At 36.6% G+C, this 527,416-nt stretch overlaps 8 protein-coding genes, 1 long non-coding RNA gene and 1 pseudogene across 24 annotated transcripts in view; 2 read left to right on the top strand and 8 right to left on the bottom strand.

The window, feature by feature from the left end:
* Positions 1–15,675: 15,675 nt before the first annotated feature.
* Positions 15,676–17,783, bottom strand: LOC308643462 (large ribosomal subunit protein P1-like; annotated as a pseudogene). Its single transcript has 2 exons — positions 17,751–17,783; positions 15,676–15,962 (listed from the first exon to the last, which is right to left on the bottom strand). The product of its transcript is annotated as a large ribosomal subunit protein P1-like (transcript).
* An 8,748-nt stretch (positions 17,784–26,531) lies between these two features.
* Positions 26,532–26,864, bottom strand: LOC308645874 (large ribosomal subunit protein eL33-like; the record flags this gene model as incomplete). The annotated part of the gene is made up of 1 exon (XM_081288299.1): positions 26,532–26,864. One exon carries the CDS (start codon positions 26,862–26,864, stop codon positions 26,532–26,534), a length of 333 nt encoding a protein of 110 aa, XP_081144425.1.
* A 28,031-nt stretch (positions 26,865–54,895) lies between these two features.
* Positions 54,896–90,169, top strand: NAPEPLD (N-acyl phosphatidylethanolamine phospholipase D). 3 transcript variants are annotated; one of them, XM_081284637.1, is made up of 5 exons: positions 54,896–55,697; positions 69,008–69,083; positions 77,944–78,590; positions 81,478–81,592; positions 86,233–90,169. In XM_081284637.1, exons 1-5 carry the CDS (start codon positions 55,504–55,506, stop codon positions 86,377–86,379), a joined length of 1,179 nt encoding a protein of 392 aa, XP_081140763.1. In that variant the 5' UTR covers positions 54,896–55,503; the 3' UTR covers positions 86,380–90,169. The 3 variants fall into 3 exon arrangements, with proteins under 3 accessions (XP_081140763.1, XP_081140761.1, XP_081140762.1); XM_081284635.1 differs by having other exon boundaries at positions 54,898–55,697; positions 69,008–69,308; positions 86,233–90,166; XM_081284636.1 differs by lacking the exon at positions 54,896–55,697 and adding an exon at positions 55,729–56,116 and having other exon boundaries at positions 69,008–69,308.
* A 708-nt stretch (positions 90,170–90,877) lies between these two features.
* On the bottom strand, positions 90,878–109,114 carry ARMC10 (armadillo repeat containing 10). 2 transcript variants are annotated; one of them, XM_081284639.1, is made up of 6 exons: positions 108,748–109,114; positions 104,136–104,281; positions 100,228–100,362; positions 97,396–97,572; positions 93,146–93,217; positions 90,878–91,955 (listed from the first exon to the last, which is right to left on the bottom strand). In XM_081284639.1, the coding sequence occupies exons 1-6, from the start codon at positions 108,884–108,886 to the stop codon at positions 91,701–91,703; spliced, it is 924 nt and encodes a 307-aa protein (XP_081140765.1). In that variant the 5' UTR covers positions 108,887–109,114; the 3' UTR covers positions 90,878–91,700. The 2 variants fall into 2 exon arrangements, with proteins under 2 accessions (XP_081140765.1, XP_081140764.1); XM_081284638.1 differs by having other exon boundaries at positions 104,136–104,284; positions 108,748–109,110.
* A 260-nt stretch (positions 109,115–109,374) lies between these two features.
* Positions 109,375–330,691, top strand: FBXL13 (F-box and leucine rich repeat protein 13; the record flags this gene model as incomplete). Its single annotated transcript, XM_081283294.1, has 20 exons — positions 109,375–109,449; positions 123,252–123,355; positions 124,451–124,541; positions 135,398–135,465; positions 139,973–140,036; positions 142,371–142,532; positions 190,069–190,164; positions 195,327–195,459; positions 221,485–221,537; positions 226,082–226,182; positions 242,731–242,860; positions 262,929–263,027; positions 263,597–263,714; positions 263,809–263,971; positions 273,448–273,567; positions 274,317–274,443; positions 289,604–289,687; positions 313,771–313,905; positions 321,653–321,816; positions 330,483–330,691. The coding sequence occupies 20 exons, from the start codon at positions 109,375–109,377 to the stop codon at positions 330,667–330,669; spliced, it is 2,274 nt and encodes a 757-aa protein (XP_081139420.1). The 3' UTR covers positions 330,670–330,691.
* Positions 199,737–201,524, bottom strand: LOC308645281. The gene is made up of 2 exons (XR_014021174.1): positions 199,980–201,524; positions 199,737–199,780 (listed from the first exon to the last, which is right to left on the bottom strand). It is a non-coding gene; the product is annotated as an uncharacterized lncRNA (long non-coding RNA).
* On the bottom strand, positions 202,585–242,989 carry LRRC17 (leucine rich repeat containing 17). The gene is made up of 4 exons (XM_081286823.1): positions 242,801–242,989; positions 218,199–219,106; positions 209,818–209,973; positions 202,585–205,922 (listed from the first exon to the last, which is right to left on the bottom strand). Exons 2-4 carry the CDS (start codon positions 218,968–218,970, stop codon positions 205,525–205,527), a joined length of 1,326 nt encoding a protein of 441 aa, XP_081142949.1. The 5' UTR covers positions 218,971–219,106; positions 242,801–242,989; the 3' UTR covers positions 202,585–205,524.
* A 373-nt stretch (positions 330,692–331,064) lies between the features above and the next one.
* On the bottom strand, positions 331,065–384,608 carry FAM185A (family with sequence similarity 185 member A). 4 transcript variants are annotated; one of them, XM_081282809.1, is made up of 8 exons: positions 383,924–384,608; positions 380,931–381,040; positions 374,467–374,559; positions 368,960–369,098; positions 358,908–358,949; positions 351,433–351,528; positions 347,366–347,500; positions 331,065–335,321 (listed from the first exon to the last, which is right to left on the bottom strand). In XM_081282809.1, the coding sequence occupies exons 1-8, from the start codon at positions 384,366–384,368 to the stop codon at positions 335,209–335,211; spliced, it is 1,173 nt and encodes a 390-aa protein (XP_081138935.1). In that variant the 5' UTR covers positions 384,369–384,608; the 3' UTR covers positions 331,065–335,208. The 4 variants fall into 4 exon arrangements, with proteins under 4 accessions (XP_081138935.1, XP_081138937.1, XP_081138938.1 ...); XM_081282810.1 differs by lacking the exon at positions 331,065–335,321 and adding an exon at positions 335,342–336,901; XM_081282811.1 differs by lacking the exon at positions 380,931–381,040 and having other exon boundaries at positions 383,946–384,608.
* A 58,886-nt stretch (positions 384,609–443,494) lies between these two features.
* Positions 443,495–449,102, bottom strand: FGL2 (fibrinogen like 2). The gene is made up of 2 exons (XM_081282808.1): positions 448,425–449,102; positions 443,495–446,283 (listed from the first exon to the last, which is right to left on the bottom strand). Exons 1-2 carry the CDS (start codon positions 449,035–449,037, stop codon positions 445,577–445,579), a joined length of 1,320 nt encoding a protein of 439 aa, XP_081138934.1. The 5' UTR covers positions 449,038–449,102; the 3' UTR covers positions 443,495–445,576.
* A 23,736-nt stretch (positions 449,103–472,838) lies between these two features.
* Positions 472,839–527,416, bottom strand: part of GSAP (gamma-secretase activating protein) — a 167,679-nt gene continuing 113,101 nt past the window's right edge. For 6 of the 9 annotated variants that reach the window (XM_081282796.1, XM_081282792.1, XM_081282800.1 and 3 more), the window contains one exon: positions 502,248–507,212. In XM_081282796.1, the coding sequence (XP_081138922.1) occupies positions 506,971–507,212 (242 nt within the window). In that variant the 3' untranslated portion in view covers positions 502,248–506,970. Of the gene's footprint in view, positions 472,988–502,247; positions 507,213–527,416 lie in introns of those variants that run through there. The other 3 variants (XM_081282798.1, XM_081282794.1, XM_081282797.1) reach the window with 3 other exon arrangements.

Here is a 527,416-nt window from a genome sequence, read left to right as displayed (position 1 = left end):
GTTTATAAATTTCAGTTTGGGATTAAGATGGAGTCCCAGAATTAAAATGGACTTATTAATGTCTAGGGACCTAACAGTAACTGGGAGGGGAAGGATGCACTTTCCAACACAAGCAATCACTCCCTGGGTGGCTCCTTTCCCACCTTTCGGTCACTTTAGGCAAGATAAGAGGAGGAGGGGGTATGAGAAGAAAGGACACCTAAAATCTATAAAGGGGCACCAGTTCTGGACCCTCTTCTGTACAGAAGAGTCTCTCTCTCTCTCTCTCTCTCTCTCTCTCTCTCTCTCTCTCTCTCTCTCTCTCTCTCTCTCTCTCCTGTGACTTAAATAAAACTTGTTTTCTTTCTTCAGTGTTTCTTGGATGTTTAATCTTCAACATAGGAGATTGGGGATGAGGACCTAATCCTGATTTTCAAGACTAGTATCACTATGAAATGTATTAAGGAATTTAAGGAACTCTGTGTTCAATCGTTAGCTAATAAGCTAATGAGCAGAGACTTCTATAGCTACACATGATAAAGAATACAGACTTTAAGGAATTTATTCAGAAAAGTCCCTACACAAGCAAACGGCAAAAACAAGCCCCAGGAAATAATCCCGTAACCACAATTGATATTTAATTGTCAGGTCAGCAGCTTCCCCTTCCCTTCCACTTTCATGGTAGCTGTGGGTGGGGACTTTCCACCTGGCTGAGGAGACCTGAAATGGCCAATCAAAAGCTGACCCCAACCACAATGGGTGCCCCCTATCCCAAGCAATCACCCTGTCATTTCACATCAGATCTGACCAACCTGCGGCAGACATGATCCCCCTAAACTGAGCTCAGCCAACTGCTGTCTATAGCTGCAATTTAGATGGCCTAGGCCCTCCTACCTCTAGCTTCCCTTATTAGCATTGTCCTTGCCTTTCCCGCCCGTGACTTCCCCAGCTCTTAACCTTCCTCTACTAGGAGTGCCCCCCAATAAACCTTTTGGTGCCTCATTCTTGTTCTGTGGTTCCTGATCTCAGGAGCCCCTTTCTGCTTTACAATTATATTAATTGAAGTGTCCAATTCTCAAAAGAAAAAAAATGTATGTATAAGACATGCAAAGAAGTAAGAAATACAGTCATACACAGGAAAACATGCACATACACACACACACAGTCCCCATACACACAATCAATAGAAAATGTCCCCGAGGAAGCCTAGCTGTTGGACTTATTAAATAAATCTTTAAATAAGCTCTTTTAATTTTTTTTTTTAAGAAATAAAGGACACTGTATTAAAAACTAAGCCAAAAAAGATTCAAGATGGTGACTAAGAGGAAGGCTACATCCTTAGTCACTCCTGATTCAAGCAGCAGGAGTACTGCTTCTCTGTGAGGTGGGTGAAAAGGGGATTTCACTAAGACTCCATATTGGACAGTCAGAGTGTCTCAGAGACTCAGAAATTTGGGTACATTGAACAAAGAAGAAAGAGTACATTGGAACGAAGCCAATGTAAGCAGAGGCAGCAGTGACAACACTGTTTCAGCAGAGGGAGGAAGAACACAGAGAAACACAACAGACAGATTTAGTATGGAAAATCCTGAAATCAGAAAAGTAGCCTGCCCTTAGCAGATCCAGAGGCTGCACTGTACATTGGTGAATGAAATGTGCCCAGTGTTTTCCAACTGGCCATGGAGAGCTGAGGTGGAGCCATCTCTGGGCAAACACAGCTACCATGTGGCATAGGGTGTAGCTCGCTGACCCAGAGCAAAACAGGCACAGAGAATATTTTAATCAAGGGGATTCAAGTGCAGGGGAGCCCAACTTGGTTTTCTCTTGAGTCTGGTGTCTCATGTGGTTAGCTGAAGCAGGTCGGGTATCTGAACAGTGGGTGTGAATATACTCAATGACTAAGCTCGAGAAGCCTGGAAAGGCTGTGTTCTTGTGCAGCAAAGGGGGTAAAGTATTGGCTCCCCCACTCCACACATGAATAGAATCCTAGGGAGACTCGTGAGTTTCAGACTCTCAGCAGAAATAGGCAATTACCAGGCCCCAAGAGTGTGTTAATCTAATCTCTCCTGAGCAGCCACCACTCAACAAAGTCCCTGAGGCCTGATGAGACCCAAGACCCACCAGCAGGAACTCCAATCCTAGACTCTGCAGCGTGGTCATCCTAGGAGTGAGTGCATCTATCTGGTCTGTGCAGACAAAACTCCAGCTGATAGTACTTCCCCCACCTCCCCAATTTATCTCATACTGGTGAGAAGTGAAACAGAATTTTTGAACTCAAACTGGCAGCTAGTTGAGCATCACAAAAAGAGGAAATGTTTAACAAACGCAGCCCTTGCTCTCCCACTCAGTACATAGCTCAAGAAGAAACAGAAAGACAGTCAGGCATAAACAGTGACCATCATCTATTCTTATTGACTATTTTGATCATCTCAGTGGAAACAATTCCTCAATTTTTAATTAAGAATCCTTTTTTTTTTTCTTTTTGGGAGTGTTTGCTGTACTGATTGATTCATGAACAAATCTACACATACATATTTGTTTCTATTTTTCACATTTGTAGTAGTTTTTTAAATGTAATTATTTCTTCTTATCTTGTTTTTGGAAGATAGAGTTTTTGATTAGTATATTTTGGTTTGGTTTTGTATAGTTTTCATTTGTCTGTTTCTCTTTCTCTCTTTTCTTCTGTTAGCCAAATTCTATCGTTCTTTCACCCTTCCTTTGTTACTTCTATTTTTTCTCCTCCTTCCTTATAACCATCACATCTTACATCTCTTCTATATTCTCTATGTTCACTTTTTGAGGTTTTAAACTCTTTTCTACCTGCCTTTCACATTTTCTTTTGTCTTAAAAAACTATTCTTACCATCTTTTAAATTAATGGTTTATATAACTCCTGCCCACACCATTAGTGCTGTCTCAATTATTACTGCTGTGGATGCCATAGTTAACACCTGTTGTTTGCTTTAATGTCAGATACAGTTCATGGTTACATATTGTTTTTGCTAATGGCAATTGCTGACCCTACCATTTCTGTTTTTTGTGGCAATTAACTTTGTAGATTTCATAGTAGGAACCAAGTATTTAGTTTAATGCTATGTATTGTTTGCATTGGTTGTTGCTATTTTTTGTTTCCTATGAATACGGGAACCTACAGGGACACTACAATTTCACAGCATAGAAACTCTCCTGTTGAACTAAAACCAACCAGAAGATAGCACACCTTGTTCCACACTGAGATATACTTTAATACAAAGAATAGAAGAGACAAAAACCAAAACTAATGACCAGGCCCCAAATAGAGACAGCTAGGGGTAGGCCCCCAAGTGCCACCTATGGAAATTTATTTCTACAGCAAAAATAGAGAGAAATAATACAAAGGCTGTGGACATTGCACCTACAAGGAGATCTCCATCCAGACCATTCTAGGATCTTTAGCAACTTAAGACCGTACCCTAAAAAGGCCCACACATAAAAGTGGAAGAGAAATCCCTTTGAACAGATGCATAAGCCCCAAAATTAATACAAGAAATATGAAAAAGCAAGCTAGCACAATACCTCCTAAAGGTCATAATTCACCAGCAAATAACCCCCAAAATATTGAAGTGGATGCAATATCAGATAAGGAATTCAAAATAATTATTATAAAATTGATCAATAAATTCTGAGAGAACACAGGAAAATAACTGAATGAATTAAGGAAGTCAGTACAGGATATGAATGAGAAATTCAATAAGGAGATAGAAATATTGGAAAAGAACCTAATAGAAATATTGGAAATTGCTAGTGTTGTGGCTCAGTGGTAGAACACTCACCTAGCACATGTGAGTGCTGGATTCAATCCTCAGCACCACATAAAAATAAATAAATAAAATAGATATTTTTTAAAAAAGAAATATTGGAAATGAAAGACACAATAAATCAAAATGTTTTCAAAAGTCTCTAATACAGTAGATTGTGCTGAAGATAGAATCTCAGAGCTGAAAGACAAAGTGGCCAACCTTTTACATTCAGATTGTATTTTTAAAAAATGAATAAACATGATCAGAATAGACAAGAATTCTGGGACGATATGATGAGACCAAATTTAAGAATCATTGAAATTGAGGGTTGTGAGATGCAGACTAATGAAATGAATAAACTCTTCAGGGAAATAATAATAAAAAAAAATTCCAGCTGTCAGAATGAGATGGACATTCAGATATAGGAGACATTCAGAGCCCCAAATAGACAAGATCAAAAAAAGAAGCTCTCCATGACACATTTTATAATTAAAAGGCCTAAATACAAAACAAGGATAGAATTTTATTTATTTATTTATTTATTTATTTATTTATTTATTGGTATCAGGCATTTAACCCAGGAGTGCTTAACCAGTGAGTCATATCCACAACCCTTTTTATCTTTTAGTTTCAGACAGGGTCTCACTAAGTTGTTTAGGGGCTTGCTAAATTGCTGAGGCTGGCTTTGAACTTGTGGTCCTCCTGCTTCTGCTTCCTGAGTCACTGGAATTACAGGCATGCACCCTGCTCTAGTCAAGGATAAAATTTTAAAAGCCTCAAGAGAAAATTCACATCCAGAGGCAAGCCAGTCAGAATCACGGTTGATTTCTCAGCACAAACTCTACAAGCCAACAATGTGTTTCATGTTCTAGGAAAAACAAACAAACAAACAAAAAAAACTGTCAACCAAGACTGCTATAACCAGCAAAGCTATCATTCAAATTGGAGATGAAATAAAAACCTTCCAAGATAAGCAGAAACTAAAAGAATTCTTCACCACTAAACTGACACTACAGAATTTACTTAAAGAAATACTACACATAGAAGAAATAAAAAACAAATCTCAGAGCTTGCAAGAGAACAAATCTCATTTGAAGAGTAGCTAAGTAAATGAGAAACAGGACCAAATTAAACATGATAAATAAAAATGGCAGGAATTAATAACATCTCTCTATATAACATTGAATGTAAATGGTCTCAATTTTTCAATTAAAAGACATATACTGACAGATTGGATTTAAAAAACAAGACTTAACTATTATGTTGTTTGCAAGAGATGCACCTTACAGGGAAAGACATCCATAGGCTGAAAGTGAAAGGGTGGAAATTTATATTCCATACAAATGAAGCTCAAAAACAAGCAGCAGTATCTACTCACATATCTGAAAGAGCAGATTTCATACCAAAATTAATCAGATGAGACAAAGAAGGTCATTGCATATTGATAAAGGGAACAATCCAAGAAGAAGATATAACAATAATAAATAGTTATACCCCAAATGCAGGTGCAACTAATTACATAAAAAAGACACTACAGAAATTAAATGCCCAGATAGACACCAGTTCGATAATACTGGGTGACTTCAATACACCTCTCTCACCATTAGATAGGTCATCCAGATATAAACTCAGTAAAGACTTTGTACATAAAAAAATATTATAAATCAGGTAGACCTAACAGATATATATATATATATATATATATATATATATATATATATATATATATATATATAGTATTTCATCCAAAAACAGCTGAATACACTTTTTTTTCCTCAGTGGCTCATGGAACCTTCTCCAAAATTTTATGTGGTGCTGAGGATCAAACCCAGTGCCCCATGCATGCCAAGCGAGTGCTCTATCACTTGAGCTATATTGTGTTGAAATATGTATATGTATGAAAACATAACAGCAAATCCCATCAATATGTATAATTATAATGCACCAATAAAAAATTGTGAAAAAATTTTATTTAGGAACCCACCCCTCCAAAATTTGTGAAGTGCTACAAGAATGCAGGATGCTTCTGTCTGTGGGATGAGAGGCTTATGAAAAGCTTCTGAAAAGAGCTAATTTTGAGTCAGAAAACTAAACAAAAATATATGAGTGATATCTCACTAACTGCAGGATATCAATAAAGAGATAGAAATCATTACAAAGAAGCAAATCAAAATTCTGGCATAACTAAAGCAACACATTCACTAAAGGTACTCAATGACAAATATTAACAAGTGGAAGAAAGAATCAGAGAATTTGAAGACAAATCCAATTATGAAGATTATCCAATATGAAGAATTAAAATAAAAAAATGATAATTAAGAGTCAGAATCCTGTGGGACACTCTCATGTGTACCAACACACATGTGATAAAAGTATCAGGAACAAACAAAGGAGCAGAGAGAATCTTTAAAGAAATAATGACAAAAAACGACTGAAATTTGATGAAAGACATATGTATATGCCAAATAGCTCAACAAATTCCAAGTAAAATAAGCTCAAAGAGATCCACATCTAAACACATCATAATCAAACTATAGAAAGCCAAAGACAAAATGATGAAAGCAACAAGAGTAAAATAATTCTTTATATATACTTGATTCAATAAGATCAATACCTGATTTCTCACTGGAAACCAGGGAGGCTGAGTGGGAGAGCAGACTCAAAGTGCTGAAAGCAAATGATTGTCAATTAAGAATTCTGTGTATGGAGGCTGGAGTTGTGGCTCAGCTGTGGAGCTCTTGCCTTGCACATGTGAGGCACTAGGTTTGATCCTCAGCACCACATAAAAATAAATAAACAAAATAAAGGTATTATGTCCATTTACAACTATATGTGTGTGTGTGTGTATCTAGCAAAATGATCCTGCAAAAATTAAGTAGAACAACCTGAATATGAAATTGAGAAAATAATTCCACATACAGTAGATGGGGGATATAGCTCAGTTGGTAGAGTGCTTACCTCACATGCACAAGGTCCTTGGTTCAATCCTCAGCACCACACACAAAAAAATATGTATTTAGGAATAAATTTAACAAAAGAAGTGCAAACTTGCACTTTCAACTACTAAGTTTTTTCTTTTTCCTATTTTTTTAATTTTTTATTTTTAGTTATAGGAGGACACAATCTCTTTATTTTATTTTATGTGGTACTGAGGATTGAACCTAGTGTCTCACACATGCTAGGCAAGCACTCTACCTCTGAGCCACAACCCCAGCCCTCCTACTTTTTTTTTTTTTTTTTGTGGGAGGAGAACTGGGGGTTAAACCTAGAGGCATTTAACCACTGTTACTGTCCCAGTACTTTTATTTTTTATTTTGAAACAGGGTCTCACTAAGTTGCCCAGGCTGACCTTGAATTTGCCTTCCTTCTGCCTCCGTCTCTCAAGTCACTGGGATTACAGGCAAGTGCCACTGCACTTGACAACTACAAAACATTATTGAAAGAAACTAAAGAAGATCTAAATAAATGGAAAGCATGCCATATTCATGTATCAGATGACTTAATGTTGTTAAGTAGCAATATTCCACAGATCAACGTACAGATTCAAACCAATTCCTATCAGAATTTCAATTGGTTTCTTTATATAACCCTTGTGGAACAAGCTGATACTCAAATGCATATGGAAATGCAATAGACCCAGAATAGCCAAAATAATTTTGAGATATAGGAACAAAGTTAGAGAACTCACACATCTCAGTTTCAAAACACACTACAAGGGTAATCAAGCAGGGCAGTATTGGCATAAGAATAGACAGATACAAATAGAATAGAATGGACAATCCAGTGGATCTAGAGACTATCATGCTAAGTGAAATAAGCCAATCCCCCAAAAACATAGGTCAAATGTTCTCTCAGATATGTGGATGCTAACACACAACAAGGGGAAAAAGAATAGAAATTCAGTGGATTAGACAAAGGGGTATAAAAGGAAGGTGGGGGATAGGAATAGGAAAGACAGTAGAAGAAATTGGACATAACTTTCCTATGTTTGTTTATGGATACACAACTAGCAAAAGTCTACATCATGTACAACCACAAGAATGGGATCCTAAGTAGAATAAGTTATACTCCATATATGTATAATATGCCAAAATACACTCTACTGTCATGTATATCTAAAAAGAACAAATAAAAAATGAGTTAAAAAAAGAATTGACAATCCAAAACACAGCCATCACACTTATAGGCAATTGATTTTTGACAAAGGTGTCAAAAAAATTCAATAGGGAAAGAATGATCTTTTCAATGTGAATGCTGAGACAATTAGATATCCACATGCAAAAGAATAAAATTGGACCCTAACCTCATAACACATGGAAAAAATAACTCAAGATGGATCAAAGATATGAATGTAAGTGCCAAAACCATAAGACTCTTGGAAGAAAATATATGTGTAACACTTCATAATCATGGATTAGGTGATTTTTTAGAAAGAAACTAAAGAAGATGGAAATAAATGGAAAGACATCCTAAAGCCCAAGCAATGAAAGAGAAAATAAATTGAACTTCATCAAAAATTTCAAATTTGGTGCTTAAAAGAAATCTGTCAAGAAAGTGAAAAGACAACCCACATAATGGGAGAAAATATCTGAAAATCATATCTGATAAGGGATTTTATCTATATTATATGAAGAACTTTTGCAACTCAAAAATAAAAGGTCAACTAAGCCAAAATTTACAACTCACAAAGGAGGGCTGGGAATGTAAGTCAGTGGTAGGGTACTTGTCTAGCATATGTGAGGCCCTGAGTTCAATCTCCAGTACCACCAAAATACATATAATATTTTATATTATATAATATATGCATAATATATATATATATATATATATATATATATATATATATATATATATATTATATAGTTATTATTAAAGGCATGCACCACTTACACCTGGCCAAATATTGGCCAGATGTGGTGGTGCAGGCTGTAATCCTGAGGCAGGAGGATCAGAAGTTCAAGGCCAGCCTCAGCAATTTAGCAAGCCACCATCTCAAGATACAAGAACTGAAGATATGGCTGGGGATATGGCTCAGTGGTTAAGTGCCCTGGGGTTCAATCCCTGATTTTGAAAAAAAAAAACTGACAAAGGAGGTTTATAAATGGCCAATAAGTGTATGAAAATTTATCATTATCATTAGTCATGAGGGAAAATCCAAATTAAAACCACAATAGATAGCACTTCATACTCATGAGATGTCTTTAATTTAGAGAGAGAGAGAGAGAGAGAGAAAGTAGTGGTGAGGATGTGGAAAAATTGGAACTCTCATTCACTGCACTCTCGCTTCTTCTCTCTTCCAAGTGGATTTTCCAGAAGCCTTGGGTCTCAGACTAGTGTAGTACCCTTGATCCTTCTTGTTCTTGGCCTTCAGCCTCTTGAACATCACAGGTACTGGTTCCTCCAGCTCTCCAGCCTGCAGACTGCCTTTGTGGACTATCCTGCTTCTGGTTGTGTAAGCCAACATAAAAAGTCACCCTTTTATTATTATACTTCCTGTTGATTCTGTTCCTCTAGAGAACCCTGATTAATAAAAGCTTCCTAAAAGCTACTGGTTAAGAGATCTAAAGTTATGTTCGTTGAAATGTGTATTTTTTTTAAAGCTCTCTCTTAGAGATTTTTAAACATGTGTTTCAGTTTGAACAATAGTTCTTGAGTCTTGTTTTTTGATTAACATAAAAGCTTTGTGTCTGCATATTCAAGTTGGGTCATTTAAGGAGGGCTTAATAAAGGGATTATTTACTGATGCAGGTTTAGAGAAAACAACAAGGGGGATTATGGTGTTCAGAACTAGCACCAACAGAGATCTGACTCAACTTAAACCCAAAGAGAAAGAAAATAAATGGCCACCAGACCTCAGAGAAGATAGCTGTATGAAGTTTGGGTCTTTGGTAGACCAATGCATTGACCCTCAGGAAGGATGCTCAGGGAATTAAAACGTCTATTTCACCTCACCAGGATTTTGTTGCTTTCATTAGCTAAACCCACTTGTAAACCTGAAGAAAAAAGCAGTTTGTGCTGGTCACTCCCCTAGAACACAGAGAAGAAAAAGGTAAAGAATGAATCTGGAGAAATACAAGGAATATATCCAGGCATTTTTAAAAAAGTAAAGTAGCTCTTATTATTGAAAGATAAAGACTTTTAAAATCTCACCTTTCCTTTGATCTCATTTCTCCACCTCTTGATTTTTGTTAGTTATTATTTGCCTTGCTCAAATTAATTCTATTCATACTGTTGAATTCAATTATTTGGTATTGGTAATAATATTTAAATGAATCAATGTTTATCCTCAATTCTTTTTTTTTTTTTAAAGCGAAAGTGAGAGAGGAGAGAGTTAGAGAGGAGAGAGAGAGAGAATTTTTAATATTTATTTTTTAGTTCTCGGCGGACACAACATCTTTGTTGGTATATGGTGCTGAGGATCGAACCCGGGCCGCCCGCATGCCAGGTGAGCGCGCTACCGCTTGAGCCACATCCCCAGCCCTATCCTCAATTCTTTAAAAATTTTTTTTTTTTTTGTAGATGGACACAATACCTTTATTTTATATTTATGTGGTGCTGAGGACCAAACCCAGTGCCTCACATGTGCAAGGAGAGTGCTCCACCACTGAGCTACAACCCCAGCCCCATATCCTCAATTATTTTATGTGATTTTTCTATTCCTAAATTCTTTATATATTTTTAATATAAATGTTGGCAATTGTTTATTTATTTATTTTTTTATGTGGTGCTGAGGAGCAAACCTGGTGCCTCACATGTGCTAGACAAGTGCTCTACCACTAAACTACAACCCCAACCCCTAAATTCTTTATTTTGATTGATCTATAAACTGACAATTTCATTATCAAACAGTTGTTGCTATTTCTGTTGTTTTGATTTTTCAACAGATGTTGCTGTTTTAATAGATACATAACATACTCCTCTAAATGAACCTCACTCCCCATGTGAAAATTGAAATGAATCAGGGGGGCTAGTATGTAGCTCAGTGGCAAAGTGATTGCCCCTCATTTGCAAAGCCCTGGGTTCAACCCCCAGATACCCTCCACCCCCCAAAAAGAATCCCACCAAAATGGATCGTGGACTTAAATGTAAAATGTAAAACTATGGAATTTACCAGAATATATATTCTGGTAAATTCCATAGTTTTACATTTATATACACACACACACACACACACACACACACACACACATATATATATATATATATATATATATATATATATAAAATATGATAAATATATATATGAGATATATGATTTAGGATATTAGAGATAAGCAATGAATCTTTAGACATGGAGGGATACAAGGAATATATCCAGGCTTTTTAAACACTAAAAGTATAATCCAGAAAAGAAAAAAATTGATAAATTGGACCACATCAAAATTAAAATTTTTGATTCTGTGAAAGATGCTGTTAAGAAGATGAGAAGATCAGCTACAGACTGGGAGGAACTGTTTGCAAACTATTCAGCAAAAAACTTGTGTCTAAATACATGGAGAACTTTCAAAACAGAAAAACAAATGAATAAAATAATGCAGTGAGAAAATGGGCAAAAGACGAGAACAGACAGTTCACTGAAGAAGAAATACAGGTGGATCGAGGGGCATTATGCTGAGAAAACATTATTTTGAGAGATGTTCCATGTTGTATGTCTGATATTAAATGCTACAACTTGATGACAAATATATGTTTAATTTCAAAAGCTAAAAAAAATAAGTACATGAAAAGATGCTCAATGTATTAGAGAAATGCAAAGTAAAATAATGAGTTATTACTACACATATAGTAGAATGGTCAAATAAAAACCTGCAATAATACCATATGCTGACAAGTATACAGAGAAACAAGATTGTGGGAAGCCATTCTAACACGTGATTGGGTGACTCCCGTTAAGGGCCTGAGGCGCTTTGGCTCTGTCGAAGCTTTCCCGACCCTTTCCTGATGAGAGAGCCCATCCGTGTGGGGGTGTGCCTGACCACTGACCCCGGGGTTCCAATCACTGACCCTGACCTTGGAGTGCAGCCCCCCCTCAACCTTCATTGGATGGAATTCTCCCCTGAATCTCTTGTTCCCCAATAAAAGGCTACTCCCCGGCGTGTTCACTCTCTCTCTCTCCTGCTAGCCCTGAGTAATCCTCGCTGCCCTGCTGGGCGGCTAGAGGTGGGAACCAGAGAGGTGAGCCATCTCGGACCTAGCAATATAAATAAGGTAACTGGTCTGTGTGTTTTATTTCGATCTCTTCTAACTAACTTTATGCCTAGAACCTCATTAATGAAACCATTGCGCAGGCCGCGTGGTAGACAAGATCACTCATGCATTTTTTTTTTTTAATGGGAATGTAAAATTCCAGAGTGGTATGGCCACTTACTAAACAACCTTGTGTAGTCTTAGGCATTTATCCCAGAGAGATGAAAGTTTATGATCACGGGAAAAACATACACATGAATATCCATTGCAACTTTATTTATGATAACCTCAAAACTGGGAATAACCCAAATGTCTTTCAAAAGGTGAATGATTAAACAAACTGTGGTATACCCAGACAACAGAATACTACTCAACATAAAAAGGAATGGCTATTGATAAATGCAACAACTTGAATGGACTTCAGGAGCATCATGCCAATCTCAAAAGATTGTAAACTATACAATTCATTTACATAACATTCTTGAAAAACAAAATTATGAAGATAGAAAACAGATTAGTGGTTTCCAGGGGTTGGGATGAGGAGAGGTGGAGGACAAGGACAAGAAGGAGATGAGCAGGAGAAGTCCTTGAGACAATGAAACTATTTGACCAACCATTCTCTATCTTCATGTGTGGTTACATGAATACACACAAGTGATAACATTGTATATCTTTGAACACACACAAATGAATGCATGTGAAATTGGTGAGCTATGAATAAAACCAGTGGATTGTCTCACCATAAATTTCTCAGTTTATGATATGATATTATAGTTACACAAGATATTACCATTAGGGTAACCTGAAAATAAAAAATACATGCGATCTCTCTGTATGACTTCTTACAACTTCAGGTAAACCTAGAATTATCTAAAAAAAATTTTTTTAAATGTTTAATTAAAAGAAAAAAATAAGGTTACATTTTTAAAAATATTTTTTATGGGAGGGGAATAGCAGGAAAAGAATACTGCCTTGTTTCTTCTGACCATGATCTATCATGGCCATGCATTCAAATACTCTGATGTGTCTGTCAGTCTGTCTCTATCTATCCCTTACACACACACACACACACACACACACACCAATCGCAGGGGTTTTTACACAAATTGAAATAGGAAGGGAATTTCAGAATTGTTCATCTGGCCATAACTAATAAGGTAATAAAGAGAACTGCAAATGAATTGGAGCAAAAAATCTGTGCATGTTTCATAAAGCTTTCCTGATCCAGCCTTTTCTACAGTGGCCCCCTGGTGATGGGTAACGATTAGTGTGCTATGAGATGTGTAATGTGACAGTTTGAGTAGCTGCCTCTGTCTAGCGGTGGTGCTGACAGCCTTTGTGCAGTCTGGACTCACTGAAGTGCTTCGGCTTTATTCCTTTTGTATCTTGCTTCTTAATGGAGGTTGTATTGAGTAGGAAGGAGGCCCTGAGCTGAATATATAATCACCATGGGAACTGAGGCTACAATCAATCCCTGGGAATGTGGCCTAAGGCCCCCACATGTCTATTGTCAAAGTCTTTCTTGTGCATTTTTCTGTATTCTGAATGGTTCTGAATTTGAGTGAGTGCATACATCTGCCCAGTGTGTGTACATGTTTATAGGTTAGTTGATTTGTCCTTGAGGACAGAAGCAGAAGAAAATGTGGGACACTGATACAAACAATTTCACATCCTTTCTGGCTTGTGCCTGTCAACTAGGAATCAACTATAATCAAGTACAGTACAAGAAAAATAGTATCTGAAAAACTCTTCCCTCACCCCATGCAAGCCACCATGTCTTCCAGAATAAACTAAGTCCAGTATTTGTTATACTAGTAAAATCTGATTTTCTGTCTTCTACATCTTCATTTTCCCCAGTCTGGATGGCCCCAAATTGTGAATGTATGTGCCCTAGTCTTACAGGGTACATGAATCTCAAATTGCTTCCCCATTTTGTTTTCCATTTAGTGCTTCTTGATTGACACTGGATTGATGTATACTGAAATCTTCTGCCTCTAGTTTCCAGTTACTCCATAACCCTCCTGGAGATTCTATCTGCAGTGGTGACCAGCAGGGCCTTCCTTCTAGATAGAATCTCTGTTCTAGATGTCCCCAGTAGTACCTGTAGCAAGAAGCCTGGTAAAGAAGAACAAGGATGGGGCCGTGATCTGAATGTGGGTAGCATCCTCCAAAGGTCCCTATGTTAAAGACTTAGTCTCCAGGCTGGTACTCCTGGGAGGTGCTGTGAACATTTAGGAGATTAGGCCTAGTGGAAGGGCCTTAAGTCATTTCAGGTATGTCCCTGAAGAGGACTGTAGGATGCTGACCTGTCCCTTATCTCTCTGTTTCCTGGTTCCTATTTGTTCTACCACATGCTTCTGCCTTAATGGGCCACCATCACCAGAGGCCCAAACAATGGGGCCAACCAATCTTGAACTTGAATTTCCAGAACCAGGAACCAAAATAAATTTCTTTTCACTTCATAAGTAGACTGTGTCAGGTATTTTCTTATAGTGATATGCCACTGACTAATACAGATGGAGACAGAGTTCAGATTTTACCTTAATGTGGGAAAACTTCAATAAATATCTTAAATGTAAATGTTTCAAATCACTTGGGTTCCAAGATGCTTTTCTTAATAAATGGTCATGTTCTTACAGTAGATTGAACATACTTATAATATCTGCTCATTTTTTTTTTGTTATCTGAGAAAAGAATAGGAGATTCAGAATTGTCTGAAGATATTCCAGAAATTAGAGCATTGTTTTAGTGTCAATTTCTAGGGAGAAAAGTTAGTCAAATCAGTTTGATTACCTATCTGCTTGCACCCTTCCCCCCCCCCCCCCCCGTTGTTGATAGACTTTTATTTTATTTATTTATACACGGTGCTGAGAATTGAACCCAGTGCCTCACACATGCCAGGCAAGTGCACTATGGCTGAGCCCCAGCCCCAGCCCCTTTTTGTCCCTTGCTAATTTCATAAAATTTGGATACAGAGATTTAATCCTAAAGTATAATTTTAAAGTTATTTTTTAAAAACTTCTTAACCATAAGATGAAAACTAAAACTATAAGATGGCATGACCTTCTTCTATTATTGATCTTTTAGTTTCAGTTTGTAATACGCAGATTTCTAACATGAACCCCTGTGACCCATGCCCTTGTAATTCCCTCCCCATAAAATCCCATTCTTGTGATTAAGTTACATGATAAGGCAAAGGTGAAGGGATTTTTCGGATGGTGTCAAAACCCCCTAATTGGTTGAGTGTAAGCTAATTTAATAGGAGATTATCCTGGGTGGACTTTAATTAGATGAGCCATTGAATAGAATGTCTAGAACTAAAGAGTCTTCTGGCCTTGTAGAGGAAAGCCTCCAAGAACTCTACAGTAGCAAGGAAATGAATCATCCAGCAATCATGCACACTTGGGAGAAGACTCCAGCTTCAGATGAGATACCAATTCAGTCAACACATTGATTGCTGCTTTATGAACCCCTGAGCAAACTCCTGACCTACAGAAACCGTGAGATAATATATTGTTTTATTTTTTATTTTTTTTTCTTATTAGCAAAGTTCAGCTTTTTTAAAAAAAATTATTTATTTTAGTTGTAGGTGGGCACAATATATTTATTTCATTTTTATGTGGCACTGAGGATTGAACCCAGTGCCTCACGCGTGCTAGGTGAGCGCTCTACCATTGAGCCACAACCCCAGCCCCCAAAGTTCAGCTTTTCATTAAACATGTTACAAGAATTTAGTCAAAAAGACTAAAGCCTATGTCATCATCAGACTCCTCAGATTCTTCTTTCTTTGCTTCCACTTTCTTCTCAGCTAGGGCTGCTGTGGTGGAGGACCTCTTGCTGGTGTTACAGCCCCTACAAATGAGGCTCCCAATGTTGACATTGGCCAGGGCCTTTGCAAACAAACCAGGCCAAAAAGTTCAACACTTACACTAGCTGCTTTAATGAGGGTATTGATCTTATCCTCCTTGATGGTCACCTTGTCATCTTGCAGGACGAGGGCAGAGTATATGCAGGCCAGCTAGGATAAAGGACACGGTGCTGATTGCAGGCTCACTGCTAGTTGTGGTGAAGTGAAGGCCTCACCCCAACACAGCCTTAGCTTCCTGGTGAGGACCAAGCACCTTGGCAGCAGCTGAGGAAAGCAACCTATTGTTTTAAGCTAGTTGGTTTGCATTAGTTTGTGATGCAGCAATAAAAAAAAAACCAAAAGTTTAATTTCTAGAAGTTTTGATACCAAAAGCTCAGTCCTTGTCCCCAATGCCAATCTAATAATGATGACAGTTTTGAGAAAAAGGGAAAAGAAGTTTCATTGCTTTGCTAACAAAGAAAAGCAACCCTCACACCACAGAGGCTGCCCTTTTGACAGGGAAAACAGAGGGCTTTAAAAAGGGGGGGGAAAGGGGGCTGTTTTCCAAATCTCGTTATCAGTAGATCGAATTAATGTTTAACTGCTATCCTTGAAAGAGCTGTTGTTCCCGTCTCTAGGTCTGGAGTTTCTTTATTCTTGTGGACAGTGAATGGAAGTGCAGATAAGTCGGCTTAGGGCAAGAAAAATGTTAATCTTGTTTCCCCAGTAGTTGGGAAGGGGAAGAGGAAGAAGAGGGGGAAAAAGAAAACCACATCAGTTTTAAAAATAAGCCACCAGTGGTCCAGCAGCAAGGTTTATATTCAAAGCATGATGTGGACTCATATTACATGAAAGGGTCCCCTGTTACAGTTTGGCTGGCTGTTGCAGAATGGCTGTTTTACCTTTCTTTATTGTTAGTCTCTTTCAATATGTCCTACAACTAACAGGGATACACAGGGAAATAAACACTCCTAACACCAGGCTCTGAGCCTGTGTTGTGCATATGATAGACAAGGTGGGGGAGGAAATAGTAGAGATATACACTCTTACTTTGATCTCCCATACCCTGCCCAAAATATAAATTTTCCCCATCACAGATTATTCTTTACCAAATTCTGTTAACTCTACTTCCAAAACATATCTTGAGTCAAAAATTCAATGCCCATTCCACCTTAAACAACTGTTCCTTATTGCCTACATAACTATGAGCCAGATTCTTGTTTTTCCAGCATCTTTTTTTCCCTCTTGTCTTTCCTGACCAGTCCACAGTGATATTACAATACTGAGAGGAGGTTTATGTCACTTTTCTGTTTAAAATCCTTCAATGGTTTCCCATTGTCCTTAAGATAATTTTCAGAATAATCTGGGCCTTCTCCAAAGTAATCTTGACCCGGTTTCCTCTATTTCACAATTTTCTACTGCTGCTGATATTCTTTTTGTTTTTCTTTGCTTGGAGGCCTTTATACATGTTCATTACCTGAAACTGGAATTTCTTTGCCTTATTATTATTATTATTATTATTATTATTATTATTTTGTGGTACTGGGGATTGAACCCAGTGGCACTCTACCATTGAGTCACATCCTCAGGCCTTTTTATTTTTATTTTGAGACAGGTTCTCACTAAGTTGCCCAGGCTGGCCTTGAATTTGTGATCTTCCTCAATCTCCCAAATTGCTGGGTTCTTTGCCTAATTCTTACTCAACTGTCAAGTCTTAATCAGAATCACTTCTAAGGGAAGCCTTCACAGATGCTCTGGCAGATACTATTGATGGCCCATCTGTCATCTATACCCAGCTAATGCTTCCATCCTTACACTGCAGGCGTGGCCACTGCTAACTGCTCACACATGTACCTTTCTTCAGAGCTTTGGCTTTGGCTGAGGGAAAATGCCTTGTTGCAAAATGCCTGGAATTTTACTCTGAGAGGGCGACTTGAGAGGGCGACTTGAACCACTTACCAACTGATAAGGGGGAAATGCTTCATCCTCCATGCCCAAGTGGAACAAATTCCAATCTGCCATTCATGCTCCAGAGCTGTGAGATCAGGCTGAGCTGAGAGCTCTTTTGAAATCATATTCAGAATTCTCCCCTGCCTGAACCTGCTATTTTTACTCCCTTACACATTTCCTCTGTGAGTACTCCCTTAATGAACCACTTGCACAAGCATCTCCATCTCAGTCTGAGCTTCAAGAGGACCTTCCCATAGACATCCCCAGTATAAATGATGCTCCCCATTATTGTCTCATACACCTTCATTTTCTTCATTGCTCTTCTCAAAATTGCAATTTTATATCTGCTTGTGGATTCATTCATTTTCTATATCCTATTAGCCGTGAGACTGATGAGCTGTGAGCTCTGTGAGGGTGGAAACATACCTGTTTCACCTACCACTGTGTCCTCACCAATAAGGCCAGGCCCAGTACCATGGGGAAGCTCACAGGTTGTTGAATGGATGAACCAATGTGCAAATTTGTTGTCTTTCTTCAGGATAAGAATTGCTGGCAGTGGATGCAAGGTCTTAAGTTTTTTTCTTGGACCATGATTTGTATGAAACCCAGATGGTTCTCAAAGCCCTACTTGGATTTAGTCTTTTGGTGGTACACCCTAACCAACTGAAGTGCCTCTCCACTGGCACCAAGGTAGATGTCTCTTCCTCCAGAGAGTACAAAATACCTTCTACACTAACAATAATATCTTCTGTGATTCAAATAAATTACTTTAAGTCTATGTTCTTATAGAGATTTTATAATAATATGAGCCCTTTCAGTTCTTTGTTCATTGATATGTAAGATATTATTTAGCTTTTACTAGGAACAGGCACTCTTTTGGTTATTGTAGCTATAGCACCCAACAGCAGCTACCTACTCTTATGAAGCTTCCAGTTTACTGGGGAAAGAGAGTCAATTGATAAAAAAACAAGCGTGACAAGCAGTGATGAGTGCTCGGAGAAGTAAAGAAGGACAAGAGGTAGAGAGAGACTCTGTTCAACAGAGTAGGCAGGGAAAGCCTCTCCAGGCCTAATTGCATAATTATAACCCAATAAAGAGTCATATAATAATATTACAATAATGGTACTTCTTTATGTGTTTCTAACTGGAAGCACTTAGAAAACAAGGATTTATTAACTTAGATTCTTCTTTCCCATGAAGAACCAGGAGGAGGAGGAAAATAACAAATAATTATGAAAAAAATGTGATATTTTATTATTTGCCTTATAGTGATGAGAAAACCCAGATTTGGGGACATAAGACCTTTGCCCAAGGCACAAAATAAATAAGTGTGAATTCCCACTCCTGGAATCAGTCTGAACAGTGACCCTAATTGAGGGCCTTTTGTTTCTTTTCTCCCATTATATTTTATTCTCTCTTTCTCTCTAAGCTACTAATCTGACTCAATTATCTTGGATTGAATATTTATAAGTAGAATTTTTATACATAAACTTCTGTGCTTAAAAAGTCTCATAACCAGATACAAACCTTAAAAATATTTTAATCTTATGAGCCACCATTAGTCAGTCAATGGTATTGTTGAACATTTATAATGTATTAAACATTGATCTCACCTTGAATAAAGAAAATTAACGGAAACTATTTTCTTTTGCTTGTGCATTTGTTGTTTTTTTGTTTTGTTTTGTTTTGTTTTAAAGAGTGAGGGAGAGAGAGAGAGAAATTTTTTAATGTTTTTTTTTTTTTTTTTTTTTTTTTTTAGTTTTCAGCGGACATAACATCTTTGTTTGTATGTGGTGCTGAGGATCGAACCCGGGCTGCACACATGCCACGTGAGCGAGCTACCACTTGAGCCACATCCCCAGCCCCTGTTGTTTGTTTTTTATTGTTAACTGATGACCTAATGAATCAGGACTCATGAACTTGACAGTCTGTTTTATATCTGGGACAGAATCATTATAGATATTTATTTATTTTTAATAAGAATGACAAATTTGTTTCATGCTCTATTGTTCCTAAAACACATTCACATACATTATCTCAGTTTCCTCTTGCCATATAGCTGTGTATTTGTGAGACAGATGAAACATCTTAATAGAGGTGTGGAAATCGGGGCCCTGACTGATAGCCCAAGCTTATAGCATTGGTATGGGAAAACTCCAAGACAAAAAACTGAAGTCATAACTTTAAACACAGTGATCTTTCACTATCTGCTCTCAGTGAGAGGAGAAAAGGTGAAGAACCGGAGGTGTGTCTGAGACCAGATGGGTCCATTCTCTAATATCTGCTGAGTCAAAGTCAGGGTTGACAGCATAGAAGACGTGGGTTGGACAGATCTGTGGATCTCACACTGTGCCCCTCAAAAGGGTGATGCTGTGTGAGTACCTGCCTTTGGAATCAGAACCAGTATCTTTCCTAATCTTAATATTAAGCTAATTGAGAAAAGGTTTCTCTAGGAACTCTCTTCTGAAACATGTCAAAATGAATGAGACAATACTAAGCAAACCTTAGTAGATTCATAACTTAAATTATTAACCAATGTGATTAGGAAACCATCCTTTGTTTGCTATTAACTTGTATCAAACAATTGGATTTCCTGATGGCCCAATTGTTCTAGGTATGTGGCATGCAGTTCTGTATGCTGCCTGGATCCTTCCTGATATAGGGTCCCTTCTGAACCAGAGATTCTACCATTCGAAGTCTTGGTAAAGAGAGAGTTTCCAAAATGCATTTTGAAATATGACAAAAGTTGGCTACATAGGCAGTCAAACCATAATGGATCCCCAAAGCTTTACAACAATAATAAAAAAAAAGTTTGAAAAGACAAATAACCTAAAAATCCCCCTTGTTGTACTGTGACTGTTTTGCCAGCATCAGCCTCTGTGATTTGGCATGGAATGTTTAATAAAAATGCAATGCAGGGCTTAAGAGTGCTTCAATAGCCCTGCCTAGAGGTTCTTTTCACTCAATGAAACAGCAGATAGGAACTGAAAAGATAGAGCACATAAATAAGACCAAAAAGGTTTTATGTGAATTAAGCAGTATTCAGCTTTATACATTCTTTTAATATATATATAAATAGTGTTCTCAGTGTGTGCTTTTCTTGCATAGCTGTTCATTAGTGGCCATGAATTGCAGTTTTTATGTTTATAGGTTGCCCTCCAACCAATTAAATGGAAAATGGGGGATTTTCCTCCCCCATGATTAATTGCTGAGCAATAGCCTGAAGAGTCTTCAGGGTATTGAGATTGATTTTTTGTACTTTTGGGTTGTAAGAAAAACTGGTTTAAGTACAGCATAATGGCTGCAGATTGCAATGTTGCTCATTAACAGAGCTCATGCTTTTGAAATTGGTGCTTAGGATTTTCCTTCAGGGGGAATCAGGCTGTAATGTCTATGTAGTTTTTGCTACTAGACATTAGCTACCGAGGATATTAAAAGACAAGCAAAAAGTAGGCCTGTCAGTTTGTCTCAAATCATTCAGCTTCTAAGATAAGCAGAACTTCCTCAGGCATAAAAAGAGAGTTTGAATGATTCATGAAATCCTTTCTCCACATTAAAAATGAAGGAATGGGATGGAGTTTTAGCTCAGTGGAAGAGCACTTGCTTAACATGTGTGAGGCACTGAGTTCAACTCTCAGCACCACATATAAATAAACAAAATAAAGTCCATCAACAACTAAAAAGTATTTTTTAAAAAATGAAGGAATGAAGGAAATGACAAGCAAAATGATTCATTTATTCGCAGCACATAAATGAAACTTCTTTGGGAAAATATATGCTATACACGTGTACATATATGTATGTATACATGCACACATATACCTGCATGCATATATACAGAGAATTCAAATGCTTTCTCATATATAACTATCTAGAGACTTTAAAACCAGTCTCTACATTATGTGTAATGTAGGATTTTTTTTTTTTTTTTGAGAAAAAGGAAAAAGGTTTATTCTTTGCTAGCAAAGGAGAAACACAGAGGACTCCTGTCCCAAAGGCTGTGATTCTGCCCATCATTAGGAACAGGGGCCTTTGACAGAGGTGATTAAAGGCTACATTCCACATGTTCTCTGTCGAAGTTGTAATTCACTTGTTAATTTAAGAGATAGTAATTTCTGAGATCTTCTGGTATCATCCCCAAAGTCTGGATTACTTTGTTCCTATTGTGGGTGTATGCTCAAGGACAAATAACTCTGCCTAGCTGGGGAGAGAAAGTTAATCCTGTTTCCTCTGAAATAGTGCAGGATTAAATTTAATGACACATTTGATTTTTAGACAATTTGTGCTTATTTTACATTAAATATTATATATGTATTTTTCTTTATAAATATTTCATTTGGTTTAGCATTGACATAACAATAATATAACATGATACCTTTGATTTTTAAACAGGTAGGGACATTGCATTCATGAATTACATGGCTCCTTTCTGGGTGATTAGAGAGAGGATGTTATCTTTAGTAATGTGTCAATGTTATGATTTTAAATGTCAAAATGATAATTTGGTGATCTTTTACATTTGTGTTTTGGTTCCTACAATGCTTTAATGTTGGGTTTTATCAAGGTCAAAATACCAATTTATATACCTACAGGTAGGTTAGTATGACTATGTTTCTATGGAGAATTAGGCACATATTTTTATCATCATTATTGTATGTAAAACTAATAGTTTATATATAGCTAATAATCTGTCTTAATTTGAGTTGCTATACAAAAATTACCATAGATTGGGTGGCTTAAACAACATTTATTTCTCACTGGTCTGGAGGCTGAGAAATCAAAGGTCAAGGTGCTGGCAGATCCAGTTTTGGTGAAGGGCTACATCCTGGTTTGTAGACAACCAGCTGCCTTCTTGTATCCACATAAGACTAAGAATAGAGAGGAAGCTAGCTCTCTTCTACCTATGTCTTATTTAAAGTCTACTAGTCTTATTTAAAGTCTACTAAGGTCACAAGGACCTTACCCTCATGATCTCATCTAAACTTAATTACCTCCTAAAGGTTCCATCTCCCAAACCAGCACTGTTGAAATTAGGACTTCAACTTGTGAATTTTAGAGGGATACAAATATTCAGTTCATAAAGAAACTGCTCAATTTACTTACTAGTTTACAGTTTTCCATGAAACCTTTCTCTCTCAGTCCTTACAATATAGCTTAGTGATATATCAAGCTATCACAAGTTAAGCATCACTAATCCCCAAACCCTAAACCTGAAATGCTCCAAAATCTGAAACTATGAGCACCAACATTACATCACAAGTGAAAAATTCCACACCTGACCTCATGTGACAAATGAATCAAGATGCAATCATACTAAAATATTGCATAAAATTGTTTTCAGGCTATGTGCATAAGGAATGTATGAAACATAAAAGAATTTCATGTTTAGAATTGAGACACCCCCCAAAAAATATCTCCTTGTGTACATGCAAATATTCCAAAATTCAAAACAATCTGAAATCCGAAGCTCTTTTGGTCCTAAACATTTTGAATAAGGGACACTCAACGCGTATTATTATTACTCTCCTATAGATGAGGAAATGGAGGCTCTGAGAAGTTAAGAAATTTTCCTAATAACACATCTCTTATAAAAAAATCAAGGTGAGATGCTAAAATTGCTCAGAGCTATGACTTCATTGTGTACTTTATTGGACTCTACTCTCCTAAAGCTCCCAAGATGACTGCCTAAGGAATATTTTGAGAAAAATTGGCCTTCAAATTTATAATACTGAAGGCCCAAGTTCATTTAACATAATAAAGAAAAACTCATTCAGGGAGATTCTCCAAATCATCCCTATTTTGCTTAAGAAGATCAATAAAGAAATGGGTAGTCTTTATAGGCATACTGGTCTGCAAATAGAATTTTATCATTTAAACCACTAATATCATTTTCAACAATATCTAAGTGGTCCTTATTAAGCATCTGTACACTTATTATTTTCCTTTATTGGATTATCTTTTAAAAAATATTTTTTAGTTATAGTTGGACACAATATCTTAATTTGTTTATTTATTTTTATGTGATGCTGAGGATCAGACCCAGTGCTTCACACCTGAAAGGCAAGCGCTCTACCACTGAGCTACTACCCCAGCCCTTATTGAATTATATTAATAATGCTCATATGAATCCTTTGAGGATGTTATTATTTACCAGCCCCATCTTAGAGATGAATATAAATCATTGTTTTAACTAGGCAAAAATAAAAAAGCATAGTCTCTATGGATGAATCCTCAAAGTAACAACATGCAGAATTCTCAGCTTTAGAGGGTTAAAGAAATTTTAAGATAGCAAGCAGTAAAGACTCTGAAAGAAAAGGACAGGGACTTTAAAAAAACAGTGTTTTTCTCAGAATACTATTAATAACCAGCAAAAAAGCATTTTTATAGCGAAAGAGTCACAGTCTGCAGCCTGACTCAACATACTGTCTGGATTCAACCAATCAGGACACCACTTCACTACGGAGCATTTGTGGATTTAGTTTTAAAATGCTATATTTCCTCTATTCCCTGAGGCTTCATTCCAGGGTTGAACCCCTCCCTGTTCTGTGTTGGGTAGTAAAATCAGCTTAGTGCTCACTCAGTCTCAGAGACTATTTTGCCTTCATGTTGTTATTACCACACCATTCATACAGTAATTCAAATGGGCAACTTATTTTTTAAAAAATGGCAGCTAGTGGGCTAGGGGTGTAGCTCAGGAGTAGAGTACTTGCCTAGTGTGAGGTGCTAGGTTCAACCCCTAGTACCATTAAAGTTAAAATAGTAAAAATAAAATAGCAACCAGAAAACATTTAAGTAAAGATGTATTTAGTCATTCATTTACTCATTTTTTGAGTCCCTACCCTGTGCCAAGCTGCCATGCTAAAACCTTGAATTTCTAGCCTGGTGACATGAAGCCTATTCTCATGGGGTGCATAATCTAGTCATCAAGACAGATACCAAATAAGCAGTCAAACACATAAATATAAAGCTGAGATTGTGACTTGTGCTAAGAAGGAAAGGTGCCCAGTGCTGTAAATTGGCAAGTGGGAATTTGGCCTATTCAGGGAGGTTGGCGAAGGCTCCTCTGAGGAAAACATCCTCCAAGCCAAAAAAGGAGAGAAAGCATTATGGGAAGGGAATCAGGCAGAGGGCTTGGCAGAGGCTGTCTGGAGGGAGGAAGGGGAAGAAGACCCCATGGAGGCCAGTGTGTGCAGCTGGGAATGGCAGGGTCTGGTGGGTCAGGTGGTCTTCATTCTAAGAAGTGGAAGGCCTAAATTTGTGTTTCACAAGGCAACTATGACTGCTGTATGTAATTCTGCAACTTGTATTTGGGGTAAAAAAGGGGGGTTCATAACCCACTTGAATCAAATGTATGGAAGATGATATGTCACGAGCTTTGTAATGTTTTGAACAACCAATAAAAAAAAAATGGGTTGAAGGATGTCAGAGTGAATGCTGTCAGAGTGACCGGTGAGGTCACTGTTACTATAGTCCATGGAAGACTAATCTACTTCAGAAAATGCAATATTTATTTATTTATTTATTTATTTGTATTTTGTTTAGAGACAGGGTCTCACTGAGTTACTTAGTGCCTCACTATTCCTGAGGCTGGCTTTGAACTTGTGATCATCCCGTCTCAGCTTCCTGAGCCGCTGGAATTACAGGCGAGGGCTACCAAGCCCTGCTCAAAAGATGCAAATATTAATGTATGCAGTTAGAAAGTATCTCAGAGACACATGTATGACTGCCCGTATGGTGCAACCCTACTTCATGTACAACCAGAGAAATGAAAAGTTGTGCTGCAATTTTGCACAATGAATCAAATGCATTCTGCTGTCATATATACCTAATTAAAATACATAAATTAATTAATAATTAAAATAAAAGAAAGTATCACAGATGTGTTCTCAACCCAGCTTATCATGTGCTGTTCTCTCTTTTCTTTATTTCCCTGATGTTCAGATTTTCTCCTTTAGTCCCTGATGTGCAGTATCATTTATAATGAGGCCAGCTATTAAAATAGGTTGAATGCATCAAGGGATAAAGGGATAGGCAAAGAGTTATTTATTATACTGTCATGCTGTTTGTGAGAGAAAAATGTTAAACTTTGGAGCAGTGCCATATGCAAAAACTAATAAATATTTTTTTCTGTCCATGCACTGTTTTATTCTGAAGTAGAATGATGCAGCATTAGGTTGACATTTTCAGCTTGCATTACACCACCAATCAAGTAATATACACTTACTTGTCCAGTCACAAATCCCAAGAATAGTTATCCCAGCCCATCAGAAGGCACTAACAAATATCATCTATTTAATTTCCACTGAAATTATTTCCAATTCTATTTTCACTCATAAGCTTCCCAATCCATAATGAACTAGTACAATCCATTACAAAGCTTTTTTTTTTTTTTTTTTTTTGTAATGCTAGGGATGAAATACAGTCTCACGCTTTTATGCACTCTTACCACTGAGCTATGTCCCCAACCCTTTTGAGAGATAATTTTATGCTTCTTTCACTTAATCTAATGATAAGCCACCTTTCCACTTTCCCCAAAGCATATTTATTTCCTCCAAAATGCCTATCTATTAAGATACTCACATTAACCTGTTGCTTTCTAAATCTCTGTAGCTGCCCCATACTGTCCGTTACATATAACCCTCCGACTTCCCTGTATTTTCAAGATGCTGGGCAACCTCCACCTTTTTAAGCATATAGCAAATCAACAGAAGACGGTTAAGTTTTTGAGTCTCCAAACAATAGCAACATCAAAAATACAACAGCACAAATCCATCTTTATTTTCCATTAGTTTAAATTCTTGAGGGGCACAGCATCCCATGGATTCTGTGTCTAATGGCCTTAGTAGGAAGAAGGTTGCTTTGGAATTTGGCCCAAACCATGTCACTGTTTCCATGGACACAAGTTACCTTTCCCCAGATTACTCTAGTTTTGTGTGGTTTGCCACTAAGAGTCACAGTGTTGGTTTTTGCATTGTACACATAAACACATCTCTTGCCCAAGTAGAACTTGGTTTCTACTCTGGCATAAACACCTTCAATTTTTAGAACTGTGTGCTCCCTTTGGTTCCGGAAACCCCACTTATAGCCAGCAAAAATAGCTTTGCACCACAGCCTTCCAGACATATTTGCCTTTTAGAAGTCCTGTTCCCAGCAGGCCTCCTCAGGCTCCAAGGTGGCAGGAAGAGCTAAATGTTTTAATAAATGTTTAATGTACATGAATAAATGACTAATACATGTTTTTAATAACAACACATTGTGCTTAATATCTCCTGCTTCTTGTACCGTGTATACATTTTCTGATGTTACTGAAATAATTTTCTTGAAAAGTGACATGTTGAAGTGGTTCTATGAGTCATAACTTTAAATGTCCTCAATTTCTGCTTTCCTAGTATGTTGGGTAAGGGCCTAGACAGGCTGCTGGTTTGAGTCACTTTTGCTTATCTCACTAGCTTTCCTGACAGGGATATTGGGAGAAATAGGTTTTGTTGTTGTTGTTGTTTGTTTGTTTTTTCCTTGGCAAGCAGATGAAGGCTTATTTTATTTCAGTGATACTGAGGCTTCTATATACAGACAAGAGAAGGGGGACTTTATTTTGAGATTCCTTCCTACTTTGATGGTCCTGATAATTTCCTTCTTCTTGGCGTAGAGGCCCTGCTCACCAAGCTTGCTTACTTCCTGGCTCTGGAGCTGCTGGCCTCAACCTTGTCTGCTTTCAGCTTATAGATGTGTTCTCACAGTCCTCTTGTTTTTGAACACAATGCCTTTTACCTTCAGTGAAGATTAATGATTAGTGGTATCATAGCAGCCTGGGCAGAAACCCCATCCTCCTCAGTCTGGTGACCTTCTCTGGCATTCGAGTATTGGCTGTACTCCACTTGCTTACCTATGCCCATATGCCTGCTCTTCCTGCAGGCCAATGTGTTTTTCCATCATTTAGTCAGGGAACAGTCACAGGCTTAAGGATAACCAGCCTGTCCTTGATCGACTTCTGGATCTGCTGACAGGAACTGACATTGTGATTTCATTGGGTCCTTAAAAAGACCTTCTTTTTGCCATAGTGGAGGACCCTGGAGGCCAACTTCTTCTGAAGCCTGAGCATACTTGTGACTGTGGTCATGGCCAATTAAATAGATTAATACACATTAAAGCACTTAGTGTGTTGCCTGGCACATAATAAATGTTCGATAAATGATGGTTTTTGCTTTTATTATTACTTTCCCCCCATTTTTTTCTAATAAATGTCTTGTTATATGCACAGTTGTTTTTAGACTAAAAGTATAATCAGCATACAATATTAGCAAACTTATCTCTGGATGCTGGGATGATGATTTTATCTGCTTCTTTATACTTCAATGTATTTTTCTGTTTTAAGAATAAACATGCACTGTTTTACCACAGGAAGTGTTCTTTTAAATTGTCTTGGGACTGAGGATATAGCTCAGTGGTAGAGCACTTGTCTAGCATGTATAAGGCTCTGGGTTTGATTCCCAGCACCACACACACACACACACACACACACACACACACACACACACAAACATTGTCTTCTTCCCAACTTAGATTATTGCCATCAGGCATCAGGCAGGTCAAATTAGAAAAACAACACCTCATCATGCTCTAAGTTTCCCAGATACTTTATAAGGAAGAAAGGATTACTGAGCCCAGTGGCTTTTTGGGTCTGAGTTGGACTTACTTTTGGGACAATGTTGACAAAACAGTACCAGCTATGGCTGCTTTTATTACTCTTTAGTTCCCAAACAGAGTCAATAACAAACAACAGCTGTGTTTTTTGAGAATTGACTATATATTGTGACGCTACTGTACAATCTAAACTGAAACTATGCCTTCAGTGAACTGTTTAATGGTAATGGCAGCTGCAGTATCCTGCGCTTTAATAGACCAACATTCCAGATTAATTTAAAGCTCTACAAAAGAAGCTACTCCTCTACAACTCCAGAGTACTTTAATTGCATTGGCACCATTAATTACTGTTTACAAAGCCAACAGATCTACACCTCAATGTGACTCTCAATTAAAAAATGTGAATTTGGTATTTTTACTCTCCTCATACTTCTACCAACATGGATTAGGCAAGAAGAATAAACAGCATCCCAGGGCTGGGACTGTAGATCAGTGGCAGAGGACTTGCCTGGCGTGCATGAGGCATTGGGTTCAATCCTCAGCACCACATAAAAATAAACAAATAAAATAAAGGAATTCTGTCCATCTACAACTACAATTTTTTTAAAAAAGAATAAACAGCATTCCAGAATTAGACCAGATAACTGAGTTGGGTTAGGTAGGTATTCAGAATAGGTTCTGGGAGAAAGGTGCAGTCAGGGAGGCTGGACACTGTCTCAGCCAAGTGAGAGAAGATCTAACTTCAATTAACTGAGCTATCCCAACCTTGGAGGGACAAGGCCTGGAAGTCCAGAACAGGTGATACTTGGAAATCCAGGCGGTGGACTCAGGAAGGCTTGTTAGCTGATGGCAGGTCTGCAATCCTTGACTGACCCCATGAGCAAGACAGTTATCCTTGATCCTCCCTGAGGGTACTGGGTCACAAAGAGAAAAGTCTGGTTCTGCATGGAGCATCAAAGACTAAGGCCATGGGAACAGGGCAGAGGTCTAATTCTCAAGGCAGAAGCCAGTGAGCAGGAACACCAGCAGCCTGGATGGGTTGATATGGAGGTCAGGAATAGCCTAAATACTGACTCAGAGTTGAGCCACCTGGTGGGGAGTGGAGCCTGGAGTGGATATAAAGTGGCATTGGACTTGTGGAGGGAGAAGGAATTAAGTAATTAATATTTTTGTTAGTTGACATCAATAAAAATAGCAACTGCTTGCTAAACACCTACTTATATATCAGACACTATTCCAGCATTTTGAATACATGACCACTAACCTCACAACACCCCTGCAAGGTGGGTATTATTATTATTATTTCCAGTTTATGAATGAAGAAACTGGGGCTCAGATAGGATAATAACCCAAGGCCACAGAGTTAAAAAGAGGTGAGCTGAAGTCCCCATTCCCGGACTTTACACCTATGGTGTCTCTGCTACTCCATGAACATATTTACTACTTGTTATATCTGAGCACAACACATTCCAAAGTTTTATTTCTTCCTTTCCTTCCTTCCTTCCCTTCCTTCTGTCTTTCTATCTTTCTTTCCTCTCAGGGGCAACATCATGCAAACTACCTATAATTAATGCTTAAAAATAGTAAACATTTTTTAAAAAATATTTATTTTTTAGTTGTAGTTGGACACAATACCTTTATTTCACTTATTTATTTTTATGTGGTGCTGAGGATCGAACCCAGAGTCTCTCACGTACAAGGCAAGTGCTCTACCGCTGAGCCACAACCCCACCCCCCAAAAATAGTAAACATTTTTTTTAATTTTTTTAATATTTATTTTTTAGTTATTGGCGGACACAACATCTTTGTATGTGGTGCTGAGAATTGAACCCGGGCCGCACGCATGCCAGGCGAGCGCGCTACCGCTTGAGCCACATCCCCAGCCCCAGTAAACATTTTTATTCATGGAAAAGTAAGCTCAAGCTCCAAGCTGAGAGGATGGGTTGTGGTTCGGTGGTAGACTGCTTGCCTAGCATGTGTGAGGCCCTGGGTTCAAACACCAGCATGACATAAAAATAAATGAATAAAATAAAACTATTTTTTAAAAAAAGCTCCAAGCTGATAGTATCAATAACATATATTTGTATTTTTGTGCTGTAGGTAGCAGAAAGTCTGTAATTACCTTAGGAATGTATAAACATTCCTGGAATGATAGAAACTGGTAGTTGTTTTAATACTCCTGCTAGCCATTTTGCTAACACTGTGGAGGCCCTACAAATTAATATCAGTTAGTAGCCAGTGGAGTCATTATTTAAAAAAAAACTTAGAGTAGTTTAAAAAAGAGATTAAACATCATATATTGAGACAGATTATCAATAGGAACAAGAATCATGGTGTGAAAATTTGATGTTGTGGATTTCTGAGAAGTACATTGAGACCCAACTCCACCCTTCCCTTAGAAAACTAGTAATATCACCACTTACTCCTCTAACAGAACAGCAAAAAGCAGAAATATAAGAAGGAATGTAACTTCACTATTTACAGTCCTGAGTTTCAGTAGATTGGTTTTAAAATGGTCTCACTACCTCACCATGACCATATTTCAGGTCCATGAGGGGAAATGACACAGGGAGAAGACAGGCTGAGACTGATGGTTTAAGACTTTCAGGCATGCATCTGTGGTCTGACAAAATCAGATTTACTGTCCCCACAAAACAAGGGAGAGTATCCCTACATAAGGAGGGAAGCATCTCTGGTGAGGACTGAGTTCCCTCTGAAGGATTTTGTGGATGGTATTGGGGAGGCAGATATCAATTCCATGTGGGTTGCTGTTTCTACAGGGGGCTCAATAGGCATGAACCAAGGGTTGGGTGCTATCATGAGGTTAGGGTGATTTAGAATTAGGATTCTCCCATAAGTGGTGAGAATCATAAAATGGGTCAAAGACATCACTAGAAAGAAATAGTTATTCAAAGAAAGGGTTGCTTTGGCATTTTACAGTCACCATATGCTCCCTTTCCAAACATGCTCCCTATTGACTTTGCAGCCAGCTTTATCTCTTTTTTTTTTTAAGGTGGGGAATACTTTATTTTTTTTAATTGGTTGTTCAAAACATTACATAGTTCTTGATATATCATATTTCACACTTTGATTCAAGTGGGTTATGAACTTCCATTTTTACCCTGTATACAGATTGCAGAGTCACATCAGTTACACTTCCACTGATTTACATATTGACATACTCATGTCTGTTGTATTCTGCTGCCTTTCCTATCCTCTACTATCCCCCCTCCCCTCCCCTCCCCTCCCCTCTTCTCTCTCTACCCCCTCTACTGTAATTCATTTCTCCCCCTTGTATTATTTTTCCCTTTCCCCTCACTTCCTCTTGTATGTAATTTTGTATAACCCTAAGGGTCTCCTTCCATTTCCAAGCAATTTCCCTTCTCTCTCCCTGTCCCTCCCACCTCTCATCCCTGTTTAAAGTTAGTCATCTTCTCATGCTCTTCTTCCCTACTCTGTTCTTAGTTACTCTCCTTATATCAAAGAAGACATTTGGCATTTGTTTTTTAGGGATTGGCTAGCTTCACTTAGCATAATCTGCTCTAATGCCATCCATTTCCCTCCAAATTCTATAATTTTGTCATTTTTTAATGCAGAGTAATACTCCATTGTGTATAAATGCCACATTTTTTTTATCCATTCGTCTATTGAAGGGCATCTAGGTTGCTTCCACAGTCTTGCTATTGTGAATTGTACTGCTATGAATATCGATGTAGCAGTGTCCCTGTAGCATGCTGTTTTTAGGTCTTTAGGGAATAGACTCAGAAGGGGAATAGCTGGATCAAATGGTGGTTCCATTCCCAGCTTTTCAAGAAATCTCCATACTGCTTTCCAAATTGGTTGCACCAATTTGCAGTCCCACCAACAATGTACAAGTGTACCCTTTTCCCCACATCCTCGCCAGCACTTGTTGTTGTTTGACTTCATAATGGCTGCCAATCTTACTGGAGTGAGATGATATCTTAGGGTGGTTTTGATTTGCATTTCTCTGACTGCTAGAGATGGTGAGCATTTTTTCATGTACTTGTTGATTAATTGTATGTCCTCCTCTGAGAAGTGTCTGTTTAGGTCCTTGGCCCATTTGTTGATTGGGTTATTTGTTATTTTATTGTCTAATTTTTTGAGTTCTTTATATACTCTGGATATTAGGGCTCTATCTGAAGTGTGAGGAGTAAGTAAAGATTTGTTCCCATGATTTACCTCTCTTATTGTTTCTTTCGCTGAGAAAAAACTTTTTAGTTTGAGCAAGTCCCATTTGTTGATTCTAGATATTAATTCTTGTGCTATGGGTGTCCTATTGAGGAATTTGGAGCCCGACCCCACAGTGTGTAGGTCGTAGCCAACTTTTTCTTCTATCAGATGCCTTGTCTCTGGTTTGATATCAAGCTCCTTGATCCATTTTGAGTTAACTTTTGTGCATGGTGAGAGAAAGGGATTCAGTTTCATTTTGTTGCATATGGATTTCCAGTTTTCCCAGCACCATTTGTTGAAGATGCTATCCTTCCTCCATTGCATGCTTTTAGCCCCTTTATCAAATATAAGAAAGTTGTAGTTTTGTGGGTTGGTTTCTGTGTCCTCTATTCTGTACCATTGGTCCACCCACCTGTTTTGGTACCAATACCATGCTGTTTTTGTTACTGTTGCTCTGTAGTATAGTTTGAAGTCTGGTATCGCTATACCACCTGATTCACACTTCCTGCTTAGCATTGTTTTTGCTATTCTGGGTCTTTTATTTTTCCATATGAATTTCATGATTGCTTTCTCTATTTCTACAAGAAATGCCATTGGGATTTTGATTGGCATTGCATTAAACCTATAGAGAACTTTTGGTAATATCACCATTTTGATGATGTTAGTTCTGCCTATCCATGAACAGGGTATATTTTTCCATCTTCTAAGATCTTCTTCAATTTCTCTCTTTAGGGTTCTGTAGTTTTCATTGTATAAGTCTTTTACCTCTTTTGTTAGGTTGATTCCCAAGTATTTTATTTTTTTTGAGGATATTGTGAATGGAGTGGTTGTCCTCATTTCCATTTCAGAGGGTTTGTCGCTGATATACAGGAATGCCTTTGATTTATGCATGTTGATTTTATATCCTGCCACTTTGCTGAATTCATTTATTATCTCTAATAGTTTCTTTGTAGACCCTTTTGGGTCTTCTAGGTATAGAATCATGTCATCTGCAAATAGTGATAATTTAAGTTCTTCTTTTCCTATTTTTATGCCTTTAATTTCTTTCGTCTGTCTAATTGCTCTGGCCAGTGTTTCGAGAACTATGTTGAACAGAAGTGGTGAGAGAGGGCATCCCTGTCTTGTTCCAGATTTTAGAGGGAATGCCTTCAATTTTTCTCCATTCAGAATGATGCTAGCCTGGGGCTTAGCGTAGATTGATTTTACAATGTTGAGGTATGTTCCTGTTATCCCTATTTTTTCGAGAGTTTTGAACAGAAAGGGATGCTGTACTTTGTCGAATGCTTTTTCCGCATCTATCGAGATGATCATATGGTTCTTATTTTTAAGTCTATTGATGTGGTGAATAACATTTATTGATTTCCGTATATTGAACCAGCCTTGCATCCCAGGGATGAATCCTACTTGATCATGGTGTACAATTTTTTTGATATGATTTTGTATCCGATTCGCCAGAATTTTATTGAGGATTTTTGCGTGTAGGTTCATTAGAGATATAGGTCTGTAGTTTTCTTTCTTTGAAGTGTCTTTGTCTGGTTTAGGAATCAGGGTGATGTCGGCCTCGTAGAATGAATTTGGAAGTTCTCCCTCTTTTTCTATTTCCTGAAATAGCTTGAAAAGTATTGATATTAGTTCCTCTTTAAAGGTTTTGTAAAACTCTGCTGTATACCCATCCGGTCCTGGGCTTTTCTTAGTTGGTAATCTTTTGATGGTTTCTTCTATTTCCTCAATTGATATTGGTCTGTTTAGGTTGTCTATATCCTCCTGTCTCAATCTGGGCAGATCATATGACTTAAGAAATTTATCGATGCCTTCACTATCTTCTATTTTATTGGAGTATAAGGATTCAAAATAATTTCTGATTATCTTCTGTATTTCTGAAGTGTATGTTGTGATATTGCCTTTTTCATCCTGTATGCTAGTAATTTGAGTTCTCTCTCTTCTTCTCTTCATTAGCATGGCTAAGGGTCTGTCGATCTTATTTATTTTTTCAAAGAACCAACTTTTAGTTTTATCAATTTTTTCAATTGTTTCTTTTGTTTTGATTTCATTAATTTCAGCTCTGATTTTAATTATTTCTTGCCTTCTACTTCTTTTGCTGTTATTTTGCTCTTCTTTTTCTAGGATTTTGAGATGAAGTATGAGATCATTTATTTGTTGGTTTTTTCTTTTTTTAAGGAATGAACTCCATGCAATGAATTTTCCTCTTAGAACTGCTTTCAATGTGTCCCATAGATTCCGATATGTTTTGTCTGTGTTTTCATTTATCTCTAAGAATTTTTTAATTTCCTCCTTAATGTCTTCTATAACCCATTGATCATTCAGTAACCTATTGTTCATTCTCCAAGTGATGCATGATTTTTCCTTCCTTCTTTTATCGTTGATTTTCAGTTTCATTCCATTATGGTCAGATAAGATGCATGGTATTATCTCTACTCCTTTATATTGTCTAAGAGTTGCCCTGTGACATAATATATGATCTATTTTTGAGAAGGATCCATGTGCTGCTGAGAAAAAAGTGTAACTGCTTGATGTTGGGTGGTATATTCTATATATGTCAATTAAGTCTAGGTTGTTAATTGTGTTATTGAAGTAAAGGAATAGGTTTCCTTATTCAACTTTTGTTTGGAAGATCTGTCCAGTGGTGAGAGAGGTGTGTTGAAGTCTCCCATGATTATTGTATGGTGGTCTATTAGACTCTTGAACTTGAGAAGAGTTTGTTTGATGAACATAGCTGCACCATTGTTTGGGGCATATATATTTATGATTGTTATGTCTTGTTGGTGTATGGTTCCCTTGAGCAGTATGTAGTGTCCCTCTTTATCCCTTTTGATTAACTTTGGCTTGAAATCTATTTTATTTGATATGAGTATGGACACTCCTGCTTGTTTCCGAAGTCCATATGAGTGATATGATTTTTCCCAACCTTTCACCTTCAGTCTATGTATGTCTTTTTCTATCAAATGCGTCTCCTGTAGGCAGCATATTGTTGGGTCATGTTTTGTGATCCATTCTACTAGCCTGTGTCTCTTAATTGGTGAGTTTAAGCCATTAACATTTAGGGTTATTATTGAGATATGGGTTATCCTTCCAGCCATATTTGTTTATTTATGTTACTGAATATGGTTTGTTTTCCTCTTTGATTATTTTCCCCCCTTTACTGTCCTACCTCCCACTGTTGGTTTTCATTGTTATTTTCCATTTCCTCTTCCTGTAATGTTTTGCTAAGGATTTTTTGGAGAGATGGTTTTCTAGCTGCAAATTCTTTTAACTTTTGTTTATCGTGGAAGGTTTTAATTTCATCTTCCATCTTGAAGCTTAATTTTGCTGGATACACAATTCTTGGTTGGAACCCATTTTCTTTCAGTGTTTGAAATATGTTATTCCAGGATCTTCTAGCTTTCAAAGTCTGTGTTGAGAGATCAGCTGTTATCCTGATTGGTTTACCCCTAAATGTAATCTGCTTCCTTTCTCTTGTAGCTTTTAAAATTCTCTCCTTATTCTGTATGTTGGGCATCTTCATTATAATGTGTCTAGGTGTGGATCTCTTATGATTATGCACATTCGGCGTCCTGTAGGCTTCTAGGATTTGGGATTCTGTCTCGTTCTTTAAGTCTGGGAAGTTTTCTCGAATTATTGAATAGATTGCTCATTCCTTTGGTTTGGAGCTCTGTGCCTTCCTGTATCCCAATGACTCTTAAATTTGGTCTTTTAATGTTATCCCATATTTCTTGGATGTTCTGCTCATGGTTTCTTAGCAGTCTTGCTGAGCTGTCTATGTTCTTTTCAAGTTGAAATACTTTGTCTTCATTGTCTGATGTTCTATCTTCTAAGTGTTCTACTCTGCTGGTAGTATTCTCAATTGAGTTTTTAAGTTGGTTTATTGCTTCCTGCCTTTCTAGGATTTCTGTTTGTTTGTTTTTTATAACCTCTGTCTCCCTGTATAGTTGATCTATTGCTTCCTGAATTTGTTTATGTATTTCATTGTTGAAGAGATCTTTCATTGTCTGATTTTGCTGTCTCATGTCTTCCTTGAGACTCCAGATCATCTGAAGCATGTATCTCCTGAATTCTTTATCTGACATTCCATCTGCTGCAGATATTACCTCTTCTAACGTTGAGTTGACCTGCATTGCTTGTGGTCCTTTCTTTCCTTGTCTCTTCATACTGTTCGCATTTCTTTCTGCTTACTGAGACTGTTGTGTTATTTAATTTTCCCCCTATATATTTGCATTACTCTTGTATAGTTGCAAAGTCTCCCGCGCAGGCACAGGCAGGGACTCTGCTCCTCCTCCAATTTGGGCACTGTGCCTACCACATCGGCAGGCTGCTGGGCCTGTTCTGCTGGTTGGTAGCAGGTGCGCCTACCTTGAAGGCGCGTGGGGCGGCTCTGCCACTCCCAGGTTGCTGGGCCTGACCTGCTGGTGGGTTGCAGGTCCGGCTATCTTGCAGGCGCGGGGGGAGGGCGCACACCTATTTGTATTTAGACAGTTACGCGAAATGGAGGACGTAATGCTTGGGATGAAAGTTGGGGGGAAGGGGAAGGTAGGTGCTCTTGAAAAGAAAGGAGAGGGAGATAGATAGCATAGAGGAGAATGGGAAGAGCAGTAAAACTTGGAAGGGGAGAGAGAGAGGGAAAAGGGAGAGAAAAAATTAAAATGAAATAGGAAATAAAATTAGGTCTTAGAGATCCATTTTCTTCTCTTCCCGTAGACAAAGCTGTGCCCTCCGGGCTGAGTTTTGCCCTCAATGTGTCAACAGCAATCCCTGTAAGGCAGTTCCTGGGAGTCTTTCAATCCTGTTGGTCCAGAGCCGTTTCACTTCTATGGCCCCTCCTCCCCTTCCTCCTGCCAGCCATCCAGGTCCTGCTCACCGGAGGCAGTTCCCCAAGGATTTGGTTACACTTTCAGCTCCACCGAGTGCTCTATTTCCCTAACTACTGAGCACTCTCACTGTCATTCATCTAAACCCCAGTGCTGTGGAGCTGTGGTCTGGGAGTCAATTGTTTAATTTTTCCGGACCCCTTTGGTGGTCACACCTTCGGAATCTGGCAGCTAAGACCATTGGTGTCGCCGCTGGTGATAATAGGAGTTGGGGGTTGAGGATCCCCTCTACTTCCCTCAGCTCCTACAGTCACAACCACACTGCTGGCGGTAGGAGGAGTTGGGGGTCTGGAGTGTCCTCTGTTTCCCTCCGCCCCTACCGTCACACCCTCTCAGTTCGCGGTTGGGGGATTTGGGGGTGGGGAGTCTTCTCTGCTTCCCTCTGCCCCTACAGTCACGCCCTCGTCACTGGCAGTAGGGGGAGTTGGGGGTTGAGAGTCCTTTGGCCCTTACGGTCACGCCCACGGAGAGATTTTGAAGTTTCCCAGTTGTTTGTATCTGGTGTGGGTGGGAGTCACACTCCTGCTAAAGTAGATTCCGCTGGGAAGGAATCTCTTTGGCCGAACCTTGGTGACTTCCCCTCTCTGCTATGGCGGGGCCCCTGGCTCCTTGCCGGAGTGTCCGAAGGGAGGGGTGGAACTGGCTTGTCTCTGGTCGGACACAATCTCTGGTTTTAGTTCCCAGTTCGCTATTTCGTAAAGGGTTGGTTAGATTCCCTTCACGCTGTCTGGAGGGGGGGGGAGCCGTTCGCCAGGTGGGCGGGGCTGTTAGTAGAGCCCGGAGGGCACGGGCTGTCTGCTGGGCCAGGCGGGGACACTTCTCGCTGCGCCGGGCCGCTGGGGGCTGCCTGTAGAGCCGGGCAGCTGAGGCCGCGTGGCTAAGATCCGAGCGGGCGGGGTGGCCGTTCACTGAGCTAGAGCGGGGCCTCCCTGGACGGCAGAATGGCGGGTGCCATCTGCGGGTTCGGGCGGGCCGCGCCGCTCGGGGCTGCCGGCCGCTTTCTGAAGCGGCTGGTGGCCGCGGGATTGTACCTCTGCACCCGCCGGGGGGCCGCCTGTAGAGCCGGGCAGCTGCGGCCGCGTGGCTACGAGCCTGGCAGGCGTGGTGGCCATTCGCAGAGCGAGAGCAGGGCCTCCCTGGGACGGCGGGATGGCGGGTGCCGTCTGCGGGTTCGGGCGGGCCGTGCCGCTCTGGGCCGCCGGCCGCTTGCAGAAGTGGCTGGTGGCTGCGGGACTGGACCTCCGCTCCCGCGTGGCCGGCCAAGATCCACTTGTCTGGGACAAACTGACACTTCTAATAAACCTACCAATTCCCGGCAGGTCCCCTCTTAATGGAATTTTGCTAGAAGTTCCTCAGTAGGTAGACTGCCGCTGTTCCAATGGGTCTTTCTGATCCCGTTAATGTGGAGACATTGGAATCGCTGCTTCCTCGCTGGTGGCCATGTTGGATCCCCAGATTTATCTCCTTTCATCCTCTTTCTCAATGAATCTACTTTTTCTTTCATTGTCAATTGAAGCTGAGTTTTCATCTTTCAGTTCTGGAACAAGAAGCAGTGGGGTCATTTGGGGAGGGAAGTTGGGAAATTCCCTCTGTCATTCAGCTGACTCTTCTTCAAACTCTGCAATATCTAGACCTTGGTTTTAGATCCTCCCATCCTCATTGGTGACTTTGACCTTCATACCCATCCTCTGAGGCAATATTTCTATCATAACTTTTGAGAATACTGAAAGCATGCTTATAAAGTCATAAACTTGCTTTTGAAAGCATGCTTATAAAGTTATAAATTGTCTAATCCAGTCATCCATAAAGTCCTGCCCCTCCACAAGACTTTCTAGATGATTGGATTGAACAAGTTATGAAAACTAAATGCCTGCCAGGCCCAAATGCCTTAAATAACGCAGCTCAGCCAGTTCTTTCTGATGTTACCATACTATGATCTTTGCTATAACCAGATTGTGTCTCTCTCCCGATATACACCTTCCATATTTAAAGCACTTGAGTGGCTTTTTAAAGTACTTAAAATAAAACACAGATATCCTAATGATGTGGGCCCTAACTCTCCAAATCTCATCTGCCACTCCCCACAGCTCACCACACTGGCCTTTTCCTATTCTTAATATCAGCCTTGTTTCTGCACCCAGGCCTTTGCTACAATGTGCTTGGATGCTTTTAGAGAGATCACAACCAGGATAACTCCTTTTCTCATCATTCAAGTCTTAGCTTAAAATTTATCTTTTCAAAGAGGTCTTCCTTGTCAATCCTACTTAATACCTATCTCCAGCTCAGTCTCTCTATCTCATTACCTTGTTTTAAAATCTAATTTATCACTAAAATAATTTTTTGTTTACTTATTGTATGTCTTTGTTTCCCATTAATGTGAGTGCTCCTTGCAGGCAGAATCTTAATCTGTACCACCAGCACCTATGACAACATCTGGCCCACAAGAGGTGCTCAATGAATATCTCTTGAATGAATGAATGGATGGATGTTTGGACACATTTTTGTCAAGTGACACCCTTATGTTGGCTACATCTGAAGGGAACAGAAATATTGTCTGTTAGGCTTGTCATGGCAGAACAGTGACCTATGAGTGATCTGCATGAAAAATCTGCCCAACAGTGTGCTACAGATGGCATGTAACTATCAGATCCAATCAGATTTACATTAAAGCTATTTTGAATCCAAAATGTAGGGAGAAGGCAATATAAATATGTAATAGCAAAAGAAACAAAGTTAACAGAAAAGCAGATAGCAAGGAAAATAGACACATTTCTTCCATAATTCAAGATGAGAACACTGAAAGGATGCTCATAAAATAATTTTTGAGTGGACTCAAAAATGCCAATGTTACTAGCATTTGAATTAACTCTGGGTCGCTAAAGATATTTAGAATGTCAGCTGAATCCTAAATGATAAACATTTGTCCGGGTTTTCTTTGTTGCTGTATCTTTCATTAAAAATTGATTGTTTTGTTTGTTTGTTTTGTCACATGACAGAATGTTTGATAGAGACCAAATTGTAGAGATGTAAAAGCCCTCAAAAAGCTAAGGTGATGGGCCTAATATAATATATTAAGATTTCATAAGAACAAGCATAAAACCTCGACCTTTATGTCCAAAAAACTGGCTGAATGAACATGAGATCAATGGAAGATAGGACTAAATAGCAATCTAAGAGCATTTTCTTTTGCAACTCCAAATTGAATGTACTAAATAAATCAATAGTATGATGACTAAAAAGAAGTGATTCCTTCTAAGGTGATTTTTATAAAACTATAGTGTTCTATGCTGAAGAAGAGATTCTCAGCCTCCATCTTGCACATCTAGCTGCACCTGGAATATGGTTGTCAGCTCTGGGTACACACTTTAGGAGAAGTTCCATGTGAGAAGGCTCCAGGCTGAGCCTATTTGTCTCACCTTTGCCGGCCAGATAGGCTGGCTGATCACAGAACAAATGAGCCTCTGGGGAGAAAACACAAACAGAAAGAAGAGCTAGGCAGCTAAAGTTGGGCAGTTACAGAGCCTCAGAGGGAAAGAGTGATCTGGCAAAAGTTTTGTTTGACACCTGAATTTATGTCTTGATTCAGGAAACCTCACTCCCCCTAGGCCTGCTGTAGTTTTTTTTTTTTTTTTTTTTTTTACTTCGATATATATTTACTTTTATTTTTATTTTTTTTCTTTTCTTTCTTTTTATTGGTTGTTCAAAACATTACAAAGCTCTTGACATATCATATTTCACACTTTGATTCAAGTGGGCTATGAACTCCCATTTTTCCCCCGTATACAGATTGCAGAATCACATCGGTTACACATCCATGTTTTTACATACTGCCATACTAGTGACTGTTGTATTCTGCTACCTTTCCTATCCTCTACTATCCCCCCTCCCCTCCCCTCCCATCTTCTCTCTTTACCCCATCTACTGTAATTCATTTCTCTCCCTTGATTTTTTTCCCTTTCCCTCACATCCTCTTATATGTAATTTTGTATAACAATGAGGGTCTCCTTCCATTTCCATGCAATTTCCCTTCTCTCTCCCTCTCCCTCCCACCTCTCGTCCCTGTTTAATGTTAATCTTTTTCTCATGCTCTTCCTCCCTGCTCTGTTTTTAGTTGCTCTCCTTATATCAAAGAAGACATTTGGCATTTGTTTTTTTAGGGATTGGCTAGCTTCACTTAGCATAATCTGCTCTAATGCCATCCATTTCCCTGCAAATTCCATGATTTTGTCATTTTTTAGTGCTGAGTAATACTCCATTGTGTATAAATGCCACATTTTTAATCCATTCATTCTCTTGTTTCTCTATTGTTTCTCCTGCTGTAGTTTTAATGTAGTTTTCCCTATTGGATTTTGACTTAATTAGAACCCCTTTCTTCTTGCTTATTTCTCCCTTTTGGAATAGGACTATTTATTCTATGCTTGTCCCACCATTGTATTTTGGAAGTAGATGATATGTTTTGATTTTACAGGTGCACCATTGGAGGGAATTTTCTTTAGTAGGAATTGTGCATTGAAGCCTCACCCATGTTTGATTAAGATGAGACTCTGGAATTTGGACTTTCAAGTTGATACTGGAATGAGTTAAGACTTTGGGGACTATTGGGATGAAATGAATGCATTTTGCATTGTGAGAAGGACATGGATTTTTAGGGGCCAGGGACAGAGTGCTATGGGTTGAGTGAGCACCCCCTCCCCCGAAGTTCATGTGTTGGAACTTCATCCTCAGTGTGGCAGTGTTGAGAGGTGTGGACTAATGGGAGGTGTTTGTGTTTAGGTCATGAGGGCTCCATCCTCATGAATAGATTAATTCCATTATCTTGGAAGTGGGTTATTTATCTTGAGAATGGGCTTGTTATAAGAGTGACCCCTCCTCCCTCTTGTGTATACTTCATTGCCCATCTATCATCTTATCATGAAGTACAGAGGCCCTTTCCAGATGTTAGCATCATGCCCTCGGACTTTATGGCTTCCAGAACTGTAATCCAACTAAACTCCTTTCTTTATAAATTACCCAGTCTATGGTTTTATTAAATGGGTTAAGACATACCCACTATTCTACCCCAAATTCACACCTGAATCCAACAGAGAGAGAATGGAAGACCATTAAAACAGCAGTTTCACCAAAACTCAACAAACTTTTTTTCACCAAAAAGATTTTTTTTTGGGGGGGGGAGCTGGGGCTGTAGCTCAGTGGCTGAGATCTCGCTTCACATGCGCGAGGCACTGGGTTCGATCCTCAGCACCACATAAAAAATAAATAAATAAAACAAAGATTAAAAAAAAAAAAAGATTCTGGGGCCTTGGAGAGATAGCCAACACGTCCTTGGTACCTACCAAAAACAATCAGCCACATGGAAAGAAAGGCAGTCTTCTAGTTTTGTCACAGAACTCTGACCTTCTTGGGCTCTGGTACACCATGATGACACCTGGAAGTAGCTGAAGTATCTGATACAGGCTGTAAAGCCACAGAAAGAGGTAGCACCAGCGGAGCTGGAGCATCGGACCAGGAAGCACAAATAAGATTCCCTTGGGGAATAGAAGAAGCACCAAAATGCCTCTCAAAGGAAGTAGAATGGTGATGAACTGTGACATATTCCAAAATATGATAAAGGGTCTGGAGACACCAATGAATGAATAATAATTGAAAGAAATTTTACCTGGAAAAAGAGGAAAATATGTTAGATGACTTTAGCTGTTTGGAAACAATTGGGAAGTATAAAGAAAAAGGATCATTGGTAAAGTACCTACTCTTCCTTTGTTCAACACTATGCCAAATGCTTCCACATTTCTTCTCATGTGATTTCCAAAGCTGTTCTTCCTTCCAGTTTTACAAATGAGAATACTGAAGCTTGGATAGTTTAAAGAATGTGCCTGATGCAATGTAGCCAATAGGTAGCTGATTATGCCACAAATGTAGTGGCATGCTGGTAAGTGTTTAGAAAAAAACCCTGGTTTGTAGTGTTTGCTGATTTCTATGGTGTTAATACTTCTATTGAGGGGGATTTCAAGCCCCCAACATGACATCACTAAGTACAAGCCTGGGAAGAGATATACACAAATTCTTCCAAGCCAGGATGATCTAGTTCCAGGATATCACCTTATTTATTTCCAGGTCCTCACTCTTTCCATCCTATTGTGTTTCTTCCCAGGACCAGACTTTTGTTTCCACAAAGCAGAGATGAAATAGCAAGTAACTGGGATTAAAAAAAAAAAAAAAAAAGCTGTCGTGAGGTGGTCAATTTCCAACCCTAGCTCAGACTGCTCAGACTGTTAAAGACAAGGAGATTCATGCATCAGATGAGGGTTGTTGGGGTTTCCAGCCTCATTACACATGGGACTTGCCTAGGAAACTTGTTACAACACAGATATGGGGAGCACAGTGTGGAGTTAAAAGGGCGAACTCTGAAATCAGGCAGTTTATGTCTAAATCTGGCTTTTCCCTTAACCTGCACGTTACCTTACCCTATTGTGCCAGTTTTCTCATTGATAGATGGCAATAATAATAATATTTACTTCACAGGATTGTTTAGTAGGTTACGTGAGTAAATGTTTGTAAAGTACTTAGAATAATCTTTGGCACATAGGCAGCACCACATAAGTATTAGCGGTTGTTATTAGTGGTGTTGTTGTCACTGAGACTTCTGTGAGGTCTATCAGTCTGTATTTTCAGTAAACATCTCCAGCGATCTTTATCCAAGCAACTGGGTTTATACACAGCCATTTAGGGAAGCCACTGAAATCTGAATTTTGCTCTTTGGGGAGTTGGGTAGCATTTTATAGGAACCAAAATCAATCAAAGAATGACTCTCAGAACTGTCCTCAAGAATTTGGGACATTCACTGTTTTTCTTGGAAAACTTAGAAGTTCTTATCCTTCCATTGAAAACCTAGGCTATAGGATACCATATACTTCTTGTAAAACACAATAAGGAATAAATGAAACCTAATCTACAAAGTTTCATCATAATTAATGATATTAGAGAACATGAACAGATGTCAAAGGCTAATCTGAATTTCTATATAGCATAATTTTTTCCTCAATATACATTTATGTATACTTTTAGGCCTATCTCTTTCATTTTCTTTTTTCTTTTTTTCTTGTGCTGGGGATTTAACCCAGGGCCTCATGCTTGCTAGGCAAATGCTCTAGCACTGAGCTACATCCTCAGCCCAAGGCCTATACTTATTTTTTGACCCAGATTAATATAAAAAGTCCTGAGGGCTCTAGCTTTGCTCTAACTTCAAAAACCGAAACAGACAGTAGTTTATATTACAAGTGGGTTAACTACCAGCTGTTAAAGCTGAGGAAACTGAGAACAGGTGGTCCCCAGCCCTCCCTATCATGGTGGTAAACAAGTATAGATAGACTGATGGCAGTGCCATTGTATATTAGTCGGTTCAAGCTGCCACAACAAAATACTCCAGCTTCATAGCTTAAGCCACATAAATTTATTTTCTCACAGTTCTAGAGACAATGGTGCCAATATGGATGGTTTCTGGTGGTGAGTGTCTTCCCGGCTTGGCCACTGGCTGCCTTCTCTGTCTTCATAGGCCAACAGGGAGGGTTGTGGGTACAGCCCTCTCTTCCTAGAACTTCTTTATTTGATAAGACCACAACTCTGTGGGGGTTAAGGCCTGACAATTATAACCTATTTTAATCTTACTTCCTAAAGACTCTATTTCCAAATATGTTGGGGGTTGGAGCTTTACTATATGAATTTTGAGGGACAAAACATTTTGTTTTTAATAGAAATTGTGGAAGTTTTAATTTTGGAAATATAGTTACATTTTTCCATTTTCCCCCCCTGCAAGCTATTGTTAATTGCTGAATGATATTTCTTAAATGATATAATATCACACAAGAATTGTGGAAAACAAGGAAAAAGAGAATCTACTTATAGACCTCTCCATTCCATAGGTGTGGCCCCAAACCTTCTCTCCACAATTAATAGCCTGCTATCCTTAGTAAACTTAATTAGCCTCTCTAAATCTCAGCTTCCTCATCTATGAAAAGTGTGTAGTAACGCTCAGTGCTTGAAGTTGTTATGAGGAGGAAGTGAGAATTGTAAATGAAGCACTTAGCAAAGTGTCTGACTTGGAAAATATTCAATAAGTGGAGCCTTAAAACAATAATCTGGGTCTTAGACATAAAATTCTAAACCAACACAGGTATGTAGTATAAAATGTTAAAGGAACACACAGAGCTAACTGTGTCATGAGGAGTGATGTGTGATCAAAGATACATTACAAATTAACATCAACCTCTATACTGTGAAAAGTGTGATATCATAGGTTTTCTAGGCGTGTGAAGTTGACAATCTCATTTTTACTAAAATGACATTTTCAGAGTAGGTTTTTCTTTTGTCTTTTTGTATAAAGAAAAAGGACATACTAGGCATTGTGGTGCACACTTGTAATCCCAGCTACTCAGAAGGCTGAGGCAAGATAATCAAAAGCTAGGGGGCAGTCTGGGAAACTTATTGAGACCCTATCTCAAAATAAAAAATAAAAATATCTGTGGGTGTAAATTAGTGGTGAAGTGCCCCTGGGTTCAATCCCCAGTACCACCAAAAACGAAAAGGAGGATATGTCTGGAATACTCAAGGAGGGTATTTTTTATGCCTAAGAAGGAAAACAGAATGTACATAGTTTTATGAGTTATTACTCAGAAAGATCTATAGGGAGAGTTTTTAACTAGGTACTATAAAATTCTGAAGTTGCCAGCCTCTGCTTAGAGCCACGCAGGGATGCAGAACTGACAAATCATGTATGGCTGCCTGCCATCCACCCCAGTTAAGAGCTTCTAATCAGCAGATTGCTGCATGAGGTAGTGCATATTGTTAACTCCACTTAGAAACTGACTTTGAAGCAAGGTCAAGAGAGATGCTAAATTGCGTGTACAATGAGTATCTGAGGATAGCCTTGAATTAAATCAGTACGCAAATCAACTTTGTCTTTTTCTCCAGGGCTCTGGATATCTTGTTGAACCATGAATTTCCTATCTCCTTGTCCTTTACCTTCAACCCTCTTCACTTCCCACCCTTGCCCACCCCCAAGTATTCAGGGAATAGCCATTCATGTGTTTATTCAATCCACAGACATGATATGAGTGTCTGTGTCAAGCACAGAAGTAGGTGCTAGAGGTATAAATATGGATCAGAGTATTTGCAAACCAGTAGTCCACATTCTGGTTTGAGAAACAGAAATGGAGATAGTCACTTTAGAATTTGATGACTGATTTAAAAGATCTGTGACTGGACCAAGATTGAGATGACCATTCTGTTTTTGGGAAGATGGGAGAGTCTCTCAGAAGCAATGATTTTTGACTTGAGTGTTGAGGAGAAAAAGTGACAAAATTCTGGGCAGCAGACACAATGTATACACAGCTTGGATATGCATGTGGTTGACATATAAGTTTCATGGTAGACAGGGAGACTGGAGAGAGATTATAATAGAGAGCTAGTGATAACAGAGGATATGAAATACAAAGGTAAAATACTTTGTTACAGATATGAATTTTAAAACTAGGAAGAATCTTGGAACTCATATGGATAAACATCATTTTATAAGATAGACTGAAGCTTGGGCTGAGGATACAACACAGATGGAGTGCTTGCCTAGCATGTGCAAGGCCCTGAGTTTAATCCTTTTTAAAAAATGCCTTAAACAAATAAACAAACACAAACAGTCAGTTAATGACTTATTCAGGATAGGAGCAGAGGCAATCTCTCCCAATTCTAAGTCTTCTGCTCCAATCTCTGTGGCCTCTAACCACATCTCCTATTACCCACCTGGAAGATTGGTCCTATGAAGCCCGGAAACATAGAAGCCACTGTATGGAGTTTTAATCTATAGTGCTACATGTTGTGTTAATCTGATTTACTTACTTACCTTATTTATTTATTTATGTTGGTTCTGGGGATGAAACTCAGGGCTTTGCACATGCTAGGCAAGTGCTATACCACTGAGCTATGTACCCTCCTTCCCAAATTAGACATATATTTTATATGTATTGTTACCAGACTTAAAATATATTAGTTTTCTCTTGCTGCTTAAACAAACACCATAAACTTGGAGACTTAACAGATCTGGAAGCCAAATATGAAATCAGTTTATCCAGGCTACAGTCAAGGTGTAGGAAGGATTGGCTCCTTCTAGAACCTCTAGGGGAAAATTCCTTCCTTGCCTGTTCCAGTTGCTAGAGGCTGCCCACATTCCTGGGATGTGATTTTTATTGTTTTGACCTTTGCTGTGGTCACATTTCCTCCCCACTTACCTTCTCATCTCCCGGTCATGAGGAGCCTCATGATTACACTTTAGGTCTCCTTCATAAGATCTTTAAACACTCTGAGAAGTGTCTTGTGATATAAGGTAAAATTCACAGATTCCACAGATCAGGAAATGCATATCTTATTGGGGGTTGGGTTATTCAGTTTACTCTAGAGAACAGTATTCTTTCTCTCAAATTGGAAGCAGACAAACATATATACATGATTGTGGCTGGAGACTTAGGAATTCAAGGGTAGGGGGTAAAGGCTGAGGCAAGTAGTCTTCCTTAATATAGCTGTGGAGAATCAGATATACCTGAGTGGCTTGGTCTGATTTTTGCAGGGAAGAAGGCAATAGTTTCCCTCTGTTCTTAGTAAATACCGTTCTAGTTGAATTAAAATTGGGCTGGAAATGTGTTTGGCAGTTTTAAAAGGATTGAGGGAGTCTGAAATTAGTGTTGGCTGGTCACTAATAACAGAACCCCATGATTAACTATGCATTGAGAGTTAAAAAAAAATTTTTTTTAAAGTACCGATACAGGAGTTCATAGTTTCTGACTCTGAATTGGTTGCCTGTAAGATTCAGAATATGCTAAAGTTTCAGAGCAGAACTGCCCTGAAAAGAGAGGCCCTTGATCTGGACCTGGCACTTGAGAACACATTCTACCCTCCTTTGGCTGTGTCTATTCCTAAGTGTGCCAAGGAGACATGTCCATTTGGAGCCTAAGCTCCTTCCACAACTATTCTCTAGGTACCCAGGAATTTGGGGTCCTGTCCAAGTAGTTCCAAGTCTACTTCTAGGACCTACATAGGTCTTTTGTCCAGCAGCACTGATGTCAATCTGCACCACTGCTGTGTGTTCCCCTAGGCCCAGGGGTGGTCAAAGTGCAGCTCTTTGTTGGGGATGTCTGTGTCTCCCAGATTCATAAACTGAAATCCTAACCCAACAGGTTATGGTGTTAAGGGGTAAGGGCTTTGGAAGATGATTAGTGATTAATGCGCTTATACAAGCAGTTCCCTCAACAAACAATGCTCCCTTATCCCTTCTACCATGTGAAGTTACAGTGAGAACCAGAAAGTAGGCCTTCACCAGATACTGACTCTGTCAGTGTTAGTGCTTTGATCTTGAACTTCCTAGCTTCTAGAGCTGTAAGAAATAAGTTATTTTTGTAAGCTACCTAATTTATGGCAAATACTTAGCACCCTTTTTTTTTTTTTTTTTTTTGATACTGGGGATTGAACCCTGGGCCTCTTAACCAGTGAGCCACACACCCCAGCCCTTTTAAAAAAATTTTTTTTAGCTGTTAATGAACCTTTATTTTATTCATTTATTTATATGTGGTGCTGAGAATCGAGCCCAGTGCCTCACACATGCTAGGCAAGCGCTCTACCACTGAGCCTCAACCCCTGTGCCATCCCCAGGCCTCTTTATTTTTTATTTTGAGATAGTATCTGGCTAAGTTGCAGAGGCTAGCTTTGAACTTTTGATCCTCCTGCCTTAACCTCCCAAATTGCTGGGATCACAAGCATGTGACACCATGCCCAGCTAGCACCATTCATAAAAACCAAGAGTTGGAGATAACCCAAATGTCCATTTATGAATGCATTGGTAAACAAAATGTGGTGTATACATACAATGAAATATTATTCTGCCCTGAAAAACAGAAAGTCCTGTCACATGATATGGTAAATGTTGAGGGCATTATGTTAAATGAAATAAACAAATTACACAAAGGTAAATATTACAGAATTCCACTTACATGAGGCATATGCAATAGTCAAATTCACAGAAACATCAAGTTGAATGGTGGTTACCACAGGCCAGGGGTGGAAGAAAAAGAGGAATTGTTTAATGGGTACAAATTTCAGATTTGCAAGATGAATACAGTCTAGAGATTAGTTATTCAATAATATGACTGTATTCAACACTACTATATACTTAAAAGTGGTGGTTAAGATAGTAAATCTTGTGGACCTTGGGATATAGCTCAGTTGGTAGATGGTTCCTTTGCATGCACAAGGCCCTGGGTTTAATCCCCAGAACCATACAAAGATGGTAAACCATGTTTTTTTTTTTTTAACAATTAAAAAAATATTGCTTTAATCTGTTGACAAACAAACTAGTAGATGATCAACTTTGGCCCTCATAGTTTGTTGATTTATGGTCTAACACAATCTAACACCCCTGAAATCAGAACTTGCCTGCATTTACTTTTCTTCAAAATTGTGTGTGTGTGTGTGTGTGTGTGTGTATGTGTGTGTGTGTGTGTGTGTGAGAGAGAGAGAGAGAGAGAGAGAGAGAGAGAGAGAAAGAGATAGGCATCCCCCACACACCACACACACGGGATTAAACCCAGGGCTTCATGCTTCTAGGCAAGTAACTCTACCACTGAGTTATATCCCCAGCCTCTCCCATTGTTTAATTTTTATTTTGAGACAGGCTCTTGTTTGAGCCCAGGCTGGCCTCAAATTTTCAATCCTGCTTCAGCCTCTGAAGTAGCTGGGATTACAGATGTGAGCAACCACACTTAGCTCCCAAAACCATTCTATGGTTTCCCATTCTTGTGGTTGTACATGAGGTGCTGTTACACTGATTGTGTATTCATATATGAACATAGGAAAGTTATGTCCAATTCATTCTACTGTCTTTCCCCCTTCCCTTCATTCCTTTGTCTAATCCAATGAACTTCTATTCTACCCACTCACCCCTCCTTTGGGTTTTTGGGATTGGCTTATTTAGCATGATAGTCTCCATATACTGGCAAATGCCATAATTGCATTCTTCTTTATGGCTGAGTATTATTCCATTGTGTACATATACCACATTTTCTTTATCAATTCATATGTGGAAGGGTACCTAGGTTGATTCCATAGCTTAGCTATTGTGAATTGAGCTGCTATAAACATTGATGTGGCTGCATCACTATAGTATGCTGATTTTAAGTCCTTTGGGCATATACTGAGGAGTGGGATAACTGGGTCAAATGGTGCTTCCATTCCAAGTTTTCTGAGCAATTTCTATACTGTTTTCCACGGTGGTTGCACCATTCTATGGAGTAATGTAGACTGAGTCACTTGGGGGTGGGAGGACACAGTGGTGGGGCTGGGGGTGGGGTGGGAGAGAAGTAAGGGGTCCGGGGATGTGGAAGGGTATTCTCTGAAGTCAAAGGGGTAGTTATTGACAGAGCAGTGATTAAAATTTAGCAGCCCAAGATCCTTCCTGCTGCTTTTTGGAGTTATTTATAGATGCTTAGCGATTAGGAAAACAATATTTTATTTGACTGGGTATAGACACAGTATTTAATTTAATTCTATTTTTAGAGAATTGTGAAAAGTTGCTCCTCTTCTTTACAGGGGTAATTAACATTTTAAAATTAAGTAACCCCTTAGAAGATAAATATTTATTGTGTGCTGAGTGCTTGACTACCTATAGGTGACACGAAAGGAAAAGACAAATAAAGCCCAGTTTAGCATGAGTAAAAGGCTTAGGATGCAATGTGCTTCTCCTTTTGTACTGTAAAGCAAGGCAAGCTAGAGGTTCTTTCACTGTTTAGGAAAAAACCCAACCAAACCAATATGATCCATAAAACTTAAGTAGTATTTCATGAGTTACAAAAGCATAAGCATTACTTAATACAGCTTTAATCCTAATGTCAATGTAGTGTTAGATTATTCATTCCTCCTAAGCTTTCCTGGTATACACAAAATAGTGCTTATCTAAATAAAGTACCTGCTCTCAATGAAAAATGCCCTCTGAATATTGTCTTTTCATGACAGCTGTATGATGTTGTCAAAAAAAGTTGACTACATATTGTGACCTTTGGTCTCCAACTTGTGCTGAGGTGACCACTTGCTGACATGCCAAAAGAAAGTTTTTTTGCTGAGAAGGAGCACTCTAAGGATTATATAGACTAATTCCTTCCTAGAACAATGGTATGGTCTAAGCTGTTCTATACTAGACCAATGACCTATAGAAGTGGATTTATTCTCGAATTGTAATTCTTGACAAAAAACTTATGTAACTCACTTAAACTTCATCTTTGTCACCCTTGAAAAGACCCTTTAAACTTCTCTGTTAGTTCTAAATATTACTAAAATGTGAACTTCCCAAATTACATTTCTAAGACCACAATCATCTGTGCCTTTTTGGACAACAATGTGTATAGAAAACAGCAAGAGAACATTAAAATTGCTGCTGCTGTTTCCCTCTCTTCCTTTCCATCCCTTCCCTTCCCTCTCCCTCCCCTCCCCCCTCCCCTCCCCCTTCCTCCCTCCCCTCCCCCCCCTTCTTTCTTATTGGTGACTGAATCCAGAGGCACTTTACCATTGAGTTACATCCCCAGCCTTTTAAAAAATTTTTATTTTCTTTTTAGAACAAACAGGAGAGTTTATTTTGACATATTATACATACATGGAGTATGACTTCCCATTCTTGTGGTTGTACATGAGGTGCTGTTACACTGATTGTGTATTCATATATGAACATAGGAAAGTTATGTCCAATTCATTCTACTGTCTTTCCCCCTTCCCTTCATTCCTTTGTCTAATCCAATGAACTTCTATTCTACCCACTCACCCCTCCTTTGGGTTTTTGGGATTGGCTTATTTAGCATGATAGTCTCCATATACTGGCAAATGCCATAATTGCATTCTTCTTTATGGCTGAGTATTATTCCATTGTGTACATATACCACATTTTCTTTATCAATTCATATGTGGAAGGGTACCTAGGTTGATTCCATAGCTTAGCTATTGTGAATTGAGCTGCTATAAACATTGATGTGGCTGCATCACTATAGTATGCTGATTTTAAGTCCTTTGGGCATATACTGAGGAGTGGGATAACTGGGTCAAATGGTGCTTCCATTCCAAGTTTTTTGAGCAATTTCTATACTGTTTTCCACGGTGGTTGCACCAATTTGCAGTCCTACCATCAATGTATGAGCATGCCTTTTCCTCACATTCTTACCAACATTTATTGTTGCTTGTATTCTTGATAAATTACCATTCTTACTGGAGTGAGATGCAATCTCAGTGTAGTTTTCATTTGCATTTCTCTAACTGCTAGAAATGTTGAACATTTTTCCATATATTTGTTTGCTGATCATATCTTCATTTTGAGACAGGGTTTCTATAAGCCTTGTGAAATTGCTGAGGTTAGTCTTGAACTTGCAATCCTCCTGCCTTAGCTTCCTGAGTCTCTGGGATAACAGATATACACCACCACACCTGCTTAAATTGCTTCTTATTTATATATAATAAGCAAATGCACTAATGAGCCTAGATTGTATCCTAATTATGGGAAACAGAAAAAACAGCATATAAGACATTATGAGTACAATCATGGAAACTTGACTAGGAACTGAATATTAAGTCATCTGAGAGAACTGCTTTCTCAATTGAGAATGATATTGTGGTTATGAAGCAAGTATCTTAATGCTTAAGTATTTTGGTATCTCCAACTTATTCAAATGGCTTTACCAAAAAAAGCCTATCTGCTAGCTGTGGTGGGTCCCATTTGTAATCCCAGTTACTGGGGAGGCTGAGGTGGGAGGATCACAAGTTCAAGGTTAGTCTGTGCAATGTAGCAATACTGTCTAAAAATAAGAAATAAAAAAGGTCCGGCTGTAGCTGAGTGATAAGAGTGCCCCTGGGTTCAATCGCTAGTACTGCCAAAAACCAAACAAAATCCCACAAACACCCCCAAAACACTTATCTTTTTTTTTTTTTAAATTTGAGAGTTTTTCATAAATAAAGGACGTGAATGAGGGGAAGAAATGGTATCTTATAAAAGCTCCTTAGCTAAGAGCAGTAACTTCTGATTGTTAACTTCAGTCTTCCTTTTGGGTTTATAGAACTGTTACTTTTCTTCAAAATTTTGATGTTGCACACAAAATTATTCAGCTTAGCAGTCTCAACCCCACCCAAGTGCAAGCAGTTTTTTTTTTACTTTGCTAAACTTTTTAAATTGATTTTTAAAAATGACAGAAGGCATTACAATTCTTATTACACATATATGCCACAATTTTCATATCTGTTTTTATATAAAGTATGTTGACACCCAATTTGTGTCTTCATACATGTACTTTGGATAATGATGTCTATTTTATTCCACCATCCTTGCTAATCCCCTGCCCTATCTCTTTCCCTCCCACCCCTCTTCCCTATCTAGAATTCATTTATTCCCCCATGCTCCCCCTCCCTACCCCACTATGAGTCAGCCTCCTTATATCAGAGAAAACATTTGGCATTTGTTTCTTTGGGATTGGCTAACTTCACTTCACCAATGCCATCCATTTACCTGCAAATGCCATGATTTTATTCTTTTTTATTGCTGAGTAAAATTCCATTGTGTATATATGCCACATTTTTTTTTATCCACTCATCCACTGAAGGGCATCTAGGTTGGCTGCACAGTTTAGCTATTGTGAATTGTGCTGCTATAAACATTTTTTAAAAAAAATTGTTCTAATTAGCTGTACATGACAGTAGAATGCATTTTGACACATGATACATAGATGGAGTATAATTTCTCAGTCTTCTGGTGGTACATGATGTAGAACACACAAAAATATGGAATGATTCACGAATTTGTGTGTCATCCTTGAGCAGGGGCCATGCCAATCTTCTTATAATTCCAATTTTAGTACATGTGCTGCTAATCAAGCACATGCAAGTAGTTTTTAATCACACTTAAATTAATAATATGTAGCAACAACTTCAAGTTGGCCCCAGAAGACAAAAATCCAGTCACATAAAGTTCTTTACACTCCTACAGTATTACACCGGTGCACATTCACTTTCAAATGGCAGAATAGTTTTTCATTTCCCCCCAGTTCTATCTGCATTAGGGCTGGTGTTTATTTCTTTTTTACTAATATAACCCCAGACGCATTTTCTTCTGGCCCATTGTACACAACTTTAGGACTTTCAGAGGATTCTTTTTGCCCAACCACCTATCATTGAATTCTATTTCAAATGTAAATATATATATTTTTCCATGCTGGGGATCAAACCCAGGGCCTCAGGTATGCCAGGAGAGCATTCTACCACTGAGCCACATCCTTAGCCCTGTAAATATTTCTTGAAATTACTAATTTCAACCTGCAATTTAAAAAGCAAACCCAGTAAGAAACTCAGAATCACATTTTAATGCTCTTTCGTCATTACTCTGGGATGTAAAAATGATGCAGGTTCAGAAGAGAACTGTGTGTACCAGGAAGCTCTGACATCATTTTAAAGTGAGCACACCATGACAAGGCAGAGTTGTCGTTAATATTCAATATCCACCATACACACATTAAATGAGTTTAGTTTCTTTGCTACCAGGTTCTTGGAACGAGGCAGTAAAGTATGTCAATACTTCTCTATGATCCGGCAGTCTCAGAGGCTCCTAGGGTCAAAGGGATTTCATTTATTTTTAGCAATTGTTGTCTGGTGTCCAGGAATGTGCTCATGTGATCTGAACGTTAACTGCTGGCTCGGGACAGGCGACCCAACTGTCTTCAGAAGAACGCCCGCAAAGGCGAGGGAGAGGGGGCCCGATCCGCGTGCCTCCCTTATCAAGATGGCTACGGGGCTCGACCCGCCGGGCAGCCATCTTGGTGAAGGCGGGGGCAGCGGTGGCCGCGGGACAACGTTGGCCGGGGCGCCAGCTTCGAAGGTCACAATGAGAAAGTCACCAGGCCAGGGGGAGCGGAACCTTGCTGCAAGCCGGGCCCTTCTCGGCCCCGGGGCTCCCGGGGCGCTGCGCGCAGCCCCGGTGACGGGTCACTCCACGTATGGCGAGGCGGCCAGCGCTCCGGCGCTGCCTACAGCTGCTGGCACCCTCAGCGGAGTCGGCGCGGCGGGGCCGGGGGCGGAGGAACCCGGGCGCCCGCCACCGCGGCCCCCCCCGCGGCGCTCGGGCGGTGTGGCTCGCAGCCCAGGAGGAGCAGCGCCAGCGACGCGCGCGCCCGACTGCCGCCGGCGCAAGGTGAGCCCCCGCCCTCACCCCGCCCCCGCCGCTGCGCGCCCGCCGCAGGGAGCCAGAGAGCCTAGGAGCCCCTACGCTCCGGGACTTGGCGGGAGGCGGTTTCGTCCCCGCCGCGCTTCTCTCTGGCATCAGTGCTGCTTCTTCCCGGGTCTCTGTGTGGAGCAGTCCGCACTCCCTAGCCTAGGGCTGTCGGAGCGGAGCGTGCTGCTATCGCGTATCCTAGTCCCCAAGCCCTGCCTCCTGGAGATGCTGCACTTGTGAGTGGCAGGGCTTCATTTGAATTTCCGCACCTCGAGAGTTGCGGAGCCTGCTTCTCTGACGCTGACTGAGTGAAGAACTACAGTCTTCTTTCTGCCCCTTTTGGGAGAGTAGCTGTCTGTGCAAATTACCAGGTTGCATCTTCACTGATCGGAATACAAGTGGGTGTATCTTCTTTTGGTTTATATGTAGGAATGGGTCTACAACTTCCTCAGAGCAACTTATTTATGCTTCATCTATAGTATGTACGTCTAAAAATCCATTCCAACAGGGTTCTCCCCTTTTATCTTGAATAAGTGTAATTATTGAATCAGAATAGGAATGAGGAGGGGCAAGGGAAGGGGTGGTGGGAGGTAGTACTGTCTTGAGTTTTATGTTCAGTGGTTGTTGGCTTCTTAAATTGGGTGTTACTGCAGGCTTTTCAGAACACGAATTCAGATAGTCCCCCCCTCCCCAATGGAACTAGACATGGCCCTGATAGTTGCGTTTGCACGGGGGGCCCCCATGGTCTGCTGTATTATACCTCAGTTGAACCTGGAAAATATTAAGAGTGAGAAAAGTTAACAACAGCCTTTTAAAGTCATTTAGTTCTTGCCTTTCCCTTTACTGTAGGTTCTGTATATGTTATAATATGACTTGCCCCATTGGCTTTGGCTTAGCATGAAGTGTTTGCTATTGATAATTCTGTTTAATTTATTCAGAAAGTCCCTCCTGAGATAGTTTACTGCAAATTAAGAAGTAATTTTCCATCGTTGTTAACAGATGGAAGTGTAACAGTTCCATTTCTATTTTGTTACATTGGCTATGATTTAGTAATACCAGCTTCGTTTAGAAGGAAGTTATATAATCTTTAAAAAGAAAGATTACCCATGTCTCACAGTAGTCTGGTTTTGTTGCACGAAAATATTAGATCTATTAAAGAAGGAATTTACAACAGGTATACTTATTTAAGATAAGAATCTAAGAAAGAGATTGGGGGATTAAAATGGGTTATGTCAACTGAAAATACAGCCATGATTTTCAAGGATTTTATTTTGTTAATAGTCTGCAGGACTTCCTGCAGCAAGAATTATGGTAAGTCTCCAAGAGAGGAAAGAGGAAAATACTGAGTGTATTTCTCACACCCCTATTTTCCCTCACAATTCCAGATTATATTGGACAGATTCTACATTGTAAGCTTGAATGCTTAAATTAGTACAGTTATGACTATATAAAGACATTTTAACATAGGCATTTCACCATAGAGTTTTGTTTATACTTTGATACAGTCATCCTCATGTGCTTGTTTGTAAGGAGAATTATGTTATTTGGGTATTTGTGAGTTCAGAAAACTGAGAGGATTTTTTTATGAACATTCCATTTGAGTTTGGAAAAGTAGTATTTTTCTTTTAATTTTGTTGTTTGATTTTGATTTCTCTTTGTAATGGTGGATAGCTCTGAATACTGTGGGTTTTTCCATTCATTTTCTACTCTGTGACTATGGGTATGTGTATATGCAGGGTTGTGTTGATCTGGGCATTTTAGTTTTAGTACATAGAAGTGAAAGTCTTTTCATTGAAGTGTCATTAGGGAAATGAACTTTGCACATAAGTAATCATTAAGGAATATTTTTATTCTGAAGGTCTGTGTGCTTACTTTTATTTTTATGCATAAAACTGGCATAAAAATTCACTCATGTGATTTCCAGCATAAGGTTCAAGTACTATTTCATTCTACCTTCTTTAATCCTGAAGAATTATACACTCTTGTGGTTTATAGTGCATGGCTCAGTTTGTCTTTTGAATTTGATACCCATTTATTGTGTATTTATATTACTAACAGTGTTTCACAACAGATAATATATAATCAGATATCCTCAGGGCAGTTCTATGTCATAGATACAGTCTTCTTCCAACTTATCTGGTTAAATAATGTATTATAACTTTATCATTTACAAAGCTCTTTCACATATTTTTATATACTTACTTTTAGTTGACTTTATAGATTTAAGAATATGGGATTATTAACCCTATGCCAGGAAGAGGAAAACAGGAATCTGAGACCATGGGGGATTTTAATGGTTTGGACAAGGTTCTTTAGCTCAGCAGCCCCCATTCTTTGTTAGACAAGGGAACCGAAAAAGCTAAGGATGAGTAGTGTGCATCACTAATACATCTGGAGATGCATCCTAAACCTAGGTTGTGGACTATCTGTACCATTGGTGACTGAGGCTAGGGCTGGCATATAGATGGATGGATCAGCATAATTAAAAAGCCTGGTTAAAAAACAACTCTAACCCCTGTCTGGAACAATCTGTCTTTCCTCTTGAAGGGAACAGATTTTTGTGTTTATCTAATTTGGGGACCTTCCCAGATTAACAGACAATAACATATTGACCAAACAATGAATGCTTGCAAAGTTCTTTGTGTTTTTGTAGTTGCTTTGTTAAAAGAATAAAGTTATTGGGATAAAGAAAGTCCAAGCTCTCTCATTGTCATTAGCACCCCTTAAACTGGGCACATACTTCTTGTTTTCCTTATGAGACAATTATGCCAGGAAAATTGAAAGACAGCAATAATTTGTTTTTTAAAGGGTTTTCTTATTTTGAAGTTCCTTCAAATTGAGAAGATATTTATTTCCTTTCAAGTTTCTGTGTTCATTCCTTTGTTTTGTTTAGAGAGCTCATAAAAAAACTAAGCTGCCTCCTGAATATATGGTTAAATAACTAGATAAAGCTTCAAGAATTTCTGAACTCAATTTCCTTTTAAACTTGAGGCTTTAAGTAAAATACTCCACATGAGGTGAAATGTGTCATTTATCTTCTTATGCCGACTGTATGCTCTTTGGGAAATTTTCCTAAGCATAATTAAGATGAGAGTATGGCTAATAGAGAGTCTAGGCTCCATCACCAGCCAGAGAGACCCTTGGGGTGGCAGGTAACTCTCTAGACAGACTTGCTTTACCTGTAAAGAGTCATACAAATGATAACTTTTGTCTTGGAATATTCAGGTTGGAAGGGACCTTGAAGGGTATGTGCTTACCTCAGGTTTTAACTTGTAGATTGCCTATTTCTACCCTCATCAGAGTTTTAGCCTGTCATGATGCCTTGAAACTGCAGTGTCAAATCTATTTTTTCCTCAACATTTCACAGAGATGATATAAAGTTCTTGAGTAAATTGATTCCTTTCTCAGTCTTGCCTCATACAGTGTCTCAGTTTTCTCTGTAAGTGCACGTAATGAATATCATTACAATGAAGAATTTTACCTAAAACTTTTGATATTCTCAGCAACATTGTCTTGGTTAAGTATGGTTATGTAGAAGTTTGTAATTGCTTTTTTTTACAGCCAACCAAATATTTTGAAACCATACTTAATAATAATGCTTCATATCTCTCTCTGTCTGCCTCCCACCACTCAGTGTGTGTGTGTGTGGGGGATTGGACCCAGAGGTGCTTTATTACTGAGCTACATACATCCCCAGCCCTTTTTATTTTTTTTGAGACAGGATCTCTTGAAGTTGCTTAGGGCCCTGTTAAATTGCTGAGATTGACTTGAATTTTCAATCCTCCTGAGATGCAGGGATTAGAGGTGTGCACCACCATGCCTGGCTAATGCTTCATCTCAAATTTAGTATAAACTGCCCACAATTTTGTAAGTTTTCTTGAAGACATACGCACATTTTTATGGTACCCTAATGCATAGAACAACCAGCCTTCTAGGTTTTTGTAGGACTGAGGGGGCTCCCAGGATGCAGAACTTTCAATGTGAACACTAGAATATCTCCAGGAACCAGATGCTTTGGTCTCCCTACCAGAAGTTGTCTTATTTATTTATTTATTTATTTATGAGTACTGGGGATTGATCTCTTTTTGGGGCTTGACTAACAATTCTTCACAATTAGAAGGATAAAATGCCAGGTCATTATTAGATGCTGGCTGAATGCAGACACCTTTTCAAATCAAGAGGAGTATGTTCAAGGTACCAGGTATATTTTTTGTTTCTATGACTGAAATATATAATCAATTTATTATTTGTTGATGATTCTTTTTAATTTTAAATTAGAACAATTGAGTTATTAATTAAAATAGCTAAATCACTTGAAGTTGTCTGCATGTAAAATTAAAAGGATTATTTTTATGAGGAAAGTGCTATTTATTGTCTACTAAGAGCTTTTTACTTTGAAAAGAGAAAAAAATTCTTAAAAGCAAAAAATGCTAGCCTTCTTAGTGAGACCACAACCATGAAATAAATGATACCAACTTTAGAATGTAGTTAACTGCTCAGGATACATTTATTGAATTTTATTTGTAGATCCAACATGTACATGGAAAGAGCATGGGCTTGGCATCTGATCAACTTGGGTTGCTAGATTTTTGACTTAATGCAAGCTACTAAACTCTGTGAACCTCTGTTACATCATTTGTATGTAATTTGAGGATAATGATATCTACCTTGTAGAAATATTGTGAAGATTAATGAGATTGTATGCTCACACATATACATAATATATAAAGTGCTTGGCACATAGTAAATGCTTAATAATTGATAAAGGGTACAATTATGTGTGTTACTCAGTGTACCCATGGTTTGAATTAGGAAGGCTATGTTTTGGGAGATTATTACCTTTAGGGTTTTGTGTGTGTGTGTGTTACTGGGGATGGAACCCAGGCCCTCACACGTGCTAGGAAAGCCATCTACCCCTTAGCAGCAGTCCAGCTCAAACTTTTAGTGTCTTTATAGCTCCCCTAAACTTCCCAGTTATGGTAGATGTATCAGTTAAGATTAGTTTGAGGCAGGTTGAAATATTGCTCAAATATGTTTTCTCCTCTGAAGAGAAGTGCGGAGTTAGTGCAGGCTTAGTCTGGTGGACCCTCAAGTCCTTCCATGTCTCCTCTATGCCATTGCAAGAATGTGGCTAAAGATGGCTACCAGTAGCAAGATCTGGAGGAATCAGGAGTTCCTGCCTTTTCTTTAAGGAAACTCCTGGAAGTGCTATATATGACTTGTGCTGGGAACACACTGGTCAGTGTCACCAACATGGCCATCCCTCACTGGAAGGCTGGGGAGTGTAGTCACTGTCCCTGAGGAGAAAGAGGAGACTAGATTTTTTTTTTTTATATATTTATTTTTTAGTTCTCGGCGGACACAACATCTTTGTTGGTATGTGGTGCTGAGGATCGAACCCGGGCCGCACGCATGCCAGGCGAGCGTGCTACCGCTTGAGCCACATCCCCAGCCCAAGACTAGATTTTTTATGATAGGCACCTTCTAGTCTTTGCTACTCTATTACCACGTCACCACCACGGAATCCACTCACTCAGCTCTGACTTTTAGTGAGTGGGGGTGCTCTTTGTTGACTTTTGTGCCTCTGACCTTCAGTTACTTTTGCTTCTCCTATTATTTGATTCCCTACAGGTGATTAAAAAAAAAAGAAAGAACTATACCTTCATGAAGAGCGATAGGGAGTTTGAACTCCTGTTCTTCATTTGTTCATTCTGTGAATATTTGTTGAACACTTGTGCACAGGTTGTGATGGGTTGTTATATACAGTTGTATTCCCTCCCTTCTGCCCTCCTTTCCTCTCTCCCTTCCTTCTTGGCTTCCTGGGAGCACAGAGTAGAATTGACTCTGATGGATTGGGTACAAATCTGTGACCTGTCACTTTGTATATAGCAAGGTAGTCTTCCTAGTCCTAGTGCTGTGTAGCAATCTCAGTATGCTACCTCTCTAGATTTGAGTGTGGGACAGGTAGGAAGAGTAGCTTTATGGTGGGCGGCTGGCAGACTAGCATGAATTGTAGGGTACCAGAAAGTCTCTTTGGCTTTCCTACTTTGTGCTGATGACTTAAAAACACTGTAATGGTTTGTATTTCTGCCTGTATGTCAGAATCTTCCATAGAACTTTTAAAAACTCCCTGAGGATCACCTCACACCCCAGCCCCGCCACATTTTCATTCAGTAGACTCAGGTGTAGTCTAAAGAGCTCTACAGATAATTTTGATGTACAGCCAGCATCAAGAGTCACAGGCTTAAGACTCTGTATCTAGTTGGCTAAGAAATATTCTTCTATAGGGAGGAATATTAGTCACATATGGAGATCAGGTCCTTCCCTGACAAGCAGTTTTCACTGCAGAGAGGAGGTGGGAGGAGCTCTGAGGTTAGTATCTATGGCTTGGGTAGGAAGGGTAAGACACTGAAATGCCTTTAATTTAGTTACATATGATTTATCTGGAGCTGATCTTTCTGACCTTTTTATCTCTTCTTATTGGGGAAAATTTTTCTTTTGAGTAAAAGAACTACGTGAACTGGGGCTTTAAGCACTGGAGAAAGTGCTGGGTACTTGTGGTCAGCATTAGTATTTCCTTTGCAATTTTTGCTCCTGAGGGCAGTGAGGGGAGATGAAGAGAGGTGGGGTAGAGTGGATGATTATTTTCAGAAACAGAAGACTATCAGTGATTATGAGAGTCTCCTGGTGAACCAGGAGGGCTGGTGAGGCCACAAGGAGCTATGGGGTTGGTTAGGAATCTCATGGAATTGTTCATTTCTATTTGTTTTAAGATTTGTGTAAGTTTCAGGAAGACCAGGCCTTCTCTTATTCAAATATAAGAACAAAAAACACATTCCACAGTTTGTTCCATTGCTTTTATCCCATATACCTCATTAGTGTAGAAATTTTAAATGGTATACATATCCCATTAACATTTATTAAATAGTGTTTGTAGTGTGGTAAAACAATGGTTTTATAATTATTGAGGACTTGTATGCACCAGATACTGAGCTAAGATATATGAAACTAGGGCTTAGAAGGGAAGACAAGGGGAAAAGTTAGAAATATTTATTTTAAAAAGTTTTTAATCCCTATGCCCTTTTCCTGGTAATGTGTTTTTTCTTGATAATTGAGTCAAGCACATTTTAATTATGTTCATTTTTAATATGCTTTTATAATTTAATACATACTTCCTGCTGTTCTTAAATGGAGGATACTGAATTGAACTCAGGGGTCACAAAGTCCTTTGAACCTCAGGATTCCATTAGTTGACCTTTGGGGCTGCCTCCAGGCCTACTCTGTGCTAAGGAGGCAGGAGATGGTAAGCTGGGTATGGCCCCAGGGAGGACCCCAGGCCATGTTTCCTTGTAAAAGCCCCCACTATCCGCTTTGTTTTCTCTCATTTACCCTTTGCTCACAAAGGATGGGCCAGGCATGACATCTAGAGCAGAATAACAAGTTTGCCCTTTTGGCAATTCATTCAGGCTCAAGTAACCTCTCTAGTTACTTTTTCTTTCCGTCTTCCTCTCTGTTGACATCAGGGGCTTACTTTTTCTTTCAGTCTTCCCTCTGTTGACATCAGGGGCCCTTTAACTTGTTGACCACATTCAAAAGATTATGTGCCTCTTCAGTGTCACTGACACTGTGGATCACAGAACTGACTATGTCAGGGCAAACCACTCAGCACAGGAGGAGGAGGGTTTCTGGCTGTTCTGAGGATTTGGGCCAGTGGGCTTTGAAAAAAATGTCTTATTCTAGCATTGTGACTTATTATGCCATTTTTTTATTATTCAGAGCCAACCCTTCTAGAAATATGATAATAAGCCACAATCTGTGAGGTTGCTTATGATTTTTCCCCCTACAGGACTTTGAATCCCTGGAGGTCAAAGGCTCCATATTCTCCACAGCACCCCAAGAGCTAGAACTTAAATAAAGTAGACAGTTGAACAATGTTTGTTAAACATGACTTTACAATGATTTTAAGTAGGGGCGCTCACAAATTGTCAGATTCTTATGTATACAGTTGAAAGTGTACTGGATGTTTGTATCAAATATCATTTCATGCCCTGAATAACCTCCTGGTCTACCTGATACACCCGTGAAATGACACTTTTTTTTTTTTTTTCCAGTAGATAACGTTGCTGTTCTTAGGTGAAAATACTTTGCTTATCCCTTGCCAGTTCAGTGTGGGGCAAGTGGCAGGACCTGAGCTACTGTCACAGGAACTTCCTTTGAGGGAGTGGAAACTGGAGGGGACAGGTGTTTCGTGGCCTAAGGTGTCTGCCTCCCTCAGCAAGTTCTCCCTTTCATTGTTCAGTGTGTTTCCCATGCTTGGACATACCTGTCTCCCACCAGTTCTTTCAGTGTCTGTGGGGTCTCACATGGTGTCTGGTGGAAAGTGAGAGATGGGAAGAGTTCCATTTTACTCTACTGAAGCCCTCAGCAGACATTTCAGTGAACTGCAGTGGTTTTGTTAGCTATGTTATCTCACAGTGTGGTCAAAGGACCCTTTTCTAGCTGAGTGCGGTGGTGCATGCCTGTAGTGCCAGCTATTTGGGAGGTTGATGTGGGAGGATCACTTTGAGCTCAGGAGTTTGAGGTCAAACTGGGTGACATAGTAAGAGCTTGTCTCAAAACAAAAACAAAAAAAGGAAACTTCTCTTCGATAAAAATAAGGAAAGAAAATACAGAATTCTAAATTTAATATTATTCTATCAGATATCTGAAAATACAGTTCTGAATACTTCTCAAATTTAATGTCAGTGTCTTGATTGTTCTGTAAATGGATGGTCACTCAATTAGGATTTATTGAATGTCTATTCTAGGAATGCTGATTTGCTATTTTATAATTTATGGATATGTTGAAATCCCAAACATGTTGTACTGTTATGATTTTTTAAAAAATTTTTTCATTAACTTTTAAATGATAAAGCAGTACATTCAATTCTAGGGAGTTGGCAAGTCTTAAATGTCAAAGAAAGAAAGCATGAAACATTTGCTTTTTTAATAGAGAATTCTTGTTTTTGGAAAGCATTTTGCCCATGTGTGCAGTTATTGAAGTAAAATATTTGTACTTGGCTGACTTCTCTTCACCAAATGTCACAGTCTAGACCCCTTTTTGGTTAAAGACCCAGGGGTTGAGTCCTTATGCAATTAAATAGGCAACTAATATTCAAAGAAATGTAGAGAATGTGCTTGATAATTACTGGATGGAATTTATGTTGTTCTTTTTATAATAAGTTGTCCTTTTTATAATAAAGTTGGTTAGTTACTATCAGGAGCATACACACAACTCATTCTTCTACTAGTTTTTATGTCATCTTACCTTTGGTGTTTATAGGTGGTGTTTCAGATGGTGAGGGTGTTGATCTGTCCACTAACAGAGTGACCACAAGACTGATGTTGGTGAGCAGACCTCTATGACCTGGCTCTCAGGTTCCCTATGTCTCTGTTGGCGGAAGCTCAGTTCGTTACTGAGGCACATGTTGGCAGAGCTTGTCCTTCTGCACATTCACTGAATGGACTTCTTCTGGCAGAACCAGTCCAGATTGTCAGGGTTCAGGGTTCTATGTGCTTCTGCTCCTTCCATTATTTCACTTACGAAGCATGGTATGAAATGGTGCTTTGTGGTATCATATTTTGTGTTGCCTGACATGTGTCTTAGTAATACATAATCTTTGAATATCCATTTTTACACACTCCCTCTTCCTGTCCTACTGATATTAAAAAATCATATGCAAAGGCCCCATGATGGCATTTGGTGTCCCTAAGGGAGGAGCACTATGCATCTGAGAAAGTAAGATCACGGCTGTGTGTTTAGAGCAGAGGTGGGGAGGGCAGGGCCAGAAATCCAGACCCTTGTGAGCCATCTTGCTGACCTTTGTTTGCCAAGCAGAAGGGACCCTTTGGACATTTTTCCTTTTGGGTTTGTTGTTTGTATCAGATTTGTTTTTGTAAAGTCGTCCCTGAAGACGATTTTGTGTGGATTTGTGCAGGGAGGATGGGAAGGTGGTGAGAGAGGATAGTCATTTGGTATGGGGACCTGTTTCCATGGAATGGATGGGATGTAAGAAAATGGAAGTAGCAGGAATAAACAGTTTTGAAAAACCATGTTATTTGGGGAAAAAACAGATCACTGAAGCCATGTTGCTCTCCTGTTTTACTCTCCAGGCTTTCAAGCAGGCTCCCTATGTCTCTGGGCTGTTCTCAATTCACTACCCCCAAAGCAGATTGGCTCCTAGAGTTATCTATGTCTGCTGGGCGGGTCAGGGAGTAACATTCTTTTGGATTTTTTTCCCCTCCTGCCTTAGCCTTCCAAGTCACTGGGCTTACAGGTATGTGCCACCACACCTGGCCATCCTCTTGGATTCTTGCATCCCTATGATCTGAAAGTGACTGGGTCAAAAATCCAACTTGATCAGTGAGGCTGCCATTTCTGACCCCTCCCACTCTATAATGCACCCCCACCACCTGCTCTACAAAGAGTCCAAAAATTCATGACCATCTGAATACTCCGAAGATTTACTGACTCAACCTCTTGATTCTTGCATTTATTCTGTTTTTTTTTCTTCTTCCTGTCACTACCTTGTTGTCTTTCAACTAGGCTATTTACTTCTGAGTGCTTCAATTAAAGAAATGGGGATTATAATATCTACCTTGAGGGTTCGGACTTAATTATAACCCAAGAAAAGGGATTCTGTGGGAGCTGAGATACCTCACTCAGATCCCTTTAAAATTCTCACAGTAATTAAAGAATTTAGATGTCTGGCCAGTTAACAGGGTTAGAGAAAAAGGAATTGGCATTGTATGTGCCAAACACTTTATGTACATTATATCATTTAATCCTTTGAAACCTCCACAAACAGGCAGGCATTTTACAGGTGAGAAAATGGAGAATTAGAAAGGTTAAGTTATTTGTCCAAGATATATAGCTTGTTAGGCTCTTGCTCAGATGTTAGGCATTCCTGCAGGCAGCAGTGAGTGCTTTAGCTTTTGTTTGCTGTGGTTTCTTTTCTTCATGGTGATTATTCCCCAGGCTATAGACTATTTACTCTAAAGTTTGGGAAAAAAAAAAATTTGGTTTAGCATACGTGGACTTTCTGGGGTTTGTGTTCTTTCCCTTTCTCTGCTGGGCAGTATTTCTATTTAATCCTCATTGAAGCCACAAAAATAATTATTGACTTTCTGTTATTGTGCTTATTTTCTTAGGGTTATAAAGTGTGTTATATGTTTGTATTATATGTAAATCAACTAAGCAGAAAGCAAATGTTTGTTTAACAGAAGAGGAAAGAAATGATATTCATGGCAGATTAAATTCATACTCTTAATACATTATTTGTCACTGTGTGATATATCTGCAGTCCTGAATAGTTCACATTCAAGGATTTCAACGCCTTGAGTGAAGCAGTCAGTAGTGGTAGATGTAGTAGCCGTAAGGACAAAGTCATTGACAACAGTCAACATTGAGCTGTTGCCAAGTGTATGTGTCACTCTGTCTCCAAATGTTTTACTTGTTTTACCTGCTCAGTAACCCTGAGGGCAGGTAACATTTTAATCCCTATTTTACAGTTGAGGAAATAAAGGAACAGAGAGATAGAAAACTTGTCCATAGTCACGTAGTTAGAATACATACTACACCAAGTTGGCAGTTCTGAGTCTGAATTAATTCAGATTTATATTGTTAAACAGTTAAATACATTATTGAAATATCTGTCAATGTGTTATCTCCTTTCCTGGGACTTGAACTCACTGGACTTTCCAGGGGTATTGGTATCAGGTTATTTCAGCGTAAAAATTCCTAGGCCAAGTGGGGTTATGTGTGTTATGGTGTAGATATGAGGTGACCCCCAAAAGCTATGGTTTAGACAATGCAAGAAAGTTTAGAATTGAATTGATTGCAATAGCTAAATTATGGAACCAACCTAGAAGCTCTTCAGTAGATGAATGGATAGGGAAACTTTGGTATATATACACAATGGAATATTACTGAGAATTAAAAGAGAATAAAATCATGGCATTTGTAGGTAAATGGATGAAGTTGGAGAATATAATGCTAAGTGAAGCAAGCCAATCCCCAAAAAACAAAGGCTGAAAGTTTTCTTTGGTATGAGGGTGCAGCCTCATAAAAGCAGACTGGGGGTGGAGCATGGGAGGAATGGAGGAACTTTAGATAGGGCAAAGGGGAGGGAGGGGAAAGGAAGGTGCTAGGGGGTAGAAATAATGGTGGAATGAGTTAGACTTCATTACCCTAAGTACATGTATAAGACATGAATGGTGTGAAATTACTTTGTGTACAACCAGTATCTTGAAAAATTGTGCTAAATATGAAATGAATCGCATTCTGCCATCATGTATAACAAATCAGAATTAAATTAAAAAAAAAAGATCTGAAGTGGTTGGGTTACTAGAGCCTTAACCTAATCAGTCCATCAATTCACTTGAATGGATTAAGGGATTGGTAACCATAGGTAGGTAGGGTATGGCTGGAGGAGGTAGGTTGTGGTGGGTGTGCCTTTGGGGTTAATATTTTGTCCCTGGTGAGCTGAGAACTTTCTCTGCTTCTTGGTGGCCATGTTCTGAACTGCTTTCCACAGTCACATACTTTCACCGTAACTTTCTGCCTTACCTCAGGCTCAGAGGAATGGAGTTGGCCATCTGTGGACTGAAACCTCTGAAACTGTGAGCCCCAAATAAACTTTTCCTCCTTTATAATGGTTCTTATCAGGTCTTTTGATCATAGCAGCAAAAAAGCTGACTCAGACAGTTAATCACTTTAATTACTGAGGTGTCCTAAAGCAATCCTTACTTTGCATTATTAAAAACAATATTTTAAAAATTTAGACATGAAAACATTATAGACTCATGAAGGTTCTTTAATTTAATCAAAAGAATGTCATTGAAATGGAAGATTTCATATATTTAAAAGCTGGCTAGGGAGATATGTTGTGTTTAGATTCTAGCAGAGAAGGGATTTTTGAAAGGTTTGTTAGGTTAATAGGTAAGGTGAACATCTTTTCTATTTGGCAAGCAGAAATATTGGATTCTAAAACCATTTCACAGGAAGAAAGTGTGAGTTAATAGCAACATAATATTTTTATAATTTTGGGACTTTTTTTTTTTTTTTTTTTTGGTGGTGCTGGGGATTGAACCCAGGACTTTGTGTATGCGCGAGGCAAGCACTCTATCAACTGAGCTATATCCCCAGCCCAGTTTGGGAAATTTTTATTGACTAAGAATAATACTGTGTAATAATGTGTTTTAATGCTTTTATGTTAAACTTCTCCCCTCCTTTTTTTTTTTTCCTTAAGTTCTTCACCAAAGGACATGGATGAAAGTGAAAGCAGCCAGTCCCTGATGACAAGCAGCCAGTATCCTAAAGAAGCAGTAAGAAAACGCCAAAATTCAGCTCCGAATTCTGGAGGAAGTAATTTTTCTAGGAAAAGCTTCAAGCTGGATTACAGACTAGAGGAAGATGTAACTAAGTCAAAAAAAGGAAAAGATGGTAGATTTGTTAACCCTTGGCCAACATGGAAAAACCTCTCTATTTCAAATGTTCTCAGATGGCTGATAATGGAGAAGGATCACAGCAGTGTTCCATGTTCCAAAGAGGTAGCACTTGTCTTTTCAAAGTCCTTTGTACTCTTAATTCATATATTACTAAGCTTTGCTATGAGTGGTACACTCAAGTTAGTTAATTGCTCTATCCTATGATAAGGTAGAGTGCTAGGTTTTGAGCGAACAAAGTAAATAGCATAACCTGTGCTCACAGGTTCCTAGTTCAGCAGGAGAGTACACATGGATAATCACCTCTGATCTGGAGTGCTTTAGAGGTATAGCAAAGAAAGTGATTAATTTTGGCTTAGTGGGGTTAGATAGGACTTCACTGAAGAGGTGTCTGTTTGCACTGGGCCTAAATAGGTAAGAAGTCTTTTGACAGTGGTTTTCCAGGTAGAGGGTGGCAAGAACAAGATCATGAAGGTGAGAAAGTGTATGATGTATTCTAGAAAGTAGTTACCTGGCAAGTTTGGAATGTGGATTATGAGCAGTAAGTAAGGCATGGCATAGAGTGGATGACTTTTAATCCTTGAATAAGTCTTCCAGAACTGAAAAAGAAATCTTCAGATGATGTTTCCAGACCTTTGAAACTTGACTGTAGACTACTGGTCTTTAAATACACTAGCCTTACTTAGGATGAAATTTATTAACATTTAGCATAGAGATTATTAGATGAGTAGGATATACTTTATTCATAAAGTATGAATGGCAGCAGTTGGTGGTTCTCAGGTATAGGAGTATATTTTTCTCCTTTCTCCTTGCTTAAGTTATCTGCATGCCTCCCATCAGCCTCCTCCCCGCATATCTATATCTATCTATCTCTATTCCATTCCTGTGTTGCTAGGAATGGAACCCAGAGACTTTAAAAGCCATGCAAGTGCTGTGCCACTGAACTATATGTCCCCAGCCTAAAAATATTGTGTTTTAGCACCTTATTAGAATTAGGCATGAAAGCTCATTTTCTGCTTTGAGGTTGGGAAAAAGGGACAAGTAAGATTTTTCTCCCCCCAGGTGAACCCTATCTAAAAGAGAACATGAAATCAAGCTGTGAAGAAGATTAGGGCAGAGGGTCAGGACATATAAGCTATGCATTGGGGTAATTTTTCCTGGCTTTTGAGCCACAGCTTCTAATAATAGTACTTTCAGTTTTGTTTTATTTCTAAGAGCAAATGACCTCATGAAGGTGAAATCTCTCTCTCTATTCTAATGATTTAAGAGGTATTTGAGAAACTTGGTTGAATCTTGAGGACTCACCAAGCCAGTGGTTCTTGAGCTCTTTTGGATGCTGGCTTTTTTTGAGAAGCCGATGAAAGCCGTGGACCATCTTCTTAGAAAAATAAACACATGTACATTATTAGCACATTGCCTGTTTGTGTAATTTTACAGTTTTTATGGGTCTTGTCAAGCCCATTCATTCTCTCATTTATTTAGCTAGCATTACTGAGCAGCAGCTATGTGCTGGGTACCTTGTTTTATGTGTTAGAAACAGAGCCACAGACAAAGCAGAAAGATATGCTGGCCTTCTTGGACCTTAAGTTTAGTGAAATAGACAATAAATAAAATATATAAGTAAATTGTGTGGTATATTGAAACATGGTAAGTGCAATGGAGAATAATAAAACAGAAGGAAGTTAGAGTTGTATTCTTTAATGATGTAAAAGGTTTATTTTTTGGTCTTTAAGTCAGGATATTTAAAAAAAAAATGCCAAAGGAGACTTCATGTCTCTAAGTGTGCATCTTAAAAACAAATTCGGCATCATATAAGAGAGAAAAGACACTTTTGCACTATTTAAACTTATTTTTTATTTCTGATCTCTTTTATTTCTGTCTTGTTTCCTCCTTGTTTTCAAAGCCCAGAACTAGGTCAAATGCATGTTGACCTCTCATATTTCTGGAATAACCATAACTCTTTGTTTAAACTGTTTAAATAAATTGCTGAAATGATTAACTTTTGCTGGCCCCCAAATGTGAGAGAGCTCTGTGTTTTCCAGAAAATACACATGAAGAAGTGTGTGCAGAAGACCTGCTTCATATGGTTGGGTAAACTCAGAATTCAGATTTCTGGATTTTTTTTGTTAGAAATTTGGAAGCTAGCATTTAGTAAGTAAACCATAACTGATTTTTTTTTTTTTTTTGGAAAGAGACAGTATAATATGATATATATGGGGTAATTATATACCATGCGATTTTATCATCCTCTATTATTTATTTATTTAGTTATATTAATAAGAAAATGTTTTGGGAGAAGCATATAATTAAAGTATATCTTAATTGATAGGTCTAAATAAAATGAAAGTGGGTCATAAGCGTAATTTAGTTGCCTGGTCAGAAGCAGGGTCTCTTTCCTTGGGCTGTTCCTGATATTTGTCTCTGCTGGTAGTTTAGCACAGCATGCCAGTTCACAGCTGGACACTGTTCAGATGCTATCATTGCTTTGTGCTATTGTTGGCTCAGAGACCTTGTCTGATTTTTATTGTTGATCACAGTCACTGATAGTCTGGGGAAATGAGACTATTGGAGAATTTCAAAGTGGGAGGGAGACAGGCACTTCCTGGGTTTCATTAGTTGAAGGAAGCTGGCCTAATTGGTTACTACTACAGAAGTAAACACAGGACATCTGATTGGAGTCTGAGAAATCCAGAACAGGGTGCCACAGCATCAGGAGTTCAGGAACTGGGGTTAGGTTTAGGAGTCTTACTGACTGTGTGACCTTATTTATATCACAGTCCCTCAAGGAATTCTGTGATAGTTTGGCTCTTAAATGTCTCTCCAAGTCCCACATATTAAAGACTTCGTCTCCAGCTTGGCACTATTGAGGGGTGGTGGATCCAACATTTTGTTGTTGTTGCAGTACTGGAGATTGAATCCAAGGCCTGGTGCAGAGGAAGCACTCTACCTCTGAGCTACATCACTAGCCCTTTAAAAAATCTTATTTTGAGGGGCTAGGGTCACGGCTCAGTGGTAGAGCACTTGCCTAGCATGCATGAGGTGCTGGGTTTGATCCTCAGCACCACATAAAAAATAAATAAACAAAACAAAGGTATTGTGTCCAACTACAACTAAAAAAAAATATATTAAAAAAAATCTTATTTTGAGATAGGTTCTTCATAGTTGCTCATGCTAGCATTGCATGTGCAATCATCCTACCTCAGCCTCCTGGGTAGCTGGGATTACAGATGTGCTCCACCATGCTTAGCAGTAGTGGAATCTTTAAGAGGTGGAGCCTAGCACAATGGGGTCCAGTCATTGGGAGCATGCTCACAAAGGGGGTTGTGGGACCCTGGTCTCTTCTTCCTTTTTTTTCTCTTCCCAGCCAGGAGGTGAGGGATTTTGTGGAGTAGTCCCTACCATGGTGTGTTGCCTTGCCACAGGCCCATAAAAAATTGGGTTATTAAATCATGGACTGAAAATCCCAAACTACGAGCCAAAATAAATTATTTTCTTTATAAGTTGATTTAGCTCAGATATTTGTTATAGTAATGGAAAGCTGACCTACACAAACTTCATCTTTTTTTCCTATAAAGTGATAATAAACTAGAGTGGGTCACTAGTCTTGTTTTGAGGTTCACATGATACATGAAATTATTTTGAAAATATAGTGAATTCTTAGATATATGACATTGAGGAATAGGATGCCCTTTGAAAAAAAGGCAATATTCAAATTATACCATAGGTATACATGTACAGATGCTTTTTAATTTTTAGCAAGAAAAAAAAGTATGTATAGTTTTTAAAAAGGCATAGTACTGAAAGGCTTATTAGGAAAATGTCAGTCCTCTAACTAGCCCCTGCCACCAGTTCTGCTCCTCAAAGGCAACAGTTTTCAGTGCTTTTAAATTATTTCCTCTGGAGTTTACCTTCTTGCTTCAAATGAAAAAGAATATATGCCTTTTCTAATACTGACTTCTACCCTGGATTATCAGAGTAACTCCATCTCTTCTGCTACAGTAGATATATTCTACTTTTTTTTTTTTTTTTTAAGATGAGATCTTGCCATATTGCCTAGGCTTGCCTCAAACTCCTGAGCTCAAGCGATCCTTTTGCTTCAGCCTCTTGACTATTTGGGACTTTAGGCCTGACTCTATTTTTTTGTTTTTGATAGATAATGCTTGTTCATCTTTATAGAATACAGTGTGATGTTTCAGAATATTTAGGTTATCCATCCAAGCAAACATTTATCAATTCTTTGTGATGAAAACATTCAAAATCCTCCTCTCTAGTTATTTTGATTTCTACAATATAACATCATTAACTGTGATTATCTTTCTGATTTCACTGGTAACATTTTTGTCATGTATTGATATTTTTCATTGATGAAAATAATGCAAACTTTGGCCATGTCTCCTTTCTTATATGCTTTTTTTCCACGCTGATATTAGTTATACCTTTTTTTTTCAACTGCTTGACTTCCTGAGTATTTGTGATTACTATTTTATTGCTTTCTGTGACTTCCCAATGTAGTTTTCCTGAGGAAAAGACCCTCGGTGGTCTTCCAGCACCCTTTCTACAACCCAATCCCTTTTCCACATGCTTTTTCAAACTCTAGTGATTAGGGTAGAAAGTAAAAGATGATATTTTTTTTTCCTTTGGAATCTCAACATAGATTCCATGTCTTTGAGTCTTATGGGATAGTAGTGCTAGAGAGAAAGTTCTTAAAAATAAGTTACTCTTGTGTGATGAGAATGGAAACTACACACCATGAAGGAAGGAACATGAAGAAAAGCGTGCCTGTTAGTTCAGCTCTCCTGTCGCCCCTTTACCTCCTTTTGAAATAGTTTTGTTGGGATATAACTCACATACCATGTAATCAACCCATTTAAAATCCACAATTCAGTGGTTTTTAGTATATTCACAGAGTTGTGCAATAATCACCATAATTTTTATTTATCTCCCGAAGAAACCTATTGTCAACCCTAAAAGAAACCCATGCCCTGAGTCATCCCTGTCCAGTTCCCTTACCCTCCCTTGTGCCCTGGGAACAACTGATCTATTTGTCTCTCTGGACTTGCCTGTTCTGGATATGTCACATACATGGAATCATCCAGCATGTGGGCCTTTGTGACTGGCTTTATTTAGCATTTTATCTTTTAATACTTTTTAAAATAACTTTAATACCTTTAGGCAGTAATTCAAAGCTACCAGCTTTGCTCTATTGAAGCTTTGTATCCTCCTGAATAGTCAGATGATGCCAAATATTAAACTTCAGATGGCTTTTAAACTTAGAGCAGAAAAACCCCCCCAGTTTTCAGGGTATTTTGTTATAGGAGATTTTAATGTACTGTTTAAAGTATTTTGTTATAGGAGATTTTAATGTACTGTTTAAAGATAGTGTTACTTAAAACATTTTAAATAGTTTTATTAACATAATCTGGGCTGCACATATTTAAAATGTATAATTTGATCAGTTTTGACATACATATGTGTGTGTGCTTATGTATGTATTTATGTACACACACATACACAAATACCTAGAGCACTTAGGGATGAGGGATCACCACAATTAAGATAAGGAACATATCTATTATCCCCAAGTGTTTTCTTTTGATCTTTTGTACTCCATCTCCACTTATTCTCCCCACTTGATCCCTTAGCTGTTACTTTTAAAATAAACAAACAAAAATAGACTGTGTTAAGTGAGATCAAGTGTGAAAGTATGGTGGAGGGAGGCAGTAAACATGGAGACCAGCAGGGAGATCTTGTGCAAGTGCTGTTAACTAGTTGTTCTTCTTTTCTGTGAAAATGGAGATGTTTCAGTTGGCTGTGATGGTGCAGGCCTGTAATCCCAGTGGCTCAGGAGGCTGAGGCAGGAGGATCACAAACTGAAGGCCAGCTTCAGTGTCTTAGTAAGGCCCTAAGCAACTTAGCAAGACTCTGTCTCAAGAGTAAAAAATTTAAAAAGGGCTGGAGATGAGGCTCAGTTGTTGAGCACCCCTGGGTTTAATCCCTGGTACCGGGAAAGAAAAAAGGAGACAGTTCACAATATTTACTTCTAGTGTTTTGTCTTGGTCAGTATTAAATTAAAAAAAAAAATTATGAAGCAAATACTATAGTATTGAGCACATAGAAACTCCCTAAATGGTAGCTGCTGTTAATGTTATTTTATACTAATGTATTTGATATATTAGATACTTCATCCTCATCATCGTTCCAGGACTGGTATGATGCCTTACTTTTGGTAGGCCCTCAACTTTTATTCATTTCTCCATCTCCTCAGTTCTTGATAAATATGGCATTTGTTATTCTCTTTACCAGATTTGAAAACTGATTGAAAAATTGACATTCATTCATCCAACAAATTTTATTGAGTACATGCTATGTGGAAATCGCCAAACAGGCACTGTGAATGATTTCAAGCTGCATAAGAGATGGGATGAATCTTGTCTCCATATAAAGAAAACATCCAGAGAAAATGTGTGGACAGAGAGGCATGGATGTTGAGAGGCAGGAATGAGTGCCTCCAGGATCTGAGACCCAGAAATGGTCTCACAAAGGATGTGCAATTTGATTATGATTTCAAAGGGATGAGAGGGGAAGAAAACTTAACCAGAGAAATGGAATCAGTACCACACAGGGTTCTTAAACTCAGTCCAAGAGTGGTGAGTGGTTCTGTGTAGGTGGGACACAATATATGCAGAAGAATAGTGTGGATCAGCTGGTGACCTGGCCTGGGCACTGCTGGGCTCAGGAGGTGGGATGGGCTTTGTCAGGTGGAGAGCCAGGGAAGATGTTTTGGCGGTGGAAGGATTGTGCCTTGAGTAGACTGTTTTTTGAGGACTGTTTGGCTCTTGTGTGTGGACTGAGTGCATAGGAAGACAGTTGAATAATCGAGAGAGCTTTGAGGTGTCTGGATGTTACTTAAGATCGTAAGTAGGTTGTGGCTTTGCAGAAATTCAAGAGACTGATAAGATGGGTGGTGACTGGTTATCAGAGTTTAGGCTTGCTTGCTTTTAGCACTTATGGTATGCCAGCCACTGCTAATTCAGGTCTTTGTGTGTTCAGTTATTATACCTGTTTTGCATTGAGGAGACTAAGACTTGGACTGGCTAAGAGATATCTTTTTATGTCTTCCTCCTGTGCTGCTGCTTCTCTTCCATTTAGATGGTTCTGGTAATTTTTCAGTTTTCCTTCACCAGCATCTCCCATCTGCTCTCTTGTCCAAGCCCACTGCTGTCTCTTTTATTAGGTCTTCATCTCCTCAAAACATGACAATGTTGGGATACTTTTCAGGTCATCATTAGACTCTACATTGCTGAAACATAAATGAGGTCATGTCTTTGTGTCTGCATGTATAAAAAGATGCTTCTTCATTGTCTGTAGGTGGAGTGGGGGAGGCTCTTAGTGTATTCTTATCCCTTAGATAGATTTGGTTTGTTCCCTGCCCCCAGATGCCATGTTCCTGTTTGGCTCTGTGTCTTTGCATGGGTAGCGTCTTCCTTTTCTCTCCATCATGAATTTCTCATCATTCTTCAGCACTCACACAGATCACTGCATCTGTGATGCCATTGGCAAGTGGGTTCTTTATTCCTTCTTCTTAGGCTACAGTGCATCATATTTTATTTAATTACTTATCTCACACCACAGTTTTCAAAACTGATTTGAGGCAAGCTTATAAAAATGCACGTAGCAGTGAAAAATGAATGAGCATATAAGAGCAAATAGACTACTAGGGTAGAAAAATAAAGCCAAGAAAAAGTATGGAACTACATTCCATCATTCCCTTCAGATTTTGTTCTCAACTTCCTGGTCACAGCAAAGGGGAAAGAAGCATGAATTATTACTTCTCCCAGGGACCGTCAAATGAGAAAGGCAGTTGCTCTAGAGAAGAGCTTTTCTGGTTGCTGAGAATTGAGATGTTTCTGGGGTTAGTGGGAAGGTGGAGGTGGCACAAGTCTTCAGCATGCATGGCAGGATCCAAGAGGCAGCTTCCCAGAGACCTCGATGCTTCTGTATGGCAGGACACCAGGTCACAGTTCAGTAAAAGCAGTTTTATAAAAGCCAGGACTGATGCTAGGCCACAGGTTTTTGTTGGTCAGTCTTAATCCAAATATAAAATGTCATGTAGCCAAAGGAACAATACTTACCACACTTTTGATATATATTTATTTACCACCCCCTGCCAAACGGTCATCTTGTCACAGGCAGTGATCATTTTTCTCTAAAGTTTGATCAGTGGGTAAGAAAAGGAAGAACATTGATGAATGAGATTTGTCCAGGAATCATCATGGTGCTCCACACTGAATCATATGAGCTCAAAAAGTCGGGTTCGTATCTGCCATCCAAGAGCTACAAATAAGTCGTCATCAGCTTTCTTTACTATTTTAGACCCAGACCTGCTTCTGAGGCCATTTTCAGCACCAAGTACATCAACTGAGTGAAGCAAAATAACTGCATCCCAGCCAGTATGTTTCCGGGATTCAAAAGAAAGCCTCTAAAATAACTTAATTTAGCTGTATTAAAAATTTTAAGTTTAATTTTACCTTTGCCTGTTGCATTTAGGACTAAGAAGATAATAATCTGAATATATTATTCTGATCAAAAAAGAAGTTAAATATGCATTTTCAAGAGAAAAGCAAAAATAGCAAATTCATTCATTGAAAATGTCAGTTATTCCAAAATAGACCTTCTGGGCTGGGGTGATATAATACCTTTCTTTTTCTCACTGCTGCTTTGTGTTTCTTTGTATACACAGGAACTTGACAAAGAACTCCCAGTGCTTAAACCATATTTTGTTAATGACCCTGGAGAAGCTGGAGTGAGGGAAGCTGGCTTAAGGGTCACATGGCTGGGACACGCCACGCTGATGGTGGAAATGGACGAACTCATATTTCTCACAGATCCTATCTTCAGCTCTCGTGCTTCTCCATCGCAGTACATGGGTCCAAAGCGATTCCGTTGTCCCCCATGCACAGTAAATGAACTTCCCCGAATAGATGCAGTCCTTATCAGCCACAACCACTATGACCACCTGGACTACAGTTCTGTCATTGCTTTGAATGAGCGATTTGGTAATGAGTTGAGATGGTTTGTGCCTTTGGGTCTCCTCGACTGGATGCAAAAATGTGGCTGTGAGAATGTGATTGAGCTGGACTGGTGGGAGGAGAATTGTGTCCCTGGCCACGACAAGGTCACCTTTGTCTTTACACCTTCCCAGCATTGGTGTAAAAGGACCCTAATGGATGACAACAAGGTTCTCTGGGGAAGCTGGTCTGTCTTGGGGCCTTGGAATCGATTTTTTTTTGCTGGAGATACTGGTTATTGCCCTGCTTTTGAAGAGATAGGAAAAAGGTTCGGACCTTTTGACCTTGCTGCTATTCCCATCGGAGCTTATGAACCAAGGTTTGTAAATTTCTAAAGAAAACACTTCGGCTGCATGATAAGTTTAGAAATTTAAAGGATATGATTTTTGTGAAACTATGTAATGGTGAGCTTTGTTATACATTGTTGGGGCTTTGTGGGTCAAATTCAGTTAGATATTATTAAATTTCAAATATTTTAATCATAGGATAGTCTTTATGTAATTATTCCAAATCAAGAAGGACCAGGGCGTAAAGAAATAACATACCTCATGCGAAGTTCATGTACCATTCCAACTAAAGTTAAACTTGTAAGCCAGCAATCAAACCTAACTCTTGTTCTTTCTTTCACATGGAATATTCTTTCTTTGTATAATTACTTTTCTCTCCATGATTGGAACACACCAATCCCTTGTCCTGTAGCTCTCCTGAGTGGAGCAGAGAGAAAGCCAGAGCTGGCTTGTGGCATTTCAGCCTTTTAATCTGTGCTAAAGTGTGTGTGGTCATGACGTCACACTGCTCTCTGCTCACCCTTCAGCCACTGTGTCCTCATCACTTACTTCCAGAGCAGCTCTCGGCCACATATGGCTGGAGACCTAGGAGAACATCTGCATTTTCCTTAACACTGTATATTTAGGGAAAAGAGAAGTGATTTCAGAGAATTCAGTTAGATTTCAGTCAATTCTGATTTTATGTGTAGTAAAGAGAAAACAAATACTGATAGTAACAAAGTAAGGGCTAATTTAAATTTTTCTTTTAAAAAATGACTTTTTTGCATTTTACAGTACTTGCATACATGGGTACAACTGCATTTTATTTAGGTGATCCAACAAAATAGAACACCTAGTGTTTCTCTAACACATAGATGGAATATATGAATCTTATCTTTTGTTTCCATCTGGTTTTGTTGTACTTATTTGTTAACCTTTTAAGTTCACTAACTCCATTTTTCCCTATCTTTATTAACATTTATTTTTCCCTTTTATGTTTTTTTTGCTAGTTTACTTAATTTGGAGGCTAGATATTTTAATGTTTTAGTGCCTGATAATTATTAAAATTATCATAAATCAATATTAGTGCTTGAATTTCACTTTTCCACTTAAATAATTCTAGTTATAATGAAGCCTCTGAAAATATCAACCTGTGTTTTTTTAAGAACTGTTCTAATCAATTAAAATTTTTTTTTTTTTTATAGTTGTTGATGGAGAGCATGCCTTTATTTATTTTTATGTGGTGCTGAGGATTGGACCAAGTGCCTCACACATGCTAGGCAAGCACTCTGCTACTGAGCTACAGCCCCAGCCTGGTTTAATCAATTTTGTATGATAATGATCTTTACTCAGTACATGTTCTTAAAATAACTGAATATTTCTAATTTGTAATTATGAGAGTAAGTCTTCATAAATAGCAATGTACATATTAGATATGTGCTTGTGTTGATAAACCAAACCATATACACATTTACCTACTTCTTCCTTCCTGCTTGCATTGGGCCATGTTTATTTCTAAGACAGGAGAAGGGCAGGGAAGATGTTATTTGCTGTAGAGAGTTAAATGTGGCAGCCTATTCTGGGTAGTTCATTTCTTTGATCAGTACTAACAGTTTCAGAAATAAAGTATCCATTCAACAAACTTGAGAGTGCTCTACAAACGTGATATGATTACAAAAACGACTTTCAGTCATATGCTGGGAATGCTTCATCCTTACTTTTGAGATCTCTTGTCACCAAGTCCGTTGGGATTTAAAATTTTGTTTCATCATAGTCAAAAATTTAAACTTATTTCAGATAGACATGAGAATAGAAAGGAATTTCTATCCCTTTCATTTGCAGTAGGATCTTTCAAAAAATCAATAAAGACATACCCCCCAAAACTGTTTTCATCTTGTCCTGAATTCTGTGCCAGGAGATATGGCAGAACAGTGCTTCTGTAATCTTCTGTTGGGGAAAACACAGTGGCTTTGTTTTGGGGCTCTCTTAGGACCCAGCAACTGCTGGCGGTAAATAACACCCTTTGGCTATTACAGATGGATGGATTCCTACATGATGTTTCCTGAACTGCAGAAGCACTTGTGCTGAATCCAGGCTTATTAGTTTTTCGGTAGCATTAGTAGGCCCTGGTGGATCAGGTAGACAGTGTTGTTATTCCTCCACCAAACTGATGGTTTGAAAAGCAAAAGGTTTGCTTGTAGATAATATGTTTTTTCCTAAAATAGTAATTTTTTTTCCTGAAAGTATTGATTTTTGTCAACTGTACTTTTCTGGGAGAATTTTATGGAATAGCTAGTATGCTTCATGCTTTTATAAACATTGTTTTTGTTAATCCTTGTAATAACCTTTACCCGGAATAGGTCTAAATTTATACTTAACAAACAAGGAAATGGAAGTTCAGAGAATTAGAAGGGACCTTCTAAAGGCCTTCCAGGAACTGCAAGAGCTGGAATTCAAAGCCAGGCCTGCCTCCTGCCTGGGTCCTTGTTCTTTGCAACCTTTCAGTGCTTCTGCATTATCTCGAATCATTCGTCCATTACGCAGGCCTCCCTTCTTATGAAACCAAACACCTCAATGTTCAGTTTTGTGATGCTCATGTCCCAACCCACAACAATTAAAACAGAAGCACTGAGGGCCCAGGCTGAATAGCAGTACTTATTTAAAGTTCTCTATGTAAGTCCAGGGCCTGATAAGTGGTTGAGGTACCACTAGTGTATGTTGCTGATTCTTTTGTCAGTTTAGCCCAATTCTTAGGTGTACTAATTAAAAATCAAGTGAAGAATAGGGAGGCAAAATCAGAATACACAAACTGAGATGATTCTTATTTCTCAAACAACCCACAGGTCTGTGTGGAGTCTTAAAGTCTGGTTAGATAAAGCAAAAATTAGAATCCAGAGTGTATTTGAAGACCAGAATTAATAAATTGCTGTGTTTTATCAGGTGGTTTATGAAATACCAGCATGTAGACCCAGAAGAAGCTGTCAGGATTCACATCGATGTTCAAACAAAGAAATCTGTGGCAATTCACTGGGGAACTTTTGCCTTAGCAAATGAGGTGAGTTTGATCATGATAAAAATAACTTTGATGATGTGTGTGACCACTGATGGGATTCAGGCATCACTGTCTCCTAGCAATGCTTTCAGAAACAGACTGTGGAGTCAGACCCTTTGCAGTCATCACAATCATGACTTGAATTAGGGTGTTAAACCTTATTAATCAGTAAAACAATATTCACATACAGTGAAAAACCCTTGTTGCAAGTTATTCTTTTGGACTACTACTCATTGTAGTTAACGAAGCATGTGTTTGTATAACCAAAAATCTGTGTACATAGAGTGGGGAGTAGAAAAATGAACCATCATGTCTCCCCCCTCAAGGCAGCTTCCATTCCTGTGGAATATAGAAGATGTATACGAGATACAGATATTGGAAGGGGAAATGGCTGTAATGTGGGACAGATTCATTGGTCTCAGAAAATCATGGGTGATCCTCAATAATCAGAATAGCATGGAAAAATGACATTTGAACTTGCTTATGAAAAGGCAAGAGGAAGTTATTTCCAGAGGGGGATCAAGGGCACAGCATAGGCCTGGAGGCACAAGTGCAGGGAATGGTGAGGAAACTTTAAGCAGGACAGTAGATGGCACGAAGGGCAATGGGAGAAGTAAGGCTAGACTGACATTGTGGAACCTTCTAGAAATATGTTGTCATATTTGGTTTAGTGTCTGCTGTGTACTAAGCGTTGGGGTAACTGGTTTTTTTCCTACATTAAACCACAAGAGCTGATTTTTTTCCTTAAGGGAGCTGAACCCTAGAACTCTGCTGTTAACATGGATTCTGGGATCAAGGAAGGGATAGCTTAAAACTTTATCTTCTTTTCTGGATCCAAGCCTGCCCTAAGGAAACCTTAGAAAGGGATGGATGGAATGTGGCTTCTCTTTACTTTCTGTGGCATCTTCCATATCCTTGGGCCTCTCTGCAGGAACCCACGGTTTTCTTGCTGGTTTTGGCTCTCCCCAGTACCATTTCTGGCCTGCCTTCTTTCTGGACACATCTTGTTTCAAAATTTCCTAGTACCTTGATTGCTTGTTTCCCACCCCCTCAATCAGAATTCCCAATCCTGAGTCATGATGTAGCTACTCTTAGCCATGCTGTCAGGGGATGGAATAGAATGAGTGAATAAATGAATAACTTTGTGGGGTACAGAGGATGAATGAATGAGGAAGGAAGAGAGAGAAGTTTCATATACCATTTATAATAGGTATCAGTGTCTTAGATGAAGTTATAGTATTTTATTAAACCTGGGCAAATAAATGAATCAAGATTAACTCCTAGACTTTTAGCTTGAGTGATTGGGTAGGCAGTTGTGATCTTCATTGATACATGGGCAAGATAAGAAGAGGATCAAAACCTCAGTCTGAGAATTATTGTGTTACATATCTGTGATTGGCACAGTTGGGTGTGGTGGCATATGTCTGTGAACCCAGAGACTGACGCAGGAGTTTGAGGCCAGCCTCAGCAACTTAGTGAGACTCTCAGTAAATAAAAAGTATCCAGACTGGGTGTGGTGGTGCATACCTGTAATTCCATTAAGGCTTGAGGATTCCAAGTTCAAGGCTATCCTTAGCAATTTTGTGAGGTCCTAAGCAACTTAGTGAGACCCAATCTCAAAAAGCAAAAAGGGCTGAGATGTGGCTCAGTTATTAAGTGCCCCTGAGTTAAATCCCTAGTACCCAACAAAAGTGTTGGATATAGCTCAGTGGTATAGCACCCTTAGGTTCAGCACCCCAGTACTGAGAATAAGAAGAAAAAAAGAATTATTGTGTTATTCAGCCTTCATGTGTTATTCCTGTTATAAATCTAACCTCCATCTTTATTTATTAATGAAACATATAATAAAAACTTGTAGCTTTTAATCCTTTGAAAGTTGTTCACATTTAGGGCTGGGGCTGTGGCTCAAGGGCAGAGCACTTGCCTTGCACATGTGAGGCACTGGATTTGATCCTCAGCACCACATAAAAATAAATAAAGATATGGGGGAAAAAAAGATTTAAATCCTAAAAAAAAAAGAAAGTTATTCACATTTTGATGTTAGTTGAATAACACTAGACAAACATGAGTTTATTAAATTATAAAGTAGATGAGATTTTCCAAGAAGTTTAGCTTAAACTTCTGAACACTTTGAGATTCAAAAATTTCATATATAGCAACATCCAGTTTACCTAAAATATGGTATGTGGATTTCCTAGAACATGTGTTTAAGCCTCAAAACATTAAATCATTAGTTTTGATGGAAACAGACTTCAAGCATTATATAATATGTAAGTTAGCTTTCTAATTGACCAGGGTCTTGATTGTAGAAGATTCTAAAATAGGGATCCCTTTTAGAACTTAGTTGTTGTCTAGGACTGCTTGCCTTTCCTTTATCAAATCCAGAATGCTGGGAACTCAGCTTTCCCCACAATCTCACTGATCTCTGATTTACCAGATTGCTTCTCCGTAGCTGTTTGCTCCTATGGCTATAGGGCATTTTTATCTCCTTTGTGGCCTAAAGTGCTTGGATCAGGAGATTGTTATCAGTTACTCAGAAGGCTTTTTTTTTACCAAATTCCAGGGTTATCTTCTAGATGGTTGAAATAGATAAGAATTAACCTATGAAAAAACTCAGAACAATATTGCTAAATCTAGGCAGATTAAAGGCAAAGGATCTATTCCCAGCTAAAACATCAAAATCCATACTAAATCTACATACTACATCATTCGCCACACTAAAGTTATATATAGCTTGATAAATAAATTATCAGTGTAAAGTGATGGTGTATATTGTATATGTATTGTTGGGGTGAAAAGAATTTTAACAAAAGTAGTTATTTTTCAATGAAAGAATTCTATCATTTTGAAATATTTTCTAAAAAATTGCAAGGGAAATTTCTTGACTTAGGTTATTATTTAGTTAAATTCTATTGGCAATATATTAGTGATCTCCTTTCTATATGTATAAAATAGACTAAAAGTAGGTTCCTGTTTTGGGCCATCCATTAATTGGTTATCTTCAGTAGTCAGTGGAAAGATATTCGTAACCCTTTAAAAAGAGTCATACATGAACAAGTGAGCAAGGGGGGAATATTGCATATGCATTTTAAGCCTCAAGAAATGTTTTGTGGCTTTCCTTGTTTGTCACTGGCTGTCCCTTCTTAGTCTCTCTTGGTAGCTTCTCATCTCCCTCCCCCTAAACATTGAGGGCTGCAGGTATTAGTCCTTGGACCTCTTCTTTTCCAATTGTTTCCTCCTTTAAGGATCTCATCCAGCCTTGTGGCTTTAAGTACCATCTACCTGCTGTGCCTCTCTAGCTCATAATCCCTCCTTCCTCCACCATCATCCACATTTATATATCTATAGTTGTCTCTTGACATCCCCCCCTTGGATATCTATTAGGTGTCTGAAACCAAACTTTCTGATCTTCCTTCAAACTTCTTTTACATCTCAGTAAATGGCAACTCTGTCTGCCCAGTTATTTAGGCTAAAATCTCTTTCTCATATCCTTTTTCTGGTACCCCCTCCCCACCCTGCCTACATGCAATCAACTTAACATTAGACTGTACTCAGAATTTGACCACTTGTTACCTCCTTCATTGCTACCACTCTGTCCCTTACATCTGCTTAACACTATAGAGGGCAGTGACCTTTAGAACTTGAATCAGATCATGATACTCCTTTTTTCACACCTTTTCTAATTGAAGTTAACAGGGGTCTGGTGGTTGGGGGGAAAGCCTTAGAATGAAGGAAAAAATAGCTATTATGCAATGTAGAGACTTAGACCAAATGAGAAATAACCAGCTGGGCAGTGATGGAGCATGCCTGCAATCCCAGTGATTTGGGAGGCTGAGGCAGAAGATTTGCAAATTTGGCTTGGGCAATTGAGCAAGATCCTGTGGTAGAGCACCTCTGGATTCAATCCCTGATACTACAATAAACAAACAAACAAAACACCACCAAAAACTAATGACATGATTTAGCTTTATACTTTTAAATTTATTTATAAATAACTATTTTATTCAATATTCAGTGGACTCACCTTATTTGGAAAATATTTGGGTGAAAACATTCTGGAACATACTGTGTGCCGTCTTCCCTTTTTATTGAGCTATGAAAAATTGAGGAAATCAAGGGACCTAGGGAAACTTACCCATACATAGTATCTCTTCTCTTGAGGGTCCTTTTTCAGTCTGCAGATTAGTTTCTACATGTGGCTAGAGGTTTTGATTCCATCAGCCCTTCTCCAGCCAAAAATATTTGCGCTAGCATTCTCTCTCTCACACACACACAGATTTTTATATGCTTCAAAAACGTTAACATTCAATTCTCTATGCCATTTTTAGTAGATTCCACAATAGATTGAAATTTTAACAAATCAGACTTCATATAATCTTATTGGTGTTCAGTCAAAGGTGGCACCACATTTGATATACAGTTGTTTAGATATATTAATTTCTATCTATTAGTAGACATTTCTGTTGATATCATAATGACTCAGACTGTATTAACAAATATGATTGACTCATTTGCTGATAATTCAATTAAAAAGGGAATTGTTTTATGAAGGATTTGTTGGTTACTTCAGTTTGAAGTTTAATTTGAAATATCACCCAACCATGTGTTATTAATTTCTTTTTCTTCATTCTGCCCTTTGCCAGCATTACTTAGAGCCTCCAGTGAAACTGAGTGAAGCTCTAGAAAGATATGGACTTAAGACTGAAGATTTTTTTGTCTTGAAGCATGGAGAATCAAGATACTTGTATAACGAGGATGAAAACTTTGAATATGAGCACAGGAGCTTTTGATGAAAAAAGCATCATTTGATGTAAATTTGAAGGCAAATGACAAGACTAAGCAAGTCATGAATATTATGATATTTACACTTTTGCAAGTGTGTTTTATGTTTTGTGTAATAACTTGCTATGATGACTAGCTTATATCAAAGAAACGTTCAGGAGTGAGTCATTTAAATAATGAGTTGACAATGTGGATTTAAAAATCTTATATTAATGGTATAAGCAATGCAATAGAAATTATTTACTAAAGCATTATACTTTAGCGGTGGTAGAATTTTCTGAGATAATGAAAAACTTGATCCATTTGTTTTTTAATTTTTTCAGGACCTCTACAAGGTGAATCAAGGTTTTATAGTTATCTAGATTTTTTTAGACGCCTGTATACATACCCTCATATCTTCCCCCCTCCCCCCCCCCCGGGTACCATGAATTGAACTTGGGGGCACTCAACCACTGAGTCACATCCTCAACCCTATTTTGTATTTTTATTTAGAGACAGGGTCTCACTGAGTTACTTAGCGCCTTGCTGTTGCTGAGGCTGGCTTTGAACTCAAGATCCTCCTGCCTCAGCCTCCTGAGCTGCTGGGATCACAGGCACTCATATCTTTCTAATATTCACATGGTAATAAGTGATAAAATCGATTCCCACATGCTTAAAAACATAGCAGTTCTTGTTCTATCAAGACTAGCTTATATGTCAAATGATAAAGTGATTTATTTTATTAAGCATACAAATACAGGATTTGGGACAAGTTATCATTTTAGAAGATTTCTAAAATTGATTGTGGCAAGATATATATGATCTTAAATTTCTTGTGAAGCCATAACCACCATGAACTTAAATTTTTAAAAGAGGGGTATATTTTACTGCACCTCTACAATCTCCAAATTAAAAGCTCTTACTAGGGCAGAGGAAGGGATATGAGAAATGATTTATGAAATTTTCTATTTTTAATATAAAAGTCAGACCTTCTACTAAGCACAAATATAGCTACAGTGAAATATTTTACAGATGAGATAAATGCAGATCTTAAATGTGAATAGGCCATAACACTTTGAATTAAATTTTACTTTCTCTATATACATCCCCCCTCTTCGTTTTAACTCTAATGTATCAGTAAGATTTATTTTATAAGTACTTTGTTTTACATGATTCAGATGTCATATATTTTTATATTAAATGACTTATAAGCATAACTGTACCTTTTATTAAGGTAGTGTGGCATACCAGTGGTAAACAGAGATTTCTGGTTGTTGGCTGACCTGAGTTTTAGTCTTAAATAAGGCACTGTATTCACTTGATTGTTCTGAACCTTCTTAAAGGAGTGAGCTGTATTAGGTACTAGTTGAGGCCTGTTCTGTGTTCCTTATCTGTAGACATAGTGAAATAAACTTTATCCATATAAAATAATTAGAATAGGTATTCTACACCAAATATACAAACTCACAGTGCTCTATAATTTGCACCCATGTATGCATGCCAAAAATTGCCACTAAATCTGAATGTTAATCCTCTCATTGCATCATTGGATTTTCTGTGTAACCTGAAACAAATCACCTATGCTCACTGTGCCTCAATTTCCTCACATGTGACAAGAGGATAATTTTCTCCTACCTCCAACACAAGTAGGATAAATATTTTTTTATTATTATTTTTGGTACCAGGGATTGAACCTAGGGGCGCTTAACCACTGAGTTACATCCCCAGCCTAAATATTTTTAAAAGCACTTTTAAAATCTAAGGGAGAAAATGATTTCCTAAAATATCACTGCCTAATACAGATAGGTACATTTGAAAGCTGAAAATAGGCTAATGTTTTTTTGATAATATATTGTTCCTGTTGCATATTTATGCTTACATATTAGGACACCAAACAATCTACTCATTTTGTAGATTTGGAGAGTAATAGCAAATATAAGCGATCTCTATCAAAATCAATCAAGGGGAAATGTGTACACAATGTATATGTATGTATAAAGTATGTGAATGTATGATTTGGGGGCACAAAGCACAAAAATTCCCCATAAGAAAAAGAAACTTAAGAAAAAAACAACATAAACTTTTTCACTCTAAGCAGATGTGAATCCAGATGTTAGGGTTATGGTGGGTTAGCTTGAGGCATATTGCCCTAACACTAGTCAGCATTCTTGTGGTCATCTTCCTCTAACTGAAATTCATCTCCTTACCTCTCTGCTATGAGCAATCCAAACATATCTTAGATATTTCTTCTCCATGAATGAATGGCCTTAATATTATTTTTGTATTCACATGTGCTGTTTAACTCAGAGTCTCTAAGCACTTTAAATTGTATTCTAATGCCATTTAATTGAGCCAGCCATATTTTTCTAGGCTTCCCTGCTTTGATTTTTATTGCCATTCATCTTTTTTCCCCACATTTTTTTTAATTGGTGTATTACCATTTGTGTTCTTTTTACATTGACATTTTTATTCATTAAGTACATCAAATGTCATTGTTCCTTGTCACAACTACCCTATTGAGTGGTTTCCAGTTTTTCACTTATCTACATTTTGAAGGGTTTATGTGCAAATGAAAACAAATTTTGAAAAATTAGACAAATCCATTCTCTATCCTCAGTCTAGTCTGATATACATTATAATGCTTTCTGATACACATTATAGTACTTTAAAATCTATCTTATAAGTTTCATGTTCTTTGATTAGCAAGCATCCTGAGGATGCTTACTTTGATATACTTTACTGCCTAAGGGTAGGTCCACTGGTGAGACATACCTCCTAATAAAAGTGATGGTGTGTTGGGTGTGGTAGTCCATGCCTGTCATCCCAGCTACTTGGGAGGCTGAGGTAGGACTATGGGCTCCAGACCAACCTGGGCAACTTACTGAGACCATGTCTCAAAAATAAAAAAGGTGGGGATGTAGCTTAGTGGTAGAGCATCCCTGGGTTTAATCCTGAGTAACCACTCCCACAACACATAAAAGGTAAAGATGTGATGACCTACATAGAAAAGATCTATTTGTATATATTTATTATGAATTCTTCTGAAACAGTTAAAATTACTCTTCTTCTTTAGCATGTTGATATTTCATAATTAATGCTGTGATCTCTAGGAAGTATCATTACTTATTCAGACTAGTAAGAGAGGAAAAGAAGACAGGGAGATTTAGAATCTGATGTGTCTAAAGCACATTAAATACAAATCCTATCCTGGTTTTTAATAATGTGCACATTTTGAACACATAGCTTCATTTAATAGGGAAACAGATTTTAGAAAAACTGTTACAAAGACATGTGCCTTTTCGGGAAATAATACCTGTGTTGTGTCACCAATATGAAAGTATTATTCTTAGCTATCATATTATATTATATTACTACTCTAGCCCATTGGGAATTCTCATTTTTCATCTTATATTGCATCCTTTTTCTACTGAAAATATTTCTTCAAAGGTTGATTTTTATATCAGGATAAACCTGATAACACATATTTTTCTGTTTAAGGATTTGTGACTTCCTGTAGCAACAGGTTTATATCCGTATATTTGCAAATGAAACTTAAAGCACTCTCAAAGCTTTTGTCTTAAGTACACAAGTGTAAAGCTTCTGCTTGCCTATTGATTTACTTAATGCTAAGCATGATGAGGACTATGAACTTGAGTATTACAGAAGCTGGCTGCATTCAGATATATCAAATTGTTAATAAATACCTTATGGGATAAAAATACTATTTAAATAGATAATAACTAATAAATCTTTATATTGTAATTCCAGACAAGTAAAACATGGATAAAATTAATAAAGTACTGTCAAGGGAAGAAAATATGTACAGACTTGTGACTTTTTATTAAAAAAAAACTATACAATTTCTGATCAAAGTAAAAAAAATTCAAACAGTAGAAATAGGTATACATAAGTAAGTCACATTCCCATATCCCAGCCTCGCTCCAGGAGTTTATAAGCATAAATATTTTGCATTTAAAAACCACTCATGGGATCATAAGGTACGTACAGTACAGTCTTTTACATGTACTTTAAAAGCATCCATATTTCATGGATGTCTTTCTACATCAGCACATTCAGGTTCACTTAATTTTTTTCTTTTTTAAAAGACTGGCTAATTGATTTAATCTGTTGCCTACTAGATGGACATTTTGATTGATCCCAGTATTTTACATGTAATGTCTTTACAACTAGCTTACTGAAGGGGAGTGGGTGAATACTAAAAAACATTTTCCCCTAAAAGTTTACATTTTTCATTATCTAGAAATGATGAGAATAGATTTTTTTTTTTGGTGCAGGGATCAGACCCGGGGGCACTTGACCACTGAGCCACATCCCCAGCCCTTTTTAATAGTTTTATTTAGACACAGGGTCTCGCTGAGTTGCTTAGGGCCTTACTAAACTGCTGAGGCTGGCTTTGAATTTGTGATCTTCTTGCCTCGTCCTCACAAGCCACTGGAATTACAGGCATGTGTCACTGTGCCTGGCTGATGAGAACAGATTCTGATAATTACAAGACCTTTGAAAGCAGTATGGCTGGGTTGGCAGGTGGACTTGAGAGCTCAGGATCTCATTGCTGTTAAAAAAAACAGGGCCATTCTATGGTAGTTCAGAAACAATGAATTAATCACAAACCAATGCTGTCTCAGAAGAGTAACTGCAAATCAGTTCAGAGTAGAGGGGGCCAGGTGTGATAGTGCATACTTGTAATCCCAGTAGCTTGGGAAGCTGTGGCAGGAGGGTCACAAATTCCAGGCTAGCCAGCAACTTAGACTATCTCAAAAAAGAAAAAGAAAAAAGAAAAGCAGGGGGTGGGGTGCTGGGGATGTGAATAAGTGGTTAAGCACTCTGGGTTCAATTCCCAATACCCCGCCCCCCACAAAAAAGGTAGAAGATTACTGCTTATGTAGAGGAAATAACTAAAATATCTCAGCATATAGTGAAATAACTGGTCTTAGTTCAAGCTCTTATATTCACTTGGTATCAATAAATGGTCCAAAATAAGCCTGCAAACCATAGCAAGTTATACAGGCTGAGTATTCCTTATCTGAAATACTTGAGAACAGTATTTCAAATTTTGGAGTTTTTCATACTTCGGAATATTTGCATAATAGACTTACTGGTTAAACATTCTTAATCCCCAAACCCAAAATCCGAAATGCTCCAGAATCTCAAATTTTGAGCATTGTGTCAGATTAGAGATGTTCCACCTGTACTGTGTTAAAGATGAAAAGTGATATTTGCTGCTCGAATTCAATAGCTGAAAGAATCCCTCTATAAGGAAAATGGAAAATAATTTTCGGAGTATTAACTTCCAGACTGCATTACTCTTTGGAAAAATATGATCAACCAATCAGAATTTTGGTATTATTGTTAGAGCCTTTTCTTTCACATCCACATCATGATGATAAACTAGAGCTCTCATCTTCTGGGCACATTCTTCTCCATATAACAGGAAAAACAATGAACCTTTAGAGAAAGGAGGCTGAGTAGCTAACTGACCTTCCATTCTGAGGCAGTTATTTATATTTTGAAATAGTGTGAGTACTCGAAGAAGAATTTCCTTAGCTACATGGCCGTCATAAAGGGAAAGGAATGATGAATCCACCTGGAAGAAGAAGCAGTATCACTGTCATATTTTAACACTGCATTGAATATTTTACATTTTTAAAATGCTGTCACAGAAAATTAACCCTGACTGCATAACTTACACATGTAAAATCTTAGGCACCCTTATGTTATATACTAATGAGAAGAGGTTTTGTGGGCTGGGGATGTAGCTCAAGCGGTAGTGTGCTCGCCTGGCATGCGCAGGGGTGCTGGGTTCGATCCTCAGCACCACATAAAAATAAAGATGTTGTATCTACTGAAAACTGAAAAATAAATATTAAAAAAAATTCTCTCTCTCTCCTCTCTTAAAAAAAAAAAAAAGAGAAGAGGTTTTGTGTTTTAGCTAAAGAATGATTTCCTTGGAATCCCAGAATGTAGTAATTTGAAGAAACATCCATATTCTTTTTAGGATCCATCATACAGTTTTCATGAGAACTCATTAACTCATCAAATATTTACTGCTCACACCAACTAATTAGAATTTTGGCATAATTTTAGAGAACAGGGATGAGCAAATGAACCAGATGGTTCCTTTTCTGCAGGAAATGAACTCTATTCTATCTTAGCACCACTTCTGCTTCCTTCAGAACATTCAACAGCTTTTAAATTATCTTGTTCATTTGTTACATATTTTTTGTCTCCACCATAAGCTCTAGGATAACACACGTATTCACTGGTATGTCATGGATTTCAGCCCCACATTTATCACATACATTCTGAGGATTCAGTATTGCTAAGGCACATGTGCACAGAAAGAAACCAAGTATAAAAGATGTGATGTCATAAGTGTACCCTGCCCAAAACTGGGATGACAGAAAAATTATAATTTATTATTCCTACGAAGAACCTTTAAAAATTATTATTATTATTTTTTTTAGTTTTCGGTGGACACAACATCGTTGTTGGTATGTGGTGCTGAGGATCAAACCCAGGCTGCACGCATGCCAGGCGAGCGTGCTACCGCATGAGCCACATCCCCAGCCCTAAAAATTATTTTTAAAAGTAAATACATATGCTTGTTACAGAAAATTAGGAAATTCATGTATACAAAGAATAATAATAAAGCAACAACTTAATATTGTTCTTCAGAGATAAGCTCTGTGAACATTCTGTGATAAATCTTTCCAGATTTATTTGTCCAAATCTCTTTATAAGTGTATTTACAAAATAAGTATGTAATCTATTTACTTGGGCACTGAGTAGTCCTTCTGTCATGGCTGGGTTCTCAGACAAATTTAAAAGCAGCTTCAACACTTGAACCTGAAATAAGAATATTAGTTTATTTCAGACCAATAAACATGGCTTTTCTGTCCCTACCATGTTATCTTCTTACCATGTTCCCCTTAAATTCTTGCCTGTGCTTCGAGGCCTGGCTCAAATTCTCTCTACTCCATGAAGTCTCTCTCTCTGAACTCTTAGAACACTTGGCATCACTGTCAGCAGTTAGCAGGGAGCAATGTTATTTTAACCTTTACTTTTCTAACTACACTATTGAGACAGGAAGAATATTGTGAATGTCTTTACAATCCCCACTCACACACACATAACACTCTTAAAATGTGGCTTCACATATGTTAAATGATTTTTATAAGAAATAAATGTGAAATATGTATAGTGAAATGGGATCTTTGGAACAAATCTCTCAAAGCTTAGTTCATTTCTATTGAAAGAATGAAAAATTTTCAATAGTTTGGTTACCAAGATTAAATAAATAATATGGCCTTTTTAAAAAAATTAGGTTTTGACTTTGATATTATATTTTTATATGAAAAATATTTTGCAGTATAGGACAGTGATATAACTAGCAAACAAATGTTAATTAATAGCTGACTAGCTAAAATACCAGCATTCTTACCACTTAATTCTGAAAAATCAAGAATAAAAATACTTAAATTCAATTTCCCTTTTAAATACATGTAAAACTAAACTATATTTTTTTAATATCTATTTTTTTAGTTCTAGTTAGACAAAATACCTTTATTTATTTTTATGTGGTGCTGAGGATTAAACCCAGGGCCTCCCATGTGCTAGGTGAGCACTCTACTGCTGAGCCACAACCCCAGCCCTTATACTTTTTATGAGAGATCTGAAATTAAAACAAGAAGGAAGAAGGTACTAAAGTCAGGAAAAAGCAAAAGAAGTTTTTACTAAATCTAGGCAAGAACATGGATACTTATTTTATAAAACTTTTTGATTACCAAGGCAATAGATGTTTGTTGTAGATTTTTTTGTGTGTGTGTGTGCTGGAGATCAAACCCAGGGCTGCCACACATGCGAGGCAGTGATCCATAACTGAGCTACACCTTCAGTCCTAGAATAGTTTTAAGTACAAAAAAGTACAAAGAAAGAAGTTCCCTCATATTTCTAAGACCAGAAATGATCTTAGACCAGTGATTACTGAAGTTTTAGTGTTTTCTTTCTGTGTTTTATGCCCATATCTTATACTGAATGCTTACAATTCCTTTGATCATGTACATACTAATTATTTGTTAAGGAGAAGGAGAAGGATATAAGGCTTTGCTTAATCTTTCTTTTATCAGAAAATTTTATTTTTATAAAATTAATGCATGGCGACAAGGTAAAAACAAAAGCTGCTGTCTTAGTAGGTCACTACTAAATGGCTACACAGAGATCATGTTCTCCAAACAGATACTCTTATTAAATCATGGCCTTATAAGGAGGTTAAGTAAAGGAGATTTCTGACTCATTAATGCACTTCAGGGGGCAGGGGTCACTGTGAGATTTAAGCTGTCTAACTGACTGTCTATACCAAGAATAAATGTTAGGGGGAAAACACCTGGCTCCAATGTCAGTGAAATATGAATTAGGAAAACAGGAACAAGAGGTGTTAAACAGATGGTCCTGCACCTATGACATAAGCCTGGATAAAGTCAATCAAATCCAAAAAGGCTCATGAGTAGTAAATGATGGCAGGTATACCAGGGAATATTAAGAGCAATAGGTAATTATTATTCTGTACTAAAAGGTGATGTTGCTATCCTATGTAGAAGAGAGTTAAACAGGAAGAAAATAACATAAAGTTAGAGGAAAACTATAGGTTAAGGAAATATATATACTGTATTTTGGTTTGAAAAGGCAAAGTCCTGTTTTTCCCTCTTGTCATCTGCGCCATCTTGTGGTGACTATAGGACATTTATTTTAAGCTGCTAGCTTTTTCCCCCTCATTGCAGATATAGCAAGCACAGAATTTATTTTAATTAACCTTCCACTATTTGTATTTTGTTATAAATGAATGGTGTGCCCAAAAGTCATTAAAGTACAGTGAGATCAAGGCTTAAGCAAAGAAAGATTTTGAAAAAGCCACTTTGGTGGTTATTTACTAAGAAAATATCTAAAATAGATACATATGACTCCAAAATTTGATTTTTATGGGGAAACAATTTAAGATTAGTGGAAAGGTTCCCAGGTGACAAAAGTAAAAAAAAAAAAAAAGAAAGAAATTCTCTGTCCCAGAAATTATAGGCAATATAATGGAAAAATAAAACATACTATTGTGATGTGATTCTTTTTGAAAGTTATAAATTGCATTAAAACACAAACTATGTCTCAGATAGATACATACAGACCCAAGGCCAGACCTGCCTGGCTCTGCACTCAACCAGAGTTTCTCCTGGAGTTCTGGGTAAAGCAGCTAGAGACAGACTGAAGAGGTTTTTCTTGTAGTAACCACATCATGGGATAAGAAGGGAGAGTGTTTTCATGAGTCCTCACGGGTTGGAAGTCATCTTGCTTCACTGGACAGAGTGTTGATAGAAACATGCATGTTGGAAATTGCCTGGGGATGTAGCAATATTGCTGAAAGAGGATTAACTCTTAGGTCTATATTTTTATTTTTTTGTGGGGCTGAGGTGCAAGTTCTGTATCATTAAGTTACATCCCTAGCCTTTACATTTAATTCTGAATGCCTATAGGTAAATCTTGGACCAGATCTAAATAAGTTTGGCTGTGGGAAATGAGGAAAAGCCCACACAAACACCTCAAAAACAGACCACAGTGAGGTTGTCTGATAATCACATCCTGATAACCTCAGAAATTACTGCAGCAACAGCAGGACATTAGGAGTATGGCTTCATATTTGGTCCTTCTAAAACTGTGCATTTCTCTCTCAACTATCCCAGAGAACACAGATCAATATAGTAAAACCCCAATGAGCCATCAACCTAACTTATGAGAATATTTGATTAGTCTACATTGTTTTATGCAGTCTTGTCTTGAAAAATGACAATGATGAGAATCATACTAACAGAGGATTTACTCAAGAAACTTCAGAGAGCAGCTCAGAGAGCCTACTTAATTCAGCCCCCCCCTGTTGCCTCCTACATCTGCAGAACTGGACAAAGTGAAGCACTGCATTAATTTTCCTACCTAATTCACTTCATTTACTACTGTTTAAAGTGGTGTTAGAAAGATTTTCTATAAACGGATGAAAAATGTTGTTAACCCTGAGGTAACAGGGTTTCCTTCAAGTAATAACCACTTCACATTTTTTTTTTTTTTACCTACCACTATTACTCAGATTCTTGTTAATCACAATTTTTCTATTTGTGGTTGGGGGGAGATAGCTACTTCACTTTAGTAGAAGGTAATTTCACTGATTCACAGGAAATCTAATGAATATTGATCTACAGAAACGTGAAACAGTGAATCATTTTCACAAGTTAATTTTGCAATTCAATATTAGGGAATAAAAATAATGTACTTTCTTAGACCCAGTCAAAGCTTTTTAATAAATCTTGACTAAACTTTCTCTTTTCTGAGGGACATCAACCTAACATAGATGGCCTGGAAATTCAATGTCAATCTTTTTTTTTGGTACTGGGGACTGAACCCATGGGTGCATTACCATGAGCTATATCCTCAGTTCTTTTTAAAAAAACTTTTATACATATGTGGTTTGTGTGTGTGTGTGCGTGCACATGTATACACACACACACACAAAAAAAAAAAAACACACACACACACATTTTCTTATTTGAAACAGTGTCTTGGCTAAATCGCAGAATCTAGACTTGAAGTTGTAATCCTTCTGCTTTAGCCTCCCGAGTCTCTGCGGGTGCCACTGCACCTGGCTTTCAATGTTACTCTTTTTTTTTTTTTTTTTTTAGGTACCAGGGATTGAACTCAGAGGCACTTGACACTGAGCCACATCCCCAACGCTGTTTTGTATTTTGTTTAGAGACAGGGTCTCACTGAGTTGCTTAACACCTCGATTTTGCTGAGGCTGGCTTTGAATTCATGATCCTCCTGCCTTAGCCTCATAAGGTGGTGGGATTATAGGCATGAGCCACTGTGCCTGGCTTTGATGTCAATCTTAATGCACAAATAATAATAATAATAATAATAATAATAATAATAATAATAAACTAATGCAATAGCTCTTTGACCTTCAAGTAATAACCACTTCACTTTTTTTTTACCTTCGTGTTTCCATTTCCAGTAAGTAACACCTGGAACAGGTCTGTAATGTAACTTTTCAGCATGTGCTGGTGGTCATTGGTAACAGTCATGTTTGTTAACACTCTCAGTCCAGCAAGCTGCACAGCAGAATTCAGGGGACCAGAGAAGACATCCTCACAGATTTGTTTGATGTATATCTGAAGGCAGAAGTGGGGAAAAGTGAGCATCTTCAAATCTCCCAAACTTTTCTCACAGTAGAGTAAGGCAACTGTTCAGGATGAAACTGGTTCCTCAAAAAAGTTAAAATCTCTACCCAGCCCTCAAACAAAGATGACTTTTTTTTTTTTTTTTTTGGTGGGGTGGGGGGACGTGGATACCGGCAATTGAACTCAGGGGCACTCAACCACTGAGTCACATCCCCAGCCCTATTTTGTATTTTATTTAGAGGCAGGGTCTCACTAAGTTTCTTAGTACTTCGCTTTTGCTGATGCTGGCTTTGAACTTGCTATCCTCCTGCCTCAGCCTCCCTAGCTGCTGGAATTATAGGCACCTGGCCAAAGATGACATTTCTACCCAGCCCTCAAACTTTGATGACATTTTAAAGCTGATTTTGTTAATTCCTGGCATTGCGCTGAGCATTTTAAAAATACACCTCATATAATCCTGAAGTCAACTTTAATGAGGTGGGGGTTATAATGGTTAACTTACATCCAGAGACTTTAAAGTCTTTAAGGAGCTTAGGACCCTGTATAATGTCAACTAGCAGGTGGGGGACAATGTCCAAGTCCAGAGATCATGCTCTGAACACCAGTGGCCTTTCTTGAAGGGAGCCTCCCACTTCAATCCACTTTTTAAAACTGGTCTGGGTACAATAAGTTCAGGGAGGAAGATATGCATAGCCATTTTGTATCATGGTAAATAACTTAGCAGAAGGGTTTTAAGAATTTCACCATTTCAGAAGTAAAGAATGGGGGAACAACATGAAGTAGAACTTTATTCTTTAGAGTTATTTCTACCAAAAGTAAGCAGAGCAGGGCATGGTGGCACATGCCTGTAATGCCAGAAGCTTGGGAGACTGAGATAGGAGGATCATGAGTTCAAAGCCAGCCTCAGCAATGGTGAGGTGCTAAACAACTCAGTGAGACCCTGTCTTTAAATAAAATACAAACTAGGGCTACGGATGTGGCTCAGTGGTTGAGTGCCCCTGGGTTCAATCCCTGGTACCAAAAAAAACCCCCCCAAAAGCAGAGCAAAATTATATTTAGCCAAAGGTTTTTCTTATATACATCTATCTATCTATCTTTCTACCTATCTATCTATATGTAAGCGTGCATGCACAAGTGAGCACGTGCTCGCGCGCGCACACACACGTATTTATCCCTTCATATTGTTGTTAACCACCACTGGCCAAAAGTAATGAATGTAATGCTGGTAATACTCCTATTTTACACATGGGAGAATAAAACCAGTATGATGAAAAGTTTTCTGAAATTCTGTTTTCAGAAAAACAGTGTATGGCCATGATCTTTCTAGCTTGGAAAAATTATGTTTCACAGAAAAAAAAAACTCCACCAAAATTTAAAACTAGTAAGAAAAATTTTCTAATTTGAAGTGCTAAGAAATGACCAACATTCCAATTAGCCATTTTAAAGAAAATAAATAAACAAATAAATAAATAAATATATCCATGTTGCCAAAGACAGTAATGACAATAAAGAGATTGAATTTTTAATCTAAACATTTAAGCTCTAAATTATATCTACAAGTCAACTGGCTTTCACTGCTTATAATTTTATTACATACTCTATCCTTTAAAAGTGGCATTTTTTTAGGGGCTGGGATTGTGGCTCAGTGGTAAAGCACTTACCTTGCATGTGTGAGGCACTGGGTTCATTCCCCAGAACGACATAAAAAACTAAATAAACAAAATGAAGGTACTGTGTCCATATACAATAAAAATATTTTTTTAAAAAGTGACCTTTTTTTAGTTGTTTATACGTCACCTATTTTTATAAGATGCCAATGTCTTTCAAAGCACTTACTAAAATGTGTTGAATATTTCCATCCTCACTGTATATGAATCTTTTTACCATTTCAATTCTAGTAACAAGCTTACCCAATGGGGCAGCTCAGTAATTTTTGGATCTGTGCCCACTTCAACTAATTCTTTTCTTTTAGAATTCTCTCCTTGTTTAAAAAAAAAAAATTCTTTCCTTCTTTATCTCCACCTATAGACACCTTAGACATTTCTAAGAGCCAGGTCAGATTCCACCTCTTACAGATATTTTTGGATGGCAATCTCTCCTTTCCATGTACTCAACAATGTTTTACCTATCCTTCCTTAAAGCAATCCATCATCTTCTGTCTTGAATCATAAATATTTATGGATTTGCCTTACCCCACCTTGACTTTCTTAGAGCAAGTATTCTATTTATGCCTATACTCTGTACTACAAAGCAGTTGTTCAATAAATGTTGAATTCAATTCATATAATTTTTTATTTAGTCCTTCTGAAGTTTTCTAATTCTGGCCTGGTTCTTTTTTATTTATTTATTTTTATGCCTAACACATGCCAGGCAAGTACGTTTCCACTGAACTACAACCCCACCCCCTCTGGCTTGGTTCTTTTAGCACCTTTGCATTAAATTGAACTCCAATTATAAAAGTTTCTTGTACTTCTTTCAGACTAGTTCAGGTTCCTCCCTCCTCTGCTTTATTCTCTATTCCTTTGAAGTTAATTCTTGCCATGAAGTTATACAGGATAGTCTAATGAAGCTTCATTATTTACTGTTTTATTATTTTCCCTTTTATATGTAGAAAACCTTATATATTTTTTATTTCAGACAGCTTACCTTTATTTTGATTTGATTTTCAACATTCACACTCAGGTTATTTAGTGCATTTAAAGCTTTCTCTTTAATACTGTGATTTGGATTGTTGATTTTGTCTCCAACAATTGGAATACCACCTAATTCACGAATAACAGCCTAGAAGGGGGGGAAACAAACAGGACCATAACTTCAATATACATCCCCTTCACTGAACTGTGTGCAGATCTACAAATACAAAAGTAAGTTAATCACTTAAAAAAAAGTTAGTCACTTTTAAGAAATACTTTCCCTTATAAAAATCTTTCTGGAGCTGGGGATGTGGCTTAAGTGGTAGCATGCGTGCCTAGCATGCGTGAGGCACTGGGTTCGATTCTTGGCACCACATAAAAATAAAATAAAGATACTATGTCCACCTAAAACTGAAAAAAAAATCTTTCTAAGAAAACCTAATATTTTTTTAAAATTTTAATCTCTTATATAAAAACAAAAATTGTACATATTAATGGAATACTTTATAATGCATTGATACATTTATATATTGTGTAATTGTTGAACCCACCTTGCAAAGAAAAGACCACTCACTCCAATTTTAAACCAAATTAAAGCAAGCTTATGTTGTGTACACAAGAGAGCTGATCAGTGACTGCCTCACCCAAATACAGGGCCAGAGGACAGCCTCTGGTCTAAAAGAAAAGTTACAAAGGTGAGTATCTTGGAAGCTTACAGCTGACAGGGTTCTGTTAAGCGTAATACAAGGGCAGACAGCAGGTTAATGATCTACATAGCTTAACATCTCAAAGTGGGAAGTAAACTTAACATCTCAAAGTTTGGGCTGGGGATATGGCTCAGTTGGTAGAGTGTTTGCCTTGCATGCACAAGGTTCCGGGTTCAATCCCCAGCACCACCAAGAAGAAAAAAAAATATATAAATAGCAGCAGCAGCCACTGAAGGTTGCTGGATAGCAGAGTAAACCCTGCCTACCTTTCCAGGCTCATGCCCGGCCTCCTTTAAATGAGCTAAAGCATGCTATGGTTGTTCCTTACCAATATCAAAGTTAATGAGGAGCAGCTGAGATTTCAGGGAGGGTTGTTATCTGGTCAGGGAGAGCCAGGCATGGGTAAGTTTAAAGCACAGGCAGGAGTTCCAAGCAAGTTTAAAACATCAAAGTGTGGTCGGGCCAAATAGAAATCTTGTTATTTTACAGTAAACAGAACTGAACTTTTCATGACCTTGTGTCAAGATGGCTCCCAATCTTAAAATGGAATTAGGCTGGGTTCATCATAACCAGGTTAAATGTACTATTTCTTTAAATATTTATCACTTCTTTATGGTGAAAATATTTTAAATCCTTTTTTCTACCTTTTTGCAATACATAGTATACAACTATTGTCTATTTTTTTTTTTCCTTTTTGGGTACCAAGGATTGAACTTTGGGGCATTCAACCACTGAACCACATTCCCAGCCCTTTTAATATTTTATTTTGAGACAGGGTCTTGCTGAGTTGCTTAGGGCCTTGCTAAGTTGCTGAGGCTGGCTTTGAACTCATGATCCTCCTACCTCAGCCTCCCAAGCCTCTGGGATTACAGGAGCATGCCATTGTGCCCAGCAACTATTGTCTATAGATGACCCCATTGTCTACACATAATTCTGTGGGTAAAGAAAAGCAACTGAAAATAAAATTATCAAGATATGTGATTATTTGTACTATAGTTATACAATGAAGATTTGCAGTTACTATAATGATTTTGAAGCAGTTAACAAATAAAATTATTTTACTTTGAAATGAGTTATGTGACTTCTTTATACAGGCAAACTTGGAAAAGTGTTAAGATTTAGAATACAGTGTCTGTAATGTGTATTTTTTGGAACATGAGTCCTTCAAGTTGTTAACAGATGTCTCATTAAAAAGGGGGGGGTTCAATAATTATGTGAGTTTGGGGAACTCTGGGTATAACAAGGGAAAACGTTTCTTTATTGTGAGGCAGTAACATGTTCATGTGCAATGGGAATCTCTTAAGAAGGGAGTAATGACTAGTGTAGTTCTGTGAACTATACACAAAAGGGTCATTTTTCAGTGGTGGAAGTCAAAGCAATACATTAATATCTTGCAGAATTAAAGTTTCACACAGTTTGGAAAGTGGTGCCCAGATTTTCTGAGGAAAAAAACCATTCGATTTTTTGCATAATTAATTGCTACCCTGAGTTACCATGTGTCATTGGTCCCAAGATTGAAAGAAGTTATCAGTTGCTTTAATTCTCATAAGAAAAATAAGCTGAAAATTACTCTTCTCATGCCAGACATGTCATTCTGTCAGAAAAAAAAAAAAAAGGCTGCCATCATCTACTTTTTACAAATTGCCCAATACTCTATGTTAAAGGTGAGCTTAGCATTGTAGAAAAAGAAACTTCCCTCTGCAGTTCCAGGTTTTTTGAAGGACTTGCCCTTTTCTGTGTAGTTATGCAATGTAACCACAGGGACATGTTCTGAGAAATGGCTTATTAGGTTATTTCATCACTGTGCAAACATCATAGAATGTGCTTAACACAAACTAATAGGGCTACGTCACTAAACAGCATATTCTTATAGGGCTACCATGCTACATGAAGTCTGTCATAAAGGATCCTTAAGCACCATGACTACTGCTAAAGCACATCTAGGCACTATAATTGATGGTGAGGAGCAATGATTGCCATTGCTCAAGGGAATACTTGTTCACCAGTGGCTACTGACCCACTCTGACTACAACTTGTTTCAGAAGGATAGGAAACTATGGCATCGAAATATTCCAATACAGGCAAGTTAACAATTTAGTCACCATCTACTCTTTTATTACCTAGTGCTCCTTTTCCCACTGGGTCAGACTGGTACCTCCTCTATTCCACACAGTCCCCTGGTGAGACTGTTGGCCAACTGTGTTTACTGTCTAATTGTGTTGCTAGTGTGGCACACACATCCTGCATGTAAGCCAGGCCTCACTAATCATGGTCCATGGTCGTTTGCCTCAGAGACTGATCCAAAGGGTAGATACCTAATCCTGGGAGAACAATGTTACATTCTGGATCATGAGCCGTAAGGATGAAGGCCTAAGAGGCTAACGGCTTTCTTTCCATTCATTGAAGCAAATCTTTCTGGGCCAAAGACCAATACATAAAAAGCTGGCATAAGCAAAGCCAAAAGGTGAAGTACAACCTTGAACTAGATTCAATTGTGCCTGATGCCAATGCTATTCTAAGAAGTCCAACATTTTCCCTTTTGGGCTTAAAATAACTGGGATTCTGTCACTTGCAACTGAAATAGTAGAATAATGTATAAATATTTTGTATATCTCCTTAAAAATCAGTAAATCCTGTCATTCTGGAGAAAACTGGACTGAAAGTATAAATTCAGAATATCCTTGCATTTATGATGTTAACAAATGGCATGATATTTAAAAAATTATAAAAGTGTTTTGACTTGTTCTCTAGGGGGAAGCAGGGAGGAGGAACAGGAAGTAGTCAAATAAAGCTCTTTAGTCTTGGTGTTAAGTCTCTACTTGTAAAAGCTACTTACATTGATTTAGGAGTTAACAGAGTGATCCAGGGACCATCTGCATCAGAACCATACTGCGAAGATCTATTACACAATTTAAAGCATGTACTTAAATGTTAGATGCTTTTATTGTTTTATTGAAGCACTGCTAACACTGATAAATGTTGGATAAACTTACTATAATATGCAATGCCAGTAATCAGCTTCATAGGGATCTAGCAACATATTAATAATCATATTACTGCTAGGCTGTGTTTTCAGAAGTAAACAAACATTATGTTGTAGGCATAAGTGAGGAGAAAATTGAGGCTCTAGGAGATTAAGTAACTTTTCTAGGGTCACAATTACTGCTAGTGTGTAAGAATAGAAGGAGCTTGTTTGCTGAATGAGGGTACTTACTTGGTTAGCTGAAAAGGCTGCATTGTTGCCCAGAGTGACCAAGGCTCTTTCCATAATTACAGGATCCTCAGTTGATTCAAGCAGGTAAAGGAGTTTCTGAAGTTGTTCAGCATTTAGAACATCATCACATGAATCACTGGTTAAGTCTTCTGCATGAGAAGAAAATTTAGTTAAAATTCATCTAAAATCAACATGAATTTTTTTTTTTTTAATTTTAAAAACAGTATCAACACACACTCTTGATGCTAGGCACAGTTTTAAGCACTTTACATTTTTACCTCATTTAATCCTCAAGCAACTCTAGAAAGAAGAAATTTACAATTTATAAGTAGGAAACTGAAGCTCATAGATGTGAAGTGGTCACTTGGTCTATGTCTATTAGTAAGACACTATGTGCAAATAAGATACACCCCTAATACTGATAGCATTTTGTTTCTTCCTTTAAAAACCAGGCTCGCCTACCCAAAGTAACACTTCCCTCATGTCATTGGTTAGTTACAGAATAGGTTTTCATTAAGTAGAACTTTTTTGACTATAATTTTATAATAACTCAAGCACACTGCCTGTGTGGCATTTTTGTATGTTTTAAAGGAACATGACTGGGATGCTAGAATAATGAATAGTCCTACTTGTGGTAAGGACAGAAGTAAATTTATCATCATACAAGCTTTCTGATAAATGTAATCCTAATTTTTAAAGTTTTATAGATATTGGGTTGGGGATATAGCTCAATTGGTAGAGTGCTTCCCTTGTATGCACAGGGTCCTGGGTTTAATCCCCAGCACCAAAAAAAAAAAAAAAAAAAAAAAAAAAAAAAAGTCTTATAGATACTGTGACTAAAATATTTTTAATTAAATTTATATTTAATTCTTGTATACAATGTGTATATATAAGAAGCTACTGACTAAAGTATATTTATCTTATAGTCAGGTTACTTTATTAAACTTATTGCTTGTAATAGTTATTCAGTTAATTATTTTGGATTTTTCCAAATAAAAATTGTCATCTACAATCATAATTTTGCCTCTATTCTAATATTCACGCATTTCATTCTTATCAAGCTGGCTGCAACTCTAAGACAATGTTGAATAATAGCTATGACAGTAGTCATACTTCTCTTGTTCTTGAATTTAATAGTGATACTACTTGTTTCACCATTAAATATATTTGTCTTTGGTTTTTTGTATCATTTTCTTTTTGCTGGGGATTGAACCCAGAGCCTTTTGTATGCTAGGCAGCTATATCCCCAACTCTACCTTTGGTTTCTGATGAACACTCTTCAACTTAAGAACATTTCCTTCTATTTATTCCTAACTTGGCTGCAGTTTAAAAATCAGAAATATTATCACAAATCAAATTATATTTATGAGATCACCATGTGGTTTCTAATATACTAATGCAATAAATGACATATTTTCCTTGCTATGAATTCTCCTTGTATGTCCATCTGGCCTTGGTATATGTATTATTTCTTTAATTCCTGATAGATTTGCTAATACTTTAAGATTTTTACTTTTATTCATAATTGAGACAGATTTACAGTTTTTCATGCTATCTCTGTCAGGTTTTTGTATGAGACTGTTGAATGACCCCCCCCCCCATATTTTTTCAATGCTAACAGTCTTAACAGTACAGGAATTACAAATTTCTTAAACTTCAAGACAAAAGAAAAGATCACCCTTCAAACTTTAAGTGTGATGATAACAAAATTAGTATTTCTCAAGCCTTTTAAAAAATAAAAGTGTAAAAACTCAAAGTGGATCAAGGACCTAGGCATAGACTAGAGACCCTAAAAGAAAGTGTAAACCCAGCTTTCCATCATGATGGCTTAGGAAGCAACTTCTTCAACAAGACACCTAAAGTTCAATAAGTAAAATCAAGAATCAATAAGTGGGGTTTTGGGTTGTAGCTTATTGTTAGAGTGCTTGCCTAGCATATGTAAGGCCCTGGGTTTGATCTTCAGTACTACATAAAAATAAATAAATAAAATAAAGGTATTATGTCCATCTACAACTAAAATTATTTTTTTTTTAAAAAAGAATAAATGGGACAATATCAAACTAAAAAGCTTCTTCACAGCAAACAATCAAGAGCATGAAGAGAGATGGTATGGAATGGGCGAAAATATTTGCTGCCTGCATTTCAGATACAGCACTAACCTCCAGGATATATCCAGAACACAAAAAACTTAACACCAAAAAGCAAATTACCTTCACAGAAGAAATACAAATGATCAACCAATAAATGAAAAAATGTTCAATTAGAGAAATGCAAATTAAAACTGAAATTTTATCTCATTCCAGTCAGAATGGCAATAATCAAGAATATAAGCAACAGTGTTTGTTGGAGGATGTGGGGGGAAAAGGTAAACTCATACCTTGCTGGTAGGAATGCAAATGGGTAAAACCACTCTGGAAAGCGGTATGAAGATTGCTAAAAACAAACAAACTAGGAATGGAACCACCATTTGACCTGGTTATACCACTCTTCACTATATACTCAAAGGACTTAAAATCAACATACTGCAGTGATGCAGCCACATCAATGTTTTTAGCAGCACAATTCACAATAGTTAAGCTATGGAGCCAAATTAGGTGCCCCACATCAGATGAATGAATAAAGAAATTGTGGTATACATACACAACAGAATAAAAATTAATGACTTTAGACTTTTGTTGGTAAACAGATGGAACTGGTGACTGTCATGCTAAGTGAAATAAGCCAATCCCCAAATACCAAACAAAGGTCCAATGTTTTTTCTGATATGCAGATGCTAACACACAACAAGGGGTGGGGGCAGAGGTGAAAAAAATAAAAGTTTAGTGGATTGGACAAAGGGGAATGAAGAGAATGGGGGATAGGAATAGGAAAGACAGTGGAATGAATCAGACATAACTTTCCTATGTTCATGTGTGAATACAACACCATTGAAACTCCACATTATGTACAACCACAAGAATGAGATCCTAATTAGAATAAGATATACTCCATGTTTTTATAATATGTCAAAAAACACTCTGCTGTCATGTATATCTAAAAAGAACAAATAAAAAAAATAGAGGTGTAGTTTCAGGAAGAAAGGACTCTGAGCAATTTATTTTTAAAGTTTTCTGACCTAAAGTAATGATTCATTCCCTTTTGTCCAAAAAGTAAACATTGTCAGAGTTCATCAGGTTGAATCAGGATAAGTGAGAAGATATTTGGGTCCAGGTAAACACCCCAATTATTTACACAGAAATACCTCTGACACAAGAATCCAAAAATTAGGCTAAGGGTAAATACACACCTCAATCACTTTTCCTTGTAACAAGAGACACCCAACTCACTTTCTTAGAACATTTCCTTGAGCAAATTTGTGATTTTAAATCCTTTGTCCCTTTGATAGAAATGTAAATTTTAAAAACGTAAATGCCAGTTTTACAATCCAAGGACAGTTATTCTTAAAGATTTGAGAGCCATCACCTTGAAATGGAAACATTCAAGTTGAACCCCAATCCCCTCAGTTCTGTGAGGCGATCTTAGCTTAGGCACCTGTTTCCATTTTTTAACTACCTGCTTATCACAAAGGTCCCCCCCTTTCTGGATCAAGGCAACTAGTTAACACACATAACCACCCTATTTATCAATGAATCTGTGATGTAAAAACAAACAGTGCTGTCAAGTTTTCTTTCTTAAGGACAAGCTATTATTTATCTTGAGTTGTATACGGCCGGTTATAGAGGCGAGCCTTCTGTTTTGGAATTCCATTAGTAGACTGCCTGTGATGTTCGAGGCAATATGTCTTAATGCTTACTCAATAATAAAGCTGTTTGGTTCATTACATCTGCGGAAGAGTTTCTTGGTTGGCAGATTTTAATTATTTTCCTGAAAGTTTCCATGATCTGGACCAAGAGCAAGCTATTAGAATTCTGAATGTACGGGTTTAATCAACTTTTAGACAGAAACCTCATCATGGACTTGTCTGCTGGGGGAGTGTGCCTCGTGCTGACAATTATTCCAATAACCAATACACACCCCCATTCCTAAGTTGTGAGACGGCGGATCATCTTGACATTAAGCACTTTACATATTTTACTTCATTTAATCCTCCAGCAACTCTAGAAAGAAGAGTTGTGTGCTGGGCCAAGTGAGGGCAGAACTGCCCCTTTGGTGTTGATTCTATCAGGCAGCTGCAAACTTCCCTCTAGGGCTCCAGGGCCCCAACACCCCTCCCTAGATCGGGGTATGCCTTTGGTAACCCAAAGGCCCAGAATAAGCTTTAAAATGACAGGCAAAGCAACGCACAGGTTGCTTTGAAACCTCTCCTGATTTTCTGAGAAACCTGGTCTTCTGCTATGTCGCCGATCGCAAGTACAAAAGTTTGGGCAAATTTTCCAACTCCAGATTTTGAACAAAGAAGTGGAAGCTGGGAAGCCCAGGTGGCAGGGCGGATGTCTCTTGGGCTTCGGGACCCCGCGCATTTCACTAGCCACTCCTCTCTCTCTAGCTCGGCCCTTTCTTTTACTCCAAGGACAGGGAAACCACACACGTCGTGGCGTCCTCGCCTCCATCCTGGCCCGGGATGGCCCCTGTACCGGTACCCAACCATCTGCAGGGCACCCCGCGACCTCACCTGCGGACCGCGAAGGGCGAAGCCGGCGCCCACCGCAACCCCGCGGCTGGCCCCGGGTCAGTCTGTAAATGCAGTAGCAGGCGCCGGCGCCCAAGACCAGGCCTGCCGCAACCCAGCCCACCTCCCGCGCGCCGCCCATGCTGCGGCCGGGCCCGGACAGGCTGCTCAAGGGGGTCGACGTGGGGTCTCCAAAGCACTGAGGCTCAGCAGCGAGAAAGAAAATGGGTGCCTGAGCTCCGCCTCCCGGAAATGGCACTGTTAAATCGTAAACCCTCCCACTCGACCCCGCTGGTCCCCAGAGCTTCCACCAGGCGGGGCGGGGAGCTGACTCCTGGAGAAGCTGCGTCGCTGCGTCCGGGCGACACTTACTGGGGCTTATTCCCTAGTTCAGCCAGCTGGGCAGGAGGCCCGCCCCCTTAGACCCGCCCCTCTCACCGCCCCCCCTCACCGCCCCGCCTTTCACTGCCCCCCGCCCCTGGTGGGGACGCGGGCTGCGCGCGACTCCGCAACCAGCCAAGTGGTTGCCGGGCAACGCATGGTCGCAGAGAGTCAGTGTTCCCTGAGCAGCTCGGAGGCGCGGGTCGCTGTGGGGAGACAGAGCGTAGCCTCTCTGCCCGGCCTCTGACCATGTCCTCTCTACGCACTGCCAGCCCCAGGCTGAGGAACTACTTCAAGGAAAACTACATTCCTCAGATCTGCGAGGTACTGCAGCCACTGGACTGCGGACCCGGGTCCGGCGTGGGGAGGTGGAAAGGGGAGGAGTCAGGAAAGACTTCCTCCAATAGGGGCTGGGAGGAGTGGCGGGAAGGAGCCGCGGAATTGGAGAGGGGGAAGTCAAATTTAGGTAAATTGGTCTGGATCCAAGGTACTGATCAAAGGCAGTAGGGTAGTAATGGCTGAAGATAAGGAGTGGGGTGGAGATAGTGGGTGACATCTCCCAGAGCCCAGGGCGGAAACCCCAAACCCCAACTTTTAAGGTTTGAACAAGAGCCTGAGGGACAGGAGAAGGAATGAAAAAAAAAAAAAAAAAGCCAGAGACCAGAGGAAAATCAGGAGAGTGTGTTAAGAAGGAGGGAGTGGGCCGTGATCACCTAGGGGGTTCTGGGGTTGTCTCAGAATGAGCCTGTGGAGAAGGACGCTCACAATCAGGATTACCTTTGAACAGGAGGGACTACCACCCCGCCCCCCCCCGCCCCCGCATTTAAACTGATGGGTAGGAGAATAGTATGAGGGTGAATAGAAGATTTTGTACCCTTAGGGACAGAAAGCAGAGAAAGTTCTTTGGCGACTTAATTTTCACTGCAAATTGCTGGTGAAATACTTGTCAAGAAGGTATATGTTTGGATGGGGATGGGGGAGGAGTGCAGGAGGAGATTTGAGCAAAGTAACAGTGGAGAATGAGGGAGAGAGATACCTAAGGAAGGAAAGAGAAGAGCCCAACTAAGGGTAGTTGACTTTCTTGTGTGGTTGGGAGGGCCATTTGTTACAGCCCTCTTCCTTGTTGAAAGGTAACTTAGGAATACTTATTAAAATGTTAAGTACAAGTGTACCCCATTGCCTAAGTTGATTTTTTTTTTCTGAGGAATCCTTCACCACTTCTGCTCCTCCATTACCAGCAGGTGGAAGAGAACATTGTCTTCTGGGGCTCTACACAGACATATTAAATTCATTATCCACTTCCCCTAAAAGAGTATAAAGGTGAATTTCATTTCGCTTTCTATCTTTTTACATCTATTTATCTGACACAATTTCCCAGCACTTACACTCTTCTAAAATTGATCTGCAGGTTTTGAAATACATAAAAACTCTTTCATCATAGATTTCCCTGTACAGTTGACTTCTTCTGAACACCTGTGTATCCTAAGTAAAACCTATTTGTCCACTTATAATATCTGCAAACTTCTTGACTAGAGTCTGATTAAAAAAAAAATATCTAGCTAGGTAGGGTGGTGCCCACCCTGTAGTTCCAGCTACTTGGGACACTGAGGATTGCTTGAACCCAAAGTTGGAGGCCAACCTGGACAACATGGCAAAATAAACAAAAACCCCACAAGGCATTCTGCATGGTTCTTTGGGCTTACTGAAACTGTTGGATTGATATTTTAAATCAGTTTTAGAACTGTTCATTTAAAAATATTGCTTTTATCCAATTCTATTTTTCTTCTTTTGGGAATCCAGTCATAAATATGTTGTTGTTGTTATTTACTTCTACATACCTTTTTTTCCCTTCTGTTCTATTTTTTTCCCATGTTTAATTTTTCCTGTGTGCTCAATTTTGGATCATTTTCATTGACTGTCTTCAAGTTTCCTAATTGTTTTATTCTGTATCCATTCTCCTGTTAAATACATGAGATGAATTTGTGATGAAATCTTAATTTCAGACAGTATATTTTCCTAGAATGTCCATTTGATTCTTGTTAATATATTTCACTTATTAAAATTATGAATCTTTTCATTTATTTTGTGTATCTTGTTTTCATGAATGTGTTAATGACTTATTTTAAAACCATTGCCTGGTACCTTGAATATCTTGAATATCTGGTCTGCTTTGATGTTTGGTTTTTTCAGCTGATTGTTCATCCAGTTACAACCTCTGCATATATCTAGTAGTTTATTTTGTTGGACATCATGTAAAAACAAAAGTAGACATTCCACATGGTATACTCTTTCAACAGAGAAGGGTCTCCCTTTCCTTTCTATAGAGAAAGGAAGAGCTGGTAACATCAATCCCAGACAGGACTAAGTTGGATTAAGACTGATCCTTTTATCTTGGTTTGTATTATTCTTTTCTCTTTCTTTTTTCCCTTTGACCAATTTCTCCTCCTCCTTTCAGCCCCTATATAGTGTAGTAATTTTACTACCTTTAATAACTAATTTCTCAACCTATTCCAGAACATAAAGATTAGAGGAACTGTGGAGAATATTTTTTTCTAAAGGTTATCAGTACATGGCTTTGCTCTGAAGTGATTGCTGGTAATAGGGTTTAGTATCTTCTCTCAAAGTGATGCTGATACTAGGAACAGCAGAAGATACACATCGAGTGAAAGTATCACTGCCTGAATATTTGCCCAGTCAGGGCACTTAAGAGAAGGAAGCTCACTAAATAGTTATTTGCATAAAAATAAAAAGGATATTTATCCCAGAAGATGGGTAGACATATAAGCAATATGAAAAAGCAAGGGAATGAACCACTCCAAACAGCCTACAACACTGCAACAACTGATTCCATTGAAACCCCAGTGGAGGAAATATTGGAGAAAAAATTCAGAAATTTCATAGTTAAAATGTTCAATGAGCTAAAAGAAGATGTAAGTAATGAACTTACAGAGAAAATACAGAAGTCAAAAAATCTCCAAAAGAGACAGGGAGGGAGGGAGAATAATTCATTCTGGAAAAGAACCAAGTCCTTCAAATGAAAGACTCAAAAAAATTAAAAATTTAGTTGAAAGAATCACCAATAGATTAGAACACACAGAAGATAGATTCTCAGGCCTTGAGAACGAAGTGTTTAATTTTGAAAATAAGGTTGACAGTTTAAAAAAAAAAAAAGACATGGCCCAAACATTCAAGAAGTCTGGGGTAACATTAAGAGACCAAAGTAAGAATCATTGGCATAGAAGAAAACACCAGAATATAAACTAAAGGAATGCACAACCTTTTCAATGAGTAATATCATAAAAAATTCCAAATCTTAGGAATGAAATGCAAATCCAAATAGAAAAGACATTTAGAACTCCAAATAGCCAAGATAAAAAAAAAAAAAAAAGATTCTCTCTAAGACACAGTAAAGTTAAAATGCCTATATACAGAATAAGGATAGAATTTTTAAAACCACAAGAGAAAAATGGCAGGTCACATTTAAAGATAAGCCAGATAGAATTCTATGGATTTCTTAGCCCAGACACTTAGAGCCAGGAGGGCTTCAAATAATACAGGCCAAGCTCTGAAAGAAAACAGGTGCCAACCAAAATAGTTTTGCTAGCAAAACTATCCTTCAGAATGGAAGATGAAATAAAAACCTTTCAGGATAAGCATAAACTAAAAAAATTCATAACCACATAACCACTTCAAAACATACTCAATGAAATAGTTCATGCAGAAGAAATGGAAAATAAATATCATAGCCAGCATACAGATGAATCCCACAAGAATAGTTAATTAACAGAAAATCACAGCTGAATTAAACATTCAAAATTAATCAAAATGATAGGAAATAAAAATAATCTTTTTAGAATAACACTGAATATAAATGGTCTTAACTCTCTAATCAATATAGATTGGTGGGATGGATTAAGAAATTCATTTTACAGGCAAAGACATCCAGGCCGAAGTAGAAAGGATGGAAAAAGATATGCCATGTAAATGGAGAACAGAAGTAAGCAGGGGTAGCCTCTCTCATATCAGACAAAACAGACTTAAAGCGGAAAAAAATCAGAAGAGACTAAGGTCACTTAATACTAGTTAAGGGAATCATCCAACAGTAAGATATACTGATTGTAAATGTTTATGCCCCAAACATTGATGCATCTACATACATACCCTATACTTAAGAATCAAATAGACTACACTACCTTAATAGTGGGTGATTTCAACAAACCTCTTTCACCAATAAATAGGTCATGCAGACATAAACTAAGTAAAGACTCTTTAGAACTACATACTATCAAACAAATGGATCTAACAGACAACTATAGAATATTTTTTTCTATCAACAACCAAATTCACTTCTCAGCAGCACTTGGGACTTTCTTAAAATAGTCCATATTTTAGAACATAAAACAAGTTTTAGCAAATATGAAAAAGAGTAGAGATACATCCTTGCATCCAATCAGATCAATATGGAATAAAATTAGAAATCAATAACAAGATAAAAACAAAGCATTTTAACAACTGGAGATGAAATAATACACTTTTGAAGGCAGATCATGGAAGAAATCGGGGGAGAAATAAAATTCTTAGAAACATGAGAACAGAGGTGCAACATATCAAAATCTGTGGAACAGTATGAAAGCAATTCTAAGAAAGTTTATAGCATTGAGTACTTATATTTAAGAAATAGATTATAAATAAATAACGTTATTCCTCCCATATTCTAGAGAAAGAACAAATTAATCCCCTAATCAGTAGAAGATAGGAAGTAATTAAGATCAGAGCTGAAATTAAGGAAATTGAGAATAAAAGAGCAATATAAAGGATCAGTACAACAGAGTTGGTTCTTTAAAAAGGTAAATGAGATTGATAAACCTTTAAACAAACCAGCCAAAAGAAAGAAAATATCTAAATTAACAAAATTATAATAAAAATTATAGATAAAAATTCACCACAGACATTTTTGAAATCCAGAGGATCATTAGAAACTATTTTGAAAACTTACAGGTCAATAAGCTGAAAAACCCAGAAGATAAATGACAAATTTCTAAACATGTATGACCTACTCAATTGAACCATGATGATATAGAAAAACAGAACAATATCAAGTAATGAGATTAAAGCAGAAATGAAAAGCCTTCCAACAAAGAAAAGCCAAGGATCTGTTAAATTCTCAGCTTAGTTCTACCGGACCTTCAAGGAGAACTAATGACAATACTTTTCAAATTATTTCACAAAATAGAGAAGTCCACCAAATTCATTCTATGAAGCTATTAAAGACACATCAAAGAAAGAAAACCATAGGCCAATATCCCTGATGAGTATAAGATGCAAAAATCCTTAATAAAATCATTCAAAAACAGATTAAGAAGATAGTACACCATTATCATGTGGGTTTCATCCCAAGAATGCAAGGTTGGTTCAACATATGCAAATCTATAAATGTAATTCATCACATAAATAGAATCAAGAATAAGAAACACATGATCATCTCAATAGTTACAAAAAAAAAAAAGCCTTTGACAAAATCTAGTACCCAGTCATGTTAAAAGTGCTGAAGAAACTAGACATAGAAGGAACTTCCTCAACATTGTAAAGGCTATCTACAACAAACCCAATGCCAACATCGTACTGAATGGAGAAAAACTGAAAGCATTTCCTCTAAAATCAGGAACAAGACAAAGATGTTCACTGCTACCACCCCTGTTCTCGAAACTCCAGAACAATCAGGCAAGGAAATGAAAGGAATACAAATAAAAAAAGAAGAAGTCTGTTATCTCTGTTTGCTGATGACATGACTCAGAAAATTTTGGAGCTAATAAACAAATTCAGCAAAGTAGCAGGATACAAGATCAACGTACATAAATCAATTGTTTTCCTATAATCCAATAATGAGTATGCTGAGAAAAATTAGTAAAACAATAACCTAAAAGGATACTTGGGAATAAATCTAACCAAGAAAGTGAAAGATTTCACCAATGAAAACTATAGAACACTGAAGAAAGAAATTGAAGACATTAGAAGATGGAAAAACCTCCCATACTCTTAGATAGACAGAATTAATATTATTAAAATGGCATACTACAAAAAGCATTATATGGATTCAAAGCAATCAAAATACCAATGATATTCTTCACAGAACTAGAAAAAACAATCCTAAAATTCATTTGTCAGAATAAAAGACCCAGAATAGCCAAAACAATCCTGAGCAAGAAGAATCATACTGGAAGCATCACAACACCGGACCTCAAATTATACTACAGAGCTAGAGTAGCCAAAACGGCATGGTATGGGCATAAAAAAAGATATGTACACCAGTGGAATAGAATGGAGATGTACATGAACTTTTTTATAAAGAGTTTTTTTTTTCCTTATGTAAAATTGAATTTGAAACTACTGTGGTCAATCATCATGACTCTGTCAGGGAATAATCTCTTTTCTAATAGTTTATGCCCTTGGCTTTACAGCAAGCTAGTTTTTCCACCATAGACCATTACTATTTAATGACTTTCTTGCCATCTAGATCTGTTATCTATACAGGTGATATAAACATAGAAATATAGGAAGAATTTTTTTTAACCTTGGAACCAAGGGTTTTAAAAATGTTAATATTTGAAACAAATGAACTAAATGATCCTTGGGAATTTGGGCAATAAAATATTTACTCTGTAAATTACTTTATGATTTAGGAAAAGGAAATTATACAAAAGTATAATTTACTCTGTAAATTATTTTATATTTCAGGAAAAGAATGTTTTAGAAATCCCACATTAAAAAAAAATTTTCTAATGTAGAGATCCAGGGTCTGCATCTAGAGAGAATTATAAGAAAATGGAATACCTATATTGCCTTCTGATCCCTCATTCTCACTACATTAATCATATATCCCTCCAGAGTGTTGAGTTCTCTTTGCACCACTATGGGAATTACTTTAAATTGCTCCTTTATTTTGGAGATACCACTCAAAGGCATTTGAATTTTCAAAGAAATAATTTAGATAGGAGCCCACACAATGATGCCCTATTGGTAGAATTTCAGATGGTAGATCACAATTTTCTACCAGGCAGAAATCAGCACACTTGTTTACAAGTAATGCCTGCCCCATAGAGACTGAAGATGAGCTAGATATGGTGGGTATGGTATCTACAAAATTCCCAAACATGTATAGGTAGAGATTGAGATGAAGAAAGTGCTCTTCAATTTTTGAGCTCAGATCTCAGTTTAATTCCTAGGAAAGAAAAAACGAGTTTGCAAAACTAGATCTGCCCAGCAGAGGGTAGACTTAAGCTACAAATCATGATTTTTTTTTTTTTTTAATGACTTCTTTCATAACTATAAAAGTTTTTATGGTTTGTTTCTTTCAAGATTAAGTTGTCAATCTGTATTTTTAAAAATAGTGCATTTATTTCTACTCACATATACTCTATTGCCAAGAATTTTAAAAAGGAACTAATGGCTGCATGTTTGTTACAGATGTAAAAGCTGATATACTAGGGAGGTGGTATACTAGGAAGGCTGAGGCAGGAGGCCAGACTGGACAACAAAATGAGACTCTGTTTTTTTTTTTTTTTTGGTACTGGGGATTGAACACAGGGGCACTCTACCACTGAGCCACATCTCCAGCCCTATTTTGTATTTTATTTAGAGACAAGAGTCTCACTCAGTTGCTGAGGATGGCTTTGAACTCGCGATCCTCCTGCCTCAGCGTCCTGAGTCATTGGGATTACAGGATACTCCTTTTTTTCTTTTTTAAGTAAATATTTGTCAGAGATGCAAGAATCAGGAATTACTATGTAGTAAGGGACTACCCTGCCAATTTATAAGGGGAGGAGCTGGTTATACTAACTCATTTAATCAGACCTTGAGGTGAAAAAGTTATGGCTTCTTTGGAGGACAGTTAGTTTAAAGATGCAGTTCCTGAAACAAATCCACAGGACAAAAACAAACAATAAGTGTGATTCATTCTCTTTCTAGCAATAATGTTTTATCTAGGGATTAGTTGCCTGGGACTACCTCCCTGTTGGGCAGGTAGCTGAACCATTGTCTGGTTTTCACAGAAGCTGCCACTCCTCACCTGTCCAGTCTACCTTAAAACCCTCTAGTCTGGCCTCAAATGGAATCTTCCACTCCCTAAGCTTCCTTCTGCATGATTGAAGCCCACTAGTCTCTTGCAATAATCTTCATAACACTTTCATTTACAGAGTTTATAAAAATAGAAAAAATATTAGCACCATCTATTTAAATGTTGACAAGACATAGACACTCATTTATTTTCAAACTTTTGACTGTCATAAATGCAAATTAAGACTTTCCCGAAACCAATAATATGTCAATTTCATCTTCATCCCAAATGGGGAAGTGGCAATCATTTAGAAGATATCATTTTGGCTTATTTCAGGGGATAAGGAGGTGTGTGTGTGGTACAAAGGACTTTGAATACTGTTTAGGAACTTAAACCTGTTTATGTAAGTAAAGGAGTTTCTGTAACAGTAATTCTGACATTGCATCTTTTAAAACACTCTCATTTCTTAAAAATTGCACAAAATTGTATGTTGATTGTTCTGTTTAAAAGAAGAACACATTTCTGAGTTTGTATATGAACACAATATTTTCAGATGCAGTGAATCTCCTCACCTCATCCCAAGTTCTAGAGGAAGATATATATGTACACAATTTTGTGTGAGTATACGGTATGAGTAAGGTGGAGCCTTAGGTTTATAGTTTTAATACCTGGCTCTGTGAATCATTTGATTCTTCTTTGGCTCATCTGTGAGATCCAGAAGCAAAAATATCCCCTGTAAAAGTCAAGGTCATCCCTACTAGGATGTTGAAAGCAAAGTACACTGGTGCTCTCCAATACATGGCCATCTGTGACCTTTGGCCGTGTAATTGCTCTTGCTGAGATTTGATTATGAATGACTGCTGGGGTTTGAACATGACCACCAAAAGTTCAAGTGTTGGAATCTTGCTCCCCAATGCAATAGTATGGAGAGGTGTGGGACCTTTAAAAAGGTAATTAGTTCTTGGGGGCATCAACTTCAAGAATGGATTAATGCTTAACAGGAATGAGTTCTTACAGGAGCAGATTATTACAAAATCAAGTTCAGCTTCCTTGGCCCTTTCTTGCCTTTGCCATGTTATGAAGCAACAAGAAGTCACCATGCTCCTGAATATCCCAGCCTTCAAAATGTGAACCCAAATGAAATTCTTTTCTTTATAAGTTACCCAATCTATGGAATTTTGTTATTGCAGGAGAAAACAGACCAAGACAATGACCTGCTAGGTCTGGAGAGGGGCACAAGTCCCAGGCCATGGTGTAGGTTTCCAGAATGGCCCCATCTGTGGGCTTCTTTCATTCATACCTTATTATAAGCAAATTGATTCTGCTCTCAGGCTTAGCTTTTCCTCTTTCCCCACCTGCATGTCCTCATCCTTCCTAGCAACTTGGAATTTTTTCTCCAACTGCTGAGGACCCCAGTAGTCATACTGTACTTTTTAATTTCACTATTTAGGCCCTTACCATATTTCACCATGCTTATTTGAGTACCTAACAAATAAGTAAGACTTGCTCTTTTAAATGTCTTACATCTGTGGTGTACCCACTCGGAGTTACAGTGGATAGTAACTATCTTGTTGTTTATATTTGAAATATTGTTCTATCAAGTTCTCTTCTCTAACCATTTCCCCCTAAATGCATTTTCCCTAACTTCTTCCATTAGACTTGGAATAAAGTCAGTTAATCTTTCTCTATGTCATCACACTGAACTTTGAGTACTATCAAGGAAATTTTTTAAAATTTATTTTTTGTTTTTCCAAGTCTTGGCTTCTAATAAAGGTGATTAATTAACAAAGAAATGGTTGAAGTTAATAATGGCTTGCTATTGTTACCTATTGAGTTCTTATTTTGTTCTAAAGAGTATTCAAAGCAGTTTACATATATCAATACATTTAATTCTTGTGATAACATTTAATTCTTATAACATATGTGCCTTCCCATTTAAGTAAAGAAAACAGAAGAACAGAGAGATAATCTACCATCAGAAGTTACATACTAGAACATTTCAGACCTAGGATTGAATGATTAATTGATTTTTTTTTAATACTGAGGATTTAACCCAAGGGCACTTTACCACTGAGCTGTATCCTCCATCCTTTTTATTTTTTTTTAAATTTGAGACAGAGTCTCACTGAGTTCCTTAGGACCTCCCTAAGTTGTCAAGGCTGGCCTTGAATTTACAATCCTCCTGTCTCAGACTTCAAGTTACTGGGATTTCAGGCATGTACCACTGTGCCTGGCTCTGACCTAAGATTTAAATCCAACAGAATGCATTGACTTGCTCCTTGAAAGATCAAATAGTGGAAAGGAGTGACAACAACTGTCTTGGATAAACCCATCTTTGTCCTCAATACCTAGAATATTTTTCAGAATACTTTAGAAGTACTGGGGACCAAGATTAAGAAAGCAGAACCAAAAGCAAGTGGAAGATTGCATAATTGCTTTATAAATTTACAAGTTTGAGAAAGCCATTTGTGACAGTTAAGTCGTGGTCTTTTTTTTGTCCTTGATTGTTTTTACTATGAAGGCTAGCTAACAGTAGTAAAACCTTACTTGATGTTTCTGAGTCACACATTCATCTTATGAGACTGTTTGTATATCTTGCTTCTACTTATAATAAAGACTAGATTATTTTATGAGTTTTATTTTCATGGAGCAGAAAAAAGCTATTGATTAATATGAACTGTTCATTCATTAATAAACAAAACCTCATGATGTAATATTTTGTCCAGTGGAAATAGATATGCAGTGATATTTCTTAGGCAAAAAGTGAATATTTCAACTGCTAGTTCAGTATGCTTTCATGGACATTTCAGAGACTTATCTTCTCAAATTGACTTCTGCAAGTTAACTTTTTGGGAAAGTAGTTTTCTGATTTGGGCAGCTTGGATATATGAAGAAGTAGGCAATTTCTAATATTCATTAACCAGACCTCAGTTTTCTTAAAAATTCAGAAAGTTAAACTGCATTAAGGCACTAGTTCTCACACTTTCATGTGCATAGGAATTCTATTACAATACAGATTTCTAGGCCCCATCGTTGGAGAACAGCTTGCTCCTCAGGTTATTCTGATATAGATGTTCTTAGGGCATCAGAATAAGATGGAGGGGGGGGGGGACATGGAGTGCAAGGTGCAGAAACTCAATGCACTGGAGACCCAGGCACTCAAGTGCTGCAGGGCTGATGGGATTTTCATTGGGGCTATTTAGGAAGCTGTTAGAAGAGTTCAGTCCTTCTATTAGGTCCCATGTAGGACCCATGTTTGCTGTCACTTAGGTAGACACCCTTACAAACCCAGCTTGCCATTGTGGTAAGAACCACTGATTTCCTGTGTAACCATAATCTCTTGGATTGTGGGAAAAGGAAATCAGTCTGCAGAGGGCTGAATGTTAACTGTGAGCAGCTGGGATGGGACTAGGTCAGGAGGCAGAGCTGGAGAAGGAGAGGGATCCGATGTGTAAGACATTTAGCTATTGACTTAAGGAGATTCCCAGCCTGTAGGCTGCACCCGAAGAGGAGCACACAAAGCTATTGCAAAGGGAAAGACTGTATTATGCAGGGCCCAATCAGGAGAAATTACTTCCTCCCTTTCCTTTCTTCCTCCTTCCCTTCCCTTTGCTTCCCTCCCTACCTGCTTCTTTCTCCTAGAAATGATAAGCTCCCAGGTTTAGGTCTGCTTGGCCCTTTGAGCTTTGAATAGTTTAAAAGGATGGGATCATTTATTCCTGAAATAAAAGAAAAAAAAAGCCAGAAGGAGTAGATCCTAGTTGGGAGAATAGCCAAGGAATGTCCTCCACCCACAACAAACACATGCTAGATCCCATTGGAGACAGAGAGCCAAGAAGGAAAAGATAAATGCCCAAGGAGATTTCCAGGTGGTTTCTGTGGGCTGTGTGCGGTAAACCTCCTTCTTTGTCTCAAATCGAGAAATCCACAGTAATTCTGCATGTCTCATCAATACTTTTAATGAGAAACTTCTTTTATGGGACCTCATAGAGGAAAATGAGACAATTTAGCTTTTTGAGTTTCATACATGTTCTTTAAACATTATCTTAGATTTGGTGAGTCATTTTTTCCCCCACCTATGCTAAAATTTTTCCGAAGTATATACTCTGTGGATGTTGTGAATGATCAAATACAAGTGGTTTTCAAAAGTTCTTCACAGTAGACTTTCATGTAGATTTTTCTTAATCACTTTTATGGTGGGTTGGGTCTGAAGAAATTTTTGACTTTAAAAACATGGTTTCCTCATATTTAAATACTGTCTGCTATTGGAATAAAGAAATTACGTCCTCATGCAACAGTGTACAGACTCTCTATTGACCATTTTCTGGTGGATTTTTAGGAAGAGGCAGGGTATGTTGCATTTTGATTTGTCTTTAACAAAATATCAACCCTAGATAAATACAGAGGGGTTATGAAAAATCATGTTTGTTTGTTTGTTTATTCATTCATTCCACATTTTTACTGGTACATTATACATAATGGTGGGATTCATCGATACATGTCTGTACATGCATACAGTATATAACAATTTAACTTTGTCATTGTCATTCATCAGTATTCTCCTTTCCCTTCCCTCCTCCCACCCCTGGTCCCTTTCCTTTACTCTACTGGTCTCATGATGGAGAAACCAGATGTAATTTTAAAATGAAATTATAAGAACATTATGATAAAGAACCAATGCCTGGGAAAATAGTTAATTTTCCTCCCCTGTCAGCATTTCTACAGGGAATCTAATTAACCATGGGTTCCCTACCTATTGGATTGTAAATAGCTGTTCTCTGGGAGTCTGACTACCCCCTCTTGAAATGTAAAACACCCCTTTGCCAGGCTTTCAAGGCCAGAGACTCAACAGATGCCTTATACTTTGTAACTTTCTAAATTGTAAGAATGTAGTTACATCATTTAATTTGTTAGGCCAATGAACTGCTGTCTAAACTATAACCTCACAGGCTTAGTTCTTAAAAATATAGCTCTTAGGGAGGTAAACTTAAGTTATCTTGAGTGACTAATACTTGTGGTGAAGACCATACTCACAAGTGTTTTTTACTATCTTTGTTCTATACCTGTGAAGTAAATTTCCTGTGCATGGTCTTTGGTCATGTAGGCCAAGAATTCAAACCTACCAATGTTGTAATGGTTAAAAAATGAGGTCAAATTTCCTATAAAAGCCCCATGTAACCTTGGTGCTCAGAACCTCAGATCACTAGCTAGTTGGGAGAAAAGCCAAAGAAGGCTTTTGTGTAAATAAACCTGAGTTCTTCAACCCTAGGAGTGGTGCTTGTCTCTTGCTGTGTGCAATTTCCATAACAGTCTCTCTTCAATTTTCATGAGATCCCCCTATCTTCCAACTTTCTTTCCCTTTTTTCCATCTAGCTTTCACATCTGAGAGAAAACATACAGCCCTTGACTTTCTTTTTTTTTTTCCTTTTCTTTCTTTTTTGATACCGGGGAATGAACCCAGGGGTACTTAACCACTGAGCCACTTCCCCAGCCCTTTTTATATTTTATTTTGAGACAGGATCTTGCTTAGGGCCTTCCTAAATTGCTGAGGCTAGCTTTGAACTTGCAATCCTCCTGACCTCAGCCTCAGGAGCATTGGGATCACAGGCATGTGCCACTGTGCTCAGCTAGCCCATTTTTATTTATCCATTGAAAGACACCTAGGCTGGTTCCATAGTTTGGCCATTGTAAATTGTGCTGCTATAAATGTGGGTATGCATGTGTCACTATAGTATATTAACTTTAATTCTTTAGGATAAATACCAGGATTGGTATAACTGGGTCATATGGTGGTTCCATTCCTAGTCTTTTGAGGAACCTCAATACTGATTTTCATAGTGGTTGTGCTGATTTATAGTCCCACCAACAATGTAAAAGTGCTCCTTTTTCTCAATCTCCTTTCCAACATTTATTATTGAAAAAGCATGTTTATTTAAAGACTGTTGGATTACTTTTAAAAACTGTTGCATTAATTGGACTTTTTAATTGTTTGCAGAAAGTCCATCTGTTGCTGAGTCAGCACATGTAAATTCAGAAACATTGATTCCGTTTTTTTTTTTTTTTTTTTCTACAGGCACTGTTATGTGGTCTACTTGTTACATGTCCTGAGGATCCACTGAGATATTTAGAGAGAATGATCATGGCTATTATTGAAAATGGTCTTGAAAGTCTTCATTGGTAAGTATTGTTTTGATTTATGATTGGGAAATATTTTATTTTGAGGGCAAAACACACATTGTATAGTATCAAAATAAGGTCTTGGCAACGAATGCTTCTAATCTCGGTTGTTAACAAATGCCTCTATAGGCTGTTAGGTCCCACATACTTACTGTGAATAATATGTTCACTGGTTCTCAACTTGAGAAATATAGCATATTCTCATAAACATGATCATAGGGCAGATTTTTTCAAGTTGGGATAAGGATAAGGGAAGGCAGGCACACTCTCCTTGGGGGATCTAAACAAAATCTTGGGGAGGTAGTATGAAGACTTTCTCTTCCCTTCCTCTCCACCCACAAGAAAAACTGATTTAATTATGATATTATTACAGAGCTGGGGCCTTCCAAGACACTGAAGCATTGTGAAGAACCCCCTTTTAGGTCATGATTCTTGTGATCAAGTCAGAGGATTTTAGATGTGTCACTCTGAGTAATAGGAATGAGTTTATTGAAGGGATACAAAAAAGGGAAAGAAGACACTCTCAAGGGAGTGGGTAGGTCCTCTCAGAGGAGAGGGACAATGTGCCTCTCATGCACTCCAGTTTTATTGGGGATCCCAGAGAAGTTTCCAGGAAGCCCCACACAGGTCCACCTCTTGACTTTTGACTGACAGCAAGATGCCATCAGATTTTCAGGTATCCACTGCCATGGCAACTCTAGGTCTTCTTGGCCTATGCTGACTGGTTCTAATTGAACTCTTAACTATACGTTCTTACAGATTTTATGGTTAGGAAGAACTGTCTCCCAGAATTTCAGGATATGGTCACAAAAGTCTCCTGGGTTCCTCCCATCAACATTATCTTGGGCCTGCATTTCTCCTGCAGTTAACAGGTAGTTTGCTGAGGCAGGTGATATATCCTGTCCACTTATACCAGGCAGGGCTGCAGGTAAATTCCTTCTTGGGAAAGAAAGTATGTGGGAGTCAGCACAGTGGGCCCATACTATAGAATTATTCTCTTAACCTCATGTTCCCTCCATCCTCATTTGTCTTTTCCCTAACAGAACTACTATGAAATGAAATTAATTTTGACCTTATTTTATGATTTTATTAAAGGGATATGTGCATTGATCCATTGGTGAAACAAAATGTTCGAATATTATCTGAAACTTGCCTGGAACAACTTTTTGGACTGGATGATCAGCTGGTAATTATTATTAACCAAGCATTTTAAAATATATATCTTGAATTCTGATGGAAAAACTCAAGTAGATTTTAGATTTTATGGGAGGTCAAACTGTTTTTGGAACTAGGGACACCTTCACAAATGAAAGAATTACACACACACACACACACACACACACACACACACACACACAGAGCCAATACTCAGTAACTGCCTCAAATTTCCAAGAGCATTTGCTTGTTCCTGTTTCTGAATGCCTGCTTTTCCCTTTTCTCTTTCTCCCACTCTCATACACAGAAGAAGCATTATGGAAGGCTATAAAAGAGGATGTCTTCCTTTGTTTCTAATCTGCTTTCTTCTGTGTCACATTCCTGCTCATTGTCTCTGGCTGCCCTAGCAGATGAGGATAAAGGAATCCTACTCAAAAAGACATGGGCAAAACATTAATTGTGGTCTAACTCAAAAGCCAGACCTTACTTCTCCTTAAAGGAACAACTCTCTCAAGCAGCTATTTTTGATTCTGTAAGTGGGCAGTGAAGTAATTCAGGAGATAGAGACGTGAAGAATAAAGGTTGTGTACATAAGAGGAGCTAAAATAGTAAAAAGCATGTGGGGTGAGAAATATCAATACAAATTCTATGTGTGTACAGTATGCAATACCTTTTAATCCCAGAGGTATTGTCTGTTCCTGGTCAGGGCTTGAGAGTTGCTGGTGAAGTTGGTCATTGAAAGTTGGATTCAAAGCCACATTCAAAGTGGGTGCTGAGAGCCAGGAACAGTTTAGAGTATCCATTTACAAGGATCATTGGAAAGTACCATTGGTTCCTCATCAGTGGTCTATAATAAAGAATCAGAGAGATCAGACAATTTCTGCCAACTCTGGGATGAACTGGAGGGGCTAGTATACTACATAGAACCCACATGCCTGATCTTAGTTGATCTGCATCAAGATGTGCAGATAACTGTTTTTTATCAACCATAGAATTTTGATCTACTTAAGAGTACAGATACCTGCAAACTATGTTCTTGGAGATATTTGGGGGGTCATCTGAAGAGCTGAAGGGGAAGCCCAGGGGACAGAATTGAGTCTTCCAACCCTACCTCTTCACTCTAAGATAGTTTTGCTTTCAATATAATTTTTGCTTGGGGGAGGGGAAGCCTGAAGACTTAATTTCTTAAAATTGCTATAATCTTTGAAAACTACTGATCTAGAGTAGTATTGACAGTGATTTTATAAGATCTAAAAATCATGCTGCCTCCAGTGTCTATGGAAGCCTATAGTGAATCTTTAAATAATTGCACAGAATTCATAGATGCTTCAAACCTAAAGTTGTTTTAGAAAAGAAATTCTCAGATATTTCATGATGTTGAAAGCACAAAGAATAAAAATTATGGAAGCTGATCCAAACTTTGAAAGAAGTATGACAATTTTTCAAGGCATAGAAAAGATGCTTACTTCATACAATAAGTGGAAATAAATAGAAATCAGATATTACTTTTTAACAGTGATGAAGAAAATATTCATTAAGGGTGGATATGAAAATGTGAATCTCCAGCTACTCTATGATTGCTTATTTAGAGGGCTCAACCTAGGCTGGTTTTAGATTCATTCATTTCTCCTTCACTATCAGAGAAAAATGAAGTGCTTTTTTTTTTCTTTTTGTTACAAAGAAGTTAAAACACTGTAATCCTCGGTGTTTTTGATATTTTAAATTATAGCTACTAAATATTAGCTTCACTTAAAAAATAATTTGCATTCATGTCATTTCCTATGCAGTTATAACTGCAGTAAAAAGATTTTTAACATTTTTAACCAAAAACCTGAAGATCATAAAAAATTGTAATTTTTCACATTGTTTAATATTTCTTTGCTGGGTTTCATAGTCTCATACCCTATAGTCCTTCTCAGTAAGGGCTGCCTATATTTGCTTATTTATAAAACATAAATAAGTATTTTTACTTAGAAAAGAGTGAATATAGGAAACTGTGAGCAAGCCAAATAGTTACCAAATAAAGTTGAAATTTCATCACAGGAGAGAGGAAGACTGTGTGTTCCAAGATGAAAGAATCAACCATTGTAAGGAAGAAGCTAACTTCACAGACTTAATTCTCATTTCTTAGGAAATTAAGTCTCCAGATGGATAGTCTAATTATAAGAAACAGCATATATAATGTTTTAAAAAATCTTTTTATTATGGAAAAATTGAAACATAATGCAAAAGTAGAATACCATATTCATCACTCATTATTCAGCTTGAGCAATGGTCAACATTTTGCCAATCTTGTTAATTTAGTCCTCTTTCCACTCTTTGTGTGGAGTATTAGAAAATATGTTCCAGACATTTTACACACACACACACACACACACACACACACACACACAAACATATATTTACCAATAAATATTTCAGTTGCATCTTTGACAGAAATGGCAGTTTTAGGAAATACAAACATAGTGTCAAGGGCAGAGAAAAAAGGTTGCTGAGTAGGATGCTCAGCTGATCATCTCCCCATAGATACCCCAAGTTAACAAACTACTCACACACCAAATGACCTTCACAGGAGCTAAGGAAATCAGGTAAGAGACTACAGTGCCTGATTTTAGTTTAACAGAACAAAAAGATGTACTGAAGAAAGCAGAAAGAGAAAAGAGTTGCCCACATCATTCCTCCCTCTAACTAAAAACAACCCAGTGTGGAAATAGCTGCCTTCCGCTTGGGAGAAATAGACAGAATTAAGTCTAGGCTTTAGATTTGAAACTCAGTACCAGGCCTGCCACGTAAAACCCAGTAATGGGCCAAGCCTCAGGGCTCCTCTGGCCAGGTCAATAACAGCAGAGTGTGACCAGCTGAGACACTGAACTGTCTTAGGCCAGGATGTTGGCTCCTTCTACTAGGCTTCCTCCAAGGGCAGCAGATCAGGGAACAAGATTCTATGCTTAGGGAGTAACACACAAAAGGTAGCATAGGACTTTTTCTTGGAGCTTGGTGCCCAATAGAAACTGAAGGCCACATACTCAGGCAAGAGGTCACAGAACAGCCCCTGTATCAGGCAGAGGCTAGAGTGCCAACAGGACAGACTTAAGTTTTTATCTGTATCATTTCAAAGCTGGAGCCGGCCAGGAGCACATCCACCCTCCTCCACAGAGAGTGCAGGCCCTGCAGCTATGAGATTCAGGTCCCTTACAGTTTAGCAACAGCCTTGGTAGCCAAGGGACTCTATTACCTGTTCCCAACCTTAGGCAGCACAGCTGTTGCCAGGCCAGGTGCTCTAGAAATGGCCTGGCAACAGGCAGAGACCTATGCTCCAGTGAGACAAATTTATGCTTTGCCTGCATAACTGCTAGCTGTAATGTGGGCCCCAGTAGATCCCTGAGTTATGCAGGTTCTTGTGGCTGTAGGATTCAGGCTTGATTCTACTTAGTGTCAGTCTAGGTGGCAAGGGACTGCTTCACCAATATTATCCCAACCTCAGACAGGTTCAATGTCCAATACCAAAAAAAAAAGTCTAACTTTATGCCAAATTTTGAAATAATGCAATCTTCCAAATCAAATTTTTCTTGAGAAGCATTACCTTTCAAAGCTGACAGAGAAATTAATTCAAAGTTTTATTTAAGTTCTTGCCATTCTGACTTGAGTGAGATGGAATATCAATGTAGTTTTGATTTGCATTTCCCTTATTGTTAAGGATGTTGTACATTTTTTTTCATGTATTTGTTGGTTTTTTACATTTCTTCTTTTGAGAAATGTCTGTTTATTTAATTTGCCCATATATTGAATGAGTTATTTTATTTATTTATTTTGGTATTAATATTTTTGAGTTCTTTGTATATACTGGATATTGATCTCCTGTTGGAAGAGTATTGGCAAAGTTTTTCTCCAATTTTGTAGGCTCTCTTTTCATACTCTTGTTTCCTTTGTTGTGCATAAACTTTTTAATATGAAGGCATTCCACCTATTAATTATTGACATTTTTTCTTGAGCTTTAGGAGTCTTATTCAGGAAGTTTGTGCCTACACTAATATGTGGGAGTGTTGAGCCTATGTTTTCTTCAAGCAGTTGTGACATTTCTGGTCTAATATCCTAAGTCTTTGGTCCACTGTGAGATTATTTTTGTGCAGGGTGGGAGCTAGGGACCTAGCTTGATTTTTCTACACATGGATATACCATTTTCCCATTACCATTTGTTAAAAATTCTTTCTTTCTCCAACATATGTTTTTTGTATGTTTGTAAAGGATCAGATGATTGTATCTATGTGGATTTTTTTTCCTGCATCTTCTATTCCATTATGTTGGTCTTCATGTCTGTTTTTTGTGCCAATACCATGCTGTTTTTGCTACTATAACTTTGTAGTATAATTTGAGATCAATTATTGTGATGCCTCCAGTATCTTACTGCTCACTATTGCTTTAACTATGCTGGTTGTTTTATTCTTCCCTATGAATTTTAGGATTTTTAAAAAAAATTCTGCAAAGTGTCATTGGTATTTTGATGGGGCTTGCATTGAATCTGTATAATCACTTTGATACTTTTAATATGTTTTAAAATGCAGATTGCTAATATTTTATTAAGAAATGTTCTATGGCCATTTTGACAGAATTAATTCTGCCCATCCAAAATCATAGTAGATTTTGCCGTCTTCTAAGACTATCTTTAATTTCTTTTTTCATGGTCTATTGATTTTCTCTGTACAGGTCTTTTACTTCCTTGGTTAGATTTATTCCTAAATATTTTATTATTTTTGAGGCTACTGTGAATGGAATTGTTTTCCTGCTTTCTTTCTCAGCTGATTCATTTTTGGAGTGTAGGAAAGTTACAGATTTTTGTATGTTAATGTTATAATCTGCTACTTTGCTGAATCTGTTTATTAGTTCCAAAAATCTTTTTGGTGGAGTACTTTGGATCTTCTAAGTACAGAATCATGTCATCAGCAAACAGAGATAATTTGACTTCTTCTTTTTCTATTTGTATCCCTTTAATTTCCTTTTCTTGCCTGATTGTTCTAGATAGAGTTTCAAGAAATATATTGAATAGGAGTGGGAACAGTGACATCCTGTTCTGTTCAAGATTTTATAGGAAATAATTCCAGCTTTTCTCCATTCAGTATGATGTTGGCCTTGGGTTTGTTGTAGCTAGCCTTTACAATATTGAAGGAAGTTCCTTCTTTGCCTAGTTTTAACATGACTGGGTGCTGGAATTTGTCAAAGGATTTTTTTGCATCTATTGAGATGATCATGTGATTTTCCCCCTTGATTCTACTTACGTGATGAATTATATTTATTGATTTGCATATGTTGAACCAAAATTGAATTCCTGGAATGAAACCAACTCAGTCCTGATATACCGTCTTCTTAATATGTTTTAAAATGCAGATTGCTAATATTTTATTAAGAAACTTTCTGTGTATGTTCATCAGGAATATTGGTCTATAGTTTTCTTTCCTTGACATGTTTTTATCTGATTTTAGTATCAGGGTGATACTGGCTTCATAGAATGAATTTGGGATGGTTCATCCCTTTTCTATCTCATGGAATAATTTGAGGAAGATTAGCTTTAGTTCTTTTTTAAAGGTCTGGTGTAACTCAGCTGTGAAAGCATCTGATCCCAGGCTCTTTGTTGGGAGGCTTTTTATTAGTGATTTAATCTCGTTGATTGGTATTGATATGTTTAGGTTTCTATATCCTCTTGTTTCAATTTGGGTAAGTCATATGTGTCCAGAAATTTGTCAGTTATCTTCTATATTTTTTATTCTATTGGCATATAAGTTTTCAAAATAGTTCCTAATTGTCCTCTGAATTTCAGTAATGTCCATGGTTGATTTATCCTTTTTCATCTCTACTTTTGTTGATTTGGGTCTTTTCTCTTTTTTGGTTAGTTTTTCTAAGGGCTTATCAATCTATTTTATCTTGAACCAGCTCATTGTTTGATTGATTCTTTGTATTATGGTTTGTATATGAGGTATCTCACCAAAACTCCCATTAATGCAAGTGATATTCAGAGGTGAAACAATTAGATTATTAGAGCTGAAGCCTAATCAGTCTGCCCTAGTATAAATGGACTGACTGGGTATTGACTAGAGGTGGATTGGGCATGGCTGGAGGAGGTGGGTCACTGGGAGTCTGCCCTGGAAAGATGCATTTTCCCTGTGGCCCCTTTCCCTTTCTGCTTCCTGACCCCACCATGAACTGAATGACTTTCTTCTGCTGGGCCCTTTCCCCATAATGTGCTGCCTTACATTGGCCCTAGAGCAATGGGATCAGGCTGACACCTCTGAAATCAGGATCCCTAAGTAGACTTTTCTTCCTATAAGTTGTTCTCGTTGGGTATTTTTGTCACAGTGATGCAAAAGCTGACAAAACACTTTGTAGTTTTTTTATTCTCAATTTCATTAATTTCAGCTTTAATCTTAATTCTTTCCTGTTTTTACACTGGTTTGGAAATTAATTTGTTCTTGTTTTTCTAGGACCTTGAGATGTAACCTTAGATAGTAGGGAACTCTCTGTTTTATTTATTTTTCTTTTTTAAATGTAGGCATTTAGTGTTATAAGCTTTCCGCTTAGAACTGCCCTCAGAGCTTTTGATATATTGTACCTCTATTCTTGTTTGTTTCTAAAATTTTTAAAACGTCTATCCTGATTTCTTCTCTGAAACATTTCTCATTACAAAGTATATTATTCAATCTTCATGTATAAACATGGTTTCTATTTTTTATTTTTATTATTGATTTCTAATTTTACTTCATTAACTTCTGATAAGATGCAAGGAATTCTCTCTTTCTCTCTCTCTCTCTCTCTCTCTCTCTCTCTCTCTCTCTCTCTCTCTCTCTCTCTCTCTTTTTTGTTAAGACTTGCTTGGTGTCCAAAACATGATCTATTTTGGAGAAGGTTCCATGTGCAATTGAGAAGACAGTAACTTCAGTTGTTGATGGATGAAATTGTCTGATAGGTACATTTGATTGATAGTATTCTTTTTTTTTTTTTTTTTTAAGGTCTAAAGATCCTTTACAAAGTTTCATTCTGGATGACCTATCTATTGGTGAGACAAGTGTGTTGAAATCACCCAGTTATTGTATTGGAGTCTATCTAGGACTTTACAATGTGTAGTGTTTGTTTTATGTATGTAACTGTGCCAACATTAGGGGCATAAATATTTATAATCATTATATCTTTTTGTGGGATAGACTCTTTTACCAGTATAAAGTAATCTTCTTTGGCTCTTCTGATTACTTTTGGCTTGAAGTTTGCTTTTCAAATATGAAAGTGGCCACTCTTGCTTGCATTTGGTCTTCTTTTGCATGGTATATCAACTTTTCATCTTCAGATTATGTATGTCTTTGCTTAGAAACTGAGTTTCTTGTAAACAACATATTATTGATTCCTGTTTTCTAATCCACTCTGCCTTTTAATTGGAAAGTCAGGGCCATTTACACTTCATGTTACTATAGAGATGATTATTTCCTGTCATTTTGATCTTTTTTTTGGGGGGGGGTACTAGGGATTGAACACAGGGGCACTCAGCCATGGAACCACATCCCCAGCCCTTTTATTTTATTTTATTAGAGATAGGGTCTCACTGAGTTGCTTAGTGCCTTGTTAAATTGCTGAGGCTGGCTACTCCTATCTCATTTTCCTGAGCCACTGGGATTACAGGTGTACACCAATGTGCCTGGCCCCATTTTGATTTTTTTCTGAAGTTTTATTTTGTCTTGACTCTCCTTTTTAAAATTATTCTTCCAGTGAGATTTATTTATTTTCTCTCTTTTAAGTTTGTTTTGCTTTTCTTCTGCATGAAGTATTTTTCTAAGAATTTCCTATAATGCCGGTTTAGTCATCATGGAATCTTAGTTTATGCTTATCTTGGAAGTTTTTATTTGGTCTTCAGTTCTTAAGCATACCTTTGCTGGATAAACTAATCTTGGTTGACAATTATTGTCTTTCAGAACTTGATATATATTATTTCAAGGCCTTCTGGCTTTTATCTTGGCTAAGAGATCAATGGTGATTTGCTTAATTTACCTCTAAATGTAATCTGACATTTTTTTCTTGCAGCTTTTAAAATTCTATTCTTGTTTTGTATGTTAGACATTTTAATTATAATATGTCTCAGAAAGGATATTTTGATCTAGTATGTTTAGGGTTCTGAATGCATCCTGTATTTGAATCTCCCTCTCATTCCCAAGGTTTTGAAAATTTTCTGATATTATATCACTGAACAGGTTATGCATGCCATTAGTTTATATCTCATTTCCTTTCTTTATATCAATAATATGTAGATTTGGTCTCTTTATGTTGTCTCATATTTCCTGAACATTCTGATCATGGTTTCTTATTGTTGTTTTTGCCGACTAAATTTTCAAGATTATGTACCTTGTCTTCAAGGCCTGAAAATCCGTCTTCTGCATAATCTCTTAGTGATACTTTCCATTGAACTTCTAATTATTTTTAATAAATTATTCATTCTTTCCTAGGTTATCTGTTTCATTATTTTAAAAAATATTGATCTCTTTATTGAAATAAATTTTCACTTCCTGTATTTTCTCTTAGTTCAGAAAATGTGCTTTTTTTCTTTTTTTTTTTTTGGTACTGGGGATTGAACCCAGGGGAACTGAGCCACATCTCTAGGATTACTGGGGATATAATAGCAGGGGGATGAAACCAGGAAGGGGATAAGTGGTAGCAGTAAATTGCACTTGTTTAACTCTACTATGGGTCCCTAAGTTTCTTACCCCTGATCCTCTTAAGATGATATCACCTGCAAAGTGCTATATAAATATTTACAACAAATAGTATAGGTCATAAAATGAGTATACTTTTTGATTAAATGAATGTGGTTGAAATCATCTGGCAGTGAGGGTTCTAACTCAGGAAGGCCTATCCTCCACTTGGGATAAGGCATGTGTTGACTCTAGTGTAGCTCAGTGGAACTTTTGGCCAAGTGCAACCATTATTGGGCATAAGCCTGGATAACTTGGCCCTCACATGGTTTCATTTCCACTGTCAATATTCTCACCACTCAGCAACTGCCTTTATAGCAGTGTTTTGCACACAGTAGGTGCCCATCAAAAAAAAAATGCTTTTCAACTCTTTTCACATGTTCCACAGTTTAGATTTTTAAAAAATTTATATATAATTTATTTTACTATAGTCATCACAAACTATATAATGATTGAGTTCCCAAAACCTAGAAACATTAGCTAAAGGGTAATTTTAATACAAAATGAAGAATGAAATAAATATATCAATCCAAGATGAAATAACTTTCAAAATGTTTTCTTTTAATGCAGTAATATAAGCCATTAAAGTTTTAGAAAATCTGGGTGTATAAAAACTTCTCATATGAAATAAAATGATTCATTGTATGTTCTATTGAAACTGATGATGTTAAGAATGTGATACTGCAATTTATTTAGATTATAGAGGCCCTTAATAATAAGAATTTTCTTAATGCATTATGTTCTACAGTTAACATTGTCTTTAATCTTTCAAACATTCTTATACAAATACCTATACATTTAGATATTAATCAGTTTTCTTTTTTTCTTTTTAGTTTGTTCTAATTAGTTAAACATGGCAGTAGAATGCATTTTGACACACTGTACACAACTGGAGAACAACTTCTCATTCCTTTGGCTATATATGGTGCAGAATCACATGGGTAGTATAATCATAATGTCCTTCCCATTCCACTGTCCATCCTATTCCCACACCTCCTCCCCTCCCCCACTCCCCTCTGCCCAATCAGAAGTTCCTCTGTTCTTCCCTACCCCCACCCCCATTATGGATCAGCATCTGATTATCAGAGAAGAACTTCAGCCTTTGTTTTTTTGGGTATGGCATGTTTTATTTAGCATAATATTCTCCAGCTCCATCCATTTACCTGCAAATGTCATAATCTTATTCTTCTTTATATTATTGTGGGATAGACCACACAATATTCCATTGTGTATATATACCACATTTCTTATCCATTCATCTGTTGAAGGCATCTAGGTTGGTTCCACAGATTAGCTGTTGTGAATTGAGCTGCTATAAACATTGATATGGCTGTGTTACTGTAGTGTATGCTGATTTTAAATCCTTTGGGTATAGACAGAGGAGTGGGATAGCTGGGTTAAATGGTGGTTTTTTTGCAAGTTTTCTAAAGAATCTCTGTACTACTTTCCATAGTGGTTGCACCAATTTGTAGTCCTGCCAGCAATGTATGAGTGTACTTTTTTCCCGGATCCTCGCCAACACTTATTGTTGCTTGTATTCTTGATAATTGCCATTCTGACTGAACTGAGATGAAATCTTACAGTAGTTTTGATTTGCATTTTTCTAACTGCTAGAGAGAATGAACATTTTTTTTCATGTTTTCATCTATTATATTTCTTATTCTGTGAAGTGTTTGTTCACTTTATTAGCCCATTTATTGATTGGTTATTTTAGACTTTTAATTTATATGGTTTTCTTATTCCTGCTTGGTGAGGCATTCCTACACTTTTTTTACATTTTTTTTTAGGAAGAGAATCTCATATCCTTGATAAGCAAAATCAGTCTTAATTAATAGTGACTAGTAGAACTGCAGTTCTATTCTTTTATAAATACAGCTAATAATAACAGTGCCATAATATATACATTAAAATACTTTAAAGTGAGATGTAATAGGATAATTTTAATCTGCAATTCTAACTTTTAAAAAATAGATGTTAGGCATAGATAATAATATTCCTAAATATTTAAGTGATATATAGTTCTTTCAGTCCATTCTTGTCTCCCAGATGCCTAGTTCCTTTCCCCAGAGGCAATCATTGCTCTCATTTCCTTGTGTATCTTGTTCAGGTAAACTGTGTATTCCACTTATGTCTAATGTTTATTTCAATTACTTATTTATTTTAGACGACTCCAGAATTGATGATAAAAGCATGCACCTTTTATACTGGACATTTAGTAAAGACCTATTTTGGGTAAGAATGTGATTTTTCTGATAAGAATGTGATTTTTTATATTCTATTTCTTTTTGTGTTTTTATTCATGATATTCTCCACATAAAGAAAAACTCACTCTTAGCCAGTTGTGATGATTTTTTCTATTTAAGCATGTTTTTACCATTTCATTTTTAAACATTTTTTTAAGATTGTAGATGGACCCAGTACCTTTATTTTGTTTATTTATTTTTATGTGGTGCTGAGGATCAAACCCAGTGCCTCACACATGCTAGGCATGTGTTGTACCACTGAGCCACAACCCCAGCCCTATATTTAAAAAAATATTTAATCAGAATGTATTTGGTTAAAATATATTTTTTACTTCTTTGAGATATAACTTTTGTATTTTATGTTTTTCTTTTTCTTTTTCTACAGATAGTACAGGTCCACAATTCACTCATCTGAAATCCTTGGGGACAGATATGTTTTGGAATTTGGATCCCCCTTTTTTGTTTTTAATTTTTTAAAATTTTTTAAATTTGTTCTAATTAGTTATACATGACAGTAGAATGCATTTTGACACATTGTACCCAAATGGAGCACAACTTCTCCTTCCTCTGGCTGAATATGGTTGCAGAGTTGCACAGGTACTATAATCATACATGTATATAGGGTAATAATGTCCGTCTCATTCCACTGCCCCCTTTTTTCTTAAATCATCATTATGACAATTATTTTGGGAAATTGAAGTTATCCTAACATGACATTATTCCATGATTTCTTTATCTTATCCCAAGATAAATAAGGCTGCCATATAACTTCTGTTATCCTCTGTAATCATTAGAAATTCTTCAGGTCACCCAAATGTATAGAATTTTCTTTCTATGCTGTGATTTTGAGGAGACTAAAGGAAGTGTTAGTTCTTGTTCCATTTAATGTATTTACTAACGGGTTGCTCTGACGTCAAAATGTTATTTTTCTGTGTTTCTGCCTGTAGGACTTGGAAAGAAATATCAATGCCTCATATAAATATAGAGGATACCCTAGCTGAAAAGATGGAAAAAGCAATAATTTATTGTGATTCTAAACTTAAAAAATTTTCATTTCATCAATGGTACTCTTATACAAAAAATCAAAAAGCAAAATTTCAAGGTAAATCCTTACATGATAACAATAGTTTTTTTAAAAATTTACTTATTCAGAGAATCAGTAAACTAACAGTTTAGCATGGTTTGTATTATTGTCATAAAATTAAGGTAGAGCCATTAATTCAGAATACTTAATGACATTTTGTTTAAAGATTTTATTATAATAGAAAAGAGGCATATTTAAAATTAAATCCTGTGTATTGGTGTATGAATATATAAATATAAATAGGGATTTATTATCTTTTTACATAGTAAAGAACTGGTATGTTATAGGTGGATATCAAAGTTGACTACTTTTATGGAAACCTATATATTCTTTACAAATATTTAATTTAATTTATATATGAGAAAGCTTAAAGAAAAATCATTTCTCTTAATTAAGAGTAGTGGTAGCCAGGCATGGTATTGCCCGCCTGCAATCCCCACTCCTGCAATCCCCACTCCTGCAATCCCAGCGGCTAGAGAGGCTGAGACAGGAGGATCATGAGTTCAAAGTCAGCCTCAGGAAAAGTGAGGTGCTAAGCAACTCAGTTAAGACCTGTTTTTAAATAAAATAAAAAATAGGGCCGAGGATGTGGCTCAGTGGTTGAGTGCCCCTGAGTTCAATCCCTGGTTCCACTCCTGCCTGCAACCCGCCTCCCCACCAGTAGGGGTAAAGAATTCTAGCCTTTTGCTAGATGTTGTTGCTGCTCTCTAGTACTGACTCATATATGACTGTGCAAATCACAAAATCATTTCCTTTTGTGTTGTTGTCTGTACCTCCCAGAGTGGATCCCCTGAAGGTTTTAACATAAATGTGATGAAGGATATAGTTAATTGGCTAACTAGAATTTCACAGGGCTGTAATGGTAGGTGGTAACTATCTTCAAAATTCCTATCTTGGAGGAATTGTGAGCTCTGTAGTAAAAGCAATTTAATTTGTACATGAGATTGGGGATGGCCTCTATCATTTTTTTTTTTCTTTCCACTTCTAGGCTACTTCTTCTATGTCTCAACACCTCTCCCTATTCTTGTGATGGTTTTTTGCTCCTGGTTTATGTTTCTCTTTTCACTTTTCTTTCCCTTTCTCAGGCTTTCTGTCACTGCTGCATCTTCCTTCTATTGTTCTAAATCTCTCTCTGGTCTATTTTGCCTTTTGTACCTTTCACCTCCCAATCTCTTAAAAACATCCCAGTTACAATCACATTGTGGCCCTTCAGGATGTTATTCCTCCTGCCCTATCCTTAGTTCATATACCTTGATCATGAAAAAAGTTAAAATCTTGTTTGAGAATATCAGGAATCCCAAATAATAAGCCCAAGTTATGATTCTCAAAATGGTAGCTTTAAAATGGACAAAAAGGGGCTGGGGTAGCGTGCTCGCCTAGCATGCATGAGGCACTGGGTTCAATTCTCAGTACCACATAAAAATAAGAAATAAAGATATTGTGTCTACCTAAAACTAAAAAATAAATATTTTTTTAAAAATAAAATGGACAAAAAAATAAAATAATAATTATTAAAGTATTTAAAAATTTTTCTAGTTGTCGATGGACACAATACCTCTATATTTATGTGGTGCTGAGAACCAAACCCACTGCCTTTCATGTACTAAGCAAGTGCTGTACCTCTCTACCACTGAGCTACAAGCCCAGCCCCCCAATATTTAAGTATTTTATGGTACATTTATATAATGTATAATAAAGCCTTGAAGGTCTGAGATATTATAAGCTGATGTAATTTAGAAGCTATATAAATAATCTAATATATTGGTATATAAATAAGTTTCTGATAAAACAATATAATAATTTCTCACAAAATGTTTTTATTTTGTACTTGTTATAACTTAAAGGGTAACAACTAAAATCAACCTAAGTATTTGAATGTATGGAACTGTGTTTTGGTGGAAAGCAATTCAAACAAAAGGCATTGAAATTAAAATGAATGGAAAAACTTATTGCCTTAAATAATTGATTTTCAAGCCATCATTTTATGTGCCCATTCAAAAGTGTTGAAATTTCTAATTATTCTTTTTAAATATATATATATGTTTTTAGTTGTAGATGAACATAATACTTTTATTTATTTTAATGGTACTGAGGATCGAACCCGTGCCTCACACTAGGCAAGCGCTCTACCACTGAGCCACAACCCTGACCCAGATAATGATTCTTGAAAAGATCACTGAAGTAACATGGTAGAGAGATCTGGTTTTGTTTGTTCCTCTGTTTGGGAGCTGAACTTAAAATTGTTTTGTGTGATTCAGCTCTCCATACTGAACCACAACACTTTAAGCAGAATGAAAAGAGTGGTCCTGTAGATGATTAATTAGGTGAACTGAACAGATATGCAATGATAAAAGCTTATTCATTTCTGAGTTAGATTAGCTCAATTTGAGAACTATTAATTAGCCAAACTAGATGAGTTTTAGGCTTTCTGAAGAGGTTAAATCTGAGAACGAAATTACAGTGTGGATATTGACTACGTGGTGACTCTGGAGGCTGAGGCAGGAGGATCACAAATTTGAGAGCAGGCTCAGCTATTTAGCGAAGCTGTAGGTAACTTAGCGAGATTCTGTCTCAAAATAAAAAATAAAAAATACTGGGGATGTAGCTTAGTGGTAAAGCACTTTTGGTTCAATTTCCAGTACAATCAATCAATCAATAAAATAAAATGAAATAAAAATAAAGTTCTAACTGTGATTTTGAAAACTGGTAACACATTTTGCTCTATTTGCACAATATTCAACAAATTAAAAAATTTAGTTTTTGAGTGTCAGAAGTAGTCATGTAAAATCCAGACATCAGCTTTTTTTGAGAAGAAAAACAAAACAAAATCCAAAACAAAAACCAAACCAAATATTATAAAAACAAAACCAAAACTAGGCCTTTACTCCTGCGAAAAAAAATAGTTGGCTGCAATTTAGATTACAAACAGGAATATAAATGCAGTCTTCTGAGGGCAGTATCTCCAGGCTTGCTGCTGTTGTCCTCCTTCCTGGCCCTTTTGGACTTTGGATCCATGGTTAACATGTATAAAACAATCCATTTAATCAAATAATTATAGCATATAACAAATTAGAAAACATTGGGTCTGAATACTGCCTCATTATTGCATTTCTTATGAATAAGTTTTAGAAGTTCTGGTTTATAAGAAATAGATTTGTTTTAAAAGAAATGATACATATCTTCACATTTCTATACATATCTTCACATTTCTAAGGGCAAAGGTGAAGTTTACAGGTTCATAAGGTCTCGGGAGCACTTTTTAATCCTTTCAAATAATTAATTTTGGGTGTCATTAAAATCAAGAAAAAACATCAGATGCAACATTGGTTCATAAGCATGACAGAATATTGAATCATTTGGGTTCTTTTTGAAACAGCTTTAATTATATAAGGACTTTATTAATTTTTTTCAGGTGCAATATTACGGATACAAAAGATCTTCCAAGATCACAGGCAAAGGAATTTCATTGCAAAATGGCGGGATATTGTAAGAATTAGAAATAAAATCAGAGAAGAGGAGTTGGTATGGTATATTGAAAACTTAATTTTTTAAAGAATCTGATTTAGTTATAGTATATTGCCTCAGATAATAATGCTATATGTAGAAAATATTAAAATCCTTCATACTTTGCACTTTGCTGGTATTCTTGCTTTTTTAATGATATAGTAATTTAAATTCCACTTCAGTTATTCAAAGTATTTCTTTTTACTCTTTCATTTTATTATATTCTGTTTTAAAATTTTAAGTTCATTATCATCATATCCCAAATATTTCTGATTTTTTTGTTTAATTTGAACTATGAAAATCAAGAAACAATCTTTCAACATTTTGTTTATATTTATTGATAAATAAACTAAGTAAATATTTAGATAGGTAGATGTCTGAAGTGGAAGAGAAAGTAATATGATTTAGAGAAATAAATGATGAAGTTGAATCAATCTATTCCTTTTCTAGATAAGATTAAATTGCTATTTATTTATTCTTTTTCAACATTCAATTTAATAAATCACAACCTTAACATTAAATGATTTCTTAAATTACTAAATTGGCAAGTTTAAAGAATCATTCTTAACTGGAACACCCACTAGGAACTGAAATAGAGGACTCAAGATAACATCTCTAAGCATAAAAACACCCTAGTTCGCTTAAGTTATCATTATATCATTACTTAAATTTTTTAAGAATGTTCAGAGTAACTACTAGCATCAGGCTGGAATTTTTTGTAGTTATATTATTTAGTAGGCAATATTTTATTAATATTCTTTGAAATACTAAGTTAGGATAAAGAGGAAAAAGAGGATTAAATCAAATCTCTCTCTTTTGTGGTTGCCCCTTGGAGGGCATGAGCAATGCCCCTATTCACACAAAAGTGGTTCAGATGTTAAAATGGACAATACCACACAGGAATAGCATATGAGATCTTTGTTTTTACTCATGTATGCTTGAAACAGCTCTAGAGTCTGTGGAGGATATTGAAAAGCTAAAGCACAGTTCTGGCTCTTTAGCATTTATAATCTATGGGTATTGGGCTGTCATTCTTGTAGGCTGACCTCTAGCCTTTGCCTTTTGTGAATACCTTTGGGTACCATTTTGTGTCTGCTCATTCAGTGCTTTCTACCACTTTGTGTATTAATCTAGTGTTTTGATCACTGTCTTCTATGCCTGATCACTAATTATCTTGTGGCAAAGTAGGTTACTGTATCTGACCAGTCAGCCCCTGTTTTTTAAATATCCTTCCTTAAGCTGAATGTTCCTGAGAGCAGGCAGTATTCTCACAATCTTCCCTATACACCAAGCATAATGTTTTGCACACTCTAGTTGATATATAGAGTACATATCATATGAAGAGTAATTTAATATTATTCTTAATATATATGTGTATTACATAGTTAATTGGGTGTTTAGAGAAGGAATTTTCTTCTAGTTATATAATTTCTTGGCAAACAGTCATTCTATATTCAAGTAGAGTGAGGATGACAGGTATGTGCTGGGAGCAGAGGCAGGGAACATCTGTGTGTGTTGGCCCTCCAATGTATGCTTTTCCTTAGACTCTAATTGATAAATATATATATATATTTATATTATCTCTATATATATTAATTACATGGAAATTGCATGTGTATGGGTGTGAAATGCTAGTTTATCCTTAGCATTTTATATTTATTACACATTTTCAGGAATGTATCAGAGTAATAATGTAGACTTCCTGAAAAGATAAATCAGGCAAATCTCCAAATAATTTCCTTCTGACTCCTCCTCCTTTAATTTTTAAATTTTTATTTATTTTTGCTATTTCTCTGCTAAATACCTCCCTTCCATGCCCTTTTATTACCAGCACCTTCACTTTGTGGGCTTCAGTTTCTTCATCTATAAAAGAGGAGGTTAGATTCAATTTTTTTTCAATGGATTGAGAATTTTTCTTTTATTAGTGCATTATAGTTATACATAATAGTTGGGTTCATTTTGACAAAATCATACATGCATGGAATTTGATTTATTCCATTTCAATCCCTAGTATACCTCTCTTTCGCTCCCCTCTTCCTTCCCTCTATTCTCCTTCCTCTTCTGTAGACCAGATCTTTAAGGTGACTACCTGTGCCAATGTTGTATAACAGCTAAGACAAATTGATCTGTAATGTAAGCTTTGGTGGTTCAGGGAGTATTAAAAATGCATATAGAAAATTTTAATTTATGAAATAACAAGGATAATAAATAATGTTAGGTTGGTGCTATTATGTTAAACACTGTGCTATCATCTTATTTGATCTCTATGACAAATCCATGGAATTTGTTAATTATTTTCATTGCAGATATCAAAACATGAATCTGAGCTGAAAAACTGGAAAAGAAGGTTAAAAATGAGATCTTCTGAAGAATTTGCTTCTCTTGAACCAAGTTTCTCTGAAGCTGTTTTCAAGAGTAAGTCTATGGAATTTGATATTTCACAGTTACCTGAAAATGCAGTATTACAGGTTTGTATGAATTAATTATATACTATATAATATTACCATTTATGTATATCTTGGGAATTAGAATGATTGTATTTTTGACCATTATTCTCTCTTTTTACAAATTACCAGCTCATATTTTGTCTTTTAGTAAAAATTTCTATAAATTTCATACTGATTTGTAATAGCTCTTTTTTTAAAGACTGATTCTGTCATCAGTTTAATAGGATATTCCTTCTATAAGGCTGCATCTGTGAAGTATATATTTAAAAATACCAACAGTTCTTGTAATAGCTCTTTATATATTGATAATCATATCCCTTTGTCTGGAATCTATTTAGAGATTATTTTCCCCAAACTTGAGGCTTTCATTTTTCCTGTGGAGTCCTTTGATAACAGAAATTTAAAGTTTTAGGTAATAAAGTCTATGACTCTCACCCTATGATTTCTCTTTATGTCATATTAATATGGCAGTATTAGTATGTCATTCTTGATTTTCTAAGCTGTATCACATTTCTTCTTACATTTGTGAAGCTGTTCTTTTTTTTTTCTATAAACTCCTATGCCTTGACTGATAATGTTTCTTTGTTTATTGCTGCCCTAGGGTTTATATTATGTATTTTTAAGATATCACAGATTACTTTCAAAGAATTTATGCCACATTATATATAATTTAGGACTTTAACAACAGTGTGCTTTTATTTCCTCTCTCCTGTGCTTTTAGCTATTATTGTCATATATTTTGTTTCTATATATTTATAAACTTCACAATATAATTTATTATATATATTTTTTGGTCTGGAACTCTTTTTCTTTTGTTTTTTTATTGGTTGTTCAAAACATTACAAAGCTCTTGACATATCATATTTCATACATTAGATTCAAGTGGGTTATGAACTCCCATTTTTACCTCAAATACAGATTGCAGAATCACATGGGTTACACATCCACATTTTTACATAATGCCATAATAGTAACTGTTGTATTCTGCTACCTTTCCTATCCTCTACTATCCCCCCTCCCCTCCCCTCCCATCTTCTCTCTCTACCCCATCTACTGTAATTCATTTCTCTCCTTGTTTTTTTTCCCATTCCTCTCACAACCTCTTATATGTAATTTTGTATAACAATGAGGGTCTCCTTCCATTTCCATGCAATTTCCCTTTTCTCTCCCTTTCCCTCCCACTTATTATATTTGTTTTAAATAGTCAGTTGTATTTTATCCAGCACAATTAAAAACAAATTTTAACAATCTCAGACTTGCAGAAAAGTTACAAGTATGTTACAAAGAATTTTTTTCCTAAAATTTTGAGAATGAGTTTCTGATATACTATGTCACAACACTGGAATATTATTGATATATTTCCTATAAACATGTTTTCTTCTCTTAAAGTCAATCATCAAAATCCTTAGACCTAATTCAGGGTTCCTCAGTTATTCCAATGATGATCTAGCAAAAGGGTCTAGCTCAGGACATATGTTGCAGTTGGTCGTCAGGTCTCCTAGGTTTCCTTCAGTCTGGAACAGGTTCTCAGTCTTTCGTTAATTTTCATGACCTACCTTGACATGAAGAATTAGGCAAGTTTTATGGTGAATTCTCTCAATTTGGGTGTGTTTTTAATACTTCTGCATGAGTTGATTTACCTTAGGCATTTTTACTAGAGTACACAGACATGATCATGTTTTCTTCTTCTCAGTGTATCCTCTCAGTGACTCAGGATTTAGATTTGGGTAGATGTCTTCTTCTTGGGATATAACCTGTTTTGGGCTCCAGTAACCCACAATGAACCACATTTCCTTAGTTGCCTTCCTTTTCCAATTTGGGTTCCAACTTTTCATTTGGGGATATTCCTCCTTGAGAACAACCTTTTAACACTTCTTGGGCTCCAGAACTCTGTGCCAGGCTTCTCCATTGAGGGGATACTGCCCTTTCCACACTCAGTTAATTGGATGCCCTGCTCTGGGCCTCCTGGGCTCCTTCTGTACCCCTCACCTTGCATGGATGCTTCCTCTGCTTGGCTCCACTTAGTGGCTTTAGGACTGGGCTGAAGGGAATAGAGAGAGAAAAGTGTTCAGTTATCTTTCAAAGAAAGTAAAACCCCAGAAAAAAGTAGTTTATATTTTCCCACAAATTGGCTATTTTTTGTTGCTCTTTTTGTTTAGATCTGAGTCTTCATCTGGAGCTATTTCCCTTCAGCATGATGAAATTCTTAACATTTCTTGAAATACAGGTCTACTCCTGCTGAATTTTCTCAGCTTTTATTTCTCTGAAAAAGTCTTCTTTCTTAAAGGTATTTTCACTAGATATAGAATCCTAGGCTGGCTAGTTTTTCATTTTTGGTACTATTCATTCTTTTCAAGATGTGATTCCATTATCTTTTGCTTTGAATTATTTAGGTGTCTCTCTTTCTTTTCTTTTCTTTTTCTTTTTGTGCCTGGGGATTGAACTCAGAGCTTCACACAAGGGAGGCAAGCACTTTACTGTTGTGTGCTACATTCTGGCCCTGCCTTGCATTGTTTCAGGTAAGTCAGTGGCTGGATATTCTTTCCCCTTTTGTATGTAATGTGCCTTTTGTCCTTGTTGCCTTTAAGATTTTTTGACTTTTCCGTAATTTGATTTTGATATCCTTTGGTATAGTTTTCTCTGTGTTTGTCCTTTTTGATCTGTGGGTGTATATATTTTAGCAAACTTGGAACTTTTTCAGCCATTTTTTTTTAATTACTTTAGTCTCCTTCCTTTTCAAACGTATCTATTAGATAACTTGTTGCCCCAAAGTTCATTGATTTTCTGTTCATTTTTTTTCTTTCTGTGCTTCATTTTGATATATTTTCTTTTTGTGCTCCATTATTAATATTTCTTCAGTAATTTTTAAAAAAGATTTTATGTGTTTTAATTAGTTATACATGACAGTAGAATGCATTTATGCACTTTGATACATCATACACAGATGGGACATAATTTCTCATTTTTATGAGTATACATGTAGTCACATATATACATACAGTAATAATGTCTGTGTCATTCTACTATCTTTCCTATCCCCACATCCCCTCACCTTCAGTCCCATCACTTCCTCTATCTAATCTAAGGTAACACTATTCTTCCCTAGTGCCTCCCGCCTTATTGTGAATTAGCATCCACATATTAGAGAAAACATTCAGCATTTGGTTTTGTGGGATTGGCTTATTTTGCTTAGTATGATATTCTCCAACTCCAGCCATTTATTGGCAAATGCCATAATTTTACTCTTCTTTAAAGCTGAGTAATATTCCATTGAGTATATACACCACATTTTCTCTATCTATTCATCTATTGAGGGACACCTGAGTTGGTTCCATAGTCTAGCTATTGTGAATTGAGCTTCGTAAACATTGATGCGTCACTATAGTATGCTGATTTTAAGTCCTTTGGGTATAAACCAAGGAGTGAGATAGCTGGGTCAAATGGTGGTTCCATTCCCAATTTTCTGAGGAATTTCCATACTACTTTCCATAGTGGTTGCACCAATTGGCAGTCCCACAAGCAATGCATGAGCGTACCTTTTTTACCACAACAAAATGTTGGCGAGGATGTGGTAAAAAATATTGTTGCCTGTATTCTTGATGATTGCCATTCTGACAGGAGTGAGATGAAATCTTAGAGTAGTTTTGATTTGTATTTCTCTAATTACTAGAGATATTAAACATTTTTTTCATTATTTGTTGATCAATTGTATTTCTTCTTCTATGAAGTGCCTGTTCAGTTCCTTGGCCCATTTATTGATTGGGTTATTTGTGGGTTTTTTTTTTTTTTTTGGCGTTAGGATTTTTGAGTGCTTTATATATCCTAGAGATTAGTGCTCTATCTGATGTGCTTGTGGTAAAGATTTGCTTCCATTCTGTAGGCTCTCTATTCACCTCACTGATTGTTTCTTTTGCTGAGAACCTTCTTAGTTTGAATCCATCCCGTTTATTGATTCATGGTTTTAATTCTTGCATGATAGGAGTCTTATTAAGGAAGTCAGATCCTAAGCCAACCTGGTGAAGATTTGGGTCTATTTTTTCTTCTATTAGGAGCAGGGTCTCTGTTCTAGTACCGAAGTCTTTGATCCACTTTGAGTTGATTTTTGTGCAGGGTGAGAGATAGAGGTTTAATTTCATTTTGCTACATATGGATTTCCAGTTTTGCCAGCACCAATTTTGTTGAGTAGGCTATCTTTTCTCCAGTGAATGTTTTTGGCATTTTGTCTGGTATGATATAACCATATTTTGTGAGTTTGTCTCTGTGTCCTCTATTCTGTATCATTGGTCTACAGGTCTATTTTGGTGCCAATATTATGCTGTTTTTATTACTATAGCTCTGTACTATAGTTTAAGGTCTTGTACTGTGATGCCTCCTGCTTTACTTTTCTTGCTAAGGATTGCTTTAGCTATTCTGAGTCTCTTATTTTTCAAAATAAATTTCATGATTGCCTTTTCTATTTCTATGAAGAATGTCATTGGGATTTTAATAGGAGTTGCATTAAATATGTCTAATGATTTTGGTAGTATGGCCATTTTGATAATATTAATTCTTCCTATCCAGGAGCATGGGAGATCTTTCCATCTTCTGAGGTTTTCTTCAATTTCTTTCTTTAGTGTTCTGTAGTTTTCATTGTAGAGGTCATTTTTTTTTCAGAGTAGAAATTAGAAGTTTATTAAAGGACAGCAGAAAAGACTTCTCCCGGAGGAAGAAAGGGACTCAAGAGATGGAATCCGTGGAAGTGCTGTTGTCTCTCCATTTTATAGTTTCTTTCAGTGATGGAATGTAGGTGGGAAGGCCCGAGGGGTGAGACACAGGTGGGCCAAAGAAGTAGTCTGAGCAGGAAGGACTTCATTAACACTTCTTTGGGATGGACTTTGGCCTAGGGCCTTTTCAGGACTTCATTAACATTCTATGAGTTGTCCTGCGTTTCCTGGAATCAGTCTCAGCATGGCCTCCATTTTAGATTTCACTCGATATTAGACCCGATTTACCTAACTACACTGACTACCTAACTTTAAATCTGGCTTCATTCCCCCCTCTAATTTGGGAACTCTTTACTGCTGTAAGGAAGGGGGGCGAAGAAGATCTTTCTGGCTTCTTCAGGCTGAAAAGGGACGGTGTGGGGCAAGCAGTTTGGAGTCCCCCTTTAAAAATCGGGTCTATCGAGTGGTCCATGATAGAAGTCTGATTGAGAAGTAATAGACTGGAAGGCCATTTGAGTGATGGGTGGTCTATAAGAGAAACAAGAATTCATTAGTACTGGAACCATATTGATGCAACAATAAATCCCATAGCACAGGAATATGCCAATGAGTATGATGGCAAAGACAAAGACTAACAATGTTTTCCACCAGGAAGTACCAAGAACCAGGAGCTAAGATATTGTTTCCATGACAAAGTTGCTGAGGACATGGCTTCTATCTGAGAATGTAAATCTTTAAGGATATTTGTCACATTGCCAGAAATGTCAGGGATGTAAACACAACATTTAACTTTTAGGGTTACAGATGTCCTTTTCCTTAAGATACAGTTTAATAATTTAATGTCATCTGATCTTGCAAAATCCTTTTACTAGTATGACCTCTGTGTCTAATAGAGAAATCTTTAATTCTGTTACTTAGGGCTGGATAACCATCCTAGCAAATACTAAGCCTACCTGTGTAGGTTAGAAATAAAGGCCTTAAACTAAAAACTACTCTGGCAGTTCCTTTTGATAGTTATCAGGCATTCTTACCTAAGAATCTCTTTTGTAGCCTCCAGTTTACTTATTTTTGGAGGTTACATCTAACTATTATTATCATTTAAAATGCCCAGGAATAGCTGTGTTTTGGCTTTGACTGTCTTTGCTAAGTGTTTAAGATGAAGCAAGTCAAACTGACTTTTGTTTCTATCTATTGTTAACAGTCAGCTGAGTTTCCCTGGGAGTCCTCGGGGAACTTACAGCAGCTTCTCAGTTCTGCTAGTGCCATTTGTGCTAGGATGGGTCCAGGCCTTGCTTGACCATGTGGCTTCCCTCAGAAGCATCAGGGATGTCTCCCTTTTTCGATGACCCTCCTCTTCACTGATTGGCTTTCTGTCCTCCTCTGGTCTCATTAATCTCCCTGATCAGGAGGTTATATGGCCTAGAGTTGCAAAGCTCTTTGGAGAAGTCCCCTATTCCCTGATTCAGACTGACTCAGAGGGCAGGAGCCAAATATTGGTTTTCTTGGCCCTTTTAATTTAACTTTAATTTTAAAACTTAATCTTAAACATCTAGCAAATAAATTTCAACAGCCTTATATTAAGAGTACTGGGCTTTAATGTCTATCTCTTTATCCTGTAGGTGATAACTCATTATCTTAAATTAACCCAGGTTGTGTGTTCTTAAATCAGTACCTCTGTAAAACATTAACAGGCAATCTTAAATCATTTAGAAGAAAACTACAAAATAAAATTATCAAGAGTAAAAACATTTAGTTCATATAATAGCTGCCTTGAATTTTGGCAGAGTTATACATTATAATCCCCTGTTTGAGATCCTGGTAATCGTGACAAAAAAACAACTTTTGGACACAACTTTAAATGTACTGAAATTTGGTCTACTTCTTTCATAGTCATTCTTACATGTATTGAGATGGGACATAGAGCCTTATCTCAAGTAAGGCGGAGCTCTTCATAAATCTTAAATACTATAGTTCTGAAGCTGATCTTTGCTTTTTAGACATCATTTTACAAAGCCTACATAAATTGTTGCTCAAGTTCACATGAATATTAGCTAACACAACATAATATCACATCTAGAACATGAATTAAAGAAAGGCAGAAAGCTTTTAACCTTTTGTAGAAAAATAGCAAAGTACTTTTGTGTTTTGCAATAAAACCTTTACACAGATTAGGCTCTCATTAACTTAAAAATACATTTAAATTGTATCTCAGTGTAAAAAGTAACATGGAACTTTACATACTTGGATAACAAGTCCAGTTATAGAATACAAATAATAAATAAATTTCCAACATGTTTTTCTTTTAAGCCTAAAATTACCATACAATTTTAGAACACCAGCTTGATATAATGCTCTTTCTAAAGCTTCTACCTTACAGACTTGTATACCTGGAAGATATGAACACATTAATAGCACCAATTACATTGATGTTTTTATATTAACCAAGTTTATTTTTAAAGAAATAACATAGAACAATTCTCTCAAACAACAGCACTTGTTTAACCAGCTGTTTAATTTCTTTAAGATTACTTGCTCAAAAACATACACTTATAAGCAACTTACACAGACCTTCTTTATATCATTTACTTAAACCCTCTTAATTACTTAATCATATAGACTCTTATCCAGAAACACATTTTCCCTCTATTAAATCCATACCTAGAACCTTCTAGTTTCTCTTTTTTATCTGTTAACCTCCTTCTGTTCACATTTTGAAACAATACTTGTAAATTTTTGAATTTAAGCAGATTTAACATTTTATTAGGGCCTTTTTTGAACACCTAGAAAAACTTATGAGCTTAATTTAAGACCTCTTTTTTATCTATTTACCAAATTTAAATTGAGCCATTTGAATCACGTGAATCAAAGATATTTGGATCCATTTTTTAAATTTTTTATGAGTGCTCCTCATATATCTATCAATTGTCATATCACTGCATGATATATGGACATACACACATATAGACATATTGACATACAACACGTAACACAATTGTAACACATAACACAATAGTAAAGGCCTTGCAGCTTTCTCAGGTGAAATTTCATTGCAATGTTTAAAAAAAAACTCCAGTTGATCAAAAATAGAACTTATCAGAAAAACATTAACTTGTCTGTAGGATCAAAATCATGAGCTCAAAAAAAAAAATACAGAATCTAAGAAAAGGCAAAAGTCCTAGAAAAAATTGACCAGCCAGTAATTAGTAAATGCCATACAATTTACTCTTTGGTTTAATCTAGTTTGAGTTCCCATAAAAAGACACTTTTACTCTTTTTTTTTTTGGGGGGGGGGCCTCAGATCTGTCTCCTACTGAGTGCTCCAGGCTTCTTCTATTTGTATATCAACTTAAGTCCTGGCTGAAGTCTGGAAGAAACTGGGAAAACTGGAATTCTGAGCAGAAACCTCATGCCTAAGGCATTTTAACCATAAAGTCACAATTTTCAGGTTTGGATGTTGAAAATTATGATACAAGTTTAAGATACAATTTTCAAAATTTTATACCTTTACATTTTCCTACACTAGAAAAACTTGCTCACACAAAACTGAAAATAGGATCTTAATAATATAAAAGCTACCACAGAAGAAATTTCTTTAGGATCATTAAGTCACTTCCTTTGTTCTGAAGTTCCTAAAGTAGTATTAAGTTACATTAAATCGCCTGAAAAAATTTTAAAAGAGAACCACACACTACCATGTATATCCAAAATTAAGCTTTTAAAATTTTCTAAGACTGTTGCTATTTAATGTCATTTCAATAAGCCAGACCAACCAACGTCCCAATCCAACACTTTCTTTTCCTGAATCTTACACACTGAGGGGAACAGATACCATATCATAATTTACTATCCTTGCACAAGTTAATGCACTGGTATACCTAGTGAAATTTTCTCAGGCTACCCAGTTCAAAATTGATGAGAAAAAAAAAATAAAGCTAAATGATTGGGAGTTACTTGCCAACTTGGAAGTAGAGTTCTTTTAATTTTATATCCTAAGTATTTAAGTTCTCTGGCATGAATTATCTGAAATCACAAACTAAACAATTAACTAACCCCAACTTCTAACTGCAAGATTATGCAATGCTTCAAACTAATTTAGATACCAGATGTTACAATGAAACATCATCTTTTAGACACACATTTAACCTAGATTATCCCCAAGAAACAATCTATAATAACCTTTAAAACAGACCAGATAAGAAAAAATCTCTCCAGGTTTTGAACTTACATTTAATTATGACTCCTATCAGTGGCACCATAGATTTCCCCATGAGTGGATCAGATGTTTTCACATAGGGGCAACTAAAGGTGTAAAATCAAGGGTCTCAGTGTGACTGACTTTACTGCATTCAGGTGGAGTAATCCTTACAGTGCAAGGAAGGAATGGGGAATTTCCCCAAAGCGAAAATGGCTCTGGCAGCTGCTGGGAGTCCCTCAGTCTCCCCTTTACTTATAGGATTAGCTCCTTTGGATAGATCCGATCCCAGGCAATCTGGCATATCTCCTAACTTTCCAGTAGAGTCAGTTTTTATCTGCCTTAGGTTTTGAAGGGGGAAGAGGGTATGTACTTTGATCAGCCCCAATTTTTCTCTTGATTCTTTTTCCTCAGTGAGTCCAAGATTTTTTCTCTTCATGGCAGATATCATAGCTAAGTCTACTTTACACTGTTGGCATAATTTAGGATTTTCCCTTAGAGCAAAGAAAATCTGAACATACAGCACCTCACACCATTTCCTTTTTTGTAAATTTTATCAAACTGAAAATTGTATTAAAATTGATATTTTCCTCTGGTGGCCAGGTTTCTCCATCAGAGAGTTTGTATTGAGGCCAGGCCAAGAAAATGAGGCGCTTTTCCTTGAGCGTCTGAGGTTCAAATTTATAAAAGAGAATCGTGTGCTCTTTTGTTGCCTTTGCTCTGTAGACTAAAGGAGCCGCCTAAGTGTTAGGGGATATCTACTGGTTGTAAGGTAGCAGATTACCGGAGGAGTTGATTCTAAAAATGCCTCTCTAGTAGCTTAAAGAACACAGCACATTTTAAACATTGGGCGGTAAAACAGACTAGTGAAAATTACCTATGCACCTTAGGGAACCTGGGCAGATCTTACTAATTATCTCATGCCTTTCTCAGTCCTGCAACCTGAATTGCTAACATTTCTGACCTGCGAAGGAAGGGGAGCATCCAGGAGGGAATGGATGCGGGGTTGGGAGTGTTGCATAGCCCATATGGAGGCAAATGTGATTGGGGCTTTCCCTCAGTGCCGTTCATCTACCGATCACCCTAGATACCCCTGAGGGCTGTCGGGAGGGGGCTCAAGAGAAAGGAACCTTAGGAATCGTCTGAGAGTAGCCCAGACCGGAATTCCGCAGTTGTTCCAAACTCCTTCCTCCACCTCCACGCATCTGAGGCAGATCGGGATTCAGGACACTGTGTACTCACGCCAATTGCTCTCCGGGCCCAGACAGAAAAGTTGGAAGCGGCTTTGACAGAACCCAACATGCCTGCTCTGTATTGAACAGATGATTGAGAGCTGCCTAGGCCGGGAACCTCTCACCCGAGTCTTGAAAAGTGGCGGCTGCACTAATTGCGTTTAAGTAGCTGTCAGGTACCCACCTTATCCTCCAGAAAGAAAGAGAGAGAAAGATGCACCTCAAAGAGACATGGGGTGCGTGCACTTACCTCGGTGTAGAATCTCTGTCTGGGACCTCCAATATGTTACCGCCGTTGACTGGTGACGAGTCCTTGCTTCCCCGATGTTGAAGAATAACACCAAAGAAGCACGCCGAGGCAAGGTCAGAGTAGAAATTAGAAGTTTATTAAACGACAGCAGAAAAGACTTCTCCCAGAGGAAGAAGGGGACCCAAGAGATGGAATCCCCATTGTAGAGGTCTTTCACATCTATTGTTAGATTGATTGCCAGGTATTTTTTTTTTTTTTTTGAGGCTATTGTGAATGGAGTAGTTTTCCTAATTTCTCTTTCAGTGGATTCATCACTGATGTATAGGAATGTGTTTGATTTATGGGTGTTGATTTTATATCCTGCAACTTTGCTGAATTCATTTATTAGTTCTAGAAGTTTTCTGGTGGAATTTTTTGGATCTTTTAGATATAAAATCATGTCATTAGCAAATAGTGATAGTTTGAGTTCTTCTTTACCTATTTGTATCCCTTTAATTTCTTTCTTTCTTTCTTTCTTTCTTTCTTTCTTTCTTTCTTTCTTTCTTTCTTTCTTTCTTTGTCTAATTGCTCTGGCTAGAGTTTCAAGGATGATGTTGAATAGAGGGGATAAAGGAGGATGTCTTTGTCTTGTTCCAGTTTTTAGTAGAAATGCTTTCAATTTTTCTCCATTTAGAAGATGGCCTTGGGTTTAGCATATATAGCTTTTACAATGTTGAAATATGTTCCTACTATCCCTAGTTTTTCTAATGTTTTGAACATGAAGATGTCCTGCATCTATTGAGATGATCATATGATTCTTGTTTTTAAGTCTATTAATATGATGAATTATGTTTATTGATTTATATATGTTGAACCAACCTTGCATCTCTGGGATGAATCCCACTTGATTGTGGTGCACTATCTTTTTAACATTTTTTTGTATGTGATTTGCCAGAATTTTATTGAGAATTTTTGCATCTATGTTCATCGGGGATATTGGTCTGAAGTTTTCTTTCCTTGATGTGTCTTTGTCTGGTTTTGGTATCAGGGTGATATTAGCCTCATAGAATGAGTTTGAAAGGGTTCCCTCCTTTTCTATTTCATGGAATACTTTGAGGAGTATTGGTGTTAATTCTTCTTTGAAAGTCTTGTAGAACTTGGTTGAGAATCCATCTTGTCCTGGGCTTTTCTTGGTTGGTAGGCTTTTGATGGGGTTTTCTATTTCGTTGTTTGAAATTGTGCATTTAAATCATGTATGACCTCCTCATTCAGTTCGGGTAGGTCATATGTCTCTAGAAATTTGTCGATGTCTTCAATATTTTCTATTTAATAGAGCATAAATTTTCAAAATAGTTTCTAATTATCTTCTGTATTTCAGATGTGTCTGTTGTGATATTTCCTTCTTCATCTTGTATTTTAGTAATTTTAGTTTTCTCTCTTTTGCTCTTCATTAGCATGGTTAGGGGTTTATCTATTTTATTTATTTTTTTAAAGAACCACCTTTTTGTTTTTTCAATTTTTTCAATTGTTTCTTTTGTTTCAATTTCATTAATTTCAGCTCTGATTTTAATTATTTCCTGTCTTCTACTGCTTTTGATGTTGATTTGTTCTTCTTTTTCTAGGGATTTGAGATTTAGTGTTAGATCATTTATTTGTTGACTTTTTATTCTTTTAATGAATGCACTCAATGCAATAAACTTTCCCCTTAGTATTGCCTTCATAGTGTCCCAGAGATTTTGATATGTTGTATCAGTGTTCTCATTGACCTCTAAATTTTTTTTTATTTCCTCCTTGATTTCTTCCACTATCCGTTTGTCATTCAATTGTTTATTATGTAGTCTCCATTTGTTATAGTAGCTTCTATTTTTTATTTTATCATTGATTTATAATTTCATTCCATTGTGATCTGATAGAATGCAGGGTTTTATCTGGGTTTTTAATTTTTTTTTTATTTACTAAGATTGCTTGGTGGCATAAGATATGGTCTATTTTAGAGAAGGAACATGTGCTGCTGAGAAGAGTGTATATTTGTTCATTGATGGATGAAATATTCTATATATGTCTGTTAAGTCTAAATTATTGTTTGTATTATTAAGCTGTATAGTTTCCTTATTTAGTTTTTGTTTGGAAGATCTGTCCAGTAGTGAGAGAGGTGTGTTAAAGTCACCCAGTATTATTGTATTGTGGTCTATTTGACTCTTGAAATGAGAAGAGTTTTTTTTTTTTATGTACATAGATGCTCCATTGTTTGGGGCATAAATATTTACAATTGTTATGTACTGCATATATATATATATATATATATATATATATATATATATATATATTTCCCTTAAGAAGTATGAAATGTCTTTCTTTGTCTCTCCTGATTAACTTTGGTTTGAGGTCTACTTTATCTGAAAATAGAATGGAAACCCCATCCTTTCACCTTCAGCCTGTGGATGTCTTTGCTCATGAGGTGAGGCTCTTGAAGATAGCATATTGTTGGGTCTTGCTTTTAAATTCAATCTGCCAGTCTGTCTTTTGATTGATGAGTTCAGGCCGTTAACATTCAAGGTTATTATTGAAATATGATTTGTATTCCCTATCATTTTGGTTTATTTCTGGTTTTTGATTTGTCTTAGTTTCTCTTTTGGTTGAATGTCACTTTAGTGTTGATCCTCCCTTTGCTGGTTTTCACTTTTTTTTTTCACTTCATCCTCATGGAATATTTTGTTGAGAATGCTCTGTAGTGTAGGCTTTCTAGTTGTAAATTCTTTTAATTTTTCTTTATCCTGGAATGTTTTAATTTCATCTTCAAATCTGAAACTTAATTTGGCTGGATATAAAATTCTTGGTTGGCATCTGTTTTCTTTCAGAGCTTGAAATATATTATTCCAGGACATCCTAGCTTTGAGGGTCTGGGCTGAGAAATCAGTTGAGATCCGAATTGGTTTTCCCCTGTATGTAACTTGATTTTTTTTCTCTCTTTAATATTTTATCTTTATTCTCGGTGTTAGTCATTCTCATTATAATGTGTCTTGGTGTGGGTCTGCTGTAATTTTGTACACTTGGGGTCCTATAAGCCTCTTTTATTTGATTTTTCCATTCTGTTCTTTCAGTTTGGGAAATTTTCTGCTATTATCATTGAAAAGATTGTGCATTTCTTTGGTTTGTATCTCTGCTCCTTCATCTATTCCAATAACTCTGAAATTTAATTTGGTCTTTTCATGTTATCCCATGATTCTTGGATATTCTCTTCATGGTTTCTTACCATCTTCTTCACGTGTTCTACTTTCAAGGTTATATATTTTGTCTTCATTGTCTGAGGTTCTGTCTTCCAAGTGATTTAATCTGTTGGTGATACTTTCTATTGAATTTATAGTTTGGTTTACTGATTCCTTTATTTTGAGGATTTTTGCTTGTTTTTTTTTCTTTCATAATCTCTAACTCTTTATTGAAGTGATCTTTCACTTCCTGTATTTTTTCTTTGATTTCACTCCTATACTATCCTTCATTTCACATATCAATTTAACTATATACAATCTGAACTGCTTCTTGGACATTTCTTCTATTGTGTTATCAGTGGTTTCTGTTGTTGAAGCATCTTGATTTGTTTGGGGTGCTTTTCCCCTTGTTTTTTCATGCTGTTAATGTGTTTTCCCATCTAAAAGTATGCATCTAAGACAGGATAAATTCCACCCTTTAGACTTATAGTGTCCCTGAAGGTTTCCAGTGCTTCACCTTTAGTGGTAAGACCAATATTAACAGAATCCAGTGAACACAATATAAAGCCTTAAACTTAATCGCTCCCACTAAGGTGCCTGCTTTCTTTCATTGAACCAAAATGATGAGCTCAATAACTATCTATAATACAAATAGAATATTTGTTAAAGTGATTTACAATTTCAAATGGTGGATGAGAGAACAGAGGTAGTATAGTATGCAATATTTGTGAGGGAAGAAGAGAGAAGCTAGAAGTAAAAATTCACAGGAAAAGTGGAAGAGGAGCTAACAGGGATTGGCCGTTGGTTGGAGAAAAGTTAGAAAGAAAATACAAGAAAAAGACAAGAGAGAGGAAGAATATGAGCAAAGAGAAAAAAATCAAAGACATAACAATACAACAAAAATGCAAAACACCAGTCATATATCATTGTCCTCCACACACTAATGCAAATGTAATTCCAAATATATTAAAGAGAGTAGTGAATCAAAAAATAAAATAAATCTTTCTGGAAAGTCGAACTGTCTCTGTCAGTGTTTGACAGTTTCTCAGTCCTATCTCTGACATCCCTTGGGATCACCAAACCCAGATCAGCCTTCACAAACCCAGTCTCTATCCCACTGATCTAAGCTTTAGATACCTCAGGATTAGCCATGCTGCAGTCCCAAGATCTCAGTGCTGCTCCTACTTGCAGAGAGAACACCAGGGATACACTCATGCAAAGAAGTAACCCTGAGATGCAGCAGCAATACAATGGCCACGGCACTCTCAGCAGGAAGACCCCAGGCTCCTCAAAACCTGCAGGGACCCCTACATTGGACCTGCAGGTCCCAGCTGGAGTCCCCATACAGAGGCTTTTGTGGTGGTAAACCTGCTGGCACCCAGGCTCCAGGTTCTGGCTGGTATTCCAAAAAGGGTACAACCACATGCAACCAAACCTGGAGTCTACCCTGAAACAGTCCTCTAGGTTGTGATAGCAGCGATAGTGGCAGTGGTTGTTGGCAGCAGGCAGTGGGTCAGCAGTAGTGGTGGCTGCAGTGGTGTTGCAACTGCAACTGTGGGGCAGTGTCTCCAGGTCATCTCCAGGGGTCAGCAGCACTGTCTGCTTCAGTTGCATACAGGGCAGTGGTTTCTTCTCTGGCAACAGCACCCAGAAAGAAGACCTCCAGGCAATCCCAGGCTGGCAGCAGCAGAATCAGAGGTAGCAATCTCTTCAGTAATTTTAAAGTGTGTGGTCTAGTCTGCTGTTGAACTGTTCCAGTGAATTCGGTTTTTCTTAGTATTGGGCATTGAACCCAGGAGCATGCTACATTTGAGCTAAATCCCCAGTTCTCTTTTTATTTATTTTTAAATTTTGAGACAAGGTCTTGCTAAGTTGCCTAGACTGGCCTCAAACTTGTGATCTTCCTGCTTCTGCCTCCCGGGTTGCCAGGATTATAGGCATGTGCCATTCTGCTGAGCTTCTAATGAAGTTTTAAATTATAGATATTGTTTTCATTTGGTTCATTTTAAAAATACCACATTCCTTTCTTTTAACTTTATTTTCCAGTTAAATTCCTTGAATGTCTTCATAACAGCTCTTCAAAATCCTTTGTCTACTAGTTTCTATTTCCCTATAATTTCTCCATGTGTTTTTATTTTTGATTTTTCTCTTGGTTATGTGTCACATTTTCCTGCTTCTTTACAAATCTGGTAATTTTTTGTTATAGCTGGACATTTTATAAATTAGATTCCTAGTGTCTAGATATTTTTGTCTTTCTTTAAAGAGTTGCATTTTATTCTGGTAGTTAGTTAATTTACTTGAGGATTTAAAAAATTTTTTTCTTAGTTGTTGATGTACCTTTATTTTATTTATTTATATATGTGCTGAGAATTGACCCCAGTGCCTCACGCATGCTTGTCAAGGGCTCTACCATTGAGCTACAATCCCAGCCCCAAGCTCAATCTTTTCTCAGCTTGTATTGAAGCTTTGATTAAGGAAAAGTTTGCTGTGACTTATAGACTAAGGCTAGTTTATCCCTATTCTTATCATGAGAACTATCAGGGTCAATGTTGAATGGCATGTCTCCAGTCTGCTTTGTCTTGACTAATAAATATTCCAATTCTGTATGAACTCTAGTAGTAGCTTGTGTATAGATCCCTGAGAGATCCATTGTTACTGGTAGTTATTTTTTTGTCAGATTTCATAGAATCTCACTCTGCACATACACAGCTTAAAATATAGTCAAAGACTGAAGAAGATCCATATGCAGATTTCTAAAGCTCTTTTTCTGGGCATCTGCCACTTTTCTTTCCATAAATTTCAGCCACATTAACAACCTTGAACTCCTGTAATATCTCTTCAGCATAGTGAGACTGGCATCTCTTTTCTCAAAAGTAGCTAATAAATGCTTTTAAGCAGAAAGTCTGGACTGTCATAGGCCTCATCACATTTATTTCCTTTCAGAGATCACATATTGTGCTGCCTGTTATCTAACATCTAAAATTAGTTGTCTCATATATCTTGACCATTTCCTAGTATTTTATGGTGGGGACAACAGTCTAGTGCTAGTTCCCTCATTATGGCTGGAAGTAGAAGACTGTTAATGATTTTCTGAACCTTCATGGTAGCTAACTTCAGCCTAAACAGTTTCTGACTGTCCTTCCAGGGGTTTCTTTTTCCTTCCATTTTTTACAGACTCTATTTAAACTCTTGTTATGGGCTGAATGTTTGTGTTCCCTCAAAATTCTCCAGTGTGATATCTTCTCATCAGGAAGAAAGCCTTCATCAGGAGCTCAATTAGCTTGGGATCTTTAGTTTGGAATTCTCAGCATCCAGAACTGTGAGAAATAGTTTTTGTTGTTTAAACAGCCTAGCCTATGGAGTTTATTATGATGGCTTAAGCAGACTAATATAACTCTAGTTTAATTCTTATGTGAAATTCTCCACTTCATTGCCCTTCACCTTCACCTTCCAACCTTCTTTAGTGAGAAAATATATGCCATTAGGTAGATACTCCTTCAATTAACTTCTTAGCCCCTTTCCTCAATACTGTTTTCCAGATCTCCCTACCTTTTCAAATGTATCATCTATACCATATTTGCTTCCTTTCATATTCTCAAGAGGTTTTGCCTATATAATGTGAATTATTTATACCAGATGCTTTTTTTTTTTACTTCCTGCTCTGGGTAGTGATACAGTCTGCTTTGGGATATTATTAATATCATCCAAATAATAGATGACTGGGTAATCTATTAATGTTAAAGTAGTTGATAGAAAGTTGCATAATTAAGTTCAAATATGACAGTTTCTCAACATAATTTTTGTTGCTTTCTTTCTCTCTCTCTCTCTCTCTCTCTCTCTCTCTCTCTCTCTCTCTCTTTCTTTTTTTTGTGCTAGGGATTGAACCCAGGGGCTTGTGCATATGAAGCAAGCACTCTACCAACTGAGCTATATCCCCAACCCCTTTTTATTTTCTCTTAATCAAGGTACTCAATAATCTACTCACATTGAGTAAGTCCTGGAATTCTAGGACTATGTCTTATTCATGTTATATTCCTTGATTTATAAGTTTATATAAAATATTTATCAAGTGAATGAATACATAATTTGAGAAATTAACCCATGCTGCCCCAACTCAAAGTTAGGAAAGATGATGCAGATCTATAATAAAAACATAAATGTTTTCCTTAGGCTATTCCCTGTGTTTGTGAACAACAAATCTTTTAACAATTTTGATGCACAGGCATAAAAAGTAAGCTTCCAATAATTATAAAAATATCCTAGTGCTGGTTGAAACAGAAGAGAAAGGGCTAAGGTTTTGTAAAATATTGAGGTTTCATATTTTTTAATAGCACATCATCTTTCTTTTTAAAATTTTAAGATAATTTTACTTTTTTAATTGACACATAATATTCATACTTTTTAATGTGGCACAGTGTGATGCTTTGATTCATGTCTACATTGAGTAAGGATCAAATCAGGGTAATTAATATATTCATCATCTTAAACATAATTTTTTACAGTGATTTTTTTATATCCCAAATCCTGTCTTTTAACTGTTTTGATATATACAGTGCATTATTGTTAATTATATTTACCCACCTGTCCACACAACACCGTCTTTCCTTCTTTTGTTTTTAATTTTTTAACTTTTGGGACTTGAACCCAGGGCCTTGTGCTTGCTAAAGAAGTGTTCTACCACTGAGCTATATCCCCAAACCACCATCTTTCTTTATATGGCCTCCATGTAGATGATTTAAAGAGAATATAAAAAAATTTAAACCTACAATCTCTGATGTCGAGAGTTGTAAACTCTTCTTTGGGCTCCAAAATAACTATTTTAAATCCAACATTCTGGCTCAGTAATTCTCCACTGTATCCCATAATACCATCTTTGCCTGCCAAGATAATAAAACATGACTAATGGTAGGACTCTGGGTTTCATATAACACAAAGTACAGAAGAAGATAGTACAAAGTTAGTCATCCATGATACCAGTAAAATTTGAAGTCTATCTTTACATTGCTCAGGATATTTTTATTTTTTGTTTCATGTTTGCAATATGGCTTACTTGATCTCCAGTGTTATGTTCATTTACCAGGCTAGAAGAAATGGGCAAAGCACAGTGTTTAAAGGCAAAAAGTCTGTCTGTTCTTGTTGTTATGAAAGCCAAATAGTCAAGACTTTCATTGATGCACTTTGGGTTACAACTTGTCAAAAGGCCATACACATACAACTTCTATGAAGGAGGGGGGACTATGGGTGGAAGTTGAGTGAGTTATTCAGCAGATTTGGCCTCATAGCATATATACTTGAAACACTAGCTATTAATCTGTATTTAAAAAGGAGTGAGTTTAAAGGCTCCTACACAAAGAAATGATAAATGTTTAAGTAGATGAAAATGCTGATTGCTTCTATTTAATCATTACCTAATGTATACATGTGTTGAATAATCACACTGTATCCCATAAATATGTACAACTACTATGTGTCAAAAAAAATCTCCCTTCCTGTTTCTTCACCAACCTCTATAGTAACAGGGCAGAGTATATATTGGTTTACCACAGTTTTAGATTCACTTTGCAAAATCCCATTTCAGAATATGAGAAACTTGTAGAATCACTGAGGGGGTGTTGCTCAGGACAGTGAAAATCATTGCATTTTTTCATTATAGAATTTTATTAATAGGTATTAATTATACACGATAATGGGGTTCAGTGTGATATTTCCATACATTCATATAGTATGCACTGATCAAATCAAGCCTCCTTTTTTTTTCTTTTTAAAAATTAGTTCTAATTAGTTATACATGATAGCAAAATGCATTTTGATTCATTGTACACAAATGGAGCTTTTCATTTCTCTGGTTATACACGATGTAGAGTTGAATCACATGTGTAGTCATATGTGTACCTATGGTAATGATGTTCATTTCATTCCACCATCATTCCTGCCCCCATGCCCCCTCCCCTTCCCTCTCTCCCTAAGCTTCCTTTTTTTTCTACCATCAAAACCAATATCTGATAATCATGATTTTACACTCAGAGGGACATTTTTTTTTAGTTTCCACTTATTACAGAGAACATGTGGTACTTGTCTTTCCTGTATCTGGTTTATTTCACTTAATATAGTATCCTCCATTCCATTCAACTTTACTGCAAATAGCAGGATTTTATTTTTCTTTGTGGCTGGATAATTATACTCGTGTGTGTGTGTGTGTGTGTGTGTGTGTGTGTGTGTGTATAATATTTTCTTTATCCAGTCATCTATTGGTGGTCACGTAAGCTGATTCCATCTTTAGTTATTGTGAATAGTGCTATAATAAATATCAATATGCAGTTGTATTTATTGTTTGTATGCTGACTTCATTTCTTTCAGATATATACCCATAGTAAGTGGGGAAAGAAAGATAATATGGTAGATCTTTTTAGCTTTTTGAGGAACCTACATATATTTCTACCACCAATATGTAAGAGTTTCTTTATTTCCCACCTACTTGCCTGCATTTTTTATTTTTAAACTTTTTTTGATTATAGCCATGCTAACTGGAGTGAGATGGTATCTCATTGTAGTTTAGTATTTCCCTGATAGCTAATGATATTGAGCATTTTTTTCTTATATGTGTTAGCCATTTCTATTTCTTCTGTGAGAAGTACCTATTCAGATAATTTGTCCATTTTTTAATTGGATTACTTATTTTTCATTGTCAAGTTTTTTAAAAATTCTTAATGTATTCTGGATATCAACCCTCTATCAGATAAGTGTTGGCAAATATTTTCACTTATTTCTAGTTGTCTCTTCACTCTGTTGACTGTTTCCTTTGCTGTGCAGAAGCTTTTTAGTTTGATATGATCGAATTTGTTAATTTTTGCTTTTATTTATTGTGTTTTGGGGATCTATTCAGAAAATCATGTCCTTCATTGTCTTGAAATTTTCCCTTATGTTTTTTTTTTCTCTAGTAGTGTCAGAGTTTAATATCTGATCTTACACTTAGGTCTTTGGTTCATCTTGAAGTGATTTTTGTACAAAGTGAGAGATAGTGGGCACCTTTGTCAAGAATCAGTTGGTTACAGATGTGTGTTTTAGACCTCCGTTTTGTTCCATTGGTCTATATATCTGTTTTTATACCAATACCATGCTGTTTTGGTGACTATGGCTCTGTAGTGTGTTTTGAAATTAGGTATTGTGATACCTACAAATTTGTTCTTTTTGCTCAAGATTTTTTTTTAATGTTTGGATTCTTTCATTCTTCCATAAGAATTTTAGGATTTTTTCCTAGCTCTGTGAAGAATGTCATTTATATTTTAATAAAGAGTTCATTGTTATAGATTGCATTGGGTAGTATGGACATTTTAACAATATAATTCTTCCAATACATGGGAGGTCTTTCCATCTTTTTGTGTTCTCTTCAATTTCTTTCATCAGTGTTTTGTAATTTTCATTGTAGAGGTCTTTCACTTTCTTGGTTAAGTTTATTCATAGGGATTTTTTGTAGTTGTTGTGAATGGTATTGCTTTCATAATTTCTTTCTCAGCAAACTTGTTATTGGCATATAGAAAAGTTACTGATTTTTGTATATTGATTTTTGTATCTTGCTACTTTACTCAATTTGTTTGTCAGTTTGAAGAGTCTTTTGGTGGAGGCTAGGCTTTTTCATATAGAATCATATCATCTGCAACCAAGGATAGTTCCATTATTCCCTTCCTATTTACGTACCTTTTATTTATTTTTTCTCTGTCTGATTGCTCTGGCAAAAACTTCTAATAGTGTACTGAATAAGAGTGGTGAGAGTGGCCACTCTGGTCTTCTTATTATAGGAAATGCTTTCAGCTTTGCCCATTCAGTATGATGTTGGTTATAAGTTTGTCATATATAATCTTTACTGTGTTGAGATATGATCTTCTGTACCTAATTTGTTCAGAGCTATTATCATGAAGGGATGCTGAATTTTGTCTGATGCCTTTTCTGCATCTACTGTGAAAATTGTATGACTTTTTCCTTCATTCTGTTAATATTATGTATTATGTTTATTGATTTGCATATGTTGAACCATCTTTTAATCCCTGGAATGAAATCAACTTTATCATGGTGCATGATCTTTCTAAGATGAATTTGTTTGCTAGTATCCTGTTGAGAATTTTTGCATCTATGCTTTTCAGGTGTATGCATCTATAGTTTTTTGTTGTGTCCTCATCAGGTTTTGGTAATAGGATAATACTGGATTCATAAAATGAGTTTGGAAGGGTTCCCTCCCTTTCAATTTTATGGACTAGTTTGAAAAGAATTTCTTCTTTAAATGCTTGATAATGGCTGGGGATGTAGCTTAGTGGTAGAGCACTTGTCTAGCATGTCCATTGAGGTCCTGAGTTCAATCCCTAGTAACTAAAACACACACACATTTTCTAATTTGTTACTGTATGGTTTTCCATAATACATCTTTAATGATCTTTTGTATATATGTGTTATCAGATGTATTATCTCCTTTTTCATCTCTAATTTTGTTTATTTGGGCTTTCTCTCTTTTTTTCTTGGTTAGTCTAATTAACGATTTATTGATTTTGTTTATCTTTTCAAGATGGCATTAGACATGCTTTCTTCTAACCTGATACTTCCACCCCTACCTCCATGAAAGATGAAATAGAGACTTTTGGGCTCAGAATTATGGAAGTATGCCAGGATACTCAAATGATAAAAACTGATTAATTGTAAAGTACTTACTTTTACCTTTTATAATATTGTCAGCTGAGTATCTGAGAAATTATATGACATCCCCAATTTCAGACAATTGCAAAAACTGAGACCTGAACCTGGTTTTCCTGTCTTCCTGGCTAAAATTATGCCCTCTCTATATTTTTTGTTTTATTTTGTTTTCTTCTTGGAGCATTCTAAAGAAATAAAAGATATATGAATATTTTGCTCATCAGACACAAAGTAGTAATTAAGAATCATTTTATCTGTTTGGTTGTACTATACTTAAGAAAAATAAAGATAACACTCTTCTTTTTAAAATTACCAAGTCTTGATATGACACTAAAGCACAATATTTTTTTCAGAGATATCCTCATATTTTTTCTAATCAAATAAATTATTTGCTGAAGAGCCATTAAAAATACAGGTATTAGAGACATAAAAGTAGTATAAGACTGGAAAACTAGAAATTAATTGTTCAAACATTAATATCTTGAATGATGTTTTTTTTCTATTTGTTAATGTAATAGAATTATGAGGTGAAAATTTAAAATTATATTTTAAAGTAGCATTTAGCTGGGCATGAGGGTTCATGCCATGAGGGTGACTAGGGAGGCTAAGGCAGGAGGATCCCAAGTTCAAGGTCAAGCTCAGCAATTTAGACCCTATCTTAAAAAAAAAAAAAAAAAAGAGCTGGGCGTGGTTGCGTAAACCTGTAATCCCAGCAGCTTAAGAGGCTGAGACAGGAGGATTGTGAGTTCAAAGCCAGATTCAGCAATGGTGAGGCACTAAGCAACCCAGTGAGACCCTATCTCTAAATATAATATGAAATAGGGCTAGGGATGTGGCTCACTGATCAAGTGCCCCTGAGTTTAATCCCTGATACAAAAAATAAAATAAAATAAAATAACCAACCAGCATTTAATTTGGTAACTTCTCTGGCTAACTAATCCTCAGGGACTTGAGGGGAAAAAAAAACATAAAAATATTATGTGAATCAGGTCATAACTTTACAATTTAAGTGAAAGTTTTAAAAATAAATTTAGATTTATACCTATGAACCACCTAATGTTTTGAAGGAATAATTGAAAATAGCAATTTGGAAATACAATTTGAACTTACTTGGAAAACACATGTGAACTGTAGGTTTGCTTCTTAGGTCCAGTTACATCAACTCATGAAAACAAGTCCAGTTCTGTTTTGCAACCATTTTCTTTAGCATCATTTACCCATTAGGGAATACGGCTTCATTAGCAGATGGTGGGACTCATGTACTATCATCAAACTTCCGGCCAAACTCAGAGATAGTGGGAGGGTTGCCAAAGACCATTTTTTTATGAAAATACAAGTTGTTTTTTTTTTTAGTCCTTCTGTGTAGTTTGGCTCACAATACAGAGAAAAGCCTTATGTTGATGAATTTGGAAAGTCTAAATGATGTAGTTAAGTAATGCAGTTGTCTTGAAGTGTAAAATTTTTTGATTAGTTTCATAATGTAAATGCTGCCTTGTGGTCATCTTTCATTTCAAACTACTGACTTTTTATTAGTTTGTAAAAGATGTAAAGCATGTGGACTTGCAAACAGTTATAAAATCACCTTCAGATTTTACAGTGCTGTTGTCTCATTTTCTCACTTGAGGTATAAAACCTGGATAGCTATTAAAACTATTACCATGCTGTAGAAGAACCAGATGGTTCAGGCTTGTTGGATTAAATTACTTGGAATTGTAAAACAAAGAGTTTTCTCAGTGACTTCTTAAATCCATGTTTTGATAACCTCAGGGGTCAGTCTGACCTTATTTTACTGAAGCAGAGTGGTTCCAGGTTTCATAACTATGTACTGCATGAATATCATATAAGGGAAATTTCCAAAACCATCATACTCTATCAAGGAACTGTGTGTGTTGGCTTGATTTGTTATGTGGGTGAAAAGTAGATGAAGCAAAACACATAAAATTGCTTTAGAAATGGTTTATTTTTGGTAGAAGTTATGCTACTCCTAACCTCCTAGCTTTCATCACTCCAATCTTAATAATTCTTTTGTTGTGGTTGTCGTTCTTTTTAGGTATACATGACAGTGGACATATTATACCAAAGGCTGAATGTTCCGATAGGTGGAAACATGTACTTTTTTGACAGAGATTTATTTCCCAGGAGTACTCCTTGAAAATGTTCTCTATTCTCTCTCCCACCCATCCACAAAAAAATTAATTAAAAAAATAACTATGGGTAAATGGCAGAAAGATCAATGGAGGGAAGGGAAAGGAGAAGTGCTGGGGTCTGAATTAGAACAAGATATATTCCATGCTTGTATAATTATGTCAAAATGGATTCTACTGTCGTGAATAACTAAAAAGAACCAACGTCAACAACAACAAAATATCAAAATAGAACAAAAGAAAAAAAAATGTTATTTATTCACTATTTTTGTAGACTAAGCATATCTCGAACTAAAGTCTTCCCCCTTCCCATATTGTTTGTTAGTTCCAGGAAATGATTAGAGCAACTTTGGTTTTATTCAGTCAAGAGAAGATTAGGACTATTCTTCAATGATACTGTGTTTTAGTACCTGGCACACTGTGTTCTCTTCAGGGCACTGAGGGTTGTTCTTCAATTTGCCACACATCAGAGAATATGGAATATACAGCGATATATAAAATTAAACATTAAATAGGTGCTAGTGATCCCATGAGAAAACATTTGTTGACAGGAGAAACTGATAAATATCCTTTGATTACCAAAATTATTTTAAAACTTTTTTTCCCTGGCTATTGTTTAGGGAAGAGCCCATCATGAAGCAGGCACACTGTGATTCCTTGCAGATTAGGATCAAGTTCATCATGATGTCTCCTTATTTCAATTTCATTGCCAAGAATAGGCTGCAATCCTATATTGCTATGTTACATTTTTCTAGAAAGGAAACATTCCTTGAAATTGTTTCTGTAATTCCTCCAAATATTTTCTTAGATCAATATTTCATTCTGAAATGTTACTGTCATCTAGTGGTATTAAAATGTATTGTAGACATAAGTTTCCTAGGAGATACAATAAATTAACTTATAAATTAAACCCTATGTTAGCATTTTTGTGTTCGTGCCTATGTGTGCACATGGTCATTTTTATTTCCTGTAATAGGAGAGTGACCTAAATTTGAAGCTGGAAGTTATGAGTTTTAGGTCAGATTTTTCAATAGTATCTATTGAAATTTGAACAAGTCATTTAACCTAACTCTCAGTGGATTGGAAATAATAAAGGTCATCATGATAAGAAAACTGGACTGAGGGAGAAATGTTTTTCTTACCCCCCTTCCCGCTTTTTTGGAGAGGCAGGATGATAAATTCAGTTTTAATTAAATTTAAAATATACAGGCAAATTATATGTTATTAACAATATCTTGCTTTACCTTTTATGTTTGTTTTCATAAAGTTCAAGTTTTATATTGTATTTTTATTTTATTTGTTCTTTTTAGATACACATGACAGTAGAGTGTGTTCTGACATATTGTACATACATGAAGTATAACTTATTCTAATTAGGATCTCATTCTTGTTGTACATGAATGATGTGGAGTTACCCTGGTCATGTATTCATGTACAAGAATAGGAAACTTATGTCCACTTAATCAATAATTCTAAGTTGAAGAGTTTGAATGATTTTAACCTAAAGTTTTCATGATTTTTAAATTGATTAATTTTATCAAGAACCATCCTTAAAAAATGATAGAGCATATGGAAGATGAAAAACTATAACATAGAGGCAGCCAGAAGGAAAATGAAAGGATACGCTCTGGAGTATCCTGAGCATGCTGCTTAATCTTTTTGTATCTAGGTGGTCTCATTTGTTAAAGGAGGGTGAGGGTAAAGATGGTGAAAATGGTAATAGTGGTGGTGGTGATGAAGATGATGATGATGATAATGATATCTTCTGCATTTGCTCTTGTGAGGATTAAATGAGTTAGTATTTATGAAGTTCTTTGGATGATGCCTGGTGTATAGTAATTTCTCAATAGAGGTTATTGTTATTAACCATTGAGTTTAGAATATTGGATGGTGGAGAAAACACCAGATGGGAAGTTAGGAAGAATAGATTCTAAACTCAGCTTTGCTGCCTCTGATAGCCAGATTTTTCTAAGTATCCAATTTCTCTCAATCTCATTGTAAAGACTTTGAAAATCCCTAGCAAAAATATTTACTTGTGTTTTCTCTTTGAAATGAGGACAGGTTAGGGTGACTTCCATCTCTATCTGTCTATAAATCTTGGATGGAAATGCGTTCAATGTCAGGAATAAATTCTGAAAAACCTAGAGAGCATTTTATATATGCTCCTTCATCCCAGTAGACTGACTGGGTTGACTGGAGCTCTTTCTGTGTGTAGTGATTTATATATCATCCATCAGAGAGGATTCTTTTGACCACCAGCTCCAAAATCAAGTCCTGTGTAGAATCTTATTCTTTTCCTTCCTAGTACCTATTACTATTGTAAATAGTTATTAATTCTGTGTGTCTCTTACACTAAATTTATGCTCTCTGGGTTTTGGGGTTACACTTTTTTTTATACGTAGGAGACTCCTAAATAGACGATCAAGATTTTATTCATTTAATTTATTATTGTCCGTTTAATGTCTATAGTACATTAGGCTCCATCTTAGGGGCTGGGACATAGTAGATTAGATAATAGCAGACTTGCTCTTAAGGGATTTATGTTTTGCTGTGAAGAATCAGATAGTAAAAAAGTCAACAAACACAAAATCATGCCTCATATAATTACATGCTGTGAAGAAAAGAAATCAGGATAGGATGAAGCGCAACTGGGGTATACTGCTATGGACAGTACTGTCAGGGAAGGCTTCTCTCTGGGAAGTGTTTGCTGGAAGAAATTTTTTTTTAATAGCTAGGAAAATGAAATAAATATTTTAGGGATGGTTGAGTAGGTGAGTTTGGCTGGGATAATTTATATTGGGAGTAACAAGATATAAATTTGGAAAGATGTGTTATTGGGGCCTTGAATAAGAGATGAGAGATAGGCTTCAATCTATGGGCATTGGAGAACCATCCTAAGTCAGTAAAACCATGATGGAATAAGAAAGCTGTTCTCTTTCTCTTTTACCCCTTTCCTTATCCCTACCATGGGTAGGTTGAGAGGGCTGAGTGAAGGAAATTTCTCTAAGAAGGAGCCCTGGGATAGCATCAGTGGGAATGAAAAGGAAAGGACTTGTGTGAGAACCAAAGCATTAACAGAGTCCCAGGACCTGTGGTATGTGGAGTGAAAGGGTGAGTGAGGCAGTGCCTTGAGAGGGCAGCATTGAGAGTGGCAACTAGAGGGTTGGGAGACTTAGTAAGAATGAAGCCAGGAGGGAGCAGAGCCAGCTTCTTTATTGATCTTAAATGCATGACTCACCCCCTGCCCCCATTCCTGACTCATACTTCCTGTTTTGCCAAGTGACTTTCTTTCTGTACCATACAATGTTCTATTTAAATGGTTGGTGGAGCCTAATTAATTTTAGCAGCTTACCATTTGTTTGAGGTGGCTTGTGAAATAATATATCTCAAGAGTTTATGTTTTATACTCATAAGATAATCCTCTTTTTTAAATTACATTTTTGAAAATAATTTTAAAAATTTTGCTCTAAAGTTTCTATTAATTTGTTCCTTCATATTTATAAATGTGTTCAACTCACTCCTTCCCTTAAAAAAAACAAAACACATTTCTCAGTCCTGCTTCTCTTGAGTTAGTATTCTATTTTTTCCTTATATGTGTTGTCAGACTTCTTGACACTACCTCCTACCTGCTCAGTGAATCACTCAGAAACTGCTTTGAGCAGTCTCTACCTGGGTGTTCCAAAGTCACAAGCCAATTCATTTCCAAATAGAACTCATCATCATTTCCTTCCTTCAACCATATCCTGCCAACCTTCACTTTCTCTTATATCCTATTTCTGAATGAATAGCACCATCATCTCCTTAGCAGACTCAGTTCAGAATTTAGAAATTATCTTTGATTTGCCCACTGCACTTTCTTTTCCATTTTTAGCTGGTAATGTTCTTTCTTTTTTCTCTCCATTCTCTCTGGTACTCATCTATCAGTGATACTCTAATCAAAGCTACTTAGTTGGTCTTTCAGCATCTACTCTTGACTTTGATATCTCAGCCCATTTTTCCTTTGTTCACCAGAGGTGTCCTTCTAATATCACATTTGTTCATGGTTCTTTCCTGGTTAAAATCTTTCCTGAACTCTCAATTGACTTTAACATGCTGCATAAGGCCTTTCATGTTTTAGGTCCTTGCTACCTCTCAGTTTTGTTCTCATTTCCCCATGGAGCCCTTGTCTGTGGTCATACTGAGTTACTCCCTATTACCTAGGTGCAAGACATACACTCTGGCCATAGGACTTTGTCCCTCATGCCCTCTCTGTGTAGGGTCCTCTGTTCTTCCTTGCATGGCTCCCTCTTGCTTAGACAGATTGGGTATCATCTCTTCTAGAAGGGCTACCTTTTTTTCTCTAAAATATTCTTTCTTTTAAATATATATTTTTTTGGTTTGTCAATGGACCTTTCTTTTATTTATTTATATGCAGTGCTGAAAATTAAATCAGGGCCTCACACATGCTAAGCAAGCGCTCTATCCCTGAGCCACAACCCCAGCCCAGAAGGGCTACCTTTGATTTTCTGTTCTCTCATTCAGTCTTGGTTCTTCATCCTTCCTGTATGTTCCCAGAGGCCCCAAGGCACTTCTTAGTGTCTCTTATTTTTTCTGTTGTTTTTTATTGTACATGCCTTGAGGATAGGGACAGAGCATTATCTGCTTTGAATTTTTCAACACTTACATACTTGTTGACTGTACTCACTTTTCATCTTCTTTGATTCTGCTTCTCTCTTTTTAAAAATACATTTATTTCTTTATTTTAATGTGGTGCTGAGGGTCGAACACAGTGCCTCACATGTGCTGGGCAAGCTCTTTACCCGAGCTACAACTCCAGCCCCTCTGCTTCTTTCTTGAAATGCTTTTCTTAGCCTTTATGACATAACATTTCCTGTTTTTTGGTTTTATTTCTATGCTCATGAAACGTTTCCTGATCCCCACCAACCGGAGTTCTCTGACTGAACCTCCAAATGTTGACTTTGGCCCTCTCTCTTTTCTGTATTTTCTCTATCTCAGGGAAGTCATAGCCAGGCTTCACTGTATGATGTTGGTGTTGATTTGGAATAATGATAGACACCTTTCTAACTTTCCTAACCACTCAGCAACTTCAACTTCTAAATCATAATGAATGTAAGTCCCATGATACTTTCAATGTGCAGTGTTGGGAGAGTGAGGTGATTTGGGGGGGGCAAAGAAATTTAATTTTGGAATCATTAATTTTGAAATGTCAATGAGGCATTAAGTTAGTCCTGGAAGAATCTAAAAAGTCATAAAGTCACAAAATCCTCCATACAGAGGATTTTGTCTAATTTCTTTCCCAGGATAATATTCCTCACAGAATATTGAAGTTTTAGAGAACGGTATGATGATATCCCCTTTCTCATCTGAGTTTGGGATCAACTGATAAGTAGACAGTTGTAAATTGAAATATTATATGGTATACCTGACAGGAGATTATGGCTTCATTCTCTTGATACTGAATCAGATATACTCACCCCTTAGTCACTGCATAGCTGGACAACTGAAAATTTCCTCCATGCTGCAGAGAGAAGGCCAGGATGCATGCATCTTGCTTTCAGAGTAGGGATGTTGGAGCAGGAGTTGAGTTGCAGACCTAGATTTTTCTTCCAAACCCCATTTGGGATGCAGTCTCTTTCATTTTGGAAAGGATTAGATAATTAGAAAGTTTTTCTTTATATTGAAGCAGATAAAGTGCCTCCAACATTTTGTATATTTTGTCCCTGTTTCCTTCTATGAGTTGGATCTGCATTCACAAGGCATATGATCAAATTTGTTAATTATTTAAGCATAGGCTATAATTTTATTTTCCAGTTCTTTTTATTGCCCATTCCCAGTTCACTCAATTGCTTGTTTTTCTATGATAGTTTCTATTTTGAACCTTCCCTGTCCCCACCATTGCCACTCTATTAACTGCCATCTTATAAGAATTCTGTCTGTAGGTTTCTCATAAAGTGGGTCCAACTATGTTTTACCCTCCACTCTGAGAAGGCCCATTTCTTCTGAAGGGCAGGGGAGATCTCCAGGTAATAGGTTGCCTGGATTGCTTCATACCCCTACCTGCATTCCCTCTTTATCCTGGCCCTAAGGTTAGCAATGTGAAAGGAAACTACACAAAACAATGTGAGTATATAACCACGTGATTTATTACTCAACACTGATTCAGAATTAGTGGGATCAGAATCAGTGGGAGGAGCAGCACTCTAGGCTAGGATGTCTGTTTCAACTTAATCCCTTTTGCAAAGAAACCATTCTTTCCCAGTTGGAGATACCTAGATCATTTAAGTCTCTGTACCAGTTATGGTTTATTTCATAGCTTGATGATTTCCTCTTAATGCTTTTTGCATGATAAAGGAGTCCTTTGCCAGAGCAACCTGGAGAAAAATATACTTCGTTGAAACTTATTAGCCCACAAGGATTGATTCCCATTGTGTTCCCACTATGTTCTTGCTATTATCACTCTTGTGGTTAAAAGAATATTCACCCTTCTATGTTTCTACACACTCTCCTGGTGTATTGTTTTTCTCCTTTCCCTATAATATGACTGCTCTGTTTGGTTTTTCCAGAATGTTCTAATTTATCTTCTATTTCCATTATTAATCATGATGTCTCTGCTTCTCCTAGCCAAAGGCTTTCTCCTTCAATCTCCTTCACATTTAATAGCTCTCAGAGCTAGAAAAATATTCCAAGTTTGAGCTGATTATTGCAACATCCAGTGTAAATCTCATCTCTCTTAAATCAGATATTTACGTAGCCTGTCTTTACCAGCCCTGAATCTGTGCTAGCTAGACTCACTATTGACATAGTGAAAATTTTGTAGCTCTGTTATTCTTTCTGACATGGATGATACCTTCTTCAGCATTTAAGTCTTTCTTGAAACTCAGCCTCAGTGGCAATACTCCCTCTTAATTTTCTGTCCATCTCTTAGGTTTCTCTTAAGGTTCCTTTAGGGATAATATGTCCTCATTGGTTTGTAAAGGCCCCATCAGTGTTCCTCCATTCTTCTTGCTCCATCCTCAATTGCTGGTGATTTAAATACATGCTTTAGGTTGTATCCTATTTACTTGAGACTCTCAAATCTATTTTTTTTCAGTCACCTTTCTCTTTTGAGACCCAGGCCATTGTAATCAGTGCCTGCTGGATAACTCCACTTGCAGATTCCACAGCATCCACCACCCAGTGTGTTCAACTTGAAGACATGCTTACTTACCACCCCTCTGAGAGTACTATACTACTCACCATTCCATATTCCCTGTTTTTAAGTCCACAGATTTCAAATGTGTATAAAGTGCATCTACACTACCCTAAGGACATGATAGGATTTTTATATAAGTTATTTCAGGTTAATCCTCCCAAAATATTTTTGAACTAGGTATTACTTCTGTTTTGCAAATGAAAGAAAGGATGCTTGGGGAAGCCCTTTTTACTTCATAGAAGTGTGAGTTATACTCCCTAATATTTGATGGAAATAGTTTCATGTTTATTTCTTTACATCAGGTCTGTCCGCTGCATGTTCTCACTCATTTGACAGCCAGTAAGTTCATTGTCTATCATCAAATAACCTGCTGGTCCCTGCTCCTTGGTTGTGTAAGAATCTTATCTGGATAATGTGGCTGAGCTCCCTGCCTAAATCAGCACAGTGTCTTAAATACAGGAAAGTCCACAGTTCTCTGAGTCCAGCAGGCCTCTTGGAGTTCAGTTGCTATGGCTTTCTGATAGCACTCATTAGAAGGCTTGTCCCTTCTTAGGAGGGTCTGCGTGGGAATGGAAGACAGCTATTTGCCATAAGCTTCCATTCCTTCCCTATATCTCAGGAATTGCTTTAAATCTGCCCCCACACTTAGTCACAATCCCTGTGATCCAATTTCTTTCTCTAAGGCAAGGGATTTTTGTGGAGCTAGTTTGGCTTTTAGGGTGAATGACAGCTTCTGCTTTTGGCCCTGCCATGTTAATGCCATTAAAGAACTCAAGTATTACCACATAAATCTTCCCATTCTTCTGGTTGCTTTCAATAAATATAACCAAACAAAATTAATGTTTCAATATATTGTACATCATTGCGACATTTCCTACTAAAAAAACATATCAACAGCTGGGTATTGTGCTGGTGCTAGGGATGTGGGGTATGGAACTATATTTGTTAAAAGTCCCCCATGTTCAGACTCAACATGTGTTATCTTGTTAATCCCCACAATTTAGTGAATTTAGTATTGTCCTCATTTTATCTTGAGGAGATAGTAACTTGGCTCATGGTAATTTAGTGGTGAAATCACTATTTGAGAAAGGGTTTGTTTGAATGTAAGTATTGTTATTTCTCCCCTGGCATGTGGTAATGACTGTCCTTGACGTTGTGTTGAACCAAAATGCTGAGGTTTTTATCTGAACTGCTGGCTAGCAAGTCTACCTTATGTCACTGGTATTCTCAACCTAAACACAATAGTTTGTTATTCCTGTTCAATTTCATGTTGTTGATTTTGGTTCTTATTCAGGAATTCAGTGAGTTAGTTATGTTTTCCAACCTTGAGGAATTCAATGATTTGATAAACATGATACTTACATTCTTATCCATATTGAAAAAATGTTGAACACAAATTCTATCAATTCCCTCTTTGTGGAACTTTTTCTGCTGCCTCTGTGACATGCCTCTCTGGTTTTTTTTTTTTTTTTGTTGTTGTTGTTAGTAATATATTCACATATTGTACCTTCCCACAGAATCTTGTATTGTATGGAATATGAAGTGGTTTGTATGCTGGTGGGATGCCCAGTCAGGAATACAACCACCAGGGTGGTTCAGTTTCCCAGTGAAGTGAGGGACAGATTTTCCCCATTGCTGAATGTGGTAGGGCATGGTATCCAGAGGATTTGACAATAATTCAAAGGTTCAACCTACATCCTGGCCTGGTGGTGAGCATGCGAGAATCCCAAGGGTCCCTATAGGTGGATGGTGCACAGTGATGTAGGTATAGGTACTGTCAACATGTGGTGATCTTGGTGATAGGTGATCAAGGATTGGGTGATCAGGTCTCAAGCAGTGAAGGTCTGTCTGTAGAAATAAGGAAGAAAGAGAACCAGCATAAGCAAGGCAGAAACCCAATCCAGATGAGGGTTTCCAAAAATAGCAATAAAAATACAGAATTTCCAGTTAAATTTGAATTTTAGATAAACAAATTTGTTGTTAAGTATAAATGAGTACTGTGCAATATGTGGCATCTACTTATACTAAAAATTTATTTGGGCATCTTATACTATATTTAACAGCCCTAATCTAGGTAGAACTGGACAATGGTATAGAGTTATATTTGCCTTCTTTAAACTAAGATAATAATTAAAACATTGAAAGTTCTTTGAAGGATCAAATGCCTAGTACACGAGTAGTATACAATAAAGATAAAACTTCTTTCTACCTCCACATATCATTTTACCCTTCATTTTGAAAGTACAGCACTTAAAAAATGGATTAGGTAGTTTTAATAAATAAAGCATCATATAAGCCCTAAGAATAAGTGAGCTGTCTTTGAGCTGGGACATCAGTCTTCTCCTACCTTTCTATTCAGTTTTGAAAGGCAATTATGCCATTAATTCATGTGCATTTCCACCTTGCTAACTGAAGGTCTTGGACTTCTTAGCTTCCATAATTTCATGAGCCAGTTCCTTAAAGTAAACAAATCTCCTTCCCTCTCTCTCATCTCATAGATGATATAGAGAAATATAGATCCTGTTGGTTCTGTTTCTTTGGAGAACCCAGACTAGTACAGATTTTGATACTGAGAGTGGTTCTAGAGGAACAGGATTTTAAGGATGAGTTTTCTGAATTGGTTCTGTAATTTCTGAAATTAGCTTTTTTATGTGATTAGATTTAGATAAACAAATTTTAGATAAACAAATCTGTTGTTAAGTATAAATAAGTACTGTGCAATATGTGGCATCTACTTATACTAAAAATTTATTTGGGCAAAAATTCTAATGACCTTATTTCTATTACTAGAGAGAGCATTGGTAGTCCATGGTATGATTTGGCAATAGAGATATTCAAAATATCTCCAGTAGATACTCCTAATCACCTCCTTATTTCAGAAGAAAGGAGCTGTACTATACATGATACTTTTGAGCAGTTTTAGAAATCTAACTAATGCATTTAAGGTTGACTGTTGCTTCTAATGTTACTAAAAAAAGTATTAAAATATAAGTATTAGAATATTCAAATTCTCAGGTCAAGCACTGTTAAATAACCTGAAAGCTTCTCTGTGTGTCCTGAGAGATTCATCTTCTGCAGACTCAGGGATGAGACTGGTGAAAATCAAATGCAAAATCATATCCTACAGCTGACCATGCAAATTAAACTCTTAGCTTCACAGGTTCTCTAAGTGAAGGCATTGATAGGGAAAGAATGGGAACCCGAAAGTTGGAATGAAATTATGTGAGATTTGATTAATCTGGGAGCATTGAGGTCTTTCCACCTCAGTTTGAGGTGATTAACCCTACACTTCATGAGGAAACTGTAATGGCCTCCTCTGAGGCAGTTACCATGAAAGGCAATGTTTATTTCCCCCACTCCTATTACTCCTCTTTGCTAATCTATAACTATACTCAAATCTCAGCATGCCCCTAAAGATGGAGGACAAAGTATAACCCATGAGAAAGTACTCTATATTTCAAAAGAAGATTTTTCTAATTTATAAAGACAGAAATCTTGGAAATAATAATGATGGAAGGAATATAAAATTGAAAGGGGTTGAGCACAACAAACAGAGATTCTGCATTTAATATTGCCCCTCAGAGAGTAAAGAAGAACTCTAACAGTTTAATTTTGTTTGTTGGCTCCAACAAAACAAAAGGTAAGTGGCAGTGAGCATCTTAGAACTTCAGGACTTGTCCTGTATAAGTCAAAGGAAAGGATTCAAAGACTTAAGGAGATTGGAAGGTTAGAATGGATTTGTCATTTCAACCTATTCACCCCACTGGGAGTAGCCAGAAGGCACACTACTACTCCCTTCCCCATGACTGGGAGAAGTACATTTGTGAGGGAAGCCCCAGCATCCTTGAAGAACTTTGTCACAGTATAAATTTAAAATTAGACACAATTTATGCATCAAAGAATTATACGACTATTAAATAATAACAACAATGCCTCCTTAGTGATTGCTTAGCCCTTAGTTTGCAGAAGTATTCATGTGATCAGGTCATCCTGTAAGGACTAAATGCTAAAGTTACTTAGTAAAGTGGAAGAAAGTTTCCCAATCAGGTCAAGATATCTATATCTCTTAAAGATTGTAAAATAAGAAAAAGAAGAAATTTTTATTAAAAAAATTCTATAAAAGGCTGATTTTCTTTTAGCTAAAATCAGGTACTTCTCTTTGGCATCTCTATCCACTGACTGAGTAGGTGGTCCAACTAGTAACTAGAATACCATAAGTCAAAGTTGGCAAAATTGGAAAGATCCCTTTGCTTGATGGAAAACAAAATATAATAAAACATTAAAAAGTCAATTCTGGCCCATTATACATTAGGTGCCAAAGCCTATATCATAGTTTTCAGGTAGGCCTGGTACTTTGCCAGGAACAAATGAAGGTGGTGGATCCTTGCCCCTTCCTAGAGCCATTAAGTAGAGATGAAAAAAAGGGGTGGGAAATGGACCATATCAAAGCCCAAGCAATGTTACCTTAGGAGGTTTATGTAGTGCAAATGACTGAGTTTTCTTGGGAGGAGGAAGACACTTAAACTAGATGGGAGGGAGAAGGCTGGTGTGGAATGTGGGAGCCCAAACTACATAAGGAGGCTGGTCTGGCATGGGGTTTAGAGCCCAAGGAAACAAAAATTGTCTAGTCAAGGAGTGAGGACTCTAGGATGTTGATAGGCTAGTATTCACCCTTGGGAATAACAGTGGAACTTAGTGCAATTAAGAGTGAATTTACTTCTGGAATAGGGACTGACGTATATGTAATGTCAGGAAGAGAGATGGGTAAAGTGGTATTTGAATAGGAAAGGTAACCAAGCAATGGAAGCTTGGTATTTACTAGGAAATCGAGAGCCAGGTTTCTTGCTCTATAAAGTAATTACAAGTGTGGAGAGGAAAACACTAGGATGAACCCTGTGGTATTAGATTATAATTGGGATTTCAATGGGAAGTCATGGTTTTTAATACACATAGCTAAATAGATAGGTGGGACTTGGAGTGAGAAAAACTTCACTAAAGCTTATGGAGAATATAATCCTAACCAAATCAAGGTTCTATTGGGAAAAATTGATTGTTAAGTAACCAACATCATTCCAGTAGATCCTCAAACTAGGTAGGAAATGCTCACATTGACACTTGCTTGATATCTTGTCTTCTCTAGATGTCATTTCCTGAGTCTTACCCATTAACCTATTTAATTTAATATTGCTAAATTACTAGTCAACTTCTAGATTATCAGCAAACTTTTTCTGAAAATGGTTAGGAAGTAAATGTTTTAAATTTTGTGATCCGAGAGGCGATGTCTTCAACTCTTTGAGCAAGTTCTTCTCTCCAAAAGGCTAATTTGAGGTCTTAGTTTGAGGTCCTTACAAAAATAGCTGGAGTAGTTTGGCCAAATTTGGTGTACAGGCTATAGTTTGCCAATCCCTGCTGTAGACAACCTCTATCCCCAGCAATCCCATGATGAACGTAGCTTGGCACCTCTTCTATAACATGCTAGATCTATGGCATCTGTAAGATCCTTCAAGATGAGCCAAATTCCTAATCTTACTTCCTTGTTGACATTTTTCCCCAGAGGGTGACCCATGTCATCAGAACAAATAGACTGAACCAAACTTAGAAAATTCCCTAAAGATCTTTTTTTTTTTTTGGCAACAATGCATTAATCTCAAAGGGGCCAGTTTTCATATTTTCCAGAGATTAAAAATAGACTTTTGTTAGATGTGAATGCATTTAAACCTTTGCTAGTAATTTAGGTCACTGTTAAGCAGCTTGGATAAGTGTTTTTAAATGTCATAACAAACCTCTTAGGTCCATTCCACCATTGATATCTACCCAGTAGAGTTCAGTATGGGCTTAGCCATGTTTTGTATTGATAGGCTTGCTCACAAATATTATCACTCCCATCAACTTTACCCATATTATAAAAGTCAGAAAATAGAGATTAAATTACATGTTGTAGGGGCTGGGGATGTGGCTCAAGCGGTAGCGCGCTCACCTGGCATGCGTGCGGCCCTCAGCACCACATACCAACAAAGATGTTGTGTCTGCTGAGAACTAAAAAATAAATATTAAAAATTCTCTCTCTCTCTCTCTCTCTCTCTCTCTCCTCTCTCACTCTCTCTTTAAAAAAAACAAAAAAATAAATTACATGTTGTAGGTTACATAATGTCTTAGTAATCTTGGCTTGCTAAAACAAACCCCATCAACTGGGAGGCTTAAACATCCAACATTTATTTCACAGAGTTCTGGAGGCTGGGAAATCTAAGACCCAGATGCCTGCAGATTGCTTGCAGATTCCTTTCTTGGTGAGGTCCCACTTACTGGCTCGCAAATGGCCACCTTCTCACTATATGCTCACGTGACAGAGGAAGCTCTGATGACTTTTCTTTTTCTTAAAAGAATGCTAATCCTATTATATGGACTTTACTCTCATGACCTCATCTAAACCCAATTACCTGCCAAAGATTTCACTTCCCACTACCATCCTATTGGAGATTAGGGCTTTAGCATATGGATTTGAGAAGGAATTCATCCATAACACACAGTTACCTAGAATGGGGATTCATACTCTAGTTTTCTACATTTAGGAATTGTTTCCCTACATAGTTCTTACAGAAACAGTACTCCATTCTAGAATGAGAGAATGTTCTTGCCTGATTGCAATCCTGCCTAGAATAGAATGCATCTGTTGTTTATAACACACCTCTTAGCCTATAATTTAATCCTCACCATAAAAACTGTCCTGAACATTTTCAGAATGGTTATGAAGATAATTATTGGCTCTTTTTCATCATAACCTGCTTGACAACATATAATGATGATTTTATCCACTTTTTTTCTGACAAAAGATATTTGTGTCAAAATTCTATAATCACCCAATTACTTGACAGCAAAATTTGTTCAAAAGTAAACTTCCATTTAATTGAGTCATTCTTTTAACCCAAAATTAAAATGGAACTTTGACCAGTACGAGGTCCAAAGTTTGCTGTTTTAACTAAGTGTTCCTTTTTGCATAGCATCTGATGTCAAAAAATATAACAACCTTTTCACTTCCACACACTTCAAGGGAAATTTAACTATACTCATTAAAAAGAAAACTTCCAAGAGTACAACACCAATCTACCTACATATCTTACTTGTACATTCTATTTAAGTTTAATCTTTAAAATTTTAAAATATTGATACAACACATGGACTATTCTTAGCAATTATCTTGTTCTGTATATCCAAACTAGGGAGTTTTATAGAAGTTATTCTTATTTTTAATACAGTACTTCTGATGCATAAAATGGTAGACATTCTAAAAATGTAATTAATGTGAGCTTTTCATGTCCATATGGCATCATTGGAAATACCAATAAGTCAATTATTTTCTCATGCACAAATGGTAGATATTCTAAAAATGACTATGGGGGTTATAATCCACCAAACATTGAATCCTGTGGACATATTGACCAATATTTCCAGAAATGTTCCTTAAAATATTGAAAAATATTTTGTAGTAAAAAGAAAGCAGTAATATGGCCAAATAAGTTTGAGAGATTCTGGTTAGAACAAAGTAAAAGCTTGGTTAGGAAACGTCCAGAAAAGGACAGAAAATTTAAAATAAGTACGTACTAATCCAACTTAACAAATTATATTTAAGAGGTTTTGCTTTAGGACTTTCTTTTATCCCCAGAAATACAGTAGCTTTAACCCTTTACTCTGGGCCTCTTTTTTTTTTTCTCCTGGAAATTATTCTTCCAGCATTTAAGATGCCATATTACCCATCCCGGGTCTTCCTGATTCTCCACTCTTGGTGCTCTGTTCTTTACACAATGTCCCTGTGTTAATCTGGGTTCTACAGAGAAGCAAAACTTGCATGTCTGTGTGTACATACTCTAAGGAATTGGTTCATATGATTATGAAGACTTAGAAGTCCAAGATCTATAGTTGGAGACCTCAGAGAGAGTCAATGATATAGTTCCAATCCAAGTCTGAAGGACTGAGAATCAAGAGAGCCGAGGGTGTAAGTTTCAATCTCAATCTGAGCCCTCAGGCAGGAGAAAACTCATGTCCCAGCCTGAAGACAATCAGTCAGAGAGGTAATGAGACAGAGACTTATTATTTCTTACTGTTTTTCATTCTATTCAGTCCTTCAGTGGATTTGTTGAGAACTCCTCTCATTAGGGAGGGCAAATGCTTTACCTGGTCTACTGATTTAAATGTTAATCTTATCCAGAAATATTCACACAGACATGCCCAGAAACAATGTTTAATTGAATATCTGGATCCCCATGATCCTGTCAAGTTGACATATAAAATTACCATCATAGGTCCACCCTTGTCAACTTGCACCCATACACATCTCCTTGAACCATACTTGATCTCTCAATAAAGATAATAATAAGTTCATAATTCTATATAGCACAATTCTGCTGTCCTGTTTATAATCAGAAAGGTATTAATTATTTCCTAGAAAAAGAGATAAAATACTTGAATATGTTTACTTGTCTCCTTGATATCCCATAATTTAAATGCTATAAAAGTATGTAAATACAATGATATAAAGTCAATACATCTTATGTTATATGATATCAAGAAGGAGAAGGAAGAAAACAAATATAATAGAGATATACATAGATGATACAGATATTTGATATATATTTATAACAAAATAATGAGGAATAAGCTAAAAATAATGAGGAATAATAGCTTATCCTGAGGTTACACCTGGTATTTATAGCTACCTATTTCCATGACCTGTCTGTATTCCCTTTGTTTTAAACAAGCACCTCAGGTGATCATAGTTCCTTACCTGGTATGGCGATACAAATTTTCATTCTTGAAGGGTTTGTGCCATTAGAAGACCTGCTTGGATTGGGTTGTTGTTTTCCTTGTTATTACCTAAACACAGGGCATCACTAAGAGATACCTACAAGGATCTCCTGTATTCCAGACATACTCTTCCTTATCTACATTGTGGAGTGAGAGTCCACATCCTCCTTGATCATCAGGATTAATCACCCCAGCCAGCACATGAACTGCATAGTGATTCAGAGAAAGACACAAGGAGACAAGAATGGTGGAATAGTAGTTTAAACTTCCAGTTTAATAAAATTATTGTTTTATCTCCTGGTTGAAACATTCCTTCTTTTGGAACTAGGACTTTAGGCCAGTGTCTTTCAGTTCATTAGAATATTGAGCCAGGAGAATAAGGTTATGGGAACAGGATTAGTGGATCATGAGGGGTAATAGTGAGTATGTCACTCTCATTTCTGACCTGTGAGTCCTGAGTATGGGAGAAAGTATCATAAACAGTATTAGATGCTGATTCAGAGGACATAGAGGCTTTTGGAGAATATTGCCCCAGTCCCACAATGTATTGCCAACTACCCATAATAATTAATGAGTCATCACAAGACCATTTCACCACTTTATCAAGCCAGTAACTTCAGGGTGGTGGAAAACATAGTAAGATTGGTGAAATCCATTAATGGGCCTCTGGAGGCATTTCTTTTTGCTGTGGTGTAAATTCCTCAACCAGAAGCAATACTGTATATATTAAAAACCACAACTTTCCACTAATACCCAATCCAGTCTAATACTACAGAGTTATTTCTAGTATTCTTCTCTTTCATACTTGTAAATACTTTCTATACCAAGATGTCTGATTCCCAGTTTCCTAATACTTTTATATTTTAATCTATCCCTTGTCCCATAAGTACCAAGATTCCATTGCCTGGCTGTATTTCTTATGCAAATGCCCCTTCACCTCCATTTCTTTCTGACAGGCCATGCAGGTCAGGCCCTCATCCCACAAGTAACTTCACTACTCACTATCCTAAGTTCTACTGTTATCCCCTAGGGTGACTATCTGCTTTTTCAACTTTCTTGAATTCTCATTCTTTGGCCCATTTCTTTTTTTTTTTTTACTTTATTTTAAATTTTCATTTATTGTGTACAACTTTTTTTTTTATTGGTTGTTCACAACATTACAAAGCTCTTGACATATCATATTTCATACATTAGATTGAAGTGGGTTATGAACCCCCAATTTTACCCCAAATGCAGATTGCAGAATCACGTCGGTTACACATCCACAATTTTACATAATGCCCTATTAGTAATTGTTGTATTCTGCTACCTTTCCTATCCCCTACTATCCCCCCTCCCCTCCCCTCCCCTCCCATCTTCTCTCTCTACCCCATCTGCTGTAATTCATTTCTCTCCTTGTTTATTTTCCCATTCCCCTCACAACCTCTTATATGTAATTTTGTATAGCAATGAGGGTTTCCCTTCATTTCCATGCAATTTCCCTTTTCTCTCACTTTCCCTCCCATCTCATGTCTCTGTTTAATGTTAATCTTTTCTTCCTGCTCTTCCTCCCTGCTCTGTTCATAGTTGCTCTCATTATATCAAAGAAGACATTTGGTATTTGTTTTTTAGGGATTGGCTAGCTTCACTAAGCATAATCTGCTCTAGTGCCATCCATTTGCCTGCAAATTCCGTGATTTTGTCATTTTTTATTGCTGCATAGTACTCCATTGTGTATAGATGCCACATTTTTTTTATCCATTCATCTATTGAAGGGCATCTGGGTTGGTTCCACTTGACTGGCCCATTTCTGTTTCCTGGGTTGTATTCCATGATCCACACCAGCTTCCTTTTGTAGTTTGGGCTCCCATATTCCATGCCAGGCTCCTCCCTCCCATCTAGTTTGGAAATTTCCCTCTCCTACTGAAACTCAGATATCTGCACTGTGCATCCTCTGGAGGAGACATTCTTCTCACTTTGCTTGGGCTTTGACAATTTCCCATGGTCAAAGTGTTATTCTACTACCTGTCCCCCTTGCAGGTGCCTATTTTGTTCAGCTCCACCTAATGGCTCTACAAAGGGGCAATGATACACCGCCTTCACTTATTCCTGGCAAAGTATCAGGCCTACTTGAACACTGTGATATAGGCTTTGGCACCTAATGCATAATGGGCCAAAATTGAACTTTTAACATTTCATTTTCCATCAAGAAAAAGGGTCTTTTCCATTTCTTCAGTGGTCTCCTGGTTAGTAGTAGGACCACTTACTCCATCGGTAGATAGTGGTGCTAGAGGGAAGTACCTGATTTAGCTGAAAGAAAACTAGCCCTTCACAGAAATGTTTTTTATTATTTATTCTTTCTTCTTAAATTATAAGGCTCAAGAAATATAGATATCTTGACATAATGGGAACCCTTTCTTTAGCTTGACTTTACCATGTTGTTTTTGAAGAATGACCTGGCCACTACACATTCGCATACGAAGTGCTGTCTAGTTGCTTAAGAGGTATTTCTATGGTTGGTTATTGATGCCCACCATCACATAATTCTGTGATGGATAAATTGTGTTTAATTTAGATTTATACTGTAACTCTTTCCCTCCTTGATAATTGGATCTGGAGTTATTTTGTTGTTCTCTACTGTGTTTATAGCAAGAATTTCCACATTAAATGCATTACTATCCAGGGTATTTAACAAATAAGTAGGGAATACTGGTACTACTAGAGAATTTAGTTCTCAGGAAGTTCATGGAGAGCTGGCTCATCTTGGAGACCAGGGAATTTAAAAATTTTAGAATCACAGAAACTTTGTGATGAAGGGGACTTAGAATTGATGTCTTCTTACAGGCTCCTCCACCCAAACTCAGAATCCCCTCTGAACATATCCAGTGCTCCCTCATACTCAGTGAATAGGCACCCTTTCTGGTCAGTTGGCCATGTTAGCTCTTCCTTCCTTCTTGTTGCTACTTTTGTATGGGACACATGTGCTGATACCTCTAATACCAATCTAATGACACAGGGTGTTAGAGAAAAGTTAATTCTAACCAAGAACACTGTATATTCCTTTTGGGGGGCTTGCTTGTTTTGTATGGAAGAGAAAAAATTTTAAAAACCATTTTTGTGCTAGAAGATATTAGAGGTTTTTCTTAATGTAAAGCTGAAATCTGTCTGCTGTGATATCCTCCTAGGGGCTCTGGTTTTGTCACATAAGATCAAAATGAAAATAGCTACTGGGTTCCAGTGCTTCAGTGTATTGTAAAATTTCCATCTCCCCATCCCGAGAACCACTTCTAGTCTCTTCCAAGAGTATCACTGATTTTCACATTGAGTCAGAAGTAGGAAGTAGACTGTAGGCTTGAAAGGTCTCTGCTCTAGGTAGACTTCTTGCAGCTGCCTCTGTAACCTTAACTGAAATCATTGTATCTCACCAGGCACCATTTCAATTTCTTTGAGGCATGGTTGGCTTCCTTGAACTGGTGAATCCCTTTTCCTTTTCTTTCCCTTTGCCAGGGGTTAAAGTGTTCAGTTTTTTTCTCTTGTTACATCTATCCATTTCCCTCATGATGTGGGCTTTCTTTCTCCTTTCTCATCCCAATACTTCTTCACTAGATGCTCTTCTTTTTCCTGAAATTCAAAGCACCCTGGCTCATAGTGGTGCTGAAACATATTATTGAGTATGCTCAGATTTCATGCTCATATATAGACTTTCAGTGGCATATGGTTTTCTTAAAATGCCCCGTTTTCTGATATGTGTTGTCAATTTTATGGGTTAGGATGTGTCTTGCATAGAGTACTTGGTGATTATCTATGGAATTGAATTAGAAATCATACTCTTCTTCCTTGATGTTCTTCCCAGGTTGCCATATCGGCAACAGTGTTCCATGTGGAATTAATTTCTAGTATTTCTAAATGTAATTACATATGAATGTTTTAAAACTTTCAGTTATAATTTATAATAGTGGCCCCACTCCTTAGGAGAAACTATAGGTTTGTGGTAATTGTACTTAAATTCTTTGAAACAGTTTATTCTACATTGAATTGTGGAACACTTGCCTTTTAAGTATTTCTGGGAAATGGTCTATGGAATGAATGTGGTGTGACATTATAAACTAGGTACTAAACAATTAAGTGTTAAAAGAGCTAGTGAAGAAAATGGCAGCTCCTCATTTATTGGAAAAGACATAAAAATCCCCACACATCGGAAAAAGCATTATGTAGTCTTATTCTAATCATCTTTCTCTGTTCTACTACATGGACCACAATGCAAATGCAAGTCTGAATCCATTTATGAAAGAATTTAACATGTAAATGATAGGTATGATCTATTTAGATATGGGCTTTTTGTTGTAATTAATACCCTCTTAGAATTTATAGTTGAGAAGAACTTAAATCATACAATATGGAAAAATAAACTCTTAGATTAAAATTACCATATGGCAATACAATTAAGAGACTAATTTTAACTATCTGGCCATAAATTACAAAAGTAATCACAAAATTTTAGGTATGGAAGAGGTCTTTAGAAATTATTTCACCAAAGACCCTTTTTTTACAGATGAGGAAACGGACTCAGAGGAGTTAGGTGACTGTACTAGGTTGACTAGTGTCCTCCAAAATTAATGTACTTCTGGAACCTCAGAAAGTGACCTTATCTGGAAATCTGGAAATAAGATTTTTGCAGAGAATAAGTCATGCTGTGTTTGAATGGGTCTTAAATCTAATACCTGGTGTCTTTATGAGAGGAAAGAGGGAACCAAACACACACAGGAGGGAAGGCCGTGTGACAAGAGGCAGAAGTTGGAGCAGTGATATAGCTGTAAGACAAAGAATGCAGAAGAATCCTGGCAACCACCAGAGGCTAAGGTGGCAAGGAAGGACTTTCTATAAGGGCTTCAGTGGGGCGCCACCCTCTCAACTCTGTTTTCAGGCTTCTTACCTCCAGAACAGAGGGAACAAATTTCTGTTGTTTTGAGCCATCCAGTTTGTGGCAATTTGTTATGGCAACCTAAGCAACTAGTATAGTACCCTTCCAAGGAGAGGTGGTCTCTGTAATAAAGGCTCAGTGAATAGAAGCCCAGTCCATTCTGAGCAGCTGTGCTCAGTTTTCCTGTCTGCTTTGTGTGTGTGTCATAGGGACTCGGAAGTGCTTGCTCAGGAACTTTATTTCTTAATTGGCTGAATTACAGTTTACTGCCTTTAAGGCTTTGCTTCCCATCTCACTTTTTATCTAGATTGTTATTATACAACTCTTGAACAAGTTATTTGTCTCTTGCAGTCTCAGAAATTTGGCTCTATGGAAGTGTGGCTAATTTAACTTTTCTAGGTTGCTTTTACCTCTCTGGACATAAGGCCTAATTATCATACTTCCTCTCTTTAAAATACTGTACAAAGTACATGTATGAAGACATGAATTGGGTGTCAACCTACTTTATATACAAACAGAGATATGAAAAATTGTGGTATATATATATGTAATAAGAATTATAATGCAAAAAAAAAACACAAAGAACATGTATAAAGACATGGATTGGTATGAACATACTTTATATACAAAGATATGAAAAATTGTGCTCTATATGTATAATAAGAATTGTAATGCCATTTCAATGCCATTTCTTGGCCATTTCAATGATTGACTTAATTGTTAGCATAATTTGTTCCTTCAATAGTTTATACAGAAAAAAAGTGAAATTTTAACTTTATTTGCAATGGTTTTTGATGCACAAAAGTTTTGAATTTTGATGAAATTTAGATTTTTTTTCCTTTGTGGCTTATATCATAGCTAAGGACTTTTGTTAAACTCAAGGTCATGAAGATTTACCCCATGTTTGCTTTTAAGAATTTAATGGTTTTACCTCTGATATTTAGGCCATTGATTTCTTTTGAATTTTTAAAAATATGAAATGAGTGTGTGGGGGGAGGTCTAAATGCATTTTTAAAAATATTTGAATATCCAATTGTCTCAGCACCATTCATTAAAGATACTCTTCTTTCCCCATTGAATTGTATTGGGCTTCTTGTTGAAAATCAGTTGTTCAAAGATGCTAAGTAGGGGCTGGGGTTGTGGCTCAGCTGTAGAGCGCTCACCTAGCATGTGCGAGGCCCTGGGTTCGATCCTCAGCACCACATAAAATATAAATAAAATTAAAGGTATTGTGTTCAACTACAACTAAAAAAAAATTTTAAAAGATGCTAAGTATTTCTGGATTCTCAAGTCTTATTACATTGGTCTACATATTAATCCTGTATTTTGATGTTTTGATTATTATAGCTTTGTATTGGCCCTCTTTGTTCTATTTTGAAGTTATTTTGGCTATTTTGAACCCTTGTGATTCCATATGAATTTGAGGATTGGCTTTTCCATTTCTGCAAAAGGAGTCTGAAAAATTAATAGGGTTGCGTTGAATCTATAGATCACTTTGGGTTGAACTGGTATCGGTGTTTTTATTGTTATTTGTTCTTTGAATATTTGATATAATACTATTATAAAACACTCTGAGCTTGTGTTTGGTGTTCACTCAGGGGCAGACTGATTCAGTTCCTTATTGTTATTGTGTCTTCCAATTCACAAAATGGAATATTCAATGTTTTGTATGATTCTTTCACCCCCTTAAATTTATTCCTATGTATTTTATTCAAAAGTGAATTTATTAATATGAAATATTTCAGGCATGCAAAGAAATGTAAAAAAATGAGTACTTGTGTACTCACCACCCAGTTTAATAAATAAGCCAGGTGCAGTGATTCATGCTTGTGATCCCCCAAACTTGGGAGACTGAGACAGGAGGATCACAAGTTTGACACCAGCCTCAGCTAGTTAGTGATGCCCTAATCAACTTAGGAAGACCCTGTCTCAAAATAAAAAATAAAAAGTCCTGGGTATTTGGCTCTGTGTTTAATTATCCCCTAAATTCAATCACTGGTGGAAAAAAAATAAAAAATAAAAAATAAAGGATCACATTGTACAAAAGGCATCGGCAGATAAGTTCTAATACTTTGGATAAAATTTCTATCTTCAGATAAAATTCTAGTGCTTAAACTTTTGCTATACAATATATGGATTATATTACCATTTAGTCTCTCTTAATCTCTCTTCCCCTCCCTCCACCCTTGCATGCATGTGTGCACACACATAAGAAGTGGGAAGAATTGCATCAAAGTTTACACATTTTTCAAAATTGTGTATTTCTTTTCTTTGCACTTAGATTTTCTCGTACCTTGGTTTAAGAGATGTGATAATATGTGGTCAAGTAAACCACTCCTGGATGGTGATGATACAAATAACTAAATTGTGGAATGCTGTAAGTAGCTACTCTCTGAACTATGGGGTCATTTTAGTTCTTAAGGGCCAATGGACTGCTATAAGACCTGCTTTAGTAGGGACCACCTTCTTCCTTGCTCCTTACTCTGTGGCCACCAGCAACAAGTGCATTTGTTTTTCTTTAGTCTGGGCAGAAGCTTGGAGGGAGAGATAAAAAAGAAAATAATGTTATTTTAAGAGACATATTAGTATTTTAAATAGTAGATATGAATTGAATATTATATTAGTATTGAAGCAAAGCCTGTTTTATTGAATATTTTATACCCTATCCTGGCTTCATTATTAATATGTGCCTGATTCCTTCATGAGTATATACTGTATGTTGAATCCTTGCCTATGAGGAAGACAGTTTAGACTGTGTGGTTTGTAATGACCTATTCATCACTCATAATTTGGAAGGATTAGTTCTACTAAAAAGAAAGAAGAAAGAATGACCTTATGTGCATGGCTAATGGTAGGTAAGATGAGGGGTTTGAACTCGAAGAGGACAGAACTGACTGATAATTAAATTCAAAGTATGACATTGATTTAAGCATTTAGCTGAAACATCCAATTTGTGAGTAGCCAATTCCTCATTTTGTCATTTCTCATTGCCTGTTTTTTAATAATTGTGACACATTTAAACACAAATAAAAGCAAAAATAAAACAAAGGCCAAAATATAATTATGGAAATAGAAATTTACTAAACATAAAGAAACCTAACCTCCTATTCTGGCATTGTTCTTCCTGCCACGTTCTCATATTCTCTACATCTTTATCCAATGAGGGCAGAAGTGCTGGCTTTTTCTAATTTCTGCCAGGCTGCTGCAGGATTTGTCCTGATCTTAATATTGCACATATTATTTCTCCTTCAGAGCATTTGGATTCATTTTTTTCTTTTTTATGAGTGTTCCAAAGCGAAAAGGAACATCCCCAAACATTTGTCACATAAATAAGAGATTTATTCATATAAATAATATGAAGAGATGATTCGTAAAGTGTGGTCCTAAGACCAGCAGCATCAGCAACATCCAGGAACTTGTTGGAAATGCAAATTCTCAGGCCCCACCCCAGAGAAATTCTGGGAGTAGCAAATCAGCAATCTGTTTGTTTGGATCGTTAAATCCACCCAGATGATTCTGATACAGGCTAAAGTCTGAGAATCACTACATTAAACTAAAAATAAACTTAAGGCACGAGTATCTGATTTGTTAGCTCAGATGGAATCAATTCTCTTGATATTGTCATACAGAGTGAGAATACAACAGTTCAGCCAAGAATGGGGAGGGTGCTCTGATGACATGTTTGGTTGACTTATAGATTAGTGCCCTTGGCACCTTGTCAACTCCTCTTAGTTTCTGTAAGTTTCAGAGATTCTGAAAAATGGGGTCAGTCCCCCTATTCACAAGTCAATCTAATCACAGGATATCATCCATCCTCCATCATTAGCAATAAGGAAGGTGGAGAAGTCAGCTATTGACTGGACTTTAGACAACAGGGAAAATGATGGCCATTGATTATTGATACACAATCATAGTTGTTGAGAATACAGTGTTATCCAGGAAACAGATAAGTCATATGTGGTTACTTTTTATTGTTGATGACTCTTCTTCCAAGTGTCTTCTTGGAATGAGAAACACAGGCATGATCCAAGTTACAAAAATAGTACTAGGGAAGAATAGGACAGAAATGTCAGTCTAGAAGTCCACATTGGAAAATGCCAGAGTGTGTGTCTGCATGCATGCAAATGCACTGACAATATCAAGAAGGCTTTGTTTATGTGTTGCATATATTAATCCTATTCCCTTATGAATTTTTAAAATTTCTGCACTCATATTTTGTGCTGTTTTATTATGTTTTTGAATAATTGTAGCTAATATTTACTGAGTTCTGCACTGAGCACATTAAGTTGCATTTTCTTAGTTCACCCCTGAAGTTTCCTGAGTTAGGCACTATTATCTTTCTCACTTTACAAATGAAAAACAAAAACATAAGATAAAGACATTGTATCCATCTACAACTAAAACATATATTAACAAAACCAAAAACTAAGGCTTAGTTAAGTAATAGCCCAAGTTGTTAAGTGGTTGGATTGGAATACAAACTCTGATCACTCTGACTACAAAGCATATACTCTTATTTAGCAAATATTTTTTAAGGAAATGCCACTTTTGCCATTTAATTTCCCCCTACCTGGATACACAGGATTTCTGCTTTCCAGGTTCTTTTAAAATAATAGAATCTTGGTGGGACTGGTGATACACACCTGTAACCCCATCCATTTTGCAAAACTGAAGCAGGAGGATTGCAAGTTCAAGGCCAGCCTGGGCAACTAGTTAGACCCTGTCTCAAAATAAAACATAAAAATGGATGGGGATGTAGCTCAGTGGTAGAGTGCTTGTCCAGCACATGTGAGGCCCTGGGTTCAATCCTTAGTGCTATGGATGGGGAGAGGGGAATCTTGAACTCTGAGAACCAACTCTCATCAAAAAATTGACATTGAGGAGTAAAATTCATGTAGGATTTGGTCCATTAAATCCTCTAGATATTGTGAATTTTGTTCTTGGACTGAATTATACAATCAGAGAGAGTAACATAGTTGGATCTTGTTTCTTTAGGTTTTCTGTAAATTGTGCTTTTTTTTTTAACCCTGAATTCAGCTATTGATCAATGTTTTGTTGTAAGAAGTCCCTCAATTTATTTAATTAGCTTCTTAGCTTGTTTCTCTCTCTTTCTATTAAAATCCTTTAGTGTACATCCTTTTCCTCATTTTAAAAATACATATGAGTGTGGAGCTAGGGTTGTAGCTCAGTGGTAGAGCACTTACCTAGCATGTGTGAGGCACTGGGTTAATCCTCAGCACCACATAAAAATAAATAAGTAAGGTAAAGGTATTGTGTCCATCTACAACTAAAAAAAATATATATATATTAAAAAAATACACGATTGAGGGCTGGGGATGTGGCTCAGTGATTGAGTGCCCCTGTTTAACAACATGGGAGGGCAATTCAGAAGCATCTACTTAATTTGCAGACACTCAAATCTAGGACCCAAGCAATTGCATTTCTAGGTATATAGCCTAGAGAAACTCACAGATGTTCTCAAGTCATGTGTTTAAAACAGCAGAAACACTACACACAACCTAAATGTCCATCAATGGAAGAAGAAATATTTTTTAAAAATAATAACTTATAAAATATATACAATGGAGTGATGGAATGCTATACATATTTTTTTTGGTGGTACTGGAGATTGAACCAGGGGTACTCTACCACTGAGCTATATCCACAGCCCTTTTAATTTTTTTATTTTGAAGATCTCAGTAAGTTACCCTGACTGGCCTTGAATTTGCAATCCTCCTGCCTCAGTCTCCCAAGTTGCTGGGATTGCAGTCCTGTGCCACTGTGCCTGGCTACTAGATAGATAGTAAACTAAAGAGTTAAATAAACCTGAATGCATCTCTAAAATAATATTGAGAAAAAAAGTAGATAATCAGTCATCATCAAAATTAAAAATTTGGGGGCTGGTGCTGTGACTCAGTGGTAGAGTGCTCACCTAGCATTTGTGAGGCACTGGGTTCAATCCTCAGTTCCACATAAAAATGCAATAAAGATATAAAAAAAATTAAACATTTTTGGATCCAGCAATCCCACTACTAGGTACGTATCCAAGGGAAATAAAATCCATATATCAAAGAATCACCTGCACTCCCATGTTTACTGCAGGACCACTCACAATAGCCAAAATTTGGAATCAACCTAAATGTCAACAACAAAGGAATGAGGGGGAAATGTGGTATGTAGACACCAAAGAATACTATTCAGCCATTAAATAGAGGAAATCTTGTCATCTGCAACATGTAGGGAACTAGAGAACATAATGTTGAGTGAGATAAGCCATACCCAGAAAGACAAATACTATATGATCTCATATTTATATGGAATCTTTAAAAGTTGGCCCACAGAAGTAGAGAGTAGAATACAGGTTAAGAGACTGGAGAGGAGACAGGAAAAGGCAAGGCTGGTGTACAAATGCATGGTTATAAAAGTGAATAAGTTCTGATGTGCCATTGCACAGTACAGTGACTGTATTTAACAATGATGTGTATTTTAAAAGAGCTAATAGAGAAGTTTTGGGATGCTTGCCACAAAGAAATGATAAATGTATGAAGTGATGGATATGCCAGTTACCCTGATTTGATCATTATACCATGCATGAATGTATCAGAACATAATTGTTCCCCATATAGATGTATGATTATATGAAAATGTAAAGAATATTTTAAACAAACAAAAATATTTTAAAAATACATGTTTGTATCTGCAGGATAAATTCTTAAAGGTAACATCATTATGATAAAAGTTAAATTGATTTATAATCAAAAAAGTATATGGTGTTATAGAGTGACTTTTGCTCCAAGATTTTTTTTAGTTCTGCCTGCTTTTTGAAATCTATCATCTCATTGTTAAACTATTTTGTATACCTTAACTCACAAGTGGGAGACTAGATGTTGTCTCATGTGTTAAATCATTTAATAATAATAATAATAAAGAAGCCATTTGTGGACTTGGGATATAGCTCAGTGGTTACAGTGCTTGCCTAGCATGTACAAGGGTTTTTAGTTTAGTTTTTTTTTTTTTTTTTTGGTGGACACAACACCTTTGTTGGTATGTGGTGCTGAGGATCGAACCCGGGCTGCAAGCATGCCAGGCGAGCGTGCTACTGCTTGAGCCACCTCCCCAGACCCCATGTACAAGGCTTTTTAAATTTTTTTTAATTTGTTCTTTTTAGATAGACATGACAGTAGAATATATTTTGACCTATTATACATACATGGAGTATAACTTCCCATTCTTGATGTACAAAGCTTTGATTCTCAGAAACATACACATACATACCCCCAAAGCCATTTGTGTTTAATGTGATATATTTTTTATTGGCAAACTCAAATCATTTTGGAATTGTGTTTGTATGTGTGTATATTCCTTTTTTACTTATGAAACTTATATTCTCTAGTAGAACACTCTAATATTTTACTCTTTTTTTCTATTTGGGAATGATGTGATGGAGAACTTTTAGTACTTGATAATTTAAAATATTTAAAATTTTTATATGAAACATATTTTTTGCATTTCTTAATGCCTTTTGTTTATCCTTTTTAGATTAACTTTTCCACGGTGAAGAATACAGTTACAGATAAATATGTAGTGTCTACTTTGCAAAAGTGGCGTCTAAATGTGCTGTGTTTGAATTTTCGTGGTTGTCTTCTCCGACCCAAAACTTTGAAATATGTCAGTAAGTATGTTCATTACAATATTTGTCTTGCTTTTCTATTTTCTAATTAAATAGATGAAAAAAAAAACATAAATAAAAGGGAAACTTAAGTGATAACCTTAGGTCAAAGAATGTGGACTGCAACCACACTAAAAACTTATAATATGGTTAGTTCTTACTTGATTATATGCTCTGGGAGTGAGTTGGTCCTTTGTGCATTCTTGATCAATATTTGATCTTGCATTTGTCTATTTATGTATCATCAATTTATCTACACCTGTAATCCCAGCAGCTCAGGAGACTGAGGCAGGAAGATCACAAGTTCAAAGCCAGCCTCAGCAACCTAGTGAGGCCCTCAACAACTTATGGAGACCTTATCTCAGAGTGAAAAATATAGGACTGGGGATGTAGCTCACTGGTTAAGCTCCCCTGGATCTCTCTCTCTCCCACTCTTTCTCACCCCTCCTTCCCTCTCCCTCTCCCACTTTCTCCCCCACACTATTAAGAACATATCCTCACTTAACAAAATCTAGCAATAAACAGTAAATAAACTCCCTCAAACCCATTCATTTACTGAAAGGTACCCAGTATTATCATTTTTCTGTCTTTCTAAGATACATTTATATAGACGTGATTTAAAATACACAGTTTTAACTTCTGACATAAAAGAGATCATATTGTTTTAGATTTTCTTTTTTATGTCTTGGAAGTCTTTGCATGTCAGTATGTACAGACCTACTAAATTCTTTTTATATATTGTAAAACCATTTTATAGATAGACCATAATTTATTTAATCTTCCTCTAGATGAACAATAAAGTTATTTCTATTTTTTCCAAGCTGCTTTGTACTTGCAATGTGATTTTTGTCTTTAACCTATATCTCTCTTGAGATGTGGTTTTTACGTACCATGCATGTACTTTTAGAAATGAAACAAATTATTTTTAAAAGCATATTCCATACTGATTCCAGATAATGAAGAAGAATGCCATATATAAGCATAAGCATTAACTTGGATAAGTCTAAAAATAGGGTAAAATCAAGTTGCAGGATGACACATGCACATACACATAATTATATCACATATAATTTAATATAAATTTTTAATGTGAAAACTTAATATGTATATAGTTTGCATTTTATTTTGAAATTAGTGCAAATATATATACCCATGTACACATATTTATGTTTTTTAAGGACATAGCACAACATGCTAACACATAAAAACATGAATAGAAGTAAAAAACTCTAAATGCAAGATAGTGTTTATGGAAGGGGTGGAGAGTTTAATGAAACGAAGAAGAGGTACACAAGGAATCACTGTTGTTATCTATAAACTTTTTTATTGAAAAAAGAAATTGTACAGAATGGAATAATTCTGATTGATTGTTGCTGGTGCTAAAGAAAACTATAGTTTTTTTTTATTTTGGATGATGTTATTATTTTGGACCATATATAAAATTCAGTTCTTGGTTTTAATAGTTTGTCAGTTGATCCTCTTGGGTTTTCTAGGTAAATGGTCATATCATCTGGGATTATTCACAGTTTTGTGTCCATTCAATGTTATATTTATATCTTTTTATTCCCATTTGATTACATTGCTAGGGATCTCCTTTGCAAGGTTGAAAAGTAGCAGAGATATGTGGAATACTGCATGTTCTTGACTCCTCTTTTCATATTTTTAATGAAAATAATGTTCATATGATTACATTTTAAAATTTCCAGAATACATCTTGTTGTGGGGATATAATGCTATCCTCACTTTAACAACAGTTTTCTTCTCCATATTTATTTCTTATTCAGTCTGATTATATCTGCCTTTGTTTTTTTTGTTTCATTTTGTTTTTTTTACACCCATGATATATGGTGTATTTTGACATTTTATACATTTTATACATGTGATAGGGTGCAACCCATCACAATTTTTGTACCATTCTTGTGGTTAAACATGATATGGAGTTACACTGGTTGTGTATTCATATGTGAGCATAGGAAAGTTATGTCTGATTTATTCTACTGTCTTTCCTATTCCCATCCCATCTCCCTTCCCTTCATTCCCCTTTGTCTAATCTAATGAACTTCTATTCTTCCCTCCCTGCTAATTATGTGTTATCATCTGTATATCAAAGAGAACATTTGGCCTTTGGCTTTTTGGGATTTTGATTTATTTCACTTAGGGTTTTCACATTGGTATTATTGGAACTGATAGTCTCCAGTTCCATCCATTTACTGGCAAGTACCATAATTCTTCTTTATGGCTGAATAATATTTCATTGTGTACATTTACCAAATTTTCTTTATCCATTCATCTGTTGAAGAACATCTGAGTTGTTTCCAAAGCTTGACTATTATGAATCGAGCTGCTATAAACATTGATGCATCTGCATCACTGTAGTATGCTGATTTTAAGTCATTTGGATATAAGCTGAGGAGTTGGGTAACTGGGTCAAATGGTGGTTCCATTCCAAGTTTTCTGAGGAATCCCTGTACAGCTTTCCAGAGTGGTTGAACCCAGTTTGTAGTCCCACCAGCTATGTATGAGTGTACCTTTTACCCTACATCCTTGCTAATATTTATTGTTACTTGTATTCTTGATAACTGTCATTCTGACTGTAGTTAGATGGAATCTCAGTGTAGTTTTAATTTGCATTTCTCTAATTGCTAGAAATGTTGAACATTTTTTCATACTTTTTTTGACCATTTATATGTCTTCTCCTATGAAGTGCCTGTTCAGTTCATTTGCCTGTTTGATTGGATTATTTGTTTTTTTTGTGTGTGAGTGTGTTAAGTTTTTTGAGTTTTGTGTATATACTGGAGATTAATGCTCTATCTAAGGTGCAGGTGGTAAAGATTTTCTCCCTTTCTGTAGGCTCTCTGTTCATGTTCTTGATTGTTTTCTTTGCTATGAAGAAGCTTTTTAGTTTAATGTGAGCACTCTACCACTGAGCTACAGCCCCAGCCCAATCCTTTTTATTTCTGTAAACTGGATACTAACATACATACTTTCATTTCATATTTTAGTGATATTTGTCCTTTCTTGTTTCTTTGTCAATATAGCTAAAATATTATCAATTTTTTGATTGTTTCAACCTACCAACTTTTTGATTCTTTTTTTTATTGGTAAAATATATATAATATCAAAATTTTGGTTGTAATTCCTATAATTGTACAGTTCTATACAGTTACATTTGCATTGCTGTCAACTATCACCATCCATCTCCAGAACTTTTGCATCTTACAAAATTGAAACCTGTACCCATGTAGAATAACTCTTCATTTCTTCCTGCCTGGCCTGTGGTAACCACCATTCTAATGTCTATCACTATAAACTTGATGATTCTAGGTATCTCACGAAAGTCGAATTATAGAATATTTGTCCTGTTACTAGCTTTTTTTTTTTAAACATATGTCTTCAAGGCTCACTCATGTTGTGACATGTGTCAGAATTTCCTTCCTTTTTAAGGGTGAATAATATTTGTGCATGTGTGTGTGTGTGTGTGTGTATACCACATGTTGTTTATCAGTTCTTCCATCAATAGACACTAAGATTGTTTCTACTTTTTGCTACTGTGACTTATGTTGCTGTGAATTCAGGTGTTCACACAATTTCTAACTCTTCTTCTAGTCTCTATTTAGTTTATCTCTACTGCAATCTTTATTATCCTGGTTGTTTGGGGCTTCATTTGATCTTCTTTTCCTAGTTACTTTAAAAAATTATCAATAACAGAAATGTATTTTTTAACAGACACGTATAAATTATACACACTTATAGGAAACCATGTGTTTTGATACATTATGTAGTGTTCGAATCAGGGTAAATATATCTATCTCCTCAAACATTTATCATTCCTTTATGGTAAAAATATTCAAAATCCTTCATTCTAGTTTTTAAAAAAATATCCAGAACATTTTAATTATTTATACTCACACTACTGCACAGTAGTTATGTTTCTAGTTTTTTGTTTTGTTTTGGTACTGGGGATTGAAACCAGGGGCACTTTAACAAGCTATCCCTTTTTATTTTTTAATTTGAGACAGAGTTTTTTTGAAGTTGCTGAAGGTCTCCCTAAGCTGCTGAGACTGACTGGCCTTAAACTTGGAATTCTCCTGCCGCAGCCTCCAGAATTGCTGGCATTATAGGCATGTGCTACTGTACCCAGCCTATTTCTAGTTTCTTTTTATTTATTTATTTTTTAGTTTTAGGTGGACACAATATCTTTATTTTACGTTTATGTGATGCTGAGGATCAAAACCAGCGCCTCGGAGCACTCTACCACTGAGCCACAACCCCAGCCCCTATTTCTACTTTCTTAATGTGAAAAATTATGTTGCTGATTTGGGACCTTTCTTTTTTTTTTTTTTTTTTTTTAAAGAGAGAGTGAGAGAGGAGAGAGAGAGAGAGAGAGAGAATTTTTAATATTTATTTTTAGTTCTCGGCGGACACAACATCCTTGTTGGTATGTGGTGCTGAGGATCGAACCCGGGCCGCACGCATGCCAGGCGAGCGCGCTACCGCTTGAGCCACATCCCCAGCCCTGGGACCTTTCTTCTTTGTCTTTATAATAATCTTCTGCTTCTGCTTTATTTTTTTTTTAGAGCAGTTTTAGGTTCTCAGAAAAACTGAACAGATTGTATAGGAATTCCCTTTATATTCCCTGCCCCCACACATTTTAGTTCCCCACTATCAACATCTCCCACAGGAGCCACACATTTGTTAACAATTGATGAACCTACATTGATATGTCATTATATCTCAAAGTCCATAGTTTACCTTAGAGTTCAATCTTGGTGGTGTACATCTAGGAATTTGGATAAATTTATAATTATATATCTATTATTATAGTATTTTATTTCATTCCTCTAAAAGGTCTGTGCTTTGTTCAGTCATTGCTTCCCCTTGTCAACCTCTTGCAGCCACTGATCTGTTTATTGTACCTATAGTTTTGCTTTTTCCAGAATGGCATATAGTTGGGATAATATAGTAGTAGCCTTTTCTTTCACTTGGAACATGCAATTAAGTTTCTTTCTTATCTTTTCATATACCGCAATTCATTTATTCCTTCATCTATTGAATAGTATCTTGGCTGCTTCCAAGTTTGAGCAGTTATGTGCAAGTTTGTGTGTGTGAGTTGTGTGTGTGCGTGCGCCTATGGGCATAAATTGTGTTAGCTTCCTGTCACTGTGAAAAAATACCTAATATAAACAACTTAAAAGGAAGAAATGTTTATTTTAGCTAAGGGTATCAGTGGTTTCAGTCTGTGTACTTGTGGCATCATTGCTTCTGGGCCTATGGAGAGGCAGAGGCACGTGGCAGAGGAAAGCTGCTTACCTCATAGTGGCAAGGAAGCAAACAGGGAGGAAACAGGGAGGGGCTAGGATTGGGGGCATATGAATATCCTGAAGATATTCCCTCATATGAATGGGATATAATCCTTTGGGAGGCACTTAACAGCCAAACTATAACCTAGTGTTCAACTCATTTGATTAGATAACAAGATGCACGATTGGAGATTGTGTAGTGGGAGGGTGGTTAGTTTTGTAAGAGACTGCAAAACTATATTCTAGGGTGGCTGTACCGCTTTGCATTCTCATCAGCAATGAATGAGAGTCCCTATTGCTCCACATCCTCTCCAACATTAGGTATTGTCAGTGTTCTGGATTTTAGTCATTCTAATAGAGCGTAGTGGTATCTCGTTTTTGTTTTTACAATTTATGTCCCTAATGACATAAGATGTGGAGTATTTCATTTACCTATGTCTTTTTGGTGAGGTGTCTGCTGAGGTTTTTGGCCCACTTTTAAATCAAGTTGCTATCTTACTGTTGAGTTTTAAGAGTTCTTTGTATATTTTGGATAATGGTTCTTTGTCAGATGTGTCTTATGCAAATATATCCACCAAATTTGTGGCTTGTTTTTTCATTCTTTTGATCTATCTTCTTTTAAAAAATAGGCATTTACAGCTATAATCTTCCCTTATTTTTTTTAACTTCTTTCACATAAAGACTTCCTGATACTTAGGCACAGGCTCACTGGAAAGTTTGGGATAGGAGAAGAAAGGGTAACATAGGTTGTAACTTGTGTGAAGTACAGACAGACAATGAAAATGCCTAAGTCAAACTCTCTACTGTGCAGTGCACATGTTGACTGTATGTTCATTGTATCAGATAATGGCATGTTTTATATTCTGACACATAATATATATAGTAGTTTACAACTGGATCTGAGATCAAGATAACCTAAAATATTTTGTTGCTTTAGACTTTTTGATATTTTGTTGTCTATTTTAAAATGTTTATTTAGTATTCATCTGGAAGTATAATTCTTGGTACAAATACCTTTGTCACAGAAATACTTCAGCATGCAAGCCTGAAAAGATCTTGATTTTTTTAAAAGGCAATAAATATGTTTCATGTTTGTGATATTTAAAATTTGCTACCTGTTATTTATTTATTTATTTATTTTTATCATTATTTTCTTTTTATTGGTTGTTCACAACATTACAAAGCTCTTGACATATCATATTTCATACATTAGATTGAAATGGGTTATGAAACCCCAATTTTACCCCAAATGCAGATTGCAGAATCACGTCGGTTACACATCCACAATTTTACATAATGCCCTATTAGTAATTGTTGTATTCTGCTACCTTTCCTATCCCCTGCTACCTGTTATTTAATTAGACCAGTTTTAATTCAAGCATTCTAGTAAGCTTGAATGTGTTAAAGATAAAAGCTATTCTCAGAGATGTTTTAGCTTTTCCATTTTCACCCTAGCTTCTCCACTGGTGTGTCTAGAATTATACACATTCCTTTCAAGGAGTTTGGTTTTTGGATTTCTAGGTTGAAGAAAAATATTGGCCAATCTTTGGGGCTGTTTGGTTGAGCACAATAGTTGTAATCCTCATGTCAATATAAGCTTTAGAATAAAATTAACCTTAAAATGTTATCTTAAGGGCTGGGGATGTGGCTCAAGCGGTAGCGCGCTCGCCTGGCATGCGTGCGGCCCGGGTTCGATCCTCAGCACCACATACAAACAAAGATGTTGTGTCCGCCGAGAACTAAAAAATAAACATTGAAAAATTCTCTCTCTCTCTGTCTCTCTCTCTGTCTCTCTCCTCTCTCACTCTCTCTTTAAAAAAAAATGTTATCTTAAAATGTTTAAAAGGCATATGAGGGAACAGGTCCATGGAACTGGGGCAAGTGGATTCTCATCATTGAATTCCTTCTATTTGCCAGAGCAGGAGACTTCAGATTTCTCCAAAACACATGAATTAATCTAGGGTATAGGCTCCAGAGTAGGGAATAGCTAGTATATGAAAACAAACAAATAGACAAACAAAAAGCCTACCACAACTACCACCAAAACCCACCACCAACAAGAACAAGAACAACAACATTAACAACGAAAAATATCTTTCCGAAATAATAGGCATTAAGTCAGAGATAATGGGCTTAGGATTCAGGAGATCTTAGTTCCTAGTAAATCTTGTTTATGTCAGAGAAATCAGAGAATCTTAGGTCCAGCAAGAAAGTTTAAATAAAAAACTTATTCTATCTAAATACTCAAGTGATACACATATTTGGTCAAATAGGAGAATCTCAGAATTGTCATATTTTTGACTAGCAATAAGTATACTTATTTTTTAATCTCCTGAATTCATCATCTAAGGCAAAGTTATTAGAGTAACTATCAAGGAAGAAATTAGTAGAAGAGGAATTATCTAATTATTCCTTCTATCATGGATGGAATATGCTTCCCAGAAAAGTATGAACTCTGATACAGAGAAGAGGCAGCTGTACGCTTTGAAAAATATGCTTCAATTAAAGTCCTGGAAGATATTAGTAGCTCCAATAAACTTACTTTTGGATGGTCTGGATTAATTTCTATTTTTTTCTAGAGCTTTATTTCCAAATAGATCTCTGGGGATACTATTGGATATAAAAATCTACCAACACAATCCCAACTATCTTATTAAAAATTAAACCAGAGAACACCTTGGGTCCTTTCTCAGAATCAGATTAAATCTCCTCATTTATTCCAGAATCCTCTTGCCCCCACTGTGATCCTCTTGTCTCCTACTGATGTCACCCCAGCCTTTCTCATCACCAAATCTTGGATGTTTCAGTTTCCATGTTCTTAATATATCACCCTAAGGCTCATGGACAGTAAATGATATTGTTACATCTCTCTGGTAGTACTTCAAATTTGACAGCTGTCTTTAATGTCATGAATAATATGGAGATTTTCATTGAGAAACAGTATCTCAAAGTCTTTACCTCTGAACCAAACCACTGGTAAAATGGGTAAAATGGTTAGAACCTTAAAATCCAGACTCATTTCCTAAACTACCAGCTCTGGACATTCCTCCAGCTTCCCCATCTTGGTTTCCTATGTAAATTAATGCAAATTTAAATATTTTGGACCAAGACTGTCTCCTCCCCGTTGCTCTCAATGGTACTCCTGGAGAGAAAGGCTTAACCCTCTTGTCATCTGCTCCTCTTTGGGGATTTGGTTCTTGAAGTTCTGATGCCAGACAGCCAAGACTGAACCCTAACTCTTAAGAGTTCTGCACAACCTGCACAGCGGAAAGTGTTCAGACCGACCTGAACCCAGGCTCTGCTACCTGTCAGCCCTGTAGCTTTGTGCAAATTACCTAAACTCTAAAAAAAAAAAAAAAAAAAAAAAACCCAAAAACCCTTGGATTCCTCATCTATACAAGGCAGATAACATTAACTTCCTCAGAGAACTCTTGTGAGAATGGCAAGTGGAGTTTGTGAAACTCTTAGCCTACTGCCCAGCATCTATTAGGTGCTTAAAAGGGCTCAATACTATTTATCATATAACCATCTTCCATGTTCGGGGAGTTTGTGCAAGTATAAGACCAGTTGCTAAACTTTGTTGGAAGAGCTTGATACAAGAAATGAAAATGTATTCAACTCAAGGTGAAAAGGAAATCTGTGTAAAAGGAAAAAAAAATAGTATTTCACTAAAGATCAAATATGTTTCTTTTCACTTTGTTTTTCTTTCTATTGCCCATTTAAATGCAAGCTGATGGAGTCCGAAGTTTAAATTCTCCATGCATGTGCTCTTTCCTGGTGACCTATTTCTGTAGATGAGCTAATTTGAATTTGCAAACCCAAATCAGGAATTCTCTCAAGCACCACTCCTTCCCTCAGTTGTCTCTGAATTAGTTCCTGTTTTTCTGTTTGGCTTCATCCCAAATTCTGACCTGAATCCTACTCTGATAAGGAACATGTTTTGTTTTATAGTCCTTGTCACGTTAGCTTGGCAGGAAGTACTCAGGCTGTCTACCACTGACAGAAGGCTTCCTGAACACTACTCGGAAGAAAAAAAAAAGTTTCTACATTCACTAGTGTTTATACCTCCTCAGGGCTCATGATTCATACCATCTACATCTGCTTTTCAGAGCCCATTCTCTAACCAGCTTCCAATAATATAATTTTCTTATTCTTATTTTTATTGTGACAATTGCCTTTTAGGTCTAGCTTGATAGTTATTTGCAATGATCAGTGAAGACTGGTTGAGAATTTGAGTTTACCAGGACCTTATTTTGGAATGTACAGGAGTAGAAATGGGAATTTGTTTAATGTTTACATTGATTAACTGAAAAAAGGGGGGTGCATGGAGGAGGGAATAACATTTTATTATGATTAAGCATTTGTATCTTTTCATTTTGATCGTCTTTAGAGATTGACAGACAGCTATTAAAAGGCATGTTAAAACAAACCAAGTTTTTTTTTTCCCCCCAAAAGCAGTAAAAACAATTATACAGGACATTATGAAATTCTAATGCCATTACTAGGACCCAAATCCTGCAGGTTACCAGCATGGAATCGTGTATCAGCAGAGGCTGCTCCACCAATGGACAGACATGCAGGGTGACAGTATTCCCTTGATTACTATACTTGTCATAATGTAATAACAATTATGAGATAGAAAAGGAAACCTTTCTATACCTGATAACGCTACATAAATAGGTAACACAGTTAATCAAAATGTAAACATATGGTTTTCTTACACCAGTATAGCAAATAGGAGACTATTTACAGCCAGAGCAATTCTAAGTTATCCCACTATAGTGATTCTTACACCTTGTTTCTTTGTTGTATGATCCTTGTGTATTTTTTCCCATTCATCATCTTCTGTATCCTGGTCAAATGTCTCAGGGTATGCTGGTAACTTGTCTTTGGGGCATTCTTCATAGTAACTCCGGACATATTTTCCCACAGACCATCCTTTGTATTCTTCTGGTGTTTTGCATTCCAGGCCATTATAATGGACATTGTAGTGGTGTATTAACCAATAGTAGAGGTAGTGGATGTTGTAGTCACATCTCCAAGGATTATCTCTGAGCCATAAGAGTTTCAAAAAATACAAGTCTTCTAATACTCCATAGTCAAAGTTTTGCAGCCTGTTGTTTGTTAAATCTAGCTCTTCTAAATGTGTGAGCCCTAAAAAAGCAGCTAGAAACAGAAAATATTTATTAAACCAATGAATAATTGAGTTAATGCAACGGTCTATAGTGAGTTGTAAGGATAAATACAAATTAAAAATAAGAAGTTTGATTCTCCCTGTTGAAAATAAAGGAAGTTTTCCCTTCTCTCCTTTTTCTCAGATATTTACAGAAAATTTGTAAATATAACCACTTTCTCCTCTCTTTGAAATGTCTTCAAATCCTTTTAAAGACTAGATAGGCCATTTGTCACCATTAAAATCCAGTAATGCCTTTCTCAAGAACTTGGGAGCCATCTTTTTGAGATGTAAACATCAACTAAGATAAGCCCTTGTATCCCAGTTTCTGTAAGGCCAGGAGCCTAATTTTGGTGGCATTTTGCTTCCAGTTGCAAGACTACCCGTTTTTTTCTGGATAAAGTCGAAAAGCTAACCCAGATAGATGGTCCACTTACCAGATAAAGTTAGAATGAGCTATATGTAATAAAATGTAATATCAAGTTCTCTTACTTGAGAACTTGTTGTTTATCCTTAAAACATGTGTGTAATGGGTAGTATATAAAAGACAAGATACTCTCTGTCTTTGCAATCTGTAAATGATTGCCTATGCTGTGCATCTCATTCTGGTATAAAGTTTATTCAATAATGAAAGTGTTTTTCTTTTTTTCTTTACTACCTTTGTGGAGAGGATGTCTGGGTTGGGAGGAGATTTTTTAAAAATTCTATTTTCCCACTATGCCTATTTAAACGCATACTTTCTAAAACATATTTTTATTCAAACAAAGCTTTCCCCTTGATTAGATTGACTAATATACAGCATTTGATTTGAAAAGTCAGCTTTAAGTTAGCTTTTAAAACAGTATTTTCTGATATGCATTATTTTATGCTTACTAGAAATATGACACCAAAAGAGGGAGGAAGAGAGAGGGAGGAAGGGAGAAAAGAAGGGAGGGAAAGGGGGGGGAGAAAGTATTTCAAATGTAAGATTTGAGTACAGAAAAAATGAAAAGTGTGACTGTTGATGATTTGATACCTTCCTAGGATATCAGTAAGTTCTAAAAATGTCTAGAAAACAATCTTTCCCCAGTTCTAAGGGGAAAGATTCTAGTTCTGTAGAGTCCCCAAACAATCTGCTAATGTTATGAAAACATCTGGTTGTGTTTGGCAAGCCATGGAAGCTGTCTGCCTTGGATCCATATGTATTTAATTTTGCTAGAGGGTGAATAATTAGAACAAATATCAAACACATAACAAAATAAAACAACAAAGTTTTTTTTTCCTCCAAGAGCAAAGAATATCCTATCTTAATTCTATTTTAGTTGATATGAACTAAACAGATAATTTCAGAATTTATAGGTTAATCCTGATTTCAGATATTTTATTTCTATTTCAGCCATTTTCTCATTACTGTTTTAAAATGCCCTTGTTAGAGCATAGTATTCTCATTTTTGAATTTGGAAAATATGCTGTCATACCAATACCATTAGCTATTTTCATATCATCTGTTCTCAGACAAAACCGAAATTCCCCCTAAAAATATATTTTATATTTTGATACAAAGCAATGGCTTGGGGGTCTAGGTGGGAGTGGGAGACAAAAGTTCAGTCCTCATGATTATAGTGCTGAAGACATTGCATTTTTTTTTGTATTTGTTAAAATTCTGTATGTCAATGATTTCACAAATTGTCTTTCCTTAAACTGATTCAACCCAAAAGCATGTGTAAATATTCTTAAATTTTATTTTGGAAGTACTATAGTTGTCACTTAAACCATATGAATCTAGGCACTTGGGAAAGCTAGTTTTCATCTGTTTCTTAAAGGAGGTAAAACGACTCGTAGGGTGACTTCTTTCCCTTTTCCACACTAACTCCTGGCATTTCATAAGATTATTATTCATGAAATTCTCACTGCATTTGCATACGTGCCAGGCAAAATCATTAAAGTAAGTCTACTTTGGCAGTGTTTCATCTCAAAGATCCTAGAACATAGTAGGTCTTTTATCTGAAAACCCCTTTAGGTTATTTTGCCTTATTTAAGTGCTGAGATACTTTTTTTGTTCCAAAGGACATACCCCCACTAAAAGTGGCTGGCATTCAGTAGGTGCACAATACATATTTATTAGTGTAGGAAATACTTTCCTTGGATTGAACTGAATGAATTTATTAAAAACTGGGTATCACTGCTGATAAATAGGGATCAGGTCAAATGTCAGCAAGGAAAATGCATAGGGTGAACAACATTAAAAGGATCCTAAGGATGGGAAAGAAATCCTTGCAATTTCGTGAATTCTATAAATGAAGAAAAAATATGATTGGAAGTAAAATAAATCCATTTTCTAGCTATCATCTGTCTCTGTATTGTCTCCTTTCATTTTTCGCCAGTGTTCTTTATATACTGTAGTTTTCCTGTAATTATAACATTATTGCATTATTATTCATTGCTTTTAATATGTTTAACTTGGGCCATATAATAACTAACATTTTATTTATTTTTTCAGAAAGATCTAAAACTTGTTTGCATCTATACTGTTTTTCTTTTTTTCTTTCTTTTCTTTTTTTTTCCCACCTCTTCATTCTTTTTCCAGTTAAGAGGTCAAACCCAGGGCCTTGTTCATGCTGACCAAGCCCTCTGCCTCTGAGCCACATCCTCAGTCCTTGCACCCACACTTTAATAGTTGGTAAGCTATTGCTGTAGATGATAGCATCAGAAAGAAATTAGACACTTGCCCAGGGACCTTGGATATGACATACTTGTCCTTTCGGTCTTTGGTTCTCCTGGGGCAAAGAAAGCATCTCCACCTCCAGATCCTTCACTCTCTGCCTCCTGGCTTTGTAGAGATTAGCTACTGGTTATTGACCTGCACACTAGGAAAATTAGTGCTTCATGTGGGAGAAGAGTGTTTCTATGGTGTTCTTATTTAATGTGAAGTGAAAATTGCATTTGGTCTTGCCATTCAAAGATACTTTCAAATTTTCCATATTTATATAGGCAAAGGTATGAGTGTAGCACGTTGCTGTCCCTTTAAGAAATTTTAAAAATTACAATTTTGTAATATTTTTAAAAGATGTTAATCCTAAAATATGCCCTTGTGGCTCCAGAATATTCATCCTTAATTTTCACTTCTATCATGTTAAAATTCTAAGGTTTATTAATAGTACTAGATTACTATTAAGAAAAGTCAGAGAAATAATTGCATTCAAAATGTTTATAACATTATATTTGACTATTAATAATATTAGTAATTTTGTTATAGTTAGGACTTTCAAATTTAAGTAGCTTCATAAAAGGCACATGTATTCTGTATGTAGCACATCTTACCATTGTTTCAGTAATTCTCAGTTCCTTCTGCATCTTGTATGTTTTAAGTTCAGTTTTTTTGCCAGAGGCTTTTCTTAGCAAATAGAGAAGAGATGTGAAGTTGGAAAGAGAACTGATCTTTATTTAGGAGGAGAAATAACATGTCTTGCTCTGGTTTGAGCATATTTTATCTTAATTTGTGAGGGTTGTATTTAGCAGTTAGTTTCAAATTTACTCTAAGCAAGTTGGCAAAGAAAATGCCACATCTGAATTTCTGTTTAAAAATTGTTACATGTTCACTGTATCAATGACCACTTGCCATATCTTTCCATTTTTAAAAAATCTATTCTACAAAATAATTTATTTGGGCTAAATGAATAAATATCACATTCGGTGACTGTAACACATACTTTACAAAGCAACTTTTGGCAGCTATTTCTCTCAGTGCCAAACAAGTCCTAATTTAAGTGCCACACTTGATTAAAATTCATACTTTTAAATTATTTAGCTTAGTTTAGTTTTTTAAAACTGTATTTACTGTAAATGTTGCTATAAAAGAGAAATCACAGAAGAGCCCCATTTAAGGGGCTGATATTCAATGCAACTTACCAGGGTCTATGAATTCAATGGTGTTACTGCTGAGGTTCAATTTCTTAAGCTCATGAACATCTTCAAATTCCTTGGGTCGAAGTTGGTTGATTTTATTGTATGATAAGTCAAGTTTAACAATATCTGGAGGGATGTTGGTTGGAATTTTCTTCAACTCTGGAAAAATTAATAGTATTTAGGTTATTTTATTTAGTATTGGAGCGCTCCTTGCTCTAGGTCTCTCTTCACTGTTAAACTCATGTGATTGAAGAATTAACTCTTAAAGATAAAGTGTAAGGATATCTAGAGCCAAAGAAAACTGGTATGAGCAAGTCTTAGTGTCTGCTAAATTCTGTCAAAGCCCAGTGAATTAAGTGCATCAAACTTAGAGGAAGGGCTGCCAATCCTTGCTGAGCTGTTCAAAGAAACTCCCTAGACGCAATGGTAGAAAACCAAGAGGAGAAACATCAGGCAGTGCCATATAGGTAGCCAAAGAGGAAGGTAGGACTTAGTTCCAGCTACCAGTAGTCGCCAGGGAAGTTTTTGAAAAAAAGAATCAAATAAAATCTATAAGTCAAACAACTGCAAACCAAACTGCTGTAAGCCTGTCTCCTCCCACTCTCTTTCTACTTCTGAATTTTCTAATAATATTGCTTTTTTATTTGTATCTTCATTTTATCCTTCTTTTTAGATTCCCTCTGCTCACAAATAAGCTCAATTTGCTTCATTCTAAAAAACAAATGAAAAGCTCATGATATCCATGATCTTAAGCAGCAGTAATCAGTAGTCTCCCATTATCCTCAGGAGATACATCTCAAGACCCCCAGTGGATGTCTAAAACCATAGATAGTATGAAACTCCAGGTATACTGATTTTTACCTATACATATAGACCTGTGATAAAGATTAATTTATAAAGTAGGCACATAAGGTTACTATAATACCCAGTAATAAAATGGAATAATTATAAGTGTTCTCTAATAAAAGTTATTTAAAACATCTATTGGATTGGCCATGAATAATATCATTTCCTGCTTTCCTTTTCTCAATGGTAGTTATCAACATCGGACATAGTATACATTTTACTGATTTTTTCCCCCTTGTTTTTTGCTCCCCTTCCTTCCCTTCCTCCATGGAATCTTCATGAGGGAGAGTTAGGACAGTGCCAAAGTAAATAGATAAGTGGTGTGTGGCAGGTAACTTCTATGATGGCAGCCAATGATCCCTACTACAGATATTCATGCCCCTGCATATAAACCTTTCCTTTGAGTATGGATGAACCTAGTGACTTGCTTCTAACCAAGAGAATGTAGCCAACGTGGTGCGATATTGCTTCTGTACTTGGGTTACAAGAGAATGTGAATTCCATCTTGCTAGCAGATCCCTCTTTAATTGGCTTTGATGAAATGAACTGCCATGTCAGGGAGGCCCGTATGGCAAGGAATTAAAGGTGACCAATAGCCCTCAAATATTACTAACAAATCTTAGTATTATTTGAAAACCACAGACAATTGAAGTCAAGGAAAGACAGAAGAAATAATTTTTTTGACACTTTGTTGAGAGCCACAGCCGAAAGGGGCCCCAGCAAACTTCCAGCTGCCAGCAAACTTCCAGCTGCCAGCAAACTTCTATCTGCCAACTGATTGGCTCCTCTGCGGTGATGCTCATTGGGCTGTTTCCCGCCCTTTCAGACCACAGAGCTGCTCACTGGGGGACTTTTTTTGGCTCTGCCCACGCGACCCAGCCAATCAGCCTCAAGAGCAGGAGGAGGGGGGGAGGTTGAGAGGCTTGTGGGTAGCCGGTGGTGGGAGTTGGGCTCTGAAGGTTTTTCCTGAGGAGCTCTGTGGTTTGGTGTGTGTTCTAAAAATAAAGTTCGTTTCTTTTGACAAGTGGCTCTTGAATTGTGCCCAGCCAGACTGCGGCAACACTTAGAATTTGGGATAATTATTGAGGATGGCTAGTATCTTGTAATAGAAAACTTGAAAAAGCAGAGCAGAATTTTATTTCAAAATACCCAGAACCCCACTTCTTCTTACTTCCTCCATCGTTACCACATTGATCCAAGTCATCACTTCTTATCTGGATTATTCCAATAATGTCCTAAGTCTATGTGATCCTGACAGACCAGATGGCAGAATCCATCCAATGGCTTCCCATCTCAAAATGAATGAAAACCAGGATGAGTACTCACTGAAGCCCTATAAGCCATTGAGGGTTGTAGGGCTTCTTGGTCACCAGAGTCAGCACCTTCTAGATTCTAGAAATCAGCCTGTTTATCAGAACTTGCTTGCCAAATCCACAGCTACTAGGCTGGACAAGAGGGTGACACAACACCCTCTGAGGGACAAGCTAAAGTGGGTTAGCCACAAATAAATGGGTAGCAAAAAATGTTTACGCGAACACTCTGGAACCCAACTTGAGCAAAGTGGCAGACCTGTGGATGCTGGCAAAGGAATATGAATTACAAAACCAACTTTGGGGTTGTCAGCAGAAATCCTGGATAAAAATAGGATCCACAAGTAGTACCAGGAAATGTAAACCCAATGCTTTTACTAGTATTTCTTTGAGAAAAGGGAAAATCTTACTTCTTGTATTGATGAGTAAAAATAGTTCTTTACTATAGAACTTGAATAAGAATTGTAAAACTTGATGCTAAGTATGTTTGTCTTCAATAAAGAATGTATAAATAAATATTTCCGCAGGCCAGAAATCAAATTTCTTCAATATCCCCATTTCTAGATCAGGCATCACATGGTATCCAGATTTCATGTTTATTGCTACCCAAAGTCTTCATAAATGCCCTGACAATGCCATATTTGCTTGATTATTATTCTTTATAGATCTTGCTTCTCCTCCAACCAAACCTTACTGACTTTGAGGAGGGAATTGGGAAATTTTCTCCCTGTAATTTCCCCCATTTAGTAGGTTATCTTGGTTGTCAACAACCTCAGAATTAATTTGAAAGCTTGGTTGTAGGAGTTAAGGAGATGAATGACCCTGTTTATTGCAAACTTAAAAATCCTTAACAGTTTGATTTAGGGGAAAAAATTGTGTCTTTATCATCAGAGGCAGCTGGAGGCAATTTACCTACACAATTTGCCCTAGCCTGACCTTTGAAGTGAAAATGGTAAATTATCTTGGTAAATGTGAAGTTAAAAGCACTTTAAGAACTCTGATTTTCCTGTGTTCTTAGCAAATGCATTTACCTCAATATGGCATAAATGTACCTTTCAACTAATCCCACATTTTATTCCCTTTGAAAGACTAAGTTTTGTTGGCAAAGTGCCTGACTCTCAGTAAAGAAACTATTATTTTATTTCTTGCTGTCAGATATTTAAGGCAAAAATAGTGATCTTTGTGGTTGAATTGGCATTAGGGACCCTGCACATACCATCTGACTCATTGTTAAGTTAGTTAGGAAAGGCTCAACTCCCACTAGAGGGATCTGTATTGCAGATTCTCTATATGCAATTATGTGTATTTTTCTACAGAGCTTAAAAGGAGGCTTCAATACTGGGAGGAATTATACAGGAAACATTAATAATTCTTTATATAACATATAACAGCCAGAATCTTGAAGGGAGAGATGGCATTACTTGGTGGCCAATGACTTGAAAACTGTGTTACTGACAACCTGTGTGATCTTTGAAGGGCAAGTTAGCTTCTCTATACTTCAGAGAAGGTTTAAAGATATGTATCACTTATAAAATGAAAGTAATAATTCTTCTTTTAGGGTTGTGCGGAGTAAATGACAATGTATATAAACCTCTGTCTCCTTTGATATAAGGAGGCTGATTCATAGTGGGATAGGGAGCAGGAGCATGGGAAGAATAGACAAACTCTAGATAGGGCAGAGGGGTTGGAGGGGAAGGGAGGGGACATGGGATAATTAATGATGGTGGAATGTGATGATCATTATTATCCAAAGTACAGGTATGAAGACACAAATTGGTGTGAATATACTATATATACAACCAGAGATATGAAAAATTGTGCTCGATATATGTAATAAGAATTGTAATGCATTCTGCTATCATATATAAATAAAAATTAAAAAAACAAAAACAAAAAAAACCTCTGTCTCACTGCCATGGAGCATATAGGTACTAGCTGTTATTCATTAATATTGCTGTTAGTTCCTCTCTTGATGGCATGCTTTAGGCCTCCTTAGATTCTATACAGTGTCTAAAATGTGAAGCATAATTATCAAAAGCATTACTACTTTCTGGCAGGGAGCTAGAGATGCACATTGCTAAGCATTTATTTTTCATATTTAACATTTGTTACCCATTTTATAGAATGGAATAAGAAAAATTAGATCAGATTAAATTCAGGTTGTCATGCTTATATTCTAGCTATGATTTCTAACATATGTATTTTTATTTTTAAAGGTTTCTTAAATTTCTTTTTTTGAGCAAAGAAAAACCTCTGAATTATTTTCACCAATCTAAAGTACATGGCCCTGTGCCAGGCACTACTAAAAGGAGTATAATAGACAAGCCCTCTGCCTTTACACAGGAATTGACACTATAGTAAAAAAATAAAAAATAGGGGCTGGGGTTGTGACTCAGAGGTAGAGCACTTGCCTAGCATGTATGAGGCACTGGGTTCGATCCTCAGCATCACATAAAAATAAATAAATAAAATAAAGATATTATGCCCAATTAGAGCTAAAAATAAATAAATAATAAATAAATGAAGAATAAATGATCAAGTGAATCAGTAGATTTATATAAACAATGGTGAACCATCTATAGTGCTAAAAAGGCAAAATTATCCTCCATTTTATAATCTAAGAGTATAGACTCTGCCTGGGTAGGGTGTGGGAGGAGGAAGGAGAGAGAATGGTTAAAAGGTACAGGAGAAGGTACAGGCACATAGGAGAAGGAATAACTTCTAATATCCTGTAGCACAGTAGAATAACTGTGGTTAGCAACATTATTTGTATATTTTGAAATAGCTCTTAGAGGGGATTTTGAATGTTTCCAACACAAATGGTAAACATCTGAAGTGATGGATGTGCCAGTTACCCTGATCTGATCATTTATATCATATGCATGTATTAAAATATCACACTGTGGGGCTGGGGTTGTGGCTCAGTGGCAGAGCACTTGCCTCACACATGTGAGGCACTGGGTTTGATCCTCAGCACCACATAAAAATGAATAAACAAAATAAAGATATTGCATCCGTCTATAACTAAAAAATATTTTTAAAAATATCACACTGTATCCCATAAGTACATATAATTACTGTCAATTAAAGTTAAAAGTATATTTTGGAAAGGAAAGTATAGGCTCTGAATTGCATACATAGTCACTAACATTTAGGGGCGCTTGGGTTGTCCATTAATGTATGATCTACTATTGGATAATTTAAATTTGTATGTCATAAAACTTCATATTGTATCCCACTAAATAAAATGTATATTTTTGAAGCAGGGGGATGAATTTATGGCACATGTCTGGGAGGTTGTATGTAAACAACAATAAGTTGATAAAAGAACATCATAAAATAATGTATTTTTTCCAAAAGAAAAAGGAAAAAATTATGGAAAAAAATGAAACTCAAAACAAAAGCAGAAATAGGCTAACTGAAGGGAATGGCCCCAAAATATAAAGATAGTAAAAAAGAAAAATATGTCATCTCTTCAGAGAGCTGTAGAAGTCTTAAATTTTGTATAGATAGTATTTTTCTCAGAAAATTAATGACCTTAATCCTACTTTTCTCTTTGATACCTGGTGCAGCAAGGACAAATTAACTTAACCTGAACTGTAGAACCTCATATAAAGTATTCTAGGACAACTTTAGGATAGTTGCTCTGTATTTGTTCAAAATGTATAATTCTAAGCATCACAAAGGAAATTCTAGTAAACATACATTCTTTAGCATGAAGCTGTAATTACTCTCCATAACCATAACAGGGAAAATTCTACCCAATATTGCTACAGAAAAACTACATCTACCAAGTCTTTTGGAATTTTCTGTTGCTTCTTGTTGAGGCAATACTTGTTTTGAACATGGTCAGATTATTCTGGAAGACAGCATCGTGAAGTAGGACGCTCTTTGGGGATCAGACCAAGGTTCAAATATAGCTTTGCTGCTTACTTTTGAGGCCTTGACCAACTGACTGGACTTCCATGAACCTCGTTTTACTCACCTATGTTTGGGCACACTACTACCATCCTGAAAATTAGGGTTGCTGGAGCATAGTAGCTTTTTTGTTTTTTTTTTTTATAAATTGATTTTATTTTTTAAATACATGACAGTGGAATGCATTACAATTATTATTACACATATAGAGCACAATTTTTCATATCTCTGTATATAAAGTATGTTCACACCATTTAATGTCTTCATACATGTACTTTGGATAATGATGTCCATCACATTCCACCATCATTGCTAACCCCCTACCCCCTTTCTTCCCCTCCCACCACTCTGCCCTATCTAGAGTTTGTCTATTCCTCCCATGCTCCCCCTCCCTACCCCAGTAAGAGTCAGTCACCTTATAACAGAGAAAACATTCCGCATTTGTCTTTTTGGGATTGGCTAACTTCACTTAGAATTATCTTCTCTAACTCCATCCATTTATTTGCAAATGCCATGATTTTATTGCTGAGTAATATTACATTGTGTATATATGCCACATTTTTTTTAATCCATTCCTCTACTGAAGGGCATTTAGGTTGGTTCCATAGTTTAGCTATTGTGAATTGTGCTATTATAAACATTGATGTGGCTGTGTCCCTGTAGTATGCTGTTTTTAAGTCCTTTGGGTATAGACCGAGAAGTGAGATAGCTGGGTCAAATGGTGGTTCCATTGCAAGTTTTCCAAGGAATCTCCATACTGCTTTCCATATTGGCTGAACCAATTTGCAGTCCCACCAGCAATGTATGAGTGTGCCTTTCCCCCACATCCTCGCCAGCCTAGTAGGTTTTAAGTTAGCCCCTTATCTCAAATTCAGAGGAACTCAGCATAGCATGTTCCAGGTTATGAGGCCATAACTGCTCCTCTCTGGCATCAAATTACATACAAATCACAGGCCATCTTTTAGACAAACCTTTCCATGCCTCATGGCTGTGATGTGCTTATCCAGGTGTCACCTTCAGAGCCAGGGAGAGAGTGGTAAAGCTTAAGCACAACTTTGCTTAAAAATAAACAAATGTACTCCTGGCTCAGGTTGTCTGATTTGTCACAATTAACAAATTCCTGACTTGTTTTTTCTTGAGAGGGGCCTCTTAATGCTCTTTTAACTTTCCCTTTCTCTTGCCCTCAAATAAACAAAACAAAGCAAAGCCTCCTAAAATAGATGGAAGAAATGATATAATGCTCTTTATGACTCTAATCCAGTGATATATGACTTTAAATAGTAATTGTTTTTACTCATAAATTATTAGGCCATGCCAGAAATGACACATATAAACATTGTTATAATGGTTCATTATTATGTAGTAGATTAGCAGTTCCTGCTCCACGCTTTGATAATATCCATCTTCACTAACCTGTCAAGAACATTAGTAAAATCTCCCATCTGTTTCTTGGTTCAGGACTTTATCCTGTAAGTGCAAATCCTGCACAGCACTAGCATAAGATTGTGTGGGATGGAAAACCCGGTAGTGATTTGCAGAGAGTAAGTAATATTCCAGAAAGATTTCCTTAGTCTCATAGTCTTAGATTAAATACTTTAGATTTAGTTCTTTAAATATTCTTTTTGGTCCTTTTCTGGATAATATGGGGACCCTAAAGATGTAGGACACTAGCAAGTATTTATTAAAACCTTGGGACTAAGCATGAGATACAGAAGCACTATTACTATAGTGCTTGGCTTCTGTCTCAGAGTGCTGTCCTCTCAGAAGTCTGTCCTCTGTCTTGTTCTGCAGATGTTTTTTTATTGAGGTTGATGTACACCATGTACACTTTGTTCCTTCACAGATGTACACCTTTAATTTATGTAAGTCAAGTCACATAGACATAGATGGCATTTGCACCTGTTTTCATACCCATTGGTTTTACCTACATAAGTTAAATTGGATTTAAGATAAGAGGAATTCCTTATAGCCACAACTTATGATGAGCAAATAGGTAGGATCCAAATTGCTGCAATTCTTTGATGTGACAGATGGAACAAAGAAAGTATTCCTCTGAAATCCAAGTTTGGGTGATCTTAACTAAATGCAGTTCAGAAACAAGTAGGGGATACTTCATGCCTCTTCTACTGTCCCCTAATTGCCAACCACCTTGTTTGACTCCAGAAACTCTTTAAATAGATTCTGTTGTCATTGGGAAAAAATTCTGGTGGAAGTGACAAAAATTTGAAGGTATGATGGGGTGTAAGGAGGATTATAAGACTCAAAGAACATTTCTAACAGGCCATGAAAATGAAAAAGGAAGAAACATACCTTTCCTTTTGCAGTCCAGTGTTTGTATGGGAAACACGTAATTATAGCACAGAGTTGAGTCTGCCTCAGGCCTGATGATTGGGGGTCTCCCTGATACTTGGGGTTTTGGGTCCAATTGCTCCTTTTCTTCTTCATTACACAACTGTTCAGATTTTAGCTGCAGCAATTTTTTATTTTTTAGTTCATATGGGCTTGCGCACTTGGCATAGTTTCCCAAATTTCGGTTCTTTGGAATCTGCAACATTGAAATGAGGGTTTCTAACTCACAAGTACAGTGCCAGGGGTTGTCATAGAGTCGCAGGTAGCTCAGGAGAGGCATATATATGAACACCTCCTCTTTCAAGACTTTGATCTTGTTGTGCTGTAGTAAAAGGGTGGTAAGTTTGTTTAAGCCAAAGAAGGCTTCACTCTCAATTTTGGAGATCTCATTCTGTTGCAGGTCCAGGCTTTTCAGGTTTTTAAATTTGGAAAACATGTTGTTTTTCAATATGCGGATCTTGTTTCTTGCTAAAAGCATGTGCAGCAAATCTTGAGGCCAGGTAGGTAGCACATAAACTAATTTTCTTTCTTGACAGTCTAAATACTTCTCATGGAGATATGTGTACACATCACAGGGGAGACCTGGTGCGTAGCGCTTTACTGGGTTGGAGCTTCTCCGGCTCCCACCTGCCCGGCCATGATTTGTTCGGCTTCTTACACTGCCAGGGCTTCCCTTGCGCAGCTCAGCAGCTTTGCAAAAGCAAAGTAATATTACAATAGTAACCACGCGCATCCTGACATCCAGCTGGCCCCAATTCTTTGGTGTGACAGATGGAACAAAGAAAGTATTCCTTTGAAATCCAAGTTTGGGTAATCTTAACTAAATGCAGTTCAGGAACAATGAGACCCAGCTGGGGGATTCAGAGTTCCTAGATTGGAATAGAAAAACACATTAAAAGTTAAAAATCATTGCAAATATTGTGTGTGACTGAAATAGCAGTCTTTTTTAAGCAAACACCTTCCTGGTTTAGAAAGGTGTTTTCAGATCAGTGGTATAGAAGGCTCGACATTCTCTTCCTTGCCTTTTTTACTGTTCAAATGTTTGGGCCCTCAGTTTGAATCAAGGCTCTTCTACTGCTTGATTATGTGATGCTGGGCTAGTTATTTACCTCATCTTCATCATCTGTAAAATGGGACCAGAGATCCCTCCTAATGTGGTGGGGAGGATGAAAGGGGCTCCTGCATTGTAAGGTACTTTAGAATACCCAGCCCAGGGAATGTCCTGCACAAATGTCAGGACTCAGCATGATGAAAAGTGAAACTCATAGAAAATTAAAGGGATTCTCCTTATATCCTTGAAATGTGCAAACAAGAGTAAGATTCTAACAGCTGTGCTTCTTTCATTTACTATCTTCCAATCCCCAGTCATATTGACTATGGCTTCAGAAATGCTCAGAGTACATGGCATTGTTCTTGTGATCTCCTGGATTCAAATGCCACCTGCTAACTGAAGCCTTCTCTTTCAGCCCTATTTAGACTTGTACCTCCCCTCCTTCCTTAGGCACTCTCAAATCAACTTTCTTGTTTTATTTTTCTCCATTGTACTCATCAGCATCTGTCACTATAAATATTTGATTTCTTTTGTTTATTGTCTTCCTTAACTAGTAAATAAACTTCCTAACAGTAAGGCTGTTTGTCTATTCTGCTCATTACTGTATTTCTTCAATATATATATGTTGAAAGTATGAATTACTTTCACATAACTATTCTGTAAGAACATTTATCTCATAAACTACCAAGTTGTTTGGGGAATCAAGTTTTTTCTTAAGTTTTACGGGGTGGACTTCCATGATCTGAACATTTTTAAGCATTGTTTTTATTTCTTAAAACAATTCTGTGGGGCTGAGGTTATGGCTCAGCAGTAGAGCGCTTGCCTAGCATGGGTGAGGCCTTAGGTTTGATCCTCAGCTCCACATAAAAACAAATAAGTAAAATTAGAGGTATTGTGTCCAACTACAACTAAAAAATAAATATTAAAAAAACAATTCTGAAAATATTTCTGATTGGCATTTATTACTTAGGATAAAGTCCACTCTTGGTAAAGGAAGAAATGTTCAAATGGATTTATAACTAATAACATGTCCATTGTTAGTAGCATGGGACTATGTGGTTATGAGTGACAGATGTGCTTTCTATTCATTGTAGCATTTTGATGTTAGTATCACCCCTTGCCTGGAGTTTTCCTGCTTCATGGGGTCTCCTCCACCTTGAACGCCTTTCGTCCTCTTCTTAAGCATTCTCCCCATTCACTGGTCTGTGTATCCTCCCAAGCTGCTTTCAAGACACAGGTTGTGTAACACTTCGCTGTCTAGCTATTTGTGTGCGTGTCTTTTTGTTTTGTTTATATTTACTTCTTTTTTCCCTAATGCTGGGGATCACTCTACCTCTGAGCTACACCCCCAGCCCATATGATTGGTTTTATTTTTTTATTGGTGCATTGTAATCATCCATAATAGTGGGATTAATTGAATACTCACATCTTATGTTCTCTAAGAAACCATAAACTGTGCAGTGGTCTCTGGACCTAGAGCTAATCTAATCCGGCATTTAGTCTTTCTAACCTTCCACTTCTCTGTCTGAAATTCATTGTGAATTGTATGTAAACCTAAACTAAAGAAACACAGCCAATTTTTTGTTTGTTATTATGCACGTTGAATAATATTATGCATGCTGATGTCTGCAACTTCCTTTGAAATGTGTACAAGAATAAGATGGAATGAGGAGTGGATTGAGAGATGGATGGGTGTATGTAATAAAGAAAATGCAGTAAGATATAAATTATAATCTAGACAGTTATAAGTCCTCATTATGCAAATATTTCAATTATTGTGTTTGAAATTTTTCACAATGTTAAAAGAAAAAAAATGAATAAAAACCCATGTACAAAAAGCAAGTATGTTTTCTTCAAGTGTTCTAAACTAAAAGCTTTTTAAGTATTTAGTGTTTTTCCCTAAGTTATATTTTTCTCTTCTTCCCTTCCTTTGGTAAGCCTCAAACAGTAATAAACATGTGTATATATTTTGTATTTGAAGCCAAAAGAAATCGTTTTTCTGGGAAAAGACACTCATATACTTAGAACACATGACTTCCAAGGTTTCTGTTTGTTTTCTAATGAATGCATCACATTGAATGTAGGATGGAAAAACTTCAAAAGTTCTATTTAAAATGTTAAATTTTTACTTAAACATTTAAAAGCTTAAACGTCTGTAATATGTTGTTTAGTAATGTGTAACTTGTTTGATTTTAGGCCACTGTAGAAACTTGCAAGAGTTGAATGTCTCTGACTGTTCAACACTCACCGTGAGTATGAGCAGCTTATTCACTGTTGTTTATATTGTGCTTGTTGAATTGGAGAGCCAATATGCAGAGTGCATGGCTGTATGTGCGTTGGGGGTTGAAAGTGGAAAAAAGCACTCTATTAAACTTTGGCAAGAAATTTTACTACTTCTGTACAAGGCTATTATTAATCTTGTAGATGGATGCCCAATGTTGGAACCTCTGGCAAGTGGAAACTCTTTAATGATTACATAAAAATAAACTCTGTTTCATGCATATGTGTATGAAGCAGAAAAAAAACTGGGCCCCAGGAGAGATGATACACTCATCATAGCAGTTTTCATGACTATCAACAGTCATATCAACAGTAGTGCAGAATATAGAAAAGAACATGTATATTCCTGTCCCCAGTCTTTTCCTCTACTCCCAATTTGTCTTCCATGCTATGAGCACACAATTCTCTTCTAAAAGGCAGATCTGACCACTTCACTTACATCTTCCATCAATTGCACCCTCCTGTTATCTATACTGTTGGATAAGTCAGAGTTCTTTAACATTACAATACCTTGGAGACCCTATGTGTTCTTGCTCTGCCTCCGTTTTCAACCTATCTTGCTCCAGTCCCATGTACACATTAAGAGTCAGTGTGACCCCAAGCCTCTGTTTGAGCTTTCCTTGCTAAATGCTCCAAGTTGCTCTTTGCAGTTTCTCATTTGCTAACCCTGTGTTCTTTGCTTGGAATGCCCTTTGCCTTTGTCTTCAAGTGGCACTTTTCTCTTTGACAGGGTTTAAAGTTAATTTTACACATCACCTCCTCTACCAAGATATTACTGGCTCCCAGGGCAGGGTTCACTGCTGATCCTCTGGGTTCCTGAAATCAGTAGTTCTAACCTAGTGTTTCTGCCTACTCCAAGGGGTAGGGGAAGTGCCTTATTCTTAGTGATAGTCATAAGCACACAGCGCTGACTTTGATTTCTAGTAAATATTCAGTGATGTTTAATAAATGCTACTGTATGAGTGGCCTAGTAAGTAATGATCAACATTGGCCAAAACTTGAGATTCCATCTCTGGTCTACATCTATGTATAAATCTTAAGTAACATTATAAGAGTAGGATCAACCTAAAGAGAAGGTATGAGAAGAGGACTTAGAATTGAGCCATGGGGAACCCTGACTTTTAGTGCAGGCAGAATATAATAAGAAGAAATAATAAGAGAAGAAGGTTGAAAATGGAGGTGTATCAAAAAGTGAACAAGAGTGAGGAGTATCAGAAAAAAGAGGCCAAAGTGAGCAGATAAGGAAAGGACTCAGTGTCATCTCCTGGATTTGAGAGTTAGAAAGTGACTGGTGATTTTTACTGTAGCAGCTTCAGTGGAATATTGGAACAGAAATATAATTATAGCAAAGTGGACAGGAGGTGAGAAAGTAAGGCATTTATCATAAACTGTTCTTTCTAGAAAAGTGATTAAGGTGGTAATAGAAGGAAAATAGGGGCAGGAGAATGGAAACAGGTTTATAGAAGCTGGTGGAAATTCTCCTGAAGCAACCAATGGAGCAAGTCTTTGAGGAGACAGGAGGGCAGAGAATGAAGAGCCTGAGTCTCCTCATTGTGCACAACTCAGGATGAGAGCCAAGTCCCTTGGCACAGGTGAAAAGACTTCATGAAGTGGCCTTTTCCTGCCACCCCAGCCTCCTCTTTACAGTTCTTCCTTTCAGATTTCTACTCAAATTTCATTCCTGAATCATCTGAAGTTCCCTGAACATGTCATGCTATTTCATTTAGTCCTTAAATTCATTTTGTATCTGCCTGAAAGAGTACTCTACCACCCCCATCCTAACCTAGCTAATACTTGCTCATCTTTTAAAGTACTCTCTGTTGGGTCTTTCCTTTTACTTAAAAAAAAAAAATCATGGAGGGTTGGGGATATAGCTCAGTTGGTAGAGTGCTTGCCTCACATGCACAAGATCTTGGGTTCAATCTCCAGCACCAAAAAACAAAACAAAACAAAAAACCATTATGGAGATATTAATAAATTTATATTGATAACAGTATTAAATTTACCCCAAATGTACAATTTATTAGTTTTTGGTATATCCAGAATTGTGGAATAGTTACCATAACCAATTTCAGGGCATTTTCCTCACCCCTGAAAGAACCCACACACATTAACAGTCACTCCTAATTTTCTCCCAACCTCCCACCCCATGCAATGCCATTCAGTTTTTGACAGGATAAATTTGTCCCTCTCCTGAGTTGCATTTTTGGTCTCAGTACTTCAGCATTTATACTTTTTACTCTATTCAACTTAGTTTTATATATATCCTCTTTTAGAACTGAGAACTCTTTGAAATTCTCCTTCAGTGTTTTTTCCATGAAATTCGCCTCCCATTTTTACAGCAAAATATTTTTTCAAAGGAAGGAAGTCATTATTTGAATAAATAAAATGTGTACATAAAAATATTAAAACCCCCAGAACTCTTGCACTTCTTACCATGATACACAAATCAAGCATTTATATTAGTTGTTTAGTTTCTATCTATCAGACCACAGAGAATCTCTCTAGATGAAGTTAGCTAAGTATCTTTTTCAGTGGCTTATAATTTAATGTAAAGATACTGCTTCTTCATGTTCAAAAGTGCCCTCAAGAAATGGAGGGATAGACATGACAGACAATGTCAGAGAAAAAAATTCTTTTTTTTCCATACTTTTCCTCCGCCAGCAAAGTGAACGTAGGCACCTTTGTTGGGAGATTTTAAATCTTTGCAGACATTCTCTAGATGTCTGCCTATGGTTATAATGAGATTGTTTGTACAATGAATTTGTTTTCTCTAAGGGTATACATTACACCTACTATGTTAAAGACATCCAGCTAAGTTTTAGAGGGATTTTTTAAAAAATCAATTTTTAATTCTTGCCCTCTGGGAGCTTCAGTTCTGCACATGACTAAAAAAGATCATATTCTTTGAATTTGGCTTTCTAATAGGAAAGTTAGAACACAATGACTTCTGCATTGAATTTATTAACATCAAAGTCTTGTCCAATTTTGGAGTCTATAAAGGGTTGATAATTTTGTCCAGCTACATTTTACTATTGTTTTTTTTTTTCCCTTGGAGACATAGACTGGGAGACAGGCTTACATTTAAGGAGTTGGGTAACATTCATGCACAGAGCTTTGATTTCCAAGCTTGTCTTATGAAATACATTACACTCAGAAGGATTTGAGTATTGTACTTTGTGTACTATTCTGCAATGTATGCACTCACAACATTTTTGCATTTATGTGTTCAAATATTTGGTGACTGAGTTTTGAGCTCTTTTAATGGGAATGGGAGTGATCTGAACTTGCTTGGATGTCCAAGTGCCTCCAGATAGGAAAATGCAGAAAATGGATTACCTCCTCAGCTCAAAGGAAAGTCCGATTCCTCTATGGTACATAAAGCACACACTGTCCTCCTCCTATTTCTCACATTTTCATTCTCTCAGTGGCTGTCCTTCTAAAGGTGATAAGCAAACTTTCTCACCTCTTCTTGTCCCATGTTGTTTTCATTAAAAAATTTTTTTTGATATTTTATTTTTTAGTTGTAGTTGGACATAATACCTTTATTTTATTTATTTATTTTTATGTGATGCTGAGGATAGAACCCTGGGCCTCACATGTGCTAGGCAAGCGCTCCACTGCTGAGCCACAACCCCAGCTCTCTTGTTTGCATTTTAACCAATGTCTTTCAACAAGTGCATAAACACTTTGATTTTTGATTGGTTCACTGAACATTTTGTGTATATTCAAGTATAGTGCCACACATTATGGTTGTTTACCATTCATCTAATTTTATAAATTTCAGTTTAGGGCTTGAAATCTCTGTTTTTTCCTGTCTCTTTCATGTTACAGTCACACCATTCACTTACCATTTCAATCTTCTGGGGGAAGATTGCTTGAAACTTCGAGATTCTCCCCAACCTTCTCTGGCACTCAATTTCATGCCAACCTTGTGCAGAGTCTGTATTTTCCTTCAGGTTATCTCAAACTTACTATAAATTTGGTGAAACTCAGTCCAGCCATTTTAATATGTTCAGTATTACAACCACAGAAACTTTACTACACACACACACACACACACACACACACAAAATATGTATGTAAATATGGACTAATTTTTAATGAAGCCCAGCTGAGAGTGTTTACTATTATCATCTTTCAGAATAATTTTATTAAATTATTAAATGGGTCAGTTTTTAATCACTTTTTTTGCATGTGAAAAGTCAAGAGCGTTTGACATTTGTGTTCAAATTTCTTGTCACAGAATAGAACTTGCAAGGCTTAACCTTTTAATGAAGTATCTTTGTGATGTACTGGAACTTTCTCAAGAAAAGGAAAAGAAGGGAGTAATGAAGCTTCAAGCAAAACCATTAGTTTCTATTTAATTTAATTTAAACTGATACCAATGAATATGAAGACACTAAGTCTTGCAAGTATTTTTCCTGGGGCAGGAAGAGAAGTGATAGATAAGGGAGAAATTGCCAAGCCTGTTAGGGTTTTCATAAGATTCTTCCCTTTGTTTTTTATGCAGGATGAAGCAATGAGACACATTTCCGAAGGCTGTCATGGGGTCCTGTATCTTAATCTATCTAACACAAGTATCACTAATAAGACGATGAGACTCCTGCCAAAGTAATGTCTGTGTTGTTTGTATTATCCTCCCCCGGGCCCAGATTGTTTTGGCATTCCCCAAAGGCAGTGCTCCCTTTACCAACACCTCACTGCAGTGGCACTGCTGTTCTGCTAAGGGACTTCTGCTTTCAAGTCCCCAAGCTGGTGACAGCAATCTTCTCACTTGGCAGATGCAGTTTGATCAGGGGTATTCTGTTCTGGCCAGTGTTTTTGTCCCTTTTTATAGCAATGTGTCCAATAGCTTGAATTTGACCTCACCTATCTCTTTTTGGTCACCCTTTCTGAACAATGAACATTGGCCCCCAATTCCAGTCTGGTATTGGGAACTCTCAATAATACAACCTAACATCCTGCCTCCCTAGACTTTGAGCACCCCCGTCCCAGGTTCCCTGTTGCTCTGGCTACCTCTTCAAACCTCCACCATTGCCAGGGAATCTGAAAGTTGATTTTTGCTGTGAACTATTGACATCCCTGGCATGAAATGTCGCTTCTCCTCAGCCAGCATTTCTTTGGATGAGAAGAGACAGAATAACATAAGAGTTGACAGAGTATTCAAACTTACTACAAACTAATGTCACTCATTATTCTTTATTTGTATTATGAAAAGAAAAAATAGGAAGAGTATACAGTCCCTGGGAGACATTCAAATTTGACTTTGAGAAACATTTCTTAAACTACTGTGAAAGAATAAACTATTTTAGAGCATATAACGTTTTGAGATCCTTTGAAAAACAGCAATGAGACATTTGGAAAAGCTTAGAGAAAATTCTGGGTGGTAATTTTTTTTTTTTTTTATCTTCTGACTGTAACCATTTTCCACAAATAAGCAAACCCCTGAAAAAGTGCCACCATATTTTCCATTTATCCTGTTAATTGAATTACCATGTTTTATTTAGTCAAGTCTATGGAAACTTCCTTTTGAATTTTCTTCTAGTACTTTAAACATAGTCTTCCCTTTTCTAGGCATTTCACATACATTTACTTGTTTTTTTTTTTACTCAAATATGTAATGAATCTAGAACTTATATTATTAATAGATGAATGAAGCAGATGTTTTGAATCAGGGGTCAACATATATGTTCATATGGCTCAAGGCCTGCTTTTGAATGGTCCATAAGCCAAGAATAGTTTTACACTTTTAAGTACTAAATAGCTAATCAGTAATCCAGCCTCATTCATTGACTATGAAGTGGTATCTGGTTCTTCCTTGTATACCTAAAACTCTTTTGCAGGCAATAAATTTTTAAAACTCATCCTTTTCTAATATTTAATCTCATATTACATTATGGCCTTGAAGTTGTTTATGTCCATTGTGTCTCTGATGAAAATCCTTTGGAGTGGTATGCAGTCATACAGTCCTTTCCATCTCCATGTTTAGTGACTTCTTGTTGATAGCTTGCAATTATTAGTTAATTGGGAGTAATCCACACCATGGAAAATGGCAAATATTACAAATCAGTTCTTGCTTTATTGTTTCGCCATTGCTTATATTTGAGAAAGGGACAGAAAACAACAATTAATAAAAGCAGATTAAATTTAACAGTGTGTCAGGTCTGTAGTAACAATATTGTAAATAACAAAAAATGGAGGAAATACTTATTTCAGTACTTTAAAATTATTAACTGATTCAGCAAAGGCACTACTTATGTCATTGATGGATGAGTGAAGTATGGACAGACATCTTTGTCTAATCCTTAACGTAAATAAATGTACTATAATCCATATGGAGCTAAGTTCATTTCTTGATTGCAACTATTGGTGGGTTGGCTCCATTTGTAAGAGTTTGGTAAAAGTCAGTGAAAGAATCAGTAGTATGTGTGAGAATCAATTAGCTATATGGAATCGTGTTTTATTATTATTTGTAAATTGTGTTATTCAACCCTTATAAGTAAGATATAAAATTTTATAATAAACTTAAATATATTTATATACATTTATTTTGGGAGAGCCAGCTGTTTTGTTTACCAAATAAAATAAATTAAACAGATAATTAAATATAAACCAGAAACTGATTTATATTTTTATAATATTTAGTTTTCCTATCAGGAACATAGTTTATTATTATTTTTTCAAAATTCTTAAGTCTCTCAATACAATTTTATTTGTTTACATAGGTTTTATTTTGCGTGAAAATTATTCTTAAGAGTCTTTTAAATTGTTATTGAGAATGGTAGCCTTTCTGATTATATTTTCCAAATGGTCACTTTTGAACTTCAATATGAGATGTGGGTATTTTTTTAAACTTTTTATTTAATTGATTTCTTTCCTTTTAAAAGAAAATGATCAGGGATATAAAATTATTTCTATATAAATATACAAAATTATATAAAAATAAAGATAAATATATAAAATTATTTATAAATAAGATTTTGGGCAAAGCCCACAAGATTTGGTAAATATTATTTTCATTTTCTAAACAAACTAGTCTATATTTGCTTTCCTCTTTGACCCAAAAATTATTTAGAAGAGAATTTTTGGTCTAAGTGGTTGACATTTCTTTGATTAAGGTTCTGTTTTTAATTATGCACTGTAGTCAAGAAATATGGACTGAATTATTTCTACTTTTTGGAATTTATTGAGATTTCTTGGTGGACTAGTTATAATCAATTTCAACAAATCATCTATGAATGTTTAAGATAGTTTCTTTTTGAGAACAAAATTCTGTATATATGTGTGCATGACATATACCTTCTTGATATGTCATGGTAGAATAGTGATATATTAGTGGCTTATTACAATCAAATTTCTAAATTTATTTTGATGTTATTTTATTTATTAAGGTTCATAAGTATCACATTTCAATATAGATTATAGCTTTTATTCACATGAAGTGATATTTTTTTCCTGGTTGTTTCTTTGTCATGAATTCTTTTAAATCTACTATTAAATAGTCACCTTTGTTTCCTTTCACTTGTCCTTTTTGTGGAAAAACTGTATATATTCCCATTTTTTAACTTTTGTGTTATTGGGTTATAGATTTGTTTCTTATATGCAGCACATAGTTAACATTGCATTTAAAAAATTTTTCCTCTTTGCCTTTTAAAGAAGACAGTTTAAAAGATTAATATTCTTGTAAAAATTTAGTGTGAGGTCTTTCTTTTACTATCTTTTTTTTTTTATTTTTCTATTACTGCACTGTACTCAGTGTTTCTATATCTACTTTTAAAACAAAGGTGTTTAAAAGGTATTGTACATTCTGTTAATCATGACTTTTGCTAATCACTTAACTTTTAATATTGATTTTTAGTGTTTTACATTTAATATTATAATCATAATTACAATTACTATGTAATCCCAACTAGTTAGGCCATTTATTAGAACTGTTCTTCTCCCACAGATTCCTTATTCTTTAGTTCTTATTTTTTATTCATCCTATGATGACCAGAGATATAATTTTAAAAACTCTTTACTTAGGAAAGATGCATGATTGTTAGAATTTCGGCCATTGATCTCTGAAAAATGACTATTATCTTAGAAGATGAACAACAACTTCTCCTGGTATATGATTATTCAATCATATCCCTTATTTTATCTTTAAAACTCTTGGGTGTTGCTCTATAAACTTTGATGTTTCAGATGAAAGAGAAGTCTAAAAGCCAGCATGATTTTTTTTTGTTGTTGTTGTTGTTAGAGAAGGCAAGCAGAGGACCAGAATTAAGGGCCCTCCTTTGTAACTTATTTTTTTTTTTACCAAGATGTTTCCAAGAGTTTCTTTTTCTGTGAGAAATTAAAGACGTTTTCCAAGCTTAATTGTGTTCTTTTAATTAATTTTTCCTGGAACATGGTAAACTTTTTGAACATTAAAACTTGAACTTTTTTTCTCAGTCCAACAAGACATTTCTCTTTTTAATGCTTCTATTCATTTGTTCAAGGTTCATCTTAAGAATCCCCTTTTATTTTTATGTTTATTCCTGTTCTTTGAAGCTGCCATATTTTTTTCTCACAATTTTTGTCTATATATGTAGTTCATTGCATACTGCTTTTTCTATACCAGTAATTCTTAAAGTGCATTCCAAAGACAGCAATGTTCAGGCAAATATTTAAAACCTGGCTGGGGTGGTGGGTGGAAGGTTGTACTGATTTCTGTGGCATAAATAGTCCCACTGTGGCCAATTTTAAGCCATAATAAGATGTCATTTAATGTGAACTTAGGAGATGTTAAAGTTCAACTGGAGCTGGCACAAGCCAGCTCCAATAACATCACTGTGGGAGGCCCCCCATGAGGATCCCCAAGACCCTTACAGAAGTTCTTTAAGGTCCTCTAATCCTTTGATTTAGAATTTCATTCAGGACTTTTCTTTAGACATTCCATACTAAAGTATATAAATATAATTATGTATATGTATATATGAATCTCTGTTTCTCTACCTGAATATATATGTTAATATGTATAGGAATTATTTCTACTTTTTTTTAGATTTTATTCAGATTTCTACATAAAATAGTTTAGTAACAGTACATACATAATAGTATAGAGAGAGAGAGAAGGAGGAAGAGAGAGAGAGATACAGACAGAAAGAATATTTAAAAATCCACATATAAAAAACTGAATTTAGAAAGTAGATGATTAGAGAGTGGTTTATATCACATTACAAATTAAGTTCTTTTCAACTTAAAAATATTTCTCCAATCATACATTTAGATAACTTTTTTCTCTTAGGGAAATTTAATATAATATTCTAGCTATGCATAACTCCTTAGGGATGTTTGTTTTACAAATAAAACTATACTTTATTGGGCAATAGATAGAAAATAAGAATTTTATTTAACTTCTAGTGCTAGGAGCCACAAGCAAATATACAATGTATGGCACCTTTGGTTGTAAAGTGACGCCAGCTAGCCACTGAGATGATTATGTTAAGATTTACATTCATATGCAAATTGGACTCCCGCTGTTCACCTTGGCCTGCTACCGGACTCATGTTACGGACTCATGTTACCAGACTCTTGGAGAGTTCCCATTGGTTGGGGAAGGATAGTAGGAGGAAATTCCGGGGGAGGTCCGGGGGACCCCGGGGTTCCGGTCGGCGCGCGGTTCCGGTCGGACACCCTCGTGGGAGGACCGGTTTTTGACTTGCTGGCGCTGAGAGTGTTAGCGGCTTTTTCAAAATAAAGTTTTGTTCCTGCTTGATTGGCTCGTGATTCTGTGCCCAGCCAAGACTGCGGCATTTGGTGGCCCGTACGGGGAACGCCTGAAGCTTAGAGGTGAGTAAATTGCTCGCCCCTGAGGGAAGGCGACAGGATGGATGACCTTCTCAAAAAACAATGTGTTCTTGTTTTGATTTATTTTGTTTTTATTTCGAGCTCCCTAGCCCTAGAATTTTCTCAGGCGAACTGGGAAAAATGGTTGGCTCAAGGTTTGAAGTTATTCGGCCCTGAGAAAGAGAAAATTGATACAACCATTGTCTGCTCCGTTTTTGTTTCATTCTGCTTCGGCTTTGTTTTATCCTACCTTATTGGGTTAGGTTATAGTAGATTAGAATCCAATAAAAAACAAACCGAAAAACTGTTAAGTAAATTGTTAGAGGTCCAGACTATGGTAGAAAAAACGCTAGGTCAAGCAAAAGAGAAGGTCTCTCAAGCTAGTCAGACAGAGGAAAATTTAAAAAAAGCAAGCTTAGAGGACAAGCAGCCATCAGGTGGAGAATTACAACAGGAGGTTGCTACCAACTCCGTTCTATCACCAGAGGGCGTAACTCAGCCAACAGCTCCATCTACCGCTGAGCGGCCCTCAATTCCCGTAGTTGATGGACGGAATTCTGAGGCAGGACCCCAAAGATTAGCATGCCCTGTACTTGAGCAGGCAGGAGGGCAACGAATTCACCGTGCTTTAGATTTCAAAACAATAAAGCAATTAAAGGAGGCTGTAACGACCTATGGGCCGCAAGCTCCCTTCACAATAAGCATGGTCGAATCTGTTACCAACTTGGACATGACACCAGCAGATTGGGCTAACATGTGTCGATCTGTGCTAAACGGAGGACAATATTTGTTATGGAAGGTTGCCAATGAGGAATTTTGCATGGAGACAGCTAGGCGAAATGCAGAAGCTGGTTATCCTCAAAGAAATATAGAAATGCTTTTGGGGAAGGGACCTTATGAGGGTCAAAGACAACAAATTGAATATGACCCTGGTGTGTACGCACAAATTGCTGTAGATGCAGTTAGGGCATGGAAAACTTTACAGGGGCATGGAGACTTACAAGGTCAATTATCTAAGGTAATACAAGGAACTAATGAACCTTATGCTGAATTTGTAGATAGACTTATTCAGTCAGCCTCTAGGATATTTGGAAATACAGAACAGGTAATGCCATTTATAAAACAACTGGCTTATGACCAAGCAAATCGTTGCTGCAGAGAGGTCATTAGACCATGGAGACATGAGGATTTAAACACATATATTAAATTATGTAGAGACATTAATGAACAGGGGCAAGTCTTAGCAGCAGTACAACAGGCTTTAGATGCCAGGCCAAGAACATGCTATAATTGTAATCAAACAGGACATTTTAAAAGGAGTTGCCCCATAAGAGGAGGGTTTAACAAAGCTGGATATCAAAGGAATAGAATACCAGGTATTTGCCCACGATGCCGTAGAGGGAGACATTGGGCTAATGAATGCCGTTCTCAAACCACCATAGAGGGTATTCCGTTATCAAAAAACGGACAAGGACCAAGTGTTTACCCACGATATCGTGGAGAAAGGTATCAAGCTCCATTGCCAAAAAACGGACTAGAGGGCCCAATGCCCCGGGGCCCCAAACCACAAATATATGGGGCAATGGAGGAACCCAACAGCCCCATCAAGGTAGTGCCCAGGACGCATTATCCATTAAATCCCTCATCAGACAAACTAGAGGGAGCGCAGGGCTGGACATCTGCGCCTCTGCCAGAGCAGTACTAACCCCAGAGATGGGAATTCAAATCATTCCCACAGGAGTAAAAGGACCTCTTCCCCAGGGAACAGTAGGCTTATTATTGGGACGCAGTTCTTCTACACTAAAAGGACTTATGATAAGTCCTGGGGTAATTGATCCCGATTATGAAGGTGAAATAAAAATTATAGCTAGTTCTCCAAGAGGTATATCAGTAATTTCACCAGGAGATAGAATAGCACAGTTATTAATAATACCCAGCCTGCATGATAAATTTTCCAGTTGTAATGTAGAAAGAGGTTCCAAGGGATTAGGCTCCACAGGTGTAGATTGGGCTATGCTGTCTTTGAATTTAGATTCTCGCCCAATGCTAAAATTAAATATTCAAGGACATGACTTTAATGGGCTGCTGGACACAGGAGCTGACCTTAGTGTCATCTCTCGTCAAGAATGGCCAAAATATTGGCCATTACAACAAGCCACTCAAACGCTTCGAGGCCTAGGAGTGGCAACAAATCCCCATAGAAGTGCTATGGTATTAGATTGGAGGGATCCTGAAGGATGTGAAGGAACTATACAGCCCTATGTATTGGATCATCTTCCTGTAAATTTATGGGGACGAGATGTCCTAGATCAATTAGGATTGACATTAACAAATAACATCAATCCTAACGCGCCCACTACTAGGGCTAAACAAGGCTTTAGGAAAGAAAAAAGATTAAGAGAACAAGAACAAGGTATGACAGCACCTATTCAAATAGATCAAGAAATAAATAGACATGAATTGGGTTTTCAGAAAGGGCCACTGAGACAATCAAAATTACTTGGAAATCAGAAAGACCAGTGTGGGTTCCTCAGTGGCCCTTGACTAAAGAAAAGATACAAGTAGCCCATGACTTGGTCAGACAACAGTTAGCGGAAGGACATATACAACCTTCCGTATCCCCCTATAATACTCCCATTTTTGTCATTAAAAAGAAATCTGGTAAATGGAGATTATTACAAGATTTAAGAGCCATTAATAATGAGATGGTTATTATGGGACCTGCTCAATCAGGGATTCCTCAATTGTCTGCTTTACCAAAAACCTGGCATGTTTTAGTTATAGATATTAAAGATTGTTTCTTTTCAATTCCAATTCATCCCGAGGATAGTCCACATTTTGCATTTACTATCCCTGCACTGAATCATGAAGGTCCTGATCAGAGATATGAATGGAAAGTACTCCCTCAAGGGATGGCTAACAGCCCAACTATGTGTCAAATTTATGTTAATAAAGCAATCCAGCCACTTAGAAACCAAAATCCTGAACTACAAATATTTCACTATATGGATGATGTGTTATTGGCACATAAAGATAAAAACACATTACTAGAATGTTATGCCACACTTACAAACTTATTGAAAAACTATAATCTAGAGATAGCAATAGATAAAGTACAATTAAATCTTCCAATTAATTATTTAGGAGTTCTATTATCCTCAACCATGGTCCGTCCACCAAAAATTCAAATACGAGTAGATCAACTCAAATCACTTAATGACTTTCAAAAGTTATTGGGAGACATAAATTGGATAAGGCCTTATCTAGGCATACCAACAGGAGAGTTAGGACCTTTATTTGATATTCTAAAAGGTCCATCAGATCCAAATTCACCCCGCATGTTAACGCCTGAAGCAAGAAAAGTATTAAAAATCATTGAAACATATATGGAAAATATGCATTTGGATAGAATTGATATAAGTTTGCCTTTATTATTTATTGTACTACCAACAAAAAATATTCCTACAGGAGTATTTTGGCAAGAAGGTCCATTATTGTGGATACATTTATCTTATTCCCCTAACACTATTCTTACTAGATATCCTGAGGCTGTAGGACAATTAATACTCAAAGGAATAAAAGCAGCTAAGGGAGTGTTTGGGATTTCTCCCAATAAAATTATTACTCCATATACTATGGATCAAATTGATGAGTTAGCTAATGAGTTAAATACTTGGGCAATAATCCTGTGTAAAACTAGTGTTTCATTTGATAATCACTTACCATCTAATCCTTTGTTGTCTTTTTGGTCTAAGCATCCTGTAGTTTTTCCAAAAATGACAAGAAAAACCCCTATCATAAATGCTCCAAATATATTCACTGATGGGTCAAACAATGGTACAGCAGCAGTAGTTACTCCTGATCAAACTTTTACATTTTTAGTACCCAAACAATCAGCTCAAAAGGTAGAGCTTAATGCAGTATTACAAGCTTTTATGATGTTTAAAGATTCTGTATTTAATTTATTTTCTGATAGTCAGTATGTAGTTAATGCTATTAATTCCCTTGAAGATGCTGGTAGGATTTCCCCTTCCTCTACTGTTTTCTCTTTGTTTTCCGATATACAAAGTCTAATCTGGGACCGAAAAGATCCATTCTTCATAGGTCATATCAGGGCACATACAGGATTGCCTGGAGCCCTTAGTATGGGCAATGAACTAGCAGATAAATCTACACATGACATACATATTTTCTCCACAATAGAAGAAGCTATAAATTTTCATAAAAGGTTCCATGTCAATGCTAATACTTTACAAAAGCGTTTTAAAATAACTAAAGAACAGGCCAGACATATAATAAAACAATGTCAAAATTGTGTGACATTTTTACCACAAGTTAATCTTGGAGTCAATCCTAGAGGACTAATACCTAACCATATTTGGCAGATGGACGTCACACACTTGCCAGAATTTGGAAAATTAAAATATTTACATGTTACAGTTGATACCTCTTCCGGATTTTTGATGGGCTCCCTTCATGCCGGAGAAAAAACTAAAGATGTTATAGCTCATTGCTTACAAAATTTTGCCACTGTGGGCGTTCCAAAACAGTTAAAAACGGACAACGGTCCTGGTTATACTTCCTCCTCTTTTAAACAATTTTGCTCATCATTTGGTATTACTCACATAACAGGAATTCCATACAATCCACAAGGACAAGGCATAGTTGAAAGAGCTCATCAAACTATTAAAATGTACTTATTAAAACAAAAGGAGGGAATTGGAAAGGGGTATATATCCCCCAAAGATAAACTTAAAATAACCCTTTTTACTCTAAACTTTTTAAATTTAGATTCATCGGGACTTAGTGCTGCGGAAAGACATTTGTACCCCAAAAATGTACATAAGCCTAAGGTACTTTGGAAAGATATTCTAACAGGACAATGGAAAGGCCCGGATCCAGTGATAGTCTGGAATCGGGGCGCTGTCTGTGTTTTCCCACAGGATGAACAGCAACCAATTTGGATTCCAGAGAGATTAACTAAAACAATTTCTACAGAAAAAGAAGATGATTTGACTCAAATCCATAACAGCTGACATCCAGAGCTCTAGCTTGGCTATTCTTACATCGGCGACAGTGATTAACCAAGGTGTTTTTTTTTTTTTTTCAGTATCTATTTTATTATTGCATTTTTCCACATCATAAAGTTCTATTTTATTTTTGAGCTCATACAAACCTAGGTTAATGTTTTTCTGATCAGTTTTATTTTTTGACTGTGTTTTATTTTTTTTTTATTTATTTATTTATTTATTTATTTTTTGACTGTGGAGTTTTTAAACATTGCAATGGAGATTTCACCTAAGTATAGTTACAAGGCCTTTATTTACTATTGTCTTATGTGTTGTATGTTGTGTGCACACTTCTGTTTTGTGTTGTATGTCTGTATGTGTGTATGTCCATATTTCTTATATGAGGAGCGCTCATGAAAAAATGGATCCGAATTTTTTCTTTATTCACGTGATTTATATGGTTTAATTTAAATTAGGTGAACAGCTGTTTATGATTGTTGTTAAAGATGGTTAACAGATCTGTTTGTTTACTTTCACCATTCCTTTTCATTATATTTAATAACTCTGTTCAGGATAATGTCTCTTTAGCATCATTGCCAGAATTTCCATCTCCATCCCAATTCCGGTGAAGACTGAGATAAAACCAAACTACAGCTTCTATGATAGCTATCACAGTAAACTGTATAAACTGATGCATCAATGAATATAACTCAACAAGTAATGCTCAATCAAGGACTTGATTTACTTTGGGAGGAAATGGACATATTGATAGACTCCTCCAATTTGAACTGCTTGCAGAACTTGCCTGGACTATATATCAGTTGTATACATTGTAAAATATCATCTGGTGCACCGAATTGTGGTACTGCTGGCATATCTTTGCTGATGGTGTCACCAGTGATGCAATTTCCTTGCCAGCTCACCCCATGTTTATTGTGGTAATACTGGCATATCTTTGCTGATGGTGTCACCAGTGACGCAATTTTTCCAAGGAGCCATCAATTGGCTTGGTGTCGTGGCATTTCTGTATCCTCCTCCCTTCTACTAGTGATGGTCTAAAATTTGGGGGCCAACAGAGGTGAGGCAAAGAACCTCACCCCCCCACTGGCACCAAGGCAAAATTTGGGGGCCAACAGAGGTGAGGCAAAGAACCTCACCCCCCCACTGGCACCAAGGCAAAATTTGGGGGCCAACAGAGGTGAGGCAAGAACCTCACCCCCCCACTGGTGCATAGGCCTATCCACGAGCATGGCTGAATGCTGGACCGGTAGTCAGCGACGGGTTGCTCTGATTACAGTGGATTCAACCTAAGACAGGAAGCTGACGCCTAAAGGTCAGTTCTCCCATGACGGGTAAGAACCATATGTTAAATTGGACAACCTACCAGGCACGGTCCCTAGCCACATTGCTTGTTGCTTAATTAAACAGAAGGGGGCAGATGCTAGGAGCCACAAGCAAATATACAATGTATGGCACCTTTGGTTGTAAAGTGACGCCAGCTAGCCACTGAGATGATTATGTTAAGATTTACATTCATATGCAAATTGGACTCCCGCTGTTCACCTTGGCCTGCTACCGGACTCATGTTACGGACTCATGTTACCAGACTCTTGGAGAGTTCCCATTGGTTGGGGAAGGATAGTAGGAGGAAATTCCGGGGGAGGTCCGGGGGACCCCGGGGTTCCGGTCGGCGCGCGGTTCCGGTCGGACACCCTCGTGGGAGGACCGGTTTTTGACTTGCTGGCGCTGAGAGTGTTAGCGGCTTTTTCAAAATAAAGTTTTGTTCCTGCTTGATTGGCTCGTGATTCTGTGCCCAGCCAAGACTGCGGCATTCTAGTTCTTGCCATTAAAAGAATGTTATGCAGAATAAATGCTTCTTAATACTGATTTTTTTTTTTTTGGTCATATGGAAAAGATATACACTGACTTATCTCTGAAAAAAATATATTTTGTAATGATTTTCTATTTTTTGCTGTTTTCCATTGTTTCAAATGTGCTTGGATATGCAAAAGTGTTCTTTAAACTATAAATAACCAGAGAAATGGTGGTTGTTGCTGCTGTCATTCTATTTTCATGCCTTTAGTACTTCTTTCCAAAGAAATCATTTGCCAGAGGAAAAATATAATTTGTTTGGCCTTTTTGGCCACACTGATTTGTCATCTTTTATTTGAATTTTTTTCCTCACTTCTTTGGAGACTTGCTTAATTTTCTAAAGTTGAAACTGAGGGCTGCCCACAGTCCATGCCCATTTCAGGAAATTTTCCCCCTCTATTATTTCCTGAATCCAACCCTTTGCAGTCATTCCTGTTGTCACAACCTAGGTGGCACTCTCAGCTCCTTATTTGGCACAGCATCCTGCTGGTCCCACCTCCTGTTTTTCTTCCCTACAATCTGCCCTACTTTGTGCCCCAAGAAGGATCATACTAGAACACTCTTCTTATTGTGTCTACAACCTTCCTTAACTATCTCTTAACATTATCCAGTCAAACGAACCTGCCTAAGTTTTCCAAGAGAAGCCCTTAACTCTGGTCCTCTGCTTGCCTTCTCTATAGCTGGAAAACCTTTCTGCTTCTCTTTGCTAATCCTTAGCCTCAAGTCATGCCATCTGCCCGAAGTGCAGTGTTTTCTCCTCTCCCTACATTCTAATAGCCACATTCATTCACTTATTCATCACATATTAACTAACTACTATGTACATATGGTTGGTAGTACAGTCATTATGATCTATGTTCTCTGCACTCCCCATTCACCTTTTTTTTTTTCTTTCACTGAGTCTGCCATGCTGACCTCTAACTCCTGGGCTCAGGTAATCCTCCCACTTCAGCCTCCCAAGTAACTGGGACTATTGGCATGGACCACCATGGTTGGCTTGATCTTTGTCCCTTAATATGCTGTAGTGGAGTGATGTCTAATTATTTTTCATATAGATGAATTGATCCTTCCTTTGGCTTGAAACTTATTGTCAGGGGTTATCATTTTTACATACCATTTCTTATTGTCAGGTATTATATAGAGTACCCATGAAAGTGGGGCAGACAGAGTAAGCCCTTGTCCTGTCTGAACAACCTCAAGTTCACCCTGTAAGAAAGAGTCCGTATCACTCTACTTAGATTTTCTGCAAAATTCTATTTCTTCAACCTGCCTCTGTGAAACTAAAGAGCCCAACACTCCACTCTAAAGAATCCACATGCAAATTATCTCTTTTACAAACTTGGTCTTGTCTTAGTGGTTTTTAAGAGAACTTTTCATTAAAATACATAATTTTACATTCATCAGGTATTAAAGGTTTAAAGACAAAACACTTCAATTTTTCATAGGAAACAAAGCCAGAAGAAAGGAGGAAAAAATAATCTCTGTAGTTTCTACAAGAATTGTAGTTTATTACATATAGTAGTAGCAGAAAAAGAAAGAAACCACAAAGAGAAAACCCATCCCCCAATATGAAAAACTTAAGTTATTGAATAATTAGGAAAAGATTTTAAAAGATTGGAAACACTATGCCTCAAAACGGAGTTAGAGTTGTCAGTCTCTGTGCTGGGAAAAATGTTGAACCAGACCTTACTCATGTAGGAGACATATTTCTTTGCCAAAATCCTTAATAAAAAGTATCACTATTGCATAAAATTTGCCAAGTGTGATTTCACTATTAACTGATATTTTTCCCATCTCCAGCAGCTTTAAGTATGCCACATGTAAATCCCTTGACAGCTGTATAGGGCCATTCTAGATTCCTGTACTTTGCTTGCACACTCAGGGTGGTTTTCATGAGGTTCCAGTTTGAAGACAGCCATCCAAAGCCATTCAGCCTAGGAACTTATTTAGGAACTTATCTTTTTTCTAAACTGGAGATTTTCAACCTGGGGTCAGTGAACCCCCCCCCCCCCCCCCAGAGGATCAGGGATGAAATTTATAGGGTCCATGTATTTTGAAGGGGGGTGGGGAATTCTCTCTTATTTTCATTAATCTCAAACTGAAATGTAGATTAAAAAAATCAGAGTAGTATTAGCAGCTCTTGGGACTTTTTTTCCCCACATAAATGTAATACAGAAGAAAGGAGGAAAAAATACACTCTTCTCATGTTATAGTTGTCACACATATTTTGAAATACCACTGACACTCATCACTACTTCACAATCATAGTAGTTATTAGAACTACCACTAGCTTTTGTTATTTAATGTATTAATAAAGAAGCACATATATTACTGTTCTACCCATATGGTTTTAAAAATGTTTTGATAATTAGATATTTCAATATAATTGGCTGCTTTTTAATCTTATGTATTTTGTTTTATGAATTAAAAAACATTATACTAAGAAAGAATCTTAGACCTCACTAGACTGCCAATGGTGTCTATAACAACAACAACAACAACAACAACAAAAAGCCCCTTCAATTCTCATTTTTCTTACTTGTTAACTGATGACATGGATTTAAGTAAATAGAAGAATAGGCTTGGGCCAAGGTGTAGACTCAATGTGACATCCCCTAAACTGTTGAAATCATCTATAAGCACCACTCTTGTCAGATAAGTATCTATGCCATTAAATGGAAGAAACAGTACAAACTCCATAAAAACTTACTATGTGTTTTTTATTTGGGGGTAGTAGTAGCAATCATAACAATGCATATATTCTCAAAGCTTCTACAATGTCCCCACTGGTTTTAATTGTCAAAATCACCCTCAAGCTACTACTATTACATTTGTGTTCTCATTTAATTGCATACTTCTAAAGGCAAAGAGATGATGGGATTACATTCTGTGTTACTGAGGGTGAGTAAAGCTTGTGGCCCCACAGTTGGTTAGGATAAAAAAAAATTAGAGATGAAATTCTTATCACTACTTAGCAGACAGGGAAATAATCTCTGAGAGTTCAGTTGCAGAAAGTATCAGGGCTAGGACTGGAATCTAGTTTGGTCACATTCCACAATCTGGTATATTTTCCTTTGTGTGGCGCTGTCTACCTCACTACTCTTTTCTCCAAATCAGAGATCTGCAGGGTTGTTAGAAGTGACAAACCCCACCCCTATGTTCTTGACTTAGTTGAATCACAGGGTTGAAGGGAGAAGAAGAGAAAGTGGACTTTGGCCTCACTTTTAGTCCACTGGGGGGCGGGCTCTTGGGGAGAGGGGCGAGTCTGCAGAGGGTAGCACTGTCTCAGTCTGGGCTTCCCTCTCTCCCTGGTGGAATCTCCTGTATACAACCATTCCTGGAGGAAAAAGTTATGAATCAAATAATTCTCTGTAGAATAGGAATCATTATAATATATAGATGTGTTTTTCAGATTTTAGAACTCTGATTAATAAATGGTCCATACTTTTATATCTTGTTTTCCATTTGGGGGGAAGTAGATTTTATTAAATTTATTTGTAAGCTTTTAAGGGGCAGAGAGGCATTTTTCTCCCCACTTTCACATTTGCTGCTAAACTGTTGCAGATCATAAACCAAGAGCAAGTTGTTAATTCCATTACAAAAGCAGGCAGTAGTGGGAGTTCTTGCACTTCTAAAATACACAGAGTGTCCTCAAAATGTGAGCCCTTACACAGTAGTATAAGCTCATCCTGATTACTCTCCTTTTTTTCTGGAAGCTCTCATTTTGGTCAATGGGGTAATGCCATGTTTCATTTGCTTCAACTCTGTAAGATTGAGAGACTCTGATACAGTTTTTATCTTTTTCATGTATTGCCCACTCATTTGCAAGCTGTTCTTCTTAACCTATGTTTCAGTTCTGTGTAGCAATGTCTTTTTTTACAATTTTTAACTGTAATAATAAAACTGTTACTTATAAAAGCATGCATACTTAAGTCTATGTCTATATTTTTCAAACCAATAACTTATCAGATCCATTTAAAGAGACTCTTATGTTCTATTTTGCCTTCTTTCCCAAATCCTCACTCTCACAGAACAGTTCAAAGTTTGTCTTTGTAGACATTTTTCATATTATTTTGTTGCTCCAAAGCTAAAAACCTAAAAACAACAATAAAGCAAACCCTCACTTTTGGTTTCAAAAACAAACTAACTTCCAAACAATATGAATGCAACCCCCCTCCCCCACATTGCCCCCAAAAGCTTTATCCCAGTTAACTTTCTTAAAAATCTAGCCAAATTTTTTTTTATTCTGTTCATTTGAAAGGTAATTATGCATTATTTCCTATAAAGGTCTCCTTTAATTAACAAGAAGAGGGTGAACTATAGTTAAACTGTTGAACCATCTGCAAGGAGAAAAAATTAATCTACAGTTTTAGTTCTCTTTGTCATAGTGGCTTAAGAAAGATGTGAGAGAGCAGCTGAAGTATAATTATTTTCCTTCCTCTCTTTTCTCGCTCTGTCTTTTCAGACACTTCCACAACTTACAGAATCTTAGTTTGGCTTATTGCCGAAAGTTCACGGACAAAGGTTTACAGTACCTGAATTTAGGGAATGGATGCCACAAGCTCATCTATCTGGACCTTTCCGGCTGCACCCAGGTTTGTCTTTTAGTTTTCTCTTTCCAGCAGCAGGCAAGGACGTCCTCCGGAGCACAGGCTGCATCCAGCTCTCATGTTATACTAATGCTGTGCACGGTCCGCAGCACACTCTTCAGAGGTTTTAAATTACATGGCCACAGCTGCTTAAATTTTCCCCAGGATCGCTACTATAGGCTCTTGGCTTCCTTCCACTAGAGTGTCACATTGACAAACAGGCAAAGCTCATTGGATGATGAAACAGACCACTTCTGTGGAGATACTCTGAACACAATTCTAAGATCAGAGTCCAAATCTTGAAAACTTAAAGTTACTACTCAGACACAAACAAAGGAAAACCTTTGGGTGAGAATTTGCACAGAATTCCTGAAAAGCTAATAAACTCCAACAGTTTTTTGTTTGGTGGGTGGGTAAAATCCCACAGGGGATGCATGTGAGGAAGGAAATGTAACAATTGCAATTCTAAAAATTGCATTACATTCTTGGGTTCTACGTGGAAAAATATTTTAAGTTTGAGGAAACAGGGTTAGGAATGTTGGGCAGAAAGTAGGGTAAAGTTGTGGAGAACAGACCATGTGCTCTGGAAATAGTTAATGCATCATTGTTAGTTTCTTCTGCTCTAATTTTGATAGATCTAAGCCACAATTTTTTAACTTATTTTCTTCCACCTCCCTGTGTGTTTTCTTGGTATTCATATCATAGTCTGTTTCTTATTCCATTTGAACAACATAATAGCACAGGTAAGAACTAGCTGAAATATTGATGTCTACTATTATTGAGTTGTTACTATATGTCAGGCACTGGGTTGAGTGCTATACAGATAAGATTTCCTCCTCGTAGAATGTGGTGAAGTTTATATTTATTATTTCTACTTATAAATGGAGTGGTTGACTAAACTAAGGTTGCACAGCTGGTGAAAGCTCATGACACTGGTACAATTACAAACAACTTTGGTGGATACCAAGCAGGCAGACCATGGTTTCTTGATATATTGGATATAGGGGAAAGGAGGGGATGATATTAAACTAGTATCAAGAATGTCTAGAAATTAATTTTCTCTAAAACTTGTCCACTGATGTGTAGCTTTGCTAAGTGTCAACATAGACCACACTTGACTACCAGCTTGGCTGAACTTGAGACAGTCTTCTTCCTGACCTCCTTTTTCTTAGAGCATTCCCTTTAGAAAACTTGAAATTGTAAGAACTTGAAAGAATGACATTCTTTCTCTGCCTGATTTGAGATGTAAATCTTTTTTTACAAGCAAGAAGCATCTTGCTTTTAAAAAAGCAAGGACTTGGGAGCACTCCCTTTGATAGATAATCATCAAAGAAGATACTACCCTATCTTCCAGTTTCTGTGGGAGGATAGAAGCCTAACTTTGCTGGGCACCAGTTAGCAATCACAGATGGCCTATTCATAGAGGAAAATATTTGCAAATTCAGAGATAAGGTAATGTGCTTGACAAATTCCATTAAGCAACCTCCCTTCAACAATAATTCCTCTAGTGCTTTTATACTAGCTTACTCCAATGCTGAAGACCCCTCCTACAGTATAAGTTGCTTCCTTATTTATCTCCATTCCCACAAGGTTACTGAAGCAGCAGCAGCAGCAGCAACAACAACAACAACAACACACACACACACACACACACACACACCCTAGGCATAAATAGTTTTAGACACATAAAATTCTCAAAGGTTTCATGTCTGTTATCCATTACCCAAATATGCATGCAAAACATACATTAAAACGTACATAGTTTACCTTTACATTTTGAGCCAATATTTATAGTTTTGGAGTTTCTCTCTCTCTCTCTCTCTCTCTCTCTCTCTCTCTCTCTCTCTCTCTCTCTCTTTCACACACACACACACACACACGCGCGCACACACACAACTTTTTAAAAGGAAAAACTAGCTGAATTGGGCCTGCACCCCATGTGACAGCAACAGGCTGGAGCTGAGTCAGCCTCACCCTCGTGAGGTGGACCATGATCTCTTCAGAGTGTACCCCTCTCATCTGCTCAGCAAAATCCATGCATGCATTTATATCTATACTGTAACTGCTTAATTCATTGCCTGCCTGAATTCGTCAGTATTTAAGTTTGGTCTAAATGTGTAAAGAGGAGAATTCTTTTCCTCGTTGTGCCTTAATTTTGTGTCATTGCACAAAACAATGTTAATTTCTTTCATTTACCATGTTTCCATTTTCGTTTGTTTAATTCAGTAGAAATTTCACTCATGGTGTCAAGCACTGTTTTAGGCACTGGGAATTGAGCCATATGAGCCCAATTAGACCCACTGGAAATCAGAAATGAGCTTGTTATGAACCACACAGATCATAGTAACAGCCATTGCTATTGCTTCACAAAGGACCTGCGAAGCTTGTAGGTTACTGCTGCTGTGGAACTTCTCAAGCCCTGAGAGGAGGCTCTAGCACCCACCTCCCCAATTCTGAGCTCAAAGAAGGATTTTGATGATTTGCAGATTTTTAAGGCTTTCCCCTCTAAGTTAGAGGTTCTATCTTGGAAACTAAAGTCTACTTTCTAAGTTTGGAGTTTTGGACTTGCAAGTCATGTGTTAATATAGCTAGCCAAGGAGAAAGGACCTAATAAGAAAATGACTTGAGAAGAGAAGCTTTGGCTGGTGTTTGTTGAGTGCCTGCTGTATGCTGGGCACAGTGATGGGTAAAACAGCATTCCTGTCTCCACCATGTGGCCAGCGCAATGGTTTCATTAATGAGGTTCTTGGCATAAAGGTTAGTTAGAAGAGATCGAAATAAAACACACAGACTCAGTTACCTTATTTCTATTGCTAGGTCCCAGACGGCTCCCCTCTCTGGTTCCCTCCTCTAACTGCCCAGCAGGGCAGCAAGGATTACTCAGGGCTAGCAGGAGAGAGAGAGAGAACACGCCTGGGAGTAGCTTTTTATTGGAGAACAAGAGATTCAGGGGAGAATTCCATCCAATGAAGGTTGAGGGGGGGGCCACACTCCATGGTCAGGGTCAGTGATTGGGCCCCCGGGGTCAGTGGTCAGTCACACCCCCACACGGATGGGTTCTCTCATCAGGAAAGGGCCGGGAAAGTTCCGACACAGCCAGAACGCCTCAGACCCTTAACCGGAGCCACCCAATCACGTGTCAGAATGGCTTCCCACACCTGTCCTTTAAGAGTTCAGGATTAACATAAAATATGCCAAGGATGAAACTTTAGTATAGTCATTGCTGCCCTGAAAAAGGAAAAAATTATTTATACAATATTGTGAAAGAATTGTAACCAGACTTGTTGGAAAAAATAATAGATGATGGAGAGCTGCAAGGAAAAGTGAAAATCAATGACATATGTTTTAGAAATATTCTTCACTCTTTGGGAACTATGAAAACTCCAGGTACATGAAGCAATGTCACTGATTCCTAACGAATGCCAGCACTTGTGCATTCACCTGCATACTGTCGTCCTTTGTGAGGTTGAGATGGGCTTCTCTTCACTTTCTTTTGCTTCAAAAACTCTCCCCTGTACTTGACCTCAAAGCAGGGGAAGGCCCCTTTGTCATTAATCCTGGCAAACTTCTAGTCTTACACTTGTCACCTTGAATTGTCTTTTCTTTCAGAGCTGGAGTGCTCTGAAAGAAATTTTCTTTATAGTGTTTTTTTCAGAAGAAGGAGGAAAATGAGATTTATTTTATTAAAAAAACTGATTTTAAAAAATAAATTAGTTGAACAAATTTAATTCATTTCCTTTTATATTTACCATTCCTTCAGTATTTTAGTTATAAAATACTAGCTTAAGCCAAAAAAAAGTTTTAATAACATATTTAAACACAACTTGGAAAGCACTTTTAGAGACACAAATGATTTTATCATATAAAGAAAGTACCCTGTCCCTGTCCTCCTTAGTTACCTATGGCCTGGGAGTTCATTGATTTTGATCTCTACTTGAAGGAATGATATGTGGTCTGACTCACGGTAGACATTTGTCAGATGTTTATTGGATACTTGACTTCATGTTTAGTTCAATAAGTGAAACTAATCATCATTGTTTGAGATGATAATTTTCCTTCTCACATCATACTTTGCTTCAGAGTGCCACTCCTTTCCCATCCCATATGGTTCTGGGGGGCTGTCATTTATAGCACACTCAGAGCAGCACAGCAGGGTAATCCAGAGCACAGGTTCTGGGTACCTGCATGTTAATCCTAAAATTGCCATTCATTAATTATGGAAATGATGCAGTATATCCCACTGTGTACCTAAGTTTCCTTATCTATGAATGGAAAAATACTAATACCTACTTAATAAATGTGTTATGGTAATGGAATGATTTGATACAGTGAAGATGCTTGGAACAGTGACTGGTACATACTAAGTACTTAGACACCTTAGCTACTATTATTAGATTTCTTTTATACTTATTTTTATCATGGCTACTGGTCATTTGGTCCAGGCCTCGCTGATCATAAATTGTATCCCCAATGGCTGGAATTTGTCCAGGGAGGTTATGTGACCCTAGCAGAGCCATTTAGAATTTTCCAGGTACTTAAAATTGGGGGAATAGATTCTGTACTGCCTGAGGTTACAGAGCCTGGAGCATGTAAGTTGAAGCTGCTTTGTGGTTCTCTTCCTCAGCAACACGGGAGACCAATTTTGTCTGTAGTGGAAGAGAATGAAAAAGCCAATTTTTGAGGGGGAGATGATGTGTTTGAGGAAAGGTAACAGGTTGTTTAACTGACCTTTTGTTGGAGGCTCCTTTAAAAAAATTTTTTTTTCTTAGTTGTAGTTGGACACAATACCTTTATTTATTTATTTATTTTTATGTGGTGCTGAGGATTATAACCCGGCACCTTGCACAACCTCAGCCCCTGGGGGCTCCTTTTTTTCCTCTTCTACTTAGTCTAGTTTATGTTGGGTTCCCATTACTGCAACTAGAAGAAATGGGTACAACTCTGGCAAGGGTTTCGTTCTTATTTGGCTCTCAGTTGGTGTTAAAAAGAATATTTCTGGGGTTCAGGTTGTGGCTCAGTGGTAGAACGCCTGCCTAACATATATGAGGCACTGGGTTCCATCCTTAGTACCACATAAAATAAATAAACAAATAAATAAAGTTTAAAAAACCAGTATATATTTTAAAAAAAAGAAGAATATTTCCAGTTGGGCTTTATGGATCACCTTGAGGATTAAAACTAAAGTTTAAAAGAGAAAGTCGTGAAGGTTTCTCATGGCTTTGCCCATACTCATATTCTATGACCTAAACAAATCTGTTGTTTTGAACATGTTTGTGACTGGCCACAAAGCAGTCCTTATCACTTCAGAGACTGATTAAATCTGTTTTCTGTTTTTCTGGCGGTTGGGACCTAATAAACAAAGAAACTTCTCTAATGAATTTTTAAGTGAGTTTTGCCATACTAAGTTTTCCCAAAATATAACATATAGACAGAAAAATGCACAAAGTACTATGAGCATTCATGTACATGTGTTTTGGTGAACACAGCACATATTTTTGTTGTGGGTACACAGAGACTTCAAATGACTGAATGGTCAGGTGTGTGTATGTTCAGCTTTGGTTGATATTGTTAGTTTTCCAAAGTGGTTGTACCAATCCTAGTGACATTTTAATGTTTTAGAAAATAATAGAGATGTGATTTCTGCAGGAAGGTTGATGCTGCAGCTCCTCATGCTTATTCCCCATATCTATCCACATCATTTATTTTTACAGCAACACTATTATTAAAGTGTTTTACAAGAGGGGTAGGAGAACAATTTTCAAACCCAGCCAGAGTGGGTTTCTGTGCTGAGCACTCTTTCTTTCTCAGAATCTAGCAGTAAGGATTTATATCATCTTATATTCTCTTTCACAATAAGTAGTTTCATTACATTTCCCTTTTCAAATATTCTTATAAGACTGCCAAAACCCAATAAGGAACTCCTATTGGTGACTATTTTCAATAAAAGAAATTAAAAAGATAAGTTTAAGTCTTTTATGTTTCACTGAGCATAGTGACATGAGCCTATAATCCCAGTGACTCGAGAGGCTGAGGTAGGAAGATTGTAAGTTTGAAGCCAGCCTAAATAACTTAGTGAGACCCTAAACAACTCAATGATACTGTGTCTAAAATAAAAAATAAAAAGGACTGGGGATGTACTCAGTGGTAAAATGCCCCTGGGTTAAATCCCTAATACTATAAATAGTAAATAAAATAAAAATTTTGTGATTCTTCTGCAGTGTTGTACAGTGGAGAAAAAAAATATTCAAGAGAAGAAGTATGACTAGGGATTTCTATTTTATTTCATATTGGACTTATTTTGTTAATTTTAGAATTTAGGTACCAAGAACACATTTACTCGTATTTCTCAGTTCAGGCAACTTTCATCGTCTGCAGGGTGCTGCTCTTGTTTTATTTATTTCCTTCTTTCCCCCTCCCCCCACCCAGGCCACTCCTCTGATTTGTTTTATATATTTCCTAAAATCTCTGTGTATTCTAATATTCTTATACTGTTGTTCTCTGTGTTAGCATTTTAAGTCTCATAAATTATGTTATGCCAAAGTTCTTGTTTCTTACTTCTGACAATATTACTGAAATTACTTGATTAAGTCATCTCCTTTTCTTTCCAACCTCAAAATCATAGACAGCCCTAGGGTTCAGTATTTGGTTCACTTTCCTTTTCAGGCTACATCTGCTTCTCTGAGAATTTCATCCTATCTTGTATCTTTTTATCACTTACAAAAATAAGCATATATATGTGTGTGTGTGTGTGTAAATGTATATATATATATACACATGAACATATAAAATCATATACACATATACACTTATATATTTGCATATATATTTATGCCCATATGCATATCTACACACATATTTGTGTATAATTTATGTATATAGAAGTTTATTGTATACTATATAATCTCATATATATGAAAGAAGTCCAACCCAAACTTCTTTCTCAAATTCTGGACTCATACCTTAAAAAAAAAAGTCTAAAAATAACTCCTTGCTCCACCACAGTCTTTCCCATTTTAGTTAATGGTAGCTGCATCTTTATAATTGCTTAGGCCCAAAATTTTTGTCATCTGTTATATATTGAATTGTGTGTTCCCCAAAAATTTATATGTTGATATCCTAACCACCAGTACCTCAAACACAGGTCACTGCAGATGCAATTAAGATGAAGTCATCAAGTGTGGGCCCATAATCCAATATGATTAGATGTCCTTATAAAAAATAAAAATCAGACAGGGACTCAAGCATACAGTGAGAACATTGTGAACATGAGGACAGTCACCAAGAAGAGAGGCCTAGGAACAAATCCTTTCCTCAGAGCTCTCAGAGGAGTCAAATCTATGGACACCTTGATCTCAAATCTCAAGCCTCCAAAACTACGAGAGAATGAATTTCTGTTGTTTAAACCCTCCAGTTTGTGGTATTTTCTTATAGCAAATGTCACCCTTTAATCACTTCCCCAACCCCAATTCCTTTCCTTCCAACATCCATTCTGTTAGAAAGTCCAGTTGACTCTTTTTTTTTAATATTTATTTTTTAGTTGTAGTTGGACACAGTACCTTTATTTTATTATGTATTTTTATGTAGTGCTGAGGATTGAACCCAGGGCCTCACACATGTTAGGTGAGTGCTCTATATGCGAGCCACAACCCCAGCCCTCCAGTTAACTCTTCCAGCAAAATCCATCCAGGATCTGACCACCTCTCAGTGTCTCCACAGCCACCACTCCAGTCCAGGTGGCCCTGTAGAAGTGTGCTCTCATCACAGTATGTAGAATTATCATTTGAAACCCACGTCAATGTCCTTCCTCTGCTCAAATACCTGGCAAGGCTTCCTGTTGACTCAATAAAAGAAAAGCCTTGGGAGGACCTAGAAGTCCCCTTGTAATCTGCCTTGTCCTCTAGTTGCCTCTCTGACATCATTTCTCTGACTCTCCTTCTTGCCAACTTTATTCCAGCCACATTGGCTGTCTTACTGTTCTTTAAAAAAAGTGGGGGGCAAGCTCCCACCTTAAGAGTTTTTAGTGGCTGTTCTCCCTGCCTGGAATGTTCTTTCTGCAGATATCTGTATGGTTAACTTCCTCTAAGTCTTTCTTCAACTGTTCCCATGAATAACTGAATAAATGGATAAAAAGGCACAGTTAAAATGCTCCAAATAGATCCACATTAGTTAAATTTCAGAGCTTTCTAAAATAAGTTCATGTTTCTCTCAAAACCCCAAAATGGAAAATGTGGGTAGAATTAAGAGTTTTATTGGAGAGAACAAATCTATTCTATTGTACATGAGAAAGTGCCATTTGGGAGGGTAGTGATTCCTGGTTCTTTTTTTTTTTTTATTGGTTGTTCAAGACATTACAAAGCTCATGACATATCATCTTCCATACATTTGATTCAAGTGGGTTATGAACTCCCATTTTTACCCCAAATACAAGTTGCAGAATCACATCGGTTACACATCCACATTTTTACATAATACCATATTAATGACTGTTGTATTCTGCTACCTTTCCTATCCCCTATTATCCCCCCTCCCCTTCCCTCTCATCTTCCCTCTCTACCCCATCTGCTGTTGTTTAGTTCTCTCCCTTGTTTTTTTTCCCCTTTTCCCTCACAAACTCTTATATGTAATTTTGTGTAACAATGAGGGTCTCCTTCCATTTCCATACAGTTTCCCTTCTCTCTCCCTTTCTCTCCCTGCACTCGTCTCTGTTTAATGTTAATCTTTTCCTCATGCTCTTCTTCCCCGTTCTGATCTTAGTTGCTCTCTTTATATCAAAGAAGACATTTGGCATTTGTTTTTTAAGGATTGGCTAGCTTCACTTAGCATAATCTGCTCTAATGCCATCCATTTCCCTGCAAAATCCATGATTTTGTCGTTTTTTAGTGCTGTGTAATACTCCATTGTGTATAAATGCCACAGTTTTTTAATCCATTAATCTATTGAAGGGCATCTAGGTTGATTCCAAAGTCTAGTTATTGTGAATTGTGCTGCTATGATCATTGATGTGGCAGTATCCCTATAGTATGCTCTTTTAAGTTCCTCAGGGAATAGACCGAGAAGGGCGATAGCTGGGTCAAATGTTGGTTCCATTCCCAGCTTTCCCAGGAATCTCCAAACTGCTTTCCAAATTGGCCTCACCAATTTGCAGTCCCACCAGCAATGTACAAGTGTACCCTTTTCCCCACATCCTCGCCAGCACTTATTGTTGCTTGACTTCATAATGGCTGCCAATCTTACTGGAGTGAGATAGTATCTTAGGGTGGTTTTGATTTGCATTTCTCTGACTGCTAGAGATGGTGAGCATTTTTTCATGTACTTATTGATTGATTGTATGTCCTCCTCTGAGAAGTGTCTGTTCAGGTCCTTGGCCCATTTGTTGATAGGGTTGTTTGTTATCTTATTGTTTAATTTTTTGAGTTCTTTAAAGTTAATTCAAAATGGATCAAGGAGCTAGATATCAAATCAGAGACTCTGCACCTGATAGAAGAAAAAGTTGGCTCCGATCTACATATTGTGGGGTCGGGCTCCAAATTCCTTAATAGGACGCCCATAGCCCAAGAGTTAAATACAAGAATAAACAAATGGGACTTACTTAAACTAAAAAGTTTTTTCTCAGCAAGAGAAACAATAAGAGAGGTAAATAGGGAACCTACATCCTGGGAACAAATTTTTACTCCTCACACTTCAGATAGAGCCCTAATATCCAGATTCCTGGTTCTTGCTCCCCACTAACCTCTGCTCTGTTTGTGTAACTCCAGGGAGTCTCCTGTTGCCATTAACTTGGAGTAGCTACTTTCTCTACAGATTCATGTGCATAACACAGAGTTATGGTACTGTGCAGGAAGCTGGGCGTGGAATAACCACAGACATGCTGGGAAGGACAGCTGTGTCCAAGCCAAATTCAGACTGAAACCCAAATGCTCAGAAAGCTACAATTCTGAACATGGAATGGGAGAAGGAGCCAGATGAAGAGTAGGGAATTTGGACCAATGTTCAGGTTTGCACATGCAGCTTCTGAATAATTAAAGGGACAGTAGGAGAGCTTTCTGTGAGTTTTCTGCTTTTGAGCCCACCCCGCTTTCTTCATTTCCAGTCTCAATTGTTTCACTAGGTTCTTTTGTCCTCTGCCTAGACATCTCCATACCATCCCTCTCTCCTATTCACGATGCTAACTTGAAACTATCCTTTGAGACTCTGCTCAATCATAACCTTCCCATCTGGGTTATGACCTGTGCATCCTTTGACTATTGTACCTTTCATAAGCAGTCTCTATGTATTCAGTGGTCTGCTGCCCTCTCCAGTGTGAGTGCCTTGCTGGCAGGAATGATACCTTGTTTAGCTGCAAATAGGTATCCTTAGCACATAATACTATTCATGTCAAGGTAGGACTGTGATCAGTGTTTGATGAATCAATGAGTGAATGAGACTACAGAGAATTTCAGGGCATGACTAGCCAGGTGCTTCAGATGGAAGCACAGGAGATTTGTTTGGTTGCTTAGAAGTTGCCCACCTATTCTGGAGCAGGGTGTGATGATCTCTTCTTGTAAAGGGTTGAGTGTAACATTTCTTCAAATTTGAAGAAGAAAAGAGCCTAGGAAACTATGGAATACAAAGTGAAAGTATTTTTCATCAGTCATATTTCAGTTGCTACACAAAAATAAACAACAATGAAAACAGACTACATCCCAGAAATGTTCAAATGATTCTAATACTCAGATGCAATAGTAACGGTTTATCAATTACAGTGTTAAATCTCTCTGGGACCCATGAAACTTAAAGAAAGGTTGTGCAAACTGCAAACTGAAAGATTCCAAGGTCATTTCAGTTCGTTCCTGGCTACATGAATTCCAATCTTCCCTTTCATAGAGGCCGAGCTCATGGAAGGTCTTATTTGTTCACCCCTGGGGTTTGTGGTAGAGGTGGGAGAAAGCCACACAGGCATGTCCAGGGACAAGTATACTAGCCAAATTGAATAAAGATTGCATTAGCAAAGCTAGACTGGGAAGGGATTTCCCTTTCTCTCTCTCTCTCTCTCCTTTCTTTCTTCCTCCCTCCTTCTCTCCCTTTTTCTTTCTTTTCATGCATCAGAAGGCAGTGGGATGGTGAAAAGAGCCCAAACTGAATTCAGGAGACCTGGAATCTGGTCATCCTACTGTGCCACGGACCAGTTGTGTAACCTTGGAGAGTTACTTGTTTTTTTCTGCCTCAGTTCCCTCATCTGTAGCATGGCTAGGCTGGGCTAGATGATCTCTGAGCCTTTTTTTTTCAACTGTAGGATTTTTGGTTTTCTATATGGTGACCAACCATAACCACAGAAGGAGCAAGATTGGGAGAAAAGAATAAAGGTTTTTATTTGTCAAGGCTGAATTTTGAGTTCTTGTGATATATCTGGGTGTAAATGACAAGAATTACTTGAAAGTAGAAGTCTGGTGCTTGGAATGGAGCTGGGAGTAGAGGTATAGATTTAGGAGTTTATCAATAAAGGTTAATTCTATAAAATAATAAAAGATACTTGATCAGCTAAACTAGTTTTGAATGAGCAGATTATGTATCAAAATGAATTTGTAATATTTAAATTCAAAGTCATAATGCACTTATATTTGATTGATTTCATTTTCCTATATTCTAGGGAATAATAAAGGGCAGGATATTAATATTTGCTGAATCCATAGTGTAAATACTCTCACCATGGCCTGTTTGAAGTCACCATCTAGAGGTCACTGAACAGGGAGTTGCAGGGAGCTGTGTAGCAGCACCGTTATATAATATTTTCACCATGGAGATATGATAGACATAAATATTCTCAAAAGCACAGATAATGGTAATGTGGAAAAATAAGAGTGATGAGTTTAAGTATGCATTACCTTTGTTTTTAATACAACTTACATAATTTTAAGTTTATATGGTTTAATTTTTAAAGGGCTGTGTTTCACAGCTGACTTATGCAGTTCCTGAAAATTAAACAATCAAAAATTTTAACATTCAAATTTAACTTATACTCACAAGTAGCATGAGCTAAAATAGGGGAGTAACTTGCTTAAAATCACACAGAAAATGTCTAGCCAAGGCTAGAACCTCCATCCATCTAATACTAAAGACCAGACAGTTAACCACTAGACTATCATTTGAAGTGCTATATTGCATATCATGAAAAAAATATTCATTTTGGGCTTGAAAAATACCATGTAGTCTTAAGTGTCATTTAATAAGGAGTTCTAGTGGAAAACCAGTCAGAAAAAAAATCACAGTGCCATTTCTGCTATTTTGGCTCAGTTCTTGTACCTCGTTTTCCCTGTTAAAGGGATGTTTTAACATAGTCCTTTGTGAACCACACTTCAACTTGTGTTGAAAAAACTTGTAGAATCTATGAAAACTTTTTGATCCATCTTGTAAATAAGATGTATGAATTTAAATGGTTTTTATAATTAGTTTGAACATAACTCTATACTGAATCTCACCATCATGTGTATCCATTAAGACACTAATTTGAAAAAAAAAACTGTAATAGTGGAAAGATCAATAGAGTAGAGGAAACGGAACAGGGGGATGGAGAAGGGTAGGTAAAGGAGAAGTACCAGGGACTGAATTAGAGCACACTATATTCCATGCTCTTATGATTATGTCAAAATGAATCCTAATATTATGTATAACTAAAAAGAATCAATGAAACTCAAGTTAAAAAAATAAAAATAAAGAAACAAGCACCTATTGTTTAACATCCCGAGCTTAATATAATCTCTTTGTAGTCAAGATATATAAAGATTTTTATTGTATTAAGTAGCAAAATTGAAACATCTGGCATCAATTTTTAGATCTTGAAGAATCAGATGACAAAATGATGAGTCTCAGAAGAGTAAGATCATGTTTCCCACTCCTGAAAAAAAGATTTGAAAAAAATGTTTCATGTTTTCTGAAAACCATACTTACTTAAATGTCTTCTCTGTTCCCTATCTTGGGAAGTGACTTACACATAGAATTTCATGAATTGTTCTCAAAACTCTATTTTGGCCTTTGGACTTGGTGAAGCATGTGGTAGCTGTAAAGCCACCATCCAGTCTGCTACTCTAGTCAAACCTGCTACTCTAGCTTTGTGGCTCATTGTGTTGCAAGAAGGAAGTATAACAGGGTTGTGATTCAAATTTTAAAGAAATGAAGCTTCATTATAATCCACGGGAAGCTCTGAGCCATTTGGCCACTGGTGAGGAAAAGAATAAGATAGTGTGTCCTAGACAAGAATGACAAAAGTTCAGGATGGTCCAGCCTGCTTCTGGCAGGTCGCAGCTCTGAGTCATTGTGCACACACGCATTGGCCAGCACACTCGCCTTCCTGGCATCAGCAGGCTTCACTCATGTTGTGTTCTAGCTCCTCACTCACATCAGAAAATGAAACTTTTTCTACGTTTGATTGTATGATGTTTTTAGATAAATATGTTAGTTTTTAACAACTGGCTGTATCAACCACCATTCTCTTTAGAACTACTAATTCTAATTTACATTCTACAAACAATTTGTTCAACAACCACTTGGTCTATTTGCAAAGCATCCTTGCACCATCCTCTGCATCAGGCACTGTGTTTACTATAAAGGATACAATGATGCTAAGATGCTGTCCATGTTTCTCCCCAGAGATATTGAACATGTGCATAGTTAACTACCATATCATCCTATTGGAGTTAGTCAGGGAGGGCTACTGAGTAGAAAGGCATTAGTGAACAGATACAATTTTAGACTGTAGAAGTAGGAGCAGTCAGGAGGAATGTATAGACCTGGAAACTATAGGATTGTTCAAAGAGAATTGGCAGAACCTCAAGAGGACAATCACCAAGCCTTCTAATATTTCAGAGCTTGTCAAGCCCTCTTAGCACAGACAGTATGGGAAATATTGCTATTGAAGATGCTTGGGGTGCATTTGAATGCAATAAAACAGAATGTTTCATAGTGTTTTGGAGGAAAGCTTTTCTTTCCAGTAATTCATTCTATTTGCTAAGCCAGGCTCAAGGTCACTAAGAGGTCATGAAGGATATATGGATATGACTAAAGTCATTACATTACCCATTAGTCATTGGATACAGTGCTGTTAGAATGAGAGAAACAGCTGGAAATGGTAAAGGAACGAAGCTCGGGCCATGTCTACCTAAGATGAATATTTCTTGCTGTCATAGAGGGTCTGGCCCCGTGTATATACATCTTTTCTGTGTTGCCAAACTGACTGATTCAGAGACACTGTTTGTAAAACAGAAGTGGAAAGAAGAAGGTTGATGAAATGTTATCATCCGTGTTGTAAATCCTTACCTCCTTCTTGCCACCTTAGAGTGGCAGAGAGATGTGAGCTGGACCTTGGTGCTCAGCAATTTGGTCTTCATTTCTTGGGGTTCACACAAAACTCATTTCCTTTACAGACAACTCTGTCACGTCATGCTGAAGGTTTGAGACCCATTCAGAGGCTGCTGGAGAGAATTTTCATGGAATCACCTAAGCTCTTTTGCCCCTATTAGGAACAGTAGCTATCTGGTGGGCCTAGAGATTGGAACACCACTGGCAAAGCCAGTTTCCCCCACTTTCCAACCAGTGAGGGCGTAATCAGAAAAGGGCCAGGTGGCAGGGCTCCAGTTGGTGGCAAAATGGAAGCCAAAGTCACTTCTCAACAAAGAGTTCAGATCCCAGGTATTTTAAGAAAGAATCCTGGGGCTGGGGATGTGGCTCAAGCAGTAGCGCGCTCGTATGGTATGCGTGCGACCCGGGTTCGATCCTCAGCACCACATACCAACAAAGATGTTGTGTCCGCCGAGAACTAAAAAATAAATATTAAAAAAATTCTCTCTCAAAAAAAAAAAAAAGAAAAAGAAAGAATCCTACACAGAAAATGCACAGATATCAGCTGGGATGAGGCTTGGAATTTTAAAGTGGTAAAATATTTTGCTTTTTCCCTTTAAAGAGAAAATTTTAATTTCAGATTTTATCCTCGTTATTTCAGTGAAGAGAAAGCACAACTAATTGCTTGAGTGAAAAGATTCTGGCAGGAATATTTGAGTCATAAAATATTAGCCAAACATCTTTTTGGATATTCTAATATAAACTTTGTGGGAAACTAAGCACTTCATGCCAGGACAAAGCTAAAAGTCTCTTCTCAGAGGTTCCTTCCACCCCCTTTTCTAGAAACTAATCTTATTGGTTGATAGCACCAAATTTTTGGCTGCAATGCAAGGAATCACCCAGCTGTGGTTGCTCGTTGCTATCATTTTTTTCCCCTTGTTCAGGAAATCTTGTGCATTTGAATGCAATAAAACATGTGTTGTCATGAATGTGTTTCTAAGACATTAAGAATGAAAATCTTGTTTGTTTATTTTGTGGAAGCCATTGTTTCACATACCAGTGCAGACAGAATGGGACTAGGGCCTGGGATAAAGTGGTAGAACTCTCAAGTATTGTCAAAAACAACAGTTTTTGGAGTCCTATGTCACAATGGGAAGAGGTAGTCTCTGGCCTTGGCTCTGCCATCGCTGTGTGGTTTAAGACAATTTATCCATACATTCTGCATTTATGTTATCTACTCTGTATCAGACCCTCTTTTTAGCCCTGGGAACACACTGTGAGGAATAAAGAATCTGTATTACACAACTTCTCTGAATATCATTTCTTTATTTGCAGTGCACTGCAATGAGTTCTTAAGGTCCTCTGCCCATGGTTCTTGATTTTTGACTTTTCTACGGGAGCAAATTGTGCCCAGAAGAACAATAACAGGAAAAGTGATATCTGATATTACATGGACAGATATTGTACAGACTAGCTACTTTTATATACATTGCCTACTTTGTTTTCTCAAGAAATCTCTTAAAAATAGATACTATATCTGTTTCATAAACAGGAAACAGAGTTGGAGTAGTTTAGTTCACTTGGTTACAAATGAGAAAGAGGCAGAATGAGACTCAATCCCAGCTCTGCTGACTCCGAATCCAGCATTATTTTCTCCTCTGCTCTCCATGATTTCATATGTTCATTCATCTCCCCTGAACTTTTCTCTGGGAGAACTTATGGAAAATTTACTCAAGAATCCATGTTAATACAATACAAACTCTCTTGTTCTTGCTTTATGGAGTCTTTCATTAGCTTTCCCTAACTTCTTACCTACTAAACTTCTCTTAATCATTTAGGAGTGTTTTTGTTGCTTCATCCAAGGCCAGCACTCCTATGGCTTTTTTTCTGCTTATGCGTTACCTTCTACTTGGAATTATTTTCAGTATTTCCTATGCCTAGTTGTGCATACTACTTGGAAGGCTGAGGCAAAAGGATCACAAGTTGAAGGCCAGCTTGGACAATTTAGTAAAAAACAGTCTCAAAAGAAAAAGATGAAAAAAAAATTCTTGCCTGTAGTCAAATTTTACACTCTTTCTCAGTCTTTGTCATATTCCTCAATTTAATTCATTCATTACCTAATAGTTGTCCAACACAATAAGAAATTTAAAATATGACATAGGATCATCTCTTGGGGGAAAATAAGATGCACAGATTATAGGAAACAGTCATGTGCCATTTATTCTTGGAGTTTCCCCACCAGAGAGGTGTGTAGCAGTGTATGATTCAAAAACGGTCCAAGGTCTTCTTCATGCTACCCTTTTCCAAAAGTTACCATTCTTCAGAAATAATCACTGTTAACATTTTGGTGTAGTACATTTCTGTCTGTGATGGTTAGTTTTCCGTGCCACTTTGTCTAGTCTAATTGTGTCAAGTTATTTAGTCAAACACCAATCTAGATTCTTCTGTGAAGTCTTCTTTATTTTTTTAGATTGATAAACATTTCAGCTAGACTTTGAGTAAAGCAGGCTATACTCCATAATGTGGGTAGACTCATCCAGTAAGTTATTCCTTATAAGTAAAGACTCGAGTTTCTCCAAGAGCAAGCAATCCTGCCTTAAAATTTTAATATAGAAGCCTGTTTTCACATGAACTGATTCCTTAAAATCTCTCTATGTCCACATACTACCTAGTTAGTTTTGTTTCTCAGAAGACCCTGACTGATATATCTTCTTTCTACTTACTTATTTCCTTTGGATTAGTACTTCTCAAGCTGTAATGTGCAAATTAATTGCCTGGGGATCCTATTCAAGTGCAGCTTCCAAGTCAGTAGTTGGTGGGCTGATTTTCTGCATTTCTAATGAACTCACAGGTAATTGTTGATTCTGTGGTCTGTGGACCACATTTTGATTAGCAAGACTTTATGTAACCAACTTTTTTTTTAAATTAGTCATGATCTCAGTTATTCTATCAAAACATTTGTATTAACTGTATTACACTCCATAAAATGGATTTCTATAGTTTAGTTAATGCATTTCTAATTTTTAGTTTGGGGTTAGTTTTTTACCACTATATAATTCTGTGATAAATGCAGCCATGCACTGCATAATGATGTTATGGTTAACCATGGACTGAATATAAGACAGCTATCTCATAGTGATATTATAGCAATCTTATTTTATGTCAGAACACTATGATGTTCATACAATGACAAAATCTAAAGGACATATTTCTCAGGATGTATCCCTGTCATTACTGTATCCCATGCATTACTGTATCCTTGTCCATAAATTTCAGGGTGAAACTCTATTTCCTTAGGATAATTTTGTCAAAGATTAATTCTTAGGCCAGAATAGATACATTTTTTTTCAGGTTTTAGAAGTATAATTTCCAAAAGGTTCTTTAGAAAAATTGTCTGAAATATACATATACCCAAAAGTCTGGTTGTAGCTTCTCCAACTCAAGTCTGCATGATTGTCTCTGATTTCAAGAACTTCCCTGGTCTTTTTGACTGTGTGCTGGTATTGTCAGTGTCTGTTGGGCAACAGAACCTACCATATTTTCAGATTTCTCTGAATTCATTTGTACATTCTCCTACTTATTCATGTAATAATATTACTTGATTAATGTTGTAGATACCCTTCTGGGAGTTAGGGTAGAGAGGAATTAACCCTAAGGGTATGGCGACAGTCTGTTCTAATCTGAGTGTCAAGGACACTTCCTGAGGAAGTGACATTTGAGATGAATTTTGATTGTTTTGAAGATGTGGTCCTAAGTTCCCTAACTTTTGACTAGTCATTTTAAATAGGTGGAGGCTGTGATGACAGAACCTTGGAAGTAACCTTGTTGAGACCTGAGGTCTCCAAGGGTCTCCCAAGAGGTCCATTGTAGCTGCTGTATCTCATTCTCCCTGCCATGCTTTTGTGAAGATAGCATTTCAGGGGGAGGGGGGGTCCCCCTTCCATCTTCTCCTGGGTAGAGTTTCGGTTTCTCATTACTAAATGAACGCCATCCATCTGCTGTTCCAGCTATGTCTATTTGTTATAGGAAATAGAGCCTAAGAAAACAAGTTATTTTAAGGCTATTTATCATAGGCAAATATTTTGATCTTTTGATCAGTCAATATTTTGAACACTTTCTACCACTGCCAATCCACATTAATGTAGAGAATGATAACTGAAAAGAAAAAAAATCAGTACTATAAAGCTATAGTTTTCAAGAGTATAATACTAGCATATGTACAGACATATGGAATATAGACCAATGTACAGACATAAGTCAGATCAATGGAATAAAATTGAGAATCTAGAAATCCATATACTTATGGTCAGTTGATTTTTGACAAGGGTGTCAAGACAATTTGGGAAAAAAGAGTATTCTCTTTAATAATTGGTGCTTAGGCAACTGTATGTGTACATGCCAAAAAAATGTACAAGTTGGATCCCTACCTCACACAAATAAAGAAATTAACTAAATATAAGAGGTAAAATGATAAAACTCCTAGAAGAAAATATTGGGGGTAAATCTTCATGACATTAGATTTGACAGTGAATTCTTAGATATGATATCAGAAGCATGAACAAAAAAAAAGAGATCAATTGGACTCAACAAAAGTAACTTTTATTCTTAAGAGACACCATTTTTTAAAATGAGAAAACAATCTACAGAATGGGAAAAATAATTCCAACTCATTATCTGATAGGGGTATATTATACAGAATATATAAAGAATTCTTACACTTCAATAACAAAAAAGTCCAATTTAAAAATAGGCAAAAGACTTAGACATTTTCCCACAGAAGATATACAGATAGCTAATAAACAAATGAAAAGATGCTCAATATTATTATTATTGTGGATATGTAAATTAAAATGACAATGTTAAGTGTCCCTTCAAATCCTCTAGAAAATTCTTGAGGAAAAAAAATGGAAAATAAGTGTTGGTAAAGATGTGGAGAAATTCAAACCTTTCATTTGCAATTGTAGAAATTAGATTGTTGGTAAGGATGTAAAATGGTACATTCACAGTAGAAGGAACTTTTGTGTTTCCTTTAAAAAGTAACTTAGAATTACATAATTCAGCAATTCTATTCCTAGACATACCCCAAAGAATTGAAAACTGCTACTCAAGCAAATAGGTGTGCACACACAGCAAAACTGTTCAAAATATGGAAACAATCCAAATAGTCATCAACAGATAAATGGATCAACAAAATGTAATATATCCATGTGACAGACTATTAGCAAAAGTAATAAATCCATAAAAAGGAATGAGGTGCTGATACATGCTCCAGAGTAGTTAAGTCTCAAAACCATTATGCTAAGTGAAAGAAGTCAGGTACAAAAGGACACACACTGTGCAATACCATTTATATGAAACGTTCACAGATGGTCAATCTATAGAGACAGAAGGCAGGTCAGTGATGCCAGGGTTGAGAAAAGAGGCACCTGTAGGGGATAACTACTTCAGAGTTTCCTTTTGGGTTGCTGAAAAATTTTAGGAACTAGATACAGGTGGTGTTTGCACAACATTATGAATGATTAAATGATTTAAGTAATTGCTATTATATGAATTTCACCTCTTAAAAACATTATATAATAAAGAAAAGATCAAGACTGGATTCTCTCTTCCCGTTATATGTGCCATATTTTTATGGTTTCAGTTTTAAAACAGCAACAAAATGATGACATACCTTTGGTTATTAATATCTTGGGGTTTTGTTAGAGGCCATACTAATCGGTTCTCTTGTGATTTCCATTTAAAATTTTTACTCTGTGCAATTCAGATTTCAGTCCAAGGCTTCAGGAACATTGCAAACAGCTGCTCTAAAGTTATGCATCTGACCATCAATGATATGCCAACTCTGACGGACAACTGTGTAAAAGTAGGTAGTGGAAAGTGCATTTTCTTCTCAGTCTCATTAGATAATGGCTTGAATTACTGAAAAATGTAAATTGACTTTTCATTTTAATTAATAGTAAGAAAATAATTTAAAAATTTAAACACACATACACACACCCCTCCAGAAACATTTGAACATTTAAATTTAAATCCTTAAAAATCGTAAGAAACCTTGCTTCACAGTTAGGATATTTTTGTTTCAGTGCTATTGTAGCCTAAATTAAAAATTTAATTTTAATTTTCCTACCCAAGTACTAACCAGGTCCAAGCTTGCTTAGTTTCAATTTAATCTTCTATGTTAAACTGCCAAATTTTTTCCAGCATTTCATTTTCTCATAATCTTGAAACATGATATAATTCTGATTCCTCTGCATTACTCAAATGTGAGCATATTAAAATATGTTGAAAAAATCCCATTTTCTTTGAAATTAGGGAAATTTAAAAGGTGCTGTGTCTCTGTAAATATATAGAGAAAAAATGACATCACTGCCTTGGTAAATTTGTTTATATACTATGTTTAATTTATTTAATCATCTTTCTTTCTTCTTAAAGGCTTTAGTTGAGAAGTGCCAAAGTATTACATCAGTGGTTTTCATTGGTTCACCACATATCTCTGACTGCGCTTTCAAAGCTCTTTCTACTTGTGACCTCAGAAAGATTCGATTTGAAGGTCTGTGATATCAAAAATGTGGTTCAACGTTATGTTTTACTTTTTTTCTTGTGGCATTATGTATACAGTATTTGTTTTTTCTTCTTTTAAACAGGAAATAAAAGGATTACCGATGCATGTTTCAAATTTATAGACAAGAATTATCCAAATATCAATCACATTTACATGGTGGACTGTAAGGGACTAACTGATGGCAGCCTCAAGTCGCTTTCGCCTTTGAAGCAACTGACTGTGTTGAATTTAGCAAACTGTGTAAGGTAAGAAGGCATTCAGCTGAATATTCAAGAAAGACTGATTATCTAGGACATGTCTGTCTCTCCCATCAAGAAGCAAATTGGTTGGTGGGGTAAACATGAAAGTCAGTAGTCCAAGTGTCAATGTGAAGGGAAGAGCAGAGTTTTCTGGTAACCCAAAGGGGAGACACTGGACCCAGACCAGTTACATGGGGCTGCAGGGAAGTTGTCAGAGAGAGCTCAGGATATGAGGAATCGTGGGCCCTTGTAAGATTCAGTGAAGTTTGGGGCTGTCTTTCCTACCCACGGTTCTCATAGCTAGTTCAGTTAACAGGTTCATTTACCAAATGGACTTTATGACTTGCTTATGAGGAACCAATCTAACTGCAAGCTTTGTTAATGGTTAGATTTCTCCTGTGTGGGTTTTCTGACAAATGATAGTAAGTTCTTACTGAAACCCTTTCTTTAGCTGGGCCATAGTATTGAGCTGCTACCTTGGTATTTTCAGGTAAACAATGATCAAATTCTTGATGAAACCTCTACTTTAATAAATATTGCAGCAGCTTGCCTGTGTAAATTTTCTCACAGTTTCACAGGGCCAGATGATAACATTGTAGATCAAAATGGCATTTTATCTACAATGAGGTTTAGATAATATTTAAACACACACAAGACAGGTCAGAGTAATAAGCTAAACTACATAAAAATCTTAATCTATGTTTCCTATTATTTTAGTGGGGACGAAGCATAGATTGACAGGGGGTTGGTGTAGACATAAGCATTTGGGATGAGAAAAAACATGGATTAAGAAATGAGGCATATTTAGTAAAGAACTGAAGCCTATGGCTCATAGCCAAATGAGTGGACTTGGAAGCAGATCCTCCAGCCTCAGTCAAGCCTTCAGATGATTGAAGCTTCAACTGGCACCATGACTGCAAACTCCTTTTTATTTTTTATTGTGAGTCATGATCTCATTAGTTTGCTTAGGCCCCTTTAAATTGCTGAGGCTGTTCTCAAACTTGCAGTCTTCATGTCTTAGCCTTCTCATTTGCTGAGATTCCAAGTGTGAGCTACCAAGCTCAAAATTAATTTTAAATTAAATGGATATTTTCTGCTTTCAAAGTATAGTTGACAAGACATTTCAAAGGGCTTTTCTTTTTGCCACACTTTAGATCCTTTAGAAAATATATTTTCAGTACATTGCTAAGCCCAAAAGGAGTAAGAAAACATCCAATAGGCCCAAGTCCCCTGATTCTGCCTGACAATCTTTAATTGTGAATACTTACTAAGATGAATTGTGAATAGCAAGCAAACATAAATGGTTAAGCCACTCTGAACATAAATGTTTGTATCAACATTGCCATCGAGAATATCAACTTTGAGCAAGACTCAGATTAGGGAAGCAGAATCAGAGACTTCTACAGGGCTTTGGTCCTATTCAAGTTGGACAAGGTGATCTCAGGTAGGTAGCACCCAGGATCCTGGAAGAAATTAATACAAAGCTTCTATGAATAGACATTAAGATCACAATTAAAGATTGTCAAATACACAAAGTTATGAATCACTGGGAGAATGGGTCACCAGAAATAGCAAAACAGATTTGACATACAAATAATTCATACATAGGAATTATCTGACACAGTATATTAAATTACTACAAAGTTACTACTTATGAAATGTTTTAAGAAATAAATAATGGAGTCAGAAATATGAGCAGGCAAAAAATATGATAAAATTATTAGGTTAGAAAAAACCTTTCAGAAATTAAAAAAGTACAGATATTGAAATAAACTCAAAGGATATACTAATCAGCATATTGGAGAGACGAATGGAGCTGAAAGATAACTGTGAAGAAATAACAGCAGAGGGAAAGACATGGAAAAAATGAGTGTATAACCCAGGGTAAAAAGACAGAGGTTTAATATCAGTTTCAGATTAGATTTTTTTTAATTCACCTATAGAAGATACACCTGAAACAGTAAGTTTGAGAGTCAAAGAATATGTTTTGTTGTTGTTGTTGTTTTGTGTGTTTGTTTTTTGGTACCAGGGATTGAACCCAGGGCCTCTCAACCACTGAGCCATATTCATAGCTTTTTTAAAATTTTTAATCTTGAGACAGGTATTGCTGAGTTGCTCAGGGCCTCACCAACTTGCTGAGGCTGGCTTTGGACTTGTGATCCTTTTGCCTCAGCTTTCCAAGCCACTGAGATTACAGGAATGTTCCACTGTGCCTGGCAAGAAAATGCATTTTTATCAATGACATATTAGTTCTTTAAAAAAATGGACCATGTGTGAAATTTTTGTATTGCAAGTTCCCGAAACATCCAAACCATTGATAACAATAAGCTATAATCACTCTCTAAAATGCAATTAACTTAGGAATTAGTAACAAACAATAATAATTTAAAAAGAATGTAGTATATGATTTAAAAGTAAAAATCCCAAAGCGAGACTCATGGTGGGGGAGCTGAATAAAACTTACAGATGTCCAAGAGCTATTGATATATGATTTTTTTGCAGTGGAACCTCAGCTTGCATATATATATATATTTTTTTTAAAACAGCATGACTGATTTTAGTACACAGCTAGGTTTGAAGAACTAACTGACTTGGATCATTTCCTAAGTAATCCCCTTCCACTGATTTTTGAGCTCCTCTTGGGTATAATATAAATGTGTATGCACACACTTGCATGCATGTATATGTGCAGATGCACATATGTGTACAGTATATATGTCTACATATTTGTTCATAGGCTCTCTTTTTTGTTCCATTGATTTGTATATCCTCTAATTCTGTACAGTATTTTATTTGAAAAATAGCAAAATAAGAATATATACCTCATAGGAATGTTTCAAGGATCAAATTAGTTAATGTGAAGTACTTAAAATAGTATTTGGCATCTAATATCTAATATAGTGAGACTTTCCTTACCTTATACCATTTCTCTGTACACCATTTGAAGGGGGGAAAGAGTGTGACCCCCAGGAGTCTAAATCTAATAAAATAATCTTCAGTGAGGATAGTTTTAATCAATATAAAATTACCAGATTGTTAATATTTTAGCCACATTTGAGTGCTTTATTTCTAGTTTTGTCCACAAGTTTGGGAGTACTAGAAGGGTCCAAAAATTACCTGTGAAACCATAATGATATCCATCAGATTTGTCTGTAAATGAAAATGAGTCTATTGCTTAGTTTATTGCACTTTTTAAAAAAACCTCTTTCTTCTTTGCCTACCATAAAAGCCCAGTTGTTAATTTAATCACTATTTTTACTACTATGGCATTTTGATTCAGAAGAAAAGGGCCACTACTGTATTAATTTTATTTATATATGCCTAATATATCTTTGCAACATTTTTGCTTTTGGTGTCATTTTATTTTTAATGTGTTTCTTATAGATAATTTATTTATATATTAGTTTTGTTTGTTAAACCAGTCTGAGAATCTCTTTTAATCACGAGTATTTTCATTTATAATTATTATAAAACTAATATATTCTTCTTTTGCCTCTTCTATTTGCAAACTATTTGTACTTATATTTTACATTTTGGCTTTTGTCTTTTAAATATATGAATTATGTTTGGCTATTTGAAAAGTTTTTACTACCTCTAGTTACTAATTTTAAAAGAATTTATTCTTAAATATTTCTCAAGAATCTTTTTTTCCCTTTTTCTTTTTTTTAAAGTTGAGCTTTATAGTTATACGTAGTGGTTGGGTTCATCCCAACAAACTCATACATGCCTGGAAATTGATTTCAGTTCATGATCCCCCTTTTTCTCCCCCTTTGCCCTCCTATCCTCCTTCCCCTCTCCCATTCTCCTTTCTCTACTCTACTAGACATCTTTCACTTGGCTATTAATTTATATTTGATTGGTTCTTATGTTACCCTGTCCTTTCCCTCTTTCTTTCTTTATTTTACTCTTCTGCATATGAAAGAAAACATTTGACCTTTGAGTTTCTGAGTTTGGCTAATTTCACTTAGCATGATATTCTCCATTTCTATTCATTTACTGACAAATGGCATATTTTCATTCTTTTTTACGGCTGAGTAAAACTCTATTGTGTGTGTATGTATGTATATATAGCACATATGAACATATGTACAGATATATATACACACATTATATATCATATTTCTTAATCCATTTACCTATTGATGGGCATCTGGGTTGATTCCATAATTTAGCTATAAACATGATGTGGCTGTATCACTGTAGTATGTTAATTTTAGATCTTTGGGAGAAATACCAAGGAGTGAGATAGCTGGATCATATGGTAGTTCCATCCCTAGGTTTTTAAAGCATCTCCATACTGCTTTCCAAAGTGGTTGTACTAGTCTACAGTCTCACCAACAATTTGCAAGTGTATCTTTTCCCCTACAACTTCACCAGCTTTATTGTTGTTCATCTCCTTGGTCATTGCCATTCTGACTAGAGTGAGATGAAGGCTTAGCGTAGTTTTGATTTGCATTTCCCTAATTGCTAGAAATGTTGAACATTTTTTTGTGCATTTATTGGCCATTTGTGTTTCTTCTTTTGAGAAGTTTCTGTTTAGTTCTCTTGCTTGGGTTATTTGTTTTCTGAGGGTTAAGTTTTTTAAGTTCTTTGTATATAATGGTTATTAATCCCCTAATGGAGGAGTAGCTGGCCAAGATTTTCTCCCAGTCTGTAGACTCTCTCTTCATGCCTTAATCCTTTCCTTTGTTGTGCAGAAGCTTTTTAGTTTGATAGCATCCCACTTCCTGATTCTTCATTTCCTGCATTTTGGGGATCTTGTTAAGGAAATTGGTGCCAGCACGTAGATTATGAAGTGATGACCTTGTTTTAGCACTTGCAAGGTTTTTGGTCCAATTCCTGTGTGTTTGGTCTATTTTGATTTGAGTTTTGAGCAGGGTAAGAGATAGGAGTAACCTCTTTTTTATTCATATAGTATCCAGTTTTCCCAGCATCATTTGTTGAAAAGGCTAAACTTACAAAATATATTTTTGGCACCTTTGTGAAATATCAGATGGCTGTATGTATGAAGATTTCTCTTTATCTCCTATTCTGTTCTATTGGTCTTTGTGTCTATTTTGATGCTAATACCATGCTGTTTTTGTTATGACAGATCAGTAGTATAATTTCAGATCAGGTATTATGTTGCCTCCTGATTCATTTTCATGCTTAGTATTACCTTGGCCATTAAGCTCCACTTACAACAATCTGAAGAATTTCGAGTTTGCACTGCTATGCATCTCAAAATTCCTCCCATCAATTCCAAAATCTCAAAAAGCTTCTGAACCACATAGCCAGGTTAGTCACAGCAATAATCCAACAATTTCTGTTTTGGTCTGCTTTTTTGCCACTGTGACTAAAGGACCTAACCACAACAACTGTCGTGGAGGAAAAATTTATGTGGGGCCTTACAGTTTCAGAGTTCTCAATCCATAGACAGTCCTTGGGACTCGTGAAGAGTGTAGCAGAGAGAAGTAGCTCACATGTTGATCAGGAAGTAGAGAGAGAGGTTTCCCCTTGCCAGATACAAATATGTACCCCAAAGCCATGCCCCAATTCCCACCTCCTCAAGTCACACCCTCACCCTACCACTTTAGTTATTACTCAGTTAATCCGTATCAGGGGATTAATTCACTGATTGGGCTAAGACTCTTATAACTCAATCATTTCTCCTCTGAACCTTCTTCCATTGTCTCACATGTGAGCTTTTGGGAGATACCAAATCTAAACCATAACATGCTTTGTGGCCTAGAATATGATCTATTTTGGAAAAAGTTCCATGTGCAGCTAGAGAAGGTAAATTCAGCAACATAGGGGTGGAATATTCTGAGTGTCTATGAGGTGTGTCTGATTTATAGTGTTATAGGTTGGTGATATCTTTGTTGATTTTATGTTTTGATGACCTGTCTATTGAGATAAGGGTATATTGACATCACCCAGAATTATTGTGTTCAGGTCCATGTGGGATTTAATGTCATGAAGTATTTTTTCCATGTAATTGGGTGCATTGATATTAGGACATAAATGTTTATTATCTTTATATGTTCTTGTTGTATTATTTCCTTTACTAGGATGTAGTGGATTTATTTGTCCTTCTGATTAATTTTTGCTTGAAATCACTTTGTCAGATATGCAAATAGCTACTCCTGCTTGTTTTCTTGGATCATATGTATAGAATATTTTTTTGCCATCCTTTTACCTTCAGCCTGTGGGTATCTTGCCTATAAATGAGTCTGTTATAAACAGCATATAGTTGAATCTTGTTTTTGATCCATTCTGCAAATCTGTCTTTTGGGGAGTTGAACCCATTAACATTCAGTGTTAGTATGAATATGTGTTTATGGTTTCCAGCCATTTTGATTTTTTTGCTATATTTTATCCTTGTCTTGATTCTCATTAAGTGGATTATTCTACTATTGAATTTCCTCTGTTTGGGACTTTTGCCAATTACTCTCTGGGCAGTTTATTTCTCCCTTGAATTTGAAACTGAGCTTTGCTTGGTGTAGTAACCTTGGCAGGCAGTTGTTTTCTTTTAGGGATTAGAATATTTCATTCCAGTCCCTCCTTGATTTTAGGGTCTGAGCTGAGAAATCAGAAGTAAGCCTTATTAGTTTGCTTCTAAATGTGACTGATGTTTCTCATGGCTTTTCATATTTTTCCTTATTTTCTTTGTTAGGCATTTTGATCATTATATGTATCAGAGAGCTTCTTATTTGACTAGGTCTATTTGGAGTCCTGTAAGCCTCCTATATGTGGATGTCTATCTCATTTATGATGTGGGAAAAGTGTTACATAACTATCACATTGAAAATGTTCTTTATGCCTTTAGTTTGTATCTCCATGTTCTCTTCTATCCCAGTGATTCTCAAGTTTGGTCTTATAAAATTGTTCCAGAGTTCTTGTATCCCTTCCAATTTTTGTGTTTCTCTCTGGGCTACTAGTTGGAGAAGCCTAAGGTTGAAGCTGATTGATATAAGAGTCAGCCTTCCTACTCACCAGTATGAGGTAGGATGGGTTAGGAAGTACTGTCAGTTGGCATTTTGTCCATGTGGATCAGTTCCTTGTATTCCCAGGGTATAGTTTCTGAAGCATTGTATGAGGGGAGTTCCAGCAAGTGGGGCTAAGGTCTAATCAGGTCTCAGGAGTTTGTTGGGTGGTTCCTTAATTAGAGAGACTAGATTGACCCACCCCTAGGGCTAGACAATAGTTGCTCTCTGATATAGGTCTGGTTCTCAGGAACCTCTCAAGAAATTCACTTGTGAGGCAGTGGTGCTGATCCTCTACTCACGGCTGCCCAGGAGCATAGCCTTCCTGGGCTTCGTCCCTGAGTGTATTTACCCCTATTCTCTCAGGCTTCCAGCCCACTTCAGCTGGTCATGTGAGCCAGCAGACACAAAGGAGAAGTGAGTTTGGCTCCCCTTCACCCTTCTGACTTGAACTCCTCCCCTGGGTTGAGTATTTTACACCTGTTTTACTCATGTCTGCTAGACTCAATAGGTGCCTGCCAGGATATTGTGACTATGATGTTTTGTTTGTTTGTTTGTTTGTTTTCCTAATCCCCCAGGTCCTACAGTTTCCACAGGGGCCTCTTGCCCACAAATGGCTCCACCTCAGCTCTCATGGGCCAGTTGAGATACAGAGCCCAGTTTTTCAAGCAACAGCGTACAGTGCAGTCTCTGGTCAGCTAAGATTAGGAAGCATTTTGATCTCAGGTTTTTCTGAACCGAAACTCTATTTCCCCCCAGTCTCTCTGTGGTGAATTTGTGCTGGTGTCACCCATGGAACCCTGGGTTGGCTCCAATGTATTCTTTCTTTTTTATTATATTCAAATTTCTGAGTACCTAAGACATTTTGAATGTCCAATATTAAATTTTAATGAAATGCTTCTTTCACCCACCTCACTGAGAATCCATACACCTGTTGCTTTGTTTCCACATACAATACAGCTTGGAATGCAGCTTTACTCTACTCTGCCATCTTCCATCTCCAAGAATCTTCTTTATTTAAAGGTTGAACCTTGGTCATTTACTTTGTATCTTGTTTATTTTAAATCATTCATCCTCATCTTTAGCATTCCAAAGGAACTTTTAAAATATACTCTCTACTTCCTAAAGGATCAATTTTGGTCTTGGTACCTTCAATTAGATTATTATTCTTATTAAATTAGGTTATTATTTTTATTTAGTTTCTTTGCCATCTTTCTTATATCCAGCAGCCATGTTTTCATCACAGAATGCATCTGAGGCCATTTTTATTTTAGCCAGTTCTCTCTATTAATTTCTTTTCTTCTCTCTCCCCAAAAAAATGCTGTAATGTTTTTGTTTTCTTCTTAAAAATCTTTTCCAGAGGTATGCTTTCTTACAAATCTTGTGCTATATTTTGTTTTTAGTGAAAACATTTCTCAGTGAATGTTCCAATCCTGGTATTTGACGATGGATAAGTTGATTTGTTGTATTTGGAATCTCTTCCTCCCTATATCCCCTACCCAACCCCCTCACCAGGCCCTCAACTGCTTTCCCAGGTTCTGGCATTGTTCCCCTCTCATATTCCAAGTGGAACATATGTCAATGGGCAGGGTATTATTTACTAATACAGCCCATTCAGCTGCAATAGGATATCACCTTCTGCCTTTACTGCTCAGTTCTTTGCAAATCTGACCAAAGGAGGGTATAGAAGGTGTCTGCAACCAGCCTGTAATGCTCCCAATGTTTTTCTTGGCTGTGCACCTACCTGTAGGTTTGTGTGTGAAAATACCTCTTAGGTTTACAATGATATAATCTTCTGTCTTGGTTTATTTCCTGAAATGGTCTTTAGAAGGAATTGGTGATATCTGAAATTAGGAATAGGAGTCCCAGTGGAAGACAGAGAGCTGGGCCAAATAGATCTTCATTCATTTCTGAAGCAGGGCTGACATGATAGGGAGGGCTGACACCGGGGTGTTTCTGATTAGGACAGTGTTGGAAGGTTGAGGTCAAGGTCTTCCTCCAGCAACAGGTTTTCTCTGATTCAGAAGGCAAGAATTCATAGGTCATCTATTGATTTTCCAATCCAGCTGAATTGACCTTGTATTTTGTGAAAATTCCTCAAGACTGTGGCAATAGTTTGTATCTATTGGGTCTCCCTTTCCTAAATTTTGGTCTTTTTCTTTTACAAAAATCATCAGTGGGTTTGTTAAACCTGATCACATTTTAACCTGGGAGAAAAGGACTATCTGTGTTATTAATAATTATGCCATCTAATTAAGAACAAATGAATGTAAATATAATGTTTTTATTAATACTTGTTCCATTACTATCATTTATACCTTTTCTATTACATTAAATACTACATAATCAAATTTGGTCTTATAATGTTAACAAAATACCACTGTAGAGATATTATTTTTGATTTTTAAAATATATTGATTATAGAAATTATTACTTTAATACCTACATATATGTATATGTATATATTCATATATATATATGAATTACAAGTGAAGATTTTCTCACTCTTTTCTACAGGATTGGTGATGTGGGACTAAGGCAATTTCTTGATGGCCCTTCAAGCATAAGGATAAGAGAGCTCAATTTAAGTAACTGTATGCAACTGGGTGATGCCTCTATTGTGAAACTATCAGAGCGGTATGATAAAGCAATCTTTAATAACATAGCATTAGTAATTGTATATTTGCTAATAGGAGAGATCATAGTTAGACATAAAATCAAAAACTCTAGCCATTTGGAGAACATGCCCAGAAGCTAGTCCAATCCTCACATCCTCAGTGAAACTGAATCAAATATAAAGTCATGATTGAACTAATCTTTTGATTACATCTTATATTTCTTATTATTGTCACCTAAGAGAAAGTTTGAAATGGACTTATTCATAAAGTAATGAAAATCTAGATAAGTGTGATTTCTCTGTACTGTTGTTGTTTACATGCTAACTTTTACTCCAACATTTCCCAAGGAGTATTTTTGATCCTCTTGGCAGAGGTCTTGTGATCTCCAAGGATGAAACTCAATTCCTGCAGCAAACTTATAATAATTAAGTGGGGAACTTAACTTTGCACTTTTAGTGGTTATTCATTGTGGTACATACATGGTAGTATTTTGTACATATATTTTTTTAAAAAATATATGTATTTTAAATATATATATTTGTTAAAATTTGTAATGTGAAACAAAAAGAAAGTCTTATATAATAATCTTTCTTTTATCTAACTCTATAATGCCAAATTATTTTCTACTTTTAGTCTTACATTTATATTCAGAAAAGAAAAATCTTTGTTTCAATACTGTTTGTTTTCCCAATCGTTTTTACATGAAGAAATCGATACTGATGATGTGATTGAAAGCTGAAATTAATTCTTTATGCTGCTTTCTTTCAGCTGCCGTAATTTAAACTACTTGAGTTTACGAAATTGTGAACAGTTGACTGACCAAGGAATTGAATACATTGTAAACATCTTTTCCTTGGTATCTTTAGATCTTTCTGGAACAGTCATCTCTAATGAGGTAAAAAGATAGTAAAAACAGTTTGATGACTTTTATTTTTTTTCCTGCAATATAAACATTTTCTGTTTTGTAAATAACGGAGAACAATAATTAGTTTTATTAAGTTATTAGATTACAGAAAGAAAGTTTAGGAATATTATTATTTGTAAATCAAGTCTTATTTCTCTATTTAAAAAATAGCAAAATCTAGCCGTGTGATCCCAGTGACTCTGGGGGCAGAAAGAGGAGGATTGCAAGTTCAAGGCTAACTTCAGCAAATTAGCAAGGCCCTTGGCAACTTAGTGAGACCCTGTGTCAAAAAATAAAAAGAATTGGAGATGAAGCTCAGTGGTAAAGAACTTCTGAGGCTCAAGCCCGGGTAATCAAAATAAAAACAAAACAAAAAACAAAAACAACAACAACAACAACAACAACAAAAATACAGCAAAAGTCCCAACAGATCAAAGTATTACATGAGAATCTGAAATTTATCATAGAAGTTTTGGTTAGTGTGGAAATAATAATTTTACATGGCTTAAGTATATTTTTTCCTGCTTAATAAACATTCTGTAAACTACCTAAGTACCTTTTGATCTAAGTTTTTAGTTCAATATAAAAGTCTAGAAATGGCCTCATCATGTCCACAAAAGATACTTTTTAAGGAACTCATTTCCCACTAGTAGCTGATACTACTCATCAGAGTTGAAACCCAAGTGTTATGGTTTGGATGTGAAGTATCTCCCAAAATCTCACCTGTGAGACAATGTAAGAAAGTTTGGAGGAGAAATGATTGAGTTGTAAGAGTCTCAACCCAATCAGTGATTAACTGAGTGGTAACTGAAGTGATAGGGTGTGGCTGAAGGAGATCAGAATTGGGGCATGGCTCTGGGTATATATTTGTATCTGGCAAGTGGAGTCTCTGCTTTTCCGTCATGATGTCCTGCCTCACCCTGAGCCCTCAGAAATGGAGTCAGCTGTCCATGGACTTAGACCTCTGAAACTGTGAGCCCTCAAATTAACATTTCCTCCTCTATAGTTGGCTTCTCAGGTCTTTTAGTTGCAGCAGTGAAAAAGCTGACTAAAACACCAGGCTATATCTACTAGTACTGCCTCATTTACCAGACCAAATGAGGGTAAGTCCTGAGAGACTGGTCATGTTTCTGAAAGACTTTAATGGACTACAGTTAAATCAGAAATATAGGATTTTCTTGCTAAATTCCCATTCATCCTCAAACGATTGAAAGAGCCAACATCATCTGTCTATGAGGTCTTTTCTGAAAAGCTCTCTGCCTGGCAGGCAAATATTGGGCCTCTCTATGTGCATATCCAGCCTCCGTACATTTTTTTTGACATGATCTGTTTCTCATTGCATTACAGACATTTGTGTTATGTGTTTATCCTTGTCCTACATTCAGTGGGCTCTTTTAGTTGCAGGATGTGTCTATTATTGGTCTAGGTTTTTTCTTGTCTTTATCTGATACACTTTGATTAAGCTTCCATTCTACTAGATGGTCTCCTCTTCCTTCTTTGGAGTTTTAGCCAAATGTGATATGCAAGTGAGGGTGGAAAGTTTATATGTAGTTAACTCATTATGGTGGAGTCAGTATCGGGTCTTCTCAGTATTGTTTTCTGACCAGGAGAGAATTCATTGAGGCATCCAAGGGCCTATCTTGTCTTTAGTTTGCTGTCTAGGTAGATCCCTGATGTGTGTTCCTTGTCCCACATCCAAGGCCCTTGTCCCACATTCAAGCTTTTAAGATACCTTGTCATGTCTGCCTTGCTGAGTCTTGCTGGGGTGTGGTGATCCTGCAAGGCTGCCTTAGGTCCACTATCCTCGGCAACTCCTGCAGACATTCTGCTCCCATATCATGGGTGTGTTTGTCACATATTCATGGCCACACCCTCCCCTTGCTCTGCTACAGTGCCTGACCCATGTCAGCTGGATTCCAAGTTGAGTTCGGTACTTATGTGGCATTTTTGAGGTATTTCAGGGTTTGTACATGGGGAGGCTGGTGTCCCCCTACTCTTTCTTGCATTATCATTATCAGCTGCATTGCCTTTGTGTTTTACTCTCTGAGCAGGCCTGCTGTGCTTTCAGCTCTCCTGAGTGACCTCGACCCCAGGTTTCAAAACCTCATCTCCTCTCATTATCCTTCCAGCATAGTGGCAGTAGTGGCTTCCTACTGCTTTGAAGCTCTAGATTGTGCCATTAGACTGTTTAGCTTCTTCTCAGTTTGTCTACCACAGATGTAGCAAATTCCCTGCTAAAATTAAATTCCTTCAGTTTTGCATACTCAGTTGTTTTCTGTTTTCCTTATTGGATCTTAACTGATAAAATGATGAGCACAGAAAAATTCTTATGCCTCGTTTATTTTTTTCAACCCACAACAGAAAGGTGGACTAAATTTTCATTTATTCTGAGATTCCCAAGCCTATCCAGAGGTCCCAATTTTCTGTCCAGCTGAGCAGATATGGGAAAGTCCAGAACAGACCCCTGTATAGGTAACCCCCAAGCATCTCCTCCCTTTGCTTCTCTCTGGCTCTTCTCTCTTCTTCTTTCCTCCCCCTTTTCTCTCCTCTGGATATTTCCTCTTCATTCCCCCTCTCCTCTCCTCTCCCCTTCTCTTGTCTAGCTCATCTCATTTCTCTTGGCATAGATCTTTTTAAAAAATATTGTCATTTGCTCTTTTTAGTTACACATGACAGTAAAATGTATTTTGACATATCATATGTACATAGAGCACAACTTACCATTTTGGGTTGTATATGATGTGGAATTTCACTGGTTGTGTATTCATATATGAACATAGGAAAGTTATATCCAACTTGGCATAGATTGTTGATATAATCTATGGGTAGAAAAAATGATTACATGGTTTTTAAAACTGTTATGCCCCAAGGGCTTAGGCTTTTGAAGCTTAAAAACCCAGGATTCTTTCTTTCCCCTGTGTTCTGCGGTCAGAACCCTTCCCTGACACACATGAGTAGAGTGCCCAGCTGTTGTCTGAAGGGTCACAGAGTAACAAGAATTAGAGACTCAAAGCACATAATAAATCATCAAGATTTCATTCTCCCATAGGACTTATCACAAACCTCAAGTGCCTGGAGAACATTTGCTGAGTAAGTAGAGAGAAGGCTCAAACTTTTTTTTTTTCCAAAGAACTCATATTAAAATTTTACCAACTGTGTTTAAGTATAAAACTGAGGGATGTAGCTTAAAGTTCTATCCTCTGTTTTTATTTTCTTCAGAAGAATACACATGAAAGAGCTCTAAACAGACATCCATGGGTAAGAACACTGATTGTTTTCTGACAAATGACTGAAATGCAGGTCCTGTGAAGGCTGTTGTTTTCTTCCTCTGAGTCGGTTAAACTCTGATCTCAAAGGCATGACTGACAATAACAGTGCTACAACAGCTGTGGATGTTAACCTCAAACAGTCAAATTAAAATGAGTCAGCCCAGATGTCAACTTGGGCAACTAAACACCAGCCTGGACTGTAAGTCTAATGAAGTGCAAATTTGACTACAGACTTAACATTCAGAATTTAAATTTTGGAATGTTGTAGATATTCGCCAGAGATGAAATGTGACTGACCAATTGTGCCTTCAGGGGGGAGATTTATTATGTTTTCTAATAATTATGCCCATTTCCAATTCTTCTTGAGTGAGTTTTCAGCTGAAATCCCACCATTCAATTTAGTTAAAAAGTATGTATTGTACTTGGAGCTGGGGATGCCAGAGTGGACCAACCAGATATGGACCCTCTTCCTGGCACCTACATTCTAGTGGGCCACATGTTTTTGAAGTGTGATGGGTATAGAGGACAAGAGAAGAAAAACCTTACCTGGCTCAGAGAAGGAAATAAAATGAGAAGGAAGGGGAGGGGGTGGAGTGGTGAGCCAAAGAAACAGCCTTCACCAAGGTATGGAAGTTTAAAGATGTGTGGCATCAAGAAGTCCACACAACTGAGTATAGCTAGATTGTGAGGAGAGTGTTAAGAGATGTTGTTTCCAAGGCAGTCATGGGTGAGGAACCTTTAGAAATCTTTAATCTTCTATAGTTTTAGAAATGTCTAATTAAATGGGAAGTTATTCATTCCTTTCCTACCCCAAGGATTATCTGAACATGAGGATACATACATACACACACACACACACACACACACACACACACACACACGTATATCTCTCCATGTATGTACATGGGAAAATGTTTTATAGTAATTACGAGAATTATGATTTACTAAAGACCACAGGACTCACAATTAGAGCAGTTCAATCTGTAGTTTAAGTTGCCTTAGTCACTGCCATATTTGTTGTTCAAAGGAAAAGTGAGTCAGAGCAAATGTTCTAGACGTTGTGTTTAGTGGTTTAAGAAGAGTCTTTCATTTGCCCAAATTTCAAAAATTTTCATTATGAGTAATAGGTTGTAAGTGCCTAGCATGTAGGTAATCTCCTGGAGTCCCCTCACAAATGTGAACTCCATGAGGACTGACACTGTGGTTTGTTCACTGCTGTTTTCCCAGAACCCTTGGAAGTAGTAGGCACTTGATAAATCCTCACTGAATGAAGGAACAAGTGCTGGACTCAACAGTTACCCAAAAGGAATAATACCACTTCTCTGCCGCCCAGTTGGAAAGGGTAGGCATGGATAAGTTAAGTACGATTTGGTGGGTCTAGTGATGGAGGCAAGCAGAGGAAAGGATCTCTTAATTCAGCCTGTCCAACACAGAGGCATGCAGCTGCATGCTTGTTCAGGGAATTCTATGCAGCTTGGTCCTGCTAAAATGTACTGTGAAAAGGAGAGATCACTGAGAGAGTTACATGCTGTGACAAGGAACTTGGACTTGAACCAAGGGGATGCCAGAGTGGACCAACCAGACATGGAGGAAGGGGCATTTTGTCAGGAAGTCATAGTCAGTCTCTCGTTGCACATAGATTATTTGGGTTGTTCTGTTGGAGATGCATCAGAGGGAGAAAGACTGGAGGCAGGGGGACCAGTAGGGGTTATTTTAGTAACTAAAGAAAGAGATGAGGAGTTCTTGAACTAGTCAGAGACTAGAACTAGTATGGAAAAGACTTATTTAAAAATATTTATTAGGTGAAACTAAAAGAACCTGATGATTGATTAGTTGTGAAAAATGAGGATCTGAGGATAAGGTGAGAGAATAAGAATGAGTTTGGGAGGGAAAGGGAGTGAGAAGGGAAATCGCATGGAAATGGAAGGTGATCCTCAGGGTTATACAAAATTACATATAAGAGGAAAGGAGGGGTAAGAGAAAAATAATACAAGTGGAAGAAATGATTTACAGTAGAGGGGGTAGAGAGAGAAAAGGGGAGGGGAGGGGAGGGGAGGGGAAGGTGGATAGTAGAGAATAGGATAGACAGCAGAATACATCAGTCACTAGAATGGCAATATGTAAATCAATGGAAGTGTAACTGATGTGATACAGTAATCTGTATACAGGGTAAAAATGGGAGTTCATAACCCACTTGAATCAAACTGTGAAATATGATATATTAAGAACTATGTAATGTTTTGAACGACCAACAATAAAAAAAAGAAGAAAAAAGAATGAGTTTAAAAATCTGGCTTTGGGTGGATGGAGGTCCTACCTCAAAAAAGTTAGGTTATGTAAGAAATGTAACAAGTTTTGAGGGAAAAATTATTTCAGTTTTATCAGACTAGGAACCTGTGGAATACTGAGACCAAAGACTTGGGAGAGAGAGAGATGGGTGGCTGGAGCTTCAGGTGTGGGAGTCATTAGCACAGTGGTGTGACTGTGGTCAAGATCCTCAGGGAGACCATGAGAATGAGAAAGAAGGTTTAAGAGAACCAGTGAGTGTAGCCCAGTGTGGAGTGGAGTGAGAATAACCAACAATGTCTTATAATGCAGAAAATCAGAAAAAGACAAAATTTGAAAGAACATTTGCCATTAATCAAACAGATACCCATTTACCCCTCTGATGTCATTTTATAGTCCTAGGCCTGTCATTCCCTTCTATCTACCCCTTCTGCCTCCTTTTAGCTCCTAAAACCAAAGTCTTTCCTACCTCAGGACCTTTGTACATATTATGCCTGTGCCTGGGATATGCTGAGCAAATAATGATTGATAATACTGATAAGAGTTAAAGGATCTTGAAATAGCTATTAGTGCCTTTTAAATATTTTTGGTATTATTTTCCCTATAATAAACATTGGTCATGCTGTTCATAATTATCAGAAAACCACTTCTCAATCTAGGGCACTTCTATTTGATATCAGTAGTTTTATATCATTGCTGCATTCTTTAAGAAAACCAGTCTCTAGATGTCTTTCTAAATAAGTGACATTTAGTGTCTAATGTACCTTATCTGTCACATTACAACATAGTCCCTATTTCTGTTATCTAGTTAGATGACCTCATAGTAATAATGGCTTGTTAAGACAGTTTTTTTGTTTTTGTTTTTGTCCTATGACAAAATACCTGATAAGAACAACTTAGAGGAGAAAAAAATTTATTTTGGCTCATGGGTTCAGAGGTTCAGTCCATGCTTGACCAACTTCATTGCTCTGGCCTGAGATGATAGTGGAATATGATGGCAGAAGGGCTTACTGGAGCAGGGCTGCTCAGTTCATGTCATCCAGGAAACACAGAGGGACAAATATAATCCCTAAGGTCACACACCCCACTTACCTACAATTACCACCCAGTAGTTGATTCACATTATTAATCCATCCAATGGATTAATCCACTCATTAGGTTATAGATTTCATAATCTAACTCATCTCTGAACATTCCTTCATTGTCTCACACATGAGCTTTTGGTTGAGAAACCATAATGTGGCTCTTAAATTATTGGTAGCACAAAGATAGTTTTAAAACTGGATTGCAAAAAAAAAAAAAAATTAGAGCTGGGTGTAGAGGCACATGCCTGTAATCCCAGTGTCTTGGGAGACTGAGGCAAGAGGATCACAAGTTCAAGGCAAGCCTCAGCAGTTAAGCAAAGTCCTAAGAAACTTAGTGAGAACTTGCCTGAAAGAAAGAAAGAAAGAAAGAAAGAAAGAAAGAAAGAAAGAAAGAAAGAAAGAGGAAGACTGGAGATGTGGCTCTGAGGTAAAGTGTCTCTGGGTTCAATCCCCAGTACCAAATAAATAAACAAATATATATTCAATACTAACTGAATGTTGGCATTGTTTCATGTTAATTTTAATTGCATATGTTAAAAAGCTATCTAGTTTCAGATATTCTTAGTCAAAACAAAAAAATGTATGAATAAATTATATGCTAAAATAGAAAGAAGACAATATGAAAACTGTAGCAATCTTTTGTTATAGTCGATTAGTCTCTCTTTTATCTGTCCCTGCCTTCTCTCCATCCCCACTGCCACAGATTCTTAAGTACCACTGTCCTCTAATCTCATCTATACTCTGCTGCAGTGTGATCTTTCAGTATGCAACTCTGAGCCTGTCTTCTCCTTACTCAGAGTTCTTGCAGGGGCTCCACACTGCTCACAGAACAAAGTCTGAGCAGTCTAGTGTGGTGGCCTAGTCTTTCCAAGAGGCCTCTGTTTATCTTTGCAGCTCCCTCATCATACTTGACTCCTGCCTTTCTTCAGCTCCAGAGACTGAGCTGACCCTCCTATGGCTTCTCACACATACCATGCTCTTCCTGCTTCCCCATTTCTGCCCTTTGTCTGAAACACCCTCTCACTTGTCCACCCAGTAAACTTTTATCCCTTAAATTTCATCTGTGAGAGGCTTTCCTGGAATTGTGGGCAGGCCCAGGATCTTCTCTGGCTTCTCCTGCATTTCCCATGTGCCGCCACCAAAGCAATCAGCTCGTTACATTTTACTTGTTCTACACCTGCCTCCCAACAGCATTGTAAGCCTCCTGAAAGCAGAGGCTGGGCCACCTCATCTTTAGGGTGCCTAAGATAATGCCTAAGGATTCATAGGAGGCACACACAGTGTTGGATGAGTGAGCGAGTGAATGAATGGATCTGGCACCATTTCCTTCCTCTCAACCAAACACTCAAGGCTTCTTTAAATTCCATATTTTCTCATCAATTCTCTGAGCTGGAGTGGGAGTGCTTACAGCTGCAGGTCTTAATCTGATGATACACTTGCAAGAGACCACCCATCTGCCTGGAACACACACAAATAAAGCCTGAGGCCCAGTGAAGCAAACCCCTAAGGCAGGAAACACAGGAAATCACTTGGGATTCAAGAAAGAGGAAGACTGAGAGTTAAAAGGAAGCAGGGTAACTTGGAGACAAAAGAATTTGCCTTTAATTTTCAAAAACCACATAACCAGAAGTCAGCCAGGGGTCTTCTGTGAATCTGCTGGTCCCTTAAGTCATGACAGTGGTTTCTCCTCACAGAGTCTTCAGTCCCTTGTCTCCTGTTTCCAACAAAGTGCCCACTAAAAACTGTGCAAACAGAAGTGATCAATAGAAGCCTCAAGAAGGATTTTTGACAGCATAGTCCCCTTTTTGACCCCCATTAGGTGGAAGCAAGCAGGCTCAAAGTTAGCTGCTCTAAAACCAAGTAACACAGACCAATTTTCTCTCCCTCCACACTCATCGTATGTAGAGGACCTATTTCTATGTGTTGGACAAAGCCAACAAGTTCTTCAGACTTGTAGATCAGTAAACTAGGTCAGAAAGGTTGATAGATTCTAAAAAGAAATGTACAAAATTTAGAATAATGAATAAGTAAAAAAGAATGAAAATAATTGAGAGGAAAATGTAAGTTATTTTTATAAAATTACAGTTCCTAATTAGAGTGTAAAAGAGAAGATCTCTGGGGAGATTAAGATAAATGTTCAAGAATATTATGCAAAACAGTATTGTCAATGATAATAGAAAGTGGCTGTGTTAATTGAGATAATATGTATTTCCAAGGGTAAGTCTTGTCCTTTATTCCTAAAAAAATGTGGTGGGCAGCAACAAACAGAGCAAATCTTTCAGAGAGAGACATATGGAATGTAGACACTGATTCAAACAATTCCAAAAGGAAGTACATTCCATCCAAGAATTCTGAGAGCATGCCAGCAAGATAAAATTGGGTCCATAAAAAATAGATAATCTCACAGACTACTCATTCATTCAATAAATATTTATTCCCAGTCAACTGTATATCAGACACTATGCTAAGTTCAGAAAGTACTAAACTGAAAGATACAGTCCGGTGTCAAGGTATAGTCTAGAGGAAAACTAACAACAACAAAATTGACACTGTCTGTTAAAAGTCACCAAAAGCATGAGTTCAGAGGTGGGCTCACATGCCGGCTAGTGCCACAACACTGAGGCCTTGCACAAGTTACTTAACCTCTCTGTGCCTCCATTTCCTTCTCTTTAAAACAGTAATTTTAACATTGCCTGTTTCACGATGTTATTGTAAGGATTAAGTAAGACAAGATGATGCATGTCAACTGCCTAGTAGAGTACCTGGCACGTGGTAAGTGCTCAGTGCATCTCAATGACTATTTATTTGAACGAGGACACAATGGGTCAGTTTGCTGCAGCGAGGGAGATGTGTTTCAGCAGCACCAATGAGTCGGGAGAGTGAGCACTTCTGGTCTGTGGTCTCTGGTGGAGCAGGTGAGGCTTGATGGCTTTGAAGAACAGCGGAAAGCTTCAGTGACCTAAGGCAGAGTTCATTCTCAGTGGAGGAGGAGGCAGGTGGGATGAGGCACAAGAGAGGTTCATTGTAAGGGATCCACCATGATTCAGTGCTGGTGGGGGGCAAGCACTCTTGAGAGACTTCATTATTCATTAGTTCATTCTTCCCTCCTTCCTTGTCTTTGTAGTTCCTACTCCTATTTTTATACTTAAACCTCTTATAGGTTTAAGTATAAAAATAGGAGTAAGACAGGAAGACATAACATCTTCCCTTGAAGATTTTATGATCCTTGGGATTTTTTTTCTACCTCATTTTCCCCTTCTGTTGAACTAGACATTTTTTTTGTTGTTGTTGTCTTGGCCAATTGACTTCTCAATAGGTTTGGATATGATTTGTCCCCAAATGTTCATGTACTGGGGCTTGATCCCCAGGGAAGTGATATTGAGGTAAGGGAAGCTTTAAGAAGTGGGGCCTAGTAGAAGGGAATTTGGTCATGGGTGCTTCACCCTCACAATGAATTAAAATTTTTCTCATGAGAGTAGATTGTTATAGAGCAAGGGCATGGGCTCTTCTGTTATGACTCAGTGAAGGGGACCCTACAAAGGAAGCCAGCACCATGCTGTTGGGAGGCTCTAGCTGCCAGGATTGGAAGGCAAATAAGTCTCTTTACTTCTAAAGTCGCCAGACTATACTTTTGCAATGGTTTATCTCACAACTATGCATGAGAGATTTATTTTAGACATGTGTTTAAAGTCTACAGACTACTGCTCCTAAAGACTATTGAAAAATGAAGAAAAATTATTTAAAATATGGACTAGGGCTGGGGATGTGGCTCAAGCGGTAGCGCACTCGCCCCTGGCATGCGCAGGGCGCTGGGTTCAATCCTCAGCACCACATAAAAATAAAATAAAAGATGTTGTGTCCATCGAAAAAACTAAAAAATAAATATTAAAAAATTCTCTCTCTCTTAAAAAAAGATGGACTAACTATGAAGTCTTTTGTAATTTTATATATTTTTAAGAGTGATTCTTTAAAGTTTATGCTTATTTACTCTTCTGTTGTGCCTGTTATTAAATTGTTTCTAAACTAAAACAAACTGTAAGCAAGAATGATTTATAGCAATGCAGCAGCCAGATAAATTACAACATTATATTTTGTTCAAATGTTCAAATTCCATAATGCCTAAGCAATTTTTTCCAGACTTTTTCTAAAAGTACAGTATCTCAAAAAAAGCCATATGCAAGTTATAAAGAATAAATCTATTTCCAGAATGTTAAGCTCTGTTTAACAAGGTTTTATCCACTTAAATTCTGTATACAAAACATGGTTTGTTTTTGAATTATGGTCAAATGTTCAGTCTTATAGTGGGACAGGGTATTGTTGCTTTTATTTTTATTAGTGTATCATCTTTTGCCAATAGGTAACGTAATCATACCAATCAAAATAATAACTACGTTTTGTAAATTCCCCAACAGGAATTTGGGAAAATTAAAAGATGACTAGGAATGTAGCTCAGTGGTAGAACATATGCATAACATGCTGAAGGCCCTGGGTTCAGTTCCCAGCACCAAAAAAAAGTTATTAATAGGTACACAAAAAATTATTGGAATGGTTAGTGTTATGTCTGGAATAATTTTGTTTTACTCAAAACACCTCCAAAAACATTCAACAGGGGAAATGACGATAAAGAAGAATGTTTAAATAAATATCAGCAAATAAATGTAGAATGAAAAATAGGATTTAAAATTAGCATTTGGCAACTCTCAGTGTTATAATTGATTTAGGCAAGAATCAACAGTGAATATTAACATAATTGTCTGAAAGATTTGGGGAAAATAGTATCCTTGAAGTTGCAAAGAATCACACCACAGATTATTTATTAAATAAATTAGGAGAAATACTTCCATGAAGAGATCTAGTAGTCACCTTCCGAACCAAGTATCCAGTGGCATCACCAATAGTGGGGCAAACTGACCTGTGCCTTCCAATAGGATGCCATAGCACTTACGTGGTTTTTGAAAAAAAAAAAAGTTTACCTTGAATCTAATCATAAGTAACAATTGGACACAAATCTAGAGTATGGCACATTCTAACAACTGGCCTGGGCTTTTCAAAAATGTCAATGTCTTAAAAGACAAAATTTAAGGGAAAAGAAAAGAAAGAAAGCTAAAGAAATAAAGAGACATAACAACCAAATAAAATGTATGAACTATGACTAGGTCCTAGGAAATAAAAGGTGAATATTTACCTTTATTAACTTTAAGTTATTACTATTATTTTTCTTTGGTGTGAGAGTGATATCTATATCTATATAATATAATATATATGTATATATATGTCATACATATATATGTATATGTATGTATATAATATATACATGTGTGTATACATAACTACATATGTGTATACATATTGGTCACATATATATGCATGTATATATATGATTCTATACAGTTACAAAGAAAAATTCCTAAGAAGATGCATACAGAATATTTAGGGCAAAGCATCATAATATATGAAACTTATTTTCCAAAGATTTGGAGAATTACAACTTAAATATATAAAAGAAAATAGGTATATATATGTATAAGAATAAAATTATATTCACACACATGAATAAAAATATGTTCATACACAAAGTCATCAACCAAATTATGGCAAAATGTTTATAGTTGGTGAATTTAAGTAAAGTATATATAGATATTTATTGTACCTTTCTTTGAACCTTCCTGTAAATTTGAATATTTTCAAAATAAAGAGTTGAGGGAAGGATATTTTATGTTTATATTGGTGATATCCTAAACCAGGATATCATACCTCAGCCACATAGTATATATATACACACGTATACATACCATTTCAACATTTGGTAACTAATTCATTGCTGTGTTGACTAGATTAGCTAAACAATTCCAGATGTAAACTTGGGGGAAAAGTGTAATATTCAAGGATTTTTCTGTTCCCAAATGTCTTGTGTGCATGTATTCCATATTCCCTCCCACTAATCCCAATGACCCCAAACTGAACTACTTCCAAACAACTCACACTTTCCAAATGAAGTCTCTGTTCATGCCATTTCCTCAGTCTGAAAACACTGTTCCCATTATTTTGCTTGCTTGTCAGAATCATAGTCTTAACTCAAACTGTCCTTCCTCTTTAAAAGTCTTTTCTAGTCCACTACTTTTTCCTTCCAACTGGAAGCAATTGCACCCTGCTGTATGGTCCCTGTACATCTCTTTAAACATTTATCTATTCTTAGGTTATGGTCACTGTATGTCATTTCCCGTGGAAAGGGAAAGTTCTGTTTATCTCTGTTGCATAGGGTGAAGTCCAGATTTCTTAGAATAGTGTACAAGGCTTTTCAACTTGGTGCCTGTATTCTTTTGAGCCTTTTGTCTTGACGCTCCCCTCAGTGAACCTGATACTAGAGCTAAAATATAAGCCATTTTTGCATCTGACTTCTACATCTCTCAGATTCAGTTACCTTGATTCCATGGCTTTGAAGGAACAGAGAGCTCCCCAGGATTTCTGGGAATCTCTGGAGCCTTGCATTCTCACACAATCTGCACTGCTCCTGACATCACCAGACCACCACACTAGCCACTTTCCTCTATGGTTCCTTACCTGATTATGAAATTTAGCCTCCTTTTACTCTTTGAGAAAATAAAGCAAAAACCTTCCTGCAAAAGGTCTCAGGTATTGGACTAACTTCTGGAGACCAAGGAAGACTTATATTACAATGATGCCTCGATTTCCCTGGAAGTGGGCATCAACCTGCCTTTGCCCACTGAGACCCAGTCACTCCATCTTGCTGGATCCTCTTTCCTCCCATTGTCTTCCCATTCTACTCTGTCCATTCCTTCCAGAAGTAAAACCTTGGCACCAGGAATCAAATTAAACAAAGTAAAGCAAAGCAAAACAAGCAGTAATATCAACAAGGCCAATAGTTTCCCCCCTAAAAGGAATTCTGTGGCAACTGTGTTAAATAAAAAAGGGAAAATATGTTTTAGTGAACAATTATGATTAAACATGGCATTTTGTTTTAATACTTTAATAATTCTGATAAAATTGTAAAGATTTCACAGGATGATAAATGGCATATTTAGCAAGTGCATGTCATTTTCAGCCAATCTTTAAAAATTCTAACTTGTCTACATGAAAGTAAAGTCTAAATGAAAATGTTAGGTTTAATTCCATAGGATAAAGTTTCCATAGGATAATAAAACACACTTGGCTACTATCAACTATAAGGCAAAGAGACAAACTTTGCATCTCTTACTTGATATTTTCATTTAAACTATTGTTTTTTTTTTTAATTGGGGAAATATCTAAGCTCTTCCAATTCTTCTAACATGAATAAAATATCTTCCACATCTGGAACCCAGACCACATTCAATAGCTCCACAGGGTTTGATCATTCTTTGTTTTGAAACAAGGAGGCAGAAAACATAATATGTTCCTAGCAAAAGAATCCACAGTCACAATAAAATTAAAAGAATGAACAGAGTGATTTTATTTTGGGGTGGTGTACAGAACCATCAAACAAAATTACAAATCACAGTTTAAACAGTGGCTTAAATCTAACACTTTTTCCTTTAGTTTGGACTTTTTTTTCCTCCTTTCTTTAAATGAAGGGGCCCAAAGGAGAAAAAAAAATCTAATATTTGCAGACTCCATATTCAATTATGACCCAAATGTTGCATTTAAAATCAATAAAATGTAAACCAGAAATACAAATAAAAGGACAAATCTATAGCCATTTCTAGCATTTTCTCTGCTAACTGACTCTGGAATCATAGATTCCGGGGTGGGGGGGTGGGGGGGAGACAGACAGACACACACTGACTGAGGATGTTATTTTATGGAATTATAAAAGTAACAAGATCCTGAAAGCAAAACAGGAAGATGGCATCTATAAGCCACATTTGTCAATTCTTACATCTGAGGGTTGTGCCTATCAGTTTAGGGGGGAAAGTCCTGAGAAAGGACAATACAATCACTTATTAAAAATGTAAGAGCTGAAAAGTGCAATCTATTTTGTATTCCATAAAAAGAAACAATGTATTAAAACTGAAAAAGAAGTGGGCTATTAGTGAGAGATTATCTGTCAGTAGGCCTTTATATAAAGATCTATTCCCTTTCTCTTCAAGGGATTAAGAATCATAAAATTAGCTAAAGATTTTGAGATTTGTAGGTTTGGAACGAATAAGGACTTACTGACAAACAGATTCATTAGCCACATAAAGTGTCTTCAAGATAAAGAAAGAGTTGTTTATATTGATTCCGATAACATCTGTCTGAAAACAGCAATGTAATAACTTCCTAAGGAGTTTTCTGGCCCTGGAATTCTGCAGCACTTTTTGCAAAATATCAGAGAGAAAATATTAAAGAAACACTATTCAATAATCTTTTTATCCAAATTGAGTTTGTTTTGTCAAATATAGAGAAATATAACAGAAAATAAATTCTTTTTGCTTGCATAATTTTTAAAAATGCTGTTAATTTGCACAAATAGTTATTAAAAATATACCTTCCATACTAAATTATAATCTAAAATGATCTTTATATTTTCAGGGTTTGATAATGCTTTCCAGACATAAGAAACTTAAGGAACTTTCTTTATCTGAGTGTTATAAAATCACGGATCTTGGAATTCAGGTATGATAATTAAGGTCTTCTGTTAAAGAACTGTGATAGAAAACTAAGAATAAATTGAATAAACTTTGTAGGTCAGAGTAGATAAAAGAAGTGGGTGAGAAATTGAACAACACATATGTGATTATGGTTGAGCCAAGATCAACTCTGGGCTCTTTGTTGGGTCTTCCAGCCCAACATGACTGAGAGGCTTTGTTTTCTCATTTTTCTCTTTCCTCCTCATGTCAGACTCAGATAAATAGAGACATTTCATTTGGAGAGTGATGGAACTGCTCTGTGTTAAAAAGTCTTCTCATGTAGAGAGAGGGCTCAATAGAATAAAAATGTTAAGTAATCTAACCATGAATATTGGGCGACTTTGAAAAACCTATACCAGGTACCTAACAATTTGAAACTTAAGTTACTCAAAATAGTTGGTAGCATTCTTTATCAGAATGGACAGCATAAGGTAAGTAATTGAGTAGGATAAATGTTTATGTGCTCAAATGATACTTCAATAATTTATGAGAAAGATCAATTTCCTAGACCTGGTCCTGAGAGATGTACAGGAAGTCATAAAGTAGGCATTGTGAGCAACCACAGTGTCATTTTCAGCACATTCAGCATCTTACTGGGTTGTTAAGATTAAAAAACACCAAAACAGTGTCATGCATGTGTGGAACAGGGACGAAACCGATAGCTGAGGCATATGGAAATTGTTAAAGACACTGGGAACTCCAAATAAATGAGTCTTGAGAGTTTAAAAGACCTTGCCACATAGGAGAACCTGAGGCTAACCATGAACATTGAGGGACTTAGGAAAAAAAGGAAAAAAGGGAGGAAGGAACTTTCTTCAGAGATAAAGGGATGGATCCCACAAGTAGAGTATTCTGCTTTCTTCTTCTTCTTTTTTTTTCTTTTAAATGGTGATTCCATTCCTAGTTTTTTTTTTAAAAAAAATAATGTTTAGCTGTAGACAGACACAATACTTATTTTATTTATTTATTTTTATGTGGTGTTGAGGATTGAACCCTGTGCCTCACATGTGCCAGGCAACACTCTACCACTGAGCCAGAACCCCAGCCCCATTCCTAGTTTTTTTAAATTTTTTTTTTTTAGATATACATGACAGCAGAGTGTATTTTGACATACATACATGGAGAATAGCTTATTCTAAACAGGATCCCATTCTTGTGGTTATACATGCTGTGGAATTATACTGATCATGAATTGGACATAAGTTTCCAATCCTTACATATGTTCTTTCTGGTCCCAGGTCAGTCAATCTACACCTATTCAGGAAATTGCACCCTAGTCAACAACCAGAAAGCAAGACTATGGAGAACTTGTTGTCTTCTTCTCAGCTCCTTTCTTCTTACCTTTTTCTTTTCTTTTCCGTGTATGTATGTGTGTGTGTGTGTGTGTGTGTGTGTGTGTGTGATTCTAGAAATTGAACCCAGGGTCTCATACATGCTAGGCAAGCACTCTACCATTCAACTACACCCTAGCTCACTTTCTCGTTTTTAAAGGGCACATAATATTTGTACATATTTATGAGGTACAGAACAATAGTTCAGTACATGTATATAATGTGTCCCCATCCAGCCTCCCATCCACCTAGCCATCCACTTTTCCTCTATTTATCCACCTATATATTCATCCATCTATACATTAACCTACCTATCCATTTATCTGCCTACCTAATTATCCATTAATCCATTAGCTCACCTCCGCATCTATCCATCTATCCACATATCCATTATTCATTCATCTATCCATGGGCCAGAGGTGATATTAACATCATATAGTATACAAGAGAACTCCCTATGACAAAGAATGAGTTAACCCTCATGTCAATAATACTGAGGTTGAGAAACCAATTTCTACAACAGGATTCTAAGTTCCTTGAGAGAAAAGATCATCTCTTATTTGAGTTTGTAGTTCCAGTAGTTAATATAGTTGCAGGTATATTACAGGTATTCTATAAATAATGAATGAATAAAATAAAATAGTTTGAATAAAATTTGACCTTTTAAAAATTTGTATGTATTTATGGCTGGGGATATAGCTCAGTTGGTAGAGGGCTTGCCTTGCATGCACAATGCCCTGAGTTGGATCCCCAGCACCAAAATAAATAAAAAAACAAACAAATAAATAAATAAATAAATTGTATGTATTTAATTTCAGTAATCTAAAAGAGATAAATTTTTTAAAAGTGCATGGAATACAGGAAAATGAAAATACATAATTACTCAATTATTAGTTACATCAAATCAGCTATTTTGTTCAAGTTCATGAAAAGGAAATTTTGTTTTCACCATCTCTCATTCCTCTTTTTCTCCTCTCTGTTTTTGAAGTGGTGTGTGTGTGTGTGTATGTGTGTATGTATGTGTGTGTATGTGGTTATTGATGGTTTTTAGCCAGTTTTAACTCTTCCAAGGTTCACACTCCTGGCATGCTAAAAGTAATAATTTTCCTTTTTCCCTCCTCTAGCTGAATTTAGTCTCAAAAAGGGAACAGAGAAAGAAAGGGGAGGAGAAAGTGACTTTTGCCAATTTCACAACTTATTATCTGGATTTATAAAGAGAGAGTAAAGGAGCAAAACATAGCAATTAAATTAGATGTTTAGGTTATTAATAATTTATCAGAAATTTTTTCTCTCTACTCATAAAAGGTAGGGGAGACTCTTTTTAGCATAAGACATTGAAAACCTATTTTAATGAGAAATGAAAAGATTTTTACTCTAGTTAGGTTTTGTAAGAGTAAACATAATAATAAAAAAATTACCTCATTTTGGAGTTTTACTGGAAGCTACAGCTCTTGCAGATTATGTGTCTGGGGCCTCAGATGTATTGACTTTTAGGATCTGGCTTTAATTATTTTCTCCAGCTTTGGTTCTTTTCTGAAAATATTATGTGTTCAATGATTACGTTAAATTAAAATTATTTGGTGCTCTTGAAATGCAACTTTGGAAGAAATGTTTGATATAACTGTAATCAAGCATTTCTCAAGAAACATTTTTTGAGCATTTTATAATATTAAATAATAGAATGTCAAGTTTGGCAGAGAAATAAGTTTAAATGGAAGTGTTACAAGACAGATAAACTGCAAGTTCTGTATTAGATTACTATGATAGAATCAATGGAATAAATCCAATTATGTACTCTGGTTACTTTTTATATTTCCTTCATCTAGTTCACACTTCTTGTTTTTTTTTTAAGAATAAAGTATACTATTAATAACAGCAATGTAATATTCATTCATATGAAGATATATGTTTTTCTTTATGCAGAGTATCTGTGGGTGAAAATCTTGCAAATAGACAAAACTTTCTGATTATTTCAGTGTTAGTAGGTTGAGGCAGTTAAAAGGGGGAATTAGGAAGCAAAAAAATCAGGTTTCATGTGACCCACCAAAAACACTAACACATATATGCTGTGAAAAGTGTGCATAATATTCAAATCCACACTTTCTGTATACTGAATGTATAACAAAGATGTGGATGAAGTTAAAGCCTGATGTAGTGAGACTAGAATTGTCTCACAATTTTCTGAGTTTATAATTGCTTTATTTTGGGATTTGGGACAAATGGAAGTGTTCTCTTTTGCAATCTAATAAAAGAATGTCATCTTGAAAAAAAGTGTGCATACATGCATGTTTATATGTAAATGCATACATAAATGTGTACCTATTGTTTAGTATGTATAAATTAAATGTATAGGCACTTCATGTTTGATTATATGTGTTTACATGTAAATACATAAGCAAATGTAAAACTATATGTTTAATAAGTGTGTGAATTAAGTGTATCTATATATCTTAGTATATATTACATAACATACATATGTCAATGTATGTTTTTTGCATCAAAATTGTGTTTAGAGATGCTATAAGATTGTATTCTGTAATATATATACATGTGTGTATATATATACACATATATAAATGTATGTGTGTGTATATATATGTAAATAAATGTATGTGTATTGTGTGTGTGTGTGTGTGTGTGTGTGTGTGTGTGTGTGCATGTGTTTGCTTTTAAGGCTAAAACCAGTAAATGGTGGTCAGCACTCAAAGAAAAAATTTAAAAATTAGTTTGTTAATGAATTATCTTTAATTTCAAAAATAATCATCCACTTAAATTACAAGACTCTATTTTCTATGGGAGTGTGTGGATTGACTTTCTTAAGGCAAAGATAATGATGTAATATAGGGGATTGGTCTCTGCTGACTGAAGTCTTGATTTTTATACTGATTCTGCCTTCCACATGGCCACATGATCTTATGCAATGTACTTAGCCTCACAATAGTTCGTCACTGTTATAGTGACTACAGTTGTGAAACAGATAGGAGTTAGCATACTAGAGTGGGAGATGGATTTTTTTTGTTAACCTTTCTGTAATGTTTTTCTGTTCAGGACCAGGTAGCTTATATTCTAGACTTTGCAAGCCACATAGTCTCTGTCACAACTGTTCAGCTTTGCTGCTATTGTGTGGGAACAGCCATAGACAATGTGGAAAAAAAATGAGGGTCTGTTTTCCAATAAAACTTTGTTTATGGACACTGGAACTTTATTTATGGACACTGAAATTTAGCTTTATGTAATTTACACATGTTATTAAATATTCTTTTGTTATTTTCCAACCATTTAAAAATATAAAATCCATTCTTGGCATGTAGGCCATACAAAAATAGATGGCAGACCAGGTTTGCCTCACAAGTTATAATTGCCACTCTCTGGTTTAGAGTCAGACAGGACTTTGCAACTTTGGCTCTGTTGGGCTGTGTGACTTTGGGTAAGTTACTTTCTTTCCCTGGGTCTTAAGATTCCTCATTCATAAAAATGAGTATAATTTAAAAATATTCTTTAGGTTGTATTAAATGATATAAAATATCTAAGTACTTGGTATGATTCCTGACACAGAGTAAGTGTGTATTACTGTTGTTATTGTTCTATATAGTAACCAACATATATTAGTAAGTTTTAAAAAATTGTTAGTATAATAGTTTAATTATTTATACTTAGTAAAACACAGGTAATCTCAACAGCCAGTGCTCTTCACAAAAGGATAATTTGGAGTATGCTCTTCAAAGAAATAATTGACTCATTTTGGGGCATCCAGTGTTGGCCAGCACTGCAGAAGGGCTGGCAAGCACACGACCTTTGTGCTCTCTAAAGTGCAGCCTGGTGGGCTATGCTCAATAAGTGGGGGTCTGTGACTGCTCCAGAGTTCAGGTACTTTGGTCATGTCCATTCAGAAATTTCTTAAGTGTCCTTAGTAAAGTAGGATATTATTTGCAATTACCAAATTAGAAATAATTTAGATGATCAGGCCCCTCTAATGTCCTCGTGTAAGACCATCTAAAACGGTCTCATTTCAGATTAATTAATTTTGTGAAAATGTACTCTCTTGTTCAGTGATTGACCTGAGCATTTTTTTTATTGGACTTTCTATGTAGTAGATGCTGAAATCATCTATATTTGTAAAAAGAACCAAAATCATTATAGATTTTTGTAAGTGATGAGGCAAGCTTTAGTGGGCTAGGCACATTTATAAGAAGAAAAATCTAATATCATGTGGCAATTTCAAACTAACATTAATTTAGCATCTACTACATATTAGGCTTTGTTGTATTTTCTATGTATCAATTATCTACCTTATGAGTTAGTAATACTTTTAATTACATTTTAAAGACTAGGTTCATAGAAGTTAGAAATGTTTCCCCAAGACATGAAATAAGTAAGCACATAACCTACAGTATAAAATGTCTAATTCCAAAGTGACTCCTTTAGTCATTATGTTGTGATAAAAGCATGTAGAAAGTTATGGAAGGATTCAAATGAGGTACCTAATCCAGCATGGGAATGCCAGGGAGTTTATCTGTCAGAAAATCTTTTAAGTAAATAACATGGAAGATTGATTGAAGGGCAAGGGGAAGAAAAGAAAGCATCAACAATGAAGGTAAATGTAAGCTAAGAGGGTTATTACCCAGGGAAGAGAAGATGGCAACTGAACACAAGAGGACATTTAAATAGAAAAAAAATCATGGAATTAGTGATATTTTGGATGTGGGATGAAGGTGAAGAGGTGGTTAAAATGATGTCCGTTCATCTGACTTGGCTGCCTGGGAGGTTGGTGGTACCCCCATTTTTCAGGAACTTTTCCATAGCCAAGCAGAACTTATGAGCTACCAAGTCCCATTTTGGCATTTATTGTTGTACTTTCTTTTCCTATGAATGTGTGATTTATAATATATAAATGTGGTCTTTGTCTCCATATCCTGGTACAGCTCACCTAAACCCTTTGTAACCTCCTGAGCAATAAGGGTACTCATCATTTGTTCTAATATTTGTTTCCACAGAACTCCTAGAGGAACTTATGGTTCCTTGTTGGGGGCTGGTCACCAGAAAGGCCAAACCATAATTAGAAGCTTACCACTTTAACCTCAACTCCCATCCTCTGGGAAAGGGGAAGGAGCTTGAGATTGAGCTAATAACTGATCATGGCTATGTTAAAAAAATATCCCTGAACTATGGGGTTTGGAAAACTTCCAGGTTGATGAACATATTCATAGAGTTGGTGATATATGCCCCAACTCTATGGGGACAGAAGCTCCTGCACTCAGGACCTTCCAGGTCTTTCCTATGTACCTCTTCATCTGGTTGCTCATCTCTGTCCTTTATCATATCCCTTATTATATAAAAATCAGGTAAATGGGTCTCCTTGAGTTCTCCGAGCTGTCCTAGCAAATCTCAGAAAGTGATTGTGTGAACCCCATTTGTATCTGATCCATCAGATATACGGTGACAACCTGAGACTTGCAATTGGCAACTGAAGTGGGGATTGGGTTCTTAAACTGTGGGATTTACACTGATTCTAGTTAAGTATCAGAATTAAGTTACATTGTGGGGCTGGGGTTGTGGCTCAGTGGTAGAATATTTGCCTAGCACATGTGAGGCACAGGATTCGATTCTCAGCACCACACTAAAACAAACAAGAAATAAATAATCAAATCAAATAAAGAAATTGTGTCTAACTACAACTGAAAATATTTTTTAAAAAACAATTAAGTTACATTATGGAACTCAGCTGAGAATTGATCCGTGTGTGCAAAAACCACACATCTGGTGTTAGGTGTTGGAATTATTGAGAGTGATATGTGTATGTACAGAAAAAAGTTCAATTTTTTTCCTATAAAAAAGTGATTCTGCTGGGTGTGGTGGCACACACCTTAATCCCAGTGGCTTGGGAGGCCAAGGTAAAAGGATCCTGAATGCAAAGCTAGCCTCAGCAACATAGCAAAGCCAGAGCAACTTAGTGAGACCTTGTCTCAAAATAAAAAATAAAAAGAGTTGAGGATGTGGCTCAGTGGTTAAGTGCCCCTGGGTTCAATCCCCATACAAAAAAAAAAAAAAAAATAGAAAACCTGATTCTGAGTGTGTTTCTTCTAAGCTCCCTTCACATTAGCCTTTTAGGTAAGTCTTTAAAGCTTCCCTTCTCCCACACAGTCTACAGGATTGTGGCAGCTGAAGGCAGGCTAAGGAAACTCTGTTGGAATTTGTTTCTAATTTTACTTTATTTACAGGTAATTTGAAAGTTGTAGTATTCTCTATCTCTTAGTCATGAAGAATATATGAGTCTTGTGCAGTTTTATTTGTTCTCTCTGGAAATCTTGTGGTTTGGAGAGGAGGAAAAGATTTAGACTTAGATAAACTGTCAACTTTCTCTAAACCAAAACATAACCCCTCCTATCTTTTGTTAATTATGAAAAAAATATCTCTAATACAGACAGACATGTTTAAAAAAAAAAAACACTCCAGAACCAAAATGCAGTGGGTTGTATGCTTTACTGAGCTTTTGTGTTGCTATGACTAAAATACCTGACAAGAACAACTTAGAAGAGGGAAAGTTTATTTGGGGCTCAGTTTCAGAGGTCTCTCTCTTCAGACAGCTGACTCCATTGCTCTGGGCCCAAGTAAGGCAGCACATCATTGAGGAAGGGCCCAGCAGGGGAAAACATCTCAGCTCACGATGGGATCAGAAAGTGGTGGGTAAGGGGCCACAGAGCAGACACACCCTTCCAGGGCACACCCCTAGTGATCCACCTCCTCCAGCCATGCCCCACTTGCCTACAGTTTCTACCTAGTCCATTCATAATATGATGAACTGATTAGGTTACAGTTCTCATAATCCAATAATTTCACATTTCTACCTTAACATAGGGACTTTGGGGGGACATCTCATATCCAAAGCATAATATTCTGCCCCTGACCCCCAAAATTTCATGTCTATCTCACAATGCAAAATAGATTTAGTCCATCTCTAAGAGTTCCATAGTCTCAACAGTGTCAGCATTCCTCAAAAGTCCAAGTCCAAAGTCTCCTTCTGAGACTGAAGAAAAATTCTTGAGTTAGACTCTGTAAAAATAAGAAACAAGTTACATATATCCAATATACAGTGTCACAGGGTAAACATTCCAATTCCAAAAAGGAGGAATGGGGGCATGGAAAGAAGGGGCCAAAGTAAGACTGAAACCCAGCCAGGCAAACAGGTCCCCTAATTCCATATACAGCATCTGGGACACATGAGTAGGAGATGTATTCTCCAAAGGGCTTGGACAGCCCCACCCCTTTGGTCTTGTCAGTTTCAGCACAAATGTGTTCTCTCTTCTAGCCTGACTCTCCATAGCCAGCAGCTTTTCTTGGTAGACAGTTCATGTTACTGGCATCTCTTAATTCCTGGGGTCTCCATTCCAGCTTCAGATTTACCTTCACAGCTTCATGCATATCTCTCTCAGGGACAGCTTGAAGGGACTCTGACCTGCTACACTTTGCCTGGCCTCCCAGGCCTGCCTTTGAAATTTCATTGATAGTCTCCATGACTTTTTACTTTGGCATCCTGCCTTCCTGAAGAACTGGCACCACATTGGTGATGCTCTGGTCTATGGTTACAGTGCCCTCTGAGTCCTGTGTGACTCAGTATGAGGCAATAACTTCCTAGGCTCTCCTGGGCAAGTAGGATGCCCCCATGATCTCTTCTCAAAGGAATCTTCTTTTGTATATCCTGGAGCCTGTAGTGGGCCTGAGATGCTCTGAGGCATCTTTCTTATTATCTCTGCACAAAATACTTAGCATCTCTGTAGGAGATTTAATCTCTTCAATAAGCACACTTTCCTTGGACCCAACTCTACATGCACTTTTCTAGCCAAACGGTAAATTTTAAAATCCTTTAGCCCTGTTTTCTGCTCTTGATTCTTGCTGTAAACCAGGCTAAAAGCTGCCAGCAATATCCATGCTACTGACTGAATATTGTGCTGCCTTGAAATTTCCTCTGCCAGATTAGTTAGCCCATCACTTTTAAATTTGGCCTCACACAGTCTCAGGACATGTGAAAAATGTGGACAACTTCTTTGCCAGAATATAATATGAGTGGCCTCTAGTTTAACTCCCCTAGAGCCCTCATGAGTATAATCCTCATTCTTGTCAGCATTCTGGTCTTCTGAATTCCCACCAGAATCACCCGTTAAACTCCACTTACAACATTTTAAATATTTTTCAGCTTGTATCTCTCAACTTCTTAAAACTTCTCCCACAAGCCAGCTCCAAAGGGTTCTGAACCACATGGTCAGGTTAGTCACAGCAACAGCTTCACTTCTTGGTACCAATTTCTGTTTTAGTCAGTGTTCACATCACTGTGACCAAAATGCTCAACAAGAACAACTTAGAGGATGCAAAGTTTATTTGGGGCACATGGTTTCAGAGGTCTCAGTTCATAGATGTTCAACTCCATTGCTCTGGGCACAAGATGAGGCAGCACATCATGGGGAGAAGGCCAGAGGAAAGCTGCTTAGTTCATGGTGAGGTCAGGAAGCTTGGGGCAGCGGGGGACAAGGGGCTACAGGGAATATGTGTCTTTACAGAGTATGCCCTCGGTGACCCACCTCCTCTAACCATGCCACACCTGCCTACAGTTACCACCCAGTCCATTTATACTAGGATAGACTCGTTAGGTTATAGCTCTTACAATCCAATCATTTCACAGTCCTGTGTCAATACAGGAGCTTTTTAGAGATACCTCATAACCAAATCATAGCAATTGTATTTATAACTGCACAAGAGAAATGGCCAGCTTCATCTGCTGTCTTATGTCTTTTCTGCCTGGCTTGTACCTGATTTTCTGGTATCTTGCAAATGGCAGTACTATGACTTTTAAAGATACAGCTTGGATAAATGTCATGTTCTTTGGTGACTACAAAGGTATCTGACAGTGTTTTTTTCATGGGATATCAGCAGCAGGAGAAATACTAGAATCTCCACTTCCCTCGTTATCCTTTCAGGGCCCCTTCTTTATGAGAACTTCAAACTTGCCCTGGCGGCTTAGATATTGAAAATTACATGTTTCTCTTTCCTTTAATATCCAGTATGTTTTGATCTCTTATTACTCATTATTTTATATTATAAGCTTGTGATTTTTCTTTTCTATTTGATCATTAGTAACAATTTTGTCTTGATTTACACATATACAGGAAGGTAGACAAGAGGACTCAAGGAATAAGGAGTTGGAAGAGCAGCCATGTTGGACAGATTGTGAACTGCTTCATAGTTGGGAGACTAGGAGAGCAAGATTCATTGCTGTTTATTTGACTTTCAGTGGGAGTCATGTTTAGGAAGTCAAGTAGTTGTGTCCATGTGGTGCTACTGGCAAAATGTAAGTGGGAGTTGGCAGTTCAGAGTTCTCAGTCTTGTGCACTGAACTATCTGTGCTAGAAACGGAAACCCTTGGAACTACTATAGACCTACATAGAAACTCAGGTCACAAAGGTCCAGAAGACGAGCTCCAGTGACACAATCCACACACAGTCCTTATGAGAAAGATCCAGAAAGACCTACTTCATTCAGCCACAGTCTGTCTGAGTCTTCCTCCCCCAGAGTGGTCTATGGCCTTTGGACAGCCTGTATTTTATTCTCTCTAGAGTATAAGAAAATCTGGGTGTGGTGGCACATGCCTGTAATCCTAGTAGCTTGGGAGGCTGAGACAGGAGGATCAAAAGTTCAAAGCCAGCCTCAGCAACTTAGCAAGGCCCTAGATAACTATCTTTAAAACTTAAAAAAGGGGGGGGGGCGCTGGGGATGTTGCTCAGTGGTTAGGCTTGCCAATGGATTCAATCCCTGATACAAAAAATTAAAATTAAAAAAAATGTTGAGTTTATGATCCCAAACAGCAAACACTGAATTACTCTCTCATGGATCTTTTCTGATCTTAAATATTTACTTTGAATCACTAAACTTTCTAACTAGTTACAAAATGTTGTTTATACAATAGTCTCATTAATCATTTTTATCAGTTGATAGACTCCACCCCAAAACTGCTAAACGAAAACTGATTTCAGTAGCTGTTGACACATACTGACTCATAATACCAAAGATGGATTAGATGTGTTGGCACCACATAACAACGATTTTTTGAAAATTCAACATTGATATCTATTTTGTTTCCAAGATGAAGTCATTCAATAATAATTATCAAAGCATGAGACTTCAATAACTCCATCTCTTCTCCAGGGATAAGGTTATGTTCATGGGTTGCAAGGGAGGCAACAGAGGATTCCTTTCCAAAATGGCCTTAATCATTGGTTTTTGCTGCAGCAAAACTTTGAAATCTCCTGTATGGGACGGTGGAACATTCAAATCCTGAAATTTGGACCCTTTATCTTTTGGCCCTACTGCTCAGAAAGTCATTAATATCATCCAATACTCCAGGTTAGAAGTGGAAAAAAATGGACAAAAAGGTCTATAATGAAGATCACAAAGGGTCTCAGGCTTACAATTATTTTACAGAGTCGTAGGACAGGGAACTAAGGAATTCCTCTAGCAGAATTAAGGAGACAATCTCTTAGCACCTTGTGGAAAAGCAAGCCCCATGAAACCTGGAAAAATTAAGAGCTTCATTACAGAAATATGTGCTATGACTATCCATGCCAAGAATGGTCTCCTAAACTTTACAATCAAATAGCATACCCCCAGGAGACTTAAAGCACCTGCAATCAACTGGGAGTCACAACTGCTGCCAAGATCCCAGGGCATTATTCTTTCTTCAGAGGTTTTGACAAAACAAACAAACTCAGTATTCTCTGTTTCTCTTGACCCTGTTCTAGTATGTTCTGGCAATTCGACAAAATTAGAAATCTGCCAGACTTCAAAGGATATGAGATTTGACAGTTCGTCAGTTTCTCATAGTCTGTAAGGTTCCAGGGGATTCTGGAGCCATGGGTACCATGTTTTCTTGGCTAAGAAGCAGCTGAAGCTGAGAACACATCACGGCAGTCCTGGCTTCTTGCCCACTCCCACTGAGGAGAATCACTCTGACAACTGCAATTCTGCTGAAGCTGCTAAATCACTGTGCACATCTGCTATTTTCATATTGTGCATTCACCAATAAGAACTACATGAGAATGTGTTAAAAGGCAGATAATCCCTGGGAGTCCTCTTCCACCCCTTAAGCTACCCCTGGAACATTAGTTTATCATGTAAGATGGAAGTGAAGCAAAGCCTGTCAGATTGTCTGAAGGCAAAAAATAAAAAAGCAGGGAAATTGAATATCAGAAATCTACTTTCCTACTAATAATGAGTTTATGCTTCTTAAAACTCACTGGCCAATCTGTTTTTGTAATATATATGTTTTACTATTCTCTTTAGTTATACATGACAGTAGAATGAATTTTGATATATCATACATGCATGGAATATAACTTCCCATCATTGTGGTTGTATATGATGTGGAGTTACACTGGTCGTGTATTCAAATATAAACATAGGAAAGTTATGTCCAGTTTATTCTACTGGCTTTCCCATTCCATCCTCCTCATTATGCCTTTCCAATTGGGTAAACCTCTACTCCTCCCTCCTTGCCACATATTGTGAGTCAGCATCCACATATCAGAGAAAACATTGGCCTTTGGTTTTTTGAGGTTGGCTTATTTCATTTAGCACAATAACCTCCAGTTCCATCCATTTACTGGCAAATGCCATAATTTCATTCTTCTTTATGGCTAAGTAATATTCCATTGTAAATATATAGCACGTTTTCTTTATCCATTCTTGTATTCAAGGGTATCTAGGTTGGTTTCATAGCTTAGCTATTGTGAATTGAGCTGTTATGAACGTTGATGTGGCCACATCACATAGTATGCTGATTTTAGTCCTTTGGGGGAAATGCCGAGGAGTGGGGTAACTGAGTCAAATGGTGGTTCCATTCCAAGTATTATGCAAAATCTCCAAACTGCTTTCCAGAGTGGTTGTACCAATTTGCAGTACCACCAGCAATGCATGAGTGTACTTTTCCCCCACATCTCACCAACATTTATTGTTGCTTGTATTCTTGATAATTGCCATTCTGATTAAAGTAAGATGAAATCTCAGTATAGTTTTGATTTGCATTTCTCTAATTGATAGTGATATTAAACATTTTTTCATGTTTGTTGATCATTTGTATTTCTTTTGTGAAGTGCCTTTTCTGTACCTTTGCCCATTTATTGATTGGGTTATTTATTTTTTTGGTGTTAAGTGTTTTGAGTTCTTTATACATCCTGTAGATTAATACTCTATCTGAGGCACAGGTGGCAAAATTTTTCTTGTGAATTTGCTGTGAAGAAGATTTTTAGTTTGATACAATCCCATTTATTGATTCTTGATTTTACCTCTTGTGCTTTAGGAGTATTGTTGAGGGTGCTGGGTCCTAAGCTGACATGATGGAAATTTTTGGCCTACTTTTTCTTCTAGTAGGCACAGGGTCTCTTGTATAATGCCTAGTAGGTCCTTGATGCACTTAGAGTTGAGTTTTGTGCAGGATGAGAGATAGGGGTCTAATTTCATTTTATTACATATGAGTTTCCTGTTTTCCCAGCACCATTTGTTTGAAGAGGCTATCTTTTCTCCAGTGTATGTCTTTGGTGCCATTGTGTAGTATGAGATAACTGTATTTATGTGGATTTGTCTCTGTGTCTTCTATTCTGTTATTGGTCTTCATTTATGGTTTGGGGCCAATACCATGCCATTTTTGTTACTAGAGCTTTATAGTATAATTTAAGGTCTTGTATTGTGATGTCTCATGGTTTACTCTCCTTGTTGAGAATTGCTTTGTCTATTTGGGGTCTCTTATTTTTTCAAATGAATTTCATAACTGCTTTTTCTGTTTCTATGAAGACCATCATCAGACCCTTAATAGAAATTGCATTAAATCTCTGTAGAGCTTCTGTTAGTAGGGCCATTTTGACAATATTAATTCTGCTTATCCAAGAGCATGGGACCATCATCTAAGGTCTTCTTTAATTTCTTCCTTTAACATTCTGTAGTTTTTATTGTAGAGGTTTTTTCACCTGTTTTGTTAGAGTGATTCCCAAATATTTTATTTTCTTTGAGGCTATTGTGAATGGGATAGTTTTCCTAATTTCTCTTTCAGTTGATTCATCACTGATGCAATTGATTTATAGGTGTTGATTATAGTCTGTTACTTTGCTGAATTCATTTATGACTGGTGAAGTTTTTTGGGTCTTCTAAATATGTAATTATGTGTCAGCAAATAGGGATAGTTTGAGTTCTTTTTTTCCTATTTGTATCCCTTTAATTTCTTTCTTCTAATTGCTCTGGATAGAATTTCCACGAGTATATTGAATAGAAGTGGTGAAAGAGGTTTTTTTGTTCCAGTTTTTAGCAAGAATACTTTCAATTTTTCTCCATTTAGAATTGCCGCAGTCTGGCTGGGCACAAAATCACGAGCCACTCACACCTTGTAGATTCAAACAGCAACTCTTTATTCTCGAACTGTCACCAGCACTCTACACACAGGTTCTGGGCAAAATCCACGTTCTGGGCAAAATCCACCGGGCTCTGAATCCCAAATACTCTCTGAATCCCAGGAGAACTCAACGGGAACTCAAGGAGCGGGTGCGCCTGAGGCAGCAGGATACGCCCTATTCCCAGCAGGGTACACCTTAAACCTGGAACCGCCCTAAACCCAAGGAGCAGATATTCCCTAAACCCTGATCCGCCCTAAACCTGGATCCGCCCTGGTCCTTGAGCAAGGTCACCTTACTCAAGCATACTGCAATGTCACTGCAAATGACCTGGGTCCAAAGGCAAGCCCATTTCCACAATGGAGAGTCCTTCCTCTAAGCAACATGGAGTAGGCTGACAAAGAAATTGCCAGCGTCATTCCTACTTGGCAATGGCTCTCAGCATAGAATGATGTTGGTCTTGGGTTTGGCCTATATAGCTTTTATAATGTTGAGGTATGTTCCTACTATCCCTAATTTTTCTAGTGTTTTACACATAAATGGATACTGTATTTTATCAAAGTTTTTTTCTACATCTGTGAGATAATCATGTGATTCTAGTCTTTCAGTCTATTGGTGTGATGAATTGTGTTTATTGATTTTTGTATGTTGAACCAACCTTGCATCCCTTCCTATCTATTTTTGATCCCTCTTCTATGTCATACCTGGAATTTGCTCATTTGCCTAACCTGACATGGGAAGAGTGCCCTTGGCACGTCTTAAAGAGCTATAATTCATCATGTTATGTTTCCTAATAATATTCTCCATCAATTCAGTTTAATTTTGTTTGTTACATTTTCTCCATCCTAAAGCCCTGATTCATCATGTTGAAGGTCATGCTCCTAGGTCTTAAAGTAGCAGGCAGGATTGTTCCAGGATCTCTCTGGGTCCACTGTTGACAGACAAAAGCCAGCATTTATATAGAGTGCTATTTCTGCTAAGGGATTTTATAATACATGTGTTCTCTCTATCTTCAAATAACCCTTTGGGATATATAGGTTTTGTTTTTATTCTCCTCTTCAAGATGAGGAACTTTAAGGTCAAATGACTTAAGTACACAGATACAACTTCAGATTCCAGGTCATGTACTTTTCTCCCAGACTTAATTAGATCATTATTTATTCTTTTAAGTCCCCAAATGGAGTGATGAAGAGGGAGGTCAAAAAAGTCATCAAACAATGATTGATGAACTCATTGTTTCTTAGAAAGTCTTAAATAGGAGGGTCACAGGAGGAGGCTGTGACTTTGTTCTTAGAGTAAACGTTTTGTATTCCCATTTTCTTGAGAAAGTATAAGAAAAAGGAAAAACAAATGTGATGTCTGACTGCATAAATACAAATCTATCCACTCTTTCAGGCTGATTTTTATGACTTATATAATTTTCCTGCCCTTCTCATCAGATAGAGGCTCCTAGGGGAAGTGCCAGGTAATTGGGCCATTGACATTAATTTTTAAAAAATTTATCTTAAATGGAAAAAAATGCTGTACAATCGCACATACCTGTAATCCCAGTGGCTTGGGAGATTGGGGCAAGAGGATTGCAATTTCAAAGCCAGCCTCAGCAACTTAGCAAGATCCTGTCTCTAAAAAGGCTGGGAGTGTGGCTTAATGGTTGAGTGCCTCTGGGTTCAATCCTTGTTCAAAAAAAAAAAAAAAAAAGAAAGAAAAAAATCTTGGTTATGCCACAGGCCACAAATACAAAACAAAACAAAAAACCTAATTGCCCTTTGTCCAACCCTGGCTTATTTTTATTTTAGAGATAAAATATAAAACTTTGTTTTTTTTTTCAATAAATTCTAATTACCAAATATAATACAAAGATATTTTGCTTTGATGTGTTCCTGGTTATTTTTTCCTTAAATTTTTCTGATATATATCCTCTTTCACTCACTACCCTTTTTTATTCTTTAGCCATCACCCCCATAACATTCCATATTTTAAGTAGAATTCCCTTCTTTTTACCAAATGCCCAGGATCTGTGCCAACATTAATCCACCAAAATTTATCGATAACCCAACGTGTACTATTGAGTAGGTATCCTCAGAGTAAGCAAATGAATAAGATGATATATTTTAGTGTGACAAGAACATATTAGAACTTCTAGAACTTTTATTTAGATTTATTTTTATCATATACATTTGTTCATTTATATGTTTATAATATTTAAAATATTTAAACAGTTTGATATCATTCTAATTTACAAAGTACATTAATATAAATTTATTGAAAGTACACTCTCAAAATATTTTTACCATGGTGTTCATGATTTTAAAAATTTGGCAACCAGAGCCACAGGGAAAATTTTGACAAATATTACTAGTTACTATTTATTGACTACCTACTATGTGCAAGATACTATTCAATTGTTTTATTCATATTAACTTAGTTAATATCCTCAACAACTCTACGAAGTGGGTGCCTTAGTAAGGTATTATGCTATTCCTATGTTGCAGAAGAGAACATTAAGGCCTAGAAAGGTTGAGTGTCTTATTCAGAGACAAAGGACTTCTGGTTGCAGGATTTGAACTCAGGCCAGCAGGCCCTCAGACCTTGCTCTTAACCAACCCTGTACACTGCCCTTGGCAGTTAGTGAACCGAGTGAAATATAGGACCAGACAATGTTCTGAGGGCCTTCTGCCCTCTATGGGAATTCATTATCCTCAGATGTGCTCAGAAGAACTCTCCATTCCCTTTAGACACTCTCCCATCTTGAATAAGTGTACAGGCCAGGTGTTGGGGCTACAAAGATAAATTGGGCATCGATTCTGTCCTCAAAAAGCTACAGTCAATGAAGAAGATAAGATAGTTTCATAAAAATTATAATGGGAGCAGAAAGACTCTGGAAGAGGCATTTCTGCCACATGAGGAATTGGGAATTCTTTATAGAGAAAGCTACATTTCAGCTTTGCCACTGATTTAGCATACACCTTGGACCAATTATTGTGCCTCAGATTTTCCATGGATGAGCTAAAGCTAAAGCTTCTTCCCTCGATCACCATATAATTTTGTAGTACATTTCATTATGAGAGTATCTTTGGGAATACTTGCTTTGGGTCTTGGCCTTTCCCTTTTTCCCTTTCGTTGAGTCCTTCACACATAGAAAAACTGGATGCTCCTGTGATGTTGGGCCTAGCTAGGTCTTTGTTCAGCCTGGTTTCCTGACAGGGAGGGTGGGAGACAGGAGGGGCATCTCGCCAGGAGAGTCCTCAGGCTCCTCTGCAGACTGGGTTTTGTTGCCCAGGCCATGACCATACCTACCCTCTCCAGTGCCTGGTGGGAAGAACACCATCTTTGGTGGACTGTACCTCTACACTTCATAGGATAGAAGACCTAAGAAACTGCAGTTTTATATTTAATTTATAACTTAAAATTGTGAAAGTTGTATTTTTAGCCTTTAAAGCAGCCCAAAATAGCCTTCATTATAAAAATTGGTTCTTGAAAGCATAATATTTTACCAGTTATGAACTGACAAAGGGAAAAAACAAACCAACTTTCCAGTAGAACTAATCAGGACCTAATTCGGCAAACAATCAACAGAATGTGTCATGAGTATGAACCATGAAATGAGCTTTTTGAAGGCTAAGAACTGCCACCTGTCGAGGTGGTTTAAGTCAGGATGTTGGCGGAAATCATTATTGTGACCATCAACAACTGTGAGTGAAAGTCTCCTCTACATACCCAATATAGGAATGTAGTCAGTAAACCCCCGCACTGTGACTCAGCTCAGAAGACACAGAGAAGAAATGATTTAACTCACTAGGAGCTGTGGAAGTTTTCTTTAACATTATTAATCCAGAGCAAAATTGGCTGATATGGGATGAGAGTCAAACTTGAGAATTTTTGCATTTTCTCTCCATCCTCACTATAAAAGCCTCTGACTTGGAAGAAGCTTAGTGAGCATTTTCCAAGAAAAGAAAATAAATGGCATTGATATATGAATCATTCTGTAGCAGTGGAGCCAGAGTGCATAGGATAAATTTATCTGTGGGGGAAAATGAGATTTCATGAGTGATTGTAGACTTAAGTCCTTAACATGACTTGCGTGTCTCTTAAGGAAAATGTGAATTACTAGAGACGAAAGGTTCTTAGTTCTCGATTTGCAACTTATTTAGCCTACACGTTGGACTAATCATTGTGCCTCAGATTTTCCATGGATGAGAATGCTACCATGCATGTATCAAGTTGTGTATGACAAATGATTTATTGCTACCATGCATGTAGCTTATAGTCATTTTATAAGTTATTTAATTTAAAACATTGGAGAAATTGTTTCAAAGGATATTAAGAGCTTTGAAAATGTATAAAGCAGATACTGCTGAAGAGGGTTTAATTTCCCTTTAAAGCTGCTCTTCTTTCAGTAAATTATTCTTAAAGTTTAAATATTTTTTCTTGCTATCAATTTGCTCTGGTTCCTCAAACTCTATCCATTCTCTAAGTAGAAAACAATGTTATCTTGTTCCCTGCAACATTCTTATATTATTAAAACAGACTTCTTAATTTTCTGGAAGACACTTATATAGGATCAACCAACTAGCTGGTAATTATTGAGAATTTACTATCTTCTAAACATTATGCTTGTGAGGGGGTATTAAAACTAGCAGAGTTACAGACAGTACCACAAGACTTACTGAATTCTTATTGAAAAGACTATGAATCTCTGAGTTCAGATTCAAGGCCATTGATTCCAAGCATTTGAAGATAGCTTCCCTTCTGTGTCATTCTGGGTGTGCCCCCAAGGCTTTTTTTTTTTTTTTTAATCTCCAGTGTTACAGACCTGACTAGTAGTTGTTTCCAATTTTCGACATCATGTAGGTGCTAGACAAGACAGATTTCCATGAAAGTCATAATGCAAGAATGAGTCAAATACTGTGAGTGCTGAATCAGGTGAAAAAGACAATTTTGTATGAGATCACATTAAATAATTATTACTGTTTGCTGTTGTTATCAGAAAAAGATGATTTAAGGTTAAATGACCTATATCTTTTGGTTTTTCTGAAAGCATAAGTGATTATTATTGTTGTTATTATTATGTCATACAAAAATCCCAGTAAGAGTTAACATTTATTTTATTCTTTTTAATGATTTTACATTTTTTAAATTTCCAACTTTTTATTGATTTTTTAAATATATAACAACAGAATGCATTACAATTCATATTATACATATAGAGCACATTTTTTCATATCTCTGATTGTATATAAAGTATGTTCACACCAATTCGTGTCTTCATATATGACTTTGGATAATGATGTTCATCACATTCCACCATCATTTCTAACCCCATGTCCTCCTTCCACCCCTCTGCCCTATCTAGGGTTTGTCTATTCCTCCCATGCTGCTCCTCCCTACCCTACTAGGAATCAGACTCCTTATATCAGAGAAAACATTCAGCATTTGTTTTTTGGGGATTGGATAACTTCACTTAGCATTATCTTCTCTAACTCCATCCATTTACCTGCAAATGCTATGATTTTATTCTCTTTTATTGCTGAGTAATATTCCATTGTGTATAAATGCCACATTTTTTATCCATTTATCTACTGAAGGGCATCTGAGTTGGTTCCACAGTTTAGCTATTATGAATTGTGCTGCTAATAATTTTACATTTTTAATTAACAAAATTATATTTATTTATGGAATATAACATGACGTTTCAATATATGAACACATTGTGGAATAGCTACACCAAGCTAATTAACATACCCTTCATCTCACATACTCATTATTTCTCACATTAAAAAAAAATCTACTCTCAGAAATTTTCAAGTATACAATACACTACTATTAACTTTAGTAACCCTGTTTGTTGTACAATAGACCCTTTCCCTCCTAATGGGGAAAAAAATGTATATCATCCTTGATCACATGCCAAGTTAACCTTGTCTGTATGGTTCCAATTTAATGTATGTGTTGCTTAAGCAGTAATTAAAATTCATAGAGGGCTGGGGATGTGGCTCAAGCGGTAGCGCGCCCGTCTGGCATGCAGCGCGGCCCGGGTTCGATCCTCAGCACCACATACCAACAAAGATGTTGTGTCCGCCGAGAACTAAAAAAAAATAAAAAAAAAATATTAAAAAAAAAAAAATAAAATTCATAGAGTGCTTACTATGTGCCAAGCACTAACCAATGTGCTACATATTGTCCCTCAAATAACATTGTATACAATATAAAATTTTATAGATTGTTCAAGAATCTATATTTTGTCAGAAACCATATATGTGTATGTATAATTTCATATCATCTCCACAATCCCTTTTAATATGAATGTTATTTCTGTTTTACCCAATGAGACACCATGGCTTGGAGAGGTGTAGTAACCCACACAGTGGCAGAGCCAGGCTTCTGACCCCACTTTGCATGATGCCACAGTCCCAGTCTTGTCTTCTGTGCTAAATTGCTTCTCCTGATAATTGTCCTTCTTCTATGAACTTACTGAAGAACACTGGGTAACTAGTTCTTTCCAATCTTAGAGCTAAAACAAAAGGAACTAGGCATAAGCAGTATGAGAGAAAACCACAGGTGGTTCTACCTCTAGAGTCAGCCTGATGGCCATGAACTGAGCCAGTAGCCCAGGTCTTTGCCTCAGTTTTAAAAGGAAAATAACAGGCAGACCAATGGACATCCATTTTTACATATAAATAAGGACCACTTCACTAGTAATCCTGTACATTTATTAAAATTTAATAATTATTATAATTTAATACTTTTAGAACTTGAGCTGTTTTAAAATGAGGCAAAACCTTTGGGAATGATTGAGTATGAAGATAGTTCTAATTCTTGAAATTTGGGCAAAGGACTTTTCTTATAAATATTATCTTGAATAGTTGCTGATTTCCAATTTCTACTTGTCTTGACTTATTAATCTTTCTTTGTAATTACTGTTAGTGTTTACTTTGTGTACCATTTTGTTCTTTTTAAACTGCTGGGTTGTAAACTCTTAACTGTTATTTCCACATGGTTTGTTTGTTTATTTATTTATTTATTTTTTAAAAGAATGTGATTTTTATTCTGAAAATAATGGCGAGCTTTTAACCAGGAAAGCATTCAGATTATATTTATGGTTATTTCCTACAATTTTTAAATTTTATTAATTACTAGTCATATGTGACAACAGAATGCAATTCAACTTATATTACACAAAGAGAGCACAATTTTTCATTGTCTCTGATTGAACCCAAAGTAGAGTCACACCATTCATGTTTTCGTACATGTATTTAGGGTAATGATGTCGGTCTCATTCCACTGTCTTTCCTTCCCCCGTGTCCCCACCTTCCCCTCCCTCCCCTTTGCCCTACCTAAAATTCCTCTATTCCTCCCATGCTCCTTCCCAACCCCCTTTATGAATCTGCATCCTTATATCAGAGAAGACATTCGGCATTTTTTGGGGGGGATTGGCTAACTTCACTTAGCATTATATTCTCCAACTCCGTCCATTTACCTGCAAATGCCATGATTTTATTCTCTTTTAACATATTAATATTCCATTGTGTATATATGCCAAATTTTCTTTATCCATTCATCCACTGAAGGGCATCTAGGTTGGATTCACAATTTAGCTATTGTGAATTGTGCTGCCATAAACATTGATGTGGCTGTGTCCCTGTAGCATGCTGTTTTTAAGTCCTTTGGGCATAGACCAAGAAGTGGGATAGCTGGTCAAATGGTGGTGCCATTCCCAGTTTTCCATAGATTCTCCATGCTGCTTTCCAGATTGGTTGCACCAGTTTGCAGTCCCACCAGCAGTGTAAGAGTGTGCCCTTTGCCCCACATCCTCACCAACACTAGTTGTTCGTATTCTTAATAGCTGCCATTCTGACAGGACAGGAGTGATTTGCATTTCTCTAATTTCTAGAGATGTTGAACTTTTTTTTTTTTTACATATTTGTTGATTGATTGTTTATCATCTTCTGAGAAGTGTCTGTTCAATTTTTTGGCCCATTTATTGATTGCATTATTTGTGGGGTTTTTTTTTATGTTAAGATTTTGAGTTCTTTATATATCCTGGAGATTAGTGCTCTATCTGATGTGTGTATGTGCTACAAATTTGTTCCCATTCTGTAGGCTCTCTATTCACCTCACTGTTTCTTTTGCTGAGAAGAAGCTTTTGATTTTGAATCCATCCCATTCATTGATTCTTGATTTTAGTTCTTGTGCTATAAGAGTCTTATTAAGGAAGTAGGGGCCTAATCTGACATGATGGATATTTGGGTCTACTTTTTCTTCTAATAGGTGCAGGATGTCTGGTTTAATTCCTAGGTCCTTGATGCACTTTGAGTTTTGTGCATGGTGAGAGAGAGGGGTTTAATTTCATTTTATTACATATGGATTTCCAGTTTTTCCAGCACCATTTGTTGATGAGGCTATCTTTTCTCCAAAATATGTTTTTGGCACTTTTGTCTAATATTAGATAACTGTATTTATGTGGGTTTGTCTCTGTGTTCTCTATTCTGTACCACTCTATTTTGGTGCCAATATCATGCCGTTTTTGTTACTACTGCTCTATAGTATAGTTTAAGGTCTGGTATAGTGATGCCACCTGCTTCACTCTTCTAGCTAAGGATTGCTTTAGCTATTCTGGGCCACATGGTCTATTTTTATCACTCAGGTCTCTTTGTTTTTACTGAAAATTAAGAAATACCAAGATAAAAAAGAAGAATTCCTAAGTCCTAATGACTTCCAGGTCTTTTTATAGCCCTAGAAATTTCAGATGAATATTTTGTCATTTCAGAATAATGTGAGAGAATAGATATTATTTTCCTAATTAGAAGAGGAAATGGGGCTCAAGAAAGTGAAGTGACTTGCTAAGTTCTTGGAGGTTATAAATGTTGAAAATGAAATTAAAACTCAAAGAATTCACTTTTTTTCAATTAGCTTCCACTATCAACCCCAGAGATTAGTTTGCCATCTAATCTCACCTCCTGATGTATCTTCCTCTATTTATTTGACTGAATATAACTCTAATAATTATTTATCATATGAGTCAAACTGCTTCAGAGGTAACTTTAGAAAAACTTAATTTTATTAGTAGGATTGAATTTATTACTAAGCTGTCCAACTGATATGTAAATATCTTTTGTTATAAAGAGATTTGGGATGTTATGTTATTTCATTTTGTTTGGGACAATATGGAAACGTTTATATTTGGGAGACTGAAATGTATACTAAGTAAACTGCCATAGGTAAGATGGCTCTAAATATATACAGTGTATATAACATTTGAATAAAGACTAAGTAAAACAAACAAACACCCTCTAACCTAGGGATTTCTCTTGCAGGCATTCTGCAAAAACTCTGTGCTCTTGGAACACTTGGATGTCTCTTATTGTCTCCAGCTGTCAGATGATATTATTAGGACAATAGCCATTTACTGTGTTTGCCTCACATCTCTCAGCATTGCTGGCTGTCCACAGGTATGTGAAGTAGTCAGAGCTCAAACATGTCAAATGGAAGCACTCCAAAGAACCCAGGCAGGGCAGCATTAATGGGCTGGACTCATGGTAGTACTGGTTTTCTTTGCCATGTCTGGGGTATTCCTTATAGATTTTTTTTTCCTATCCCCAAACTGGAAATTGCTTTAGGAGTTTATGTACGTTAAAGTAGAATTTTCAAAAATTTAAAAACATAATTCCCATAAACATGTATTAAAGATTTATTTAATTCATTAATAAGAGAACTAACAAAATAATAAAGACAGTGTAAACAGCATTAGAACAAACTTGGTATTTATAGGAATTGAAGAAAGAAAGATTGTTGGATTGATTGTCAGGTTAGATCAAAAAGTGGTTAATGGTTAACAAAACAATACAACCATAACCTTGGGGGTATAGTTTCATCAGATAGAAATAACTTGCATCTCTCTTCATTCAAAACATAAAGTGTTAACATCTAATGCTTCCTGAGTTTAACATGTAACTTCCCTGAGTTTGGGCTTTAATCAGTACTAATAGTATGTCAAACAAATGCACGGAAACCTTAGAGATTTCCTCAAGTGGGTCAGTTAAACAATATTCCAGTATGACATTGAAAAATCATACAATCATCTTTTATCTTATTTTTGAGTTTCATAATTTTTCTTGCATCTGTGCAAAAGAAATACATATTCATTGTAAAAAAATTTGACTACATATAAAAGCTTACAGGAAAAAGTAAAAATCCATTGTCCACCATTATCTCAACATAACCATTGTTGGCATTTTATACTTATTTTTAATATTTTTTTTAGTTGTAGATAGACCCAATACCTTTATTTTATTTATTTTTATGTGGTGCCAGAGATTGAACCCAGTATCTCATGCATGCTAGGCAAGCGCTCTACCACTGAGCCATAACCCCAGCCCTTATACTTATTTTTATAGATTTTTTTCTTTGTACAAAGAGGTAGAAACAGTTACAAACAGAAGGTTTGTATTTTGTCTTTTTTTTAAAGGATCAACTTATACTTTCTAAAACACATTAACCTACTTTCTTTCCTCTTAATATACTATGGTCATATCCCCATATCAAGAACTAGAAGTCTTGGATTCTGGATGAACATGGTAGACTGCATATACAAAAATAATTTTGTTTTGAAACCCCAATACAGCTGCAGATGAAGAGTGAGGGCCCATGTAGATAATAAAAATAGGTCATGAAAAAGAGCAACAAAATTTTGGGAGCTTGAAAATAGATGGACAAATTTAGCAGACATGAGAGAGCTTTAATCCTAAGACAACAGTAAAGAAAGCTGGAGAAAAAAAAATCTGATTTACACAACAATCTTTTAACTTGGAGGCACCTTGTACCTCTGGTACTATGTTAAGAAGGAGTTAAAGTAAGAAAGACTGAGTTAAAAAATTCTTGAGAAGCACACAGTCTCTCAGATTTCCTCCTCTATAGCACACCTCTGGGAAGTTGTCCATCCTACCACAAACAGAAACCTAGAGATCCCTTGCCTTCCCCTCCCTTTCCTTCTCCTTCCACTGGGGATTGAACCTGGGGACACTCTAACATAAAGCTAGGTCCCCAGCCCTTTTTATTTTACTTTAACACAGGGTCTCATTAAGTTGCCCATGCTGGCCTTGAACTTGCCATCCTTCAGGCAAGATATTTCTTTATAGTGGGGGTGGGGTTGCCCTGTGCATTGTGGGATGTTTAACAGCATCCTTGCCCTCTACTCACTATGTCAGGAACACCCAACCAGGCTAGGGTTAGCTGTGAGCGGAGGGTACAAAAGTGAAAAGGGGGACGTAGTGACTGAATGCTGAGTGCAAGACACTCAGGCACTTTTCCCTGAGTGTATCCAGAAATTGGTTATTAGATCTTTTCCTCCAGGCAGACTTGAAGCTTCTTCTCTGGAGGCCCTGGCTAGCCCAAGATGAAAGATCTAAAAATACTGACATTGGGGGGTTTTCCAACAACCAACCATCCTACCACCCTTCACTGACGTTGATGGTAGAGAAGCTCCACACTGTGCACTCAGAGTTTCCAGGCACTTTTTAGCTCTCACTATTAATCATGAACAGACACTCAAGGATTACCAGATCGAGTGGAAAAGACCAAAGCAAACTAACAGGAAAAACTTGAGGGGCTGGAGCAAGTGGCTTGGTGGTAAAATGCTTGCCTAGCATGTGTGAGGCCCTGAGTTCAATCCCCAGGCATGCGCGCGTATTTGCGCGTACACACACACACACACACACACACACACACACACAGTTAAAAATATTTAAATCTTTTAAAAAAAATCCTCAGGTATTACAAGGTTATTAGCAACTTTGCTCTCTTCTGTTGTGCACACCCACAGACTTTTTTTTTTAAAAGATAGAGACAGAGAGAGAGAGAGAGAGAGAGAGAGAGAGAGAGAATTTTTTTAATATTTTATTTTTTAGTGTTTTTGGCGGACACAACATCTTTGTTTGTATGTGGTGCTGAGGATTGAACCCGGGCCGCACGCATGCCAGGCGAGCACGCTACCGCTTGAGCCACATCCCCAGCCCCACACAGACTTTTATTTATACAGTGTCACCCCATTTCTCAAGATGCCTGTATTCTAGCAAGGCTACACATTCAGCTTCTGTGTTTTTAGTTTGTGTGGTGAGTGGATTAAGAGAGGGATGCTGGAACCTCCTAAATCTTCCACAGCTAACTGTGCAACAATAAAGAGGAAGAGGCAGTAGGGGAAGACATGTGGTAAACCATGACAAAATTAAGCCAGAAAGTTCACAGCAAAATTCTTTTTAATAACATAATTGTTTAGAGAGCTAGGGACACCAGATGTGTTTCTGCTCAGCATCACCTGGTTCTAGAAGCTGGACCAAGGAACCTGCATACTAGCACCACCGAAAACTGACTCTATTGCTTGAGCAGCAAGAGCTGACAGGGGCTCTCCGTTTCATAGCAAAGGGTCACGTGGGCAATGCATAGCTTACTGGGAACTGCCCTGGCTGCAAAACAGGACAGATGGGCACAAGCTCTTTAGTGGCTCCACTAACTATGGAAGAAAGTAGCAGGATGAGAAAAGGAAAGGCTCCAATAAGAACAGGAAATTGGGCAGAGGATTGTTTTGTCTTCTTTGGTAAGAAGAAACTGAGGGAAATTTTCTATAAATTGGGATATTCTGTTTCAGCCTGGAAGTTAAAGAATATGTTACATAAATAAGATGTCACAAACTGCACTGTGTATCAAAGGTCTAAGGGCAGGAAAAGGAACGGGAGTAGATGCTGATTATTTCTGATTACTTCAGAAACCCACTGTAAAGGAATAGTAGGATTTAGTTTTACCATCTGAATTGTTAATTACATTGTGGGTCAGATAAGTATCCTAATTAAAATGTGGTGACCATTATTTGGGCCAACCTGAGTATATCCCTCAACTCACCTCACTTCATCTCCAGTGGCCCAGCCCAATCTATTCCACTTGCATTACTTTAGTGGGCCATAAAATACACCAGTATTTGGCTCATCATTGTATGCAAGGTTTCCCACAAGCCCACAGGTGAATTTTAAGTGTTTATTTTATATATCTCTTAAAAGGCCAATTTTCCCAAGCAGCCACTTCACCTCCACAGTGAGTCAGTACTGTGACCTCATCATACCCACACTAAAATACCAGAAATACAAACATAGTTCAAATCAGGAGAAAGGCTGGCTGTTGTGGACCTACTTCAGAGGCCTCAGTACTGTTCTGTTACTTAACATTGTCATCCTTGATTCTTATATGATTTGAGGTAGGAGTTAATAATGATTAGAAACAAAGAACAGAGGGGCATGGGAGAAGGGAAAAAATAAATCGAATCCCTGAACAACAATGACAAAATATTTCTGCAATGCACTTTGATGGAGAAAAAGTAATCTTATCAAAACCCCAGCCAGGGCTGTGGAATTGCATTTCTGCCTGTCATGGAGGTGTAGGTGATGTGACATAGGTTCATCTGATGCTGTTTACCAATTTGGCTGAGTCTAGTGAGACAGAACACACTCATATGCAATAAGTCACATGAAACAGTTTACTATAAGCAGGTAGCAAGGGACAATAGAAGCCTAGGATTCATTAAGAGTAGGTCCACTAAGGCTCAGGAGAGCTTCCAGGGGGAATGAAGTCTCCAATACATATTCTACTTGCACCACAGCTGAGTAACTCCAGAAAATAGCCTTTTGTGGAGTTTATATCCTAGGGATAAAATGACACACTGAGCAGAAACACTAGAGACACATCACTACAAGGGGGGCTGGAACAGAACCCAGGTTGCTCTAGCCAGTACTCCATCTCAGGATGTTGTGCTCCCATCACAGCCTACAGTTATTCTTGAAAACTGTGAGCAAGAAAATGAAGAGAACTGGGTGGATACAAAGTTAGTAGGAGAACTCTCCTGCAGGTGTCATAGATCTGAGGAGGTAATTGAACCAGGCCACAAAACTCTGCTGCTCTTACCTGAGGCATTTCTCTCCAACTCATGGTAATAGGATGAAACAGTGTATCACAAACATTATCAGAAATGTCTCCAGAGCTTTGATAACACTAGGAGATTAGAGTTAACAATACTTTTCGATTGTCTGTTTTTAATTCATCTTATTTACAGATGGGGAAATTAGTAATGGAAAGGTATAGGCACTGGACAAATGACAATGTTTACTGTAGTGACAACCTAGTCCCATAGACTTACATATAAAGGGACAGAAAGAAGATGTTTGCTGAATCTGGGACTCCCCAGGACAGACCTACCCTTTGCATCTTGATTTTCTTAGTGTAGCTGGCTCACGTTTGGAAATTCTTTCAGTTTAGGAGTTTAAAAATTGTCATAGGAGAATCAAAGGTTACAAGATCAGTGGATCATATTACAGTATATTAGAAATGGTGAGACTTTCATTACATGTTGTTGGCTAATATATTAGTTATGTAACCAGCCACCCAAAACTTGATAGCTTAAAGGAACTACCATTTAATATACTCACAATTCTGTGGCCAGGTGGCACATGCCAGAGGCTTGGGAAACTGAGGTAGGAGGATAGAGTCAAAGCCAGCCTCAGCAACTTATTGAGAACATAAGCAACTCAGTAAGACCCTGTCTCTAAATAAAATATAAAAAAGGGCTGGGGATATGGTTCAGTGGTTAAGTGCCCCTGAGTTCAATCCTCAGTACCAAAAAAAAAAAAAAAATCTGTTTGGACTGGTCTGGGTTGGGTGATTCTTCTGCTAATGGTTGTACCCAAGGTTGCCATGTAGCTGCTGCCATCTGTTGGTTACACTTAGAGCTGATTGGTCCAGGGACCTCTGCTGAGATAGCATCTGCTTGCTTGACATGATCTTATCCTAGGAGGTGATATTTGGGGTATTTATGGATTGGGGGCTGGGAACTGGGGATGGAGATGATTTAGCTACATTTCTAGGTGAACTTCTTCATAGGGCACAAACACATTCCAAGAAGGCAAGGGGAAGGGGTGCTGGGGAAGTTGTGTTGTTTAGTATGTTGAATATCTTTAAAAATTCCCTAGAACTTAAATTACACTAATTAAGAAGTACTCCAGAATATTAAAAGTAGTTATGTTGAAATGATAAATATGTAATTGCTATTTTCCTTTGCTAATATTTGGCTCTGTGTTTAAGTTATTTCTAAAATATAAAATAACTGCCTTTAAAAAATAAGCCAAGGGGCTGATGTTGTGGCTCAGTGGTAGAGCGCTCATCTAGCAGGTGTGAGGCCCTGGGTTTGATCCTCAGCACCATATAAAAATAAACAAATAAAATAAAGGCATGCTGTCCATCTACAACTACAAAATTCCATCTACAACTGTCCATCTACAACTACAAAATTAATGAAGGGAAGGGGAGCCCAAGATTCAGTCCATAACAAGCAAAATCCAGCCTCTTCTTCCAGAGAATCAAAGGGAGGTGAGTTGGGAATAACATAATCTCTGCCCTGGGACCAGACTTTGTTTCTGAGTTAGAAATGTAGCTAGACTCCATCCCCAGTTCCCAGTCCTTAATCCATAAATACTCCAAATGTCACCTACTTTATTGAGCATCTTGAACTTTTAATATATAGGAAATATTGAGCTTCTTTTCAACCTTTCATTATTAAGCAAAACCTACTAATACCCCGAGCTCCATCTGCCCTGAACTTTTCTGTCATCTCATTGTCCTTACTTTCATCTACAATGCTGAGTACTTTTTTATTTTTTTCAATGATAGCCTCAGAGTACAGCAGGAATGTCTGAAGGCATTTTCATTAGAATCAGTTGCAATTTGAACCTTGGTCCAAAGCATGATCTGGAAACAGGGCATGCTTAGACAATGACACCATCTATTTTTGCAGACCTAAAAGGCATATATTTTGAACTGAATTGCTTTTCTGCACAATTCTCCTAACTTTATGTTGAAAAACAAAAGCCAAGTCTCATGACATACGTTTTTTAGAATGTTCAAACATAAAATAAGAAATTAAATACAGTTGGAGAAAGATTCCTTTTGGGAGAGTAATCTAGTTGATTCTGCAGCAAGTCTCAGCTCAGCTATAAATTCAAAAGCTAGGCCCTGAGTAAGTGAAATAAACTAAGAAATGGAGTTGAATTACCTCTGCAGAACATCTGGTCAAACTTGCAAGATGTGGGAATGTTCAACAGAGTTTCTCAGAGAGTGGAATTCATATAGTCTCTGTGGCTTCTGTTGTTCTTTTCCCATGATGCCACCTTTCTTACACACAATCCATCAGATATGTCCACACCCTTTTCATAGGAATCTGATCTCATTTGCAAGTTAACTTCAGGGAAAAAATATATATATTCAAACCTATATTTTATAGGTTTGAAACATACAATGTTATTAAGAATACCTTTCCAAATTGAATGGATTTTAGCCTTAGAATGGATTTTAAAGCCAAGCCCCATCTCTATGACATTTTATAAGTTGCTCATTTTGCTGTGACAGGTATCACAAAGGAAATTCTGATGAAGTTTCTCATCCAAATCAGTGGATTTTAAGACGACAACAAAATCACTGCCACTTGTGGCAGAAATTTTGCTATTCTATCTTATTTAGAAATAGAATTACACCACTAACTTGGCTTATCACATGGGTGAAAGAATCTGCAAGAGGCTTGATTTTGCTTGTTATGGACTGAATCTTGGGCTCCCCTTCCCCTCATTCATATGTTGAACTTTTTGTCAAACTTACAAGATGTGGGGACCCTCATCTTGGATGGGATTTGTGTTGTCTTTGTGGCTTCTGCTCTTCTTCCTCTCCTGGCCTCCAAACATCTATCTCACCTACTTGTCCCTTTCCACAACCTGGCTATTCTACCTTTCTTACACACACCCATGTGACAATATCAGGAGGTGGAGACATTGGGAGGTAAACAGGTTTAGAAGAGATCATGAGTGGAGCTTCCATTATGGGATTTTGTCCTTATGAGAAAAGACTAGGGTATGTATGATCTCACTGCCATGTGAGAATATGGCAAGGTGGCAGACATCTGCAAACAAGAAAGAGAAGCCTCACCAGACACCAAATGTGCAGGCACACAATCCTGATATTGACCATAATTTTGGATTTCCCAACCTCAAAATCTGAGAAACACTTGATGTTTAAGCTGTCCATATTTTATTGTGGCAGCCCAAACTGACTAAGACATTGTTCTTCTGTAGGGTAAGTTTGAATAACCAGTACTTACTTTGGCTGTGTGTTCAGATTACTGACTTGGCAATAGAGATGTTATCAGCAAAATGTCGTTACCTGCATATTTTGGATATCTCTGGTTGTATCCGACTTACTGACCAAATCCTTGAGGACCTTAAGGTAGGCTGCAAACAACTCCGGATCCTTAAGATGCAATACTGCAGACACATTTCCATGTAAGTATGCTGCTGAGCACAAAGAGCTTTGAGAATGACTTTCTGAGAAATAGAATATATGGCTATGACATTTGTAATACACAGTGGCTTTCAGTGTTAAGAAATTTCATTTGTTTATTTTTTGCCTACTTAAGTCTAACATTTTGAGTAGAAGCGTGGAAGTTCTCTTCTAAACTGGTCTTTGTGGTGTCATATCCCTTTCCCAGTGGCCCTTCTACTTTAAGCACCTTCCTTTCCTTGACCAAGCAGGTGTCCCAAGCTTAACTCTGCCTCTGTAGCTTATCTCTAGCTCTTTCTCTACTGCTCCTTTCTCAAAGTACAATCCATTTAGTTAATTTGCCCTAGGGCTAGGAAAATAATCGGATTAAACAAGCTCACAATAAATCTTTTTTCCTCTATTACTAAGGGTGAAAATATGTAAGTATTTTAATTGACCTAATGAAATAGTTTGTGAAATGTGCAGAAGGAGAATCCTGACATTCCCTAAAAAGGTCAGGTTCTTTTCTGCAACCGGGAAAAATTAATATTAAGAATTAACATTATCAAAGTCTAAAAGACAGAATGTGGTCCAAGCATTTATTTTAAAAAAACTTTTTTATTCTAATTTGTTATGTATGACAGTAGAATGCATCACAATTTTTATTACACACATAGAACACAATTTTTCATATCTCTGGTAGTACACAAAGTAGAGTCACACCATTCATGTCTTCATCCATGTACTTAGGGTAATGATACCCATCTCATTTCACCGTCTTTCCTACCCACATACCCCCTCCCTTCCCCTGCCTCCCCTTTGTGCTATCTAGAGTTTGTCTAATCCTGCCATGCATCCACCAACTCCATTATGAATCAGCATCCTTATATCAGAGAAAACATTCAGCATTTGGTTTTTTGGGATTAGCTAACTTCACTTAGCATTATATTTTCCAATTCCATCCATTTACCTGCAAATGCCATGATTTTATTCTGTTTTAATGCTGAATAGTATTCCATTGTGTGAATATACCACATTTTCTTTATCCATTCATCTACTGAAGGGCATCTAGGTTGCTTCCACTGTTTATTTATTGTGAATTGCGATGCCATAAACATTGATGTGGCTGTGTCCCTGTAGCATGCTGTTTTTAAGTCCTTTGGGTATAGACCAAGAAGTGGGATAGCTGGTCAAATGGTGGTTCCATTTCCAGTTTCCCAAAGATTCTCCATGCTGCTTTCCAGATTAGTTGCACCAATTTGCAGTCCCACCAGCAATGTAAGAGTGGGCCCTTTGCCCCACATCCTCGCCAACATTTGTTGTTGTTTATATTCTTAATAGCTGCCATTCTGACTGGAGTGAGATAAAATCTTAGAGTAGTTTTGATTTGCATTTCTCTAATTTCTAGAGATGTTGAACATTTTTAAAAATATTTGTTGATTGTATATCATCTTCTAAAAAGTGTCTGTTCAACTCCTTGGCCCATTTATTGATTGGGTTATTTGTGGGGTTTTTTTGATGTTAAGATTTTTTGAGTTCTTTATATATCCTAGAGATTAGTGCTGTATCTGATGTGTGATAAAAATTTGCTCCCAAAATGTAGGCTCTCTACTCACTTCACTGATTGTTTCTTTTGCTAAGAATAAACTTTTAATTTTGAATCCATCCCATTTATTGATTCTTAATTTTAATTCCTTTGCTATTGGAGTCTAAGGAAGTCAGGGCCTAATCCAACATGATGGAGATTTGGGCCTGCTTTTTCTTCTATTAGGTGCAGGGTGTCTGGTTTAATTCCTAGGTCCTTCATCCACTTTGAATTTTGTGCATGGTGAGAGAGAGGGGTTTAATTTCATTTTATTACATATGGATTTCCAGTTTTTCCAGCACCATTTGTTGAAAAGGCTATCTTTTCTCCAATGTATGTTTTTCATGACTTTGTTTAATATAAGATAACTGTAGTTATGTGGATTGTTTCTGTGTCCTCTATTCTGTACCTTTGGTCTACCAATCTTATTTTGGTACCAATACCATGCCATTTTTTATACTATTGCTCTGTAGTATAGTTTAAGGTCTGGTATAGTGATGCCATCTGCTTTACTCTTCTTGCTAAGAATTGCTTTAGCTATTCTGGGTCTCTTATTTTTCCAGATGTATTTCATGACTTATTTTTCTATTTCTATGACATTGGGATTTTGACTGGAATTGCATTAAATCTGTATATTGATTTTGGTAGTATAGTCATTTTGACAATATTAATCTGCCTATCCAAGAACAAGGTAGATCTTTCCATCTTCTAAGGAAATAATTTAATTAATTTAATTTTTTCTTTAGCATTCTGTAGTTTTCATTATAGAGATTTTTCACCTCTTTCGTTAAGTTGATTCCCATGTATTTTATTTTTTTTTTGAGGCTATTGTAAATTGGGTAATTTTCCTCATTATTCTATCAGATCATAATGGAATGAAACTAGAAAACAATGATAAAATAAAAAATAAAAGCTACTCCAACACCTGGAGAGTAAATAATATGCTACTGAATGAACAATGAGTTGCAAAAGACATCAAGGAGGAGGTTAAAAAATTAAATGAGAACACTGATACAACATATCAAAATCTCTGGGACACTATTAAGGCAGTACTAAGAGGAAAGTTCATTCCTTAAAAGAAGAAAAAGTCAACAAATAAATGACCTAACATTACATCTCAAAGCCCTAGAAAAAGAAGAACAAACCAACACAAAAATTAGTAGAAGACAGGAAATAATTAAAATCAGAGCTAAAACCAATGAAATTGAAACAAAAGAAACAACTGAAAAAGTTGACAAAACAAAAAGTTGGTTCTTTGGAAAAAAATAAATAAAACTGACAAACCCTTAGCCATGCTAATGAAGAGAAGGAGAGAGAAAACTCAAATTACTAACATACGTGATAAAAAAGAAAACATCACAACAGACACTATAAAAATATAAAAGATAATCAGAAATTATTCAAAAAAATTGTACTTCATTAAAATAGAAAATATTGAAGACATCAAAAAATTTCTAGAGTCATATAATTTGCACAAATTGAATCAGGAAGATATACACAATTTAAACAGATCAATTTCAAGTGATAAAATAGAAGATACCATCAGAAGTCTACCAACCAAGAAAGACCAGGACCAGATGGATACACAGCTGAGTTCTATAAGATATTTATTGAAGAAATAATACCAATACTCCTCAAATTATTTTGTGAAATACAAAAAAAGGGAGCACTTCCAAACTCATTCTATGAGACTAGTATCACCCTGATTCCAAAACCAGGAAAAGACGCATCAAAGAAAGAAAACTTCAAATCAATATCTCTAATGAACATAGATGCAAAAATTCTCAATAAAATTCTGGCAAATCGATACAAAAACATACCAAAAAGATCATGCACCATGATCAAGTGGGATTCATCCCAGGTTAGTTCAGCATATGGAAATCAATAAATGTAATTCATCACATCAATAGACTTAAAGATAAGAATCATATGATCACCTCAACAGATGCAGAAAAAAGCATTTGACAAAATACAGTACCCTTTCATGTTCAAAACACTAGAAAAACTAGGGATAACAGGAACATAATTCAACATCATAAAAGCTCTCTATGCTAAACTCCAGGCCAACTTCATTCGAAATGGAGAAAAATTGAAAGCATTCCCTCTAAAACTGGAACAAGACAGGGATGCCTCTTTCACTACTACTATTTAACATAGTTCTTAAAACACTGGCCAGAGCACTTAGACAGATGAAAGAAATTAAAGGGATACAGATAGGAAAATAAGAACTCAAATTAGCACTATTTGCCAAGGATATGATTCTATACCTAGAAGATCAAAAAATTCCACCAGAAAACTTCTATAATAAATGAATTCAGCAAAGTAGCAGGATATAAAATCAATACCCATAAATCAAAGGCATTTCTATATATCAGTGACAAATCCCCTGAAAGGGAAATGAGGAAAACTATCCCAAGCATGTACATTTCATAAATAAACTTTCTTAATTAAGTAGCCATGGAATAAAGCTGAACCATGGCCCTTGTCACTTGAGGGTGAAATGGTTTCTGGTCCAAGGGTGTGTGGAAGGGGAAGAGAAGGGAAATGAAGGAGGGAGGGAGGGAGGAAGGAAAATTATTTGTAAAGCAGGCATCTCCTAAGTCCAGGTCTGTAAGAAGAGGGCAGCTAATTGGAGCTGGGTCAAAGAGAAAGGAGCAACTCCTTGAAAATTTTTGAAGCAGGGTATAGACTCAATCTACTCTGATAAGTTTGGAGATAACTCTGATATAAATGTCAGTAAAATCATTTAAGGAAGATGCCATGAAATAAGGTCCCTGATGAACTTGTTATATCATTAAACAGCTAATTCTGGGCAAGATGACAGTGTTAATAGATAATGTGCTACTCAAAGGAGTTTAGCATCTCATTGATTAATCAATAGTGATTTTGCCAATCACTATTTTTGGAGATAATATTATTGAACTTTTAATAAGAGGAATTTTAGGTAGAATGAAGACTTTCTGGCAAGGAACTCTTTAAACTTAATCATGATATGGATATTAACAAGTGATTAATATGGTGTCTGGCCAAGAACACCCAAGATATCCAGTAATAGCCCAATTGTACCATTAATTACTCAGTTCTATTGCAGGGTTCCTAGATTAGTGTGTGTGTGTGTGTGTATATGTGTATGTGTGTGTGCATGTGCACACACACAAAGAAACCAAAGCAAGGCAGAATTTATATTTACTTGGGCCTTGTTCCCAAATCTCAATGCAAAATTCTAATTATAGCTAGATCTCTAGAAAATCTCTTTATCTAAGTCAGAACAGCAACAAGTCCTAATTTGTCTTCTGCTACAATGCCTGCCTGTCTCTATCAACAAGAAGCAGGTAGAGACTTGGCCCTAATGCCTAGAAGAAGGCAGGCTTGTTCTATGCATTTCTTTGTCTAAAGAGGTCAGACTACCACTTTTTAGTCTTCTTAGAAGCTCTGTCCTGGCTCAGTTCCAGCAGGAAAAAGGCCTAGAGCGCTTTGATTACATCTTTGTCTAGCAATGGAAGACAGTCCTCACTGCAGAGTGACTGGAAGAGTTCCAGTGTTTGAAATTGAAAGGCTCGAAGAACATCTGTCTTTATGTCCAATATCTAAAAGAGGGTACTGTTTGTCAGTCTGGGGGCTCCTGAAATACTTGGCTTCAAAACTTCAACTACAGAAATGGTAAGGCCTGACTGCATGCAGCTGTTTGAGGCCATCTCTAGGGGCTGCAGAGCAGCTTCCTTTTCCACTTACATCCTTAAGTGGAACTGGAAATGTACAGTGTCTGTGGACTGTTTTAGTCAGCTTTTTCATAGCATGTCCAAAATATCTGACAAGAAGAACTTAAAGGAGAGAAAGCTTATTTTGGCCCATGGTCTCAGAAGTTTTGTCCATAGTCAGTTGACTCCATTCCCAAGGTAAGGTGAACATCATGGGGGAAGGGTTCAGCAGAGGAAAGCTGCTTAGCTCATGGTGAGGTCAGGTAACAGAAAGAGAAAAGGGAACCAGGGAAGGGGCCACGGAGAAAACCAACCCTTCCAGGGTATGACCCTCGTGACCCACCTCCTCCAGCCACACCCCATTTGCCCTCAGTTACCTCCCAGTCAGTCCATGCAAACTAAAATGGACTGATTAGGTTATTGCTCTCAAAATCTAGTCATTTTACCTCTGAATACTCCCACATTAACAGGAGCTTTTGGAGGATACCTCACATCCAAACCATAATATGGACCTTTCAAAACAAGAGACAAAATCTCTAGTCCCTTATTTGTTGTTTGCTCTTGCCAGGGCCAGTGTGGTTCCCTCAACTAAGGTGTTTTGTTTTGTATGGGTGAAATGGAACCTTTGGCTTCTAGGAAAGAGGAGATTTTTCTTATTTGGGAAGAGGCTCAATAATTGAATCCATTTTTTAACATGAAAATATGTTTGCAGCCCTTAAAATGCAATCACAGCTTCCAGAAGAAATGGCTTTATCAACAAATTTCCCCATACTTACTATAATCTGGAAACACTACACTAACTTTGCAAAACAAGAAGCTTGGCTCATCCCAGTGTTTTTAAACCAGAAGAGGAGCAAACTTTTGTTGGTCAATGAGCAAACTAGCTAGCTATAGTTGTTTTGCAAGAGAGCACCCACCATAAGATATAACTGTCATTCTACAAACTCCAGGGTCTGAAAAGGCTCCCCCACTATTGGATTACTATTTTTATATCACAGATACCAACAAATTGACCCTGGCTCATAGCTGACTGAGGAACTATATGACCTGATATTTAATAAACATTGTCAAAGCTGGGCGTGGTGGAGCATGCCTGTAATCTCAGCGGAGGCCGAGGCAGGAGGATTGTGAGTTCAAAGCCAGCCTCAGCAAAAGTGAAGCACTAAGTCACTAAGATCCTGTCTCTAAATAAAATACAAAAATAGGGCTGGGGGTGTGGCTCAGTGGTGACGTGCTCCTGAGTTTAATCCCTGGTACCCCCCAAAATAAACATCATCAAACTTAGCAATAATTGTACTTATGCTCACACCAGCTATCTAGAACCCTCAAAAACATAATTTAGTCAACTACCTGGAGATCCTTTACTCTCTAAAACAAACATTTCCTTTTCTTAGAGGCCAAGGCCTCTGTTGTCTCTAACTATAGTACTCTGGTACTACAATCAGTGTCAGTGGTGTTGAATCAAATGAACAACTGTGAACTGCTGTATGTGTGTCCAGAGCTGATTCAAAGGACAAGGGTCAGGAGGGCATTGGAAATAGGGACCTAAAAATGCCTCTTCTAGACCAGCAAACCAGCAGAAGTCAAGAGAGTTAAAAGGACTTTCACATTCAGCTGCTGAAATCTCTTCCTTTGGCTGTTAATGCTAGGTTTCACAGAGAGACAAAGAAATTATGGCCTTAAACAACTTACTATTTTTTTAAACCAAAGGAAAATAACAAAGTTCAAAATTATAAACAATGCCATGAGGTTCTATATTAGAAAGAAATTAATTATATGATTAACTTCCTAAAGAAGTTCAGAGAAGGAACGCATTGGGTAGAATCTTTATACAAGAGGCTAGATTGGCTTGGAGTTTGATGGATAAAGTTTAGACAGGTAGAGATGGGATGAAGGTTAACAACGGAGTTCTGCTGCTTGGGATAGTATCTCCCCCCTTTGAAACTGGTGATGCCAATGTATTATGCCTCAATTTACTCCAATACTTGGTATTTTGTTTTGGTAAGTCTTTGGAGGGAAATCTTGCAGAAGATATATGAAGAGGTACAGAAATCTCAATTCCATAGAATTAAAAAAAAAAAGAAATATCAGAAGAATATGGGGAAAGCAAAAGATACAAACTTATTCTTTTTATATAATAATGTTTTACTTAGAGGACATATAAGGGTTTATATAAGATGTTTAAAATAGAATAGATCCTTTAAAATATTTTTTAAATTAACAATATAAAACCTTATTTTTGACCATAATTTACCATTTTCACACTTTGAGAATAAATATTAAGAAACGACACTTGTTTGCCAAGTTTTAGCACAAGGAGATGGTAGTTTTGAACTAGAAATTAGTATATAACAATTACTTTTACTCAAATTATTCTTTAAATTTATATAAATCATGTGAGTGCAAGTATGTTAGCCAAAAAGGAATGTGGTAAGAGGCAGAATTAGCAATGCTTTGGTTGTCTTCTTGTTGAGTTTGGTTATGATTAACAGCATTTTAAACTAACATATCTCTGCTTTTTCTATTTTCATTGCCCTATCTGAACTCATATGGACATTTAGTACAAATTTAACTCCAAGGTGTGGTAATACCAGCTCCATATCAATGACTCAGTTACTTTTGCAATTAATAATTCAGTGTAACAGACTGCAATAGTAGTGGGGAAAGTAGGCCCTTAATGGGTGAACATCATAGTTACTCATTTCTAATCCAATACAAGTGGCCAATTATTCATTGCCTTTTTAGTACTGGCCTTGTAATTTGAACCAATTTCCTAGGAAAGTCCTCTGTCCTCAAAATGGCTTTGATATACTTTGTTTCTGATGCTTTCCTCCTCCCTCCTTCCTTCCCTCCCTTTCTTCCTTCCTTCCTTCCCCAAGAAAGACAGTTATTTTTAATCATTTGGCTGTGGACTCTTTTGAGTCAGACCTTCTTCTCAGGGAAATGTGTATTTGAAACAAAACTACGTGGACTTTCAGAGACCCTCATGGACCTCCCTGAAGTTAGTTCATTCATGTATCCAACGAGGATCTGTGACCTCTGGGTTAAGAGCTTCTGCCCTGGTGCCTGGTCTGCCTTCATAGGTTGGCTGGTTAGGTTACTCCCTTATTAGAAACCCTGGATATACCAGGAGAGGGCTTGATCAAGAGCTCTCTAAATAGAGTGACCTCAGTGTTCCCACTCCATGGCCATGCAGTCTTCTTACCCACTCACTGTGTACTCTGAACAGACTGAACCAGACCTGCTTAGGCTCTGGGATCCTGGTTATCAGCCCAGTTATCCAGAAAGGCAAGAGGGCTCTGAAGTAAATTCAACTTGTGACAAAGTTCTCTTAATTCCAAATGTGGTCTAGTTGAAAATGGTATACTAGGAATTAACTTGCTAACACTAATCATTGTTATTCTAGGGAGGCAGCTCACAAAATGTCATCTGTAGTCCAGCATCAGGAATACAGCTGCAGTGATCCTCCAAGTTGGTTTGGCTATGACGGTGGTGGCAATCCTCTTAATGTTCAATATACAAAACCATTTAAAGGTGTCCCAGAGGTGACAGTGAAAGAGTCAGAGTACAGTAGTACTGAAGAGGAAGTATGACCTTCAGCCTCAAGCAGGAAAAACCAAAAAAAAAAAAAAAAAAAAACACTCCAAAATTTAGAACCTAGCAACCTTTCTTCACTTGATGAAAGTATTTTTTTCTAGCTGGATCTCAGTAACAATGTAAACAAGCAGCAAGTCATCTTCTGATTCTTATCCCACCTACAAATGTTTCTAAATATATTGGTTTTTCTGTCTAAGTAATCATGATCCCTAAATTTAATCAAACCAATAATTTTGACATTATCAAATTTAAGGTTGTATTATAGGAAACAACCCTGAGAGATGTAAATTTTTTGAAAAGAATTTTTAAATTTGTCTCTAAATAAGCAAGGATGGCCATATAAGTCAAAATAAAAATTTGAGCCAGGACAATGACTTTAAGGATCTGTGAAGCTTTATTATAAAAGACAGACATCCATTTTCAAAGGAAAAGGGGCTCTTTTTTTGGTGATTTCCAGGTATTTTACAACAAAACAGAACTAAATACAAATTAGCTCTGGATTCATTTAAACACTTTAATAGGGGAAATTAAATAGAAGCAAAAATTGTCTATGAACAGAAAAGTTATAATTCCTATAATGTCTCAGAAACATCTTTTTAATCAAGTTTGCACTATGGAGGAATTTTAAAACCAAACTGTGTCAAAAAAGATGTTCCCTCAATTTTTGCTAGGAGGTATGGGCTATTAATTGCATACACTGATATTGACAGAGTCCAGGAGAAAGCACAGCTCTGTTATGACTGCTACATACAGGTGCATCAGTGATATTAGACAGTTTTTTTAAAAACTTTCCTATTTCCTCAATAATTTCCCTCTTAAATGGGGTTATTCCCTGTCTTCTTGTTTACCTTAAGTTTGAAATAAATATAAAAACTTAAAGATATGAAAGTTATTTTGGAAAGTTTTAAAAGGGATGTACAAGCATTATTATAGGGTACTCTGTTAGCTAATGTTATGGTTTTGATATTAGGTGTTCCCAAAAAACTCATGTGTGAGACAATGCAGGAAGGCTTAGAGGTAAAATGATTGGGTTATGAACATCTTAACCTAATCAGTGTGTTCATCGGGATAGGAATTAAGTGGGTGGTAACTGTAGGCAGGTAGAGTATGGCTGGAGGAGGTAGGTCATTTAGGGCATACCTCTGGGGTCAACATTTGTCCTTGCTTAGCGAAGCTCTTTCTCTCCCTGCTTCCTGTGGTGATGTCTTGAGTTGCTTTCCTCTACTACATTCTTCTTCTGTGATGTTCTGTTTCACTTAAGCCCTGAGAAATGGAGCCAGTGGTCTATGGACTGAGATCTCTGAAATTGTGAGCCCCCAAATAAACTTTCCCCCCTCTAAAATTGTTCTTCTTAGGTCCTTTGGTCACAGCTGAGAAAAAGCTGACTAAAATAGCTAATCTCCCCCCCGCCCTTTTTTTGGTACCAGGGATTGAACTCAGGCACTCTCAAACACTGAGCCACATTCCCAGCCCTATTTTGTATTTTATTTTAGAGACAGGATCTCACTGAGTTTCTTAGGGCCTCTCTAAGTTGCTGAGGCTGGCTTTGAACTTGGGATCCTCCTGCCTCAGCCCCCTGAGCCCCTTGTGCTACCACACCCGGCTCCTCCCTCATTTTTGAAAGGAATTTTCTTTTTACCTGATTTTTAAAAAATTCCTTTTTCCTTTGATACTCAGGATTTAACCCAGGGGTGCTACATCCCCAGTCCTTAATTTTTAAATTTGAGACAGGGTCTCACTAAGTTACTGAGGCTGGCCTTGAACTTTTGATGCTCCTGCCTAAGCCTCCTAAGGGCTGGGATTATGGGTGTGTGTCACCTCTACTTGACTTTTTAAAATAAGTAGTGGAAAGGTTCCTGGGAGTGGACAGCAGGGGAATCAAATAAGTAGAAAATCTTAAGACCTGAGCCAAGATGATTATGGTAGGAGTGAAATTTTAAACTAAATTTGGAAATTTCTGGCAGTTGCATAAAAATTAGCTTCAGAAGTCTAACCCCTAGATGTCTCATGCACACAACTATCTTAGAAGAGGCAGTTGGTTTCCAAAGGAGTACCTGCATGGGAAGACCAGGCCAAGGAAAAATATACCCTGTTATGATTTCTAGAAACCCAGCAGGTTACTTTATAGGCAAAGATTGCTCCCAAACTCTGTAATACCCTCCTTGAAACAAAAACAAGAGACCCTTTCATTCATTCTGGTGAGATAAATGTAGAGGTACAGAATTGAAAGAAAAGGGGTAGGTGTTAGAAAAAATGAGCCATGCAAGGGAACCATATGTACAACGCCATAATAATAATAGCTATAGTAGGCTGCAATTATAGTCATGACCTTCTGCTTGTTGTTGGCTAATTTCATCAACTTTATTTTTAGACATGAAAATGTTTATATAATTCCATGAGGGTCAAAAAAGTTTATAAAAATTGCCTTACTGCCTCACATTTTCCTCTCCTGACAGTTTAACACACACACACACACACACACACACACACACACACACACACACATAATCACCTTAAATATACCAGCATATGAATATCTTTCAAATTTATATAAATTCTGGTTTCATGAAGACTGAACTAAAAGAAGACATTAAGATATCCCACAAAGTTGAATTTATTTCAAAAATAAGAAGTTAGCTGGGCACGGTGGTGCATGCATATAATCCCAGCAGCTCAGGAGGCTGAGATAGGAGGATCATGAGTTCAAAGCCAGCCTCAGCAATGGTGAGGCACTAAGCAACTCAGTGAGACCCTATCTCTAAATAAAATACAAAATAAGGCTGGGGATGAAGCTCAGTGGTTGAGTGCCTGAGTTCAATCCTTGCTCCCCCCCCCCAAAAAAAAACAAAGAAGTTAAAACCGGAACTTTAAAGAAATGAAATAGTAACAAAAAGGAGATTATTCTAAATTGCAGCATTTAAAAATGGTTATTAAAATTTAGTATTTAAAAGTTGATGTATCCTAGTCATAAAAATATAATCTAATAAACAGATCTATTCAGTATTGTATAATTTAAATGTTCTAGGAATAAAGTTGAAAAGAAATGAATTTCATAAAATAACTTTATAAAGTACACCATTATAAAATTGAAAATCTATCTTCATACATCAGGCAATAAAATAACTTTTTTTCTCCTAATTAGTTATATATTACAATACACAAAAGATATTAAGAATCAATAGCAACTGCTTCACAATTATAAGATTTTATTTACAACTTAAATTTCCAATGATGTTTAAGAGATATTCAGTAGAAAACCTGTTACATGAGAGCTATAGTACAAAGAATTCTAAGATAAATACCCTTCATGACTGATGCCTTTGCATAATCTCTTCACCTTGAGTGGAAATGGAAACTCTTGATTATGCTGAAATTTCACTCCCATGATCATGTGACATATGATAAAATACAAATTATTCTGGGTGGGCCTGAACTCATTTTTGAAAGTCGAGATTTCTCAACTTTTAAAAAATAAGTCAGACACTCAAGCATGAGAAGGACTCAAGTGTGTCACTGCTGGCTTGAAGATGAGGGCTGCCACACAAGCAGGGTTGAGTGTAGCCTCTAGAAGCTTAGAGTGATTGCTAGCAGACAGCCAGCAAGAAAATGGATGTCTTAGTCATATATTCATAATGAACTGGATTTTACCTATCATCTGAATGAATCTGGAAGTAGATTTCTCCTCAGAGACTCCAGATAAGAAGTCAGCCTTGCTAACACCTTGATTCTGGCCCTTTGATATCCTGGGCAGAGTAGTCAGCCATCTGGGTTCCTGACCTACACAACTGTGATCTGATGAGTGAGTATTAATTTAAGCTGCTAAATTTGTGGTACAGTGGTTCCCCCTTATCTGAGGTTTTGCTTTCCATGGTTTTGGTTACCTCTGGTTGATGACAATTCCAGAAATAAATAATTTATAAGTTAAAAAAAAAGTCTGGTAAAATCTATGGTAAGATTGAATGTTTCAGCCTGGGATTGTAGCTCAGCGGTAGAGTGCTTGCCTGGCACACATGAGGCACTGGGTTTGCTCCTCAGCACCACATAAAAATAAAATAAAGGTATTGTGTCCACCTACAACTAAAAATATATTAAGAAAAAGAATAAATGTTTCACCTGTGAAAGGGTGAAGAAGGAAAAAGAAGCTAGTTTTGCTGTTGCAACTCAAACTGCTCAAGTTAGAGCTATAATGCACAAATGCTTAATTAAGATAACAAAGGCATTAAATTTGTATATGTATTTGTAAGAAATAACATGGTATACATAAAATTTGGTACTGTCCATGGCATCCGCTTGTGGGGTCTTGGAACATATCCCTTGAGAATAAGGGGAGACTACTGTTATTTGTTACACAGAAATAGAAAATGAATATGGTGGCTAAGTAAGTATTTTGAAAAGTCCCCCAATCCCAAACTATTTACCACTATTAATTCCTAATGCCACTGTTTTCAGCATTTATACGAACAGTGGAAGTTGCATTTTTGTGTCACAGTTTGCTGATCATTATTTTAATAGCACAAGTACAGATCAAGCCATTCTTAGTCCTGCAGTTTCAGGGACTGAAACCAGCTTTGACTTCTAAAACTAACAGTGCCTTTTGGGGCAGCAGCATTAATCCATTTTTCATGTTTGCTTGCTTGATTCATGAGTCCTGAAATAGAAAATTGCATAAAGTTATATCTTAATGGGCAAGAATAATATATAAGCACATAAATCTTACCATATATCTCTAAAACCAATACTTTAGAATGCCAAAAATCTTAACAAGTAGTTTGAGTTGAGAAAGAGCCACAAAGAGGTTATGTGGGCTTGCTCTCCTTTCATTTTCTTAGAACAATTGAGAGGCAGCTGCTCTGCTTTTACTTGTATCATTTTTAAAGGAAGGTTTTAAAAGAGTTTTATTGAAATATAGTTGACAAAATAAACCACATGTATTTGAAATATACAATGTAATAAGTTTTGACATATGTAAGAAATCTGTGAAACTGTCTCCTCATTCAAGATAAGGTATATCATCCAGCATTCCCAAAAGTTTTCTTAACCCCTTTGCAATCTTTCAGTCATGACCCTCTACTATAGTTTGGATCTGGAATGTCCCCCAAAGACATGTACTAAAGGCTTAGTTCCCAGCATGGCACTATTGGAAGGTGGAAGAACCTTTAAGAGGTGGGGCCCAGTGGGAGTCCTTCTGGTTACTGGGGACAAACCCTTGAAGAGGATAGTGAAGCCCTGCCTTTCTTCATCCTGTCTCTTGTTCAATTCCTGGTAATGAAGCTCTGCACTACCACACACTCCCTACCATGATCTGCTGCCTTGCCATAAGCCCAAAAGCAATGGAGCCAATTGGTCATGAAATGGAACCTCTAAAACTTAGCCAAAACAAATCTCTTTTCAAGTTGATTATCACAGTATTTCTTGCAGTAAAAGAAAACCAACACACTAACACACCCTCCCTTCTTTCCTTATTCCCAGCAATCAATGATCTGCTTTGTGTTACTATGAATTGCATTTTCAAAAAATTTCTAAACATGGAACCATACAGTATATACTCTCTCTCTTTTCAAAATCTGTCTTCATTCAGTGTATTATGTTGAGACTCATCTATATTGTACTGTGTATCCAGTAGTTTCTTCACAGGCATGGTAGTCAGTACTTTGTTGGGTGCTCATGAGTACCATCTACAGAATCCCCTGTGCTGTTGTTCCCTCTTGTCTGAAACTTTGTCTCCTGAGCTCTAGGAAGCCCTGGTCTGCCCAGTCTCCCCACTCAGTCTCCTGTAGTCCGAGTATCTGCAAGACTCTGGCTCTATTATCTGTCATTGGCCTGCAGCCTGAAAACTCTCAATGGACAAACTATGGCAATCACAGAGCTCACCCATCTCTGCTCCTGTAACCAAAAGCTTGGCCCCTGTCCCCAATGCCAATTTAATAATGAGGATACAGTTTTTAGAAAAAGGAAAAAGTTTATTGCTTTGCTAGCAAAGGAGAAACACAGAGGACTCCTGTACCAAAGTCTGTGACTCTCCCAATCAGAAGGGATGGCAGGGTGGGTGTCACATACCAGGTGTGTTCTGGTAGGGGACCTCTGGGGGGCCCTGATGAAATGTTAGAATTCATTTGTTCATTTGGGAGGTATTCATTTCCCAGATCCTCAGAAGGCATCTCCTTCCTGTAGTGGGTGTGTTCAAGGGCAATTAACTAGGTGAAGAAAGGATAACACTGTCTTCCCAATCTTGTTAGGGAGAGGTAGAGGGGAGAAGAGAGGAAAAAACCTTAAAAAAATAAGCCTTAGAGCAATGAGGGCTACTTTCAGAAGGTGAAGGTACCACTGTTACACTCTAGTTCTTGTTTTCTCTGTTAATTAAAGTAACTAAGGTCTTATATCTCCTCTGGAGCTTCACTGTTTCAGGATTTAAGAAGCCAGTCTAAATTGAACTGAAGAGTTGTGTATACACTGCTAGGAGTTCACTAGTTAAATGCAAGTTAACAAATCAGAGACTAATTCTCTTCTTCAGTATAGTTTTTTCCTTTAGTACCACAAGGTATTCTTGGATGAAGAAAAGATGCTTTCTACCATGAGATATTTGTGTTAAGGGTTCTTCTGATGCATATTCTTCTTTGAATTCTTGCCTCTCTTCCTTTAGCTCTGACCCACCACCCTGTCCAAGTCCTAGAGCTCACTGCATCTTTTTCAGACACAGCTGAGTATCCCCTTCTTCTTCTTTTGCTATATTTTCAATATGATCATTACTTCTCATTAGCTTTGCTGAACTGATAAAATATCTCTATGCTCCATTTAGTAAATCCCTGTTAAAAGCTTCCCTTTCCCCTCCAGCTCTTCATTAATAGGGTTCGGTACTATCAACTTTATCTGTTTTTCTGTGCCTGTGCTACATTTGGGAGGTCAGGATTTCAAGGTACCTTGCACCAAATTGTTTGTCTGTAATACAGAATTTCTTTTTCTGGTAATTCAAATAAATGTTAAGGAAAGAACTAGAAATCCTTAGCTTGTTCTTTAATACCATTTAGCACCAATAATAAAACATCAGCAATAGTATGGACTTACTAAATATCTGGGAGCTTGTCTTAATATATAGCTCATCACTTCCCAGGTTGTTGTGCATTTCTTATGGAGTGAGAAGCCCATCTACCCACTTCCTCCTGCAGCAGGAGAGGCTAAGCACCATGCTGCTGTGGGTAACAGCAAAGAGTGATTTCAGCTTAGTGACAATATTCAAAAGACAGGGCAGTTTACAAGATTCCATTTAGTTTGCTGAAAACAGCCTTCTTGCCAATAAGCAATTTACTGAAAGCTCTTTGTACTTTGGCCTGAATCTATGGTGAAGACTCATATTCTAATTTGTAAAGTATAAATCCTTCCTTCAAAAGTCTTACAACACATATTGGAACTTGGGGTTCCAAAACCTTGTACCTTATTTAATGTTCCTTTGCCAGTGAAAATAAGGCACTTTTTCTGTGACCAAGAAATGGGAAAATGACTACCCTATCCCTATGTAGTATGGCTTCTATTGAGAATGAGGAAAGGTTGCTTAAGACATATGTTTAACTCTGCCATTTGCTTTCTAAACCCCTACCCCCGATCTATTCTAACATATGAATCTACAAGTTCTTTCTACTTTTAACCCAAAAGGTACCTAATCTAATCAGCTCTAACTATGGACAAACATGGGGTTCTGGGGAATAATTTGCAGAATTATTTCTCTTTTTAAAATACAGGATTAAAAAGCTTCTTAGAAAGATGAGCTTCTTCCTGCCTCCCTCCAACTCTCACTTCAGACTTTGTTTATTTACATTTGGTTCAAAGAGACACTTCTGCTTCTGCCTTTTTTTGCAGCAGATAAAACTTCAGCACATCAGGGTTGGAGGGTTCCCTTTTTCACATGACAAATACCATGGACCATGCACTACCACAAGCACCATACTAAGTAATTTAGGGAGATTCAAAAAATATAAAAAGACAAATTATGCCTTCACGAGGTTTACCAGTACACTAGGAAAAGAAATCATACATGTATGAAACAATATGAAAATAATTACTCTGAACTTCTATTATTTTTAACACATAAATTTCATAAAGTAAACCCCTAACAATTAAATTCCATACAGAATATTTTGTCAACAATAACTAGAGTTTTCTTTTAATAAAAGTACAACCCAAGATATTTTGACAAAAAGTCTTTACTGATAAGAAAATATTTATAAGCTAGTTTTAATGGTACCCATCTATTATATTTTCTCTCCAATATCTGGAACAGTAACAAAGTTAACAGTACTTTAGGCATTGAGCAAGAATACAATTAGTAAGTTCTGCCTGAGAAACAATCTCATAGACTCCTTCCTCAGATCTGTCCTTCTGTGATATCTAATCCTATCTATTTCCTTTTTCATCTCAGACTTATAACTAATTTCTAAGAATTCAACTTTGGTCTTTTTCATATCTCATATGCCTTAAGTTTTTGAACATATGGAATAACAATTATGATGATGGTTTTATTTTCCTTCTCTGCTACTCTAATATCTGTGTCCTTTCTGGGTTGGTTTCATTGGTTCTTCTTTTTGTTATGGTTCATGTTTTCTTTCCTCTTTGAATGTCTGATAGCCTCTGAATGGATTTCAGATGTTGTAAATGTTACTTTGTTAGGTGCTAAATACTTTGTATTCTTATAAATCTTGAGTTTTGCTTGTGAATGAAGTTAAGTTACTTGGAAACAGTTTAAGTCTTTCATGTCTTGCTTTTCTCATTTGTCTGGCAGTTTTGGAGCTGAGTTCTATCTAGGACTATTTGTTGCCCACTACCCAAAGCCCTATGAGTTATGATTTGTGTTTCTGATCTAGTGGGTAGAAGGGGCATTATTTCTAGATGCGTGTGAGCACTAGGCTCTACTCCCTCTGGAAGTTTGTTCTGCAAAATTAGTTGTTTTGGTCTCTGTGGACTCATATTGGATCTCATCAATTCAGGTAGTCTGCCAGTAATAGTTCTCTGTACTTAGCTTGATGACTTCCTTGGCAGTGATCAAGGCTCATTTTATTTGTTTCCCATCTCCCAGTAACTACTTTCTTTACTGCTTGATGTCCAGTGTCTTGAAAACTTCAAATATTTTGTCTGTTTAATGTGTGTGTGTGTGTGTGTGTGTGTGTGTGTGTGTGTGTGTGTATCACAGCTTCAGGTAGGAAGGTAACTTGGTCCCTTTAACTCCATCTTAACTGAGGGACTACATTGTTTTTCTTTCTTTGCCTTCCCCTTCCACTCCTTCCAATTTTTCTCCTTCCATTTCTTACCCCTACACAGACTGACAAGAAATTACAAAAATAGTACAGAAAGGTCCTGTACATTTATCACACAGTTCCCCCAATGGTAACATCTTACATAATTATAGTACGTTATCAAAACCAGAAAATTGGCTGGCAAAGAACAGTTCATTAGACTATAGACCTTATTTACATTTCACCACTTATTCCATGCATTATTTTTTTGTAGGATTTTGTGCTCTTTTATGACATTTTATCACGTATATAGACTCATATGGCACTTATTATAGTCAAAATACAGAACTATTCTTCCCTTAGATATCCCTTTAAAAATCACACCCTCCCTCCCACTCCTTGTCTAACTTTTGGCAACCACTTGTCTGTAAATTTTGTCTTTTCAGAATGTTATACCAATAGAATAATCTTAACATTTTAAAATTGGCTTTTTTTCACTCTAAACAGTACCCTGTTCCATTCAAATTGTGTATCCAATAGATTGATTGGTCCTTTTTCCTGGCAAGTTATATTACTTTACATGGACATACCATTTTGTATATCCATTCACCTATAAAAGGGTATTTGTGTTATTTTCAGTTTGGGGCTATTACAAATAAAGTTGGGAACTTAAGTTCCATTTCTCCAGGAAAAATATCCAGGAATATGACTGCTGGGTCCTATTCAGTTTTTTAAGGTACTGACACTCTCAATTCTAGAGTAAATGTATCATTTTACATTTCTATCATCAGTGTAAGGAAAGATCCAATTTCTCTGCATCTTTCCCAGTGCTTGGTATTATCAGTATTTTGTATTTGGCCATTCCAGCAAATATGTAATGGCACTTTATTCCAGTTTTAATATGCATTTCCCTAATGACTAGAGATGTTGAACATCTTTTGTGTATTTATTTGTCATTACGTATCTCCTATGGTTGCCTTGTTTCTTAAATCTTCCATGATCAAAGTTTTTGACCCATAAATTATGTTTATGAACACAGAAGTTTTATGTGCATATCTTCATGAGTGGGAAGAGTTCACTCAGGATAAGGATTTGGCTATGGTAAAACACATAATTTTAAAAAACCCTACAGTCATCACAAATAATTCGTTATAGTGCTCTAAGACTGAGGTGAACACTTTGATGTCTAAGGGTTAGCACACTATAGTCCATAGGCCAAATCTGGCCACAGGACTGAATTTATATGGCCTGAAAGCTAAGAATGGCTTTTACATTTTTGAAGGGCTGTTAAAAAAACAAAAAAAAGAATGTACAACAGAGAGCACGTGTGACTGCCAAGTCTAACACATTTACCATCTGGCCTTTTCAGATAAAATCTGCAGATGAATGGAAACAAAACCTGATTTTTTTTAACATTAACAAAGTTAATGTCTGATTACACATGATACCCCCAGGATCTTACACCTAACAAAAGGGTTGGAAAACAAAAACAGCATAATAAAAGCATAAATGATCAGAAGACAGATCCCACAGTAACTCCATGTCAAAGTATTCTTTAGCAGACAGATGTCAACTTAAGAGCATTCTTCATTCTGTTAGTGAATTTTTTTTATGTGGTCCTAATGCACATATAACTGACAAATGTGTGATAAGCTTGGAGAAAACCACAACTTCAGTGTGTTCTTTAAAAAAAAAGTTATTTCTAAAATTTCTATTAAAAGACTGCATTTCCTCCCATTGGAAGAGAAAACATGTTACCTAGATTTTAAAAGTAGCATCAATATAACTAATTAGAACACACACCCATACACACAAAGTAGCATCCAATGGGCCATATCTCATTTCAACCTCTTTCCCAACCTATCTATGAACCAATTTTCCATTGTAAATTATAATACTATTGTACATATAACCCTCTGGCCTAAAGATAAACTGAGAACTAATTTAACTTGGTGTTTATTTTTATGTAATTTTTTATTTATATATGACAGCAGAATGCATTACAATTCTTATTATATAAAGAGAGCACAATTTTTCATATCTCTGGTTGTAGTTTATTTTTATTTCAAATGAATGTTATCTTTTATATGCTTTACATTTCCATTTGACTAAAATGAAATGAATCCAGTAGTGCCAACTTCCCTACCTTATGGTGACAAACACCAATCCTATGCAATACACCTAACCTCTAATACTTTTTAAATATCTAAATCTTGAAGTTTTAAAACAAAAGGACTTGGTACCACATGCATTTCTGAGCTTGGAGAATGGCTTGATAAATCACAGGTTTCATATCTAAGTTGATGTACCAAGTCTAAAACCCAGAAGAGAAGTCAACTTCTTATTAGAAATGTGTTACCTCAGTCATTACAACTTGTTGAATTTACCACTTAGAGTAGAACATAAAACTTAGAATCTAAGCTCTGTAAAGAGAATGCTCCACAGAGAACACATACTGTGCATAACCCATAGTCTTGGGCTTTCTTTTGATCTCAGAATAGCACACAATACTTGTAAATCCCAGTAAGAATCATACAACTGAGAGTTTGTATCAGTGACAGCAATGGCAAGGCAAACCATGAAGCAGGAAATAAAAACAATTATAGGGTTGATATATCAAAACCCTTTGGGGAGCTTGAGCCTGAAGGACTAATTTTTACTGGCATGGCTTCTTGCAGAAATCATACTTATGCTACAGATTAAGTCCAGACTTCCTAGCAAGAAGGGTAATATTTCTGTTTCTCTGCCTTGTAGGATCTATGAGGAAGACCTAGATGAGCTGAGCTCAGGGGCTTATAGTAACAATGTACACTGAAGCTGCCCATTATTTCTAAAATTAGGTTTCAGACTGGAAATCTATACACCCACACACTCTCCCACATACAAACCTGAAGAAGAAGAGAAGGAAGAAGAAGAAGGAAGAAGAAGAAGGAAGAAGAAGGAAGAAGGAAGAAGAAGAAGAAGCCCAATGTCTCTTGAAGTATTTCACTTTCAAAGTCTCTTAAAAGTATTTCATCTACTTGATAAATAAGGCCTGTGACCTTTAACAATATCCTCAAAGAAAATAAGATACTTGGGAATCAACCTAACAAAAGAGGTGAAAGATTTATACAATGAAAACTACAGAACCCTAAAGAGAGAGATAGAAGAAGATCTCAGAAGATGGAAAAATGTACCCTGTTCATGGATAGGCAGAACTAACATCATCAAAATGGCGATATTACCCAAAGTTCTCTACAGGTTTAATGCGATGCCAATCAAAATCCCAACGGCATTTCTTGTAGAAATAGGCAAAGCAATCATGAAATTCATATGGAAAAACAAAAGACCCAGAATAGCAAAAGCAATTCTAAGCAGGAAGTGTGAATCTGGAGGTATAGCGATACCAGAGGTCAAACTGTACTACAAAGCAATAGTCACAAAAACAGCATGGTACTGGTACCAAAACAGGCAGGTGGACCAATGGTACAGAATAGAAGACACAGAGACTAATCCACAAAGTTACAACTATCTTATATTTGATAAAGGGGCTAAAAGCATGCAATGGAGGAAGTTTAGCATCTTCAACAAATTGTGCTGGGAAAATTGGAAATCCATATGCAACAAAATGAAATTGAATCCCTTTCTCTCGCCATCCACAAAAATTAACTCAAAATGGATCAGGGAGCTAGATATCAAATCAGAGACACTGTGTCTGATAGAAGAAAAAGTTGGCTACGATCTACATATTGTGGGGTCGGGCTCCAAATTCCTTAATAGGACACCCATAGCCCAAGAGTTAACAACAAGAATAAACAAATGGGACTTACTTAAACTAAAAAGTTTTTTCTCAGCAAGAGAAACAATAAGAGAGGTAAATAGAGAGCCTACATCATGGGAACAAATTTTTACCCCCCACACCTCCGATAGAGCCCTAATATCCAGAATGTACAAAGAACTCAAAAAATTAAACAATAAGATAACAAATAACCCAATTAACAAATGGGCCAAGGACCTGAACAGACACTTCTCAGAGGAGGACATACAATCAATCAACAAGTACATGAAAAAATGCTCACCATCTCTAGCAATCAGAGAAATGCAAATCAAAACCACCCTAAGATACCATCTCACTCCAGTAAGATTGGCAGCCATTATGAAGTCAAACAACAACAAGTGTTGGCGGGGATGTGGGGAAAAGGGTACACTTGTACACTGCTGGTGGGACTGCAAAATGGTGAGGCCAATTTGGAAAGCAGTATGGAGATTCCTGGGAAAGCTGGGAATGGATCCACCATTTCACCCAGCTATCGCACTTCTAGGACTATTCCCTGAGGACCTTAAAAAAGCGCTCTATAGGGATACGGCTGCATCAATGATTATAGCGGCACAATTCACAATAGCTAGACTGTGGAACCAATCTAGATGCCCCTCAATAGATGAATGGATAAAAAAAAATGTGGCATCTATACACAATGGAGTATTATGCAGCACTAAGAAATGACAAAATCATAGAATTTGCAGGGAAATGGATGGCATTAGAGCAGATTATGCTAAGCGAAGCTAGCCAAGCCCTAAAAAACAAATGTCAAATGTCTGCTTTGATATAAAGAGAACAACTAAGTACAGAACAGGAAGTAAGAGCATGAGGAAAAGACTACAGTAAACAAAGACGAATGGGGGGAGAGAAACGGAGAGAGAAGGGAAAGCATATGGAAATGGTAGGAGACCTTCAATGATACGTAAAATTATAAGAGGTTATGAGGGGCAAGGGGGAGGGAAAAAAAAGGGAGAGAATTGAACAACAGCAGGGGAGGTAGAGAGGGAAGATGGGAGGGGAGGGGAGGGGAGGGGGGATAGTAGGGGATAGGAAAGGTAGCAGAATACAACAGTCACTAATATGGCATTATGTAAAAATGTGAATATGTAACAGATGTGATTCTGCAATCTGTATTTGGGGTGAAAATGGGAGTTCAAAACACAATCTGAGTCAAATGTATGAAAGATGATATATCATGAGCTATGTAATGCTTTAAATAATCAATAAAAAAAATTAAAAAAAAAAAAAAGAATCAAACTAGGAGAGTTTGTTTTAAATCCAGTCACTAATTTATACAGCTCGCTGTAAGACAGAATGCTGTTGTCTTTACCTGGGGTCTCTGTACACTGACACTCTAATGGATTTATCTAGTATCAGAGACAACACACAGATCTATCTGGTGCCCAATCCCATAGTGGACTCTGTAGGTCAGTATCTGGATTTTTGCACCATGAGCAGGAAATAAAATTTCTTCTGCAATTTGGTTCTTCCTGATGTAAATAGAGATCAGAGTGTAAGACATAACAAATAACACATACAAACATCTAAATAAGCCAAGCAGCTTCATAATAACCATTGAAGTAAGTATGTATCTTCTCATTGCATTCATTAACCTTGTCCTTCAACCAAATTTGTTGAAAGTCTGTTTACTGAGTATAAGATAGCTCTGAAAAGACCAGACTACTATATTCTTTTTCCTGAATTACTGCAGAAATCTGCTAATTAGCTTTTCCTTCATCCACCATGGTTCTTTACAATCTCCCTCCATTCCCCATGGTTCAGAGTGATCTTTCTAATACACAAATGTGATTATATGACTCTATGTGACTATGTTAAAACCTTTCAATGACTTTGAGATGCTCTTAATATAAAAATCTAAGTTGGTCCTATGGGAGCAGATCTCTCCCAAACTCTCCATTTAGCCATTTTACCTTTTACTTTCCTATACTCTGGCTACATTTGACTTCTCATTTGCCCAAACTCACACACTTGCCTAATTTAGATGTACCACCTTATACTCTAACAGTACTACATACATAGCTTTCTCATAACATCTTATTCCAGTGTATTGTGTGCACTGGTTTGTGTTACTTTGCACTCCTGCTGTCCAGCAGTGCCAGACTCCCTAAACATTTGTTGAGTGACAAACCAAATTTTTAAAAACAGAGAAGAGAGGAGAAGGAGGAGTTAGGCTAGGGAAAGATAATTTTTATTCCAAAACATATATATATTAAGCCAGATGTAGCCTGTAATTCCAGCTACTTGAAAGACTGAGGCAGATGGACATAAGTTCAAGGACAGTCTAGGCAACTCAGCAAGATTCTGTCTCCCCCAAAAAAGGGCTGAGGGTGTAACTTAGTGGTAAAGCATCCTTGGGTTCAATCCCCAGTATGGAGAAGAAAGAAATATTTCATATTATATATATATATATATATATATATATATATATATATATATAAAAAATATTTGAGGTGGTACAGTTTATCAAAATGGAAATGGACAATAATAATAAAGAGAGCAGGTCTGTAGATATTGATTTGGATGGAATATGTGCATAGAAGTAATGATTGAATTCATAAGAACAGGGGTTTAAATTAAATTTAAAATTCATAAAGGTATATGATTCTATGAGTAATAACAAAATATGACAAAATAGCTTTATGATTCAAGCATGCTTACATATATAAATAATTTAATTATGATTCAGAGAACTGTTACTTAAATTTGTATTATTGATTTAGATGACTGAGACCAACAATAGGTAACTAATGGCTTTTAATTAAACTCAAGAAATTAGATCACAGGACATTGATTCTTAGCATGTTTGATACATTCAGATTCTCATCAAATTTTCTTTATGTAACTAAGAGCCTGTTCATTAGTCATTGAGTCAGATCTGAAAATATACAGGTATTATTTTTATCCCTTTATGCTTTTCTTAATATTTTATTATTTTAACAAAACTACTTCTTAACTTTCATGACATATAAAATGAACATTTAAAACTGAAACTTGATCTTATGAAGACCGTACCCACCTCAGCACATATACAAACATTCGTTTTTCTAGTTAGTACCTCATGGTTAAGCATATAGGGTATGCCCATGCACACAGTTAAATTTCAAATCCTTTTTGATGCCATTCTGATAGAATTTAAAATAAAATTTCACCATCATGAATTTTTGTATCCATTTATACAACAAACATTTTAAAAATTGCATTGGCCATCAGTGCAGCTGACTATAATGAAAAATATACAAAATTATTTACATTTATAGGATTAATAATTTGCTATATTAAAAGAGGAAATTTATAATATGCATAACAAACCAAATTATTTTTCTTGAATCAAGCAAAGTTAGCTTTAAGTCTTACATTATAATATATGTTTTTAATTGATTTTCAGATTTAAGAATTAGAAAACAGATGTTCCATAAAAAAATTTTAAATCCATTTTATCCAAGGACAGGACTAATGAGTGTTCCTAAATGATTTAATAGGTTCTTTTCAACAAAATATCTTCATCATGTTACTGATAAGCAACAGAAAGAAAAAGGTGTTCAACATTAGAATGTGACAATGGAAAAGAATAAAATTGTGGCTAACTATACCACATTTCTACTTATGTACGGAAAATGAGTATTCACACATGGTAAAATGCATCCTCCTTACCAGTAATTATTACACCATCATCCTTATGAGCTTCAGCCATTTCTTGAACACAGATTTCTGGGTTCACATCAATTTCTTTCCCTGATAATTGTAAATGAGCTTGAAGAGAAGATGGTACCTTCACAATAACAGAACCTGTGATAAATTTAAAGGAGAGCTTATTAGTCCAAAGCAATCTAAGTACCAGAATCCATTATAAATTAGATTGAACAAGGTTAGGATTGCTCCTTATACTATGTTTTTACTCCTCAGCACATTTATTCAAATAGCAGTGCCTTGTCTTTACTCCCAAGAGATCAAAGTTCCCTTACTCTCAAGGCATTCATAGTAACTCTGTCAAGAGTACGAGGCATTAGGAACATTATAAACTATTGGTTCTTCTTTTGCCAATAGTCCTACCCAATTCATCTGATATTAGAAAAGTGAGTGGATTGCTACACATGTAGCTTATAGATAGGATTTACTATTAGTTAAGCATTTACTAAGAGCCAGCCACTTACTATCCACATGAAATTTATGAGGTACTATTATATTCACAATTTTACAGATGAGGACTTGCTCAAGGTCTCATGTTCTAGTGTTGGAACACATATCCAGTTAAATGACTACAAGGCCCATCTTTCAACCACTGATATTTTACACACTGCAACTTTATCGTATTACAAAATCACAACCAGAAACTAACACTGTGCCTACTGTGTGAAGGGAAAATAACAACAAAAGGAGAGGGATTATTATTATTATTATTATTATTATTATTATTATTATTATTTATTTTAGTGGATCACAGACTTTTGAGTATCTGAGGCCTGATACTCTATATTCAGTACAATCTGATAATTCAAACTCCTAAAGGAGTAAAAACAACAACAACAACAACAACAACAAAAACTCTGTTATAGCTGTGGAGTCATTTTTAAAAACAATTATGTAGGTTGCAGTACAAATTTACCAGTACACTCCTGTATCATAAGTTTCTTTCTCTTGTTTCTCATCAAATAAAGAGTCCTCTACCATAAAGCATTAACCCCATCTCTGTGAACTGTTAGATGACATGCATTGTGAATGCTGAAAAGACTCCTTTTAGCATGTATTTATTTATGGGTCTGAGTTTTCCTTGTAGTCTACTTAACATCTGCTTGCATTGCCTAAAGTAACTGGTATCTCCTCAGTCTTCCTAACTAGAGCTGGAAGTTTGGCTGATAAACTCTCATATTTATTCCTCAGAAAAACTAAGGAACTAAACATATCACTATATCTAGTTTATTAAAAAATAAGTTGCTTTTTGGGGTTCAAATATAAACACTGACAGGAGATTTCTCATGACAACAAATTTGACGACTTAAGAAACAAAACAAAAACAAACCTGGAAAATTTGAGGATGAATAGAAGATGATATGTTTTCCTATCAAACCTATTTTGGGGGAAGGGATGTGGATTGAACCCAGGGTGCTTAAACCACTGAGCAACATCCCCAGCCCTTTTTATTATTATTTTATTTGAATTGCTTAGGACCTCTCTAAGTTGCTGAGGCTGGCTTTGAACTTGAGACCCTCCTGCCTCAGCCTCCTCAGTTGCTGGCATTACAGGCATGTACCACGGTGCCAGGCCCTCAAACCTATTTTTTTCCCCCAAACCTACTTTTAGAAGTAGAAGATCATGAATTTAAATGCTTTTTTTTCTAGGATTTTATGCCTCTAAATATATCAAATACAATAATTTTAAGAACATAAGAACACTCTTTTCTGTTTTTACATGAACATGATCTTAAGTCTATCAAATGTTTAAGCAAACTGTTCTATCCCCATCTCCTTTCATATCTTTGAAAACAAAAACCACCACTACCAAAACTGCCTCTGTTTGTGAATGGCTTCTAAGGCCTTGAATGTATTCCAGTGTTCCCATCTTTAACACTATCTTTTTCAGAAAGGAGAGCTCTTGTTAGGACATCAACCTCTTTTTACCTTGTAAACTTCTGCATGGTTACTGACATCAATACTATCCTCTTAAAAATTCAAAAGCAAACTCATACTAATAAATGCCACTTACTGAAGGCATACTACATAAAAATGAGTGATTTTCCCAAGGACAACATGTTTGGCAGAAAAATCAGTCCTCAGATGCAGGGCTGACTCCCGAGCCCAAACTCAAACTGCCTTTCTGAATAAATTTCACCATATTCACTTTCACAAGGAGAGAGAAAACAAGCATTTGTAACATTTTAACTTCTCATATGGCAAAATGATGAAGACCTAAGAGATTCAAATGGCTGGCTCTGAACCCTTCAGCAAGTGAGTGGCAGAGCTTGGAATGGATTCCAGATGTCTTTACTAACCATTAATCAATAGATCCTGACAAACTTTCCATTACTCTAAAAAGTTACTGTTCCCAAGTATAATGAGAATTAAGAAATCAGAAGATATAAATCTTTGTTTCCATTTATCTTTCTTTAAGTTTCTTCCAGTAATGTGGTCCCAGAAGGAGAAAACACAAAATTGTAATCCAAATCAAATTTTGCAACATCATATGCTATTTCAATAGGTTGCTGGAATGACATTCTAACTAATACTAAGAAGTATTTTAAATAGATGAAGATTAATAATCTCCAAAAGTTCCAAAGTTTTTGTTTTGTTTCCCTTTTTTGACCACCACACAAAAGAAGAAATAACCTTCACATACAAACAGATTATTTAAAACTTTATTTGTTTGTTTTTTATTGATTTTATTTTTTAAAATACACAATAGTGGAATGCATTACAATTTCTATTACACATATTGTTTTTTACCATGTTACTAGTTACATTAATGGTATGATTTTTCCCCCTTTGGGTCTTCATAAGAGAGTAAAATTATATTACTAATGAGGTATACAATTTACTCCAATAGTATTATTGAAGCTTTTCATAGTTTAGTGAGGACATGATAATATACTATTTTTTTAAAAATTATATATTTCTTTAAAATAGTATAATATGGTGTGAGAAATCACATCTCTGTGTCAGAAATAATTTCAGTTTTGAACTTCTGTGTTTGGTAGCTCTACTCTGATACTCTGACAAGAAAGCCTAGTTGAATGAAAACTTGAACAAACCTGGCAGAGAAATTACTAATAGCAAGAAAACAGTCTCTAGAGAAATACTTTTCTTGTTATACCATTAGTCCTGTTCAGATCAATATACAAGAGCTTCTAGACTTTAACTTTTTAATATAGCTCTTAACTTTTTCTGTACCAAGGCCACTTTGGCCCCTGTTGCCGAGCCACTTGTCACCATGTCCACACAAGTCACTTGTCACTGTGCATATGTGTATGCATGTGCACACAGACACACATAAACTGATAATTAGCTTTCATGTGAATAAAAAGTATACCATTTTAATGAAAAACTTGATCTCTTAAAATAAGTGACTTATAGGTATAAGAAATTAAATTATGTAGAGAGGAACATCATATATCTTGATACTTGAAGAAACTCATTTAATGGCTTTACAAGATCTTCCTGGTAAGATTTATTTCAGGGTCACACTTTGCAAACTGTTTCTCTATAGTGATAGCCTGAGTGGGTCCTCATACAGGCAGGTAGGAAAGCTTTCAATATATGAGAGCATTTTCCCTCCAAAGAATATTCTAAACAAAGTTTAATTCCAACATCTTGGGAGGCTGAGGCAGGAGGATCACGAGTTCAAAGCCAGCCTCAGCAAAAAAGCAAGGCACTGAGCAGCTCAGTGAGACCCTGTCTCTAAATAAAATACAAAATAGGGCCCCAGTACCTTCCCCCACAAAAAAATGGAAAGACCCACACAGTAACACTAAAAATTCTACAATAGACAGTCAAAATATTACATATTTTGTCCTACAAGCAGGAAAGATAATCTTCATGGTCATCTGTCCCCAGATTTATAAAGATTACTGGTTTTGAGAGCTAGAAGACAGGCATTTAAGATGCTATCAGAAGAAAGTTTCCTGAAGTCACTCTGCCAATATAGGTAATATGAACATCAGTTTCCTCAGTGTTCCATAAAACCTAAATTTATACCACATATCAATATAAATGATCCAGTTGGCTAACCTTTGTGAGATTTCAATTCCACCTTCCCCAGCTGGCTGACATAGACATCGATGGCACCCTGATGAGTTGAGGCTCTTAGACATCCTGAGGATGAGTCTGAGGAAGAAAAAACTGTAAGTGTAATTACTGTTATACGAGTAAATGGTATAAACTTGAAATAAAAGACTGCTTTGATGTTAGAAGTTAAGAATCTTATAAGATTTTACATTTTCCTCATAACAATGCCATCATTTTCAAAAAATGTAAATAGTATCAGAAATCCAGAAGTCTATATCCAGACAATAATAAAATATATCTATAGTAACCTCAATAACTTATCTCTAGACATTTACTCTATAACTTCTCAGAGGAAGGACAGTATGTAAACAATGGATCCTTGACAGCCAAGATCATTAAACATCATTAGTCTATTTCATTTATTGTCATATTGATATATTTAGTAAACTTGCAGAATTTGCCAAGAATTCTACCTCAAATACAGTCACATGTAAGCAGTAATAAAGTAAATGAAATCAAAATCTCTCACAATTCCCCTTTTATCAAATCTGTGGTACTAAAAAGTGCTCCTAATAGTAAAAACTTATGACATGCCTGGCATGGAAGGTTTGAGGCAGGAGGATTGCAAGTTCAAAGACAGACTCAACAACTTGAGTAAGGCCCTAAGCAACTCAGTGAGACCCTATCTCTAAATAAAATACAAAATATGGCTCGGGATGTGGCTCAGTGGTTGAGTACCTGAGTTCAATGTCTAGTACTGAGAAAAAAAAAAAAAAAAGCTTATGACACATAAGGTTTACTACATTTCTTAGCATGACACAAAGGTATGGGGGATCACTAAAGAGTAAAGCTTATTTTTATCTAATATTTCTTTCCAAGTTTCTGGAATTGAATATATATCTTTAAGTCAGGGTAAGAAAATAATATATAAGCTAGTTCTGATAATCCTTTTTTAAAAAAATTGTTCTAATTAGTTTTACATGACAGCAGAATGCATTTCGATTCATTGTACACAAATGGGATACAACTTTTCATTTCTCTGGTTGTACACAATAGAGTCACACCATTTGTGCAATCATACATGTACCTAGGGTAATGATGTCCGTCTCATTCCACCATCTTTCCTGCCCCATGCCCCCTCTCCACTCCACCCTCCCCTTTGCCCAATCCAGAGTTCCTCCATTTTTCCCATGCCCTCCTCCCCATGATGAATCAGCATCCACTTACCAGAGAAAACATTTGGCCTTTGTTTTTTTGGGATTGGCTTACTTTGCTTAGCATGAAGCATCTCCAACTCCATTCAATTACTTGCAAATGCCATAATTTTATTCTCTTTTAATGCTGAGTAATATTCCATTGTGTATATATACCATAGTTTCTTTATCCATTCATTTATTGAAAGGCATCTAGGTTGCTTCCATAGTTTAGCTATTGTGAAATGAGCTGCTATAAATATTGATGTGGGTGCATCACTATAGTATACTGATTTTAAGTACTTTGCGAATAGATAGAGGAGTGGGATAGCTGGGTCAAATGGTGGTTCCATTCTGAGTTTTCTAAGGAATCTCCATACTCAAATTTCTCTGTGTTGTCAATGACTCCATTTTCAATCAGCCAATATTTTAGTTCGAGGGGAACTGACAGAGTCAGAGATGAAAAGAATGACCTGAAGACTTCAATCAATGCAATTGGCTCCTCCTTCCTCCTCTTTTCCCACAGCAACTGAGCCTTAATATTCTATTTGACTGTCCTGAGAAGGCCATAGCATATTCTTTTTGGATAAGCCTATTTTAAAAGCACATTTCATCAGGAATTCTTATTACTTTAAAGTTGAAGCAAAGTAGGGAGTGTGGGGAAAATTTTGTTGAAAAATGCACTTTTTATAAAATGTGGAGAGAAAACATTTGTGTATCCACAAAGGAGTCAAGGTTTTTCTTTATAAAATTTTAAGTGACTCCAAACAAAAATAGTAACTTTGGAATAAACTGTTCAAAATCTAGCACCAAGATCATTTATTATAATTTGTCTCCATTTATTATACCAAAAATTGCCCTTTATCAGACACAATTTATTAAGTTTTCAAGTGTCAAAAGTAAACACTAACATTAGAAAATGAACTGCTAGATCAAGAACATAAAATAGCCAGATAAAGGTGCATATCTCACTGCTCTGATAATACCAACAGAAACTCCAGTAAGAGATTTTACTCTTACTGCATCATAAAAGAAGCCAAGAAAAAATACATTATGGTTTTTTAAAAAAAAGTGGACTACGCAATGTGTATATTATCCTAAGCTGAACAAGCATTAGTTTGATTTTTCTTGCTTCCTTTGTGGTGGGGGGGGGAGGGGAGCCACAAGATTTTTATGTGGTTCATAAACAACACTTTTCCATCTTTCCCCTTTATCCCAAATGAGAAATAAACAACTAAATTACATCCTAAGTCACAAAGTAATTATATCTTTATGTTATCAGTCTTGAACTCTGATAATGGCTTACCCCCTGGAGGCTGTCAAAAAATAAATTAAAACTCTAGATGTGTTTTGAAAAGAGAGCTTTCTCTTTTATGAGAAATGACATTTAAAGATTACACAGAAAAATAACCCCTATTTCTCTTGTTTACAATACAAATCTCTGTAATTAAAATTAATTATTAAGAGTAAAATTAAGGTTTACTCTACAGAATTTCTTTTGAGATTCATACAGTGGAGAAGTTGTATAGATCTTGGAGAAAACTTTAAGGGAAATATGCAGTGAACAGAAATTGCTAGTTTGGACACTAGTAGGAAAAAGTAGCCTCCCACAGAAAAGTATCTATTATTATAATTCTGGGCAAAGACCTTGTGGGTCTGACAGAGACCATCAAGTTTTCCTGGAAAATTATATATACAAAAGGAACATACTGATGTCAACCACCAGCTTAACATTACACATACCAAAGAAACAGATATTTGTAATATATATTTTATTAACAGAAGAAAAATAGCAATTATGCTTGAAAGGCTAAAGTACTATATTTTGCTGCTTTCCTTCAGCTTACTGAAGAACTCTCTCAAAATTCCTCCAGCATGTTCAAAGAGTTCTTAATTTTTATAATTTTACATGAAGTTTCAAAATATAAAAGAACAACCAAAATATAGTTCCTGATTTCTGCAACCTGATTCATACATTTAGAAATCTATACTAATTGCAAGGACAAGAAACAACCTTTATAAACAGGACATAGGGGTTGTAAAGGCAAAATTTAAGTTTTTTAAATTGACCTCCTCTCCAGGTATTCTATATCAGGAAGGGAGCAAATAGGAGGCTGAGTAATGAGAGGCACATAAAACACACACACACACACACACACACACACTCATTTGCTCTTTTTAAAGACATGATTATCATTATATAGCTTCGGACAATGCCTTTCATTGTCAGAAAAGAGGGAATACAGAGCAGAAAAAGTAAAGTTTCACAAGCGACTCTATTAGCACTCCTACCCCACCATTATTTACTATCAACTCACCACACACACACACACACACACACACACACACAAATGGTAACTGAGTGAGGTGACAGATGTTAACAATTTGATTGTGGTAATCATTTAACTATATATATGTATCAAATCATCACATTATATATTTTCAATATACACAGATTAGTCAGTTATGCCTCACTAAAGATGAAAAAAGTTTTTAAAAAATTATATTGTAGGGGGCTTGGGTTGTGGTTCAGTGGGAGCGTACTTTGCCTAGTATGCATCAGGCACTGGGTTTGATTATCAGCACCACAAACAAATAAATAAAATAAAAGTCCATTAACAACTACAAAATATTTTTAAAAATTACATTGTAATGTGGTTAGCTCAGTGATTGCAACATAGGCACTAAATAATGTGCACAGATTTTTTTTTAGAAAAAATCAGTGTATTAAGTCATATAAATAGACTAAAGGAGAAAAAACACATGATCCCTTTAATAAATATGAAAAAAATTTATTTGACAAAATTCAACACCCATTCATGATAAAGGAAAGGGAAAATAATCTTATAGAAAACTGGGAATAAATAAAGGATAACTTTCTTAAAATCTGGTAAAATTTTTTAAAAGTCTATAACTGACAATTAATGATAAAATATTGAATGCTTTCCCCCAATATGGGGATAAGGATTCAATAAGAACAAAGAATCTTACTACCACTATTCAACATTGTACTAGAAGGTCCTAGCTAACCTGATAGGGTAAGAAAAAGAAATAAAAGAATTACATATTGGAAAGAAAGAGATACAACTATTTTTGTTTATAGGCAAAATGATTGTTTATATAGCAAAGTAATCTATATTCTAGAAAGCCACTTAATGGGTGAATTTAGTTAGCAAGGTCACAAGGTACAAGGTCCATGTATTAAAAATCAGTTGTATTTTCATATACTAGCAGCAGATGATTAGAAAAACAAAAATGTTTAAATTCTATTTATAATAATATCAAAAACAAATTTAACAAAAGGTGTGCTAGATCTCTGCACTAAAAGTTATAAAACAATGTTGAGAAAAACTAAAGAATATATAAATAAATGGAGAGTTATACCATTTTCATGAATGGGAAGACTCAATGTTAATGAGGATCAGTTCTCTCCAAATTGATCTACAGATTAAGTGATTTAGTACAATCATAATCAGAATTGGATTTTTTTTTTTTTTAGAAACTGACTGGAAAATCATAGAATCTACAACATCCAAATAACAAGTTTGAAAGATTTCAATTACCTGATTTAGAGACTTCCTATTTTAAAGCTACAGTAATCAAGGTATTGTAGCACCAGCCTAGGGCTCAACAAATAAATCAATGACTTAGGAATGAGAGATCAGGAATAGGTCCACACATATACAGTCTTTTGATTTTAGACCAAAATGCCAAGAAAGGAAGTTTTTTTCAACAAATGGTGATGTAACATCTAGCTATCTGTGTAGAAAAAAAAAAAAAAAACCTTGACTCCTAACTCACATTAAACACAAAAATTATAAATGTATCAAGGTAAAAGCAATAAATTTAAAGCTGCTATAAGAAAACAGGAGAATATTTTCACATTTGAAGATAGACAAAGATTTCTTAGAATGAATAAAAATAACTGGTAAATTAGACTTCATTAAAATTCAAATATTCTCATCAAAATATACCATTAAGAAAATTAAGCCTCTCAGGAGACTGAGGCAGGAGGAAAGCAGGTTCAAAGCCAGCCTCAGCAACTTAGTGAGACCTGTCTCAAAAAAATAAAATAAAAAGGGCTTGGTTTTTGGCTTAGTGGTTAAGCACCCCTGGGTTCAGTCCCCTGTACAGAAGGGAAGAGAAGGGAAGGGAAAGAGGAAGAGAAAGGAAGGAAGGGAGGAAGGGAGGGAGGAAGGGAGGGAAGAAGGAAAGAAAGCAGGAAGAAAGGAAGGAGGGAAAGAAGGAAAATCTGGTCACAGTGGTGCAGGTCTGTAATCCCCAAAACTTGGGGATACTAATACAGGAGGATTGTAAATTCAAGACCAGCCTGGGTAACTTAGCAAGACTCTGTGTCAAAAATGAAAAGGGCTGGAGATGTAGCACCCCTGGGTTCAAACCCCAGTACCAAAACTAAATAAATGAAGTTTAAAAAGAGAGAGAAAATGAACAGGCAAGTCACAAACTAAGAGAAAATATTAACAAAACAGTAGTTGTACTTGGCATTTATAAAGAACTACTACAACTCAATAATAAGGCAAATAAGCAAAGAGATATGAATAAAAACTTCACAGAGGAAGATACACTAATGACTAATAGTGTCTGTAAAAGTGCTGATCATCAAAAGTCATTAGGGATATGAAATTAATACCAGAGATATTAATACCACTATATGTACCTCAGAATGGGTACAATTTAAAATACTGATAATAATAAATGTTGGTGAGGATATGGAGCAACTAGACTTCTCATGCACTTTTTTTTTTGGTCAGAGGTACCGGGGATTGAACTCAAGGGTACTTGACCACTGAGCCACATCCCCAGCCCTATTTGTATTTTATTTAGAGATAGGGTCCCACTGAGTTGCTTAGTGCCTTGCTGTTGCAGAGGCTGGTTTTGAACTCATGATCCTCCAGTCTCAGCCTCCCAAGCTGCTGGGATTACAGGTATGCGCCACCATGCCCAGCCCATGCACTTTTCATAAGACTGTAAAATGGAACTTTGGAAAATGTTCAAGTTATTTATCAAATCACAAAATTAAACATATACAGAACTATTCAACACATCCATTCCATTCCTAAGTATTTACCTAAGTAGAAGGATCTCTCTCTCTCCATAAAATGACTACTGTGAGAATGTTCACTGTAGCTTTATTGACAGTTGCCAAAAGTTAAAAACAGCCCAACTGTCCACCCACCAGGAGAATGGATCAACAAACTGTATTTTAGTGGTCTGCTTTCACTTCTACCCACTCTGGTACATTATAAAATACCAGCTAGGTTGTTTCTCTTTTAAAAAAAAAAAAATTATTTTTTAGTTTTTGGTGGACACATCTTTATTTTATTTTTATGTGGTGCTGAGGATGGACCCCAGTGCCTCATGCATGCTAATGAGCCCCAGCCCCAACCCCTAGGTGGCCCCTTTTAAGTGTAAATTAGATCAGTCCTGTACTAACAGCTTATTGTAACTCCTGTAATGAACTTCTGTAATGAACTCCTGACTCTTACCAAGTCTACAATGTTCTAAGGTCTAGTCTTTCTTACTTCATCTCCTTCCTCTGTCCCATAAGTCCTTCCTCTACACCTCAAAAATGATAAACTCATTCCATTTTTGAGGCTTTCACTTGCTATTCCTCTAGGTGGGTGTTCTGTATCCAGAATATTACAAGACTCTTTTCCATTATTGTGGCCTTAGCTAAAACAACCCTTCCCCAAACTCTCCCTGATTGTCCAAGTGAAGTAGCTTTCTTTTCCCCCAAGTAATCTCTATCCCATTATGGTTTTTTACTTATTTATTGCACTTATCCTGATCTAAAACTACCTTTTGTTATTTACATACTTATTATCTTTCTTCCTACCACTCAGAAAAGGTATGGTATCTGGCACAGAGACTGTGTCTTGTTAACCAACATACATACCAGTACCTAAAAAAATTCCTGACACATGGCAGGCACTCATAAACACATGTTGTCTAATTAGTTAATAGCACACTCAGGGTTGTCTTCCAATGATAACACAATGTGGGGCCCAGCTATGTAATTTATCTTTCTTTTAAGACTTAATGTAGATATTTGAAGAACTCAAAGAATTTGTATTATATTACTTAATACCAAGTTCAAGTAATTCTCTTTGAGTGGACAAGGTCATGCTAGGTTTGCCTGTATTTGACTTACATATAAGGATTATGTCAGGTTCATGAGCTAAACTGTAGACTTTAATAAAGCATGAAAAATACAGCTAGTTTAAGAAGCAGGCAAAATTTATCAACTAGCATCTCAGAACATACCTATGGTGATGTTACCCGTCTCACTTTGTATTATTATATTACCTAAAAGAGAAAAAGAAAAAAAGAATTTTATTAGGGACAATCTAGAAAAAAATTATGTTATATGGAATCCTAAAACATAGTGAAAAATCTACAATGCTATTTGATAACACTGTTATTTTTGTTGGCAATTTTCCTTAATATTGCAGATCCAGATTTAGTTATAGTTCTGAAATATCTAGCTTTAAGCATCTATGCAAATCTTTTGCCCCCACTCTCAACTCTTAAGCTTTTATAGAATAACTATAAAACAAACCACCACACTTCCTGACAACATGGAGAAAAATTGTAGTTCTAAAGCCTATAAATAAAAGATTACTCAAATGTGTTCACTACAAATTTTCATCCTAAACAAGTAACACTAAAATATCATATGGAAATAATAATTTTATTTATCAGGCCAGTTGCCACATCTGTTTGTTAGATTAAAGTAGTTTTGAGGCCAAGATTTGAAGTGGTTTGGGATAGGAATAATGAATACATGGAGGCATAACTAAAAAAAAAAGCTTCAAAGCCTTCTTTCTTTCAATGAAAATACATTTTCCAGGATAAGTATAGAATACCACAACCATTCCTAGCCACTTTCCTCTAATACCAAAAATAGCAGGATTTTTCTTCATATGTGTGTACGTATAAGTACTTCTGGAGTCAGAAGCTCAATTCCCTTAAGATGTAAGCAATAATATTACCTCTTCTAATATAATTCCAAAACTACATAAAAAATAAATAATCTTGTCTCAGAATTAATTTAAAGTATTTCATTGCTTATGTTTTGTTAATACTAACACTTGTTGATATCTGGGGGAAAAACCAAAAAGGGCACTTGTTTCATGTACCTGACTGCAAAAATCTTTCCAGATTTCCAACATTCTATCATACTTCATGTGAGTATATGAACAGGGCTACCTTTGTTTAGGAATAAAAACATGATTTGTATGCATAAGTTCATAAAATATTTAAGACTCAGTAAGTTATAAGGCTGTGAAGATCTTGTTAAATGTGTTAAGTAAATATTACTTCATTGGTGTGTATACTCTCTTCCAATATTCAGACCTAATAAATATAGATTCATCATCACAGCAAAAATGGGCAAAGATCATACTTTTAAGATGACTTCTAATCCTTGCCTCTGATATTCATGCTCTTGTATAATCACCAAGATTATACATGTAGGCTGGAACTTACTGATTTGCTTTTTAAAAAAGAGAATAGGGAAAAAGTGATGGGATGTCACTTCCAAGTTTAGGCAACAAGAAGATTCTGGCTTTTATTTTTCTAGTCCTCTCTTGATCTTATTGAAGCCAGGTATCATGTTGTCTCTGCCCTATGGAAGAAGTCCACTTGGCAAGGAAATCAAAGGGTCCCCTAACCAATAGGATCTGAACTGAATCCTGCCAACAACCACATGAACAAGCACAGAAGCAGATTCTCCCCTGGTTGAACATTCAAATGAGCTCAGAGCCCTAGCTGATGACTTGATTACAAACTTGTGAGAGATCTTGAGGTAAAGGACCCAGCTAAGTCCCATCAAAATTCCTGACCCACCCAATAAGACATGTTTGTTGTTTTCAATAGCTATATTTTGGAGTTATTTGCTACAGAAGACTAAGTAACTAGCACAAATGTTGATGCCTGAAATAGGGTCCTGTCATAATAAACCTAAGCTTGGCAGTAGGCAGAGGTTAAAAGAGCATGATAGAGAAATACTAATTTGCCCTGAGCAAGTTTAGTAGAAATCTAGTATGCTTCAAAAGGAGTGAGAAAAATGGGTTTGAAAATGGAAGGAGTATTCTTGCTAAGCAGTGTAGAAACTTAGCAACACTTGTCTTCTTTGGTAATATGGAAAGTACAGAATGTGCCTAATTAACTGAATGCTCTAGCTAAGAATATTTCTAAGCAAAGTCAAGTGTTGGAAGTGCTGTCTATTTATTTTTCCTTGCTGCATACAGTAAAATGCAAGAGAGAAACTAAAACTAAAGGAAGGACTGTTAAACCAAAAAGGACCTGGACTTCAAAACAATTTAGCCTCTCAAGATGGCAAAAGATACTAAAGTTAATAATGACTTGAAGTTGGAAGTTGGAATGGCTTCCAAACAAAATGTGAATCCAGGGTACTGCTAGAACATGGCCTAAAAAGGAAGTGAAGGGTGATTGTAAAATTTTTTGCTAAGACCCCAGAAAGATCAATGATGGTATCTCATACCCCTGATATTTAAAATTTTAACTACTAATGAAGAACTATGGTGTAGTTTTATAGTCACTTATCTAGTAAGTCCACTCACCATTCATGAGGAAATGGAGCTTTATTGTCCTAAACTAGTCATCAATGAATGCAGTAAGAATGTACTATTTTTTTTTAATGGAAATATGGTCTTTCTCAAAAAGCCAATCATTAGGAGTTTTGATGATAGTAATAGGGTCTTAAGAAAATGATTCTTTTTTTTATTTTTTTTAATTGTATTTTTTATTGATTATTTAAAGCATTACATAGCTCATGATATCTTTCATACATTTGACTCAAATTGTGTTTTGAACTCCCATTTTCACCCCAAATACAGATTGCAGAATCACATCTGTTACATATTCACATTTTTACATAATGCCATATTAGTGACTGTTGTATTCTGCTACCTTTCCTATCCCCTACTATCCCCCCTCCCCTTCCCTCCCCTCCCATCTTCCCTCTCTACCTCCCCTGCTGTTGTTCAATTCTCTCCCTTTTTTTTCCCTCCCCCTTGCCCCTCATAACCTCTTATAATTCTATGTATCATTGAAGGTCTCCTACTATTTCCATGTGCTTTCCCTTCTCTCTCCGTTTCTCTCCCCCCATTCGTCTTTGTTTACTGTAGTCTTTTCCTCATGTCTTCCTTCCTGTTCTGTTCTTAGTTGTTCTCTTTATATCAAAGCAGACATTTGGCATTTGTTTTTTAGGGCTTGGCTAGCTTCGCTTAGTATAATCTGCTCTAATGCCATCCATTTCCCTGCAAATTCTATGATTTTGTCATTTCTTAGTGCTGCATAATACTCCATTGTGTATAGATGCCACATTTTTTTTATCCATTCATCTATTGAGGGGCATCTAGATTGGTTCCACAGTCTAGCTATTGTGAATTGTGCCGCTATAATCATTGATGCAGCCGTATCCCTATAGAGCGCTTTTTTAAGGTCCTCAGGGAATAGTCTGAGAAGTGCGATAGCTGGGTCAAATGGTGGATCCATTCCCAGCTTTCCCAGGAATCTCCATACTGCTTTCCAAATTGGCCTCACCATTTTGCAGCCCCACCAGCAGTGTACAAGTGTACCCTTTTCCCCACATCCCCGCCAACACTTATTGTTGTTTGACTTCATAATGGCTGCCAATCTTACTGGAGTGAGATGGTATCTTAGGGTGGTTTTGATTTGCATTTCTCTGATTGCTAGAGATGGTGAGCATTTTAAGAAAATGATTCTTAGAACTAGAAAACAAAAGTTTATAAAGAATGAAGACTGGTTCATATCATAGTGGAATCCATAGAGTTTCACACAATATCTCTCTTGAATACAGTTCTACTATGCAGTAAAAACACAATGGAACAAAAAAAAAAAAAATAAGGAATGGGCTAGGGTTGTGACTTAGTGGTAGAGTGCTTGCTTAGCACATGTGAACCACTGGGTTCGATCCTCAATACTATATAAAGTATAAATAAACAAGATAAAGTCATTATGTCCATTTACAACTAAAAATATATAAAAAGAAATAAGGAATATTTGTAAATACAGTTAAAAAAGAATATTCCAAAATATTTCGTGAATAAATAAATAAATAAATAAATTTGTAAATCATACCAAATATTTAGAAAGTCTTTACCCTAAATAAATATTCCAAAGTCATCAGAATACACAAAATGAACTCTTGTCTCAAATATTTTGTGAGATGAGAATATTTAGAAGTATATAAATAAAAAATTGGTATTATTGGCAAAATTTCCTATATTTTAGTCACACCTATTTAACCTCCAATCACAGGAAATAATAAATCACCTGAGAGAAGTAAAACCTCCTTTCCAATAAAGACGATACTACATTATCTGTAATAGCTATGTATGCTTACACTACTCTCAAATTATACAACTTTTCCACAAATCCTAGTATTTGAGAAAATATGTATTTTTTTTCTTACCTTGCAACCCTTAATTCTAGCATGACGGTGGTGGGGGGCGATAAGGAACAATCAATTTAAAAATAATGACAATGGTGTATTTTTTTTCAATTAAAAAAATATGATCATGGTTAAAACAGCACATATGCTCTTAACAATCCAAACAGAGCAATCAATATCTTTAAAGGTTAAAATCTTTTAGGGGTTGGGAGAACAGGGAGTGGGGAGACTTAAGGAAGCCTTACTATCTGCAAGCCACAATGCTAAATGCCAAGAATGTGAGGACAAATAAAACATGATCCTTGATCTTGAGGAATTTATAATTAGGCAAAAATTTACAGGTCAATGAAAAGCCAGAGATAAGGTGAGGATGCTTCAGCTGGGGTTACTAAAAGATTACTTAATGAGATTTTTTAAAAAGCTTGGAAAGCATTTTGGGCAGAATATAAAAACAGCATTACCATGATCACTATGATAGAAGGCTCTGATCAAGTATAAAACAGCTTAAGAATGGTACAAGAACAAGTGAGACTAATTCTGGAAGGTAAGGCATAGGGTCAGAAAAGGGAAGTCAGCAATCACTGAAGACAGTAGGAAAGGGTTTGAGTAAGAGAATGACATGTTTAATGTGTATTTCTAGTGAACTACTGTAGCTACACTGAGGAGAATGGATTTGAAGAAGGTAAGATTGGAGGCAAAATTACTGCTAGATTCAAAGCAAGAGACTAGAAGAATATGAGACAGAATTCTGAGTAGAAATCAGAAGAAAAAGCATGGGAGAGATTGAAGAAATATTTAGATGAGTCATAAAACCTGCCTAAAAATTAATGATTGATTAGATACAGGAGGTGAGAGAGAGGAATTTAGGATGACACAAATTTATAGCATGGGGATTTAGGTGCATAGTGATATCAAAACCCGCATATGGAAATAAAGAAGGAGGACACTTTATGGATGAGGTTGGGAGGCAGGAAAAGGAGGAAGAGAGAAATTGAGAATGTTGAGTTTGAGATGCCTGTGAAAATCCAAAGGGCTATGCCCATCAGACAGATGGCTATTTAAGTTGAAAGGGCTAGAAATAAAGATTTGAATCATCAATATGCAAGCACAGTTAAGACTCAAAAATGCATCTGATGCCAAATGTTAAGAAAAAACAATGGACACATATGAAGTCCTAGAGAATACCACATCAAAGAGGTAGAAAGAAAAGGAATGTGTAGACATTTGCAAAAGAGTAATTTACCTATAAGGTAAGACAGACATGCCTATGCCCATTAAGTTTTGTGTGCTTCTCTCCTCCCTTCCTTCGAATCCAGCTACATTACATATCTCACTCAGCCTCTGCAGGTAGATAAAGCCATTTGAAAACATTCTTTCTAAAGGCATATGAGCAGAAGAAATGTATGCACTTGTAGGCCTGGTTCCTGAAACTTCCTGCATGATTCTACTATGCACTCTCTTCATGGAAGCCTTGGCAGCCACAAACTAAAGATGGCAACATCACCTGTAGGGAAGGACCTGAGTCTCTGAGTGTCTCAAAGGGGCGGAGCTGAGGACGAATATTGATGGCAAATCAACATCCAACTGTGCTGAGAGATTAGAGGGAGCCCAGTAATAAGGAAAATGCTGACGATAAATACATTTTATGCTTTCCTCCTCTCATGGAAGCCTTAGAAGTCATACAATTAAGATAATAGGATTTTTTTTTATGGAAGGAGTCTAGTTCCTGAATACCACCATGGAACTCAGATTGAACACTAAGGAGCAATCACATTTTCAAATGTCATAAGGTAATAATAAATGGTCCTAAATCTCAAGGAGATTACAACATAGAACACAGTGGAAGCAGTACCAGTGCTCCTATCTGTCTGCCTAGAGGAAATGTCTCTGGAAGCAGGAAGCCCTTGAAGTGATGATGGAATTTTTAGTGCAATCAAAAAGTTCACCATGGCCATGTGCCCACATTTGTTTGAATAAAGTTCACCATGGCCATGTGCCCACATTTGTTTGAATACTATTTAAGAACATCTCCTTAGAAAGTCAAGAAGCTAGGATCTAATCTTTGCTATTTTACTAATTAATTTATAGCAAAGGGTAAATAATTAGACATTTCTAAGTTTGTTTTTCTCATATGTAAACAGCCAATTGTCCATTAAATGAGCAAGGCTGGCTGATAGCACTCATTACATGTTTGCTTTCAAACAACCACCCATCCACCTACTGGCACAAGGGCTCCAAAATTATCTACCAAATAAGATCTACCAAGATGATAGTTATTGCATCATATTTGTATAAAAATGGCTTTTGAAAAATCTATATGTTGGATTTTTTCAGCTCAACCTGGAAAAAAATCAGTTTAAACTGTCCTTAGTAAAAGAAGCCAACAAAACTATATCCTGGGGGATGGGGTTGTGGCTCAGTGGCAGAGCGCTTGCCTAGCACATGTGAGGCACTGGGTTCAATCCTTAGCACCACATAAGAATAAATAAACAAAATAAAAATATTGTGTCCATTTATAACTAAAAAATATTTTTAAAAAATAATAAATCCTGAACAGGCAGGTCTTTAAATGCATATATTCTCAGTTTGTTTTCTGCTTATCAAGATGTTTAGAAGTGGCAATATATTCTGTAAAAACAAGTTTTAAGATTCCATGCCAGCTTATTTAAATATAGCCAAATTTTTTGCCTAATTTGTGTTCTTTAACCACCAGCAATTAAAACAAAGAACTCACTGAAATATATATTCAGAGTTCCAGCTTGAGAAGAACCTTGGAAGACATCCCCCATCCCCAACCAAAACCCAAGAGCTGGAACACAGGGATTTACTTTCACCAGCCATGCCTCTAAATCTTCTCACCTACCAAGACAAGGGACTAAAAACCTTGCATGCTCCTCTGTATGCATCCCACCCCTGAATTCCAAACTTAAATAGTATTTTCATAGAATCCCTCGGATAAGAATGAAAAGTGAGGTGACATGGAAGAGAGAGAAATAAATTTAGACTTGTCTGAAGGATGACTTAAAAAATAATTGAGGCCTAGGGTATGACTAAGAAATGACTTGTATATACTGAAAAAATTAAAAACAGAGTGAAGACCAAGGACTAGATGGGGAAAGCAAGGATGAACAACATGGAAGCTTTTCTAAGATTGCAACTGGATCACATTTTTCCTTCCCTTACTCCTGCTCACTTCTACACTAGTATTACAAAAGAGCTATGAGAAACAGTTAAATGATTGCTTTTCATTGAGGCAGGGTGACAATGGATGGCAACTGGAGATAAGGTAGGAGGTAGTATCCCAATGGGAACAGTAGTAACTGAGAAAACAAAAAAGGACATTCAATCCTTCCACTAGACTCTGAGTTCTTTGAGGACTCAGGTACCATCTCTTGCTCTATTTTCCATCCCTGGTGCTAGGAAATTCAGCACACAGTAGATGGTCAATAAATGTGCTGAATGAAGAAACAGATTTAACTACAGCAAAGGCTGTGATTGATTATGCAGAGCCCCCTTCACACCTGAAGGCTTATTTTCCTAGCTGTTGAGAGTATTGTAGGCAGATATCCCTTGCTGTCAGTACTCTCTGGGAACTGCCTCAGCCAAAAAGAGCCATCTTGGCCCAAGATCATACCCCTTCCCCGGGCAGCTAGTATCTAATGACTGGGGATATAGAAGTCCAGTTCCCCTCATTCCAACTTCAGAAAACTCTAAGGGACCACCCAAACGTCAGAGCTCCCTCTTAGGGTTGTTGAAACTGTGTTACGGTCCAACTTCTCTCATGGAATTTGGGGTCCCTTCCTTTACAGGTATTGCTTTCAAGAGCTCTCCCTAGTAAATGTGCTATACTCTAATTCCCATCTCAGTATGCTTTCAAGGAACCCCAACCTGAAACAACAGTCCAAAAGAAGACCTAGATTTAAACCACAATATGGAAATGTATTTGACTTAATATTAAAGATCAGTAAATATTAAAAGGCTTTACAAAAGCCAAAGAATGATCTCTTATCCCTAAAAATGTTTACATATCAGCTATGTTGTGATCAACAGACCTAGAGTACTATGAAGACTGCCTCAAAAAAGTATACCTGTTTTATTATCATATACTCAGTGATAAACCACCCCAATTTCAGTTTTCATCCATCTTAAAGCAAGAAATCACATATCAGTGCATTTAATGTAAACGTGGTATAAAGCAGTGCTGAGAATAGAACAGTTTTTCCTTTGGATGTTAAACAACATCTGACTTGATAAGGAATTGTTTTTCACTAAAAGCTACTCAGTATATTAGGTGCAGTGTTTTAATTATAATTAACAAATAAATGTAATGCTTATATAAGTTATTTTACAAATATGAAGCTACAAATTGCCAGAACTACCTAATGTGCAACTGAATAAAAAGTAAATGAGTAAGTAAACAAAACCATTTGTTTTATCTGACTAAGGCTCCACTTGTGCTCAAGCTATTTTGGGCTAAAATAATATTTTAACCTTGCAAGAATGGTTGAGGCTTAGTCATTTAAATTAGGCTCAAGGCTCAAGATTTATTCCAAGTATATAAATACTCTTCTTTTAGTTTTATTTTCTAAAACTGAAAATACTACTTATCTGTTTGCCTCACAGCAGGACTAGCCCTAACCATGGTTTCTATTACCACCTAATAACTTATACTCATTAAAATCTGGGGAGTTATTCAGAGTATATAGCTACCAATATTCAGTTTAAGTACAGAAGTGAAATTAGTAGACCATATATAGAAAAGGTTCAAGCCTACTCTAGATAAGGCAAAGGGTTGGAAGGAGAAGGGAGGGGGCATGGAGGTAGGAAGATGGTGGAATGACATGGACATCATTACCCTTAAGTACATGTATGGTGTGACTCTACTTTGTGTACAACCAGAGATATGAAAAATTGTGCTCTATATGTGTAATATGAACTCTAATACATTCTATTGTCATATATAACAAATTAGAATAAAAAAAAGGTTCAAGTCTAAACTTCCTGGAATACGGCCCAAAAGGCATTTAGCAGATATGTATGTATTGTACTCTGAGATAAATGATTCTTTATTAAATTTTTTAGTCATAGATGAACACAATATCTTTATTTTTTTTATTTTTATGTCGTGCTAAGGATCGAACCCAGTGCCTCACATATGCTACCCCTGAGTCACAACTCCAGCCCCAGATAAATGATTCTTAATTCTACCTGTATATATTTTGGAAAACACATCTGGATTTAAATCTTCTGCTCTGTGGAAATTTAAGGCAGGCTGAGTGACACTGAACACTATCATATCCTTTGTCATATTACTTCACCATTACATTCTATCATTTTCTTTCAATAATACAAATGTTGACTAAATAATAGTGCTTGTCTGTAGAGATATGTTTTAGAAATTGAGAGAGGATACTCAAAGAAAACTGGAAATGGGGGGATGCTGAGAGGACTTGATATCAGTAAAAATGCCCATAAAGCATTTAACCAAAATCAGTATCTCTGGGTTCCTGTAATTAGATTCTACCCAAATGTTTCATTAACTTTTAGCTTTCCAATTATAACTAAAAGGAATCACTCAAAACTCATCTTTATTTAATACTGCTTATATTTCATCTGCATACATATCTTTGTTACTCATTTTCTGTTATAAGGCTATTCGTTAAAATCAGAGTAGCTTCATATATAACAGCATAATCTTCAATTTCTTGTCAAAATAACATTAAGCTAGGTTATGAGTCATTGTATTTTTAAGAGATGGCTAGTCTGCAATTAATTAGAAGGCCAGTTTCCTAACCTTCTTCAACTACAGACAGTCATCTCTTAAAATTTAAGCTATGTGTAAAGTCTAATATATGGTAGATCTTTGTCAGCTTACCATGAACACTTCCTAATGCAATATCCCCAGCAGCAGAAGACAGAAATGATGATTCTGTATAAAGATACTTGGCTTTCAGCAAACCATCTTCAGTAGATATATTAACAGAACTTCCCTGCAGTTTATCTATGGTCACAGTCTATTAAGAGAAAGACTCATCAGTTCATCATAAAACAAAAACTGGAAAAAACTAAAATGATACATATGAAATTAGTAGGCAACTACATAAAAAGTTACTACCTGCTTCACAATAACTTAATTCTGATTTTTTAAATCTAATTACAAGATTGAAACATGCACTCTATGTAGAATGTGGAATAGACCCACTATATATCCCTCCACTTACATAGATCTTCTTTCATTCTTCTTTTAATCATGTTTTATATTTTCTATGTAAAGTTCTTCTTCTTTTGTTATACTTAGTCCTATTACAGTTTTAAATGTTTTTGTTAGTGCATTATAGTCATATATAATATTGGGATTCATTTTGACAATCACACATGCATAGAATATAATTTTCTCCACTCAGTCTCCCAGTACTTCCTCTTTCTTTTTCTTCCACTCTCCCTCTGTTCCCCTTCCTCTATATCTTTGGGTCTTCCCTCTATTTATTGTTTTTTAAAAATTGTGTTTTATAGCTATCCATAAAGGTGAAATTCACTGTAGTACCTTCATACATGTATATAGCATAATTTGGTCAATTTCATTCCACAATTCCTTCATTTAAGTGTTACTATACAAGGTACATTTTAATATTTCATTTTATCTTAATTTACTTTTGTATTTGACCTTAATCCAGCAACCACAATAAACTCACTAATTCTAGTAATTTATCTGTATTAAGAAAAAAAAAACTTGGGCTGAGGTCATAGTTCAGTGGTACAGTGCTTGCCTAGCACATGTGAGGCACTGGGTTCAATTCTCAGCACCACATATAAAAAAATAAAATAAAGGCCATTGACAACTAAAACGTATTTTAAAAAAAACTTCTAGATGCATAATTAGGTTATCTACAAGTAATAGCTTTATTTCCAATCCTTATATTAATACTTTTCCCCCTTCTCTTTCACTCTTTTTCTTGCCTTACCACCTGGCTCTGGTCTCCACTTCTACAGCTAAAAGATGTAAGCAGCCACCTTTATCTTATTCTTGTTCTCAGAGTAAAAGCTTATAGCATTTCAGCATTGAGCACATTTGTTATGGATGTCTCTTAGATACTTTTATCAAATCATAAACAGAGTCGGAATTTTAGCATATACTATAATCATATTTAAGCATGATTCTATAAAGTTATCATGATTTCTCTCCTTTAGTGTGTTAATGTAGTGAATATACTAATATTTCTACAACTTTTCCACTTTACATTTCCAGTGTACAACATGGGAGAAATTATATATTTGTCCTTAAATTTCCCTATCAAAATTCAGAATGTATCTGTGTCTCAAATATCGCTTACAACGTAAAATGAAGCTATCTAGTTAAGGATTCCAAATCATCTTTATGTATTTTAAACAAATGTAAGTGTTAATGTAAAACTGTTGACATAAAAACTGAATCACCAGGAAGGTTTCTCAGTTTTGTCCAGGGACAACTTCAAGCCATACACTGGGGTGTTGAAAGAAATAGCATCACTGTTTTCTATACATAGGCATTAGTGCCATCAATCCTAAATGAGTCCTTCAAAATTAAGACTTTAAAATGTTTATCTAACAAAAATAGAGTTTCGAGAAATTTTACTGTAAATTGTGCTGTCCTAAATTTAATTGTTCTAGTTAGTATCTGATACAGTGCATTATATATGGCCCTTTGGGAAAATAAGAAGAAAAGTAAAAGTGCAAAAAGAGAAAAGAAAAGTATGTAGAGGTCTTACGGGAGATAAATTAGAATTACTTTCTCTTCTGGATTTAAAGTATATAACTTTCTTTTCTAAAGGGCAGTTATTAAGTATACAATATAGCCCTACTTGCTTCTTAACTACTACAGTTTCTTTTTATCTAATTATGGATTGAGAGTAATTTTTCTTTGAATCTAATTTCAATAAGTCTGTCAAAGATAGATAGATATTTTACCTATAACTAAATTTGTGAGAATACAAATTTTTGACTTCCTTGGTCTTATAGTAAAGGTATAAAACTCCTGAAAAATATTATCCTTTAAAGGCTCTTCATGAAAGGTACTTTATGCTCAGATGCTCTATTTGAAAAATTGCTTTATGAATAAAATTCTCCAATTATTTCCATAAAGCAGGCAAAAAGTCTGGCTTTTTATAGATAGTGAGGCCATTTTAGAAAACACCAAAAGATAAATATTGAAAAGAAATGTGAAACTTAATTAAATTTGCAAAGGAACACTTATGATTTAGACTTTCTCAACAACCAAATAAAGCTTTCAAGACTCCTTGAAAGTAACTGTAAAATGCCAAAGATTTATATTGTTCAGTAGACACTAAATATTATACTTTCTAGGAAGCTAGAAAAAATATTCTGCCCTATGAAAGCAAGTGAAACCATAACAACTCCCCTTACAATATTAACAAATCATTCCACAAAATTGTAAAGAAATTCAAAATTCCCAGAGGGCCATATATAATGCACTATATCAGATACTAACTAGAACAATTAAATTTAGGACAGCACAATTTACAGTAAAATACTGAGGCTCTGACTTACAGTCATGAAATGTTAATGGAAAGAAGTGTCACAAATAGGTTTTCTACACTGTTGAGTTTGCTTTTTAATGAAAATACCTATTTAAAAACAGAATCGACAGCAGATCCAAAAACCAATGCCTTCCTGACAAAAGTATTGTTATAAATTAATTTTCTTTTCTATATAAGAAGGAAATTTTTCCTAAGTTTAGATAGTATACATATATACTATATAGTTATTACAAATAAATTATAAGGAAGTACTGTGGCTTTGTAGCTCAGACTAAGAAAGAAAGGAAACTGACAACTATGTCACCAACTCATCCAATAGTCAGCTGAAATTGATTTTCATATTCTTGGTTGTTATAAAACTAAATTTAGGACACTAAAATAAATGATATAATTTTAATATGGCAATGTAATGATGCTACCGTTTATAAAGCTCATTTAATTTTCACAATCTTATTGAGTATGAAAAGCAAATACTACCAACCCTGTTTTTTTTTTTTTTTTTTTTTTTTTTTTTTTTTTAAAGAGAGAGTGGGAGAGGAGAGAGAGAGAGAGAGAGAGAATTTTTTTAATATTTATTTTTTTAGTTCTCGGCGGACACAACATCTTTGTTGGTATGTGGTGCTGAGGATCAAACCCGGGCCGCACGCATACCAGGCGAGCGCACTACCGCTTGAGCCACATCCCCAGCCCCATCCCTGTTTTCTGAATAATAAAACGGAGGCTCAGAGAAATAAAGTGATAGATCTAGGACTGGTCAAGTAATCGTTCTTGCAATTCCTTCACTTTATCACTAACATGGCAAGCATTATGTTAGAGTTAGCTATGTGTTAGACATTAAATACTCTACCTGGATTAACTCAATCCTCATAACAACCCACTGAATTAAATCCATTAGAAACTTGTCTAAGGATACAGAGGCTGGACCACGATTCAAATATTTGGTTCTCAATTTTGTGCTCTTAACCAATTCCCTATGCTGCCTTTCAAATTTCCAAGACACATATGTATGAAAGTTGTATATTAAAAGTTAATGAATTTCTTATTTACTTTATATGTTCTTTTTAAAAAACTGCAGGCTTAGGAATATGCTTTATAAATTAACACTATATATAATAATAAAAATAGAAGAAAATCTAGACTGAATCTTTGGGTCTACAAAAGTCAATCAGGCAGGAAGCAAAATAGTGTAATAGGAAGTAGGAATAAATAAATATTCAATAAACCATGAAAGTTGGAGCAAATAACTAACTAATGAATGGCCAAATTATTCAAAATAGCAAATAAATGAGAGCTGATTTAAACATTGATACTTTTATTTGAATATAAATATGTAATATTCTGGTAGCTCAAATATCATTTCAAGTAACATTAGCCATCAATTAAAGGAATGAATTTGAAGGAGCTGCAAAGTTGTCCAATTTCCCTCTTTCATATCTAAACCACAGAAATCTGACTAAATGCCATCTAAAAAGGGCTGTCATCAAGGGCCACAACGTCTTTCAGAACTTTCCTAGTTTAATTTAAAAGGCAGTTGGGTACACTCAAATATTTGGATTTAAACAGGCTCCCACAAGTCATAAGAGAAAGGTGATTGAAAATAACAACAGAAAGAGTCCCATACTCCACTTTGTTTAATTACACCAGCAACACTCACCCTACAAGATATGCTCACAATTACTCCCCTCCAACTGTGGAGGAATAAATCTGGCTATGAAATTTAGCAAATTTATAACAAAAAATCATTGCAAATTGTAAAATTCAGAAACAAGAGGAGATCAAGGTTGTTTTTTTTAAACATCTCATCATTAGCCCAATGTTTTATTTGTTTATTTATTTTTAAATGTTTTATTCTAATTTGTTATATATGACAGTAGAATGCATTACAATTCCTATTACACATATATAACACAATTTTTCATATCTCTGGTTGTATACAAAGTATATTCACAACATTCGTGTCTTCATACATGTGCTTTGGGTAATGATGTCCATCTCATTCCACAATCTTTTTTATACCCCTTGCCCACTCCCTTCCTCTCCCTCCCCTTTGTCCTATCTAGAGTTCCTCTAATATTCCCGTGTTCCCCTCCCAACCCCACTATGAATCAGCCTCCTTATCTCAGAGAAAACATTCAGCTATTTATTTATTTTTATGTGGTGCTGAGGATCAAACCCAGTGCCTCACCTGTGCTAAGCAAGCTCCACCACTAAGCCACAATCCCAGCCCAAGACCAAGGGTTTTCAAAAAAATTTAAAACATTGCTAGTCATATTTTTAAAAGGTGACAACTTATACTTCCAAAATTAGACCTGAGCTCTTAATACTAAATCACAGGAAACAATAAGAAAATTAATTTAAAATACAATCTTCCTACAAAAAAAAAAAAAAAAACCTTTGGAAGGCAGTAAAGCTATCTTATGATGCCACCTTGTGGAAAATAATGAAGAAAACTGAGTTTCAAACCTTGTCCTTCAGTTGGTCTAATGGCAAAGTAAACAGGTCTTGGAAAGTAACAAACACAAGCAAACAAGAAAAACCCAATCCAGATACTAATAGTATGAAATATTTTAATCAATGATCATCAATTAAAAATCTCTTCAGAATTAAAGTGTAAGTATTTAAGTTTTTACTGATTACAAATAAGGAATTAAATAACTGTCAAAAGTATTAAATCACAAACTAAATTTTAAATTGCATAATATTTAATCACCTCAATTCCAAACTTGAATTTGAAACAAAATGTATTAAAAACGCAATATCACAGCACAAATCCTACAGAAGCTACCCATTTTGTGAGCTAACTGGAAGCAATATTGCAATTGTGAAAAAAAGAAAATTTCAATCTTACACTTTTATTTGATGCATGAATATCTATATTTCCATAAACTGTTCCCAGAGAGATCACTCTGCCTCCTTTTGTTTTAACATGTAGTTTTTGACCCTGAAAGATAAATATAAAAATACATATACAGAAAAAGAATGTTTGACTTACACTAATGAAACATTTCTTTTTTATTAATAATAAAGAAGGAAAAGAATCAAGAAATGAAATAGAAATTAATTGTTTGGAATCATAATATCAACTGGAAGAAAATGTTAGCTGCTGTTAAAGAGATTAAACACCTGTACTCATAGGGAAAAAGAAGAGATGTGAATATTCCAGTAGCCTCACTGAAGAAGGGTTTGGGAGTTGAAGATCACTGTGACCAGCAAGCAAAACACCACTGAGGATGAAGATGACTCTACCACGCGGCCTGCACAGTGGTTTCATTAATGAGGTTCTAGGCATAAAGTTAGTTAGAAGAGATCGAAATAAAACACACAGACAGTACCTTATTTATATTGCTAGGTTGGAGACGGCTCACCTCTCTGGTTCCCACCTCTAGCCGCCCAGCAGGGCAGCGAGGATTACTCTGGGCTAGCAGGAGAGAGAGAGAGTGAACACGCCGGGGAGTAGCCTTTTATTTGGGGAACAAGAGATTCAGGGGAGAATTCCATCCAATGAAGGTTGAGGGGGGGGCTGCACTCCAAGGTCAGGGTCAGTGATTGGGTCCCCGGGGTCAGTGGTCAGGCACACCCCACACGGATGGGCTCTCTCATCAGGAAAGGGTCGGGAAAGCTTCGACACAGCCAAAGCGCCTCAGGCCCTTAATGGGAGTCACCCAATCACGTGTCAGAATGGCTCCCCACAGATGACCACATTAATCATTGTTAATATTCATCATTATTATTAATAGTTATCACTTACTTGGCAGTTTTTCAGTACTCCAAACAACTACTTATTTTATATGAACTTTATCATTTGATCCTCACAATAAGAGAGATGGGTATTTTTCCCATTCTATAGGGGAAGAAAATCAAAACTCAGAAAGCATGAGACAAGAATGGTGGTAAACACCTGTGATCCCAGCTACTGGGGAGGCTGAGGCAGAAGGATTGCAAGTTTAAGGCCAGCCTGGGCAACTCAACCAGTCCCTGTCCCAAAATAAGGGCTGGGGGTGTAGCTCAGGAGGAGAGCACTTTCCTAGCATGTGCAAGGCTCTGCATGTACAAGGCTCTGTGTTTGATCCCCAGTGCTGGGAAACAAACAAACATAAACTTTATCAGGGTGACAAAATCTAACTTAAATTAGAATCCAGCTCTATATGATTCCAAAGCCCATACTCTGGAGAAGGGCAGATTACACCTATGGTAACAGGCTATTGTTAAACCTTACAGAATAACACACAGCAGAAACTGAAACAGAGTGAAAAATACCTCCAAGCACAAATAAAACAGTCACAAGCCAGCTCTCTCTCTCTCTCTCTCTCTCTCTCTCTCTCTCATGCACATGCACACAAAAATTGTGTGTACCTTGATTCACACTTGGCAACTGTGGCAAACACTACCATTAGTCTACCCAAATCTTCCCTGCCCCCAAAGTAAAAACAGTGTTGCTGGACCCATGGTAAGACCATTTTTCAGCTCCCCTTTCCTCTTAGGTGTTGCTAAGTTTTTGCCAACAGAATGTAAGCAGAAAAGCTATGTGTCATTTCTAGGCCGGTGTTTTTAGAAGAATAGGTGTGCCTTCTCTGTCCTCATCCCCTTCCAACAGATGAGTGCAGTTTACAAGCCTCAGAGAGAGATGGCGGAGCCAGAAGATAATAGAATCATTGAATGGAAGAGAGCCCCCCCACCTCAACACACCTGGGCACAAGTGAGAAATTAAAATTGTACCTGAGCTAATAGATGTTCGGTCTATTTTTTAGAGTAATTTACTTTCCCTGAACTACTACATGCCTTCAGTTCTGCTACAATTATAAAGAGAGAAAAAATAGGTAAATGTCAAGGCTGAAAAAAACAACAAAAGCAAAATCACCATTATGACCAGCCACTGCAGAAAAATGTCTAAATGGTAAGGACACAAAATTTCAAAACAACCATGGAGCTTCTGGGGGGAAATAGTTCAACTTCAGGTAAAAGAGCCTAGAAATCAATTTTTAAAATATTGAGTGAAAAGAGCAGAATGAGTCATTCTCCAAAGTATTTGTATCATAGATAGTATGGTTAACTTTATGCCCAAGGAGACATGAGTCTAAAATCGAATTAAATTTAATATATGCATCATCAGGCAAAATGGATTTTCAAAAAGGAAACTACTGTTGAGCTTCCATGGATTTCAAAAGTTTGTGAAATTTATGAAATCATAAGAAAAATTTCATATACATGTGTATTTTTTTCTAAGAGGACAATCTTGAGATTTTCTAAGAGGTCAAAGGGGCTCAAAAAAACATTGAGCTACTGTTAAAATTTAAAGCTCATCTAATCATCTCAAAATGTGAAAAATTTTAAAGATAAATAAAACCAGGCAGTGAAAATAGACAAATAGATATTTAAATCAGAAATTATTTAGAAAACAAAATTATTACACTCTTTTTTAAGCAAATGTGTGGCATTCAATGAGTTAAGGGTCAGTTGCCTAAAAATTTATTTACCTAATCTCTAAGGATGCTGAATAAATATGGTATTGCCATATGTTTTTTGACAGGGTAGAAAAAGCATGAGTTTAAAGACTAGGAAGATTCAAGATCAAATTTTTTAGCTGTATAAACTCAAGTGAGTTCCTTAGTCTTTTAATGCCTCCTAGTTTCTTGAGAAAATAGAGATGCTTCAAGGATCAAACAGAGGTTTAGTTGGTAATAATAAGGACTCATTAGCAGTAATTATTATTGCTATAAATTTTATTACACAGAACTCTACAGAAGACCTTAAACTGGGGCTTGGGATATAATTCAGTTGGTAGAGTGCTTGCCTCGCATGCGCAAGGCCCTGGGTTCAATCCCTAGCACCACACATACACAAAAAAAGACCTTAAAATAAGTGAAAGAAATTTATATTAAAAGGTGGCCACTAATTAAGGTAATAATATTGTACCATATTAAAAACTTAAACCAGATATTTTACCAAAGTATTCTGCTTTGTGAATTTAAGTCAGTTAAATCCTAAGATCTCAAGAATAATTACCTTAACCCTTAGTACACCAGAGCATCCAAAGGCCCAGTTTTAGAGTTTCTTTTTTCAGTCATTTTATTTATAAGAATTGATATTTCATGATTTTTATTCTTTCTTAGAAGTCTTTCAAAAAACAAACAGAAAATTTATTTATTTTTTAAAAATAGAATTAAACTCACTCTATCTTGAAATTACTGTATTAATCCAATGAACTCTATAAATCTAAAATATGTTTAGGATAATAGTGTTCTTATTTTTAATATGTCTTGTAAAATTTCATTCTCCTGGGAATTATTTAATTATTATTCATTGATTATTCCCAACTATGCTAGAGAGAGACAGACAGACAGACAAACTAAAAGAATAGGAAACCAGAAGAATGATGGAATGTTTTTCAACTGGAGGTGATTTTCTCTCCCTGGGGACATTTGGGAACATATGGAGATGTTTTCTTTATCTTAACCAAAGAGCATTCTTCTGACATTTAGAAGGTAGAGACCAGGGTGGTGCTAAACAACCTACTCTGCGCAGGGCATACCCCCACAAATAAAAAAATTATTTGTCACAAGATGTCCCTAGTGACAAGGTGGAGAACCAACTTTTTTAAATACACAAAATAGCAAAAAGAAAAGCTGAGAAAGATCTTTCAAACTTACTAGATGAAAAAAAATGATGACAGCAAAAATAAAGATAGCAGCATTCTAGATTCTAATTTCCATCATGAAATTGGAAATCCCAAACTCTGAGTCTTCAGAGTATGGTATTCTACCTTAGTTCTCCAAAACTTAAGTATCAATGAGTGAACAATATATTTCTAAGGACAAAAGGAACTGTGGTATTCTCAGCCAGTTAATCCATTCAAGATGAGGATTTCATTGTGCAATCTTTTTATGTCAAGATATTCTTTTTTTTAATTTATTTTTTATTCTAATTTGTTATATATGACAGAAGAATGCATTACAATTCATATTACACATATAAAGCACAATTTCTCATATCTCTGGTTGTATACAAAGTAATTCATATGTGTACGTAGGGTAATGATGTCCATCTCATTCCACCATTTTTTCTACCTCCATGCCCCCTTCCTTCGCCTTTCATCCCTTTGCCCTACTTAGAGTTCATCTAATCCTCCTATTATCTCCCTCCCAACCTCACTATGAGTCAGCATCCCTATATATGAGAAAACATTCTGCATTTTGTTTTTTTGGATTGGCTAACTTTACTTAGCATTATATTCTCCAGTGCCATCCATTTACATGCAAATGCCATGCTTTATTCTCTTTTATTACTGAGTAATATTTCATTGTGTATATATACCACATCTTCTTTATCCATTCATCTACTGACCGGCATCTAGGCTGGATCCACAGTTTAGCTTTTGTGAATTGTGCTGCTATAAACATTGATGTGGTCCTTTGGGTTTTAGATCCTTTGGGTATAGACCAAGGAGTGGTATAGCTGGGTCAAATGATAGTTCCATTCCCAGATTTCCAAGGAATCTCCATACTACTTTCCTTATTGGCTGCAACAATTTGCAGTCCCACCAGCAGTGTATGAGTGTGCCTTTTTCCCCATATCCTCACCAACACTTATTGTTGTTTGTATTCTTAATAGCTGCCATTCTGACTGGAGTGAGATAAAATCTTAAGAGTATTTTTGATTTGCATTTCTCTAATTGCTAGAGATGTTGAACATTTTTTTTCATATATTTGTTGATTGATTGTATATCACCTTCTGAAAAGTGTCTGTTCATTTCCATAGCCCATTTATTGATTGGGTTATTTGTTTTATTGGCATTAAGTTTTTCAGTTTTTTATATACTCTAAAGATTAGTACTCTATCTAATGTGCAAGTGGTAAAAATTTGCTTTAAGATGTGGGCTTTCTATTCCCCTCACTGATTCTTTTGCTGAGAAGAAGCTTTTTAGTTTAAATCCATCCCATTTATTGATTTTTTAAATTTTAATTCTTGCCCTATAAGAGTCTTGTTAAAGAAGTTGGGGCCTAAACTGACATGGTGGAGATTTGGGCCTACTTTTTCTTCTATTAGACACAGGGTCTCTGGTTGAATTCCTAGGTCCCTGATCCACTTTGAGTTGAGTTTTGTGCAAGGTGAGAGATAGGGGTTTAATTTCGTTTTGTTGCATATGGATTTCCTGTTTTCCCAGCATCATTTGTTGAAGAGGCTATCTTTTCTCCAATGTATGTTTTTGGTGCCTTTGTCTAATATAAGATAACTGTAATTATTTGGGTTAGTCTCTGTGTCCTCTATTCTTTACCTTTGGTCTACCAGTCTGTTTCTTAATCCTGTATTTTATTTTTTGGTACCAGGGATTAACCAGTGAGCCATATCTCCAGCCCCTTTTTAAAAATTTTATTTAGAGACAGAGTCTCGCTGAGTTGCTTAGGGCCTCACTAAGTTGCTATGGCTGGCTTTGAACTTGTGATCCTCTTGCCTCAGCCTCATGCACTGCTGGGACTATAGGCATGCACCACAACACCTGGCAGATATTCTTAACTCTTTATGTTTGTACAACTAAATTTATTTAAAATGGTTCATATGCAAATAAAGATGGATAAAAAACTGATGTAAAAATAAAAATTCATCAAATTAATCATCCTAAAAATTGTTTTAGATCTAAAAAGGAAAAAGTTTTATAATTGTAAAGCAAAGATGACTGAGTTCACTTCAATAAAATTACCTTCAATCAAAGTTTGCAAAGGTATTGCATTTTGATTATGCAAGTGCTAGAATATAACATTACTAGGAATAATGACAAGTTACATATCAGAGATTTATTACAGCTAAGATTGATCTAATTTTAAGAAAATAAAATATAAAAATGTTAATTATAAAACAAGATGAATCATCTGTTTTGCATACATAGTTATTAGTCTCTAAGTAAAACAGCTACCTGGTACATTAAAAACATGATTAAAGTAACCTAATATTTCAAGCACATTTCTAGTGCATAAAAAGGCTATTCCTTACTTTTTAATGAACAGAAGAAAACAACTGTGAAGACTAAATAACTTCATAAAGATCTCAGAATACTAAGAATATATACTCTTGAGTTTCACTGTATGCTTTGAAATGAGATCTCAAAGAAATATGAGGTAAAACCTTCAAAGCTGCTACAACATCTGTACTTTCAAAAGAGAACAGCTGTCAAGGCATAATGTTTGCAAAGAATTTCTAACTGATGAATAAATTATAATATTCTGAAAAAAAGAATCATCTCTTTAGTTTGATACTAGAGTTCATAGTTCAAGGTTTGTTTGTTTTTTAACTGAAACAGAACTAGGAAAATGCTTATACCTTAACAGACTGTAAGATGCTGGTTCCCTGTTCAGTTTCAATTTTGCAATTATCACACTGAATATTTTGGACTTTTACACAGCCAGACCCCGATGACTTGATATTCAAATCTAGAAGTAAAAAAAAAAAAAAAAAAAAAAAAAAAAAGAAGAAGAAGAAGAAGAAAACAAGTTAGTCTTAGTAGTTCCAAAGCATTTTAGCACTCCCTAGAAATTCAGCGTCTCAATTATGTCCAGAATATTACCAAATCCTGGGACAGAATCTTTTTAACAGTCTCTCTCTAAAGGTTGTAACAGGATCAAATGTAATGACCTTTCTGCCAGTATTTAGAAATAATTTCTTCTGTTGGCCTCTAACATCTAAAAAAAGGAAGTAACACAGATGGGAATTAAAGGAGGCAAGTGACTGCAGTTCTTGTAGTTACTCATGTTTCATATGGAAGATCATAGAAGCCTCTTAGCCCTGAGAAACACCCCCATTATACATACGAATGAATAATACAGTGAGTTAATGAGTCAATATCATAAGTCAGTTAAGTCAGTCAGCCTAGTCTCTCTTATATTCAGGAAGATTTAAAGATTCTTCTCTAACCATCTCCCCCAAATTAAAGCCATATTACAGGAGCAGCATGAATTAGTACATAAGATTATGATTTAGGTTTCAAATCCTAACTCGAACCTTTCAAGCCTTAAAAACTGAGAATATTGCCATGAAGATACATCACAAAGTACTTGAAATAATTTTTAAAAATGAGAATCACTTTGAAAAATTTAATTAAACAGTATTAAAACTATAAGATTGTGGATAAATAAGAGTGTTATGTGAAGAAAGTTTAGAAAATAAGGAATCACAGGTACCATCTTTGTCAATTTAAGGCATAACCTTAGGTATCTCTGTATAAAAATAAAATAATTACGAACACTGATGTTTAATACTTAATTTACATAAATATTGATGATTTTCCTTAATGTAGACTATAGAAGTAAATACTATGTTCCTCCAAACACAAACTATTGGGGGCTAATGCCACAATTTCAATAGTTACAGCACAAAAACAGTTTCAGAGCAATCTCTGTAAAGGCTTAAAGTAACACCAATATTTTGGCTGAGATTAAGTGAAAATATATAAAAAGATAATTTTATGCCACATAAACATGGATGCAAATATAACTATAAAATTTATTTCCCAGTAATGTTACAACATATACCTGGATCTGAGGCAGCATAGGTTAATATGTAGTGAAGAGAAAGATTCTAAAGATAATATTATAGTTTGGATTTAAAATGTCCCTCAAAGGCATATGTATTAAAGAATTGGCTCCCAGCTTGTGGTAACTGGTAGGTAGTGAAAAACTAGGAGTAGTACTTAGATGAAGGAAGAAGGTCACTGGGGGTGTGCCCGTGAAGGGTTTATCTTGTCCCCAGCCCTTTTCTTTCTGTGTGTACTTCCTGGCCATGATGAGGTGAGCAGCTTCGTTTCCACCATGCCTTTCCCTGCCATAATGTTCTGCCTCACCACAAGGCCACAGCAATGGGGCCAACTGACCATGGACTGAAATCTCTGAAACCATTACCAAAATAAATCTTTCCTCCTTTCTTTCTTTCAGTTATTTTGTTACAGTGACAGAAAGATGACTGACACAGATACACTGAATTTGATAGGTAGGTGGAGAAATTAAAGCTAGACAGTGATAGTAGTGCTGCTTTCATCCATTCACTGAAATAGGTAATAGACAAAGTAAAGGAACAGTATGAAGAAAACCAAGTTATAGAGATTTGAAGGAACTGGGGAATAGATATGGAAACAGTAACTTAAAAGCAGAGCTCTGACACTACAAAGAGAAAGCAACAAATAATGAAGTTTGGAATCATCAACAAAGGTAGTATCTATTTTCATCTGTGCTGCCATAAATTTTGCTTAGCTGTACTTAAACACTCAGTCTTATTTGTACTATGGGCAAATCTCCCCCAGCACCTTCCAGATATTTTTAGAGGGTCTCTTAGTCATCTAGGCTGGTTAAAATAAACTCAGAAGTAAAGTGGGTGGGTGGATTCTGGTTAGTTCAAATTCCAACTCTACCACTTCATATCTAAGAGAAAGAAGACATTTCTTAAATACACCCCAACCCCCCAGCCAGAATGTAAATTTCTCAAATCCATGAAATGTTTCTTATGATTTATGTTTCACAATAAATATTTACTTTATGATACTACCTTTATTTCAATTTCCTCATCTGGAATGGTGACAATAACATCATCTACTTTATAGAGAGGATTAGAAAAGATTATTTTAGAAATGATGATTGTTATCATTATGATCACCATCAATATCATCCTTCAATCTCTGGAAGAAAGAGAGCCTGTGGAGCCCTTCCTGGTGTCTTGAATTTAAGAAATAACACAACCCAAACACCTAGGAAATATATGATGCAGGCATTATTTCTGAAGTTTCTCAGGCAATCTTACTATGTGTTTTTCTTTAAAGCTTGCTACTCCTAGAGAACTTTGGCCAAAAAGATCCAGAGACATCAGTTAGAAGCTAGGTGTCTCTATGAAACCAGATAACTTGCTCCAGGTTAGGTATGGAACAGCCCATAGATAAGAAGTTGTGTGGGGACCGCAAGGAGAGAAGGATAAGCAGGGGGAAAGATAGATGATGGGTTGCCAAACCATTGAATGGATTATCAATAAACCTCAACCCCCAAAAGTAAAACAGTTTGTTAATGACAATGTGACAAACGAAAACATATGGGTCTCCACAAATATTATTTGGGATTATTCCAAAACATGTTTGCATTCGATTTATTTATTTTTTACTTCATTAGGAACCTAATTCTTAAATAATTCTCAGAACTCAGTAGTGCAGAAGAAAAGGGGCCAACTGTAAATTAGGTTAGAAAGTCAAGTTCAAAGAGGCAAATGCACGTTCGCCTAACTTGGTCTAATTTAAGAAGGTCACTGTGTTTGTGCTCTGGGGCCCAAACTTCACTTGCCAAACTTCAGGGGTGCGTTCACCTCCACCGACGCCTGGGGGTCCACGGTGTCAGACAGGATGGCCACCTCCTGCAGGGCCTCGTCGTACTTCACCTGCAGGTCATTCAGGCCCAGTGTTCCGCCCTCCACGCCGCACACCGCGACCAGCAGGCGGTTGCCATCGGGGTAGGTGAGGGGGTCCAGGGGCCTCACAGACAGGTGGCAAGGGAGCCGCACCCGCAGTCGACCAAATGGGCTAACCAGCAGCGTCCACTCCTTCAGAGTCCGGCGCGCTGGGCTAGGCAGAGAGGCCTCGGGTTCGGATCCCAGCCGCCGCTCGCCACCAGCTGAGCAGTACGGCCTGGCCTGGCAGGCCCTTAGGGCCCAGAGTCCAGCACCGGCCCACACTCGGAGCTGACCAAGCGTGAGGCAACCAAGTCCCCAGCCGGAACTGGAGGCGAACATGACTCGCCCCTCTCTCGCCCTCCCTAGGAACACCTCAACCACACCCGCGGCGTCCCTTGCCAGGGCCAATCGACTTAAGCACGGAGCTGCTACTAGTCAAAAAGGAGGATTTGCTGAAGCTAGAGCAAGCCCATTCACTTAACTAGGCGATTTAGATTTTATCGGCAGGGCAATAGTAAACCGGAATTTGAAAGCTGTAAATACAAATTTCAGAGGCACACTCCTAGCTTACTTCCGCCCCTTTCGCGAAGGCCAACGGGATAGGTAGTTCTGAAAAAGCCAGACGTCAAGACGTTCTGGCGGTTTAAAAACTACATATCCCAGGAGGCAATGCGTGGGAGAGTAAGAGTCCTGGGCTGGAGTGTTGGCCTCTTCTGAGAACTGCGCGCGGCCTGTAAGTCAAACCCATTGGCCATTGGAGGGATGGGCGGGGGGGGCGGGGGGAGGGGGGTAAATCTACGTGAGAATCCTGCTGGCCAATGGAAAGAGTGGGAGGGGAAAGGGTAAAGCTGCGTGGTCACCTTGGAGACCAAGGACGCGACTTCTCCTCAGGAGAGGGCGGAGCTTTGGAGTGAAATCCAGGAGGTCAAACCCCCAAAAGAAAACTAGGAGCCTAAATAAGGATCAGGACCAAGGGAAGGGGTAAGAAACTGCTCTTTCTAAAAGACGAGAATTAGGTGCAAAATAGAAGTCCCCTCTGGGTGGCTAAACCAAGCTTCGCTAAACTAGTATGTGTGTGTGGAGGCGAAGTGGGGGGGGGGGGGGGCGGGGTCCCCCTGGGATGGAGAATCCTGTGTCAAGAAATAAGAGTAACATTGTTGCCTTTTAAGGAAACTCCTTCTTCTGTGGCAAAAAGAGTATAGGAATAGCGTTAGAGTCCTGGCTTTCCCTAATGTAAGTGACCTTACTCCAATCATTGGATGTCTTTGGGGTTCAAATAAAATGCTCGCTTTTCAAATAAGGACAATGATATCTTCCTTGCTTTACTTCAGAGGATCAAATGAGATAAAGGATGGCAATAATGCACAGTCTACAAATTGCAATGTAGGTTCTGTATTTTTATTTTAGGGACAACATTGATTCTAACCAAGACAGTTTTGAGAGATCAGAACTTATTTTGAGAACAGCATTGATCTCTTGAATTACAAATTATTCTCGGTTTGAGGTCAAAAATAAAATATTAAAAAGGAGAGGGTCAACCAGATTTGGTGGAAAAAGCGTAAATCTAAGGGTCAGATTATTTTCCTGGCTCTGCCATTGGTTTATCTGCATCACATGGTCCTGTTTCTTCTGTGTTAAGGTAAAGATGGATTGTACTAAGTGACTCTATAAGGTCTCTCTTGCTTTTCTATTTTATTATTTTATGAAGGTAAAAAAAGAGGGTGGGGGTGAGAGACTTATTTCCTTCTTATCTGCCTGATCTCTCTTCTTTCTCTGCCTCTCTCGCCTTCTACAAATCATCCCATAAATTCCTTAGCCAAGACACCAACAAACAATAAAGTTTAATGAAACACAAGTACTGAAAATGAATGCCTTCAAAAACTGTAGCCCTTACCCAAGTGCAGTGACCAGAGTTCTTGGGAGCTATGGTGGTAGAGTGGAAAGAGAGACTGGATTAAAGTTCTCCTGAGTCCTAGTTACAGGACTTTCTTAAGTTTCCCTTTTCTTCTGTCCTTAGTCCTTCCTTCCTCCATATTGTTCATTTAATGAAGACTCATGATAGGTGCTAGCTTTTAGGTTCTGCAAAGGCCCACAGAATGAATAATTTGGTCATAATTATTCAGATTAATCTTCAAAGTATCTTTTTATGAAAACCAACAGGCAAATCCATTGATTTCAAGTTTCAAATTTTTCAAAATAAAATTTAAAAAGGAACTGGATCAAACAAGTTGAGAATGCGCTCAAATTTGCTGCGGAAGTGCTACATATTTTTAGATAAAATATGAATCCTCAATAAGTAATTACTTATATGGTTATTTTTCCTTTTCAGAGACAAACTAAGTTAATGGAATTGGCAGTTGAGCCATAATTGTCTATGTAATGAAGTAAGTTCACTATTTTGAAATAAAGTTAATAAAATGGGAAATACTTCATGATTATGTGAGGTTGAGAATTTAGAAAATTATTGATATTAAGATTAATATAAGATATTAAGGAGTTATTTACACATAAAACAGCCTAATGAGTATGAAATCTATCTGTATGTCAGTAGTGACTAATAAAAAATGTACCTTCCATCTGTATGACATTATAGTCAAAACATGTTCACCTGCATCTTCTCACAGTATCCTCACAAAACACTCTTTATTTTGGAGGACAATTGTTATTCTTTTTGCATTATAGTTGAAGAAACAGATTGAGAAACATTAAGATTAAGCAGTTAGAAGGTCTGTCCCTCTTACCATTCTGACACCTTTGAAAAAAGAAGAAAATATTATTCTCTTACCCCTCATTTCCTCTTATATGTAATTTTGTAAAACCCTGAGGATCACCTTCCATTTCCATGCGATTACCCTTCTCACTCCCTTTCCCTCCCACCTCTCATCCCTGTTTAATGTTAATCTTCTTCTCAAGCTCTTCGTCCCTACCTGTCCTTGGTTACTCCCCTTATATCAAAGCAGTCATTTGGCATTTGTTTTTTAAGAATTGGCTAGCTTCACTTAGCATAATCTGCTCTAATGCCATCCATTTCCCTCCAAATTCTATGATTTTGTCATTTTTTAATGCAGAGTAATACTCCATTGTGTATAAATGCCACATTTTTTTATCCATTCATCTATTGAAGGGCATCTAGGTTGGTTCCACAATCTTGCTATCGTGAATTGTGCTGCTATGAACATCGATGTAGCAGTGTCCCTGTAGCATGCTCTTATTAGGTCTTTAGGGAATAGACCGAGAAAGGGAATAGCTGGGTCAAATGGTGGTTCCATTCCCAGCTTTCCAAGAAATCTCCATACTGCTTTCCAAATTGGCTGCACCAATTTGCAGTCCCACCAACAATGAACAAGTGTACCCTTTTCCCCACATCCTCTCCAGCACTTGTTGTTGTTGGACTTCATAATGGCTGCCAATCTTACTGGAGTGAGATGGTATCTTAGGGTGGTTTTGATTTGCATTTCTCTGACTGCTAGAGATGGTGAGCATTTTTTCATGTACTTATTAATTGATTGTATGTCCTCCTCTGAGAAGTGTCTGTTCAGGTCCTTGGCCCATTTGTTGATTGGGTTATTTGTTATCTTATTGTCTAATTTTTTGAGTTCTTTGTATACTCTGGATATTAGGGCTCTATCTGAAGTGTGTGGAGTAAAGATTTGTTCCCAGGATGTAGGCTCCCTGTTTACCTCTCTTATTGTTTCTTTTGCTAAGAAAAAACTTTTTAGTTTGAGTAAGTCCCATTTGTTGATTCTAGTTGTTAACTCTTGTGCTATGGGTGTCCTATTGAGGAATTTGGAGCCCGACCCCACAGTATGTAGATCATAGCCAACTTTTTCTTCTATCAGACGCCATGTCTCTGATTTAATATCAAGCTCCTTGATCCATTTTGAGTTAACTTTTGTGCATGGCGAGAGAAAGGGATTCAGTTTCATTTTGATGCAAATGGATTTCCAGTTTTCCCAGCACCATTTGTTGAAGATGCTATCCTTCCTCCATTGCATGCTTTTAGCCCCTTTATCAAATATAAGATAGTTGTAGTTTTGTGGATTGGTTACTGTGTCCTCTATTCTGTACCATTGGTCCACCCGCCTGTTTTGGTACCAGTACCATGCTGTTTTTGTTACTATTGCTCTGTAGTATAGTTTGAAGTCTGGTATTGCTATACTGCCTGATTCACACTTCCTACTTAGCATTGTTTTTGCTATTCTGGGTCTTTTATTATTCCATATGAATTTCATGATTGTTTAAGAGGAAATGAGGGGTAAGAGAAGAATAATACAAGTGGAAGAAAGGATTTACAGTAGAGGGGGTAGAGAGAGAAATGGGGAGGGGAGGGGAGGGGGGATAGTAGAGAATAGGATAGACAGCAGAATACATCAGACACTAGAATGGCAATATGTAAATCAATGGAAGTGTAACTGATGTGATACAGCAATCTGTATATGGGGTAAAAATGGGAGTTCATAACCCACTTGAATCAAACTGTGCAATATGATATATTAAGAACTATGTAATGTTTTGAACGACCAACAATAAAAATAAAATAAAATAAAATAAAATTTACAGCAAAAAAAGAAGAAAATATTCACCTCATAAATAGAGTATCAGATATAATGTTTTATTCTTGTTTGTAGTTTACTTGCGAGATATTTTTATCTCTTCAGTTTTAAACAAGCCATTCCCATGGTCATGAACATATGCTTCTCATATGCATTAATACAAACTTTTCATTTCATCAGTAAGCATGAAAAGCCTTAAAAATATGTGTATATATGGCCAGAAATTGTGCTTTTTGGAATGTAAGCCTAGAAAAAGGAATGTTCAAGGAATTTTGTTTTACAGTGCTACTTATAAAAGGAAAGAGTTGCATCAATTTAAACACCCCTCCAAAAGAGAGCATTACCTAAATTAGTAAATGGTTGTAATATTTTGCAATAATTTTAAAATTATATTTTGAAATTGAGTAAATGGTATAGGAAATATTCCATAACAAAATGTTAAGTAAAAACAGTAAATACCAAATTGTATATATAGTATTATTCCAATTCTGTAATAATAATGTATTTCATGTAAAATTATATTATATAGAAATAATTCCAGAGAAAGAGGATATACATCACTTGATAATAGTGACTATCTCTAAGCAGTGAGATTATGAGTGATTACATTTTTTTCATGTTATCAATAGTGAACATATTTAACATAATAAGAAAAAAGTTTTTTCTTTTTCCTTTTTATAAGTATACATAATGGTGAGATTCATTATTACATATTTTTGTATGTGTACACAATAGAAAAATGTAATTTGGTCAGTTTCATTCCCCAGCACCTCCTCTCTTTCTCCCCTCCTCCCTTCCCTTGCTCCTCTTCCTCTACTCTACTGGTCTGCCTTCTGTTTTCATGAGGTTCCTCTCTTCCCCAACCTTTTTTTTCTCTGGCTTCCACATATGAGAGAAAACATACCATCCTTGACTTTCTGAGTTTGGCTTATTTCACTTAACGTAATGTTTTCAAGTTCTATCTATTTTCCTGCAAATGATAAATTTTATTCTTCTTTATGGCTGAATAAAGCTCCACTCTGTAAATAAACTACATTTTCTTTATTCATTCATCTGACGATGGACACCGAGGCAGGTTCCATAGTTTGACTATTGTGAGTTGTGCAGCTACAAACATGGATATGCTTGTATTTCTATACTATGCTGACTTTTGCTCTTTAGAATAAATACCAAGGAGGTATAGCTGTGTCATATATTGCTTACTACAATAAGGGAAAAAATTAAATATGTTTCTCAGCATATATTGTTCTCTAAGACTGACTCAATTGAAGACTTTTTATCATCTAAATGAATTTTATTGATTTATGTTCAATAAATGGACAGCAGAGGGCATAAGAGAGTTTTCAGAAAAAATGTAAACAAAAGAAAAGATTAATTCTGTTTAAGTGAAGGAAGTCATAAAAATTTAATTTTCTGAATTATAAACTACTTTAAAGAAATCTATCTTATGATTTTCTATTATTCTAATAAAATATTAATAAACTCAAAAACCTGAACTAATGGTACTGAGAAGCATTTAATGAATATATAGATAGAACTTTTTGAAACCTGTATGTGAAACTGTAAATATAATCTGTATGGCTTGTATTTCAATTCTAGTGCTATCACACTGGCTAAGACTGCCACTACAATATTGAACTGGAACAGTGAAAGTAGAAATCATAGTCTCCTTTGCAATCATATGGGGGAGGCATTTGGTATTTCAACAACTATGTCCTGTAGAGTTAATAGATGTCCTTTATCAGGTTAGGGAAGTTTCAGTCCTAATTTTCTCAGACTTTCTACCATGAATGAACATTTTTCATTTTGTCAAATGCTTTTTCTGCTTCTATTAAAATGGTTGTATAGTTTTTCTTTTTAAAATTATTGATATCGTGTATTACAATGATTGATTTTTCAAATATTAAACCACTTTTTGTTTGTTGCATTAATTTTATTTGGTCATCTTATATTCTCCTTTCTATAAAAATTGCTATATTCAACTTGTTAAAATTTTGTGAGAATTTTTTATTTGATATTCATGAAATATTGATTAGAAAATTTTTAATGACTTTTTCTGATTGGGTATCAGTGTAAAATTATGAGTTTTATTTATTGTGCTTTCTTTACCTGAAGTTTTCAATTTGTAAATCTTTAGCTTTTCCCCACTTTTTCCAGTCTTTACTTTTGGATGTATATTAGAATTGTTCCTTCTATCATTCATGTGCCTTAACTGTGTTCACATGACACGTGCTTTTTCATTTTCTGGATGATGTCCTCAAATCTATATTCTAATTCACTAATTCTTTCCTAATCTTTGCTAATCCAGTGTTTAATATCTGTACTGAGTTATCATCCCAAAGGCTATATTTCATTTTTAGAAAATTTACTTTTTTTTTAAACAAATCTACTTTCTCTTACTTTAAACTGACCTATTTATATATTGTAGTTTCTTTATCTCACCTTTTCTCTTTAATTATTTAAACTTATTTAAAATTTTTCTGTTATATTCTGTTTCAGGGTCATTATTTCTCTTTTGTTGCAAAAGCAAACTCCTTATGGTGGCTTATTTTCTGTAGTGGTTTGTATGTTTTTATTCTTAGCTCCACTTGAGTGGGAATTCTCTTTGTGAAAATCCTTTAAATTCCAGATTATGATAGCATTCCTCCAGAACAACTTTGAATTTCCTTTGTTTAGATCCTTACCAACTTCAGTGGTCATGGGGCCAGGTTTTCAATTTTAATTTATTTATTTTTTTTGCTTCATATCTTTTATGTAAAGCAATTCATTCATGTAGAAGAATGCATATAAAATATGAATAAGGAATAGCAAAAAGAATATCTCTGGCCCAAACACCCGCAGAATTAAGACTTGACCAATGAGTTTCTTTTTTCCTTATTTTTTTTCTTCCTTTAACTTCTGGCTTTTACTTCAACATGGGCTGAACTGAGAAGTCTGTAGAAGGGGCTTCTACAACACAGAGTGGGGAAATCCCTGTTTGTTTTGTTCTGTTGGCTCTGCTCCAAGCATATTTGTACTGCTGCTGACAGGCCATGAGTATATTTATGAATAGGAAAACACTGACTCTTTAAATAATGGGAATGGGGAGGGGATGCTCATGTGTCCCCCCCACCCCTCTCTTTTTGTTTGTTTGTTTGCTACTTTATCTCATGGACAGCCCCAATTCTGTGGAACTGAATGACAGCATCAGGCAAAATTGTAAGAAATCCCAGTCTTTCTGGCCCTAATAAAGAGGATTCATGAAAGTGAAAGTGTAGGGGAACACAGGAGGGAGCTGGAGAAGGTAAGGCTTGATTCTATGTTTGACACTTTACAAGCAACAAGGTCAACTCCACTCCTGCAGGCACATGGAATGTGCCAAAGAAGCTGTTAATGCTTTGAGAAATGAGCTACAATAAAAACACCACCAAGGTCTCAGAACACTTCCTGGGTATTGGTTTCAGCCTGACCAATTCTCAAGAAAAAAGACAATCAACAGATACTGTCATGGTTTGGATTTGAACTGTCCCCCAAAAGCTCATGTCTGAGACAATGCAAGAAGATTTAGAGGTGAAATGATTGGATTAGGAGAGCCTTAATCCAAGCAGTGAATTAATCCCCTACAGGGATTAACTAGGTGGTAACTGAAAACAAGTAGGATGTGGCTGGAAAATGTGGGTCACTGGGGGTATGCCTTTGGGGTATATATTTCATATCTGGTGAGTGGAGTCTCTCTCTCTCTGCTTCCTGGTCATCATGTGAGCCATTTCCCTCTGCCACACTCTTCTGCCATGATGTTCTGCCACACCTCTAGCCCAAAGGAATGAAGCCAGCCTACTATGGACTGAGACCTTTGAAACTGTGAGCCCCAAAATAAACTTTTCTTCCTTAAAATTGTTCTTGTCGGGTCTTTCAATCACAGCAGCAAAAAAGCTGACTAAAACAGATACTAACCTTAAATTATCAGATTTTATTCACAATAGTTAAAAACCTTGAAACAACCCAAATGTCCCTCAAACATGAATGGAAAAACAAACTGACATATATCTGTATAATAGAATGCTACTCAGTAATAAAATAGAGTGACAGTACATACAACAAAATAGATAAACCTTGAAAACATTTTACCAAGTCAAAGCCTCTCTCCACTTTTTTTCAGTCTTTACTTCTGGAATTCTTATTTAGATATACATTGGAAAATTTTCTACTATCATTCATGTGCCTTAACTGTGTTCACATGACATGTGCTTCTTCATTTTCTGGATAATGTCCTCAAATCTATTTTCTAATTCACTAATTCTTTCTTAATGTTTGCTAATACAGTATTTAATACCTACACTGAGTTATCATCCCAATGGCTGCATTTTCATTTTTAGAAAATTAATTTTGTTCTTTTGCAAATCTACTTTCTCTCTTACTTTAAATGACATGTTTATTTATTCTAGTTTCTTTATCTGGTCTTGGCACTTGATGTTCTAGAAAAGGCAAAACAAAAAGGTTGAAAAACAAATCAGTGGTTACCAGAGGTTATTTGTGAAGGTAGAATTTGACTATAAAAGGGCATCATGAGAGAATATTTTTTTTTTTTTGAGGAGAGGAAGGAACTGTTTTGTATGTTGATTGGTATATAGTATAAGCATTTGATAGAAGTTAAAAAAAACTAAACAAAAAGTGATTTTTACCCTATAAATTAAAAATGAGTTTTTAAAAATCATCCATTAAAAAAAAAAATCTGTGAAGCAGATGGCTTCACAGGTGGATTCTACTAAACATTTTAAGATAAAAATCATACTGATTCCACATAAAATCTACCCAAAATTAGAAGACAGCTCTTGAGAACTCATTTTACAAGGCCAGCATTATCTTCATAAGAAAATCAAAGATATTTCCAGAACACTACATAATATTTTTTATGAACATAGATACAAAATCCTTACATCTTATGAGCAAATCGAATCCAGCAATATGTGAAAAAGGGAAGGCATAATGACCAAGTACAATTTATCTCTAGAATGTAAGATAAGTTTCATGATTTTTAAAAAATGTAAATCATCATTCACACTTTTAAAAAAAGGGAAAAACATGATTATTTCAATGATTTTTTAAAAGTACTTAGTAAAATACATTAACAATTCCTAATCAAAACTCTCCACAAACTTGGATGAGATGGAAACTTCCTCCACTTTTTTATCAAAAAAAAAATCTACACTTAGTGGTTAGTACCATACATAACCATGAAAGACTGAATGCTTTTCCCTTAAGATCTGCAAAAATTCTTGCCATTCCTAATCAGCATGTCTACACAATGAAATTTGGCAATGTAAGGAAATAAAAGAACTTCTGGTTTCATGTTCCACATGTAAGGAACGTGGAAGTCTCTCCTCCATCTTACCAAGTGAAAAATTGAACAGACTGAAAAATCAACAATTATGTATGCTTATGTATATATATAATCATGCAAATATATGTTCATATATAATTGAAATGAATGATAGCAGTGATACAATGCATGATATAAATTATAATTATTTTGTTTTTATATGGATTTGAAAAGAAATATGGATTAGTTGGAAATGTACATTGCAAAATCTAGATTAGCCACTTAAAGCAAGTTTTTGTTGTTGTTGTTGTTGTTGTTGTTTGTTTGTTTTTTAAAAAAGTGTTACATACTGAGAAAATGGGCATATAAAATGCTCAGTTAAAACCACAGAGGACTGAAAAAGAGTAGAAGACAAAAATAAGAACAAAGAATAAGGGCAATTAATTGAACAACAACAAATATTATGGCTATTAGTCTGACTATATCAATAATTTTGAACAGCAATGGTGAAAATGTACCAATTATGACATATTTCCAGAGATAGTGATAAAAAACAAGATACAACTATAGGTTTCTATCAGGAACTCATTTTAAATGTAAAGACACATAAATTAAATGGATGGGAAAAAGTATACCATGCTAACGCTAATAAAAAAAAAAGAGTGGCTATATCAATTTCAAAAAAATATTTCAAAGCAAGGAAAGTTATCAGAGATGAAGAAGAAAATTTCATAATAATAAAAGGGTTGATTCTCCAAAAAGATTTAATCATTAACATGTAGACACCTAGAACACAGGATCAAAGTGGGTGGTGCAAAAACTGCAAAGAGAAATACTGGAGTCTGTTATCATAGTTGGAGACTTCAATGCCCCTCTCAGGCAGGGCTTTCATAATGACATCGTTGAATTCAATACCACCATGAATCAACAGTATATAATGGACATCTAAAGACTATTTCTTCTAATAACCATCAAACACACATTCTTCTCAAACTCTTATGGAATATTCACGAAGATACCACTTTCTGGGCCATAAAACACACATTAACAAATTGAAAAGAATAGAAATCTTACAACATCTTCTGTCGGACCAGAATGGAATTAAACTAGAAACCAATAATAAAAAGAAAACTGGAAAATCCCAAAGTAATTGGAAATCAACACATTTCTACATAACACATGGACCAAAGAATGCTCAACTGTTAAAAAGTAATTTGAGTTGGGTGCAGTAGTGCACACCTGTAATCCCAGCAGCTGGGGAGATTGAGGCAGAAGGATCAGGAGTTTAAAGCCAGCCTCAGCAAAAGCAAGATGCTAAGCAACTCATTGATACCCTATCTCTAAATAAAGTACAAAATAGGGCTGGGGATGTGGCTCAGTAGTTGAGTGCTCCTGAGTTTAATCCCCAGTACCCGCCCCTCCCCCAAATTTGAACTCAGTGAAAACACAACTTATCAAAATTTGTGGAATTTAGTAAAATCAGTGTTCAGAAGGAAACTTGTAGCCTTGAATGCATATATTGGAAAAGAAGAAAGATCCCAAGTTAAGTTTCCACCTTTGGAAATTGTAAAAAGTAGAGGAAGTTAAATACAAAGTAAACTGAAGAAATTAACTAAGAAGTAGTTTGGAAAATCATTGAAACTAAAAATAGGAAATCAACTGAGAAAAATCTATAAAATGAAAAGTTAGTTCTTAGAAAAGGTCAATAAAGTAGGTAAGCCTCTAGCAGGGCAAACTAAGAAAAAAAGACAAGAACAGAATTACTTGTCTTTTTTACTGGAATCAGAAATGAAAGAGGTAACATAACCACAGATCCCATGGACATTATAAAGATAATAAAGGAGTATTATTAACAACTTTGTATACACAGAGCTGGTAATCTGGATGAAATGACTCAGTTATTTGAAAGAGACAATCTACCAAAACTCACACAAGAAGAAATAGACAATCCAAATAGGCCTATATTTAGTAAGGAAATTGAGTAATAATTAACAACCTTCCCAAAAAGAACTCACAAGGCCCAGATGAGTTAACTCACTGATAAATCCTATCACATATTTAAGGATAAAATTATAGCAATTCTCTGCAACCTTTTTCAGAAGATAGAATCAAAGGGAATACTTTCTAACCATTCTTAGGCTAGCATTATCCTAATATCCAAACCAGGGCGAAGACATTAAGAAAAAAAACTTATAGACCAATACATCTTATGAATGTAGGTGCAAGTATCCTCAAAAATATTTTAACAAATATTCAGTCCAAAAGTTTTTAAAAAGAATAATACACTGATACCAAGTAGGATTTATCCTAGGTATGCAATGCCAATTTGACATTTAATAATTCATTCATTCATTCATTCATTACATCCATAGGCTAAAAAACAGAAAAACCATGATTGTATCAAAAGAAAAAAATTAATTTGAAAAGATTCTACATCCACTCATGATTAAAAAGAAAAAACTCTCAGTAAACAAGGACTAGAAGGGCACTTTCTTAACTTGATAAAGAATATCTGTAAGAAAGCTTACAGCTAATGTTACGCTTCAAGGTGAAAAATTAAAAACGTTCCAACCAAAATCAAAAACAAGTTAAAAATGTCCTGTCTCATTACTCCTTTCCAGTATTTTTCCGGAAGTCCTAGATGATAATAATAAAATAAGAAAGATAAATAAATGGCATAGAGATTAAGAAGGAAGAAATAAAATTATGTTGCAGATGACTTGGATTGTCTATGTAGAAAATCTGAAAAAGATCAACAAAAAACCTAGAGCTAATAACCAATAATGACTTATTTTCAGGAAACAAGGTTAATATACAAAAAGTTAATCAAATTGCTACATAATAGCAATGAACAAGTGGAATTTGAAATAAAAACAAAATACTGTTTGTATTAGAACCCCTCAAGATGAAATGATTATGTATAGATAAAACAAAAAGTGTACAAGATCAATATGAGAAAATATAAAATTCTGCTGATAAAAGCAAAGAAAAACTAAATGAATGGAGAAATAGTCCATGTTCATGAACAGGAAAATTCAATATTATCAAGATGTAACTTCTTCCCAAATTTATCTATAGACTCAATGTAATCTCAAAACCTCAGCAACTTACTTTGTGGATTTAAATAAATTCACTCTGAAGCTTAACACAGAGAAACAAAGACCCAGAATACCCAACACAACATTAAAGGAAAAGCACAACTGTCCAACTGATACAACACTTGCTTTAACACCAATAATGAAGACTGCACTATTAGCAAAACAACAGATAAGTAAATCAATAAAACAGAATAGAGAGTCCAGAAATAGACTCAAATAAATATAGTCAACTGATCTTTAACAATAAGCATTACACTGGGGATTGGAATGGAATAGTGCTGGAACAACTGGAAATCCACAAGAAAGAAAAATTAAATCTAGACACAGATCTTAACATTTTTACAAAAATTAATTTAGCATGGTTCGTAGGCCTAAAAAAATATGCAAAACTATGAAAGTTATAGAAAATGTAGGAAAACACTTAGATGACTTTGGGCTTGATGAAGATGCTTTAGATACACTCCAAAGGTATGATTATAAAAGAAATAATTGATAACCTGGACCTTGTTAAAATTAAAAATGTCTGTAAAAAGCAATGAATGTGAAGAGAATTAGAAAGTCCAGACAGAGAAAATATTTGCGACAAAAAGTACTATCGTTCAAAAGATATAAAGAATTTTTAAAATTCAATAACAAAAGATTTTTAAACATATTTTTAGTTACAGATGGACATAATATCTTTATTTTAATTATTTATTTTTATGTGGTACTGAGGATTAAACCCAGTACCTCACATATTCAAGCAAATACTCTACCACTGAGCTACAACCCCAGCCCCACAAAAGATTTAAATGACCAGATACCTTAAAAGACACCTCACTGAAGAAGATATATAGATGGCAACTAAACATGTGAAAAGATGCTCAGCATAATAAATGGAAATGCAAATTAAAACCTTAAGGTACTATATACATACATTGGAATATCTACAATTAAAAATACAACTCCATGTATTGGCAAGGATGTAGAGCAGTGGAAATCCTTGCACATTTCTGGTGGGACTATAAAAAGGTACAATCACTAAAATTAAATAATAAAATTAAACACATTTACCATATAACCCAGAAATTTACTCCTTTGTAGTACCCAAGAGAAATTAAAATAGCCACATGAAGACTTGTACTTTAATGTTCTTGACTTATAATAGCCCCAAACTGGAAATAAACAAATCAAATGTTAATCAGCTGTCAAATGGAAAATAAATTGTGACATTGGTGTACAATGGAATTGAACTCAGCAATAGAAAGAATTAAATATTGATAATCACAACAATGTAGGCAAATTTCAAGGTACACTAGGTGGTAGAAGTCAGACATTATGATTCTGTTTTAGTTTAGGCTGCTATAACAAAGTACCATAGACTGGATGACTTATAAACAACAGAAATTTATTTCTCACAGTTCTGGAAGTTGGCAGTCCAAGATGAGAGTGCCATCATAGTCAGGTTCAGGTGGGGACCCTCTTGCAGATTTCAGACTGCCAACTTCTCATTGTATCCTCACATGGCAGAAAGAAAGCCAAATGGCTCTGGGCCTCTTCTTTAAGGCCACCAATCCCATTCATGAAGGCTCCACCCATATGATCTATTACCCTTAAAAGGCCCCCATCTTTTACATCACATTAAGATTTTATATTAACATATGAATTTGGGGAGACACACACATTCACTTCATCACAGATTCTATGTATTTGAACTTTAAGAAAATGCAAAACTATTGGTGGTTCTCAAGTTCCTGGGATGAAGAGGAGGGACAGGAGTAGAAGGGAGTGGGATGGGAGACTGACTGTAAAGGAACACAAACTTTTTAGAGCAATGGAAATGTTTGTGATAGTGATGGCAACATTTATTTAAAAACTCATCAAATTATATACTTAAAATCTTGACTTTTATTGTACATAAATTATATCTCAATAAAGCTGTTTTTTTAAATTCAATTCCTGATTTCTTGTTCCTATCCTCCTATTGGGATAAGACCTAAATTGGGGTCGTTAAATAGCCTATGATTTCAGGTTGGTTGTCTGGTCAGTGGTTGGTATCTGACCACACTGACCTCTTTTGAGATTGTTATCCGTCTGGAACTTTGAAAAGGGTCTCCATGATGGGCTCCTCTGAAAAATCTGTACCCCCATCTGGTTCTCAAAGCTTCCTGAAGCAGTGTTCTTACATCATAACTTCAATGGCTCTTGGAGTATAGTGCTCCCAACCTCTTCTCTCCCAAACCACTTTGTGACCTTTCTTGGGCCCTCTCTGCCTAAATACACTGTTTCACTTTGTTATATGAAGGGATAAGAGTGGCAATGGCTCTGGAAAGTAACTACTGTACTAAGTGCAACTGGGAAAGGAGGCGCATTATCTCCTCGCTATTCTTGAATGTCTAAGTTCCACTTTTCTTTCCCAAGACTTGTTCTGGATAAACATAGTAGTTCCCTCAGAGGCCCATGCCAGCTTATTTTATCACTCCTCTCCCATTTCCCACTTCAGAGATTTGTTTAATTCTTATTTTTAATTTCCTCTTCTAATGTAAAGGTAGAAAAACCATCTTCATAAATACTCTTATAATCCTCTAATTAATAGACTTTTGGCTTTAGAAGAAGAAATTGAGTAAGGGATGCTACCAAAGGAGAGGAAGAATAAAATGGAGATCTTTCTAGGACCAGTGAAAAACTGAGACAAGGAAATACTTATACAACCAAATCAGGGGACTGTAAAATTTGTACACATGGAAAACGAAGAGGAAACATCTTATTGTCTAAGGTGGCTCTTCCCCTGATTCAAAGTTGACGTGCTCCCTTTCTCTTTCTCTTTCTCTTTCTCTTTCTCAAAAACTCAATGTCCTCACCAGTCTTTCTTATCCTACATTTAAATATTTTACAGTGGGATTTGAAGATCAGGACTTCCAAGGACAAATGGACAAATTTATACTGGAGAGAACCAATTATCATTTCTAGCTTACCTATTAGTGAAATCTTTGTTCCAGCTCCAGACTGACTTCTGTTTATTTGTTCCCCATCAAAATAAGATAAAGAACATTATATTATGAAACAAAAGAATGAGGCAGTGGTGGGAGGGAGCTAACATTTTGTTGAGGACCATAAACTGGGCTCTGCACTGAGACATCATGTGCATTGTTCCATTTAATCTTTACAACTCTTAAATCATCTTATGGTTTAGGAAACAGCCATTCAGAGGATGAATATCTTGCCCAGGATCACACAGGAAGGGGAGAAATGAGTTTGCAGGCTGTATCACTGAACTTCAAAATAGTCATTTCAGGGCATGAACAGTGGTGCATGACTGTAATCCCAGCAACTTGGAAGGCTGAGGCAGGAGGATCACAAGTTCAAAGACAGCCTCAGCAATTTAGCAATACCCTAAGCAACTTAGTGAGACCCTGTCTCAAAATAAAAAATAAAAAGGGCTGAGGATGTGGCTCAGTGGTTAAATACTCATGGGTTCAGTCCCTGGTATCCACCCCCCCCCAAAAAATAGTCATTTTTATTACCCCATGCTGCCATCCTGGTAGACTAAGTTAAAGCCACTAATTCCACTCTCAGATGAAGTCAGAGGAGGAGGTGGAAGAAGGCAGAAACCTGGAGAAGAACCTGGCTGCTGCAGCTGGGAAGCAGTGATCATTCATATTTCCTGAAGTTCTTTGCTAAGGAAACAGAGCCATCTAGGTATAACATCCCTCCTAACCAGGTAATGAGGAAGAGAAAAGGGGAGCTGAAGGAACAGGTTTACAAAGTAATTTCTTAATTAGAAAATTCCATCAAAATAGAAAAAAGATCAGTGGAGTAGACAAAGGGGATGCAGGGAGAGGTAGGAGGGATGATATGATAAGGGAAGAACAGTGGAACGAATCTGACCTAATCTTCTTATGTACATATATAAATATACCACAGTGAATCACACCATTATATATATCCATAAGACCCTAACTAAAAATAACCAACAAAAAAATTATTTGTAAATAGCAGAACCCAGTATAGAGGAAAAGTAACAGTCGGAGAGAGGAGGGAAGAGAAAGGGAAAGTACTGAGGACTGAATTGGAGCAAATTATATTCCATGCTTTTATAATTATGTCAAAATGAATCTTAATGTTATGTATAACTAAAAGAACCAATTAAAAGTAAAGGAGAAAACTATGAGATCTCCCATTTATCTTCCTAAAGGTCCGCTGATTTTTCCTAAAAGTGATTTGTTCTCTCAAAAATGCCCTTTTGCCCCCCCCCACCCCCAGGCCCTGTTAAAATGGTATATAAGATGCAAATCCTAACTACCACCAGGAGTCATATTTCTTAGTCAACTCCCATGTTATGTAAATAATTAAATCCATTTTTCTTGCTAAAAAAGATATATAGACTATTATTATAACATTATAAGTGTACTTTCTGGTATTATTTTTTAAAATTCAAGCAAAAAGGATGGTGGAGTTTTTCAAATGTGTTATCTTCATAGCAAGATTGAGGAGTAGTCTACAGCATGATGATTCTAAATTGCTCTCAAACTTGTAGAATCTCTGCTTCACAGACCTGGAAGAGTGTCAGCTGCAGACCTACTTGGGCATTCCAAACCTCCTACAGGATTTGGAACTCTTAGCCTCTGCTCACTACTAAATTATGTGGAAACTTTTAAGGGAACTGATAGGGCCTTTCAGGCACTCTGAATTTCTGAAGCCTGACGGGACTTGCAGAAGGACTGTAAATTATTGCAGATATGAAACCAGTGTTTCTTGCCACACTGTGTATATGTGAAGCCTTTCCTTTTGTTTGCAACTATAGCAACAAGCTCTATGGTCCATTGTTTTGCTCAGCTCACTCTTAACCACCTCATGGCTGCCTAATCATCACTGCTCTACCAGAATTAATTTGTATTTGATTGACTTACACTATGTTGGCTTGCTCTTTGCTAAAGGAGTCCCAACCCTGTACTGTTTCAGTGACAGGTGTTGGATTCCATCATCCTGCCTTTACCTTTGCTCTTAAGCTAAGACCCAAGAGAGAGAGAGTCTTAAAGGTAATAGAATGTAAAAAAGCAAGGGATTTGAGACATAGTTTGAATAAATACTTCTATTTATTGTTGCATGATCTTGGGTACAGGTACATCCTTCACCCTTTCTGATTTCAGTTTTCTCATCTACAAAATGGAGATAATTCTTGTGGTATATGTTTATTGTTAGGATTATGTGAAATAATATGAAGGAAAGCTTTGTTTAAATTGTAAGAGCTATATAATACTGTTAATAGGTACACAGCAGGTCACCATTGGGCAGGGATGCCTTCATGTTGACAAGGGTCATCAGGAATATACGTTAGAGACAAAATCATATCTGTCTCTATGACAATTCTGCCACATGTATGGTGTTTCTCTGTCATAACCCAACAATATGTTATGTCTACTCAGAAATGACTAATTCAGAGCTTGTTTTGGCTATGTAGGTTTCAAAGAAAAAAAACGGAAAAATACGTAACCTTTGAAAAGAAGGTGAACTTTTCTTGGATCTGTGCTTGGAACACAGTGGGAGAGGGCACAGGGAGGCAAGAGGATAGTGCATAGAAGAACCAGGATCGAGTGCACTGAGTATGCTTCCCTTCCAGGGAGGGGGCTTTAACCTGTTATAGAGCTTTGGGCTCTCCATGGTTGTGGGCAAGTAACAGATTCCTCATTGGTTGTACATGCACATAATTTAGGATTGAACTGTTTAATGCATGTAAACATTTAATGGCTACATGTGCACTTAGAGCTTCTTATCAGAGTTTTCCTTTCTCGTGTGTGTGTGTGTGTGTGTGTGTGTGTGTATGTGTGTGTGTTTAATTAAAGGTGATCTTACTCAGATTGTTACTTGAACATTTCAATAATGAGACAAATTTTATCTCTACATACCTACTGCTAGAGTTTTCTTTCTTTCTTTTTTTAACCTGTGCCTGAATAGTTTTGCTTTTTACAAAACCATTTTTTTGAGAGTATGTTTTCTTCCTTTTTTCTTTTCTTTTTTGAACAGAAAAGAAGTTGTGGTTTGGTTTATCAGATCTTTGAGAAAACCTTTTAGCATCTCTTTTTTAACACACGTATCTATATCTTCAAAAATGTTTCAAGCCTAATTTTGTCTTCCTATAGTAAGAATTAGTATTAGAACAAAGTATCTAGATATGAATAAATGCAGTACATTTATCTGTTGCATTTAGGACTGCCAAGTTGGTAGTATCTGCTATTATTGTCCATTGAGTGGATCTGAGGCATGCCTCATGTCAGATTAGTTGTCCAGTATTCTAAGCCTATCATATTGTGGACCAGAGTCCTCTTAAAATAGGCCTTCAATGGAGACTTTTAATATTATATAAGAAATATACATAAGAACACAAACCATATACTGACAGGATTGAGATGCATTGTTAAACATTTTTTGAAATCCTGTTTCAACATTTCTGTCTTTAAAAATATATTAGGAATGTAACAGATGTGATTCTGCAATCTGTATTTGGGGTGAAAATGGGAGTTCAAAACACAATTTGAGTCAAATGTATGAAAGATGATATATCATGAGCTATGTAATGCTTTAAATAATCAATAAAAAATTAAAAAAAAAAAAAAAAAAAATATATATATATATATATATATATATATATATATTAGGAAACTGAAAATAAATAAATAAATAAATAAATAAATAAATAAATTGAAATGTCCTAGAGTTCTTCCTTCCTCCAAGAGGTTTGACTCTGAATCACTGTAGAAACAGTCACGCAGCTAACCTTCTACAGAAGTGGGCTGCTGGGATTCACATGCAATTCTGTTTCCAGGGCAGTTAGAAGAATTAAATTACAATGACGAATGATCAGGTTGCATGTAGACATAGGAGAGAAACAGAACATATTTAACTTTTAAATTATACTTTGTTGTTTCTAAAATGAGCAAAATGTGTTCTTGTCCAGCGACAAGTGATATCGAAAGACTGTGGTTTCTTACAACATCTTTCTTGGAGCATTGCCATCTCAAAGAAAGTCACATTGTTTGTGTATCCTGACCTGTTTTCTGGAGCATGTGTTATTTGTTTTTTGTACATACTCCTCGAAACTATCAAGAAAAATCTTTGGAGTTCAAAATCAAAACAAAATGATGATTGTCCAGGTTTAGTTTTAAAGAAGAGGAAGTATTGGTGTGTCTTACAAAACAAGGCCTTCCCCGTAATGCCTATTGCTTAATTATTCTGTGGGAAGCTTCCTATTTTGGCTTTTATCTTAACCCCTAGATGAAGTGTGAAGAATAGGGGAACTAGATGGGACCAAACCTTGATAGTTAGCTCCCTTTCTCCTTCACTGGCCTTTTGCTTCTGTGTGTATCAAAAGCATGTGTGTGGGCTGGGGCAATAGCTGGGTGATAGAGCACCTGCCTCAACACCACATAAATAAATAAAGGTATTGTGTCCAACTTAAAAAAAAAAAAAAAGCACGTGTGTGGAAGCTTGGTTCATGTCCTCCAGTTTCTGGAAGGCCTTATCAGACCATGTCCTCTTTTCAGACTCCTGCAGCATTGTCTCAACTCAGGAGCTCATCCTAGAGTCTTCCAGCAGTGGCGCCCCTGCAAGTGCATCCTGCATGGCTACTGGCCTCTCCAGTCCACACCTTCCTGGCACCTATTTCAGTTATAAATTTTTGAAGTTTATGTTTCTGATTCTTGATTAATTTCCAGCAGTCTGCAAGCTCCCTGAGGCCAGGGCCCTTGTCTGGTCTTACTCACCACAGGATCTTTCTCTTACAGCACAGTGGTTGGTTCCCAGCCTCTACACTGTCTCCTTGCCTCCTCAGATTCACATTCTTTCCAACCCATTCCTCTTGGTGTCACCAGTATCTTTACAACACAGGTTAACTCCTCTCTGAAAAAAAAAAGTGATGGCTTCCAAGACCCCCAGATGAAAGTCTAAATTCCAGGCTGCAACTGATTGGTTTTTTGTTGCTGTTGTTGTTGTTGTTTGTTAGCTTTATCTACCTGCCTAAGAACATTGCTTTTTCTATGGGGTTATTTTACCTTAACTTGTATGACAAAACTAGTTATTTCCCTGCCTTGATTCTTCTTTAGATGATAAGTTTTTGCATATTTGTAGATTCTTGGTCTTTAATAGACATTTGCTTCATTGATTTATGTATTCTGGACATATAAGTCTCTAGAATCACTACACCTGATAGCTGTGTAGTTTTTCCCACACCAAGAATTCAAGGCATTTTATAAACACTTTCTAATTTATATCACTGTAGCCTGAAAATGCATTTTTGTCCTGTTGGTTTATTCATAGCTGTCAATCATATTGCCTGAAGCATGGTAGTATTAATACAATGGATTTTGCAATCCTATCTTAACTAATCCTTGAATATTTTCTGTTTTACCCATTAAACTTTGTTATCCACTTAAGTCTTTTCCTTACTATTATTTAATTAGCTTAATTAGTGATTTAGGTCTTAACAGAGACTTTTATATTTGTCTCTATTATGTTTTCTTACTTTCCCACTCGCTCTTACTTTCTTCTTTCTTTCTTTTAACCACTCTACTGAAGTATGATTGACATATAAAAAGTTGTACATAAACCCAACAACTATGTATAACTATAAAGCTCTAATTTTTTATTGAAAAGCTATGCATAGCCAGATATGGATGCACATGTCTGTAATCCCAGCAACAGGAGGATTGTAAATTTGAGGCCAGTCTGGGAACTTAGTAAGATCCTGTCAGAAAATAAACAAAAAGGACTGGGGATGTGGCTCAGTGGTAGAGCATCCTGGGTTCAGTCTCCAGTACCACACACACACCAAGCTGTACATATTTCATGGGCACACATCAATGAGTTTGGGCACAAGAATAGACCCATGAAACCATCATCATTACTAATGACACGAGTACATTTATTATCTTCCAAGGTTTCCTCCTGGCCTTTTTATTATTGTTGTTATTGTAGGTATAGTTATATAGTATTGTTAACCATGGACACTATGATAAATAGTTGATTTCCAGGATGTATTTATCTTGCATAACCATTCCCTTCAACCACCACTTCTCAATTTCTCCCTGTCACAAGTACTGGCAACCACCATCCTATTTTATGAGTGTGACCATTTTAGATTCCACTCATGAGATGATATAGTATTTGTATTTGACTTCACATAACTTCTGCTTTATGCATGATGTTATAAATGCCAGAATCCCCTCTTTTTAGAGGTTGAATAGTGTTCCATTATGAAAAATACCACATTTTCTTTATTACTCACCTGTTAAGACATTGAGTTGATGCTACAACTTGGCTACTGTGAATAGCACTGCATTGAACATGGGAATGCTGATAAATCTTTAAAATCTTTATTTCAATTCTTTTGGCTGTGTACCCAGAAGTAATATTTCTGGATAATAAAGCACTTTCATTTTTAATTTTTTTGAGACGCCTCCATACTGTTTTCCATAACATCTTCACCGATTTACATTGCTACCAACAGTGTACAAGAATCCCCTTTCTTACATATCATCTTCAATACTTATCTTTTGTTTTTGTATTGTATTAAGTAGCCATCCTAATAGATGTGAGTCTATAACTCATTGTGGTTTTCATTTCCAAAATAACTTGTGATGTTGAGCATCTGTTCTTGTATCCATTGACCATGTCTACATCTTGAAAAAAATATCTGTTCAGATCCTCTGTCTAGTTTTTCAATCACATTTTGCTTTTGCTTTTCTCTGTTTTGCTGTTCAGTTTTATAAATTCCTGGTATATTTTGGATATTAATGCCTTATTGGATATATGGTTTGCAAATCTTTTCTCATTTCACAAGTTGCCATTTCATTTTATTGGTTATTTCCTTTGCGGTGCAGAAACTTTTTAGTCTGATGTAATCCCACTTGTTTGTTTTTTTCTGTTGTTGCTTGTGCTTTGGTGTCCTATCCAAAAACTCATTGCCAAGACCAACATCAAGGAACTCTTCCCCTATGTTGTCTTCTAGGAGCTCTATAGTTTCAGATCTTAAATATTTAATCCGTTTTGTTGTTGCTGCTGTCCTCTGTGTTTTTTTCCAATTCTTTAAAAAATTTAATCCATTTGAGTTAATTTTTATTAATAGTATAGATAGTGGTATAGTTTTATTCTCTGGCACATGGATATCCAGTTTCCCCAACACAATTGATTGATGAGATTCTCCTTTGTCATTTTGAAATCTTGGTGTCCTTCTTGAATATTGGTTGCCTATATATACATAGGTTCATCTCTGAGCTCTTTGTTCTGTTCCATTGGTCTATGTTAAAAATGTTTTTAATATTTAAATGTTTAAATTTATGCCTAAGTGCATTATAGTAGTTATGATCTATTTTTTAATGCCACTACCATATTATTTTGATTGCTATAGATTTGTACTGTAATTTGAAATCGGGAAGTATGATGCTTCCAGCTTTTTTCTTCTTGCTCAGGGTTGCTTTGGTTAGTCAGGATCTTTTATGATTCCATAAGAATTTTAGGATTTTTCTTCTATTTTTTGGAAAAAGTGCATTGGAATTTTGACAGGGATTGCACTGAATCTGTAGATTACTTTGGTTAATGTGGATACTTTAACTATTAATTCTTGTGATCCATGAACATGAGATTTCTTTCTTTTTATTTATGTTTTCATAATTTCTTTCATCACTGTTTTTTAAAAATAGTTCTCAATGTACAGCCCTTTCATGTCTTTGGTTAAATTTATGCCTAAATATTTTATTCTAAGGGCCGAAGTTTGTCTGATAATGTCTATCAGAACCATGTTAAAGTGTCTTTTAGTTGTTTCACTATGTAAAATGCTATACCTGTTCTAAATATTTAGAATGTCTCAAGATAATAGAAATTGAAAACTTCAGCAAATTTAGAAATTTGTCCAAATTCAATATAGTAACCATATTTTGTTGGCCAGGTAAGCTGTACCATATTTAAAGGTACAGTGCTTTGATTACCTCAACCTTGGCTTTCAAAGTTAATTTTAATTATCAAGGTTCCAGGAGACTTTAAAATGCATTTTAAGGTAAATAGATGTACTTTGCAACACTTTTATAATAGCAAAAAACTGGAAATGGCTGGGTCCAAATTAGTGGCAATGATGACAGTAATGGCACCAGTGTCAGCAGAAGTAGTAGAGGAAGCTCCAACCATCATGTTCATGCTTTTTCTGAGGACAGCTCTGGGACCCAACGTGGGAGACAGGTTCCCAGAACTTGTCCATGTGGCATTGCACATTAAGGACAGGAACTGCTGGCACACAGGCAGAATATTTTTTAGTAAATTATCACAAAATAAAAGCAAACACATGGAGGATGCAATAAAGCATATCAGGGAGTTCCTAAGAATTCATCATAGTTTAAAAATCATCAGTTTTGAAAACGGCTACAGCATTACAAATCAAATATCCATGTATCCATGCTTAGAAATAAAAATGAAATTTAAATGGCATTGCATTTGACAAAAAAAAAAAAGAAAGAAAGAAAGAAAGAAACACTTTTCATGTGAAGCTTTGACTAAACCAAGAATTTTATTTTTACTTTGTCATTGAATATATACCAATAGAATGCATAGGGAGCGTTTTGGTGTAGATACTAAGCATAAAGCCATATATAGATTCTTGCATAGCCTCCACAAGTTACATGGGATGTCACAGGAAACATTAAAATGAATACTGAATAAATTTACATTTAAAAAGAAGTTCACACATGAAACTGACTCGTATTTTAGAAAAATTTTTCTATGGGACTTAACAGCTCTAAGTGTTATGAATTTTGAAATGATTATTAGAAATTTATCCAAATACTGTCACAGCCTGTAAATTCTCTTAATAATTCCAGCAACAGATGCATCTGCAAGGAAAAGTCTTTTCAAAATTAAAAATTGCAGGGAGATTCCAACATGGCGGCGGGCGCAGAGAGATCAAGTCTCTGACCTTGTCAGCTGTGCAGGCATAGGGAGTCTTAAACAACCTAAATCTGTTTGCTCAGGATCACTAGGCAATGCTGAGCTGACGTGGATCTGGGGCAAACAGTCTGGGCCTCTCAGAACACACACTGAGCCTGGATCGGCTGCATTCAAGCTCCCGTTCGCCTGCTTCCCGCAGACAAACAGCTGTGACTCAGCACTAATCCATCCGGCTGAAACAACTGGTCAGCCCTTCTGATCCTACGGAGGTAAATGCCTACCGAGCCTTCATAGGTAGTGACCACAGGTTTGAAACGGGGCTTGGGAGAGACAGTAAGGACCCACCTGTTGCATTGGTCGGCCGGCAAAGGGAAACGAACTGTCGCCATTTGCAAGAGATACCACCATGGCAGAGATCTGACGTCATCAGACTGCGGCGGAGGAGATAACTTCATTGAAACCTGCGGCTACGGGTGTGTAATTCCCTAGCCTTCCCTCTCCACACATCGGGGAAACCTTAAGGGCCCCTCCCGGCTCTCCTGTAAGGGCCCCTGCCAGCTCTCCCGTGAGCACGATAGCCAGACCCAGGGAATCAGAAGTGGCGCGGGACCCGCAGCGCAGAACTACCGCTCCCACCAGGGCTGACAGCTGAGGTCTCTTGCACCAGCTACCGGGGGTGTGGCTACCGGAGGGCAAGTAAAATTCGCTGAGGATTCTCAGCCCCAAGCTCTACAAACTTAGGGTCTGAGGGAATGGCAAACTGGAAGAGTATGTCCAGTCGTTCATGAAAACAGGGCTCCCGGGAGCAGCAGACCTGGTGTGTAGCCAGTATTGTGGTGAGCGGCACCCGTGAGAGGGGCCTGGCTAGAGGAAAAGTGGGAAGTGACTAGACACAAGAGGAGGCCCTAGGCACTCAGGATTGGAGACTCGCCCAGTCTGGGAGGAGCTGCTACACAGTGATTGGTTCACGCGTATTGACAGGAGAAACTTGGCATGGTGGGCACAGCGCCACCTACTGAAAGAGAAGTTAATCAAACTCTAAGACTGCATTTATTAGTTTTTTTTTTCTTTTTTCTTTTTTTTTTTTTTGGTTTGGGTTTTTCTTTCATTTTCATTTTTCTTTCTTGTTGTGTTTTTAAATTTTTTTTTACAATTTTTTTAAAATTTTTTTCCTTCTAATTTTAATTTTAATTTTTTTAAAATTTTTTTTCTTTTTTTATATCCTATTTTTTTCTTCTTTTGTCTTTTCATTTCTTTTCAATTATCTTATCCCCCCTTCCTTGAATTCTACCTGCTTACTCTCATTCTCTTTAGTGACTTCTTCCTTTCCCTTCTAATACCTTTCCTCCCAAGCATCAAATAAATTTATAGGAGTAAACAGTAACTCAGCAGTCAAACAGAACAATAAGTAACATGAGCAGCTTCAAAAAGCAAGGAAGAAAAGGAGTACAAACAATGCAGGACAACCTAAATATTCAGGAGGACCTAGAGTCATCAGAAAAATGGTCATATAAAGAACTCAAGGAACACCTTAGACAGATGGAATGGAACCTTAAAGAGGATACAAGACAGCAAATTCAAGCAGCGAAAGAACACATTGAGAATGAATTACATAAACAGATAAAAGAAGAAGTTAAGCATCTTTATCAGGAAATAGAGATTATAAAAAATAATCAAACAATAATTCTAGAAATGAAGGAAACGATAAACCAAATTAAAAACTCAATTGAGAGTATCACTAACAGAGTGGAGCAAGTAGAAGCCAGAACGTCAGATAATGAAGACAAAATATATCATCTTGAAAAGAGTCTAGCCAACTCAGAAAGGCTGGTAAAAAATCATGAGAAAAACATCCAAGAGTTATGGGATAACATAAAAAACCAAACTTACGAGTCATCGGGATAGAAGAAGGTATAGAGATTCAAACCAAGGGAATGAGTAACCTGCTGAATGAAATAATTACAGAAAACTTTCCAGAAATAAAAAAGGAAACAGATATACAAATTGAAGATGCATACAGGACACCGAGCACACAAAATCACAGTAGACCAACGCCAAGACACATTGTTATGAAGATATCCAATATACAGAACAAAGAGAAAATATTAAAAGCTACAAGAGAAAGGAGACAGATTACATTCAGGGGTAAACCAATAAGGTTAACAATGGATTTTTCATCACAGACACTGAAAGCAAGAAGGTCATGGAACAATGTATTTCAAACACTGAAAGACAATGGATGCCAACCAAGAATTCTGTATCCAGCAAAATTAAGCTTCAGGTATGACAACAAAATAAAAATCTTTCATGATAAACAAAAGTTAAAAGAATTTGCAGCCAGAAAACCAGCATTGCAAAGCATTTTGAGCAAAACACTACACGAGGAAGAAATGAAAAACAATAACCAAAACCATCAGTGGGAAGTGCCTCAGTAAAGACAGAGGGCGAGGGGAAAGATAATCATGGAGAAACAAACTAAATTTTTTTAAAAAAGGATAAATAATCAAACATGGATGGAAGTACAAACCATATATCAATAGTAACTCTGAATGTTAATGGCTTAAACTCTCCAATAAAGCGACATAGGCTGGTATCATGGATTAAAAAAACAAATCCAACAATATGCTGCCTCCAGGAGACACATCTGATTGGAAAAGACATACACAGGCTGAAGGTAAAAGGATGGGAAAAAATATACCACGCACACGGTCCTCGTAAGCAAGCAGGGGTGGCCAACCTCACATCGAATAAAATCGACTTCAAGACTAAGTTAATCAAAAGGGATAAAGAAGGTCATTATATACTGTTAAAAGGAACCATTCACCAACAAGACATAACAATTATCAATATTTATGCACCAAATAATGGTGCTGCGACATTCATAAAACAAATTCTCCTCAAGTTCAATAATCAAATAGACCACAACACAATAATTATGGGTGACTTCAAGACACCTCTCTCACCATTGGACAGATCCTCCAAACAAAAGTTGAATAAAGAAACTATAGAACTCAATATCACAATCAATAACCTAGACTTAACTGACATATATAGAATATATCAACCACCATCAAATGGATATACTTTTTTCTCAGCAGCACATAGATCCTTCTCAAAAATACACCATGTATTATGCCATAGGGCAACCCTCAGGAAATATAAAGGGGTGAAGATAATACCATGCATTTTATCTGATCATAATGGAATGAAACTGGAAATCAATGATAAAAGAAGGAAGGAGAAATCCTACATCACATGGAAAATGAACAATATGTTACTGAATGATCAATGGGTTACAGAAGACATAAAGGAGGAAATCAAAAAATTCTTAGAGATAAATGAAAATACAGACACAACATATCGGAATCTATGGGACACAACGAAAGCAGTTTTAAGAGGAAAATTCATCGCCTGGTGGTCATTCCTCAAAAAAAGAAAAAACCAACAAATAAATGAGCTCACACTTCATCTCAAAGCCCTAGAAAAGGAAGAGCAAAACAACAGCAAATGTAGCAGAAGGCAAGAAATAATTAAAATCAGAGCGGAAATCAATGAAATTGAAACAAAAGAAACTATTGAAAAAATTAACAAAACTAAAAGTTGGTTCTTTGAAAAAATAAATAAGATCGACAGACCTTTAGCCATGCTAACGAAGAGAAGAAGAGAGAGAACTCAAATTACTAACATACGGGATGAAAAAGGCAATATCACAACAGATGCTACAGAAATACAGAAGACAAGTAGAAAGTATTTTGAAACCCTATAGTCCAATAAAATAGAAGATAGTGAAGACATCGATAAATTTCTTAAGTCATATGATTTGCCCAGACTGAGTCAGGAGGATACACAGAATTTGAACAGACCAATATCAATGGATGAAATTGAAGAAGCCATCAAAAGACTACCAACCAAGAAAAGCCCAGGACCGGATGGGTATACAGCGGAGTTTTACAAAACCTTCAAAGAAGAATTAATACCAATACTTTTCAAGTTATTTCAAGAAATCGAAAAAGAGGGAGCTCTTCCAAATTCATTCTATGAGGCCAACATCACCCTGATTCCGAAACCAGACAAAGAAACCTCAAAGAAAGAAAACTACAGACCAATATCTCTAATGAACCTAGATGCAAAAATCCTCAATAAAATTCTGGCAAATCGAATACAAAAACATATCAAAAAAATTGTGCACCATGATCAAGTAGGATTCATCCCTGGGATGCAAGGATGGTTCAATATACAGAAATCAATAAATGTTATTCACCACATCAATAGACTTAAAGACAAGAACCATATGATCATCTCGATAGACGCAGAGAAAGAATTCGACAAAGTAGAGCATCCCTTTATGTTCAAAACACTAGAAAAACTAGGGATAACAGGAACTTACCTTGACATTGTAAAAGCTATCTATGCTAAGCCTCAGGCTAGCATCATTCTGAATGGACAAAAGTTAAAGGCATTCCCTCTAAAATCTGGAACAAGACAGGGATGCCCTCTATCACCACTTCTATTCAATATAGTTCTCGAAACACTGGCCAGAGCAATTAGACAGCGAAAGAAATTAAAGGCATAAAAATAGGAAAAGATGAACTTAAATTATCACTATTTGCAGATGACATGATTCTATACCTAGAAGACCCAAAAGGTTCTACAAAGAAACTACTAGAACTAATAACTGAATTCAGCAAAGTGGCAGGATATAAAATCAACACGCATAAATCAAAGGCATTTCTGTATATCAGCGACAAAACTTCTGAAATGGAAATGAGGAAAAACACTCCATTCACAATATCCTCAAAAAAAATAAAATACTTGGGATTCAACCTAACAAAAGACGTGAAAGATTTATACCATGAAAACTATAGAACCCTAAAGAGAGAAGTAGAAGAAGATCTTAGAAGATGGAAAAATATACCCTGTTCATGGATAGGCAGAACTAACATTATCAAAATGGCGATATTACCAAAAGTTCTCTACAGGTTTAATGCAATGCCAATCAAAATCCCAATGGCATTTCTTGTAGAAATAGATAAAGCAATTATGAAATTCATATGGAAAAATAAAAGACCCAGAATAGCAAAAGCAATTCTAAACAGGAAGTGTGAATCAGGCGGTATAGCGATACCAGATTTCAAACTATATTACAGAGCAATAGTGACAAAAAGAGCATGGTACTGGTACCAAAACAGGCGGGTGGATCAATGGTATAGAATAGAGGACACAGAGACTAATCCACAAAGTTACAACTATCTTATATTTGATAAAGGGGCTAAAAGCATGCAATGGAGGAAGGATAGCATCTTCAACAAATGGTGTTGGGAAAACTGGAAATCCATATGCAACAAAATGAAACTGAATCCCTTTCTCTCGCCATGCACAAAAGTTAACTCAAAATGGATCAAGGAGCTTGATATCAAATCAGAGACTCTGCGTCTGATAGAAGAAAAAGTTGGCTCCGATCTACATATAGTGGGGTCAGGCTCCAAATTCCTTAATAGGACACCCATAGCACAAGAGTTAATAACAAGAATCAACAAATGGGACTTACTCAAACTAAAAAGTTTTTTTCTCAGCAAGAGAAACAATAAGAGAGGTAAATAGGGAGCCTACATCTTGGGAACAAATTTTTACTCCTCACACTTCAGATAGAGCCCTAATATCCAGAGTATACAAAGAACTCAAAAAATTAGACAATAAGATAACAAATAACCCAATCAACAAATGGGCCAAGGACCTGAACAGACACTTCCCAGAGGAGGACATACAATCAATCAACAAGTACATGAAAAAATGCTCACCATCTCTAGCAGTCAGAGAAATGCAAATCAAAACCACCTTAAGATACCATCTCACTCCAGTAAGATTGGCAGCCACTATGAAGTCAAACAACAACAAGTGCTGGCGAGGATGTGGAGAAAAGGGTACACTTGTACATTGCTGGTGGGACTGCAAATTGGTGCAGCCAATTTGGAAAGCAGTTTGGAGATTCCTGGGAAAGCTGGGAATGGAACCACCATTTGACCCTGCTATTGCCCTTCTCGGACTATTCCCTGCAGACCTTAAAAGAGCATGCTACAGGGATACTGCCACATCGATGTTCATAGCAGCACAATTCACAATAGCTAGACTGTGGAACCAACCCAGATGCCCTTCAATAGATGAATGGATAAAAAAGTGTGGCATCTATACACAATGGAGTACTATGCAGCAATAAAAAATGACAAAATCATAGAATGTGCAGGGAAATGGATGGCACTAGAGCAGATTATGCTTAGTGAAGCTAGCCAATCCCTAAAAAACAAATACCAAATGTCTTCTTTGATATAATGAGAGCAACTATGAACAGAGCAGGGAGGAAGAGCAGGAAGAAAAGATTAACATTAAACGGAGACATGAGATGGGAGGCAAAGGGAGAGAAAAGGGAAATTGCATGGAAATGAAGGGAGACCCTCATTGCTATACAAAATTACATATAAGAGGTTGTGAGGGGAATGGGAAAATAAACAAGGAGAGAAATGAATTACAGTAGATGGGGTAGAGAGAGAAGATGGGAGGGGAGGGGGGGATAGTAGGGGATAGGAAAAGTAGCAGAATACAACAATTACTAATAGGGCATTATGTAAAATTGTGGATGTGTAACCGACGTGATTCTGCAATCTGCATTTGGGGTAAAATTGGGGGTTCATAACCCACTTTAATCTAATGTATGAAATATGATATGTCAAGAGCTTTGTAATGTTGTGAATAACCAATAAGAAAAAATTTAAAAAAAGAGAAAGAAAAAAAATTAAAAATTGCCAAAAAATTGTTGGTTATCTTGTATTTCCCAAGAGCAACTGACATCACCTTCAATTAGGTCAACTGAAAATGAAGTTGCAAAAAGTATTAATGGGGAAATACTAAATGAATTTTCAGAAAAGTGAGCCAGAAAAATCTTATGATTAATCAAAATATCATTATTATTCATTTTATTATAGAAAATTATGACACCAAAAATGTTTTCTGCTGATTTGTAAGTTTGGGTTGTTGTGTCTCACTAGCACCCCTATTACATTTCATGGGTAATATTTTTAAAGGAAAATTTTACATTTTGGTAATTTTCATATTACATTCCCCTTGCTTTTTATCAGGGAGCCCCATAATTCCTTTTTTGCCCTGGGCCCTGCAAATTATGAAAGTAGCCTGCCAATATTATTTGGGGAAGGAAAATTTTCAAAGCTGTCAATAGCAATTGAGCACAGCAATCATACAAGAACTTCAGTTTTGCTCCTCTGAAACTTTACTTTTGGACTAACTTTCTAATAAACTGAAGCAATCATTGTTACTTCATTGGTTTAGCATTTTATTTCTTAAAAATCAAGGAAATTTTTTGCAGTTGGCTATATTATTTGGTCATCGGAAGAGTAGCCAACCTTGTTTGTCCCATCAATGTGTTTTTTGCACACATTCCTGTGTGTTATTTGCCAGGTGTTGAAGCTCCAAGGAAAAATAAATATAATTCATTTAGAAAGACAAATGAAAAATAGTAGATTATAATACAGTACTTTAAGGGTGGCCACAAAAGTGTGCACAGGTGATTATAGTGGTATCAGAAAGTAAAATGTAATTAACCCAATGGGATAGCTGGAAAGGTCCCTGCCAACATGTTTCAAGAATGTCTAGGCTAGAATGGACTTGCATTCTTATTGGAATCCTTTTGTTTTTATGCTTAAATGTGGAGCAGAGAGTCTACTGCCTGACATCAGATACCCACCAGCCCTGCCACCAGTACAAATATTGTTGAATGGGATTGGCTCTCTTCCTTCCTTTCCTAGACGTGGCTCTAGAGCCTGTTTCTGCCTAGCCTCAACGTTCTCATTCCCACATCTCAGCCTGTCTATTGGTTTATATTTTTTCAAAATAATTGGAATTAATTTTGTATTCTGTTTTAAGGGTAAAGGTTATATCTATTTATTCATTTAATAATAGTAACTGAGTGTTCAGTAAACTCAGAAACCTAGTTTCTTCCCTCATGGAGCTTATGTTTTAGTTATATATTTTATTTTTCAATCAATGTGACAACAGCTGATTTTAAAAAATTAGAATTATGGATTTTACTATAATAATAGGACATATCTGAGGTTGGGAGCACAGCTCAGTGGTAGAGTATTAGCATGTTCAAAGCCCTGAGTTCAATCTCTATCTAGCACTGTAGGAAAAAAAAAAAGAATAAAGAAAAAGAATCTTTGTAACAGAGCAGCCTTTTATAGTCACAAGATTACAGCTAGCTTTTCTGATTTGCAGTTTCATTAAAGACCAGCTTATTCCATTACTTCATATAATTAAAATGAAGTTTAAAGAAAGCTTGTTCCACTTGAGTTTAGCTAATTTTACTATTTTTCATTAATTTTACTTAATAAGTAAAGAAACTTATAAATAACTGAATATAGAATGATTTTATTTCAGAGTTGAGAAAATGGGAGATAGTTCCTCAGACACAGAAAAAGAAGAGGAAGAGGAAGAGGAAGAGGAAGAAGAGGATGAGAAAGTTCAAAAAGACCTCACCTATGCCATAGTGCCCACAATTAACATTCAAGATGAGCGGTTCGTGGATTTGTCTGAAACTCCAGCTTTCATTTGTCTGAATGAGGTATATTCTCTTTGCATAATTATTACTATAATACAATCTGAATCATCATCTACTTAAAAATTCAGATGAAGTAAAAAAAAAAGGGGTTTTTTTTGTTGTTGTTGTTTTGTTTTTTTGTGTGTGTGTGTGTCCTGGAGATTAAACCTAGGGTCTTCAGCACACTATTCAAGTGCTCCAACACTGAGCTATTCTCTCAGCCTCTCATCAAAATTCTTTATTACATATATCCTATAGACAATATATACAGTTTGAAGTTCTCTAAAACAAAATGGGTCCTGATTTTTCATCTGAAGAGCTTGTCATATAGTTCTGGACTAGTGCAGTAGTATAGGATCTGATATTTTTAAAGCACAAAAAGTATTTTTCATATATGCAGTTGGTTAAGTACATTTTATAGATTGATACATGAAATAAAAATATTTAATGATTGTATATATAAAATTTACTTTCATGAAATGAAGATAAAAGTTCTTGTCATAAAATAATAGAAAATTATTAACCTGATTAAATGTAGTTACTGAAGTAGAACACTGACATCTGCTTCCTATCTGCAAAGAAGCAAAAATGCGGGTATGACCAATTACATATTCTTATTTTCTGATTTTAGTAAAGCTAAAGGAAATACCCATTTTTGAGAAGAGTTGGGTTTAAAAAAATTAACTGAACACATAGAGAACTGTTATTTCGTCATGCTTGTGAGCTATGATTAAAAGAAGAAGAAGAAGAAGAAGAAGAAGAAGAAGAAGAAGAAGAAGAAGAAGAAGAAGAAGAAGAAGAAGAAGTTGTTGTTTAGAGGACTGTGACAAAATGCCTGACATGCACAACTTAAAGGAATAAAGATTTATTTTGGCTCAGTTTCATGGGTTTCACTTCATGGTTGGCTACGGGCCTGTGAAGAGGCATAGTATCATAGTGGGGAGGGATAGTGGAATAAAGCTGCTCACCTCATGGTAGCCAGAAAGCAGACAAAGAGAAAGGGTCCAGGGACAAAATTACCCTTCAAAGGCATGCCCTCAGTGACCTACTTCTTTAAGTAGGCCCACATTCTAATAGTCAATTCAGCTATGAAATCATCAATGGATTAATACATTGATAGAGTTAGCACCCTGATGATACAGTCAATTCCTAAAAGTCCTACCTCTGAATACTGCTGCATTGGGGACCAAACCTTCAAAACTTTTGGGGATACTGCTGCATTGGAGACCAAATTAATAAACATAATTCATGAACATAATTAATAAACATAATTCAGATCTAAACCTTAACAACAGGACAAGAGATTTACAAGCACAGTAAAAATAAGCTTAAGAATTCTTGAAGCAGTAACACAGTTTATTCAAAACCAGGAAGCAAAAGCCAAAGGGGAATAAAATGCAATGAAATGGTAATTTTAAAAATGTAAGTGGTGTGTGTGTGTGTGTGTAGGATCTAAATTACTAAATTGTTTACTTTTTCTATATTCCGACATAATTTCAGTCATACAGAAATTGCAAGATAGTACAAAGAATTCCTACGTACCTTTCATTCAAATCCCCGATGTTAACATCTTACTGCATTTACTTTATCCTTTTTTTTTCCTTCTTTCTGTGTCAATTTTCCCTCCCTTTGAATTTTCCCTCCCTTTTATAACTAAATGCACCATTGTGTTTTCTAAAAATAAGTTCATTCTTTTCCATAGTGCAATTATATAAAAAATCAATGTAGCCATGCTAACGAAGAGAAAAAGAGAGAGAACTCAAATTACCAACATACGTGATGAAAAAGGCAATATCACAACAGACACTACAGAAATACAGAAGATAATTAGAAAGTATTTTGAAACCCTATATTCCAATAAAATAGAAGATAGTGAAGATATCGATAAATTTCTTAAGGCATATGATCTGCCCAGATTGAGACAGGAAGACACACACAATTTAAACAGACCAATAACAAAGGAAGAAATAGAAGAAGCCATCAAAAGACTACCAACCAAGAAAAGCCCAGGACCGGATGGGTATACAGCGGAGTTCTACAAAACCTTCAAAGAAGAATTAATACCAATACTTTTCAAGTTATTTCAAGAAATAGAAAAAGAAGGAGCTCTTCCAAATTCATTCTATGAGGCCAACATCACTCTGATCCCAAAACTAGACCACTTCAAAGAAAGAAAGAAAACTACAGACCAATATCTCTAATGAACTTGGATGCAAAAATTCTCAATAAAATTCTGGCGAATCAAATACAAAAACGTATCAAAAAACTTGTGCACCATGATCAAGTAGGAGTCATCCCTGGGATGCAAGGATGGTTCAATATACGGAAATCAATAAATGCTATTCACCACATCAACAGACTTAAAGACAAGAACCATATGATCATCTCGATAGATGCAGAAAAAGCATTTGACAAAGTACAGCATCCCTTTATGTTCAAAACACTAGAAAAATTAGGGATAACAGGAACTTACCTCAACATTGTAAAAGCTATATATGCTAAACCTCAGGCTAGCATCATTCTGAATGGACAAAAGTTAAAGGCATTCCCTCTAAAATCTGGAACAAGACAGGGATGCCCTCTGTCACCACTTCTATTCAATATAGTTCTCAAAACACTGGCCAGAGCAATTAGACAGATGAAAGAAATTAAAGGCATAAAAATAGGAAAAGAAGAAATTAAATTATCGCTATTTGCGGATGACATGATAATATACCTAACAGACCCAAAGGGTCTACAAAGAAGCTGCTAGAGTTAATAAATGAATTCAGCAAAGTGGCAGGATGTAAAATCAACACGCATAAATCAAAGGCATTCCTGTATATCAGCAACAAAACCTCTGAAATGGAAATAAGGAAAACCACTCCATTCACAATATCCTCCAAAAAAATAAGATACTTGGGAATCAACCTAACAAAAGAGGTGAAAGATCTATACAATGAAAACTACAGAACCCTAAAGAGAGAGATAGAAGAAGATCTCAGAAGATGGAAAAATGTACCCTGTTCATGGATAGGCAGAACTAACATCATCAAAATGGCGATATTACCCAAAGTTCTCTACAGGTTTAATGCGATGCCAATCAAAATCCCAACGGCATTTCTTGTTGAAATAGATAAAGCAATCATGAGATTCATATGGAAAGACAAAAGACCCAGAATAGCAAAAGCAATTCTAAGCAGGAAGAATGAATCTGGAGGTATAGTGATACCAGAGTTCAAACTGTACTACAAAGCAATAGTAACAAAAACAGCATGGTACTGGTACCAAAACAGGCAGGTGGACCAATGGTACAGAACAGAGGACACAGAGACTAATCCACAAAGTTACAACTATCTTATATTTGATAAAGGAGCTAAAAACATGCAATGGAGGAAGGATAGCATCTTCAACAAATGGTGCTGGGAAAATTGGAAATCCATATGCAACAAAATGAAATTGAATCCCTTTCTCTCGCCATCCACAAAAGTTAACTCAAAATGGATCAAGGAGCTAGATATCAAATCAGAGACGGTGCGTCAGATAGAAGAAAAAGTTGGCTCCGATCTACATATAGTGGGGTCAGGCTCCAAATTCCTTAATAGGACGCCCATAGCCCAAGAGTTAATAACAAGAATAAACAAATGGGACTTACTTAAACTAAAAAGTTTTTTCTCAGCAAGAGAAACAATAAGAGAGGTAAACAGAGAGCCTACATCATGGGAACAAATTTTTACCCCTCACACCTCAGATAGAGCCCTAATATCCAGAATGTACAAAGAACTCAAAAAATTAAACAATAAGATAACAAACAACCCAATCAACAAATGGGCCAAGGACCTGAACAGACACTTCTCAGAGGAGGACATACAATCAATCAACAAGTACATGAAAAAATGCTCACCATCTCTAGCAATCAGAGAAATACAAATCAAAACCACCCTAAGATACCATCTCACTCCAGTAAGATTGGCAGCCATTATGAAGTCAAACAACAATAAGTGTTGGCGGGGATGTGGGGAAAAGGGTACACTTGTACACTGCTGGTGGGGCTGCAAAATGGTGAGGCCAATTTGGAAAGCAGTATGGAGATTCCTGGGTAAGCTGGGAATGGATCCACCATTCGACCCAGCTATCACCCTTCTCGAACTATTCCCTGAGGACCTTAAAAGAGCGCACTATAGGGATACGGCCACATCAATGATTATAGCGGCACAATTCACAATAGCTAGACTGTGGAACCAACCTAGATGCCCTTCAATAGATGAATGGATAAAAAAAATGTGGCATCTATACACAATGGAGTATTATGCAGCACTAAGAAATGACAAAATCATAGAATTTTCAGGGAAATGGATGGCATTAGAGCAGATTATGCTAAGTGAAGCTAGCCAAGCCCTAAAAAACAAATGCCAAATGTCTTCTCTGATATAAAGAGAGCAACTAAGAACAGAACAGGAAGGAAGAGCATGAGGAAAAGACTAATAGTAAACAAAGACGAATGGGGGGAGAAAAAGGGAGAGAGAAGGGAAAGCATATGGAAATGGTAGGAGACCTTCAATGATACACAAAATTATAAGAGGTTATGAGGTCAAGGGGGAGGGGGGGAAAAGGGGGAGAGAATTGAACAACAACAGAGGAGGTAGAGAGGGAAGATAGGAGGGGAGGGGAAGGGAGGTGGGATAGGAAAGGAAGCAGAATACAACAGTCACTAATATGCCATTATGTAATATTGTGAGTATGTAACAGTTGTGATTCTGCAATCTGTATCTGGGGGTAAAAATGGGAGTTCAAAACCCAATTGAGTCTAATGTATGAAAGAGGATATATCATGAGCTCTGTAATGTTTTGAACAATCAATAAAAAAAAAATCAATGTTGCTACAATACTGTTATCTAACCTACAGACCTTATATAGGTCTCAATGTTCTTTTTTCTGGTGGGGGGCATGGGTACTGGGGATTGAACTCAGGGGCACTCAACCACTGAGCCACATCCCCAGCCCTATTTTGTATTTTATTTAGAGACAGGGTCTCACTAAGTTGCTTAGTACCTTGCTTTTGCTGAGGCTGGCTTTGAACTCACGATCCTCCTGCCTCAGCCTCCTGAGCCTATGGGATTACAGGCATATGCCACTGTGCCCAGCTCAATATGTTCTTTATATCAAAAGAAACTCCCATATTAGACACTGCATTCAATAGTCCCCTCTTTAGTCTCCTTTAACCTGGAACAGCTCTTTAGAATTTTTTAAATGTTCATAACATTGACACTGTTAAACAGTAGAGGACAGTTATTATGTAGAATTTCTTTCAATTTAGATTTGTCTGATGTTTTCATCATCAGATTCAAGTATGTATTTGGGACAGGATCATCAGACATGTTATTTTCTTCTCCTGTATCTCATAGCAGACACAGGATGTTGATTTGTTCCATTACTATTCTTGTTAACCTCGATCACTTGGCTAAGGTGGTGACTTCCAAGTTTCTTTTCTATTTATTACCATTATTTTTATGTTTGAAACTAATAAACACTTAATGGGGAGGTATCTGAGACTATGGATGTATATTACCCAAAATCTTTTTACTTATTAGGTTGGCGTCTATTGATGATTCTTGCCAAATGGTGATTTTTTTTTCCCAGTGCAGAGAATCAAATCCATATTAGGCAAGAATTCTAGCACTGAGCCACATCCCCAGCCCAAATGTTTTGTTGTCATTATTGAGATGGGGTCTCAGTGTGTTTCCTGGGCTGGTCTCAAACCCTGCAGTTGAGAGATCCTCCACCCCAGCCTTCCAAGTGCTGGGACTACAGAAGCAAGCCACTACCTTCAGCTCCTTCTACAATTGTTTTAGGTAGCTTCCTACTCTATGGAAGAATTTTTTCACTTTCCAATTTATATATCTGACTATTTAGCAGTATAGACTTATGGATTTTTATTTTATTTAGTGGGTTATAATCACTTATTGCTATTATCCATTTTTATTCTTTAATTATTCCTGATTTGGCCAGTATGCATGTCTTCAGGTAGGCTCATTTGTCCTTTGAAACTGCTGTCATAATTCCTTGTGCAATTCCTTACTTTTTGGTACAAGAATGTGTTTTAGGCTCTTTTTGTATCTTCTTTGCTCCAGCATTCAAAACATGAATTTCTTGGAGAATCTAGGGTTTCTTTTAGTGAAGAATAATATTTGAAAACTAAGATCCTAATGCTGGTTATGGTCATTACTACTGGTATGTCATTGATTCTAGGCCCTCTAAGTGGACAGAGTAAGAAACAGGTACATGAATATTTGCATCTACACAAATTTATATCAATTTCTATGTGTACTTTTACATATTTAAAACCACGTACTTATACATGATCATGGCTCTCTGTTTCTGCTAAAACACATCATGTGTCCAAGTTTGCAATAAAATTTCTATCCTTAATAATTCTGTTAATACTAAGGCTAAACTTTTGTCATAAATTAATTTAACATTGCTACCGAAGAGTTTTTAACAATGTACTTTATGATCATCCATTTTCAAGTCTGTCATAAATTGTTTGAAATCCAGTCCCTTATAACCTAGTTAAATCATCCCCTCCCCATGTGGTTGAGATACAGCCCACTTGTTCCTCATCTCACTGGTCCCAAACCTAACACACAGCTGCTAACCATGATAAAACTTAATGGTCAACACCAGAACATTATAAGTAAACCCCTCCCCCATTTCTTTAAACCAGACAATTCACAACCCCTGCAGGAATACCTAAGTGATAAGGCCCATGAACCTTAATTAAGGCACAGATAGGTCCTCTCTTATTTGCTCTTATATGTTGGTTGAGCTCCTCCAAACTTCTTATCAGGCACCCTCTATTATCATCCCTAAACTCTCTGGGATGTGTAATAGGTTTCTTCTGTTTCATGTATTTGTTTCACCTCTTCATTATTGTCTCATTTAACTGACATACCCATGTCTAACTTACTCCCTACATCTTTCTCCCCAGGTCAGGTCTCTTCCAAACAGTGGCTGTTGTGGCTCATGGCTACTCTTGGCAGAGAGATCTCAAGACCAAATTAGGCAGAAATCATAACAAGAAATAAAAAATCACAACAACTTAAGCTTATTCATTTCTAGCAAATTTATGCTAAGAGTAAAAATTATATAATCACGTTTTTTTAAGCCAAAAATGAATCACAAAAGATGATTTATTTTTGGCTTAAAAAACCAAAAATGAAAATCACAGGAGAATTTAGGACAATTTGTGTGTGTTTATCTTCAATCGAACAACTTATTAAGTATTTCAAAAAACTTTCAGTACACATGCATGAACAAAGTATAGTTATTTAACATTGGATATAATAAGTCTGAGCAAATGGATACACAAGAGATTTCAATAATGGTGTCAAAGAAATGTCTATCCACTCTTATGCATAATATCAACATTAGCAATTTTGCTGCATATGAACTGTTTCTCAAACTTGTTGAGATCTTACAAAATAAATTATTAGCATCAGACAACTATTTTGCATAATAAACACCACTAAGGGACTGCGAGTGTTCCTCAGTTGTAGAGGAACTTGCCTGGCATGCATGAGATCCTGGCTTCTATCCCTGGCACCCCAAAAAAAACAAAACAAAACCCAAACTACCAAGTCATTTTTGAGCTTTGGCACCTGTAGCTTTGTTTTTCTAATTCTAACAACATTTCTCTTAAGATTTATGGGGGATCTTAAAGTTTTTAATCGTCTTTGTATAAAGTTGTTGTTATAGTTTAGATATTAGGAATCCACCAAAAGCTCATGTGTGAGACAATGCAAGAAGGTCTAGAGGTGAAATGATTGAGTTATGAGAGCTTTTACCCAATCAGTGAATCAATCCCCTAGCAGGGATTAACTGAGTGGTAACTGCATGCTTGTAAATTGCAGCTGGAGGAGGTGGGTCACTGGGGGGGGGGGGGTTGCCTTTGGAGTATATATTTGGAGAGCTGAGCCTAGGCTCTCTCTGCTTTCTGATCATCATGTGAGCCACTTCCCTTCACTATACTCCTCTGCCTTGAAATCCTGCCTCACCTTGAGCCCTAAGGAATGGAGCAAGGTGTCGGTGGCCTGAGACCTCCAATATAAAACTGTGAGCTCCAACAAACTTTTCCTCCTTAAAATTAATCTTGTCAGGTCCTTTGGTTGCATCAACAAAAATGTTGACTAAAACAGTTGTTCTCCTTCAGTCATCTAAAAACATACTACATATATCTGCAGAATAACAAGAGTTCAGATGGCAAATGGAAGAAAGCTATCAGGAATCCATTTGCAAAGGTTCAGAGGCTTGGCATTACATTGAAATAACCAAACTACGTTGAACATTTATTGTTATTATGCTATTTACACAATTAGCCTTGCACTGTGGACTTGCAAATATATGATATAAGATCATGGCCACCCACAAATCTGCCTAGTCACATTGCCTCTTAAAAGACTGTACCACTCAAACTAAAACATGAAATGAAGTTCTTGCATATACCATACTTGCAACCCTTGCTCTGTTCCTAGCCTTTCAGAATCAGGCTCAATTCCCACATCCACCAGGAAACTGCCTGGGTACCCAGCTCAGAGGGGTTTCTCCAACCTCTAACTTGCCGCACTTGTAGGCTATAGTGGTTGCTTGGTACTCATTAACAGATGTTTTAAATATCTTCTCATCATAAGATATTGCACAGAAAATTTAGAATTCCTCACTGACATGATCACAATGAGAAATAAAATCAACAGGGCAGGAACTACACTGTGTTAATTCACTCTTTGGAATGAATGTTCAGAGTGATGCTTACAACACTGAGCCTCATGACTCCCATTGATGGACTGTGTGGGCTAATGCTGGACACCTGCTCCCCAACTCAACTATCACTGCTATGAGGCCTGGAACTTCACATTTTTCTTGTTCCATTGAAAATGTAATTTCATCCCATTTCCTATTTTATTTTTTTAACAAGGTATATAACATGCATAGCATGCCAGTGAGTGTACATCTTGGTGAATTTTTTACATGTGCTTCCCACTACTATGTTCAGTGCTAAATTTTATTCTTCTCCAAATTCTGTGTTCTTTGACAGTTAAGGATTTAAATATCTCTTGCACTTATCTTTTTACCCACCATTTCCCAGTTACATTTCCAGCAACCCAGAGGTCTCCCTGGGACCCTTCTCAGTTATTGATCCCATTAAAGATAAACACTGTTGTGACCTTACCATATGTTTGCCTCTTCTTAAACATTGTATAAATGGAATCATACCATATGCTTTTGGTTGGTTTCTTTTACTCATCATGTGTCCATGAAAATATCATTAGCATGATATATAGCAATGTTTATTTTTTCACTGCCTATGTAGTGTCCTACTATTCTTACACATGCTTTATACTGAAATTTTATTTATCATGGGTATGTACATCAAAATGGGGTTACTACAGCTGGGCTCAGTGGCTAATCCCAATGGCCTGGGAGGCTGAGGCAGGAGGAACATGAGTTCAAAGCCAGCCTCAGCAAAAGCAATGCACTAAACAACTCAGGGAGACCCTGTCTCTAAATAAAATACAAAATAGGGCTGGGGATGTGGGTCAGTGGTCGAGTGCCCCTGAGTTCAATCCCTAGTACCCCCCCAAAATGGGGTTACTTTCATGGTCTAGGTTTATATTCAGTTTTAATAGAGACCCTCAAATAGTTTCTGAAAGAGATTGTGTCAATTATACTCTGCTGGGCCTCACGTTAGAAACTGAAATTCCCTAAATCAGGATTCCTACTTCTGTCTGTATGTGCTATGTAAAGTAGCACTGACTTATAAATGACCTTAGTTGTCAACTGTCAATGTGTCAGATGTTGAACTTTTCTAGGACTTGGAAGTGATAAAATCATTTTTGTCTTAATGCCATCAGCCCAAATCAAAACATTATATTGTTTTGCCTAAGCTTTTTTGGCTCTTTGTTTTTCACCAAGGGTCAGTTGACTCCTCCCTTCTCTTCATTTCCTGTGAATAATTCTGGTGCCAATCATTAAGTCTTTGACTTAACTTAGCCAAGAGGTAGAGAAAAGGCATAGTGGGAGGCATGGGGTCTGGGGGAGGGGGGGGAGTGCAGACAATGCAGGGAAACTCTAAGGCAGTAAACATGTGAAACGGGAGAAAATATGGGATTCTATAGAAGTAGTGCAGATGAGGTGATATTGTACGTGAGTAGATGAAGTGGGTTTGTTGATAATATGATCTCTCACTAAACCTGGTTATATATAAAACTATGTTGGACTTCGTACAAAATGTGTAATAAATAGAGGTGTTTGTATCTAAGTTTCATGTCAGATTTGATGAGAACTGAGATATCAAGAAGTTTGTGAAGAATAATGAGGGACATTAAATCTTAATTTAATAATAATGAGGGACATTAAATCTTAATGCAGATATTTATACTGCACCCACCAGGTGCCGCAGTCCGGCTGGGCAAATAACAAGGTTCAAACAGGAACTGGTTTATTACGGAACAACAGCGGTATATATACCTAACTGATTACACACAGCTTGACTCAATTAGCATCATCCAGTTACAGCAGTCAGCCAATAAGGAATCCCCACCAACTTAATGGCTCGGTGGCATTGCCTTACAAACCACTCCTCCTAGCAAACTGCCAGGCACCATCTTGACTTGATTTCAGCCCTCAACAACCGGGCACTATGATAGGAGAGATTGTAATTATTAAATCTACTGAAATCGAATCTATCCCTTTAACTACTCTTGTTTTGAGCACCTCCTGTGTGCTGGATTGTGCTAGATACCTTAGGGATTCACAGACATAAAGCATGGGAAGGCTCCTATTCTTTAGCTTTGATTGGGAACAAGAAGCTTGAAATGTTAGTCAATAAAATGGAATATGTGGGTGTAGAAGGATCAATCACTGTGGAATGAATTGATATGGAAAGACTTTTTGAAGGCAGTAAGACATGAGAGGGTCTATTTCAGCATATCCCCAGGTTCTATTCGATCTGTTTTTCTGCCCTTGAACTTTGCCCACATCCATTATGTATGTGTTCTTGGAATATCTTTGGACTCCAAGGTTCCTCAAAGTGAACATGATCAGAACTACCCGATTCTCTTCCCAGACCTAGCCCTCTTTGGGTATTCTGTCAGGTGGTTCTCTTGTAAATGTCTCCTGACTTGCATCTTCTCCATTTTCATCTTCTCTCCATTAAGATAAGATGTGAAGAGAGGCTGAACTACAGCAGTGGCAATGGGAAGAAGTAACAAATACATTTAACAGAGATATTAAAGAAATATAAAATTTTGGACTTAATGTCTGAGTGGATGGAGGTGAGGGAAAGATTCTAAATTGTTGTTTAGATTCTTATAGGACATTGGCTAAATTATAGTAGAGGAAGTGACAGAAGAAGCAACAGATCTGAGGGGAATGTCTACTGTGTGGATTTAAGCTTGCCAGGAAAGTCCCTGGCTAGAGATGTAGACACAGTATCACTTGATAGTTTTCAGATTGCTTGCTGGAAAGATTGCAACTTCCTATTTTTGTGTATTTGAACAGCATCATCTACCACTGCATATTTATAAACAGATACTGCCATTGTTGACCTGATTGCATACTTTTAAGATTACTTCTTTTAAAACTTGCCTCGGTGTCCATCAGTGGATGAATGGATAAAGAAAATGTATGTACACACAATGGAGTTTTATTCAGCCATAAAAAAATGAAGTTATGTCATTTGCAGAAAAATGGATGGAACTTGAGAACATTGTGTTAAATAAAATAAGCCAAACTCAAAGTCAGGGATCATATGTTTTCTCTCATATGTGGAAATAAGAGAGAAAAAAGGAAAAGAAAGGTGGAGGGGAGGAATCTCATGAAAATCAGAGATCAGTAGATTAAAGGAAGGGGGGAATGTGCTGGGAAGTGATTGGCCAAATTATATTGATATATTGTGTGCATGTATGAAAATGTCACCAGGAATCCCATCATTAGGTACAATTATAATGTACCAGTTTAAAAAAATGGGGAAACTATTATTTCTTTACTAGGATATTCACATACTCAAAAGATATTTTTTATATATTTGGTTCTCTTAATGCTAATTAAAATTTTTTTTTAAATTTTAATTCCTGAAAATATTGGTGCTTTTCTGATTAAACCTTCACTTATTTTCTTTCTTTCTTTCTTTTTTGTGTGGAGGGGGTGGGTGTTACTGGGTTTTGAACTCAGAGGCACTCAACCACTTAGCCACATCCCCAGCCCTATTTTGTATTTTATTTAGAGACAGGGTCTCAGCACCTTGCTTTTTTTTGATGGGGCTGGCTTTGAACTCTTGATCCTCCTGCCTCAGCCTCTCAAGCTGCTGGTATTACAGGCTTGCGTCACTGCGTCTGGCCCTTCACTCATTTTCTATAGGGTTGTTGATGAGTTTTTTGAAATAATTCCTAATGACATTTAGAATATTTTTCAAGGATTTAAAATGGTTTCTATTTGATAATTTAATCAAGTAACTGATTACAAAGATAAGACTCCCCCATCAAGGAGCTTACAGTCAAAATAGTTTTAAGCCTGTGACTTTTCTAATTATTCCATAAGGAATAGGAATTTTGAGATGTCATTTCCATGTTAAATGTTCAAAAAAATTGAACTTGCCCTGTTATACATCTGGGCAGAACCGTTAAGGCAAGCCAGTCTTCCATTTCTTACCTTAGTACACGTTGCCCTTGACATTATTCACTTGGCAGTCACACATCTAAACACTGCTATTTTAAGCTTTGAAAAATTAACTTTTAAAATAAAGTTTATATTAAAATGAAAAATAAAGATAAATATGTAACATTTTGTGAATTACATATTTATTCACTTCCTTACTTTTTTCTTTATCATACCTCATTAATAGCTATACTCATGAGGGTGTGTTTTTAAGAAACTGTGAAATTTCTTTTTAAAATCTTTATATAAATCTTTCTATTGGCAAACTTTCACTTTTTCATCACACTTCCAGGAATCCTTACAAGAATAATTTTTCAAGATTTTATTTAGCTATCAGAAGACTTTAAATAAACTGAAAGTTTATTAAACAATAGAGATAGGTTCCACTATTCACATAGAGGTATGTTGTTTTGTTCTGTTTTGTTTCTGTTGTTACTTTTACTCTGACACTGGGGTGGGAATTTAAAATTCTTTCCAGTATGGGAGAAGTCCTTGGGATGTGCCATGAATGCACTTTACATATGTGGGTATCAACGTAGTTATATTTACAAAGATTAAAGATTTATATTAGGATGACAAGCATACAGGGCATGTTTTATTTTGTAGAGCAGATTAACACCCCTAAATTCAATCAGTAAAATAATGTGCTACAGAACAGAGCAGAGAAAGGAAGTTCTCCTTTGAGGGTATCTTAATTCTTGTCACTTTCAAAAAATGATAATCATGAAGATTGGTTCTGATCAGGAATCCTGGATGGTATTAGAGAACTATCTGAACAGACTGTGATTTATGGCAAGTGGGAGTCAGAAGAGCATTGAAAATTGGGGAGAACTCATAATTCCTCTCCCCTCTATCTACGAGGTTATCTTCTGTTACTCACTCTGAAACTCTTTACTGAACATCTACAATAATGCCAGCCCTGGCAATAGGAAAGATGAAAGTGTGGCAGTGGACCTGCTGTCCCTCATCTATATGGTTCATTTTTTTTAGTTGTAGATGGACACAATATCTTTATTTTTATTTGTTTATTTTTATGTAATACTGGGTTTCGAACCCAGGGTCTCACGCATGCAAGGCAATCACTCTACCACTGAGCTACAACCCCCGCCCTGTACAGTTAATTTTTCTTTCTTCCTCTTTATCTGCTTCTATTCCTTTACTGATATAATGGGGACTTTGTGTGCATGTTATGCACATGTTTATTTTTAGGTATATTTAACAAGGTGTCAATTCTTTATTTTTTATTTTTAAGCTACTATTATAACAACTTGATTACATATTGAAAATAATCTAAACTTGGATACTAGTTTATGCAAGTAAACATATCACAGATGTTGCATTTTAAGATGAGGAATAAGAGAAATAACTAATGGTATTTTTTTTTCATTTGTGAAAGAAAATTCTTGAGAGAGAAAGTAAGTAGACTTGTATTTACTCTAATTTGTTATAAATAAATTTTTAAAATAAAAAAAAGAAAACTTGTGACTCTCAGTAGAAAATATGCATCTTGCAAAACATGGTACCTTTAGTAATCCAGGAACTATTCAAATATATTAGGAATTAAAGAAGGAAGCTTAAGGATTAAAATTAAGAAAAACCTTTTACACTATATATATATGGTAGGGCAGGGGTATAGCTCAATGGTTGAATGCTTGCCTAGCATGCACAGGGCTCTGGGTTTGATCCTCCAGCACTATAAGAGGGGGAGAAGAAGGAAATAAAGGAACAGAAAAAAAATATGAAAAAAACAGATGAAGAGAAGGTACTGTTGTCTGTTGGGTAGATTATATGGAGTATAAACAGAAGTGACTAGGACTGGAAATTTGACCATCTGGTATGTCATCTGAATGTACAGGTGACATCAGTTAAATGAATTAACACTAGAAAAGTCACTGAAGGCAAAGCTATCAATCACCAGAGTTTTCATTAGCCAAGCAAGATCAGGTTTTCAGTGGTAAAGCAGTGAGATGCAAGCCAGAAAAGGAAATTAAAGAACAGTATCAAGGAGACAGGTATAAAGTTTTTTCAGTCACAAATTAGCTTTTTTCTTAAAGCTATTTTAAATTTGTAAATTATGCACATAGTACAAAATTCAAAAGGTGCAGAAACATATTCAGTGCAAACTAACTCAGACTCCCACCCCGTTTCACAATCTAAAGTCAATGTCCTCAGAGCAAACATGATTAACCATCTTTTTTAAAAAATATTTTTTGAGTTATAGATGAACATAGTACCTTTATTTTATTTATTTATTTTTATGTGGTGCTGAGGATCCAACCCAGTGCCTCACACGTGCAAGGCAAGCACTCTACCACTGAGCTACAACCCCAGCCCTGATTAACCATCTTTTGTACAGCCTTACAGAAAGTCTATTCCCAAACAAGTAAGTGGTGGTAATGATGAATGCAGTTACTTTTTCCCCACATACATAATTTTTATATTTTTTATGATTTTCATAGTATTTCAGTGAAAATGGAACATGCTTTAATTAGTTTTGTTATAAGACTTTTAGGTCATAGGTTAAATAACCTTATATATACATCATTTTACACTGGAGTAATCATATTAAAAGGACATATTAATAATGGCATTGCTGGGTCAATAAGTTTGCTTAATTTTTAAAAATCTTTAATTGAGATAAAATATACTACTTTTAAGTATATAGTTGACTAGCATGAATTTTATTCACATTGTTGTACAACCAAGTATCCAGAACTTTTGCACATTCAAAACAAACTATGTTCATTAAATAATAATTCCCTAATTCCTCTGCCCTAGCCCCACAACCACCATCCTACTTTCTATTTCCATGAATGTGACTACTCCAGGTCCCTCCTATAAATGGAATCCTACAGTATTTCTCTTTTGGCAGCTGACTTATTTTACTTGGAATAATGTCATCAAGCTTCATGCATGTTGCAGCATACATCTGAATTGGTTCTTCTTAAGATTAAATAATTCATTGTATATTTATACTACATTTTGCTTATCCGTTCATCTGTCAGTGAACACTTGGGTTGCTTCCATCTCTTGGCTATTATGAATAATGGTGCTATGAACGAGGGTATACAAATATCTCTTCAAGATAGTGATTTCAGTTTTGTTATCATTTTTTGGATATACACCCATTAGTGGAATGCCGGATCATGAGCTTTTGTGTTTAAAATTTGTTTTTATTACCAAGGTATTCTCCCTGGGTGTTGTGACAATTTACATTCCCACTGTAAGAGTGTATCCCTTTATTCATACTAGCACTGTGTGCCAACTAACATTTTGAACTTTGTTATTCCTTTTTTTGCTTTGTTTTGTTTTTAATTATTTATTCTTTTTGGTTATACATGACAGTAGAACGTATTCTGACACATCATACATACATGAAGTATAACTTCCCCTTCTTATGGTTGAACATGATGTGGAGTTACACTGGTTATGTATTCATGTATGAATGTAGAAAAATTATGTCTGATTCATTCTACCTTCTTTCCCATTCTCATCCTCCCTCCCTTCCCTCCACTCCCCCCATCCAATCTGGTGAACCTGACCTTTGTTATTCTGATAGGGAAAAAAGTCATTATATCAGCCTTTATATTTATCTGAAAATGAGGGAGTAAAATATGAGTGAATGAATATATTTAAAACTGTTTTAAAGTATATTAATACAAAATTTTAGGTATAGGAAGGCCAACAAGTCAGGAGATTGTTGCCACTGAAATGACAACTATTCACAGTTTCCAAGAGGAGGGGGCAGAATATACCATGGGGGCATCAGGTAAAGGGGTGTCACATGGGGAAGTACAGGGACAGGTCAGGAGGAGGGAGGAAAATGGTTTTCCTCCAAGGGACAGGCAAGGAGAATAAGCAGTTTAGAACTGAACCGTTTGGAGAATTTCAGTGGGTTCTGGGGCACAGGTACAGTCCTTAGTTGTCTAGTACCTGGCACTGGGGTGCTTAGGGCCAGTGGAGGTGTAGACTCTGGATTAGTTTGCATTTGAAAAGTGTGCCTCCAGGAAGACGACTGGGGAGGGGTAGATGAGGGAGGCAGGAAGCCAAAGGCAAAGTGACTCAGGCATCATTTATCAGGTTGTCTAGAACTAGGTGTATCTGGCATATATATGTAGGTCAAATGTTAAAGCATTGACTTTGCAGAAGTTAGAAATGTGGTTAATACAAAGACCTATTTGTAATTCCATTCTTGTGAACTCTCTTCACATTCTTTCTTCTGCTCTTTATTGGATGATTTTTTTTCTTATGTTCATAGGAACTCTTTATACATTTGATAAGTAGGCCTTTGTGTATACTATTCACTGCTTTCTGTGTTTATTGAGGTTTTTTGTTCTGTTTTTAGTTTGCTTATAATTAGTTTTGCCCCATGTGGAAGTTTATTTTTTAATACTATGCCTGAGTTTTATCTTTATTCACAACTTCGGGATTTTGTGTCATACTTAAAAAGACCTTTGTTACTCTGAGGTTATAAATTTCTTTCCTGTGTTTTCTTCTAGTAACTTGATGATTTGAGTCATCATATTTTAACCTTTGTCCATCCGGTATGTTAAGTTGGCATAAGAGGAAATGGAAAGGAGATACCAGCAACAAGCTTAGAACCCAATGCCAAGTCCATTATCTACTGAGGCAAAAGTCCTTTTTGTATTCTCAGCCCATACATACCCAGATGGAGGTAAACAGGGACACCTGGGTAGCATCAGAAATAGGAAATGAGGGCATACAAGAATTACCTGATGTTAAACTTCAGATTAAGAAGATAGGCATTTTGCTACCTATAAAGGATATAACTGAGAATGAAGAGGCTTGGTGGGGTGGGGGATAATCTCTGATATCAATGGGAAGTGAGAGAGTGGGTCAGAGGAAATGGCTCTTAGTTCTTGCTCTGTACATACTAGCAGGGAAGCTTTCAGCAAGTTGTTCAAGTTCTCTGAGGTTTACTTTACATTAATACTACATTTTTTAGCTCATGATCCGTCGTTACCTTGCTCTCTAGCACCCATTTTTTATTGCTTTATTTTTCCCCCCTGGTGGAAATCTTACACAGGGGCTCTTTATATATAAAAATAGATTTGTATGTGGCGGCCTGGGAGGTGAAGGACACAAGATGAAGGCCTTCTGTCTCTCCCTTTTCCTACTGTCTTCACCAACTTTGCCCAAACCCCACCCCCTAAGACACCCCTGGGGAAACCTCTGCTCTGGGCAGCTCAAGTGTGAACTGCATGAAACACTCCTCTGACTCCTACTTTGAGACAGATCTCACAGCACAGCATAAAGAAAATGCAGATCCACCTCCTTAAAGCCTTGGGAAGCAACATGAGTTTTCCTTTAGGAAATGGAGGAGTGAGTTCCACAGCACAACCAGCTGCAAACCTTCCTAAAATTCTCCATCAGAGCAGATGCCTCGCCACATTTTTTTACTCCTACTCTAAAAATCCTCCAGAAACTTGCCTTCCCACCCTCAGGCTGCATTTTTCTTTGTATCTCCACCCATCTTCTCCTTGATATCTTTGGCCATTTCATTATTTTTGTAAAGCAGTTTTCAGAGTTCCCTCCAGTTTTCCTTCACACTCAGTAGTATCCTGCTGTCATCTATAAGGACAAGGCACAGAACTTAGGAATCAATAGGTAGTGGGGGAGACTGTGGATACTTAGGTCTGAATTTTCCCTTGCCTATTCATAAAAAAGACTGTCACCTGCTTGACCTTGCAGTCAAATACCTCTGCAGTCTCATCTGCCATTCCTTTCCCCCCATTTTTATTGTCCCTGCCACAAAGCCCATGCTCCAGCCAAATTAAATGATGCTCTTCTACTCCTTCCCAATTTCCACATTGCTGGTGACTTTGCTTATTCCCTGCCCAGGTCCCAGGTGAGGAGTGCTCTGCTCCCCCATTTCTGTGCTTCCAGATTCTTTAGGTCTTTCCAGGCCAGTTGGGATCCAACCTTTTTCTGGAAGTATTTCACTTCCTGACAAAATGTGGATCACCTCTGCTTCTGTAATCTCCACGGCAATGTAGTCATCTCATCTCACTTCTTTCCTATTTTTAAGCTAACCTAAAGTAGCCCCAGGAACTCTGAGAGCAGAAAATGATGGTACTCTTCTTTCACTATCTTGCATATAGCCAAGCCAAGATGTTCAAAAAGTAAATATCCATAGTAATTAGTAAAACACTCCATTAAATAATCACTCTATGAAATCACCACTTTAAAAAGCAAACTTAGAAATTTCTTCCTAGTTTCTGTATGCATTTGACATATTGATTCAACCTCAGTTCTCAGTAATTTAGCTTTTTGAACTTAGAAAATTCATATAATTATTCCAGTTTTGTCATTTAAACACCTAAAGGGAAGTGTGACATGGAAGTAATGATTATCAAATCAAAATCATACACAAGCACAACCCTTTTCTTAAAGTGAAATTAAAAATGTAGCCCAAGATATAGAAAAGCAGAACTATTCCACTCGGACAGTATTTCACACATCATGCATTCTCCTGGCTTTTCCCCCAGCCTAGCTTTCTTTGGCACTCCTAAAATATGTCTGTAGAACCTTCGGGTCACTGGGGACAATTTGAAAACCTCTCAGCAGCTCAGCACATTAAATACCAACCCTGTATTCAACATAAAGGTATCTCTTTCCTGTCCAGCTTACATAATTACTATGATATGGGGGCCCCTCTAGGTCTCTAAGAGAGGACTTAATCTGGTTTAAAAAATTTACTCAATGTGGGATAGAAATTTTAAAAGTAACCATCACCAACACCATTCATTTGTGATTCGTTTTGTAAGAATTATTTTATACAAATAAAATTATTTTAACAAATAAAAATAGGAACTTTGGCATTTACTATTTATTTTTTAGTTCTCGGTGGACACAACATCTTTGTTGGTATGTGGTGCTGAGGACCGAACCCGGGCCGCACGCATGCCAGGCCAGCGCGCTACCGCTTGAGCCACATCCCCAGCCCCAGAACTTTGGCATTTACATGAGAAGTCTTTCAGCTTTCAAAGAACTTACAAAGTGCTTTGTATGTGTTCATCAGTAAATTCTGCCACGTAACCATGGAGTAAAACAGTATTTGGAGAGCATAAAAACTTGTTTGCCTTTTCTCTGAGTTGTTATAAATTTTGACTTAGCTTCAGGAAGACAATTTTTAACCACTAGGTTAAGTGGGGACATGAACACAATTTAAAATGTATTAATTTTTAAAATATCTCCTGTCAAAAATTATATAATTGTTTTGATAAGACACAAAAGGAAATGTTCCACCTTAAACTGAAATATAATTGGAATCATTTCCCACTTTCTGAGTTCATCCAGAAAGTCAGTGGAAGGATGATACTGAGGTTTACTGTATATGTACTTTATCCATGGAAAATCGGCCCATTTTGTCTAAAATACACCAAGAATGTTAGGAAAGCTGAAAACAGATAATAGTCCACAAATGATAAACAGTTCATAGATAACCAAGACTCCCCATTCAAATTCAGGAAAGATTTAGTGCAAAGCCTCATTGGGACATTAATCACAAGCAGAGATAACACTGGAAATACTCCTAGGAAAGTATCCAGTGTAGGGTTGGCACTCAGCTAGTGACAGCTGCTTAATATTAGTATGTGGAAGCAAGAATCTAAGCAAAAATAAAAACAGGTTAGCTTCACTAAAAAGAAAAAAATGCCATTACCAAATGGAAAATAAATGTAAGCAAATAATTTTGTGGGTTCTTCTTTGATAAACTTTTACGACATAAGCATAAATTACTTGCATCTTGGAGAATATGAGAAAGCCAAGTTTCAGAGAAATTTAAACCAGTTTGCAGATCCCATGTGTTTATATATATGTTGCCTTTTGTAATAAACTATTCACTTTATACAGTATCATTCTTGTTAAAGAAAAATTTAAATATTAATGATTAAACTCAGATTTTTGAGTTTAGAAAATTTTGAAACTATGCACATAATAAACAAATGGTAAATATTGGATTCAAATAGTAAATACAAAGAAATATTGGTTATTTTGAAGGACTAAGACCAAAAAAGGCTTATATGTTTATTTTTAAATGATTCTTTTTTAAATTTTAATTATTTATTTATTTATTCTGATTAGTTACACATGATAGCAGAATGTACTTTGAGTCCTAGTGCACAAATGGAGCACAATTTTTCACTTCTCTGGTTTTACATGAAGTAGAGTCACACCATTCATGCAATCCTACATGTACCTAGGGTAATGATGTTCATCTCATTCCACCATGTTTCCTACCCCCATATCCCCTTTCCTCCCTTCCCTCCCCTTTGATTATTTCTTCTCTAAACGGGAATATCTTAGAGTGTGGCATAGTTTTCTCTTGAAATGCCTAATAATATGTATCTTTTTGAGAGACTGTGCTATGTCTAAAAGATACTGACCACAGTTAGCTAGATCATGAGATTTTAGGTGTGGTGATTTTTCTTGTATTAATTTTTTTTACTACGCATAATAGTTGCGTATCTATTTTATTTTTATGGGCAGGTTTCCTTGTACGTTATAGTATATGTGTTATAAGTAATAAGAATATTTTCAACATATATGTATATATATGTAAGCACATACTAGTAGGTATATATGAATACATATATAAATTTATCTCAATCCATCTATATGGAAAACCTACCTATATGCAAAGAGTGACATTAATTTTCACCTGAACCTGGAACTTTTAGTAAAAATTGTGAGTGAGATTCATTCATGGTCATTCACACTTTGAAAGCTAATTTGGATAACTTTTAGAACATATTTGTGAAAGAAAGTTTAATATCATCAATATCTCAGAAATAGACAAAGGGAGTAAACAATTTCATCCTAACTAAAGATTTATAATCATAACAAACTAGTACCCTAATGATTTTAAATGATCATAAATCATCCTTAAACTTGGACAGATATTGTTAACAAATGAGAAAAGCTTTTGTCTTGCTCTGTGGCTCCATTCATGTTTCTTTTGCTGTATGTACACGTGCACACATGTGTGTACACATGGTATACTGCATGATAACACCCCAGCCTCACAAGGTGGTATTTGAGGCTTCAATATGTCATTGCTGCCTTATTTCACTATGACATGACCTCCTAAGATCAGTATTCTGTAGACTACTATTGTGGAGTACCATTATGGGTTTAAAAGGTATTCCAATAACTCAACATAAGTGTTTCTGGCAGAAGGAAGGAAAAGCAAATCCAAGTATAAAATAACCTAGAATAAATTTCTGTTCAGTGAGAATACACCTCTTCCCCTTCCACAAAGAAGCATCCCTAGGACCTCTCAAATTACACAGTTACAGGGTAGATAGGGTGCTAGTTCCTCCTCATCTCCAACCTCTGCAAGGCCAGCTTCTCCCAGGGCTTCTTTGAAAAAATTTTTGTTCCATGTACACGTATTTACTAGGTTATTTCCTCTAGGCTCATATTTTCCTTATCTGCAATCTAGCAATTGTCAAATGTATTCCTGAACCCTAGTTGTCCTCCTTAGACTTTATACTAATATACAAATAACTCTGTCCACTTGGATGTCTTAGAAGTATTTAAATTTAATAATGCTCAAAACTTCAGGTTCCAGTCCTCATCTTCCCCACTCCTTACACACTTTCTGCATAGGGTCTCCCTGCAGACTTCCTCATTTCCTCAAAGTTGTGGTTTTCTGTAACACCTTTATGTTTTTCTTTTACTATCTACCACCAACCTTTGATCAGCAAATCTTGTCCACTGTGCCTTCAAAATAGATGCAGTTCACTGCAACCACCATAGTGCTGTGTTCATCTCGCATCAAGATTATTGCAAACACTTTATTGTGAAGTGGGATCCTTGCTCCAGACTTGGCCTCTATTCTCAACATGAGTGATCTTTGAAACCTGGATGAGATCGTGTCCTTCCTCTATTCAAAACCCTCATGACTCTTATCTACTTGGAGTAAAAGGCAAAATTCTCACCATAGTTCATAAAGCCTAGATGATCTAGTACACCACCCTCATCCACAACCCTACAAAGCTGTCTAATATCTCACATCTCCATCACCCTAAACTCTGCTTTTACACACAGACCTCTTTGCTGACACTGACCCTCGAACATACCAATCACTCTCCAGACTCTGGACTTTGGCACTTCCTGCTTCTGAGGCTTGGAACACTCTTCTAGATATCTGCCTACCTTGCTCTCTCGTTTCTTTAGTTCTCTGTTCAAATGCCACCTCCATAGAGAGGTGTCCCTGGATCACTCTATATTAAATAGCATCCCTCTTATATACTCTTATCCTATTCATTTTTCATGGTACATGTCATTTATTTATTTGTCTTTAACAACAATGACTACAGGATTTTTGTCTATTGGTCATTGATCTCTAGTATCATAATAAAATTTATGTATGAATAAAATTTATTTCAGAATTACAAAACTTTGGTACCTGTTGTTAACAAATGAGAAAAGCTTTTGTCTTGCTCTGTGGCATTTCTTGAATGAATTAAGGATAACTCCATCCCAGATTTCCTATCTTCTTAAGTCTTTGAATTTTAAGACTTTTCTCACTTCTCAACCAGAGCTACTGTCAAATCTAGGTTTTGTTTTAACTAAGAAAGCACATTATAAGAACAAAATATATCTTCTCAATCTCGCCCTCCCTGTTGAATCCATAATTTCTGGTAAAAATATCTATATCAATAAATTCAGTGACATCTAAAATTTGGTTTCTTCTTTCTTAGTCAAGCATCTTCAAAATCTATTCTCACACATCCTCCCTAACCTTTGCTGGTATAAATTAGCAAGATTGTGAAAGTTTTTCCTTCTAATTTGACTATACTTGATATCAGGGCATGTCTTGATTACATATCTGCAGGCTCTGATGAGTAGGATAAAGGAACCAAAAAGAGGATTAAGATCATTCCCTCAAGCAAGAAAGAACAGTGTCTCCCAGTAAAACAAAAAGAGCCTCATCATACATTGGCAGTAGGGCCACTTCAAGTAATAAGGAAGGTTCAGTCACATTGGGGAATGGGGGATTTTGTGGTACTTTGGGTTCTCCAATTGTACTCATTTTCCCTCATTTCTAGTTCTTTCCAATTAGTGAAAAAAAAGAAAAAAAAAAGACCTGATGAGGCTATGAGTCAATAGATGTTGCAACTTGGCAATGCACAAATGAAATTGAAATTGGATTCAGCCACCTCAGCTTGTTACCTCTGGGGAGAGGGAGGAGGTTGGAGTTGAAGGTGGTTTGCAAAGGGTTCTTCAGGCTAATCTGTAATTTTTAATTTGTATGAATAAAATTGATTTCAGAATTACAATATAGTATCAGTAGTATGAAAAATATTGGTTTTTCCTTAGGAACTCAGAAAGTGGAACACTGTTCAACTTGGTATAGCCAAACACCTCTAAGTGGCATGTATCCCAGAAGCATATTCCCTGGGTTCCTTCTAAACGCGATTATGTATCCAATCCTGTAGAATATATAATATTGCCTTGTCATATGCCCTCCGATATCATCACCTGTATTCAATTTCGCAAATCCTCTGATTTGGTGATGTCCACTCCTTTCCCAGTTGCCACTCTGGTTGCTTTAAACTACAGCACTTCTTCAATGGTAGCTTATTATTAGTCACTGAATAACACCACCCCTGTCTCAAGTCTCCCTTTACACCTATTTGCCCACACTGTAGAACTCAATTATTCAATAATAAGGAATTCAATAATAAGGAATATGTAGGACGATGTCTGAAACTCCACCCAATATTATTAAAGACAGCTCAGGGGAGAGAACTATTCAGGATGATGATGACAAAAATATATATCTATGTTCTAGGTACTTATGTTACATCATTGAATATTCCCATTAAGTCTATCAGGCAGATTCTGTTATTTCTATTTTATAATTGGGGGAACTAAAAACCATTAAGTGACTTTCCCATGATCATCCAGCTTGCATATGGTGGACCTGAAATTCAAATCTAGAAGTCTGGCTTTTGAGTCCCTGCCCTTAACCATGGGTGATAAGACAAGACCCAGTGGGGCTTGAGGATGGCATTCTATCTAGACCAAGGGTAAAGTATACACAAAGTAATGAGAATATGGTTGGTTCTCTAACAAGAAGGGATTCTGTAGGGTGGGAAAGAGTAATGGCAGAAAATAATACTGAAAAGGTAGGCAGAAATTGGTTCAGGGAGGGGCTCATTTGCTGGATTTCATCCTACAGGAAGTGAGGAGTTATTCAAAGTTTTAAGCTGGATAATCAAATATCAGAATTGTATTTCTGAATAATCCCCCTGGCAGTGATAAAGGAGACAAGTGAGCACAGATTGAAATTGGAGGTACCAGCTGCTATTAGGAAGAGTCTGCAGTATCCTGAGGAGATAATGGGATCAGCTGCATTGACAATGGAAAAAGAGATGGAGTTGAACGACACAAAAGGAAACTGAAGATTGTGCCTTGTAAACATGCCAAGACTATTCTAGAGGGAAATAAGATAATGGTGTTCCTCTATTTGCCCCATCTTCCTGTTAATTAATTATATTTAATTTATTTAATAAGTCATGCAAATGCTCATAAATGAGGACTATTTATAAATAAATTAAACAAATGAATTAATTAAATAAAAGTATTTTGTCCATCTACAACTAAAAGTTTTTTTAAAAAAGAATATTATCTAGATTAGGTAATCATTATACAAGTTTTCAGACAAAAGCAAATTTATATTTTACAAACAATAATTGTTTCCACATTGAAGAATAAACACATGATTTATGAGGCTTTAAAAAGATAGGAATCATAACCTTGATTACACATAAAAGAATTTTAAACAAGCTTATTGTAGTGACATTACCTATCCCTTTTACTTTTCTTGGGTAGTTCTTAAAAAATAAGGATATGTAAATGCTGTTATTCAGATATATCTAATGCTTTGTATATTTGAACTCATTATTTATTGGATGCATGTGACATTAATCCATTTGGTGTATTACTGCTTATCAGAAAAATATTGAAATTTTTTTCCTCCTCAGTGATAGGTGAATCTACTTCATGTGGAATTTCTAAGGACCCAGTTTCAGCCAACATTTTCAAAGAATGATAATATTTAGAAATAAGACCTTATCTTAATTAAGAAATATTAGCCACCAAAATGAAACCAAGACAAGACTCTAAAAATATTTATAAATTGTCCTCATTTATGAACATTAGCATACAGTAGTGAATAGTTAAAGCAAAGGACTTTCTCAGATATAATCTATCAACATACTGAAAAGTATCAAAGTCTAGAATATATTTTATGATTGAGATGCAATGATTCCAAAAAATTTTGTTAAGGAATTTATTAGGAAAGTGTTATAAAAGTATAACAGAAAATTTTTGTTCCTTTGAAATAATGTGCAAAAATAAACTATTTACATGGATTAATAATTATTCACCAAATTCTCTTGAAAACATCCCAAGTTCTCATTGAAATCAGTGGACACTCTCTATGAAAGTATACAATTTTATTTGGAACTGTATTTTGTGATGAGTCCATTTTATCACAGAAATTACTTATACCTATATTAATAGTTACATGTAGCAAATGAAAATGCCCTTATCCAAAACAAATACATAATATCGAAATCTTCTTAAAAAAGAAAACCAGAGAGAAATAAAATATTATATCATTTACATTTAGTATCCCACTGAATAGATACACATTTTGTATTTGATTAATACTATGTTTTTCATTTTGGCCATCATTTGATTATACCTTTGTTTATCTTGCTCTTGTGGTATAAAAGTATTCATAATAACTTAATTTTATCATATTTATTTGAAAACATCTTTTATCTTGCTCTTGTGGTATAAAAGTATTCATAATAACTTAATTTTATCATATTTATTTGAAAACATCTTTTATCTTGCTCTTGTGGTATAAAATTACTCATAATAACTTAATTTTATCATATTTATTTGAAAACATCTTTTATCTTGCTCTTGTGGTATAAAAGTACTCATAATAACTTAATTTTATCATATTTATTTGAAAACATCTTTTAACATCTGCTATCTTTTGAAAAGAATTGTTAACCTAAAATAATTGACCTCATCAATCATTTCAAAGAAGGGTAAAGATACATTTGTGTGAATGTGAATATATTTTGAAAACTTTGTTAGTGTATGCCAAACAAAAGAAACTAAAGGTCAGTTTGTTGCTATGAGGCTCACATACAGTACAGCAAATAACTTCAAATTTTAGTCATTTTTTAAATGTACAGCAAAATACTGCTGTTCTCTCTGAAATTATTCTTTTCTTGACAATGAAATTAAACATTATATAATACTTAGTATTCAGAATGGATGAATTATAAAAGTTCTAGGTACTTTTGTTTAGTTGGAAAAAAACACATTATCTTTGAATTTCTGATAGTAAATAAACAACCTACCAGTTGTTTAGTCAAACTACATTTCAAAATTCATGCTTTAATAAATAAATTTATTCATTCTAGAAAACTTGGCCTCCTATAATGTATATCATCCAATGATATTGCTTTGGATGTGAAATTGGCCTTCAAAGTATATGTAAACACTTCTTTTCCCACACACTATTATCTCCAAAAGGAGAGCTTTCCAGTAGTCTAGCACACTAGTGAGCAATCTTAAATTAAAAATGATTGTGCAGATATAGCAGAGGAAGATAACTTATACTAAAGCAATTTTTCCATCAAACATCTAACAAGTTATAAACCATGAATGAATTTTCTTAAACCAAGGTTTTTATAGTTACATTATTTTCTGACTGTTTGGGGAGCTAACATCATGCTACCCATTTTACAATATTCTAATGCCAAAATTTGCATTTTGTGACTACTGCATTAACAGTTTTAATTACATATATTATTTCTCTTTGGGAACTAAAATGCTGTAGATTTTTTCTGACTCAAAAGTGCATAAAGTGAATAAGTATATCTCAGAATGAAGATTACAGTATTTAGAGACAAATATACAAATAACTTCTCATAGCCTGAAAAAAATGACATATTTTCAAATGTGCACATTAAGTCATAGCCACAATAGAGATTGCTTGTGTAGAATCTAGCTTGCTGAATAAACAATTGTTTAATTGTAGAAACTAATATGAATACTGAGAACTTTTCAATTAAAGAAATTAAAATAATTATAAAATGTATCATACTCAGTATTCCCAATTACTTGCAAGCATTCGTTGGATAATAGCAACAAATGAGTATTTTTAAATGTATATTTTCCAGTTTTATTTCAAATGCTATGTTGGGTAAGAACCTACTCAGAAATTATTTTTTGCCATAGAAAAGGAATGTGAAATAAAGCATGTTCCACAGGACTGAATGAATTAATTGCTCTGTTAGATAATGAATGTTTAGAGAAATAAGCATTAGTGATTAAGGCTTAAAGTGCTTGGGTCTAATCATCATTTTGGCTTCTTTAAAAGAGGACTTATAGCCACTAGGCTGGGCCTCACTTATACCTGGCCAGGTACCCCAGAAAATTCCATTACGGACACCTCTGTATTTTTGGTGATAATATTTACCATTTAAGTTTGCAGAAAGACATGCATCAAACCACCACCCTGAACTGTAGTAGAGCCCACAGTTCCCAGAGGGATATCGATCATTGTCTCTATCTGGGGTGGTGAAAAACTTTAGATCGTGGTTATAATGTTTACTGAAACGTAAGGCATCTCCAGCTGTGCCATTATAGTTACCAATGTGTAAACGGTATTTGAGAAATTCGTTAGCCACGTAAAACTGATCATACAAGGCATATAGTTTGACACCATTAAAGTCTTCAAGATCTATTCTCAGAATCATTTCCTTACTCTTGGTCAGAAGATGGATCTTATCATTTCCCAGCCAAAATTCTCGCCTGAGATTTCCAAAGCCTATTTTGTAGTCTTGCCAAGTTTTGGTGAAGTTGGTGCTCCCATCCAGACGAGCTTGTAGCACTGTCCAGCCTCCCCCCATGGTCTCCATATCACAATACACCTCAAAGCTGCTATTTTTGGGATCAGGTGTAACTCTGTAGGTCTCACTGCTTCTTTTGCCTATTATGTAGTAGTCTGAACAATCTTTATGTATTAGATGTTGAACTGGAGGAGGGAAAAAAGAAAGGCATTGGATTTTATTATAAAACTACACATCGGAGGAATTCTTTAAATTATGAAACTGCTTTTGTGTATATAATTGCAATAATAAAACCTTGCTCTGCTAAACTTACCTGAACCTGATTAGCAAATGTTTGTTAAAGCCTCAGAACAAGAACATGGTTCTATGAAGTAGACAAGACTCTCTAACATACTCTTGTTTGCTAATAATGGTTATAACAGCAACAAACAACAATAAGAAAAGAATAAGTAAAGGTAATATTTAATGAGGACTACCTCTAGCATGTTCTAGGCATGCTACCAAAGACTGGATAACATTTTCACATTTAATCAGCATATCAACCTTATAATGTAGTTTTTATTGCCACTTATGCTTTTTTTTTTTTTTTTTTTTGATGATGATGATGATGATGAGGCTTTTTAGGCCCAAAGAGAATCAAAGCCTTGCTCAAGTTCATACAAGCATTTGGCCGAGCCAGGACAAATGCTGTCCTTTGCTGTCCGGCTGTGACAGCAAAGCTTATTCTCATAAACATTGCATTCCTTTAGCCTAAAATTCAGATGATTTCAATTGTCCTAGAACTGCATTCCAGGTATATAGGCTTCTTGTCCCTTTAACCTAAAGGGGCTAATCATTCCTACTGTTGGGAAATTTTATTGGACATGTTTCACTTAATGCATTAAGGTTCTAATGTACAGCATTGATCATAAATTCACATTTATTTTACATAACTATATAAAAAAGCTTGTGAGAATGTATTTTTTCAATAATATGCCAATACTATTCTGTATTTATTATATAGGAAAGTACATTTAGCCAGTGTTCCATGTGTTTATTTCTAGAAATAAACAACAGGTGATCATGTTCAGGATAAGTGTAATCAGTTAATAGGCTTTTATAGAAATCAAAAGATAGTTTTGTGACAGATAAACTTAATATAAGATATCCAGTGCACAAAAATCTAATCATGTATATTTAGAACTCAGAATATTCAGTTACTTTCATAAAACTTAGGAGAAAAGTGAATAATACTATTTTTCATATCATTACAAGTTACCATATAGCACCATATTTAATATCTACCCAGTGATGTCACCTAAGACATGATATGCAATGTTCAGAACACATTCAGATATAGGCTGCCAGAAGTATTAACAGCAGTGGTCCTGGAAACCGGGCTATCTTCAGGGGCAGATTCCCTGGGGATGGAGCATGTGGTGTACTTGTTCCAAAATAAAGTGATTGCTACCATGTTCCCTTAACCTCAGATTTATGGTAAGCAGAAGTCCTAATGCAGATATGGCTTTGCAAAGTATAATAAGACCAATAAGACCAGTAGCAATGGTCTCTGGAGTCTAGGTGGAAAGCCAGAGTTTGGCAGGGAACCAATGCTACTATAAGTTCATTGATAGAATAGGCAAGGCTGTTGTCTTTAACATGTTATTAAAGTCCAAGTAAAGTGGATGGTGAGGATGGGTTCTATTAAATGCTTGAATGGTGGCAAAAGGTTAAAAAATAATATTAATAAGGAAACTTCCCTTAGTGGCATTCCAAAATTCTCCCCTAAAACACAGGTCTAAAGAAAAACATTTTGCACACACATGAAACTGCTTTTATTCCATCTGTAAAATCTCCCATTTTCCTAGCTATTTGAAGTTAAGAACTTCAGATCATTTCTAAATCTTCTATGGATCACTTGTTGCTACATGAGAAGTGGCAGTCAGCCAACCACAAGAAAAATGAATTTTTAATGAACAAAGCCCAATCACAGCACTGCCTTATCTCTTGTTTTCAAACACTTGAGTGAAGAGATAGACTGCACTAAAACATTAAGAAATTCTGTGCTTCTGTTTGTGTGTAGGTCAGGCATTTTTCAATTTTAAGTAACACCTTAAAATTGAAAGTGCTTCCTAATGGATATAGAGCTAATGACTTTTGTAATCAGATTATATATCATTTCTGTGGTACATTAGAGAAAACATTTTTCCCCCCTCTGGATTACTTTAACGAATAGATGTTTATTTAATCCATCATCTATTTAACTTATTCACTTTGGTTAATGTTTATAGATACTGACTTACTACCTCACATTCATGAACAAATGATAAGAAAACAGCATACATACTTAGTGGTGACTGGATTTGTTCTTGGCTGGGACACTTCGATGAACATTTGCCATCCAAACTATTGACAACAGATGTTAGATTTGCCACCTTGCTGTCAACATAATTTTCTACGTTGTTCATATTTACAAGATTCAGCTTCTCCAGGCGGCCGTGAAGCACATCTATCTGGTCTTTTGCACTCTTTAACTCAGAGGACAGCTTGTTCACCTCGCTCTCAAGTTCTTGAACTCGATTGTCACCAGCCTCTCCCGGGGCTCCTGTGCTGGGGAACAGTAGTCCATTTCTACCCGGGTCTCGGTTGTCGTCAGCCTGCAGCTTGCAGTCTTGGCAAGTTTTCTTCAAGCTGTTTACAATTTCCTTGAGGTTTTGGACCTCTTTGAACACCTCCTGGATCCTTCCGAACTGCTCCGGGAGCTGGATAGCCAGTGGCGGCAGGCTCACCTGGAAGGGGCACTCGCCTGCCTCGCATTTCCCTCTGCTTTCTAATCTCACCGGGCAGGCGTCCTTTGCTCTTTCATCTTTAATTTCCTCTGTTTCATTGTTTGCAACGACCAAGAAACCATAAGCAGCGAGGACAGCTGAACTCAGCCAGTACCAGTCAGGAAGCTTCATCTCTGCGCTGCGCTGCGCTCACCCCAGCAAGGAAGCAGCGCGCCCGGCCCCAGTGCTTTAACAGGGACAGCCGCCTGAGTCAGGCTTTCTGCATTTCCAGAAAAGGGCGGGAGCGTTTGCATCACTAGTTTCGGAACCGCACCGGAAGAGAAGATGGTCCTCACCGAATGCCGTTTATCCAACACTAATTTATTCTCAGCCAAAATAGTATACATCAGAATTAACAAAATATATACATTAATCTGTGGGATGTGCATATTTGCCAAGATATACTTTAATGACTTATTTTATAAAGCACAAGCTTATTTTACTAAGCCTTTAATTTCAAAATAATTTGTTATGCGTGAAATAGACCACTTAATTATACCCAACTCCATTGGAAACAAATAGTGTTAAAAGATAAGTATTTATGTGTTAGTTACCAAACTGTCTGAAGAAGAAATACATTACTAAAGTGGAAGCTGTCCTTTTTTAAAATTAGATTGGGGCACTGAAAACCTCTAATTTTCTCCATGTTGGGCTTTCAGGTGAAATCTTAAACACTTTGAGAACAAAGCACAGCTTTCTGGCTCTTTGCAAGAAGACTGTTTCATCCATTTGTAAAAGGGAAGAAATTGATGGGGGGTGGGATGCCGCCTTCTCTTTTTTTCAACCATAGCATAGTGTATTCAATTGTCTAACTGGCTAAAACACATTCAAAATAGAACATTGTATTTTATCAAAATGAGTAGCTGCTGCTTTTGCCAGTTTTGTAACTGCACTGTCACCTTTCACAGTGGCTTAAATGTGAATCACCCTCCCATTCCTATCTCTCTTTACATGTGTCTTCTAACTTCTTTTCCACAGGCAGTCCTGGCTGATAGGCCTCTGTTGTCTGCCTCCATGGTGGGTTCCACCTGCTTTTTAGGCCATATAACATGTCACCTTGTCCACAACATGTCAGCACTCACAGCAGTAGTTTTCAAACTCTTCTGTTCAGAGGCTGAGGGGCAGGAAGGAGGACTGGCTTCAATTACAGAAACCACCTCCTTTCAAATAAGTATACCCAAATAGTTTTGCACATTGATGTCTCATAAGATTTCCTCTTCTTCTTTCCAACCCCGAACTCCTCCTTGTTGTTCTTCTTTTTAGTTGTAGATTAGATGAAAACAATACCTTTATTTTATTTGTTTTTATGTGGGGCTGAGGATCAAACCCAGTGTCTCACATGTGCTAGGCAAATGCTCTACCACTGAGCCACAACCCCAGCCCAGATTTCTTATTTTTCAAAAAAGTATTTTATGGCTTTTAAAATGATTTCAACACTACCAGTATAGAAAAAATTCCAAATTCTTTTGTATCAGTTAAGGCACACTGTAAATCTATTTCATGTTTCTTTAACCTGACTTCTTATGACTCTTCTATACACTCCTTTTCTACTTTCACGATATGCTTACTCCTGAATACACAGGAGACTGGGTATTTACACCCTGAATCCCTTCTTCTGGATACACAGATAGTTAACTTTACTGCTCATCTGTTCCAGTATGGTAAAGGAGGAATTTATATATGCTTTGCTCATACAAGAATGAGACACAAACTTTGAGTGCTTAAGGAAAAAAGACAATGTATAAATGTATAAATGTAACATTCTTTCCAAACATTTGTCAAGCATGTTCTACACACCTTATGTCTCATTTTACCATCTAAAAAGTCTTTGGGAACTGGCTCTTGTCCCTTTAGGATCCGCAGAAAATTCCCCAAATGAAAGTAGAAAACTGCTATATTTATTTCACTGACACTGATACATGATCCTCAGGATTCTCAATTTTAAGTGCTTTGCTTTCAATAGGTTGAATTTTAAGTATTGATAAACTACCAACTAGAAATATCTAGCAAACAAATATTGAGATATGAAAATCAGCACAGCATAACTGTGGATATCAATTTGAAACTACAGGTGCAAAAGGATTATTGAAGAAATAAGGCACAAACCAGGAGAATGCAGTGTCAGAAAGACAGGAGAGTGAGTTTCATGGAGGAGGCTATCAGAAAATAAAAAACTAAAGAGTTCACATCCTTGTCCTCAACTCCTATGGAATTCTCTGCCCTCTGTCATTGACTTTCTGCCTGCTCCCTCTTGCTGGAAAGCTTTCTGGATTCTCTCACCCAGTCCACCCTGATTCCTGGTGTTGACTACTGATTGCTCATGGCAGTGTCAGAATCTTCCCTTCTACCCCAAATCTGCCCCAACCCAGCATTGACACATTTTTCTCACTTACAGAAGTGTTTTTCCTTCTAAACAAATTATTTAACTGTATTACATGGTGAACTTTTTTTTTTGGTACCAGGATTGAACCCAGGGGTGCTTAACCACTGAGTCACATCCCCAGCCCTTTTTATTTTTTATTTTGAGAAAAGGGCTCACTAAGTTGCTGAGGCTGGCTTGGATCCTCTTGCCTCAGCCTCTCAGAATGCTGAGATTACAGGAGTGCACCACCATTCTCTGGCCATAATGAACTTTCAAAGTAAGATTTGCTTTTATAAAAACAAATATGAAAATTACTTTCATCAGTCTATATTCATAACATATTCAGGGTTATTTTTCTATACAAGATACATTTGAGAGAGGATTTGCACTCTCTATATCTGAATAATATCCTAAATTAAATTTTCATTTTCCCTAGTATAGTGTTTTTTTGAAGAAATGTTTCTATTTGTACCAAAAGTATAAATAAATTTAATGGAAATTATTTATAGTATTGAGATTCTTTCATTGATATTAAGCTTATTAACTTGACATTTATAGTTTCTGTTATTAAATTCTGAAGCACTTAATTATTCTTTGGGGCATATGTTCTTTTCTGATAAGAAAACTAAAACATTCACTTCTTAAAATTACTTGATTTTAAAAGCAGTAAAAAAATGTTTAATATTCCTTAGGGGTCTTTTCCTTATAAATTTTATGAAAGGAACTTTAAACAAAATTCAATTTCAGCAACCCATAGAGAGAATAGCGAGGATTGACTGTATATTGTTATAAAATTCATGGCTTTAAATTATTCCGAAATGTCTATACACTTATTCCAAACTAAAATGGTTATTTGATTTTATTGTTTTAACACTTGTGTTCCTTAGGGTTTTGTTTGTTTTGCCTATATTTGGCATTCTATAATAACATATAAACATGAATTTATATAGGCTATAGCATGTATATATATGTTCCATAATGTTTGTGGAATTTGGGTTGTAGCTCAGTGGCAGAGTGCTTGCCTAGCATGCATGAGACCCTGGATTAAATCTGTGGTAATACACACACATACACACACACACACACACACACACACACAAGGAAAAAGAAGAAAAGAAAAAATTTCAGTTCATTCATAAAAATAGTGTGCTCCTAAAAAATAATTATGGAAAATTAAAAATTCTATGCTGCTAAAACAAATTTTATGTGAAATGTGTCTTTTAAATGCCTATCCTTACACTCTTTTAAACTAGTTTTTAAGAGTTCTAAGTTTATCTTTTAAAATATGTATGTCAGCATGTGAAACTTTTATCAAATTTAAAGGCCATCTCCACTGTGCCAGTAATTAGGAAATTTTATGAAATGAAATATATGTACCTCTTTTATTGTTTCTCTTGCTGAGAAAAAAACTTTTTAGTTTAAGTAAGTCCCATTTGTTTATTCTTGTTATTAACTCTTGGGCTATGGGTGTCCTATTAAGGAATTTGGAGCCCGACCCCACAATATGTAGATCGTAGCCAACTTTTTCTTCTATCAGACGCAGTGTCTCTGATTTGATATCTAGCTCCCTGATCCATTTTGAGTTAATTTTTGTGGATGGCGAGAGAAAGGGATTCAATTTCATTTTGTTGTATATGGATTTCCAATTTTCCCAGCACCATTTGTTGAAGATGCTATCCTTCCTCCAGTGCATGCTTTTAGCCCCTTTATCAAATATAAGATAGTTGTAACTTTGTGGATTAGTCTCTGTGTCTTCTATTCTGTACCATTGGTCCACCTGCCTGTTTTGTTTTTAATGGTCAAGCTTTGAAACAGAATGATAGTCCCTCATTCAAGGTCTTCTAAGGAATTTTTTTAAACATGATTTAAAGTATTTATCATTCTGCAGTGTGGCATCTTTAGTTTATTTCTTATTCTGCTTCTAGTTTGATATTATCTATGCTTTGAGTCATTTCCTGTTATTTGCAGTGAAAACTTTTCAAAGTAAAAGAAACCACTCATGATCATTATCAACAAATATAAAACTGACCTTTGTTTTAAACTAGTTCCGATTATCTGTTACAGCTTCCTCTGCTTGTGGACTTAACACAGAATTATTTTGATGTTTACATATATGAATGTCACATATGTTTTGACAACTGTTGAAAAGTTTAACTGCAACAATTGTTTCACCAGAAAGATTTCAAAATAGACAAATTATACCAGTTGAATGTAAATATAGATTTAGGATATAATTCCACTTATTATTGTGACCACTCAAAAAAAAAATACCAAGATATTGGGCTGGGGATGTGGCTCAAGCGGTAGCGCGCTCGCCTCGCATGCGTGTGGCCTATGTTCAATCCTCACCACCATATACAAATAAAGATGTTGTGTCCGCTGAAAAATATAAAAATAAATATTAAAATATTCTCTCTCTCAAAAAAAAAAATACCAAGATACAACAGAGTGAAAAGGGCTTCAGATTGGTAGTCATTGAACCTGAGTTCTCAGTGAAGAAACGCTGACTCTTACTGTTGAACAAGAGCTTAGGGAAGCAGGCCGTGGTTTTGTCATATTAGAAAGTCAGATTAGAGATCTATAAGGTCCTTTGCAGCTGATACATTTTATGACACTGAATGTTATTAATTAGAAGTCATATAATAGCAGAGCAGATCATCAAGATGTAAACACAAATACAGTCTGTCTTTAAATCATTAACTCCAAGAGAAAATCATGAAGATGTACTTTTTTTTTCATTTTTTTCTGTTGTAGATGGACACACTGTATTTGTTTTATTTATTTTTATGTGGTGCTGAGGATTGAACCCAGTGTCTCACGCATGCAAGACAAGTGCTCAATCACTGAGCTATATCCCCAGCCCAAGATGTACTTCTTTTTAGCTATTTTTCCGTTCAACAATTTTTTTTAGATTTATTGAATCAGGCTCTGTAGAATCCCTGGGGTTAACAAGGGTGGAAAAAACAAACACACATCTCTCACTTCATGGAGCTTGAAGTTACAGAGCAATGAGTTTCAAGCCAAGCGAATCTTGGGTAAAAGCTGTTCAGCCTTTGAGTACGGTTCTGTAAACACAACTTTCCCAAACCCCTCAACTGCCTTCTACTATGCCATGGCATTGTCCTCCCCTAGTAACCCTGAAATGGCCACTTTTAGAATCACTTTTTCCAAATCAGACCACAAGGGTGGCATCTATAAATAACTTCCAACATGGTGCATTTATGCTGCCTGAACAGAGAGAAAGCTTCCTGGGTCTCCTCTTTATTAAGCTTCTCTGTTTTCTCTTAACCCATCTCAACAACTACCACTCCTCCAAAATCTCCATTTGCAAAGTAGAAAAATAACTGTTTAGAATGAAAGGGATTTTTAAAAGCAAACCTTGTCCCATACAATGGCATGTTTAGCTTCTCTAGAGCTAAAATTTGAGTCTAGTATTTATTCAATAAATTAAAGATTCAGCAGAATGTGTGAAGTAAAGATAACAGCCTACAGCATTGGGAATATAAAAGCATAGGTGGTAAATACATTAAAACTTTCTGGATTTTTATATTTGCTGTTTTCCCAAGTTGTTTGTTTTTTTTCCTCCCATTTTTTAAATCTTTGCTTCTGCAGTGGGAAGCAGTGAGGTAAGGAGAGAGAAGATGTTGCTTTTCTCCTTTGTCTGGCTTGACTGGAAGAATCCAAGCCAAGTTGAAGTTGCTCTTCCTTACTGCTCCACAAATAGCAAACATCTGCTGCTTATTATGTGGCCCATCTTCTCTAAATTGTCTCTCCAATTCCCACCAAGACATAGAAGACAGAAATATAATGTGTGGAATGATGTAGAACCCACAGAGATGAAGGTGATGAGGTAAAGATGATAAATAGCAAAGCAAGAGGGAGGGAAAGGGAGAGAAACTGAATTGGGGGAAACTGTAACGTATTTTGTTTAATGATATGTTTCTATGTAAAGCTAATTTTTTAAGGAGTGGTTTTGAAGAGAATAGGGTTTAGAGGACATAATGAGAATCAGAGCATTAGGGCGTCAAAGACAAATGCCTTTTCTACCATTCTGACAGTGGCCCATCTTGATAATAGTTGCTTTGGCTTCTATTGTTATAATGCCCATTGACAAAGTTAAATAAAGTTGTAGGACATCTGAGTTCCAAATAGCTTAATTTTACAATGTGATTTTCAGCCAAAATACACATTTTCAAAATGTGTAAGGGAATTCTGCTGTGGAACTGCTTGCTATCATAGCAGTTCATTGTCATTTCTTGAGTTTTTCATATTTTAAAACTGCAAAATAATATTGTCAGGTGGAATTTGAATGAATATAAAATAGAAAAATTAGCTTTTAGAGAATTTGCTAAGCAACTTTAATGTTTACACAGCTATTTCAAGTTCATTTTTTGCAGCACCTTAAAACCTCAGGAAGTGATGGTACACCTTATCAACATCAGCCCCTTCAGTTTAGAGATAAATAAACATGTTTTGAGGAAGCTAACTAATGTATCCAATCCTGACTGAGTCTTAGGTCTCCCAATTTCCAGACTGTCTGTTCCAAATTCATCTTTTTAATATTGAAAACATGTTACAGAAATAGGGCTTACCCACATTAACATACTTTGTATAATTTTTCTAGGATATTCCAATGCAATACAGTTTCTCCAGGTCCTTCAAAACAATTGGAGTCCTCAAATGTGCTATTCATATGCAGTGTTGTATGTGAATATGACTCAGTTTGCAAATGTTGTACTAAGTTGCTTCTAAAAACTTTTTCCCATTTGTCTATTTTTTTAACTTATGTGTGTTGTCTTGGAGGATAAATTCTTAGAATAATATTTTGAAAAACATTTTGTGCCCATCCTTCTCAGAGCTGCATTGTGACATATGACAAAAAACATTTTTAACTTTTCAAATTATAATTGAAATACTTGCCAGTCATAAAAGAGATTAAAAAATATAGACATGGATATGATAGCCATAATCCCACTGTTTTTTTTTTTGATTGTGGTAAAATATACATAACATAAAATTTCCCATTTTAACCACAGATAGTAGCATTAAGCACATTCACCTTGTTGAACAACCCACACCATCCATCTCCAGAGCTCTTCATCACCCTTAGCTCGAACTCCCTATCTGTGAAACAATAACATCCTCTTCTGCCTCCCCCAAGCACTCTTCTTTGTCTTAATGGATTTGACTATTCTGGGCACATCATATGAATGGAATCATACAGTATTTATCCATTTGTGTCTAGATTGTTTCCCTTAACACAGTGTCTTAAAGTTTCATTCATGTTGTTTTATGATGAGAATTTCATTACTTTTTAAAGGCTGAGTAATATTCCATTGATTTTTTATATATATATAATCACATTTTTAAAATATTCTGTTTTTATTTTGTTTATTGACTCAAATTGTTCACAGTTGAGACACAATGTGATATTTAGATTCATATGTATATGAGGTAATGATCAACTTGGGTAATTAGCATATTGGTCACCTTAAACTTTTATCATTCATTTTTTTTGAATTTCTATTAGTTCTTTTTAATTATATATAACATTAGGATTCATTGTGACATAATTATAAAAGCATGGAATATAATTTGCTGTCATTCAATCCCCAGTACTTCCTCTTTCCACCCCCGTGTTTCCTTCCCTCTACTCTCTCAATTTTTCTTCTATTTGCTTATAATTTCTTAAAATTAGTGCCTTATGGATTTAAATAATGGTGAGATTCATTGTGATATAGTCATATATATTCATAGGAAAGTTAGGAAAGAAAGTTCATTGCACTATTCTTCCCTTACCTTTCCTGTCCCTCTCCTCTCCCCTCCCCCTCCTTTCCCCTCCCCCTCAATTCTCTTCCTCTACTCTACTGACTGATCTTCTATTTTTGGTAGAATTCTGTCCCCTTTTTTCTTTTTTTCTCTTTATTTTGGACTGGCTTCCATATATCAGAGAAAATATTCAACCTTTGACTTTCTGGGTCTGGCTTATTTCAGTTAGCATGATAGTCTCCAGTTCTGTCCATGTACCAGCAAATGCCATAATGTCTTTATTCTTTATGACTTATACTCTGTTGTGTACATATACCACATTTTCTTTAACCATCCATCTGTTGAAGGGCACCTAAGTCAGGTCCATGGCTATTGTGAATTATACTGCTATAAACATCAATGTTGCTTCATCCCTATAATTTGCTGATTTTAGATCTTTTGGATATACACCAAGAAATGGGATAGCTGGGTCATATGGTGGTTTCAGTCCTAGGTTGTTTTTTTTTTTTTTGGTTTTTTTTTTTTGAGAAATCATTATACTTCTTTCTAGAATGGTTACATTAATTTGCAGTACTGCCAACAATTTGAGTATACCTTTTTTCTTATAATCTCACCAACACTTATTATTTGAATTCTTGATAATTGCCTTTCTGATGGAAGTGAGAGGAAGTCTCAATGTGGTTTTGACTTGCATTTCCCTATTACTAGAGATGTTAAACATTTTTTCATACATTTATTGGTCATTTCTACCTATTACTTTGGGAAGTGTCTGTTTAGTTCTTTTCCCAGCACTACTTCTTAAAAAGGATATCTTTTCTCCAACATGTGTTTTTTGGTACCTTTGTCTCCATCTTTGTTCTTTCTGATTAACTTTGGCTTGGAGTCCACTTCATCTGATATGATAGAAACCCCTGCTTGTTTACAATATCCATGTAAATTATATTTTCCCCCCATACTTTTACCTTCAGTCTGTGGATGCTTTTGCCTATGAGGTGAATCTCCTGGAGACAGCATATTGTTAGGTCTTATTTTTAATCCAATCTGCCAGTCTATGCCTTTTGATTGATAAGTTTAGGCCATTTAGGTTCAATGTTATTGTTGAGATATGATTTTTATTCCCTGTCATTTTGATTTATTTCTAGCTTTTAATTTGAATTAGTTTCTCCTTTGATTGACTATTTTTCTGATATTGCTTCCCCCTTTGCTGGTGTTAACTTTTATTTTTTATTTCTTCTTTATGAAATATCTTATTGAGTATATTTTGTAGTTCAGGTTTTCTACTTGTGAATTCTTTTAACTTTTGTTTATCATGGAAGGTTTTTATTTCCTTGTCAATTCTGAAGCTTAATTTTGCCAGGTATATTATTCTTAGCTTGTATCTATTTTGTTTTGGAGCTGAGTATATATTATTCCACAAACTCCTAGTTTTTAGGGTCTGGGCTGAGAAATCAGCTGAGATCTGGATTGGATTACTTCTAAATGTGACCTGTGATATTTCTCTAGCAGCCTTTAAAATTCTATCCTTATTCTATATGTTAGGCATACTTATAATAATGTGCCTTAGCATGGGTCTGTTGTAATTTTGTATATTTGGGGACCTGTAAGCCTCCTGTATTTAATTTGCCATTTCATTCTTAATATTTGGGAAATTTTCTGATATTATGTTATTGAAAAATTTGTACATTACTTTGGTTTGTATCTCCAAGCCATCATCTATCCTGATACATAGTATATTTAGTCTTTTCCTGTTATCCCATGTTTCTTGGAAGTTCTGTTCATTGTCTCTTAACATCTTTTCTCCATGGTCAACTTTATTTTCAAAATTATGTTTTGCCTCTATTGCCTGAAACTCTATCTTCCAAGTGTTCTAGTCTAGAAGTCTGCTATTGATGCTTTACATTGAATTTTTAATTTGATTTTATTGATTTCTTCATTTCAAGGATTTCTGTTTTGTGTTGTATTTTTTCCCCCCGGAATCTCTATATCTTTATTCAACTGATCTTTCCCTTTCTGTATTTTCTCTCTGATTTAACTCTTTACATTATCCTTTACCTCACAGGGAGGAAACAGATGAGATGTAGGATGTGATGATTATGAAGGAGAAGGAGAGAAAAAGTAAAAATTAGAAGCATGAAAGAGAGAAAAAAAGAATTTTGCTGTTAATAGAAAAAGGAAAGAGAATCAAGGGAAACAGATAAGTTAGAATATATAAATATTATGTATATATATAATATATACACATATAATAAAAGAATATAAAACTAAAATTTACTAATCAAACATCCCTCTAAGGAGGCTGATTCACAGTGGGATAGGGAGTGGGAGCATGGGAGAAATAGATGAACTCTAGATAAGGCAGAGGGGTTTTATGGGAAGGGAGGGGGCATGGGGTAATTAATGATGGTGAAATGTGATGATCATTACTATCCAAAGTACACGTATGAAGACATGAATTGGTGTGAATATACTGTATATACAACCAGAGATATGAAAAATTGTGCTCAATATATGTAATAAGAATTGCAAAGCATTCTGCTGTCATATATAAATTTTAAAAAAATTACATAAAAAATTCTTGCCCTCAAAAGACTGAGCCATAAAAAAATAACTGCCTTCAAATAATGCTAGAAATGAGAAAAAAAGAGACAAATATGTATGTGTCATGAACCATTCAGTTCATAATTAAACAGTAAAAAGAAGAAAAGGAGTTCTCCATGGAAAGTTAAAGAATTGTTTCCACTGGAATTCAAAAACTTCTCAGCTTCCCTCCTCAGCAGGGTTAGGTGGGGTGGGATGGGCTGTGATGTCTGCTGCACCCTGATGGTGGGGTCACTGGAGTGTGAGAGGAAATCCCATAGGCAGTGCTCCTGTAGGTGGGGTCGAGGCCTACGTAGGCTACAGGTTCTTCACTGAATCTTTAGATTGGTCTTTAGATTCTAACTCAGCACACTCCAGGGTCCAGCATTGCTTGTCCACATGGGGAGACTGCACCACAGGAATCTCCCCTAGGTTCCACTCCTGCAGCAGAGGAGGCAACCATTTGTCCCCTTCTGTCACCTGTGGACCCTGTGTTTCCAGGTCCCTAGGGTTCAGCCTCCAAACTTGGTCACTCCCTCCCCCAGCCTTTTGAGTTCCTGGTTGGACACGGCCCTCCCAGCTGGTCCTCCAAGCTGCTGGAGTCAAGCGGGGGGATAGCTGGGTGGGTTTCCACAACTGTATTCCCCTGTGTGAACTCCTCTCTCTGTCTGATTTTCTCCTGGTCACTTAGGCTCACTCTGTGTCATGTGGTGTGAGTTTAACAGGCCTGTATTTAGGGCCCAGCTTGTGTTTGCCAGGAATCCACTCCCACAGCTGCTGGACTCCACAGTGCAGCTGCAAAATGGCTCCTTCCTCTGTTCTCCTTGGGAAGCCAAGAGAGGCAGCTTCTTTCCCTTCCAAGGATATTGTGCACTTCACCTTTCAGGTTAGTCCACAGTGTCTTTGAACTCTGATCTCTCTGAGCCCACACACACCACAAGCCTCCTGAAAATGCACGTTCCTTTAATTCCCTTATCCCTACACTTTGCTTGTGGCAGGATGGCTCCAGCTAATGCTGGTGGTGGCATGGGGGATTTCTTCCTTTTTATATCCAGCCTCCTGAATCCCCAATCTGCTTTGAATGTCCAGTATTAATTCCCAATAAAGTCCCCCCTTCTTTTTCACCCACCTTACTGAGAAGCTGCCTATCTGCTTTCTTGATTTTGTGCCATGGAGCAGCTAGGAAAGTGACTCCTCTATTCCACCATCTTGGAAATCTAGGGATATTTCATTCTTTATGGCTGAATAATACTCCTTTGTGCATATACACTGTATTTTCTTTATCCATCTATATATCAATGGACACCTGAGCTGATTTCACATCTTAGCTATTGTGAATTGCCGCAGTCTGGCTGGGCACAATTCAGGAGCCACTTGTCAAAAGAAACGAACTTTATTTTTAGAACCACACAGGCCAAACAAAACAGCTCCTCAGGAAAAACCCTCAGAGCCCAACTGCCACCACCCACTTCCCACAAGCCTCTCCCTCAACCACAAGCCTCACCACCTCCCACAATCCTCCTGCTCTTGAGGCCGATTGGCTGGGTCGTGTGGGCAGAGCCAAAAAAGTCCCCCAATGAGCAGCTCCATGGTCTTAAAGGGCAGGGAAACAGCCCAATGAGCATCACTGCAGAGGAGCCAATCAGCTAGATGTTGCTGGGGCCACTGTGAGCCAATCATCAGCTGGCAGTCTGAAAGGGCGGGGAAACAGCTCAATGAGCATATCCAATGAGCATCACCACAGAGGAGCCAATCAGCTAGGTGTTGCTGGGGCCACTGTGAGCCAATCATCAGCCGGCAGCTGGAAGTTTGCTGGCAGCTGGAAGTTTGCTGGGGCCCCTTTGGCTGTGGCTCTCAACAGTGAATAATGCCACAATAAACGTGGTATGCATGTATCTCTTTGGTATGCTGATTTCATTTTCTTTGGATATATATCCAGATATCAGATATCCTTTGGATATTATATACAAGCTGGATCATCTGGTATACCCGTTTTTAGTTTTTTGAGAAACATCCATACCATTCTCCATATGGTTTAGAAGTTTGGTGTTTCCCAAAATCTCCTGTGTAAGACAATGCAAGAAAGTTTCAAGGCAATGATTAGAATATGAAAGTTTTAATATAATCAGTGAATTAATCTCCTAAAAGTGGTTAACTGGTTGGTAACTATAGGCAGATTCAGTGTGGGTAGAGGAGGTGGGTCTTTGTGGGGCATGTTTTTAGGGGATATGTTTTGTTCTTGGTGAATGGAGCTTTCTTTCTGCTTCCTATTTTCATGTCCTGAACTGCTTTCTTCCACCATGATGTTCTGCCATACTTGGGCCCAGAGCAATAGAGTCAGCCATGTATGAATTGCTCTGAAACCATGAGCCTCCAAATAAACTTTTCCTCTTCTAATTGTTCTTGTCAGGTCTTTGGGGCACTAAGACACTAAACTAATTTACATTTTCAACAATGGTGTATAGTAGTTCCTTTTTCTCACCAGCATTTGTTAATTTTTGTTTTTGATAGATAATGGGATGAGATAATGTCTTGCTGAAGTTTTGATTTGCATTTCCCTAAAGGCTAATTGAACATTTTATCATATATTTGTTGGTCATTTATTCTTTTGAGAAATGCCTGTTCAGATTTTCCCATTTTTAAATTGGACTACTTTGGGGTTTTGTTATTGTTGTTGTTCTTCTTTTTTTTTTTTTTTTTTTTTTTTTTTTTTTTTTTTTTTTTTTTTTTTTTTTTTTTTTTTTTTTTTTTTTGCTTTTTTTTTTTTTTTATTGGATGTTCACAACATTACAAAGCTCATGACAAATCATATTTCATAGATTAGAATCAATTGGGTTATGAACTCCCATTTTTACCCCAAATACAGATTGCAGAATCACATCGGCTACACATCACATTTTTACATACTGCCATATTAGTGACTGTTGTATTCTGCTACCTTTACTATCCTCTAATATCCCCCCTCCCCTTCCCTCCCATCTTCTCTCTCTACCCCATCTATTGAAATTCATTTCCCTCCATGTTTGTTATCCCATTCCCCTCGTATACTCTTATATATAATTTTGTATAACAATGAGTGTCTCCCTCCATTTCCATGTGATTTCCCTTTTTTTTTTTCTCCCTTTCCCTCCCGCCTCATGTCTCTGTTTAATGCTAGTCTTTTCTTCCTGCTCAGCCTCACTGTTCTGCTCTTAGTTGTTCTCATTATATCAAAGAAGACATTTGGTATTTGTTTTTTTCTTGAGTTCCTTTGATATTCCTGTTATTAACTCTCTCTGAGATGAATAGCTAGCAGATATTTTTTCCCATTCTGTAGATTGTCCCTTAACTCTGTTGTTTCCTTTGCTACGCAGAAGTTTTTACATTTGATGTAAATTTTCATTTTTGTTTCCTGTGCTTTTTAGGTGCTATCCAGAAAATCATTGACTGTACCAATGTCTTGAAATATTTCCCCTATATTTTATTCTGGTGGTTTCAGAGTTTCAGGTCTTACATTTAGACTTTTGATCTCTCTTGAGTTGATTTTTGTACAGGGTAAGACATAGCAATCAAGTTTCAATCTTCTATATGTACTCATATTTTTTTTATTCATTCATTGGTTGATGGACACTCAGGTTGGTCCCATTTTTGGGCTATCATGAGCAATGCTGTTAGGAATCTTGGTGTACAAATATCTGTTCAAATTCCTACTTTTGTTTCTTTTGTGTCCTGTGCATACTCAGAAGTAGAATTGCTAGATCAGATAATAATTCCATGTTTAAATTTTTGAAGAAACATCTTATAATCTCCACAGATGCACCATTTTATAGTCTTACCAAGGTAATGCAAAAGGGTTCCAATTTTTCCACATCCTTGCCAAGACTTGTTTTTTTCTTTTATGTATATGTAAAATATCCATCCTGATGAGTATGAAGTGTCATATCAGTGTGCTTTTTATTTGCATCTCCTTGATTAACAATGTTGAACTTTTTCACATTGTTGGTCACCGTACATGTCTTTGAAAAGATGTCTTATTCTGTTCCTTAGTCATTTTGAATTGAGCTGTTTGGTCTTTGTTGCTGTTGAATGTGAAACTACCTTTAGCTTTTTAGAATATTTTTCTCAACATTTATGAGTATAAATTATATATGAATATATTTATATAGATATCACATCTATTTATATATATTTACATATGTGTCCAATTTTGAATATAAATACATTCATTTATGCATGTCTGTGTAGTTTCATAAAAAACAGACCACCTTTTAATAGTTCTTAATCTTTTTAAATATTTTTGTGTAGTTGTATATGGACTCAATGCCTTTATTATGTTTTTTAATGTGGTTCCAGGATGGAACCCAGTATCTCACACCTGCTAAGTCAAGTGCTCTATCAATGGGCTACAACTGCAGCCCTAGTTTTTAATCTTTTAATTGTGAGGTATATACGTATATTAAAATATCCAAAATATAAAATATGGTTCAGATCAGTACTTCAGCAACCACCAATCAGGTTGAAGACTAAACAGTGTTAGTCTCAGCTCCCAGAAATGCCCCAAAATTACCCTGAAGTAATTTTTATGTCCATTGTTTTCTTGTTTTCTCAGTTTTACCACCTAAGTATGTACTCCTAAGCAACATACCTTTGTTTTTCTTTAAACTTGATGTAAATAGAATCACATGGAATACATGCTTTTGTGTCTGGATCTTTTCACTTTACATTGATTTTGTGAGGGCCATCATTATTGTGTGTATTTTTCTATTGTGTGGTTATACCCCTATATCCATTATATCCCCAATGGACATTGGGAGTGCTTCCAATTTTCATTTATTGTAAATAATACTACTTGAACATTCCTGTACACATCTCCTGGTATAAGTGTGCATGCCTCTTGGTGAGGTATTTACCAAGGAATGGAATTGCTTCATTACAGGGTTTGTGCTTCTTTTACATTAAGAGAACTTTTACATTGTATTTCCAATATTTTTAGCAGCTCCACATCCTGGTACTGTCAGTTGAATATTCTTTTATAACTCGTGTTTTTTCATGACGCTTAAACTGATCATATTTAGCAGGTGCATAGTAAAAATAACATTATATTTTATTTCACCAGTCCTTATTAGAGGATAACTATATTTTCAAATTTTCATTGCCATAATTAATGCTATAGCACCTCTTGTTTTTATATAGATGTGCAAAACTATGTATATAAACATAGGCATATATTCATATACAATACACACACATTTCACTGGGCAGTTATAGATTATTAACATAAAATTCTGGAAGTGGAATTCATGAACTAAAAGCATATATCCACTTAAGGCATCCATTTTAAAACATATTGCCACATAGTCTGCTTTAAAAAAGAAAAAAAAATGCTTAAATATTTAAATCCTCACCCAAAGTGTATGTGTTCATTTTCTCATGAATTCAGTAAAAGAATATTACCATCATTATAAAATTCTTCCAAAAGTATATGCCAAAAATAACTAATTACTTTCATTTTAACTTCCTGGATTATTAGTGAGATTATGTAATAATTATTAGTTATTTGGATGTATTTTTAGTGACTTACATTGTCATGACATTTCTTCTATTGTGTTCTTTATTTGTAAAACATTTTTTATATGTCTATATTATTGATACTTTGTATTTCAAGTGTTTGCCTGTTTTTGTCAAGTTTAACTTTTGATTGTAGTATTGATTTGGAGACATCCTTAGATATTGCATTTTGTATTAATATTTTCCTTATATTTTCTTTCTAATATTACAATCAGATACATAACTACCTATGTTTTTCTTTATTTTTTCATTTTATTTCTTATATTAACATAAAATTATATATATTGACCATGTTTAGCCATTGATTTGAAATATAAAAACATGGTGGAGTGAATAAGTCTGGTTAATTAACATATATATTACCTTACACAGTCTTGTGGTGAGAATAGGTTATATCCGCTCTCCACATTTTTTCAATAATACAGTGTATTGTTAACTGTAGTCACCTTGTCATAATAACTCTCATAATCTCATAATTGGTTATACCTTCAGGCCTAAAACTGTTTTCTATAATCACATTGTTGGTGGTGGCATTATTCTTAAAAAGTTGTGTATCCAATAAGGAATAAAGTGAATGAATAATTATATTAGTGTCATTGAAAACCAGGATTTTGATGTGTACAAAAGAGACACAGCTATGACACTAAAAAGGCTAAGTAAATTTGCTATATCACCAACTTCTAATTGGCAATTTCATAAGGTATTTTATCTTTTAAAAATTATTTCCCAGTTCTGTTCATTAAAAAGGTATAAATATAATGAGCACTCTAGCATTAATTGAGTACCTCTAGTCCTCAGATTCTAGTCTCCAAGTCAATGGTGCTCTTAAACTTATTCCTCCTATCTAACTGAAATTTTCTATCATTTTACCAGCAGCTCTTCAATCCCTGCCCCCAACCACTCCAGGCTTTGGTAACCACTATTCTACTCTCTATGAGATAAACCTTTTTTATTTTCCATATGAGTGAGATCATGTAGTTTTTAACTTTCTGTGTCTAGCTTATTTCACTTAATGTCATGCAGGCTCATACATGTTGTAAATGACAGGATTTTTGCCTTTTTTTAAGTATTTATTTATTTTTTGTTTTTGGCGGACACAACATCTTCGTTTGTATGTGGTGCTGAGGATCGAACCCGGGCCTCACGCATGCCAGACGAATGCGCTACTGCTTGAGCCACAATTTGCCTTTTATAGGGTGAATAATATTCTGTTGTGTATATAAACCACATTTTCTTCATCCATGCTTATGTCATAGAGTCTTGATCCAGGTCACATTTAAATTTCTTACTATTTTTTTTTTGCAAGTATGCTTTTAAGGTATATACCGTGAACTTTCATCAAAAAGCGAACAGTGCTAGTCATCTCCCCTTTGATGATGTCTCCCACCATTGATGATCCTTGTCTAGATCCATTAATTGATTAGGGAGTATAAATAACAATATTTTAATGCTATGGTTTCTTTTTCATTTATTAATTAGAATCCTTCTAAAAACAGACACTTCCTGTCAACTATTTGATTGTCCAGGGACAGAGTTCTTGCAGGAAAGGCATATAAAATGTTTGATTCATTCCCTTGATTTTCTTGTTTTCAAAATTCTTAATTGATTAATCTCCTCTAGAAGAAAGTGGGTCCCCCCCAACCTGCTTATATATTGTGAACTCATTTATTTAAACATATGTATTCCAGCCATTTGAAGTTATTATTTTTTGACAGTCAACCTGACCCATTTTTGCATGATTTTGGTAGCCTTTGCTAGCTGTTTTGTTTTCTGGTATGGCAAGAGGATCAACACTCATTTGTTTCCATGCCCCAGTCCTCCAGATCTCCAGACCTGGAACCAGTCACTTATCCTAAAAAGCCTTATTTCTTTTAGTGGAAAATGATACTTGGAGACTAGAATCTGAGGACTAGAGGTACTTATTATTGCTAGAATGCTCATTATATCTATACCTTTTTAATGAACAGAACTGGGAAATAATTCTTTAAAAGATAAAATACCTTATGAAATTGCAATTAGAAGTTGGTGATACAGAAATTTACTTAACCTTTTTAATATTATAGCTGTGTCTCTTTTGTACACATCAAAATCCTGGTTTTCAATGACACTAATATAATTTCTCATTCACTTATTCCGTAGTGGACACATAACTTTTTCAGAATAATGCCACCAACAACAATGTGATCATAGAAAGAAAACAGTTTTAGGCCTAAGTATATAACCTATTTAAAAGATTTATAGTAAAATTGGAATGGTTCTTCTCTGTGCAGTGATGTACCAACTTGATACACAGTTATGTTTTTTTTTTGTTTCCAAATTTTAGTATTTGCTTTTTAATTTTATTCAGTATTATAGTATTCTAGATTATAATAAAGTATGTTTATGAATAAAATATTTTCAAAGAATTCTAACTTCTATCTCTAGCTCCTCTGCCCTGTTCCCTCTCTCCCCTATACAACTCTAAAGGTTTATCCTTTATATTCATGAAGATCTTTCTTTACTCATAGATAGCTCCTGGAATTTAGGAAGGCATGTGCTTTTCTTATAATTGTTATTTTTATACTTACACTATTATATAATACCTCCTCTTTTTAAAAAAATTTAATTTTGACTAGGATCTCTTGGTTTCATACTATTACTAGCTAACACATCTTCTTCCCCCTGCCCTTAATATCCAATATTAATTTGACATACTGTCTTTGTATGAATATCATTTATCCCCACATGGTCTCTTATGCCTCTCAAACTGAACTACCTAAAATTCTCTAAATGTCTTGAACACTGTCTCCATGCCATCAGTAAAATCTTAAAAAACTCATTTTTGAGTTTCTCTAACTCGCTTAAAATTGAGAGAAGTGCAGAATAGAATTGTGGTCAAATCCCTGCAAAGCCTCAGGCCAGTTTTGTGACCTTGCTCATCCTAAACCATTTTAAATTTTGTTTTATTTCTATAAGTTTTGGATTATAATGCCTATTTCACAGGGTTGATGTGAGGATTAAATGGGACAACATGTAAAGCACCTAAAATAATATGTGACACATAGCAATCTCTCAATAAAGAAAAGTAGCCCTTAACATTTTATTTAACGAGATATAAGAGGTGAATTATTAAGAATTATTAATGTATACTTTTTATGCATTTATATGATAAATATTTGTTGAATAATTCGTTTCTTGAATTTTTCATTCATTTAGTAAATATTTATTGAATGACTATTATTTCCTAGGTACTCATGTGTAGTTTTATCTTTTAATTATTCAAGTATTTATGAGTTCCACATGGGCTGAACCTTGGCGATACAATGGTGAAAAAGATGGACATAGTCCCTACCTGAATGAAATGGTCTGTCTTCCATCTTACCAGAAGTCAGAACTTGTGAAGTTTTTGAATAAGTTATTTTCATCCTCATAACTACCCTTTGAGGATCCCTAGTTTGCTGATGCTTGGCTTGCCTGGAAATGATTTTCTCATTTGACTACATGTCTGGTTTTTCACTTCCTTTTTGGTTTGAAGATCTTCTAAAAAAATAACTTCTGAGTGTAGTTATTCAGAATTTATCTGCACTTATCTCAAAAATTACAGTTTACCTCTCTGTCAGTTTATTCAGTACAGCACCAAAGAGATTGTAGGCTGCAAGGATGTTTGTAGATAAGGCAAAGTCCTCTATGTCAACTGAATGTTTCCTGTTTTTCAGCTCCAGCAAAATTTAGCTTGACCCACATCTTTGCTCATAGTGTCTTTCTAATCTCTGGTAGCTTTTTGTTGTTGTTGTTCCATGGTATATTTTTACTGAATTGAAAATACGTGTCAATATAACCAAGCAACACAATAGTTCAATATAAATAATTATTAAATATTGAAGTTAACAAAGCATCAGACTATGTTTATAATTCTTTGAATAAAATTATGGAAAAACAGCAAGGAAATCCCTGAAGCTTTAAAGCATTAAATTCAAAACTTCAGATGATGCAGTCATACAGCCTTAAGCTCACATATGTGCAGAGATAAGCAAGGGAGAACATACTAGCCCAAGGGATAAGACATTCTAAAAAGCTGATACTGGAATTTTAGAAATGGAGCTATTGTTTAAATCAGTTGAATGGTATTTTTCTAGCTAACTAGCTAACACAGTCCTAATTTCAAATGCCTCTACAGTCCATAAAATAACATAGATGAGACTAAGTCTTACTATATGATTGCATACATTGTATGAGTAGAACAAAATGAAGCAGGCTCTTTCGGTACCTGTGAAAGTCAATCTGTGTTAAATACCAATTGATGATTACGACGTTGGAATACAAATCTAGTGTCCTCAAATGTAATAATTTTTAAATTGAAGCTATGAATTTTTAAATGTTGCTAATGAATTTTTCTAATTTAAAAAAAAAACAGTGCATACTCAAAACATTGGCTGAGTTGTTTGGCTGCTAATTTGTGATCTCTGGTGAAAAATATACTATTGTGACATGGATCAAGGTGTATCTTAGCATTTGCATCTTTAAAAATACATGTCGTTTTTATGACATAGAAATCTGTAGAGGGCTGGGGTTGTAGCTCAGTGGTAGAGCACTTGCCTAGCAGTGTGAGGCACTGGGTTTGATCCTCAGCACCACATAAAAACAAACAAATAAAGGTTAAAAAATGTTTAAAAAGAGGGGCTGGGGATGTGGCTCAAGCGGTAGCGCCCTGGCCTGGCATGCGTGCGGCCCGGGTTCGATCCTCAGCACCACATACCAACAAAGATGTTGTGTCCGCCGAGAACTAAAAAATAAATATTAAAAATTCTCTCTCTCTCTCCTCTCTCACTCTCTCTTTTAAAAAAATGTTTAAAAAGAAATCTTTAGAAATGGTTTTATATCCTTAAACAGTTATAACCTATCAGAAATAACTGGAAATGTGGCATTTCCATGAAATGAAGCTATTTGTGTTTGCCAGAAAACACATTAAAATATTTTGTAATAGTCAACTTTGTGAACTAGAAACAGCTGTGCTTGGAGATGTGTTTGTTAAATCTGTTTAAAAAATTTTTTTTCTACTTTGCTTGAGTATGAAATTTGGCATCAAGTAAAAAAGTTAAAATTATATTATATGGTTTTCTCTGCTTTTTCAGAAATTAAGATAAGCTAAAGAACTATCCATGTCTCTTAAATACCATAAAAAAACAAATTTCTTGGAAAATTACTAATTTCTGAATATCCCACCCTTTTCTGAGAAAATTACAGGATAATCTGTTATGTAATTGCCGTGGGTAATAACTATTTTCTGTTACAAGTAAATTGCAGTATTAAAAGAAATTTATAAGACAGCCAACTGGTTCATATTAGTATATAAACTAAAAGATTCTGAGTAACCACAGGTTTAAATATAACACTTTAAATACTCAATGAATTATTTAAAATTCTGTTATCTTGCTCCATAAGAAGTGTTTGTTGGTACTCTAACATTTCAGGTGTTGGATTTTCTGCTTTACTAAGGAATTTTTTAATCTTTCTGATTTTTTTTTTTTTTTTTTTTTTTTTGGTACTGGGGATTGAACTCGGGGGACTTAACCGTGAGCCTCATCCCCAGCCCTTTTTTATTTTATTTTAATTTTATTTATAGACAGGGTCTCACTCATTTGCTTAGCAACTCATGAAGTTGCTGAGGCTGGCTTTGAACTCGAGATTCCCCTGCCTCAGCTGCACCCAGCATCTTTCTGATTCTTAAGTTTGGCCTACCTATCTACTGAAGTTATTTGTATCAAGTAACTATGGGCTTAGTTATGTATCCTGGGACAGGTATATTATGTTGAATTAAGGGCTGTCCCTGGAAAGCAAGCTTTCAGGAGAAAATATTTGATGCTTGTTCATTCCACTCTATGTTTGGGAAGTGTATAATTAAGTTAATGTCATTTTCCCTTTGCTCACACACAGACACAGATACACACCTTTCAGGCTGTTGATGTTGCTTCTGTGACTAATTTTTTAATATTCTTCCATGATTCCCTTGATGATCAATTTGGCTCAATTCATATGTGCATATGGAAAGAAAGCCACACAAAGAGATCTCCTTCCGTGAAGTGGGTGGCCCTTCATAGCACCACCAAACATCCTGCTGCATACCAATAGATTCTTCAGACATGTGCTGAGCACTCTGTGTGCTGTGTACCCTGCAAGGTTCTTGGGACCCTAGAACAATCCCTGCCTTCAGAGAGCTTTGTCCCTGGTGGACAGACATGAGCATTTCAGTACAGTGGAATGAGTGTTCTCATAGAGGAATGTTTGAGATATAGGGGCCTCAATCATTAAATAGTTTTTTAGTACCTTAGTGTTAGTGTTCTAGAAGCTCCAGGATACATCAAGAAAACAAAGTCAAAGATATTCTGCTCCAGACATTTGCAGAAACCACAAAAAGGCTTATACCAGGGTTCTGATGTGAAGTCTCTGTGTTAAGTAGTAGTTTTAGTGAATAAATTGGCTTCTATACACAAGCAATAAATTATCTAAAATATGAAATTGAAGAAAATTTTTATTTACAATAGGTTCAGAAAGAAAAATGCTTGGGAATAAATTTAACAAAAAGTCAATGGCTGATCCAAATATGTTGCCAGGATTTAAAGCCTCCTTAGCAGAGAATTAGCATGAGTGGAAATCAAACACTTCCATTTCTGTTCTCAAGTTCCATTTTATGGTATCAATGCAGAAGTTGAAGTTGCAACTTTCAGTTTTTGTTCTTTTTTAAAGACCACATCTATGTAGCAACAAAAGGCATCATTATCCATCACAGGCTGCCTGCTAGGAAGGGAAGTGGAAGGCACTCCAAGTCACCTCCATGCTAATAAATTGTTATTGATAAATACTGGCAGGATCACTATGGGCAGAAGCATCTTCAAAACCTGAAAGTGAAGAGCACCCTATGTCCCCTACATGAATTTGTCACAGCCTAGAACTGGGGCACATTGAGAGCCTCTGGATTCACTAATGTTTACAGTGATAGCCTCTCAGGACAGTCAGGGAAGTGACTTTCATCACTTTACAAAGTAAAATAAACAAATGACTGCTGTGCACATCTTCTTCATACATTTGCAACCCTTGCCTATGAGATGGCCCAAGTTCTATTTTAGGTTTCTCACTGCCTAAACCCACTCAGCTCCTTGACATGTGCATGGAGGTGGGAGGCGCTCTGCATGTGAAGAACTAAAAGCTGATGGGTTAGAATCACATCAACAGAATTTCTGGGCCTCATGCAAATTCCAACCTCCACCCCAACTCTTCTCATTCCTCTATTGTGACTTTAGTCCTTCCACTTATTTTAACCTGGCTGTGTTTCCTGACCCCAGTTTTGTTCTGACCCTCATGTGAATACTCTTCATGGCTTTGGTCATGTTAGGTTCTTTGCTTTTAGTCACTGGTACACACTTTGAAGTTCTTAAGGAGGTATCTGGATTTAAGTCTGGCTCACTTCCTGTCAAAAATAAGCCAGGATCTTTGAAGGTAGAGATCTGTTAAATAAGGGTTAGAATATTGTTAAAAATCCAAATAATTGCAGTTTCAAAAGGACAAATATGTTTTAACAGGAATGACACTTATGGACATGTATGTACATCAGCATGCTTTTAGTTATTTGTACATTTTAAATTATTGTAACTTAACTTTGAAGTTACCCATATAGCTAGGCACCTGCATTGTTCATCCACAATGTCCATTGAATTTGTTACCTTAACTCTTGGGAGGTCCTGTTTGCCTCCTCTGGCCTTCCTCTCACATTCCTGTGGCGGGCCACCAAAGAAGGAACCAGACAGCTGTGGTGAAAGAACAGTCCCAGATCTCTCTGTGCATCCTGTGAACCTTGCCAACCATACAGAAAGGAGAGGAGAAGCTGTGGGCAAGGCAGCCAGTTTTGTACAGCAATTCTCTGCTCTTCTAAGCCCATGTTGTAGCCAAAATACTTTGCTTTATTCCTCTTTTACATTTACCTAGAGTGACAGATTACTTAGAATTGAAATGACTGAATAAAAATGTGTTCTTCCAAATATATCCCTAGTTATAAGTTTAAATGAACAACAGTTTAAAGAAAATTATTGAGAATTTATAAGCTGAGTACTAGACCTCAAAGATGAATACAGCAAGGTTCCTATCAAGCATGAAGGGCCATAGACATATTTAAAAATGTTGATAATAATGCACAGTGTATACAATAATAGATGTATCTCAAAATACAAAAACAGAAAGAATTAATTAATTTTCTCTGGTGGTTTCACTTGAAGGAACCACAGATGGCGACCATGAGATACTTTAAAGGAAGATTGAATGCTCTGAGTAGACAAGAGACAAATTGCAGGTGAAGGCATATAATTGCAAAGACATGATATCATTTAAAGACTATATTGATTTTCTATTGCTTCTGTAACAAATCACAACAAATTGAGTCGCTTATAACCAATTTTATCATCTCATGACTTTGTAGGTCAGATGTCCAACATTGGACAGATGTCTATCATTGATGTGTGGCCAGAGCTGCATTCTTTAATGGAGGTCCTAGGGGTACTTCCAGTACTTTACCTTTTTAGCCTCCAGAGACCACTTATATTTCTTGGCTTATGATGACTTTCATCCACATTCAAAGCCAACAATGGTGGGTCAAGGACTTCCTTCATTTCAAGTCTTTCCTCCTTCATTTTCATCTCTCAAACCCAACCAACAAAAATTTTTGCTTCTAATGACTTATTTAATTAGATTGGACCCTTACAGATAGTCCATAATATCTCACTTCTCAAGGTCCACACTCTTAGTCACATCTGCAGAAACCTCTTTGCCCTATAAAGTAACATATCCAGAGGTTTCAGGGATTAGGCATGGACGTCTTTGCGTTAGCATTATTCTACCCTCCATAGGATCTGCAGTTGGTATTACAGAGCTGAAATGGTCATGGGAGACTTCGGAGGGTGGGACAGCTGCTGGATAAGGAAGACCTTTTGTAGACCATGTAAGGAATCTAGGCTTCATCTTGAAGGGATGAGATCTTTGAAGAGTTTTAAGCAAGATGAGAATTGGGTTTGGATAGAGTAGTCTGCTGGTTGCACATAGGACAGACTCAAGAAGGATAAGACCTAAAGCCCGGGAAGTTGACAACTGCCAAGGTCTCAACAAGAAATGATAAGGATATGTGCATGGCACATTATGGATTATTCATTCTATGAAACTATTTGACAATATGTAATTCAACAGAATCTATAGATGAAATGCCCCGTAATACAAATTTCCCTCTAACAAATATTCACCGGCACTGGGCCTAGAAGGCATTTCATGTCTTACATGGCCTCTGCCCAAATAAAGTCCGATAGAGCTTGTTCTATGACATTTATCCTACAAACCCTTCTGTTTGGGAATCATCAGGATGTAGGTGGTAGTTTAGACTGTGAGACTAAGTAAGGGATCCTAGGGAAAGTAAGTTATTTAAAAAGAGTAACAGAATGAGGGCCAAATCCTTGAGAACACAACCTTTAAAGGGAGGGTCAGGAAAGAAAATAAGAATAAGGAAAGACTGGTAATGTATGTCAGAAACCAGAGGAGGGGGGCTTCCAGAAATAATTAAATGTAGTAAGTCAATAGTAATAAATATCACAAAATGTTTAAGTAAGATAAGGCCAGAGAAATATCATTTGAATTTAATAATTAAAAGGTACAGGACCTCCATTTGCAACCAATATGGAATAATAGAAACCATATTTACCTCCTACCTTAACTAAAAAATGGATCAAATTATATTAAATATTCCTTTTCAGAATTTTAACCACAGACCACACAGCACAATGATGCCTGGAGAGGAGGGAAATAATGAAGGGAAACCCATAATTGCCTATCTTACTTCCCAGATTTTCTGGGTTATAGTATACAGAGGGAAACAGAGGCAGGTGGTCTTGTTGATGATTTCAGAAGACAGAGTTTAGAGTTCAGACAAGTCAAGTTGACTAAATGACACAGTTAAGAAGAAAGAGCTCCATAAATAGCTCCAGATATTTATAGAGGACTTCCTGAATATTGATCAAGGCATGCATGTAGAGATACTGCTCAGGCTGGGGGAAGAACTTCCAGAAAGTAGAACTCACTCAGGACCAGCAATAGGTCATGTTCCTACCAACCCAAATAGCATGTGGGGGAATTCAGTAAGAGTGTGCATTCAGCAGGAGGACTAAAGTATTGCTACATATACGATTGTTCTGGACCTCTTAAACAAATGTTAAAAGCAAACCTTGGAAGGATCAAACTGTTACCAAGTTACCTGTGTGAGAACTGACTGAAAAGGAGACAGAAAAGGGGTAATTAGATGGGAGCATAATTTCCAGGGTATATTTTATTTTGCTTACTATTATTTTTTCCAGTACTGGGGATTGAACTCAGGGCCTTGCACATGCTAAGCAAACTACCACAGAACTACATCTTAGCTCTTATTTTTATTTTGAGACGGGATCTCATTAAGTTCCCCACATTGGCCTAAAATGTGATCCTCCTGCCTCAGCCTTCCAGGTATCTGGGATTACAGATGTGTACCACCACCACTGGCTCATGTTTTTTAAATGAGAAAGATGAGCAAATTTGGTCTGGGGTTGTGGCTTAGCGGTAAAGTGCTTGTCTAGCACATGCAAGGTCCTGGGTTTGATCCTCAGCACCACATAAAAATAAATAAATAAAGGTATTATGTCCAACTATACCTAAAAAATAAATATAAAAAAGATATGAGCAAATTTATAGGTTGAGGATAATAATAAAAAGCTGATAATGACTAATCCCTTATTTGTGTACTAAGATATTATATACCACTATACATATATTGATTTGTTCACTATTGTCTTATGAAATAGGAACTATTTTTATCTCCTTTACAACTGAATAAACTGAGGCATGGACTGGTTAAATATTATTCAATATTATGTAGTTAAAAAGTAGCAGAGCTAGAATTCAAACCAAAGTCCACTTGTCATGAACTTGACTACTCTGAGCCAGCCAAAAGGGAAAAGTAGAGATTATAGAGGAGACAAACTATAATGGATGATTTGCCATCTTAGAAAGGGGTAGGAGAGTATGTGAGAGCAAGTGGAGGAGAGCAAGGGGTAGGAGAGTATGTGAGAGCAAGTTGGCCATAACCAAGAAAAAAGAAATACTTAATTTTTGAGATGTGGGGAAAGAAGTTACTGGAAGGTGGTGCTATTAAATAGGTCCGTTGATACTGGGGATGAGTTCAGGTGGCCCGGGTTTTTCGGGTGAATGAGTTAGGTGAGTGAGAAAACAAAATTTGATATACAACTAAAGAAAATGTCAAAGGAGTGGTGAGAGCCCAATTGTGTTTGGAAGCCATTTCAAATGGCTGTGTTGTTCATTTCTAGCAGTAAAAGGAAGGAGGTGAAGAGTGAGAGGGAAATGAAGGTAGTAAGGATTTATGCTTTCAAGGTTTTGTTATATCTAAATGAGATCAAACCAGTAGATAATGGCAAAGAGGCCAGAAGAGACAGGCTAACAACCACAGCCACCTTTGACAGGGCCAGCTCCCCTGCCCAGGCCCACATGAACACCTAATTATTTCCTCATATGACCCCCTTGTAGATAAGCTCACTTGGTAAAAAAGCTCTTACTGAGCTGTTCCTTTCCTTGGAATGTCCTAGAATTTCCATTTTTGAAATTTTTTCCATATTATTCCATGTCATCCATGAATCATGAACTCTTGTTAAACTTTCAGCTCTAGTGTAAATGTTTCCTCCGAGTCACAGTTACCAAAAAGGCAGTTCAGTAACACAAGCATCTATTGTGAAATCATATTTATGAACTTTTGACTTTATATCTAACCTTTTGTTGTGTATACTCTTTGACCATTTAAGATTGGCCTTTATGCTGTATTCCTTAGATTCTGCATTTTTAAAACATGACAAATTTGGTTGCCTAACTTAGATCATGCAGTATGAACATACAATTTTTTTTCCATGTCTACACTGTGTATGAGTGAAGCATTTCCATCTATTAGCACGAAATCTGGAGTTTCTAACCAGGGGCAGACCTGCTTTCGGACAGTTGGCAACTTGACAAAAAAAAAAAAAAAGTTACTTTCTGAAGAACCAGATTATGATTTTTTTTATATTTTTCAAGGAGGAAAATTCACTCTTCATAGTTTGGTTTTTACCATTTTCTCTTTAAAATGTTTGTGTTTATTAGAAGATGCCCAAATAACTGTTTATTAGTCTTATTTCTAAACATCTGTGACATCTATGATTTGGGAAGAAATTGCAAAAACAAATAAGATGGTTTGCCCCATCAGCTTTCTTGGCCTTTGAGACATCAAAGGCCAGTGGATTGATGGGAACACCAAACAGAAAAGGAAACGTGTAGATGTTCTGCTTTGTTATGGTCATAAAACATGCTAACATGCCTTGCTGGCCCACCTGCCATTACATTTCAGACCTTTAATTTAAAGCTGGGACCCCATTTATAGGAAATAAAGCTGAGCAGTCCCTAAGTCAGAGCTATAATCTAGTTGTATCTGTTTTTGTATCAGATTCCAGTACCTTCCCGCCCCAAATTCTGCTCTATTTCCTATTGTGTAAAGCAATCATTTTCAAGCACATTTTAATAAACATTATTGACAGCAATATCTATTGTGTTGCCAAACTGTTAGGAAATAGAAACAAACAAAAATAAAAACATGAAAGCAATACGTACTTACCACCCAGAAAGCACCATTTTAACACTTAGCTCTTATCCTCTGGATCTCTGTATGTTCACATACTCATATGTAGAAGATCATACTCTACACACAGTACTTGCTTTCTGGCCCAGATGTGTCAGCTTCACTTTGTATCTTCCCTGTGTCAGATCTAAAGTCAGTCATTTCTCTGACACTTGCTGGTTTCTTTTAATGGAGGTATAAAAGACCACAATCATATTAAAGACCACAGTGGGGGTGTTAGGGACTGTTCATTGTTGCTAATGTGGCATTGTTTTTAGACCATTTTAATGAACAAAGCTAAGCTGGTTTGGTTTGGTTTTGGATTATGAGTTCATACTAGTATTTGCAGTTCAGTTTTAACTTTACAGTGTTTTCACTAATTTCTTTGATTTTACAATTGTATATCTTTTACACTGAAAATCTTAATTTCTAACAATTTACATTTAAAAGTTTGTTTTTCTGAGTTAGAATGTCCATACCACAAAATTCACTCTTGTTTTCAATGGTCTTTAATATATACAATCATGAAATCACCATGTTCTAATTTTATAATATTTCCATTACGCAAAAATAAATCTGCCAAGAGAGGTGGCACATACCTTAATCCGAGCAGTTTGGCAGGCTGGGATGATTGTGAGTTCAAAGCTAGCCTCAGCAAAAGCAAGGTGCTAAGCAACTCAGTGAGACCCTGTCTCTAAATAAAATATAAAATAGGGCTGGGGATATGGCTCAGTGGTCAAGTGTCCCTGACTTCAACCCCTGGTACCCCCCCAAATTTAAATAAATAAATATATCCTACACCCATTAAGTCACTCCATTCTCCATAGCCACTATATCTATGGGCAGCCATTAAATCTACTTCTGTCTCTCTAGATTTGCTTATTCTGTATAGGCATTTGTACATAGATACTGTACAATAGGCTTTGTACTATATGTGGCCTTTTGTGAATGACCTCTTTTCATTAACATATAATGATTTCAAGGTTCAGTCACGTTGTAGCAGGTATCAAGACTCCATTCCCTTTTATGGCAGAATAATGTTCTTTTGTGTGGATATACAACATTTCATTTGTCCCTTCATAAATTGATGGGCTTTAGCCTGTTTCCTTTTTTATTATTTTAAGTGATTCCAAGTTTTTGTGTAAGCATGTATTTGAAATTTGCTTGGATACACTCTTTTTCATGTAGATTTGATGTATTATCTGATGTGACTTACTTTCAGCCTAAAGAACTTGCTTTAATATTTCTTACAAGGCTAATCTGTCAGCAATGATTCTTTCCACTGTGGTTTGTCTTAGAATGTCTTTATTTCTTCTTTACTTTTGAGAATACTTTTGATGTATAGATTCTTGATTGACAATTTTTGTTTTTATCTTTCATTCTGAGTATGTCATCCATCTGCTTTCCATCCTCCATTGTTTTGGGTGAAAAGTTACCTATTATTTTTAAACTGATTTCCTTGTAAATAATGGACTGGGTTTTTTTAGTTCCTGTTTTTTTGTTTTGTTTTGTTTTGTTTTGGGGGGGTGTTGTTTCCTGTTCATTTTTGTTTTTCTTGATTTCAAGATTTTAATCTTTACTTTCAATAGTATCACTGTGATGGGTCTGGGTGTAAATATCTTCTTTTTTATCCTATTCAGATATTCATTGAGTTATAGCCCTATTTGGAACTCGTTGAGTTCTTAGATATATAGATTAATGTTTTTCATCACTTGAAAAGTTTTTCATCATTTGAAAAGTTTTTATTCAAGTATCTTCTGTCCTCTTTCTCAACAGTTCTTCCATTCTACATAACTGGTGGACCTTATGGTGTCCTTGACTTCTGGAAGGATCTGCTCATGGGTTTTCATGTTTTTTCTTTTTTTTTTTCAAATGATATAACCTCTACTGATCTGTTTTCAAGTTCACTAATTCTTTTGCCTGCTCAAATCTATTGTTGAGTTCCTCCAGTGAAAATTTCAATTATTATAATTTTCAATTGAAGAATTTCAATTTAAACATTTTAAAAATTCCTGTTTATCGATATTCTCTATTTGATAAATTGTCATCATACTGCTTTCATTATTCAAGCATTATTTATAATAAGTTCTTTGAAATCTCTGTTAAATCTGACATCCATATCCTCCCAAGGCAATTTCTGTTTCTTTATATTTTTTCTATGTAGGAGATCATACTTTTTCTTTGCATGTCTTATAAATTTTTATTAAAAATTGTAAATTTTTTACAATATATTATAACAATTCTGGATTCTGATCCTTCTGTTTGTTGTATTGACATTTTGCTTTTGTTATTGTTCATATGTTCACTTGTTCAGTCATTTGGCCAAACTAATTCTGTAAATTGTGTTTCTTCCCTAGTATGCAGCCTTTGATATTCCTGCTCAAATGTTTTTTCCTTGTTATTTTTAAGCTTGACTTTCTGGGAGCTGCTGCTGGCTAGATACTGATTGGTCAGGGGTTGTGCTTAAGTTCCCTGAGCCTGTATGGTTTTCATCCTTTTCCATGTGGTTTGGGGACCACCATGAAAGTTCAGGGATTGTACCTATCTGCCTCACTTTAACACAGGGACTGGTAGAGTAGAAAACCCTCTCTGGTCCTGCCTCTGGCTTTTCCATATCTTCTTAGTTCACCATTATTGAGTGAATTTTAGTAGGGCTTTTTTGACCATCTCTCGCCTTGAGTTCTCTGTTATATTTCTGCTGGTCTGCCTTTACTGACATCACAAAGATATTAGCTTCCTCTTTTACCTCTTGTTATATCTATTATTTTTGATAATGCTCTGGTCCATGGATATTGTAAACTATGTTCCTAATAAAACCAAAGGCAGGGCTGCAGGGCTGCTAATATTCACAACTTGCCCAGCCTCCAGCCTTCTCTGTTACTGAGCAGGAACTTTCTTGTTTGCCCTGCCCAGAATTCTTCCTGTAGAATAGGTACTACCAAGCAGCTACAGCTACCCACCTGGTAAAACTTTTCCAGCATACTAAACCAAGAGTGGGTGGATGAGTGCTACTGTTTTCTAGGGCTATCCTGCCCACCTAGAGTAGATTTTGAGCAATAGAAAAGTGGGGAGACGGGCACTTCACTGACTATCAAACCTGCCTGAAATAGTTCTTGGGCAACATAGAGCTCTAGGGGTAATGGAGCATTTCATGGTTCAAATGCCAGTCTCTCACTGAATAAATGCTTTTCCATTTCTCGCAAACCCTTAGGTCAATTTTCAAAGGCTTTAAATTGTTGTCTTAGCTTATTATTTTTTTTAAAGAGAAAGTGACAGAGAGAGAGAGAGAGAGAGAGAGAGAGAGAGAGAGAGAGAGAGAGAGAATTTTTTAATATTTATTTTTTAGTTTTCGGCAGACACAACATTTTTGTTTGTATGTGGTGCTGAGGATCAAACCCGGGCCACACGCATGCCAGGCGAGCATGCTACTGCTTGAGCCACATCCCCAGCCCAACTTAGCTTATTTTGATGAGTTCTATCAATATGCCTTTGAGGGAGGGATTCTTTGAGTTCTTCACACCACCATTCTAACGCTCCTGATCTCTGGAAGTGGTTTATAATTTATAATTTTATTTATTTGCTTTAACTTACAATATAAAGAAAATAAATGCAAAAAAATAAAGGCACAAAGAATTAAATAGTTATTAACAATAAAACTACTGAATATAGGTTAAGTATTCTGTCATTTCTTCTCTCTTCAAACTGATTTACCTTATGGTGGAGCCTATGTCATATTCATTTCTATTTCTCTTATGCAAGGGAACAGTGGATAGGAAGTAATGGTTTTTCCATTTTAAGAACAAACTAAAGACTGTATGTATTTTTAAACATATAAATCCATAGTTAACTTACCCAGTGGTTCGATGCTGGTCAGCTGGCTAGTTATAAGGCTGGCCCCTACTTCATAGTACATACACATATATATTAACATACATTCGCATGCTTACCTTTGCCTAAACTTTCCCCAGAAATCTTTCATGATATGCATATTAATAGTATTTATGTACTTTTTACTTACAAGACTTTGAAGGCACAACATCCTTTCAGAAACCAGTGAAAATGTCTGAGTCCTGAAATAAGTTATACAATGCCTCAAAAATACAGGGAAAAAAATGTAGAACCAAAATAAATGTGCTTAATTAAATGTCTATAAAATGTGACACTGTCAGCTTACCAAAGTAACTCAGTTAAAATGTATGTATAAATTATGATTTAAGGTGGCATTTGAATGTATTTTAAACCTTTAAAAGGTCTTTAAGATCCCGTTCACCCTATTTCATCCATGGATTTAAAAAAATGAGGGCTGTGGGAGTGGAACCCAGGCCCTCATGAAAGATCTCTAACATTTTCACAAAGAAGCAATAGTTCCAGTGTATTTAACATTTTCAACCCTGATTTGGATAGAGAGACCAGTTGCCTCACTGTGTAGACTCTTTGTGTTTTGTCAGTTACTTTTATTCACTTGCTAATTACTATAAACAATTTATTGAGCACCTGGAATATGAAGAATAAGGTGCCCAAAACCCCTTCCTCTAGGGACTTATAACCATGTGTTAATTGCAAAAATAAAGGCACAAAAAAACAGACGTTATTAACAATAAAAAAATTAAATTTATTATTAAAGAATGTAGGTGTTATATTTTATAAAGTACAGAGTTTGGGGTGAAGGAGATTTGGAAGTAAGAAAAGGTCTTTTCATAAATTGATATTTAGCCTGAGGCATGAAGAAAAAGTTGGAATGAAATAGGAGAAAAGTGAAGAATGGCTAATTCAGAGACCTTAGAAAAGGAAAGAGATCTATGCATCATCTGTGGAAAGAAAAGGCAGCCAGTGTGACAGAAGCACTGTGAGCTTGAAGAGGATGCTGTGGAAGGAGACGGAGAGAGGAAGGCAGGGTCATGCAGGGCCGCAGGATCTTGAATATCATGAATCACGAATTTTATTCCACTTGAAAGTTTTGAGCACCCAGCAAAACAGACCTTGTTTGATTTTTAAAAAGATCTCTGTGGAAAGTAGATGGGTGGGGTTCCTGAGTGGAAGAAGGCACAGGGGGAGTTAGGGAAGCAATTAAATTTCATACTAGTCTAGTTGAGAGATGATGTGTCTTGGACTAGTGGATTCAGAGAAAGGGAGGAAGTGGATGGATTCAAGCAATATTGAAACACAAATCTTTTCTTTAGTTCTTTTTTTTTAATTTTTAGTTGTTGAGAGACCTTTATTTTATTTATTTATATGTGGTACTGAGAATCAAACCCAGTGACTCACACATGCCAGGCAAGTGCACTACTGCTGAGCCCCAGCCCCTAGTTCTGCTTTTTGATACTATGTCAGTAACAGTTTAAAGTGAAACCTAATTCAAAATACTCATTGTGTTGTGGTTTTAATAAGGTAAAACTTTGGTGTTTAATGTTTTGATGTTATTAACTAATTATCATGCTATTCAGAGAGCAAGTCAAAATTTTTTTTTACCAGAAATAAAAGAAGGAATAAACTAACACCTCTGTTTATATTGGATAGTTTCCTTGCTGCTTTGACAGTAGAGGCAGAAGCATCAGGTTAGGACAGTGATATTGGGTTTTTTGACCTAGACCACCTGGTTTAAATCCTGCCTTTGTCTCAATTAGCATTTTTACCTGTAATCTTGGACAAATTATTTAACTCTTCAAAACTGTAGTTTCAAATGGAGATAATAATCCCTATCTCATAAAATATTTTCAAGAATGAATAATTTATTTATATTAGGTACTTAATCATTGCTTCGCTCAATTTACAAATGGCCATCCTAGTAATCTATAATATTCAGGTTGTTTGCTAATCCTAGAAATATACTTCTAGAGTTAAATAATTTTATTTAGTTATTTCACTTTCCAGATGAAGAAGTCACAGCCTGGAGAGTCAAAAGATTTGTCCAAGAACAGAGACTGGAGGCAGAATAGAACTAGCTATTTTCTCTAAATACCCAATATCTTTAGAGTAAGCTATATTGCCTCATGTGTACCCTCTCAGATGTTTAACTGAAATATTTTGTAAGATATTAGTATGTCACTTTATCTCCTGCTTAAACACGAGGGGGGTGACAGCTAATGGTGACCTTATGTTCTCTTTGCTAGTTACATGCCATGGGAAAAATTCCTGGAACCAGAATGGCAGAATTAAAAGCCAAGTACACCTTGCTGCATGACACCGTGATGAGGTAAGCTCTTTACCAATGTGTAGATGTCTTTTATCATATCTATATTTCTTACCTGTAACAGGACCTATCTTTCAGTTCAAAGATAGTGTCCCTTAAGCTGGACCCTGAGACAAGGATTGAGTTCAAGTAGTCTGAGAAATGACTCAAAAAAGCATCATGGGAGAGTGGGGAAGTGAGACTGGGAAAGGAGTTTAGTTGGGGTGGGTCATTCTGTGGGTTTTACACTGTGGGCAACTGGGGTGTAGTCTCACAGAGGACATTCTGAGTGACTATGAAGAATGCACCTCAGAATCTGCCACTGAAGGATAACAAAACTGGAATATTTACTACCAGTTTTTTCCATCCCTCATTGATTAAAGGATTGTTCCCAGTGAGATTCGTTCCTGGAACTTCTAGCTTGCCCTTGGAGAAGTCAAGCAAGCTTTTATAGCTGGAGATAGAGGTATGCAAGTGCTTGCTGGTGATACTGAAGCTTGAGACAAGGGGATTTTGGTGGCATGCTGACAGCCTATGCTGCAGAACACTCCTGTAGGACTCCTGCCCACCTCTCCTCACCACTCAGAGGTATAGATTCTATGAGGACCCCAGCCTACATCTGCCAAGATGCCTGTCTTTACTTCTCACTTCTTCTTCCTATGCCAGGCTACTCACCTTAGCCAAGACCAGGTCAGCAGCAGGCCAGAAGAAGCTTCCATAGAATGATGATTCAGTAGCTTTTCCAAGTACCTGCTATTAGGTACTGGGAATCAAGGGGGTAGGGGAGTAGAGAAACAAGGAGAGGGACAAATCTGCTGCTGTTTCTTAACACTCATAAGCTACCTCCTTCCTTTCCTCACCTCCTGCCTCAGAGCCTTGTATGATATATTCATCAAAAGCTCCATCCCACCAGTCCCCAGTCATCCTCTTCTGCCAATCCCCAACCAATGCCCCTAGTTCTTAACATACCCAGGTCTTGTGTCTGTAGGGTACTTTGAGGGTGGAAGCAGGGCGAAGAGTGAATGGCTGGGAGAAGAGCAGGCCTACATCCCAGTGCGAACTTCACTTATACCCCAGTCCATACTAACGCCCCCAGCCTTGGCTCCTCCTCCCCAGCACCTCATGGAGAATCCATTCCCTCAGAGTTGGCACTGCCTGCCAGTAAGTTGTTCTCAAGACTCGGGAATTGGGAGGCTGTAGGTAAAAAATCTGGAGACATCTTCTTCAACGTACCTCAACTACTTTACTGGTAGAAGACTCTTCCGATGTCAAGGCATCCCTCCAAGCCTTTTTAAAGATACAAGGATATTGCGGAGTTTTTTGTGCTCTGGATAGCTCTTATTTGGAGCCCAGGGGAGCTTGTAGGGTTTAATGATTTAACTTCCCCAAATGGTCGCTGCCCCAAAACTCAGATCCCTGGGCTCTAGTGACATATATCAATGTAGGAGCAAGGCTGTGGTGTTATTTCTTCCTGCTTCCAGGTCATGTTACAAAATAGTTACTTCCCTTCTGCTACCCACATTTTACCTCCTCTTGACCCGAAAGTTTCCTCTCTCTGCGTTGTAAACACCAACCACTCTATCCTATGCACACTGCTTGAAGGGCCTTTAAAGGCACGAAGACATACACTCTCTGCTTTTGTGCTAGGGTTGCAGCAGGCAGGTGTAGGCTGGAGGTATTGAAACTGATTGAGTTTTCCATAAACACCACATTATAAAAGTTGTTAAATTCTCTCCTACAGACACAGAAATATATTTCTGCTGAAATATATTTAAGAATTTATGGATGAATTGTCATTTCCATTCTGACTAGAACCCAACCACCACATTGTCCTCTTCTCTGTGGGAAAACATACACTATGGCCCAATCCAATATTTTGTAGTCTAGTAATTGAAGTATGTCTTATTAAGAGCAGATAACTTTAGATTCACAGAGTATATGAGCATGCAAGGAAATTGAATTATAAGAGAATAACCCTAGTAACTATGTAGTAGAGTGCTTTCCTTGTATGTGTGAGTCCTTGGTTTGATCCCCAGAACCAAAAAAAAAAAAAAAAGTCTAAACTTAATTAGTGGAATTTATATATGTGTTTTCACCATAGCTGTAGTCAGTTATTATTTAGCACTCAACACAGTGCCTGGAACATATTCTGCTAATAGCAAACATTTTTGCTGGATGCCATTGGGCACTTGACATATTAAAGCCTGGGAAATGGGTGGAGCTGATAACTTGAGCTGAGACAGCCTTGATAAAATTATGGGGCACTCTGCATATGAGCTAAAACCTGAAGATGGTGGAGAACACACACCCAAAGAGAACACTGACTCTAAAACAGGAAATGGTCAGACCTTGCCCCGAATAGGTTGGGTAGCTAATGTGAGGGTTTCTCAGAAAGATAAGTCATGTTTGATGATAAAACTGGTGTGTTCTAGAAGGTTCTGTGGATTTGACCATGTACAATTTCTATATCCATCCAGATCTGCCTCTATGTCCACCCTTTCCAAATTGGGCCTAGGGCATAGAATATAATTGGAGTAATAGAATCTCCTTTTCTGTGGTGTTCAAGTATGGTTTTGGACAGGCTTCAGGGTTAAGATTTTAAAAATCCATAATTTATGTTCCTATCTTTACAGGGGAATTTTTCTTCCTAGTTTCCTTGTAAAGTGCCATTACAAGTTTGTTTCTTCCTAAGAGGGCAAAGATCTTTCTATAATCAAGTCAGGAGAACTCAAGAAAGTCAGATTTCTGGGGCAGTTCAAGGGACTGCCCTCATTTCCCCCCTTCCTTGGAAGTCTTGGCATTCTTCAAAGTCAGAGGAAATGTGCATAATCCCATTGAATTTAGTCTTTTCTCTGTCAACTTCACATTGTCTGGATCTAGACATCAGTGGTAGGACTTGTCAGCAGGCATTCCAGTTACCAATTCCCTCTGCTGCATGGTCAGCAACTTGAGGTCAGCAGCTGAGCCTTATTCACCTGAGCATGGAGTGCAGTATTTGGCCCCCAAATAATACTGAGGTGAACTGAACCCAAGAATGGGAGCAGCTCCATGCTTCCCACAGGAGCAACCAAGGGTATGGAGGGTGTACCTTTCTCATTGTGCAAATCTGTCTTCCTGGAACCCAGCACCCAAGAGTCAGAGGTCCAGCTGCTACAGAATGCCAAAAATTTTACTGAGCAAATACAACAGCAGCAATTTCACCTGCAGCAAGCTGATAGTTTCCCAGACGCATTCTCCACTGAGGTCTCCAAGATGAGAGAACAGCTGCTCAAGTATCAAAATGAATATAACGCAGTGAAGGAAAGAGAGTACCATAATCAGTACAGACTAAACAGGTAAGTGCTCAGTTCCCTCAAGCGTACTGACAACAGATAAGAGCAAAGCTGTTTGCACAGAAATAAGAAAAATTAGAAAGTAATTTTAGGTACAAAGAGAGGTACCTACCATATGTTGACAATTACAAGCTCAGTTCTTTCCTTGCTCCCTTGGAGTGAGCAGTCTCTGAACAAAAGGGGTACACAACTGACGTCTAGGAAAAATGACTCAGGTGATGGAGATCCTGTTTTTTGGTGTTTTTTTAAAAATGTATGTCAGGAAATCCATAGCTCTGGAAGCTATAGCCAAAAACTACACTCCACAGAACAAGCACTTGGCACACTCTTTTCTCTCCTGACTATGACACCTCATTCTTATCCCCAGAAGTGTGGGTGCCCAGATCACTTTTCCTATGGGAGCACTTTTCCCCACACGTTCTTTCCAAACAAGCCTGTGTGAGCTGAGGGTCCCACTTGGCTCACTCTGTCCTAATACAGCAAGCAACAGGGCCCAAGGATTCAACCTTCATCTCCCATTCTGAAACTGTTCCTTAGGGCCTAGGAGGAATGTTACATCCTTTTGGAAGATACATTTACTTATCCCAATCTAGAGAATGTCATTTTATGAACTAAAAAAGAAATCTGTCACTAGAAGAGCAAATGTTATTTCCAAAATCTCTTAACACTCCTCCCGTGGAGTAGCCAGTGGGTGGAAGAGCCACCATTTAAGTTGAATTTCAAAATTATGGCAGTTCTGGTTTTGAGCCATGGTGCACCTTGTGCTGTGCCTGGATACTAGTCAGAAAGCCGAACCATCTCTCCTAGAATTTGTTACCATTTAAGGTGGCAGAGCTAGCTATTTTTAAGAACAGGTAGAATTGCTGTCAGTACAAATAGAATTCAGTCCTGCCTGGAAACCAGCAAATGGCTTGTTAAAACCCTCACAAGCCCTAGGTTTTGAGATCTTCTCCTGGGATCTTATTTTTCAACTGATGGGTAGATAATGAAGGCCAGTTTAATCAAGAGAATTCTACTCAGAGGGGAAAAAAATCAGTATTTTTTTCTTTCAGTCTAAACTTGTTTTAAACTCACCACTGAGATCTATAAAAAGAAAGCTTAGCTATTTCTGTGCTCTGTAAGCACTCTTTCAGCTGAGAAAATAATGAAATTAAAACAATTGGTGGTTGTTCATTAGTATTGAAAATATGAATGTTTGACATTTCATGAAAGGGTAAGAAGAACATAAGGCAGTTGATATTTAAATTGTTTAAAATTTCCAAGTATTCCTGCCAAGAAGGAAAGAAAGAACTCTTGCCTTTTAGGTATAGATGGGCAGATTGTTCACTGAACTACTTGAGATAGGGAGGGGATGGTGAATGGTAATTTACAGTGAACAAGAACATCCAAAATGTCCAAAATGCACATTTACAGAAATGCGTAGTGTGGATTCTTTTTAATTTGTGACATATGATGCTTTAGTTTGAGCCAACTCCCTTGCATTTTCAAATATCAGCTCAAGAATTAACGAGCTTTCTCTCACACACACACACACACACACACACACACACACACACACACACACAAATGATACCAAAGGAAATACCAGGCAAGAGTTACAGGCCATGTATTTTCATTGGATTAACATGCTTAGTATGACATGATAAGTCACTCAACACCCTCCCCCTGGAAAAAAAAGTAGATATTTCCATCCCCAGATTTAAAAAAAAAAAAAAAAAAAAAAAAAAAAAAAAACTAAGCCAGTGAGAGAAAACTATTCATCCAAATATACAGATGACATTTGTCAGGCCAGTACAATAAACTCTCATGTTTTTCACTTTCTAAATAATAAAAGCCCAAATAACTAGCACCCCTCCACCCCAGCCCCTTTAGGAACTTCTGAATCATTGGCAGCTACTAAGAACAACATCTTGTTCAGATACTCTTGAAAAAGAATTTATAACTCAATCGATTTTCTACTGTTTTCACGATAAGCCCTTTAATAAATACTGATGGGGTCAGTATAATTGCCTGGTTGGTTCATAATTATGCTACCATAGTCATAGTTTTTGGATTCCTTTCATTAACAACCTCTTAATAAATAGAATACATAGGTTACATAGGAAAGAATATGTAACCTATTTAAATAAGCTAAGTAAATGATAAAGTAACTAGACATAAAATGAATGTAATTTATCTTTCTAAAAACTTCCTGTGAAAAAGTTTTTCAATACTCTCTCCAACATTTTCCTCGCCTTGACTTTGGGGGTTTCCCTGATTCCTAGTAATTCCTAAAACGTTAACAGTAAATACATCATGGCTCTCATACTAAATCTGACGTATTTTTAAATTTTTTTTTTAGTTGTTGATAGAATTTATTGTCTTTATTTTTATGTGGTGCTGGGGATCAAACCCAGTGCCTCATGCATGCTAGGCGAGCATACTACCACTGAGCCACAACCCCAGCCCCTAAATATGACATATTCTGACAAGTCTCAGCTGGGGAAAGAAGGCCATGGTCAGTCAGTGCTGTTGTCACAGTGTGGACATAGAGAGTGGGGCTGCTCAGGCCTCACATGCATGCATACACACGCTGGGCTGTCCTGATGTGATCCCAACCTTAGTGACTGTTCACTCTCCCGTAGCTGGTTCTCACAGTCCCTGCTGTTGCTCACAGGGTTCATTAGTTATTTTTCATTCTTGTTCCAATAATGACAGCAAAGTAGAAACCAAGAAGAAAACAAATCATGTAAGAAAGAAATGGAAGGATGATTTTAGCAGTGCATTTGGAATTCTAAAAATTATGACAGAGGGGCATGCAGGCAGGTTCTCAGGGGAAGTCATAAAAAAATACAGCTGCAACAGATTTTATCTTCTAACCTTTTACTTTTAATTTTTTTTCTTGCTCCCCTTGTAGCAACTAATGTCTTAAGTTTAAAATAGGTTTCTCAGAGTATAATCCTCAAATAACAAAGAAAAGCACTTGAGATACTAATTTTTAAAGTAGATTCATCGCTGAAACTAAGGATTCTGAATTCTGCCCACACCTCCACCCTAGCTCGACACTTGAATTTTCCCTAAATCCTACATGATTCTGATTCAAATTAGAATTTGAGAACGGTTAATCCCCCAAAATGGTACTCAGCTGCAGTTACATGTTAGGATCACCTGAATCTTCTTTTAGTAATCAATCTGCACTTAAACACTTTCGGGAACCAAGATTGCTCAGCCTCTCTCAGTGACCAGTTCCAATTCTGGAAAGCTTCTACCCTGAGATGGTTATTAGGTTGGTTCAGAAACCTTTCTCCTTGCAACTTCTACCCATTCATGTTGATCCTACTCCTTAGGATTACCCGTGGCAATCTATTGGGCTCCCCGAATTGCTTCTACACTCACAGACCCTAAAATCCAAAAACCTTCAATGACATAGCTTCAATTAAGACTATTTTACTGTAGGAAGCAAGTAAATCCTAAGGAGCTTTGATATTGAAGCACCCCTTGGTCCAGAAAGCTGAAAATTTTTATATTTAAATTTTAATGTGAGTTTAAAAGGTTAGGAATTAATATATACCAAGAAGTACGTATAAAAATATTTTGTTGGGGTTGGGGATATAGATTATTTGGTAGAGTACTTACATAGCACACACAAGGCCCTGGGTACAATCCCCAGCACCACTAAAAAAAATAAATAAATAAAAAATTTTAAAAAAAGTGTTGTTCCAGTAATGCCTTGCAAAAATGAAAATCAAAGGAGAAAAAGGAAAATTAGATAAAGATATTTACTACATCATTTTTTATAAAAGTGAGAAATTGAAAGTAATCTCAGTTCTAGGAAACAGGAATATTTAAATAATTAGTCCAGAGGTACTGACTCTAGAGTCAATTTGAATGTCAGTCTAGCCTTGACTACCTGGGAAAATGCTTAAATTTTCAGTTTCTTCATTTATACGATGAAGATAAAAATTGCTTAGCAAGGTTGTGAAGGTTAGAAATGATATATGTAAAATGCCTGGAATATAGTAGGTTCAATATGTGATAAATTATATTTAGGATTATTTTATTATAGTATATATGCCCTAGAAAACCTTGAAAATAGTTATTAAATCATTAATTATGAAGTCTATTTAGCAACTTGAGAAAATAATAACTGTTAAGCAAAACTGGATTTAACTATGCATACACATTTAATATAATCTTATTTAAAAATGGAGAAAATTAAAATGACCATCCATGGTGTGATAGGGGTAGGATTATGATCTTTCTCTCCTTATAAAAATACTTAACTTTTAAAGGAAATAGAAGTCAGTATCTCTTAATAAAAAGAAAATTGCATAATAGAAATTTAATTAGCTTAAAATGTTCTATAAGAATTAGCCATATATATTTGTTTAAAGAAAAGACAACTTTATTTATTTACTTATTAATTCATTCACTCATTCTTTTATTCATACCAGGGATTGAATCCAGGGTGCTTAACCACTGAGCCACATCTTCAGCCCCTTTTAAAAAATATTTTATTTAGATACAGGGTTTCACTAAGCTTATTAGGGCCTTTGCAAGTTGATGAGGGTGGCTTTGAACTCGAGAAGACCATTTTATTTAAAGACTACAAGTCCTATTTTATGGGATAGCTTCATGTCCCCATTTTGAAAATCAAAGGCAATCAGGTTTCCTTTATAACCAAAAGATGGCAGCACATTATCACCCCCTGGTGGCAACATGCCTAAGTGTAGGATCAATATATGGGAATTAAAATATCACCAATTTTTCAAAGTCTAAAAGGAAAGGTGTTAAATTAAATTAAATATCAGCTCTGAAAATTCAGTTTCAGTTTTTGACCCGGAAAGTTAACTTATATTAAATTCAGTATGAAATATATTGTGGCCCTATCATTAATCTACATTATTATAAACGGAATTTTATAAAAATGAAAGCCAGTGTGCGTGCACATGCTTTAGCTTCCTATTCCCAGATATACTGACTAGTGGATATAACCAGTGGGTCCTTGGTAAAACCAGCAGACCTAATTCTCCATGCATTCCCAACTTTTATTTTATAGCTGTTCTATATTTTAAACGTTATGTTAATCAGATATAGAAAACCTAAGACTTTTTGGGGGAGGAGGGATTGAAGATGGCGGCGAAGGGAGTGCATCACCCCCGTGTGCCGCGTCACTGTGCGGGAGAAAGACGAGGTGAAACAGCTGAAGGCTGTCTGGTTGGGAAATTCCAGCGAAATTGAGGTGCTCCAGAATCTAGTAGAGGGATTTTCATCGCGCGAGGTTCGGCTGCGGGGGCTCGGACGTGGGCAATTTCTCCGCACGGAGGGTCGCATTGCCTGATCGGCGGATCGGCCCACGGCTGGAGTCTGCGGCGCGCGCTGGGAAGCAGCGAGGTGCCAGAGCGGGGGTGCAGCGATGCGGATTCTGGGGGCTCCTGCCAGCGGCGCAATGGCCGTGCTTAGTGCTGAGTTCTGGCTTTGAGACGGAGGAGAGAAGCGGTCCAGTTCGGTTCTCGACACCGGTCGGACCACAGAGGAGGAGAGCTGATATAATCATCCCTGTTTTCTACTGACCTCAGCTCATTCAGCTACGGAACAGGTGATTTCAGGCTGGCATTTGCCTGTGTCTCTCAGACAGATCGCTCAGGCTCAGGGCTAGAGAACCTGTGGAGAATACTCCTTGGGGCTCGCTCCTAGAAAAGCGTGCACCGAGCTCTGAGCGGCCGGGTTCTGGTTCCCACAGCTGCTTTGGCCCAGGGCTGGGGAACCCGCGGAGACTGCGTATTGAAGCCAGCTCCTAGTGGAGCGTGCATCGAGCTCGAAGCGGCTGGGTTCTGACCCCCGGAACAGTTTTGGCCCAGGGCTGGGGAACACGTGGGGACTGCATCTTTGAGCCTGCTCCCAGCAGAGTGTGCACCGAGCTCGGAGAGCTTGGAGCAGCCGGGCTCTGGCTCCCGGAGCTGCTTTGGCCTAGGGCTGGGGAACCTGCGGAGATCGCTCCTTGGAGCCTGCTCCTAGTGGAGCGTGCGCCGGGCTCGGAGAGGCCGGGTTCTGGCTCCTGGAGCGGCTTTGGCCCAGGGACGGGGACCCCGCGGTAACTGCTTCTCGGTCCGGGTCCTGCTGGGTGCACTGGGGGCCAGAGGGGCAGAGGGGAGCTGCCGCCTGTGCCCAGAGCAGGCCAAGTGACCCGCCGGCGTGGTATCACGACACCCCAACTGCAGCTGGGGCCAAAGAGAGTAGCCGCCTACGCCTGGAACAGGACCAGCGACCCGACAGCGCGGTAGCCAAGTCACCCCATTTGGAGTAGGGGCTGTGTAGAACCACCATCTGAGCCTGCAAGGTAGGCAGACCTGCGACCCACTGGCAGGACAGGCCCGGTAGCCTGCCAGCGTGGTGGACACGTAGCACCGAGGCAGTCACGTCACACTGGTTGGAGTGGGGGTGGAGCAGAGCCGCCACCCGTGTCCGGAAAAGGCCCAGCGACCCGTTGGAGAGGCAGTCAGATAGCCCCATTTGGAGTGGGGGCTGAGCAGAACTGCCGCCCGAGCCCACAAGGTAGGCAGACCTGCGACCCACCGGTGGAACAGGCCTAGAGGCCTGCCAACGTGGTAGACACGTCACACCAATTGGAGTAGGGGCTGAACAGAGCCGCCGCCCACATCCGGATCAGGACCAACGACCCAAGGAGGAGCACAGCCACTACCCGCCCTGCAAGGGAGATTTCCCAACTATACAAGAGCAATATAAATAAATAGGGGGAAAATTTCAAAAACACAACAGTTTCACCAAGCAGAAAGAAATGCGAGCAGTATGAAAAGACAAGGAAAGAAAGGACCAAAAGCAATGCAGGTCAACTCAACTTTAGAAAAGGTAATAGCTGCAACAGATGGAATGTCAGATAAAGAGTTCAGGATATACATGCTTCAGATGATCTGGAGTCTCAAGGAAGACATGAGACAGCAAAATCAGACAATGAAAGATCACTTTGACAAGGAACTACATAAACAAATCCAGGAAGCAAAAGATCAATTACACAGGGAGATAGAGGTAATAAAAAACAAACAAATAGAAATCCTAGAAATGCAGGAAGCAATAAACCAACTTAAAAACTCAATTGAGCATACTATCAGCAGAGCAGATCACTTAGAAAATAGAACATCAGACAATGAAGACAAAGTATTTCAACTTGAAAAGAACATAGACAGCTCAGCAAGACTGCTAAGAAACCATGAGCAGAACATCCAAGAAATATGGGATAACATTAAAAGACCAAACTTAAGAGTCATTGGGATACAGGAAGGCACAGAGCTCCAAACCAAAAGAATAAACAATCTATTCAATGAAATAATACGAGAAAACTTCCCAGACTTGAAGAATGAGACAGAATCCCAAATCCTAGAAGCCTACAGGACGCCAAATGTGCAAAATCATAAGAGATCCACACCTAGACACATTATAATGAAGATGCCCAACATACAGAATAAGGAGAGAATTTTAAAAGCTACAAGAGAAAGGAAGCAGATTACATTTAGGGGTAAATCAATCAGGATAACAGCTGATCTCTCAAGACAGACTCTGAAAGCTAGAAGATCCTGGAATAACATATTTCAAACACTGAAAGAAAATGGGTGCCAACCAAAAATCGTGTATCTCTCGAAATTAAGCTTCAGGATGGAAGATGAAATTAAAACCTTCCATGATAAACAAAAGTTAAAAGAATTTGCAGCTAGAAAACCATCTCTTCAAAAAATCCTTGGCAAAACATTACAGGAAGAGGAAATGAAAAATAACAATGAAAACCAACAGTGGGAGGTAGGACAGTAAAGGGGGGAAAGTAATCAAAGAGGAAAACAAATCAGGTTTAGTAACATTAATAAACAAATATGGTTGGAAGAACAAACCATATCTCAATAATAACCCTAAATGTTAATGGCTTAAACTCACTAATTAAGAGACACAGGCTAGTTGAATGGATCACAAAACTAGACCCAACAATATGCTGCCTACAGGAGATGCATTTCATAGGAAAAGATATACATAGACTGAAGGTGAAAGGTTGGGAAAAATATCACTCATATGGACTACAGAAACAAGCAGGAGTGTCCATACTCATATCTAATAAAATAGATTTCAAGCCAAAGTTAATCAAAAGGGATAAAGAGGGACACTACATACTGCTCAAGGGAACCATATACCAACAAGACATAACAATCCTAAATATATATGCCCCAAACAATGGTGCAGCTATGTTCATCAAGCAAACTCTTCTCAAGTTCAAGAGTCTAATAGACCACCATACAATAATCATGGGAGACTTCAACACACCTCTCTCACCACTGGACAGATCTTCCAAACAAAAGTTAAATAAGGAAACTATAGAACTCAATAACACAATTAATAACCTAGACTTAATTGACATATATAGAATATACCACCCAACATCAAGCAGTTACACTTTTTTCTCAGCAGCACATGGACCCTTCTCAAAAATAGATCATATATTATGTCACAGGGCAACTCTTAGACAATATAAAGGAGTAGAGATAATACCATGCATCCTATCTGATCATAATGGAATGAAACTGAAAATCAACGATAAAAGAAGGAAGGAAAAATCATGTATCACTTGGAGAATGAACAATAGGTTACTGAATGATCAATGGGTTTTAGAAGACATCAAGGAGGAAATTAAAAACTTCTTAGAGTTAAATGAAAACACAGACACAACATATTGGAATCTATGGGACACATTGAAAGCAGTTCTAAGAGGAAAATTCATTGCTTGGAGTTCATTCCTTAAAAAAAGAAAAAACCAACAAATAAATGATCTCATACTTCATCTCAAAATCCTAGAAAAAGAAGAGCAAAACAACAGCAAAAGAAGTAGAAGGCAAGAAATAATTAAAATCAGAGCTGAAATTAATGAAATCGAAACAAAAGAAACAATTGAAAAAATTGACAAAACTAAAAGTTGGTTGTTTGAAAAAATAAATAAAATTGACAGACCCTTAGTCATGCTAATGAAGAGAAGAAGAGAGAGAACTCAAATTACTAGCATACAGGATGAAAAAGGCAATATCACAACAGACACTTCAGAAATACAGAAGATAATCAGAAATTATTTTGAATCCTTATACTCCAATAAAATAGAAGATAGTGAAGGCATCGATAAATTTCTTAAGTCATATGATCTGCCCAGATTGAGTCAGGAGGATATAGACAACCTAAACAGACCAATAACAATAGAGGAAATAGAAGAAACCATCAAAAGACTACCAACTAAGAAAAGCCCAGGACCGGATGGGTATACAGCAGAGTTTTACAAAACCTTTAAAGAGGAACTAACACCAATACTTTTCAAGCTATTTCAGGAAATAGAAAAAGAGGGAGAACTTCCAAATACATTCTAGGAGACCAACATCACCCTGATACCTAAACCAGACAAAGACACTTCAAAGAAAGAAAACTACAGACCAATATCTCTAATGAACCTAGATGCAAAAATCCTCAATAAAATTCTGGCGAATCTGATTCAAAAATATATCAAAAAAATTATACACCACGATCAAGTAGGATTCATCCCTGGGATGCAAGGCTGGTTCAGTATACGGAAATCAATAAATGTTATTCACCACATCAATAGACTTAAAAATAAGAACCATATGATCATCTCGATAGATGCAGAAAAAGCATTCGACAAAGTACAGCATCCCTTTATGTTCAAAACTCTAGAAAAATTAGGGATAACAGGATCATACCTCAACATTGTAAAAGCAGTCTATGATAAGCCACAGGCCAGAATCATTCTGAATGGAGAAAAATTGAAGGCATTCCCTCTAAAATCTGGGACAAGACAGGGATGCCCTCTCTCACCACTTCTGTTCAACATAGTCCTCGAAACACTGGCCAGAGCAATTAGACAGACGAAAGAAATTAAAGGCATAAAAATAGGAAAAGAAGAACTTAAATTATCACTATTTGCAGATGACATGATTTTATACCTAGCAGACCCAAAAGGGTCTACAAAGAAACTATTAGAGCTAATAAATGAATTCAGCAAAGTGGCAGGAAATAAAATCAACATGCATAAATCAAATGCATTCCTGTATATCAGCGACAAATCCTCTGAAACGGAAATGAGGACAACTACTCCATTCACAATATCCCCCCAAAAAAACAAAATACTTGGGAATCAACCTAACAAAAGAGGTGAAAGACTTATACAATGAAAACTACAGAACCCTAAAGAGAGACCTTAGAAGATGGAAAAATATACCCTGTTCTAAGAAGAAGACCTTAGAAGATGGAAAAATATACCCTGTTCATGGATAGGCAGAACTAACATCATCAAAATGGCAATATTACCAAAAGTCCTCTATAAGTTCAATGCAATGCCAATCAAAATCCCAACAGCATTTCTTGTAGAAATGGATAAAACAATCATGAAATTTATATGGAATAATAAAAGACCCAGAATAGCAAAAACAATGCTAAGCAGGAAGTGTGAATCAGGCGGTATAGCGATACCAGACTTCAAACTATACTACAGAGCAATAGTAACAAAAACAGCATGGTACTGGTACCAAAACAGGCGGGTGGACCAATGGTACAGAATAGAGGACACAGTAACCAATCCACAAAACTACAACTATCTTATATTTGATAAAGGGGCTAAAAGCATGCAATGGAGGAAGGATAGCATCTTCAACAAATGGTGCTGGGAAAATTGGAAATCCATTTGCATCAAAATGAAACTGAATCCCTTTCTCTCACCATGCACAAAAGTTAACTCAAAATGCATCAAGGAGCTTGATATTAAATCAGAGACACGGCGTCTGATAGAAGAAAAAGTTGGCTATGATCTACATACTGTGGGGTCGGGCTCCAAATTCCTCAATAGGACACCCATAGCGCAAGAGTTAACAACTAGAATCAACAATTGGGACTTACTCAAACTAAAAAGTTTTTTCTCAGCAAAAGAAACAATAAGAGAGGTAAACAGGGAGCCTACATCCTGGGAACAAATCTTTACTCCACACACTTCAGATAGAGCCCTAATATCCAGAGTATACAAAGAACTCAAAAAATTAGACAATAAGATAACAAATAACCCAGTCAACAAATGGACCAAGGACCTGAACAGACACTTCTCAGAGGAGGATATACAATCAATCAACAAGTACATGAAAAAATGCTCACCATCTCTAGCAGTCAGAGAAATGCAAATCAAAACCACCCTAAGATACCATCTCACTCCAGTAAGATTGGCAGCCATTATGAAGTCCAACAACAAGTGCTGGAGAGGATGCGGGGAAAAGGGTACACTTGTTCATTGTTGGTGGGACTGCAAATTGGTGCAGCCAATTTGGAAAGCAGTATGGAGATTTCTTGGAAAGCTGGGAATGGAACCACCATTTGACCCAGCTATTCCCCTTCTCGGTCTATTCCCTAAAGACCTAATAAGAGCATGCTACAGGGACACTGCTACATCGATGTTCATAGCAGCACAATTCACGATAGCAAGATTGTGGAACCAACCTAGAAGCCCTTCAATAGATGAATGGATAAAAAAATGTGGCATTTATACACAATGGAGTATTACTCTACATTAAAAAATGACAAAATCATAGAATTTGGAGGGAAATGGATGGCATTAGAGCAGATTATGCTATGTGAAGCTAGCCAATCCTTAAAAAACAAATGCCAAATGACTTCTTTGATATAAGGAGAGTAACCAAGGACAGGGTAGGGAGGAAGAGCTTGAGAAGAAGATCAACATTAAACAGGGATGAGAGGTGGGAGGGAAATGGAGAGAGAAGGAAATTGCATGGAAATGGAAGGTGATCCTCAGGGTTATACAAAATTACATATAAGAGGAAATGAGGGGTAAGAGAAGAATAATACAAGTGGAAGAAATGATTTACAGTAGAGGGGGTAGAGAGAGAAGAGGGGAGGGGAGGGGAGGGGGGATAGTAGAGAATAGGATAGACAGCAGAATACATCAGACACTAGAATGGCAATATGTAAATCAATGGAAGTGTAACTGATGTGATACAGCAATCTGTATACAGGGTAAAAATGGGAGTTCATAACCCACTTGAATCAAACTGTGAAATATGATATATTAAGAACTATGTAATGTTTTGAACGACCAACAATAAAAAAGACTTTTGGGGCACTTAATAGTTAGTCATTGAATGCAGAATAACAAGAAAAATGGAAATTATTACTCTTAGACCTCATCAGGAAGTCCAGTGGACAAAAATGAATTAAAAATGTGGTTATTGGAAGAAAAAAATAAACAAGTGATCATATCCAACCCACTAATATTTGTTTAGAACATTCAGGCTAACTCTACTTGAAGCAATTTCTAAAATCTCATTTTGGCATTATGCCACATATGCCTAAGAGTGAAAATAAAAATAAAACATAAGCGTTCTCTTTTATTATTCTCATTGAGTAAAAGAAAGCACATTTTCCCATTTACTGTCTGTACTTCCTAAGAGTTTGTTTCTTTTGTTAATCTCAACTTGTAGTGATGATTGGCTTTCAGAAAAAAGCCTGGCATTTCTTTTTACGAATGGGAGTTATATCTTAGTGATAGATGATATTTAATTTAATTATGTCCTTGCTAACCTTCAGTCTTCTACATTTGTCTATTTCTGGTAGATAACTGTTGAAGTCACCCACTACAATTATAGATTCTTCTATTTCTATAGTTCATCATTTAGGCCTTTTGTATTTTTGCCCTCTGTTGATAGGGCAGATGCCTGTAAGGGATCATTATGTTTTCTTGAATAATTTACTTCTGTGTTCTTGTGAGATGACCCTCCTTAGCCCTACTCACTTTCCTTGCTCTGTACTCTGCTCTGTCTGGAATTAATACAAGTGAGTATCCCTTTTTCTAAGTGCTTAGAACCAGATGTGTTTTAGAGTTCAGAGATTTTTGGATTTTAGAATATTTGCATAGACTTTACTGATTGAGCTCCCTAATCCAAAAGTTTGGAATCAGAAATTCTGAATATCATATCAGCACTGAAAAAATTTCCAATTTAGGAACATTTTAGATTATTATATTTTTCAAATTTGGAATGCTCAACCTGTACAGGGACTCCTGTTTTCTTTTGATTAAGATAGTATATCTTTATCCATCCATTTTATTTATATACATATATGCACACATATATGTATTTAAAATGAGTCTCATACAGACAACATATATTTGAGCCTTCTTTCTTCCAACTTGTAGTCTTTTAATTCATGTTTACCATAATTATTGATGTATTTGCATCAACATTTACCATATTTGTCTTTGTATTCTATTTGTCATCCTTATCCTTTATTTCTTCTGTTTATCATCCACTTTTTTTTCTGCCTTTTGGGGCTTTGAGAATTTTACATGATCCCCTTTTACCCTTCCTTAGCAATATCTACTGTACTTCTTTTTTTAGTGGTTGGCCTTGAGTTTGGAATATACATTTACAACTACCCAAGATTGCTTTCCATTATACTACATCACTTCAAATACCTTATAATCATCTAACTCTTCACTCTTATCCTTTGTGTCATCATTATTTCCTATATATAAGCATAATAAATTCATGCTTATTTTTATTAGCATACATCATTAAATACAGTTGGTATTATAATCTTGAACAAATTATATCAATCGATAATGAGAAAATTGTTTTTGTTTTGTCTGAACTTACTCTCTGATGCTCTTCCTGTATATAGATCCAAGTTTCTAATCTACATCATTTTCCCGCTAATGAGCTTCTTTGAACATTTCTTGCAAGGCAGGTCCAATGGCAACAAATTCTTTCTATTTTTTTGTGACTGAAAGAGCCTTTATTTCTCCCTAAGTTTTGAAGAGTAATTTCACATCGGTTTTTCCTGCCAACACTTTAAATACTTCACTCTGGTGTCTTTTTTTTTTTTTTTTTGCATGGTTTCTGAGAAAAAGTCAGATATAGTTCTCTTCTTTGCTCGTCTATAAACATGGTGTTTTTCCTCTAACTTCTTTCAGCATTTTTTCTTTGTCTTTTATTTTCTGTAATTTATATATGATAGTCCTAGGTGTAACTTTTTTGAGCATTTATCTTGCCTGGTATACTTTGAGCTTCCTAGATCTATAATTTTCTGTCTGACATTAATGTGAAGGAAGTTATTATTGCTTCAAATATTTCTTTTGCTTTTTTCTCTTTTCTGTCTGGAAATATGTGCATGTTTTGCCTTTTGTAGCTGTCCCAAAGTTCTTGGATATTCTGGGGTGGTTTTGTTTGTTTTTCTCTTTGCTTTTCAGTTTTGAAGGTTTCTATTGAAATAACTTCAAGAATGGAGATTCTTTATTTACCTGTGTCCATTCTACTAATAGTCTATCCAGAGGCATCCACCTAGCATTTCTTTATTTTTTCTTAGAATTTCCATCTCTCTGCTTATGTTGCCCATCTTCTTTCTTGCTGCATTTCTAACATATAACATAATTGTTTTAAATTCCTAGTCTGATAATTCAAACATCCTTGCCATACCTGGTTCTAATGCTTGCTCTGTCTCTTCAAATGGGGCTTTTTGCCATTTACTATGCTCTGCAGTTTTGTCTTGATAGCCAGACATAATACACGGTGTAGAAAGCACTGCTGTAATTAGGGCGGCGGTGGTGATGAGGTGTGGCCCGGGGAGGTACTCTATAGTCCTGAGTGTGGGTCTCAGTCTTTTAGTGAGCCTGTACCTCTGGACTCTGAACTGCTTGACTGCTTTTTTCCACCCACCCCAAGCCCCTGAGACAAGATGGCTAGAGTGGGTTCTAGCTGGGGTCTAGTTCTTATCATTGTCTTGATGGCAAAATGTGTGACTTATGTAGTCGAGGGGAGAAATAAAGAATGCTCACATGTTTCTGCCTTTGTCAATGCTTTATTCACTTAAATCACTCAATACAATTTCACTCTATGAGTTCTTAATCAAGAAAATGACAATCCTTAATGCTAGGCACTGCAATAGACATAATCAATTCACAGCAAACAATTCTAGATTAATTAATTCACAGCAAACAATTCCAGATTAATTCTAAGCACTGCAAATACACCTAATCATGACAGGCTAATGACAGACATTCTCTCTGTGAGCTAAGCTCAAGTGCCAGATCTAAAGTCTCAAGCCTTAGGCTTTAAGTCCATCAGATGCACACTCAGACCGTGGTGATCAGGTCAGGAACCAAGGAAGGCTTCTTCTGGGGTGGAGCAGTGGCTGAGGAGGTGGTCATAGGGAGAAGTCCTTTCCTCACCAGAGTAAAGAGGCTGCTGTAGAGTTTGAGAGCAGCGAGAACAACACAGAGGATCAGGCAGATGAGGAAAGTTGGGATGTTAGTTCAGATCCCTGTCAGGCTTTCGGGCTCGTGTGCATCAGTGTCGGCTGGCTGAATGTTCATTTGCTCCATTACTTATAACAAATTTGGGGGCTTTTGACCCCCCTTTCAATCCCTATCAGCTGCAACCAGGTCTCTCAGTTATGTCATTTACCCTAGTGTTAAAACATCTGGTCTGGTGGTCCCCATCCTGATTTTCTCACCTTTCCCCCTTATCCGTGAGGACAGCATGCCAGAGACTTCACTCTGGGTTTGTCAAGGTGGGGAGAAGTGACTTGTTTGTGCCTGAGGGCCATACTGGCGGGCTCCATTAGGTAGGTGGGCCTGATGAGACTACAGGTTTCAAACTGGAGTTTTAAAATGGAGTTGCTTAGGCTAGGCCTAAGGCCCTCCTTACAGTCTTCCATGTGGATGACTAGAGCCAACTAGTCAGTAATTTTATTTTTACCAGGTGAGTGAAGCTCTAATAAAACCTCACCAGGCTAAGCTTCAATGGTTAGTCTCTCCTGAGGACAGGCCTAGGGGATTTTATCCTGTATTCACCCTGAGGATCAGGTCAAGCTCATGAGGCAAAGCTCACAAACTCTGCCCCCTGGAGGTTTTGACTCTCAGACATCCACAGAGCCTCCAGCAATGCCTCAGTTACAATTTAGATTTTTCTATCAACACTTGTGATTCTCTGTAATCATCTATTTATCCCTCCAATTTTAGTGGCAGTGGTTTACCCTGTGACTTCATTTTCTTATGGATATATTTCTCAGTTCATTTGGCATTTTACTTATTGCTAGAAAGGAGTGGCAAGTGAACTCCTTGTATATAGGAATGGAAATCAGAATAGTTTTAGAATAGTTTGCTTTTTTTTTTTCTTAAACTAGTTTCTCCTCATCATCTGTGTATGTAAATTTTGGAATCCCAGAAATCAGTCCTCAGCCCTCTTTCTATACCTTCTCCCAGAGTGGCCTTAAACATGGGTTCATGCTCTAGGAATTGTAGAGTAATCCCTCTGTGTCCAGTCTCTTCTACTAAACATAACTATGAAACTGGGTGGAACACATGTAGCATATATTTTCCTCTGAAAAGTAAATAATGGCAGGCATATTGAGGGAAATGATCCTGAAGTGGTGGTGAATTTGCCATTTTTCCCCTCTGATATCTCTTAGCCTGAATGTTACAGCTAAAAATCCAGAAGTGGACATTGACCTGGGCAGACAGAACCCCAGAAAAAAACTAGTTCTGGTTCAAAGATCATGAAAGGAACTCATAATGCTCATAATGCAGACCCCGATTTTGTTTTTTTCTCCCCTACATTCTCTCACTCTTCAGCTCCCAAGCAACACTGAGGCAGCAATGACAGAGGCCACTTGCAGTGGAAGACCACAGGAACCAACATTCTAAGGAAAGGCAAACTTCACTATTTTAGAGCTATGATTCCCAAAAGAATAGGAAGATTCCCTTTGCTTATTTTTTCATTTTCTCTCTGTCATCCCACTGCTTATCTCCAGATATAAGTTCAGTTGCCAAAGTAGCACAGGGCAACTAAATCTCCATTTTTCTGGATGAAGGTTAAAAAGGAAGAAGATCAGAAGATCCAAGTCTCTAGGAAGTACTGAAGGGATCTCAGAGGAAGAAGAACTTGTACGTGTGAACTCATTCATGTGTTCATGAACTTCTGGGCTCACCCTCAAGCTGAGCATTTGTGTATCTGACCCTAAACAGCTTAATGAAGTCTTTGAGGACTGAACTAAGAGAGTTCATTTCCCACATCCCAAACCTGTCCAGGGTGGCACACATAAAGGAAAAATCTGAATAGTACTGCAAAGGTGCTGAAAACTGAACTGAAATTAAAATGAGAGCCCCTAGAATCTTGACTGGACCCTTTGACACAAACCTAACTAGGTCTGGAAACCAAAAGTATCAATAGTTGTCATAGAATTTAAGTAAAATCTGGAATCTCATAGAATGTTCAAAATGTTCAGGCTAAAATACAAAAGTTGTCATATATAAATAATCAGGAAAATATCAGCTTCCATGAGAAAAGACAAAAAGTAGATATCATTATTGAGATGAGAAAAGTGTTTGAGTTATGTGACAAAGAACTTAAAGCAGCTATTATACGCATACTCCACTGTCACAAGTGGTTACTATAGACTCAGTCTGAGGTGCAGTTAGATTCAATAAAATCTATTTTATTAATGCTCATCACATTTCAAACACACATCCTAAGTCCTAACTGAGTCTACACCCAAGGGTCCCAGACGCTCACCCGTGACATGTCTTAAGTCTGGGTCACTGGAACTGGATCTGGGCCAGAGGAGTCTAGTGCAGGGGGGACAACAGTGATGGAAGTATCAGTCTTTCTGTCCTGATCCTGTTAGTCCCATTGCCTCCCCGAAGTCTGGGGTTTTTAAGTCCTAGTTCAGTTGTGCTTGTAGCTGATAACTGGGTGAGGTCTGGGGTGTACATCCCAAGTGTAGAATCTTACAACACTAACTTAAGTCTATTTAGGTTCTACAGTTTATCTAAGTATTGCAGTTCACAGTACATCATGGGCACATTGCTTATAGTCACTTATTCATTGAACACACACACTAATTAATATAATAAACAGTCAATAATCCTATAATATTTATGGTGCTTATATCATCCACAAACAATTCCAAACAACTTTGTAACAGTGGAAAAATAGTCTCAGAAAACAAAATATATAAAGAATACTTCCTTGGAAATTTTAGAACTAAAAGGTACAGTAACTAAAAGTTTAACTTAATTGATGGGCTGAATAGAATATTGGAGATGATAGAAGTTATTGAACTTTGGTAAGTAAATAGAAATTATCCATTCTAAGCAACACAGAGAAAAGAGATTGAATAAAAATGAACAGTATTAGGCATGCATGAGACAATAGCAAAAAATCTCATGTTATCAGAGTTGCAGAGAAAAAACGTATGAAGTGATGAATAAATATTTGAAGCAATAACCATTGTAAACTTCCCAAATTTGATGACATAAACCCACAGATTTGAGGAGCTTGATGAACCCAATCAGAGTAAGTCTTAAGAAATACTTTCCAAATGCATCTTAATACAACTTCTGAATGCTAAAGACAAAAAAAAAAAAATCTTGACAGGAGCAAGGCGTGGAGAAGCTTCAAGAATGACTCACACTCATAATTTTGAAAATTGACCCAAGTGCCATGGGCTGAGAGGAAGAATAGAAAAACAGATCTCAGGGGGGAAGATAATGAGTTGTAATTCGAGGGGATAAGAAGTCAGACTTCAGCTGGGCTGTTTAGTAGTAACACATCTTCAAATGTCAGTGGAATCGCCAAACTCTGTTTCTGGCTCCCAGCAGTCCAGTGCAAGTCACATCCCCTCCATCTTTTGGCTTTGGCAACTGGATCCCAGGCCTTCCCAGTTCAGTGTGGCTGGGAAGATGAATGGTCTTTACCGTAGCCCCATCCAAATGCAAGGAAGGCTATAAAATGTAGACTTCTTGTGTATCCGGGGAGAGAAAATGGCATAACAAATTCATGGCAATGTGTTTGTCACATGGGTCAAAGGCAGATTCTTATGAACCAAACACCCATGAGATAAAAGTTCAAGGTATGCACACAGGGTCTTCCTGTGAATTCATATCGGAGTTCCTAATAGTTTGGAAGGGAAATAAAAGAGGATTGTTCTCAAGTTCCTACATGTAATACTCCTTTACACTTGCCTCCTGGCCTAATCTGTCCTTCACCTAAAACATCCATTTAATCCCTTGGATATCCACCACCCAATCACATCTGCAACTACGTTTCCCTCTAATATTATCCCTCAGGAATTCAGTCATCACACAAAACTAAAGTGAGTTCTTGAAATAACCCTTCTTCACACCTCTGAAAACAACTGTGGAGTCTTCCCTTCCATGAATTATGCCAGTTTTTTTCTCCAATCTGGATATAGAACAATGTGATAAAATAGGCCATTCTGAGGAAGTTATATTTCCATATGCACAGGCTTCTCATTTAGTATATAAATTATGCTATTTCAAATAAGAAAACAAGGAATAAAACTAACTTCAGTCATTCTATGGATTCATGTGAATATTTATTGGATGCCAACTATATGAAAATGATTTTTTAAAAAATTTTCTTAGTTGTAGATGGACACAATACCTTTATTTTATTTATTTATTTTTATGTGGTGCTGAGGATCGAACCCAGTGACTCACACATGCTAGGTGAGTGCTTTACCACTGAGCCACAAACAGAGCCCCGTGCAAATGCTTTTTGAGTCATGGCAATACAGTGGTAAACAGGACAAAGTCCCTGCCCTCATGGAGCAAGGTTTTCTGCTGGCCAAACTGACAAATACATAATGTAGTTTCAGGTTGTGATGGATAGTATATAGAAATTATAGCAGGACAAGGAAAGAGTGATGTAGAATGCTGTTTTAGATAGGATGATCCAGTGCCTCTGCAAGAAGGTGACGCCAGGTAGAGCTCTACATGAAGTGAGGAGTGGCCTGTGCAGAGATCTGTGGAAAGAGCAAGCAATGATCAGAAAAGGCAAAAGTCTTAGGGTAGGAACAAGTTTGGCAAGCAGGCCAGTGTGACCAGAGCTAGAGGGTAGCAGGCAGTAAGACTGGAGAGACAATGTATGCAGGGCCAACTGGGCTTCCCTATGGTGCTGGGTGGTAATTCACTTTCATGAGCAAGGTTGGAGGCAGGCAAGGAGGGCCAGTTAGGAGGCTGTGTCAGTAACCCAGGCAGGCACTAGTCCTCCATTGCAGGTAGTATAAAGAAGGCCAGAGCCTGCCTGGAAGGAGCCCGAGTCTAGAGGGAAGGCTGTGCTCCCTAACAGTTGTAACATGCTAAGAGGACTTCTCCACTGGGTGTTTGTACTCAGTGTTGTAGGGGTGCTGAGGAGAAGGAAGTGCCTCAAATGGGCCCAGGGGAGTTGGCAAGCCCATCATAAAGAATGGACATCAGGGTGCTTGCAGATAAACTTGGGAACAGACTATGAGAAGAGAAAATAGAAAGTTATAAACACAGAAAGAGCTTGCTCTTTTGTATGTTCTCTAACTTGATTTCTTTTTTCTTGACAGTTTAAGAGAAGAAAAGGACCTCATGTTAAAGGAATTTGAGAAGATACCTAAGCCAGGAGTAAGTATAGATGATTTAGAGTTTGTCAAATGCAGCTAGATTCAAACATCCTTTTATAAGAATCTTCATCACAATAAACATACCCTGAAACATTTGAAGACTGAAAAGTCATGACTATTGAAGGTGTAGAAGAGAGTATCTATGAAATTTCTGGAGTAAATATGAGTGGTGTCTATCATAGGCTTTAGCTGTTTTGTATCTAATCATTTAGTTCAACAATATCTGCTTTGTTTCCAAAAAAAAAAAAAGGAAGGTTTTATGTTGAGCACTTAAAAACATTATTTTTGCTATAGCTCATACCCTACATAGCTTTCTTAATTCCTCAATTTATTACAATAACATTTTTAAATAAAGAAGATGTATTACTTACCTATTCTTGCATAGCAGACCATCCCCAAACTTAGTGGCTTAAAACAACAATAATTTCTTATTTTCTACAGTTCTGAATTCTTCAGGTCTGCACTGGCTCATTTGGGGCTTGTGTATGTCAACCCTGTACCAGGCTAGTTGGTTTAAGGTCATAGTCACTAGTTGATCCCATGATAGTAGAAGGGTTTCCAGCCTCAGGAGAGGGCAAATTCCAACATGCAAGAACATTTTGAGCCTCTGTTTAAATCATTTTGCGTAATATCTCAGTAGTCAAAGCAATTCACATGGCCAATTCTGGAATCAGAACAATAGGCCTTTCCTTTTAATAGAAGAATGGCAAATATATATTTGAGAAAGGCATGCACACCCTGAGGAATAGGAGGAATTTGTGACCATTTTTTCTACCTTAGATAATAAGTAGAAAGATCATCATGCATCAAATATTGCATTTGCTTTCTGAATGGTTATATTTTAAGATTATGTTGATGATTTAATTCCATGGCTAGCCCACAAAAACCTATTTAGCATTTAGTAAAATACTGTTAATTGTACATAAATACATCTAACCACTGTGTGCAACACAGATTTTATAGGAAAAAGCATTTTGAATTTTAGTTTCAGGTTGTAGATTACTAATTTTACTCTTTCCTGGCAGCAGTGGAAGGAGGGACCTACTCAGAAATCCCAGAGCAGGTTAAACAGACCCATCTACTTAGACATTAGTATCATGTATCATTTCTGAGTATAAGAAGGCTTTTTTCTCATAAGTCAAGCATTATCTGGATAATAAGCCATGGGAAACGTAATCTATTCTGAGTCTGGGGTAGAGGACATTTGGGAAAAACATATAGAAGCTAAAGAAATAATAGTAATGAGAAAGTGGGGCAGTTAAGAAATGGAACGAGTTGGACATCTCAAATATGAACCCTTTCATCTTCAGTTCCCATGTCCAGTTAACCATAAGCCAGATATTTCAAAGATTATTTGCAGCTGATTTTGTCGAATCCCAAAGCTACTAGAAAACAGAATGGACATTGTTATTAATGTTTTTTGGTATGAAATAAAAATTTACTTAGAAAAGGGAAACATTTAAAAACTGAAGCATTAGTTTAAAAAATTCAAATAAAATGTTTAATTAAGCATGCAGTATAATTGTCATGTCCTTGTTGAAGACAAGCATAAATCTTGTCTTCAGAAAGCATAAGTTACATTTAACTCTGTAAGAAAACATTCATGCATTTCAAAATATAATCAAAAAGATAAAATTCTGTTTCATTCCATTTTTACATAGATAAATGTTTGCTCAGACTATATAACCCGATAATTTTCATGACTTTTTAAAGGAAATGGAGAAGAAGATGAGAATACTCAGAGACAGCACTGAAGAATTACGTAAAGAAATAATGCAGAAAAAATTAGAAATTAAAAATTTGCGGGAAGATTTGACATTTAAGCAAAAGCAATTAGTAAAGGAACAGAAGGAACTAGAAGAATTGCTGGAACACCAGGTTGTCCTAAAGGTATGGTGCTTATAGTTTAGGAATATTTGAACACTGTACCTGCAAGGATGTAAAAATACTTCTGTATAAGGTTAACTACATAGGTTTGACAAAAAGGGATACTGTCTCACAAATGTGTGTTTTGGAGGATCCTATCAAACTAAACCTAAGCTCTGAAAATTCACAAAAATACTCTGGAGTGTTTGATAGATACTATTATTTTAATTTAAAGCCCTGGCTCTGGGACACAGGCCTCTTTAGACATCATCAAATATTTTTCAATATTAAAAAAAAAAGTGTCACACTTTTGCTTCCCTGAAGAGCAACCAAATGTCTAACCTCTTGTATTTGTGTTATCTTATCCTTGTCTATTTAATCCACTTCTTGTCCTCTTACCATAAAAATGATAAGGGGCCTGTATTTATATTTTAGGATATAATTAACTAAAATTCATATTTTAAGAAAAATGTATGATAATAAGTTTCAAAACAATAATATAACCTAGAGTTGCTTTAAAAATAACTATTTTTAGTTATTTTTATAACGATCTGAGACCCATTGACTTAGAGGACAATTCTGTTGTATTTTGACCTCTTTTTCCTTGAGTCTAAGAGCAATTGGTCAACATGTGCCTAGCTGTTGCCTGGAATAGAGAAACTAAGCAGAGATGGATTTATCAGGAACCCAGTGAAGCATAAGCTTCAGGCCCCTCACTTATATGAACCTCTTCCAAGGGGCCTGAACCTAATTTACTATTTGCAAGTTTTTACTCTTTTATTTGAAGAGGGACTCCGAAGTATAAGTTTCAGTCTCACAAAACGTGGACTTGCCCCAGAATTGAGCAAGGTTCCACTGAAAGATGTTCTGGCACAATGATGTGTTCAACCTCCATGCCTATGTGTGACTGCAAGTCCCAAAGTCCAGTGTGATCCTCAGGCAGGAAAGGGCCCTAATGTAACCCCTGTCATATACATGTGACTCTTGGGCCTGAAATTTCCATGAATCCACAGACCATAATGGAAAGTGGTATTGGATAAACTTAACTTCTGATCTTAAATTTAACTTCTTGCCATTTATTCTTTATTTAGACTGGGGGGTGGGGGGAAATGGTTTAACTTCTAGCATGAATCTTAGGCAGGGTTCCATAAAAGCAGTGCCTAAGATATTTAATAATTGAGGGAGAGCTCTCAGAAGGATCCCACAGGAGCAGGATAGAGCTGGGGAAGATACAGGGTCAAAATATGGCTTCTACAGTAAAAGAACTCTTGTCTTAACTTGACCCCATGGAGTTCCCTACATCTTGAATTGTAAGGCAGCCGCTATTGCCCATGGGCAAGGGGTATGGGCTGTTTTACTGACACTTAAGCCTGTCCCCATCTCCACCTCACCACCCCCCATACCCTGCTCAGCGAATGGCAATACAATGGAGATATTAACATGAGCTATTGGCAGGTGTCCATTGCAGCATGTGTGGGAAGAGCACCTCCATCAAGGGAATCTGAGCAGAGCTCCAAAAGTCTTTGTCACATTCATTGACACCCTCTTTAAGACAGTAACAAATACTATCTTATAAGATCAGTGTGATAGTAAGAATTCTACATATTATAGTATCTCATTTGCTTGTCTTGATTGTTTCTGGTCCAAGACTACGTGATATAACATAATTGAATTTCTTTACTAGGATGAAGTGGTCTACCATCAAACTGTTCCTGTACAGATTGTAAAAGAGATTGAAAAAATGGCACGCAGAAAAGTGTAAGATTAATGCTTTTATTTTGTATCTTTCCCAGCCTAACATCCCCCAAGTAATGTGAGCACACTAAATCAAGATGACTAATCACTGGACACATCAAATTAGTATCATCATTTAGAAATATCTGCTTTTAGCCCTGTCTCGGTTATATATATCAAGTTTTTAAAAGAAAGTTGTACAGCAAATTGCTATCATTCTTATTTATTTATGGGTCAAGATTCTGTTTCCAATTTATAAATAGTTTTTATGGAGAACTTCAATTGACTTTAACAGAGGTAGGGATACATTATTTAAGCTGGTTAGAATTTCATGGTTTAGAATTATGTTATCCAGCCAGCAGCCCAAATGATGGTAACTCTTCACTTCATGAGGATATGATACCCTCAGACATTCAGAACAGATTTGGATTCAGAGGTCGTTGAAGAAATTCTCAGGGTTTCAAAGAACCAAAAAGAATAAAGATTATTGAAGATACAAGTATTATGGAGAAATAATATAATAAATCTGCTGACTGATCTTAAAAGAGGAGGGGGAAATGAAATAGTAATGGTTCCAAAAACCAAGCTCACCGGCACCAAAGTTGAGAAATTCAGGTCAGTCCCAGGAAGCTAGTTAGGATGTGGGTAGAAGTAGAGGAGACAACAGGATCTGGGATCTGGGAGGAAGTAGGGAAGCCTGGCATATTCTGCCTTCGGTAGCACTTGGACACACCTCTGACATCACTGAATTAATGACTAACTCTTTTGACAGGTTTTGAGCATGGGCTTGAAATAAGGTACTCTTGTGTGTGTCACTTACAGAGAAATGGAAAAGATAAATATTATCTTGGAACTTGAAGTCAGAGAGCTAAATGACTCCCTAAAGAAAGTTGAAAACAAAATTAGTGCTGTAGTAGAAGAGAAGGAGGATGTAATGAAGGAAGTTGAAGGCAAAAGAACCTTGCTTGAAATCAAAGAACGAGAATATAACCAACTAGTCAAGCTATTGGAATTAACCAGAGAGAATGAAGCCACTTCACTAAGTGAAAAGTTAGTTATATTTATGTGTGTTGTCATCTAAATTTTTTCTTGAACATATAAGCATCGATTCAGAACATACTCTTAAATGGTTTTATGTTGATTAAGTAAGCCTTTTTACTCTTTTTTTCTTTTTATTTGTGTGTGGTACTGGGATTGAATCAGGGGCACTCTGCCACTAAGCTACACCCCCAAGTCCTTTTTATTTTTTTATTTTAAGACAAGGTCTTTTTAAATTATTTAGGACATTGCGAAGTTATTGGGGCTGGTCTCAAACTTGCCATACTCCTGGCTCAGGCTCCAGAGTAGCTGAGATTACAGGCATTAAAAGAATTTTTAATCAGTTTTTGCTATTAATTAAAAATGTTATTGGACTGTGGATGTAGCTCAGTGGTAGAGTGCTTACCAAGCATAAACAAGGCCCTGGGTTAAATCCCCAGGACTGAAAAAAAAAAAAAAAAAAAAAAAAAAAATATATATATATATATATATATATATATATATATATATTATCAATAAAGCATTTTGAAGTACCTTTTCCATCTTTTACTCATACTTTTTCTCAATTCTCTGTGACCAAATTTTAAGGACAAAATCCATTGAAGTTTCTGAAATGTACTTCCAGACAATTATATAACTGGTGTGTGCTCTACAGTTCAGAGATTTTACCAACCAATAAATGATGTTTTTGAAGTAATCCTGATTTTTTTTTCCTAATAGAGACAAATTCATGATGTGATTCCTTAGAAGAATTTTATTTCCTTTTTTTTTTTTCCAGTGCTGGTGATTGAAGCCAGAGCCTCATGCATGCTAGACAAGTACTCTACCACTAAGCTACATCCCCAGCCCCAACTTACCATTTTTAGATAAAATTTTAGAGAAAGTAGGGGCTTCTCTCTCTGACACTCTGTTATTACATTTAGGAGTTTTATAAAACTGTAATTCAAAATGATACAAGATCACAAACCTGGTAACTTTGAGCATTATTTATAATTTATGATTCTAACATGAGAATAGTTTTGTACATATATACTGAGATACTGTCTTGATCGATTTTGAAAAATGTGTAAGACAGCTGATAACAGATCATTCTCATTTTCTCCCTGTACCTGGACAGAGGGATCTTAGATCTCAATATACGAAACAATGTCATCGACAAGCAGAACTACCATGATGAGTTTTCTCACCAGCAAAGAGAGAAGGAGCGAGATATTCGAAATTTAAAAAAGATGGAGATGCTCTTGAAAGTGTCCTCAGATTCACTTACTCAAACTCAAGCCATGTATAAAAGGCTTCAATTAGAGGTGAGTGCTGCAAACTTCTGTCTGGTTTTTAAACTGAGTGCCATCTTTTGAAGTAAAAATATTTTGGGAAGTTGTTTTGCTAACTATAGAGAAAGAAGAAGAAAAGTAACAGGGAAAAGGCAGTTTTCAAATGCATCAGACCTAGTATAGAGTTTTTTGCCCTATGTTTTTCAATCTCTTTTTCTTGCCCAAGACCAGAGAAATGTCTTATTTGGATCAGATATCAGCCTGGCTAGGGAAGTAATTTAGCCATTTAGTTTTAGAAGACTAGAGGTTTCACTTCAGGGTAGGTCTGAGTGCATCACTGTCTTTATCAGTTGAGAGATTCAGAATGGCACCATGGCAGACTATGTCCATTAAGGACCAGATCAAATCATGTATATATCAAATCATGTAAATGTGGTCAGTTGGTTTGTACCTCCAACTAGCCAAGGCAATTCAGATTCCAACATTGTTTTCCTTTCTTTAAACTTTAAAAGGCTAAAGAAATTTTTATAGTTAGGATAAGATTATGAATGTGGCTGTTTTATTACAGTGGAGAAGACTACATCATCAGGCTATATTGATGAATCTCAAAATGTTTCTCAGGACCCACTCTCACTACCTGAATGACTGCAATTGCCCACTGGCTATTTTCTGTAGGTCCTATTCCTTCCATGTCCAATCTATACTCCATTTTTCTACTAAATTAATATTGATGAATATCACTCACCTATGCAAGACATTCAATAGGTCCTTTTTTCACATAGTCATAGAAAAAATTGGGAGGAATCATAAAGATCATATGGTCCAATCAAGGCAAACAAGTATCACTCCAAGAATCAGCGCCATTCATTTGGTAGCAGCTCCTCATAGTGACCATGTTGCCAAGGATTCTGAGGCCCAGCACTGCCTTGTCAGACAGGAGCTCTGTAGTCAATTAGTGATGTCTGTCCCAGGCATGGAAAGAAAGATTTTCCATGTATTTCCTACTCCTCATCAAGTTCTCTTCAAATTAAGTGCTATTCCTTCAGTTGGTTCTTTTGCTATCTCTTCATTTCCTATGTGACATGCTTATAATACTGTTACTTGAATTTTCAGTTTTAAAACTGATCTTTGTACATTTCACTGCAAAAGAGGATATGGCTCTCTTTTAGATCCCTGTTCACCATGTACACATTTCTTGTCACTCCATGATCCCAGTATGCTCAAGTCGTAATTTCAGTTAGTTCAGAATTTAATGTTCACATTGTTATGAACATGTAAAGTCTATGCACACCTGAGCCATGTAATATTATATAATTGCCCTTTCTTATAAAACTTTACACTCTCAAGAATTTATAAACATACTGTTTTTTCTTTTGTATATTTTCCTGTGTACTTATTAGTTCAGTCCCAAGCCCCTTCTCTCCAGTTGCATGAATTTCCTCTCAGTGTGTTAAAACACATTTGATAGTCCACACATTTAATTTTCTTGAAGAAATCATTCCTGAGCCTTGTCAGTGGCCTCTAGAAAAAGACAACAAGAATACTCTTATATTCAAATAGGTTGTTTAATCACACATTGCAGCAAGGGAGAACACATACCACAGGGAATTGTAGGAGGTCTCAGCAGAGGGAATTAGAAAGGAGTAGAGGGTATTAGCCACACTTGGACTTGTGTCATGTGATGTGGGAAATGGTATAAGAAATGAGACTTAGCCTTGAATTTGGATGTTGTCAGGAGATGAGAGTAATTTTATGGATGAGTATCTTAACAAATCTTAGAGAAAAGACTAGATGGAGGAAAGCTGTAATTGGTAAAGACTGTAAGTGGGGGATGTATGCTGTTTTTGTGGCTTGGACGACATTCATGTTTTTGTCTGTATTCAAACACAATTATGAAATGGTCTTGTTTTTGTCTTGCTCCATCATAATCACACAGTGGCTTTGTCTGAAGTTGATGTTCTGTGAAATTGTTTAGGATCAACAGAACACCAGGGCTTAGCTGTGAATGCACAGCCAGCTCCTGGATATCAGGGCTGCTAATCTCTTTCTCAGCCCTCTGACCTGTTACTAACTCATTTCTCTGTGTGCCTACCACCATGCTCATTTGGGGAGCCTTCTCTACCATCTTGGTGATATGCTCTATCTCTCTTCTGCGATTCCTTATTCCACAGGTCTATTTCTTTTTCACTACCTTTTTTGGGAGGATATATGCTCCCAGTAGCTTACTGAGAAAATGAGACTGGAAGGAGTTTTTAAAGACTTTTCATGTCAGAAAATGCATGATATAAAATATTTTTCTTTCACACTAGCTGTACATATAATTAATAGTTTAACTGGATATGGAATTTTAGGTTGGAAATAATTTTCCATCAGCACAAAGGCATTGATCAATTATAGCTTCTGAAGTCACAGTTAAAAAAAACCTGGTATCATTCTGATTCTGGATCTTTATGAAGACTTTATTCCATGCTGGAAGCTTGTGGGATCTTAACTTGCCACCAGAATTTTTAAATCTCATAGGGCTATTCCCACATATGGGCTTTTTTTGGGGGGAGGGGGGTGGGGGTTGCTGGGAATTGAACCCCGGCGCCCTCGACCACTGAGCCACATCCCCAGCCCTATTATTTAGAGACAGTGTCTCACTTGGTTGCTTAGTGCCTCGCTTTTGCTGAGGCTGGCTTCGAACTTGTAATCTCCTGCCTCAGCCTCCTGAGATACCAGGATTATAGGCATGTGCCCCCGTGCCTGGCGGCTTCTATTTTTATTTGTTTCTCTGGGCACTTGGTTGGTTTTTGTGTGTGGAAACATGTCATTCAGTTCTGAGACTTAGAACTATTTCTTTACTTTTGCCCCCTCCGTTTTGTCTTTTTGATCTGTTATGAGGGGACTTTCTTCAATGTTTTCTTCTAACCATTTACTTTTTCATCTGTCTCTTATATTTTGTATTTCCATAAGCTCTTTTATTTCTCCCTGAATGTTTCTTTTTTTATAGTATTCTTATTCGTATTTAATATCTTCTCTTATCTCACTGAACATACTAGTCATGATTTCTACTTCTTCCTACAGGAACTTTCTTTAAATTACTTTTTCCTGGATTTTGTTGTTTTGGTTTGATTATTTTGATCTCTTTCTTATTAAGAACTTTCCTCCAATGTGTGGTGATCCTTGGCTAACTAATCATATTTAAGCATGGGACACTATAAATCTAACTAGGCTCTGATTCCAATGGTAAGACTTATAGATTGATCTAGCTAGACACAGAGTACACAGGAATGGTCCCTGACTAAAGAGTAGTTTGCAGTGGAATGCTCACATTCTCCAAATATTAACAAATAAAAACTATTTATACTATGACTACCAGCCACCAAGTTCATAAAATAGCACCCATGAACATAAAACTAAAAGAAATTAAATATATTAAGATACTCTCCTTCACTGATTTCAAGAAAAAGCTCAGTTATTGTCCTAGAACAGTTTCAGTAAGATACTTCCTCTTTGACATATGACTTTTAATTAGCTTGGCTACTACCCACAGCTGGCAGTACTTGAAAATAGGAGTCAGGCCAGTCACTCCCTGAAAACTTCATACTTGCATGCAATCCAAGAAGGGAAAAGATTAAAAAGTGAGTGTGCAGATGGTTCTGGCTAGTCTTCAGAATTTATTTTCCCCAGAGACAGTTTGATTCTCCTATGGTTTTTGACTCTTTAGAGATTTTTCCAGAAACTCAAGACACAAACCTCATGGATATTTGGAATGTTTTTGAAAAATATCAAAGCATTACCCTTAACACTGAGGTTTCCTTATATCAAATAATTAGGATGTTTACAACAACAGAATAATGTCTAATTTCTTTTATGAAGTTATGGATGGAAAATCTGTTGGGAACTTTTGGTTGACATAGTAGCTGGTGGGTATGCTCTCATATTTTTTTGTCACAAAAAAAAATTTCCTGGTCCCAGATAATATTTATGTGCCGATTTGCTTACCCCTGGGAACAGAGCATGGGAAGCAGCCCACTCCTAGTCCACTGGTAGTAGGGAATGAGTTGGAACCCAGGATGCTTCCTGGACTTCCTCTGCCCAGAAAGGCTTAGCTCCAGTTTCCAGTGGGGAAAATCAAGCTCTTTCTCACTGACTTCTTCCCTGTTCCATCAAGTCTCTCCTATAGACTTGATCTCTCCCTTTGCTGATCTCCTATAGCAATTATCTGTTCATTGAGACCACAAGATTCTGTATATTGTTACATGGATCTCATAAGACCCTGATTCATCTCCCTAAGACAAGTATGTGTTCTTTGACAACTAGCTTTCCATGTCGGCATGGGAAGCAGGACATCACTGAGCACACAAAGATAAAAAGGTGTTCCTGCAGATACGCAGAAACCTGTGAAGTGTCCAAAGACACTTCAGCTACTTTTTTTTTTTTTTCTGGTACAGGGGATTGAACCCAGAGGTGCTTAACCACTAAGCCACATTCCCACCCCTTTTTATTTTTTTATTTGAGATAGGGTCTCTCTAAGTTGCTTAGAACTTTGTTAAGTTGCTGAGGCTGGCTTTCAACTCATGATCCTCCTGCCTCAGCCTCCTGAGCTCCTGGGATTACAGACATGCACCATCATGCCCAGTGACACTTCAGTTACTCTAAAACAGTAGCTTGACTCTCAGAAAGATCTTGTTAGGTGACTTTTAAATCAATAAATAGTATGATATTCCCCTCTTGGAACAAGTTTTAGCCACTATTCAACCTTGGTGCCTAGAAGTATATGCTGTCACAGGAAGAATGAGCCACATCAGATTAGTCTCATATGCTTCTGTTCCAATGGTCCAAAATCAAGTAGGCCATACACACCCCAAGGTGTCCCTTCCTGTGGACTCAGATGGCACCCCTTCCCTTATCAGTTGCCATGTGTCCTTCTCCTCATAAAGAATCTGTCAAGATCATTTCAAATAGGGCAACAAAAATTCATAGACTGAGCTTTTGCTCTCTTCCCAAAGAACTTAAACATAGGGGGAAATACAAACAAAATTTAGGTATCAACAAAAAAAGAGGCTTTTCTTTCGTGTAAGAACTTTGTCTGCTCATCAAACTATTGAAAAGATTTTCCACTTCTGTTGGTGGATGGGTCTGTGCATCCTGCAGGCCTCTGCAGCCAAGAAAGCCTGTTTTAGTGTTAGCAGCTAATCACAGCAGAGGATATCTATAGACATTAGCTCCACGGTCGCAGCCAGCAAAGCCTGATTCTTCACTACTATGGAATGATGTGTTGCAACTCTGAGTGGCAGGCTGTGTCCTCCAGTGTTGCAACAGACCCCAGCAGCTCACTGCCAACTTCTTTTCAGGTTCTTGTATTCCAAATCCAAAGAATAAAGTTCACGGGACAACAGAAGGCAAGAGTGAAAGGAATAGGATTTATTCAAGTGTGAAACTCTCACAGGGGCAAGAGGGGACCTGAAGTCTAGGAGTTTCTATAGCACTTGAATCAACACTATTGATCCAAATTTATGCCAATCAGGGTTTGGAAAACTACCAATGCTATTGGTTAGTCCTGCGGTCCCTTTCAGGTCTGCCTCATTTCCCTTTTCCCATGGCTTGTTGGGAAGCAGGAGGTTGAGGTTGTCAGATGGTGGATGGTCAGGGTTCTGGGCTGTGGTGCTGTGTGGAGTGGGCATCTGCACCAGGCCAGGTTGGGCTACCTCGGGGCTCTTTGTGCCTCACGCCCGTGCCAGCATGATGGGATCTGCGAGACTGATGTCTGTGCTCACTACCTGTACATAAGCTCACCCAATCTATAGCTCTGCTACCCTGGGACAAAGGCTTGCCTTCACTCCTATCTGAAAGTATCAAACTATTCCCACTATTAGTAATAAATAGTTTACATTTTTCTTTAACCTATAAAATTACATAAATGAACTCACATTTTATAATATCACTTCTGAATAGTCATAGTATATGCATGTTTTCAAAGTGCTGGAGCATGAGTTAGAGAGGTTATATGATGTTGTATTAAGGTCACAGCAGAAGATTCACTGCCTGAGTTTGCACCTGTACCATTAAGGCAAATGACCTAAATGTGTTTGTGCCTCATTTTCCTCATCTGTTCAATTGGAGATAATAGTATTATCTACCTCATAAGGTTATTGTAAGGATTAAATAAGAACATACATATAAGCCCTTAGAGTTTTCCAAGCACCTAGTCAATGCTCAATAAAAATAATAATAGATATTAGTAAGATTTATTTGTAAATGAATAAATAAAATATTTGCAGCTGGTGAATAATGAGTGCTTGACATTTCTTCGGGGTTATAGTTTGCTATGACTTTATAGAGAGTGTTCAGCATAATAAGCAGTTCCTATAAGAGGAGAATATGTTTTGCCTGCCTTTTTCAGAAAGTATGTAATGGGTTTGATTACATGACATCGAAGATTGCTTTTTTCTATAAGTACCTATTTTAAATTTTGATTTCCAGATTGAAGCAACCCCTAAAGATGATTCTGTATTATCTGAGAGAAGGAAAGAACTCCACAGGGAAGTTGAAGTAGCTAAGAGGAATTTGATCCAACAGGTTAATATTCTCATTTAAGTTTCTATCTCAGAATGGTAATATGGTTGTCATGATGATTCTCTTTTTTATTTTTTAATATTTATATATAATAGTGGAATGCATTACAACTCTTATTACATATATAGAGCTCAATTTTTCATATCTCTGGTTGTATACATAGTATACTCGCAACAATTTGTGTCCTCATATGTGTACATTGGATAATAATGATCATCAGGGCTGGGGATATAGCTCAGTTGGTAGAGTGCCTACCTAGCATTCACAAGGCCCTTGGTTCAGTCCCTAGCACCACCAAAAAAATTAATGATAATAATGATCATCACATTCAACCATCATTAATTACCCCATGCCCCCTCTCTTCCCCTCCCACCCCTCTGCCCTATCTAGAGTTCATCGATTCCTCCCATGCTCCCCCTCCCTATCCCACTATGAATCAGCTTCCTTATATAAAAAAAAAAAATTCAGCATTTGATTTTTTGGGATTGGCTAACTTCACTTAGTATTATCTTCTCTAACTCCATCCATTTACCTACAAATGCCATGATTTTATTCTCTTTTATTGCTGAGTAATATTCCATTGTGTATATATGCCACATTTTTTTATCCATTTATCTATTGAAGGGCATCTAGGTTGTTTCCACAGTTTAGCTATTGTGAATTGTGCTGCTATAAACATTGATGTGGCTGTGTCCCTGTAGTATGCTGTTTTTAAGTCCTTTGGGTATAGACCGAAGTGCTGAAGCATGAAGGTGTATTTTCCTTCTCTATAAAGTTTTTCTCAATGCTGGAGATTATACCCAGAGCCTCACACACGTTAGACAAGTGCTTGACTATTAAGCCTACACCTCAGCTACATCTCAAAGTTCACTCCAACCCCACACTAAGTTTGGGGTGGGGGAGAAGGATGTGTTTGATCTGGTAAAATGTATACAAATCAATGAGACTTTAAAAATAAAAGGACTATTGACTACTTTAAAAATAAACAGTAACATGTGCAACGGCACACATGTATTCTGGGCCAGCCTGGGCAAATTTATGAGACTGTTTCAAGATAAAATAAAGGACTGGGGATATGGCTCAGTGGTAGAGCTCTTACTTAACATACATGAGGCCCTGAGTAGAATCCCCAGCACCAAAACCACAACATAACAAAATTTAAAAGGCTGGAGATATAACTCGGTGGTAGAGTACTTGCCTAGCACATGCAAAGCACTAGGTTCAATCCCTAGTACTGGGGGGGCGGGGGAGTAAAATTTTTTAAAATTCAATTTTTGTTTATTCAAGCTACTTTTGACAAATTTGAAAACATTTTTTGTCTCATAGTCATTTGACAACAGGCTAAGAAAATTTCATTGTGTTAACTCACTAGTTTGCACATTCTTTTATTGAAAAAACAGAGGGAAATATGGTAGAGTTGCTTTGTTTTATATTTTAATAAATCTACACAGGATTACAAAGGTAGTCCAAGATACTATCTTCATTATATTCCTTCAAACAAATTATAACTATGTTGTGGTTTTCAAAAGAAAGTTCTATCAGAAGCTGAGTTAAAGTTGGTAGAAAAGCAAGTTATAGAAGAAAACAAGCTTTTAAAGGAGCAAGAACACTTCCGAGAACTGCTGTTCCACCTTGTCCGTATGACACAAATCAAAATTGATGAAAAGGACCAAAAGTCCAAGGATTTCCTGAAAGCTCAGGTAACTGCACTTATTACTACAAAAAATTCGGAGGGGGCTCATTTTGGTGCAGTGTTTATTAGAAATCTATTGCTGGAAATATCCTTCACATCCCAGTAACTATAAATTTTTCATGAATGAGACTCAGTCATGCACTGAAAAATAGTTCTAGAATTCAATTAGCAATAGTCAGCAATCTACAGAAAAGAAAAAAGAGTCACAGTAAGCAGAGGATTTGAACAGTTGGTGATTTCAGTACAATAACTGGGTGGGTTGGGGGGGGGGTCCCTCCAGTGGACAGGGCAGGCAGGTGCATGGGCCACAGATAAAACCTGGGATCCACTACCATCTCTGATCCCACTGTGATTTGCCTAGAAACAACTTGAGCAGTAGCATTTGACAATTCCCCCAACCCCCAGGTTTATCCAGCAAGCATCATTCAAACCAGTACCAGGATACCCTTGCTTATTGCTTCTCACTTCATGATTTCTCAGACTCCTGCAGAGTACCAGAGAGGGCCTGGTGCAATATCCCAAAATAAAACCTTCCTGTCATGCTAGCTAAAATTCTAACATTAGAATCATTTGTTCCATGTAAGGATTATATCCAGATTATACCCAGAAATTCCTTAAGGGATATGATATGACATATTACTAAGAGTATTTGAATTTATCATATGAGCCATATATTGGCCGTTTCCAAGTGAAACCTTTGTTCTCATTTTGGATAAGTATTTACATAGGACAACACTTCTTCTCATTTTCCAGAAAAAAAAAAAAAAACTCACACCAGAGCATTTGTAGCAATGGGATTAGATTTTGCAGAGAGAAAGATCTAATCATAGCAAACTCTTCACATCCTCCATTCACTATTTTTCCATCTTAACATTTGAGAAACTGAAAGAAGTTCATCATAGTTTACATAGGGGAAGATGGGAGAAGGGATGTCAAATGGCAAAACCAGAGAGCAGGAGAGGTGAGATAGGGAAGGTTACTCAATCCACATTTTGATTTTGATTCCATCATGAAGACTGCAATAATCCCATAGAGTCCCTGGGACAGGTGGATTCCAACAGAGTAAAGAAGGGGAAAATGGTTGCAGGAATGGGAAGGAAAGGCAACCAGACAGGAGAGAGGGTGTGAGGGAAGGAGCAGAGTAGCAAAATCAAAATGAACTCATTCACATTGAAACATAAGATATTTCTTCCTTTTGAGATCTGGAAGCTGATAAAGGGAAAATATTTATTCCTTGAGTGTTCTTAGCAGTGGGAATTGCTCCATTAAAGCTATAGTTTGCTGTCAATTTCTATAAGAAGGCATTAGAGCTTATCATTTTCCTTTCATACAACATCTACATTCCTTTTTAGTTTTATTTTTATTTTATTTTTTTATTGGTTGTTCACAACATTACAAAGCTCTTGACATATCATATTTCATACATTAGATTGAAGTGGGTTATGAACTCCCAATTTTACCCCAAATGCAGATTGCAGAATCACGCCGGTTACACATCCACAATTTTACATAATGCCCTATTAGTAATTGTTGTATTCTGCTACCTTTCCTATCCCCTACTATCCCCCCTCCCCTCCCCTCCCATCTTCTCTCTCTACCCCATCTACTGTAATTCATTTCTCTCCTTGTTTATTTTCCCATTCCCCTCACAACCTCTTATATGTAATTTTGTACAGCAATGAGGGTCTCCCTTCATTTCCATGCAATTTCCCTTTTCTCTCCCTTTCCCTCCCATCTCATGTCTCTGTTTAAAGTTAATCTTTTCTTCCTGCTCTTCCTCCCTACTCTGTTCATAGTTGCTCTCATTATATCAAAGAAGACATTTGGTATTTGTTTTTTAGGGATTGGCTAGCTTCACTAAGCATAATCTGCTCTAGTGCCATCCATTTCCCTGCAAATTCCATGATTTTGTCATTTTTTTAGTGCTGCGTAATATTCCATGGTGTATAAATGCCACATTTTTTTATCCATTCATCTATTGAAGGGCATCTGGGTTGGTTCCACAGTCTAGCTATTGTGAATTGTGCTGCTATGAACATCGATGTGGCAGTATCCCTGTAGCATGCTCTTTTAAGGTCTTCAGGGAATAGTCCAAGAAGGGCAATAGCAGGGTCAAATGGTGGTTCCATTCCCAGCTTTCCCAGGAATCTCCAAACTGCTTTCCATATTGGCCGCACCAATTTGCAGTCCCACCAGCAATGTACAAGTGTACCCTTTTCTCCACATCCTCGCCAGCACTTGTTGTTGTTTGACTTCATAGTGGCTGCCAATCTTACTGGAGTGAGATGGTATCTTAGGGTGGTTTTGATTTGCATTTCTCTGACTGCTAGAGATGGTGAGCATTTTTTCATGTACTTGTTGATTGATTGTATATCCTCCTCTGAGAAGTGTCTGTTCAGGTCCTTGGCCCATTTGTTGATTGGGTTATTTGTTATCTTATTGTCTAAATTTTTTGAGTTCTTTGTATACTCTGGATATTAGGGCTCTATCTGAAGTGTGAGGAGTAAAAATTTGTTCCCAGGATGTAGGCTCCCTATTTACCTCTCTTATTGTTTCTCTTGCTGAGAAAAAAACTTTTTAGTTTGAGTAAGTCCCATTTGTTGATTCTTGTTATTAACTCTTGTGCTATGGGTGTCCTATTAAGGAATTTGGAGCCCGACCCCACAATATGTAGATCTGAGCCATAGTTTGCTGTCAATTTCTATAAGAAGGCATTAGAGCTTATCATTTTCCTTTCATACAACATCTACATTCCTTTTTTAAAAAAAGATAAAAGGTATAGAGGAAATATAGTGTCATCTATCACCCCCCCCAAAAAAAACAGAGTAGATGGAACTATATTTTTATACCTATTTAATTATTCACACAGTTACCTAAATATTAGTTTCTTCTTTTCCATTCTGAGAGTTATGGAAAAGCACTTTAAACATTGCTTCAGCCTCTCATGAAATATCGGAGGGTTTCATGCATAAAAATTTTCGCAGCTTCCTATAAATCATCTTTGCTTGTCTATCTTCCAGAAACTTTACACTTACCCTGTCCAGTGATGCAGTCCACAATTACTCTTCTCTCAATAGTTCCTCAAACCCAACCTATACAATCTCTTGTCCTTATGTTACCCTTTGGCCTCGCCCATTTGAACCAGTTCAGCTAGCAATTTTCAGATGTGCCCCAAGTCCCTCCACCTGATCTACACAACCCAGCATGCCAAGAGAAATAATCCCTTCACCGATGGGAATGAAGTGGGGTTCAGCTGGGGGTATTCATATTATTTCATATATAAGTTTTATATTTCAGCAAAAATATAACAACATTGTTAAAGAAATCAAAGCAAAGGATCTTGAAATCAGAATATACAGGAAGAAAAAACGTGAAATTTATCGAAGGTAAGGAAAAAAATCACATGATTATCTATTTGGTGGGGCAAAGTTGATTTTTTTATTTTACACAGTTCAAAAAACTTTGTATTTTCACAGGCTCAGAGAGTTTGCAAAGTTGTATGACACAATTCGAAATGAAAGAAACAAGTTTGTTAACCTACTTCACAAAGCTCACCAGAAAGTAAATGAAATAAAAGAAAGGCATAAAATGTCATTAAATGAACTGGAAATTTTAAGAAATAGTGCCATTACTCAGGACAGGTAAGAGTTACAATAACTATAATCCTTTGAAAGTCATACTGGGGAATCTTAAGATCGAAAATAATAGAGAGCTGGGAAAACGCTTTTTAAACACTGTTTCCTAGATAATAATCTAAGCTTCAGAACACAATTGCTTATGCTTGTTTGGGAGACACACTTTTTTCTTTTTCTGTATTTTTTATGGATGCATCATAGTTGTGCATACGGGTGGATTTGTTGTTACATGTTAATACGTGCACACAATATGACAATATAACTGGACCGTTATCCTTCCCCAGTATTTCCCTTCCACTATACTGCTCTCCTTTCAATTTTCATGAAATTTTCCCAACTACCTTACTTTCCTTTTTTCCTCTCCAGCTTCCACATGAGATAAAACATACAACCCTTGACTTTATTTCCCTTAACATAATATTCTCAAGTTCCATTAATTTTCCTGAAAATGACAATTTCATTCTTCATTATGGCTAAATAAAACTCTATTATGTATGTATATCACATTTTCTTTATCCATTGCTGGACAAATATAATGTATAAGTATTTAATATGATTTTATGATTGTCATTTGCCCAATTAGAAAAATCCAACTCTGGTAATCTGCACTTGTTAGAAAACAACCAAACTGTCTATTAGTCTGCATCCTCTGGTTGTAGATTTAAAGCATCTAATGAACCTACAGGAGGCAATACCGGAGAGCAATTAAGAGAGGGGGCTTCCTAGATGCAGATCCCAGCTCTGCCACATATTAGCTGACTGACCTTGAACAAGCTAACTTTTATCTCTAGACTCACTTTCCTTTTCCATTAAAAGAGTCTTTATTGCATAGGACTTTTTATTATTATGTGAGCTAATTGGTGTAATAGCACACAGAAGGGTGTCTGGCAAATGGTAGTTTTATTGATTTATTATTTGCCATATGCTACATTGGACTCTTTTACCCATGTTAGATCCTGATCTCCTGAGTCTACACAATGTGAACTTTTTCCATTGGCTTTTTATTGTCCAGTTTCCTTTAATAAACACATTACAAAATGGCTTCATTTGGAGAGTGGTGGGTATAGAAAGAAAAAATATAATTTCCCAATCAGGTTCTCACCCAACAGGAAAGTTAAATATCATTTACAGAGGCTGTGATCTCATTCAGCACCAATTATGGCCCACACTAAAGTGCAGGCACCAGCTCAGGTCCAATAGATGCCTTCAGATAGGACCACCTTGTCCTCAGGAGAGCAGCTTCTGGAGGACAGCAGAGCAAGGATGACCGACTATAGTTTCTTGCTTTGACAAAGGTGGGGGAGGAGTGGCAAAACCCTGGGCACCAAGGAAAGGTGTCCTATTCTGGATGGAGGAAGAGTCTGAGACCCGGGACGATTACAAAAACTCCTGAATGGTATCCGGAGTATCACTGTTATTACTACTGTCATTTCAAGAGCCATGAGAAAGCAAGAGCTACTTTGAAATGCTTATGTCTCAGAAGTCCTCATTAGACTCATAATCTTAGCCACTGTCCCGTTATTTTAAAAGAAAGCTACAAAATTCTGTGTTGAAACATGCCAACAACGTTACTATCAGAGAGAGCATGCAAAACGATGTGTGCAAAATCTTATCAAAACTTCAAGAAATGAAAGAGAAGAAGGAAACCCAGCTAACCAGCATGGACAGACTTGCCAATACGATCACAACGATAGAAGAGGAGATGGTGCGACTCCGCAAAAAGTATGAGAAGGCTGTACAGAGGCGAAATGAAAGGTAAGGGCCAGGAACCTAGTGTGA

This window comes from Spermophilus citellus, assembly GCF_964194105.1.
Source record: "Spermophilus citellus genome assembly, chromosome: 3".
Taxonomy (NCBI): domain Eukaryota; kingdom Metazoa; phylum Chordata; class Mammalia; order Rodentia; family Sciuridae; genus Spermophilus; species Spermophilus citellus.
Note: the sequence above shows the minus strand (reverse complement) of the source record. Positions and strands in the feature narration are given on the sequence as shown.

Excerpts from the sequence above, each read along its gene's own strand:
- NAPEPLD (XM_081284635.1), top strand. The coding sequence starts at position 55,504 with ATGGCGAGGCGGCCAGCGCTCCGGCGCTGCCTACAGCTGCTGGCACCC. Across the intron at positions 69,309-77,943 it reads GTGTTCCATGTTCCAAAGAG|GAACTTGACAAAGAACTCCC; the intron begins GTAGCACTTGTC and ends TTGTATACACAG. Across the intron at positions 78,591-81,477 it reads ATCGGAGCTTATGAACCAAG|GTGGTTTATGAAATACCAGC; the intron begins GTTTGTAAATTT and ends GTGTTTTATCAG.
- FGL2 (XM_081282808.1), bottom strand. The coding sequence starts at position 449,037 with ATGAAGCTTCCTGACTGGTACTGGCTGAGTTCAGCTGTCCTCGCTGCT. Across the intron at positions 446,284-448,424 it reads ACAAATCCAGTCACCACTAA|TTCAACATCTAATACATAAA; the intron begins GTATGTATGCTG and ends TCCCTCCTCCAG.
- ARMC10 (XM_081284638.1), bottom strand. The coding sequence starts at position 108,886 with ATGGGCGGCGCGCGGGAGGTGGGCTGGGTTGCGGCAGGCCTGGTCTTG. Across the intron at positions 100,363-104,135 it reads CAGCCTTTTCAGCTAACCAA|GCTGTTATTCGTGAATTAGG; the intron begins GTAAGTACCCTC and ends CCCCCCTTCTAG. Across the intron at positions 91,956-93,145 it reads AAGGACTACTCAGTGCCCAA|GTGGATTCATCATTCCTTTC; the intron begins GTAAATAGATTA and ends TTCTTCTTCCAG.
- LRRC17 (XM_081286823.1), bottom strand. The coding sequence starts at position 218,970 with ATGCGCGTGGTTACTATTGTAATATTACTTTGCTTTTGCAAAGCTGCT. Across the intron at positions 209,974-218,198 it reads ACTGGACTGCAAAAGGAAAG|AGTTGAAGAAAATTCCAACC; the intron begins GTATGTTTCTTC and ends TAATTTTTCCAG. Across the intron at positions 205,923-209,817 it reads CATTGAATTCATAGACCCTG|CTGCTTTTTTAGGGCTCACA; the intron begins GTAAGTTGCATT and ends TTCTGTTTCTAG.
- FAM185A (XM_081282809.1), bottom strand. The coding sequence starts at position 384,368 with ATGTTCGCCTCCAGTTCCGGCTGGGGACTTGGTTGCCTCACGCTTGGT. Across the intron at positions 358,950-368,959 it reads TGCATTAGGAAGTGTTCATG|GTAATATAATAATACAAAGT; the intron begins GTAAGCTGACAA and ends TTTCTCTTTTAG. Across the intron at positions 347,501-351,432 it reads GGAATTGAAATCTCACAAAG|GTTCTGTTATTGTGAAGGTA; the intron begins GTTAGCCAACTG and ends AATTTATCACAG.